This window comes from Aquarana catesbeiana, linkage group LG11, assembly GCF_042186555.1.
Source record: "Aquarana catesbeiana isolate 2022-GZ linkage group LG11, ASM4218655v1, whole genome shotgun sequence".
Taxonomy (NCBI): domain Eukaryota; kingdom Metazoa; phylum Chordata; class Amphibia; order Anura; family Ranidae; genus Aquarana; species Aquarana catesbeiana.
The window spans coordinates 115,748,932-116,325,647 of NC_133334.1; the positions used below are offsets into that span (position 1 = coordinate 115,748,932).

At 43.8% G+C, this 576,716-nt stretch overlaps 3 protein-coding genes across 5 annotated transcripts in view; all 3 read left to right on the top strand.

Moving 5' to 3' along the window:
- TMEM80 (transmembrane protein 80) overlaps positions 1-2,491 on the top strand; it is a 22,998-nt gene extending 20,507 nt beyond the window's left edge. Inside the window, exon 5 of the mRNA XM_073604928.1 lies at positions 1-2,491. This exon is cut by the window's left edge and continues 996 nt beyond it. The gene's annotated coding sequence lies outside the window, so the exon portion shown is untranslated.
- Positions 2,492-179,079: 176,588 nt separating this feature from the next.
- On the top strand, positions 179,080-452,383 carry EPS8L2 (EPS8 signaling adaptor L2). Of its 3 annotated transcripts, XM_073604930.1 has the most exons (22): positions 179,080-179,278; positions 290,203-290,257; positions 293,369-293,406; positions 335,995-336,059; positions 374,186-374,347; positions 375,200-375,346; positions 383,803-383,882; positions 386,900-387,018; positions 388,154-388,233; positions 397,953-398,079; positions 403,585-403,673; positions 407,046-407,120; positions 407,412-407,560; positions 408,502-408,652; positions 412,696-412,731; positions 416,806-416,915; positions 422,612-422,720; positions 422,850-422,975; positions 423,348-423,480; positions 429,476-429,653; positions 430,954-431,086; positions 450,420-452,383. In XM_073604930.1, the coding sequence occupies exons 2-22, from the start codon at positions 290,214-290,216 to the stop codon at positions 450,489-450,491; spliced, it is 2,223 nt and encodes a 740-aa protein (XP_073461031.1). In that variant the 5' UTR covers positions 179,080-179,278; positions 290,203-290,213; the 3' UTR covers positions 450,492-452,383. The 3 variants fall into 3 exon arrangements, with proteins under 3 accessions (XP_073461031.1, XP_073461033.1, XP_073461032.1); XM_073604932.1 differs by lacking the exon at positions 412,696-412,731; XM_073604931.1 differs by lacking the exons at positions 179,080-179,278; positions 290,203-290,257; positions 293,369-293,406 and adding an exon at positions 335,726-335,882.
- Positions 452,384-480,546: 28,163 nt separating this feature from the next.
- Positions 480,547-549,689, top strand: TALDO1 (transaldolase 1). The gene is made up of 8 exons (XM_073604933.1): positions 480,547-480,789; positions 503,322-503,445; positions 517,316-517,423; positions 524,990-525,121; positions 532,209-532,384; positions 535,775-535,972; positions 548,025-548,170; positions 549,474-549,689. Exons 1-8 carry the CDS (start codon positions 480,690-480,692, stop codon positions 549,489-549,491), a joined length of 1,002 nt encoding a protein of 333 aa, XP_073461034.1. The 5' UTR covers positions 480,547-480,689; the 3' UTR covers positions 549,492-549,689.
- Positions 549,690-576,716: the final 27,027 nt, after the last annotated feature.

Genomic DNA, 576,716 nt, shown 5'->3' on the forward strand with positions numbered 1-576,716 from the left:
GTGATTTTTTTTTTTTTTTACTTTTTGAGTATTTTTTTTGAACATTATAAACAAAGACAATACTATACTTTACTTTTATGGGCTCATTTAGGCCTTGTTCACACTTGCTTAAAATACTGACACTGAATAAAAGCGCCTATAGCGTTATTGCACATTGTTCATCGCATTTGACACGTGTTTTAGGGGCATTAACAACATTCTCCAAATACTCTATGCACATTTGATGTGTGTTAAAACGCACCCCAGACGCATTTTTTTTGTAGGTCTTAAATGCACCGACACCCGTAGTGCGTTACTATAGACTTAAATGGAAGGAGCTGAGATGCTTCAACTCCTTCCAAACCCCACATGAAGCACAGCAACGCGATGCAAATGCTTCATGTTTTGATAATGTGAACACCTCTGTGTGCTGTTCATAGTATCAAATGCAGACTGCTTTACTAGGCATGTGAGGAGCATTAGAAACACACCTCAAACATCTGTTTTTAATACCAGAGGAAACCGGGCCTAATGGCACGTTTTCAATGTGTTTTTGATGTGTTTGCGTTGCCCCCCTCAGTGTTGGTTTTCTATTGTATACATTTTTGCATTATCATCTTGGCTAGTAATGCTAAATGCATCTCAAATGTGCTGTAATGCCATAGGGGCATTTGTGGTGCGTTTGCAGTGCCTTTGCAGCATGCATACTTTGACAACAATGGAAGTTTTGGGGAACGGTAAAGCCTAGGTAATGCGACCATGTGAACAACACTTGGCACTGCAATGCACACAGTTTTGACAGGCGTTTGTGGAGCGTCAAAAACACTTATGAGATGCCTGCTTTTGAAAGTAGTGTAAACTTAGCCAAAGTGTTAGAAATGAAGCTTTTAAGTGTTACTAAACCCACAACAGTAAAATCAGTCTGTATATGCAGCATAGCATGCTTGTTATACTCACTGTGGAACTTAAGGCATTAATCCTCTGCATTGTGTAAAATGGCTGTTTTATCCTATATGCACAGACCCCCCCCCCAATATCTGTCTGGGGAAAGTCAGCTAACACACAGGCAATAGCCAACCTGCACATGCTCAGTTGTGTCTTTTATGCTGGAGAGAACAGTTTCTTGTTCTCGGTGATAGCCAGGTCACATGATATTGACATCACACATGTGGGCGTGTATACAGCCTGCAGTGAGAAAATCTCCACCTTCCTGAACTCTCAGCACTGAAGAAACTGTGCAGTTTATGATGAAACTGTGGTATACAGATCTAGGAACCAGATCTTCATAGCTTATAGCCTGACAATCTTGGAAATTCTCTACCTGTCCCAAAATGCACACCTGGGTATAGAAAGTATAGCAATGCATTTATTTTACTTTTTAAGTCTTGACCATTATAAACAAAGAAAATATGTACCAAACCACTATGAAGTTAGGATTTCAAAGGTGTTAAGAGTGCTGTTTATATCTAATGTCCTGTGTATAGATAGTTGTTTCCTGAGCGGTTATCAACGTTTTCTCATCACTGGAAGAAATAACTTTACACAGTGGGGTTGATTTACTAAAGGCAAATAGACTGTGACTGTGCAGTTGCACTCTGCTCCAGAGCTCAGTAAATGAGGTGAAGCTTCACTTTGCAAAGGATACCCAATTACGTGCAAGGAAAAAAACAACATTTATGCTTGCACATGATTGGATGATGGAAATCAGCAGAGCTTCCCCTCATTTAGTAAGCTCTGGAGTAAATGCCCTTGCAAAGTGCACGGTGTATTTGCCTTTAGTAAACCAACCCCACTGTCATATTATTCTAAGCCAAGGTAGGACCATTAAAACAAGAACATTTTCTATGTAAAGGTGGTAATCCTAGCACAGGAATGTATAATAAGAGCAAAAGGCAATGTGCCTAAAATCTGGTGCTTTGATGTTCCATGTTTTTGAGATCTAAATATACAAAGATTTTCAATTTTGCATCTATACTACATCATTCCTCATGAGCCTGTCAAGGTTCAGCAGGTCTGAACCAGAGCAAGCACTCCGGACCTATGATGTAATATATTTTTCTCCATGCATTGGGGTTAATTTACTAAAGCCACATAGACTATGCACTTTGCAAGTTCCCCAGAGCTTAGTAAATGTTGTGAAGCTCTGCTTATTTCTATCATCCAATCCTGTCCAAGCAAAAATGCTTTTTTTTATTTTCTTTGAACCTGATTGTGTATAAAGCTTTACCACATTTCCCAAGCTCTGGGGAAAATGAGTGCAACTGTACTTGCAAAGAGCACAGTCTATTTGCCTTTAGTAAATCCACCCCAATAATTACCTTTCAATATGTTCTCCTACACTAATTGTCTTTAACATTAATGTATGTGTCTTAACAAACTGTTTAAAATATATGAAATTCTGAAATGTATTTTTATACCAAATTTGTATTCCACTTTTTTATATTATAATCTATTTATAATTGTGTAGTAATTTTTTCTATAAATAAATTACCTAATTGCATTTGAAACAATACCTTAGGTGTGGATGCATTATTACTGCTTATTAGTTGCGAACAGAAACTGCAGAATTGATTAAAAACAAATTCTGGGCTGTTTTTTTTTTTTTTTTAAAGCCCTTCCGACAGAGGTTAACCCCTTCTCGCCTAGGGGTAAAATAACTGGCAATGCCTAAGCCCAGTTTATGTATAGCTTCTTCTCCTGCAAGAAGTGAAAGATACAATATATCTTCCTCTTCGTTCAGAAGATGAAGTAAACGCAGGGGCGGGCTCATAGTCACTGATCACTGTGATAGCCAATCAGAGGCTAACACAGCGATCAGGTGACCCAGAACCGGGAGTCCCAGGTCCAGATCTTTAGTACAAGACCCAGGGCTCTCAGTGAAAGTCCAGTCTCTGTGCTGGAAGCGCATTGTGTGGCACACTCCCAGCACAAAGAGAGATAAACATATATGCGACCATATTGAAAAAGATCCACTTCCGTGAAGCCGCATGTACACTCACTGGCCACTTTATTAGATACACCTTGCTATTACCGGATTGGACCCCCTTTTGCCTTCAGAACTGCCTTAATGCTTCGTGGCATCGATTCAACAAGGTTATGGAAACATTCCTCAGAGATTTTGGATCATATTGACATGATAGCATCACACAGTTTCTACAGATTTGTCGGCTGCACATCCATGATGCGAATCTCCCCTTCCACCACATCCCAAAGGTGCTCTATAGGATTGAGATCAGGTGACTGTGGAGGCCATTGGAGTACAGTGACCTCATTGTCATGTTCAAGAAACCAGTGGTGAGATGATTTGAGCTCTGTGACATGGTGTATTATCCTGCTGGAAGGAGCCATAAGAAGATGGATATACTGTAGTCATAAAGGAATAGACATTGTCAGCAACAATACTCAGGTAGGCCGTGGCACTTAAATGATGCTCAATTGGTACTAAGGGGCCCAAAGTGTGCCAAAAAAATATCCCCCAACTATTACTCCACCAACCTAAGCCATTGATACAAGCAGGATGAATCCATGTTGTTTACGCCAAAATCCGACCCTATCATCTGAATGTTGCAGCTGAAATCGAGACCCATCAGACCTGGCAACGTTTTTCCAATCTTCTATTGTCCAATTTTGGTGATCCTGTGTGAATTGTAGCCTCAGTTTCCTGTTCTTAGCTGACAGGTGTGACACCCAGTGTGGTCTTTTGCTGTTGTAGCTTATCTGCTTCACGGTTTGATGTGTCCTGCGTTCAGAGATGGTATTGTGCATACCTTGCTTGTAATGAGTGGATATTTGAGTTGCAATAAGCAAACTGTATGAAAGTAATGTTCAGATGTTCTCAAGGGTTAGTAGTAACAAAATAAAAAATAAAAAACTAGAAGAGGCCGAATCTCAAAACTGTGAGAAAATGCACTAAGCTACAATGTGTTCTCGGCCGCTGAACAGGAGTTGTCCAGTTAGCTGAAGTACACAAAGAGGTATAAGATAAAGAGGACCTCCTCGGTTGAATAGGAGAAGGTTGAAGATGCAGAAAAAGAGTAAGGAAGAAAGAAGAGCGAGAGTGGTCTCAGAGGACAATGTACCAGAAAGTATCATAATGTAAGTAACGTATGGTCAAAGCGGGAAGGATGAGCATAGGATATCCAGGGCTGCCAAACTCGCAGAAACCTGGTCATGGAAATTAGACAGTATACAGTATATGTGTGTGGGGTGTGTTATCTGTGTATGTATGTGTGTGTGTATAATATATATATATATATATATATATATATACAGTATATATATGTATGTGTGTGTATAGGGGTTGGGGGCAGAGAGGCTGCGCTGTGTTTGAGGATGGGGACAGGGAGGCTGCACTGTGTGTGAGGGGGCAGGAAGGCTTCACTGTACATGAGTATGAGGAGGGAGTGCAGAGGTGAGAAGTAAATGAGCGGTGGATGAGAGGGTGCAGAGGTGAGTGATGGAGGCGGGTGTAACAGTTGAGCAGTGGATAAGAGGGTGCAGACGTGAGCGGTAAAGGAGGGGGTACACAGGTGAGCGATGGATGAGAGGGTGCAGAGGTGAGCGGTGGAGGAAGGGGTACAGAGGTGAAAGATGAAGGAGAGGGTGCAGAGGTGAGCGGTGGAGGAGGGGGTACAGAGGTGAGTGATGGAGGAGGGGGTACAGAGGTGAGCGGTGGATAAGAGGGTGCAGAGGTGAGCGGTGAAGGAGGGGGTACAGAGGTGAGCGATGGATGAGAGGGTGCAGAGGTGAGCGGTGGAGGAGGGGGTACAGAGGTGAAAGATGAATGAGAGGGTGCAGAGGTGAGCGGTGGAGGAGGGGGTACAGAGGTGAGTGATGGATAAGAGGGTGCAAAGGTGAGCGGTTATGGAGGGGGTACAGAGGTGAGCGATGGATGAGAGGGTGCAGAGGTGAGCGGCGGAGGAGGGGGTACAGAGGTGAAAGATGGATGAGAGGGTGCAGAGGTGAGCGGTGGAGGAGGGGGTACAGAGGTGAGTGAGGGAGGAGGGGGTACAGAGGGGAGCGATGGATGAGAGGGTGCAGAGGTGAGCGGTGGAGGAGGGGGGACAGAGGTGAGTGGTGGAGGAGTGGGTACTGAGGTGAGCAGTGGATGAGGGGGTACAGAGGTGTGCAGTGGATGAGGGAGTACAGAGGAAAGGAAACCCAATAATGAGGAGGGAGTGCAGAGGTGAGAAGTAGTGGAAGAAGGATGCCAAAATTAGCAGTAAATGAGCGGTGGATGAGAGGGTGCAGAGGTGACTGATGGAGGAGGGTGTAACAGAGTTGAGCAGTGGATAAGAGGGTGCAGAGGTGAGCGGTAAAGGAGGGGGTACACAGGTGAGCGATGGATGAGAGGGTGAAGAGGTGAGCAGTGAAGGAGGGGGTACAGAGGTGAAAGATGGATGACAGGGTGCAGAGGTGAGCGGTGGAGGAGGGGGTACAGAGGTGAGTGATGGAGGAGGGGGTACAGAGGTGAGCGGTGGATAAGAGGGTGCAGAGGTGAGCGGTGGAGGGGGTACAGAGGTGAGCGATGGATGAGAGGGTGCAGAGGTGAGCGGTGGAGGAGGGGGTACAGAGGTGAAAGATGGATGAGAGGGTGCAGAGGTGAGCGGTGGAGGAGGGGGTACAGAGGTGAGCGATGGATGAGAGGGTGCAGAGGTGAGCGGTGGAGGAGGGGGTACAGAGGTGAAAGATGGATGAGAGGGTGCAGAGGTGAGCGGTGAAGGAGGGGGTACAGAGGTGAGTGAGGGAGGGGGGGGGTACAGAGGGGAGCGATGGATGAGAGGGTGCAGAGGTGAGCGGTGGAGGAGGGGGGACAGAGGTGAGTGGTGGAGGAGTGGGTACAGAGGTAAGTGGTTTATGAGGGGGTACAGAGGTGTGCAGTGGATGAAGGAGTACAGAGGAAAGGAAACCCGACAACCGGCTATCCTGTGACAGGGGACTTTTACACTCATAATCAGGGCACTGACCATCAGTGTAGCATTTCAGTGACCATCACTGCTGCCTATCAGTGCCTATAAATGCTGCCTTATCAGTGCAACCTCATCAGTGTCCATCAGTGCAGCATATCAGTGCCACCTATCAGTGCCCATAACTGCTGCCTCATCAGTGCCGCCTCATTGTATAGCAAAATATAAAAGACCCAGTGGTGATTAAATACCACCAAAGAAAGCTCTATTTGTGTGAAAAAAATATAAAAATGTCATATGTGTACAGTGTTGCATGACCGCGCAATTGTCATTCAAAGTGTCACAGTGCTGAAAGCTGAAAATTGGCCTGGGCGGGAAGGGGGTGAACGTGCCCAGTAGGCAAGGGATTTAAAAAAAATGGCTCCTAACTTTTTTAGCTGGCGCCCGAATATAAAACTACAACCTTGTCAGAAAAAATGAAAAGCTGAACTAACACCCACCCAACATCCTCCCCACTGCACTTACCTCTGTGGGTGATGAGCTGTCAGTGCTCACTCAGTAGGTGTCGCAGTCTGGGAATTTGAAATTCTCTCTCTTCTTTCCCTTCTTTCTTTAGTACTTCCTGGATGGAACAGAGCAGTTCCAATTGGTCAAAGTGGGTACGTGCCAGCACTGACCAATCAGAATCACTCTGATCTGTCCCCAAAGCCCTACAGATAGAAGGGGAAGATGAGCAGGGATTTCAAATCTGTCTGTGCACCGGTTGTGTGGAAAATGACAGCTAATCATCAGGATTAAGTGTGCTCCTAGGGAGTGCTTTCTTACTGTGTGTGTGGAATGCTGTAGCAGAAACACAAGCTCTCCATCTTCCTCTTTCACAAAAGTGCCTACTGCCTTGTTTACATAGGCAGACCGCTGTTCTTCCTTTCCAGAGAAAGATCGTTGGGTCCCAGCGGACATCGCATGCATGACCCAGACCCTGTGCACCAAATCATGTACCTGTATGTGATTTCCTGCATGAGGGCCGCCCTGCCGCAGTATATCTTATTTTATATTTTATATAACATTGTGTGGCACTTTGACTTAGCTGGTTAAGCACCTGTCTAGTAAACGGGAGATCTTGAATTCAACTCTCAGCAGTGCCTTTCTTGATCTATTCTCAGACAAAAAATTAAAAAAGAGTCAGACTTGATGGATCACTTGATCTTTTTCCTGCCATCACTCTTCTGTTTCTATATTTTTATCATCTGTGTACATTGCTTGATTAGATGAATGAAGGAGGTTATGCTCCATCTTTACGTTTTATTGGGTAAAAGTGAGTGTGTGTTTTTTGTTATATTTTGACTGTGCAGCTACATTTTCGACATTATTATTAGTATTTTTATGGGAATTTGGTGGTGTCCATATGTCACCTTTCCTCGCTCTGTGATGACATCAGGCCTAATGTTTGGAAAGCGATATCCATGTAAAATTACTTACAGCACTTTCCAGTTTTTTTGAACACTCCAGACCAATACCTAAGAAGAAGACCTAAAAGAGTTTGGGCATTACATTATAGATTGAGGAACCTCCTAGAACCCCAGAAATGTGTTGGACTGTGTTTTTTTTTTTCAGATATACTAAATTCAAATAAAATAGTTGGACTCAAATCATTAGTGTGCAATTCATTTTCTTCTAAACTTCTCTTGAGATTTGATAAAAAGTACCTCCCTGAGGCCTATGTGTGCACTGTGAGAGTAAACCTGCTTTGGATTCAACATGTCTAACGTCTTCCATCCCCAGGTCTTTATTGCCATCTGTGTCCCTGTAGGTTAGGATTTCCATAAGATCACGGAGGCATGAAGTGAGAGGAAAGCTCACTAGAGGCACATATAGCAACAAAATCACATTGAAACCAATACAAAGATTAGAATGCTGCTCGAAGCTCCAGTGTTTTCAGTCTGGTGATTTCACACATGCTGACAGGTCCTATACAAGGGTAAAAGTGCTGACCCACAGGACTCGTGGAAAGGTCTTTGTGGCTGTAGGAGCACTAAGGCTGGGGATAGCTGCCTAACCCTCCAAATGCAGGGTAGAACGCACTGCAATAATAAGGTCCTTCTCAGGTGATGGCAGGAGATTGTGGTGCTGATCTCTTCAGAGACAGATTATTGGGAGACAGTCAGTCAGTCAGAGATAGTTACAGGGACCAGTGGCTAGGTCTGATCTAAAGGCTCAGGAGTGTCAGAGATAGACTCTGCAGGAGATGGTGCTGGAATGCATTTAAAGTGGTTCTAAAGGAAGAAGGCTTTTTACCTTCATGCGTTCTATGCATGAAGGTAAAAAGCCTTCAGTATGCAGCTCCCCCACAATATTTATGTGAGCCTGATCGCAATCCAGTGTTGTGCACGAGAGCAGCTGCTCTCCCAGGTCTCTGCCTCCTCACTGGCTAAGAGACAGCAGCAGAAACTATTGGCTTCCACTGCTGTCAATCACAGATAGTGAGTGTCTTATAGACACATAGAGCAGGGCTCTGGAGTAAGCACATATGAGTGCCCTCTATAGAAAGTGGTTTGCTTTGGGGGGCACTCGAAGAAGAGGAGGAGCTAGACACGCCAGCAAGGAAACGAAGAAGAGGAGGATCAGGGCTGCACTGTGCAAACCATTGCACAGAGCAGGTAAGTATAAAATGTTTGTTATTTAAAGTGGAGTTCCACCCAAAAATGGAACTTCCGCTTTAAGGGAAGGTGACCCCCTGACATGCCACATTTGGCATGTCATTTTTTGGGGAAGGGGAGCGGAAACCCTCTTTTTAGAGGATTCCAGCTCCCACTTCCTCCCGGTGCACCGCGGCGCCGGAAGCAAGTTAACCTCTCCCCCCTCCCTCTTGGCAATAATCTGGGACACATCACAGGTCCCAGATGATTGCCCTGCCAGTCATAGCGTGCCGCGCGGTTCGCGCATGCGCAGTGCGTGCCCGGCTGTGAAGCTACAACCGGACGCCCACAGTGACAATGCCGGTGCCACAGAGAGGAGGGGGAGACGAGCGGGGCTTCGTTCCCCTAGATCGCTGGACCCTGGGACAGGTAAGTGTCCGATTACTAAAAGTCAGCAGCTGCAATATTTGTAGCTGCTGATTTTAATTTTTTTTTTTAAGCGGAACTCCGCTTTAACCTCTTGTGACCGCCCCACATACATTTACTGCAGGGTGGCAGCTCCTCTACGCAGAATCATGTACCTGTATGTGATTCTGCACTTCCAGGTCTGGGGCACGCATGCGGGCCACCAGCACCACACTGTGTCCAATTACAGTGGGAGCCAATCAGCAGGTCCGGTGAATGCGATGCCCGCCAGCACCCGCCGAACATTTGAGATACAGGCAGAATGGCAATCTGCCTATGTAAACAAGGCAAATCGCCATTCTGTGACAAGGGAAGGCAGTGATCTTGTGTTTCTGCTAAGCAGAAACATAGATTTCTGCCTTCCCACAATACAAACACATCCCACACAGTTAGCAAGCACTCCTTAGGAACACATTTAACCCTTTGATCACCCCTGATGTTAACCCCTTCCCTGCCAGTGTCATTAGTACAGTGACAGTGCATATTTTTTAGCACTGATCGCTGTATTAGTGTCACTGGTCCCCAAAAAGTGTCAAAAGTGTTCGATTTGTCTGCTGCAATGTTGCAGTCCTGCTATAAGCCACTGATCGCCGCTATTAGTAGTAAAAAATAAATAAATACATTTCAAAAATATATCCCATTTTTTGTAGACGCTATAACTTTTGAGCAAACCAATCAATATATGCTTATTGTTATTTTTTTACCAAAAATATGTAGCAGAATACATAGTGGCATGAATTGATGAAGAAATTAGATTTTTTAAATTTTTTTATATTGAGTATGTTTTATAGCAGAAAGTAAAAAATATAGTTTTTTTTCAAAATTGTCAGCCTTTTTTGTTTATAGCGCAAAATATAAAAACCGCAGAGGTGATCACATACCACCAAAAGAAAGCTCTATTTGTGGGAAAAAAAGGACATAAATTTTATTTGGGTACAGTGTCGCACAACCGAGCAATTGTCAGTTAAAATAAGGAAGTGTTGTATCGCAAAAAATGGCCTAGTCATGCAGGGAGGTAAATCTTCCGGAGCTGAAGTGGTTAAAATAAAAAATTGGAAACAACAACCTCCGCGCCAGTGGTGTCAATAATTAAAAAAACATACGTGAATTATAAAAAATCATATAAAAAATTGTCAACAGTGAAAAATTTGAAAATTAGAAATTACATATACCAAGCTGCTCCCCAGATTTGAACAGAAAGATCAAAGGTGAATAATAATATAGATAGGGGGCGCTAAAGGCTACAAAAAATGATTTTGAGTAAAAAGAAAAAAACACAAAAACCAAAAAAATCTTAATAGGATAATGTGCTTGATTAAATAAAAAGATATAAAAAAGTGGCAATCACAATTGATAAATAACCTAAAAAAGACAATACAGTGATGACAATAGTAGTGATTAATTGTCCCAATCCAGTGAATACATTCAAACAAAAAGTGATATCCTCCAATATGTGCCAAATTCTTGCCGTTGGTATAAAGAATTCCGTCACCAAAGAAAAAAGAGAATACACCTTGAAGTAATAGATATCTGCTTACCAGATACCAATGACCCCTTTACTTAAAAAGAGGGTCACTAGCGCTTGTGCAGGATTGTGCCTGCTCACATGGAAGGCTGGACACCTGGATGATGCTTTAGGCATGGATCCCTCCCGTCCCACTCGTTTAAGATAAGGATATATGGGAAACAAACAGAGTCTCCATAGCGTAAAACCATTTATTATAAAGTTAAAATGACATTGGAATAGCCAAATGGCCGCTTACATTTGTAGGTGCCTACCCGGCACTGGGGCTGCTCGTATGTCAGGGTAAGAATGGTGTCAAAGACCCGTCGCATCGCATCATGTTCGGCGTGCGTTCCACCCAGTACGAAAGGACAACCAGAGGATCCGGATGTTGGAAGGCAAAAAAACACGTGACCACGTACCGCACCAAATAAAAAATTACCTTTAATATCACTTTAAAGCGTCTGCAGACAGGATGTCCAAAAAGTCCTGAGTGGAGGTCCCCAACGATAGGGAACTCGGCCCAACGGGCTTTCTTGTGCCCCCAAGTGGATTGGAACGGCTTTCCAGGAGCTACTGAGATCCAGCTGCATGGGCTCTGCTACTGCAAATTTCACCTCTTCATAATAATGCATCCGGAGTAGGGATGAGCCGAACACCCCCCCCGGTTCGGTTCGCACCAGAACCTGCGAACAGACCGAAAGTTCGCGCAAACTTTAGAACCCCATTAAAGTCTATGGGACTCGAACGTTCAAAATCAAAAGTGCTAATTTTAAAGGCTAATATGTATGGTGTCCTAAAAAGGGTTTGGGGACCCGGGTCCTGCCCCAGGGGACATGTATCAATGCAAAAAAAGTTTTAAAAACGGCCGTTTTTTCGGGAGCAGTGATTTTAATGATGCTTAAAGTAAAAAAAAAAAAAGTGAAATATTCCTTTAACCACTTGACCACTGGGCACTTAAACCCCCTTCCTAACCAGACCAATTTTCAGCTTTCGGTGCTCTCACACTTTGAATGACAATTACTCAGTCATACAATACTGTACCCATATGAAATTTTTGTCCTTTTTTTCACACAAATAGAGCTTTCTTTTGGTGGTATTTAATCACCGTTGGGTTTTTTATTTTTTGCGCTATAAAAGAAAAAAGACTGAAAATTTGGTAAAAAAATGAATTTTTTTTTGTTTCTGTTATAAAATTTAGCAAATTAGTAATTTTTCTTCGTAAATTTTGGCCAAAATTTATACTGCTACATATCTTTGGTAAAAATAAGTACAACTTGGTGTATATTATTTAGTCTTTGTGAATATTAGAGAGTCCAAATGCTATGGTGCCAATATCTGAAAATTGATCACACCTGAAGTACTGACGGCCTATCTAATTTCTTGAGACCCTAACATGCCAGAAAAGTACAAATACCCCCCAAATGACCCCTATTTGGAAAGAAGACATTCCAAGGTATTTAGAAAGATGCATGGTGAGTTTTTTTGAAATTGTCATCTTTTCCCACAATTCTTTGCAAAATCAAGATTTTTTTTTTTCTTTTTTTTTTTTCACAAAATTGTCATATTAGAAGGTTATTTCTCACACACAGCATATGCATACCACAAATTACACCCCAAAACACATTCTGCTATTACTCCCGAGTATGGTGATACCACATGTGTGAGACTTTTACATAGCGTGGCCACATACAGAGGCCCAACATGCACGGAGCACCTCCAGGCGTTCTGGAGCACCCAGGCCAATTCTTATATTTCTCTCCTACATGTAAAAATAATAATTTATTTGCTAGAAAATTACATAGAACCCCAAAACATTATATATATTTTTTTAGCAAAGACCCTAGAGAATACAATGGCGGTTGTTGCAACTTTTTATCTCGCACGGTATTTGCGCAGCAATTTTTCGAACGTGTTTTTTTTGGAAAAAAAACAGTTTTGTGCTTTAAAAAAAAATAAAACAGTAAAGTTAGCCCAATGTTTTTGCATAATGTGAAAGATGAAGTTACGCCGAGTAAATAGATACCTAACATGTCACCCTTCAAAATTGCACACTCTCGTGGAATGGTGCCAAACGTCGCTACTTAAAAATCTCCATAGGTGACGCTTTAAAATTTTTTACTGGTTACATGTTTTGAGTTACAGAGGAGGTCTAGGGCCAAAATTATTGCTCTCACTCCAATGTTCGCAGTGATACCTCACATGTGTGGTTTGAACACCGTTTTCATATGTGGGCGGGACTTACGTATGTGTTCACTTCTGCATGCGAGCACACGGACATGGGCGCTTTAAACATTTTTTTTTTTTTTTTATTGTTTATTTTACTTTATTTATTTTAGTTTGACACTTTTTCCCCCCCAAAAAAATTTTTGATCACTTTTATTTCTATTACAAGGAATGTAAACATCCTTGTAATAGGAATATGGCATGACAGGTCCTCTTTACAGTGACATATGGGGTCAATAAGACCTCACATCTCACCTCTAGGCTGGGAAGCCTGAAATAAAAAAAAAAAAAAAAACGATCTTGGCTTCGATCGTAGTGGTGAGTCGGTAGAAGCACCGGAGGGTGGCTGGAAGGGGGGGGGCGTCCCCTCTCGCCTCCCGTAAGAACGATCAAGCAGTGTAACAGCCACTATGATCATTCTTATGCTGTAGGAAATCGCCGGCTGAAAAAGCTGATATCTGAATGATGCCTGTAGCTGCACCCATCATTCAGATATCCCCGCTCAAAGTCAAGGACGTCATATGACTGTGGGCGGGAACTGGTTAAAAATTGCGGGGTAGTGCAGGGTATATTGCAGAGTATTGCTGGGCATATTGCAGAGTATTGTGGGGTATATTGCAGAGTAGTGCCGTGTATATTGCAGAGTAGTGCCGTGTATAATGCAGAGTATTGCGGGGTATAATGCAGAGTATTGCGGGGTATAATGCAGAGTATTGCGGGGTATTATGCAGAGTATTGCAGGGTATTATGCAGAGTATTGCAGGGTATTATGCAGAGTATTTTGGGGTATTATGCAGAGTATTGCAGGGTATTATGCAGAGTATTGCGGGGTATTATGCAGAGTATTTTGGGGTATTATGCAGAGTTTTGCGGGGTATTATGCAGAGTATTGCGAGGTATATTGCAGGGATGGCTGAGCATGGAGGGATGGATGGATGTGACTGCAATTGTCACTGAGCACCGCTGTGGGCACTACACATACAGCCCACAGCGGTGCTGCCATCCGATCCCTCCCCCTCTCCCCTCGCACTGTACCGATCGGTACAGAGAGGGGCGGGAGGAACCGGCGTCAAGACATGACGCCGGTCTGTTGACATGTGATCGCTCCGTCATTTGACGGAGCGATCACATGGTAAACGGCCGCGATCAGTGGCCGTTTACCGTGATCCGTGATGCGCCGGGTCCTCTGGACCCGGTGGTCACGGAAGTTCTCGGGTGCGCGCCCCAGGGGGCGCGCGAGAGCAGTATTCTGGGAGGACGTCCCTCGGACGTCCACCCAGAACTAGCCGACTGCGTTGCAGCCGTCTTTCGGCTATGGCCCGGTCGGCAAGTGGTTATTAACCACTTCAATACCAGGCACTTAGACACCTTCCCGCCCAGGCCAATTTTCAGCTTTCAGCCCTGTCGCAATTTGAATGACAATTGCACGGTCATGTAACACTGTACCCAAACAATTTTTTTTATCATTTTGTTCCCACAAATAGAGCTTTCTTTTGGTGGTATTTGATCACCTCTGCGGTTTTTATTTTTTGTGCAACAAATAAAAAAAGACCGAAAATTTTGAAAAAAAACAAGTTTTTCTTTGTTTCTGTTAAAACTTTTTGTAAATAAGTACGTTTTCTTCTTCAATGACGGGCACTGATATGGCTGCACTGACGGGCACTGATACGGCGGCACTGATGGGCACCGATGAGGTGGCACCAATGAGGTGGCACTGATGAGGTGGCACTGACGGGCACTGATGATGGGCACTGATAGGCGGCACTGATGGGCACTGATAAGTGGCACTGATGGGCACTGATAGGTGGCACTGGTATGCGGCACTGATGGGCACTCATAGGTGGCACCGATGGGCACTTATAGGCGGCACTGATGGGCACTCATAGGTGGCATTGATGGGCACTCGTAGGTGGCATTGATGGTTACTTATGGGTGGCACTGATAGTTGGCACAGATGGGCATGGATGGGCACTGATAGATGGGCACTGATGGGCATGGATGGGCACTGACAGGTGGCACGAATGGACACTGATGGGTGGCACTGATGACACTGGTTGTTTGCAGTGATGCCCCTAAAGGTGGCATTGCTGGGCATCACTGCAACATAATGGTGCCAATCAGTGCCCATTTGTGGGCACTGATTGGCATAGATTGGGCACACTAGGCCCATGTGGATGGCCATGGGGTACATACCTGGCCATCCATATGTTGCCCCTTCCCTGGTGGTCCTAGTGGCGATCCCTGGTGGTCCAGTGTGGTGATCTGCGGGGGGCAGTGCTGATAAACAATCAGCGCAGACCCCCCTGCCAGGAGAGCCGCCGATCGGCTCTCCTCTACTCGCGTCTGTCAGACGTGAGTGAGGAAGAGCCGATCAACGGCTCTTCCTATTGACAGCGTGATCAGCCGTGATTGGACACGGCTGATCACGTGGTAAAGAACCTCCGCCGGATGCTCTTTACCAAGATCGGTGTAGCGGTGTGTCAGACTGACATGTTATCCTGCTGGACGTCATATGACACCCAGTCAGGATAACTGAACCACTTCCTGGACGTCAATCCACTATAGGGCGGGCGGGAAGTGGTTAAATATTGTACCTGGGGGGGTGTCTATAGTATGCCTGTAAAGTGGCGCGTGTTTCCCGTGCTTAGAACAGTACCTGCACAAAATGTCATTTTTAAAGGAAAAAAAGTAATTTAAAACTGCTTGCGGCTTTAATGTAATGTCGGGACCTGGCAATATGGATGAAAATCAGTGAGACAAACGGCATGGGTACCCCCCAGTCCATTACCAGGCCCTTTGGGTCTTGTATGGATATTAAGGGGAACCCCGCACCCTAATTAAAAAAGGAAACAGCAGTATACAGGATCTGTACTTTGAACAGCAGTATACAGGCGGTGCAAACAAGACAGGGACTGTAGGTTTGTTGTTAAGTAGAATCTGTAATTTTGAACTGGTACATTTTTAACATGTTTAGCTCCAGCCAAAAAATCTATTTTAAGCTTTTTGGAAAACATAGGGAAGGGTCATCACTCCTGTGACATTTGTTTTGCTGTCTGTGCTCCTCTTCAGAAGATTTTACCTCACTTTTTGTCCCAATGACAAATGTTTTTTGAAAATTTGGGGTTTTTTGTGAAACAAGGATTGGTGATAAAGCATCAGTGGAAAGGAGAAATGTTTTTTCCATATTAACTCTTACAGCAGAGAATTTCCCTTCCTAGGGGTAGATTTCATCTCACTTCCTGTTGTCTCCTTCCGTTTGCAAGTAGGAGTCGTTTGTAAGTTGGATGTTTGAAAGTAGGGGCCTGCCCTATATACTCAGAAGAAATTTGGGCCTTAGGTGTTGTTGTGGCCACAACACTGTAAGCCCTCACAGGGCCCTGCTGTGAAATATTAGATCAAGAATTGCAACAGGGGCCGAAAAATTGGGCCTTTGGTGGTGGTGGTGGTGCTGGTACCACAACACTGTAAGTCCTCACTCTCTCTTGGTGGGCGCAGAAACGGGCCCTGCTGTGAAATATTACATCAAGAATTGTAATTACATGCCCCTGTTGAACGGGGGCTGAAAAATTGGGCCTTAGGCACTGGTGCTGGTGCCACAACACTGCAACCCCTCACAGATTCTCTAGTTGGAACGCAGGAACGAGCCCTGCTGCAAAGTATTGCATCAAAAATTGTAATTACACGCTCCTGTTAAACAGGGGCTAAAAAATTGGGCCTTAGGCACTGGTGCTGGTGCCACAACACTGCAACCCCTCACAGATACTCTAGTTGGAATGCAGGAACAAGCCCTGCTGCAAAGTATTGCATCAAAAATTGTAATTACATGCCCCTGTTAAACAGGGGCAGAAAAATTGGGCCTTAGGCACTGGTGCTGGTGCCACAACACTGCAACCCCTCACAGATACTCTAGTTGGAACGCAGGAACGAGCCCTGCTGCAAAGTATTGCATCAAAAATTGTAATTACACGCCCCTGTTAAACAGGGGCTGAAAAATTGGGCCTTAGGCACTGGTGGCGGCGCCCAGAACCAAAAATGTTCTTACAAGCTATCAGCGTGATCATTGAGGAGGAAGAGGATAATTACTCAGGATAGTCACTCAGCATCAGCATATGCAAACTTTGAAGGGATCTGAGATTTCAAAAAAAAAATTTCGGTTACATCAGCATCAGGTGCTTGGTAGCTGGTGGTGATCCAAGACTGATTCATTTTTATGAAGGTCAGTCGATCGACCGAGTCGGTGGACAGACGCACCCTGTGATCGGTTACAAAGCCTCCAGCAGCACTGAATGTGCGTTCCGAAAGAACGTTGGATGCAGGACAGGCCAGTAGCTCAATTGCATACTGTGCAAGCTCTGGCCAGTGATCCATCCTCAAGACCCAGTAACCCAGAGGATTTTCGGTGGGAAAGGTGCCCAAGTCAGATCTTGCCCCTAGGTATTCCTGCACCATATAAAACAGACGCTGGCGATGGTTGCTGGAACCGATCATACCTTGGGGCTGCGGACCACCTTCTCCACCGCTCCTTCTTTGACTGACCGAAGCCTCAGCAACATGTTGTCCAGAAACAGGAGTTTGTAACCTCCCAGTCTCTGGGAACGCGTTGCACAGACCTTTCTGCAAGGCCTCCCGAAGATGTTTCATCCTCTGCTCCCTCTGCGACCGCAAGATAAGGTCCGCAACCTTACCCTTGTAACGTGGATCAAGGAGGGTTGCTAGCCAGTATTGGTCCTTGTCCTTGATACCACGAATACGAGGATCCTTACGCAGGCTTTGCAGGATCAGGGAGGCCATGCAGCGTAGGTTTGCTGAGGCATTCGGTCCGGAGTCCTCTGGGTCACTAAGACGACATGGTCCGCAGCCACCTCCTCCCAGCCACGTACAAATCCATGTGTTTCTTGGGACTGATCCCTTAAAGACTGCTGCTGATGCTGAGTGCCAGGCTCCACCTCCATACTGACACAATCCTCCTCCTCGTCCTCTTCCTGTGTGATTGGCGGGCACGCAGGAACACTGTCTGGATAAAGGGGGCCATGAGAGCTAAGGAAGTCCTCCTCTTCCTGCCTCTGTTCTGCCTCAAGTGCCCTGTCCATTATTCCACGCAGCGTGTGCTCCAACAGGTGGACAAGGGGGACAGTGTCACTGATGCATGCACTGTCACTGCTCACCATCCTCGTGGCCTCCCCAAATGGTGACAGGACAGTGCATGCATCCCTGATCATGGCCCACTGGCGTGGGGAAAAAAACAAGCTCCCCTGACCCTGTCCTGGTGCCATAGTCGCACAGGTACTCATTGATGGCCCTCTGCTGCGCGTGCAGCCGCTGCAGCATGGCCAACGTTGAGTTCCACCTGGTGGGCATGTCACAGATTAGGCGGTTCTAAACCACCAAGTTAAGGATGTGAGCCAAACAGGGCACATGGGTCATTTGTCCCTGTCGGAGGGCAGAGAGGAGGTTGGTGCCATTGTCACAAACCACCATTCCTGCCTTAAGTTGGTGGCGTCAACCACCTCTGAACCTGCCCCTGCAGAGCTGACAGAACCTCTGCCCCAGTGTGGCTCCTGTCCCCCAAGCACACCAGCTCAAGCACCGCATGGCATCTTTTGGCCTGCATACTTGCGTAGCCCCTTGAACGGCTACGGAGCACCGCTGGTTCCGAGGACAAAGCACAGGAAGAGGCCATGGAGGAAGAAGAAGAGGAGGGGGTGGAGGAGAGAGGTGTGTCACAATCATTAGTAGTGGCATTTTGGAGGCGTGGTGGCGGAACAACCTCCAACACTACTGCACCTTGTCCTGCATCCTTCCCAGCTGCCAGCAGAGTCACCCAGTGCGCAGTGAAACTTAGGTAACGTCCCTGTCCATGCCTGCTGGACCATGAGTCAGCGGTAATATGCACCTTACCACTGACCGCCCTGTCCAGCGAGGCATGGACATTGCCTTGCACATGCCGGTAGAGAGCCGGAATCGCCTTCCGTGAGAAAAAGTGGCGTTTGGGTACCTGCCACTGAGGAACCGCACATTCCACAAACTCATGGAAGGGGGCAGAGTCTACCAACTGAAGAGGCAGCAGTTGAAGTGCTAGCAATTTTGCCAAGCTAGCATTCAACCGCTGGGCATGTGGATGGCTGGGAGCGAACTTCTTTCGGCGGTGCAGCAGCTGGGGCAGGGAAATTTGCCTGGTACAATCTGAGGTCGGTGTACCGATAGCAGATTGCCCCCAAGTACTTGGCTGTGACACACCTAATTCTACACCTTCATTCCTCTCAGTGCAGGTCTCAGAGAGGACTGAAGGTATAGTGGGGTTGGAGATCTCAGCTGATGAGGAGCAAGGAGAGGTCCTCTTTGTTCTTTGGTGTGGGTCTTTTAGATACGCTTGCCAACGAACTGCATGGCAGGTCAACATATGTCTGGTCAAGCATGTGGTGCCCAAGCGGGAGATGTTTTGGCCACGCGAGATACGCTTGAGACATATGTTGCAAATAGCAGTGGTGCGATCTGATGCACTTGTCTCAAAAAAGGCCCACACCAAAGAACTTTTGAAATAACGCACAGAGACAGCAGCGCCCTGCACATGCGGAGCTCTGCGATGTGATGCAGTCGGTGTGCTGCCCTTAAGCTGGCCCCTGGAGGGCATCCTGCCTCGTTGGTGATGTGCCTCCTCCTCCTCTCTCCTATCAGGCACCCACGTTGAGTCAGTGACCTCATCATCCCCTCCCTCCTCATCACCGGAGCAAACCTGCCAGTATGCTGCAGCTGGGGGAACATGACTGTCAGATTGCTGTCCTTCTTGGGCACCCCCCCTCTCTGGGCTCGCGTTACTGCCTTCCTCTAGCTGGGTACTATCATCGGAGCCTTCAAAACACTGGGCATCCTCCTGGAGCATGTACCCAACACTGTGGTCAAACAGTTCGGGGGACTCCTCAGGAGGACATGGTGGGGCTAGGGAAGGAGTGACTGATGCCATTAAACCGAAGGAAGAGACCACGTTGGCAGCTGCTTTGCCAGACAAAGTACCCTGAGCCTGGGTGAGAGAGGATGAGGAGGATGAGGACGGCTTGGTCATCCACTCTACCAAGTCTTCCGCATGTTGCGGCTCAACGCGGCCAGCTGACGAAAAAAAGGACAAGCGTGTCCCACGGCCACGTGCTGATGAGGATGCACAGTCTCCACGACCAGCACTGTTGCCTCTAGACACAGGCTCCTTGTGGGCCTTCCAGACATACTAATGGCCTGCAGTGAGATGTAGCTGCACAAAGCTGGGATGTATATATATACTGATACTGCAGCTAGCAGAATCAACTGCCTGCCTGTAGTATTATTAGTATGAGAACACCAGCAATTGTCTTCAGGTAGCTTTAGGTGCACACTATGCAGAGGACACAGTACACTAACTGTAAATTCTGTAGCTGCCTGCCTGTGGTATTAATAGGAACAGAACAACAGCAATTGCCTTCAGGTAGCTTTAGGTGCACACTGTGCAGAGGACGCAGTACACTAACTGTAAATACTGTAGCTGCCTGCCTGTGGTATTAATAGGATCAGAAGAACACCACCAATTTTCTACAGGTAGCTTTAGGTGCACACTGTGCAGAGGACACAGTACACTAACTGTAAATACTGTAGCTGCCTGCCTGTGGTATTAATAGGAGCAGAACAACAGCAATTGTGTTCAGGTAGCTTTAGGTGCACACTGTGCAGAGGATGCAGTACACTAACTGTAAATACTGCAGCTGCCTGCCTGTGGTATTAATAGGATCATAAGAACACCACCAATTTTGTTCAGGTAGCTTTAGGTGCACACTGTGCAGAGGACACAGTACATTAACTGTAAATACTGTAGCTGCCTGCCTGTGGTATTAATAGGAGCAGAACAACAGCAATTGTGTTCAGGTAGCTTTAGGTGCACACTGTGCAGAGGACGCAGTACACTAACTGTAAATACTGTAGCTGCCTGCCTGTGGTATTAATAGGATCAGAAGAACAGCAATTGTCTTCAGGTAGCTTTAGGTGCACACTGTGCAGAGGACACAGTACACTAACTGTAAATACTGTAGCTGCCTGCCTGTGGTAATAATAGGATCAGAAGGACACCACCAATTTTCTTCAGGTAGCATTAGGTGCACACTGTGCAGAGGACACAGTACACTGACTGTAAATACTGTAGCTGCCTGCCTGTGGTATTAATAGGAGCAGAACAACAGCAATTGTGTTCAGGTAGCTTTAGGTGCACACTGTGCAGAGGACACAGTACACTAACTGTAAATACTGTAGCTGCCTGCCTGTGGTATTAATAGGAGCAGAACAACAGCAATTGTCTTCAGGTAGCTTTAGGTGCACACTGTGCAGAGGACACAGTACACTAACTGTAAATACTGTAGCTGCCTGCCTGTGGTATTAATAGGATTAGAAGAACACCACCAATTTTCTTCAGGTAGCTTTAGGTGCACACTGTGCAGAGGACGCACTACACTAACTTGTAAATACAGCAGCTACCTGCAATAATAATAGGATCAGAAGAACAACAGCAACTGTCTTCAGGTAGCTTTAGGTGCACACTGTGCAGAGGACGCACTACACTAACTGTAAATACTGCAGCTGCCTGCGGTACTAATAGGATCAGAAGAACATCACCAATTTTCTTCAGCTAGCTTTAGGTGCACACTGTGCAGAGGACGCACTACACTAACTGTAAATACTGTAGCTAACAGGACTAATAGGATCAGAAGAACACCACCAATTTTCTTCAGGTAGCTTTAGGTGCACACTGTGCAGAGGACGCACTACACTAACTTGTAAATACTGCAGCTGCCTGCGGTACTGATAGGATCAGAAGAACACCACCAATTTTCTTCAGGTAGCTTTAGGTGCACACTGTGCAGTGGACGCACTACACTAACTTGTAAATACTGCAGCTGCCTGCGGTACTAATAGGATCAGAAGAACACCACCAATTTTCTTCAGGTAGCTTTAGGTGCATACTGTGCAGAGGATGCACTACACTAACTGTAAATACTGTAGTTAATATAATATATATATACAACACCTGGGATGCATATATATACACAATACACTGTAAGTGCAGCTAACTGACTCGCCTGCCTACTCTAATTTAAATCAAATGACACTGTTTCTCTCTCTCTATCTCTCTCTCAATGCCGGAACACACTACACAGGGCCGACGTGCAGGCGGCCTTATATAGTGTGGGGCGTGTACTAAACCCCCTGAGCCATAATTGGCCAAAGCCACCCTGGCTTTGGCCAATTACGGCTCTCTGTACAGACCGCGCTGTGATTGGCCAAGCATGCGGGTCATAGTGCATGCTTGGTCAATCATCAGCCAGCAATGCACTGCGATGCAGCAATGAATTATGGGCCATGACGCGCCACTCGAATTTGACGCGAACGGCCCATATCGTTCATAATTCGACGAATGGTCGAACATGGGTTCGACTCGAACTCTAAGCTCATCCCTAATCTGGAGGAAGACAAAGAATATTACAACAAACTGTCTTCCAGATGAAAACATTACCACACATGGCATATTTTCAAGCACAACTGTGACAAGCCAAGAAAATTAAACTGAAAATTATCTTCAATGAAAACCGCTTGTACCTGTCCACAGATATAAAGTGTTGAAGCACTATATGAAAACTCTACACATCCTCTACAGGTTAACCACTTCAATACTGGGCACTTTCACCTCCTTCCTAACAAGGCCATTTTTTAGCTTTCAGTGCTGTCACACTTTGAATTACAATTGTGCGGTCATGCAATGCTGTACCCAAACAAAATTTGTATAATTTTTTTATAGACAGATAGAGCTTCCTTTTGGTGGTATTTATTTTTTACTAAACAAATGAAAAAATACCGAAAATTTTGAAAAAAAAAGTTTTTCTTAGTTTCTGTTACAATATTTTGTAAATAAGTAATTTTTCTCCTTCACTGATGTGCGCTGATGAGGCTGCACTGATGGGCACTGTTACTGTTGTGGAGGCACTAATTTGCAGCACTGATATGCGGTACTGATATGCAGCACTGATGGGCACTGATAAGCGGCACCGATGGGCAGCCCTTATGGGCACTAATAGGCAGCACTGATAAGGAGGCACTGACAAGCATCACTGAAATGCACAGCTAGTGGGCACTGATTGGTATCACTGGTGGGCGTTACTGGGGGGGCACTGGCAGGCATTGCTGATGGGGCTGCACTGATAATCATTGTAGCGCAGACCCCCACCTCTGGAGAGCCGTTTATTGGCTCTCCTCAACTCACTCCCTGTCAGCACGGTAGAGGACAGCCGATAACCGGAACTTCCTATTTACACTGTGATCAGCTGTGATTGGACACAGCTGATCACTTGTTAAAGAGCCTATGTCATAGACACTTTACTGTGATTGGAGATGCGATGTGTCTGGGCGACACGCAGAAACACCAATCGCTGATCACCCCCAGGGGTGCGCACAGTGGCTTGTTCTGAAGGACATTAAATGACGTCCGGTCAGGACAATGGAGCCCCCACCCGGCTCCATGGGGACACCTGTCCTAGTGATAACTGTATCGGAGGAGGTGTCATCATTATGGAGCGATTTCCCCTTACTTTCTGTTGTATTCCTGTAGAAGGAAAGTGAAGGGAAAGCTCTTCAAAGGGACACAGGCAGCAAATAAGAAAACTGACCACATTTTCACCATCCTCTACTATATACAACACAAACATTTTCCCAGAAATTAAGGCTGGCCATAGATTAAACAATTTGTTTTCTTCCACTGCAAGAAAGAAGGAAAGAAAATCACTTGATTCCCCCATCATCACAGTCAGTGTTGATGGGGGAATGCCTTCTGCTGCGCTATTGTATTCTGCCATCAGGAGTCACAGGGAGCTTTCCCAGCTGACAGAATGTAATGATTACTGCTAGCAGCTATAGCCACTGGCAGTAACCATATGTAGAACAATCTGACATGCCGGTCATACCCAAGTTGATTGATCGATTGATCCTGCTCAACCAAACGAATTTTGATCCATGTTTGGCCAGCTTCACTCCAGCTCCTGAGTCTCTCTGGGGTCATTCCGTGTGATGAGCAGCCTCAATCACTGACAGAAGGGGTAGCAGCAACTTGACTACAATAAATATTGTTAGTATATGACTTCATCTCTGCTTGAAAAAACATTACATAAAATACATGCATTTATACCAGAAAAGTGTGATCCGGGCCTGGGTACAATTGTAAGAGCTGATAATGGAATTTACAGGTAGAGGTACAGATTGTGCTTTTCAGGTCCAAGACACTGGCGAGGCAGCAGGAAGGTACTGTAGGTCTACAGCTATCCTGTGGAGGTGAACAACCAAACAAAACTAAACCTATAGCTGAGGATTGGGTGGGTAGCACAATCTGCACCAAGAGTTCAGATCCTTCCCCCTAAATAAAGGAACCACCATAATAATGTATATCGTACCATGTGCAACTCCACAAAGCAGTGTAGGTACCTCAGCATCTATCAGAGGCAAACCATTGCATGGCAGGTCAGGGCTCTAAGACAGTGGTCTCCAAACTGCAGACCAGGGGTCAGATTTGGCCCTTTGCCTGCCTTTATCAGGCCCTTGGGGCTCTATTCCTCCCACTGACACCAATAATGGGGCACCATTCCTCTTAATGACAACAACAATGTGACACTATTCCTCACACCAACACTAATGAGATGGTCTATTCCTCCCACTGACACTAAAAATAGGGCACTTGACTTCCCACTGACACCAACAATGGGGCACTATTACTCCCACTGACACCAGTGATGTGGCACCATTCCTCCCACTGACATCAGTGAGGGGGCACCATTCTTTCCCCTGACACCAATGAGGGTTCCATTCCTCCCACTGCCACCAACAATGGGGCACTATTCCTCCCACTGACACCAGTGATGGGGCAATATTCTTTCCCACTGACAACATTCCTCCACTGACACCAATGATGGCATTGTTTACTCTCACTGACACCAGGATTATCAGATTATAATAGACCATGCCTACTTACCTGGTATTTTTTTTTTTCAAAGGATGTAGATCAGTGGTCTCCAAACTGTGGCCCAGGGGGCGGGAGGTGGCCCTTTGCTTGCTCTGGCCCTTGGGGCACTATTCCTCCCACTGACACCAATAATGTGGCATCATTCCTCTCAATGGCAACAACAATGTGACACTATTCCTCTCACCAACAGCAATGAGTCTGACAACAACAATGTGGCACTATTCCTTCGACTGACACTAAAAATAGGGCACTCTACTTCCCACTGAGACCAGTGATGGGGCAATATTACTCCCAATGACACCAGTGATGCAGCACCATTCTTTCCCTGACACCAATGAGGGACACCATTCCTCCCACTGCCATCAAGAATGGGGCACCATTCCACCCACTGATACCAATAATTTGTCACCATTCTGCTCAATGACAACAACAATGTGACACTATTCCTCTCACTAACACCAATGAGATTCACTCTTCCTCCCACTGAAACCAAAAATAGGGCACTCTACTTCCCACTGACACCAACAATGGGGCAATATTACTCCCACTGACACCAGTGGTGAGGCGCTATTCCTCCCACTGATATTAGTGATAAGGAATCTATTCTTTCATCAGACACCAATTAGGGGCACCATTCCTCCCACTGCCACCAACAATGGGGCACCATTCCTCCTACTGACACCAGTGATGGCATTGTTTACTCTCACTGACACCAAGATTAGTAGATTTGGGCCTACTTACCTGATATTTTTGTGTTTTTTTTAAGGAAGCGGTCTCCAAACTGTAGCCCAGGGGCCAGAGGTGGCCCTTTGTTTGCCTTTATCTGGCCCTTGTGGCCCTAAAGGATCCACTGACACCAATAATGTGGCACCATTCCTCTCAATAACAACACTGTAACACTATTCCTCTCACAACACCAATGAGGCGCACTATTCTCCCCACTGAAACTAAAAATAGGGCACTCTACTTCCCACTGACACCAACAATGGGGTATCATTCCTCCCATTGACACCAATGATGGCATTGCTTATGCTCACAGACATCAGGATTACCAGATTATAATAGATCATGCCAACTTAACTGGTAATTTTTTTTTCTCCAAAGGATGTAGACCAGTAGGGAAGAGCCGAACACCCCCCTGTTCGGTTCGCACCAGAACATGCGAACAGGCAAAAAATTTGTTCGAACACGCGAACACCATTAAAGTCTATGGAACATGAACATGAATAATCAAACGTGCTAATTTTAAAGGCTTATATGCATGGTATTGTCATAAAAAGTGTTTGGGGACCTGGGTCCTGCCCCAGGGGACATGTATCAATGCAAAAAAAAGTTTTAAAAACGGCAGTTTTTTTCGGGAGCAGTGATTTTAATAATACTTAAAGTGAAACAATAAAAGTGTAATATTCCTTTAAATTTCATACCTGGGGGGTGTCTATAGTATGCCTGTAAAGGGGCGCATGTTTCCCGTGTTTAGAACAGTCTGACAGCAAAATGACATTTCAAAGGAAAAAAAGTAATTTAAAACTACTCGCTGCTATTAATGAATCCCCTTCATGGCTCAAATCCCCCATTCATCCTTCTAGCAAATAACCCCCCATCCTACCTGACAGGGCACCCCCTCCTCCCATAATCTTTACCCCCCAATCCCAACCCCCACCCCCCCGCCCATTCCCCCTCCTAGCAAAAATCTATGGAGGGGGGGTGGTTTATCCTGGGGGTCTGTACTAATGGAGGGGGGTGGTTTGTCCTGGGGGGTCTGTACTAATGGAGGGGGGTGGTTTGTCCTGGGGGGTCTGTACTAATGGAGAGGGTGGTTTGTATTGGGGGGTCTGTACTAATGGAGGGGGTGGTTTGTTCTGGGGGGTCTGTACTAATGTAGGGGGGGTGATTTGTCCGGGGGGTCTGTACTAATGGAGGGGGTGGTTTGTTCTGGGGGTCTGTACTAATGGAGGGGGGGTGGTTTGTCCTGAGGGGGTCTGTACTAATGGAGAAGGGTGGTTTGTTCTGGGGGGGTCTGTACTAATGGAGGGGGAGTGGTTTGTTCTTGGGGGTCAGTACTTATGTAGGGGGGTGATTTGTTCTGGGGGGCTGTACTAATGCAGGGGGGTGGTTTGTTCTGGGGGGGTCTGTACTAATGCAGGGGGGTGGTTTGTTCTGGGGGGTCTGTACTAATGTAGGGGGGTGGTTTGTCCTGGGGGGTCTGTACTAATGGAGGGGGGTGGTTTGTCCTGGGGGGTTCTGTACTAATGGACGGAGGTGGTTTGTTCTGGGGGTCTGTACTAATGGAGGGGGGGTGGTTTGTCCTGGGGTCTGTACTAATGGAGGGGGGTGGTTTGTCCTGGGGAGGTCTGTACTAATGGAGGGGGGTGGTTTGTTCTGGGGGGTCTGTACTAATGTAGGGGGGTGATTTGTCCGGGGGTCTGTACTAATGGAGGTGGGTGGTTTGTTCTGGGGGGTCTGTACTAATGGAGGGGGAGTGGTTTGTCCTGGGGGGGTCTGTACTAATGGAGGGGGGGGTTGTCCTGGGGGGTTGTACTAATGGAGGGGGGTGGTTTGTTCTGCTGGGTCTGTACTAATGGAGGGGGGGTGGTTTGTCCTGGGGGGTCCGTACTAATGGAGGGGGGGTGGTTTGTTCTGGGGGGGTATGTACTAATGTAGGGGGGTGATTTGTCCGGGGGGGGGTCTGTACTAATGGAGGGGGGTAGTTTGTTCTGGGGGTCTGTACTAATGGAGGGGGGGTGGTTTGTCCTGGGGGCGTCTGTACTAATTAAGGGGGGGTGGTTTGTTCTGGGGGGCTCTGTACTAATGTAGGGGGGGTGGTTTGTCCGTGGGGGTCTGTACTAATGTAGGGGGGTGGTTTGTCCTGGGGGGGTCTGTACTAATGGAGGGGGGTGGTTTGTTCTGGGGGGTCTGTACTAATGGAGGGGGAGTGGTTTGTCCTGGGGGGGTCTGTACTAATGGAGGGGGGGTTGTCCTGGGGGGTTGTACTAATGGAGGGGGGTGGTTTGTTCTGCTGGGTCTGTACTAATGGAGGGGGGGTGGTTTGTCCTGGGGGGTCCGTACTAATGGAGGGGGGTGGTTTGTTCTGGGGGGGTATGTACTAATGTAGGGGGGGTGATTTGTCCGGGGGGGGTCTGTACTAATGGAGGGGGGTAGTTTGTTCTGGGGGTCTGTACTAATGGAGGGGGGGTGGTTTGTCCTGGGGGCGTCTGTACTAATTAAGGGGGGGTGGTTTGTTCTGGGGGGGTCTGTGCTAACGGAGGGGGGGTGGTTTGTTCTTGGGGGTCTGTACTAATGTAGGGGGGGTGGTTTGTCCTGGGGGCATCTGTACTAATTAAGGCGGGGGTGGTTTGTTCTGGGGGGCTCTGTACTAATGTAGGGGGGGTGGTTTGTCCGTGGGGGTCTGTACTAATGTAGGGGGGTGGTTTGTCCTGGGGGGGTCTGTACTAATGGAGGGGGGTGGTTTGTTCTGGGGGGTCTGTACTAATGGAGGGGGAGTGGTTTGTCCTGGGGGGGTCTGTACTAATGGAGGGGGGGTTGTCCTGGGGGGTTGTACTAATGGAGGGGGGTGGTTTGTTCTGCTGGGTCTGTACTAATGGAGGGGGGGTGGTTTGTCCTGGGGGGTCCGTACTAATGGAGGGGGGTGGTTTGTTCTGGGGGGGTATGTACTAATGTAGGGGGGGTGATTTGTCCGGGGGGGGTCTGTACTAATGGAGGGGGGTAGTTTGTTCTGGGGGTCTGTACTAATGGAGGGGGGGTGGTTTGTCCTGGGGGCGTCTGTACTAATTAAGGGGGGGTGGTTTGTTCTGGGGGGGTCTGTGCAAACGGAGGGGGGTGGTTTGTTCTTGGGGGTCTGTACTAATGTAGGGGGGGTGGTTTGTCCTGGGGGCATCTGTACTAATTAAGGCGGGGGTGGTTTGTTCTGGGGGGCTCTGTACTAATGTAGGGGGGGTGGTTTGTCCGTGGGGGTCTGTACTAATGTAGGGGGGTGGTTTGTCCTGGGGGGGTCTGTACTAATGGAGGGGGGTGGTTTGTTCTGGGGGTCTGTACTAATGGAGGGGGGGTGGTTTGTCTTGGGGGGTCTGTACTAATGGAGGGGGGTGGTTTGTCCTGGGGGTCTGTACTATTGGAGGGGGGTGGTTTGTTCTGGGGGGTCTGTACTAATGTAGGGGGGGATTTGTCCGGGGGGTCTGTACTAATGGAGGGGGGTGATTTGCTCTAGGGGTCTGTACTAATGGAGGGGGGGGGTTTGTCCTGGGTGGGTCTATACTGATGGGGGTCTGTACTGAGGGAGGGGTTTATACTTAGTAGGGGTGTGCACTGACGGAGGGGGTCTATACTTAGTGGAGGGGGGTCTGTACTGAGGGGCGACTATAGTTGGTAGAGGGGGGGGTGACACCAAGTTTTATCGCACCGGGTGACACCAACCCTAGTGACGCCACTGCAGCCGTGGGCTCTTATTTCCCCTCTCCCGCTCCGCCTCGTGCGCGCTGCTGTACTAGTGAGTGGCACACTATGTTTCTTCCCCGCCTTTATATCGGCCAGGGAAGAAAAAGAAAAGGAGCAAAGAAGAAGATTGTGGGACATGTAGTCCCGAGGACTGGCAGCCCCACTCTAACACGGAAACTGCAGCCCACACAGCATGCTCAGATGAATGGGAGAGAGAGAGAGCCAGGAGCCCGGGAAAGCTTTCAGGGAAGTGCACCCAGGACTTCAGAGAGAGAGGACAGTGCTGAGGGAACACCATCAGAGAGAGAACCCCGCTGTCCTGCACCACCAGAGGGAAATCCACACAGCCTAGTGCCATCCCTGGCGGAGAAAGGAATGGAGTCATTGCCATAATACAGATCTGGGCTCTACCCAGCAGAGTCGCCACGGGCAATTCAGAGTGAGCTGACTCCTGATCAGAGGAACCGTTGCTGTATCGCTGGGTCAGGTGAGAGGGCCGATCGGCCATTATCTACTAACGTTCATAGGAACTGCAGTCTCTGACCATCTCTTGTATCATGTCTGCAGTCTCTGACCATCTCTTGTAACATGTCTGCAGTCTCTGACCATCTCTTGTAACATGTCTGCAGTCTCTGACCATCTCCTGTAGTATGTCTGCAGTCTCTGACCATCTCCTGTAGTATGTCTGCAGTCTCTGACCATATCCTGTACTATGTCTGCAGTCTCTGACCATCTTCTGTATTATGTCTGCAGTCTCTGACCATCTTCTGTACTATGTCTGCAGTCTCTGACCATCTCCTGTATTATATCTCCAGTCTCTGACCGTCTCCTGTATTATGTCTGCAGTCTCTGAGCATCTCCTGTATTATATCTCCAATCTCTGACCATCTCCTGTACTATGATTGCAGTCTTTTACCATCTCCTGTACTATGTCTGGGGGCTCTTTCTAACAGATACTCTAACAGACAGCCCTCTCTGTGTGCATCAGAGAGACTCCCCTCCAGGTCTCATTGGTGTGCCCTCTTCCTGTATTTTCTTTATTGTTAAAAGATCATAGGAGGATCCCAGGGTAATGAAGACTTTTTAGGGGAGCATCTCTGTGTTTGAGTCGTTGCCATAGTAACATTTGTAAAAGGGAGGAGTTGGTAAGATGACCATGCCCACGTGGGGGCGCTAGAAATATTTCTGCACCCAGGCGTCTGTGACCCTAGGATCGGCCCTGGGCACTATTAATCCCCCTAATACCAATGACGGGGCATTGTTTACTCCCCCTAATACCAATGATGGGGCACTATTACTCCCCTTAATACTAATGACGGGGCATTGTTTACTCGACCTAATGCCAAAGATGGGGCACTATTACTCCCCCTAATACCAATGATGGGGCATTGTTTACTCCCCCTAATACTAAAGATGAGGCACTATTACTCCCTCCTAATACCAATGATGGGGCATTGTTTACTCCCACTGACGCCAGGACATTTTCTGCTCCCACTGGCCACAACCCGTCCAGTGTGCTGCTGTTACTCACTGTCTGATGCCATCTCTTCTATCTCTAGAACTGTAAAGGGCTCCAGGAGAGAAGAGGCCGTCATTTACTGTGCCTGTGTTTTATAAGCGCAGGCACATGCTGTTCTGTGATTTGTCAGAACCGATCAGCAGGTCCAGGGCAAAAATGATTGGCCTGGACCTGAAGACTGATCGGTGCTGGAGCCAATCACAGCACCCCTGGCTGGCGGGCAAACGCGTCCCCCGGCTCGGGAACACAGATCGCGTACATGTACGTGATCTTGCGCAGCGCGGCTGCCCTGTAGCAGTAAAACTGGTATGGGGCGGTCGGGAACTGGTTAATGCGTGAAATAGGTGGCTAAATATTGCAATGCATCATATCTTGGTGTAGTTCGGGGAGTAGTACAATGTGTGTGTCTAAGGATGGGTTGGTGAATGGACGGTCAGCAGAAACCGCATTTATGGTTTGCTGAGGAAGCGGAGTGAGAAGATCGTTTTCTGTGTCTATAAAATGTAATAATGGTGCTATCGGGGCCCCGCCTCTTCCCAGATGGCAGGCTTCACACCACCCGAAGCACAGGGCTTTATTCAGTGTTAATACAGGGAAGCGCAGTTCCGGCACCTCCAGCGCTGAATGTATGTAATTCCATGGGGTGCTGGAGGGTCTATTGATGCTGGCTGCTGGGGGATCTATTATCCCGAGGGGGGTGGGGGGTTTATTGTTGGCGGGGAAACTGTTGTTGCTGAGAGGGTCTTATGTTGCTGGGGGTTCAATTATTGCTGAGGGGGATCTACCGTTGAGGGAGGGGTCTACTGATGAGGGAGGGGTCTACTGATGAGGGAGGGGTCTACTGACGCTGGCTCCTGGGAGAACTATTGGTTCTGGTGGGGGGGATTATTGCTGGTGGGGGCTCTATTGTTGCTGGGAGGCATCTACTGTTGCGGGAGGGGTCTACTTTTGCTGGCTCCTGGGAGACCTATTGGTTCTAGTGGGGGGGGGCTTATTGCTGGTGGGGGGGCTCTATTGTTGCTCGGAGGGATCTACTGTTGAGGGAGGGGTCTACTGATGCTGGCTCCTGGGAGACCTATTGTTGCTGGTGGGGGGCTCTATTGTTGCTGGAGTTCTGTTGTTGCTGGGGTTCTATTGTTTCTGGGGGGGTGATCTATTGTTTCTGCAGGGGTGGTCTATTGTTGCTGGTGGGGGGATCTATTGTTTCTGGAATTCTGTTCTTGCTGGGGGTCTATTGTTTCTGGGGGAGGGGGTCTATTGTTTCTGGGGGAGGGGGGAGGGGTCGGTCAGCTGCAGGGGATCCATTTTACTGTTTTTCTTTTCATTAACCTCTTCAATACCGCACACTTTCACCCCTTTCCTGCCCAGGCCAATTTTCAGCTTTCAGTGCTATCACGGTTTGAATGACAATTGCGCAGTCATGTACTCAAAATTAAATTTTTATAATTTTTTTTTTATACAAATAGAGCTTTTGGTGGCATTTAATCACCACTGGGTTTTTTTTTTTTTTTTGTTTGTTTATTATATTAACAAAAAAAGACCGAAAATATTGAAAAACACATTTTTCTTTGTTTCTGTTATGAAACGGAACAAATAAATAATAATTCTTCATAATTTTTAGGCCAAAGTGTATTCTGCTACATTTCTTTGGTGAATATAACCCAAATCAGTGTATATTATTTAGTCTGTAGGAAAGTTAGAGAGTCCACAAGCTATGGGATATCTATCTGAGAATGGATCAATCCTGATGTACCGACGGCCAATCTCATTTCTTGAGGCCCAGAAATGCCAGGACAGTACAAATACCCCCTGAATGACCCCCCTTTTGGAACGTAGACAGTCTGAGGTATTTAGTAAGAGGCACAGTGGGGTTTTTTGAAGTCGTAATCTTTTGTTGCAATATTTTGGAAAATGAAGAAATGAAGAAAAAACAATGCTCCCCATTTTTTTTTGTTTACATACTGTAACCAGTGCAGTACAGTGTCCTCATATAACTGGTGTGGCAGTGATCAGGGACACTAGCGGCCGAAAAGCGCCGCATAAACAGCCCTAAAGTGTCGCTAAAACGAGCGGCGCTTTAGTGCTAACGCGGTCCCAATGTGAAAATAGCCTTATCCTTAAACCATCGCTTTATTAATATAAAAAGTGGTAAGTATTATACTCACAAGATGACAAATGTATCAAGCACATCACATAGTACACTGTCATTCAATCCACATTGCATCAGATCATGTGGTAGGAGAAGGTGAAGAGCCAATAGGCTAACATGTTTCGAGGACTAGCCTCTTCCTCAGAGCCCTGAAGAAGCTAGTCCTCGAAATGCATTAGCGTATTGGATCTGCACCTTCTCCTACCATATGATGCAATGTGGATTGGATGACGGTGTACTATGTGATGTGCTTGATACATTTATCATCTTGTGAGTATAATACTTACCACTTTTTATATTAATAAAGGGATGGTTTTAGGATAAAGCACTAGGTCTGGGCGCCCTCTCTGTCTTTTTATGGTTGCACATGGAAGGAGGTTGCACAATATAGGCAAAAAAATTCCCAGCAGACTTACCAGCCAGCCAGCAAAAGAAACAAATTGTCGTTTCTATCAATTCAGGGTAAAAACAGAGGCTTTTGTTGCACTCATTTGCAAATCTATGTGGAAGCCGCAGCGCCCCGCCAAGGCTCCTCTGTAAAATGCGGCCCTAACTCTATATATATGTTTAGTTGCAGGTTTGTCCCTACATAAGATTGTTACTCTTTATTGCTTTCACTAAATATCCTATAAAGAGACCCAGTCACCAGCTACATCTTTTCAATTTACGGGATTTTATTGAAACATAAATGTACTTTATTTATCACAAGTATTTCTATAATGCCGACAATTTACACATTTATATTGCACATTCATATCAGCCCTCTCGGATCTTACAATCTATAGCCGGCCACAGAAGGATTGAACCTCGGCTGGTTCAGCAGGTACAGGCCTGAGATTCAATCTATCCATGGACAGGCTGGTTGTACTGAAATCGATTGACTTCAGTACAACCAGTCTGTGGGATTTTTATTCAGGCAATTACTGCCGGCAGTGATCATTCTGTTCTTCCAGCAGGGAAAGCACCCCGCTGGCAAAACACAATAGCACTATGAGAGGGATTCCCCCATCTGTGTTGATGGGGGAAATCAAGCAATTTTCTTTCCGTTCACCCATTGTGTGAAAGAAAGTTGCATAATCTATGGGCTGCTAAAGTCCTTAAGGTTGGCCATAGAAGTGTATTTTTTTTTTCAATCAGGCAGTGGGCGGATCGGAAATACCAAATGGAATCCCCATCCCCATCTGTTTACATAAAGCAAACACCCTAAAGAACACAGTTATATACAAATGTAACAGTACCACACCAGTATTGTTAAGTAATAGTAGTCAAATTTTATTACAATATCCAATAAAAAAATCCCATAGATGGGACTATATTGCAAATGTAGAAAACACTTTACAGTAAAAGGCATTGCCACCCTTGGTGGTAGATGAGTGGGTGTAGCTGAGCCAAAGAGGTATTGCCACCCTTGCTGGTACAAAAAAGTGGTTACTACCTGCCCCCACCTGTAACTGGTCACTGCAGCAAGGAGCATTGCAAAGGCAAACACATAATTATAAGACATTTCCACACTCAACTTACCGACCAGCCTGTGACCAACCAAACTGTCCTGTTGAGCAGTATGTGTCAAAGACAGGGGTTTAGTTGCACACATTTACAAATGCATGCATAAGCCACAAAGCCACGGCAAGGCACCCCATTTTCTGTGGATCCTAAGAGGCATTGCCACCATTGGTGGTAGATGAGTGTATGTAGGTGGGAGCAGGGGATACGCTGGGCATGTGGGAGTGAGGGCAGAAACTTGGGGGGAAGTTCCACTGGCCACACTCACCCCATACCCAGGGTGGTAGCGTCCCCTCTTGGTGGAAGATGAGGGGGTGTGGGCAAGAAGGAGTGGGGTGTTAAGAGTTATATGGACATGGCTCATTGAAGCCTCTTAATTTTTTTTCTCTTGGTTTGGGTGAATTGGGAGCATATTTAATATAAGGTATTTGTAGGAGGGAGGAGGGGTGGAGGGAGGGGGGAGAAGGGAAAGAAAGTTTTTTTTTTGGGGGGGGGGATTGGGAAGTGGATAACGATGTGATCAATATAAATATGTTATGAAGGTTGTTTTAATGGATATGTCAAGTTTAGTAAAAAAAGGATGAGTGGGTGTAGCAGAGCCTGAGGCATTGTCACCCTTGGTGGTAGATGAGTGGGTGTAGGGGGTATTACCAGTATGCTGGGTGTGGGGGAGTGAGGGCAGATGAAACTTGGGGGGAAGTTCCACTGGCCACACTCACCCCATACCCAGGGTGGTAACGTCCCCTCTTGTTGGTAGATGAGTGCATGTAGGTGGGGTCAGTACCAGTATGCTGGGCGTGGGGGAGTGAGGGCAGATGAAACTTGGGGGGAAGTTCCACTGGCTACACTCACCCCAGGGTGGTAGCGTCCCTTCTTGGTGGTAGATGAGTGGGTGTAGGTGGGGCCAGGGGGTATTACCAGTATGCTGTGTGGGGGGGCAGATGAAACTTGGGGGGAAGTTCCACTGGCCACACTCACCCCCTACCCAGGGTTGTAGCGTCCCTTCTTGGTGGTAGATGAGTAGGTGTAGCAGAGCCTGAGGCATTGTCCCCCTTGGTGGTAGATGAGTGCATGTAGGTGGAGGTATTACCAGTAAGCTGAGGGTGGGGGAGTGAAGGCAGATGAAACTTGGGGGGAAGTTCCAGTGGCCACACCCACCCCCTACCCATGGTGGTAGCGTCCCTTCTTGGTGGTAGATGAGTGGGTGTAGCAGAGCCTGAGGCATTGTCACCCTTGGTGGTAGATGAGTGGGTGTAGGTGGGGGCAGGGGGTATTACCAGTATGCTTGGTGTGGGGGAGTGAGGGCAGATGAAACTTGGGGGGAAGTTCCACTGGCCACACTCACCCCATACTCAGGGTGGTAACGTCCCCTCTTGTTGGTAGATGAGTGCATGTAGGTGGGGTCAGTACCAGTATGCTGGGCGTGAGGGAGTGAGGGCAGATGAAACTTGGGGGGAAGTTCCAGTGGCCACACTCACCCCCTACCCACGGTGGTAGCGTCCCTTCTTGGGGGTAGATGAGTGGGTGTAGTAGAGCCTGAGGCATTGTCACCCTTGGTGGTAGATGAGTGGGTGTAGGTGGGGGCAGGGGGTATTACCAGTATGCTGGGTGTGGGGGAGTGAGGGCAGATGAAACTTGGGGGGGAAGTTCCACTGGCCACACTCACCCCATACCCAGGGTGATAACATCCCCTCTTGTTGGTAGATGAATGCATGTAGGTGGGGTCAGTACCAGTATGCTGGGCGTGGGGGAGTGAGGGCAGATGAAACTTGGGGGGGAAGTTCCACTGGCCACACTCACCCCAGGGTGGTAGCGTCCCTTCTTGGTGGTAGATGAGTGGGTGTAGGTGGGGCCAGGGGGTATTACCAGTATGCTGTGTGGGGAGGCAGATGAAACTTGGGGGGAAGTTCCACTGGCCACACTCACCCCCTACCCAGGGTTGTAGCATCCCTTCTTGGTGGTAGATGAGTGGGTGTAGCAGAGCCTGAGGCATTGTCCCCCTTGGTGGTAGATGATTGCATGTAGGTGGAGGCATTACCAGTAAGCTGTGGGTGGGGGAGTGAAGGCAGATGAAACTTGGGGGGAAGTTCCAGTGGCCACACTCACCCCCTACCCAGGGTGGTAGCGTCCCCTCTTGGGGGTAGATGAAGTGGTGTAGGTGGGGGCAGGGGGTATTACCAGTATGCTGGGCGTGGGGGAGTGAGGGCAGATGAAACTTGGGGGGGAAGTTCCACTGGCCACACTCACCCCCTACCCAGGGTGGTAGCGTCCCTTCTTGGTGGTAGATGAGTGGGTGTAGCAGAGCCTGAGGCATTGTCACCCTTGGTGGTATATGATTGTATATAGGTGGGGGCAGGAGGTATTACCAGTATGATGGGCGTGGGGGAGGGCAGATGAAACTTGGGGGGAAGTTCCACTGGCCACGCTAACCCCCTACCCAGGGTGGTAGCGTCCCCTCTTGGTGGTAGATGAGTGGGTGTAGGTGGGGGCAGGGGGTATTACCAGTATGCTGGGCGTGGGGGAGGGTAGATGAAACTTGAGGGGAAGTTCCACTGGCCACACTCACCCCCTACCCAGGGTTGTAGCGTCCCTTCTTGGTGGTAGATGAGTGGGTGTAGCAGAGCCTGAGGCATTGTCCCCCTTGGTGGTAGATGATTGCATGTAGGTGGAGGCATTACCAGTAAGCTGTGGGTGGGGGAGTGAAGGCAGATGAAACTTGGGGGGAAGTTCCAGTGGCCACACTCACCCCCTACCCAGGGTGGTAGCGTCCCCTCTTGGTGGTAGATGAAGTGGTGTAGGTGGGGGCAGGGGGTATTACCAGTATGCTGGGCGTGGGGGAGTGAGGGCAGATGAAACTTGGGGGGGAAGTTCCACTGGCCACACTCACCTCCTACCCAGGGTGGTGATCCCCCGAGAGGCAATCGAATATTTCCTGGATCGGCCCTGTGTGGTAGGTGAGTGGAGATGTGGGTGTCAGTGTGTGGAGAGTGGGGGAGGAGGGACCATCCCCCACACAGAGCTCTGGAGGGAGGAGCCATTGTCCGGACTACAGCCGGGTCACGGCGTGTCTGTGTGATCTGCCTCCTCTGCTCAGGCTCTAAAGGAACTACAAGTCCCAGCAATCTCTGTCCACATGAGGAACTACAACTCACGATTGCTGGGAGTTGTAGTTCCTCAGAGCCTGAGCAGAGGAGGCAGGTTCCCCGGATACACAGACACGCTGTGACCCGGCTGTAGTCCGGACAATGGCTCCTCCCTCCAGAGCTCTGTGGTGGAGATGTTTCCTGGATCGGCCCCGTGTGTGGAGGAGGGCGAGCAATTGGGGCCCCACCCTCGGTGGTAGGTGAGTGGAGATGTGGGTGTCAGTGTGTGGAGAGTGGGGGAGGAGGGACCATCCCCCACACAGAGCTCTGGAGGGAGGAGCCATTGTCCGGACTACAGCCGGGTCACGGCGTGTCTGTGTGATCTGCCTCCTCTGCTCAGGCTCTAAAGGAACTACAAGTCCCAGCAGTCTCTGTCCACATGAGGAACTACAACTCGCGATTGCTGGGAGTTGTAGTTCCTCAGAGCCTGAGCAGAGAAGGCAGGTTCCCCGGATACACAGACACGCTGTGACCCGGCTGTAGTCCGGACAATGGCTCCTCCCTCCGGAGCTCTGTGGTGGAGATGTTTCCTGGATCGGCCCCGTGTGTGGGGGAGGGCGAGCAATTGGGGCCCCACCCTCGGTGGTAGGTGAGTGGAGATGTGGGCGTCAGTGTGTGGAGAGTGGGGGAGGAGGGACCATCCCCCACACAGAGCTCTGGAGGGAGGAGCCATTGTCCGGACTACAGCCGGGTCACGGCGTGTCTGTGTGATCTGCCTCCTCTGCTCAGGCTCTAAAGGAACTACAAGTCCCAGCAATCTGGGAGTTGTAGTTCCTCAGAGCATGAGCAGAGGAGGCAGGTTCCCCGGACACACAGACACGCTGTGACCCGGCTGTAGTCCAGACAATGGCTCCTCCCTCTGGAGCTCCGTGGTGATGATGTTTCCTCCTCTCCGCTCTCCTCACACTGACGCATTCCCTTCTCTGCTCAGCTATTTATCTGATCAAGTCTTGACGTCACAAGTGTAACGGCTCCAGCCTCCAGCTCCTAATTGGCTATTCATCCTCTGGTCACGCCCGTCCCATGCGCTGATCACGCCCACTCCCACCTGAGCCGTTACGTCGCTCTCTGCAGGAGTCACGTGTTGCACGTAGCAGGTAGAGCAAGGCTACGTGACTTCACAGGAGGAGAAGCATGAAATCCTTCCTGCAGCTACTGCGCATGTGCGGCTCAGAGACGGTGTTCTGACTAGAACTGTCCTCCTATCGCATAGTGTCCGCCCCGTACTGCGCAGGCGCAGCGCTTGCGCAGTACGGAGCAGAAGGAGATGCCGAAAGTGTCCGAAGTTGATCAGCTGACCATCAGCTGTACACGACGCTTGGGCACTTCTTAGCGATGGCTTTATAAGAGGGCCCCTCGCGGGTACGCTTCGCTCACCACGCTTCGGGCACGGCCTCGCTGCGCTCAGCAAATATTTATTCTAACTCTATGTCCACTTGGATAGTAGGGAATGAACCTGGACATAGGGTGAGAATAAAAGCGCAGGTTCCGTGTACAGCTGATGATCAGCTGTTAAACTTCGGAGACTTTCGGGATCTCATTTGTCCTCCGTACTGCGCCTGCGCAGTACAGGGCGGACACTATATGATAAGGGACTGTATTCGACAAGACAACGGCAGAAGGTAAACAAGCCGAGGTGATGATTTCCATGGAAACCATTAACCCCATAAATGCCAGACACTGGAGTCTCCGCCCCCTGCAGGTTCCCAGCCTATCTCCTGCAGGCTGCTGCTTGAGTGGGCGGGATGGGGGTGTAATTAACCACAGTGTAAACATTCCTGAGTCCTCACCACCGAGATGGTAGAAAGATAAGAAGTAATACTTCAGCTCTGAGCAATTCGTTTATCAGACGGGATATCACGTCCAGTACCAGCAGGTTACTGTATAATCAAAACATGCTTGGGACAAAGAGATGTCACCAAGATAGGTAAAAAAGAGGAGGGACAACCATGGTATAGGTAAGAAAAGTATATAAAGCTTTATTGGTGAAATATAGATCAGTCACAGAATAGACCCAACCAGAGCAGCCAAATGGGGGTGTGGCCTGGAAGAGGGAGGAGTTCCTGGAGGTGCATTACTTTCCAGGCTCCTCTATGCTGACCAATGGGGTGCCATCTCCTTCTCATGTATCCCATGTGTCATGCATGTAATCTCTGACCGTCCCGTGTGTCATGTATGTAATCTCTGACCGTCCCGTGTGTCATGTATGTAATCTCTGACCGTCCTGTGTGTCATGTATGTAATCTCTGACCGTCCCGTGTGTCATGTATGTAATCTTTGACTGTCCCATGTGTCATGTATTTAATCTATGACCGTTCCATGTGTCATGTATGTAATCTCTGACCGTCCCGTTTGTCATGTATGTAATCTCTGACTGTCCCATGTGTCATGTATGTAATCTATGACTGTCGTGTGTCATGTATGTAATCTGTGACTGACCCGTGTGTCATGTATGTAATTTCTTTTTGGTCATTTGATGAACGATTAACCCCTTTGAGACCAGCCGCTGGTGGCACAATGGCCCTCCTGTGCGAATCGTCGTAGCTGTACAACGGCTCAGTTGCGGGTGAACGCGCGGTCGCTCTCGCTGCGGGGGAGTGCCCGTGGGTTGGGAGGACTCAATGTTCTCCTCTGGCCCAAGATTGACTTGTACACAGGCAGAACGGGGATGTAAACAAGGCAGTTCCTCGTTCTGACGGGTGACATGACAGGGATCTACTGTTCCCAGTGATCTCTGTCATGTCCCAGTAAGCCCATCCCCCCCCCCCCTACAGTTAGGGAACACAGTTAACCCCTTGATCGCCTCCTAGTGTTAACCCTTTCCCTGCCAGTGATATTTATACAGTAATCAGTGCCTATTTTTAGCTCTGATCGCTGTACCCCAAAAAAGTGTCCGATCTGTCCGCCGCAATGTCACAGTCCTGATAAAAATCGCAGATCGCCGCCATTACTAGTAAAAAAAATATAAAATAATAATAAAAATGCCATAAATCTATTCCCCATTTTATAGATACTATAATTTTTGCGCAAACCAATCGATATAAGCTTATTGAGATTTTTTATTTTTTATACCAAAAATATGTAGAAGAATATACATCGGCCTAAACTGATGAAGAAATTTGTTTTAAAAAAAATAATTGTAAAAAATATTGTTTTTTTTTCAAAATTGTCTCTTTTTTTTTTTGTTTATAGCACGAAAAATAAAAACCGCAGATGTAATCAAATACCACCAAAAGAAATCTCTATTTGTGGAGAAAAAAGGACCTCAATTTTGTTTGTGTACAACGTCGCACGACCACGCAATTGTCAGTTAAAGCGATGCAGTGCCGAATCACAAAAAATGCTCTGGTCATTAAGGGGGTAAAGCCTTCCGGGGCTGAAGTGGTTAAGGGTTCCTTGGACTCATTTTGTAGGTTGGCGCTCTTCATGCGATCTTCCTCATTCTGGCAGCTGTGGGGTTCGGCGGGGTCACCACTGAGGACACATTTTCAGTGTGATTTGTCTGGCAGAGAAGGTTCGGTGCCTAAGTGCTCCAGTATTAGGAAATCTCCCCCATTGTGTCAAGGAGTGATCTCTTTAGGATATGTCAACTTTATATACAGTATCTCACAAAAGTGGGTACACCCCTCACATTTTTGTAAATATTTTCTTCTATCTTTTCATGTGACAACACTGAAGAAATGACACTTTGCTACAATGTAAAGTAGTGAGTGTACAGCTTGTATAACAGTGTAAATTTGCTGTCCCCTCAAAATAACTCAACACACAGCCATTAATGTCTAAACCGCTGGCAACAAAAGTGAGTACACCCCTAAGAGAAAATGTCCAAATTGGGCCCAAAGTGTCAATATTTTGTGTGGCCACCATTATTTTCCAGCACTGCCTTACCCCTCTTGGGCATGGAGGTCACCAGAGCTTTACAGGTTGCCACTGGAGTCCTCTTCCACTCCTCCATGATGACATCACGGAGCTGGTGGATGTTGGAGACCTTGTACTCCTCCTCTTCCGTTTGAGGATGCCCCACAGATGCTCAATAAGGTTTAGGTCTGGAGACATGCTTGGCCAGTCCATCACCTTTACCCTCAGCTTCTTTAGCAAGGCAGTGGTCATCTTGGAGGTGTGTTTGGGGTGGTTATCATGTTGGAATACTGCCCTGCGGCCCAGTCTCTGAAGGGAGGGGATCATGCTCTGCTTCAGTATGTCACAGTACATGTTGGCATTCATGGCTCCCTCGGTGAACTGTAGCTCCCCAGTGCCGGCAGCACTCATGCAGCCCCAGACCATGACACTCCCACCACCATGCTTGACTGTAGACAAGACACACTTGTCTTTGTACTCCTCACCTGGTTGCCGCCACAAACGCTTGACACCATCTGAACCAAATATGTTTATCTTGGTCTCATCAGACCACAGGACATGGTTCCAGTAATCCATGCCCTTAGTCTGCTTGTCTTCAGAAAACTGTTTGTGGGCTTTCTTGTGCGTCATCTTTAGAAGAGGCTTCTTTCTGGGACGACAGCTATGCAGATCAATTTCATGCAGTGTGCGGCGTATGGTCTGAGCACTGACAGGCTGACCCCCCACCCCTTCAACCTCTGCAGCAATGCTGGCAGCACTCATACATCTATTTCCCAACGACAACCTCTGGATATGACGCTGAGCACGTGACCTCAACTTCTTGGGTTGACCATGGCGAGGCCTGTTCTGAGTGGAACCTGTCCTGTTAAACCTCTGTATGGTCTTGGCCACCGTACTGGAGCTCAGTTTTAGGGTCTTGGCAATCTTCTTATAGCCTAGGCCATCTTTATGTAGAGCAACAATTCTTTTTTTCAGATCCTCAGAGAGTTCTTTGCCATGAGGTGCCATGTTGAACTTCCAGTGACCAGTATGAGAGAGTGAGAGCGATAACACCAAATTTAACACACCTGCTCCCCATTCACACCTGAGATCTTGTAACACTAACGAGTCACATGACACCGGGAAGGGAAAATGGCTAATTGGGCCCAATTCGGACATTTTCACTTAGGGGTGTACTCGCTTTTGTTGCCAGCGGTTTAGACATTAATGGCTGTGTGTTGAGTTATTTTGAGGGGGCAGCAAATTTACACTGTTATACAAGCTGTACACTCACTACATTACATTGTAGGAAAGTGTCATTTCTTCAGTGTTGTCACATGAAAAGATATAATAAAATATTTACAAAAATGTGAGGGGTATCCGGCCCTTTGGGCATTTTTCCTCTATCAGCTACAGTGGGGCGTAGGCTAAAAACTCAATTCCAGCTGGAGCATTGACAATGCAGGCATCAGTGCCACTATTCCTGTGGCGTTCCTGCTGGAGTAGACACTACTTGGCATTAGGAATGGGCTCGGGCATGTTCGGATTGAACCCGCCACTGCACACCACCAATCATAGGCAGCGCGTGTATGTGCAGCTGCTGGTCGAGAAAATGCCTCACTGCCTAGGATTGGCGGTGTGCAGCGACGGCTTCCTGGCGTGTTCAGTCCAAACACACCCCAAGCCCATCACTACTTGGCATTATAGACAAGGCACTGGAGAAACAGCAGCAGGCGTAGGAGGAGAGTTTCCTGGTGTCTCAGGGCCCACTATATTCAGACGCTGTCCCTGTGAGGGTTCAGTAGATACAGGAGCAGTATGAGGAGGAGAAGGATGGTTTCTGTGCTTGTGTTTAGGAGGGGGGAAGGCATTGGGCAGGTTTCCAGTCATGGGTTTCATCTAGGACTGCAACTAATGATTAATTTCATAATCGATTAGTTAGCCGTTTTTGTTTCGATTAATCAGTTAATAACCTTAAAAAAGTGTGGTGTATAATTTAGTTAACCACTTGCCGACCGCCACACGCTGATATACGTCGGCGCAATGGCAGCAGTGGGCAGATGGGCATACCTGTACGCCCCCTTTAATTTGCGGGGCTATTGGGCACGCGCCCACCGCGTACAGCGTGACCGTGCCCGCAGACTCGATGTCCGCTGATGTCCCGTGATCGTGTCATGGAGAGGCAGAACGGGGAGATGCTTATGTAAACAAGGCATTTCCCTGTTCTGCCTAGTGACATGACAGAGATCTACTGCTCCCTGTCATAGGGAGCAGTGATCGCTGTCATGTGAGTAGTAGCCCATCCCCCACACAGTTAGAATCACTCCCTAGGACACACTTAACCCCTTGATCGCCCCCTAGTGTTTAACCCCTTTCCTGCCAGTGTCATTTACACAGTAATCTGCAGTTTTATAGCACTGATCGCTGTATAAATGACAATGGTCCCAAAAATAGTGTCAAAAGTGTCCGATGTGTCCGCCATAATGTCGCAGTCACAATAAAAATCGCAGATTGCCGCCATTACTAATAAAAAAAAAAATTAATAATAAAAAACGCCATAAATCTATTCCCTATTTTGTAGACACTATAACTTTTGCGCAAACCAATCAACATACGCTTATTGCGATTTTTTTACCAAAAATATGTAGAAGAATACATATCAGGCTAAACTAAGGAAAAAAATAGTTTTTTTATATATTTTTTGGGGATATTTAATATAGCAGAAAGTAAAAAATATTGCTTTTTTTTCAAAATTGTCATTCTTTTTTTGTTTATAGCGCAAAAAATAAAAACCGCAGAGGTGATCAAATATCACGAAAAGAAAGCTCTATTTGTGGGAATGTTTGGTGTAACGTCGCACGGCCTCGCAATTGTCAGTTAAAGCGACGCAGTGCCGAATCGCAAAAAGTGCTCTGGTCAGGAAGCGGTTAATATGTAAAGTTTAAAAAAAAAGGCAATTTATTCTTAAATATCTCTATGCAGTGGTAAATATAAATAACCAACTGTATGGTTAGGGAGTAAGATCTTAAATCCACTCTGAGAATAACGGACAGAAGAGATATACTGTATATACTATTAGAGGAGATATATACTATTAGAGAAGATATACTGTATATACTATTAGAGGAGATATATACTATTAGAGGAGATATACTGTATATACTGTTAGAGGAGATATACTGTATATACTATTAGAGGAGATATATACCATTAGAAGAGATATACTGTATATACTATTAGAGGAGATATATACTATTAGAGGAGATATACTGTATATACTATTAGAGGAGATATACTGGATATACTATTAGAGGAGATATATACTATTAGAGGAGATATACTGTATATACTATTAGCGAAGATACACTGTATATACTATTAGAGGAGATATATACTAATAGAGGAAATATACTGTATATACTGTTAGAGGAGATATACTGTATATACTATTAGAGGAGATATACTGTATATACTATTAGAGGAGATATATATTATTAGGGATGAGCCGAACACCCCCCGGTTCGGTTCGCACCAGAACCTGCGAACGGATCGAAAATTCGCACGAACGTTAGAACCCCATTGACGTCTATGGGACTCGAACGTTCGAAATCAAAAGTGCTAATTTTAAAGGCTAATTTGCATGGTATTGTCCTAAAAAGGATTTGGGGACCCGGGTCCTGCCCCAGGGGACATGTATCAATGCAAAAAAAACTTTTAAAAACGGCCGTTTTTTCGGGAGCAGTGATTTTAATGATGCTTAAAGTAAAAAAAAAAAAAAAAGTGAAATATTCCTTTAAATATCGTACCTGGGGGGTGTCTATAGCATGCCTATAAAGTGGCGCGTGTTTCCCGTGTTTAGAACAGTCCCTGAACAAAATGTCATTTTTAAAGGAAAAAAAGTCATTTAAAACTGCTTGCGGCTTTAATGTAATGTCGGGTCCTGGCAATATGGATGAAAATCAGTGAGACAAACGGCATGGGTACCCCCCAGTCCATTACCAGGCCCTTTGGGTCTTGTATGGATATTAAGGGGAACCCCGCACCCAAATTAAAATAAGGAAAGGTGTGGGGCCACCAGGCCCTATATACTCTGAACAGCAGTATACAGGCGGTGCAAACAAGACAGGAACTGTAGGTTTGTTGTTAAGTAGAATCTGTTTGTAATTTTGAATGGGTACATTTTTAACGTGTTTAGCTCCAGCCAAAAAATCTTTTTTAAGCTTTTTGGAAAACATAGGGAAGGGTTATCACCCCTGTGACATTTGTTTTGCTGTCTGTCCTCCTCTTCAGAAGATTTTACCTCACTTTTTGTCCCAATGACAAATGTTTTTTGAAAATTTGGGGTTTTTTGTGGAACAAGGATTGGAAAGCATCAGTGGAAAGGAGAAATGTTTTTCCCATATTAACTCTTACAGAAGAGAATTTCCCTTCCTAGGGGTAGATTTCATCTCACTTCCTGTTGTCTCCTTCCGTTTGCAAGTAGGAGTAGTTTGTAAGTTAGATGTTTGAAAGTAGGGGCCTGCCCTATATACTCAGCAGAAATTTGGGCCTTAGGTGTTATTGTGGCCACAACACTGTAAGCCCTCACAAGGCCCTGCTGTGAAATATTAGATCAAGAATTGTAATTACATGCCCCTGTTGAACAAGGGCAGAAAAACTGGGCCTTTGGTGGTGGTGGTGGTGCTGGTGCCACAACACTGTAAGTCCTCACTCGCTCTTGGTGGGTGCAGAAATGGGCCCTCCTGTGAAATATTAGATCAAGAGTTGTAATTACATGCCCCTGTTGAACAGGGGCGAAAAATTAGGCCTTAGGCACTGGTGCTGGTGCCACAACACTGCAACCCCTCACAGATACCCTAGTTGGAACGCAGAAACGAGCCCTGCTGCAAAGTGTTGCACCAAAAATTGTAATTACACGCCCCTGTTAAACAGGGGCTGAAAAATTGGGCCTTTGGTGGTGGTGGTGGTGCTGGTGCCACAACACTGTAAGTCCTCACTCGCTCTTGGTGGGTGCAAAAATGGGCCCTGCTGTGAAATATTAGATCAAGAATTGTAATTACATGCCCCTGTTGAACAAGGGCAGAAAAATTGGGCCTTTGGTGGTGGTGGTGGTGCTGGTGCCACAACACTGTAAGTCCTCACTCGCTCTTGGTGGGTGCAGAAATGGGCCCTGCTGTGAAATATTAGATCAAGAATTGTAATTACATGCCCCTGTTGAACAGGGGCTGAAAAATTAGGCCTTAGGCACTGCTGCTGGTGCCACAACACTGCAACCCCTCACAGACACTCTAGTTGGAACGCAGGAACGAGCCCTGCTGCAAAGTATTGCATCAAAAATTGTAATTACACGCCCCTGTTAAACAGGGGCTGAAAAATTGGGCCTTAGGCACTGGTGCTGGTGCCACAACACTGCAACCCCTCACAGATACTCTAGTTGGAACGCAGAACGAGCCCTGCTGCAAAGTATTGCATCTAAAATTGTAATTACATGCTCCTGTTAAACAGGGGCTGAAAAATTGGGCCTTAGGCACTAGTGGTGGCACCCAGAACCAAAAATGTTCTTACAAGCTATTAGCGTGATCATTGAGGAGGAAGAGGATAATTACTCAGGGATAGTCACTCAGCATCAGCATAAGCAGTCTTTGAAGGGATCTGAGATTTCAAAAAGAATTATTCGGTTACATCCGCATCAGGTGCTTGATAGCTGGTGGTGATCCAAGACTGATTCATTTTTATGAAGGTCAGTCGATTGACTGAGTCAGTGGACAGACGCACCCTGTGATCGGTTACAAAGCCTCCAGCAGCACTGAATGTGCGTTCCGAAAGAACGCTGGATGCAGGGCAGGCCAGTAGCTCAATTGCATACTGTGCAAGCTCTGGCCAGTGATCCATCCTCAAGACCCAGTAACCCAGAGGATTTTCAGTGGGAAAGGTGCCCAAGTCAGATCTTGCCCCTAGGTATTCCTGCACCATGTAAAACAGACGCTGGCGATGGTTGCTGGAACCGATCATACCTTGGGGCTGCGGACCAAAAAATTGTCTGAACGCATCGGTCAGACGGCCACCTTCTCCACCGCTCCTTCTTTGACTGACCGAAGCCTCAGCAACATGTTGTTCAGAAACAGGAGTTTGTAACCTCCCAGTCTCTGGAAACGCGTTGCACAGACCTTTCTGCAAGGCCTCCCGAAGATGTTTCATGCTCTGCTCCCTCTGCGATGGCAAGATAAGGTCCGCAACCTTACCCTTGTAACGTGGATCAAGGAGGGTTGCCAGCCAGTATTGGTCCTTCTCCTTGATACCACGAATACGAGGCTCCTTACGCAGGCTTTGCAGGATCAGGGAGGCCATGCAGCGTAGGTTTGCTGAGGCATTCGGTCCTCTGGGTCACTAAGGACGACATGGTCCGCAGCCACCTCCTCCCAGCCACGTACAAATCCATGTGTTTCTTGGGACTGATCCCTTAAAGACTGCTGCTGATGCTGAGTGCCAGGCTCCACCTCCATACTGACACAATCTTCCTCCTCCTCCTCCTCCTCGTCCTCTTCCTGTGTGATCGGCGGGCACGCAGGAACACTGTCTGGATAAAGGGGGCCTTGAGAGCTAAGGAAGTCCTCCTCTTCCTGCCTCTGTTCTTCCTCAAGTGCCCTGTCCATTATTCCATGCAGCGTGTGCTCCAACAGGTGGACAAGGGGGACAGTGTCACTGATGCATGCACTGTCACTGCTCACCATCCTCGTGGCCTTCTCAAATGGTGACAGGACAGTGCATGCATCCCTGATCATGGCCCACTGGCGTGGGGAAAAAAAAACAAGCTCCCCTGACCCTGTCCTGGTGCCATAGTCGCACAGATACTCATTGATGGCCCTCTGCTGCGTGTGCAGCCGCTGCAGCATGGCCAACGTTGAGTTCCACCTGGTGGGCATGTCACAGATTAGGCGGTTCTTGGGCAGGTTAAACTCCTTTTGGAGGTCCGCCAGCCGAGCACTGGCATTATATGACCGGCGGAAATGCACACAGACTTTCCTGGCCTGCCTCAGGACATCCTGTAAGCCTGGGTACCTGCCCAAGAACTTCTGGACCACCAAGTTAAGGACGTGAGCCAAACAGGGCACATAGGTCATTTGTCCCTGTCGGAGGGCAGAGAGGAGGTTGGTGCCATTGTCACAAACCACCATTCCTGCCTTAAGTTGGCGTGGCGTCAACCACCTCTGAACCTGCCTCTGCAGAGCTGACAGAACCTCTGCCCCAGTGTGGCTCCTGTCCCCCAAGCACACCAGCTCAAGCACCGCATGGCATCTTTTGGCCTGAGTACTTGCGTAGCCCCTTGAACAGCTACGGAGCATAGCTGATTCCGAGGACAAAGCACAGGAAGAGGCCATGGAGGAAGAAGAAGAGGAGGGGGTGGAGGAGAGAGGTGTGTCACAATCATTAGTAGTGGCATTTTGGAGGCGTGGTGGCGGAACAACCTCCAACACTACTGTACCTTGTCCTGCATCCTTCCCAGCTGCCAGCAGAGTCACCCAATGCGCCGTGAAACTTAGGTAACGTCCCTGTCCATGCCTGCTGGACCATGAGTCAGCGGTAATATGCACCTTACCGCTGACTGCCCTGTCCAGCGAGGCATGGACATTGCCTTCCACATGCCGGTAGAGAGCCAGAATCGCTTTCCATGAGAAAAAGTGGCGTTTGGGTACCTGCCACTGAGGAACTGCACATTCCACAAACTCACGGAAGGGGGCAGAGTCTACCAACTGAAAAGGCAGCAGTTGAAGTGCTAGCAATTTTGCCAAGCTAGCATTCAACCGCTGGGCATGTGGATGGCTGGGAGCAAACTTCTTTTGGCGGTGCAGCAGCTGGGGCAAGGAAATTTGCCTGGTACAATCTGACGTTGGTGTACCGAAAGCAGATTGCCCACAAGTACTTGGCTGTGACACACCTAATTCTACACCTTCATTCCTCTCAGTGCAGGTCTCAGAGAGGACTGAAGGTATAGTGGGGTTGAAGATCTCAGCTGATGAGGAGCAAGGAGAGGTCCTCTTTGTTCTTTGGTGTGGGTCTTTTAGATACGCTTGCCAACGAACTGCATGGCAGGTCAACGTATGTCTGGTCAAGCATGTGGTACCCAAGCGGGAGATGTTTTGGCCACGCGAGATACGCTTGAGACATATGTTGCAAATAGCAGCGGTGCGATCTGATGCACTCGTCTCAAAAAAGGCCCACACCAAAGAACTTTTTGAATAACGCGCAGAGACTGCAGCGCCCTGCACATGTGGAGCTTTGGGGTGTGATGCACTCAGTGTGCTGCCTTTAGGCTGGCCCCTGGAGGGCATCCTGCCTCGTTGGTGATGTGCCGCCTCCTCCTCCTCCTCCTCTCTCCTATCAGGCACCCACGTTGAGTCAGTGACTTCATCATCCCCTCCCTCCTCATCACTGGAGCAAACCTGGCAGTATGCTGCAGCAGGGGGAGCATGACTGCCAGATTGCTGTCCTTCTTGGGCACCCCCTCTGTCCGTGCTCATGTTACTGCCTTCATCGAGCTCAGTATCATCATCAGAGCCTTCCAAACGCTGGGCATCCTCCTGGAGCATGTACCCAACACTGTGGTCAAACAGTTCGAGGGACTCCTCAGGAGGACATGGTGGGGCTAGGGAAGGAGTCACTGATGACATTGAGCCGAGGGAAGAGGCCGCTGCTTTGCCAGACAAAGTACCCTGAGCATGGGTGAGAGAGGATGAGGAGGATGAGGACGGCTTGGTCATCCACTCGACCAAGTCCTCCGCATGTTGCGGCTCAACACGGCCAGCTGCCGAAAAAAAAGGCCAAGCGTGTCCCACGGCCACGTGCTGATGAGGATGCACCGTATCCACGACCATCACTAGACACAGAGCCCGCTTGCCCTCTTTTATTGGCTTGTGACTGTCTGCCTCTCCTTCTTGGCCTTCCAGACATACTAATGGCCTGTAGCTGCACTAAGCTGGGATGGGATATATATATATATATACTGATACTGCAGCTAGCAAAATCAACTGCCTGCCTGTAGTATGAGAACACCACCAACCTTCTACAGGTAGCTTTAGCTGAACACTGTGCAGAGCTCGCAAAAAACTAACTTGTAGCTTTTTTAGCTGCCTGCGGTAGTGATAGGATCAGGAAAACACCACCAACCTTCTACAGATAGCTTTAGCTGAACACTGTGCAGAGCTCGCAAAAAAATAACTTGCAGCTTATTTAGCTCCCTGCGGTAGTGATAGGATCAGGAAAACACCACCAACCTTCTACAGGTAGCTTTAGCTGAACACTGTGCAGAGCTCGCCAAAAAATAACTTGCAGCTTATTTAGCTGCCTGCGGTAGTGATAGGATCAGGAAAACACCACCAACCTTCTACAGGTAGCTTTAGCTGAATACTGTGCAGAGCTCACAAAAAACTAACTTGTAGCTTTTTTAGCTGCCTGCGGTACTGATAGGATCAGGAAAACACCACCAACCTTCTACAGGTAGCTTTAGATGAACACTGTGTAGAGCTCACCCAAAAATAACTTACAGCTTATTTAGCTGCCTGCGGTAGTGATAGGATCAGGAGAACACCACCAACCTTCTACAGGTAGCTTTAGCTGAACACTGTGCAGAGCTTGCAAAAAAATAACTTGTAGGTTTAGCTGAACACTGTGAGGAGGACACACCACACTAACTTGTAGTTTTAGCTGAACACTGTGAGCAGGACGCACTACACTAACTTGTAGCTTTAGATGAACACTGTGCAGAGCTCGCAAAAAAATAACTTGTAGGTTTAGCTGAACACTGTAAGGAGGACGCACCACACTAACTTGTAGTTTTAGCTGAACACTGTGAGCAGGACGCACTACACTAACTTGTAGCTTTAGATGAACACTGTGCAGAGCTTGCAAAAAAATAACTTGTAGGTTTAGCTGAACACTGTGAGGAGAACGCACCACACTAACTTGTAGTTTTAGCTGAACACTGTGAGCAGGGCGCACTACACTAACTTGTAGTTTTAGATGAACACTGTGCAGAGGTCTCACTACACTAACTTGTAGTTTTAGCTGAACACTGTGAGCAGGACGCACTACACTAACTTGTAGCTTTAGATGAACACTGTGCAGAGCTCGCAAAAAAATAACTTGTAGGTTTAGCTGAACACTGTGAGGAGGACGCACCACACTAACTTGTAGTTTTAGCTGAACACTGTGAGCAGGACGCACTACACTAACTTGTAGCTTTAGATGAACACTGTGCAGAGCTCGCAAAAAAATAACTTGTAGGTTTAGCTGAACACTGTGAGGAGGACGCACCACACTAACTTGTAGTTTTAGCTGAACACTGTGAGCAGGACGCACTGCACTAACTTGTAGCTTTAGATGAACACTGTGCAGAGGTCTCACTACACTAACTTGTAGTTTTAGCTGAACACTGTGAGCCCCAGGACGCACTACACTAATTTGTAGTTTTAGATGAACACTGTGCAGAGGTCTCACTACACTATCTTGTAGTTTTAGCTGAACACTGTGAGCAGGACGCACTACACTAACTTGTAGCTTTAGATGAACACTGTGCAGAGCTCGCAAAAAATAACTTGTAGGTTTAGCTGAACACTGTTAGGAGGACACACCACACTAATTTGTAGTTTTAGCTGAACACTGTGAGCAGGACGCACTACACTAACTTGTTGCTTTAGATGAACACTGTGCAGAGGTCTCATTACACTAACTTGTAGTTTTAGCTGAACACTGTGAGCAGGACGCACTACACTAACTTGTAGCTTTAGATGAACACTGTGCAGAGCTCGCAAAAAAATAACTTGTAGGTTTAGCTGAACACTGTGAGGAGGACGCACCACACTAACTTGTAGTTTTAGCTGAACACTGTGAGCAGGATGCACTACACTAACTTGTAGCTTTAGATGAACACTGTGCAGAGCTCGCAAAAATATAACTTGTAGGTTTAGCTGAACACTGTGAGGAGGACGTACCACACTAACTTGTCGTTTTAACTGAACACTGTGAGCAGGACGCACTACACTAACTTGTAGCTTTAGATGAACACTGTGCAGAGGTCTCACTACACTAACTTGTAGTTTTAGCTGAACACTGTGAGCAGGACGCACTACACTAACTGTAAATAGTCTAGCTGCCTGACTGTGGTACTAATAGGATCAAAAGAACACCAGTAATTTTCTTCAGGTAGCTGTAATCACTGTAACAAGACAAGCCTGCCTGTCAGTAGCAAGATAACAGGAACAGATCTAGCTAAACTGAATACAGTGTATATATATATATATATATGCAATGCCTGGGATGCATATATATACACAATACACTGTAAGTGCAGCTAACTCACTGATTGTCCTGCCTAATCTAGCTAACTCAAATGAAATGACACTGTCTCTCTGTCTATCTATGTATCTCAACGCCGGAACACACACTACACAGGGCCGCCGTGCAGGCGGCCTTATATAGTGTGGGGCGTGTTCTAAACCCTCTGAGCCATAATTGGCCAAAGCCCCCCTGGCTTTGGCCAATTACATCTCTCTCTACCGACGGCGCTGTGATTGGCCAAGCATGCGGGTCATAGTGCATGCTTGGCCAATCATCAGCCAGCAATGCACTGCGATGCCGCAGTGAATTATGGGCCGTGACGCGCCACACGAATTTGGCGCGAGCGGCCCATAACGTTCGGAATTCGGTGAACAACCGAACAGCCAATGCTCGAGTCGAACATGGGTTTGACTCGAACACGAAGCTCATCCCTATATATTATTAGAGGAGATATACTGTATATACTATTAAAGGAGATATATACTATTAGAGGAGATATACTGTTTATACTATTAGAGGAGATATACTGTATATACTATTAGAGGAGATATATATTATTAGAGGAGATATACTGTATATACTATTAGAGGAAATATATACTATTAGAGGAGATATACTGTATATACTGTTAGAGGAGATATACTGTATATACTATTAGAGGAGATATATATTATTAGAGGAGATATACTGTATATACTATTAGAGGAGATATATACTATTAGAGGAGATATACTGTATATACTGTTAGAGGAGATATACTGTATATACTATTAGAGGTTGAATCTAGAAAATATCATCAGACTCAGAGATCAATTTTTTTTTTATTTAAAAGAAAAAAAAGTTAACGATTGTTTTGCAGATTTTCAAACAGAACTGTAATATATTATATGTTGGCCATACAAAAACAATGTCTTCCTTCAAGAAAAAAAAATTAATTTTAAGAACGTTCGTTCAATTTTCTCATCGTTAGTGGGGTCAAATCGATGTTCGTATTAGAAATAATAGAAAACTTTTTGGTCAAAGGAATTTTCAGACAGTGGATGTGGTTTTCGTTCAAAAATGACATTCGTTTAAAACAGAAAGTTAAAAACAAGTGAAAATTTCAAACAACGTTCTTTCATTCAGCGAATGTACAAAAATTTTTCGTCTGAAAATTGATCTGTGTGGCCAGCATAATGCTTGGTGTACACACCAATGCAGTATGCTTTTGATCTGTTTCTGCAGTGATTTTTGCTGTGCGTTTTGATTTTTTGGGCACAGCTGCCCACTATGTATCTTCCCCCCACCTTCATATCAGCCAGGGAAGAAATAGAATAGAAAAAGGAGCATAGAAGAGGATTGTGGGACATGTAGTCCCGAGGACTGACAGCCCCACTGTAACACGGAAACTGCAGCCCACACAGCATGCTCAGCTGAATGGGAGAGAGAGAGAGAGACAGGAGCCCGGGAAAGCTTTCAGGGAAGTACACCCAGGACTCCAGAGGGAGAGAGCAGTGCTGAGGGAACACCATCAGAGAGAGAACCCCGCTGCCCTGCACCACAAGAGGGAAAGCCACATAGCCTGGCACCATCCCTGGCGGAGAAAGGAATGGAGTCATTGCAGGAATACAGATCTGGGCTCTACCCAGCAGAGTTGCCACGGGCAATTCAGAGTGAGCTGACTCCTGATCAGAGGAACCTTTGTTGCTGTATCGCTGGGTCAAGTGAGAGGGCCGATCGGCCATTATCTACTAACGTCCATAGGAACTGCAGTCTCTGACAATCTCTTGTACTATGTCTGCAGTCTCTGACCATCTCCTGTACTATGTCTGCAGTCTCTGACCATCTCCTGTACTATGTCTGCAGTCTCTGATCATCTCCTGTACTATGTCTGCAGTCTCTGATCATCTACTGTACTATGTCTGCAGTCTCTGACCATCTCCTGTATTATTTCTACAGTCTCTGATCATCTCCTGTATTATGTCTGCAGTCTCAGACCATCTCCTGTAGTATGTCTGCAGTCTCTGATCATCTCCTGTACTATGTCTGCAGTCTCTGACCATCTCCTGTACTATGCCTGCAGTCTCTGACCATCACCTGTAGTATGTCTGCAGTCTCTGACCATCTCCTGTACTATGTCTGCAGTCTCTGATCGTCTCCTGTAGTATGTCTGCAGTCTCTGGTCGTCTCCTATACTATGTCTGCAGTCTCTGACCATCTCCTGTACTATGTCTGCAGTGTCTGACCATCTTCTGTAGTATGTCTGCAGTCTCTGACCATCTCCTGTTCTATGATTGCAGTCTCTGACCATCTCTTGTATCATAACTACAGTCTCTGACCATCTCCTGTAATATGTCTGGGGGCTCTTTCTAACAGAATATCTAACAGAAGCCATCTCTGTGTGCATCAGAGAGTCCCCCTCCAGGTCTCATTAGTGTACGCTCTTACTGTATTTTTTTTATTGTTAAAAGATCATGGGAGGATCCCAGGGTAACAAAGACCTCTTAGGGGAGCATCTCTGTTTTTGATTCGTTGCCATAGAAACATTTGTAAAGGGGAGGAGTTGGTAAGATGACCACGCCCATGTGGGGGGCGCCAGAAATATTTCTGCACCCAGGCGCCAGTGACCCTAGGATCGGCCCTGTACATGGGTATGCATTTGGGGGCTGGAACTGTATGTATGACATATCTTATTGTTTAGATTGTGGAATGTGCTCACCTCTTGGCAGATTGGAGGAGTGCCCATATATGTTCCAGTCTTTACAATCAGTATTGTATATACCTTTGATTGTTTTGTTTATGATTACTTATATGTTTGTTCTTCATAGACATTGGTGCATATAATGACTCTGGAAATATACTCCTGAAGAAGCGGCCATACCGCGAAACATGTCAAGTCCAAACTGACCCGGACGACATTCCGACTCCTTTTTGGATGGATACACGCCCTACTGCTCAGTTCCCATTCAGAGAATCTATTTATGTGCAATATATACCTTGTCTTTTTAGGACTTTTTTAATTATGTCTTTTTTTCAATAAATTCCTATTTTTTCTATATAATTGTGTATGTAAGTCTTTACCATATCATGAAAGTCCACAGTTGCTTCAGATCTTCTGCCTTTTTGTTTTTTTCTAAATCTAGAGGACGACGATACATTACTTTAATATTTACTATTAGTAGCATTGAGTATGAGATACAATTGATCTCCCGTAGGTTCCGTGGGCGCATACAGTACCTGGTTCATTGGAAAGGGTTTGGACCGCTCTTGGGTCTCATCCTCGGGCATACATGCTCCTGTCCTCCTCTGTGCTTTTCATAGACGTTTTCCCCTCAAACCTGGTGGTCCTCCAAGGGGGAGGGGTCATTAAGGAGGAGGTACTGTCAGGGCTGGGCTCTCAGACCTTCCTTCTCAGTGCTCAGGTTGCTCAGCTGTCGGTTAATTGCCAGTACTCAACGTTCTACAGTGGCTCACCTGGTGATCATTTCCTGCTCATCAGTCCAGCCTACAGCCAGCCCCTTCTGGCTATTTAAACTGCCTGGTTCATTTCTTCCATGCCTTCGCCTTGGTCAAACATATCTGGAGACTCTCTGCTGTCTTCCTGTTGAAGACTTGCTGACGTCCCTTCTGGTTCCTTATCCCGTCTGCTGCCTCCAAATATGCTGATCTCTGGCTTTCTGATTTAGTGGCTTGTTTTGACTATCTCTTTTGGCTACCGTACCCTGGCTATGTTTTAACTACGTTTACTATTTGTACCATTTTTACCATTATATTAAAAGGTGTGATTTTTACTGCATTTTCTGTCTCCTTCTGATTTATGGTTCCTGACACCTGCTTGCTCCCAAACTTACCTCTTTATTTAAACAGTTCTTTGAATTAGGTGCCCTCCCAAATTCTATGTCAGAGGCTGTGGTGGTGTTGGTACTCAAACCGTGCAAGAACCTGAGGAGTGCTCCTCGTATCGGCCAATATCCCTGATCAATGTGGATGCCCAGATTTTGGCAAAGATTTTAGCTAATCGTTTATCTAAGGTTCTTGAGGAGATTATACATGTGGATCAAACTGGGTTCATGCCCAGGAAGGGCACAGACATTAATCTTTGTTGCCTTTTTTTAAATTTATCAATACCCCATACGAATAATAGCGGGCAGCGGGTCATCGCCTCGGCATTTGACTCAGTAGAGGGGGTTTTCTTGTGGGAAGTCTTGGGTAGATTCGGATTTGGCCCCAAATTTCTTCAATAGTTATGGATGCTATACTGTTCATCTAGGGTTTGAATCTGCAATAATGATAGGCTATCTGGGTCATTTCCGTTGCAGAGAGGCACACACGTCAGAGTTGCACCGGCCCCCTTCCTCTTTGCCCTGGAACCATTGGCAATTCTTATTTGGGGATCCCGTCAAGTTAAGGGGTTGAGGGTAGGCCCTTTAGAGGAAAAAATCTCCCTGTATGCCGGTGACACCCTCTATTATTTGCATGATGCGGATTCCTCGCTAAGGGCAGCCCTCGACCTATTTGATGAATTTGGGTAATTCTCGGGAGTTCGTATTAATTGGAATAAATCTACATTGTTCTTTAGACCCCCAGCCCCTACCCAGTTGCTGTGGGTAGATCAGTTGAGGTACTTGGGTGTCCAGGTCCAGCGGGACTCGATCAGCTTTTTTAATCTTAATCTATTCCCCCTGTTATCCCAACTATGCGTGAAGTGTGCATCCTCGGCATCCTCGCCTTTGAACCTCTTAGGACATATTAACCTCCTTAAAATTATTTTTTTCCTAAATTCTTATACGTTTTTCATAAGTGCCCAACCTGGATACCTATTTGCTTTTTAAGGAGGTGGAACAATGTATGGGGACTTTTATTTGGAGGTTGACTTTACTTTTCCCCAGGGCCAGTGCTACCACTAGGCAAACTAGGCAGCCGCCTAGGGCGCACTGCTGCTTAGGGGCGCCCGGCTGCTGGTTTCCCTCTGTGTCTGCATGCTCTGCAGGCTGCAGTATGTAACTAACCCAGTCCGACCAGTAGTGTAATTAGAGGTGCAGCGCAGCACTAGAGCCAGCGATAGAGGAAGCAGAGCCAATTGCTTCCTGTATAGCGGCGCCTTCTGTCACATTAGCAGGGCAAAGGGGGATGAATCATGGGTGGAGCCAATGGGGGCGGCAAAATGAGGTTTCGCCTACGATGTCAAAAATCCTTGCACCAGCCCTGCTCTTCCCTGTGCAGTATGGTGGCCTGGCACTACCAGATCTCCGGACCTATTACTGGGCGGCCGTCTTGGTTACCACTTGTTGGTGGTTAAGGCAGTCTTGTGCCAATGCGGCGGTGTGCCTTGAGGCTGTCATTTTGGGTTCCCTCCTAGAGTTGGGGAATTTGGTTTATCGGGGCCCTCGGGCTTACCCTGTCCTGCCGAATCCCATGGGGCTTACACTTAGGGTCTGGGCTGTAGCTAGAAGGAGATTTCTTCAGGCAAATACCTGGTCCTCATTTAACTCTTTGCGTGGCAACCCTAATCTTCCACATTTTTACTCCCTTCCTTACCCCCAACTCTAGGCCGGATATGGGATTGGGACTCTGAGAGATATCTTACCAGTAGGTACCTTTCTTTGCTATTTAGACCTTATGGCCAAATTTAAACTACCAGGCTGGATGTTATTTCGATATTTTCAATTGCGCCGTGCCGCAAAAGCTCAGTTTCCTATTCCTCCAAACCTAACTATGGACCCTATTGAGGAACTTCTGGCTCAAGAATCCTTATTCAAACCCCTGTCTGCTCTTTACTTGAATTTGCTCTGTGTAGACTCAAAATGTACAAACTCTGCTATTTGTGGACGACTTTGATAGAGAGGATTGGGAGAGTTGTCTTGAGGATAGTATTAAACTGTTAATTTCTTCACAAGATAAGTTAATTCAGCTTAAATTCCTGCATAGGGTTTAATACACGCCCCAGAGACTGCAAAGAATATTTCCCCTGAGGTCACCAGAGTGTACCCGATGTGTATTGGGTATATGTACATATATCCACATGTTTTGGGGTTGTCCAAGGGTGGCTTGTTTCTGGGGCGAAGTGGTTGAACTTATAAATCACTGTTTCCACCTGGCCCTCCCAATCACTCCTGAACTGCTGTTGCTAGGTATTCAGGATGATGAGCAGAGGCCTAGATACACTAAACTGCTAATCTCTTATCTTGTTTACTACACTAAAAGAGAAATTGTACTCAAAAGGAATTCCCATTCCCCTCCCTCCATAGCTTCATTGGAGAAGTCTATTAACGCTGCTCTTCCCATGTATAAATTGACTTCTATCAGCACAGGGGCGGATCCAGGGGGGGGGCAACGTGGCAATTGCCCCCTCCGAGAAATTTGTGACAGCTGAGACCAGTCAGCGGATGAGTGAGCGGGCGGGAGGCCAAGTGTGCCGGTTAACGAGGAGCAGCAGGTGGGCCAGATGAGAGAGAGCCTGAGCGGGCTGCGGGCAGGTCGGCGGACGAGTGAGGGGGGGGTCGCCAGCCGTGTGTGCATGTAAACGAGCGGGCAGGTCGGCGCCGGCGGACGAGTGAGGGGGGTCGCCAGCTGAGTATCTGGGCATGCAGGGCAGACAGTGAGTGAGGGGGCGGGCCGGTCCACAGGTGAGCGGAGAGACTGGCCAGTCAGTGAGCCGGCGGGCAGAGATCAGAGAGATGACATCATCTCTCACCGCCCGCCCTGCATCACTGTAGTTCCGCCCTCACTGTACAGCCGTGGGCAGCAGAGAGATTACATCATCTCTCTGCTGCCTGCCTTCACTCTGACAATCTGCACCTTAGCAGGCCAACCACAATGAGAAACATGTGGCAGGTGATGTGGCAAGTGTAATCTGCAATGTGTGGCAGGTGACGTGGCAAGTAACAACCAGCAACATGTGGCAGGTGACGTGGCAAGTAACAACCAGCAACATGTGGCAGGTGACGTGGCAAGTGTAATCCGCAATGTGTGGCAGGTGACGTGGCAAGTAACAATCAGCAACATGTGGCAGGTGACGTGGCAAGTGTAATCTGCAATGTGTGGCAGGTGACGTGGCAAGTAACAGCCAGCAACATGTGGCAGGTGACGTGGCAAGTAACAACCAGCAACATGTGGCAGGTGACGTGGCAAGTGTAATCCGCAATGTGTGGCAGGTGACGTGGCAAGTAACAATCAGCAACATGTGGCAGGTGACGTGGCAAGTATAATCTGCAATGTGTGGCAGGTGACGTGGCAAGTAACAACCAGCAACATGTGGCAGGTGACGTGGCAAGTAACAACCAGCAACATGTGGCAGGTGACGTGGCAAGTAACAACCAGCAACATGTGGCAGGTGACGTGGCAAGTGTAATCCGCAATGTGTGGCAGGTGACGTGGCAAGTAACAATCAGCAACATGTGGCAGGTGATGTGGCAAGTGTAATCTGCAATGTGTGGCAGGTGACGTGGCAAGTAACAATCAGCAACATGTGGCAGGTGACGTGGCAAGTAACAATCAGCAACATGTGGCAGGTGACGTGGCAAGTGTAATCCGCAATGTGTGGCAGGTGACGTGGCAAGTGACAATCAGCAGCATGTGGCAGGGGACCTGGCAAGTGACAATCAGTATCTGGTGGCAGGCAAGTGACAATCCGCAGCTTGTGGCAGGGACGTGGCAAGTGACAAGCTGCATCTGAAGGCAGGTCGACGTGGAAAGTGACACACTCGGGGCTCCCACAGATTCTGCATTATGGTGAGTTGAACCATTTCATTTTATATTAAAATGTAATAATATAAATAAAGCTCTTCAATCATCCTGACACCATAACAACCATGGTGCAATGATGATGAAAGCGCTAACACCAGCCACTGCCTCGATAAATTGCCTGCAAAAAAACATATTTTCTGGCAGTGCCCCTCCCGAGACTAGACTCTGGATCCGCCCCTGTATCAGCAGGAATTGTCCCAAGAACTTTGAGAGGGTGTGGCAGCCACAAGGGCTTTTTTACCACTACTATTCCTTTATATTGGCTTTTAAAATTTACAAATGCAGCAATTTAAAATTTGGATGAAAGGTTTAGCACTGGGAAACACTTTTTGAAAGATAAAACGTGCATTTTATATACATCTATATAGATCAGACCAAAATGAGGGACAAATGAGGAGGACAGAGGGACATTGCTCCAAATCAGGGACAGCCCCTCCAAATCGGGGACAGGTGGGAGCTATACGTATATGCTTTCTATAGGTTTATGCTGATGGACACTGTTGTTGTGATTTTCTATTAAGCTTTGTTTATACCTATTTCTGTTATGGGGAATATGCCTCTTTTCCATTGTCAACGTGTATTATATTACTTTGCTTATTTCCATATTATTGACTTTGTACCATGCCTTTGTTTTAATAAAGGAACATTCTGATTTGTAAAAAAATCATATTGCAGCAGTTTGAACTTAGGCTAAAGGATTTATTAATGTCTAATGGTGGTATTTTGTATCTCCCTTCGTTTCTGCTTTAAACTTATGTACTAATTGCATTGCACATCCCCTATGTATAATCATACATATTAATATTGCTTTAGCAAACTTGGTGTGATCTATTCTTTGTAACCACCAGGTGGCATACGTAGACTTTTCACTCTGCACCCTATTTTCTCTTTCCTTGCATCATTCAGTATGTCCCTGTACAATGGGGTATGCCTGTATTAGCCATTTTGTAAGTATTGACAAGGTTTTACTTATTATTATTATACAGAATTTATATAGCACCAACAGTTTACGTAGCGCTTTACAACTTGAGGGTAGACAGTACAAATACAATACACTTTAATACAGTAGGAATCAGAGGGCCCTGCTCCTTAGAGTTTACAATCTAAGAAGGAAGGTCAAGAGGTAATAACTGTGGATGATGTGCTGATTGAGAAGATAAATGTACAGTTGTTAGGTGGGGGCCAGATAGGCTTCTCTGAAGAGATGAGTTTTCAGGGATCGTCTGAAAGTGGATAAAGTAGGAGAAAATTGGATAGGTGGGGTAGAGCATTCCAGAGAATGGAAGAGGCTCTGGAGAAGTCCTGAAGGCGAGCATGGGATGAGGTGACAAGGGAGTTTGAGAGCAGGAGGTCTTGGGAGGAGCGAAGAGAACGATTAGGTTGGTATTTTGAGACTAGGTTAGAGATGTAGCTGGGCGCCAGGTTGTGGATGGCTTTGTAAGTTATAGTTAGTATCTTGAATTTAATTTAGTGACTGAGTGGCTGCCAATGGAGGGATTGGCAGAGGGGTATAGCAGATGCTGAGCGGTTTGTGAGGTGGATGAGCCTGGCAGCAGCGTTCATGATGGACTGAAGTGGGGATATTTAGAGGTAAGCCAATGAGGAGGGAGTTGCAGTAGTCGAGGCGGGAGATGACCAGGGAGTGGATTAGACGCTTTGTGGTGACTTTGGTTAGGAAGGGACGTATATTGGAGATGTTGCGGAGGTTGAGGCTGCAAATTTTGGATAGCGATAGGATGTGGGGCCGAAAGGTTCGTTCAGAGTCTAGGATTACACCTAGGACCTTGGCGTGGGGGGACACGTTGATAGTTGAGCCGTTGATATTGAGATATCAGGGGAAGCGGCACCTGAGGGAGGAAATATCATGAGCTCGGTTTTGGATAGGTTGAGTTTGAGGTAGTAATGTGACATCCAGGCTGATATGTCTGCTAGTAAGTTGGTAATGCGTGAGGAGACAGATGAAGAGAGCTGGGGGGTGGAGAGATAGATTTGGGTGTCATCAGTGTAGAGATGATATTTGAAGCCGTGGGAGGCAATCAACTGACCCAGGGAGGTGTTGTAGATTGAGAAAAGGAGAAGTCCAAGAACAGAACCTTGGGGGACCCAAACAGAAAAAAGGAAGAGGAGAGGAGGAAGTAGAGTTGTAAGTGACACTGAAGGAGCAGTGGGATAGGTAGGATCAGAACCAGCGAAGAGTACAGTCACGGAGACCAAAGGAGTGGAGTTTATTGAGGAGGAGGGGGTGGTCCACTGTGTCAAAGGCAGCAGAGAGATCCAGGAGAAGTAGTACAGAATAATGTCCATTGGTTTTAACCATTAGTAGGTCATTTGAGAGTTTAAGGAGAGCAGTTTCTGTGGAGTGTTGAGGGCGAAATCCGGACTGAAGGGGATCAAGGAGTTTATTCATGGTCAGATGGTCGCTTAGTCGGTTGTAAACCAGTCTTTCAAGAAGTTTGGAGCAGAAGGCGAGTAAGGAGATGGGACGTAGGTTGTTAAGATTGGTGGGGTCCAGTGAGGGCTTTTTAAGTATGTGGGGGACTAGCGCATGTTTTAGAGAGTTTGGGAACATGCCACAAGAGGGGGAGAGGTTGAAAAATGTGAGTTAGAGAGTGTAGAATTGAGTCAGGGTGAGCGTAGCACTTGCGAGGGAGCAGGATGCAGGGGGCAGGTGGTTAGATGAGTGTTAGATAAAAGTTTAGCAACCTCATTAATAGTAGCAGTGTTGAATGAGGGAAGTAGTGATTGTATCTGTGGACATGGGGTGTTGCATGGGGAGGTTTTTGCGCATTGGAGATCTCCTCATGAATTGTATCAATCTTAGTTTTGAAGTGATTGGTGATCTCCCGGGCAGTGAGTGAGTTGGTGGGTGGAGGCAGTGGAGGAGTAGAGTGTTGAAGGTGGAGAAGAGTTGACATGGACTGGATGAGAAGGTGTTAATGAGTGTGATAAAGTAGGTCTGTTTGGCAGTGTGAAGGCAGGAATAGTATTTTAGGAGGGCAGATTTATAATGGGCAAAGTCTTCTTGGAACTTAGTCTTATGCCACAGACGCTCAAGAGCGGGGCTACGTTTTCTGAGACTTCTGGTGTCATCTGTTTGCCAGGGTTGTAGCAGTCGGGGCCTATTTCTGCGTGTAGTGAGGGGGACAAGTTTGTCTAGGGAGGAAGACAGTGAGCTGTTGTAGATGAAAGTGTCTAGGTTGGGGCAGGACAGGGGTGAGATTTTGTCATAGAGGTGATCAGTAGCAGAGTAGAGAAGAGAAGGGTTGAGGTGGCAAAAGTTTCTACGTGTAACTGTTAGATGGTTGGAGGGAGAGGAGGTGGAAGACAGGGAGAGAGCAAAACTAATAAGGTGGTGATCAGAGAGTGGGAGAGGATTGTTGGAAAGGTTGCACGGAGTGCACAGATAGGAGAAGACAAGGTCATGGGTGTTGCCGTTGAAGTGAGTAGGAGCCTGTATCCATTGCTTCAGGTCAATCGATGAGGTTAGACTGAGAAGTTTAGAAGTAATAGTAGTGTTAGTGTTAACAGGGATGTTGAAGTCACCGAGAATAATTGTGGGCATTTCAGAAGAGAGAAAGTAGCCAGGCAGAGAAGTCATCAAGGAAGGCTGATACTAGGCCAGGGGGCCGGTAGATGACAGCAATTCTTACAGAAATAGGAGAGAATAGACAAATGCAATGTGCCTCAAAAGAGGAGAGTGTCAGAGAGGGAGGTGGGTGAAGTACCTAATAGGTGCTGCATGGGACTAGAAGGATTCCCACTCCACCTCCCTTCCGTCCACTTGGTCTGGGGGAGTGAGTCCAGAGAAGGCCACCATGGGAGAGGGAAGCAGGAGAAGTAGTATCTGATTCATGAAGCCAGGTTTCAGTAATGGCAAGTAGGTTAAAGGAATTTGTGATAAAGAGGTCGTAGAGGGCAGTGAGTTTGTTGCAGACAGAGCGTGCATTCCAAAGGGCACAGGAAAAAGGGGGCTGGTTTTGGAAAGAAGAGGGATAGAGAGCAAGTTCTGTGGTTTGCGGCTCCTGCCAGAGGGTGTAGGGGGATGGGAGCGTTGGGCAAAGACAGATGATGGTGGCCCAGGGTTTGGGGATATGTCACCAGAGGTTAGGAGAAGCAGGAGGGTGAGGGCGGTAATGTGGGAATGTGATTTATATGAAGGGGCATGTCTCAGAGTACTGGAGGTTTTATCAGTATATGAATGTAGAATGAGCAAGAGTTGGTAGGAGCAGTAGTAGGGAGAGGGCAGAAGGCACGGTGATATGTATAAACAGGGGGGTGGAGAAGAGGGGTGAAGGTAAGAGAGTTTGAGGAGAGAGGACACGAGTGCCAGAAGCAGTGGTAGAGAGCGCATGTTACAGAGTGGAAGGAGAGCTCAAAGTTGAGTTCCACCCACTTTTACAACTCTTCAGCATCCCTCACTAAACTGTGCACTGTAAACAAATTGGATATTTTTTAATTTTTTTTCTCAGCACCTACTTTTTATCTGCTGTATTCATTTTTCACTTCCTCCTCCCTGGCCGCGGCCCATCGCATCATTTCCTGTTTGCAATGCCTTCTGGGAAGGGGCGGCAACTTCCTTTGAAACTGCCGTTGCTATGGAAACCTGACCTGAAACCTATTATGCCGCGTGCACACGGTCGGACTTTACGGCAGACTTTGCCCGGCGGACTTTTCGACGTACTTTACGACGGACTTTCTGAATGAATGGACTTGCCTACACACAATCCACCAAAGTCTGTCGAATTTGTACGTGATGACGTACGACCGGACTAAAATAAGGAAGTTCATAGCCAGTAGCCAATAGCTGCCCTAGCGTGGCTTTTTGTCCGTCGAACTAGCATACAGACGAGCGGACTTTTCGACCGGACTCGAGTTCGACGGATAGATTTAAAACATGTTTCAAATCTAAGTCCGTCCAACTTTTGAGCAAACAAAGTCCGCTGGAGCCCACACACGATCGAATTGTCCGACGAAATCCCATCCGCCGGGCAAAGTCTGCCGTAAAGTCCGCTCGTGTGTACGCGGCATTACACTGCTTGTGCTGCACTGAGCATGTGCGAGATCTGCAAGGATGAGATCCAGGAAGAAATACAGTCTGGCTTCAGATGCCCACACTTAAGATGGCCACGGCCTGCTGGAAGTTTATAAAATAACAAACTACTGCTATAAACTAACAAAACAGACCTTAGCTTACAGACTAACTTTACTAGAATACATTAAGCTTGTGAATTATAGGGGTATTTTTATTTAAAAAGTATAATTTTGGCCGGAACACCACTTTAATAGAGAGGCAGGGTCACCTGCAGTCTGTTTGGTGCTTTCCAGTGCAGTTTGCTATATTTGTTTGCTTCGTGCAATCGCCGAAGTGCAGAGATTGAAGTGCATATCACTTGTAGAAAGAATCACTTAGAGATAGAGGCCTTAAGGATAGAAGCCCCTGCAATGTGCTCCCCCAGCAATGTGCTGACCCCTTAAGGATGCTCAAATTTATACTGTTATAAGGGTGGGGTGGAAGTTTGTTAATTAATCATGAGTGAATATAAGAATGCCTAACAATCAACATGGACCTTTTGCTTCTAAAGTCAGAATAGCAAGAGGCCAGAGGCCAAGATAAGATCAACACATAAAACTTAGGTAAGATAGTCCAGAGCAACAAAAAACAACGTCATGGTTATGCACACAGGGCAACAGATAGAGAAGGCCACATACCAAAGACATACACAGAGACAGCAAGCAGATCCCAATTTAAATTAAAGGTGGAAGATGTGGTTGAGCTGACACATACCAAAGACACATACACAGACAGCATGCAGATCCTAATTTAATTTAAAGGTGGAAGATGTGGTTGAGCTGGCACATACCTGTAAAGAGACAGAGAAGGAATGTTCAGGTGAGGCAGAACTTGAAGCAGAGATTGAAGTGCATATCACTTGTAGAAAGAATCACTTAATGCCCTGTACACACGACCGGTTTTACTGTCTGAATAAACTCTGAAGGTTTTTCCGATGGAGTTCCGACGGAATTCCGCTCAAGCTGTCTTGCATACACACAGTCACACCAAATTCCGACCGTCCAGAATGCAGTGACGTACAACACGTAGGACGGGACTAGAAAACAGAAGTTCAATAGCCAGTAGCCAATAGCTTCCGTCTCGTACTTGCTTCAGAGCATGCGTCGTTTTTGGTCCGTCGGAACAGCATACAGACGATCGGTTTTCCAGATAGGAATTGGTTCCGTCGGAAAAATTTAGAACATGTTCTCTTTCTAGGTCCGTCAGAATTTACGACATAATAAGTCCGATGGGGCATACACACGATCAGAATATACGATGAAAAGCTCCTGCTGGACTTTTTCTGTCGGACATTCCACTCGTGTGTACACCCCATTAGTGATAGAAGCCTTAAAGTGGATGTAAACCCAATGTCATCCTTTCTAAACTACTGCCATAGGGGTTATCTGTAAGGATATACATGCCTCCTGCATGTATCTTTACCTGTCAAATGTCTCCCCTCTGTCTGTTATTAGGCCCGAAAAACTGCATATTCGGTGGGTGGGTCTGTTGTCTGGAGCTCGGTGGGTGGAGTCGTGATGTCAGTAGACTCCCGCCCACCTCTACACTCCCCTTGTCAATATGCATTTTCTCCTGTGTATTTCTAACACTGAACTTCTGCTATGATCTCTAACATCCAGTGAAAAGACAGGAAAGTAACCACATGACTTCAGCATGCCAAATTATGCTGAGGTGTGGAACAGCCAATCCTTGCAGAGCTGCTGAAGAAAGGAGTGGGAGGGAATTAAAAAATTAGGCTAGTGCATGAGATATGTAAATCACCTGTCACTCACAGCAAGGGGGAGTATTTGACAAAGTTTTTCTCAGTTTGTCAAGATTTATCTCACTGAACAATAAAAGAGGATTGCATAGAGATGGATTAACTCTTTGTGGAAAGACTGGGCTCAAATGATAGGAAATCTTACACTCTACAGTATGATATAAAAAAAAAAAAAAAAATTGGGTTTACATCCACTTTAAGGATAGAAGCCCCTGTGTCAGGTACTCACCAAGGCCGAGTTGCTGAGAGAGGCTCCCCTTGCAGCTGGGCGCACGATACCCTCTGGAAGTGGCACAGCGGGTATTGGGCACCAAGGAGCATGGGTCGCCAGCAGGTAGCAGAGTAGCTGGGCGGTTCTTCAGGTAGGGAAGAGATCCGTGCAGGGTGGCTGTCACCTCACCGAGCCGACTGAGCAGGAATCTGGAGATGAAGGCTGAAGCCAGATGCAGAGGGTCAAACACAAGGCAGGAGTCCAGGAACAGGCCAAGGGTCAAACACGGGTAGTCAAACAGGTAGGTAATCCAACACTGGGGTGAAGCAGAGACAAAGTCCAAGAGCAGGCCGGGGGTCAAACACAGGTAGTCAAGCAGGAAGATGATCCACACTAGGATGAGGCAGAGGCAAGTCCAGGAGCAGGCCGAGGGTCAAACACAGGTAGTCAAGCAGGCAGATGAACCACACTAGAATGAGGCAGAGGCAAGTCCAGGAGCAGGCCGAGGGTCAAACACGGGTAGATCAGGCGGGTAGAGAAGTCCAGAAGGCAGCCGAGGGTCAAGCACAAGAAAGGTTCAAGCAAGGTCAAGGTCGATCCGGGTCACAACGGGCAGGCACAGGTACACAGGTTCAGGAACAGATCACAGGAGCTGAAAAGACAAACCAGCAACAAACACAGGACATAGCTGTCTTTATATAGGCCCGCCAGGGGAACGTCCCAATGCACGCGTTCGTACTGATGTGCTGCGTCGTGTACCCACGTGAGCTGATCCGTTCGGGACACGCGCTTGTACCCGCTGATTGTGAAACGGTACGCGCCGATGTGCAATTCTACCACGCAGGCGCATAGGGAAATGCCTATACTGACAGGCTCTGATTCTGACATTCCCCTGACACCCTGCAATGTGCTCCCCCGGCAATATTATCAGTATATTTTAAGGTCCACCCTTAAATACAGGAGTCACCATCATGGATCTTGTTCAGTAAAGCAGGGCACAGTGTAATAATAATGTACAGTCACTCATCAAAAATTTCCCTGATCCATAATCTATAATGTCACCTGTACCTGATCTATAATGTCACCTGTGTCAGTACAGTATCACCTGCATAGATATGCCTTATAGCTCATTAGATCTGATGTGTTTACAGTATACAATCATTATATTAGTGATCTGGTATCTCTAGAATACACAGGACATTTGTTACATACAGCCTTTCACATACTGAGAAATCTTCTATTTAAGATATTTTGAAGGGATTTTTTTTAGGATTGTAATTAGGCAGGGATATCTAAATACTGTTTCCCTGAAGAAGGCTAGTGCGTTATGTGTTATTGTAGCACTACACACTTGGCAGACATAAAAAAACTAGTAAATACAAGTTATATATGTAGCCAATTTCCGGGCCTCTCCAGGCCTAATGGTGACCTCCAGAGTTAGGGACAGCTGATATCCTTCTGTGTAGAGTGGATTACGAGGCATGGTGGGTGCATTGCAGGGTAGATTAATGGCACCAGACACTTCTTGAATGCAAAGAGATTTATTTTCTCTTCAACAGAACTGTGGGAGAGAGGGTTAGGACCAGGACTCCGAGACTTCTATAGGTAAACAGCCATGCAGGGAAAGGCACCCAGCTGGACACCACATCTGCATGTGTAGACATGCTGTCTCCTATGGCAACAATCTTGAACAGTTTCTAACAAAGGTTGTAATGAACTCTTTCACTTCCTCCACATTCTCCTTTTCAGATCTTCACTCAACTGAGCTCCCAGTCTATCACTTAGACCTGCTGATCCACTGCCACTGGATCTCCTGAGCTCTTCCAATCTTCTCACTGAGTATCTTCCTCAAGCGTTACCCATCCCCCCCCCCCCCCCCCCCGTCCCTGCTGTCTCCCTAGCTTGGCACTCACAGATACTCTTCAAGCTTTATCCCACTGGCCTGCTCGGTCCCTGGCTTGACACAAAATAATGCTCTACAAGCGTCACCTCCACTGGCTGGGTCCCTGGCTTGGCATCTGCTGAAGTTTCCCAATTCTCCATTGTCCCAGGTTGATGAGAATACTGCTCAGGTACTTGCTTCAGCTACTCACAGTGGTCCCTGGTAATTAGGCGGATGGTCCCTTAGTGGCGACAGCTTCCGCTCTACCTCCGACCACAACAGGTTCTCCAGCCGGCAAAACAGTTACTTCTGGTTGGACTGCAAGCCGCAATCCCAATCCTGCACTGCTCTCTTGCTTCTGGATAGGTCCTCAGACAGCCTAGCAGCCAGATGTTCCTGGAATAGGCCTCAGGCTCTAGCCTAGCAGCCCGGGCAGCACAACACACGTCCACCCAGACAGCCGTCCAGGTGGCACAGAGCCCCGATCACCTGACTCATACCCAAATAAATAGGCTCTACAAGCAGGCCAAGGGACCCAAGAAAACCCCTGCCCATTGGCTGAGACACCCCATTATCCCTAATCGGTCCTTGCAATGCCCTTGTCTTATCTAATATAACCAGATACCTGGCCATCTAGCAACAGAAGAGAGAAGTGCAGCAATTCCAGAATTAGGGTGAAATCAATTGACCTCCTAGCAATTGGCCAAGGCAACTATCACTTGGCAGATACATTTAAGAGTAACCCTGCCTTAACATCAGGGTGCTACATCTATTAAAAGAGAAATATGGCCAAAGCTTTTTTAGTCATATTTCTCTTGTGGGTCACGTGTGCGCTTACTTTTGCACTCAGCTGAAAGTTGGCTAAAGCCCACTGTTGGCTGATGTTGCAGAGCCAGCCCAGGCTTTGGTAGGATCCCAATATTAATGTCAGGCTCCACCCAGATGCCTGACCGACAGCTGGCTCAGCCTCTCAGCATCGCAATTGCTCCCTTCATAGACCAGTGCTCCAATGGGTGCTGGAGGAGCAGAGCAGAGAGTGCTGACTGACAATCACCACTCTCTGCTTCCAGCACACCAAGAAATGAGTGATCAGCGTCATGTGATTGTTCAGGTCTCAGTGTTGACCACAACAGTATGGCGCCTACACGTGGTAAGAGGAGGAGAGAAAAGGGTGAGCAGAAGGACAATCTGCTGTTGCTTCTTTATCGTCCTCTTTATTGTATTCATCATGGGAACATGTGACCTTCTCATCTTCCTTCCAGGATGCAGTGCTTGGGCCTGAGCAGCCCATTGCCATGCCCAATCACTGTCACATGAGGGGAGGGAGAAGGATACAAGCCCTGTGTAAGCTTACAACTGAATTGGATTCAAGGTTCCGCAGGTGAACAGGGCAGCACCTTCAGCAAATGCCCTATAAAATGTGTAAAGCTCGAAAAGAGCTGGATTTGAGGAGACTGTAGAAAGTGAAGGACCTGAAGATACAAAAATGTATCTGATGAGGAATGTTGATATTCCTTTGAAGACAAGGAAACAGAAGTATTCTATAATTCTTTTACTGAATCTGTCAGAATTTAAAGGGTAACTCCACTTTCGTTGAATGACAATTGCGTGGTCATACAAAACTGTACCCAAACAAAATTTTTATAATTTTTTTCCCACAAATAGAGCTTTCTTTTGGTGGTATTTGATCATCACTGGGGTTTTTATTTTTTTCTAAACAAATCAAAAAAGACCAACATTTGTGAAAAAAAAAAGTTTTTCTTAGTTTCTGTCATAAAATTTTGTCTTCTCCTTCACTGATGGGCGCTGATGAGTCGGCACTGATGGGCACTGATGAGGCGGCACCGATGGGCACTGATGATTTGGCACTGATAAGGTGGCACTGATGAGGAGGCACTGATATGCAGGATTGATGGGCACTGATATGCAGCACTGATGGGCACTGATAGGCGGCACTGATAGGTGGCACTGATGGGCACTGACAGGTGGCACTGATGGGCACTGGCAGGCGGAGCTGATGGGCACTGACCGCCGGCACTGATGGGCACTGATAGGTGGCACTGATGGACACTAATAGATGGCACTGATGGGCAGCACTGATGATGAGGTACTGACAGGTGGTACTGCTGGGCACTGTGGTGGGCACTGAGACACTTTATTGAGGTGGCACTGCTGGCAGCTGTTGGGCACTGATTGGCACATCTGATGGGGGCTGTGCTGATAATCAATGTGTTGATTATTAGCACATCCCCCCCCCCCCCGATAGGGAGAGCCGCCGATCGGCTCTCCCTGTCAGTGCGAACCGAGGAGTGCCGTTTATCGGCACTTTCTGTTTCACGTGATGATCAGCTGTGATTGGTCACAGCTGATCACGTGGTAAGAAGCCTCTGTCAGAGGCTCCTTACCATTATCGGAGATGCGGCGTGTCTGACTGGCACGCCGCACTCGCAATCGCCGCGCTGCACGCTGGAATGTTATCCTGCTGGACGTCATATGACGCCCAGTCAGGATAACAGAACCACTTCCCGGCCGTCAATCTGCTATAGGCCGGGCTGGAAGTGGTTAAAGTATAACTAAAGGCAAAACCTTTTTTTTTATTGTTTTGACTAGAGTGGAGATGGTATTAGAACATCTGTTTTTATTGCTGTCTGTGCCCCCAATAAGTAGATTCACCCTCTCTGCTTTTCCTTTTTACTATTATCATTGAAAGTGAAAGTAAAAAAAAAATACCGTATTTATCGGCGTATAACACGCACTTTTTTCCCCTTAAATTTAGGGGAAAATCGTGGGTGCGTGTTATACGCCGATCCCCGACGATCTCCGCTGATTTTTTTTGATCGCGCCGACATACACATCCGAGTGTACAGATTCAAATATGGCGCCGGCTGACTCGGCGGAGCAGAGCGAGCGCCGCAGAGATCGGAGGGACTGGGCGGAGCCGAGATACACATAGCCGAATGTACTCGGCTCTTTTCGGCTCCGCTCACAGTCACGCCCAGTCCCGCCGATCTCTGCGGCGCTCGCTCTGCTCCGCCGAGTCCTCCGGGGCCATATTTGAATCTGTACACTGTGTATGTCGGCGCGATCGCAAAAAATCAGCGGAGATCAGCGGGGATTGCAAGGCTGCACTGGGGCAAGGCTGCAATGGACACTGGGGAAGGCTGCACTAACAAGGCTGCACTGACATGGCTGCAAGGCTGCACTGGGACAAGGCTGCAATGGACACTGGGGAAGGCTGCACTAACAAGGCTGCACTGACATGGCTGCACTGACATGGCTGCAAGGCTGCACTGGGACAAGGCTGCAATGGACACTGGGGAAGGCTGCACTAACAAGGCTGCACTAACAAGGCTGCACTGACAAGGCTGCACTGACAAGGCTGCACTAACAAGGCTGCACTAACAAGGCTGCACTGACAAGGCTGCACTGACAAGACTGCACTGACACTGATAAGGCTGCATCGATGGGCATTTAAATGTAAGTTTTTTTCCTTTAAACTTCCCTCCTAAAAGTTTTTTTCCTTAAAATTCCCTCCTAAACTTGGGGTGCGTGTTATACGCCAGCGCGTGTTATACGCCGATAAATACGGTAATAATAATTTTGGGTTGTCCCCAGTATAGTAAAAAAGGGTAAATATTCCATTGGGACACTAATTCTGGTGACTTGGGGGGCCGCAAGGGATTCCTTTAATTTGCAGGGGTTTACGCTCATTTCCTGTTTTGGCTGCGGGACAGAAAGTGAAGGGAAATCTCCCAAATGGGACACAGATGGCAAAAAAAATGACAGGGATTATAACCTTCCCTTACTCTATCGAAACATTAAAAAAGTTTTGTCTATAGTTCTACTTTAAGGATACAATAGCCTGTACATGTATGGCGCATGGTAATGAGGCCTCCCGCTAAAAGCTGGGACGTTTGGCCATATTGCGGCTTGCCTGTCAATGGCCAGGCTAATAAGCTCTTTGTGGCATCGCAAGTATCGCCCGTGTCCGCCCCGCTAATAGCTAGGGATTGCTGGACTCAAAAGAAAGCACCGCCATAAACCATGAGATCATGTGCACACCACCAGGCCTGAATCGCAGAATCTTCATAAAAGCTAAGACTTCACCATGGTCCTAGGAGGAGGACAAAAAAGGAACATGGCCTCTGACTCGGAGCAAAAATTTATGGGAGAAGGGTCCTATGAGGTATGAGAGGCGTGATTAACCCATACGTAGGCTGCCATAGAGTCTGTCAGGCAATGACCTCTTTCCATTGATCCCAAGGACTCTTCCTGGCTGTTGGATGGCTTTTCAAAGATTTAGAATATAAAGTGGGCTTGATTTGGAGAAACATTATTCAGCATTATTTCACCTTCCTTTGTAAAGGGGTCAAATCATTCCGGTGAGTGATTCACTTCTCAGGGCACCAGCATTGGATCACTGGAGTGTAGTTTATTTTGCATCACATAAGAAACAAAGAAACTTTGCACTGATTTGCACCATTTTCACTTTTTATTAAGCTTGATTTGGAACTTATTCATCTATTAAAACTTTATTTGTACTAAGTGGTCACTTATAAGATTGCACTTTGTCTACAGGGGGGAAAATAATGGCACTATTTATTTCTTACCTGGATGTTTACATGTGCATGTATTTGTTTGGGACATTTTTTTTATATATGTATATTATTTTAGTCCTGCTTTTCATTTCTTTTACTCTAAAGATACCCATTAGAGTTTAGGGTCTAAGAAAAAATCCCAGATATCAAGTAATCTTCTGCTACTACTTTAGTTGTTGCAGAATTCAGGATGGAATCCTAGCTTTATTCCTATACAGAAGCCTCTGTCGTTTCTGTAATTTTACCTTTGTGATGGGCAAAGTAAGCAGAGGTGATTTGCAAAGATATACAAATCTAGGAATCAGATCTTCATAGCTTATCTAGGAACCAGATCTTCATAGCTTATCTTCATAGCTTATCCTGCCAAACTAGGAAATTCTGTGCTTATCACACAAATGCAAATCTGTGTATAGGAAATCTAACAGTGCGTTGAGGAAGATTGCTTTGATTTACTGTGGTGGGAAAACTTTTAAGCTTGTTAGCCTACCTTATTTCCGCATAAATATTTACCCAGTGTAATTAAAGAGGACGGCCATACAAAATAGTAATTTTATCTTAAAACACTTATACTGTAACTAGTATTAGTTTAATGATGAAATGTTGAAAACTATGAGATGGATAAATATAATTTAGAGGGACCAAGACAGAAAAAACTGGTAACTTGAAGTTTAAATTTATGCAGGTTGGAACAGAGAAGGAAACTGGCGTCTAGACAAGGCTCATACACTGTGAAGCAAGCTAACGAGTTTCCTCTTGCTGGCAGCTCTTAGTCATAGACTTGATGTGGGCACCAGGGCTTGGGATTCACACAAGTGTGCCAACATGATAAGATTACTGCTACTTGCATTGTAAAACTAGAAAAAAGTGGGACTCAAAGTGATTTGTATTAGAAACTTTCAACCAAAATATTGTTCTAAAATTTTAGTCTATGCTCAAATATGTACCCTGCTCTAAACCAATATAACTTCTTTTTAAATGTGTCTTCTTTACCAGCTTCCAGTGCCTGAAAACATATTAGATTGGTAGCATAGTGCAATGTGGTATAGCCTGTTTACTTCAAATGTCCAATCATATTAAGGATAATGTAAAAAAAACAAAAAAACAAAACAGAACTTCTTCCTGTGAGTAAATGTTTGAGATAAAGGAGTTGATTTACTAAAGGCAAATAGGCTGTTCACTTTACTAAAGAAGGTGCACTTTCCAAGGGGATTTGCCTCAGAACTTAGTGGATGTGGTGAAGTTTATTTTTGCAAAAAATACCTAATCATATGCAAGGTAGATATTAAAAAAAACATTTTTGCTTGCACTCGATTGGATGATGGAAGTCTGTAAATCAGCTTATTCACTGAGCTATGGGGCAAATTCCATTGCAGAGTGCAGCTTCCCTTGCAAAGTAAACAGCCTATTTGCCTTTAGTAAATCAAACCCAAACACTTCACCTAACTTTACACTATAGTAAATCAAGTCTTAATCAGTTTTAACACACGATAAAGTGTAAGTATAAGACTGAATGATTTATTGCACAGTGGTCCCACACATATTTTCTTCCAAAGGTTCCAACTTTTACTCCCCAGATGCTCTGTTGCTCAGCGTCACCCAGAAATACTCAGTGTTCTGAGAATGGAAGAACATGCTCACAGGACAGAGTAATCAACCCTGTAGGTTCTGGCACCATCCAAAATTGAGCTTACAAAGGGTTTGACTCCTGGAGCAACAGAGTAGCAAAGTAACAGAGTAATGATTTCTGTTATGTTTAATGTCTGTTTAGTCCATGGTGGCCTTTCTCTGCCATACCTTTTCTGTAGAAAATGAAGAAGCATTGGAGACACACTGATGTATGCCAACATTTGTAAGTAACAGTTGCTGGACCCAAAGATTTTTCTTAACTCCCAACTTCAGTGATCATTCATCTGAAAGTGTCACAACCAACATCTCCATAGATTGTATTTTTTTTATATGTGAATAAGCATCAGAACAATATAAGAACCTATCAAACCCCTACTCCAGGAAGAAAGGTGTGGAGAACAGAGACAGGGCAGAGGACATTTGCTTTGCTAATACAGAACTGCCTCTTAGCCAATCAGGAGGCATTGATGTAGTACCGGTCACCTGATTGGCTGAAGGCAGAGGCGATCCCATTGGTCGCCTAGCAGAACAGGAAGAAGATGCGCATGGAGGACACAGGAGCCATCGCCTCGCTACCAGTCCCACAACTCGCCGCCTGTCCCGCTGCCTAACCCGCCACCATGATGGGGTAAGTGCCGGACAGACAGTGGGCGTGGGGGGCACAGTGGCTGCATATTATTGGCACAGAGGCTGCAATTGATGGAGCACAGTTGGCTGCATTTGCTGGGCATAGTGACTGCATATTATGGACACCGAGGCTGCAATTGATGGGCACAGTTGGCTGCATTTGCTAGGCACAGTGGCTGCATATTATGGGCACCGAGGCTGCAATTGATGGGGCACAGTTGGCTGCATTTGCTGGGCACAGAGGTTGCATATTATGGACACCGAGGCTGCAATTGATGGGGCACAGTTGATTGCATTTGCTGGGCATAGTGACTGCATATTATTGGCACAGAGGCTGCAATTGATGGGTACAGTTGGCTGTATTTGCTGGGCACAGTGGCTGCATATTATGGGCACTGAGGCTGCAATTGATGGGGCACAGTTGGCTGCATTTGCTGGGCGCAGAGGTTGCATATGATGGGCACAGAGGCTGCATATGATGGGCACAGTTGGCTGCATATTATATGCACAGTTGGCTGCATATGATGGGCACAGTTGGCTGCATATTATGGGCACAGTTGGCTGCATATGATGGACACAGTTGGCTGCATATGATGGACACGGCTGCATTTGCTGTGCACAGAGACTGCATATGATGGGCGCAGTGGCTGCATATGATGGGCACAGTTGGCTGCATATGATGGGCACAGTGGCTGCATATGATGGGCACAGTGGCTGCATTTGATGGCACAGTGACTGCAATTGATGGCACAGTGACTGCAATTGAAGTTTTTGTTTCAGTATTTTTCAGAGTTTTTCAGTTCGTTTGCGCCCCCCCAAAAAACTTCGAGCACCAGCTGCCACTGCCACTGTGTCAGGGCAAGCCTTGCAGGGGAAGTGTAAGCAAACTCCAAACATGCAGAGAGAGAGAAAAAGAAACACAGGCGCCTCTGAGTATGGACTGCAATATTTAATATAAAAGGTGCATTAAAAACTCACATAGAAGTTTCTGTGTGTAGGCATACTGGGGTCCAGTGAGCCACGCCATCAATCGTTCATGCTGTACTTGTGTTCCGCACTTCCCATGTCCAGATCGATCAGAATATCCTGGCCAGCAGGATACTGTGGCGCTCAAGTGGGATCCAAACTCTAAATTACAACTGATTGGTACAAAGTGGTTGATTTACTAAAGGCAAATACACTGTGCACTTGTAAAGTGCATTTGCACTCTGCAAGTGCAGTTGCTCCAGAGCTTAGTAAACGAGGTGAAGCTTCACTTTGCAAAGAATACCCAATTACGTGCAAGGAAAATTTAAAAAACAACCTTGTTGCTTGCATATGATTTGATGATGGAATTCAGCAGAGCTTCTGCTCATTTATTAAGCTCTGGAGTAACTGCTCTCGCAGAGTGCAACTGCACTTTGCAAAGTGCACAGTTTATTTTCATATAGTAAATCAACCCCAATGCGTCTCTATAAATATATAGCAAAATACATATGCACAACCGTATGATAATAGATAGTCGGTTTCAATTAAACTGTTATATACAAATGTACTTTAAAAAATGTAATAATGTTATATAAAGTATGCAAAAAATTATATATTTACATACACAAAAGAACACATTTGTATACAAGATGTGAAATAAGCAGGGAAGGGGGGAAGAAATGTTATTATAAATTGATTAATTAATTAATTGGGCCTAGTGCATGTGCAGGACTATGGTGTGACTATGGTGTGTCTGTTAATAGTACCTAGAAATTGTCCGGAAAGGGCTCAAAACAATTAAATAAATATATATAATTTGAATATATAAAAAATATTAATATTACTGTTATCATGTATAAAATACATGTACAGAAATCTCTCCATATGTATAATAAGTGACAATAATATAAGATCATCTGGAAAAGGTTTGTTCATGTATATTTTTATAGGGATAATAATGAGAAATCATATGAAAGAAGTTGGTCCACATATTGATGGGAAACAATAGTGGGAAGCCATATACTGCTAGTTATATAGCTAATGTTGGGCATATTAATATTAATGGTAATTATTAATCATAGTGCCATAGACGTGACACCATGGTTAACTAATGTATATGTATATAGAAAAGGGAGGGACGAGAAAAACCAAGAAGGAGGGGATGGGGACCGTAATCATTGATTACTTACTATTACCCTGTTTCCCCGAAAATAAGACCTAGCGTGATTGTCGGTGATGGCTGCAATATAAACCCTACCCCCCAAATAAGCCCTACCCTGTTTCCCCAAAAATAAGCCCTACCCTGAAAAGAAGACCTACAAGGACTTTAACTAGGGCTTATTTGGGGGGTAGGGCTTATATTGCAGCCATCACTGACAATCACGCTAGGTCTTATTTTCGGGGAAACAGGGTAGGAGGAACACCAGCCCACCACCCCGCTATTTTTAGATCTGTCACCAGCGCAACATCACCTGTGGAAAAAGGGGACGTTAGACACGAATGTCATAGAATGGCGGACACTTCTAGTTCCTCAATAATTCCTCCCGGTGACAAAGTATCTAGAGAATATATCCAATATGTCTCACGCAGTAGCGGAATTATCAGGGTCGCAGCAGTCACACTTGCGACTGGGCCCTGCAGTTCCGCCACTTCACGGGGGCCCGTCGCCTGCCCGTCTGCCAGTGTGAGAGGCCCACCTGTCCTGTTCATTATGGCCGTTCGTTCTGCCATGGGGAGGGGGGCTTTTGCCCACCCAGGGGAGAGAAGACAGCGCTGAGAGAGACTCTGGACCGCCCCACCTATCCAGATACAGAGAGAATGTAGGGAGGTGGGGCGGACACTGAAAAATGAAGTCAGCTGACCAGCTGACACCAATCGAGTGAAGGGGAGGAGCTCTCCCCATGAGAAGAGGCATCCCTGGAGGCACGGTGACGGAAGTAAGTGACGAATTGCAGTGCAATCAATCCATCCCAACCTCCACCACCTCTACTTCTTACTGATCCCATCCCTACCCCCCTATCACTTTTACAACAGAGGTGATGGGGGGATAGGGATGAGACCAGTGGTGGGGGATGGGATCAGTAAGAGGCAGAGGTGGTGGTGGGAGGAGATGGCACCACCACTGCCACCCCCCTCAAGTACCACCGCTGCCACCCTCCTCAAGTACCACCGCTGCCACCCCCCCCAAGTACCACTGCTGCCACCCCCCTCAAGTACCACCACTGCCACCCCCCTCATGTACCACCGCTGCCACCCCCCCTAAAGTACCACTGTTGCCATCCCCCTCAAGTACCACCGCTGCAACCCCCCTCAAGTACCACCACTGCAACCCCCTAAGTACCACCGCTGCCACCCCCCTCAACATCACCGCTACCACCTCCCTCAATTACCACTGCTGCCACCCCACCTCAACTACCACCGTTGCCACCCCCCCTCAAGTACCACCGCTGCCACCCCCCTCAACATCACCACTGCCACCCCCCTCAAGTACCACTACTGCCACCCCCCCTCAAATACCACTGCTGCCACCCCACCTCAACACCACCGCTGCCACCCCCCATCAAGTACCACCGCTGCAACCCCCCCCCTCAAGTACCACCGCTGCAACCCCCCCTCAAGTACCACCGTTGCAACCCCCCTCAAGTACCACCGCTGCAACCCCCCTTAAGTACCACCGCTGCCACCCCCCTCAACATCACCATTGCCATCCCCCTCAAGTACCACTGCTGCCACCTCTCCCCCTCAAGTATCACCTCTGCCACCCCCCTTAACATCACCATTGCCATCCCCCTCAAGTACCATCGCTGCCACCCCCCTCAACATCACCGCTACCACCTCCCTCAATTACCACTGCTGCCACCCCCCCTCAACTACCACCATTGCCACCCCCCCTAAAGTACAACCACTGCCACCCCCCTCAACATCACCACTGCCACCCCCCCTCAAGTACCACTGCTGCCACCCCCCTCAAATACCCTGCTGTCAACCCTCCCTCAACACCACCGCTTCCACCCCCCATCAAGTACCACCGCTGCCACCCCCCAAGTACCACTGCTGCCACCCCCCTCAAGTACCACCACTGCCACCCCCCTCATGTACCACCGCTGCCACCCCCCAAAGTACCACTGCTGCCACCCCCCCTCAAGTACCACCGCTGCAACCCCCCTCAAGTACCACCACTGCAACCCCCCTAAGTACCACCGCTGTCACCCCCCTCAACATCACCGCTACCACCTCCCTCAATTACCACTGCTGCCACCCCATCTCAACTACCACCGTTGCCAACCCCCTCAAGTACCACCGCTGCCACCCCCCTCAACATCACCATTGCCACCCCCCTCAAGTACCACTACTGCCACCCCCCTCAAATACCACCACTGCCACCCACCCTCAACACCACCGCTGCCACCCCCCATCAAGTACCACCGCTGCAACCCCCCCTCAAGTACCACCGCTGCAACCCCCCTCAAGTACCACCACTGCAACCCCCCTCAAGTACCACCGCTGCCACCCCCCTCAACATCACCGTTGCCATCCCCCCTCAAGTATCACCGCTGCCACCCCTCCCCCTCAAGTATCACCGCTGCCACCCCCCTCAACATCACCATTGCCATCCCCCTCAAGTACCATCGCTGCCACCCCCCTCAACATCACCACTACCACCTCCCTCAATTACCACTGCTGCCACCCCCCCTCAACTACCACCGTTGCCATGCCCCCTCAAGTACCACCGCTGCCATCCCCCTCAACATCACCACTGCCACCCCCCCTCAAGTACCACTGCTGCCACCCCCTCAAATACCCTGCTGCCACCTCCCCCTCAACACCACCGCTGCCACCCCCCATCAAGTACCACCGCTGCCACCCCCCCTCAAGTACCACCGCTGCCACCCCCCTCAACATCACCACTGCCACCCCCCCTCAAGTACCACTGCTGCCACACCCCTCAAATACCCTGCTGCCACCTCCCCCTCAACACCACCGCTGCCACCCCCCATCAAGTACCACCTCTGCCACCCCCCCAAGTACCACTGCTGCCACCCCCCCTCAACTACCACCGTTGCCACCCCCCTCAACATCACCGCTGCCACCCCTCTCAAATACCACTGCTGCCACCCCCCTCAATATCACCGTTGCCACCCCCCTCAAGTACCACTGCTGACACCTCCCCCTCAAATACCACCGCTGCCACCCCCCTCAACATCACCGTTGCCACCCCCCTCAAGTACCACTGCTGCCACCACCCCCTCAACTTCCACAGCTGCCAAAAAAGTATCAAAATCATGCTTTTTTGGGGGGGCCTTCATGATTTCTTGTACCAGGGCCCTGCCATTTCCAGTTACGCCTCTGGTCTCATGTTCACAGAGCCTATGGAATCTTTCTGCTTCAGATAGATTTTTAGGCATCTGCTCAATTATCCATACCTCCAACCCTTTGGTGGACTTGTTATGGTGTTCAGCGAAATGCTGAGGGATGCTATGTTTATCTTTGCCAACTTCTATCTTTCTCCAATGCTCACTGAATCTTTGTCGGAGTGGACGGATGGTATGTCCTACATACAATAGGTTTGCACATGATGGCATAAGTGAATTCTCACAAATAGGTTTTGAGAATATTCAAACAATTTTTTGTAAATCAGCCTTGTTGTGTTTCTTGTATGCCATGATATGAATTCATAAAATAAGTTGTCTGCTTAAAGCGGAGGTCCGCCCCGCCCCTTTAAAAATTAAAAGTCAACAGCTACACATACTGTAGCTGTTGACTTTTAACATTATGACACTTACCTGTCCTGGAGTCCAGCGATGTTGGCGTGGCAGCTGATGTTTCCATCAGCTGTCGGGTGCTGCCACCGCCATTGCCGGTAAGGGAACCCGGCAGTGTAGCCTTTTGGCTTCACAACTGGGTCCCTACTGCACATGCGCAAAGAATGCTGCGCTCTCTCACTGACAGAAGGGGACAGAGGAGGAGGGGGACCGAGCTGTGACGTACTTCGCCGTGGCCCGGTCTCCCAGAAGTGGGGACAGGGTACCTGTCAAAGGCAGGTATCCGCTTCCTCCTTCCCCCTGAAAGGTGCCAAATGTGACACCGGAGGGGGAGGAGGAATCAGATTTTGAGTGGAACTCCGCTTTTAGCAGTTGAGTCCTAGAAGTCTCTCTTGTTATGTGTTATTCAATCCACTGTTACTATATGTCTAGCATGGTTACTATAGTAGATACCGTCTGTAAAGGTGTAAATGCACAATTGTAATATGAGATAACATTCAATGCTATCTCTACTGCCTGTAAATAACAGTACTAAAAGAGACAGTCTTATAAGGCAATATTTTCCCTTACCCCCTTGTATGTAAAAGTGTATGCATGCATTTCTGTGACAGCAGTAAGAATATTAAATCTGTTTTTCTTAACATTAAAAGATTACAATGCTATAAATTATTAAATTATGTTGGGACCAATTTCCCCCACCCTCTCTCATTATGTATATATAGATACTGTACAGTGGTGACGGAAAGTATTCACACCCCCTTAAATTTTTCACTCTTTGTTATATTGCAGCCATTTGCTAAAATAATTTAAGTTCATTTTTGTTCCTCATTAATATACACACAGCACCCCATATTGGCAGAAAAACACAGAATTGTTGACTTTTTTGCAGATTTATTAAAAAAGAAAAACTGAAATATCACATGGTCCTAAGTATTCAGACATGCTCTTTCATTCCTGCCCTGAGCCATCGGGTTACTGCATGTTACACATGTTCAGTCTTTTCAAGGTCAGTTGAACGAATCCAAACCCTTAGCATTATATGCAACCTTGGAGCCACTCTACCACACATATTTTTGCTCAAAATTTGCTCATAATTTACCAGTAAGATTTCTACTGACTGCGTGTTCATTAGTGTTAATTTAATGTCCAGTGGGGCAAATAGTGAAGTAAATGATTCATAGATTTGAAATAATGCTGCATGATGCATTATGTCATAGTACTATCGGAACAATAATAATAATTGCAGGTGTTCTTTGGAAATACATAACTGTCTTCTACCTACACTTTAAAGTGAAATTGTTGGGTAAGAGCACTTATCTTTGTGCTGTAATGGCGTAGCTCTAATGATTTCTGTATCCAGGCATGTTAATAGAACATCAAAGCTCCTGCAACATAAGTTTGATGCATGGCAAAGGGAGATACTTTGACATTTCAGTTTGCAGAATTCTGCGTACAAAGTACATTCGAATTTATATTGATAGTGTACAGTCAGCACCTGAGTACATAGCAGCCAAGTTGTTCTTAGGGTTCATTGAATCTTCCTAGCAATGTCAGCTCAGCTCCGTTTGCCATGTACTGTAGCAAACACAGCCAGATGCACACAAGACCTGGATTATGTATTTTCACAATGTATTTGTGTAAAAAGTATTTGAGTGGTGCCTTTGGGTTATTTTAAGTTGTGTAATCAATAAAATATCCCTCATAAGAACAGCATGCATACAGAACAAATACTGCATACATGCGTCCCATAAACTGTGCATCATGGCAGTTAGTTACAGGCACTCCAATGAGCTGAAAGTTTCCAACTCTCGCAATCAATAACTTTTTTGAAATTTCCAGTCCTGAGATTATATCTGTGTATTATATCTGTGTATCATTGTTTCTATTTAGGATTCATACAACTTTTACCCAAGATTAACTTATTTTTCTTATTGAAGCTAATGTAAGAATGGGTAAATCATGGTTGAAAAATGTGTAAATTACGGGTAAAAAAATTGATTTTTAAAACAGCTTACCTGTAAAATCCTTTTCTTGGAGTACATCATGGGACACAGAGCACCATAGTAATGACTATCTGGGTTTATATGCTACCTTTAGGTGATTGGACACTGGCAACCAATAGTAAGAAGGTTCCTCCCATATAACCCCTCCCATACAGGAAGTACCTTAGTTTTTTAGCAAGCAATGAAGATCCCAGAAAAAGAGGGGAGGGACCTCTGTGTCCCGTGATGTACTCCAAGAAAAGGATTTTACAGGTAAGCTGTTTTAAAAATCCATTCTTTATCGTACATCACGGGACACAGAGCACCATAGTAATGATTATCTGGGATGTCCTAAAGCAATGCCTTTGAGGGGAGGGAACATACCTAAATCCCCCTTATTTTAGGCTCCAAATTATAAAGCTGCTTGCAGCTCGCTCGGGCCAAAAACAGTCTCCTTTTGAGATCTAACATCCAGTCGGTAAAACCTGGTGAATGTGTGAACCGAAGACCAAGCGGCCGCCTTGCAAATCTGAGCCATCGACACTTGTTGGCGCACTGCCCATGACGTACTAACTCCTCTGGTAGAGTGAGCCTTGAGATATCGAGGTGGAACCTTGTGTTTCAACTCATAGGCCTGGATAATGACCTGACGAATCCACCTAGCGATTGTAGAACTAGCTGCTGCCTGTCCTTTCTTAGGATCCTCAGGCAGAACAAAAAAAGAGTCAGACTTCCGAAAAGGGGCTGACATATCCAAATATACCTTGATAGCTCTCATCACATCCAGTGAATGGAGCAATCTTTCCTCCTTAGACTTAGGGTTAGGAAAGAAGGAAGGTAAAATGATATCCTGATTCAAGTGAAAACTGGAAACCACCTTGGGTAAAGGGGGCTTGAGGGGCTGTAGCCAGACCGAACGGTAGTGCTACAAATTGGAAATGACACCCCTCTACTGAGAAACGTAGAAACCTTTGATGTTGGCCGAAAATCGGCACATGCAGGTATGCATCCTTGATGTCTATGGATGCTAAAATGTCCCCTTTTCTTAGAGATGCCATTACTGAACGAACCGATTCCATCCGGAAGGTTCGCACTTTTAGAAAGGAATTGAGGGATTTGAGGTCCAGAATGGGCCTTACTTCCCCATTTGGCTTCGGCACTGTGAATAGGTTTAAATAAAACCCCTTATACTTTTCTTTGTGCGGAACCTTGACAATCACCCCCTGCCTTTTTAGCTGTTCTAAAGCTAGGAATAGGCTTTTCTTTTTCTCTAGATCCGAAGGAACTCTTGATCTCAGAAATCGATTTGGGGGAAAATCTCGGAACTCTATTTTTAGCCTTGCGTTATAGTGAAGATAACCCACTTGTCCTGTACCAACCCTGCCCAAGCATCTGCGAACCGCCGCAGTCTGCCCCCCACTTGTAATAGTGGGGGCGCCCCTTCACAAGGAGGACTTGGCATTGGCCTTATTCGGCTTCTGAGTCCAAGTTCTTTTCTGACCTTGAGGTCTTTTAAAGGCAGGTGGTTGAGGCCGTCGATATTTCTTGGGAGAAGATGCACCTGGCCCAGGAGCGTTCGGAATTTTAAAGGAAGGCTGCTTATTCCTTCTTTTCACAGGAAGCAAGGAGCTCTTCCCGCCTGAGATTTTTTGGATATACTTATCCAGATCTTCTCCAAACAAACGTTTCCTATGAAAGGGAAAAGCTGCAAGTAGCCTCTTGCATGGCATCTCGGTTGACCAGTTCTTTAGCCACAAAACTCTGCGCATATGTATTGAGAGTAGCGCAAAGCGAGACATCTGCTGGATTGAGTCTTTTAATGCGTCTACTGTAAAACATAAAGCACGAGGAAGTTCTGTCAATTCATCAAAATATTCCTCCTGAACAGGTAGGTTCCTGACCAGTCTTTTAAAACGGTCCTTCAGGGATTGACAGATCCCAATAGCCGCAACAGCTGGTTGTACTGCTGATCCGGCCACCGCAAAGGAGACCCTTAGCAAGGATTCCAGCTTTTTATCAGCTGGATCTTTAAATCCTTGGGCATTATCCACTGGAAAGGTTAAGCTTTTATTTACTGAAGAAATAGCAGCATCCACTAAAGGCGTATCCCACCTTTTTTTTAAAATTTTTCCTCCATCGGGTACAAAAAAGAAAACCTTTTAGGAGGTAAGTTTATTCTGTCCGGATGTTCCCAATCAGCGTAAATCAACTGCTCCAATAATGGATGCATAGGAAACGCCTGAGAACCTTGCTGTGGTTGCAAGGATCCCAATGTAGAACAGGAAAGTTCTGGCCCTTGTACAGAGGGCAACTTGAAACCTGCTCTCACCATTTCGGTTAAAGACTGGATAAACAGTTTTTGGGATTGTGAAGTTGACAACGGTTCCTCAGAACCTGAGCCCCCCCTGAGGACTCTTCTGCTTCAGCATCTTTATCCCCTATGGCCACCTCCTCAAAATCCTCTGCCCATTCAGGATCCAAATCACAAGGACCCAATTGGCTAAGGGAGTCCTGGTGCTCAAGTGACTCAGCACTGGGACCAGGCTCAGGAGAAGGAGATCTATTTCGTTTTTTCCCTCCCTGTGTTACTGAGGAAATCATACCTGCTATTTTGCCTTCAAGACCAGCGAGAGCTGACTTTAAGTCATCCTTAGTAACATAAGCCGAAGCAGGGATATTGGTGGTGGCCACAACGCCTGACAAATGCAATGGCTCAGCCAGGCCAAATGCCGCAGGTCTTTCAGGGGAGACAGGTGCTGCAGTAGCCTGAGGTTGATCTCCTGTTTTTGAAGGAGTCACTTTAACCCCTGGATTAGCCCTGTTCCCTACACCTCTTTTTCTGGAAGACATCGCTTACAGGTTTTTTGAGGCAATTCACTGTGCTATATGTTGTATCAAAGCCAATACTATAGCCTCCTTACAAAGTTTGCAAATGCCCGACTCACGTGCCCAGCTCTGTGTCCCACTGCGACCGGCTCCTGGCTCCTCTGAGCGAACAAGAACAGCACTGACACACGCAGGCGTCTGACTTCCCTAAATGTGCGTGCACCGTCACGTGACGCATGCACGCCCGGGACTTACTGCGCATGCGCACGCCCGCGGGAAACGATGCCGCCATTGCGCACGCTAGAGCGTGCACAGGAGGGCAGCGCATGCACGCGCCACCTGCACGTGTGTGCTACCCGCGTGCACGCGCCTGTGACCCGTCTGCGCGGTCCCCAGCGGGAACCTTAGTCTGAGTGCACCACTCTCTGAACCATCACAGTGGACACAAACAGACACTACAATCTGGCACAATCTGCATAACATTACTTGGAAAATAATGTAAAAAATGGGCCTCCAAAGGAAGCACTCACCGATCCTCGCAGCAGGCCCAATATTCCCCTATCACCGTGGGTAACGCCACTGAGGACCTTCAGGGACCGGGTCCCCTTTTGTTTAGGGTCCACACCCCTGGACCTGTAAAGCACCCTTTAGGTTTCCTTGGGCAAATAAAAGACCAGGAATACCATATCACAAGGGTCCAGCTCCATAAGGAAACATTACAGGCAAGACCCTGTTCTTGAACCAGGGCTCGGATACCATCCACTTTAGCATGACATGCCATCCGAATGGATCCAATTATAACATCCTCACTGGGACATTATCTGAAGAAAGAGCTTTCACAGCCGTGACCATCACCTTCAAGATACTGACAAAAAACTAAGGTACTTCCTGTATGGGAGGGGTTATATGGGAGGAACCTTCTTACTATTGGTTGCCAGTGTCCAATCACCTAAAGGTAGCATATAAACCCAGATAGTCATTACTATGGTGCTCTGTGTCCCGTGATGTACGATAAAGAAACATTGATAAATAGACCCCTATATTGTGCAGTTATCCTTTGCACATTAATTATATAATACTCATATACAGAATCCCAGTCTTTTAACAAATTAGTGGTGCACACATGCCATAGAACTGACACTCTTTCTTTTGAAATATCTTCTGAATCCTTATAGCTTTGTGACTGCAACACATGCATGAAAACCCATTGTTTTCATCCATGGAAGCCATAACCTAACTCTAGGACAATAATAAAACCAAGTCTGATAAAAAAAAATACAATTTATGGTGTTGTTGCTAAGAATGAGCTTGGGTTCTTTCCTAGGGACACTGACCTAATATGTACATGTGGCCATATTGGGTCGATGATGGACATCCCTGCCCCTTTGTGTACAGGCAGCTGGGGGTTGGGTAATGCCCAAGCTGTTTAGGCTGGTACTGACAGCTTTATTACGGGTTTAGAGGAACATAGGTTTGGACCAAACCCAAGCACACCCCTAGTTGTCACCTTCTTTAATCACTTGCCTACAGGGCACTTTCACCCCCTTCCTGCCCAGGCCAATTTTCAGCTTTCAGCGCTATCACACTTTGAATGACAATTGCGCGGTCATGCAACACTGTACCCAAATTCATTTTTTTATCATTTTGTCCCACAAATAGAGCTTTCTTTTGGTGGTATTTAATCACTGGTGTTTTTTAAAATTTTTTTGCTAAAACAATGAAAAAAGACTGAATATTTTGAAAAAAAAGTTTTTCTTATTTTCTGTCAGAAAATGTTGTAAATAAGTAATTTTTTGCTCCGGCACTGATGAGGCAGCACTGGAGGGCACTGATGAGGAGGCACTAATATGCAGCACTGATATGCAGCACTGATGAGCGTCACTGATAGGCAGCACTGATGGGCACTGATAGGCAGCATTGATGGGCAATGACAGGTGGCACTGATAGGCAGCACTGATGAGCCGGCACTGATGGGCACAGAATGGCCTCACTCATGGGCACTAATTGGCATCACTGATGGGCACTGATTGATGTCACTGATAGACAGAGACTGGCATCACTACTGGGCACTGTTGGGGCTGCACTGATAATCAGGGCACTGATTATCAGTGCAGCCCCTGGGGGCGTGCTATCGTGGTGAGACTGGGCGACGTTATATGACATCAGCCCAGAACGAGAGTGTATTTAAGTGTATTTAAAGCCCAAATTTTTTTTCGTGTTTTGTACTAGAGGGTGAAAACCCACATCAGGGTTATATATTCCTCTCTATCCAAAATAAAAGAAAATGTTTTGGCTTTAGATATGTAAACCCAACATTTCATATTCCTGGTATGTGACTGCTGTATCATGTACTTGTATGAAAAAGTATCATGTTCTCTTTGTATTGCTTCCTTTGTGTGAAATACCTGGTGTCCCTGCCAGTTACACTGATTTACTTTTAAAAACTGACCACACTAGGCATGAGTGCACAGCATGGTCAGTTCTCTAGTTGTGCTAGAAACTCAGTCTGCTGTCCTCCAATGATCAGGCTTGTTCTGACATGCCCTCCCTGCACAGCCATTCACTGGGAAGATCACTGTACTGCTGTTTCTCCTCCCTCACCTCTCTATGTAGCTGAGAACAGAGAGTATGTGATCACTTATATATATAGATATATATTATAGGGTGGCACAGTGGTGCAGTGGGTAGCACTCTCGCGTAGCAGTAAAAAGGGGTCGCTGGTTTAAATCCCAACCACAACACTACCTGCCTGGAGTTTGCATGTTCTCCCTGTGCCTGCATGGATTTCCTCCGGTTTCCTCTCACACTCCAAATTCATGTTGGTAGGTTAATTGGCTTCTGTCTAAATTGGTCCTAGTTATATGAATGTGAGTTATGGACCTTAGATTGTAAGCTCCTTGAGGGTAGGGACCGATGTGAATGTACAATGTATATGTAAAGCGCTGCGTAAATTGACGGCGCTATATAAGTACCTTAAATAACAATAATAATAATATAATTATATATATATATATATATATATATATATATATATAAACACACAAATGTTTTATTCTTTCATTTCTATTTTAAACTGTATGGGTTGTTTTACAAGGTGAGAGTTTACATATACTTTAACCACCCATTTTGAGAGAAGTTTGTGGTGACAGTGCCTATATTCTCCCAACAGGCTCTAACTTAATATGAAGATGAAGACCCCTGCTGTCTACTTTTAGACTTGACCAAAAAACATCTAGTACTTACTACGTGCATTTTTTTAGCTTTTATTTGACTAAATATCTACAGCAACTTTATTTAGCTATAACAGCCAGATCTTGATGTTAAAAAAACTTACTGAAATCCATAGTTAGTATAAGCTTACTTTCCAGTTTCTTGTAATTCTTTATTTAAGTTAATGCAAGCATGTACATCGCATGCAGGAGCACACTACAAATTCCAGCATACGCTGCCAGCCTCCGCCCATTCCCCTCCTCTAGGAAATTAAGTTCATACACTATTTTTTTTTTTTTTTAAGAGATCTTATGAAACATTATATTGCACCCTGCAGTTTTTCTGCCATGATAAATAAAGATGTTTAATAATAGTGACAATACAGGACATTGACTTATAAGTGGTATGCATCACACCCAACTAGGGAGTTAACAGCAGGCGGCAGAAAAATGAGCGTTGTCAGCCAAACACTTATCAAAACAAGAACATGTAGTGTGCAGCCTGCACCTGACTCACTGTCATAACACTCACACCAGATTTTAAAGGGCAAGCCAGATGCTAAATCTAAAGAAGATAAAATAATCTTGATGGATTTTTTTCTCTGTTACACACTTGTATATTGTTTAACGATAACCAGCAATGGAAAGGTGACCCAACACACTGCAGTTCTTAATGCAAATGTGTAGCAGATATAAAATAACCTTATAAACCCAGGTATATAATAATCAAAAAATAAAAACAAGACATCCTTAAAGCTAAACTCCAGCAAAAAGATAAATACAAAAAAGAATTACATTAAAGGGAGCTGTTTAGTCTTGCAAAGGATTTTGATTTCTGTCCATTCACTTCTGCAATGTACACAGCTCTGCTATACAACACAACCATGCCTGTCAAGGAAGGAGCTTCTCTGCTGCAGGTTCACTTTCACTTGCAGGCCCTCTCCCCATACAGCGACTGAACAGTAAAAATAGAAGCAGCATATTGATGGGCTCATTCCTCTATCACTCTGATCTCTTAACCTGTTTGCATGCTTCTTGCAATGCAGCACAACTGATGTGCTGCTTCTTCCTCCTGCAGTCTGAGCTCTGCTTTATTGGGATTGCCAGATGCTGATACCAAGTCAAATTCAGGTACTTACAATGCTTGCATTTGAGAAAAAAAATATTTTGTGATTTGTTAATAAATACAGAGCTGCAGTAATGTGCCTCTTATATCTCCTTGGTGTTCAGCTGTAATGTAGTTTTAAACAGTACATTGGTGTATATATCAGCTTCTTGCAGTTCCTCGTATAATCCCACGGTAGAGGCAGCGGCAGCATTGTAAGCCATTTAGGTCCTTCTACAATGTGCAATTCACAAGTAATAAAAGGAGAAAAGAGCAAAAGGCCAACTTCTTCAGTGTGTTCCTGTTTCATCACAATCCAGTCAATAGCTTTGGTCAGTGATGGCGAACCTTTTTGAGCCTGAGTGCCCAAACCGTAACACAAAACGACTTATTTTTTCAAAGTGCCAACACTGCAATTAAACCTGAATACCGAGGTTTAAGTTTAGAAAAAAAAAACTCGTACAGTTGTCCAAACTAATTAACAGCTTTTGTTTAAAAAGAAAAACACAATAACAGAGCTTTCCATTAAAGTACTGCAGAGTATGGGCAGAGTACTGCAGAGTATTGCAGAGTATGGGCAGAGTACTGCAGAGTATTGCAGAGTATGGGCAGAGTATTGTAGAATATGGGCAATGTATTGCAGAGTATGGGCAGAGTACTGCAGAGTATGGGCAGAGTACTGCAGAGTATGGGCAGAGTATGGGTAAAGTATGGGCAGAGTATGGGTAGAGTATGGGCAGAGTATTTCAGAGTATGGGCAGAGTATTTCAGAGTATGGGCAGAGTACAGAAGAGTATTGCAGAGTATGGACAGAGTACTGCAGAGTATTGCAGAGTATGGGCAGAGTACCGCAGAGTATTGCAGAGTATGGGCAGAGTATTGTAGAGTATGGGCAGAGTATTGTAGAGTATGGGCAGAGTATTGCAGAGTATGGGCAGAGTATTGCAGAGTATGGGCAGAGTAGTGCAGAGTATGGGCAGAGTAGTGCAGAGTATGGGCAGAGTATGGGTAGAGTATGGGCAGAGTATTTCAGAGTATGGGCAGAGTACGGCAGAGTATTGCAGAGTATGGGCAGAGTATTGCAGAGTATGGGCAGAGTACTGTAGAGTATGGGCATAGTACTGCAGAGTATTGCAAAGTATGGGCAGAGTATTGCAGAGTATGGGCAGAGTATGGGCAGAGTACTGCAGAGTATGGGCAGAGTATTGCAGAGTATGGGCATAGTACTACAGAGTATTGCAGAGTATTGCAGAGTATGGGCAGAGTACGGCAGAGTATTGCAGAGTATGGGCAGAGTATTGCAGAGTATGGGCAAAGTATTGCAGAGTATGGGCATAGTTCTGCAGAGTATGGGCATAGTACTGCAGAGTATTGCAAAGTATGGGCAGAGTATTGCAGAGTATGGGCAGAGTATGGGCAGAGTACTGCAGAGTATGGGCAGAGTATTGCAGAGTATGGGCATAGTACTACAGAGTATTGCAGAGTATTGCAGAGTATTGCAGAGTATGGGCAGAGTACTGCAGAGTATTGCAGAGTATGGGCAGAGTACTGCAGAGTATGGGCAGAGTATGGGCAGAGTACTGCAGAGTACGGCAGAGTATGGGCAGAGTATTGCAGAGTATGGGCATAGTACTGCAGAGTATTGCAGAGTGTGGGTACTGAGCAGCACTGTGCTGCCCACAGCGCTGCTCAGTACCCATACTCTGCAAACTATCTCTCCCCCCCTCCCCCCTGACACTGTAGGGCGCGTGGGAGCAAGATTCTGGGAGGACGTCCATGGACGCCCTCCCGGAATAAGCCGATGCGCTATGGCCTGGTCGGCAAGTGGTTATTAAACTCATATTTGAGTAGTTGAGTCAGTTGTCCTCCGGTTTTCAGCTGGACTGTGGTGTGGGGTCAGTCCCCGGTCGCACCGGTGGTGTCCGTAGCCCCAAGGAAGGGATTTCCCACAGCAGGCGCGTCAGCAGGGAACGTCAGATGCTCGAGAACGGGGGGCGTGGCTTTAGCGCTCGCGTTCGAAGCATGCGTCACGCCTACTCAGACACGTCACAGCTAGCTCACAGCTAGCCCCAGAGAACCCCAGAGAACTGTGGGAGATGTAGTTCACGGTGTGGACAATTCAATGCATAATTTCTCAATTGTCACGGCGTGCCCACAGAGATGGCTCAAGTGTTCTCAGATCCAGGCAGTAATTTTGGTGAAAAAGTGTGACTGTTCCTATCAAGAGGTAGAGTTGTTATCTCCACTGTCAGTCCTGCCTGTGGAGCCAATGTCCTCTATTAGGATCAAATAGTTTATGGCTTTGCCATAGCATTTGGCTATAACTTTGCCAAAATGCGGTATTTTCAAATGGTCAATAACAATTTCACTTGTAACATGCATTTTGTTGTAATGGAACTTTCCTTGTCTACTCTAAAATCCCCCTCCCCCCCACCTCCTAAAAAAAAAAAAAAAAAAAACTAAAAGTCAGTATTAAGTTAATGATTTTTCAAAGTAATTACCTTACTTTACACTTCCTGGTCTGTAGAGCCACTGGTGAAGTAGGCAGAGCCTCACAGATGCACCCAAGGAAGGCTACGTCATCAGGGCCTTACAGGGTGCTCTCGCAGCTAAATTGAGGGATCTTACGATATTTCACATCTGAAGATCTTGATAAACTGCTTCTGAGAAAACAAACCTTCATTGGTGGGCTGGACAGAGAATGAAAAAGAAAATGCTGGCCCAGTTATTATGTATGTTTGGAAAATGACGGCACAAGTTTTGGAGGAGAGGGTAGACAGACAGGGGGAATTGACTGAAGGGAAGACTAAAAAGGCATGTGAAGGTAGAGGTAAGTAATTTTACTTGTTTCAATATGCAACTTAATAGTCATTTCAATATGAAACAGATTTTTCCCTAGTCGTCTTCTAGGAAAGCCCATGAGATGTCTCTTCCCTCTAATCAGCTCTCAGAGCTCTCCTCACCAGTCTCTGCAGAGTGTAACTTCAGCTCTCTGCCCCTCTTTTCTGAACTCTCAGACAAGCTTATAAACTCAGCACTTTGAACGAATGTAGAGAAGAGAAGACAGCAGATACAACTTATGTAGGAGGATTTGTTTCATTTCTGTGTATCAGCTGAGGATAGTCCCTTCACTGGGTATATGTAAGGGTTTACAAACACTTTTATTCTATTTCCAGAAGTCTTCCAGGATAACTAGGTTCCCGTCCTATTGGTGTTGTTATGGTGGGTTTTTTTTTTTTGTTCTATTTTTCAGGTCCTTTTAAATTCTGTGCTGGCAATATGTTTTCCATCTTGGGGGAGGAGCGCCACATCTCATGTCCTGGAAGACTACTGGGAACAGAGTTACCAATAAGTCTAGCTCCAGTTTTCCATCAGAGTTGTTTAACAAGGCTTTTCCAACAAACTTTTTTTCTTTACTTTAGATATTTTAGGATGTTCTAGCGCTCACTCTTCTATAGAGGTTCCTACTAACCTGTCTTTCCCAGGCAGGTCTATCAACTGGAACATGTTCCCAAAAAGGGTACTCACACCCATTTAAACATCAACTCCCGTCCACAAACTCTCCAGCCTTGGCTCCACCCATTTGTCTATTTATAAGCTAAAATTAGGGTCCTAAAGTACAGGGCCATTATTTTACAGCAGGCAATTTCCCTTAAGGATCTCTAACACCCTAATACATCCTATTTTGAAATGCAGTAGTGCCTGTTATCAAGGCTGCAAGTCAACTCCCAAATGGAGCCTTGAATAGATGGGTGGGAAGTCAAGGCTGCAAGTAAACTCCCAATTGGAGCCTTGAATAGATGGGTGGGAAGTCAAGACTGCAAGTCAACTCCCTGGAGCCTTGAAAAGATTAGTGGGAAGTCAAGGCTGCAAGTCAACTCCCAATTGGAGCCTTGAATAGTTGGTTGGGAAGTCACTACTACATTTTGTATAACAAAGAAACAGAAGGCAAGTTTTCTTTTCCTCTTGTATGCCCTGCCTTATATGCATTACCTACAGTTCTCTTATATTGATTATTTTATTTCTACAGGTAAGGTCTCCTTAAACAAAATGCAGCAGTGATTCATGCTTTTAACAAACAAGAAAAGCCAGGAAATGAAAAAAAGAAAATAATACAAAAACAGTCTTTTCTTGAGAGTTCATTCTGTATGGAACAATACTCTTGCTGCCATATGACCCTGCAATGTGATGACAGATTGGATATAACAGGTATTCATGAATAAAGTAAGACTTCTGTACTAAGCTACACAACACATCTTTCCACTTCTAGGGTCATTCTTAGTTTTGAACCAGACAACAAAAATGGATATGCTGCGTTACTGTTATGTATTTGCGTAAGCGAGTCTAGACATCTTTTGATAGCTATTGATGCTGATCTTTGGGTGCCTATTGTTCCAGTGTTTGGATCCCTTAGCATAGAGCAGAACTAGATGGAACAGAAGTACCCTAACACAATGCATTGCTTGCATCTATATTTGTGAATACATGCAAGTGAGACATCAGCTTTATTATAAATTAGAAACAGGTTTAGTAGGCCGTCTTTGCTGACTAGTAGGGCTGAGTACTGGGGAATTTTCATAGTTTACATTGTGCTTTTAGTGAACTACCCCTCCCATTGTAGCCTAGCTAATTTTAAATAGTTTGAGCAATTTACCTTTTTTTTTTTTTTGCTATGCATGATGCACACATGAGAGGTTTGCTTCTTTACAGTGCATCCAGAAAGTATTCACAGTGCTCCACTTTTTACACATTTCGGTATGTTACAGTTTTATTCCAAAATGAATTAAATTAATTATTTTTCTCAAAATTCTACAAACAATACCCCATAATAACAATGTGAAAGAAGTTTGTTTGAAATCTTTGCGAATTTATTACAAATTAAAAAAATGAAACAAATCACATGTACATAAGTATTCACAGCCTTTGCTCAATACTTTGTTGAACCACCTTTGGCACCAATTACAGCCTCAAGTCTTTTTGAGTATGGTGCTACAAGCTTAGCACACCTATTCTTGGGCAGTTTCTCTCATTCTTCTTTGCAGGACCTCTCTGTCCTGTTGGAAGATGAACCTTCACCCCAATCTGAGGTCCAGAGCGCTCTGAAGCAGGTTTTCATTAAGGTTGTCTCTGTACATTGCTGCATTCATCTTTCCCTCGATCCTGACTAGTCTCCCAGTTCCTGCTGCTGAAAAACCTTCCCAAAACATGATGCTACCACCACCATGCTTCATTGTAGGGATGGTACTGGCCAGGTGATGAGCAGTGCCTGGTTTCTTCCAGACATGACGCTTGCCATTCAGGCCAATCTTTGTTTCATCAGACCAGAGAATTTTGTTTCTCATGGTCTGAGGGTCCTTCAGGTGCCTTTTGGCAAACTTCAGGTGGGCTGTCATGTGCCTTTTACTGAGGAGTGGCTTCTGTCTGGTCAATCTACTATACAGGCCTGATTGGTGGAGTGCTGCAGAGATGGCTTTTCTTCTGGAAGGTCCTTCTCTCTCCATAGAGAAATGATAGAGCTCTGTCAGACTGACCATCGGGTTCTTCGGCCCCCTCTATGACTAAGGCCCTGCTCCCCCGATCAGTTTGGCCGGGTGACCCACTCTAGGAAGTGTCGTGGTTGTTCCAAACTTCTTCCATTTACGGATGATGGAGGCCACTCTGCTCATTGGGACTTTCAATGCTGCAGACATTTTTCTGTGCCATTCCCCAGATCTGTGCCTATAATCCTGTCTCAGAGGTCTACAGACAATTTCTTGGACTTCATGGCTTGGTTTGTGCTCTGACATGCACTGTTAACTGTGGCACCTTATATAGACAGGTGTGTGCCTTTCCAAACGATGTCCAATCAACTGAATTTACCACAGATGGACTCCAATCAAGTTGTAGAAACATCTCAAGGATGATCAGTGGAAACAGGATGCTCAATTTTGAGTGTTATGGCAAAAGCTGTGAATACTTATGTACACGTGATTTTTTTAGTTCTTTATTTTTAGAGTCAAATATATTTTTATTGTGTTTAACAGAGTGAAACAATATAATACATATTATATCTGGATGTTCAGTAGGAATGAGCTTCGAGGTCGTGTCAAACCCATGTTCGACTTGAACATCGCCTGTTCAACTGTTCGTCTAATTGCAAACGCCATCTGTACAGAGATCCGTAATTGGCCAAAGCCAGGGTGGCTTTGGCCAATTATGGCTCAGGGGGTTTAGTACACGCCCCACACTATATAAGGCCGCCTGCCTGTAGGCCTTGTGTAGTGTGTTGCAGGGAGAGATAGACAGAGAGACAGTGTCATTTGATTTAAGTTAGACAGAGTAGGCAGGCGAGTCAGTTAGCTGCACTTACAGTGTATTGTGTATATATATGCATCCTAGGTGTTGTATATATACAGTGGGAACAGAAAGTATTCAGACCCCCTTAAATTTTTCACTCTTTGTTATATTGCAGCCATTTGCTAAAATCATTTAAGTTAATTTTTTTCCTCATTAATGTACACACAGCACCCCATACTGACAGAAAAACACAGAATTGTTGACATTTTTGCAGATTTATTAAAAAAGAAAAAATGAAATATCACATGGTCCTAAGTATTCAGACCCTTTGCTCAGTATTTAGTAGAAGCACCCTTTTGATCTAATACAGCCATGAGTCTTTTTGTGAAAGATGCAACAAGTTTTTCACACCTGGATTTGGGGATCCTCTGCCATTCCTCCTTGCAGATCCTCTCCAGTTCTGTCAGGTTGGATGGTAAACTTTGGTGGACAGCCATTTTTAGGTCTCTCCAGAGATGCTCAATTAGGTTTAAGTCAGGGCTCTGGCTGGGCCATTCAAGAACAGTCAGAAGGTTTTCCTCCAGGATATCACTGTAGTTGGCCGCATTCATCTTTCCCTCGATTGCAACCAGTCGTCCTGTCCCTGCAGCTGAAAAACACCCCCACAGCATGAGGCTGCCACCACAATGCTTCACTGTTGGGACTGTATTGGACAGGTGATGAGCAGTGCCTGGTTTTCTCCACACATACCGCTTAGAATTAAGGCCAAAAAGTTCTATCTTGGTCTCATCAGACCAGAGTATCTTATTTCTCACCATCTTGGAGTCCTACAGGTGTTTTTTTTAGCAAACTCCATGCAGGCTTTCATGTGTCTTGCACTGAGGAGAGGCTTCCGTCAGGCCACTCTGTCATAAAGCCCGACTGGTGGAGGGCTGCAGTGATGGTTGACTTTCTACAACTTTCTCCCATCTCCCGACTGCATCTCTGGAGCTCAGCCACAGTGATCCTTGGGTTCTTCTTTATCTCTCTCACCAAGGCTCTTCTCCCCCAATAGCTCAGTTTGGCTGGACAGCCAGCTCTAGGAAGGGTTCTGGTCGTCCCAAACATCTTCCATTTAAGGATTATGGAGGCCACTGTGCTCTTAGGAACATGAAGTGCAGCAGAAATTTTTTTGTAACCTTGGCCAGATCTGTGCCTTGTCACAATTCTGTCTCTGAGCTCTTCAGGCAGTTCCTTTGACCTCATGATTCTCATTTGCCCTGACATGCACTGTGAGCTGTAAGGTCTTATATAGGCAGGTGTGTGGCTTTCCTAATCAAATCCAATCAGTATAATCAAACACAGCTGGACTCAAATGAAGGTGTAGAACCATTTCAAGGATGAATAGAAGAAATGGACAGCACCTGAGTTAAATATATGAGTGTCACAGCAAAGGGTCTGAATACATGTGATATTTCAGTTTTTCTTTTTTAATAAACCTGCAAAAATGTCAACAATTCTGTGTTTTTCTGTCAATATAGGGTGCTGTGTGTACATTAATGAGGAAAAAAATGAACTCAAATGATTTTAGCAAATGGCTGCAATATAAAATAGAGTGAAAAATTTAAGGGGGTCTGAATACTTTCTGTCCCAACTGTATATATACACTGTATTCAGTTTAGCTCGATCCTTTCCTGTTATTCTCTTCCTACTGACAGGCAGGCAGGCAGGTGTTTTTACAGTATTTACAGTTAGTGTACTGTGTCCTTCCTTTGCACAGTGTGCACCTAAAGCTACCTGAAGAAAATTGCTTGTGTTCTTCTTATCCTATTAGTACCACAAGCAGGCAGCTACAGTATTTACAGTTAGTGTACTGTGTCCTCTGCACAGTGTGCACCTAAAGCTACCAGAAGAAAATTGGTGGTGTTTTTCTGATCCTATTAGTACCACAGGCAGGCAGCTACAGTATTTACAGTTAGTGTACTGTGTCCACTGCACAGTGTGCACCTAAAGCTACCTGAAGAAAATTGGTGGTGTTCTTCTGATCCTATTAGTACCACAGGCAGGCAGCTACAGTATTTACAGTTAGTGTACAGTGTCCTCTGCACAGTGTGCACCTAAAGCTACCTGAAGACAATTGCTGTTGTTCTGATCCTATTAGTACCACAGGCAGGCAGCTGCAGTATTTACAGTTAGTGTACTTTGTCCTCTGTACAGTGTGCACCTAAAGCTACCTGAAGAAAATTGCTGGTGTTCTTCTGATCCTATTAGTACCACAGGCAGGCAGCTGCAGTATTTACAGTTAGTGTACTGTGTCCTCTGCACAGTGTGCACCTAAAGCTACCTGAGGAAAATTGGTGGTGTTCTTCTGATCCTATTAGTACCACAGGCAGGCAGCTACAGTATTTACAGTTAATGTACTGTGTCCTCTGCACAGTGTGCACCTAAAGCTACCTGAAGAAAATTGGTGGTATTCTTCTGATCCTATTAGTACCACAGGCAGGCAGCTGCAGTATTTACAGTTAGTGTACTGTGTCCTCTGCACAGTGTGCACCTAAAGCTACCTGAAGAAAATTGGTGGTGTTCTTCTGATCCTATTAGTACCACAGGCAGGCAGCTACAGTATTTACAGTTAGTGTACTGTGTCCTCTGCACAGTGTGCACCTAAAGCTACCTGAAGACAATTGCTGTTTTTTACGATCCTATTAATACCACAAGAGGAGGACTTCCTTACCTCTCAAGGCCCCCTTTATCCAGACAGTGTTCCTGCATGCCCGCCGATCACACAGGAAGAGGACGAGGAGGAGGAGGAGGATTGTGTCAGCATGGAGGTGGAGCCTGGCACTCAGCATCAGCAGCAGTCTTCAAGGGATCATTTACAGTCCAAAGAAACCCATGGACTTGTACGTGGCTGGGAGGAGGTGGCTGCGGATCATGTCGTCCTTAGTGACCCAGAGGACTCTGGACCGAATGCCTCAGCAAACCTATGCTGCATGGCCTCCCTGATCCTGAAAAGCCTGCGGAAGGATCCCCATATTCGTGGTATCAAGGGGAGGGATGATTACTGGCTGGCAACCCTCCTTGATCCAAGTTACAAGGGTAAGGTTGCAGACCTTATCTTGCCATCGCAGAGGGAGCAGAGGATGAAACATCTTCGGGAGGCCTTGCAGAAAGTTTTGTGTAACACGTTTCCAGAGCCTGGGAGGTTACAATTTCCTGGTCCTCCTCGACAACGTGTTGCTGAGGCTTCGATCAGTCACAGAAGGAGCGGTGGAGAAGGTGGCCGTCTGACCGATGCGTTCAGAAAATTTTTTAGTCCGCAGCCCCAAGGTCTGATCAGTTCCAGCAACCATCACCAGTGTCTGATTCACATGGTGCAGGATTACCTAGGGGCAAGATGAGACTTGGACACCTTTCCCACCAAAAATCCTCTGGGTTACTGGGTCTTGAGGATGGCCAGAGCTTGCACAGTATGCAATTGAGCTACTGGCCTGTCCTGCATCCAGCATTCTTTCGGAACGCACATTCAGTGCTGCTGAAGGCTTTGTAACCGATCACAGGGTGCACCTGTCCACCAAATCGGTCGATCGGCTGACCTTCATAAAAATGAATCAGCCTTGGATCACCAGCTACCAAGAACCTGATGCTGATGTAACCGATTGATTTTTTTTTTTAATGTGAGATCCCTTCAAGACTGCCTATGCTGATGCTGAGTGACTATCCTGTAATGCTGAGTGACAATCCTCTTCCTCCTCAATTTTCATGCTGGTAGCTTGTAAGAACATTTTTGGTTCTGGGCACTGCCACCAGTGGCCTAGGCCCAATTTTTCTGCCCCTGTTTAACAGGGCGTGTAATTACAATTTTTGATGCAATACTTTTTTTTTTTAACAGAAACTTTTTTATTGAACAAATCAGCATTACAATACAAATTGAGTTAGTGCATTCAGTACAAAAACAATAAGGACAATAAAATCTCTACCATCATCCGGTAGCCACTATTTATCAAACATTCCAGCTGTGCAGATGTGAGAAGTATCACCCAACAGCATAGCTTAATGCATTATAGTATTATAAAATCTTAGGTAACTTTATGTAAGTAATCAGTATTCGATTAAACCTGGGCGGGGGGGTCGGGAAGGAGTGGAGGGGGGGGGAGAGGGGAAGGGACGGAAGGGGATGGGGGGGGGGGACCAGGACAGAAGGAGAATAAACATGTGATAGAAAATGTGCTCCAAGGTGTTTCGCGTCATAATTAAGGGGTAGGGGGTTCAGGGTCCCCGGAAGCATCTACCCAAGAGGACCAGATTTTATCAAATTTCCCTGGGCATTGCCTACTTTCATATGTCAATCTGTATAGAGGGAGTACCAAGTTCACCGACCCTTTCCATGAGGCTAGAGTAGGAGGCTCTACCAGTTCCATCTGAGTAAAATTTAACGTCTAGCATAATATAATGAGAAGGTAAGACACAATTTATTATACCTATCTCCCTCAACATCTTCGAAATGGCTGAGTAATAATATTTGAGGATCAACCGGTACATTTAAACCTGTGACATTGCCCAGTGTGGAGGCCACTTCAGTCCAGAAAGGTCGGCGTTTGGGACAGGACCAGACCATGTGCCAGAAGGTGCCCACCTCCTGCCTGCATCTTTGGCAGTTGGGATCTCTTTGATGGTAAATGCGCGCCAATCTCTGTGGGGTGACGTACGCTCTGTGTAGGAACTTAAATTGTACGAATCTATCTTTTGCAGCGATCATGGAAGGAATGTAGGAAATCAAACACTCCTTCCACTCTTCCTCGTCCAAAGAAGGAATATCCATCCTCCACTTTTCCCAGGTTTTAGTCAGTTTGGTGTCATACTCCACTGTAAGGTATAGATATAGTGTTGAGAGAGGTTTCCCCATCACACTGGAAATCAGGACCCGTTCAATGGAGTCAGGTTCCAAAGTGAGGGGGGCAGGGAACGGGGCTTCAAAAGCGTGCTTCAGCTGCCAGTACCTGAATTGAAAGGAGGACGGGATAGCAAACGATTGCCTCAGAGCCTAAAAAGTCATAAGCCTACCGTCCTGAACTATATGTTTTAAGGTAAGGATTCCCTTCTTTGCCCACAAAGAGGGGTCTGGTATGCTATAAAAGTGAGGAAGCATAGGGTTACCCCAAAGGGGCATATGTGGTGAGATGTGATATAGGTTTTGCGTATTTCTTCCTAGCCTCCTGCCAGACCCTCACGGTGGTTTGCATTAGAGTTGTCATGGATGAATTGGCCCTAAGACCACGAAACGGGAGATTGCTCAGGGCAGCGAAGGATCCCAGAATGGCTGCTTCCAGAGTGACAGCTGGGTTCTGTGCGGGCTGGAAGAACCACCACCGTATCGTGACCAGGACAGCCGCCCAATAATAAATTTGAAAATTCGGCAGTGCCAGTCCACCTCCCGAAAGTGGGAGATAGAGGATCTGTTTGGCCACCCTGGGCGGCCTCCCTGCCCAGACAAATTGTATCAGCAGACTCTCTAACCTCCGGAAAAAAGCCTTGGGGATGTGAATGGGGGTATTGCGGAAGAAATATAAATATTTGGGAAGATAAATAATTTTTAGCAGATTGACTCTGCCGACGGGGGTCAATGGAAGGGAACGCCATGCAGCACACCTAGCCGTTAGATGTGTCATGAGTGGTCGCAGATTGTTTTCTAAATAGTCCTGGACTAATTTTAATCCCTAGGTATTTAAAGTCATCTACCCATTTGAGCTGCGGATGTGGCACCCTAGGGGTCGAGGGATGGAGCGGGAAAAGAACCGACTTGTCCCAATTGATGCGAATCCCTGAGTACCCACCGAATCGATTAATTAGTTCCAGTGCAGTCTGTAAAGAGGACGACGCATCCGCTAGATAAAGCAGAGCATCGTCCGCATACAGCGATATCTTTTCCTCGATTGGACCTACCTGGTGACCCCTTACACCAGGATCCGCCCTCAGCAATAATAAGCCCGGGGAGAGGGGACAACCCTGTCTCGTGCCCCGAGATAATTGTAACTTCCCTGATAGGCAGCCGTTGGTACGAATTCTAGCTGAAGGACTACGGTATAGCATACGGAGCCAGTTCGTGAAACCCGGGCCAAACCCAAATCGTGAGAGCACCTCCCATAGGTAGCCCCACTCGACGGAGTCAAAAGCCTTCTCCGCGTCGAGTGAGGCCAGCGTTCCTTTAGTCTTCTCATCTGACCTGTATTGTGTATGAAGGCGTCTGATATTGATGTCAGTGCCTCTTCCGGGCATGAAGCCTGTTTGGTCCCTGTGGATCAGGGCAGTAATGACCAAATTAAGCCTATTGGCCAAAACTTTTGCCAGTACTTTTGCATCCACATTCAGAAGGGATATGGGGCGATATGAGGAGCATAATGTGGGATCTTTCCCTGGCTTGGGGATCACCACTATAATCGCGTCACTCATTGTGTCCAGGAGTTTCTCGAGGCGCGTCGATGCAGAGAAGAGGCCCTGAAGTTTATCAACTAGCTCTATAGCATATTGTTTGTAAAACTCCACAGGGATGCCGTCGGGTCCCGGAGTTTTCCCTGCTTGCATTGATTTAAGTGCCTGGATTATCTCTAAGGACGTAATTGGGGCGTCGAGTTTGTCACGATACGTTACCGTAAGAGTTGGGATATCGATGTCATCTAGGTATGCCACCAAATCCTCCCTATCATAGTCTACCCTGGACGTGTAGAGGGATTCGTAGAATTCCGCAAAACAACTATTGATCCCCTCTGGTGTGTGGGTCAGCTGTCCCGAGGAGTCCCTGATATGTGAGATGCTCATCCCTCCCGCCTGCTCTCTAGAGAGCCAGGCCAACAGACGGCTCTCCCTGCTCAAAGATCCCTTGGGATTGAGCCAGCATTTTCTTCTGGGTAAGAGAGGTACGGAAATGAATAACCTCCTTCGTCATAAGTTGTAACTGTGAATAGTGTATAGGGTCTCGAGTACGAACAAAGAGAGCCTCAGCACTGCTCGCCTTTCTCTCAGCCTTTATCAAGTCTGCCTTACGCTCCCTGCAAACTCTGGCAATGATGGTCTGGTAATGTCCCCTCGTCGTAGCCTTAAAAGCATCCCACACAACTGTGGGGTTAGCTGAGCCTTCATTAACTGCCCAAAAGTCAATCAATTCAGTTCTGAATTGGGAGTCCACAGCAGTGTCTGAAATCCAGAATCTAGAGAGCCTCCATATCTTGTCCGCTGAGCCCAGGGAGAGGTCCAATGACAACAGCAAGAGTGCATGATCGGAGATTCCCCTAGGCAATATTTGTATGTCTGTGACGCGTGGGAGGACCGGGCTCCCAGCAAAGACTAAGTCTATACGGGAAAAGGTTCTATGAGAGGCCGAATGGCATGTAAACGCCCTGGCCTGGGGGTGTCTCCACCTCCAAACATCTGTCAGGCCATAGGTATCCACCCATTCAGCCAACCCAGAGCAATGATGTCCCGCAGTCGTCAATCTGTCAAGAACCGGGTCAGGGACCAAATTAAAGTCACCCAGTATGATATTTTTGTCAGATGCAAAGTCGGCCATTTTGCTGGTGCTCTGATTGAGCACCAGCAAGGAAGCCGGCAGGGGCAGATACAAGCCCACAATGGTCCACGTTAGAGAGTAAATTTTAGCATGAATAATAACATACTGTCCATCAGGGTCCAGGGCCAAATCCAAGAGCCGGAAGGGAAGGGATTTTAGTATCAGGATAGTAACACCCCTGGAGAAACTGGAGTGTGTGGAGTGGTAGTGGTAGCCCACCCATGGTTTTTTAAGGGCCAGAACCCTACTTCCAATTAGGTGCGTTTCTTGGAGCACACATATATGTGGGTTATAAGCTTTAATGAATTGGAACACCAGGGAGCGCTTAACCGGGGAGTTCAATCCCCTGGTGTTCCAGGAAATAATATTAAGGGAGGACATGGTTACTAGAGATGATAAGAATATTAGGATCAGTATGGGTCACGGCTCCTGAATTGGACCCCCGAACCCAAAACGGACACACCTGGAAACAATGCAATGCTGATAAATCAACTATTTTAGTGCAAATATAGAACAAAAACAAAACCAAACTAAAAACAAACATAGGAGCCCAATATCTACAGTAAATTGAGCTAGCCCCGTAAGGGGAACTTACCCCACACCCCTCCCCACCCAACCCCCCCAAACTGAGGCGGGTTTCAATCCCAAACCGATTCAGCTCACCGGTTGCAACAGGGGGTCCGTGGAAGAGGCGAGCCCTACCCCCCGAGATTCCTACGGGGGGGCAAGCAGCAGTTCAAGCAGCTTTCCAAGTGTAAGATCTCCGCTGTTGTAATATAACAGGCTGTGAGGATGTAAGAGTCAACCAGAGAAAAGTAAACCATGTTGCATCCCCACAGTAAAGTCGATCCAGCAAAAGGAGGACACACAGCATGAACCCCAGTGCTCCGTGAAAGGGAGCAATTAAGAGCAAAGGAACTTCATATCTCAACAGTCTCCTGCCCATATCCTCCGGCAGGGGCACAAACTTTCTGATAGGGATAATTAGCAACCCCATCAAGTCCGCACACACCATGGGTTTAAACTGGGCAGAACAAGTGCAACATAACTAGGCATCCATGGGGTAATTCTTGTGGAAACTCAGACCTGAGCCCAGGTCACCGTGAATAAGCAATGAAAGGAAGTCAAGCGGCACATACCAATTAGTCGATCAACGGATCTGTGGTAACGAGTCCAGCCAGGTAGAAGCCTCTCTTGGTGTACTAAAGAATCGAGTTGTCTCGCCGTCTTGGACTCTCAGGCAAGCAGGGAAGAGTACACTGTATCGAATGCTGCGTGATCTCAATGCCGCCTTGACTTGATCGAAAGATTTCCTGAGCTTCTGGGTCTCCACCGAGTAGTCCGGGAAGATCATCAACTTAGCATTTTGGTATCTGAGGTCACCAACATTTCTGGATTCGCGGAGGACTTCATCTCTGTCTCTGAAGTTAAGGAGACGGAGAATGAAGGTGCGTGGAGGGGATCCAGGAGGCCCCGGCTTGGGCGGGATGCAGTGTGCCCTCTCAACCGTGTAATGGGGGGACCAATGGGCCTCAGGTAGAAGTTCACGCAACATACCCTCTATAAAGGAGGTAGGATTGTTCCCCTCCGCCCCCTCTGGTAAACCAATAATTTGGAGGTTGTTGCGCCGATTTCTGTCTTCGGCTCTGTATTCTAGGGCCTTTACTTTGGTTTGAAGTGTGCGGAGAACTACTCCATGCTCCGCCATAGAGTCTTCAGTGGTGCTCAGTCTTTGCTCCGACTCAGTGGCTCGCGACCTGAGTTTGTCTATATCTTGGCGGATTAGCCCCATATCCAACTGAACAGCCTCAATTTTTGTTGTGAGCGTTGATTGGCAAGTGGCGATGGCCGCCATTACGTCCGCCAGCCAGGAGGGTCGGGAGTCGTCCGACTCCATGAGGCTCGTCTGTGAGGCTCTATGGGCGCTGCGGGTGGAATGAGCCGCTGGACAGGGGTAGGTGGGTGTCCGAGGGGAATCCGACTGTGACGGAAAGGTCAGTTTTTTGCCCCCCTTACTATACTTTGCGCTAGAGTTCCTGCGCCTCATTCAGGTGTCCGGGGTCCCGCTCCGTGTAATAATCAGTAGGTATCTGCGGGAGTCTAACAGAGGGGGGACAGGGATAGTCAAACGGTGCAGTATAGCAGGTGTCCCTCCAGATAAATCCCCCACCTGTCACGAGCTGTCAAGAGCTGTCTCCAGGCTTCCAGGGGTTTACAGTCCGTCCCCAGTCTGTCACACTCAGGTTATCTGGGGGGGGAAGCCTCAGGTCTTACCAGAAAGCACTCACTCGTCCTCTCAGGCCACCCTGTTCCAGGGCTAGGGCACGATCCCCACTCCAGGCTGGTCCAGAGTCCGCAGGCCGTCAGGAAAGGCCGCGGCTGCGGCCTAGTATCACGCTGGAGGAGAGGCTGGTCCGGAAACGGCCTGTGTCTCAGCTAGGCCTAATGTTCCGACCTCCGTCCGTGGCCTGTGGCAATCTGGGAATCCCGGTCTGTATGGCCGATCGCGCCAAGGGTCCTCCGGCGCGCGGCTGGGCCCGTCAGGAAAGGCCGCGGCTGCGGCCTAGTCGGCCGAAGTAGGCCGAGGAACGCCGATCACGGCCCAGAGTCAAAATCTTCTCCTCCCCGCAGCAGTCGGGAGATCTCCGCAGCCCCCTGAGCAGCCCGGTATTATTTGCAGGTTATTTTATGGCTGATGGATCCAGATTTTGAGCTTAGAAAAGCGGAGCTCTCAGAAAATGCTGCCGCTTACAGCGCCATCTTGGCCACACCCCCCTTGATGCAATACTTTACAGCAGGGCTCATTCCTGTGCTCCAACTATAGTATCTGTGAGGGGTTGCAGTGTTGTGGCACCAGCACCAGTGCCCAAGGCCCTTTTTTTCAGCCCCTGTTTAACAGGAGTGTATAATTACAATTTTTGCTGCAATACTTTGCAGCAGGGCTCATTCCTGCGCCCCAACTATAGCATCTGTGATGGGTTGCAGTGTTGTGGCAGCAGTGGCTAAGACCCAATTTTTCTGCCCCTGTTTAACAGGGGCATATAATTACAATTTTTGATCTAATATTTCACAGCAGGGCAAATTCCTGCACCCACCAAGAGTAACTGTGAGGGCTTACAGTGTTGTGGCAACACCACCACCACCAAAGGCGCAATTTTTCTGCCCCTGTTCAACAGGTGCATGTAATTACAATTCTTGATATAATATTTCACAGCAGGGCCCGTTCCAGTGCCCACCAAGAGTAACTGTGAGGACTTACAGTGTTGTGGCACCAGCACCACCACCACCAAAGGCCCAATTTTTCTACCACTGTTCAACCATGGCATGTAATTACAATTCTTGATCTAATATTTCACAGCAGGGCCCATTCCTGCGCCCACCATGAGTAACTGTGAGGGCTTACAGTGTTGTGGCAACACCAACACCTAAGGCCCCAATTTCTGCAGAGTATATAGGGCAGGCCTCTACTTTCAAACATCCAACTTACAAACGACTCCTACTTGCAAACGGAAGGAGACAACAGGAAGTGGGATGAAATCTACCCCTAGGAAGGGAAATTCTCTCCTGTAAGAGTTATTATGGGGAAAACGTGTCTCCTCTTCACTGATGTTTTATCACCAATCCTTGTTTCACTAAAAACCCCAAATTTTCAAAAAATATTTGTCATTGGGACAGAAAGTGAAGTGAAATCTTCTGAAGAGGTGCACAGACAGCAAAACAAATGTTACAGGGGTGATAACTCTTCCCTATGTTTTCCAAAAAGCTTAAAAATAGATTTTAAGGCTGGAGCTACAATTTAAAAATGTACCAGTTCAAAATTACAAACAGATTCTACTTAACAACAAACCTACAGTCCCTTTCTTGATGCACCGCCTGTATACTGATGTTCAAAGTATATAGGGCCTGGGGGCCCCACGCCTTTCCTTTTTTTAATTTGGGTGCGGGGTTCCCCTTAATATCCATACAAGACCCAAAGGGCCTGGTAATGGACTGGGGGGGGGGTACCCATGCCGTTTGTCTCACTGATTTTCATCCATATTGCCGGGACCCGACATTACATTAAAGCCGCAAGCAGTTTTATATGACTTTTATTCCTTTAAAAATTTCATTTTATGCAGGGACTGTTCTAAGCACGGGAAACACACACCACTTTACAGGCAAACTATAGACACCCCTCAGGTACGATATTTAAAGGAATATTTCACTTTTTTTTTTCACTTTAAGCATCATTGAAATCACTGCTCCCGAAAAAACGTCCGTTTTGAAAACTTTTTTTTTGCATTGATACATGTCCCCTGGGGCAGGACCTGGGTCCCCAAACCCTCTTTAGGACAATAACTTTCATATTAGCCTTTAAAATTAGCACTTTTGATTTCGAACGTTCGAGTCCCATAGACTTTAATAGGGTTCTAAAGTTCGCGCAAACTTTCTGTCCGTTCGCAGGTTCTGGTGCGACCCGAACTGGGGCAGCGTTCAGCTCATTCCTAATGTTCAGTATAGGGAGCAATACAATACAGGTTTTATATTTGGTGTACTCTTGGCTATAAGCCAATAAAATATACAGGTGCGGACTTTTGTTAGTAGGTGTCGGCTTAGCCCGTCGCATATTGCGAATCATCTTATGGAGAGTGAAGATGAAGGTTTTTTATTTTTAATAAATTTGCACATATTTCAAACAAACTTTTTTCGTATTGAATAGATCTACATATACTGCGCTCTAATGTCCAGCATAGTCTTTGGGAAGGATTTGTACTGAGCGGCTCACTGGTTTACAGTGTCTCCCGCACGGCTTTTTGGCATTTCCGATCCATTTTCGTTCCTTTGGCTGAACACTGTCAGCTTGGAAACCTGTCACTAAGTCACTGGATGTGAGGATATTGATGGCAGTTATGTGAAACAGCAAGGTTTTTTTTATATACAACTTGGACAACACACATCTTTATTAAATCCTTTGGAAAATAGTACTACTCTACAGTATGTGGAGCCTGTCTTTTTTTCCTTATATATGCTGATGTTGTGGATTTCCAAGCCGGCCCAGCAGTAAATCAGTGGGAGATCGTGAATGCTTATTATCTGCAACTTTGTGGTGAGTTTGAACCCCAGAGGGGCGTGTGGAGCACGGGTTTTAATATGGTGATTGGTGCACTATCCGACCATCTCCACTTCTTTATTCACTTATGAAGCTAGCCATGAACTTTACCTTCACGTTTATCCACTTGTCAGATCTGCGATTTAATGTTTAGCGACTTTATGTGCATTTACCCTATATGCAATTGTGTCAATTCTCAGCAACTTGACAGGCGCGCCGCTTTGATATTGTGTGTCTTTTCACATTTGTTTGTTTAATGTGACAGACTGTTGTATCTCGTATTCAAACTTTTTCCATGTTGTCATTATAGGGTATCGTTTTTAGAATTTTGAGGAAAATAATTAATTTAATCCATTTTGGAAAAGGCTGTAAAATAACAAAATGTGGGAAAAGTGAAGCGTTGTGAATACTTTCCAGATGCACTGTATCTCTTCTGCAATATATGGGGATTGGATCAGGCTGTATATGTCTCAGTGCTAACACTCCTATATATCAAGAAGGACCACATGGCCCAGAGGTGCCTTGCTCTGATGTGTGTATCTCAAATACATTAACAAATATAGTTACTTAGTTTGTCAGGTTGAAAAGAGACATTCATGTTCAAGCAAAAGACAAAAGCAAATAAACAAACTCTACACCCTCATTTGTACCAGAGGAAACATGGTCCAGTTGTTCCTTATAAAGCATGGCTCAGTTTGCTCCAACAGGGAAAAAATTTCCTTCCTGATCCCCTAAGGCAATAAAAATAACAAGGCCACGCCCTTTGAAAAAGTTGTGATGACGAAACGTGGCGTCAGGGCGTGACCTTACGGCGACCGTATACTATGTCACGACGTTGTGCGTTCCAAGATCCAGGAAGGAGGAAGTGCTGGATGCAGAGACTTATACTGTCTACACTGGACTATACTCCTTCCTTTGAAAATCCAGGGAAAGTGGATGAAAGTAAGCTCTTTAGCAAGTGACCTTGAGCTACATGACCACAGTTGGACTGTCACTTTGTTGTTTTATTGGATTTTATTTAATTGAGTTTGCAAATACATTTTAAAACGGAATTAGACTATGTGGAGTCTCTTTTATACACATGGGGATTTCGGAGATGAGGCTGAACTACCCTACAAGGACATCCAGATCTAGTCTATAGGATGCTGTTTGGGGCTTGATAACCTCCGGCTTCTGGTGAGTTTGAACCCCTTGCGGGTGTGTGAAGCATGTGGTGGATAAGTATTTGGTGAACGGTGCACTCATCAATCTTCTACTATTTACACCCTGTATATCTACCAGAGACTCTCGTTTGATTTCGCTTTTTAATTTTGAGCGACTGTCAATCAGTCTGTCAGTTTTATATTATCTGTCTGATGTTTTAATTGTTTCTCATTTGAGTTTTATAATTTTTACATCTATTCTGTAATAACAAATAACAATTTACAGTGTCATTACTTATAAATATCAATATAATAAAAAATCCCCCTACTGAATACTATGAAAAACACATTTGTAACTAAATAATCATAAATCATTGCAGCCACAGTATAATAATAACAACCCAAGTGAATAACCATCAACATCAAAATAATGTAGTGCTGTGAACATCAGAAAAATATCAAATTGGTTCAATAAAGTCCAGTAACATATAACACCCAGTGCTATGTGCAAAAATATGGGTCAATTTAATGTAAAGTTCTTCACAACTCTGGTGATAAAACAGATAACTTTTCACATGTGCTGCACAAAGTGCTTCAGAGATCCACTGAACAAAGTCATAAGGATGAAACGCGTCAGTACGTGGCTGAACAGTAACCGGATGTGACATCAGTGGCTTCACCAGAAGTGAGGTACCAGAAGTGATGTGTCTGATGGTGGTGAGAGACCGATGTTCTATATCATGCACGTTATAGTCGCTTGGTCAGTGCAGTTTTTGGATCAGATTATCAGGAACAATGAAAAAAGTACTCTTGCGCACTGGTGTGTTAGCTAAAGAGATTCAAGAGGGGCTATGGGCTTCGGCTTTGCTGCTCTCGAAGGATGGGATTATCCTAATAGTGAAAAACAAAGAAACAAGAGAGCGCACCAGCCTAGCGCATTATCCTTGGCAAATTTTAATAAATTAAAAACAAGGTAAAAAGCTACTCACAAAAGTCGCAGGTAAAATAGCATATCAAACGCACAAAGGCAATAGTTCCAGTGGTAGGCAGCTATCCAGGTCCCAGGAGGGAGGCACACGGACCGCCGCTGGCTTACGCGTTTCGAAGGTTTGACCTTCTTCCTCAGAGCCTTACTATAAGGCTCTGAGGAAGAAGGTCAAACCTTCGAAACGCGTAAGCCAGCGGCGGTCCGTGTGCCTCCCTCCTGGGACCTGGATAGCTGCCTACCACTGGAACTATTGCCTTTGTGCGTTTGATATGCTATTTTACCTGCGACTTTTGTGAGTAGCTTTTTACCTTGTTTTTAATTTATTAAAATTTGCCAAGGATAATGCGCTAGGCTGGTGCGCTCTCTTGTTTCTTTGTTTATCAGGAACAATGAATCAGACCGAGACAGAAGTATAGTTAAATCACACTTGTTTAATAATTATAATAATAATATAGTAGATGCGACCTAACACAACATAATTATAGCAATGACAAGCCTCCATCCCTAATATCTATACAACAAGAAGAAGGAGAAAGGAAATGGGACTATGTATGAGGCAAGTCATTGGATTGTTCAATTTATTAAGAAATAGCAGATTACATTAAGGAAAGTGTCAATCTGTAATACATTACACAATCCAGTGTAATACATTTGCATAAATATAAATATAAAGCAATTATACAGAAGAAAGTACAGAATAATAAATAAACATATTAATTACAAAAGGACACTCATCCATTCATAAAAGTTCAATGAACATGATCGATTTTTCATGGTAGGCCAAAATTGTTTAAAGCATCAGTTTGATATAACTCGACGCACGTTTCATGGCTCTTGCCAATCATCAGGAGTAAGATGCTCTGAAAATAAATCAGTAATATTTATGAGTAGGGATATCCTTAAAATGGAGAAACAATCTCTCAAAATAAAGGTGTGTAACTCAACCTGTATAGGGTGAGGATGTGGCACCGAGGTGGTAAAGCGATTGCAGACCAAAGGTTTCAATAAGGAGACATGAAACACATTTGAGATGCGCATACTAGGAGGAAGGTCCAAGGCGTAAGCCACTGGGTTAATCCTGCAAAGGATACAGAAAGGCCCAATAAAACGAGGTGCGAACTTTAAAGAAGGAACACGAAGTCGGAGGTTGCGAGACGACATCCAGACTGTCACGGTTATGCAGTAATCTTTCTCTGTCAGCTTACCTCATCTCATGTGTTCAGACTAAGAGGCCAGTCACTCTCACCTGGCCGTTTTTATAACCTCTCCTCTAAGCATGGCTCCACCCCAAGCACTATCAGGGAACCCTATATTAACTTGTGCACTGCAAGCTAGCAGTGCTGATCAACCATTGTGTATTCACTGTGTGTTTGGCTTCCTGTTTCCTGCTTGCCATGTGCTCTACGTTTGTCTCTGTTACCGACCTTGGCGTGTTCTCGACTATTCCTGTCTGCTCGTGATCCTGACCCTTTGGCGTGTCCCAGACTATCCCTGTTTGCCTGTGACCCTGAACCTTTGGCGTGTACTCTGTTGTTCCTGTCTTCTAGTCGCCCTGACCTCTGCCTTATCCCTTTACTATCCTTGTTGTTCCAGCCTGCTGCTTCCTCTTACTCCTGTAGTCTACCGTGAGCGTGAGACCCTGGGGGCCACGACCTGGAGCCAGACTGCAGCGTAGTTCATCCTCACCACTGGAGGCTCTGGTGAACACCTGCTGGTTGTTGGATCACCTGCTGGATCTGTGTTAGTGATCCAGTAGACCTGCTTCCTGAACCTCCCTGGTTACTATCCACAGTAGTTAGTCCTAGGGTCCACCATCTTAGCGGTGCACTTCCGATTCCTATGGAGTGCATCTGTCACCTGGTCTCAGGTGACCTGACACAGACTCTGTCTCCAACCTGGTAGGAAGGTGCAGGCAGGCGACTGCGGTCAGCATGGAGTCTGTATCTATCGTTAGCATGTTGCAAAGTCTCCTGAACTTGTGCCCAAGTGGAATGAAGACCACGGAGATACTCCTCTAATGCAGGAATACTCTGCGGAACAAACGAGTCAGGCAACATGGAAGGTTGGAAGCCATAATTCGCCATAAACGGGGACAATCGGGAAGCCGAATTCAAGGCACTGTTGTGAGCAAACTCTGCCCACGGTAATAGGTCTTTGTTGTCTACCAGTTGTTATGATGGTCAGAAATATAGCAACGTAAGAATTGCTCCAAGGACTGATTGGCTCGTTCTGCGGCCCCATTAGACTGCGGGTGATACGCAGAGGAGAAAGCAAGCTGAATTCCCAACTGTGCACAAAAGGCTCGCCAGAACCGGGAGACAAACTGACTACCCCTGTCCGAGACAATCACCTTGGGTAGCCCATGTAAGCACAAGATCTCCCGAGCAAAAATGGAAGCCAGTTCCTTAGAAGTGGGCAGCTTCTTAAGTGGAATACAATGACACATCTTTGAGAACCTGTCAACCAACATAAGGATAACAGTGTTGCCTTGGGAGTAGGGTAACTCCACAATGAAATCCATAGAAAGGTGGGTCCAGGGCCTCTCTCCATTGGGTATGGGTTGTAGGAGGCCCACTGGAAGGTGTCGTGGAGTCTTACTCTGAGCACACACGGAACAGGTAGCTACGAAGGCAGTTACATCAGCCCGTAGACTAGGCCACCAGAATTGCTGGGAAATGGCCCAAACAAGTTGATTCTTCCCAGGGTGGCCAGCTGCCTTGGGAGAATCATAAGTCTGGAGTACGGCAGTACGGAGGTTCTCTGGGACAAAGCAGCGGTCACAAGCTTTCTCAGGAGGAGCATATAGCTGAACAGCAAGAATTTTGTCACCCAAAGGAGAAGTAAGACTGGTGGAAACCATAGCCAGAATACGATCAGAAGGAATCACAGGAACCGGAACCCACTCCAACTTGGAAGTGGAGGAAAATTGTTGTGACAAGGCATCAGCCCTTACATTCTTAGTACCGGGTAATAATGAGACAATTTAATTAAAACTCGACAAGAAAAGAGCCCATTGCGCCCTTCTGGGAGAGAGGCAGTTAGCCTCAGACAAGAATGTGAGATTCTTATGGTCAGTAAGAATGAGAACCGGCACAGTGGTACCTTCAAGGAGATGTCTCCATTTTTTCAGGGCTAAAATGATCGCCAACAGCTCTCTGTCACCAATCTCGTAATTGCACTCTGCAGGTGACAATTTCTTGGAAAAGTAGCCACACGGATGCATAGAGCTCTCAGAGTTAGGACGTTGAGACAGAAGGGTGTCAACCCCAGTCTCAGATACATCAACTTCTAGCATAAAAGGCAATGCAGAGGACGTAAACCCACGGATCGGGGCCACTGTAGGACTGCTGAAATTTTCTCTGGGTCCATCCAAAAACCAGCAGTGGAAATGACATAGCCCAGGAATTTACCTGTTACGATGGAACTCGCACTTCTTCAGTTTACAATAGAGATTGTTCTCTCTTAGTTTCTGAAGCACACAACAGACATTTGTGTGGAGGCCCTCCAGGGACTTGGAAAATATGAGGATATCATCGAGATAAACCACCACACATAACTGCAACAAATCTTGGAGGGCATCGTTAATAAATTCCTGGAAAACTGCTGGGGCATTATACAGGCCAAAAGGCATTACGAGGTACTCATAATGGCCTGTTCTGGTGTTAAACACAGTTTTCCACTCGTCGCCCTCCTTAATCCGCACGAGATTCTATGCCTTCTCAAATCAAGCTTCGTGAAAACTGTTGCCCCCTTGAGGCGGTCAAATAACTGTAATCAATGGAATCGGGTAGGCTTTCTTAATCGTGAAGTGATTGAGACCCCTATAATCAATACAAGGTCTCAGTTCATCACTCTTCTACTTCACAAAGAAGAAACCAGCACCAGCAGGAGATGAGGATTTGCTGAAGAAACCTCGAGAAAGCGCGTCTGTAACATACTCCTCCATGGCCTTATCCTCCAAGACCGACAAAGGGTAAACCCAGCCACGAGGGGGTATGGCACCACGTTGAAGGTCAATTGCACAATCATAAGGCCGGTATGGAGGCAAACTACCAGCTTGACCTTTGTCAAGACATCGCTAAAATTGTGGCACTCCTCCATCAAGGAGGAGAGTGAAGAGGTGTGCAGGACCTTGGCTACCTTCTGGAAGCATGTCTCACTGCATTGTGGTGACCAGGAGAGAACCTCAGCATGGAGCCAATCAAAAGAGGGGTTGTGCCTCTGTAACCAAGGATAACCAATAATCAGCGGAAACTTAGGTGAGGAAATAACTTGGAATTGGATTATCTCATGGTGAAGAGCCACTACGGCCATGGACAATGGAACCGTCTCATAAGTCACATGGGCAGGCTGTAGAGGTCTCTTGTCAAGAGCCTCAATGGCAAGTGGAGTGTCACGCAGCTGCAGCGGAATTGAGTGCTGCGATACAAAGGCAGCATCAATGAACAGGCTGCAGCCCCAGAGTCGATTAGAGCCTGTATCTTGATGGATGACTCAGCCCAAGAAAGGGTGACTAAAACTAGGGGCTTATCCTTCTGGATAACTGGGGATGAAACAACGCCACCTAAGGTCTGTCCATGACAGGACCTCAAGGTTCGGGCGTTCCGTGGACGGGTAGGACAAGACTTCAAAAAGTGACCTGCCTGGCCACAATAAAGGCACAATCTCTCCCTCCTCCTAAAGGCTCCCTCATCCGCAGAGAGACACGTGAAGCCCAAGTGCCTGGGTTCATCTTCACTGACCGACTCGGAACCAGGAAGCATGGGAGGTGAGGGAGGCACGGGTGGGACTGCAAAGCTTGGAGGCAAACGTACAGGAGGCTTCCGCAAGCGCTCCTTAAAAGAGAGTCTTTCTCTGAGTCTGGAGTCAATGAGGATGGCAAACGTGATCAACCTCTCCAGCTCAGTGGGTATATCTCGGGCTGCTATCTCATCCTTGATGGAATCCGAGAGACCATGAGAAAAAGCAGCCATGAGGGCCTCATTGTTCCAAGCAACCTCTGCTGCAAGAGTACGGAATTCAATGGCGTAGTCATCATCAGTTCTCGTACTCTGTTTGATGGACATGAGGCACTTGGCAGCAGAAGCAGAGAATGCGGGTACATCAAATACCCTTTTAAAGGAAACCACAAAGTCAGGGTAACTCAAGACAACAGGCTTTTGTGTCTCCCCTAGAGGGTTTGCTCAGGCCAAGGCTCTCTCAGAAAGCAAAGATATCAGGAAACCTACTTTGCTTCTGTCCGTGGGAAAGGCCTGGGGCAGCATCTCAAAGTAAATCTCAACCTCGTTGAGAAACTCTCTGAATTGAACTGGATCGCCCCTAAATCGCTGGGGAAGCGGAGTGGAACCAGACATACCTCTTATAGAGGTAATACTCGAGGCGGGTGCCTACACAGAGACTGGCGCAGCAGCAGGGTCGGCCTGCAACTCAGGTTGTACCGGAGCAGCCACAGTGGGAGTTTCCAGGTGAGCCGTGCGACTCAGGAGCGTTTGTTACGCTATGGCAAACTGATCCATGCGGTGATCTTGCTCATCCAATCTGGAAAAAATATTACCAACAAGTGGATTGACTGTATCTTCTGAATTCATGACCTTCGCCTACTATCAGGAACCATGAATCAGACCGAGACAGAAGTATAGTTAAATCACGCTTGTTTATTAATAATAATAATAATAATAATAAGGTAAACTGAGTAAGCGTAGTCAAAACAAGCCAGAGTTCAGTAACCGGATTGGGTAGTCAGCCAAGCAAATATCAGAGAGCCAGAGATAAACATAGTAGTACGGCAAGCAGGATCAGGAGCCAGAAGAAACATCAGCCGAGCAAGTCTTCAACAGGAATGCAGGAGAAAGTCTCTGTGATGTTGACAAAGGTGAAGGCAGAGATCAAGTGAGCTGGACGACTTTAAGTAGGCATGACTGATGAGCAGAATCAACAACAGCTGGGTAACTCTGGAGAGAAATGGGAGCTGGCAATTAGCCGACAGCTGAGCGGCCAGCTCAGAGAAGGTAGGGCTGAGCCCAGTCCTGACACGGATGTAATGATGCGTTCTTATTCTTTTATTTTTGTGAGTAGCTTTTTAATTAGAAATAAAAGAGGATTGTTATGGTTTTACACTATTGGATCCTTTGTCTTTTTATATGCCATGTGGGGAGCCATATTGGATGAATAAGTTTGGAGCGGCAGGATCGGGAGTTATGTTGCTTTCTACAACTTATATTAACGTGCAACATGTCAATTTTTTGAAGAAGTGACTGAAAGCCTGGTAAGTCTCAGCCTGCTGGGGAGTGGTTTGAGCTCTGAAGCACTTTGTGGAGCACTGCCGAAAATGTATTTGTACCTGAACTGTGGACGGGGGATAAGTCCCTTATCCAGAAGAATTTGGTATTTCTTTTTGGCACTCAGCAATAGAACAAGGCAGCAGGGAACTGTCATACAGGTAACAGAAAATATTGTATGGTGTCTGCTACTAATGCCATTGGATAAGTAAATGTGTACAAAGCACAGATTTACTAATGGTAAGATTTCTTATTTTAGGTTAAGAACCTTTTCTTGTATTTTTTATCTGTAGTATTCAAATCACACAACCACAATCTTCCTCCTTCCTTTCTGTAATAAAGCAAGGTTGTTTCTTCAGCTGCACCTATCGGTAAAATCAGATTCCCCATGAAACACTGGGGTACATATCAGCACTACAAATCACGTATTTATTTTAAGTAAAAAGGTATATTTTTCTTACTTTAAGCAAACCATATTGAAAAAGATCAGACCTCTTACATAGTTAGTAAGGTTGAATAAAGACACCAGTCCATCCTGAGTGAGTTGATGTATATGTTGTAATATGTTCACCGATTTATGTGGGACATTATATTATTATATGTATGTACACATACTGTCAATAGTGACCAGGCCAGAATTCAATTGACAATGGTTGATTTGTCCAACTGAATTTTAACATAGCAAGGAGACAGCTGAAGACCCTTTGATGTGTTAATCTTATGCAAGTCTATTTGAACATTTCAAAGGGTGTTCAGGTGGTATCTGTTAATCTAATCTAATTATACATATTAATTATATAAGGGGACTTGTTGATGTTGATATGCGGGAGTGCAAATTGGGGTGGTTTATGACTACAGCTGTTCACGGCTGGGAGTTGTTGTCTGTCTGAAAGACTAGAGTATATCAAAGTCCTAAATTGAAACGGCCAATCAAATTGCTCAGCCATTCATTGTCTTGTGAATATAACATGGCATTCAGTCTATAGTTTTTAGTATAGGCTTGTCTGTGTATGAACACACGGACCTAGGAACATGGGACTTTGAATTATATACTCTGTCGGATTTTTTGTCATCTGTGGACTTTGGACTTTGTTCTGTGTTGGAAGTCAATAAAGTGCATCTCTCTGGAAGAATTGGGTTGCTGCGGAAGAGTACTTACTAATTAATTCTCATACCCACGATACTACTTACCACCCAATACATAATATATCACTACATGAGTGTCTACAATTGTTCCTATCCCTGTACATTGTGTCTCATTAGGATACTCACCTATTATATTATTATTTTATTTAAGGTACCCATATAGTGCCATCAATTTACGCAGCGCTCCACATCATACATCGCACACTCACATCAGTCCCTACCCTCAAGGAGTCCACAATCCAAGGTCCCCAACTCACATTCATATACTAGGGCCAATTTTTTGGACAGAAGCCAATTAACCTACCAGCATGTCTTTGGAGTGTGGGAGGAAACCGGAGTACCCAGAGGAAACCCACACAGGCACAGGGAGAACATGCAAACTCCAGGCAGGTAGTGTCATGGTTGGGATTCGAACCAGTAACCTTTTTTACTGCTAGGCAAGAGTCCTGCCCACCACACCGTGCTGTCTTCAAGCGACTAGGAAGGTTGTCTATGTCAGGGAGAGGGTTGGAGCTCAAAGCCAGCGCAGGAAGAAGGGGCCGGGCCTATAAATGGCTGTGATTGACTTATCAATCACAGAAAATTAGTCTCGTCCTCTCTCTACTCCCCACATCGGCCTCGAGCACCTGCCCCCCTTCCCTAACATAAACCCTGGGATGATTTACTGAAACTAGAGAGTGCTAAATCTGGAGCAGCTCTGCACAGAAACCAATCAAAGCGTAATTGTTAAAGCTTAATTAAACAAGCTGAAATAATATAGTATAAACATTTGGAATCCAACTCCATATATGAAAAACTGTCAATATAGCATTTCACTTTCCAGGCAAGTATACATTTTTCCACCAGCATAAACATACCTCAAGTTAAAGGAAGAAAGCAACATAAAAAGAAAAAAAAGGGAAATTAAACTAAACAAAAAACTGTAACAACCAACATCTTGTGATGTGTGTACAAACTCTTACCCCCCCCCCGACGGCATTCCCGAGTGTGGCTCGGGGCACGAAAAGCGTTAATCCGGAGCCACACTCGGGATCGCATCCCAGGATCCAGGTACAGCTTACTTACCTTGTCCCCAGGATCCTGCGATGTGTCCCCGCACTGTGTGCGGGCAGTCCTCCGCTCGATCTATCACGGTGCCGAGCTCCGTTCCCTGCGAGCATTGCGACGCACAGGGACGGAGAATGGCGCCAAATTCAAAAAGTAAAACACACAATACATATACAGTACACTGTAATCTTACAGATTACATTACTGTATCAATTTATTTCACATCCCTTTTGTCCCTAGTGGTCTGTCTAGTGCCCTGCATGCAGTTTTATATTATAAATTATTTTCTACCTGGAACCTGGAGATTGTCCATAGCAACCAAAACCGTCCCTTTACATCAAAAGTGGTTTTATCGCTAGAAAATAGCGATAATAAATTAGATCACTTGCAGAATTGAGCGATAGTGATTTGTGGAGAAATTCGTCATCAAACACTGAAAGTAATGACAGCGACAATTCTGCAACTGAGCAAATTTCAGTGTTTTTGATTTGATTACATTATTGAATAATTTTTATTATTATTATATTATTATTTGTTATAATTATTTATAGTTATTTATTATATTATAATTTATGATTTCGTTTTTCAAACTCTATTATGTCTACTAGACTCTTGTTTGGACAGATTTAGGTGAGTTATTCCTAATGCCCTGTACACACAATCGGACATTGATTAGACATTCCGACAACAAAATCCATGGATTTTTTCCGACGGATGTTGGCTCAAACTTGTCTTGCATACACACGGTCGCACAAAGTTGTCGGAAAATCCGATCGTTCTGGACGCAGTGATGTAAAACACGTACGTCGGGACTATAAACGGGGCAGTAGCCAATAGCTTTCATCTCATAATTTATTCTGAGCATGCATGGCACTTAGTGCGTTGGATTTGTGTACACACGATAGGAATTTAACCGATCGGATTTTGTTGTCGGAAAATTTTATATCCTGCTCTCAAACCTTGTGTGTCGGAAATTTTGACGGAAAAAGTTAGATGGAGCCCACACACGATCAGAATTTCCGACAACACAAACCGATCGCACTTTTTCCGTCGGAAAATCCGACCGCCTGTACAGGGCATAAGAATTACAGGCCTACAATATAAAACGCCAAATTTCCATGCAAAATGACTGTACCGCTTTCAGCATCAAAAATCTGAAATAATCAAACCGCCAGGGAGGTTAATTAAGCACAGTTAACATTTAACAAATTCCTTTCACAATGTAGAATCCTGCCAACAAGAAACATCCTACTTCCCATTCAGAACACCTTTACCATACAATGAATTACCCATCCATATTTTCACGTTTGGAGCAATCTATTTAGAACAAGTTTTGAAGGGCCACCCGAGGAGTCTCTAACCACTCCTGCAAATTTTTTGTGAATTTTTGGGTTGCATTTCTATGCTGATACGTGATTTTCTCTCTGGAGCCAGCGAGATTAATAGCCTGTATCTCGCTATTAATTTTCTGGCTAAATATGTCAGCCTAACCAATGCTGTATATGTGGAGGGAGAATAAATTTCTTCTACCAAGCCACCAAGTATACATGTAATTGGATTCAGTTGTAACTGGACCTGGTATATAGAATTAATAGTCCTAACCACCTCCTCCCAGCATCTTACAAATTTGGGATATTTCCTGAGCATATGAATGAGATTCCCTGAATGTAATTGATATTTTGGGCAGATAGGGGAATCCCTTCTACCCCCCCCCCCCCCCCCTTATACAGCTGCAACCGTTTTTGAGTTTACTGACATCAATGGGCCAGCTGCCAAGATCTGCTCCCAGCTATCCCCATTCATGGGACCCACATCAGACTCCCATTTTTCTCTACATGGCAGCAAATCTGGGGCTTCTATATAGGGTAACAAACAAGCATATATACAGGAAATTATTCCTTTTTATCCGTAGTAGAAAGTACAGAGCTAAGAAACCCTGAGTCGTCTAACCCTGAGTCGTCTAAGCGCAAAACCGAGTATCTACTGCACTCTCATAGCATGGCATGTACTATCAGTTATGTAATAAGGAGAATTCATTACACAAGTGGGGAAAGGATTTTAATTCCACACCACTGGGTTGATTCAGTCCTGGGATATCACCAATTATACTGGTTATCAAACTCTCTCAAAAGTCTCTCATAATTACCTTCAAAATCACAGACTATGCTGGGTGGAATCCTGAAGAGCTATGGCTCTTGGCAATTGAGTTTCAAGTGATATCTCATTATAACCTCCCACTTAACTATACCTCACCAAATGTCTGTATGTGGGGAACAGTAGCAGCTTTGCTTTCTTTAAGCCGTAAGTTCTTTTCTCCAACACCCAACACATCCAGAGGTTGCTCCCAGGAGTTGAGAACCAAGCATCCTTCCATGAACTAGACCTAGACTTTGAAGAGGCTGACGTCACAGGGCAAAAACCCAGAAGACAGAATAGGAATTGCTTCAGATATTTACTGTTTCTCCCAGCATGCACCAGCAAGTTCCATAGGCCCACTGATTGGCCAAACTATGAAGCATCCTTAACACAGAATGATGCCTCTGTAGCAAATTCTGCTGGAGCAAGCTTCAACAATATGTGGCAGAGATAATGCACTCTATGCTCACTCCTGTTGAGATAAGGTTAGGCTGACTACAGCCCACAGCTGGCTACAGAATTCACAAAAATACAAAAAGGTATTTAGCACAATACTACATGTGCAGCAGCACAATTGATGAAATTAATGGGAAGTGTCTGAACAAGGACCTTCATGACAGGATCACCTGGTATTAGTTTATTGAAAGCTTAGATTTAAATAGACATTGTCACCTTGCATACTGTACATACAGGACAAAGTGACACTGTCCCAGCAAAAAATGTACAATATACTGTATTTTGTTGAGTAACACTATTATTAGATTTTAAAAAAAAATGTGGTTGAAGTGTATGTCTGGGCAAAATAAAAAAATCCTATTCTGTATAGTTATCCAATAGGTGCACATTTCTCCATATTTTATCTCCCCCACTGGATTACAGAATAACCCCCCCTCCGCCAATACAACACTTCTTGGGATTTCAGTGCAGCTTACTACAAAAAGTTAGGGACTCACTAAAATTCTGGTAGGATAACAGGTAATTTTCTGTCCCTGCAGTATATTTTAAAGGGACAAAACATGGCAAAATGTGCATTTCGGAGATGTTTTTTTTTTTGTCCAGACATGCACTTTACCTCTTACAGCTTGGGGAATTGATGCCATCCTAGCCACACACTATCAGGGACATGTAGTCTGTAGTTTGTATAAAGACTAGATGGCCATGGCACAGGGGCTGGGGTGAACAGGGATGTAATCATCCGCAACTTAAGAAGCTGGACTGGCCAGCATTGCTTTAAAATATTTAAGAGAGACATATTTGAAGAGGCTTATGTCAAGGCTCAGGTGTTACCCGCTGGAGTTAATCAGCTTCCTCTCTGAAGGTGTCCTCTCTAGTCTGTCAACGCAAGCTGATTACAAAAGCCGATACCTCACTCATAAGGAAGGAAGAAGCACAAAGAGTGCAGCCAACCATGTAACATTCTATCTAGGGTTGCCTTCTTGTTCCGTGTTAACCCATCCAATCCTGCAAAGACATGCAATATCAGGCATAATTTTGTTTCCTTCATACTGTTCCAAATACGACTTGCTATGTAATTTCATTGCAGAAAAATGTGCATGGGACAGGCCAGGGACAGTAAGACTGGGGACAAAAGCACTAAATGATGTTGGGTGTCCTCCAGCCAGGAGATGAGGTAGGCTGTATCTGACTTGCTGAAGCTGCAGTGGCGGTTGTTGTTAAAAAAATTTTTTTTGGGGAGGAGGGCGGCAAACAGTGCACCTCAGCCACCCCCCCCAGTCCGGTCGGGTGGGTCATCCGGAGCACTTACCCCATCTATAGCCGGCAGCACTTCACCTGGGCGCTAGGTGGCGGGCATCGCAGGCGGCTTCCCCTTCTCTTCTCCGCGGGCATCATGGCGGCTTCCGTCTCCTCCCTCCTCCTCGGTGGCCATTCGGAACACTTTTCCTTTCGACCAGGAGAATCATGGCGAGGAGGAGAATCAGTGTGAAAATAGTGAATATTCATTCACTTTTATCACACAACTAGGTGAGCTTGGTTCGCAGAGCTCTGCGCCCTGAGCCCACCCTATTTTGAAGCCTATTAAAGCCTCTGGCTCTAATTTCCGTGCCTCAAACCCCCCCCCTTGGAATCTATGCATCTGTCCTGCATGAGGGCCGGATGCATGGATAGGGGCAGCGGTGCCCGTGCGCCCCTAATGGATGGGCTGCCCCTGTGAACCTGTGAATGCATACTATGAGAATCTCACAGTGTGCAGTAAAATCTGAATAAATAATTTCAGTACGGAGAGAATACTGTACGACTGTGGACTGGAACAAGACTGAAGGTACGGCTGGAGTTCAGCTATAAGTATTGCACAGTCACCTGCAATTGTTCCTAAAATTTCAGATGACAGCTGGGTGTCATGCAACTATTTTACAGGTCAACTCTGATGTCATACATATGAGTAATCAGTAACACCCTCATATAAGTTACATTCTATTTCTCAGGCAGCAATAAAATGTGTATCAGCCAACACACACCTCTGCCACTTCTAATTAGACATTGCGTATCTCATCCTGTTGTCTTGATAAAACAAAATTGCCACGTGTTTAAGGCAAGTGATGTCTCATGATTTCACTGGCAGCACTAGGAATAGCTCTGGAACTAGTTACACTTTCTATATGGGTATTTACATAAAACCCCAAACTTTCTATATATATGGGTATTTACATAAAACCCCAGACGTTATAGATATATGGGTATTTACATAAAACTCCAAACATTTTAACATTATATATATATATATATATATATATATATATATATATATATATATATATATACAGTATATGGGTATTTACAATTGTCATCAGAAACTTTCACTCTAGGAAACCATTGTGATTCTGCTGCAAAGACATAGCTTATATAAACAAGTTCCTGCTCTTAATGGTGAAGCGTGTTCCATGAGGACAGTACATTAAAAAATCATTATCTTCATGACCTGATAAACAGGTTTCATACTTAGGCGGGCCATACACAGAGCAAAATTCTTTCCCGCAACCATGGTATCAAAATACCTTGATGGGTGGGTGTCAGCCTGGAGATGTGGACATGCCTCCCCTGTGTATGCAAACTGCTCTAGGTAATAATGCACAGTTTTTCAGGTGGACCTGATCGAAGCCTTCATTCACTCCTATGGGGCAGCAGATGTCAGCGGTGACATGTCCCGTGACACCTGCTTCTATCCGATCCTGGCCGTGAAATCCAGACGAATGGTGACCCTATTTTCCACCCGTCTGGTGCATCAGATTGGATTGGATCGAATGAAAAGGACAGGCGGTCCGTTTTCTTCCAATCTCCCCATAGAGGAGAGCGGGGCTCTGACAGGTCTGCATCTGTACTAGGGTTGCCACCTGTTCTGGATTTACCTGGATAGTTCGGGTTCGGAATCATGCATCCGGGTTTCAGACTGCCTCAAACCCGGTCACATTATTCCAACCGAACTATGACTTCCCAGCAGGGTTGCTGGCTGCAGTTGCCTAAGCCAAGAGTATCTGTTACACTCTTTTCACACTGCCCAAAGTTAGCACTAACCTAACAATTACCTCCCCCACCACACACACAGACGAGAGAGGACAGAGGGCTCGATCTGCTCCTCTTCCTCCCGCCCCACCCCTTTGTGTCTGCCCACACATCAGTCTCTGGTGCTTCTTAGAAAAGGAAAGAAGGGGCCAGAAAAGAAAATTCCAGCAGCCTCAGCAGCCTTGGCAGTGCTGACTGCCAAGGGGCAAGTGAGTTCACCATCCATCCCTGTCTGTGACTGAAGTTTCCCCTCTTCTCTCTCCTGCCTCTGAGAGAGTACACTAAGGTAAATCATGGTTCTCAGAGCACCCCTTACATCAGATTTTCCCTTTACACCAGAGATCACAGTTTTCCTCCTTACATCAGAGTCCTCTCCATACATCAGAGTTCCCAATGTTCCCCCTTAAATCAGGGTTCCCAGAGCATCCCTTATGTCAGAGTCCCCGGAGTATTACCTTACATCAGAGTCTGCAGAGAGCCCCCTTACAGTGTAAGGGAACTCTGCGAGTTCAGATATAAAGGGGGAACTCTGTAGATTTGGATATAAAAGGGGAATTCTGCGGATTCAGATGTAAAAAGGGAATTCTGTGGATTCAGATGTAAAAGGGGAACTCTGTGGACTCTGATGTAAAGGGGGACTCTTGTTATTAACTTCATATGATTAGAAATGTTATTTAATAGCAAAATATATGAATAGTTTATACTATGAAAAAAAAAATGCTGTGCTCCCCTAAAGTGTTCAGGTTTGACTTGAAGAAAAGGTGGCAACCCTACTCTGTACAGAGAGCGGAGATGCGCCTGTCATCCGCCTGCTCAGCGGGGATCAGCGGATCCATCCCCGCTGAACAAAGTCGAGCGGACCGCCCGTGTGAAAGAGCCCTATGATTTGGGAGGAAAGAGCTGGATAATGCTGGACATCCTACAGCCATTACATGAGGAAGCTCTATCTTACTTTCTGCGGTTTCTAATGCAGACTGTGAGAATTGTGCAATGAAATGAAAGCAAGCAATTTTAACACAAGAGAGGAGGCTGTACAACGGTGCAAGACTGAAGATAAAGTTGGAGGTCAGCTTTATAGAGATCTTTTCTAGTTGTTAGATGACTGTTTTTCATCTGTAAAGGTACAAAATATGTCCTCTGTCTGTATTGGCCTCTTTAACTTGGATTTGATTTCCATAGGCTGGTTGCTAATACTTAGATGCATACAATTAATAGGAGTTATAAAACACATAATAGTTATAGTATGTTTCTCAGGCATACATTGGGAATTTGGGCACTTAAAACAACATCTCAGCTCAATAATACCTGTATTTTTTTTTTTTTTTACTTTTTTTTTTTCAATATTTCTCAGTATACAAAACACTTTCCCTTCCAGTAGGGATATACCATATTTAACATATCTTTATTTCCAATAACATGTCCCCCATTCCCCCCTTCTCTAAGAACTTTTTACCTCACTGTAATTCTTCGTCAGTTTAAACCTTTTCCACATTTCCCGTCTCTTTATAAATCCCTTTCTACTTTCTTCTCGACTATATAATAGGTATTCCATGTTATGTATCTCTTCTATTTTATCAAACCATTCTCTAATTTTTGGGCTTTCTACTTCTTTCCATTTCTTGGGTATCAAACTTTTTGCGGCATTCATTATTTGGGCTATCATCGAATTCCTATATTCCCTTATTGGGATATCTACCCCATGGAATAGACATGTCCATGGTTCCTCAGGAATATCTATATTCCTGATCTCCTTAATATATCTTAATATTTCCTTCCAATATGGCCTGATCTTAGGGCAACCCCACCATATATGGGCCATAGTTCCCATTTGTTTACACCCTCGCCAGCACTCCATTGTTTGTCCCATTTGATACTTCCCTATTATATCCGGGGTTCTATACCATCTAGTTAAACACGTATAATACATTTCCACCATTCCAGTGTTTACTAATGAACCATGGACAAGTCTCAGAATTTTTCCGACTTCTTGATTCTTTCCTCGCTTCCCCAATTCCTTCTCCCACTTTTTTATGTATGTCGGGATTTCCAGCCCCTCTACTTCCATAAGGATTTTATAAATCCGAGATATATTCCCGCATGCTTTTTCGGTGGTACATAATTGCTCAAATGGTGTAAGATCGTCACCATCTCTTATCGGGTGTGGAAATGCTGCTACAATATGCTTAAGCTGGAAGTACCATCATTCATTAACCTCCATCCCATCTTTTTTAAGTTTTAGTTCTTGAAATAAACAAATATTCCCCTCTTGTGTTATATCTCGTAGTTGTGCGTTTTCTTTTTTAATCCAGTTCCCTCCTACCGAACTTTTCCCTGGTGCAAAATAGTTATTTTTCTTTAGTGCCATCAACGGTGAATTATATTCCCATTTATTCTGCTTGTGTATTAGGTCCCAAAGTCTAAAAACATTCCGTGTCAGTGTGTGTGTATTTTCTCCTAGTGCCCTATATTGTGGTGGTGTCCATATACTTCTTTACCCACCTTTTCTCGTTATTCAGTTTAGCCCATTCCACCATTCTTTCTTTCTTTAAAGTTTTTTTCTTTCTTAAAAGTTGTCAATGCGATTCGAGGTTTCTTATTTTGCCATATTAATTTTGTGATTAAAGCTTTTAAAACTCTAAAATATGCTGGGGGTATGTATATGGGGAGAATCTGATACTTGTACATGATTTTGGGTAGCTACCCAAAAATACCTGTACTTAATATAAAGCATTAAAGGGGTTGTAAATCCCCTTTTTTAAATAAAAATAACAAAAATGCCTATATTCACCAGCTCTGTGCAATCGTTTTGAACAGAGCAGCTCTGATCCTCTTCTTCTGGGGTGCTCCGCCGGTGCTTCAGGCCCCTCCTCTTCATCGGGTGCCCCCACATAAAGCCACTACTGAGTCCCGCTGCTGCGTCTATTGATACAGACAATGGGACTTGGCCTGCTCCCATGTCACTGGATTTGATTAGCAGCATGCTATCAATCTGTCCAATGAGGAGAGACACAGCGGCTGGAGCAGATCGGGCTCAGGTAAGAAAAGGGGGGAGGGGGGGTCTGGGGGAGCTGCAGCACAGGTTTTTCACCTTAATGCATAGAATGCATTAAGGTGAAAAATCTTGAGGCTTTACAACAACTTTAAATCTGGTTGGCTATTATGAAAACTGACATAGGTTCAGTGGTGTAGTGGGTAGCACTCTCGCCTAGCAGTAAGAAGGGTCGCTGATTTGAATCTCAACCACGACACTACCTGCCTGGAGTTTGCATGTTCTCCCTGTGCCTGCGTGGGTTTCCTCCGGGTACTCCGGTTTCCTCCCACACTCCAAAGACATGCTGGTAGGTTAATTGAATCCTGCCTAAATTGTCCCTAGTATGTATGAATGTGAGTTAGGGACCTTAGATTGTAAGCTCCTTGAGGGTGTAGGGACTGATGTGAATGTACAATGTATATGTAAAGCGCTGCGTAAATTGACGGCACTATATAAGTACCTGAAATAAATAAATAAATAGGTTAATTTTGTACCAATTTAAAGATCAGCCACGCCTTATTTTCTTTGGCAGAATATCACAAAACAGTGCAGTTCAAACTACTATCAGTCTTAGGATTTAGAACAAAAAAAAAAATATTTTTAGAAAATAAAGAAGTTTTAGAGTGAATGTAAATGTAAATTCCTACGGATCTGACAAGTGAAATAGGACATTCCTTCCATGAGAAAGATGGCCCAGATTTCTCTTCTCACGTTGCATACAAAGGACTTACTGTTTCCTTGTTCACTGTGTATCTTCTACTGTATCAGTTATTTTCCTGGAGCAGCTCTGTCATTAGTGTTGTGTTTCCTGCTTGTAATACAAAGATGCATTTATTATACAGTGCAAAAATATTCCATGCAAGTCTTTGTGCCTTTCATTTTATGTGTTTCTTTGCCAGAGGAAAAAGAGCCCTTAACTGTTTGGCCTTGTTCACCTTTATAATCCCTGAAACCATTAGCTACTTTTTTTAAATGTATTATACTTTACATCTCACCTGGCCCTAAACAAAAGTTAGAGCAGTGGTGCCCTCCTTCCCGTATTCTACATTTCCTCAACATTAAAACTTGGGCAAAGGAAATGTTCCACAAAAAAACAGAAAGAGGTTCCCTTAAGGATTGCTCCATCTTCTTGCTGAAGTGTCATGTGGGTGTTCCTTTATAAAGTTGGTGGAGCTGAGGCTTAGGACCCTTGTTTTGCCAGAAGATAGGGTGTGTTTGTTTTCTCCCCTGATGGAAGATCATCTCTACTATGCCCACCATCTCTAACATCTATCCAAAAGGGAGAATGGAAGAAGAGATGGTGAACAGGAGAGTCTGGTAGAGTATCCTACCGAAATACAGAAGTTGGTGTTTCCCCTAGTCCCAGGGTTGCCAACCTCCTGAAGTGAAATTTACTGACAGAGCCAAATTTTTAATGACAGTTCAAAAAACTAGCTAAAATGGCAGTTTTTAAGCTACAAATATATGGCTAGTGCAATTAGCAATGTGCTTAAAATATAACAAAAAGCAAAAAACATATTTCTTCTTTTACATGAAGGTGAAGTTAATGTAACCCAGCACATAGTTTCTCCTTACATCAGACTCTGCAGGGTTCCCCTTTACAATGCAAGGAAGAACTCTGCAGACCCTGATGTCAAAGGAAACACAGTTAGCACAGTGTAAGGAGGACCACAAAGCAAACATGGCTGTCCCCTGGAAACTTACATGTGGCCCCATCGAAGCTCCACCAAAGCCTCATTGAAGCCCCAAGCAAAAGCAAGTGTAAACAGGACTGTAAGCTAACCATTTTATTTAGTGACAGGAGCTTTGACTAGCGTTTAGAGAGCTTTAACAAAGCGTTTCCGAAGCCATGTTTTGAAGCAAGTGTAAACTAGCCCTTTACACTAGTCAAAGCTGGTGTCACTAAATAAAATAGTCAGCTTAGGGCTAGTTTACTCTTGCTCCAAAACATGGCTTCAGACAGGCTTTGTTAAAGCTCTCTGAACGCCAGTCAAAGCTCCTGTCACTAAATAAATTGGTTAGTTTACAGTCCTGTTTACACCTGCTTTTGCTTGGTGCTATGATGAGGCTTCAGTGGGGCTTCCATGAGGCTTTGGTGGAGCTTCGATGGGCTTTGGTGAGGCTTTGTGGGGCTTCGGTGGGTATTCATGCGAGCTTTGCCATATACTTCTATGGAGGCTTTGAAGACGCTTTGCAGCACCACTAAAGCTACATGGGGTATTAATTTTGAAGCGAAGCCGAAGCAAAGCAAAAGCAGGTGTAAACAGGACTGTAATTTAACCATTTTATTTGGTGACAGGAACTTTGACTGGCATTCAGAGCTTTAACAAAGCCTGTCTGAAGCCATGTTTTGACGCAAGTGTAAACTAGCCATTAATGTGTGTTGAAGCCGAAGCAAGTGTAAATGAGCCCTTACAGTCCTGTTTACACCTTGCGTTTGCTATGCTTTGCTTTGGCTTTGCTTCAAAAATTATATACCATGTAGCTTTAGTGGTGCTTCAAAGCGTCTGAAGCCTCCATAGAAGTTTATGACAAAGCTCGCTTGAAGCACCTGCAGCTTTTGAGAGGCTTTAATTCAGTTTTAGCTTCGCTTTGTTTTGGAGAAATTGCAGGTGTGAGATATCAACACGCACACACAGGGCATCTGCCATGCTTCAAAAAAGCATCACTGAAGCACCACCGAAGCCTCATTGAAGCACCACCAAAGCTTCATCGAAGCACCACCGAAGCATCAAAAATACATCACAAAAGCTCCTTGAAGCAGTAGGAGCTCTTTAATGTGTTTTGAAGCCGAAGCAAGTGTAAATGAGCCCTAAGTGTTTGGGCTGAACAACGGTGATGCCCTGCAACCTGCATGTTTAGGCTGGTGACTGGCTGCATGTGACGGCCATGTGGAAATGGTTTTGGAGCTGCCCTACAAACATACTATTATATACTGCTTACTCTACTCTGACCTTTAGCCAGAACATGTACATGCAGCAGAGCCTGGTTAGCTCTTAGTACTACCCCTTTTTTTCCCCAGTCCAAGTGCTGCTGTACAAAGGGTAATAGGAGGCTCCCTCCAGAAGTACGGGCTGGACATTCTCTCTCTGGCTGTTACGTACATATTGGATATTCCTCTTTATATAGCAATCACAGCATGCCTCGTTTGCACTACTTTGCCACAGACAGACCTTAGGGTTCCTCCAGAGGTTGTTAGGGGTTCCATGAGCAATTAGCATTTTGTGTCTCTTCAAAAGAGCTGTTTGTACGTCTGACACAAATGATCTTTTAGCTAGAGTGCCGTGAAAAATTATTCACACCCCTTGAAATTTTCCACATTTTATCATGTTCCAACCAAAAACATAAATGTATTTTATTGGGATTTTATATGCTAGACCAACACAAAGTGGCACATAACTGTGAAGTGGAATGAAAATTATAAATAAGTTTCAAAATTCTTTACAAATAAATATGTGAAAAGTGTGGCATGCATAACTAAAATCGAGTGGAACCAATTGCCTTCAGAAGTCACATAATTAGTAAATAGAGTTCACCTGTTTGTAATTTAATTTCAGTATAAATCCAGCTGTTCTGTGAAGCCATCAGAGATTTGTTAGAGAACCTTAGTGAACAAACAGCATCATGAAGGCCAAGGAACACACTAGACAGGTCAGGGATAAAGTTGTGTAGATGTTTAAAGCAGGGTTAGGTTATAAAAAAAAAATCCCAACTTTTGAACATCTCATTGAGCACTGTTAAATCCATCATTCCAAAATGGAAAGAGTATGGCACAACTGCAAACCTACCAAGACATGGCCATCTACCTAAACTGACAGGCCAGGCAACAAGCACATTAATCAGAGAAGCAGCAAAGAGTCCCATGGTAACTCTAGAGGAGCTGCAGGGATCCACAGCTCAGGTGGGAGAGTTTTCATACCTCCTTGAAGTTTTCCACATTTTGTCATGTTACAACCAAAAATGTATATGTATGTTATTGGGATTTTAAGTGGCACATAATTGTGAAGTGGAAGAAAAATAATATATGTATGATAAATGATTTTCAAATTTTTTTACTAATAAATATCTGAAAAATGTGGCGTGAATTTGTTTTCAGACCCCCTGAGTCAATACTTTGTAGAACCACCTTTTACTGCAATTACAACTGCAAGTCTTTTTGGGGATGTCTCTACCAGCTTTGCACATCAAGAGAATGACATTTTTGCCAATTGTTCTTTGCAAAATAGCTCAAGCTCTGTCAGATTAGATGGAGAGCGTCTGTGAACAGCAATTTTCAAGTCTTGCCACAGATTCTTAATTGGATTTAGGTCTGGACTTTGACAGGGCCATTCTAACACATGAATATGTTTTGATCTAAACAATTCCATTGTAGCTCTGGCTGTATGTTTAGGATCGTTGTCCTGCTGGATGGTGAACCTCTGCCCCAGTCTCAAGTCTTTTGCGGACTCTAACAGGTCTAACAAATGCACGCCACACTTTTCAGTTATTTGTAAAACATTTTGAAAACCATTTATCATTTTCCTTCCACTGCACAATTATGTGCCATTTTGTGTTGGTCTATTACATAAAATCCCAATATAATACATTTACATTTTTGGTTATAACATGACAAAATGTGGAAAATTTCAAGGGGTATAAATACTTTTTCAAGGCACTGTAATTCAGATAAACAAACCAGATGTACAGCATTAAGGAAACCTTTGATTGGTGTCTACAGTATTATCCCTTGATATCTCTTTTTTTCAAGTTTGAACTTTTACACTTATTTCCTGAATATTTTAGGTGGCAAAAATATTTTTTTTAATTGCCAATAACCACACTTTCGTATAATAGCAGAGGGAATTGCAATGGTTGAAGTTTTTTAGTGTGCTTCAAATCTATCTACACATGTTACAATCTGATTGTTTATTCTGCTTTAGATTTGCCAGGAGTTCTGCAGTGCAAGAGTCAGCCTTCTTGGATATAAATTGAATGGATAACATTGGTAGGCCCTCAAACTATATAGTTAATGGTGATTCTAAAGGAGTCTGCAAGCACTGTAGTATGTGTATGTGGCTGTGTTGAAGGTCTCCCACTGCTGTTCAGTTATTGCAATGTTAGCAACAGATTGGTTTTATTGTTAGTAATTGTCATTTCTATATTTTTTTTTAACTATAAAGTACAAGATTTTATGGACAGGTACAGGGGTTGGACAAAAATACGGAAACACTACATGATTTGCAGGTGTGAAAGTGGTGACATGTTTTTCGTTGAAAGCAGAAGTGATATAACATTTTTTCGGTATGATGAGACACCTAGCTAACAGGTGGAAAGCCTCACTTTCGTCAATCACTGCGTGTACTGCTAGTAATACAGAGCCATGTCAGAGCTTACTGAGCTTCAAAGGGGGCAAATTGTTGGTGCCTCTGTGACTGAAGTTGCTAATTTATTTGCAGTGTCCCAAGGTACAGTATCAAAGGTTATGACAGCAAATACAGTTTTCGGGAAAACGTTGTCTGATAAGCATAAGCATGGTCGACATGGTCAACTGACCGAAAGAGACAAAAGGACATTGCGCAGGATTGTGACCCGGATTTTTGCATGAAGATTGATATCAGATTCCATTATCCATCATATTTTTAAATTCCTGGGAAAATTCAGGCCATCTTGGATGCCAAAAGTGGTCCAACACCATATTTATTAGGTAACAAATTCCTTCTTTTACCATACTTGTTTCCATAATGTGGTCCAACCCCTGTAGTATTAAAAATGAAGCATCAAAATAAAACAAGTAGAGCTGTCAAAACATAACCTTAATGAATAAAGTGCAAAAGTCCATCTATTATATTAAAATAAACATAATAAAGATGAAAAATTAAAATGAAAAAAAGGGGGGAAAAAAAAACGTAATAGTCCAAATGTCCCAATTCAACATCCATAAAGTGAACCTGAAAAGTGTGTTGATCCAATATTCAATCTGTGAAGACACCCCGTACTCCCCACAGGATAGATAGGGCAAATATATCTGCTTACTTACCAGAATTTAAGATCCTCCAGGGTCTACATACGCATTAGTGAGCTTTCACCCCTCACTACGGGCTCAACCGCGTCAGCTATCCAGCCTGCTTAATTGGATTCCACAGGTGTATCCCCCACAGCTATCACCAATCAAGGAAACTTCAGAGTCCGGTCACACAATGGAAGAGGAAATAAAACTCATTGCACATCATTCTGTTTTTCACTTGCATAAGATGTGCATTGATCATGTAGTTTCATGGTGTCATTTGTTGGCCTCTGCCCATAGCCTTTTAGGTCTGTGTCTTAGCCTTATGGAGGAAGAGCTCTTAAGGCTGAGACACATACCTAAAAGGCTATGGGCAGAGACCAACAAATGACACCATGAAACTACATGATCAATGCACATCTTATGCAAGTGAAAAACAGAATGATGTGCAATGAGTTTATCTTCCTCTTCCATATGATCATTGTATGACCGGACTCTGAAGTTTCCTTGATTGGTGATAGCTGTGGGGGATACACCCTACCGAAAATACACAAGTCTGTGTATTTTTTATCTTCCTCTTCCATATGATCATTGTATGACCGGACTCTGAAGTTTCCTTGATTGGTGATAGCTGTGGGGGATACACCCTACCTAAAATACACAAGTCTGTAACTCAGCCACCTGGCCTCCCCATAATATCTGGCTGTGCCAGCCTAACTGAAAATGCGAGTTCCTTAGTTGACAATTACTTCTACCCCCAAGTCACGTCCCTCTTCTCATATATCAAAGATACCATAAACTTGCTGAAAACAATTGAAGGTATTTACCTCCACAAAAATACATGGCTTGTCACTTTGGATATAGAAAGCTTATATAATGCCATCCCTCATGATAAGGGAGTGGATGTTGTTGAAAGCCACCTATGTGAAAGAGGACCCTCCTCCCACAAGTACAACCAATTTGTCATTGAACTGCTTAGATTCATACTTAAGCACAACGTATTTATGTCTGGCTCTTGCCATTACCTCCAGGTGCAGGGGGTTGCGATGGGGACCAAGTGTGCCCCATTGTATGCCAACCTGTACCTGGGGGGCTGGGAAAGGAACATCTTTTCTCGTGATGATTTCACTGGCCTTCTGGACAATATTATCATGGTATCATTATATTGATGATGTACTTATCCTTTGGTCTGGTAATGAGGTTGAACTTGGGCAATTTCTACAAGTAATCTCCATACATGATTTCAACCTCAATTTCACAATGAACTGTAGTCAAACGAAAATCAATTTCTTAGACTTAGAAATATCTTTGGATGAAGATGGCAGGATAAATTCTTCCCTTTATAGTAAGCCCTCAGCTGGCAACACAATTTTGCAAGCTGGGGGCTCTCATCCTGAGCCACTACTCAAAAGCATCCCATACAGTCAATATTTATGAAAAAACGTAACTGTAGCACGGAAGAAGATTTCTAAAAAGCTGCTAAAGATCTATACCTTAGACTTAAAAATCGAGGATACAGTCATGCTTGCCTACAAAAAAGCATATAATAGGGTAACTCAAAAGGATAGAAACTCCTTAATATTTTCCTCCAAATGCCATAAAGAATCTGAAACTGTTAGAGTTATTACTCGTTATTCTAATCAACATTTACAGGTAAGACAAATCTTTGGAAAATTCTGGCTTCTCCTATCTGCTGATCCAACCATTAGGAAATATGTAAAAGATTACCCAGAAATTACCTACAGATGAGCACCATCCTTGAAAGATCGCCTTGTCCAAAGTCACTTTATCATTTCTAACCCAGCTGAGACTAAGAATCCGGGTACATTTTCATGTGGACATTGTGATATTTGCTCATTTATACTTAATAGCACAGAGTTTATGCTTCCTGATGGTTGTACCTATTCTGTTAAACACAGAGTTACCTGTCAAACACCAGGGGTAGTCTACCTGGCCAAATGTCTGTGTGGGGGGTTCTATATAGGAAAAACTAAACGCCCATTTTTCAAACGTATTAGAGATCATATAAAAAACCCATTCTGAAATGTAAGATGGAAACAGCCATCAGTAGGCATGTAGGAACTTACCATCACTTTAACTCCAAGATGATAAGATTCATGGCCTTGGAGCACATTCCACTGCATGCAAGAGGGTGTGGCAGTGTAGACAAAACATCGCTGCAACTTGAGGCCCGGCGGATTTATATCTTGAAGGCTACTGAATTCCCTGGCTTTAATGAAAATCTGAGTTTTAAGCCATTTTTATGATGACATATTTACCCATCCCCATTCACTTCCCCACACTTGGGGTGCCATAGTCTAGCAACCCCCTTTTTTTCCCCTCCTAATTTGTCCCCTCTACTCCTTTCCCCCCCTCCCCCTTTCCCCCCCTCCTCCCTTTCCTCCCCTTCTGCTCCCTCCTCTTCCCTATATATATAATTTTTTTTGTATCATACCTAGTATATACTGTATGTGTTGCTATGTTATTTACTTATATTTGTCTTTTCTGATATTATATACAATGTGCGGAATTTTTGAGCAAATGCTTCTTTATTGTTATTTTTTATCTTTTATTCCTATTTTTTATTTTATTTTCTATGAATGTGTACTCATTTGCCATGCTTGCTCCCTCACTTTGTGGGTTACCGATATGTGGTCATCGGTCCCAAATAATTGGCTGGGGCTCCTGCTGCGTCAGGTCCCGCCCCTGCTGCTGTCAGGTGGGGTCCGCCCTCCCTGGGATTTGGGGCGCATCTGCAGTCATATGGACGCCCAGGGCACAGAGGGGTGTCACCCCCAATGGGTGCCCATCTCACGCCGTTGTCTTGCGCGTGCTGTCCCGCCCCCTAGAGATTTGCCACTTCCTGGCGTCTATCTCTCCCTTTCACTTCTTTCCATCACTGTGTTGGGCCCATCTCTCCTCCTTCATCTGCCCTTCTGCCTCAAGGTGTGGTGGGGAGGGCTGTCCGGTGGGAGCGGCGCCTGTTTGGTTCTCCTTCCTTGCGTCTGTGACCCCGGTCACGCCCCCTACCGCTTGCCGCCTGGCATTGTGATTGATGTAGTATGAGAGACCAGCTATCACGTCCGCATCTGGTCGGTGACGTCACACGCCGACCAGACGGAAGGCACATGTAAGCCGGCCTCTCAGGCAACACCAATGCCAGAGGGCGACTGTTGCACATCTTTCCTTGCTGAAGGTAATAACATTATACATTCCATACCTACCTCTTTGTCTAGATACTTTAAACTTAGTTCAACTAAATCCGGTTTTAATACCGCTGCTTTCTCTATTTGGTTTATAATTTCATTACTCTATGAATCCCACTAATGTTTTTCATTCAGTACTGGCCATTTTTTATGCCACTATGCTAACTCACATCAATATACATTACACACTCTTCCTGTTGGCTTTATCATTTCAGTACTATACTCCTCTTTCTCAGATACATTTTGGTCCACCCCTCTTTTCTGTTTTCTTTTTATTCCCAAATTATTATTTTAATTTTTTCATGTTGATTACATTGAGACAATTGTCCAGTGTATCCCTTAGTTTTGGATGCATCTTTGATCTTGTAACTGATATTTTTAAGTATTAATCTTGACTTCAATGGTCTTTCAACTATTTATAACTTCCATATCTTTCCATATAATATCATCAAAAAACCTTAGTATTTGTTTGATCCTTTTACCTATAATTTGATCACCTAGTATATTTGAACATGAGGTGTCAAATCTACCTCCATCTTACACATTGCTATTATTTGTTTTTCATTCTTTTCTGGCTAATTCAATCCTCTTTTTTCTTTCTCCTTCACCAATTTGTCATCATTTTTCCTTTCCTATTCCAGAGTTGTTTCTTACATCCCTATCAGATTTAACCTCTTTTATACTCCAGATGCCCTCCACCCCATGCTCCGAATCTATTCATTTTAAGTGAGTATTCAGTTTCCATCCCATATATTCCATATTTTTGATTCATCATCTTGGCACCTCACTGTGATTCTGTTGCCAAATTCCTTTGAACTGTAAACTTATAAATATTATACATACCTTATATAATTTTTTTCCCACCTTCTTCTTGACCATCTTACAGCCTGGTCACTGTGTGTCTTCTGTGGCCGCGCAGGGCTCCTTTCCCCTTGGGTTGGTTGGTCCCCCTTGGCAGTGGTCACCCCCCGGGAAGTTTGGAGCGGTAGGTTCTCCTTCCTTAGGGGCAGGCATTGGCAAATGATGTATACCTTTTACATCTACTTCTACATTTATGATACATATATGTTTTTGATATTTTGTACTTATTTTGTTCTTTTTTGTATTTTTGTATAGGCTTACACATTTCCTGACTGATTCGTATATCCCCTGATGAGGCTATTAGGCGAAACATGTCGAGCTAATATACGAATATGAAACTTCCGTTTAAGCTGAACATTCGCCATATGACCACCTTCATCATGAAATGTTGAATATTTTTTTACAAATTGGCCCTGTTTAGTTCTAACTTTATTCTCATTAAAATTATTCATTTTTTAAATATATGGTTTCCATTATTATCTGTAAGCACCGCCGCAACAATCCCCTTCTTTTTTTCCCATTTCACATATCTGGTAAGCAGATATATTTGCCCTATCTATCCTGTGGGGAGCACCAGGTGTCTTCACAGATTGAATATTGGATCAACACACTTTTCAAGTTCACTTTATGGATGTTGAATTGGAACATTTGAACTATTATGTCCCCCCCTTTTTCATTTTAATTTTTCATCTTTATTTTAATATAATAGATGGACTTTTGCACTTTACTCATTAGTGCAAAATGGTTATGTTTTGACAGTGCTACACGTTTGATTTTGATTTTTTGTTATGAGGTGTACATTTTTGTGAGAGCTGCTGCCTGTCGTGGAACATCTGTGTCACGTATTTAATTCACTCTATATGCAACTAGCGCATTATTGCTTACATACATTATTAAAAACGAAGGTCTACATAAATAATCCTAAGGTTTGAAAATGGTTTTGAGCGATATTAAACGCAAAACGAAAAACATTATATATTGCAGCTTACCGATCATTAGATGTGGTGACTGCATTTGTTTTTTGTTTTGTTTTTTACTTTTTTTCCCTCTGTTTTGATCTTGCCAGTTACACATCTCCTGTCTAAGTGCCGGTTCACACAGGGGCGACTTGTCAGGCGACTTAGCCGCCTGACAAGTCGCCTCCCGTTCTGTACTACAGAACCGTTCTAATAGGAGCGACGCAAGTCGCTCCGACTTAGAAAAAGGTTCCTGTAGTATTTCTGGGGCGACTTCAGGCGACTTGCATTGACTTCTATACAGAAGTCGTTTTGCAAGTTGCCGCTGAAGTCGTGTGCAGGTCGCCTCGGTGAGGCGACCTGCAAGTCGTGCCGCCCTGTGTGAACCAGCACTTAGGGTGCCTACACTTTGGAAGAAGGAGTACAGAGAAAACGTTGGACAACAGGATTGTGAATCTGGGGGCAGCAGTGTTAAATGCACTAGCAGATTTAGATACACTTACAAATTGAAGCCAAATTCCAGCTAATACTTTTAAAGGGGTTGTATACCCGCAGAAAAAAAAACAAGACAAAAAAAAACCTGTAAGGCAAAAGCAAAATGAGCTAGTATGCACCGCATACTAGCTCATTATAAAATACCTTAGATCGAAGCGTCGGCATCGCATCTTGGTCACAACCTAGGAAGCTGACATTTTCCCCTTGGCATGTTTTCTGGGTTTACGGCTTCGGCATTGTGAGTGGCCAGAGCCGCGATGACGTCACTCCCGCGCATGCACACGGGAGTCCTCCGTTCCGACAAGGTCCGGCAGCATCCGCCGGACCTTCAGAGTACAAGGTGAATATCTCCTAAACCATACAGGTTTAGGAGATATTCATTTTACCTACAGTTAAGCCTTATTATAGGCTTACCTGTAGGTTAAAATTAGCTAAAGGGGTATACAACCACTTTAAAGCAGTTACAGAAAACTGTTTTTTTTTCTTTTGGGATAAGGTTTTTACATAAATAAATAAAAGCTGACCATTGCAAGCACCTCTGTCAGTGTTAAATGGTTTTCTCAACCCTCTAACTGCTACATCTGCAGGCAGCTTGTTTGAAAACAATAGACTTAATGGCTAGATCAGTAAGTGAAATTAAAGGAAAAAAAGCCTAAAAATTAACATGAATTCAACCATCACATCCAAGAATTGGTAAGCTACAATAAAATAAACCTTTTGAATTTAATACTGCTATAAGGCGATGTTTGAAAGTTTTCTGATGGGTCAATTTATGTAATCAGCAAGCCCAAAAATGTGTTTTTTTTATTTGGCAGTAGTAGAATATTGTACTTTGCTAGCAATTGTTTGACTGAGAAAATCTGAAGTTTAAGGGATACCCTTTATTGGCTAACTACCAGTATCACAAAATATTAGTCTAAAAAAGGAATTTAGAAAGTTTATATCTTTAATAACCTAAAGTGGCCAGATACAGGTATCACCAGCTTTTTAGCATTCTTTTTTTATTTGGGAAATCGTTCCATAACTTCGCTCCACATTATGAAATTTCACACTAAGGCCTCTTTCACACGGCCGATCCGTTCAGGTCCGCCTGTCAGTTTTTTAGGCGGACCTGAACGGACACTCCATGGAGGTCTATGGAGCGTCGGATGTCAGCGGTGACATGTCCGCTGACATCCGATCCGCTCTGATCAGAAAAAGTGTGACGGAGGAAAAACCTACTTTTCCATCCGTCTGCGGATCAGGTGATGACGGACTCTACGGTCCACCGTCATCCGATCCCCCATAGGGGAGAGCGGCGCTCTGACAGGTCCGTCGCTGCACAGTGTGCAGCAACGGACCTGTCATCTGCCTTAACGGGCTTTGTTTGATTAATTGCTTCTGTTCAGTCTTCTCAGAAATAAATTGCACTAACAATAACAAGTTGGGGAATCATATTGGTTCTAGTAATGATGCTTCATTTTTAGGATTTCTGGAGAGGTAGCAGAGGAACTGGCTCGGTTAAAGCTTAAAAAAGCCCTGATGGTATTCATCCCAGAGTTCTAAGAGAACTTTGAGATATAGTTGTTGGAAGATTAATGGATCTTTTTGATCAATCTCTTCTAACAGAAGTTCCCCATGACTGACGGACAGCTAATATTGTACCTATCCACAAGAAGGACAGCAAGGTAGAAACTGGCAATTACAGGCCAGTGAGTTTAATATTGGTTGTAGCCAAGTTAATGGAATCACTCCTGAAAAGAAGACTCATCGATCACTTAAAAACACACAACTTTCTGCACCCAAAGCAGCATGAGGGCAGATCATGTCAGACTAATCTGATTGCATTTCTTGACTATATTACCAATGTTTTGGGCCAGGGTGGTAATGTGTCAGTGAGTGAAGATATTTGCCAGCACACCATGGAACAACATAAATAGCGTCCAAACGGGTAATTTATTGCACAACACAAGGAGAGTGCAAGGTTTCGGAGTCACGCAGGACCCCTTCGTCAGGCCTGTGATGACGTGTGCTGGCAAATATCTTCACTGTGATTTGAACCAGCATTCAGCTGGTTGTTGCTGCAGCACCCAAACTCGAGAGCTCATCCAGGAATGTGTGCGATGGGAATATGAAGTATTAGGGTGGTAATGTGGACATAGCATATCTTGATTACAGCAAGGCATTTGATACAGTTCCACATAATGATCTAATACAAAAGTTGTACAAGCTAGGACTTAACTCTTGGGTGGTTTGGTGGATATGTAGTTGGCTAAAGGATAGATACCAGGGTGTGTTTGTAAATTTGGGTTCACTCAGAACAGAGACCAGTCACTAGTGGTGTACCAGAAGACTCTGTACTAGGTCCTGTTCTATTTAATCTATAGATTAAGTGCGTGTAAAGGCAGGTGTCCCAATACTATATTACCAAAAGTATTGGGACACCTGCCTTTACACGCACATGAACTACAATGGCATCCCAGTCTTAGTCCATAGGGTTCAATATTGAGTTGGCCCACCCTTTGCAGCTATAACAGCTTCCACTCTGCTGGGAAGGCCATGCATGGGGTTTAGGAGTGTGTCTATGGGAATGTTTGACCATTTTTCAAAAAGCGCATTTGTGAGGTCAGGCACTGATGTGGACGAGAAGGCCTGGCTGGCAGCCACCGCTCTAATTCATCCCAAAGGTGTTCTTTTGGGTTGAGGTCAGGACTCTGTGCAGACCAGTCAAGTTCTTCCATGAGCCAAGAGATGGGTAACAAAAATGGTGAAAGGTTTGGGGGATAAAACATATCACAAGCAATTTCAGGGACTTAATATGTACAGTCTGAAGGAAAGAAGGGAAAGGGGAGACATAGTTAATGGCTACAAACATGCTTAGGACAAACATAGATCTATACTTAGACTTAGAATAAAGTTAACGGAAAAAAAAAAAATGGGCAAACTCGATGGAGTAATCTGTCCTTTTCTGCCGTTACTTTTCTATGTTTCTATGTGTCTCCTCTTGCAGTTTATTTATTATTTTATGTTTTGTTACCCCAGGGTAAAGAATTGTCTTATAACTCCTGTCTGCATTGCAGTAAGTTATAGCAGCCTATAGAAGATCAAAAGGCAGCATGTCATCACATGAATTATATTTTGCTGGTTACCTGGGCACTGCAAGACAGACAGAAAGATCGTTTTTTATTTGCTCCAAGTTTGCATATATGAAGTTGTCATAATTATAGCATCCTACACAAGCAAGTAAGCGCTTGTGGCACATAATTAGTTTTGTTAGGGAATATTTATTTTTTTGCATTACATAAAGTCAAAGTAAATCATACTAGCCTGTATTGCTAAAAACACCTCTGCATCCCCATAAAAAAAAAATGAAAATAAATCACTTTGTGACAGTTAAGAGTTAATACTTACCTATTCCACTACCTCTACCTTTAGTCTTTGTTCTCTTGCTGTTCTATGCTGGCTGAATAACATTAAGTATCCAACACAATTCCTGGAGCTTCAGATGCCTGTGATTCCATTTGATGGCCATACTCGCAATGTCACTGTGTCACTGGCAGAGCTGTAGAGATGTCATAGTTGATGGGCAGAACCACAATATGTAGTGGGGGATAAGGCGTCTGACACTCCTGGAAACAAAATTCACACAAGGTGAATTTTTTTGACAGAGTTGTTTTTTTTTTTTTTTTTTTTCTTGTTTAAATGTTTTATTAAGCATATTTCAATGTACATTGCAAAACATATGACAAAGAAAAGAGTCAGGAAAATGCAGAAAACATGTTATCAGAACAGCATAACATAACTTAGTTAACCACTTGACCACTGGGCACTTAAACCCCCTTAATAACCAGACTAATTTTCAGCTTTTGGTGCTCTCACATTTTGAATGACAATTACTCAGTCATGCAACACTGTATCTATATGAAATTTTTGTCCTTTTTTTCACACAAATAAAGCTTTCTTTTGGTGGTATTTAATCACCGCTGGGTTCTTTATTTTTTGCACTATAAAAGAAAGAAGACTGAAAAATCTGTAAAACAAATGCATTTTTCTTCATTTCTGTTATAAAATTTTGCAAATTAGTAATTTTTCTTCATATATTTTGGCCAAAATTTATACCGCTACATATCTTTGGTAAAAATAACCCAAATCAGTGGATATTATATGGTCTTTGTGAAAATTATAGAGTCCAAAAGCTATGGTGCCAATATCTGAAAATTGATACACCTAAAGTACTGATGGCCTATCTAATTTCTTGAGACCCTAACATGCCAGAAAAGTACAAATACCCCCCAAATGACCCCTTTTTGGAAAGAAGACATTCCAAGGTATTTAGAAAGATGCATGGTGAATTTTTTGAAGTTGTCATTTTTTCCCACAATTCTTTGCAAATTCAAGGGTTTTTTTAAATTTTTTTTTCCCACAAAATTGTCATATTAGCAGGTTATTTCTCACACATCGCATATGCATACCACAAATTACACCCCAAAACACATTCTGCTATTACTCCTGAGTATGGCGATACCACATGTGTGAGACTTTTACACAGCGTGGCCACATAGAGAGGCCCAACATGCACGGAGCACCTTCAGGCGCGTTCTGGAGCACCCAGGCCAATTCTGACATTTCTCTCCTACATGTAAAAATCATCATTTATTAGCTAGAAAATTACATAGAACCCCAAAACATTATATATGTTTTTTTAGAAAAGACCCTAGAGAATACAATGGTGGTCATTGCAACTTTTTATCTCGCACCGTATTTGCGCAGCAATTTTTTGAACGCTTTTTTTTGGAAAAAAAAACAGTTTTGTGCTTTAAAAAAAAACAAAACAGTAAAGTTAGCCCAATGTTTTTGCATAATGTGAAAGATGAAGTTACGCTGAGTAAATAGATATCAAACATGTCACCTTTCAAAATTGCACGCGCTTGTGGAATGGCGCCAAACTTCGCTACTCAAAAATCCCCATAGGCGACGCTTTAAAATTTTTTACTGGTTACATGTTTTGAGTTACAGAGGAGGTCTAGGGCCAAAATTATTGCTCTCGCTCTACCGATCGCATCGATACATCACATGTGTGGTTTGAACACCGTTTTCATATGTGGGCGGGACTTACGTATGCATTCGCTTCTGCATGCGAGCACACAGGGACAGGGGTGCTTTAAACATTTTTTTTTTTATTGTTCATTTTACTTTATTTATTTTAGTTTGATGCTTTTTTCCCAAAAAAAAAATTTTTGACCGCTTTTATTCCAATTACAAGGAATGTAAACATCCCTTGTAATAGGAATATGGCATGACAAGTCCTCTTTACAGTGAGATATGGGGTCAATAAGACCCCACATCTCACCTCTAGGCTGGGAAGCCTGAAATAAAAAAAAAATCCATTTATACAATATTTCTAACACATAGCATGTACATACCAAAAATGACACCCCAAAATAGATTCTCCTTCTCCTTCTGAGTACGACGATACCACATGTGTGAGACTTCTACAGCCTGGCCACATACAGAGGCCGAGTACAGCCGAGTATCGCCGAGCATGGCTGGGTATGGCTGAGTATTGCTGGGTATGGCTGAGTATGGCTGGGTATTGCAGAGTATGGCTGGGTATTGCAGAGTATGGCTGGGTATGACAGGGTATGGCTGATTATGGCTGGGTATGGCAGGGTATGGCAGAGTATTGCGGGGTATTGCAGAGTATTGCGGGGTATTGCAGAGTATGGCGGGGTATTGCAGACTAAGGCGGGGTATTGCAGAGTATGGCTGAGCATGGCTGGGTATGGCTGAGTATGGTAGGGTATTGCAGGGTATTGCCGAGTATGACTGGGTATGGCTGGGTATCACCGAGTATTGCAGAGTATGGCTGGGTATGGCAGAGTATTGCGGGGTATTGCAGAGTATTGCGGGGTATTGCAGAGTATTGCACAGTATTGTGGGGTATTGCAGAGTATTGTGGGGTATTGCAGAGTATTGAGGGGTATTGCAAAGTATTGTGGAGTATTGCAGAGTATTGCGGGGTATTGCAGAGTATTGCAGAGTATTGTGGGGTATTGCAGAGTATTGCAGAGTATTGCAGGGTATTGCGGGGTATTGCAGAGTATTGCAGAGTATTACGGGGTATTGCAGAGTATTGCAGGGTATTGCAGAGTATTGTGGGGTATGGCAGAGTATTGCAGAGTATTGCGGGGTATTGCAGAGTATTGCAGATTATTGCGGGGTATGGCAGAGTATTGCGGGGTATTGCAGAGTATTGCACAGTGTTGTGGGGTATTGCACAGTATTGCACAGTATTGTGGGGTATTGCAGAGTATTGCAGGGTATTGCAGAGTATTGCGGGGTATTGCGGGGTATTGCACAGTGTTGTGGGGTATTGCAGAGTATTACACAGTATTGTGGGGTATTGCACAGTATTGTGGGGGTATTGCAGAGTATTGCAGGGCATTGCAGAGTATTGCAGGGCATTGCAGAGTAGTGCAGGGCATTGCAGAGCATTAGGGATGGCTGAGCATGGATGAATGGATGGCTGGATGTCACTGAACAGCGCTGTGGGCACTACAGATCCAGCCCACAGCGCTACTGCCATCCATCCCCCTCTCCGCTCACAGTGTACCGATCGGTACACAGGAGGGGAGGAGAGGAACCGGTGTCATGAGATGACGCCGGTTTGTTTACATGTGATCGCTCCGTCATTTGACGGAGCGATCACATGGTAAACGGCCGCGATCAGCGGCCATTTACCGGGATCCGTGGATCACGAATGTGTTCGGGTGCGCGCCCCAGGGGGCGAGAGGGGAATTCTGGGAGGACGTCATAGTACGCCCTCTCGGGGTTAAGCAACCGCCCTGCAGCCGTCATTCGGCTATGGGCCAGTTGTTAAGTGGTTAAAGAGGAAGTAAACCCTGGTGGGTTTCTTCCTTTCTAATTCCCTGTCAAGTAAAGGCATAATGTGCTAGTATGCATACCAGCACATTATGTGACACTTACCTGCAAATTAGGCCTGCCTCGTCCCCACTACAGGCCGCATCTATCTTCGCCTGTCTTCCCTCCAGGGCCGCGGACTCTGGTTTTGTGACTGGCTGGGGCCACGTGACGTTACTCCCGTGCATGCGTGTGGGAGCTGCCAGCCACGGCACACTCGCCTGAAGAAACGGCGCAGGCGGCCGTTCATTCAGAGCACATGCGCTGATGACATTGGTGCAGTAAACTGTACATATGTCTTAAACGGCGCACGTTTAGAAGATATTTACAGTACTTATAGGTAAGCCTTATTGTAGGCTTACCTATAGGTACAACTTAAAAAGGGAGGTTTACAACCTCTTTAACCGCTTGCCGTCCGCCGGCTGTCATATGACAGCCAGGCGGCGCGGCTCTTGTTCTGGGCAGGAATCATATGACGTCCGTCCATTTAAACAGGGCATGCGCGCGATCGTGTGTGCGCAGCCCTGTACCTTCAGTGGCGGCGTGTCACGGAGACACCGCTCGCCACCGAGGGGGGGTGAACAGCCATTGGGCATGGCTGTGTACCACGTGATCGGCCGTGATTAAGTCGCGGCCGATCACAGATGGTATCGCCCCACTTTACATGGCGCATCCGCGCGATCGCATTGGTGGCGGCGTGTTCCCGGAAACACTGCTCGTCAATGACGCTAGTAAACAGCCATTGGCCAGTGGTTGTTTACCGCGTGATCGGCTTTGATTCTTTCACAGCCAATCACTAAATGTAAACATAGAGCGGTAACGAGATGTTACCGGGTTCTCTTCCTCACACACCGATCATGTGTGAGATGGAGATTGCGGTAACATCTCGTTACCACCTATAGTGTACACCAACACACACTGATTGCCCCCCCCCAATAAAGAGGACCTGTCACCACCCATCAAAGTACCTGTCACCACCCATCAAAGTACCTGTCATAGTTCATCTGAGTACCTGTCACACACAATCCATCTGAGCACCTGTCACAGTTCATCCAAGTACCTGTCACAGTTCATCTGAGTACCCGAGTACCTGTCACAGTTCATCCGAGTACCCGAGTACCTGTCACAGTCCATATGAGTACCTGAGTACCTGTCACAGTCCATCTGAGTAACCGAGTACCTGTCACAGATCATCTGAGTACCCGAGTACCTGAGTACCTGTCGCAGTCCATCTAAGTACCTGAGTACCTGTCACAGTTCATATGAATAACCATCAGAGTCCCCGAGTACCTATCTATAGCCCATCAGAGTACCCGAGTACCTGTCACCAGGCCATCAGAGTACCCGAGTACCTGTCACCAAGCCATCAGAGTACCCGAGTACCTGTCACCAGGCCATCAGAGTACCCGAGTACCTGTCACCAGGTCATCAGAGTACCCAAGCACCTGTCACTAGCCCATCAGAGTACCCGGGTACCTGTCTGCAGCTCATCAAGTTACCCGAGTACCTATCTGCGGCCCATCAGAGTACCCAAGTACCTATCTGCAGCCCATGCCTCATAGAATATACGTTGGGATGTTTGCTTCCCAAAATGGGTTCATTTTGTGGGTAATTCCACTGTCCTGGTGCTCAAGGACCTTCAAAAGTGTGATAGGTAGGAATAAAATGAAATGTGTAATTTATGCTCATAGAACGCCTGAAGGTACTACTTCAATGTTGGGCCTCTGTATATGGCCAGGCTGTGTAAAAGTCTCACACATGTGGTATCGCCATACTCGGGAAGAGTAGCAGAATGTATTTTGGGGTGTAATTTTTTGCTATATACATGCTATGTGTTAGAAATATCTTATAAATTGACAACTTTGTGTAAAAAAAAAGGCGTTTTCATTTTTTTTACACATTTTCCAAAAACTTCTGGAAAAAGATGAACCGTTCAAAAGACTCATTATGCCTCATAGATTATATGTTGGGGTGTTTGCTTTGCAAAATGGGGGTCATTTTGTGGGCGTTTCCATGCATATGCTGTGTGTGAGAAATAACCTGATAATATGACAATTTTGTAAAAAAATTAAAAACAATTTTTAGAAAATCTTCATTTTGCAAAGAATTGTGGGAAAAAATTACAAATTAAAAAAACTCACCATGCTACTTACTTAATACCTTGGAATTTCTACTTTCTAAAAATGGATCATTTGGGGGGTATTTGTACTTTCCTGACTTGTTAGTGTCTCAAGAAATGAGATGCACCTGATGTACTGAAGGCCTGATCAGATGTGATCAATTTTCAGTGATTGGCACCATAGTTTGTACAACCCCTGGCAAAAATTATGGAATCACCAGTCCCTGAGGATGTTCCTTCAGTTGTTTATTGTTGCAGAAAAAAAGCAGATCACAGACATGGCCAAAACTAAAGGTATTTCAAATGGCAACTTTCTGGCTTTAAGAAACACTAATGCCCCGTACACACGGTCAGATTTTCCAATGGAAAATGTCCGATCGGAGCGTGTTGTCGGACATTCCAACCGTGTGTGGGCTCCATCGGACATTTTCCATCGGATTTTCCGACACACAAAGTTTGAGAGCAGGCTATAAAATTTTCCAACAACAAAATCCGATCGCGTCAATTCCGACCGTGTGTGGCCTGTTCCGACGCACAAAGTGCCACGCATGCTCAGAAGAAATTCCGAGACGGAACAGCTCGGTCTGGTAAACTTAGCGTTCGCAATGGATACAACACTTTCGTCACGGTGCAATGTTAAAACTGGTTTAATACAGCGCACTCTCTTCTTCTTTATAATGTTAGAAGAATTAAGTAGTTTTGCTGCTCATATTCATACAGACTTCTCACAAACTTCTTTCTTTATTATTTAGCGGGATTCCCTTAATATATTTAGATTTGTCACATCTGACAACATTTTTTTTGTGTTGGTATTTTTTTTTTTGTTTTTAAGGCAGATTATTGTTTTTTTGGTTTGTCTTTTTTTCAAGGCTGATCTTGGTTTATTATATTTTTAGTTTTACTCCAGAATATTTTTGTGTGTGTTTTGTGTGTCAAGTTACCACAACACCATTGATATCTTGTATTATTTAATCTGTAGGAGATTGTTTGGTGTTGTTGTCTCTTGTTAATATCACATTGTACTTTAGAAATGTACCTGAATCGTCACCAACAAACTGTCCTTTTTGGATGAAAACACACATAGGAGAGTATAATTTTCCCAAAAAATTCCTTTATTAAGGGCTCACAACTAAACAAAGAGGGAGGCAATGCTGGAGAAACAGCAGAAATGGGTGAAGCCTTGGACCCCCAGGGCACACATCAAGTATTTTCAAGCAAAATTGGTGGCCTGAGGAGTCCTTATCTAAGGGAGGGCAGTCTGGTCCAGAAGTCCCAGAGATCCGGAAAGCAGCAGATGACATCTGTGTCCCCAGGCTGTGGTCATATGAGAGACTGCATCTTTTGTCAGACCAGACTGAACCCAGGGCCATCACTCTCTGGTCTTCTTTCCACGCTTCCTTCCACGCTGTGGCTGTGGTGGTGGAGTTGTGGCAGCAGGAGGAGGAGGATGGTCCAACTCAATCACGTCGGTCTTGGGTGTTAGTTCCCCACTCACCCCCTTACTTAGGACTTTATAAAGCAGGTCCTCACATAGCTTGCGTTGACCCTCCTGCATGCCCTGCAGTTTTGTGGCAGCCATGCAGGCAAAGGCCTCTTCAGGAGTGGGTAAGGCTGTAAGGGATGCAGAAGCCTCCTGAATAAGCCTGAGTGCAGAATCCTGCATGTGAGTCGCCTTTCTCGCGCTTCTCCTGGCTGACACTTAGCCCCGCCTCCTCCTGGCTGCCACTAACCCCCGCCTCCTCCTGGCTGCCACATACCACAGCCTCCTCCTGGCTGAGGTTTTCCTGTGTATGAAAAAGGGACATAGTTTTAGTTTTTTATTCATCAATCACACACAATTTTCACCTCCTGACTGTTGCAAATTGAATGTTAACAAATATAACAGACTATCATTCTGAGCCCAGCATTTTGCATTCTTGTCCCAATTTTGGGTGCCCACTACTGTCTATTGATATGAAAAACACTTTTTTCAATCAGCAATTAGTGATCAATAATAACATCTAATAAACATCATTTATTTATTGACCAGAAATCTGTAGAACAATGCTATACCTGACTCCAGCTGGGCTCCTCCACTTCTTCCTGGCTGGAAGGCCCAGGTTGGACATCAGAAGCCTCAGCTGGGATGGAAGGAAGAGTGGAAGGAAGAGTGGAGAGGGATTCCCTGACTTCAGTGTAGTCTGACAGAAAACAAAGTATCTCATAGTACCACAGCCTGGGGACATAAACATCATCTGCTGCAGCTCCTGATCTCTGGGAATCTGTGACCTTCTTGCGCTCCCTAAGATAAGTGCTCCTCAGGCCACCAATTTTGGCTTTTAAATAGGGGATGGTTGCTGTGGGGACCACCGGCGTCACCAACTCCAGCAGTTTCTCCAGCGCTGCCTGCCTCTTTTGTTTGTGATTATAATGCAGGTGTCTCACCTGCCACAGACAGGGCAGCTCCCTGTATTTGTCTATGAACAGGGGGAGGAAATTGTGGTCGTTGAAGCCATCCATTTTCTCTGCAAGACACAACACAAGACAAACCCTAAGGTCAGGCCAAACTCTCCTAATATTGTTACAATATAGGCTTCAATTTCAAAGCTGTATAGGCCCAAGTTTAGATCTTACCTTTGTTATCACGATCGGTGCCTCCGATACTCCTTCCTCCGCTCACAGATCGTACGTACTACGCACGCGTGTTACGCTTTATACACACTGCGCATGCGTTTAACTCCGCCCGCCCCTGACGTTCTTTCTAGTCTATTCCCCGCCCCTTTTCGTTCGGCGCAGTGGGGGAAGAGCACATGGCGGAGACACAGCAGGGGCGTGCTAATTATAGCAACGAGGAGGAGGAAAGCCCGGAGCCGGAGACGTCCCGATCCAGAAGGAGACAATTTAAGGCCTCAAATATGTCCTTTGTGGAGATGTTGGAGATGGTCGACATCCTGAAGAAGGCCGACTATGATGGAAAGTATGGGCCTTACCCCAACCACAATGTCAGAAAGGCCAAGATCATGGCGAAAGTGGTCAAGAGTCTGCACCGGCATTTCGGGGTACGACGATCGAAAGATCAGCTCAGGAAGCGGTGGTCGGACCTCAAATTAAGAGAGCATGAGCAGTACAGAAAGAGAGTGCTGCAAAAAAGTAAGTAGTTGTCCTGTGTTCCTATTCTTTATGTTTATTACATTCGTGCTGCTCCATGTGCTTTTCTTACAAGTGTACATTTTTAAATGGCAACTTTCATGTTCATGGGCACGTTATTCGTTCGTATCAAACATTTTTCTTTCGGCCTATAAAACACCATTGTTTTGGTCATATGCATTTGGCCACATTTTTTACGCCCTACTTGTATGAAACTAATTTGGTTGTGTAGATGGGTTTGTTACTAGAATGAAATGCAAACTAGATTCTGTGTAAGGAGAGGACACTCAGCAGCAGTTTTCACATCTGGACGCTGGAGCACTAGTGTGGGACCCCAGAACACCCTTTTTATTAGGGGTCCCACACAGGTGCTCCAGTGTATACTATAGGGGTGACTCCATCTGTGAAGCTTGTACAAAACAGGTAAGTATTCAAGCTTGACAAAGGACACTGAAAATGCTACATTTTGGAACTCTGCCAAAATAGACAATTGTACCACACTTCCAAGCAATGTTTACTATTTATAGTTCTGCCATCAAATATCTGTGTGCTAAGTATAGCATTTTTGTTTTACATAGGGGAGAAAAGACTCGGAGGACACCCCTCATCCGAGGAGACCACAGACCCCCCACCTCGGGAAGAAGGGGAAATACCCCCAACCCAAGAAGAGCAGGAGGAGGAAGACGTGGTGGAAATTGTCACCACAACAGGTGAGTGTCTGCGACCACAGGCTCAGGTAAGAGATGGATGCTGGCATATTTTTGATACCTGTTTTTTTTTGGTTTCTCTCTTTGTAGGTGATCGTGATGTTGTGGATCCAGATCCTTTCACATCAGAAAGTGCCCAGATCCTGATCGGGGAGATCATGGGCTGTAATTTACAATTGGAAAACCTCAAGAAAAACATCAATGATGTTATTAAAAAAAATAAAAACATCATTGATGTTTTGGGGCGAGTTTAAAACCCCTCCAAATCCCTTTGTTTTTTTGTGTGCTACAATGTTAAAAATGTTTTAGCGATTTTTAGAAAAGCCAAATTTGGAGGATGCACACAGTGTGTCAACATGTGCTATCTGCCATCACGGGAGATCAATGTAGGCCTTTTGGTGGTGCAACCCCTTCCTCAATAATAAAGTAGCTGAGAGGAAGGGGTTTCTCCCCCAAAACACGTCCCTTGATCCCCCGTGATGGCAGCTAGCACATGTTGACATTGGGAAATTTGTGTGCATCTTCCAAATTTGGCTTTTCCTGGGGTGACTTCACCCCATCTGAACGCAATATCAAACACAGTTCCTAAATACTCATGTCTGATATTGCCTTCAAGTTCTACCAAATGTGAACTTTGTACGTTCTAGATTTGTGTCTTTCTTGTTGGTTTTACACATGCCTGTTTTATCTTAAATGGACATTTATCTTTTTTCTAATGCTTCCCCAAAAATTGTTATATAACAAACATGTTGGTTTGTTTTAAAAACCTTTTCTAAATGCACATGTGATTGTGCAGGTATTAAAAAGATTGTTAATCAAGAATGTGTGGATTATTGTCTCAACGCTACAACACTTTTGTGGTGATGTAATTGCTGCTTTATGTGAAAATGGGGGTTATTTCCTAAGGGCAAATCCTCTTTGCACTACAAGTGCAGTTTCAGTGCAGTTTCAAGTGCACTTGTAGTGCAAAGTGTCTTTGCCTTTAGTAAATAACACCCAACAGTGCTTTGTAAGGTTACACAATCACGCCATTTTCAGGACTCCCCACATTGCTGTCAGGGTCAGCTAAAACAAACACAAGGAGTAAATGTCAACAAAGATTAGCTTTTTTTGGTTTTTATGTGATAAAGGCTTCACAAATTCGCTGGCATACCCGCAAAGAACTCAAGGTATCTTAACCGGACATCACAGGCACTCAGGGAGGGCAAGCCAGGACGGCCACTTTCAAGCGCCATCAGGGTTGTTTCATTGATCATTCTGGCCTCAGGCCCAACAGAGCCAGCATAGTTGGCAGAATGTTGGCGTAAAAAGTTATGTAGAACACAGCACGCCAGGATTATATGATTAAGTTTATACTCTGCCATATGGATGGGTGTCAGAAATAGGCGGAACCGGCTGGCAATGATTCCAAATGTGTTCTCCACCACTCTTCTGGCTCTGGCCAGCCGGTAATTAAAAACCCTCTGTTCTGGGGTGAGGGTCCTCATCGGGAATGGCCGCATAAGATGGTCCCCCAGCGCAAATGCTTCATCCGCAACGAAGACGAATGGGAGTCCTTCCACATTGTCTTCTGGAGGTGGCAAGTCCAAGCTGCCATTCTGGAGACGCCTGTAAAACTCCGTCTGGGCAATGACTCCACCATCTGACATCCGGCCATTCTTCCCCACGTCCACATACAGGAAGTCGTAATTAGCCGACACCACTGCCATCATCACAATACTATTGAAAGCCTTGTAATTATAATAGTACGACCCCGAGTTGGGTGGTGGGACGATGTGGACGTGTTTCCCATCAATTGCCCCTCCACAGTTAGGAAAGTCCCACCACTGGGCAAAGTGGGAGGCCACAGTCTGCCATTCCTGTGGCGTGGAAGGAAACTGTTGAGGAAAACAAAAAAAACTTAGTATTTTTGCACATAAACATGGAAAGCAGATTAGACACAAACATTCTTGGCCAGCATCCAGATAACATTTATTAAGGGGAATTTTACAACACCAAAGTATAAGGTACACCTATCATATTCCCCCTCCCCCCTCTCATGGGCCATTTCTAACATTATGGGGGGGGGGGGGGAATCTTGGACAGGTAACCCTCTCCACTTCATTGAGAGATGAATGCCTAAATACAGGGTATTACTTGGAACAGCCCCTCCATAGTTACACTATTGGCAGCCCACTGGACAGGTAAGAAGTGTCCTAATACAAAGATATAAATACACACTGTACACATTTGAGCACATTTGGACATTCTGCTATTACCTATCAAGATAATAAAAGTATCCAAAAACTTGAAACAGTACCATTTGAAAGTATACAGGCAGGCCCTTGCACTACATACTTTGGGAAATTCATCCATACATCTGACCACAAAAGAGATGGGTATAGTGTGTATGGGTTTGGCAAAGTCAGCAAATAGATGATTGAGGATAGATAGAGAATTGGGATCAGCTGACTTAGCAGTTGGGGGGAGGGAGGGTTAATAAAAATGATTTGGGGACACCACAAAAAAAAAGCCTCTGGCACTCTACCTGAATTTAAAGCACAAATCACATTTCAAAACATTTTAGGGGGTGTTTGAGGTAAAGCACTACTATTGAGCTGACAAAATACATTGTTAAGTGACTACATGAGGTGAATATAGGGGCAGGAGAGCGTGCTGGGGAGGTTAGTGAAGGCAAATATGTATGAAGGACTAAAAAAATAATTACATAAAAATCCAGCATGCATGAGAACAAAGGGGACATTCACAGCATATTACAATCATGGTAATTTGGGAATGAGGAGAGAAATACAATATATTAGCAAACATTCAATACAATAAAATGTGATATTAAAGGATAAAAATCTTACCTTCATATACTCCTTCTGCAAGACCTGGATGATGGCAGAACAGGTCTCTGGGATAATGATACCCAGAGCCTGGGGGGAGATGCCTGTCGAGAACTTCAAGTCCTGCAGACTTCTCCCTATCGCCAAGTACCGCAGGGTAGCGACGAGCCTCTGCTCTGCAGTGATGGCTTGCCTCATGCAGGTATCCTGCCTGCTGATATAGGGGGTCAGCAAAGCCAACAAACGGTGAAATACGGGGTCCGTCATCCTGAGAAATTTCCTGAAATCATCAGGATTATTCTCACGGATCTCACGGAGCAAAGGCATATGAGAGAACTGGTCACGCTGAAGCAACCAATTCTTGGTCCATGAACTCCTCCCCACCCTGTTCATGGACTGGACTTGTGTCAAGGTCAGGACCCCAACACCAAGCCCCCGCACAGTACGAACTCTACGAGGAGTACGTATACGCAACATGGCTAGAAAACGGTCGGCTGCTCAGAACGAAGTAACAGAACGCACTGAAGAACAGCAAGGCCTGTGAAGAGTGACCTGAAAAACAGCAACGAGCGGGCAAGATCGCACAGAAAACTCCAATACAAACTCACTGCACGCACTGAAGAGCAGATACAAACCCACAAGCACAAACTGAACCGCAGAAAACGATCTGAAAGCCACGAGTCTGAAAAAGCACGAATCATCTCTCACCAAACTTTTACTAACACGAGATTAGCAAAAGGAGCCCAAAGGGTGCCGCGCTTGGTTCTGAACTGGCCTTTTCTAGTCTCGTCGTACGTGGTTGATGTCACCGCGTTGTTGGCGATCGGAAATTCAGACAACTTTGTGCGACCGTGTGTACACAAATGTTGAGCCAACATCCGTCGGAAAAAATCCTAGGATTTTGTTGTCGGAATGTCCGATCAATGTCCGACCGTGTGTACGGGGCATAAAAGAAAACAAGAAATATAATTGTGGTGGCCAGTAACAGTTAGATTTATAGAACAAGCACAGAGAATAAATTATGGAATCACTCAATTCTGAGGAAAAAATTATGGATACACCCTGTAAATTTTCATTACAAACACTAACACCTGCATCAGATTAAATCTGCTTGTTAGTATGTAGGTAAAGAGGGTAAATCATCACGCAGTGTTGCACAAGATGTTGGTTGTTCACAGTCGGCTGTGTCTAAAACATGGACCAAATACAAACAACATGGGAAGGTGGTTAAAGGCAAGCATACTGGTAGACCAAGGAAGACATCAAAGCGTCAAGACAGAAAACTTAAAGCAATATGCCTTGAAAACAGAAAATGTACAACAAAACAAATGAGGAACAAATGGGAGGAAACTGGAGTCAACATCTGTAACCGAACTGTAAGAAACCGCCTAAAGGAAATGGGATTTACATACAGAAAAGCTAAAAGAAAGCCATCTCTAACACCTAAACACAAAAAACAAGGTTACAATGGGCTAAGGAAAGGCAATCGTGGACTGTGGATGATTGGATGAAAGTCATATTCAGTGAAGAATCTCGAATCTACATTGGGCAAGGTGATGATGCTGGAACTTTTGTTTGGTGCCGTTCCAATGAGATTTATGCAGACGACTGTCTGAAGAAAACATGCACAATTTCCACAGTCAATTATGATATGGGGCTGCATGTCAGGTAAAGGCAATGGGGAGATGGCTGTCATTAAATCTTCAATAAATGCATAGGTTTACATTGAAATTTTGGACACTTTTCTTATCCCATCTATTGAAAGGATGTTTGGGGATGATGAAATCATTGTCAAGATGATAATGCATCTTGCCATAGAGCAAAAACTGAATTCCTTGAAAAAAGACACATAAGGTCAATGTCATGGCCTGCAAACAGTCCGGATCTCAATCCAATTGAAAATCTGTGGTGGAAGTTAAAGAAAAGGAGGGTAGGGGGAACGCAATAGCGCCCACTACCTATGGGATTAAGGACAAGACAAATAACAGTTTAATACATAATTTAAATTTCAGTTAATTTATTGGTCACTTACCAGTCAGCTGACTTTTAAACTTCTAGAAATTTCTACAGTTGATCAGGTGATCCAACGAACCTATAAAAACAAAGAAGAGGTTATAAAAGCATCCAGACCAACGAATTTTACTCAGAACAACGGCTGCAGCAGAAGAAAAAGGCACCTCTGCATTGTTCTCTCGTTGCCATGAATTCTTTGCTGCGTCAGCTGATTGAGAGGGCCTCTGCTCCGGATGGCGACGCCTGGATGAGATCCTGCTTATCTTCTGGCTCTTCCATGGCTTCACCGCCTCCTCTTCCCCCCTCCTTTTACAGCTGTTGTCCCCAGTTTTCCTCCTTTTTCACAAGCCTTGCCTCCTGTCTCTCCAGTGCCATCCCTTTCACTTCCCCCTGTTCCTCCGTCCCATGCTATTCCTTCTTCCTCTTTCTCTTATACACCGGCTCCTCCTCCTCCTGTGCAGCCGCTTATTCCTCCCTCCTCTCATTCTCCGTGTGACCGCTCTTCAGTTCCGACATGATCGCTTGTCTCCTGCCCTCTTCCATCATCCAACAATCAGCTGGTCACTGAGTGCGATGCAGGAGCATGCGCAGTAGCGTCTGGACGCCCGCGAAGATTAAAAAAGAAGCCGGTTCGCTGGATAGAATCCAGGAGCCAGCCTTCTTCAAAAAAGACAATTGCGGGTAAATTTGTTAACTCTTTGTGCTCTCATTCCCCCCTTTCTGTTCTATTGCAGGAACACGCTGTAATGGATAGTGCTATTGTCAATATGTCTCTATGTCAGCAGCCTCTGCAATTTAATGATCATTCATTGCATGGAAATGATTCTTATATAAACACTGTTAATTCTTCTGCAGGTGAAAATGTTTCTTGTCTATCTGAATCTAGTCCATCTTCGTCTCTGTCTTTTACAACTGCTTTGAATACAGTTTCTTTGCCTTTTGTTCCTTTACCAGATCCTGTGGTTAATTCGTTACCTGCAGCTGAAATTTCGCTGGAATCTACTGCTCCAGCTGTGTCATCATCTGACAATGTGCAGGTTAATAATTCTGGTGAGTCTGAGCAATTACGTTCGTTATTATTGTCCTTTAATTCATTTACTGAATTTTTTAAACGCTGTATTAGTGAATGACCTACTAGTTCCAAAAATTCATTGTTGCAGGCTTGGAAAGATGTTAACACATCTGCTTCACATGTTATGCAAAAAACGCATGCTTTATCGCCTATTGTGCCTTCCTTTTCAGTAACCGATCGTGTCTCTATTCCTTCTGTCCCTGAAAGTTGTTTCCAAAGAGGCATTAGTTTGCGAAGTCTCCCCTCTTGGTTTTCATTTATCAGCCTCAATTAAAGAAAGAATCTGGAGAGGCGATTACATTGACCTTCTTTCTCTCCTTCCTTCGTTTAAAGAAAATCGTTTAGATAAAAGGGACTCTAAAAAATTTGATGATCAAAAACGCAAACATGTGCCTCGTTCTTTCAACAACTGGCTTCAAGCATTCTGTGTATATGCTAGTGTCATGGGCGAAAAACACCCAAAATTATGCTGTGGAATGTTTCAACACGTGGACATCATTCTCGAGGCATTTAAAAAATTTTTGGGTTTGGCTTGGTTTTATTACGACGAGTCATTCCGTCAGAAGTTGGCGATTCATAAAAATCTAAAGTGGGGTTCTAAAGATATAGGCTTATGGCTGAATCTACTGATTTAGAGAAAAACTTTGCCGCCCTCTCTCCCTTCACAACAAGTGCCTTTTAAAAAGCGCTTGTGTTTTGGTTTTAATGAGGGGCAATGTAAATGGCCTAACTCTTGTCGCTATAGGCATGAATGTGCTACGTGCGCGGGTTCTCATCCCGCTAATCGCTGTTTCAAAAAACTGTCTCCGGCTGTTCCTTCGCATTCTAGGGATAATTTTCGTTCTGGCAATTACCCCGGTGAAACTAGTCGAAATGTTGCCGTTTCTACAAATTTGGCCAGATCGTCCGAAAGCGGGTCTCATTCTTGATGGCTTTTCTAATGGTTTTCGATTGCCAGTTTTTGATGGTACAGGTTGTGTCCGTCATGACAATCTCCCTTCAGTTCGTCGATTTCCTGCTGTAGTAAGGTTTGGAACAGGAAAATCTGGATGCCGCACACCGGATAAAGTTGAAAAATCTTCTTTATTGTAAAACTTGGATCATCAAAAATACAGGACAATCAGGCAGATAGTACAGACATAGAGCTATGAGTAAGCGCTCGATTTAGAGTGCGAAATGCGTCAGCTGTGTCTGTACTATCTGCCTGATTGTCCTGTATTTTTGATGATCCAAGTTTTACAATAAAGAAGATTTTTCAACTTTATCCGGTGTGCGGCATCCAGATTTTCCTGTTCCAAACCTTGCTTCAATTTGCATTTAGCCAGCACCTGGGACTCCCCTCCTCTGAAGGATTTACTAACATACACCTGGAATCAGGTCTACCTGAGTTGTGATTCATTTCTTCTGTCTTTCCTGCTGTAGTGGCTGACAAAATTTCTAAAGAAATTGCTGAAGGTAGAGTTGCTGGCCCCTTTCTTTCGCCACCTTTTTCAGATTTTAGGGTTTCGCCTCTCGGTTTGATACATAAAAAAGACAAAAATAGTTTTCATTTAATACACCACCTATCATTCCCTGTCGGTTCTTCCCTTAACGATTGTATCGACCTTTTTGAGAGTTCCATTTCTTATGCGTTGTTTGATGATGCCCTTTCGAAAATTAGTTTAAATGGTCAATCTGCTTTACTTGCTAAGGCTGACATTAAATCCGCTTTCCGTTTATTGCCCATTCATCCTACGGCTTTCAGCTCCCTAGGTTTTTATTTTAATGAGGCTTATTATTCGATAAATGCCTTCCTATGGGCTGCTCATTATCCCGTAAATATTTTGAGGCCTTTGCTTGCTTTCTCGAATGGACAGTCTCCTTTCTATCTGATTCTGATAGCTTGTTACATTACTTGGATGACTTTTTGTTTATAGGTCCAGCCGATTCTTCTCATTGTCTGTATTTGTTTAGTGAATTCCGTGTCATCTGTAGGCGTTTTGGCGTTCCACTTGCGGAAGAGAAATTTGTTTGGTCTACTACCAGTCTCGAGTTTTTGGGCATTACCATAGATACTTCACTGATGGAATGTTGTCTCCCTTCTGCTAAAGTTACTCGATTGCACGCTTTGGTTTCTTTTGTCATTTCTCGACCTAAGGTTACAGTTCGTACCTTACAGTCCTTACTGGGACTGCTCGCTTTTTCTACTAGAATTATACCTATCGGTCGGGTTTTTTCTAAAAGGTTGTACAAAGCATTAGTAGGTTTTAGGTCACCTTTTCACTTTGTTCGGATTACTTCAGACTTAGTTTCTGATTTATTGATTTGGGATGAATTTTTGTCTTCTTATAATGGCAGTTGTATTTGGCAAAGTCCTTTTTGTGATTCCTCTACTCTATCATTATTTATTGATGCTTCCGGTTCGGTCGGTTATGGAGCCTATTGGTGCGGCAAGTGGTCTATGGACTTTTGGCCTACTTCATGGGTTGATCACGGTTTAACAAAAAATGTGGTTCTGCTTGAGATCTTTCCTATTTTAGTCGCCCTTGAACTCTGGGGTAATCGTCTTCGGAATTCACGTATTCTCTTTCATTCAGACAATAAAGGTGTTGTGTTTGCAATAAATTGTTTAACATCTAAATCTTTACCTGTTTTAGCAGTATTAAGAAGATTAGTTTTCAAATGTCTTGCCTTTAATTTATGGATTAAGGACAAGTATATTCCAGGCTTCATTAACAATATTGCTGATTCCTTATCCCGTTTTCAGCTGGATTGATTTCGCAGTTTGGCACCGGATGCGGACATTTTGGTTTCTCCATGCCCGGAACATTTGTGGTCGGTGGTTTGTCCTCCGTGACTTCTGCTATCTCAAGTTCTTTGGCTCCTTCCACGTGGGCGCAATACAACGCCTCTCAATACAACATGGTCTCTATGGAGCTCCTTTTTACATTTTGCTAATGTTCCTGTTCACTATTTCTCTGAATTGTTGGTTTTGGCCTTTCTTGATGAGTTAATGAAAAGATCCTATTCTTCTTCTCATTTGATTAAAATTTTGGCAGGTATTTCCTTTTTTAATAATATGCGAGGTCTCCCTCCGTGCTCGCATTTCTTTTCTGTTAAACAAGCCCTTAAAGGGTACCGTAAAAAACATTTTAGAGTTGACGACAGAGTACCAATTACTTCTGACATTTTACATCGTCTGTTGCTTGCCTTGCCCGTCATTTGTTATTCGGATTATGAATCCCTGTCAAAGTCTTCTTGCAGTGGCCTTTAATTTCTGACGTTTTTATGCATAATGATTGCGTCAGAATCTTGTTGCGCTTCAGCATACCGATCAATTAGGGAAGGGTCGTTGGATTGTCATTCACAGAATGGCTGATTCTCCGTTGTGCATCCTTTCTTTACTATCAAAATATTTGCTGTTGTGACCTGACGGACAAGGCCATTTGTTGTTACACAGTTCTGGTCTTCCACTTACGCAATACCAGTTCAAGGCAATTTTGCGTAAATGTCTTTCCTATGTAGGCTTGGGTCACTTGCATATTACATCGCATTCTTTTAGAATTGGAGCGGCTACCACAGCTTCACAGTTAGGTTTGTCGTCTCAAGCTATCAAAAATCTGGGTGGTTGGAAGTACGACTGTTTCAAGTCTTATGTCAGGCCTAATCTATGTTTTTCTAACTTCCTTTTAGGGCACTACTGTCATGTCTGGATTATAGGACATTCGTTAGTCTATTGGGCAAAAAAGAGAGCTTCATTGAGATGCTACGGTCTCAACTTGAGTCTTGACGCCTCGTCTTACAAAGTTTCTTGGTTTGGCTACAGAGGCATGTCCTGGTTCAATCTACGTCCTGCTCTTGATAATCTATTTGCCTCTTTACCTACTCCATCTATTATTGTTCTTCATCTATCTGGAAATGATTTGGGTTCTTCTAAAACTTTGGATTTGTTGGCTCAAATTCAAACGGATCTTTTACATCTTCATACTGTTTTGCCTTCCACTGTTTTAATCTTCTCTGAAATTGTTCCAAGATTGCTTTGGTTAACTAATCCAGACTTTTCATACTTGGAAAAGATCCGAAAAAGGGTTAATAGATTAGTAGCAAAATTTATGCCGACCATTGATGGACTATCCTTCCGCCATGTTGATCTGGAAGGGGGTTCGCCTGGTCTCTATCATTTTGACCTGGTCCATCTGTCAGAAATCGGCTGTGATATTCTCAATTTGGATTTTAATACATGTGTAGAATTGGCCGTGGCCTGGGTGGGGTGCCAGGCTCGTGTTAATTAGGTGAGCCTGGCGTATGGGATAGTGGTTTTGTTATTGTTTGGTTGGTTCGAGCTTTTAAAGCTGAACCATTGGTATTTATAATCTATGAATGGTTATAAATGTTATATCGTCAAAGTAAAATGTATTGGTAATTATTATTGGTTATTTATATCGTCATACCAGTAATAAAGGGCCGCGGCCATTCATACCACATAATAAGTCTATTGGTTTTATTATATTTTAAAGTATAAGTTGAATAATATTTGGCCTCTAATCCCATGAGGGTAGGGGGAACGCAATAGTGCCCACTACCTATGGGATTAGGGACAAGACAAATAACAGTTTAATACATAATTTAAATTTCAGTTAATTTATTGGTCACTTACCAGTCAGCTGACTTTTAAACTTCTAGAAATTTCTACAGTTGATCAGGTGATCCAACTAACCTATAAAAACAAAGAAGAGGTTAAAAAAGCATCCAAACCAACGAATTTTACTCAGAACAACGGCTGCAGCAGAAGAAAAAGGCACCCCTCCCTCCCTTTGTCGCGGTCCTTCCCTCCCCCCTTTTTTTTGTTTTTTTTGTTTTTTTTTGTTTTTTTGTTTTGTACATTCCTTTGTTATAAGGGATAGTGGTTTTGTTATTGTTTGGTTGGTTCGAGCTTTTAAAGCTGAACCATTGGTATTTATAATCTATGAATGGTTATAAATGTTATATCGTCAAAGTAAAATGTATTGGTAATTATTATTGGTTATTTATATCGTCATACCAGTAATAAAGGGCCGTGGCCATTCATACCACATAATAAGTCTATTGGTTTTATTATATTTTAAAGTATAAGTTGAATAATATTTGGCCTCTAATCCCATGGTCCATGACAAGGCTCCAACCTGCAAAGATGATTTGGCAACAGCAATCAGAGAAGGCTGGAGCCAGATTGATGAAGAGTACTGTTTATCACTCATTAAGTCAATGCCTCAGAGACTGCAAGCAGTTATAAAAGCCAGAGGTGGTGCAACAAAGTACTAGTGATGTGTTGGAGTGTTATTTTGTTTATTTGTTTTTCATGATTCCATAATTTTTTCCTCAGAGTTGAGTGATTCCATAATTTATTCCCTGTGCTTGTTCTATAAATCTAACTGTTACTGGCCACCACAATTATTTTTCTTGATTTCTTTAAGTGTTTCTTAAAGCCAGAAAGTTGCCATTTGAAATGCCTTTAGTTTTTGGCCATGTCTGCGATCTGCTTTTTTTCTACAACAATTGTAGACTCTATAACTTTCACAGAGACCAAATAATATACACTAAATATACACTAATTTGGGTTATTTTTTACCAAAGCTATGTAGCAGTATAAATTTTGGCCAAAATTTATGAAGAACAATTACTAATTTGCAAAATATTATGACAGAAACAAAGAAAAAGGCATTTTTTTCACAAAATGTACGGTCTTTTTTTATTTATAGTACAAAAAATAAAAAACCCACTAGTGCTTAAATGCCACCAAAAGAAAGTTCTATTTGTGTGAAAAAAAGGACACACATTTCATATGGGTACAGTGTTGCATGACTGAGTAATTGTCATTCAAAGTGTGAGACCGCTGAAAGCTCAAAATTGGTCTGGGCAGGAAGGGGGTGTAGGTGCCCTGTATTGATGTGGTTAAAGACCAAAAGGCGGTAACTAGTTCCGGTCAAGTAGTGCTATGTAACGCATATGGTAAAGAGGGTAAGCCCCTCATAATTGAATGAAAACTAGGCTGTAAAAGTAGTCATCAGAAAAAGGGAGGGGGTAGAGGAGAATTAAAGCTATTTGTTATCTCAGCCGAGATACCAGTAAATAGTTAAATTGGTTGGAGGGAGGGGGAGAAGGGGGTTGGCGACAAAAGGAACAAAGTAAGGTGGGGTACGGAAGGGGGATGGAGAGAAGGGGGAGGACAAAAGGAATAGGGGTCCCCAGAGAGGACCAGGATCTGTATGTCCTATATAACCTGTAGGTCATGACAATAGGAGTGAGTCATCAAAGTCAGGGGGCAGAAAGGGAGTAATCCAGGGTCTCCATGGTTTTTCGGAAGCAGAAACTTTGTCCAAGAGGACTGCCTTAATCTTGGCATGGACCATTGTGGCGGAGTTGTTTTAGGCATCCTAAATGCATAAAGGTTAATAAAGGTGCAGTACATGATTCTTACTAGAATATTTAGGAGGAGTGTCACCTGTAGCTGTTGCAATGGCTCCCATAAATTATTTTCAAAAGAACATCTGGGCCTGTTAAGCAGATGTCAATGCAAATACTGAATTGTACCAGGTATGTACTAGACAGAAGATTGGCAGGCTCAATGATGCCAGCAGTAGCCGTGGCCAGCTATGGCATCCCTTAGTTTGTTAGCATTGATAGGCCTGCCCAACTTACAAGGGGACCACCTTGAGAGTAAAACTAGCCTGCATGCTGCAAGACACAGGTAAAGTAAATCCAACTGGTTTGAGGTCAAACTGTGTTTTATCCTATTACAAGCCTGATCTGAGCACTTTCTGCCAGTTAAAACTAGATCTCACTATTATTTCTTCAATAGCAGTTGGGTTGCCCTACAGGTGTATCACAGTCCAAGCTGATAATGAGTTCTGTTTGAGACCTAACAAGGTTTGGCAGTCATAGTTATGGTAAGACTTTAGTGGTGTCATTGTAGTTAAACCACCTCTCTCTTTTCACATATCACAGAAGTTTCAACCAGCCTTACTAGAGCATAACATCTTTTATTGAAGACTACAAATAGAGAGTGGATGCCAAGAATTACTTCCAGAATTGAAGTACTATGCAACGTTCATACAGATATAATAACACATACTGAGAGTTACACCCAACATACACAGCAAAAGAAGTGGTACTCTGCAGCATCAATACATACAAAAAAAGAACAAATATGGAAAATTACACCCAGCATACAGAAGACGAGAAGCAGAGCCACATCGTGTTTACATACAAAGAACAAAAACAGAGAATTATATCCACCGTGTATAACAAAAGCAGTACTATGCAATGCCCTTATGTGGAGGTTGTCAGCCTTTAGGAACAGTAAGAAAAAGAGCAAAATACCAATTCACTGGATTTTACACATATGAACTTGTAACACTGGGCAATGTTACTGACTGCAAGAACTTTCTTTGTCCACAAGCATGGGGTAGCTGGTTGAGCACTGACAGACTGTGTACATAATCTCCACTGTCACAGAGGGAGGAAGGAAGGCTGTATGTTCCACCAATAAGCATTGCGTTGATCGATAGCAGAGTGGCGAAAGACCGCCAGGAGGTTTTCTAGGCAATGCTCTCCTGCCAGAAAAAAGCCTTCCCACTGTACCAATCAGCTCCTCTGGCTCTCTCCTTCCAGTTCTAGCTGCTCTCCAAAGAATCCAACCTGACAGGCTCAGAGAAGCATGCTGACAGTGGAGACATCAGGATGTGGCTCCCGGACTGCAGTTTCCTTAGGTCTGGTTTAGCACAAATATCCACAACATGTAGTAGGCACCACCCTATAGACACAAATATACAGGATTTTTTTTAAATAATTGTACTTAAAACTACTCTGCACTTTGCCAACACTGGAATCTTCGTTAAGGCATAATCCACAGTCAGCATCTACTTCTTGGATTGAGATTTTGTCTCAGAAATTACACAACCATGTGAATGTCTGAAGGAGGCAGGAGGAAATGCTTGACAACATAATTTCAGCCTAGGCAAAGCTACTAAAAGACTCCTTCTTAAAATAAAATGTTTTCTTTTTTTCTTAAAAAAAAAATCAGGGATTTATTTATGCAATGGTAACATTATTGAAAGGTCCACCAGGAGCTTTTTTAATGCAGTTTTAGATAACTAGGCCTTTATGTGGAACGTAGAGTGCTCTAAATATACCTACCACTAAAACACAATAGACTATGCCAAGTGAGCATTAATGGGTGCGTTCTGTATACAGAATTATGAACATTTACCTGTGCGGATTTGTGCAGGTAATATGCACGTTATTTTTATCTGAACAGAAATTGCTTGTGTCTGTCTTTATACAACTGGCTGAGTAAGGATATCAGAGGAAATGTCACAGAGGCTGTGAATGTCAACTAAAGTAAACTTCCAAGTAACTCAGTTAAACAGATTTGCTATTAGCCGTGTGATACTAATGGGACTGAAAAGCAGTCTGATTACAAATAGCATTCTAAAACACATTTTTTTTTTTTTGCCTGGGCTCATTAATGTAGTAATAATTATAGATTTGCACTTCTAATAACAGTAAACTATTGTGAACCAAAAACTTATAATAGGGGAGAGCAAATAGCAATGATGTACAATAAAAGTTGGCCATGCACCAGAACAATTTAGTTGAAAAATGTTTGTTTTAGGAACATTCATTTGATTTTAAAATGGTTTGTGGGATCAAATTGACTTCCATTTTCTACTGCTGTGATGCAAATATTCAAAGAAAGAAGATGGACATTTCTTCTCAAACCAACAAAGTTCTAACTGTGAATGTTTGAGTAAAATTGGATATATTGTAATGAAAGCTTATTTAATACCTCTGGGATCCCATTCCAGTTGCAAGTCTGGACAAAATTTTAAATGGTAGGGTCACTTTTTCATAAAGGTAACAAACTCTAAATATGCTGGCCACCCCTCCAGACTCATGGTGCCCTGTGCAGCCTGTGTAGAAGTCCATACACTGTATACTGCAATACACAGCACTGGAGTGAGTATCCGTCATAATGCTCGCATTGCAAAGTGCTCATTGGTCAGCGCAGCCACATGACCATGCTGATCAATCCGAGACTTCTTCTTCCGGTAGGGTATTCCAGAAAGTATAAAATGTTGTCATTGGTCAGTACAGTCACATATATATTCTCTCCATGGCTGTGTATTGCAGTACATGCACTGCTACACCAGGAGCATGGGGCATCACAGCATCTAATTGCAATGGGGTCCAGAGAGGATATTTGGAGTTGGTCCATCTTTTAGTTTTTTTGTGAAACAATGAACTTACCTTTTTAAGAGTGTTCAAATTAAATTAGTTGACTCAATGATGGCAAGAAAGAATGTATGATTTTTTTCAGAATACTGTATGTTAAAGCAAAAATCTAACCATGTAGGCCAGCTTCAAGGAAAGTTCCAGGTATGGCATTTTTTATATAGTTACATTGGTCCTCCTTGGAACTACGCATATACCATACCTGTGTGTTCCCCCTAGAACCTGGAAATCACTGTATAGTGATCTCCACTAGCTTCCACGTCCTATGCCAAGCAGCTGCATTGGGAACACAGGAGGTCAGCCCCTCAGGACAGGCGCCATTTAAAGATTGCTTTGCATTTTCTCAATGAATGCAAGGTGGTTTCTGCAGCAAGCAACTTGCTATGGGGGGCACTCAGCAGTGGGGAGGAGCCAGAATAGACGGTTGGGGGACCCAAGAAGAGGAGGTTCGGGGCCGTGCTGTGCAAAACCATTACACAGAGCAGGTAAGTATGACATGTTTGATATTTTAAAGTAAATAAAAATGGGATGGTTTACAATCACTATAAGAAGAGATTAGCTATGGCACCATGCAAGAGGGGAGAGATTCTGTTCTGTCTCACTTTCATTTATTTTTCTGTGTTGTGTTCAGGGCTTTTTTTCTCAGATAATAGGTACAGGTACTTCTCCCTACCAAGTCACCCCTTGTCTCCGCCCCCTCGCTACCTCTGTCCTTTTTAGAGAATACAGAACCAAGTATCATGTTGTGGTACTAAGTAATTTGTATAGAATATGTTGTTGATAACAAGAAAAGCAGTATAAATCCCCTTCCCGCTGAGCGTACGCAAATGTGCGTACTCAGCTTTCTGGGGTTATACCGGGATGATGCCCGCAGCTGCAGGCATCATCCCGGTACCGTTGTTTAGAGCCGGCGATCAGCTATCCGAGTAGAACAATCGATGTGGCTAACAGCCGCTCGGCTGTTATACCGGAGGAGCGGGAGGGGACGTTCCACCGCCTCCCGCCGCTCTTACCGGGCCTCCCGCTCCATCGGGAGGCCTGATCACCAATCGGCTGCCTCCGGAGGCTGGGGGCGGGCTGGCACGAAGCCGTAGGCGGCTTCGTTCCAGCCTCCTAATCGTAAACACGGAAGCGACGTCATGACGTCACTTCTCGTTTACTCGGCTGCCAATGGCGCCTGGAAATTCTTAGGTACCGTAGTTTGTTGCCATTCCACGAGTGTGTGCAATTATAAAGCATGACATGTTTGGTATCTATTTACTCGGCGTAACATCATCTTTCACATTATACAAAAAAATTGGGGTAACTTTACTGTTTGGATTTTTTTAAATTCATGAAAGTGTCCCTTTTCCCAAAAATTTGCGTTTAAAACAACGCTGCACAAATACCTTGTGATATAAAATATTGCAACAATCTCCATTTTATTCTCTAGATTCTCTACTAAAAAAAAATATATAATGTTTGGGGGTTCTAAGTAATTTTCTAGCAAAAAATACGGATTTTAACTTGTAAACACCGCTTAGTCATGAAAGGGTTAATAGATCCCCTGCAGTCGGCAACTATAGACCCTCCGCAACAATAGATCTGCCCTGGAACAACAGACGGGCGGCAACAATAGATCCCCAAGGAACAATAGACCCCCAGAACCTCCAGCAGCCAGCAACAGTAGACCCCTCCCTCAACACTTGATCCCTTCCAGCAAAAATTGATCCCTCAACTATGTGTAGAGCTACCTTAACAAGAGACACTGGTTATATTGGGTCTTCTGCTCTTACCTCGACTCTGCTCAAGGCCTCAGCCCCACTGTCACCTCTAGTTACACTTATTTGGCGGATCCATAAAAACAATTTCTCAATACCTTAGGGTCACCCTGAAATTAGACCCAAGACTTTATGATTAACAGTTGAATGTATTAACAATTGAAGGTCAAGCAAGGCAAAGCATAACAGTGGAAGATATGACAGTATAAACAATACACCGAGGGTTTCTTCTGGGAGTTAGGGCACCCGAACTAGACTTAACCCCAGTCAGCATAAACTGTAGCCCTCCTCATGCAATAATATAATATTCAGGTAATATGTGCAATGGCATTACAACCAATAGAGTTTACAGTTTTTTGAGGTTTTTTATATTTTACCCCTTCATGCCTAAGCCTTTTTCTCACACTTATTGCTTACAAGTTAAAATCAGTTAGAAAGTTACTTAGAACCCCCAAACATTATATATATATTTTTAGCAGAGACCCTAGAGAATAGAATGGAGATTGTTTCAATATTTTATGTCACACTGTATTTGTGCAGCGGTCTTTCAAATGCAATTTTTTTGGAAGAAATACACTTTCATGAATTAAAAAAAAAACAGTAACATTAGCCCAATGTTTTTGTATAATGTGAAAGATGATGTTATGCTAAGTAAATAGAAAGCTAAAATGTCATGCTTTGAAATTGCGCACACTCGTGGAATGGCGACAAATTACGGTACTTACAAATCTCCATAGGCGACACTTTCAAAATGTCTACAGGTTACCAATTTAGCGTTACAGAGGAGGTTCAGTGCTAGAATGATTGCTCTTGCTCTGACGATTGTGGCGATACCTCACATGTGTGGTTTGAACACTGTTTACATTTGCGGGTGTAACTTGCATTTTGAGCACAGAGGGATTGGGCGCTTTCAATTTTTTTTTTTCCTTTTTTTTTTTTTTTTTTACACTGTCCCTTTGATCACTTTTATTGCTGTCACAAGGAATGTACACATCCCTTGTGACAGTAATAGGCAGTGACAGCAGGTACTCTTTATTGAGGGATCTGTGGTCTATAAGACCCCAAATCCCTCCTTTGCACTTCAAAACGCCAAATTTGGCTATTTTGAATACTGTCATATTTTAAAATTTGGCGCCTTTAAGGCTTCAGTAAATCAGAAGTGATATCATGACACTGCTTCTGGGTTACTAGATCAGAGACCAGGTCAAAGCCGATTACAGCTTTGTTCAGGTCTCTTTCCAGCCAGAGGATGTGTCGACTGGTTGCTTGGGCCTCCCGGTGGGACGGCAGAGCCCGGGTGAGCCGTGAAAGGTGGGATGTCTCCTCCCGCTGCTTGTAATAACAGCCGAGTGGCTGATTCAGTTATGAGTCAACCATTGGCTCTAAAAAACGGTACAACCCTTTGAAGCCGAAGGCCGCATATTTGCACTACGTTGGCGTGAAGAGGTTAAAGCTGCACTTCTGTTTGTCAAAAAGCAATATTTTGTCTATTTATGAAACTATCACAGTGGCTAAATCTGTGTCTTTTCAAACGTTAATACGATAAATAACATGTTATTAGATTTTTACTCCAAGAGTATATAATGAGTTTGGCAATTGTCGAGAAATGCTTAAATAATGCATTACAATTTAACCAAACCCATTCAATTTTAGTCGACTAAAATGTACTGGAGATTTTAGTCAACTGAAATACGGCTAAAATTAAAACAATCCAGATGACTAAAATACAACTAAAACTAAAATGGCATTTTAGTCAAAAGACTATGACTAAAACTAAATCAAAAATTTGCGTCAAAATTAATGCTGACAACTACCTTCAACATTGAGTAAACTCAGTCCTAAGGAGTACAGTCCTTAAAGTTAGTCTTCTGCTGGCTACGTTGGGGCCCTTGGTGCACTTTGTGATGATATATATGTATATAGTCCTACACACAGTGAGATATTCTAAGAAATAATGAGTTTCTTAGGGCACAGATATAAAAGGGGCCGGGTAAAAAGATAGCTTGGTGTTGTAAGCCTCGGCCAAACAGGACAAGTAGTGCTTAAAATCATTATAAAGGATTCATTTTTTTTAAATTAACAACTCTATCCAAAATGGAAAAAAAACGATTTTGCCTTTAGTTATACTTTAACTTGTTGCTGCCTGCGTAACGTGTGTGGCAGAAAAAGAGTGGGCTTTAACATACACTCCACACATATGTTTCTGTGCTGAGAGCATGCTCACTGCACACTCCCAGCATAGAGACTGAGCTGTCAAAGACAGCTCGTTGTCCCCACTAACAATCAGTCACAGTGGTTACATGATCACAGATCTTTCCCTCCCCCAGGCATTCAAAAAATTTTAAAGGAAAGTGATTAAAGAGTATTTAATCCTTGCACTGTGGGGAGGCTGCACTGCAAGATTATTATTTTTGTTGTGCCCAGAGCTGAGCTTTAACATAATACCAGATGATCCACCATGAAAGTCCTTGTACAGGCATTTACTGCTATGAGATGAAAACTGTCTCCCAACTGAGCTCCTGTATAGTCACCCTGTCACATGTGCCCCCGATGAAGACTACAAGTGGCGGCTGTGCTGACACATATTGCACAGACTTTGTTCACCACTTTCATTATCTGGAAGCTGGTCCAGAGCAATAACTGTGCAGCCTCCATTGCAGTGAGTGCAAGTATGTGGGAAGTGGTTGAAAAAGGCTGGATGAGATTAGCAGAACCGAGTTGAAAAAAAGATGAAAACAAATGTGTGACAATGCTGCTATTCCATAGATACAGCATGGCAAGTGAGCATTGTCACCCTGGGCACTTGGAACCATACTTCACTTGTGGTTTCCAAAAAATAAAAATAGAGCAGGGATCTATTCCATACCTTTTCAGGAGGAACGGCACTGGCACAGCCCATTCAAATTAATAGCCTGCCATGTCTGTGCAAAATGCGTCTCGCAGAGCCGCAGAAGTGTGTTATGGACAGGACCACAGGTGAAAATAAGAGACATAAAGAGTGATATAAGAAAACAAATGCACCACACAACATCTAATGATCGCTGAACTGCAATATGTTAGATTTTTGTTCCTGGGTTTAGATATACTTAGAGTTCATCCAGAGCTAATATTTCTGTTTTGGATAAATGCCTGAACGTTGATTTGCTGGCTCTTATTGCACTCAAGGACTTGGCAATGGGTGTCTGCACTTGAGTTCCCAGCTCCATTCACTCCCTGTTGGATTCACATTGTACTACTTTATTGTACATTACAGAAAATGCAAACTTGAATTGTGTTCAAATGACCAGTAACAGACTCCAAGTGTGGATGAGGATACAGTTTATATAAGACATTTGCATAGAGACTCAGTTCTTGGGTATGCAATGAGAAAACAAAACCTCACACTAAGTCCAATGCCAACTGACATCCATGTTTACATGTGAATGACATATTTGTTTTTTTATCCATCATCCATATATAAAAATAATGACAGCAATACTAAAATTCTAAAATATGTGGACATGCAACATGCTATGAGGAGTTGCCTTATTCATCAGCTTGTATGTTACATCCAAGGCTGATATCATATGGGCCTTCCTGACTCTGACAAGAGCCCACTCAGCAGTCTCTATGGAATCGGTCCCTTACTAGCTGGACCAGTAGGATATTGCTCACTCACTGCCCTCTTGCTAGCAAGCAAGCAAGCAATTTCATCAAGGTAGGTGGAAAGCTCTGCTGCGTGATTATGCCGCTGAGGAAGTGTCACCAGCGGCAATGTGGCCCAGATAATATCAGCCTAAGCAAGGCTGGCTAAACAATGCCAGTAGACAAGTCTGTGTACACTGCAGCAGTCACGTTACAGCAAATTTTATACAGCATGTCTCACCGCACCCCAACCGCAATGCAACCACATCCGATGCACATTGTTGCAGCAAGGTGCAGCAGGATTTCACCCCAAAACACGTGTCCAGGAGGCGGTAAATTAATTCTAAGCCACCTGTCAAATGTACCATCCTGCTTAACATACTGTGTGTAAACATTCATTAAAGTGGTTCCGTACTCAAAACGTTTTCTACATTAAAAGGGAAGTATGAGTTTGGCTTTTCATGCAAATTCATACTTACCTAGGTGAATGAAGCATCGGTCCCCCGCCACCTCTGCACTGAGAACCGAGTGATCGAACATCGCCGATGGCTCGGTTCTCTTGGATCCCCAAGCAAAGAGCTTCTGCCTGTCAGTCAGCAGCTCTCCTGCTCTGCTCCTCTATGCTCATTGGAGCACTGAGCTGTGGAGGGGCGGGGAGCAGCCGTCTCAGCGTCTCGCTGAGAGGCTGAGATGGCCATCAGTCCAGGCACCTGGCGGATCCAAAACCCAGCCCAGCTTAGGAGCATGCCCATATGGGTGTCCCCATAGCAGTGGACAACGTCAGTGGGGGGCCTCAGAAAAGGAGGTGAGGGGACGCTCTGTGCAATATCATTTTAGCAATCATAAAAAAATGTAGTATCACTTTAAATGCCTTTGGGTGCATGTACAATAACCTCATGGGCTGTAGCTCCCAGCAAGTACATACAAAACTTCCTCTGGCCCCATCAGTTCAGCAGCAGAGGCCTGGGACAGAGATGGGACTATTTACTCATTTTTGGGTTTAAGCAGGATAATCGTCTTCCTCTGTCCTTTCTTTCTTTAACCACTTGCTTACTGGGCACTTAAACCCCCCTCCTGCCCAGACCAATTTTCAGCTTTCAGCGCTGACGCATTTGAATGAAAATTGGGCGGTCATACAACACTGTACCCAAATGAAATTTTTATAATTTTTTTCACACAAATAGAGCTTTCTTTTGGCGGTATTTAATCACAGCTGGGGTTTTTATTCTTTGCTAAACAAAAAAAAAAATGGAGAATTTTGAAAAAAAAATCATGTTTTCATAGTTTATTGTAAAGTTTTGCAAACATGTCATTTTTCTCCTTCATTGATATGTGCTGATGAGGCGGCACTGGTGGGCACTGATAGGCTGCACTGGTGGGCACTGATAGGCTGCACTGGTGGGCACTGATAGACTGCACTGATGGGCACTGATAGGCACAGTTAAGCCGGCACGGATGGGGGCAGATAAGGCGGTACTGATGGGCACAGATAAGGCGGCACTGATGGCCACTGATAAGATGGCACTAATGGGTGGCACTGATGGGCACTGATAGGTGTTACTGATAGGTACGACTGATAGATGGCACTGGGCACTGATAGGTGGCACTGATAGGTGGCATTGATGGGCACTGATGGGCAATGGTAGGTGACACTGATGGGCAGCACTGTTAATGAGGCACTGATTGTGGAAACTGATGGGTGGCACTGTGGGCACTGATGGGTGGCACTGTGGGCACTGGTAGGTGGCGCTGGTGGGCACTGGTAGGCGGCACTGTTGTGTACTGCTAGGTGGCACTGGCAGGTGGCACAGGTGGGCATAGATGAGCTGGCGGCAGCTCTCCTTGATCGGGACCGATGTCCCTCTCACAGCCGCCGGTGATCAGCTTTTTTTTTTTTCTCCTCACCCTGTCAGCACGAGGAGAAAAAGTAGCCGATTATCGGCTCTGTTTACATCACATGATCAGCTGTCATTGACTGACAGCTGATGACGTGGTAATGGATTGGGATCGACCCCGTACTCCGAACTGTGATCAGCCGAGTCTCACAGACTCGCTGATCATAGAGCGCGCCATGCGCACCCTGCAGTGGGCACGCAGGCTGCTCGGGCATGGGAGGACGTCAACAGATGTACTCCCGGCAAAGTAGGTCCATGCTGTAGCCGTCACTCGTCTATAGCACGGATCTGAAGCAGTTAAATTGGTTTTAAACACAAAAGGCTTTTTACCTTAATGCATTCCCTGCATCAAGGTAAAAAACCTTCAGCGCTAAGTATGAGAGCATTGGCTCTCTCTGCTCTCTCCCTCCTCACTGAACAGACAGGACAGAAAGGCAGTAGCCTTTCCACCTATCAATTACAGACAGTAACCAGAGAGCAGGGGTGGGGCTGAGCCACACTCTGTTTGTCATTGGACAGACAGAGCGCAGATCAGGATCGAGCCCGCATAAGTGCCCCCATAGCAAGCAGCTTGCTATGGGGCACTTGGCAGGGGGAGGAGCCAGGAGCGCTGGCGGGGAACCCCAGAAGAGAAGAGGGATCAGGGCTACTCTGTGCAAAACCATTGCACGGAGCAGGTAAGTATGACATGTTTGTTAATTATTAAATAAATTGAAGTTGCACAACCTCTCATATAATGTTAACAAAATAAAAATAATATGTACATATAACAGATGACACTACAAAAGTGTCCTGTGAACAAAGACTTCTTTACAATCAAAAGTCCGTGCTCATCGATGTGCAGAATTGCTACAATAAAGTGCCAGTAAGGCCTCTTGCACACTGCAGCTTGAAAAAGCTCGGTACAGCTTTTTTTTTTTTTTTTAAGGGGCTGAGATACAGCCCATTAATTGTAATGTGCCTATCATCACAGGTGCATAACCAAGCGCCGTGCATTCTTCAGTATAAAAAAAAAAAAAAAACAGCTTTTTTTGGTCAGTAATTTACGCCTCTTGTGCACAAATACATGCAAATGTGCACAAATGTGCACAAATGATCATTTACATATGGTGCAAAACAAGAACGCGAGAATAAGTGTTTGCGGATTTTCACAAAAATGCACGCGTGCGTGCTAAATTGCGCAAATGCATATACGCGAAAATGCGCATAAATGCGCACACATACCAAAAAAAGCGTCCAAAAAAGTAGATGCTCTAACAGGAGTATTATGTGCAAGAGGCCTAATTCTTCAATGAAACTGTGAATCAACAGTGCTAACACAGTCCCACACCTACTGGTGTAATTAAAGTGCATATTGACCATTTGTGTCACACGTGTCACCTCAGTGCTCACAGAACTCTCACCTTCATGTATAAATCTATGCGCCAAATTAATATTAACCAGTTCGTAATCAGGTCTCTGTTTAATTTAGGGTCCTCCAGATGTCTTCATACGTGTTTCTGATTTCCTGGGGTTCTGGTCTCTTTAAGGCTCCGAATACCTTGTATACTCACAAACATGTCAGGAAACAGACATATGGAGGATGCCTCCCATAGTGTAATATTTCAAGATATAGCCTTTTATTAAAGTTAAAATTGTGCTTACATATGAAAAAATCTTTAAATCCACCAATGTATTATACACAAGAATCCCGAAAAGCACCCTCTTATGTCACTTCCGATCTGCGACTGCCTCGGAGACCCCCCCCTACGCGTTACGTCATGCCCACATGACTCCTTCAGGGGACTTCAAGGGACAGACTTCACGTGACTTCAGGGGACAATAACCATTCACACTTCTGTTTTTGGTTTGGTAATTTTCCACTGTATTATTTATAAGTATTGATTTAACTTATACACAAAGGGAGCTCAGAAGTTCACACACTTTTTGTTTAGTTTATATGACATGTTTTTTTATTTTTATTTTTACATTTTTGTTTACAATTTATTTATTAGTCAGGAACCACAGCATGAAGCATTACTTTGCCTGGCTCATCCCTATCTAAGGTATGTCAGGCAGTATAGGGCACCATGATTTCTAATGGCAACCCTGGCTGTATACAATCAGTCACAGGTGCAAAATGTCAGAATACGATGGAGATTCCTCCATCTATGTTGTATAGTGTGGACAGGGGAATCAATAGAGATTTCATGTTCAAAAAAGTCTTATGCCGCGTACACACGATCGGACATTTGAACAAAATCCTGGATGTATTTCCGACGGCTGTTGGCTCAAACATGTCTTGCATACACACGGTCACACAAATGTTGTCGGAAATTCCGAACGTCAAAAACGCGCGAAGTACAACACGTACGACAATCCAAGAAAAATGAAGTTCAGTAGCCAGTGCGGCTCTTCTGCTTGATTCCGAGCATGCGTGGAATTTTGTGCGTCGGAATTGTGTACACACGATCGGAATTTCCGACAACGGATTTTGTTGTCGGAAAATTTAAGAACCAGCTCTCAAATTTTTGTTGTCAGAAATTCTGACAACAAATGTCCGATGGAGCCTACACACGGTCGGAATTTCCATCAAAAAGCTCACATCGGACATTTGTTTTCAGAAACTTCCGACCGTCTGTACGCGGCATTACAGTGTATGTCCAGCTTATCTAAGACTAAAAAGAAAGTTTTGGCTGGAATTATTCTTGAAGTTATGCAGCATGTTTTTGTGGAAATTAAAACGGTAAACGTTTACGGCCGAAACTATGGTTATGAATTAAGATTCTGCATGAAATTGTAAAACGTGGAAAAATAATAAAGCTGGTTATTACATTGTGACAGCTAATCGCCATCATCATTGTCATGCAAGGTTGCCATGTCATTAGCAAAATGGATGGGATTCTTAGTATATGAGGTTATGTATCTTTGTAAACCTGGGACTTGCTATTGATTTAATACACAGCAAAGTGGAAAATAAACAGCAGTATGCACACATACATTCTCTCCTGTCTAGTCACAGCGTACAGGGCTGGAGCTGTCCTGCAGGTGTCCCCTCCCAGTATCACTAGACCTGTCCTTCTGGTTTAACTCCACCTCTGTTTGTTCACAGTGAAACATTCACCTGCTGTCAGATCACTACAGAAAGCAGTTTAGTGGCATCCAGGCAAAGTGACCTCCAAGGGGGAGCCCCAACACAGCAAGTCCTTTTCTTTTATTGCGTCCTCTGGAATTACTAGGAGATTGGATTAAAGGCACACGGTGCGAAACTACGTGCAAGTTAAAACGGTGAGTTACCTGTTGGCCTGTTAAACATCTACTAAGCTGAATGCGACTCTACATACTAATGAAAGGGGCTAACAATGGGCACATTGATTGAATAGAGGAAACCAATGAAAGCAAACAATTGAATTAATGATGTTGTTACATAATAATTGCACTGTAGTAAAAAGTTACGTTTTAAAAAATGTCAACTATAAATGATTAGGATATATATGAAGAAATAATATGTGAACACTTTTCAGATATTAAAAAAATGAATTGATGGTACAGATATGTAAAAAAACAAAAAAAAAGTATTGTGTTAATCAAAGCAGAGGGCAAGAAGCAACCTAGGAAGAAGCTAATCATGATCACAGATAGTGATGTGATCAAGGTTAGTGAAAAGCACCAGCAATGTACCTGAGTTGTAAAGAAGTGATATATGTAGAATAGGGGGGAAGAGCCGGTCACTTCCTCTCTCTCTCTATACCTTCGTGGGCCCCTTGGCAAGGCACCATGTAATATGAGAGAGGGTCTGGCACTACCCCAAGCTGCTTCTTGTTGTGTTCATTACTGGAAGCTTTGGCAAGTGGCTCATTGAAGTGAGAGTAAATTCTGGCATTAATGCTAGTCTTGTTTAAAGTGCTTCATTGAGTAGGCATTCCTCGTCCTGTAAACTTGGCACATTCTGTGGGGATGAGAAACGATTCTAATTTATTTATTACCTGCAATGGTGTGCTGCAACCCACAGCAACTAGGTCCACTGAAAGTCAGCTTCTGATTGGCTGCAACTTCTGATTAAATATATTCATCAACCTGTATAAGGCATGTAGAGAAAAAAAATATATATTTATATCCACACACATCATGGCTGAACAACATTCAGTTACATATTAACTCTCTTTTGGAATACAAATTAGAGTTTTCTGTATGGAGTCTTGCAAAATAACTGAATTATTATAAATGCTCAAAACTGATGTTAACTAAGCAGATAGTATGGCTGGAAGAGATTGCAGTAGAAAGATAATGATTTTAGTAGAATGGTACAGCGAGATTTATATACCTAGTGCAATAAAGCCATAAACTGCATCCTTTCCAAGTATATGAGAGAATTTGCTGATTGGCTGGTACTGCGAAGATGCCTTTTAACATGGCTGTGACATAAAAGCTAAACCATAAATAAAAGATGGAAAGAAAAACTGATTGTTCAACCATGTGTAGAAGGTAAAAATTTAGACTGATTAAAAAGGATTCTAAAATGATTTGAGGAACAATATTATTGTATATAAGCCAATAGAAAACTGTTTTTTTCTATGCTGCCAAGTCTTCATATTTTATTCATATGACACAAATTTGGAATAGGATAACTAATGAGTGTCTTTGGATGGCTTTAATGGGTTAAATAATCCAGTACCTGTTCATAGATATGCTCCCTGCAAAGAAAACTGGTAGGCGGGTAGTATCATTAATTAATCATCTCACACGTTTAATATATGGATTTGTGCAACTTCCCATAGTGGTGTTCCTCTTTACGTAGCTGAACCTTTATTGCACATTTTAAGGTATGCTGACATTTTAAGTCATTCATGACAAGAGAAGAGACTGCTCAGCCTGTCATACGCTCTGTTAGATCTAGCTGGATTTGCCTGGTGTGTGTAGGCAAGAGTAATGGTGAAAGCAGCCAGGTTGTGGTGAGAACCAGTGTTGTATATTATAAGGATAATGTACTGAAGAGCAGTTTCCTAAACCAATCCTCATGCTACAATTGTCTTTCTCAAACTTTTTTTTTTACATGGAGTAACCCTTAAAATAGTTTTTAGATGTCAGGGAACCCATCCACTAAAATTATTTCACCTACAGCTTATGGCATATTAGTGTGATGATTAAGTTGTACATAGTTTGAAATAAAAGAATAAATGAATGGGGTTTCCAGCATAATCATAAAATGAAATGAAGTGAATAATAATAATAATGACCAGAAAAGATACAAAGGCAGTAAATAATTTAGTGCCTCCTGAACATTGGTGGTCGGTGTAGGCAGGAGATCAGTCTGCCACTGCTCTCTTTCTAAGGAACTCTTAGTAACCTTTGGAGGAACCTTGGTTAAGAAAGGCTGTGCTAGAGTAGAAACAGTTTTTGTAGACCCATACTCTGCAATCCAATTTTGCAAACAGCTAGTGCCCTCAACCTGGCCCAACCCAGAACATGCCCCTGAAACCCTAGTAAAGCCTGCTTCTACCAGTGCCATGAAACATGAGACTGCCAAGTTACATAAAGACTTCTATGTCATGGCAAGCAAAGCAAGTTACCAAGAGACTGTAGAATAATAGGAAGACTACCATATTGTGGTAAGGCTGTGGAGGTATACTCAAACTGCCATGTGGACATGGAAGCTTGTATTTTAGTAGCTGGTTCTGAGTGGAATGACATGTAACATCCTTTCTTAGCACTAGGCCATTTGACTTGTGATGGCATATGATGGGTAGGAATATGATTATATCCTGTAAAGACTGCTCTTGATCGACCAGTAAGGTTCTATACACACTAGTGAATAAGTATATCATAACAGACATGGCTTGATAAAACACAGCTTTGTCCAATGTTGGGTCGATTTACTAAAGGCAAATAGGCTGTTCACTTTACAAGGGAAGTTGCACTTTGCAAAGGAATTTGCCCCCAGAAGTTAGCGAATGAGGCGAGGCCCTGCTAATTCCATTATCCAATCCTGTGCAAACAAAATTCTGTTTTTTTTTTTTTCCTTGAACATGATTAGGTACTCTTTGCAAAGTGGAACTTCACCACATTCACAAAGCTCTGGACAAAATTCCCTTGCAAAGTGCAACATCCCTTGCAAAGAGAATAGCCTGTTGCCTTTAGTAAATCAACCCTAGTATGTTGTTTATGTGCTGACACAAGTCAATACAGGCAGAATCTACAGCTCCATGGTGAACTGGGCTTATCATGCGTACACAAATCTATATGACAAGCTTAGTCAAACATGCGTTCAAATAGTAGCCATCCTGCACACACTGACCTGTGTCCTAACATAAATGATGCAAAGAGCATTTTGCTACACTTATTATATCAATTCTTTACACTTGCCCACTATACCAAGATGACATTGTCATTGTCAGAAATTCTGTTTGCAGTATGGGGGATTGTAGAGAATATTTGATTGGATGCCGTAAGGCAACATGAACTTCTTGGTTTTCCCCAGATATTTTGTTAAAAGAGACTCTGTAAAGACTGACAGCTGAAACCATTCAGAAATGTTAATAATTGTCCCAACTTGCCAATACATTTAGTACATTGTGTTGGAAATTTTGGAGCTTTTGATCAGCTTCCAACAACACCAATTCTACCAACCATGGCTTAGGTGTTGTTTGAGCGTTGAATTATTAAGTGATCAAAAGTAGCATTGGAAACTTTCAAAAATGTGTTTTGACCACCAATTTGATTGATTAGCACTTCAAATTCAATTGTTAGGTCTCTCAAAACTGGGAAACAAATTAGATGGTGCCTGGAAGATTGCTGTGGTTGAATGATGGAAAATTTGCCAACAATTTTCAATGTGTACTCTGTACAGGTGGATCAGAGTAGGGAAACAATTGTAAAGGGAACCATTTGTTCAAAGTAAAGTGAGCCTAAACATTCCCTAAAAGTGATATCTAGCATTTGCAATGTTTTTTTTATGAATATACACAAGAATGTGGTCAGCTCGATGGAATTAATGATATCAGAGCTTTTTATTTAAAACTTTGCTTCTAATCTGCCTCTTCCTATTCCGCGGTGTGTCCTATTCCTCGGTGAGCGGCCCCGTTTTCCTTCTGGGAACTGTGTGTGTTCCCAGAAAACCACGGGGCCATTCACAGAGCGCCGCTCCGCTCGTGCGTGCACAGTAGGAAACTGGCAGTGAAGCCGCAAGGCTCCACTGCCTGTTTCCCTTAGTTAGGATGGTGGTGCCAGGACCTGAGAGCCGAGGGACGGGACAGCCTTGGGCGGCCGACATCGGGGGCACCCAGGACAGGTAAGTCTACTTATTTAAAGTCAGCAGCTACAGTGTTTGTAGCTGCTGACTTAAAAAAAATGTTTTTCGCGGCCGGAACCCCTGCTTTAATTATAAATTAGTGGGGCAGCATTCCCATATTGTTGCCTTTCAAAAAACGTTTCAGCACAATAAATGTTTGTTTGGCTTTGTTTGTTTTCGAAGCAAGTAAAGCCCAATTAGGGTCCTTTCACACTGGGGCGGTTTGCAGGCGCTATTGCGCTAATAATAGCGCCTGCAAAACAACCCGGAAGTGCCGCTGCTTTGATTCCAGTGTGAAAGCCCCGAGGGGTTTCACACTGGAGCGGTGCCCTAGCAGGACGTTAAAAAAAGTCCTGCTAGTAGCATCTTCGGAGCGGTGAAGGAGCGGAGTGTATACCGCTCCTTTACCACTCCTGCCCATTGAAATCAATGGGACGGCGCGGCTATACCGCCGGCAAAGCGCCTCTGCAGAGGCGCCTTACGGTGGTTTTTAACCCTTTCTCGGACGCTAGCGGGGGGTAAAAACCCCCGCTAGCGGCCGAATACCGACGGTAAAGCGCCGCTTACAATAGCAGCACTTTACCGCCGATGCCGCCCCCGCCTCAGTGTGAAAGGGCCCTTAATGGGAAAAAATGAAGCATAGGAGTACACCAGACAGCTTTCTGTAGAGAACGCTTTTAGGCCTCTTGCACACTGAAGCTTGAAAAAGCTCAGTATAGCTTCTTTTTTTTTTTTTACTGAGCTAAAATACAACCCATTAATTGCAATGTGTCTATGCACACAGGCACGTAGCATTCTTCAGTAAAAAAAAAAAAAAAAAAAAAAAATAGAAAAATCTGCTTTTTTGGTCAGTAATTTATGCCTCATGTGTGCAAATGCGCATGATTGTGTGCAAGAGGCCTTAAAGCTGAAGTTTAGTTAGAAACAAATTGTGGGGTACAACTTCAGTCACTCAAGTTGCCACTAATGAAGTGTGTCCCATGAACAGCCGACTGCTGTTTACTAAAGAAATGTTCCCTCCAGTGATCAGAGGCATAGCTCCCAACTGTCCCTGATTTCGAGGGATAGTCCCTGATTTGGAATAAATTCCCTCTGTCCCTCTTTCCTCCTCATTTGTCCCTCATTTTGGTCAGATTTGTATAGTTGTATATAAAATGCACTTGTAAATTCCAAAAGCCAGTATATAGGAATAGTAGAGGTAACAAAAGCACTTGTGGGTTAAACCTATCATTTTTTTGTACAATTCTCCTTTAAGGGGGTGTGGCAGGGGGTGTGTCCTATGCCTACATTCTTTTGCTAATAGGTGTCCCTTGTTCCCATCTCAGAAAGTTGGGAGGTATGCAGAGGTCCTCTTCCCAGTACAGAACCTCAGGCCCTGCATGGGTTAACTACCTTGGGTCTAACATTGAAAAAGTCCTGATGGCTGCCCTCCCCTTTCTGGCCTCTCCTCCATTCAAAAACTCATTGCATTGTTTTCATAAAATGCAACATGTTCTCTAAATGCAGGAGATGAGCTTGTCATCCATCCACCTCTTATCTATTCAAAGAATGTGTTAAATTCTGCAAGAACAATACAAGGAGTGCTGTGAATGGCGAGAGGACTGGAAGGGTGGGTAGCTGTCGGGACTCCTTCAGTGTTAGACCCAAAGCAGTTAACCCATGCAGGGCCAGAAGTTCAACGCTATGAAGAAGACTCAGCTTCACCGGAGAGATTTCTATAGTAATGAGCAATCAGCAATAAACTTTAGTACAGGTAAGTTATGTGACTAAAGTTATATCCTAAAATAAAAAAAAAAAAAAACACTTCAGCTTGAAGGACACAGCAGGCTCCGCACCACCCTCTGCATTTTAGGAATGTTATGTAAAATACAGGTGTAGTATGGAGCAAACAATGACGTGTCCTGTAGACATTATAATTCAGCTTCTGGCTATTTGATCTTATCTCAGCGGTCCTTCAATGCTATAGATATTTCCATTTGATTTTATCTAAAGAGAAGCTACATGGAAACAAAGGACAGAATTTAAAATGCAGTTATGCAAATATGGCATACGGTAAAGTAAAAATATCAAAGGTCATGTCTAATTACAAAAATATAACAATATTATAATTACAATAATTACTATAATAACTCAAAAAGTGTAGTTGCTTAAAGTACAGCATAGGTCCTCCTTATTGGGATAACACATCGCTTCCTGTAACTGTCAAATTGACCTGACGCTTAGCTGTGACCTTTTGACAGCCTTGATGCAGCTCTGACAGGTAAAAATCTAGTGAATGAATTAGTTCTAGTCCCTGCTTCCAAATATAAGAAAAGCTTCTACAGTGAAGGTCATCTTAATATTGTAAAGATTAAAGTATAACTAAAGGCAAACATTTTTTTTGTCTGTGTCCTGTTTACCATTATCATGGGAAGTGAAAATAAAAGAAAATCACAATTTTTGAGTTGTCCTCAGAAAAGTAATAGAGAGGAAATTTTTTGGGGAAATCTTGTAGAACTAGGGACTCTAGTTCTGGTGACCTATGGGGTCCCCAAGGAATTCCCTTAATTTGCAGGTATTTCCTGTCACTTCCTGTTTAGCTATGGGACAAGAAGTGAATGGAAATCTCCACAATGAGACACAGATGGCAAAAAAAAAAAAAATCTGACAGGGGCCAAGTTTTGATTCATCTATGGGCAGGCTGGTTGTACTGAAGCCGGTCCTTCAATCGAGCTAGAGCTGCACGATTCTGGCCAAAATGAGAATCGCGATTTTTTTTGCTTAGAATAAAAAGATCACGATTCTCTCACAATTCTCGCGACGTAAAATCTTTCACATTATACAAAAAAGAATTGGGCTAACTTTACTGGTTAGTTTTTTTTTAAATTCATTAAAAAAAGAAGTAATTTTTTCAAAAAAAAATTGCATTTGAAAGACCGCTGCACAAATACAGTGTGACATAAAATATGGCAACAACCACCATTAGGGTCTCTACTAAAAAAATATATATAATGTTTGGGGGTCCTACATTATTTTCTAAGAAAAAAAGGGGGTTGAATCGCGCTAAAACAGATTGGTGATCATACACATCATCACCAAACCAAATATTTAGAACTAAGTGAAGAGTTCCCCTTTAGTGTATACATAATATACAAAACACATGTCAAATGAATAATCAATCCAAAAATAAAATGTTCAAAGTGATAATAAAAAGTCCATGTATAAAAAATAAATCACCCAAGTGATATGAAAGTATCTTAAAAAAGTTCCAAAAAACATAAATTCTTGCTGTGAGAAGAAAAAAGCGTGCTTGCTCCACCAGCATGAAATCAGACTGGCCGCTTACCAGAAACTCATGATCCCCCGTTACAGAGGATCAGAGAAAGCTGTTTGTTAATACTGCTTCGAACTATGACCAATGGATCAGAGACCTTATACCGAGATGGGACATCAAAGACTGCAGGGTCAGGCTAAAGGTGTTCACACTGACAGGTACTCAGACATCAGACCACAGCATTGCAGATACGGTCATAGAAGGAAAAAAAGGCTGCATATAGTGTAAAATCATTGACTTTATTGGATAAGTAAAAAGTTAAACTCACATGTTAGTAGACAATAGTAGGCATGTAGTGTAGTCTGGAGCGCCGGCCGGAAGCTCACAGACAGCCCATCCTACTGGAAACAACAGCAGCAATGGGAGGTGACGAGAACACGTCGCTCTGCCCTACGCATCGTTTCGTGATAGAGTCACATCATCCAGGGGCTAACTTTACTGGTTAGTTTTTTTTTTTTAATTCATTAAAAAAAGAAGCAATTTTTTCCAAAAAAAATTGCATTTGAAAGACCGCTGCACAAATACAGTGTGACATAAAATATTGCAACAACCACCATTTTATTCTCTAGGGTCTCTACTAAAAAATATATATATAATGTTTGGGGGTCCTACATTATTTTCTAGCAAAAAAAAAAAAATGATTTTACCTTAAAACCATCAAGTGTCAGAAAAAGGTTTAGTGTTTAATTGGTTAAACTTTCCTCATTTACACACAAAGTCTATTCCTTTGACAAATTGTTACAGTGTTTATACTTAAGTTCCACTGCTAAAGAATGTTGTGATTCTTGGCAGACTGCCCGTTTTTTTTGTTTCTTCCTTTCTTTTGAAGGCTGTGGCTTCAGAAGAGCAGAGAGAATTCTTTGCATAGAAAGAATCATGAAACACTTTTGTCGGAACGGGGGAAAAAATCGCGATAACGATTCTTGACGATTAATCGTGCAGCTCAACAACAAGCCTGTCAGATTTTTTGCATGCGATTACTCCCAACAGCTATAGCTGCTAGTAGTAATCATTGTGTTCTGCCGGCATGGAAGGCTCCCCAACGCAGAACACAATATAGCTGCGGGAGAGATTCCCACATCAACACATTCAGTGTTGATGGGGGCATCAAGCAATTTTCTTTCCTGCCACGTGCAGGAAAGAAAATTGCATCATCTATAGATTTAGTGAGAAAAGTGAAAGGCATTTTTTTTTTTTTTTTTCATTTTGTAGTTTTTCTTTTTTCTTTTGGTGTTGTTTATTTGTTATAAAAAGAATTTCAAAAATAAAATCTAAATCGAGTGTAAAGTAAAACCGTTGCATAGCAATGCAAAGCAGGAATCAAAGTCTGCGTGTGTAAATAAACTAATTATTATACAGGATTTAAATAGCGCCAACAGTTTGCGCAGCGCTTTACAAATATGGCTGTTCCTACGTACATATATCATTGCAAATTATATCATTCAAATATCTATATGAAGCTGGTGTCTATGACATCTTTATCTATGGTATAATATAAAATGATAGTTGAAAAAACAATATATTCCCTTTTAAGGAGAATGCTTATATCCCCTTGCATGAATAAAAAAAATGAATACAGAGAAAATATTTACAGAAAAGATATCATGAAACAGACAATTAGCAAATGTAAAATAAATCAGAATAAAAGTGAAGAAACATTTAAAGCAGACCTTTACCTAAAAAAACGAATTAATTGCACCTGGCTCCAGCCCCTCTCTCTCCCATGATTGGATAATATTTTTGTGCTTTAGGGTGGCACTGCCTTTTTTCATGCCTGGGTGAGAATGACATTGTGCCCAATTTCACGCATGTGCAGATGGGTGGAAGGTCTGCCTGGCTTGTGGGACCTGGCAGAGACCTTCCGCATATCTGCCTATGAGTGGGTACACCTACGACTTGGGCACAACTAGCATGTTGGATTTTTACATGCAATTATTGCCAGTGGCTATAGCTGCTAGCAATAATCACTGTGTTCTCCCAGCAAGAATGGCTTCCCACCTCTCTCTGTCAGGAGAACACAATAGCTCCATGGGAGGGATTCCCCCGATCAACACCAAGGCTGGGTTCACACCTCCGACAGATGTGGCTCGCAGCAGGGGTCTGGTGCGTCCCTGTTCTCCATTTCAGGGATGAATCAGGGCCACATTTTTGCCTGAATTTGGCCCTGAAACAGAGCCAAAGACGCACAGCATTTCTGTGCAAGCAGCTCCACAGCTGCAACCGAGATATGTGAAAAGGCTCCATAGGGAGCCAGTCACAATCTCCTGTCATGCGAATTGGATGCGGGGAAACCCATAGGTTTGAACCCAGCCTTACTGTGTTGATGGGGGAAGGAACGATTTTCTTTCCTGCAACCTGTGGTTGCAGGAAAGAAAATCGCATCATCTATGGCCTGCCTTAGGTTCTTCTTTAACAAAGTTCACCTGGTTTTTGAGTCTTCATTAGTAATGTAAACACAATCTTCTGTATTAGATTAGAGCTATTATAAATGACTATGATTGATTTTTTACAGTTTTGATTGAGAATGAGAGCACCAGCTGCCCATTTGCAGCCATCTTTTTAGGTCCATGAAGAGAAAATTTACAGAACTAACAAAACCAAAGAGTCTGAGGGGTGTGCTGCCAATTGTTGTAACCATACAGTATCTACAGTATATTTATATCCGACCATGTTTTACAACCTGACAACCGACATTATTATTGAACAGAATGATATTACAATTTTTTAGAGGCCAAATAAGATATTTTAATCAGGTGCATATATCACTTAGAATATTGAATGTGTTCTGTTCGTATTGTAGAATAAGGGTGCTTGACGTTTAACTGATTTTTATTAGGCTAACTCCATCACAGCAGGAAATATGGAATATGAGTACAGTTTGGAAACACAAAAGTGCAGTCAAAATGAAACTCACAGATGTGTAAATGCTCCTAGACAGTTTCACAGTTATTTACAACAGGGCTCTATTAGGAGGCTTTGCAGACTCTTCCGAATACTGTTTATGATAGTGCTAGATGTTTTACTACCCCCTGCCTGGCATCTAAGTCCCCAGCTTTTTGTTTGTGTCTTAAAGTAGTATTAAACCCAAAAGCAAACATGTATTGTATTGCAGATTACCAATTCTCAAATGTAAGGCTACATGCCCACGGATGTTTTAAAAAATGAGCTGCAAAGCTAGTACCGACGCCAGGAAAAAAGCAGCGTTAAAAACACGTTTTTTTCGCGTTTTGCATTGGCGTCAATACCCTTTTAGCCATCCTAGCTTTTAGCTGCGTTTCTCTGTCTCTATTCAAAATCAATTGTTCCCTATGAGAGCCCACTGATTTGAATAAAAGTCTCACCAGAAGTCGGATCAAGATGATCCGACTTGCGGTGCGACTTGTGTGCTGAGAATCTTGAAGGGGAACCCCGACAAAATTTTGTATGAGGTTCCCTCCAAGATCCATGCCAGACCCTTATCCGAGCATGCAGCCTGGCAGGTCAGGAAAGGGGGGGGGTGAGCGAGCGCCCCCCCCCCTGGACCATACCAGGCCACATGCACTCAACATGGGGGGGTGGGTGCTTTGAGGCAGAGGGGGGCCCCTGAGCCCCCCCACCCCAAAGCACCTTGTCCCCATGTTGATGAGGACAAGGGCCTCTTCCCGACAACCCTTGCCCAGTGGTTGTTGAGGTCTGTGGGCAGGGACTTATTGTGATCTGGAAGCCCCCTTTAACAAGGGGCCCCCCGGATCACGGCCCCCCACCCTAGGTAAATGAGTATGGGGTACATCATACCCCTACCCATTCACCTAAATGAAAAAGGGTCAAAAATAAACACACTACACAGGTTTTTAAAGTATTTTACTAAAGCAGCTCCGGCTCTTCTCCACTATCTTCTGCTCTTTTGCTGGGTCTTCTCCCCTCTCCGATCCTTCTCCGCTATCTTCTGCTCTTTTGCTGGGTCTTCTCCCCTCTCCGGTCCTTCTTCCGATGTTGTCGAAGTTGCACCGCAAGTCGGATCATCTTGATCCGACTTCTGGTGAGACTTCTATTCAAATCAATGGGCTCCCATAGGGAACCATTGATTTTGAATTGAGACAGAGAAACACGGGACGGTGCATAACGCTGTGTATACAGCGTTAAGCCCCGTTAAATCGCATTTAACACCTTTTACCAGCGTCTGGCGTTTTTACAGCTCTAGCGCTGGAGCCTCAGAACGCACTGGTCCTGGGGTTTTTTTGGAGCTTAAAAACGTCTATGCCACTTACAGCTCAAAAACGCCATGAAGGGCATGAGGCCAAAGGCTAACATGGAGAGGCATTTTTAAGCTGCAAAAAACGCTCAAAGAAGTGGCTGTGAAAACGTCCGTGGGCATGAGGCCTAATGGTTGCATTTGTTTACTTTGAAGGCTTTTTTCCCCTTATTTTCACCTATTGATCTGGCCAGTAAGTGCTAGCTGGAGTTTGGCTTCAGTTTGCTAGTGTATTTAAATCTGCTAGTACAGTTAACATTCCCCTCCCCCAGACTGACAATGCTTCTATCCAAAGGTGTCCATGTTGCTCCTCTAATGCAGGAGGTGTGTTACTGGCCAGATTACCAGGTGAAAATGGAGGGGAAAAAGCCTAAAAAAGAAAATGAATGTAATCACCACATCTAATAGTTGCATACTCAGTCTGGTTGAAAAAAGTCCATCTAGTTCAACCAAAAAAAAAAAATACAATCCTATACCCACAGTTGACCCAAAGGAAGGCAAAAAACCCAACATTACTAAAATGCAATGCGTTACATTTTGTTACATCTTGTGTAAGTTTCTGTACATGTAAGTATTTGTAACTTTGCCCCCCTCCCCTCTTCTTGCTTGTCCAAGTGAATCTTTTATCTTCCTCCATACCATGGATACAACTGAAACAAACTCAAAGATCACCTTGTTTAGAGTCTCCGACCTTAAAGTGAACCTGTTGCTTTGTCCTGCATGGACAAATGGACAATGCACTTTTTTACTTTAAGACAAGGTTTCTTAACCAGGGTTTCCTGGTATCTTTTTAGCTGTGTGTAAGGGGGGCAATTTTCCCACTGGTCAACCGCTTGGTTCTCAGTCTTACACCCAGAGGGGAACAGATGCAGCATCCACCTAGGTAAGTATGATAAAAAAAAAACAAAAACAAAATTCTCTTTTAATATAAGGGGTTCATCTCCCATTGGCCATCAGTGTATGAGATCACTACGCCAGCTATAAGACGACACTTTGCCAATGACCATCAGTGGAAGGAGCAATACGATTTTCACCATTGGTGTTTCTTTTCTGACCATTATTATTACTTTCCCTATATCATGATTGTTACTGAAATACATTTTTCTTATAGAGCAGAGGAGTGGTAAAAAAAACTGTCTACTAATTTAGCAGGGGTTCCCCAGGACATGAAAATGATTTCAAGGGTTCCTCTGTATTAGAAAGGTTGAGATGTAAGGGATTGTTGATGCATTGGCATGCATTATGCTACATTAAAAAAAAAAAAAGGTGCATGGGTAAGACAAAACTCATTGTTTTTGACTACCTGCCTACCACTTACATTAATTTTACTATGAGCGGGTACAAGCTCATTCACGTACATATATGTGAAGGCCTTCTTCCAATTTTGATTAGACACAGCGTGATTTTGGCTGAAATCAGCTGATCGGCTGTGTTCAATCACACACAGAGTTCAGTGTTTACAATCACTGTGTACAGGGAACAACAACCTGGCTATTTCTGCTTCCTGCAAAGCATGGAGACAAAAACAGGCAGATCCGAAAGTAAAAGCAGCACACATTACACATTGTTAGGCACACAGTTAACCCCATGATTGTCCCCAGATGTTAACCCCATCCCAGCCAGTGTCATGAGTTCACTGTACAGTATTATCACTGATCACTGTATTATGGTCACTAGCGTTGTCAGTGTTAGTTAGTGACCCTCCCAGTTATTGTATGTTAGCGCCAGATTGCTCGCCACCCTATCACAGTCCCACTATAATGTGCTGGTCATGAATGGGGTAAAACCTTCCGGAACTCAAGTGGTTAAAGTGTTACTAAACCCACAACAGTAAAATCAGTCTGTATATGCAGTAAAGCATGCTTGTTATACTCACTGTGAAACCTAAGGGGTTAACCCTCCACATTGTGTAAAAAGGCTGTTTGATCCTGTATGAACAGATCCTCCCTTCCTTTCAATGTCCATAATTTCCTGATAACACAGAGCCTATGGTGTGTATTGCTAGAGAGGTTTTTTTTTCCTTGGGAAAGTGCAGGTGATCAACACAGGGCCAATCAGCACTGTGCAGACAGAGGGTCAGGGCTCTTGCAGTCTCATAGGACAGTCATAAAGCTTCTCCCACAAGCTTTAAAGAGGAACTGCAGTCTGCTCACGTAATTTGTAATAAAAACATCTTTGCCATTCTGAAGCTTCCCTCCAACCACTTTGCATATTATTTTATATATACTGTGATTCTGTACTTGCCAAATATTCTGCAGCAATCTCCTCCACTAAGTCTGGCTGCATCTATTTTAACTGTGGGCAGCTGAAGCTGCTGCCTGTTTACTTCCTGAATTTACACACACAGAGGCACACCTCCAGCTCTGCAGCCCTGCAGCTCTCATTGGCCCTCTTATGACTCATCCCCCCTCCCTTCCTGACAAACTCCCACAAGATTTAGAGAGAGAGCTGTGCATGATGTCATAAGCCTAGGCTTTTTACCAGACAAACAGGAAGTGGCCTGTATATAAGGTATTTACTGGCAGAATTTTTTTTTTTACTATCCAAAGTTAAAACAACAAGGGCAGAGGATTTAATAGATGGAAAGTTGAAAAAATGACTGAAGGTCCGCTTTAACCAGTGTTTGGCTGGACACTGATAGAAGTCACAAGACTGCTATATACTGCTGATGAGAAAAGGTATTTAGCAGTTTATATTTACTAAAATAATTGCATTTCCATGTTCTGTGTACTGTGGGAGACCAGATATAGTAAATGCAGAATCCTGGGTTTAGTGACACTTTAAAGTGTCCTATTTACTATTATGCACTGTGCTAATGTGCATTATTAAAAGTCTAGTATACTGCATTTTGGGTTTGTTGAACATTAACCACTTGAGCTCCAGGTTTTACCCCATTCATGACCAGGCCATTTTTTACTATATAGCACTGCACTACTTTAACTGGTAACTGAGCGGTATTTTTTTTTATTTTGTATTATATAAACGAAAAAAGACCAAAAATTGGGGGGGAAAAAACAATATTTTTTACTTTCTGCTATAATCATATCCAATAAAAAAATTGTAAAAAAAAAAAAAAACTAATTTCTTCATAAATTTAGGACAAAATGTATTCTGCTACATGTCTTTGGTAAACAAAAATCCCAGTAATTGTATATTAATTGATTTGCGTGAACGTTATAACATCTACAAACCGCGCTGCTGTGCAGATCACATGCGATGTCTATGCAATGCGAATTCAGCCATACAGGTTGTATGGCTGAACTTGCATCGCATTCGCACCAAAATGGTGCAGGAGCCTTTTTGTGGTAAGCACTGGAATCGGATCACATGGGTGTTCACACCCATGTGATCCGATTCCTGCACCATTTCACAGTTCACACTTCGATATGGGAACCGATCTGGGGGTGTCATTAAAGTGTTACTAAACCCACAACAGTAAAATCAGTCTTTATATGCAGCATAGCATGCTTGTTATACTCACTGTGGAACCTAAGGGGTTAATCCTCTGCATTGTGTAAATAGGCTGTTTTATCCTGTATGCATAGATCCTCCCCCTCCTGCACTGTCTATCTGCGGAAGGCCAGCTAACACAGGCAGGGTAGCCGACCTGCACATGCTCAGTTGTCTTTTATGCTGGAGAGAACATTTACTTGTGCTCAGAGCTAGCCAGGTCACATGATATTGACATCACACATGTGGGCGTGTATACAGGCTGTAGTGGAAATCTCCTCCTAGTGAACTCTCAGCACTGAAGAAACTGTGCAGTTTATCATGTAACTGTGGTATACAGATCATCCAAAAAGGAACATAGTGTCAGTATTTTAATGTAAAAAGAAGATTTATAAGCTGTGGGCTTATAAATATTACTGGGTTTAGTAACAATGTAACTTTCTATTGACACCTGCAGTGGTTCGCATAGGGCAGTGTGAACTGCCTGCGAGTCCTATGCGATGCGGGAATCGGCACAGTGGGACTATGATAGTGCGGCAGACAATCTGAAACTAACTGATGCTGTGGGGGAACTGACTATATGGCACTGACATCACCAGTGACACTAATACAGAGATCAGTGCTAATAATATATACTGCCACTGTACTAATGACATTGGCTGGGAAGGGGTTAACATTTATGGGCAATCAAGAGGTTAACTGTGTGCCTAACAATGTTTACTGTGTGCTGTTTTTACTAAGCAATGTGCTGGATTTTTACTCCATGCTTTGCAGAGAGAAAAAAAAAACGGCACATCGCTGCTGTCTGTAGAGAGCCCTGTGTTGTATACCAACACAGGGCTCTCTTCTGTCATTCGCTCAGCTGGCAATCATTTATGGCTGGGACCCGGTAATCAGCTTGTGCTGCAGCGAATGACAACTTGGTTTTCCCAGTGCATGCATGCATGCGCAAACAGACCCGGAAAAAGCCCTAATGTACAGGTAGGTACATTACGGTACCTGCACGCACCGCCCCGCCGTAGTATACAGTATGTACTGCAGTGGTTAATTAGGAGCATACAATTCTAAACAGTCACCAATATACAACACTGACTTTGATGGTCATTATCACAAGTTGACGTTATTCATTATTACTGCTCATCATCACTCGTAACCTTGTTGACTTGCGGAAGAGAGACGCCTCTATAACATGTGTCATGTACATATCAGTATATGTTTTCTATATATACGTACACCATATAATGTGTCAGATGTTTTTTGTTCTTTTCACAATGCTCTTCTGTCACAACAAGCAAAAAAATGCAGTGAACAAACAAATGCTAAGAAGTCGATTCTAATTAGAGGTTTAGTCATAGTAGGCTTCACATGTGAATAGAGGGTCAAATTCCTGCTCCATTACAGACAGCCCCTGACAGGAAGCTGAGTGTCCCAGCTCTGGAATGTGAGTGTGGCAATATTAATGTCACTACACAACTGCTGCATGGTCACACAGGGCTCATGTAATATATAACCTGACATTTAACTCCTTCACAGAAATGTCTCTTTCCTAACACAAACTATAAAATAGATTTATAGATCCCTCAGCGTACTATTTTCTTCGATATTATTATTTTTGTTTATTGGCTGCCTGGTTGCTATAGTTAGTACAACCCTAACACCATATTCTTTATGGTGTTTTTGGCTGTATGCTGAACCTTTTAATTATTTGTGTATGAGAGCTTGTCCAGAAACAAGCATGTATTTATACAGAACATGCAAAAATGCGTCTATTTATAAAATGTTTGTTTGTAATGTAATACTGAAGAACAAGTACTTTGGCGCAGGGAGAATCAAGTCAGCCCATGGCAAAGGATTATAGCCAATGCTCTTGTTCACGAGGGCCAAGCCAAGTTTTGCATGCAAAGTATAGTGTATTGAATATGCACATGACCATTCAGTATTGGGATCTTCTGATCTTCATCACATCTCGGTAGGGACTTTTGCTGAAGCAGTTGGTAGGCAGTGAACACCATTACCTCTTGCTTACTGGGCACTTAAACCCCCCTCCTGTCCAGACCAATTTTCAGCTTTCAGCGCTGATGCACTTTGAATGACAATTGCGCGGTCATACAACACTGTACCCAAATTTAATTTTTATCAATTGTTTCCCCACAAATAGAGCTTTCTTTTTGTGGTATTTGATCACCTCTGCGGTTTTTATTTTTTGTTAAAATTTAAATGTTAAATTTAAAAAGACCGAATTTTTTTTAAAAATTGTAATTTTTTTTATATTTTGTTATAAAATTTTGCAAACAGGTAATTCTTCTCCTTCATTGATGTACGCTGATGAGGCGGCAGTGATGGGCACAGATAGGTGGCAGTGATGGGCACTGATGGGTGGCAGTGATGGGCACCGATGGGTGGCATAATGGGCACTGATTGGTTACACTGATAGGCAAGCACTGCTAGGTGGCACTGATTGGCACCACTGGTGGGCATTGATAGGTGGCACTTGTGGGCATTGATAGGTGGCACTCATGGGCATTGATAGGTGGCACTGATGGGCACTGTGAGCACTGGCAGGGGGTACTGGTGGCACAGAAGAGGCAGAATTGCCTCCTCCTCTTCGGGACCGATGTCCCTTGCAGATAAGCCAGTGATCGGCCTTTTTTTCTCCTCACGCTGTTAGCGTGAGGAGGAAAAAAAAACGATTACCGAGCTTTTGTTTAGATCATGTGATCAGCTGTCATTGGCTGACAGCTGATCACGTGGTAAGGGGCCGGGACCGGCCCCTTACTCGAATCAGTGATCACCCGAGTCTTGGTTACTCGGTGATCACAGCGCGCGCCCTGTATGGGGCGCGCGGGGCGCATGTACAGGGGAGGCTGTCATATGACGGCCTCACAGGAAATTCTTTTTTTTTTTTTTTTTTTCCACTTCAGAAAAACTATTGAGAGGTTTATTCAGTTTTACGTTCATTTCGCTGTCTCCTTCTCAGTTTCACATCATAGTGGTGTTTTTCCATTTCTTCCCCTTCTGTTTTTTTTTCTTTTTTCTCTCTCCTTTCTTTCTCTTTCTTTGACTTTATTCTTTATTCAATTTTAAAACTTTAACAATACAAAAAAAAGAGCTGGATGCACAAAGTCTTCATAATAAGATTGATAGATAGACGAGGGTAGGGACCTATTGTACTAGAGAAAAAGAAAAATACAAATAACCCAAAAAAAAAGGGACCCCAGGGTTAGAAACACCTTAAACCCCCCTTCTATACCCACTTCTAGTGTTATAAAATTAATATTTACACCTTAAATTCCTCCCCCCTTACCCAACCCTCCCCCTCCCCTTTAAGTGTGCTCATGTTTAAATTCCTATATCCATTTTATCATACACTAATTATATTGCAATTAGTTATCCTTGTTAAAAAACTAACTGCCTTTTTAGTTCCATTTAGTCTAACATTTCCTTTTCCTACCGGGGGCGCGTGCACAGGGGAGGCCGTCATATGACGGCCTCCCGGAAATTCAGGTCCGCGCTGTGGCCGTCATTCGTCTATAGCGCGGATGGCAAGAGGTTAAAGCGTAACTCTACTTTTGTTGAGAAAAAAACATTCCCCTCTGAGTTATCTATGTACATTGCAAGGATGTTAATAAACATTGTTGCAGATTCCTACCTTTTGCTACTCTGAAGAAATTCCTGTGTGGTGGTCTGTATTCATGTGGGAAAGAGAATCTAATGGGAGTTGTTTCATAATTATCAATCAGCTGTGCACATGCAGGGCTCTAATAAGGAAAGCTGCTGGGCCTGCATCCCTTTAGACGTGATTTCCCAGTGGAAGTATCTCACCAAAAATTACATTTTTGTTGCAGGGATGCCTGAAATCTGACTTGAATCTTAGGCTCCATGCAACACTAAGCGTTTTTGGGCGATGTTCTGCTCTAAGCCTCAGCTCTAAAAACGCCCAACAAGACAAACCCCATTAATTTCAATGGCCCTTGTTCACACTGAGCGTTCTGTCGCCTTAAGCAAAATGCCGTCGCTCAAAAAAGTACATTCTTTTTTGGCAGATTACATGCATTTACTGCTTTGCATTGGTCACTTGTCAACTCAAAACGCCTGCAGAAAAACGCTGCACAAACGCTGCAAAGACACCAGACAAAAAGCCAGAAAAATGCCTGAAAAACGCCTGTAAAAATAGCAACGCCTAGATGTGAACGGAGCCTTAGGGCAAACTTTTGGGAAATCAGTGAGCCAATCACACAAGCAGGAAATTATGTTTCTGGGGGGCATGATGGAAGGATTTTTGACACCTCATTTTGCCACTCACCTGGCTCCACCCCTGACTCCACCCCCTTTGCCCTGCCCATGTATACCCCACCTTTTGAATGAAGTGCCTATCAAATGCAGCCCACCAGCGCACATCAAATGCAGCCCACCACTGCCCATCAAATGCAGCCTCACCAGCGCCCATCAAATGCAGCCTCACCGCCGCCCATCAAATGCAGCCTCACCGCCGCCCATCAAATGCAGCCTCACCAGCGCCCATCAATGAATGTTTGCTTGCTTCCATTCATTTAGGAGTCAGGACACAGACACAGTCCTCCACCGCCGCTGCGCCTCTGACACTATGTGCGAAAGGAGGAGCGGCTGCCCGCTGATGCTGAGACTTAGTTGCTTGTTGCAGAGAGAAGAGAGTAGGCCGGGTGCCCTAGGCAGCAGTGTGCCCCAGGCGGATGCCTAGTGTTAGCACCGGCCCTGATTCTATGTGCAGAACACCTCCAGGAATCCATATTGCATAGGGAGGGGTTGTGTTAAGTAACTTAACAATTCTAAAAAAGACTAAAATATGTCAGAAGCCTTTGTCCCCGACTGCATGTTGTAGTTCCATACTCTGAAGTACAGCAGTGACATAGAGATTGGAGGGTGAAACCACTCCTGGAAGTGGTAAAAGCCAAAGAGAATATAGGAGTTAGGAGACCTGAGACGCTGTAGAGGTCTTCTAATACAAGGAACAGGCCATAAGGATATTTGTATTGCCTAGCAGGATCGTTTTAAGTTTTTTTTTTGTGGATTTGTTTATATGTTTTATGTTCAATAGTGTCTATGTTTTACAATGTATTACTCTGTTATACAATAAAGAAGGAACTAAGGCTGGGTTCACACTTGTGGGCGTGGGTCCATGCCTGGGGTCCAGTGCTTTCCTGTACACTGGTTCAATGGAGCCGTTTAACACATGCCTGGGGCAGCCGCGGTCCTGATTGAAAAAAGGGTCCAGTGTGTCTTTTGGTCGGGTTCTGGTGTGAATTCAGGCTAAAATTCAGACCTGAATTGCACCTGAACTGGATCCAAAGACTCATCGGACCCTTTTTCCATCCAGCCAGCAGCCGCCCCCAGACATGTGTGAACCAGCTTCATTGAGAGACTGTGCCTGTCATGCAAATTGGATGAGGGGAAACCTGCATCCAGTTTGCATATGTGTGAACCTGGTCTTAGACTATTGGAAAAGTTAAAGTGGAGTTCCAGTCATATTTTTGTTTATTAAAGGCAGCAGCTACAAAAACTTTTAATAAACAGCCACTCACCTGTCCCATGATCCAGCGGTACACTCACCCACGCTGTGTTCTCCCCATGTCCTCCCTTGGTGGCGCCGGCATTTCTACTATGGGCACCCAGCTGTGACAGCTTGCGGCTTCACAGCCAGTTGCCCACTGTGCATGCGCAAGCAGCGCTCTGCTCTGTGACTGGTCCTGAAGTCTTCTAGGACCTGTCATGTGTCCCAGAAGCCTTTGGGAGGGAGAACTTCTGCTTCAGATCACCTAAGGTGACCAGAACAGAAGTGGGAGCAGGTATCCGTCAGAATCGAGTACCTCACCCCCTCTTCCCCAAAAGCTGTTTCACAAACAGGAGCCGAGGAGGAGGCCTTGAAGCGGAAGTTTCACTTTTTGGGTGGAGCTATGCTTTAAACTGGCATGTATAAAGAGCAAAATGTGGTGTAATGTGGAATGCAGTGAAAATTACATAGGATAATTAGGGGGCTTATTCACACAGGTGCTCAGCTGCATGAGCTGTTTGAAGTAATAAAGTAAAAGTGCAGAATCAGTATGATGTTTCAACAACCACCGAAGTCGCTATGGCAACCGGCACGCTATAAGTATGGAGTCTGGCTGTCACATGGCTACCCTTGATAAAGTCACGTGACATGTGACGCAACGCGTCGGGTGGAGCCAAGTGACGTCATCCGAAGTGCCTGACTGATACTCGCAGCACAGTGCGAGGAAGAGATCGTGGTGGGCGGCTGACTGCTCTATGCGCTGATGTGTGATGCTTACACATTTGAATACTGGAGAAGTTTGCCAGCGGATCACCAAAGGAAACAGTGAGCTAATCTAGGGTCAAATCGCAACATTTGTTGAACTCAACCTAATAAGGAAGATAATCACCTTGTCAGAGATTTCTTTGCTTTGTTTTGGTTCCACACCAGCTTTTCATGTCCATAGTGTGTGGACCTGATATCTATACCCATTTAGGACTACTACATGAATGTTTATCGTAGATCTATGTAATATGTGGATCAATATCTGCCTTAAACAAGTTTAAGTAATTTATTTTAAGCATTATGAATATTTCCAGCACATAAATAGCAGCGTATTTAGCGCACTCATTTTCACATATAATTCTTTTTGAGTGGCATAAGAACACTAATACAGAGGTGCGGCTTTATACCAATTTATACCCATTTATATTATTTATATTGTTGATGTAGAAGTATACTTTAGTTTTTTTGGATATCACATTTAATAGCAATTCACAAAATTATATAATATTTGAATCACTATATCACTTAATATTGTGATATTAGAATTATCACAGTATCCAATTAGCGCTTTAGTTCATTATTGTTAATTATCACAATTTTCACATATAGTGCAGAAAAGTGTGTTTATTTTTTTTACTATAACTGAGCAGTGTTCAGCCCAAATAAAGTGGGTAGGCATCGGCTCTATTGAATCACCTGCACAGTTGAGTTGGACAGGTACGCAGGGACCTGGACGCACAGGCTGTGTCTGGGTTTGTACATCTGTTCCTGCAAACCTGTTAAACTCAGCTGTGCAGGTGAGTTCATACAGCTGATGCAGACCCATTCACTTTATATGGGCTGCCTGCACAAAGCTTAGCATTAGTAAATTAATGGCTCCGCATGCTATACGGGACCTATGAATGAGCCCTAAGGTGACCATAAATCCAAAAATCAGTACTGAGGCTGGGTTCACACCTATGCAAATTAGATGTGGGTTTCCCCGCATCTAATTTGCATAGCAGGAGGATGTGACTGGCTGTGCTGTGCGTCTTTGGCTCCATTTCAGGGCCGAATTCAGGCATGGATTCTGCCCTGATTCGTCCCTGAAACGGGGAACAGGAACGCACAGCGCTCCTGTGTGATCGGCAGCGGGTTCCAGTGTGAACCGAGCCTAAATAATTACACAGCAACTATTCGTCAGTTACCGTATTCTCTCCAGTTCAATCAGGCTCCTTTGTTTATATTCCTTGTGACTGAAGGTCAAAAGAAGTTTGCATGTTTTTCCCAAGTCAACTTGTAAGCAAGCTTTTACAAGTCTTAGCAGTATTATCAGTGGGTACTATTTGAGCCCAATGTCTACACTGATCATGATGTGTAAATAGTAAGAGTTCTGTATAGACTGCGGGAAACCAAAAGATAAAAGTTCTTGATAATATATTTGCAGTCATGTAACACTTAAGGCATGTAAAACAAGCCATTTAGATAAGTATTACCAATAATAATAGCAGTATTTTATTTAGCTTATTCATTAGAAAATTGCTCTCTGGTTTCATCTTTACACACTCTTGTGCATGAACTAAATCAAAGAGTAAATTTGTACAGCGACTAAATATAATGCTAAATAAACAAATCCATTAAAGTGAAATAAATCCAAAATACATTTCTGTGCCTTTTTATGTCTGTTTGCAGAACCTTTCCTTCCTGCATTGTTTACTTTTTTGTACATACCTACACTGTGTGCAATTATTAGGCAAGTTGTATTTTTAATATTATTATTATTATACAAGATTTATATAGCGCCAACAGTTTACTCAGCGCTTTACAATGTATAAGGGGGGACAACACAATTACAGTACAGTTCAATACAAAAGGTACAGGAGGGCCCTGCTCATAGAGCTTACATTCTAAAGGGAGGGGGTGGTGGTACAAAAGGTAATAGCTGCAAAGAATGATTTGATGGGGGTGGCTCAGGGACAGTTATGTGGGTGTGGGATAGGCTTCCCTGAATAAATGAGTTTTCAGGATTTTTGAGGATTCATTTCATTATTGAACAGCTACAGTGCTCTGGGTCAATCTAAAATGTTAAATATTCAAACCTGCATATTTAAGAAAGTAAAAGTGAAGTTTTGGCTTTCTTAGGAGAATATCTATGTGTGCACAATTATTGGGCAACTATTAGTGTGCAGAATTATTATGCAACTAAATGAAAAATTAAAATTCTCCCATCTGACTTTACAAATAAACAATTATGATATTTAAAAAAAACATAAAAAATCAGTGACCAATATAGCCACCCTTCTTTTCAATAACAGTCATAAGCCATATTTACATTCATGGAGTCTGTCAGTTTCTTGATTTGTTGATGGTCAACTTTTTGTGCAGCAGCAACCACAGCCTCCCAGACACTTTTCGGAGAGATGTACTGTTTTCCTTCACCATAAATGTCCTGTTAAAGAAGGGCCTACAAGTTCTCAATAGAATTTAGGTCAAGTGAGGAAGCGGGCCATGTCTTATTCTTTTATCTTTAAGGCCTTTACTGGCTAGACATGCAGTGGAGTACTTCGATGCATGTGATGGAGCATTGTCCTGCATACATGTCATGGTCTTCTTGAAAGAAGCAGACTTTTTTCTGTACCACTGCTTGAAGAAAGTGTCTTCTAAAAACCGGCAGTAGAATTGGGAGTTGATTTTGAGTCCATCTTCAACCTGAAAAGATCCAACTAGCTCAGCTTTAATAACACCAGTCCATACCAGTACCCCACCTCCACCTTGCTGGCGTCTGAGTCGAAGTGGAGCTCTGTGCCAGCTACTGATCCAGCCACAGGCCCTTCCATCTGGTCTGTCAAGAGTTACTGTCCTCTCATCATTCCATAAAACCTTTTGAAAAATCTGTCTTCAGATATTTCTTGGCCCAATCTTGACGTTTCAACTTATGTGTCTTATTCAGTGGTGGTTGGGTTTCAGGCTTCCTTACCTTGGCCATGTCTCTGAGCACTGAACGCCTTGTACTTCTGGGCACTCCAGGTAGGTTGCAGTTCTGGAATATGACAGCACTGGAGTATAATGGGTTCCTGGTAGCTTCACGTTTGGATCTTCTAAAATCTTTGGCAGTTTTGGCATCTTTTTTTCTCAACACCTTTCTTGCGACCCTGTTGACTATTTGCAACAAAACCTTTAATGGTTCTGTGAGCAGGCACCAATATCTTAGCAATTTCAAGAGTGTGGCATCTCTCTGAAAGACATTTTACAATTTTTGACTTTTCAGGGTAAGTTAAATCTCTTTTTTGGCCCATTTTGCCTGAGGAAAAGAAGCTGCCTAATAATTATGCACATCTTGGTATAGGGTATTGATCTCCTTAGGCCACACCCTCTCTCATTACACAAATACACATCACCTGATATCCTTAAATCCAATAAGCATTTGGTCAAACTACCCACTTGCCTAATAATTGTACACACAGTGTAGTTAGTCCTGCCATTTCATGTAACCCCCTTAAGGGTAGCGTCAACAGAATAGCTGCTGATCCAGACTTAAAAAAAGTATTTGGAAGTAGTTTATCACAATATTCAGCATACAGTAGCTTTTCCTCTTATATTAATTAATCATAAATGCCAGTGGAATTTCCGCTCATTTGTCTCTTTCCCCCCTCCGGTGCACCTTTCGGGGGGGGGGGGGGCGGATACCTGTCTTTGACAGGTATGCTGCCCCCACTTCTGGGAGTCTCAGCTGCGGCCGTTGAGGTCACCGCTCGGCTCCCTCCTCCTTCCCCTGCCGCCGGACCAGTAGGAGAGCGCAGCATCACTACCGGGTACCCTTACTGGCTATGGCAGCGGCAGCACCCGACAGCTTATGGAAACAACAGCTGCGGTGCCGACATTGCTAGGCTCCAGGACAGGTAAGTGTCCTATTATTAAAAGTCAGCAGCTGCAGTATGTGTAGTAGTATTTTTGCAGCGGTGGGAGGACCTCCGCTTTAATGAGACTTTAAAGTGGTATTAAATTGTACAAAAAAACTGTAAATGGTTCCCCTGTAGCTTTATGCTATATTGTGTTAATATGCACTGTGAACAGACTTACCTTTGAAACGGGACCCTCCAGTGCTGCTTCGCTGCTCCTGCCGCTTCCATCTTCATCTGGTCTTTCTGGTTCAAAGTCCTTTCATCAGAAGTATTTATATAGGAGGATTTTAAATTTGAGATATGGTGAATGGCACCGCAATCAAACACACAGAGTATTCAGGCAAGATTAGAATTAACATTTGTTAGTGGATGGCGTATGTGGAGATCTAGTTCAACCTATGGATTTTAAGTATCACAGCCCACAGGAAAGGAATGTATCAATGGTCCCTCAGACAGGGGGGTGTGCAGCTGGGAACGATAACTTTAATTCATCTGGCAATCTCACAAAAGGGGTCAAATAGGACGTCTTCAGTCAGGGTTCTGTGTGGAATGATGACAATATATTGGAATGCCGTTTGCCATTCCTTTAGCTGTCTATAGGGGGTCCGTGAGGCATGCCATCCAATCTAGCAAGGCAGACCTTGGCCTAGAAGAATGATATAAAGAACAGCGCTCTTGTCACTACATGGTACTGTTGTCTGCATCATTGAGAATTGCTCGACACCACTGCAGCAAGAAAAGGATCCAGGGTGTTACAAGACGTGTCCTTCTTTTAAAAGTCAGCAGCTGCATTTGTATTTGTATTTGTATTTGTAGCTGCTGACTTTTATTTATTTTTTTAGGCGGAACTCCGCTTTAACCTGCAGTGTTTGACTTAATCTGACAGTGTTTCAGCCACTGAACTAGCATTTTCAGAAGGAAAGGTCAGAAATGGCAGTCTACATAGTTCTCAGTTTTCCGCTAATGCAAATGACAATGGGGACATCACGAAGGAAGCAAAGAAAATAAACAGATGCCTGGCACTCTGACAAAGTATAGTATGTCTAAAATAAGGCCTGCTAGAGTGATGGGCCCTGAAGAGGCACAAACACTTTTGTTACGTACGAGGGCCCTCTGCAGGTTTATGACACATAGAAATACCCAAACATCAATAAATGTTCAGGTGTATCTGTAAAGGTTAAATACAATCCAGGACTTATTTCCTTGTAATGTTACTTACTGAAACAGCTTGATAACAGGTCAAAGATCATGATTAATTCACATGATTATTTATCAGAGTAAGTGAAGGGTTAATGCACCCACCCAGGGAGTGGTTAGACTTCAGAGGACATTCTGGATTGCTCTATGCTCTTTGCTTTCCTAATGTCACCATAAAATTATGAACCTTGATCCGTCAAACACAGCAGTAAATGCCCATTAAAAGGGCAGTCCTTTCTCTACTTCAAGTCTGCCAGCGGATACATTTGACTTTTCCTATTAATGAGAATTATTATTCTGCTGCAAACAAAAGGGAACATGTAACTATGATTATTAGGAACACTAATTAATGATGATGTTTGTAATATAGGTTGAAATGACAAGGAAAGTCTGCAGATTAACAGCAGGTTAAATGGTCCCTATGAGATGGCTTTAACATTCTATTATATTCATTTATTTAAAATACAGATAAAATACCTTTGTAAAGTTTATTTGCAGTCACATGACCTCTAACACTAAATGTGTGTGATTTATTGAAGAGCGGGGAGCGAGATTCCCCCGCTCAGTGATTTCAGTGCAGGTTGTACTCCACCACCCCAGGCTGTGCTCCATGGAGGACCTGTCATTGGACAGTACAGACTGAGCTGGCAGGTGAAGTTCAGTGAACAATGTATGCATATGTACACAGTAGGAAGCTTTTCAAGATGCTCAGCACTTGTACATAGGGTAGCAATGTTTCCAGTTCCCGACAACCTTGCCTTGACATATAAACAGAATAGCATTGGTATGCCACAGTAGGAAATCCGTTCATATGGGATTTAACAGCAGAGTCACCAGGAAAACTCTATATAGTGTAGCCCCTGGTTCATATAGCTGCTCTGTCTGGCACATGAACTGCTGTGTGGACAGCCAGAGAGCCAGAAGGAAGCCCCGCCTACCACAAGAAGAACACAGAGGAAAGGGATATGGACTGCTGTGCATCCTGTGACAACAAGAGCCTGCTGGGAGGAATTAAGACTTGTGGGGGATGTAGTCCCCAGACATTCTGTTCCTATGTTTTAATTTGGCAATGGAGCTACACTTCCCAGCATGACCGGGAGTTCTGTGGAGAGGAAAAGGAAGGACTGTTGCCAGGCTTGAGGCAAATGTGGAGAGGACATTGTGGGAGACAGACCTTTTTGCCACTGCATCAGGAAGACACAGAGAGGGTAAGTAATACAATAGTTTAAAGTCCAACTCTGGGTAAAAATCTCCCTACAATAGCTCTGCTTTTCAGAGGGCAACTGACAGGTGGCTGGAAGATGATGTGTTGCCTCCTGGTTACCTGTTTTAACCTTTGAAAGACCACAGCACTGCAGTGCAACTGTGGGCATTACACGTAATTATAGGGTAGTTGCGACACGGTCCTTTTCATTTGATGGGGTCAGCAACTGAGCTAAAATCACTGGAATCACACGGTTCTTCCATGAGAGCAATTCACTTTTTACTAGCAATAAAGACACTAGCGGCTACAAATGGCTGCTAGAAAATCACTTATCTGACACAGGCATAGAGCTAACCACAGTTATCAAAAATTGGTGGATGTGTAGGCTGGATCCAAAGTCTCCTGGCAAAACTATGCCCTTAAAAAGCAACATTTAGACCGCTCCTGTGCTGCTGTTAAAAGTGGTTGTAAACCCTTACATATACCCTTACATGTAAATCCTTGCCCTCTCTTCTCTACAGCCTTCTAAAACACACAAATCAAAGGCTATTTCTCAGCTTCAGCAGGCAGGGGAAGGGGCCATGACATCATACACTGCACATCATAGAGCAGAAAGCTGAATATAATCTGAGACCTGAGTGGGAAAGGACACACCCACCTCTACACATCATAGGGAAACATGCACAGCAGAGACTGTCAATCACCTTCTGTGTGCTACAGGGTAGGCTGGGCTGTCTTCCTATTGTCTGTGGTGTCCCATGACCTTTCAGAAGTGAGTCATGCAGACAGCAGAGGAATTACAGAGGAGACAAAAGTCACACTAAGTGCTTTGGATTGAGCCAAGTACGCACTATAGAGGTGTATGTTTATTCATCATTTTTGCTTTGGAGGAAACAACAGGAATTCTTAGCCTGAGTATCTAATGAGCCCATACAGGCACCTTTGTCGAATCGGATTTCCATAAGGCATTATTTTGGAACGATTAGCCAGTTTATTTCGATGAACTCAGGTGTGGTCATTGTGATAAGATAATTACTGTATTAGGTGATGAAATTTTTGTGCTATGATTGACATATCCAAAATTATTATAATTATCATTTAATTACATAGTATCAGAAATTTCCTAAGTGATTTACAATGAAGACAAATCACATACACCATTATTAAAAAACTGAAACATCATTGAATTTCCTACTCATTCATTTTTAAACCATATGATTAATGAGAATGGCACAAGAAAACAGTAATTAGTGTACTACTTACTACTTTTTCCCAGACACATTTGGAGACATAGACATGATGGAGTATTCATAGCTTTTAAAATGTAAAAAAAAGCTAATTATAGTGTCTATGGACAAAACGTTGTCCTTTGCTCTAGTGACCTTAATTACCAGGACAGAAAAGTGACAACTGTCCAGATTCAAATCGAGCGTTGGTATCTTCAGGGATTTTTAATAGGTTTTTACATTTTTTACATGTTTTCTTACTGCATTTTCAGGTATAAGCATTTTTGTTTAGGCCAATGGAAAAAAAGATTACAAGGAGAAGGAGAATGACTGTTAAGCATGACAATATATGTTATGTGGGAAGAAACCGCGCTAGAAAATATGACCATAAAAAACTAAAACTGTAGCTGCACAAACAAACACCAATATCCATGTAAACATAAATCAATAATCAAAAATAAGTGCGCTTACAGCTTGTATGCAAAAATTGGTGACAGTAATTAATTAAAAGATGAATTGTGAATTTCCGTGCATAATGGTGAAATCAAAAGTATATATCATAAAGAGTGATGCAATGATAAGCAACTGTGAAAACACTGCAAATATACCATATACTAAATGAGTAATTACATCAAACTACTACAGAACAAAGTGAACTTCATTAGTAGTAAAAAACAAAAACTAGTGATGCAAGTCCATAAATTAGAAAAAAGAGCGAAAAGGCAAAATAAAGTTCATGAATGAGTATCAGCTTCATGCAGATAGGGAGACACATCCACGCTCCGTTCCGCCGTGACCCATGTAGGTGAAGGAAAAGGAAAGGAGTATAAAGATGTGATTCCCTGTTGAGGTGACTTCAAAAGCAGTGCTAAAGATGAACCCTTACCACGAACGGTGGACTTCCCTTATAGCAAGGTCTATCGAGCAAGCAGATCTAGCACTCTGCAGGGACCATAACGTGAAGCCGTCCAACCCCGTTGCTGTGTCCAGCGTCTCCAGCCTGGCGCAGTCCAAGTAGTCTACCTGGTATAGGGGGGGGGGAGCGCTCACTTGTCCTTTGTGGCCACCATTGGAGATGAAGGTAGGTCACCGCTTATCTCCCAACATGTAAATGTAAAACAGCAACAAAAGCAGATTTACATGTTGGGAGATAAGCGGTGACCTACCTTCATCTCCAATGGTGTGTATGGCAGCCAGTCCGACAGAAGCTGATCATTTGGCCAGCTCCTGTCGGACGAGCATGCTGGAAAAACAGCAGCCGACTGACTGGCTCCTGATTAGCCATTGGCTGAAAGCACTGACCAGAGTGTTCTGCCGGGAGGGCCGTCCCCCTGTCAGAACACAATAGCACAGCAGGGGAGATCGCTGTACTAACGTTGGATCAAGTGGAGCTGTCAGTTTTTTTTTCATTCAGCCTAGCGGTAGTGGTGTGTACCAGGCTTAAGATGTCTATTTTTAAATGGGCCATCTTAGAATGTACTCTTCAGTTATGCACAGCCATATGATAGGTGGGGCTTATAGCCCTTATACAGTATATTCTTTTCCTTCATCTCTTTTTTATGACAATATTTTCTACTGTGTTTTGTATGGTAATATTGCAAACTAGCTCGTTTACGGAAACATGTTTTTTAATCTTCACTTAACCACTTGCCGACCGGCTCCTGTACATATAGGTCGGCACTTTGAAGATGGATATCTCGGTAATGGCAGCAGCTGCTGCCACAACCAAAGTATCCATCTCTTCAGGAGCCGGTTGTGTTTACGATAATGGTGGTCTCTGCGGCGAGTTCGCCGCGAGATCACCGTTATCGGCGGCGGGAGAGGGGCCCCCCTCCTGCCGCTCTCCCACGCCCTCCGCCGCTTACCGGAGCCATCGGCAGCGGCGGAGGTGATCGGGTCCTTGTCGTGGCTGGGTATGGATACGAGTGAGGCTAAGATGGCCCCCACCCATCTCCATACCATAGCAGGGCAGAAGCAACATCACTTCCGCCCATACGTCTTAAAGGGACATTTTTTCAATGTCATTTTTTCAAATGACAAAATTTTTTTTTTTTTTATTGCATTTTAGTCCAAATATGAAATCTGAGGACTTTTTGACCCCAGATCTCATATTTAACAGGACCTGTCATGCTTCCTGTCATGCTTTTTTCTATTACAAGGGATGTTTACATTCCTTGTAATAGGAATAAAAGTGACCCAAAATTAAAAAAAAAAAAAACAGAAAAAATAAATAAAATCAAGTAAAATAAATAAGAAAAAAAAACTTTTTAAAGCGCCCCCTCTCGACGAGCTCACGCGCAGAAGCGAACACATACGTGAGTAGTGCCCGCATATGAAAACGGTGGTCAAACCACACATGTGAGGTATCGCTGCGATCATTAGATCGAGAGCAATAATTCTAGCCCTAGACCCCCTCTGTAACTCAAAACATGCAACCTGTAGAATTTTTTAAACGTTGCCTATGAGGATTTTTAAGGGTAAAAGTTTGATGCTATTCCACGAGCAGGCGTAATTTTGAAGCGTGACATGTTGGGTATCAATTTACTTGGCGTAACATTATCTTTCACAATATAGAAAAAAAAATTGGGCTAACTTTTCTTTTGTCTTATTTTTTTATTCAAAAAAGTGCATTTCTTTAAAAAAAAAGTGTGCTTGTAAGACCACTGCGCGAATACGGTGTGAAAAAAAGTATTGCAATGACCAGCATTATATTCTCTAGGGTGTTAGAAAAAAAACAATATATAATGTTTGGGGGTTCTAAGTAATTTTCTAGCAAAAAAAACTGTTTTAATCTTGTAAACACCAAAATCCAAAAACGACGCTAGTCCTTAACAATTACAAAATATAGAAACACAAAAAAATCTCTTCAACGTGGATATCAGGAGCAATTAAAGTCTAATATAGCCCTTCTCCAAGCTATCCAAAAAAAGAGTAGGTTAGATTTCTTCTTTAAACTCCTTTCAGCTGCTTTGTGTATGATACAGTAAATCTAAATAGAGAAGTCCCATCTCGCCCCCTCCTTAGCCCAAAATGCCCAAACACCCGGGTTTGCAAAGTGTGTTAACAATAATAATTTCAGGAGACGACTCTGTTTATCTTGTGGGTGGCAGAGACTAGGCTGCTGATTCTAAAAACAGCGCTGTGTAAAGGCAACAAGAAACATACACATCAGTGCCAACTGTGTATTAGAAATCATAGTTTAATTGGCCATTGTTTTTCAGCACACGGGGGGGGGGTTTGGGGGGCCACAAAAGTCCTCCTATAGATAAAGCTATTAGTCCTTCAGTGAAGCAAATCTGCTATGGTGTTTTGTTTCCTTACAACAGACAAATATAAGATGGAAACTCTCAATGTTGCTCACTCTCCAGGTTAATATAATGGTTTATGGCCCTTTCACATGGGGTGGATTCAGCTCACCACTCCCCTGCTGATCGAAGCAGAGCAGATGGATGCTCTGTTTCTGTAGAGCAGCTGCTGTCCGTTTGCACCCAACTACCCTCCAATCCGATCCACTTAAACAGAAGAGAACAGCTCCCCTTCCGCTTTTTTTTAAGTGGACCAGATCGAACGCGGAGGTAGGCAGGTGTAATCAGACCCAAGTCCACTTACACCCACCCACCCATAGGAATGCATGGACATTCCTATCAGGTCCATCTGAAAAACTGACAGGGGAGCTGTTTAGATCACCTGTTTGAAACGGGCCTTACTCTTGTCTTATACTAAGAGGGCGTGTTTTATTTTGTGTGTGTGTCTGTGTATAGGGTAGTGTATTTCATTTAGTGGTGTTTGTATTTTTTGCTTTTTTAATTTATTTCATTGTTATTTGTGTACTGCCACTTTTTTCAGTGAAAAACATGAATGAGGTAAATGAAAGGCTAATTTTTGGCACAAGAACAGGTCCAAGATAGTTTAAGGGACCTTCTGTAACCCCCAGTAGCCTTTTAGAGTCAAATATGTTTTTATTATGTTTAACAAAATAAAATAACATAAATGATGACCAAATGTTCATTACAGAAGACAGTACAATGTAAGTCACATATCCAGTGCACTTTAGGATATAATCCTGGGTGAAATACCAACATATAGCTACAGGAAGTCCCAGAGTTACGAACACAATAGGGACTGTAGGTTTGTTCGTTAGTCGAAGTTGTTCATAAGTTGCAACACTGCTTTTGTAAGTGTAACTTCTGGTCGGAACACTGCATTCGTAAGTGTAACGTCCACCTGTACATTGATGTGGGATGTTCCGGGCGCTTGTTATGTTATCTGGGGCTCTTCTGGCCATGCAGTACATGTAGTACTGCAGTATGGAATGTGTCCAGAGGTATCCAGGACCAGCGTGGAGCACAAGTGGCCGGCACTTGAGGCCGTTCGTAAGTAGGAGTCGTTCGTAACTCGGGTGTTCATAACTCGGGCACTGCCTGTATCTCTCAGGATCAAGAGGTTAAAACCGTTACGTATTGCAGAGAGACTGTTTAGAGTTGGGGAGTAAAACATCTGGGTGTGGGATGAGGAGACATAGAAGTGGGGAAAAAAGAGAGAGGAAGAGGAAAGAGGAGAGAGAGGGGAGGAGGAAAGAAATAAGGAAGGGGGGGAAGTTCAGGTGTAGTGTAGGAGAGGGTCAGAAGGGAATTGAGCAAACCTTGGTGTGACAAACCTGTGTGCTGGGATCAGGCGGTGTTTCCGAGTCGACAATGGGGTGCCAGCATAGCTTTCAGGGAGTCTGAGGTAGAGTAATTAATCCAGATGAGCCATAGGATCCTAAATTTGTCAAAGGTGTCATTGTCTAGGGCTAGCATCTCTTCCATACGCATGATGTCATTGACCATTGAGACCCATTAGGACAAATAGGGGGTGGTGGTTGTTTTCCAGAATAGGGGAATGAGCTGTCTGGCAGCTAAAAAGAAAAAGTGCAGTAAGGTGCGTTTTTGAGAGGCTATGGAGCCTGAAAGCATGGATAATAAAGCTATCTCTGGGGTGGGTGTCAGTGGGCGATCATATAAGCTGCTATATATGGCAAAAACCTGCGACCAGAGGGGTTGTATAACCTTACAGCTCCACCAAATGTGTAAATAGGTTCTCTCTGCCGAGCCACATCTCTAAAACGAGGGAGGTACTGATGGAAATATTTTATGTAGAGATTGAGGTTCCCTGTACCATCTGGAGGGGAGTGTAAAGTTTTTTTCCTGGGTATAGCAGGATATAGAGGATTTGTGCGTGAAGTGGAATGTGGAATGACTTTTGCCAGTCGACTAAAGAGAGTTCCCTTCCCAGGTCAGTGGTGTAAGAGGGGGGTTGATCATGTAGCAGTGAGTGTTGTAGTTTGTAGATAGTAGAGAGCAAGTGTCTGGGTGTTTCTGAGAGAGAGCACAGCTGTTCATACCCTGTCAGGGATCTGTGGATTTGGGAAGAAGAAAATAAATCAGAGCAGAAGGAGGATATATGGAGGGCTGTTAGCCAATTGCCCTGGTCTCTCGGTACAACAGGGGTACCTGAGGTGGAGTTCACAATTGAACCCGCTACAGACCAGGTTGAGCGTGAATATGGGCCTACCATATTGGATCCCATTCCCTGAGGTAGTGCAGGGTGGTCAAACAATGATGTGAGGGGTGCGGGTTCCGTGGATAGAAGTGATGACAGTCCTTTTTGTACCATAAATGAAAGTCAGCGGTTGCTAATGGGGAGGAGGAAGAAAGTAAATATAACTTCTGCCTGTAGCCCCAAAGTAGGGCCCGAAGGTCGAGGGTGGAAAGATCTTGTTCTACCATGGTTGATGCTTTGGGGAAGGGGTGAGGGAACCATTCCAGGATCCAATGCTGCCCTGTTTTATAGTTCAAAGTCCAGGAGGCCCACCCCGCCTTGAATTTTGGGGTACGTAAGCAGGATGTGACGGATGCTGGACAGGTCTTGGTGCCAGATGAAACGTATGGACATAGAGCGCAAGGAGTTGAAAAAGCGTTTAGGTATGGTAATAGGTACCGTCTGGAATATATAGAGTAGCTTAGGGAGGGTGTCCATTTTGAGTGTATTGATGCAACCAAACCAGGGCAGTGGGGATGAGTTCCAGGTGTCCAGTTCCTTCCTAAGCCAGGTCAGTAAAGGGAGATAATTAAGAGTATAGAGGTCCAATAGGTTGGAGGGAATTGTTATCCCCAAATAAGAGATGCCGCTGGAGCCCCATTGGAACGGGAAGTTAGCCCATACTGGGGTGATGGTAGTGGGCAGTAAAGAGATATTTAAGTGGTTGTAAACCCTTACAGACCACTTTTTGCTACAGGTAAGCCTATAATGAGGCTTATGAAACTGTGTGGATAAGGATCCATTAACCATAACAGACACAGAGGGTCAAGAGTATAGTACCATAACCTTGGACTCAAAGGTGGGACCAAGGCCTATCTGTTCCATGGAGAGGCGTAAAAACTGCCAATTAACCCGGTCAAACGCCTTCTCCGTGTCAAATGATAGGAGGCATGACTTTAAGTTATGTTGCTGAATGTAGGAAATTAGGTGAATGGTTTTAGTGGTGTTGTCCCTGGCTTCTCGACCAGGGACAAACCCCACCTGGTCTTTATGAATGACTGAGGGCAGAAGGAGTGAGAAATGGTTCGCTAGAACTTTTGTGAAAAGTTTAACGTCCAGGTTGAGGAGCGAAATCGGCCGATAACTACTACACTGAGAGGGATCTTTGCCTGGCTTGGGTATGACAGAGATGTTAGCGGATAAAAGGTCTCTGGATGGTAGATGGGAATCGTCTATGGAGTTGAACGCCACTGACAGCAACAGGGCGAGGGGCTAGCCAAACAACTTGTAGAACCTAGGGGAAAACCTGTCTGGGCCCTGGGCATTTTCCAGGTTTCAGCCCTTTGATGGCGTTTAGGAATTCCTCTACCGTTAGAGGGTTGTCTAGGTCAGCTGACTCTTTGGCATCTATCTGTGGTAGGGCCATCTCTGATATGTAATCCTTCATGCTGGAAAGATGTGGGTCTCCCGTGTGGGTTTGTTTAGTCCCCGTGGGCAGGTTATATAGCTGAGAGTAGTAGTGTCGAAAGGCGTCAGAAATACCCCGAGTGTTGCTAATCTTTTGCTGGTCGGTGGTGCAGATGTGTTGGATGGGTCGGCATTGTGGGCGGGGGTGGAGGAGCCTCGCCAGGCGTTGCCCATATTTGTTGGTTAAAGTGTAATGCCGGTTACGTCCCCTGTCTCTGGCTATGAAGGCGTGAAATTCTAATATACGGAGTAATTCTTGATGGGCGTTAGGCAGGTCAACATAGGTTATGGGGTCTGGGACCTGTTTATGTGCAAGTTCAAGTGTAGTTATAGTGGATAGTAAATTGGGTTATGTCAGCGGATCTGGCCTTCTTTAGGCAGGAGCCATGTTGTATGAATGTCCCTGGAGTATGCATTTTAAGGTTTCCCATTTAGTGAGGGGGCTGGTGTCGACTGAGCGGTGGACCTAGATAAAGTCACGGATAGTCTGTTCTATCGCTGCTACGCATGGGGCATCCTTCAACAAATTGTCGTTTAGGCGCCATGAAAATTTTTATGGGATTTAGGGGGATGGGCTAGGCTTAAGTGTGCTGGGGCATGGTCAGACCACAATATGTTGCCAAGGGATGACTTACGTGGGATACCCAACAAGGATTGGGAGACTAGGAAATAGTCAATATGACTATAAGAGTTGTGGGCTATGGAGTAACAGCTGTAGTCTCTCTCAAATGGGTGTTGCACTCACCAGAAATCTACCAGTTGAGCGGAATGCAGGAGTGATTTGATGTGTGTGAGAGTGGAGTGAGGGATGGAGGACTTACCCGAGGAAGTGTCCATGGCCAGAGAAAGAGTCACATTGAATGAATGAAACAGGGACCGGCAAAGAAGAGTAATTTGTTCAGAACCGTGGACAGGAAGCTCACCTGGTCACCTGATATTTAATATGAGGAGAGATGTGAGTGGCTTAAGAGAGCATCTCATGGCCAGTGTTTGGCGTGAGAGGTCTGGGAGCAGCATGACAGGGGTGTCGTTCAGCCGGATGGAGTCTTGCGTGCTGGCGGCCCGCATAATTTCCTCCTTAACCCTGTAGAAGTGGAACCTGCAAAGTGTATCGCGGACAAAAGATGAATAAGGGTTCCTCGGGCCCGAGGTCCCAGGAGTCATTTAAAGTGTTTGTAACCCTAAAAAAAAAAAGTGAGCTCCTGTTCCCTTATAGCAGGTCAAACCAAGTGCCTGTGGTGTCTAACCTGCCCCTCTCTAAGCTGTAAAAAAAACCTGGCTGATCCTGCCTGTTCCTGTGTCCCCCTCTGTGTACTGACCACTATAATCATGGCTGCTGAGCCCCTGATACCGTGGTCAGTTTACGTGCCTCCGTCATCCGCAGCTCTCCTCTGTCTTCCTCTGTCCCCCTCACCCCCTCCCTCCCTGCCTGTCAGCTCCATGTGTCTCTGTCTCCAACCCCCACCCCCTCTTGCCGCTATTAGTAGAAAATAAAAGATTACAAATTGTCACTGCCAGGCCCTCTATTATATCTAGGCATAACACCCAGGGTACGTGTTTTTTTAAAACAAAGTTTGTAAATACCTTTTTCAGCTATATTCAGGCCGGTCACGTGACTCCCAGCCGGTCTCCTACTCCGATCTAGGGCTACAGTGGGAGGGGCTGAGAATGAGTGAATGATTGCCTGTCTTGCTTAAAGTAACCAATTTAATTGTGTTCCAAATTGCCTATTTTACAAACCACCTTGAGTTTTTTTACTGTGGACAACAACAAAGTTTTCCTTCACCCAGTTTTTAAAAATGAGATATGCCATGATAAAGAACACATTCACTTCATTGAAATCATGACTTTGTTTATTGTTCAATGATGTGCACATTTCCTATTGATTAATCTAGCCAAATCAGAGCTTTCAAGCTTTCAGAAAAAACAAAATATAGAAGACAGTTGATGTTCATAGCAACCAATCAGATGCCAGCTTCTTTTCTTATCTTGCACTACCAAAAAATGAAAGTTAGAATCTGCTATGTGCAATACTCCAGTTCTTTTTTTTTTCATTTAAATAAGGCCCCCAATTTTCTAGACCATTTATTCAAACCAAAGGAAATACATAGGATGAAGAGAGTTAATTTCACCTATATTATCTATAAAGGTAACATATAGCCCCCATTCACACCGGTGCGATTTTACAGTTTAAATTGCATGACAAGTCGCACCCTTTTTGTACCTATGGAACTGTTCAAATTGCGACTCTGACTTGCACTGATTTGAAAAAGAATCCTGCACTATTTTTGGCGATTTCATGTGCAAATTGCATAGACATCTGTGCATGAAGTTGCACAGGTGTTGGCAAGCTGCACATGAAATCGCACTGACCAGCAGCTTTGATATCGAGCTGAAGTAGCACAATTTCAAAACCGCATTTAGTGTGAATGAGGTGATAAGGTTCATTTCAGGAAGTATTATACAAGGATGAGTGTCTTTATCTTGGGACATGTGAATGTGTCTTATTAGATTTAGCTTAAAAAACTCACATATTTATAAAACAGTTATTTGTATACTGGTGTGTAGGCTTTGTGAAACAAGTCTATAGTACAGTTTTAAAAAATTAATAAATCCTTGTTTAGACACGCGAAGGTGTATGCCAGCCTTGATATATTCGTTTTATGTTGGTTTTATGTGATACAAATAAAGTGTAAAACTTTTATGAGCTATATATGTTTTTTATGTGGTTTATGACTTACCAAAAAGTCCCATTGGTGCTGTTTTTCTAGAGTTAACAGTAATTTGAGGATGATGGTATAGACATGAAATGATTAGCTCTTGGGGTCTGAGAACATTTTATTACACATTGCTGCAGTTGTGAACTGAAAATAACACCATCTGTACCTCCTGTCAAATGCAATCCATTCAAATGCATGGGACTGCACCGCATGTGCTCTGCAACAGTGGTTAAAGTGTTACTAAACCCAGGACCCTGCATTCACTATATCTGGTCTCCCACAGTACACAGAACATGGAAATGCAATAGTTTTAGTAAATATAAACTGCTAAATACCTTTTCTCATCAGCAGTATATACAGTGGGGAAAATAGTTATTTGATCCCCTGCAGATTTTGTAAGTTTGCCCACTTACAAAGAAATTAAGGGTCTATATGTTTTATCATAGGTGTATTTTAAATGATAGAGACAGAATATCAACCAAAAATCCAGAAAAAAACACCTAAAACAAATGCTATAACTTAAAGCGTTTGTAAAGGTGTTTTTTTTTTTTTTTTAAAATAACAAACATGTTATACTTACCTTCACTGTGCAGCTCGTTCTGCACAGAGTGGCCCCGAACCTCGTCTTCTGGGGTCCCTCGGCGGCTGTTTCAGCTCCTCCCCGCAAGCATTTACCACCTTAATGCGAGCTCCCTCGCACGGTGGTGAGTGCTTGCGGGCGCGCTCCCGTGATACAGCCGGCGGCTATAGCCGCTCGCTGTATCACTCGGCCCCGCCCCCCGGCGCGCCGCGTCATCGGATGTGATTGACAGCAGCGCGAGCCAATGGCTGCGCTGCTTTCAATCCATCCACTGCAGCCAATCAGCGGCCAGGGTGAGCGGAGGAACAGATGTCGGGAACGCGAAGCTGACTTTCGAGGCGTCAGGTAAGTAAAACGGGGGGCCTGGGGGCGGCGGTTTTGTCAGAAGTTTTTTCACCTTAATGCATAGAATGCATTAAGGTGAAAAAATTTTTACCTTTACAACCCCTTTAAGTTGCACTTCAGTGAGTAAAATTTGTATTTGATCCCCAAGCAAAACATGACTTAGTACTTGGTGGAGAAACCCTTGTTGGCAAGCACAGAGGTAGGACGTTTCTGGTAGTTGGTTACCAGGTTTGCACACATCTCAGGAGGGATTTTGGTCCATTTTTCTTTACAGATCTTCTCTAAATCCTTAAGGTTTCTTGGCTGTCTCTTGACAACTTGAAGTTTCAGCTCCCTCCATATATTTTGTATAGGATTAAGGTCTGGAGACTGACTAGGCCACTCCATGATCTTAATGTGCTTCTTCCTGAGCCATTCCTTTGTTGCCTTGGCAGTATGCGCAAATACAGTATGACATAAATGGGGTTATTTACTAAAGGAAAATCCACTTTGCACTGCAAGTGTACTTTAAAGTGCACTTGGAAGTGCAGTCGCTGTAGATCTGAGGGGGACATGCAAGGAAAATAAAAAAACAGCATTTTAGCTTGCACATGATTGGTTCATAAAATCTGCAGAGCTTCCACTTCATTCCATTTCAGATCTACCCCTTAGATATAGAGCGACTGCACTTTCAAGTGCACTTGCAATGCAAAGTATATTTGCCTTTCGTAAATAACCCCCAAAGTATTGCAACAACCGCCATTTTATTCTCTAGTGTGTCTGAAAAAATATATATAATATTTGGGGGTTCTAAGTAATTTTCTAGCAAAAAAAATTATTTTAACTGGTAAACACCATGGGGTTGATTTACTAAAGGCAACTCCACTTTGCACTACAAGTGCACTGAGAGTACACTTGGAAGTGCACTTGTAAGTGCAGTCACTGTAGATCGCTGTAGATCTGAGGGGAAGCTCTGAAATGAGGTGAAGCTCTGCTGATTTTATCATCCAATCATGTGCAAGCTAAAATGCTGTTTTTTGTTTTCCTTGCATGTTCCCCTCGGATCTACAGCGATTTTACTTCCAAGTGCACTTGCAGTGCACTTTCAAGTGCACTTGCAGTGCACTTGTAGTGCAAAGTGGAGTTGACTTTAGCAAATAACCCCCCAAGTCTGCAAAGTAGTTAAGGTCATGGAGTAGCCTAGCCAGTCTACAGACCCTAATCCTATAGAAAATGTATGGAGGGAGCTGAAACTTCGAGTTGCCAAGCGAAAGTCAAGAAACCTTGAGGATTTAGAGTAGATCTGTAAAGCAAAGTGGACCAAAATCCCTCCTGAGATGTGTGTAAACTTGGACACCAACTACAAGAAACATCTTACCTCGATGCTTGCCAACAAGGGTTTCTCCACCTAGTACTAAGTCATGTTTTGCTTGGGGTTCAAATACTTATTTTACTCACTTAACTACAACTAAATTTTTAACATTTATATCATGTGTTTTTTCTGGATTTTTGGTTGATATTCTGTCTCTATCATTTAAAATACACGTAAAAATTATAGACCCTTAATTTCTTTGTAAGTGGGCAAACGTACCTTAACTTAAACCTCAAATAATTATTTTCCCCACTGTAGTAGTCCTGTGGCTTCTATCAGTATTTGGTTAAAGCTTGTAGGATGAGTTTTTATTCTCCTCTGACTGTCCTATAAGGCTGCAGGACCCCTGACCCTCTATCTGGACAGTGTTGATTGGCCCAGGGCTGGTCACAAGCACCCTCCCAAGAAAAAAGAACTCTCTGGCAATACACATCAGACTGAGCATGTGCAGCTCGTCCCCTAGCCTCTGTTTCATCAGGAGATAGATTGGTGACTGTGGAAGAAGGGGAGGAACAGAGAAGACAAACAACCTTTTTACACAAAGCAGAGGATTGACCTTAGGTTTCACAGTGAGTATAACAAGCTGCTTTACTGCATATACAGACTGATTTTACTGTTGTGGGTTTAGTAACACTTTAACACAGGTGGTGAGGAGGCAACATATAACCTCCAAGCCACCTGTCAAATGCTAAGCATCAAATATGGACTGGCCCCTGTAAAGGTGTCCTCAGTAGGGTCTCCTTTCTCTCTTCTTCCTCACACATCAAGGCTTCTGCAAATAGTATGGCACTTTTGTTTAAATTGGCTGGCTATAGCTTTTGTTCCATACCCACTGATAATATCCTCCTGAAGAAGTGACCATTGAAAGGAAATCTGGGGTCTCTGGATCATGTCAATCATTGTGAAATATCAACGTGCTATATATAGAAAGATGTTAAAGTGGAGTTCCGCCTGGGAAAAAAAAAGTCAGCAGCTACAAATACTGTAGCTGCTGACTTTTAATATATGGACACTTACCTGTCCTGGGAGCCCGCAATGTCGGCACCCGAAGCCGATCTTCGGATCGACTCATGGATGCTGCCGCCACCATTCCTGGCTAGGGAACCAGGCATGGAAGACATTGGGCTTCACTCAATGTGCGGCAGTCTTTCACTGGAAGTGGGACCAATACCTGGATTCAACAGGTATCAGAAGTTCCATCATTTCTGGATAAAACTCCACTTTAAAATAGACCGGCATAAATCAAAAAGGAATATATGTCTTTAAAGAATATTCTGAAAAACTGTGGCTATGCATATGATCTACCAGCCTTGATATGTTAGTTTTAAGTTGGTTTTATGTAATGTATATAAAGCGTAAAACTTTTATGAGCTATATATGTTGTATTGTATTGTTACATGGTTTATGACTTTAGGGACCAAAATATTCCATTGATGCTGTGTTTCTAGAGTTAACTTGTGACTCTGTGGTTGGGGATGGGGGGCTGACCCCCCCCCCCCTGCACATCTCTTGCTGCCCATGTAAACAAAGCCTAAGAAAGTTGTCAAACCTGCATCTCTGTAAAAGCACTCGTATACTTTCATACATATAATCTATTCAATGAAAACAATCTCAAAGGGTGTCTATAGAAGTCATTCAATTTTTCGGCTGTCAGTTAGTTGAGTTTCACAAGGTAAAACAGTCACACTTTGTTGGGGACAGTATTCCTGTTGCATTCATGTGCTCCCACCCACGTTATCAATTAATCTTCAATAGGTATAGTACATAGTATACAAAAGCAAGACAAAAGGCTGCATAAAGAAACGATGTGGATTAACTCACAGATTGTATCTAAGGGCAGCAACAGACCTGCAGATCCCTTAAAAATAACTACTGTAGATGGCTATTACACCTGGCTGCCCTCAGAATGGTCCCTTAGTACCCATCTTGGCAAGCACAACATTGGACTCAATGGACTAAAGAATATCTCATGTAACTGAATCACGTGACACATTTTTTTCCAATTATCTTATTAGATAATGAAAGTGTCAATGCAATCACCTCATGAGGTATTTTCCTTAAAAAGCAAAAGCACTCGGTAAAAACCTCCATAAAATGGTGTTAAACTCAATTCACTAAAGGAAATAAATAAATAAATTAGGGCTGCGGTAATTAATGATTAATTTCTCAATTAATCGTTCATTTTTTTGATTGATCAAAATTTTTTTGATCGGTAGGCTGCCTGCCCTGGGGCCGCTTTGGGCCAAGCTGTGGCTGCAGCGCTCCGCTCCGCTCCCTCCTCCTCCACTATATGTCATACAGAGTCTGCGGGCATCTCCCGCTGTGTGTCTCCGAGCTGAGTGTGAAAACTTTGGCCGCGCTGTGAGAAAAGTCCCGCCCTCCTCCTAGATCAGCTCGTGTGATAGACGCAGTGTTCTGTCTATCACACAAGCTGATCTTGGAGGAGGGCGGGACTTTTCTCACAGCGCTGCCAAAGTTTTCACACTCAGCTCTGAGACACACAGCGGGAGATGCCCGCAGACTGTGTAATCCAGGCACAGGCACTGACTACAGTGAGGCTGCGATTATGGGCACGGTGAGACTGCATTATGGGCACGGTGAGACTGCATTATGGGCACGGTTAGGCTGCCATTATAGGCACGGTGAGGCTGCAATTATGGGCACGGCGAGACAGCATTATGGGCACGGTGAGACAGCATTATGGGCACAGTGAGGCTGTGATTATAGGCACGGTGAGGCTGCAATTATGGGCATGTGAGACAGCATTATGGGCACGGTGAGGCTGCGATTATGGGCACGGTGAGGCTGCGATTATGGGCACGGTGAGGCTGCGATTATGGGCACGGTGAGGCTGCGATTATGGGCAGGTAAGCCTGAGATTATGGGCACAGTGAGGCTGAGTTTATGACGTGTGACGTCCTAGCCATGCCCGCTATGTCCGGCTTCGGCCGTTGCCATAACAACGGTGCTAAATCAGCTAAAAGTAGTTTGATCTGTATGTGCGTTATAATTAATTGAAATTAGTCGATTAATCGATAAAAAAAAAAAACGATTAATCGAACACGAAAATTTTAATCAGTAACAGCCCTAAAATAAATGCATGAGTTAAATAGGTAGTAGTCCAGGCATGAGGAATTTAAAGTGATTCTAAAGCCTTCTTTGAATTCTTTGCATTAAGGTAGAAAAGATTTAGGCATCAAATTGTCCCATCACACCCCCTTATACTTAACTGAGCCCTCATTTAATCTAGCGCTGTACACGCCTGCAGCTCTTCTCTCCCCTCACAAAGCCAGTGATGAGGGAGAAGGGGGCAGGGCTCAGGAGCGAGCAGGCACGAGTGCCCCCATGGGAAGTGGCTTTCCATGGGGCACTGGACAAAGAGGAGGAGCCAGGAGCGCCAGTGGAGGACCCGAGAAGAGGAGGTTCAGGGCCACTCTGTGCAATTCCTTTGCACGAAGCAGGAAAGTATAGAGATTTTTTTTCGTTTACAATCACTTTAAGGAATGTAAAAATATAATAGCCAATTTTGAGTAGTCTCTACCTTTTTGGATCCTTTTCTCAACAGTAATGCATAGAAATCTAAATATGAAAAAACACAGAATCATTGGATTTACTTAGAGTATAACTAAAGACAAAACTTTTTTTTTTTTTTTGGATAGAGTGGAGATGGATTAGAACCCCTGTCAGGTTTTTTATTGTTGTCTGCACACCCCTTAGGGAGATTCGCCCTCTCTATTTGTCCTGTTTACTGTTATCATTAAGACCCCTTTCACACTGGGGCGGTTTGCAGTCGCTATTGCGCTAAAAGGTAGGAGATGCTTTGCAGTGGTCTTTAACCCTTTCTCGGCTGCTGGCGGGGGGGTAAAACCCCCCCCCCGCTAGCGGCCGAATACCGCCGCTTAAACGACGGTAAAGCGCCGCTAATCATAGCGGCGCTTTACCGCCGACGCACCTCTCGCCCCAGTGTGAAAGGGGCCTAAAAGTAAAAGTAAAAGAAGATCCCAAATTTTGGGTTATCCCCAGAAAAGTAATAGAGGGAAATCTTCCAATGGGTCACCAGGGGTTTCTTTTATTATATGGTGGAAGAAGGATATTTATATATGTGTGTGGTTTTTCATAATATTTTCATTCAATAGTTGACACTTCTAAAGATATTTTTTATTTACTTAATTTAACTTGGCTGTTTTTGATACGCCACATGTGTCCTATAAAAGCAGCTTACCTTTGACTGTTGTTCTAGTCACCTTTTTTCTTATTTTTGTATTATTACATATGCTGCAGGGACTGCACTGACTGAGATAAATACCTCATATTTTGATTAAATGACTCTTGCTTGTTTTTGTGAACTGCAAATTTTTTTTTTTAAAACCGATATGAGCTACTTTATCTGAGATTTTAACCACTTACGGACTGCCCGCCGTCGTTTTACGTTGGTGCTTTGAAGAGGGATATTGTTGTTATGGCAACAGCTGGCTGCCATAATCCCAGTATGCTCTTCTTCAGTGGATCTGCGGCGGATTCACCACGAGACCACTTTTATCAGCGGCGGGAGAGGGGCCCTCCCCTCCCGCCGCGCTCCGGTGCCCTCCGCCGCTTATCGGTAGCGGTGGAGGCGATCGGGTCCTGTCATGTCTGTGGTATGGAGATGAGTGAGGGGAAGATGGCCCCCACCTGTTTCCATACCACTTTCTTTTTATTGCATTTTAGTGTAAATCTGAGATCTGAGTTCTTTTTGAACCCAGATCTCATATTTAAGAGGTCCTGTCATGCTTTTTTTCTATTACAAGGGATGTTTACATTCCTTGTAATAGGAATAAAAGTGAACCTATTTTTTTTACAGAACAGTGTAAAAATAAAAAATAAAAGTTAAAATAAATAAGAGAAAAAAATATTTTTAAACGTGCCCCGTCCCGCAGAGCTCGCGTGTAGAAGCGAACGCATACGTGAGCAGCGCCCGCATATGAACCCGCATATGAAAACTGTGTTTAAACCACACATGTGAGGTATCGCTGCGATCATTAGAGAAAGAGCAATAATTCTAGCCCTAGACCTCCTCTGTAAGTCTAAACGTGCAACCTGTAGAATTTTTTAAACGTCGACTATGGAGATTTTTAAGGGTAAAAGTCTGTCGCCATTCCACGAGCGGGCGCAATTTGAAGCGTGACATATTGGGTATCAATTTATTCGGCATAACATTATCTTTCGCAGTATAAAAAAAATTGGGTTAACTTTACTGTTGTCTTATTTTTTAATTCAAAAAAGTGTATTTTTTTCAAAGATAGTGCGCTTGCAAGACCGCTGCGCAAATACGGTGTCACAGAAAGTATTGCAACGACCGCCATTTTATTCTCTAGGGTGTTAGAACCCCCAAACCTTATATATATATATATATATATATATATATATATATATATATATATATATATTTTTTTTTTTTTTTTTTTTTTTTTTTTTCTAATTTTCTAGCAAAAAAAATGTTTTTAACTTGTAAACACCAAATCTCAGAAAGAGGCTCGGTCCTTAAGTAGTTAAAGAGTTAGGCTACTTTCACACTGAGACACTTTACAGGCGCTACAGCGTTAAAAATAGCGCCTGCATTGCGCCTGTAAAGAGCCTCTCCTGTCTCTCCAGTGTGAGAGCCCGAGTGCTTTCACACTGGAGCGATGCGCTTGCAGGACGGTAAAAAAAAGTCCTGCAAGCAGCATCTTTGCAGCGCTGCAGCAGCGGTGTATACACTGCTCCTAAAGAGCCCCTGCCCACTGAAATCAATGGGGCAGTGCCGCGGGCGGTTTTAACCCTTTTTTGGCCACTAGTGAGGGTTAAAAGCGCCCCGCTAGTGGCTGAATAGCGCTGCTAAAACGATGTAAAGCGCCGGTAAAAATTGTGGTGCTTTACCGCTGACGCCCGCCCCAAGCCCACCCAGTTGTGTGACAATAGCAAATTAATATTCGCTATTGTCTTCCTGATTCTCATCATGGCTCAAGAAGTGAATCCTGAGACCCGATTGGCCAAGAGGAGAAGCAATCATATTGAGGAGGAGCAGGGAGGAGATGCAGGGGAAACCACGCCACCGTGAAGCCTAAGAAGTAGGAGACGCATGGTGAAGCCGCATGGTGAAGCCGCCTCCCGCGACCTAGATAGGGCAAGTGCGGGGACCGAACGACCGACGGGGGGGGGGGGCTGTGGTATAAAATATAAAAAAATATATCGACTGGCTGCCACTGCTCCTACCCGAAACTGAGAATGCATATTGTTGGTAAAGCTGCTCTTAATAAAGTTATTTTTAAACTTAATTTTTTCCTTACTGCTTTGTAATTCCAGTGCCATCCATTTATCTGAAGGCAGCACTTTTTGCATGTGTGCCATCAAAGTAAAAAGCAACAAAAGTAGCTAAATGTACTGTCGGTTTCAGACATCTGTGGCCCCTGTATGAGTATAATGTAACAATGGACCACTGAAGTCTCTTTTATAACTGCAGGGAGATAACTTTGTTGCAAACACAATGAATCAGATGTTTGCTTTCATTTTCATTGGTGATAAAAGGAGGTGTGTATAATCAGCTTTGGTAATTAACCTCCCTGGCGGTATGATTATTTCAGATTTTAGGTGCTGAAAGCGGTACCATTATTTTGCACAGAAATTTGGCGTTTTATATTGTAGGCCTGTAATTCTTAGGAATAGTTCACTTAAATCTGTCCAAACCAGAGTCTAGTAGACATCCCGGGTATGATAAAGTTTGAAAAACAAAATAAAAAATTATAATATAATAAATAACTATAAATAATTATAACAAATAATAATATAATAATAATAAAAATGATTCAATAATGTAATCAAATCAAAAACACTGAAATTTGCTCAGTTGCAGAATTGTCGCTTTCGTTACTTTTAGTGTTTGATGACAGATCTCCCCACAAATCACTATCGCTCAATTCTGCAAGTGACTCTAATTTATTATCGCTGTTTTCTAGCTGGTCTAAAGCCACTTTTGATGTAAAGGGACAGTTTTGGTTGCTATGGACAATCTCCAGTTTCCAGGCAGAAAGAACAGTATTTATAATATAAAACTGCATGCAGGACACTGGACAGACCACTAGGGACAAAGGGGATGTGTAATTATTTGATACAGTACTGTAATCTGTAAAATTACAGTATACTGTATCTGTACTGTGTGTTTCACTTTTTGAATTTGCCGCCGAACTCCGTCCCCGTGCATCGCAACGCTCGCAGGGAACGGAGCTCGGCACTGTGAATCGAGCGAGACACAGAGGCTCGCCGATCACAGCGGGGAGACATCGCAGGATCCAGGGGACAAGGTAAGTAAACTCTTCCTGGATCCTGCGATGCGATCCCGAGTCTGGCTCGGGGTTACCGCTTTTGGTATGAAAAATCCACCCCGAGCCAGACTCGGGAATACCGCCAAGGGGGTTAAAATCTAGAATAAATGGAATAGAAGCACATTTATTATGATCGCTTTGGTGGTACATGTTTCATGCCTCCCCTCCATTACAGCATGGTAGCCTCTATATATGCTCTGTATGGATATTGGGCTTGTGTCAATGGCATCAGTTTGACATCATTCTGAGACACTTCTGAGATTATTAGGTGTATTTGGCCTGCACTTGACCTCCTTGTGACCTGCTTTAATGCAAACCTATCTGACATGAGCACTTCTAAGAGTGCTGGATACGCTTTAGTTCCTTTCTTGGACCCCTACATCACTACAGGAGTGAGTAGCGATGTAGAGTTCAAAGGATGAAACCAAGGCGTTGAACGGGGACACAGGCATCCAACACTCTCAGAAATTTGAATTTTTAGGAGTCTCACAAAGGCTGCAGCAGGAACAAATGAAACATAGGAGACACAGGCCATTAGAGAAGTGAGCATAAACACTCTTCAATTGCAAGAACATTTCATTTGGAGTTTTTAAGAGGCTCTCTCAACAAGCTTTGGACTTCTGCCAATGGCATCAGTTTGACATAAGTTTGAGATGCTTCTGAGATGATTGAGAATTCATTGTTAGGTGTATTGGACCTGCTGCTGACCTCCTTGGAAACTGCATTTGACTTGCTTCATGTAGGTTTTATGGAAATTTAAACAACATCTGACACTAGAAAAAGCCCATAGACATAGGCCACAAGATTGTTGGGCACATGACACTTCTAGGAGTGTTGGATGCCTATGTCCCCACTGGACACTGTAGTTGCACTGTAGTTACTTTCTTAGGACCCCCTATATCACTGCAGGTCTCAGTAGTGAGGTTGGGTTCAAAGGATGTAAACACAGTATGCGACAGAGGACACAGGCATCCAACAATTCCAGAAGAGCTTAGTGTTGAAGAGTCTTACAAAGGCTAAACACTCTTCTATTGCAGGGATATTTAATATGGATTTTTTAGGGGCCTGTGTGAATTGCGTCCCTTTGACATCAGTTTCAGATGCTTCTGAGATTATTCATAAATCATTGACAGGTGTATTTGACCTGCATTTGACATTCTTTTGGCTTTCACTTGACCTACTTCAAGGTTTTGAATTCCCTTAGATCACTGCCAGCACATGCGAAATGTAGCAGAATACATTTTGGCCTAAATGTTTGAAGAAATGTGATTTTAACCGATATGTTTTATAACAGAAAATAGAAAATATGAGGAGGGGGTGGTTAAAAATGTTGTCTTTTTTTCCTTTTTCGTTTATATAATAATAAAAAAACAGTGGTTATCAAATACCACCAAAAGAAAGTTCTATTTGTGTGAAAATATGATAAAAAATTAATTTGGGTACAGTGTTGTATGACCAAGCAATTGCCAGTTAAAGTAGCGCAGTGCTGAAGAGCATAAAAAGGGTCTGGTCATGAAGAGGATAAAACCTTCTGGAGGTCAAGTGGTTAAACATCACACCTATTTATGCAGGTCTTTACATCAGACCCTTAAAGAAGGAACAGCTGAGAAAGAAAATAGGATTGTCTTGCAACAGGGAACAGTCAAGTACAAGGCAATACAAAACAGCATTTACCGTATTTCAGAATAACATTTGAATAAAATTAACAGGTTATCACTAAGCCAATGTTTTAAGAGGCTGGACCTCACTTCACTTTGTCAGTTTGGCTAAAGGTCTTCTAGCAATGCATCTTACCAATGCATCTTATTAGTTGTCGGAAAGTCCGATCGTGTGTACACAAGTCCGTCGCACAAAAGTTCACGCATGCTCGGAAACAAGCAGAAGGAGCCACACTGGCTATTGAACTTCCTTTTTCTTGGCTGGTCGTACGTGTTGTACGTCACCGCGTTCTTACGTTCGGAATTTTTGGCCAACATTTGTGTGACCGTATGTATGCAAGACAAGTTTGAGCCAACATCCTTCGGAAAAAAATCCACGATTTTGTTGTCGGAAAATCCGATCGTGTGTACAGGGCATAAGTCACTAGGAGGGATGAGAGCACAATGCTGCAGGTAGGAAGTGCAGGTACCTAGAGGTGCCTACAGATATCTGCAGCAGCCTCTAAAACCTTGCTGATATAGCCTAACTTTTCTGAGATTTAATAGTGATTATATGCTATAAGGCCAGTAAGAATGAATAGAGTGAGGCTTGAATGCAAGCTCCAATACAACCCAGAAATGCTTCTGCCTGGCAGAGTGACCAGGGAATCAGCTGTGACAGGAAGGTTTGGGAGGCTGTTGCACAAATATCTTAGTGTCTGCACTACATACCTGCTGCAATTTCCCTCTCTTGCCATGTGACAAAGTCTCTTTAAAAAGCCTGATAGGGTCCATTGAACTACCAAGGCTGGATATTTGGACTGTTATCGCATTTACTTTCTAATGCTATAGAAAGGAACTAACCATTTTATGCAGGAATTCTTTGCTTTTATATGACTCGGGGTGTGGCCAGGGTTTGTCCTTTTGCTCTGCAAATTGTTCCTCTTTCCCATCTGATAAAGAGGAGATGAATGATGTTTGATTTTGCTGTTTCTGTAACTTCAGCCTGGGATTCTAGGCACTTCTTGGCAGGTTCTCCACTATTGATTTTGCACAGTGGAGGTGCAAAGTTATCTTTGCTACCAGTATCTCTTGATACGGCAAGCTTTTGATACTTGGGCTGTTATTTGCAGATTTGTGATAGTATAGGTGAAACTATCAAAAGTTTGCTGGCCAGCTGAACAACAGAAATGTAGAAAGGAAAACAGTTTGTGTATATGTAGATAAAAAGTAGTATATGAAGTGTCTACATACTGGTGTACTGCTTTTACTAAGGATAAAATATGTATTTACAGATAAATGTAGTTTGATTTCTGTAAGGAAAAAGAAAATTAGAATTGGGAATAGGCATTTGTAAGAATTTGATTTTTCAATTTTATAGGGAAAGTATAGCCACCCCGGTCAGATTATTTTTTGCTGCCCAGCTGGAAAGATTTACCTTCACTTCCTGTCTTGGAGACACAACAGAAAATGAGAGTGGGTTTCTCACTTTAAATAGTTGTCACCAGAACATTTGCCCTCCGTTGGACCTCTTTTTCTGGTGCCAACTCTAAAATGTAGGATTTGCCTCCATTTTCTGTCTTCGGACAATGGCAAGCAAGACACTTAGCAGAATGAATCTTCACATCGGGAACACAAACAGTAATAAAACTTCAGAAAGAAACTTTCTCCTTCCTAGCCACAACTAGAAAAAAAGCTTTCTTTACACGTTGGGGTTGATTTACTAAGGCAAATGGGCTGTTCATTTTGCAAGGGAATTTTCCCTTTGCTTAGTGAATGTGTTGAAATTTCACTTTGCAGAAGACACCTAATCTTGGTGCATCTTGATTGGATGATAGGAGTCAACAGAGCTTTTCCTTATTCACTAAGTTAAGGGAAATTCCCTTTCAAAGTGAACAGCCTCTTTGCTTTAAGTAAGTCAACGCTATTAAATTAGATAAATAGGTAAAACTTTTTTTTTTTTTTGGATAGAGTAAGGGAGGGTTATAACCCCTGTAAGGTTTATTTTTGCCATCTTTGGCCCATTGGGGGGATTTACCATTACTTCCTGTCCTATAGCCAAAACAGGAAGTGAGAGGAAATCCCTCCTAATTAAGAGAATCTCTTTGGGATCCCCCAGGTCACCAGAACTAGTGTCCCCTTGGAAGATTTTGATATTCCTAATCAAGGCTAAACAGGACAAATAGAAAAAGTGAATCTCCTTAAAGGAGAAGTATGGGAATCTGTTTTTTTCCCCTTTTATACTTACCTAGGTGGATGCAGCATGAGACTGATGCTGCATCTGTCCCCCGGCATCTCTGCACTGAGAGCCAAGCAATCGAACACCACCGATGGCTCGGTTCTCTCAGCTCCCTGACCAGAGAGCTGCTGCCTGTCATTCAGCAGCTCTCCTGCTCTGCTCCTCTATGCTCACTGGAGAGCTGAGTTGTGAAGGGGCGGGGAGCGGCTGTCTCAGCAGCTCGCTGAGAGGCTGAGACAGCCATTAGTCCAGGTACCTGGCGGATCCAGACTTCCAGAGTTGGGATGACGCGGGGCCTGGAATGATCTGTGTGATGTCAGCAGAGAGCGGACTTTAGACCGCTCTCTGCTGAAAACGGGTCACAGGAGTGCAAAACGAATTGCACTTCTGTCATCCATAGGAGAAGCCCAGCCAAACAAGCTCAGGCTGGACGTCTCCTTTAATGGGGGCACAGACAGCAATAAAAACTGTGTCAGTGGCGGCTGCAGCCCACAGCAACTATGGCTCTAATCAGGTGCTTAAAAAAAAACCCTGGCTGCTGTAATTCATGTGCCCAGTAACCCGAAAGGGGCTGGAGGCATGAATAGGGGGCGGCCACGGTGGCCATGGATAGCTATGCATGAATCTATCCATTGCATATAGGGGTGGCGAGGAGAGAGGGGGCGGCGCCCAGGCGCCCCTAATGGACGGGCCCCTGAACTGTGTTCAAATCTATCGCTACTCTATACAAAACTAAAAAAAAAAACCTTTGCCTTTAGTTATACTTTTAGTTGTTAAAATAGTGTCAGGGTGTGAGGCCCTATAGAGGCTCACCTGTCTCTTGTCTGGGCTTAAGGCTGATATTAGACAGTCTGTCCATGCTGCTGTCCGAGGGTAAAACTGTCAATCTAAACTTGCAAAATATACTTTTTATCATATTATTTGAGGTGCACAACCTGTTGTGTGGTGTTTGAAACCATTCTCTTGTACTACAAGACATAGGATACATGTGTTGATATGAAATCAAACAATTATAGAAAAAGTGCACAATAAACAGCCAGATATGGTTTGCTGTCTCCCTGGGGCATATCTTTTTGATGAAATCCTGGCTATACAGCGATATGCTTTTGGGCTTTATTTAGCCATTAGCACGGTTGTAACCTAATTAAGGACCTGTATGATTGGACGCCTTCTGGCCCTCCTTTTTACCTCTTGTATACCAGGAATTTAATTTATCATCTGCCCCGGCTTATGTATTCAGTGATATTATATTTATTCCTAGCCTCTGAACATACTGCTCATCTTATCGTGGCTATATATGACTTTATATCCTAAACTAAGATAGAGAAACATATTCTCTTATCTGCTTCATCTTTGAACCTTGGTTGTGTCCTGAAGAAGCCTAGCGGCGAAACGTGTAGACATACAAGACATACAAGGGCTCACTGTATTTAAGCATAGATGCATATTTTTCATACTTTTATTCTATTTGATTGTTTTTGTATTGTTAACCTTAATAAATTTGATTGTTTATAATATGTCTCTTTTCCATTGTTTCTTAGCCTAAAAAGTACGCCTTGTTGGTAATACTAAGTATTGCCCCCCTTCCTTCTCGGATATGAAATCAAAGGTACCAAAGCCAGTGATTGCAAAGATACGACATTGGTATCCCTCTTTGTTTGGATACACTAATATTATCCTGATTTATACCAACCTGTCTAGCTATCCTTATGTTTATTACAGCAAATTACAGGAATACTTGCCAGATGGTAAAGAAAAGTGACGTAGTTGACTGTGCTGGGATTTGAATGGTTTCTGGGCGTTGCTGAATCTTCTTCACTATAGGTGTTTGTAAATCAATTTTCTTGGTTGTCATTATTATCATGGCAGATAAACCGGCTCTTTCTGCCAAACAGGAGAAGCAAACCTGAATTGCAGCTACCAGACAGCAATATTAACTCTTTCCTCACAGCACACCACAATGATAATATGAAGACCTGATGGAAAAGCTTAGTTAAATACCATATAGGCTAAGAACAGCCAAACCTAAAATTTGTACCCAAATTATTGGATCATAAATATTAAATAGGAGTGGTTTTTAAATCCTAGTGCAGAGGGGCTGCCCATAGTTAATAGTCAAATTTCTATTACATGTGTTTCAAAAGTTAAAGTGGAGCTCCAGCCCCCCCACCAAAAAAATTAAAAGTCAGCAGCTACAAATACTGTAGCTGCTGACTTTTAATATTAGGACACTTACCTGTCCTGGAATACAGCGATGTCAGCACCCCAGTGGATTTTTCAGTTGGTTCTAGGATGCTGCCGCCATTCCTTGTAGTAGAAACTGGCAGAGAAACCCAGTTCCCTACTGCGCATGCACGAAGCACACTGCGCTTTATAAATGACCCGGTGGCCGTGAAAGGAGTAGGCGGGCTAAACTTCCAGGGGACCTCACGGCGGTAAGGTCCCCCAGAAGTGGGGGTGGGTACCTATCAAAAACAGGTACCCACTCCCCCCTCCCCTGGAAGGTGACAAATGTGGCAGCGGAGGGGGGGAGGAAGCAAACAAGCGGAGCTTACACTTTTCGGTGGAGCTCCACTTTAAGTTGGAACCTGATTTGTTGCTGTGGTCCACAGCTCCTATTTTATTATTCTAGATTTCATAAATCATCCTTGTGATAACACCTATGGCCTCATTCACATAGACAGTAGTCTTTAGTGCCCTCTAAAAAACAATCTGCAGTGGATCAGTTTTCAGAGAGTGGTTAAGCACTGACGTTCAGGTGGCTGAACTGTTGCTGTTTTTTTTTTCCAGCCAAAGGGATATTTTACATTGAAATACTGTGCTGCAACCATGAGCCAAGCATTTGTACTTGTGGTTGTGGCACAGTACCATTGACTTCAGTGGCCGAGTTTGGCAGGCGGTGCTGCCTGTTAAACTCAACATGACAAGTTAATTTGCCAGGGTCATGAAACAAAGCATTGCAGCCACAGAATGGATGTGAATGCATGTAGGTAAAAAACCTTCAGCCTTTAGAACCACTTTAATAACTGCTATTTGGCCTAATAATTTTAGAATCAGGTGGCTTAAAGGGGTAGTAAACTCCCCTTTTTTTTTTTCAAACCCTGCAAGACAATTGCATAAAGTGCTAGTATGCATCGCATACTAGCACATTATAACATACTTACCTTAGAACGAAGACTTTCGCACTGTTGCCACTGACAGGGCTTCCATCCTTACCCGGTCTTCCTTCCGGGTTTGCGTCCTCCGGCCATCTGATTGATCACATCACTCCCACACGTGCGGAAGTCACGGACCATGGCACGGAGCTCTGAAGGGACGGCACAGGTATTCCGTCACTTCAGAGTGCATGCGTTAGTGACATCACCGGCTGCATGCAGTGTGAATATTTCCTAAACAGTGCAAGTTTAGGAAATATTCACTGTACCTACAGGTAGGCCTTATTATAGACTTACCTGTAAGTACAAGTAAAGAAAAAAAGGGTTTACTCCCACTCCCAAGTGATGTGGATAAAGGAATCTCCCCCGATGCGCTATTGTGTTCTTCTTCAATAGTGTTTATTGTTTTTTTAGAAAACAAGTAAGGTTAAAAAAGGAGATCATATTCTGGAGCATCGAACAATCCTCATCTGCTCCAAGCATGTATCAGGGAAACATACAAATACAGGTTTAGGGAGAAATTGATGGGGACCACAGCACCTTGATAGAAACTGCTGTGGGGCCCTCTAACATAAGTAAACTTGAGTTTAAGGAAGACATCAACTTTTTATATATTACTACTAGAGCGTTCAAGTAACATAAATGCAGGAGGTTCACCATCCAGTTAACCCCTTGATGAAGCATACAGTATATACATGCGAGAGGTCATGGACTTTGGAGCCTAGCATTACAATAACTTAATCCTAATGAAATAGTATTAGTGGCAATAATGCCTCCTACTCAAATTATGCAATAATTAAGGCACTTGCAACGATCACCATTGCAACTTCCATTAGATTGTAAGCTCTTCTGAGCAGGGCCCTCTTAATCCTCTTGTATTTTATTGTATTATAACTGTATTGTCTCCTTTTTATATTGTAAAGTGCTGCGTAAACTGCTGGTGCTATGTAAATTCTGTATAATAATAATATCAGGGATCAAATTCCCCAAAACATGCCCAGAAGAGTCTGGGTTACAAAAAAAAGGGGGGCTACACACTTGCGATGCCAAGTTTGGCTAAGAACAATGAAGGGGAAAGAAAAGAAGGAGACAGAGTGGGAAGAAGGAAAAAGGGAAAACCCATCCGGGAACCTCCTGCCAGTTGACTTGAAAAATATCGCTATACACTATTGTGTTCTGGCAGCGGGGACAACTCCCCCCCCCCCCCCCGTCAGAATATCAGAATACACCGATCAGCGATGCAGCCATTGGTTGGACCATTCAGAAGCCAGTAAACTGATCAGCCTCTGTTGAACAGAAAGGGGTACACATGAATATAAATTCAGCTGGTTCCTGCTAAATCTGGCCAAATTTTGATATGTATATACAGGCATACCCCACTTTTAAGTACGCAATGGGTTTTATTTACTAAAGCTGGAAAGTGTAAAATCAAGCTTACTGCTGCATAGAAACCAACGAGCTTTTAACCTTGGCTTGTTCAATTAAGCTTTGGTAATAAAACCTGGAAGCTCATTGGTTTCTATGCAGAAGTCAGCCTGATTTTGCACTTTCCAGCTTTAGTAAATAAACCCCATTGCGTACTTAAAAGTGGGGTATACCTGTATCCAGTTTTACAGAGCTGATTGTTTAAGAGTCAAGATGATTTCATAAACTTCAATGTGTCTGCTGACCATCACATTTTATTACTTCATTATAATAACCCCCCATAATTTAAAAGGCAGTGGCATGACTGAGAGACTACACTTATGTAAAGCATAATTGTGTTTTTTCTGGCTTCCAAAGCTGGTTGAGCACAATAAAACTGAATGGTAGAGTAGGAAAAAAAACACGAGAGAGAGCAGGTTTATGTGACCCATCAAAGTAACATGACTGGCTTTTCTCCAATCACAGATTTCTCCCTCCTGCATTAAGCAGGGAAAACTCCATAGGGCACCACAGACTCCACATCATAAATTGCATTTTATGAATGGGCCATAAAATGTGTGCATAACCCTACAGACTATAATGGAAAGCAGAGAGAGATATCTGCTGTTCTTTTTTGAAGTAGCCTCTGACAGCCTGTGGAGGATTCCAATAGGGGAAATTTTGGTGTGCGTCCAGGCCCAAAGTTAAGCACTACCCGACAAAGCTTCCCAATGCTACTTGCTTCCTGCACTTTACTACAGGCCAGACATTCTATATAAAAATATTTTTTAGAGAGGCATATGCTGCTGAGCTCTGATGAAGAAGGGACGTGCTCTTCGAAATGCGTTAGCTAGTAGTGATGCCTGTATGTTCCTCTAAGACCTTTGGAAAGTTTCGCTCATCATTATAACTACTTGCTGCTTGTTGCTGCTCGAGTTTTATGGCACCTGATTGTACAACTGCTTGTGAGTAATTTCTTTTATCATTTTATTCAATAAATGTTTTACAAAAGATAATGCGCATGGCCGGTGCGCCCCTCTCTCTTTTTATGTCTTTGTTTGCTAGGATTCCCCATCCTTGAGGGCAGCAAGGCCTGTGTCATTTTTCCATATATCTGGTTGACCACTTGTGCGCAGGAGTCATTTTCTTTTTTCTATATCAGTATGCTAAAATATTCCCTGGTTAAAACAGAACTAGGCCGGCCTTACACAGTTTGAATCTTGGCCGGTTCAGCAGGAACCAACCGAGATTTGAACTGTTAATGGGCAGGCTGAATTTACCAAGTTGATCAATCGAAGCTTCCCTTGCCCCCGCTGGGAGCAGACAATTGCTGATTCCCCTGTAAGCACTGTCTGTGTTGATGGGGGAATCGTGAATTTCTTTCCTGCAACTCTTGGTTGGAGGAAAGAAATTCGCACCCTGTATGGCCAGTCTTTGTATACTACTGTGTTTAACCTGTTTAGCAACTCTCTATCTTCTATCTCAATTTCAGAGGTGACAGGTAACAATAGAGATAGGGCACCACAGCACATGCAGATTGACACAATTGCATAACCAAAAGGGATAAATTGGCCCCTTTTGTTCTCACTTTGACACCGGGCAGCCAGAGGCCTTTGAAGTCCAAGCTGCTCATTTTACATCGTCATCGAAAAAGCGGCATCCGTGTGGCTTTCTTCTCTAGAAATGTCACACACCCACAAGGTGGAAAAAATGCAGGATGTACACATAGCTAACTGTCACATTCCAATCTATGAAAAACTGAATCGGAAATGTGACGTCTGTTCAGACATCAAGGTCTGCGTTTAATGGATCATACCCTATAATAAGACATGAAAGCTGCATTGTGAATAAGTGCATGCAATCCTTGACCTCACCATTCATGTACAGCGCTCACTATTATGAAAGTATTGTGACAGCATTAGCAGGTATTACACACTGGAATAATTGGCTATGTTGTTTAGTTTAGGAAAGATAAACAAACAAGCATATAGCTGAATTTCTTATGTGTGCTGTTTTACCTGCCAAAATAGATGTAATTCAGACCAGCCACTTTTTTTATTCACAAACCCCTGCCACACTGCATAGCCAGAAAGGTGATGCCACTTTCTCTGTAATGCCCCGTACACACGGTCGGATTTTCCGACGGAAAATATGTGATAGGACCTTGTTGTCGGAAATTCCGACCATGTGTGGGCTCCATCACACATTTTCCATCGGATTTTCCGACACACAAAGTTTGAGAGCAGGCTATAAAATTTTCCGACAACAAAATCCGTTGTCGGAAATTCCGATCGTGTGTACACAAATCCGACGGACAAAGTGCCACGCATGCTCAGAATAAATAAAGAGATGAAAGCTATTGGCCAGTGCCCCGTTTATAGTCCCGACGTACGTGTTTTACGTCACCACATTTAGAACGATCGAATTTTCCGACAACTTTGTGTGACCGTGTGTATGCAAGACAAGTTTGAGCCAACATCCGTCGGAAAAAAATCCTAGGATTTTGTTGTCGGAATGTCCGATCAATGTCCGACCGTGTGTATGGGGCATTACAGTTAAATTTGACCTTTAATCACTTTTGGGAAATCTCATGTAAAGCAAGGTATTCAGGCACATGCTCAATCAGCTTATTTTAAGTGTCCTTTGTTTTTTACTTTCAATCAGCCTGCAGGCTTGCATGCACAGTTAAACTCCTGTTGTTCGCTTTTAAGTTTCTAGGAATGCAGACTTTTCAATTTGGGTAATCTTTGAAGTCATCTGACCAGCTGGTCCCTGGTCTGCTAAACTCTACTGTAGCCCATACGACGCACATATGTGCATGCACGGGACTTGCAAGCTTACATCATTTTGGGCCAGCAAAGATGATGGCACATGTCATGCCAAAAATTGCTAACCTCCTTGGAAAATAGTTTACATCAAAGATAGGCAACCTAAGGCACACAAGCCAGGGCAGATACATAGGGGGTTGATTTACTAAAGTCAAATAGACTGTGCACTTTGCAAGTGTATTTGCTCCTATATATTTTTTAGTGCGTTTTGCAGTTTGCAGAAACACGCTATAGTCCTTTTAACATGGTTTCCTATGGTACACATTCACATCTATTTGTATTTCAGCCGGTGTGTCTCTGGAAAGACTTTTGTTCTGCAGCAGATTGGGTTTTGCATGTAATAGACTTCAATGGACCCGCACCACAAACGCAAGTGTTTTTGATGCGTTTTTACATGCGTTTTGAGTTCTGCGTTTTTTTTCTCTATAACAAACTGTGATTAGCTGGTAGTTAAGGAGCGGGCTGGGAGGCCGGCCACCACGTCGTTTACCACTTGCTGACTGGCTCCTGTACATATATGTCGGCATTTTAAAGATGGATGTCTCGGTAACGGCAGCAGCTGCTGCCACAACCGAGGTATATATTTTTTGAGCCGGCGGTCCTGGTGGTCACTGTGGTGGATTTGCCGCAAGATCACTGTTATCGGCGGCGGGAGAGGGGCCGACGGAAAATGTGTGATAGGACCTCGTTGTTGGAAATTCCGATCGTGTGTGGGCTCCATCACACATTTTCCATCGGGTTTTCCGACACACAAAGTTTGAGAGCTTGCTATAAAATTTTCCGACAACAAAATCTGTTGTCGGAAAATTCCGATCGTGTGTACACAAATCCGATGGACAAAGTGCCACGCATGCTCAGAATAAATAAAGAGATGAAAGCTATTGGCCACTGCCCCGTTTATAGTCCTGACGTACGTGTTTTACGTCACCGCGTTTAGAACGATCAGATTTTCTGACAACTTTGTGTGACAGTGTGTATGCAAGACAAGTTTGAGCCAACATCCGTCGGAAAAAATCCTAGGATTTTGTTGTCGGAATGTCCGAACAAAGTCCGACCGTGTGTACGGGGCATAACACCAGTCATTGCTCTCCTGACCGACACCATCCTCTGCCCTACTGACACCGATCACTGTCCTACTGACACTGTCCTCTGCCCTACTGACGCCGATCACTGTCCTACTGACACTGTCCACTGCCCTACTGACACCGATCACTGTCCTACTGACACTGTCCACTGCTCTACTGACAGACAATGTCTACTAAGTTTTCCTTACTATTTAGTCAGGCCTTGCTAGTTAATATATTTAGCAAGATCCCCCTATTATAAGTCCTGATCCCTGTTCCTGTCCACCTGTCTGCAGTTTTGGCCAATTCTTGCCCATCTTTGCATGTTTCAAAGTGTATATACCTGTACAGATCAGAAAAATGCATTGTATCTTTCTTCTGTGTAAGCATATGCTATAAAATGGAGTATTAAAATAAATACATATATTGCTTTTTTTCTGCATTGATTACAAGTGACCAGCAAATGAATGCAACCCAGCTACCATATACAATGTTGATATATCTATATCCTGTAGAAATCCCCTAGCCAGCCAGCTATATGGTGTAGAAACCCTATACCCCTCCGCCTAATGTCTCCAACAGAGGATCTTTGGCAGAGGAACAGAAGGACACCTGCATGCTATGAAATATTAACCGAATAGGGGGCGTGGGGCACACGGCAGAGAGCAGGCGCTGAAGTGTAGAGTTACTAGGCCTTTGTCATCCACACATGGGTGGCTCAGAGTTTTTGTGTGCCCTTAACCATTTACTGACAGTAACTGCCATGCCAACAAGCAAGCTTGCTTTGTCACCTCTGCTGAGTTCAGCTGTTGTTCCTCTAGTATGGTGGGATAATTTATGTGCTATATTTTATTTACAGATTGTAGTTACCAAGCTGTATAATGTATCTGATGTTTTCGGGTTGTCATATGAATATATTGCAATCAATGTTAAACTAAAGTAAAAAAAAAATGTGAAAAGGCATTTTTTTTATTGCATAAAGGACATAGTCTTTTATTGAATGTACACTGAGCTGCACCTGCACAGCTTGGCATACATTCTCAGAACAGTACCAGTGTGCCGACTTCCGTGCACATGCGAAGAAGTCATGCCATACCCGTCAGCCAATCTAGAGTTTCTGAAAACCTGGCACCTGAAAGAAGCCTGTAAAGAAGATGTCAGCCGCCAGCAAGGGATCCAAGGGTCGCATTGCTGGAATGGTGGTGAGTAATATGTGGACTTTAGTTCTCCTATAAGCTTGCTAGTTTCTATGACAGCAGCCCGCTTCTCACTATGCACATGCTATTGGATGGTCTTATGCATTAAGACTATGTAAATTAGGTCTAACAGTGAGCGTGTTTTCCTCAGTTTAGTAATAGCAGATGTTGCACTGTCTTATTGCCCGCACACACGAAGCAGTTGCGCGATAATCTGATCGTTAGTACTCAGCTTTGGAAACCCGATCATGACAGTTCATCCTATATTATCCAATGAGACAAGCAGGAAAATTTTTCTTGTACGATACCAGATCGTACAATTTCTGTTTAATCAGTACAGTTGTTGTTCGAAAATACAATATAAAGAATTTTTGTCACTTTAGTAAACTCTTCATTTTCGATATGAGACTAGCATGCAAAAACAAAAAAAAACCAGACGATCATTCATCCAATAATCTCATCGTGTGTACCAGGCATAAGTAGATGTTTCGATATAGAATGAGATCATTTATTACGTAACTAATGCAAGCTTTCCAGGCACCCTGGCCTCTTCTTCAGGCATAACTCTGTTTAGCAATCTAATTAAACAGAGGAGTGCATTCCTAGCAATGAATGACCTGTAGCAACCCTACTTTGCTCTAGTACCTTCTAGCATAACATGAAAGGCATTGTGGGCCAGTTCGGGGAAAGCAGGCAATACTCAGACATCCCATGTGCTGGATTACTTAGAATTTACATTACATTTACATGTGTACAGCATTAAATTCTGCTCTCTAAATTTCTTAACACATGATTTGGGAATTTTTTCTTAAGGATCTGAACACTGCATTAGAATAAGCTGTGTGAAGTTGGCACCCCATGTTTGTAAAACCTGAATAAAAATATACCATTCGTTTGTGCCGCGTTTTTGCTGATTTGTGTTGCAAAAATGAGCGTTTGTGCCGGTTCGGTTTCTAATACATTAAACATTCAATTTATTGCAATCCCCGCCCACTTTGCATCCCATATTGCCGAATTTTAAAAACAAACCCGTCATTCGTTTGTGCTGCGTTTGTGCTGGTTTGTGCCGCAAAAATAAATGTTTGTGCCACTTTGGTTGCGGAAATATTGTGCGTTATATTTGCTGAAACCCCGCCCACTTTGCACCCCATATTGAGGAATTTTAAAAACAAACGTGCCATTCCTTTGTGCCGTGTTTGTGCTGGTTTGTGCAGCAAAAATAAACGTTTGTGCTGCTTTGGTTGCGGAGATATTGTGCGTTATATTTGCTGAAACCCTGCCCACTTTGCACCCCATATTGCTGAATTTTAAAAACAAATGCGCCATTCGTTTGTGCCGCGTTTGTGCTAGTTTGTGCCGCAAAAATAAACGTTTGTGCCGCTTTGGTTGCGGAGATATTGTGCGTTACAGTTGTTGAAACCCCGCCCACTTCGCACCCCATATTGCTGAATTTTAAAAACAAACGCGCCATTCGTTTGTGCCGCGTTTGTGCTTGTTGGTGTCGCAAAAAGAAACGTTTGTGCCGCTTTGGTTGCGTAGATATTGTGCGTTATATTTGCTGAAACCCCGCCCACTTCGCACCCCATATTGCTGAATTTTAAAAACAAACGCGCCATTCGTTTGTGCCGCGTTTGTGCTTGTTAGTGTCGCAAAAATAAAAGTTTTTGCCGCTTTGGTTTCAGAGATATCGAGTGGTATATGTTGTCAAACCACACTGACTTTACACCTCGTTATTAAATCTTACATACAACTAGATTTATTTGTTTGCGGTTTGTGCAGATTTGGTGGATATTGTACATGATGTTTTACTTCACATGCATAGTTTTGCCACCCCCACAGGGATCTCCCCCCCCTTCCGATTCTCTAGTGCTGACTGGAAGAACAGACGGAGGAGGAAGTCTGGGGAGGGGGGGGCACAGCTGGCTCTGGCTCCAGTGAGGCAGAGCCAGTTGTCAATCAGGTGGCAGGGTGGATCTCGACAGTATTGTCGGGATCTGTCCCGGCTGCAGCGTGGCTCTGCGCTATCAGGATATAGTGAGCAATAACACGCCACATGCACATGAGTTTTTTTGTCACAGGAGAACATACTATATGTCATCTTGTGAACAAAAAGAAAACTAAGGCCAAAAAAGGTTGGGCCATAGTTCTCTTTTAACAAAAAGGGTGAAGGCATAGAGGAACAGCAAGGTCAAGGATGAATTGATGGAGTGATAAGATGCAAATGTTCATTTTTAATTATAAGCAAATGCCTTGGGAGGTCTAGATTTAAATAATATCAGTCAAGATTCACATGGCTTTCACCCAGGATTCGCATATTTTTATAATGTACTCGATCTACTCATGTGGGTGAATGGTACGTAAAAATTGTGTGAAGATGTTTATAAATAGTCCCCTTGGTTTATCTGCATTGCTGCATTTGGCAGCTCAACCTAGTGAAATAGGGAGGCACCAATCCAGTGCACAACATCTATATTTCTACAGACGACGCATACTGGTTCACCTTCTAAATCAGAATAATTGACGCATACTGGCTCACCTTCTGAATCAGAATAATTGAGGAATAAAAATCTGAGACAAAAGATCCCCAGGTGGTGACATGAGGGTAGACCTTCGACATGCTTCACCAGCAACAACACATTCTGTAAAACAGATATATATAAGAATCTGGTGTTTAACCTGCTGCATTCACTACAGAACTGCAGTTTCAAATGCAGTTGTAAATGGACAAACTGTGGTCCAAGCTGGTAATTTGGAAAAGATGTCATGTTGTGGTCTATATGTACTGTGACACACACAGGATATTATTATTATTATATCCTGTAAAAAAAATCAACCAAGGATCGCTCAAGCGCTTTTCTTCCATATTGAATTAAACGAATCTGGTGGAATTAAAATTTTAAACCCCAAATGTGATCGATACATGGTTGTTATTCTTTAAAGACAAATACACAGATTTAATATATATTGTATATGAGAGCAGTTTTAGCTGGCAAAGGATTTGTATAGTATTTCTGCCTCTCCAGTCCTGAGAATTACACAGCTCTGTCACACAACAAAGCTCTGATTAGCAGGGGAGAGGACTTGATCTTCCTCAGTTTCACTTACAGGTCTTGTTCCTCTCCCACCATCCCCCTTACCAGTGGCTGGACAGTAAGGCTCGGTTAACATATATGCAAATTTGGTGCATTTTGAACCGCATCTAATTCACATGACATGTGAATTCAGCCGGCTTTCTATGGAGTCGGTTCACATATATGCAGTGCAGCGGCAGTGCAAATTCACCGTGAATTTGAAAAGAGTCCTGTGCGTTTTTTGAGCACTGCGGTTCTGTTCAGATACAAATTCCAGGCTATTGACTTCTACGGGAATGCATCTGAATTGCACATGTCATCAGTTCACCGACTCAAAAAATGATAAGCTCTACCCACGAAGAAGGCTATCGCCATGTGACAGTTCTTAAATAGGTAAGAGGTAGGGCAACTCGGCAACATAATCTGATAGTACCGCCCCCCTGTGAGGTCACCAACTGGTGTATGCTGGGTCAGTTGATGTGATGGCTGCATTTGTTTTCTTTTTCAGGCTTTTGTTCTTCTAATTTCATCTGGTAATCCAGCCAGAAAGTCTGTTGTTTTTCAAGCTCTCCAGCAAAATGTATCAGTTACAGAGATTAGACAAACCACTTAACACTGGCAGAGGAGCTTACAATTCACTCACAGAAAAAGGGTAGCGCTCACTGAGATTTACACAGGGAGGTGAGATATTGGAGCACAGGCTGAGAGTGCCTTCCTTTCTATCGATCTGTAGTAATAACTGAAATATCCAGCTGGCAGCTTGAATCATCCACATGTAAAAATCTTTATTTGCCACAGAATAAGTACAGAGTAGAAAAGCGTATGCTTAGTCTTAGTCTTGGTCTTAGTCATAGCATAATAAACTCTGGACTGAACATACATACATACAAAGCTCCACTCGCAACATACAGGTACTATCAATTAAGTTAAATAAAATCAATTAATAGCTAGCGGCAAAGGGAGTCCACATCCAAAACAAAACAAAAAAAATATTTGCAATAAAGTACAGCACACCAAACCTGTATATAACCTGATATGCATGAATACAGACATCGTGCATGAATGAACATAAATACCACTAAAACATAAAAATGAATGCAAAACCTGCGCAATAATTTTTTGCTACTCACACACTGTTATCCTCAATATTATCATCAAAAGGTGCTGATATAATTTAGTTCATAACAAGCCTTGCACCGGATTAAACAACAAATCCAAGATAATATCAAATGACAGGTGATACACCTCAATTCTGTCACAGTATAAATAAAACATATATAATGCATAAATGAGCAAAAGTACATTCACGTGTCAGAAATAGTTGGAAAACTCAGAAAAAATTCAGAGAAAATTCTGAAAAATTACAGGAAAGAAGCCATGAGGGGAAACTGCTGAATAGTAAAGCTGAATCTGACCACTAGAGATGGGTGCTTACAATGATCAGCTTTTATTTATTTATGCAAAACCTTTATCCTAAAAGAAAAAACAAACTGTTTGCTGTAACTGCTTATACAGTGTGAGCTGGAGATTGGCTTCAATTTGTTAGTGGTTCCAAATCTGCTAATACAGCACTACCCTCCCCCAGACTGACAATGCTGCTGTGCCTCCTGTTCTCATTCGACCAGAGTTGTGTCTCACTAATACAGGAGGTGTGTTTGTTGCTGGCCAGATCACCAGGTGAAAACAGAGAGAGAAAAAAAACAAAGAAGAAAAAAAACTGAAGCAGCCGCCACATCTAATGGTTGGTAAGCCGCAATAAAATACATTTTTGGTTTTGGTTTATTACTGCTTTAATCATCGTGGAATGATATATCTCTTTCATTTTAGAGGATTCCTCTTATTTTTTTAGCCTTTCTTGCACACATTTGTCATACTTCATACATATTGGCATAATCCAGTTTTTTTTTTTTTTTTACTCAGGTCAGTGTCTGAAGGCTTTTTTCTGATAAATAAATCTATTTCTGCAAACATAAAATCGTAACTCAAGCAAAATCTAATTTTAGGATTCATGCTTGACTAAATTGGGCAGGGTTATTTCAAAATAAATGTGACCTTATGCGGTATCACAAAGCCCTGAGGAATGGCTTATGCATTCCTTTTCTACTTGTTCATAATTGTGTCTACTGTATGTACAAATGGCAAAATACTTCAGCAGTTAAAATGCAGGCACATCGGATGAATGAATTCCATTTCATTTAGACGCACATTTTACAATTTTGTTGGATTTTGAGTTTACCTTCCATTTCTGTTGGAATCATACTAATACTGGAGCCAAATTTTCAATAAAGTATTGCAAGAGTCAGGCCTTTTATGTACGTGTAACAGAAAGGTATGTGTTACAGTGTATCTCAAGCCAAAAAATATTTTAGGGTGGAACAGATAGAACCCCTGTCATGTTTTTATTACTTAATGAGAGATATCCATGTCGTTATGGACCTTGCTTTGTGCACTGGTGCTCAGTCATGTTGGAACAGGAAGGGGTCATCCCCAAACTGTTCCCACAAAGTTGGGAGCATGAAATTGTCCAAAATGTCTTGGTATGCTGACGCTTCAAGCGTTCCCTTCACTGGAACTAAGGGGCCAAGCCAAACCCCTGAAAAAAACCCCACCCATAATCCCCCCTCCACCAAATGATTAGGACCAGTGCACAAAGCAAGGTCCATAAAGACATTGATGAGTGAGTTTGGGGCTTTAGGAAATTGACTGGCCTGCACAGAGTCCTGACCTCAACCCAATAGAACACCTTTGGTATGAATTAGAACGGAGACTGCAAGCCAGGCCTTCTCATCCACATCAGTGCCTGACCTCACAAATCCGCTTCTGGAAGAATGGTCAAACATTCCTATAGACACACTCCTAAACCTCATGGACAGCCTTCCCAGAACAGTTGAAGATGTTATAGCTGCAAAGGGTGGGCCAACTCAAAATTGAACCCTACGGACTAAGACTGGGATGCCATTAAAGTCCATCTGTGTGTAAATGCAGGCCCAATACTTTTGATAATATAGTGTGTATGTATATTGAGAATGGGTGCTAAACAAATGCTTATCAGAGTCCAAATGTATTTATTTGATTCCACAAGTGACCAAAAGGAAAACAAAAGGCAGTCAACACATTTAGGGGGCCCAAACATTCCCCTTTAACAGGGCTTTAATGCTTCAAACAACAATGTTTACAGGAACAGAGGTTATGGGAAATCTACTCCATGGAACACATGTGAAAATGAAAAGATGAAAGGGTGACTGTCGCACTATTACCTCCTTTATCCAAAACAAAAAAAAGTTTTGGCTTTAGATAAACTGTAGGTTGGATTTATACCCCCATGCACAGTTTTATGTGATGCCATTGTTACCAATAAGCCCTAGAATGCTCACCAATGGCTAACCTCTGTACATGTGTTAGTGTGTGTGCAATTATTATTTATCTTATTATTATTTATTATCATCATTATTATTTTATATAATTATTTTTCTTTCATATATATATATATATATATATATATATATATATATATATATATATATATATATATATATATATATATATTATGTTTGTTTTATGTTTTTCTTACTAGTGTTCCTACCAAAAATAGCTTTAAGATAATTTTTTTCTTTTTATATAAAAATAGTGTGTGCGCAATTATTATTTAATTTATTATTATTTATTATCATTATAATTTTATATAATTATTTTTCTTATATATATATATATATATATATATATATATATATATATATATATATATATATATATATATTTTTTTTTTTTTTTTTTTTTTTTTTTTTTTTTTTACTAGTGATCCTACCAGAAATAGCTTTAAGATAATTTTTTTCTTTTTATAAAATCGTTTAAACTTCCTGTTAAGCTGGTTTTATTTTGACCCTTGTCACATTTCTCTGTGGAGGTATGCGTACGTATTTTTCTTAGCAGCAACATTATATGCAGGAAGAGATAAGTGTTTCAGTTGTGTTTGGAATGTCAGGTGGCATTATAATAAGTACTCTGCTTCTATTCAGTACAAAGACAGGCTCATGACAGTTTTTTGTTAGGTGACGACGTCTAAGATTTAGCTCAGCTTGTTCCATTGACCTACAATTAGCAAAAGACAGGCACTAATTAAGGGTAGACCAAAACATCACATTTACATTTAGTGTGTCAGATAAATATAAAATATTGCATATGAATACTTTGTATTTTCAATGCAGCCAGCAGGTGGAGCTTTATATTTGTTTTCACGTTTCCTTTGTTTGCCCTGCTACAAAAATCTTGTTATTTACACAGTTTAGCTCAAGCTGAAATTTACACACAAGTTATTGAGTCAGAGCAATAATATATTCTTTATCAGACAGGTCCATTTGTGATTTCTGTGAAGGACAGTGTACCTAAAATAAAAATAAACATAATGCCCTGCTGCATTCTATATACTTCATATAAAAAAATCCATCATGGAGAGTGGGACCCATCAATATGGTGACAGCAGATGTACAGACCACTGAACTTAAGAGTATAGATCTCTACAATAAAGTCCCCCAAAGATTAAATACATTGTCAGTTGGTTTAACTCTCCAGCGTTTAGCAAAAATTGTAACTTCAATTCTGAGCAGATTGACCCATTAAGTGTCATTAAACCATTGTGTGGGAAAACAAGTATCTAGCAGCGTTTGTCATATACTTCCTGGCTTGCGGTCCCCTTTTTATGCGCAGACTGCAATTTCTGCAAACACAACCATTGCACTTACTGTGTCCCTGTTGGGCGGGAATGCTGTCTTGTGGAGTCCCCCTAAAGCTCCAGAGTAGCCACCATTATGTGCACGATCCTTGCTGGGACTAGTACCAACACTCCTTGGCCACTCTCCTACTTCTTCTACTCTAGGTTTTGATTGACAGCAGCTCCCCTGCCTTGTGCATAAACATAACTGTGACGTGAACAGTGCACTCAGCAACCAAAAGTTCAAGAAAACCACCAGTAAGAGGAGCTAAGAGATGAGGAATGGAAGTGTTTTGGGGGTCAAATTACAACTGTTTTGCTTTTTTGAATTGATCTACAGGGTTTGTTTACACCAGCAAGCCACATTAAACGTACGGCTGCTGGATGTCCACTGGAGGGAAACATTGTTGATGCACCAATCCCAGAGTATCGCACTGTTAACTTTTTCCTTTGTTTTTGTTTTTTTCCTTTTTTTTGTTAGAACTTCATTGAAAGGTCAGAAGTGACGAGCGCAAGTTGGTGGACTGTGTTGCTGTGTTATTGTGTATGCTGAAAAGAAAACAATTTTCTTCAGTGCACACCACTTCAATGCATTGAGTTGAACTGGCCTTATCGGGAACAAGGCTTTTTGTCTTGCACTGGGACTGTGATGGGCAGCGATACACCAATGCAGCTTTTATCTTTGATCCCAAAGAGACAACTCGATATAACACCAATGGTTTAATACTACTTTAAAAGAAATATGGTGCTGCTATTTCTGACCTCCTTCTAAAATGCTGGTTGCCTGGTGACCATGTTAATTCTCTGGCTTCAAAACTTTTTGAGTTGCTAAGCAAGAACAAGCATGCAGCACATGAAGTCTGCATGCCTGGTCTTCATATTTGTTCATTGAAGTTACTCAAAAAGTACTGAAGCCATTGCTTTAGCATGAAAAAACAGCAACTAGAATCTTCAGAAGGCAATGCAATCAATGATGGTTTCCATACATCTCTCAGACAACAAGGGGCCCACAGAGTGTGTTTTGGGTTATATATTTCATTTTTACTTTAAAAAATCAAATTAAAGTCTTGTCTACCAACTGACAGAGGAAATTGTTAGGGTGGTTCCTGCACCGACAAGCAGCAGTTTATTAAGTAAACCACATATTTCATCACTGCATGTGACATACACATACGCAACACATGTTTAACGTGTATTCGTTTTTTAGTGCTATGCCCATTGGAGTAGGTAGTCAGCCCACCAGTGACCCTGCATTTATGTTTAATTAGCAGTTGAAACCATTGTAGCTCCTATTTGCTTTTCTGCTGCCCTCATCTCTACAATACAAACAAAGTCATCACCTTTGGCTCTGTACATACCTGTGGCAACAACACAGCTTGTTTGGAAGGTGTGTGATCTAGATAGAAAGATAGTTTCTATTTATCTATCTATCTATCTATCTATCTATCTATCTATCTATCTATCTATCTATCTATCTATCTATCTATCTGTAGCGCTGGTAAATTTCTAATCTACCGCTTATATGTAAATTTAGTGGGTTATCTGTGCTGTACATAGTTCAAATTTAATCTATGGCTAAATTAGCCTCTGTTCCAACATTGGCTGTGTTGCGTGCAGTTCCGCACTGTTGCCTGTAGGTGTCCTTGTCGCCATAGGTCAGTGTTGGAAAGCAACAAGCTGAAGTGTATTGAGTGCTCTTCTTTCTCGGAGGCTACTCGGCAGAGGTGGTCCGCTGCTGTGCATTCTGGGAGAGGGTACTTAAGGTGCAGACGCCATTTTTCTTTCTCTTTCACCTACTGGCCCTCCTGGCCTAAAGGTATGTGACGGGTCAGTTCTACCTCGCGGCCCTCCAGGCCGGAGGGTTGCGTTGCTGCAGTCGTGCAAGTGGGCCCAGAAGCCTGTCTGGGGCCTACTACTACGGAGATGGTCCTGTGCTGTCTGTCCTGCGGGAAGAAGCTGGACAATTGAGAAGACCCAGGGAAGGACCCGTCTTTGGAGAGGACCGAGCGGAACGCTGGTATCTCGGAAGGGGCCTGGTGACTCAATTGGAGGATGCATCTTAGCCTAATCCATTGCACAAGTACTGCCGGGTCAGCTTAAAGGTTCTGGTACTGTTTTTGCTGTTCGTCCTGTGGCAGAGGATTGTACAGTTAAATTGTTCTTCTCAAGTCTGTGGCAGAGACTTTTTTTTTTGTTCGTGCTACGCTCCGGCTGCTAGGTCAGTGAGAGAGACCTATCCGGGTGGGCAAAGATTTAATCTTGGACTGAGGGTATATTCGTCCCCGAGATTTCAATTCCTCAGGGATTCAAAGAAAAGGTATTTGAACCTCCCTGCAACTCTTCTTCAACCTCTTTCCTGCTACTTCTTCAAGTTACTTCCTATTAAAGCATTGAGTGCTAAAGTGACTGGTGCCTATATTGTCAGAGACAAAGCTCAACATGGACTCTAAGTTTTGGTATTGGTGAAACTAAAGGTAAAAAAAGGTGACGGTAACAGCCCAATTTAACTCGGCAGCTCCTTCGGGGGTTAGTGCTACATATAAACAGATAAAAAGCGACAATTTTGGAAAAAAAGCAATATTTTTTACTTTTTAAAAATGAAAAAAAAAAACAAATTTCTTCCTCAGTTTAGGCCGATATGTATTCTTCTACATATTGTTGGTAAAAAAACCCACAATAAGCGTATATTGATTGGTTTGCGCAAAAGTTATTGAGTCTACAAAATAGGGGATATATTTATGGCATTTTTATTATAATTTTTTTTTTTTTACTAGTAATGGCGGTGATCTGCTATTTTTAATGGGACTGTGACATTGCGGCGGACAGATCGGACACTTTTGACACTTTTTTGGGACCACTGACATTTATACAACGATCAGAGCTAAAAATAGCCACTGATTACTGTATAAATGTCATTGGCAAGGAAGGGGTTAACACTAGGGGGCGATCAAGAGCTTAAATGTGTGTCCTAGGGAGTGATTCTAACTGTGGGGGGATGGGACTACCTGGGGGAGGAGACCGATCATTGTTCATACTTGGTATGAACAGCAGATCAGTCTCCTCATCCCTGACAGAACAGAGATCTTTCTGTTTACATTGACAGATCTCTGTTCTGTCTCTCTCGGGAGCGATAGCGGGTGCCCAGCGGACATCACGGCCGCCGGGCACGCGCATCAGCTCCGTCATCGCGCTGCGGGCGCGCGCTCCCCCTAGCGCTCCTGTAGCGGCCTATGTACAACTATGGCGATATGCCCAGGAGAGCAAACCTGCCGCAGTAACAGGAGGCACTAAAGGGTACCTAAAGGCTCCTGTATTTGGAGGTATAGTTAGCTTTACACAAGTACAATTTTGTTAGGAAATTGTTATTTTTCTAATGTTTTGTGAAGTCAATTGTTGACTGTAGTGACAAGAAAATTCTAAGGAGAACAATGGAAATTTTTTCTCGTTTCTTGCAAGCCATCCACCAAGAGCATACGAGTCTGGAGGGCATGATAAAATAGTTTCACAAAAAAGAGTTCACACTGGTGCGATGCAGGAAACCCTGCGATTCAGTGCCGGTTCCCTCATCACACCTGAATCGCACAGTGGTCCACACAGATCTGCGAACTGCTGGGGGTGTCAGTGTAAAGTTAATGGCACACCCAGATTGGTTCACAGATCACAGTGCGAACTGTGAAATGGTGCATGAATCAGATTGCCTAGGTGTGAACACCCATGATATCCGATTCCAGTGCGGACCAAAAAAGGGTCCTGCACCATGGTGCGAATGTGATTCCAGTCAAACAGTTTGTATGGCTGAAATCGCATCGCACAGACATCGCATGTGATCTGCACAGCAATGCGGTGCGAATCTCATGCCATGTGTGGCATCGCACTAGTGTGAACCGGCACTTAGGCCTCATTCACACTGCTTTCCAAGGCTGCATGCTAGGTATTTGCGAACAGCTTCAGATGCTTGTGTGTAATTGCACATGTAGACCTCTTTTGGAGGAGTTATGAGAAATGGCCTTCTCCAAACAGGATAGTGTTCTAAACATATAGGTAAATAACCTTCTCTAAGTGGAAGAGTGGGTTTTATGATAACGTTGTTAATGTCTATATCCAATACAAGGCCTCTGTGAAGAGATGGGATTTCCCTTCCTGGGAAATTAACCAGTAATCTAATTGAAGTAATTGAGAGCAAAGGAACTAGCATATAACATTAACTATAAGTATATAGATGCACACCAGTATAGAAATAATACAAGCTTTATATAAGAAAATGTTAAAAATAGTACAGATAGCCCATGTACAAACAGGTAGTATCAGCAAAGGGCCCGATAGGAGTCCTGATAGAATTGTGCACATATACCCGAGTATATATAGTTATTAATAGAGATACCTCCAGATGAATTTTGCAGCATAATCCAATTGCAGGGGCCCCTGAGAATGATCACAATGCATTGTTTCTTTGTATCGCAGACCTGAAGGCAAGATCAGCAGTGGTGGGGAGATCCTTCAACTGTTGTCCAACCATCCTTAAAAGCAACTTCTCACACTCAAATACTGTGTTGTTTTTCTGCAAATCAAAGTCAGCCAAGGATAATTGTACAAAAAATGATTAGTTAAACCCACCAGTGCTTTTTTTAACCACTACTATTCCTTTATACTGGCTTTTGAAATTTACAAATGAAGCAATTTAGAAATTGGATGAAAGGTTTAGCACTGGGAAACACTTTGTGAAAGATAAAAAATGCATTTTATATACAACTATAAAGATCAGACCAAAATGAGAGACAAATGAGGAGGAAAGAGGGACAGAGGGACATTGTTCCCAATCAGAGGAGCTATGCTACACACATGGAGCAATTACCTGTGGTTAGGGACAAATGAGTAGCCCTAGTTGCAAGTTGTCTGCATACAAAGGCATTCACCTCTCTCTAACTGCATGTAATTGCTCCTTGTGTGATTACATGTGAACAGCCATGGACAGTATTAGAGTGTTATTGATTTGTACAGGCTGAGCAGCAACAGATCACAAACACCTAGCCTTACCCACCACAGAAATAGACAGATCTGGGCAGTGAATGGCCATGTGATCAAGTACTTAGGTGTGGAGGGCCCTTAGAGAGTATCCCACCAAAATGAAACTCCAAATGTCTTTAATTTGTCTTGCAAGTTAGAGCCCATTCACACCTGAGCGTTTTGTAGCTTGAATCCTCAAGCTACAAAACGCTTGAGGGGAAAAAATCCATTATTCTCTATGGAGATGGTTCACATCTCCACTCCATGTCGCCTGAAGCCCTACGCCTGAAGCTCAAACAAGTTCTGGACCCTTTTTTGTTGCGCGAATCAGGCAGATTTGGGTGTTTTTGGAGCAGGAAGCAGATGACAAAATCTAACAACATAGCAACAAATGATGAAACAGATGATCATTTTTCCTATTGGCTAATAAAAAAAATGCCAAAGTTCAAAAATGCTGGACAACGCTGCATGGAAACGCGCAAATATGCCCAAAGATACGCGTGACAAAACGCTGGAAGAAACGCTCAAATACGCTACACTCAGGTGTGAATGCAGCCTTAGTGCAGACTTGTGAGAAAAGCAGTGAGTAAATTACATAAGCACAGCGTTCGATGTGGGAGAGGCTATACATCAACAGTGTACACAAAATCCTTGGTTTGCCATTGTACAAGTAACTAACATTTTGATTTTTTGACAGCTTTAGAAAACTACAGCAGCTTCAAAGTAAAATAACGTAATAACATTACATTGAAAAATGATTTGTGTTGCAATTATGTATGTTATTTTTTTGTGAAAGTAGCGTTTTCCTTTTAAGTAACCCCCTTAGAGTAGTATTAAACCCTCAGAGTCTTTTTAGCTTAACACATTAAGGACAATAAAATAAACATTCCCAAGTAAACATTTTTTTTTTTTTACTCCAGTTTACAACTTTCAATGCTGCTAGCTCCTGCTCTCTCAGTTCTGCTTTCCCGAACTTCATCCTCACAGGAAAGGGTTAATACAGGACAGTGCGGTCTCCAGCAAGGAAAATAAAGGGAGAAGGGGAGGGAATAGCAGGAGAGTACCTTGCCATCCTAGACTAGAGGGCTGTGTATTTCTATTAATACACACAATGCAGGGAGACACAACACTAGCCCCTACATGTAAGGGTGGATCCATAGGATCATGTAGTGGGACTGCACTGGAATAGTCAGCCAACTCAATCAAGCCGCATCTGCTGTGAATGTTCCCTAAAATATAAAAAAAACGCATACGTAGTGTAAGTGATTACATCAGCTACTGGAAATGCTTAAAAAACCAAAGGTTAAATATCACTTTACCTGGGACTGCATTGTGACAGCTAAAGATAACAAACCAGTAAAGTATGTATCTGATATGCTCAAAAAATGAGCATTAATAATTAACAAATGCTGCTGTTTATCAATATTAATAATTAAAGGTAAATATACTCTATTTATAGATGTGGTTTAGTTTTCTATTTATTCCTTGTGTAGTAAAACAAAGGCACATCTGTTGTTCTATATATAAAAAGTGGATTTGGTAATGTTCATTAAGTAACATACAGTGGGGAAAATAATTATTTGATCCCCTGTAGATTTTTGTAAGTTTACCCACTTACAAAGAAAAGAAGGGTCTATAATTTTTATCATAGGTGTATTTTAAATGATAGAGGCAAAATATCAATTAAAAATCCAGAAAAAACACATGATACAAATGTTATAAATTAAGTTGCAGTTCAGTAAGTAAAATAAGTATTTGATCCCCCAAGCAAAACATGACTTAGTACTTGGTGGAGAAACCCTTGTTGGCAAGCACAGAGGTAAGACGTTTCTTGTAGTTGGTGACCAGGTTTACACACATCTCAGGATAGATTTTGGTCCACTCTTCTTTACAGATCTTCTCTAAATTCTTAAGGTTTCTTGGCTGTCGCTTGGCAACTCAAAGTTTCAGCTCCCTCTATAAATTTTCTAGAGGATTAAGATCTGGAGACTGGATAGGCCACTCCTTGATCTTAATGTACTTCTTCTTAACCTCCCTGGCGGTATGATTATTTCGGATTTTAGGTGCTGAAAGCGGTACAATTATTTTGCATGGAAATTTGGGGTTTTATATTGTAGGTCTGTAATTCTTAACAATAACACACTTAAATCTGTCCAAACCAGAGTCTAGTAGATATCCCGGGTATGATAAAGTTTGAAACACAAAAACATAAATTATAATATAATAAATAAAAATAAATAATTAAAAAAAAAAAAAAAATAGTAATAAAATAAATTTCCCCACAATTCACTATCGCTCAATTCTGCAAGTGTTCTAATTTACTATCGCTGTTTTCTAGCTGGTCTAAAGCCACTTTTGACGTAAAGGGACACTTTTTGGTTGCTATGGACAATCTCCAGTTTCCAGGCAGAAAGAACAGTGTATATCATGTAAAACTGCATGCAGGGCATGGGACAAAGCACTGGGGACAAAAGGGATGTAAAATCATTTCATAAAGTACTGTAATCTGTAAGATTACAGTACTGTATGTGTTATGATTTTTACTTTTTTTTTAATTTGCCGCCAGGCTCCGCCCCCGTGTGTCGCGCCGCTCGCAGGGAACGGAGCCTGGCACGGAGAGGCTTCGGAGGAGACAGAGCCCGCAGACACAGCGGGGGACATCGCAGGATCCTGGGGACAAGGTAAGTAAAGCTGCCCCAGGATCCTGCAATGCGATCCCGAGTGTGGCTCGGGGTTACCGCTAATGGTACTGAATTTTAACCCCGAGCCACACTCGGGAATACCGCCAGGGAGGCTACACCACTCCTTTGTTGCCTTTTTGGGTCATTGTCATGCTGGAAGACCCATCCACGACCCATCTTCAGTGTTCTGGGTGAGAGAAGAAGGTTCTCATCCAAGATTTTACAATACATGGCCCTGTCCATTGGCCCCTCAATGCTTTAAAGTCGGCCTGTACCTTTAGCATAGAAACAGCACCAAAGCATAATGTTTCCACCTCTGTACTTGACTGTAGGGATGGTGTTCTTAAGGTCATAGTCAGCTTTTTTCTTCCTCCAAACACGGCGAGTCGAGTTAATGCCAAAGAGCTCAATTTTTGTTTCATCTGACCACAGCACTGTCTCCAAATCCTTCTCTGAATCATTTAGATGTTTATTGGTAAACTTCAGACAGGCCTGTACTTGCGCCCTTGAGGAGGGGGACGTTGCGGGCGTTGCAGGATTTCAATCCATGGTAGCGTATTGTGTTACCAATAGTTTGTTTGATGACTGTGATCCCAACTGCCCTGAGATCATTCACAAGCTCCTCCCGTGTAGTTCTGGGCTGATCCTTCACTTTTCTCATGATCATCCTTACCCCATGAGGCGAAATCCTGCATGGAGCTTCAGACTGAGGGCGATTGATGGTTATTTTGTATTTCTTCCATTTACAAGTAATTTCTCCAACAGTTGTCTCCTTCTCATCAAGATTTTTGCTTATGGTCTTGTAGCCCATTCCAGCCTTGTGCAGGTCTACAATCTTGTCCCTGACATTCTTTGACAGCTCTGTGGTCAGGCCCATGATGGTGAGGTTTGAATGGAAGAAAGCGATTCTGTGGACAGGCGTCTTTTATACACGTAATGAGTTGTTGTTAGAAGCACCTTCTTAAATTGACAGGAATAATCTGTTCACCACATGAGCACATAATGTAGCCAGTCTGTGGGATCCAGAATTAATGTTGATTGGTAGAGGATCAAATACTTATACTCACTGAACTGCAACTCAATTTATAACGTTTGTATCATGTGCTTTTTTCTGGCTTTTTGGTTGATATTCCGTCTCTATCATTTAAAATACACCTATGATAAAAATGATAGACCCTTAATTTTTTTGTAAATGGGCAAACTTACAAAATCTGTAGGAGATCAAATAATTATTTTCCCCACTGTAAGTGGAAGCTGTCATGTAGATTGCTAAACCATTGCTGTATAGATTCAAGTATAGCAGTGTCTCTAAAGCTGAACTCCGGTATAAGCAAATATTGTTTAAATACAAGTCTTGGAGCACTTTGTGTATTTCTTACAGATCTGTGCAGCAATCTAGTGTAAAACTTTGCCTCTGCGTAGGAGCTTCCTGTATAAAAGAGCAGTCACTGTTTCTCTCTCTGCTTGTGCAGGCTGACAGGTCTTGTCTCCACCCCCTTCTGCGGTGTTCTGCAGACAGCCTATAGTAGGTGGAGTCTGCCGAACCCCTCTGTACGTTGCTATAATAGTGCGGCATTAGCAGGCATAGATACTGTAGATGTATGCAGTTATTTACTTGTACTCTCTTCCTGTCAAAGGAAAAATATCAGCATTGCAACAGACTCTAAATCTTCCATGAAGGTTACTCTGTTTTAAACCTCAGCTCGGGGCTAATAATTGACATACCCTCCAAGCTGCTAGAGGAGGCTGACATAACACCTTGTCATATCGTAGCTGTTATCATCAATGTCTTTTCATCTGCCAGTGACTCCTGTCTTGGCACAGACTACAGAGTCATTTCAGGAGTGACTACATAGAGTACTGTCTCTCCCCACTAGCTCTGCCACCACACACTTCTTCACCCCTTAATAAAATTTATTAAAGATGCTTATGGAGGACTGGTTCTCTTTCAGTTGTCTATAAACAGTCAGTTCTGCAAAGCATTTATGATATCTGTAGATCTTTTTAATGGAAAGCACCACAATGTCCCTTCTCGTTTTTTCAATAAAGCAAAGTACAAAGTGTAGTAACCCACAGTTACCAACCAGAATTCATGGTTCACTGGTCATCATTGCTAAGCAAGCGTGGTAATTGATTTGTAGTAAAAGAACGGATCCGGGCACAACAAACCAAAGACTCAATATATGTGATAGCATCGGGCTCAGGAGGGGTGGAACAAGGGGAAAATAGGCAAACCACACTATATCATTACAGGAAAATATGGGACTTAGCTTCTTCCAAACTTGAAATTCCACGACACAACGATTACACACCGATATGGCATAACAAAAATCTACCAGAATTTACCAAAATATAGGACACAAGTGTATGGTCCAAGCAGGGAGTATTTTATCTACATCACATTCTAAAAGATGGACACCTCAAAACCTTCAATTCACTCAGAGAAGAATTTCCAATTCAAAACGGAATGTTTTTTAGATTTTTACAACTCCGCCATGCGACACAATCTCAATTTCCTGAATCCGTCCCACACTCTACACCCAATGTCATAATGGCAGTGATTAAGAACACAGACCCTCACAAACTAATCTCGGCATTTTACAATATGCTCTCCACCCCTATCTCTACCAAAATAGCATATGATCTGAAAGCCAGATGGGAGAGAGAAGTGGGCCCAATAGAGGATGAGGAGTGGGAGGAGGCACTGGAGTCCTGGAAGGCAGTATCCCCCAAACTATCTGATCGACTATCACAGCTTTATATTCTCTATAGGACATACCTTACACCCATTAGAGTGGCAAGATACAAATGCAATCAATCTACAACATGTCTAATGTGTGGACTGGAGACAGGCAAATTTTTTAATCTGATCTGGACATGCCCCAAGATACAAGGCTTGTGGAAGTAAATCGTGACATTTCTGCATGATACCATGGGCTCACCCCTAGCATTAGACCCAAAACAATGCCTTCTTGGAATACTACCAGATACAATTGATAAATATACTAAAATATTTCTTCACAAGACACTATTTTCAGCCAGGAAAATTACAGCCAAAAAATGGATGAGACAAACACCTCCCAAGATAGTAGAATGGAAACTGGAAGTAAATAATACCCTGCCATACAAGAAGTGTATATATATCAACAGAGGTTGTCCCAACAAATATAATAAGGTATGGGACCGCTGGCTACAAGAGTCTGATACCTGTGTGTAGTAAAACTATATCAGTTTGTAAGGACTACTCAGGCACATATCTTTTTATATAATCTTTATTTGTAATATATGCATTCATAGAACATATCCACATAGCAACAGCAATGTACCTGTTTTCTTACCTATAATATGTATAATATGCAACGTAACAGTTATCAAGTTTCTATGTAAAAGCAAACATAACATGTATGCACCGTTTGATTAATAAAAACCTTTGTTCAACGTAAAAAAAAAAAAAAAAAGAACGGATCCATTCTCTCATGAAAGAGGTAAGAACTGAGCTCTCCTTTACAAATTTCCAGCAGGATAGAACATCTCTGTAATTAGAGCCTAAATGTGACCAATAGTTACATGATAATTGCAAGCAATGTTCAACTCATTGACATCACTACTAAAGATTAGGAAGTGCATGGCCAATGTCAGTGATAATAGAGAAGACATTAAAGTATAACTAAAGGCAGAGCTTTTTGTAAGTTTTGGATAGACTGTAGAGGAATTAGAACACCTATCAGTTTTTTATCGCTGTCTGTGTCCCCGTTAGGGCGATTCACTCCATCTCTATTTGTCCTATTTATCATCATCACAAAAAGTGAAAGTAAAAGAAAATCACAAATTTTGATTTGTCTCCAGAACAGGATTAGAGGGGAAATATTCCAAAGGGGACGCTAGTTCTGGTAGCCTTGGTGACAACTAGGGATTCCATAATTTTGGAAAGATTTCCTCTCCTTTCCTGTTTTGGCTATGGGACAAGAAGTGAAGGGAAACCTCCAAAATGGGATGGCAAAAAAAAAAAAAACTAAAATGAAAACGCATTGCTTTTAGTTATACTTTAGATTATTATTTACAAATGAACTACAAATGATGCACTGATTGGTGCATCTACAGAGTGAATTTATGCAAACTAGAGCTATCTACAACAACCAATAAGTCTTTCAAGTGAAACAATAAATCTGATTTGCCATATAAGGGTCAGCCCCACTTTTGTTTTTTCATAAATCAGCTGAATATTATCTGTGTATATCAGGCCAGGTGTCAATATGAAGTATGAACATGATGACATTGTTGGAAGTGTGTGTAATTTCCATATATATATATATATATATATATATATATATATATATATATATATATATATATATATATATATAAATATATAAATAAACCTTCTGCGCTATCCCTATAGCTAAATCTAAAAACACTGTGCTACAAAAATGAAATGACAAAGGAGGCAGCTAAATACCAGTCTGCATCCAACCACCTGTGCAAATGCAATTAATATATACTACCTTCAAAGGTGAAGCGTTCTCCTTCAATATGTTAAGTGCATATATTAATTCATATATAAATTTCATCAGTGATCATAAAAGCCTAGACCTTTAAAAAAGCCCACTGGGCGTTATGCGTGAGGTGGGTGGTGATGTAATCACGCTGGACAGAGCCAGGTGGAGCTGTGCAAGCTGAGGATAGTACTGAAATATGCCTCTATTTGATTTCTGAATTGTGAGTGGTATTTCTACTCTTAATAAATACATTGTCTGGGCGATCTGCACTATGGTTTTTTTCCTCTTGCTTCTTACAAATATGATGCAACGCTGAGAGCTGTGGACTGGATTTGATCTGTCAGTGGAAGCAGTGCAACTTTAACACTGCAAAGGCACATACTGACCTCCTTTAGGTAGGGGGGTCCACCCAAGCAGGTTAGAAGACACCCATAGGTGGGGTGAAGGACACCGTGGTGAACACAGGTCGATACACACAGGATTTTTTTTTGGTGTATGGAATTACGCGATTCACGGGTTTTATACATATATATCTTTATGGACTGGCACTGAACGATGGACTCACTTTGATATATTTATTTGTGTATATAATAGTTATTGTATTTTATTTTATTTTAATAATATTTTTATGATCACTGATGAACTTTATATATTAATTAATCTATGCACTTAACATATTGAAGGAGAGCGCTGAACCCTTGAAAGTAGTAATCTCCACATATAGATGTCAGGAATTTGGTTGATTAGAGTTTTGAGTTGTCTAATCTAGATAAAGAACAGATTAGTCAATTGACTACAAATCTTACAAGTACTGAAAAAAAAAAGAAGTCTATACTTATAATGTGGAATGTAGATTGTATCCCTTAGATAAGCATATAGACTTATGGTATATATAACACAGCTATGGACTTCTGGAGATCCCCTATACAGACGTAACTTTTCCAGTGTTTACTCCCTTCTCTGTTCAGGGATAAATATTTATGGGATAAATCACATTTCTTATGGTTTGGTAGAGCGGCCAGCCATAATCAAAATGAACATCCTGCCTGGAATCCACTATTCATTCCAAATTGTTTTCTATAATTCTTCCCCGTCAGTTCTTTTTTTTTTTCACAATAAAGTTTATTCAACATCGTTGAATAATACAATAAGTAACCAACATTCAAACATGGTGATAATTAAGAGATACAAATAAATGAATCATAAACAGAGTTTCTAGTTATCAACCCTATCAGTGCTTCAACTCACTTCAAATATTATTTTGCACCTTTCTCAACAAATGTCCAAGAGTAAAATACAGTACCCTTACTCTCCCAAAGCTTAAAGCAAGTATAGGCTTTACAGACATACAGAAATACTACTGGGCTTGTCAGTTAACCAGAGTAGTGGACTGGAATGTCCACAATACACTCAAAGACTGCATTACCACTAGAACAAGAGTTATTGCAAACTCCCTTACATACTGTATATGGCCATGGATCAAGAAAGCCCACGTTCTTTCTGAGATTACCAGTCATCCACTGATATGATACTGATAAATATGACCTCTCATCTGATCGTAATCCACTGACCCCTGTGAGATTCTAGAATTCCAACCTGGAGTGTCTACAGACTTCCTATGCACATGGCACACTTCTGGAGATCCCAGAAATCCATATCTGCTTGTGTGTCCTGGGTCAGTGACTCAAAGCAGGATTCCAAGGCAACTGTTTTTTTCCAAAAGGAACCATCAGCACGAGCAGTAGACTGGGGGACCTTTTAACTTTAACTGACCTAAGCCATCATTTCATCCAGCACTGTGCAATCTCTGTTCTTCTCTCCCCTCAATTCTGGGTCTCGCTGGCTTTGCTGGGGCACTGGGATCCATTGACTGCCAGTGCTGTCAATCAAACCCAGTGATGGGGGGGGGGGCGAGTCCTGCTGTCTGTGTCAATGGATGTAGCAGTAAGGCTTGGGAGCGAGCACGCACGAGTGTCCCCATGGGAAGCCTCTGCACAGAAGGGAGGTGCCAGGAGCGCTGGCCAGGTAACCTGAGGAGAAGAGGCTTGCGGACGATCTGTGTAATTCCATTGCACAGAACAGGTAATTATAGACATGTTTGCTATTTTTTTTATTTTACTTTTACAATCTCTTTAACTCGGACCTGAATGTGGAAGGGTGCATCTGTTGAACCACTTTCTGAATATGTACAAGAATATATATCGGCCTAAACTGATGAATACATTTATTTTTTTAATTTTTTTTTGGATTTGTATTTTAGCAAAAAGTAAAAAAAAAATGTTTTCAAAATTGTCACTCTTTGTTTATAGCGCAAAAAATAAAAACCGCAGAGGTGATCTTTAAATTCCTTTGTTTTTTCTGCTGTAATCTGACTTCATGTTAGAGGGTGTCTTATGTTCATTCAAGTCCCCACTGTATGTAGGAACATAGCCACCCTCCCTTGCTTGCTCCTGAGATAGACCAGTGACTATAGACTATGGGATGTGTAGTGTGCAGATGACCACAACTAATGTGCAGTGAAAACAAATAGAAAGTGAGAGGGGAAAAGGAGAAGTTCGGGAGCTCACAGTGGAAATTACAAGGAGGCAGAAAAATACAGTAAGAAACTATTTAATGAAAAATAGATTATAGGGCCATTAGGTAGTGAATGTGTATGGCAGGGATGCCCAACTGCTGGCCCGCAGGCCACATGAGCCCTCTGATGTGGCCCGTGACCTCTTGCTCTAGGATGGGGGGTCGGCAAGACCAGATTGCAGATTCCCATCCCGCCATCCTAGAGCATCAGTGTTGAGAATGGAGCCGGCGGTCAGGTCTTTAACATTGACTGGACCCTGGGCAAACATTTTCTTGGGCCCCCTCTTGCGTGCAGTTTCGCTCTCCACATGCTTTGAGATATACAATAAATAGCAGGTAGACTCAAAACCCTTTGGGTCTGGTATGAATATTAAGGGGAACCCCAAACCAAAATTTAAAAAAAAAATGTGTGGGGGTGCCCCCAAATTCCATACCAGGCCCTTCAGGTCTGGTATGGGTATTAAGGGGAACCCTGCGCCAATATTAAAAAAAAAATGACGCTTTACAGGCATACTATAGACACCCCCCAGGTACGAAATTTAAAGGAATATTTCACTTTTATTGTTTCACTTTAAGCATTATTAAAATCACTGCTCCCGAAAAAACCTGACATTTTTAAAACTTTTTTTTCATTGATACATGTCCCCTGGGGCAAGATCCAGGTCCCCAAACACTTTTTATGACAAATGAAAAGAAAGAAAAAGAGCGCACCAGCCTAGTGCATTATCCTTGACAGATTTATTAATTAAAAACAAGATAAAAACTACTCACAAAGGTCGAAAAAAAAATCGCATAGTATATGGCACAGAGGCAAATAATCCAGTGGTAGCAGTTTTCCAAGTCCCAGGAAGGAGGCGTACGGACTACTGCTGGCTAACGAGTTTCGAAGGTTACCCTTCTTCATCAGAGCCACTTTTTATGACAATACCATGCATATAAGCCTTAAAAATTAGCACTTTTGATTTCTCCCATAGACTTTTAAAGGGTGTTCCGTGGCTTTCGAATTTGCCGCGAACACCCTAAATTGTTCGCAATTCGGCGAACAGGCGAACACCCGATGTTCGAGTCGAACTTATGTTCGACTCGAACATCGGGCTCATCCCTACTGACCACCAATGTAAGGGGTGATTTACACTGACCACCAATGTAAAGGAGGATTTACACTGACCACCAGTGTAAAGGCAATTCTGCACTTACCAGCAATGTAAAGGGAAATGTACACTGATCACCAATGTTATGAACAATTTACACTGACAACCAATGTGATGGGGGATTTTACATCAACAGCCAATAAAGGGGGATTTTTAAACTGGCCACCAATGTAAGGGGAATTTACACTCACCACCAATTTAAAGGGAGCTTCTACATGGACCACCAATGTAAGGGAGGATTCGAAACTGACCACAAATGCAAGTTTGGATTTTTTTAACGATTACCAATATAAAGAAGGGTTTCTACACTTGCCACCAATGTAATGGGGATTTACACTGACCACTAATGTAATAGGAGCATTCACAGTAACCACCAATGTAAAGAGGGATTTACACTGTAAGGGGGACCTTCACACTGGTCACTAGTGTGAATGAAAGGATTGTACACTAAGCCCCAATGTAATGAGAAGATTTACACCGACCACCAATGTAAGTGAGACATTTAGCCCACGTTCACATTTGTGTGTGTCAGGAATACATGCAAAGTCGCTTTCCTGACACCACAGAAACATGCTGCCCTTTAGCAGACACACAGCAGTGCCATTAATTGTTAATGACACCCTCATGCATTGACTGAGATGTGCGCATTCTCATGCACCAAAATTCAGGGTGCTGTGACACCATGTTATTTTGAAGAAGGGTTTCACCTCCAATTTGTTTACCTTTGCAAAGCAGACTGATGTTAGGACTTTCAAGCATGCTCCTTTACCTCCCCAGTGGGCAGAATTCATCAGAAGTGATGTAGATATGACCTCAGGGGGACATGATAAACATATGAATGCCACATCTACATATGCATATCTACATATGCCACGGTCCACGACTATTTTCATATTAATGCTGCCGCTATTTACATATCAATGCAGTTTATTTTCATGTAAACACAGGACGGGACTAAAACTTCAAGGGAAAGGGAATTTAAACTGGCTTAGTTGGCAAGTATGAGGCAGCTGCCTTGGGTCCCACAACAATGATGGTGCCCTTTTGCTCTGCCTTAAAAACGGTCCTGCCGGTGGTAGAGGCAGCATGCAGCTGCAGTAGAGAGCAGAGCCAATGTTTCCTGTATAGCACCGACTCCTGTCACAGGCGGAGTGATACCAAATACACTCCACTTGGGACAGCAACAACCGGCGATACCTGCAGGATTCCTGAAGTAAAGATTGTGTTCAAATGTCAGGTTTTTTTTATTAAAAACACATATCAATGGGTGTATCTATCCTAGTTCTGCACTGGTTACTCTGGGCTGCTATCAAACTGATCCCCAGATGCAGTGAACCTGGGGGTTACCTGCACTCAGCCATAGACTTCTGTTATTACCTGTGGGTTTGGTGAGCTTTTTAGAAAGTGCACCACACCTGGAGGATACAATAGAATTCTATGGCAAAATGCAGCCAACCTGCAGGAAAGCCACAGGGGCACAGCCACAGCACATCAATGTGAAAGCAGCCTTAGGCCCCTTTCACATGATCAGTCAGATCAGGTCCGCCTGTCCGTTTTTCAGGTGCACATAATCAGACCTTCCATTCACTTCCTATGGTGGACTTGTGACTATTTACATTTGCCTACCTCCAATCTGATCCGCTAAAAAAACAGAAGGGGATCTGTCCCCTTCTGTCTGGCTGGATTGGATCTGATCGGAGGGCCCATAGACTAAAGCGGGCTGTGTCAATGTCAACCACCCACTCCACTCATTGTGGCCCACGACCAGTTAATAAGTCTCTTAAATGGCCCTCACTCTTCAAAAGGTTGGGCACCCCTGGTGTATGGATTATTTTTGGAAAATACTTATTTGAATACAGGGGTTCACTTGCTGGACACCTCTGCCCTTCTGAGAGCATCATGTATTTTTTACATGAATAGGAGGTGTTCTCTGATTGGACAATTTGGAGAGGAGGATAATGTTACAATCTCTGCCTTGTCCAATCAGAGAACAGAAGTTGTAGCCTAGAAATTCAATATGTTAAATAAGACAATAAATACATTCTTGGAATTCTGTATCCCCATAAACAACGCATAATGAAGGTCAATGTTCTGTTAACACTGTTATAAAAACCTTTAATTGCTTATGGAGTCAACGGGCCTTTATTACTCTATATTTCTCTTGAGCTTGTATAACGTCAGTAAAATATATCCTTAAAAAGATCGATTCCATAATATTACTCATTATAAATGAGTAACTCTAGCTAATGAAGTGATGTTAGGCCTAGTAAACCTGTGACTGCACCTTAGGTATGCTGCCCTCCACCAGCATTTTAGAATCCTAAAACCACAATATTTCAAAGCTCCCTCCTAATTAAGCCTTGCCTTAAACATACTTGGATAATCGGTCCCAATTTTAGCAGGCCACACCGTTTAGGGGAGCAAAAATTGTAACTGATATTAGGCACTGTAGATTTGAGCAAGGGTAGCAGTTTGAGAACTGATCATGTTTGCTAGTCCTACTTTTTCAATATAGAACTGTTGTGTAATGGAAATGGTGATTAGTGGTGCTATATATGGTTTTTTTTGGCTCTATAACAAAAACATTGTGAGTAAAGGGTATTAACTTATAAATGAGCCATCTATACTTGTGTGGCAGTTGTTTTTTCTTTAGAAGACATGTGCTTGGTGGCTCTAATGAGCTCCCAACATCCTCAATCCAGCCATCTAAACCCATAATAAACACTTCCTTTCCCAACATCCTCAATCCAGCCATCTAAACCCATAATGAACCCCTCCTTTCCCAACATCCTCCATCCAGTCATCTAAACCCATAATGAACCCTTCCTTTCCCAACATCCTCAATCCAGCCATCTAAACCCATAATGAACCCCTCCTTTCCCAACATCCTCCATCCAGCCATCTAAACCCATAATGAACACTTCCTTTCCCAACATCCTCAATCCAGCCATCTAAACCCATAATGAACCCCTCCTTTCCCAACATCCTCCATCCAGCCATCTAAACCCATAATGGACATCGCCTTTATCAACACCCTCAGTCTAGCTATTTAAACCCTTACTGAACCCCTCCTTTTCCACCACCCTCAATCCAGCCATCTAAACCCATAATGGGCCCCTACTTTCCCCAATCCTAACCTTATTATGCTCCCTTCTAAGACCCCATGCTCCTAAAGTACACTTGTGTCCTTTTCCTACCCTTTCCCATTAGGCCCATTTACATGGGCGGCTGGGGAAGAGGTGGGGGTAACAATAGGTGGTTGAGCCACCGTTTTACTGCCCCTGACCACCCAGACCAAAGTTAATATGGCCAGTGGCCTTGTTATTACACACTGTCAGGGGGAGCAAGAGGGCACAGCACAGGGGGGAGGGTAAGTGGGCACAGAACAGGGGGCAAGAGGGTACGGTACAGGGGGAGCAGGAGGGCAAAGCACAGGGGGAGGGTAAGTGGGCACAGTACAGGGGGCAGGAGGGTAAGTAAAGGAGGGAGCAGGAGGGCACAGCATGGGGGGGGTAAGTGGGCACAGTACAGGGGACAGGAGGGTACAGTAAAGGAGGGAGCAGGAGGGCACAGCACAGGGGAATGGTAAGTGGGCACAGCACAGGGAGGGAGCAGGAGGGTACAGTACAGAGGGGAGCAGGAGGGCACAGGGGGGAGGGTAAGTGGGCACAGAACAGGGGGCAGGAGGTTACAGGGGGAGCAGAAGGACAAAGCACAGGGGGGAGGGTAAGTGGGCACAGTACAGGGGACAGGAGGGTACAGTAAAGCAGGGAGCAGGAGGGTACAGCACAGGGGGAGGATAAGTGGGCACAGTACAGGGGAAGCAGAAGGAAAGAAGGATGCCTCTTACATTAGAGTACCCCCCAGAGACCCCCATTAGCTCACAGTCCCCTAATATCAGTGCCCCCCTTCCTTAGAGAACTCCAGAGATCAGAGGCCCCCCTTATAGCAGTGCCCCCTGCCCTCTTCAGGATCTCCATTTATGTTACCTTATCGGCGGGAATCGGGTACTGCTGCAAGCAAGGTGTGAGAGCCAAAGTTGGGGGGCAGAGTTGAGAGGCGGAGCATTCTACAGATTATTCCTCAGTGTGTGTGTATACAGCGGCAATTCAGAATAAAAAGGAGTCATTGAGGCGGGGAGAAAGGCGCTGGGCGGAGGGACCAGAGATCGATGACAACAGACTGGCACAGCTGAGAGGAATCCTCGTTGAGTGGAGCGCAGTGCCGGAAGTTCGGGACTTGGTCCGGCACTGGCTTCATCCCCAGCACAGTTTCTCATGGGGGCCCCCACTGGTCCCAATGGGTCAGCGGGGCAGACATGAGGAGGAACAGCAGTAAAAGCAGCTCTCTCTCCTCTCCTGCTTGGGAGGGGAGGGAGAGGAAGGGGCAAGTGTCAGCGCTGGCTCTGACTGAGATCCGGAGCTGTACGTGAGCTCCGATCATCTGGGAAGCAACCCGCTACCTCTCCATGTAGCGGTGAGAGGACTCACTACTGTGCTGATGGCGGGGGCGGGGGGATCCCGGTTGCCAGTAGAGGCAGCTCTTTAATTTGGCAAATTAGGCAGCTGTGAGGCCCCTGTGAGCGCGAGGCCTTAGGCGACCGCCTAATTTGCCTAATTAGAGAGCCGCCTCTGCACAGGAGGTGGAGAAGCGTACAGACCGTATTGTATATCTGGATAAAAAAAGCAGGTCGCCAATGTAGCACTCCTGTCTGGCAGAGCTAAAACTACCAAAATTGTGTCATTTTGTGTCATTTTGTGCATCTAGCTCTGAGAGCTCGTAACGTTGTATTTTGTCAGTGAATTTGGCAGTGTGCCTGTAGTCCAGCTTTAGGCTATTCCCATATGTATATTAAAGAAATAAATAAAGGCGATAGATTCCTAATATGTGACATTCTGTACAACACCCTCAAGTAAAGGTTTCAACTACATCACTGTCTCAAAGACAACTTATTTAAATGTTGTCTTTAGGCCAAATGTTGTCTGTCACTCTTTTTACCTACACGCACCTTCCAAAAAAAAAAGCCAAAAGAATAACTAAAAAAAATCAATATGTTAGATCATTGTATATGCATTCACTACCTTGCTACACCTCTATATATTGATTAGCTGAGTTACGGTACATCAATAGGAAAACAATGCATAATGACACCCAGTCTACGACACAGATTCATCAGTGGGCTTTGTTCTTCAGACACAGGAAAAAGGAACAATATTTGTATTAAAAAGAGGGCTAATTGGATAGTAAAGAGATACAGAATTGATGATAAATAGATGTTTCCCCCAAACCCTATGTAGAGCTTACCAACCAAGGGGGCCGCTGATGTTCTGCCTTGCACTAGTGATGAGCCACCATTACTCAAATGACACCATGGCGCACTTGAGAATGTTTCATTGGACTTTATTGGACTGCAAAGCCCTGTAGAAAAAAAGGGTTAGAGAAAAAGTACAACAGATTGCTTAACATAGCGTGATAGACATTTCCAACTTAACAAAGTATCTTTTATCCCTGACAATTACCCAGGCTAACTGGAACTCTGATTCTACCCAATCACTGGCCATGTACTTGGTGACAAATATCTTCTGGTGATGGGGCCCATGTTTGTAGCGTTGGAGTGCTCAGACAAAAGCAAGTGATTAAAGATCTCACACAAGGGTGGCAGTTCATTTCAGAGCTCCAATGATCCCACAACAGCTAGCGAAAGGGTCTCATCCCTATCCCTGGGCTTAACTCTCAAGCCAGCTTTCTGGGACATTTTATCATCATCAGCACTTTTCAGCAAAAGAACAAGGATAGCCCACATGGTTTTTGGGAAATTTGCAGCACACACATCCCACAAGTAGCATGGTGCTTACATAGTTTCAGCAACCATTTTCTGTAGCCCTGGATCTCCTGGTAAAAACACTCAGCAGCTCCCACCTGCAGCACACTGTTTAACAGCAACAGAGTCCCTATAAGTCCTGAACCCTCCTTCTGGGGCTCACAGCCTCAAACACACAGCTGCCACCATAGCTCAAGAAGTACAGCCATCATCTTACCTCCATGCACATCCTCACTTCAGGCCTGACTCTGGGCTCTCTGATCATACCCTTGGCACACAATCAAGGAAAGTCTCTTCCCGGGTTTCAGACTCTGTCCACAGGTCTCAGTCTTTAGCTCTATGTTGCTAAGGGTCCTGACACACTCTCACAGCCCTCAGATGCCGAAATGCATGGTGGTTGGTTGAATCAGCCATTGTTTCCTTTTCTGTGGTGGACCCCAGTATCAAGACCTCTGCCCTGGGGTTCTGGCTCTGTAATTCCAGCCATGTAGTATCACTGCTCTATGAAATATACAAGAACTAACCACCTGAGATGTCACAGTTTGGTCAGGGCTACTGATAAGGCAGTACAGCCAGCCCTCCTGTACTGGTCCCAGGCCCCATCAGTTCAAAAGGGGGGTACAGGCAAATCTTCTTCTGCCTTCCCCTGCAGCACTGCCAGCTTCTCCTCCTCTTTCTCCCGCCGACTGCACTGCAGGGGGATTGGTTCTAGCCCATGTGCAGCTTCCATCTGTCCAGGCCCCCTTTCCCCACAGCGCTTCTGGCTTCCCTCTTCTCTTCTCCTGCTGGAAGCTACTGCAGGCACATAGATAGATGTTTCAGGATGGAAAGCTAGGGAAGGGGCCTGTAAATATGTAATTTTCTGGCTCCTTCCTTCCCTGAATGACCACAATGAGTGAACGGTACTAATCTTTCCTGTGTCCCTTCATCACTAAAGCATAGTAAATTGTATTTACAATGCTTCAGTTTGTGAATGAGCAGGAAGCCTTAGAGCGCTTCCTATTCATTCATCTGTGCAGCCGAGGTTGCAAAGAAAGGGAATGATAAATATATGTCCACAGTCACTTTCGGACAAGGGAGGCAGTCAGGTAGGCTGTAGGGGGGCCCATTTCTAACAGCAGCCCTGGTTGAGGTCCCCAAAGAAAACTAACCATGACTTCAACTGAAAAATTATATATCTGCATAAAATGCAGCTTCCCATATGCATTACCTAGTGGAGTACACAAAATACTGGTTTAAATTTACAATCTTGAAATAAAGGTGCCAAAACCAAGGACAAATCTATAGTCATAGCAGATTATGCAGCTATAATGTAGAACAGGTAACATGATAATCTGTTATTTGTGGATAAAATTAATAAATAAAACTTTAGATAGCTTTGTTACAGTTGCAACTAAACAGCTTAGTGCCTGCTCATGTTGACTTCTTTTAAAGCTCTCCTCCCCATCTGCATATACATCCTTTTGCTTTCCTGATGCTCTGTTCAACTGCCAAGAGTTAAGAAAATAGCCATTTCTGAGTATGATGGACTATGTGACTCCAGCATGAGACTGGGCTATGCACCAGTGCTGTCACATAGGGAGAGTCCATAGCCCTGTGTAGGCTGTACCTAGAGTGACTTGTAGCTTAAAATAAGCAGCTTTTCCTGCTCCCACCAACTCAAAAACATCTCAAAAGGATCTCAAACGTATCTCAAATGCAAGGCTTTTTTTAGTTAAAGTCAGCTAAACTTGACTTGCTTCTGGGTCTGTTGTCCATGTACACTAAACGATAGGATTTTCCAACAACAAATGTTGGATGTGAGCTTGTTGTTGGAAAGTCTGACTGTGTGTATGCTCCATAGAATATTTGTTTTTGGACTTTCCGCCAACAAATGTTTGAGAGCAGGTCCTCAAATTTTCCGACAACAATATTGTTGTTGGAAATTCTGAGCGTGTGTACACAATTCCGACGCACAAAAGTCGACGCATGCTCGGAATCAAGCAGAAGAGCCGCACTGGCTATTGAACTTAACTTTTCTCGGCTCGTCGTATGTGTTGTACGTCACCGCGTTCTTGACGTTCGGAATTCCCTACAACATTTATGTGACCATGTGTATGCAAGACAAGTTTGAGCCAACATCCTTCAGAAAAAAATCTTCATTCTATCTTTTTCCCAGCCACATAAAAATAGAGCTGGTTCTGACATCAACAAGCCAAACAGTGTACACACTTGGAACATACAAGAACTAAACAATCTTGTCCTGAGCTTGGGTTATTTTCAGAGGCAGAAACTAACTTTATGAGCTTTAACAATATAAATGATTCAGAAATGATTCAGGCAGCCTAATAAAAATTAGAGGCTTTCCCTTTAAATAAAAATTATACATGAACAGACAATACCTGCTCAAGCATCTGTTTACATGTAACATTACATTAGCATTCTATATTCTTAATTTTGCATTAACTCCTTGTAATACATACAATTTAATATTAAACAATTACATAATTCATTATAGATGATCCAAAATACAGAGCTCATTATGAAAGTCTCACACATGGCTTCAATGGGAGTGGGGAAGGGTCAGGACCTCTGCCAAGCTTTCGTTATTATCTTTGTTCCTGTTGGGAAAATTCCTTGCACTTCTTTCTAGGCAATCACCCAGAAAGTGAGGAGAACCATGCGCTCAGAGGCAAGGCAACAGAAAACAGATAACAAGGCCTCTAACCCTTCCCACTCTACCAAAAAAAATATTTCCTCTTAGAACATCCACTATTCAACCCATTGGCTGCACTGGAAAATAGTCAACATGGCTGCTTACCTACATGCTCCCTACTGCTGATCAGAGGGTGCTGTGAGTAAAAAGACCCCCCCCCCCCCACTAATCAGCAGAAGGTAAGATCTGGACAAGTGATATTATGAAAGTGAAAAACATTGTAAATAGCTAAAGGATATGTTACCTTAACATTTCACATTCCTGAGATGTGTCTGCGGTACCATGTACTTGTGTTAAAAAGTATCCTGTTCTCATTGTATTGCTTCCTTTGTGTGAAATACCTAGTGATCCTGCCATTCCCCCTGCTTTCCTATTGCAAACTGACCATGCTTGGCATTGAAGCACGTCCATCCTAGCATTGTCAGTTTTCTGGTTGTGCTGGGAGCACAACCTACATGTTCTCCAATGGCAAAGACTTCTACTGACTTGCCCCCCTACTGTTTCCCCTGACCTCTCCAAACACCTTATGCAGTAAGTGATCACTTACAAAAAATCAGAGCAAGTATAAATTGCAGGTATTTTGATTAAACCTGTCCTGGTCACGGCAGCTCCCACAATACAGGAAAGCAAGGCTGGCAGAATTTGCCTCTGTAGCTCATCTCCAACTCTTTCTATTCCAGTTCAGCTCTTGGCTTCATCCACTTGATCAGCCATCAAGAACAGCTCTAATTCTTCTTTTTAAATTTAAATGTCATTTTCAGAGAATGTGGTCGAAAAAGTGATACTCCTTTTTCAGTATGTTGTTTTGAGGGTTTTAGTTAATCTTCTGGCCCAAAATATGCTTTTTCACATGTGCATAAAAGTGAAAAATTGTCTCTGGTAGTAAAATTATTAATTTTCAGAAAGAATAGGCTCTGGAAATATTCTCTGTGCCTGAAATTAATTTAGCAAATTTAGGGAAAGCAGTTCCACAATGGTAATGCCGAAAATTAAGAATTTTCATTGGACAAAAGGGATACTTGAGAATCCTGCGTAGCCTTAGGAAACAATTTATTAATAATTTTTAACCACAATGTTTGTGACATTACTGGCATACAACATAGGTAATAAAAGTTGTGGCAGCTTCTGTAAATTCAGATGTTCAATTTTGGAAGGCATTGAATGTGCTACTCTGGATAGTCAGTATTTTAGTCTGCAGACAAACAGCTCTTATCACTTTGAACTTGGAAAGTATCCCATATCTTTTGATCTATAGTATTACACGTCAGTGACGCATATATGGTTTATCTCCTAAGTACAAAGTGTTCATAAAAGGAAGATTAAGATTGCACAAGGAGTTATTACACCGTTTATTCCAAGATATAATAAAACCTGGTTGGAATGATTAATACAGAGGCACAGGTTTTATGGGCTTACTAATATTGGATCTAGAAACAGCATTTGTGATGACAGAACATATAACTCTTCTGAATAGAACTGGGAGAGAATTACTTCCTCACGATCACTTATTCAATTTGTCCTGGGTTGTGTGGTTCCACAAAAGTATTTATTTCTCAAATACAGCAGTAACTAAAGGCAGTCAAGTTCTTATCATTCCTAGACCCTATTTTGGAGGTTGAGGAGGTCTCCAAACTTTTATCATAAAGAGCTAGATGTACCGTATGTGACTATACGAACTTATGGTGGCCATATACACTTCAATAAATTACCGATTTCTTTTCCAATCAACCTCTTCCAACAGGAATAATCAATCTATAGTTGATTACCCTTTTGATCAATATGTCACAAACTGGAAAAGGATTTCAATTAATAGTTAAGATACCAAATTAACTTACAATCATGGGTTATCTCTGTTTCCAACATGTAAAGTAATCTGATGGATTGAAATACATTACATATGGTTAAAATTAATGAACAAAGTATCTCAGTGCTGCCAATTGATACAAAATGATCGGTATTATTCCACCCTAGCCAATCTACTCATTTTGATCAAATCCAATTAAAACGAAATCTAGATTGATTGGAAGGGAAGTCATAGCTGTTTTTTATGGATTTGATAGTTCTGATCAAACGGCAATGGTAAAAAAAAATGAACCGCGTGTTGCAACCATCAGTGGCTTAAAGCTCTGCAATCAGGTATACAGTTCTAAGGTTCTGTGAGAAAATGCACGAGCCACAGGGGTCACTCTTGACAAATATTACCAAAAAAACTAACACAGCTCCAACTGTGCCTCTTCTAGAAGAGCTGTCCTTCTTTTGGAACCAAGTCCCCGTATCCCTGTTTGCTTCTCAAATATCTCTCTATCTGGTCTGGTGTATAGACCCCTAAAACAAAAGCATATACCAAGAGTTATACTACGCTAGACATTTTATCCAACCTCTAAACTATTGTTTTTTTTTTTAAGTTTTATTTTATTTTATTTTAAAAGGCTAGTATAAATGAATGGTAGCAGTAAAAAAAAAAACAAAAAAAAAGCAAACACTTGGTTTAAACAATTGCTTGTTCTTTTTAGTTAGTAATTTTTTAAGTAACCAAAGCTTTACATCTGCAGAATACTGCTGTAGAAATGATCTAAACTCAGGAACAAAATTTTGCGGCATACCAATCCTTAGATGTTGCGGCTGCGTTCGTTTTTTTTTTTTTTTCAGGCAATTTTTTCTTTCTTTTTGACTATTTTTTAAGCAGACACATGGGGTTGTCATTGAGGCTTGGTTCACACCTATGCAGGTTGCAGTTTGCAGATTCCAGGTGCATTTTGCATTTTTCAATACATGTTTTTAATCCATTGAAGTCAATGGAACCGAAAACCAGAAAAAAGTCCCTGGCCCTTTCCATAAAATGCATAGATGTGAACGTGACCCATAGGAAACCATGTTAAATGGACTGTAGAGTGTTTCTGTAAAACTGAAAACGCACTAAAAATGCACAGGTGCCAGGTCTCACTCAGCATGTTTTCAAGGGCAGGAAATCTCACTATGCAAAAGCACCATGCGATTTCTGTGCAGCTGGGGATTTAAAAAGGGCAGGGACCTTTTTCCTGTGATTCTCAGAGGTACAGCTTTCTATTCAAATTAATGGGCTGATGAGCACCTGCAAACATAAGCTGCACCTATTGCATAGGTGTGAACCTAGCCTCAGTTTATAAACAATTTCTGATGTTTAATAGTGAATTTATTTAAATTATAGGTGAATGTAGCAATTAATATATTAGCAAAATCAGCAAAGGTTGTAATACTCAAGCATTTTTAATTTTAATTTAATGTAAAACCTATATGATATTATTTACCATAGTACATAACATATAGTACCAGGTTAAAAGGCTTGAAACATCATGTATTAATTGTTGGCGCCCTGTGTCTATTAATAAACATGCAAGTGCAGGGATAAGAAGAGGCTATGTTAAGTGTTCTGCCTCCTTATAAATTTTACTAGTAGCCAAGGCATTAGTGAAAGGGAAATGAAGAGTACTACAACGAAGAATAACAAAAGAGTACTGTACTTATCTGCAGGTCCGGTGCTCGACCACAATGTTGAAACAGCTGGCTTTTTAGGAGATTACATTGTTAATATTGTCTCATCAAATATTTGCATCATATACACTAAGTGGCATCAGCACAGCATGTCAACCGAACTGGCGAATAAGCAGTATATTAAATATAATACTATACATTTACTGAGTATATAACTATTGCATATATTATTTTCAAAATATATATTTTTGGTACAGTACACAATTTACAGACTGTAATCAAGCTCATGGTCATCTGCTTGTAGGCATGTGCCTAAATAGTTAACTATTTTTAGTATCTTTAGAGTTTATAATATTGTGTGCCTTATAAGTTTACGTTTTAGTGATCCGTTGTGCCTCCTCCCTGCATGTGTCACTTCCTGTCTTTGGGGGAATGATAAATACAGGAGGAGATCGGGCCTCGTGGTTTTTCTGAAAGTCAGGAGTATGATCATACACTGTGAGATATGATTGTTGTGGTAATGTTAGAGTTACCGCTCAGTAGGACTCTGGCAGGGGACTAAGGACTGGACTTTCTTTTATTTTACCTTATGAGGTCATCCTTGCACTGGATAGGTTTGAACACCACAGCATTCATTTAATCCAGGGAGAATGTGAAAAAGTTCTATTCCACTGATGTTACATTGTTACGTGAATTACCCTAATGCAATCCTCCTGAAAACTGTATGTGATGGATGCAAATTGAAAAGTAAAGCATTTATTGGTTGAGTTACATGCCTGGCCTGGTTCTTGTGAAGAAGAATGTGAGTCCACTGTGGATATGCTTTGGAGAACAAAGTGTGCATACTTCTGGTTAACCCTCTGGGTAACAAAATGAGTGAAGTATGGGAAGGAGCAGCAGCCAGCTCAGGTATGGAAGTGGTAGTGGCTGGGAGACAGAGAGCCCCTTAGGAGGGGTGGACTGGTAGCTGGGGTTCACCCTTCAGAGCAGTTGGGTCCCTATCTTAGGGCCCCATTGTGGAATGGATCTGGTCCTAAGGACCCAGCCTGGAACCACAGTGTGCAAGGCCTCACAGGGTATACAGCAGAGTCCCTCCAAGCCTATGGGCTGAAGGGTTGAATAAATGTGTAGTGGAAGAGCTAGTGGGGAAAGACAGCACTCTACATTGTCACTCCCAAAATGGCTTTATGGTCTGTGCCAGGACAGGAGTCACTGACAGGTGAAAATATGTTATTCTTCTGTTTGTGGGGCCCCAAGATTGCAATGTGGCCTCCAGCCATGCTACACACAAATTGGCCTGTCACGAGACCACTTGGCCAAAAAAGATAAATTGGCTTGAATGAAAATACTGCAAACTGTGTCTTGGCCTCTTGACATTCTACTATGTATTACTTCTGCTGTTATATGGTTTATTTTGTGCAGCTGCAATAAAAAATAAATGACTGGGTCTGGACAAGCAATTCAGTGAACTCAATGATCTCTGCCACATCTCATTGTGGAAGTAAATTGGATCTTGTCCCACATTGGATCTTGTCCCACATTACTTGGGCCAGATTAAGGCAAATGATGCTCTAAGCACAGCGCAACAATGGTGTCCCACTCAGCCCCTCCATTCCTTAAAGCCATAGGCCATTCCCTGCTGAACCAGACTATGATTCGAAGCATGTATGGGCAGGCTGATTGTACTTAAGTTGATTGATCGATCAATTTAGGTACAACCAGTGTGCCATATTTTTCATGCAATTATTGCCAGCAGCATCAGCAACATTTACTCTCGTATTACTCCATTCCTTAGCATTTGAAGCATTAAACAAGGGATGGAGGGGCTCTGACATGGGGCAAAGTGTCAGTCCCCATCAGTACCTCATTACATGTACTTGCAGTCTTTTATTCAGTGGCAACCTGTCCATAGAGGGCGCATGGGCGCTGTCCCCCCCTATCCATGCGTCCAGCCCCCTGATCTACATATCAGGGCGCCGGACTATGGATTCCATTGGGGGAGAGTGTTTTCTTGAAGCACCTGATTAGAGCCAGAGGCCAGAGCCCCAATCCCAGCCAGTTATGTGACGATAGCGAATACATTTTTGCGATTTTCACACTAAAGTTCCTGCCCCTCAATCAGGAGGCAGGTCGTGAGACTTGTTTTCCGATTGGCCAAAGCGTCAGGTGATCCTATTGGATGCCTAGCTCTTAGGAGGAACAGAGAGGAGACACACCACTGCCTGCACTCTGGGAGAGGAGGAGAGGACACCACAGCCTGCCAGCCCTAGATCAGATAGGTGCCTGCCTGCCAGCCACCCGGGGGAGTTGTCAGTGCAGCAGCACCGGCCTCCCGGAGGGGGGGGTGCTGTCAGTGCTGCCTGGGGGGTGCCCCCCCCTAAATGAAAGGCCCACCAGCCGCCACTGCTTTTATTGTGCCTTATAGCAGATCCACCATGTCATGTCCAGCACTGATGAGTCTACAGGACAGAAAGTGGAGGGAAATCTCCTCAATGGACACAGATTCCGTACTCTGGTGCAAGATTCTCTACTATATCCAAAACTAAAATTTGGTTTTAGGTTTACTATAACCTATGTTAACCTTAACTAACTTAGGTTATTTAGGAGTGAGTTTAAAAAAAGTACCCATATTATTTACATAAGCGTTACTTATGTTATGTTGTAATAGAAACAAAGATATAACTTCCTGTCCTGAGTTTTTTCATTTCGATACCCCCAGCCTATGTGTAAGAAATATCATATTGCAATTGGTTCATAAAATATGAAAAAACTTTAATCAATGCTCTGAACAGCTAACCAGTGAGGTCACTTGGCACTTACCATGCGTATAATATCACCAATTAAGGTTCACATGAGCACACTTATTTATAAATAGGTGCCAGCATACAATCTCTGTCAACATAGATAGTACAAAAAGACAGTGGTGTGAATGGACCAAACAATTATTAATAGTCATCCTAGTTTTCTTCGGTCTGACTTCCCCTACCTCTAGAGAAGTTTGTTATGAACACTACCTTCTTATCATTTCTTTTTCCATCATTTTATTTTACAAATTTTTTGTGTTGTCTTATAACATGCAATGTCACTTTTAATCATTGTATTGTATACTTGGAAGCTTAATAAAAATTGTCAATTAAAAAAAAAAAAGACAGTGGTGTGTAGAACCTGGACGATCGTTTTCCACATTCTACGCCTTGCAGGTGTTGGGTTAAGTGTTAAAGAGACTGCCACTCTGTCAATTTAGGGCAAAGCTGCCATTACCAAGGTTAGTGTGATTTGGACTCCAAGCACCCATGATAGGATAAAGCAACAGGCAAGCATGGAGATGGTGGTTATTGGTTATCAATTGGTGATGGTAGGGGATTGCTCTTTCAAGAGACCCAGTCAATTTAAAAGTAAAGTGAACGTGTCACTTTGTCTTTTTAGGGTCCTCTTGATATCGCACCTCCTCTGCTACTGATACTTATCTTTTTGGAACTCACCTACTGCTCCACTTGCCTCCTGTAGGCTTGTTTGGACATTGTAAAGATGTGACTAAATTGTGCAACGTAGATAGAAACCCCCTTACACTAACTGCTTCATTTTTACAGAAATAGCAACAGAGTACAATAGTTACCTTTTGTCATGAACTTTCACATAATTAAAGTCAATAAATTAAAGTTAGAAAAGCGAATGTGACTGCCATTAGATTAATAAGCATAATGTACATTATGAGCCAAAGCAGTGCTCAGTAAAACAGATTATGAATCTAAGGATTCAGTTGTTCGTAGGTCATTTTTCAGACTCCTGAGACAGACAATTTGAAGAGATTATGCAGCAAACACTGGAGCCTTTATAAGGCCATACAATCTCTTCCAGTTTCTGTTAAGTGTACGTTTCGCCGTAAATGGCGTCTTCAGAAAGTGATAGAGGATTCATCATTACCGGGTCCTGATTTGACATCACCCCACACCAGGCTTTACCCCTACGAGCGGGACGTGGAATGCACGCTACTAGCAGTAAGGATGAGCTGAACTCCCCCCCCCCCTAAGGGTCGGTTCGCATCAGAACTTGCGAACAGGCAAAAAATTTGGACCAACACGTGAACGCCGTTTAAGTCTATGGGACACGAACAAGAAAAAGCAAAAGTGCTTATTTTAAAGGCTTATATTATTATTATTTATTTATTGTCATAAAAAGTGTTTGGGGACCTGGGTCCTGCTCCAGGGGACATGTATCAATGCAAAAAATGTTTTAAAAACTGCAGTTTTTTCGGGAGCAGTGATTTTAATAATGCTTAAAGTGAAACACTAAAAATGAAATATTTCTTTAAATATCGTACCTGGGGGTTATCTATAGTATGGCAGTAAAGTGGCACAGTTTTCCCGTGTTTAGAACAATACCACAGCAAAATTAAATTTCTAAAGTAAAAAATGTCACGTGGCGTCAAAGGGGGGCGGGGTCAACCGTTTACGTCACCGTGTGGCCCTGCCCTCAGCTGTATAACAGCTGTCACCGAGAAGAAGCGTCATTCGGCAGAAGCCTCCCACGGCGGCGGAGCTGTTGCGGCTTTTTTTTTTTTTTTCTTTTTTCGGCTCGTCAAGCGGGGTGAGATGGATTTACATTTCGAGACATTTTTATTTTTTTATTTTTTTTAAAGGGCTTGTCCCAAAGTGTCTCCTGTCTTTTTTACTATTTTTGACACTTTTTTTGTGTGAAATGGTAGGGGTACAATGGGGGGGTGCCCGGGATCTGGGGGTTCCCTTGTTTTCCATACCAGAACTGAAGGGCCAGGTATGGATTTTGGGGGGAACCCCACGCAATTGTTTAAAGAAAATTTGGTTCGGGGTTCCCCTTAATATTCATACCAGACACAAAGGGCCTGGTAATGGACTGGGGGGAACCCATGCTGTTTTTTCAATGAGTTTTATTTATCTATATTGCCGAGACCCAACAATTTATTACAGCCTCGATCAGTTTTAAATGACTTTTTTTCCTTTAGAAATGTCATTTTGCTGTGGTATTGTTCTAAACATGGGAAAACTGCGCCACTTTACAGGCATACTATAGACACCCCCAGGCACGATATTTAAAGGAATATTTCATTTTTATTGTTTCACTTTAAGCATTATTAAAATCACTGCTCCCGAAAAAACTGCCATTTTTAAAACTTTTTTTTTGCATTGATCCATGTCCCCTGGAGCAGGACCCGGGTCCCCAAACACTTTTTATGGCAATAACTTGCATATAAGCCTTTAAAATTAGCACTTTTGGTTTTTCATGTTAGTGTCCCATAGACTTTAATGGTGTTCCTCGGCTTTTCGAATTTGCCGCGAACACCGCATAATGTTCGCTGTTCGGCGAACAGACGAACACCCAGTGTTCGAGTTGAACTTACATTCGACTCAAACATCTTGCTCATCTCTACCAGGCAGGCATTTTACATGTACACTACTACTTTGCATTGCTTTTACATTTTATTAAATATACTACACTATGAGACTTTCTCTCTCATCTCCCGTGGAGTCAATTTTTATGCCCTAGCTTCATCCGAAGGGTCCATTGGAGCAGAGTGGTGTTGGCAGTGGGAATCAATTTGTTATTCCAAGTGCGCAATTTGACCTACCTTAAAAAGTGGTCAAACACCTGTGTTGGGTTGCCACCTTTCCATTGAGCTCCTGTGGTGGAAGAACTAGAAGCTTCACTTAAAAGCATTTTTTTGGTGTTCGGAACACCATCACTAATGGACTTTTTAGCTTGCTATATGTTCAACAATATATCTGTTTTTTTGAAGTGATATATTGTCATGATATTGGTTCATGATATATAATGAATATTCACTTGTATATGCTTAGCGCTACCTTTTATATATTTTTCCAAGGAAAAAAGTGAGCAGCACAGTAGTGGCATTACCACTAAATCTCCTGAGACTAGCAGTCAGAGACACAGTGCCTTGGATGATCTCACACTGCAGATATAGGTTAGGCAGCTCAAGGCATAGCAGTATCTAGACTTAGTGCCCATCCTGCGGCCCTTTAGCACTAATTGTGCAGCCCTCATGGCTCCTGCAGTCACAATCAGTGTTTTTCCATATCTATCTGCCAGTGGCTCTTGCTGCTTCCCGAGTCCGTATGTAAAGAGGAAGAGAGGGCAGAAGACATCCAGCAGTGCACAGTGCTGTATCAGTTGAGGTAGGTATTCAGGGAGGTGGGGAGGACAGCAAGCTGTACAATGTTTTTACCTTACTGCGAAGAATGCATTAAGGTAAAGAATGTTTTGCCTTTAGAACCACTTTAACCGCTTGCCGTCCAGTGCACGACGATATACATCGGCACAATGGCACGGCTGTGCAAATGGGCGTAAGTGTACATCCTCTTTAAGACACAGCATTGTGGGCGCACACGCGCCCCGTACTCCATGACCGTGCCCGCGGGTCCGCGGGGGCCCACGATCGTGTCACGGAGTGGAAGAACGGGGAGATGGCTTTGTAAACAAGGCATTTCCCTGTTCTGCCTAGTGACATGACAGGGATCTACTGCTCCCGATCATCGGGAGCAGTGATCACTGTCATGTCAGTGGTAGCCTATCCACCCCACAGTTAGAATCACTCCATAGGACACACTTAACCCCTTGATCGCCCCCCCCCCCCCACCAGTGTCATTTACAGTAATCAGTGCATTTATATAGCACTGATCGCTGTATAAATGACAATGGTCCCAAAATAGTGTCAAAAGTGTCCGATGTGTCCGCCATAATGCCGCAGTCATGATAAAAATCGCAGATCACCTCCATTACTGATTAAAAAAAAAAATAATAAAAATGCCATAAATCTATCACTTATTTTGTAGACGCTATAACTTTTGCGCAAACCAATCAATATACGCTTACTGCGATTTTTTTTTTACCAAAAATATGTAGAAGAATACATATTGACCTAAACTGAAAAAGAAATTTGTTTTTTTATATATTTTTGGGGGATATTTATTATAGCAAAAAGTAAAAAATACTGCTTTTTTTTTCAAAATTGACGCACTTTTTTGTTTATAGCGCAAAAAATAAAAACTGCAGAGGTGATCAAATACCACCAAAAGAAAGCTCTATTTGTGGGAAAAAAAGGACGTCAATTTTGTTTGGGTGCAATTTTGCACGACCGCGCAATTGTCAGTTAAAGCGATGCAGTGCTGTATCGCAAAAAGTGCTCTGATCAGGAAGGGGGTAAATTCTTCCAGGGCTAAAGTGGTTAAGTATGAAACAGGTAATTTTTAAGAGAACTGTTGGGAAGCACAAATGTGGAAGCATTGATATCTATAGGGGCTGTGATAACAGCAATCTTTAACAGTCCCATGTAATATGTCTACAATTTATGGCTGTCTCCTGAAGTGTGTCTCTACACACTCCTATAGCATGTTCGCAGTCTCTGACTATCGCGTGTACATAGGCGTGCGCAGGGGGTGTGCCGGGTGTGCCTGGGCACACCCTAATGTGTCATTAAAAAATTAAAAAATAATGTGTCATTAAAAAATTATTGCGGCGCTAAGGAAGTCTGAAGAGTGGGAGGAATCTGATCACCAGATGTAGTGTGAAGATGTAGAGAAGTCACTCGTCACCACGTGATAATGTAGTCTGCTTACCATTCATGCCTTATCCTTATTACCTTCTGGTAAGCAGACTACATTATCACGTGGTGACGAGTGACTTCTCTACATCTTCACACTACATCTGGTGATCAGATTCCTCCCGCTCTTCAGACTTCCTTAGCGCCGCAATAATTTTTTAATGTGACTTTTTGTTTGATATCAACGAACTTTGCTGGCTGCTTGCTTTCTTTTGGTTCAGCGCAAATTTATCTGTTTTTTTCTGTTATTACACCCTAATGTGTGTCTGGAGATCTGCTGTAAGATGCTGCAAGAGACTGTAGGGAGCTGCCTGTGAGACAGTCTCCCATTGAGCAGTCAGGGAGGCATCTAAGAGCCGCTTAGTGCTTTAAACTGTAATGTAATGTCACTGCTTGCAGATAGGAGCTGTCAAAACTCAGGGCTGATGTCGGGGTGGGTGGGACCAAACAGCTAGCCTATCAAATACGCTGATGTCTAACCAGCCAATGATTGGGATGCTCAAGAAAGGGGCGGAGCCATATACACAGAGCGGCCCCTATTCCTTTGGCTGGTGTTTGATAGCTGATAGAAAGGGGCGGAGCCACGCAAACGGAGCGGCCCGCCCAGCCCCTATCCCGTTGGCTTGTGTTTGATAGGCTAGCTGTTCGGTCCCACCCACCCCCAACATCAGCTCCGATTTCTGACAGCTCCTCTCTGCAAGCAGTGACATTACATTACAGTTTCACTCACTGATCGGCTCTTACATGCCTAGCTGACTGCTCAGTGGGAAACTTCCCCTCTCCTAGATCATTGCCAATCGGTGCCGCCTATCAATGCCCATCAGTGCCACCGATCATTACCAACCAATACCACCTATCAGTGCCGCCAATCAGTGCCACCTGTCAGTGCCCATTAGTGCCACCTGTCTGTGCCCATCAGTGCCACATGTCAGTGCCAATCTGTGCCCACCAGTGCCACCTGTCAGTGCCAATCAGTGCCCACCAGTGCCACATGTCAGTGCCCATCAGTGCCCACCAGTGCCACCTGTCAGTTCCAATCATTGCTCATCAATCGCACCTGTCAGTGCCAATCAGTGCCCACCAGTGCCACCTGTCAGTGCCCATCAGTGCCACCTGTCAGTGCCAACCAATGCCACCTATCAGAGACAATCCGTGCCACCTGTCAGTGCCAATCAGTGCTGCCAGTCAGTGCCAACCAATGCCACCTATCAGTGCCAATCAGTGCCCAACAGTGCTTCCAATCAGTGCCACCTATAAGTGCTGCCTATCAGTGCCCATCAGTGCTGTCTATCAGTACCCATCAGTTTTGCCTATCAGTGCCCATCAGTGCTGCCAATGAGTGCCCATAATTGCTGCCTATCAGTGCCACCTATCAGTGCCAACCAATGCCATAAATCAGTGCCCATCAGTGCTGCCTATCAGTGCCCACCTGTGCTGCCAATCAGAGAAGTCTATTAGTGCCAACCAATGCCACCTATCAGTGCCAATCAGTGCTGCCTATCAGTGCCAATCAGTGCTTCCAATCAGTGCTGCCTATCAGTGCTTCCAATCAGTGCCACCTATCAGTGCCCATTAGTGTTGCCTATCAGTGCCCATCAGTGCTGCCAAGCAGTGTCATCTATCAGTGACAATCAGTGCCCATCAGTGCTGCCTATTGTTGCAGCCTATCAGTGCCCATCAGTGCTGCCTATCAATGCCCATCAGTGCCACCTATCAGTGCTGCATATAAGTGCCCATCAGTGCCGCCCATCAGTGCTGCCTATCAATGCCAATCAGTGCTGCCAATTAGTGCCAATTAGTGCCACCTATCAGTGCCACCATGCAGTGCCTATCAGTGCTGCCAATCAGTGCTGCGAACCAGTACCACCTATCAGTGCTGCCAATCAGTGCTGCCTATCAGTGCCCATGAGTGCTGCCAATCAGTGTCACCTATCAGTGCCAATCAGTGCTGGCTATCAGTGCTGCCTATCAGTGCCTATGAGTGCTGCCTATCAGTGCTTCCAATCAGTGCCCATCAGTGCACTGAGTGCAGGGATGGGCAGTTGAACTCAGCAGCTAGGCACATTGTCTATGGGGGCTAGCCTGGTGGGGCACAACTGAAATCCGTCTGTTTATTAATGCCACATTCCGATCTTTAGTATAATACGTAATCACCACACTACTATTTACAATAAACTACTGGAGGTAAATTAAAAAAGTGTCAGTAAAAGGCCTGCCGCTAAGCACTGTTATGTGTTCCCACACCACAAAAAAAAAGTGCAGCGCTAACTTACTAATCAATACAGATAATTGCAATACAAACTAACTTCAAGTGCAATAACCGTTTAGTTGGGAGGCTCACACCATTATAGCACTTTGGAATTTTTATTCCCTTGCTCAGTCCATATCTTTATGGACCTTGCTTTGTGCACTGGTGTGCAGTCATGTTAGAACAGGAAGAGGCCATCCCCAAACTGTTCCCACAAAGTTGGGAGTATAAAATTATCCAAAATGTCTTCTTATGCAGATGTCTTAAGAGTTCCCTTCACTGGAACTAAGGGGCCAAGCCCAACCCCTGAAAAACAACCCCACACCATAATCCCTCCTCCACCAAATGATTTGGACCAGTGCACAAAGCAAAGTCCATAAAGATATGGATGAGCGAGTTTGGGGTGGAGGAACCTGACTGGCCTTCACATTAAAGTGGAGACTGCGAGCCAGGCCTTCTCATCCAACATCAGTGCCTGGCCTCACAAATGCACTTCTGGAAGAATGGTCAAACATTTCCATAGACACACTCCTAAACCTTGAGGACAGCCTTCCCAGAAGAGTTGAAGCTGTTATAGCTGCAAATGGTGGACCAACTCAATATTGAACCCTACGGACTAAGACTTGGATGCCATTATTCATGTGCGTGTAAAGGCAGGCGTCCCAATACTTCTGGTAATACAGTGTATATGTGTGCACATATATATATATATATATATATATATATATATATATATATATATATATCTATATATATACATGTGTGTTTGAGCTTTGGGGTGCACACCCTAATGCAATAGGCTGCGCACACCTATGCGCGTGTAGATGTCCCCAATCTCTGACCATCCCTTATAAAATGCACATAGCCTTTGACCATTTCCTGTTGTACACCTACAGCCACTTTCTGTAGATGACATTCAATAAATATTATGCATGGTCCTTTGATGATATCAAAGGCCTCACTTGAGACCCCTATATTCAGAAAGTTGACCACCACTGGTCTAGGCAGACGAAGTACACTGCTGTTTTTTAGGAGAAATTCAAGACCAAAAGTAAATTTTCAGAAAACTGCTTTGGCATAGTTAACATTTTTGGATGTCCCCTTTAAAGCTTTACTTTTTGAGTTTACATCCACTTTAAACTCTACTGTCTGTAGCAGTCTGTGCATTTATATATAGCAGGGCTCTCCAATTTTTCAGAACGGGGACCACATTGTATGTTTTACAAATATTTGTGGGCTGAAAACACAATTAGTTTTAGAAATGAATGTATCCATTTAATATTTTAATTGGAGTTTTTTTGTATTCAGCATGATGAAGACCAGACCTCCTGATTTCCAGTCCTGCACATTTGACATTTGAAATTAAATGCATACATGTAAACTATTCTTTACTGCCAAACCAGCTATGCTGTGGGGCTTTGTTTGCAATACAAAGAATAATGACACTAGGGCGGTTTGCAGGCGCTATTGCGCTAATAATAGCGCCTGCAAACCGCCCCGAAAGTGCCGCTGCTTTCATTCCAGTGTGAAAGCCCCGAGGGCTTGCACACTGGAGCGATGCGCTGGCAGGACGGTAAAAAAAGTCCTGCCAGCAGCATCTTCGGAGCGGTGAAGGAGCGGTGTGTATACCGCTCCTTTACCGCTCCTGCCCATTGAAATCAATGGGACGGCGCGGCTATACCGCCGGCAAAGCGCCTCTGCAGAGGCGCTTTGCGGTGGTATTTAACCCTTTCTCGGCCGCTAGCGGGGGGTAAAACCGCCCCGCTAGCGGCCGCATACCGACGATAAAACGCCGCTAATAATAGCGGCGTTTTACCGCCGACGCCGCCCCCCGCCCCAGTGTGCAAGGGCTCTTAGAAATCATTTCTTCGCTGGTATAGCTATAGTAAATTGATTTGGATTGGTTGCTGTGGGTCATTGTAGTCTGTACAGTATTATACTTTGCACTGCCTTATTAAATAAGTCAAAATGTCTATTTGATGTAGACACTGAGACTAATCAATAATCATTTCTTTCTCTATACAAAGTTCACAGTCAGAATGCCCTTTGTTCCAGCAAACAACCTTTAGGCATCTATCAGGACCAGGGAGTCAGTTCAGGACTGTTACTTCTACTAAATACTTTAAAGCAGTGTCTTCATTTTTTTTAACATGGAGGATCCCTTGAAACAACATTTAGGTCTCAGGGAACCCCCTAATTACTATATCTACAGCTCATATAATTTTTATTCAATATTAAAAAGAAAATGAAATAAAGAGAAATCATGGCCAAAAAGAAGAAATGCAGAGAGTGAAAGATTTTGTTTTCCTGGTGGTCTGTGGAAGAATGCCCCTTACATTAGTGGTCAAAGGGAGAAGGACTGCCTTACATTAGTGGTCAGTGGGAGAAGGACTGCCTTACATTAGTGGTCAGCGGGAGAAGGACTGCCTTACATTAGTGGTCAGCGGGAGAAGGACTGCCTTACATTAGTGGTCAGCGGGAGAAGGACTGCCTTACATTAGTGGTCAGCGGGAGAAGGACTGCCTTACATTAGTGGTCAGCGGGAGAAGGACTGCCTTACATTAGTGGTCAGTGGGAGAAGGACTGCCTTACATTAGTGGTCAGTGGGAGAAGGACTGCCTTACATTAGTGGTCAGCGGGAGAAGGACTGCCTTACATTAGTGGTCAGTGGGAGAAGGACTGCCTTACATTAGTGGTCAGTGGGAGAAGGACTGCCTTACATTTGTGGTCAGCAGGAGAAGGGCCCCTTTACTGATGGTCAGTGAGAGAAGGAGCCTCTTGCACTGGAAGTCATTAAGAAGAATGGCCCCCTTACATACTGTACTGTATAGCTAAAAACAGCAATAGTGTAGGTAGTAACTGTTTCTGATAGATAGAAAAAGATAATGCATTGTTCAAGGAACCCCTAGCAACTTCTTGAGATACCTTAGGTTCCATGAAATCCTGATTAAGAAAGGTTGCTATAACGACTGGTCAAAAATGGAGCAGAACAGAATACCTTCTCCAGTGATAAATGGCCCATTGACAAAGTCTTTGAACACAATATCTTAACAGAACACAAGCTATGTGGCTAATTTACTGACTAGTGTATTCTGTGTATGTAATAAAATCATTTATTGTTTTCATATTGCGTTTGTTCCTTAAATGCATGTTTTTCTTGTTGATGCACTGTGGTGCCCCTCACTCCTAATGGCACCCCAATACACCTTGCCAACACAAGTGCATTGCTATCTACCACAATGCATGGTAACTTATTGTAATTTTGGTACGCTTGGCAGCTAATTTAAATGAATGATATGATTATAAACATTGTACTAACACAAATGCAGTCATTGACTGTCAAGCTACATTGCCACTTGAGCATCGGCAACTTTGGTAATTTTTTGCATGGTCTTTGTGATTTCAGGCCTATGTTTTTGTTTTTAACCAATGAAAAGCAAGACTAGGAGGAAGAGACAGTTGTTAGGCATGGAACCACACCAAAAATGTGTCTTTTACTTGGTATTTCAGGCATTTTTCAGGTGCTCCTATTGAAGACTATGGGGCCAAAAATGCATGATCATGCCCCAAGGAAGCTCCCATACTTTTTGTGAGTGTTGAGCAACAGCACATCACTCAAGTGTGAATGAGTACAATGGGATAATACGAAAATCAGAGTATCGAGAGTTGAAGCATTTCTGAAAAAGTGTTGAAATCACTGTGTGGGGGCTTAAATCGTTGTGTAATACCTGTGTCCGTCTTCTGGTAATAACAATTTTTATGTTTTTTTACAGCTGATGCAGCGATGAGTCAGTCAGGATCTACTGGAAGCAAGCATGGATCCTCCAAGTAAGAACTGTTATCTCCTTTATTACCGCATCAGTAATTGATCTTTAAATAAAATACAGAGACCCATAGTCATTAGACGGTGCTCAGGAATCAGAAATAATTAACAGGAACAGAAATAATTTTTTTCACATCTTTTGATGCAACCCTAAAAATAAATGCTTATGTAACTAGGTCCCAGGCCTCCTTCGGTGTAATAAGAACCTCCAGAGCCAGAGATAGCTGACATCCTTCTGAATATGGTGGGTTGTGAGGCATAGTGGGTGCAAGGTAGTTAAAGTTATTGGGTGCCAGACACTTCTTGAATGCAAAAGAGATTTTATTTCTCTTAACAGAACTTTTGGGAGAGAGGGTTAGGGCCAGGACACCCTTAGGTAGTTGCAAGATTAATTGACAGACTCGAAGACTTCAACAGGAGGACAGCCTTGCGGGGAAAGGCATCCAGCAAGACACCACATCTGCATGTGTAGGAATGCTGTCTCCTATGGTAACAGTCTTTAACAGTTCCTAACACACAGCGCAACAGTTCTTTCACTTCCATTAAATCACTTCTTGTAGTTCTTCAGCCCACTGAGCTCCCAGTCTCCCACTAGACTAGATGATGCAATGACACTGAATCCCTTGAGCTTCTCCAATCTTCACGGTGGTATTTTCCGCAAGCGTCACCCCCGCTTATCTGCTGGGTCCCTAGCTTCAAACTCAAGATACCTCTCAAGCTTCACCCCACTGGCCTGCTTGGTCCCTGGCTTGACACTAAAGGCTGCTCTGCAAGCGTCACCTCCACTGGCTAGGTCCCTGGCTTGATACCCACTGAAGTTTCCAGATTCTTTACCATCCATGGTTGGTGAGAATACTGCTCCGGTACTTGCCTCAGCTACTCACTGTGGTCCCAGGTAATAAGTTGGTTGGTTCCTTAGTGGCAACAGCTTCCCCTCTACCTCCGACCACGACAGGTTCTCCGACCGGCAGAACTGTCACTTCTGGTTGGATTGGAAGCGGCAATCCCAACTCTGCGCTGCTCTCTTGCTTCTGGATAGGCCCTCAGACAGCCTAGTAGCCAGATGTGCCCGGGATAGGCCCAATCTCTGGCCTAGCAGCCCGGGCAGTACAACACATATCCACCCACACAGCTGTTGGGGTGGCACAGAACAACGATCACCTGACTCCACCTGAATATAAAGGCTCTCCCAGCAGGCCAAGGGATTCAAGAAAACCTCTGCCTATTGGCTGAGATACCCCATATACCCATATTCTAACTCTGCATGCCCTTCTTGTATCTAGTACCACCAAGTGCCCGGACATCTAGCGGTAGAAGAGAAAAGTGCAACAAGGTCAGACTTAGGGAGAAATCAATTGATCTCTAACAATTAGCCAAGATGACTATTCCTGGCAAGTAAATTTTGGGGAGCAACCCTGCCTAAACTCCAGGGTGCTACACTTACATCTTACAAGAGTGTAGTAAGTTATGAACCATGGAAACTGAAAAATAAATATATTGCACTACCCATTTATATGTGGCGATAATCATAAAAACAGCGCTATAATAATGATCATCAAACTACCAAAAGTACTTTATGTTAATAAACTAAATAAAGAAAAGTGACATCTTGAACAGTAAAATGAACATCAGGCATAAAACATCCAGTACAAACAAATGGCCACTGCCCCCACCTATAACTGGCCTTTGCAGCAAGAAGCATGTGGAAGAGTGACAAATGACAAACAAAACCAAAGCAAATTCCCAGCTCAATTGATCAACTAGCCTTCAACCAACCAAATTATCCTGTCTAACAATATGTGTTGAAAACAGGGGTTTAGTTTGCACACATTTGCACATACATGTGTAAACTGCTGAGGCCACGTCATGGCACCCCAGTATTATCTGCAGTTCTAACTCTATACATTTTTGAGAGCCTCCATAGTAGAAGCACATGCATAGTATTGGATAGATAGAGGACAGGTTAGCTTGGAGGGAGCCCACCCCTCCTTAAAGGTACAGGGGCGTCACCTGCCCTCTATCTATCCATTATTATGCATGTGCTTCTGCTATGGAGGCTCTGGAAAATTTATAGAGTTAGGACTGCAGATAATACTGGGGTGCCATGACGTGGCCTCTGCAGCTCATGCATGTATTTTTAAATGTGTGCAAACTAAACCCCTGTTTTTAATACATACTGTTAGACAGGATACTTTGGTTGGTTGCAGGCTGGTTGCTAAATTGAGCTGGGAATAATCTTTGGTTTTGTTTGATAAAACACAGAGTCCATATCCAGTATGTGTTCAATGTGAAAACAAATAATCCACATGTGCCAACCCCCTAGGGGCTATGAGCATATATGGAGCGACACTGAGAATTCAGTTAACAGAAAGCAGGGAGGCCACACACAGCAACCAATAGTCACCTCTGTAAAGATATCACACAAGAAGGAAGAATACACAATGCACATAGTGTAATCCACTACAAAATATTTTGTGTGACATCTTTGCTGGGAGTTGGTTTCACAATCATACTATAATAGAAGTATGGAGTGCATTTACTTCCTGTCACCTTTACTCACCTTATTTTGTACAGGTCTTACTGTAATTGCTGTCTATGCCCCCCTTTAGTGAGATGCACCCGCCCTATGTGTCCTGTTTACCATTATCACAGAGAGTGAAAGTGAAAGAAAATCCAAATCTTGGGTTGTCACAAGAACAGGAATAGAGGGGAAATAATCCAATAGGCACGTTAGTTCTGGTCACCCTTGTGATAACCAGAGATTCCCTCAATTTGGAGAGATTTCCTCCTACTTCTTGTTGTGTCTGTGGGACAGGAAGTGAATGGAAGCTTCCCCAAGCAGATGGCCTTCATTTTTACTTTGTCACAATCAACCCTGCTGTGCTCACTGGGCTGAGCTGCATAAATCTGAGGACTTAATGGACAAAAATACAAACCCTTTGGCAGCTCCCCCATATGTTTCCCAACTATATATTTCAAGTTTACCTAGAGTTCATATTTAAGTATTTATAGATGATTAAATATGTTCAAAACTTTATAAAAAAAAAAAGATATGAAAATTATATCTTTACACATATTTGGTGTTATTTGCAAAATAATTTTTCTCTTTCTTTCAGTGGAGGAACAGGAAAAATGAGTGCAAAGGACTTGTTTGGTAAGTTTCTTATGGTTATTTTCTGATTATCGGTAGATTAAAGGAAAGTCTATAATATTTGCTCATCATAGGCATGTCTGATCATTGCATGTGCTTGCATATCAGCCTCTGTTCACCTGTCTATTAGTTTGAGCGCTTAGTACACACGTTTCTACAAAAGTATATATACAATACGTAGATCTTTCACAGCTGTACAAGAAGATGAGTATACCTGCATATACATCTAACAAAAGTGAGTACACCCCTCACATTTTTGTAAATATTTTATTATATCTTTTCATGTGACAACACTGAAGAAATTACACTTTGCTACAATGTAAAGTAGTGAGTGTACAGCTTGTATAACAGTGTAAATTTGCTGTCCCCTCAGAATAACTCAACACACAGCCATTAATATCAAACTCGCTGGCAACAAAAGTGAGTACATCCCAAGTGAAAATGTCCAAATTAGGCCCAAAGTGTCAATATTTTGTGTGAAAAACAAAGAAAGGAGGCACCTCTGGGTGCAGACTTAAAAACAATTTTAATGAAAAGAGCAGCAACAGAGATTGCACTCACATTTGTGTTGAGTTAAAAAGGCATATGAGAGTCCCAGATGTAACTGGAGGGCTCCGTGAGGTCGATCATCCCTGCCATGGATGTGTAATCAGACTGGTCTTTCAGATGCACTGTGTCCACCGGCCGGCAATAATGGAGGAGTACCAGAATGAGGCTTGGAAGGCAAACAGCAATCCAGCCGAGGGGCGATGACGTCACACACATGCAACGCGTTTCCTGAGTCAGCAAGCCGTGAATGGCATGACGACTGCACTCCTTTGTCAAGCTAGTTACTATGGGACTAGTGAAGAGAATATATGGGAGGAAGTCAGGGGAGTGGTCATGAGAAGAAGCTGTATGGAGTAGGGGGGAGTGGTCATGAGAGGAAGCTGTATGGAGTAGTGTCAGCAATGAAGGACGTGTGAGCAGAACCAGAAGGGGAACAAAGTGAAAGTACGGAAAAAAGCAGAGGGGACATTATTGAGATGGAGACATAAATTCATGTGTAATGCCAAAGTGCTTTTTGGGAATATGGTTTCCATTCCCATTGGAAGGCTGCCATGAATGTGGGCTTTATACCTCATCATCAACTCTATGCACACCAAAGTGCTTTTTGGGAATATGGTTTCCATTCACATTGGAAGGCTGCTGTGAATGTGGGCTTTATACCTCATCATCGACTTTATGCACACCAAACTCATCCCCAGCATTACACATTTATTTATGTTTCCATCTCAATCATGTCCCCTCTGCTTTTTTCCGTACTTTCACTTTGTTCCCCTTCTGGTTCTGCTCACACGTCCTTCATTGCTGACACTACTCCATACAGCTTCCTCTCATGACCACTCCCCCCTACTCCATACAGCTTCCTCTCATGACCACTCCCCTCACTTCCTCCCATATATTCTCTTCACTAGTCCCATAGTAACTAGCTTGACAAAGGAGTGCAGCCATCATGGCATTCACTGCTTGCTGACTTAGGAAACGCGTCGCATGTGTATGATGTCATTGCCCCTCGCCTGGATTGCTGTTTGCCTTCCAAGCCTCATTCTGGTACTCCTCCATCATTGCCGGCCGGTGGATACAGTGCATCTGAAAGACCAGTCTGATTACACATCCATGGCAGGGATGATCGACCTCACTGACCCCTCCAGTTACATCTGGGACTCTCAAATGCCTTTTTGACTCAACACAAATGTGAGTGCAATCTCTGTTGCTGCTCTTTTTGTTAAAATTGTTTTTAAGTCTGCACCCAGAGGCGCCTCCTTTCTTTGTTTCTTACAGTGCTTTTTGGGAATATGGTTTCCATTCCCATTAGAAGGCTGCCGTGAATGTGGGCTTTATACCTCATCATCGAATTTATGCACACCAAACTCATCCCCAGCATTACACATTTATTTATGTCTCCATCTCAATCATGTCCCCTCTGCTTTTTTCCATACTTTCACTTTGTTCCCCTTCTGGTTCTGCTCACACGTCCTTCATTGCTGACACTACTCCATACAGCTTCCTCTCATGACCACTCCCCCCTACTCCATATAGCTTCTTCTCATGACCACTCCCCTCACTTCCTCCCATATATTCTCTTCACTAGTCCCATAGTAACTAGCTTGACAAAGGAGTGCAGCCGTCATGCCATTCACGGCTTGCTGACTCAGGAAACGCGTCGCATGTGTGTGATGTCATCGCTCCTCGCCTGGATTGCTGTTTGCGTTCCAAGCCTCATTCTGGTACTCCTCCATCATTGCCGGCCGGTGGACACAGTACATCTGAAAGACCAGTCTGATTACACATCCATGGCAGGGATGATCAACCTCACGGACCCCTCCAGTTACATCTGGGACTCTCATATGCCTTTTTAACTCAACACAAATGTGAGTGCAATCTCTGTTGCTGCTCTTTTTATTAAAATTGTTTTTAAGTCTGCACCCAGAGACGCCTCCTTTCTTTGTTTCTGACAGTGCTTTTTGGGAATATAGTTTCCATGCCCATTGGAAGGCTGCCGTGAATGTGGGCTTTATACCTCATCATCGACTTAATGCACACCATCGTGGACTATTATTATCTTTTCTTATCCCTTGTTCCAGTTCATCATTTATATGCATAATATTGTCATTTATGTAGATTATTGCTTTTAACCTTTGCGCCAAACACTTGTTATATATCAATATTTTGTGTGGCCACCATTATTTTCCAGCACTGCCTTAACCCTCTTGGGCATGGAGTTCACCAGAGCTTCACAGGTTGCCACTGGAGTCCTCTTTCACTCCTCCATGATGACATCATGGAGCTGGTGGATGTTAGAGACTTTGCGCTCCTCCACCTTCCCTTTGAGGATTCACCACAGATGCTCAATAGGGTTTAGGTCTGGAGACATGCTAGGCCAGTCCATCACCTTTACTCTCAGCTTCTTTAGCAAGGCAGTGGTCGTCTTAGAGGTGTGTTTGGGGTTGTTACCATGTTGAAATACTGCCCCCTGGCCCAGTCTCCGAAGGGAGGGGATCGTACTCTACTTCAGTATGTCACAGTACATGTTGGCATTCATGGTTCCCTCAATGAACTGTAGCTCCCCAATGCCGGCAGCACTCATGCAACCCCAGACCATGACACTCTCACCACCATGTGAGAAAAATGGTGATAAACTCCGCTCCAACTTCATGAACAATAAAAAATGAAAACAAATATGAATACAAATGTGAAATAATATTCAATAAGCTGCTACTCCCACCACCATGCTTGACTGTAGGCAAGACACACTTGTCTTTGTACTCCTCATGTAGTTGCCGCCACACACGCTGAAGCAAATAAGTTTATCTTGGTCTCATCAGACCACAAGACACAGTTCCAGTAATCCATGTCCTTAGTCTGCTTGTCTGTAGCAAACTGTTTGCGGGCTTTCTTGTGCATCATCTTTAGATGAGGCTTCCATCTGAGATGACAGCCATGCGGACCAATTTGATGCAGTGTGCCGCACATGGTCTGAGCACTGACAGGCTGACCCACACCCCTTCAACCTCTGCAGCAATGCTGGCAGCACTCATACATCTATTTCCCAAAGACAACCTCTGGATAGGATGCTGAGCGCATGCACTCAACTTCTTTGGTCAACCATGGTGAGGCATGTTCTGAGTGGAACCTGTCCTGTTAAACAGCTGTATGGTCTTGGCCACCATGCTGCAGCTCAGTTTCAGTGACTTGCCAATCTTCTTATAGCCTAAGCCATCTTTATGTAGAGCAATAATTCTTTTTTTCAGATCATCATAGAGTTCTTGTGGTTCCATATTGAACTTCCAGTGACCAGTATGAGTGAGTGAGAGCGATAACACCAAATTTAACACACCTGCTCCCCATTCACACCTAAGACCTTGTAACACTAACGAGTCACGTGACACCGCGGAAGGAAAATGGCTAATTGGGCCCAATTTGGACATTTTCACTACTTGTTGCCAGCGGTTTAGACATTAATGGCTGTGTGTTGAGTAATTTTGAGGGGACAGCAAGTTTACACTGTTATACAAGCTGTACACTCACTACTTTACATTGTAGCAAAGTGTCATTTCTTCAGTGTTGTCACATGAAAAGATATAAATATTTACAAAAATGTGAGGGGTGTACTCACTTTTGTGAGATACTGTAAATATCAGAGTATGTGCTTCATTAAAAAGCAGTCCTTGGGCTCAAGTCAAGTGATTGCACGTAGGCTAGAGGTTTTTCATTCCTTTTTTTAATTATTCAATATATGTTTATAGAAATAAATGCTGTAAAAATAGGGACCATATAAGGAAAAGACAATATTGCTTATATCAATGAACAGGATAATTGACGAGTGGATTGAATCAAGTAGATATAACTAGTATAGTAGTACTCAGTGTCAAGAGCATGAGAGAATCACAGTTTATCCTGCAGGTTGTGACAGGATAGTAAACTTAGTTTAAATAAGTTGTCGGCTCTTTATTCTTCCTTCCCTAGTTATTACTCTGGCTGGAACTTTTGTTGCAAGTCACAACTTAGTGAAAGCAGCAGCAGCTGATTTGTGTGAGATATTTGTGCAGTATAAACAGCCCAGAACATAATAGAACGTCATAGTGACATCCAAAGAGAGAAATTCAGTCCATGAAAAAAATGGTGACCCTAAATGATGACTAAATTAGGATAGCACGGGTCTTTGAAAATTAAATACAGAAATCTCATGAGGCTGATGAAATCCTGTGAGAATTCGCTATTGCGTTCCTGAGATCTGTTTGCAGATTCTAGTGACTTAGCATTCTTATTAGACATGTGCGGATTGTTTCTTTCCGAATAAATATATATATCCAAATACCCGAATGCTTTGAATACCGAAAAACAAAATTCATCCGAATTTCCGAAATTCTTATTGAAATTTGAATCAAATTTTACATCGAACTCCATTTGAATTCTAACTTTGACTTAGACTGTGTGAGTTATTAGAATACCATTTTGAAATAACACTGTTTTTGTTAACCCAAAGATAATGTAAAGAGTCATTGTAATCAGTTGATGAAGAATTTTCTTTTCTTTGTTCACTTTGCCACATTCTAATAAAAAAAAAAAAAGTTTTTGATTGGACCGACTCAAAATTTAGTGATTCCAACGTTTCGAATCTCAAAAAATCAGTAAATTCAACGAAAATTTGAAAAAGACATAAAACGAATTTACAAATACGAATTAGGACGAATACGAATTGAACGAATCAACCGAATTTAACGAAACTTAATAACTATATGAACAAATCGAAACGGAACAAACCTAATTTTTTTCGTCATGCACATGTTTAATTCGTAAAAGGCTGTGGAAAGGTACTGACTACATCACTAGTTGCCTAACGTGAAAGCCTAATGAGTTGAGAGCTGAAAAATGTTACTGGTTTAATAAAGAAATGCCCCAATTTTAAGTAATTTTTACATAGCCTTTCAAAAAAAGGGATTACGATGACAAAGGAAAACGTTTTGTCCAAATTGTGGTGAAAGGTCAGCTTTAAATGTGGAGATTTACTGATTAACTACTAGGTGCAGGGTAGTTCAGCCACTAAAAAAAAAATTCCTAGCTGATGATTCATAGACTTTCACATTTTTAAGGCATTAACATGTAATAATACATACTACATAAATAATACATAAATATGTAGAAGAATACATATTGGCCTAAACTGAGGAAGAGATATTTTTTTGGGGGGGATATTTATTATAGCAAAAAGTAAAAAATATTGTTTTTTTTTTTTTCAAAATTGTTGCTCTTTTTTGGACAAATGTGACTGATGCTATCTCATTAGTGTACAAGGTCAAAGTCCCATTGGACCCTATTGTTTGTTTGTTGGGAGCAGTGGATGAGGACATTTATACGCCTCCCATCAATATTTCGGTACTTAGACTTTTATATATCGCACAGGAGCAAATCGCCAGATTCTGGTTATCGTCACATGCACCTACAAAGTGACAGTGGGTATAACAGGTTAACTTTATTCTTATACGAGAACAATTAACATACCAACATAGAAATGCTGTCTGTAAGTTTTACTCTATATGGCAGGCATAGTTGGACACTCCGGGACTTGCTCCACCTCAATTGGTCATGCACAGACTGCTACAGTTATGAAAGTTAAGTTAAAAATATGTAGAAGAATACATATCGGCCTATACTGTGAAAGAAATTAGTCTTTTTATATATTTTTGGGGATATTTATTATAGCAAAAAGTCAAAAATATTGCTTTTTTTTCAAAATTGTCGGTCTTTTTTTGTTTATAGTGCAAAAAATTAAAACCACAGAGGTGATCAAATACCACCAAAAGAAAGCTCTATTTGTGGGGGAAAAAAGGGACATCAATTTTGTTTGGGAACAGCGTTGCACGACCGCGCAATTGTCAGCTAAATCGGCGCAGTGCCGAATCGCAAAAAATGCTCTGGTCAGGAAGGGGGTAAATTCTTCCAGGGCTGATGTGGTTAATACATTACTGTTCATAATGGTTGAGATTTTCTGCCTCTTAGGACATGTTCTTTGCCTTATCAAGACTTAATGTCAGTGAGCCCACATCCCTTGTACAATGGAGAAAAATCACTCAAACAAGAGTGTGTGTCCTCTGGTGGGACTTTGATTTGGGTCACTGACAGGTAAGTATTAATATATTAAGTAGAAAAGTGAAAATTAAAAAAGAAATTATTTATTGTAGAAAAATGATAAACACATAGGGGGTCATTTACTATAACTCCAGGAAGTACTGGGCACTATGGCAAATAATAGAGCCCATTTTAGCCAAATGGAAACAAAACGGCGAATTTGCGCATGAAAATCAGCGATATAAGTGGAGAACAAATGTTTGTAAATTCCAAATTGCCGCTAATTAGCGCTTCCGCGTATATACAAATGCCAATTCTTATCAAGTTGTTATATAGCACTGTACTGTAGCCATGATCCATGTATGTGAAAGAAACATTTTTTATCAGAGATGTGCTCTAATTCCCGTGCATCTATTGATTTATATTGCAATTAGTATTCCTTTTTTTTTCCTTCTTTTGCTAAGAAATGCAGTTCTGAATGATTATTACATAGTAATGTCTGCTATTCTGTAAAGTTACATGTATTAATCATTTAGGTTACCTATTTGTTGTATGTTGTTTTTTTCATGTTTTTGATTTATTATTTATTAATTTAGTTGACTATAAAGCAGTAATTATTTATGTTCATTCTTTAATAATACTACACTATTATGCAGGTCTTGTACTTAGCACAATGGCTTAGTGGTCTGCTTGGATATCTCTACACCACTCATGGTATGAGTTCAAACAACAGCCAACCTACCATCCACCAGCTGTGTTTATTTTTTCAGTGCACAAGTGAATTAAAATAAACAAACAAAGAAATGTAAACTGCCCTTTAGCTACTGTGTGGTGTTTGGAATGTCACATCATAATATAATTGAATACTTACATACCATTGCATGCATTTAAAGAGTTAATACAATAAAAACTTTCACATTAAACTGCATTGGCTACTTGGCAATCACCTATTTTCAGTAAATATATATACACGTATATTTGTGTTGCTTTGGCTAATTGGCTAACTGGCATTCTCCTTTTCCCACCAATGCAATCTTTTAGGATTTTTCTGTGGGATTTGAACCCATGAGTCTTTCAATACCTGAATGTTTGAAGGTAGAGGTGCTAACTGCTAGCCTATTGGGCTGAGCACAATTGTACATACAAAATACTTTTACTAGTGTTTGATGTGTTATATACTATACAATAAAGTTTATCAAATGTAAACTGCTTGTTAGCTAGTGTGTGGTGTTTGGAGATTCACACCATAATATTAGTGAATACTTACATACCATTGCAAGCATTTGAAGAGTTAATACAATAATATCAACCACATTAAAGTGTATTGGCTACTTGGCATTCACTGTATGCTGCTTTGGCTAATTGGCTAACTGGCTAACAGTAATTCTCCTTTTCTCCACCAATAGCAATCTTTTAGGATTCTTCTGTGGGATTTGAACCCATGAGTCTTTCAATAACTGAATGTTTGAAGGTAGAGGTACTAACTGCTAGCCTATTGGGCTGAGCACAATTATATATACAAAATACTTTTACTAGTGTTTGATGGTTTATATACCATACAATAAAGTTTATCAAATGTAAACTGCTTGTTAGCTAGTGTATGGTGTTTTGGAGATTCACACCATAATATTAGTGAAGACTTATTTATTTTTATTTAAGGTACTTCTATAGTGCCGTCAATTTACGCAGTGCTTTACATATACATTATACAATAATATGGGCCCCTACCCTCAAGGAGCTTACAATCTAAGGTCCCTAACTCACATTCATATACTAGGGCCAATTTAGACAGAAGCCAATTAACCTACCAGCATGTCTTTGGAGTGTGGGAGGAAACCGGAGTACCCGGAGGAAACCCACGCAGGCACAGGGAGAACATGCAAACTCCAGGCAGGTAGTCTTGTGGTGTGGTTGGGAATACGAACCAGCGACCCTTTTTACTGCTAGGTAGGGATGAGCAGACCCCCCCCGTTCGGTTCGCACCAGAACATGTGAACAGGAAAAAAGTTTGTTCGAGCATGCGAACACCGTTAAAGTCTATGGGGGTCATTTACTATAGCGCCAGGAAGTACTGGGCACTATGGCAAATAATAGCTCCCATTTTAGCCAAATAAAATTTCAACAGGCGAATGTGCGAATGAAAAACTAGCGCTATTAGTGAGAAACACATGTTAGTAAATTCTAAGCTGGCGCTAATTAGCGCTTCCGCGTATATGCAAATGCCAATTCCTACCAAGTTGTTATATAGTACTGCACTGTAATCATGATCCATGTATGTGAAAGAAACATTTTTATGTGAGATGTGCTCTACCTCGTGTGCATCTATTGATGTATGTTGCAATTAGTATTCCTAGTTTTTGCCTTCTTTTGCTAACTAATGCAGTTATGAATGATTATTACATAGTAATGTCTGCTATTCTGTAAAGTTACATGTATTAAACATTTAGGTTATCTATTTGTTGTATGTTGTTTTTTATTTTTTAATTTAGATGACTATAAAGCGGTAATTATTTATATTCATTCTTTAATCATACTACACTATTATGCAGGTCTCATACTTAGCACAATAGCTTAGTAGTCTGCTCAGATGTCTCCACAGCACTCATGGTACAAGTTCAAATACCAGCCAACCTACCATCCCCCAGCTGTGTTTATTTTTTCAGTGCACAAGCGAATTAAAATGAACAAACAAAAAAATGTAATCTGCCCATTAGTTAGTGTGTGGTGTTTGGAATTTCACACCATAATAGTATTGAATACTTACATATCATTGCATGCATTTGAAGAGTTAATATAATAGAATCAGCCAAATTTAAAGTGCATTGGCTAATTGGCATTCACCTATTTTCAGCATATGCTGCTTTGGCTAATTGGCTAATAGTCATTTGCTTTTTTTTCACCAATTCAATCTTTTAGTATTTCTCTGTGGGATTTGAACCCATGAGTTCTTCAAGGTAGAAGTGTTGACTGCTAGCCTATTGGGTGTAGCACAGTCATACATAGAAAATACATAGAAAATACATTCACTAGTGTTTGATGTTTCTTCTCCCCGAGCTGTCTCTCCTGCTGCCACCATCTTCTCCCGCTGATGTGTTCTTCAGCGCAGCCGGTTACCCACTAATAAAAAAAAAGCCACTCTTCTTGTGGCGGTCTTCTGTGGCCATCCGATAATGTCACCCGGAGAGTCCGCTCCATGGCTATGTAAGAGACACTACACAGCAGGTGACAACACAGCGGAGGAAGACCACCATGGAAGAAGAACAGCTTTTTTTTATTAGTGGGTAACCAGCGGTGAGGAAGAACACAGCAGATGGCGGCGGCAGGAGAGACGGCTCTGGGAGAATACAGCTCGGGGAGAAGATGGAGGAGGGAGAGACAGCGTCTGGAGAAGATGGCTCAGGGAAGAAGACAGCTTGGAGCTATTCTACAATAAAGGACTTGTCAAAAACCGGCTATTAATTTTTTTACATGTCACTGCTTTTTTTGGTTAATGGGTAGGGGTAAAATGTACCCCATACCTATTCACATAGGGGGCAGGATCTGGGAGCCCCCTTGTTAAAGGGGGCTTCCAGATTCTGATAAACCCCCTGCCTGCAGACCGACAACCACCGACCAGTGTTGTCGGGAAGAGGCCCTTGTCCCCATCAACATGGGGAAAAGGTGCTTTGGGGCATGTGGCCTGGTAAGGTTCAGAAGGGGAGGGTGCTCACTCGTCCCCCCCTATCCTGACCTCCAGGCTGCATGCTCAGGTAAGGGTCTGGTATGAATTTTGGGGGCCCCACATCAAATTTATTTTACATTTTGGTGTGGGGTTCCCCTTAAAGTCCATACCGAAGGGCCTGGTATGTACTGGGGTGACCCTACGACATTTTTTTCCTTGAATTTTGGAATTCCATACCATATTATTGAATAAGTACATACCATTGCATGCATTTGAAGAGTTAAAATATGGAATAAAGCAAGCTGATGTGCTTTGCCTAATTATGCTTCTGAGTACAATGCACACTTCTGGGAGGTGATGCTGTCAGTGGGTTTTGAATTCATGGCTTGAACTTTTGGGGGCAGCAGGGTAGACCGCTATGCTACAGATCTGAGCACTTACCTACAGAGAAAATACATTTACTAATGCTTGATTCAATACAATAATGTTTTGCATTTCAGGCATTAATATTATAGTAACAACCATGCTCGTGCCAATGTGACATTGGCTAATAGGCATTTGCCTCTTTTCAGCATATGCTGCTGAGTACAATGCAAGCTTTCAGTAGGTGATACCATCTGTGTGATTTTCAGCCATTTGAGCACAATTATATTGAGAACATATGTTTACTAGTGTTTGATGGTGGGACTACTTTATATTCTAGGTATAAAATAGTACTCAGCACAGTGACTTAGGCACCTTTCACACTTGTGCGACCTGAAAGTTGCGAGATTTTAATGCGACTTTAAGCAATGCCTGTGTAATCTTGAGGTCTATGGACACAGGATTCGCAGGGAAAGACACGCAACTTTCCCATGATTTTGCATCAGCAATTTTGCCGCAATTCCAGGGAATGCCTGTGTAAACTTGAGGTCTATGGACCTCAACTCGCATCAAAGTCAGACCAAAGTAGTACAGGGACTACGTTGAAGTCAGTGTTACTTGAAGTCGCACAGATATGAATGGTACACATTAAAAATCATGGGGTATGACTTGTCATACGACTCTGATGTCCAAAGTCGCACAAGTGTCACTCAGCCCGACTTTGTCAGCGATTTCAGAGACATCAGTGCACTTTCCTGCACAGATGTCTAGTGAAATCACATAGGTCCCAACTGTTCTCCTTTAAGAAAGTGTCCTGTGCCTACCTACTTTTGCTAATAGGTGTCCCTTATACCCATCTCAAAAAGTTGGGAGGTAAGAAATCGCCCCTTGAAGTCGCCCAAAGTAGTGCAGGAACTACTTTTGGGAATCATTGTGGCGTTGCACCAATTCGGACAGTTCCATTGCCATCAATAGGTGCCGATTTGGCCTACAATTTGACATGTCAATTCAGACCTATGTGAACATGGGTGAAGTTGCATAGATATTAGAGCTGCACGGTTCTGGCCAAAATGAGAATCACAATTTTTTTGCTTAGAATAAAAAGATCACGATTCTCGCGACGTAAAATCTTTCACATTATCCCACAAAAAATTGGGCTAACTTTTCTTTTTTTTTTTTTTAATTCATGAAAGTACTTTTTTCCAAAAAAAATTGCATTTGAAAGGCGCAAATACAGTGTGACATAAAATATTGTAACAACCACCATTTTATTCTCTAGGGTCTCTACTAAAAAAAATATATATAATGTTGGGGGGTTTTAAGTAATTTTCTAGCAAAAAAAAAATGATTTTAACCTGAAACCAACAAATGTCAGAAAAATGTTTAGTGTTTAAGTAGTTAAACTTTCCTCACTTACACAGAATTCTATTTAATTGACAAATTGTTACAAGGTTTCTAGTTAAGTTCACTGATAAAGAATGTTCTAATTCTTGGCAGACTTCCTGGTTTTTCGGCTGTGGCTTCAGAAGAGCAGAGAGAGTTCTTTGCATAGCAAGAATCGTGAAACTCTTTTTTCAAGATCGTAAAGGGGAAAAAAAATCACGATGACGATTAATCGTGCAGCTTTAATAAATATGCATGGAAATCAAGGGGGACAACTTTTCATGTGACTCTGAGGTCCAAAGCTCCATGAAAAGTCACCCAAGTGTAAAAGTAACCTAATGAGATTAATTGATAACACCTTTGAATAAGGCCCCATTTGCACTTGTGCGACCTTAAAATTGCACAGCTTTGTCATGACTTGAAGCAATGTCTGTGTAATCTTGTGGTGTATGGACCTCAAATTGCATCAAAGTCAAACCAAGGTAGTGCAGGGACGAATTTGCTACACTTTCAGGATGCACAAGTGACAATAGGGCCAAATTCAAAGGTGTTATCCTTGAATCTCATTCACACTGCTGCGACCTGAAAGTCACACTATTTTGCTGCCACTTTGCCGCTGCAACTTGGCCCCAACTTCTGGGAATGTCTGTGTAATATTGTACCCGATATACCTCAAGTCACACCAAAGTAGTACAGGGACTTCTTTGAAGTTGGTGCGACTTAAAGTAGCACAGATATGAATGGTTGTCATTGAGAATCATGGGGTACAACTTGTCATTCAACTCAGAGGTCCAAATTTGCTGGAAAATTCACCCAGCTGTGAAACAAGTCATATGTATTTTAATAAAAGGAGCTCTCATTTATACTTGCATAGTCCTTACTGATTTACATCAGCAGAACAAATGCAGGAAGTGATGTGTGCACATGGGACGGAAGCAAATGTGTGGTGATGCCAAACAAATCAATGAACCCCACCCCACACCAAATCTAACTATGACATCCACCCCCGCATTGATTAAGTACAAGTACATATCCTACGCTTACCCGGCCAATGAGCAGCACCTCCTCTCTGCTAAAGAGACCTCACCATGTCCACCTAGATGGAGATCCTGACCAGCACAGGAACTTCTGGGTGCATACAATGAATAATTTCCAGGTCAGAAGGTGAAACCACGCTTTTGATTGCAGCTGCGAATAGTTGATCTCAACCATGATTAGTATTTTTTATTTTCAGACATGCAAATCTGTATTTCTACATATATTTGAAGGTAAACTTAAGGGAGTTTGCTAAGAAATGGTGTCCCTGGGTTAGCAACAGGTGAATTACAAAGGCAAAAGGCCCAGTTTGAGCCCTGGTTCACACTGACAGAGGGAGGAAAGCGTTCAGCTGAACTCCCACAATTTCATTCCTGCATGTCAGTCCCGACTGTGGGGGCAACATCAGAGACATCGGTGCAGGTTTCTGCACCAATATCAATACAAATCGCACCAATTAGAACAGTGCAATTGCCACAGATTTGACATGTCAAATCACACCAATGTGAACGAGAGCTGACACATTCAAACACTGCCTATCCACCAGCTGAATTCATTACCTGCAATTCTCCACAGCTGTTAATGATAAAGGTGGAATCTTTATATATAACTTGCAGTTGTTTAGAAGCCTAGGTTTACATTGGAGCGATTGGTCATGCGATTTGAGAGATCAAATCGCATGACTATTGGCAATGGCACTGTTCCAATTGATGCAACATTTTTTTTGTGGCACCGCATCAATTTGCTAAAGTAGTTCCTGCACTACTTTTGCCGATTTCAGGTGCGACTTCAATAGACATTTGTGTATGAAGCCACCTGAAATCACGCTGACCTTGCTACTTTGAAATCGTGCTACTTCAAGTGAAGTAGCGCAATTTCAAAGTAGCATGTGAACCAGGGCAAAGAGATAAGTTTTTTGGTGCACAAATACATATTGAAATAAAATATAAAAGATATTGCACTTCCCCAAAACCACCACCCACAAAAACTAAAGAAAGAAAAGTAGAAGGAAAAAAAAAAAAACTCACACACACCCAACAAAAGCTCAATGTACTTTTATTTTACCAGCAGAAAAAAAATAAATTTACATTTACTAGCTTCAAAAAAAATTTGGACAGGATATATGGTACCACATTTAGCAACGGAATTTTAAGGGCCCTGCTCATAGGAGCTTACAATCTAAAATTAGACAAAACCTTAGCGTGGACACAGCTTTAATTTCAGTGTATAACGGGCAACACATCACATTATTATCTGAAAGATTATAGAAACATACTTAACAGTCATTCTTACAAAGCATTCCAACATAATATTGCAAAAGACTTATTCAAAACACCCACCACCAGCCCACAATCCACACATACATACATTGGTGACTATGTTCTGCTGGAAGCTGCATTTCGGTGTACGTGATTAAACAAGATCAAAAATAGTAGGTCAGCAGATGCTTCCAAACGATGTTTGCATGATCAGACAGGAACAATACACCCACAACATTGACAGCATGGCCACATAAAGCCACTTTTGATTGAAAAAATGCACAAGAATTTCATCAAATCTCCCAATATCATTCCTTCTCCATCACAACAAAAAACCTGACCTTCTCAGGCCAAACGAACCCCCCCTACTGCAGGCCTTTATATAAGAGAGGTTGTATTGTTAGAACACTGACACACCCAATAGAAGTACACGCCCACCAGTATCTTTCAATCTGTCTCTTCATGTATGTCTAAAGTGATTGCACCTGATGAGCAGGAACACATAATAGTATTCACAACTGTGTTAGCCTTGGCTATGTGCATCAAATCTCCAACTACAGGACAAAGATCAAAGTCCATTTGCATCCACATAAACAAAGAAACAGTTTTCTAATCATATGTACCTGTGCAGTGTAAACCCTAAAATTTGAAATGTCCAAGTCCCTGGGCATGATTAGTACTAATAAACATTAACATCAGTCCCTGGCTGCAATGAGCTTCCAATATAAAGTCCAAAATTAACTTTCTTACATTAGAACCTACAGGTAAAAGCCAGTAAATTAGAATATTTTGAAAAACTTGATTTATTTCAGTAATTGCATTCAAAAGGTGTAACTTGTACATTATATTTATTCATTGCACACAGACTGATGCATTCAAATGTTTATTTCATTTAATTTTGATGATTTGAAGTGGCAACAAATGAAAATCCAAAATTCCGTGTGTCACAAAATTAGAATATTGTGTAAGGGTTAAATTTTGAAGACACCTGGTGCCACAAACTAATCAGCTGATTAACTCAAAACACCTGCAAAGGGCTTTAAATGGTCTCTCAGTCCAGTTCTGAAGCCTACACAAACATGGGGAAGACTTCAGATTTGACAGCTGTCCAAAAGGCGACCATCGACACATTGCACAAGGAGGGAAAGACACAAAAGGTTATTGCTGAAGAGGCTGGCTGTTCTCAGAGCTCTGTGTCCAAACACATTAATAGAGAGGCAAAGGGAAGGAAAAACTGTGGTCAGAAAAAGTGTACAAGCGATAGGGATCACCGCGCCCTAGTCAAGATTGTGAAAAAAAACCCATTCAAAAATGTGGGGGAGATTCACAAGGAGTGGACAGCTGCTGGAGTCAGTGCTTCAAGATCCACCACCAAGAGACGCTTGAAAGACATGGGTTTCAACTGCCGCATACCTCGTGTCAAGCCACTGTTGACCAAGAAACAGCGCGAAAACCGTCTCACCTGGGCTAAGGAAAAAAAGAGCTGGACTGCTGCTGAGTGGTCCAAAGTCATGTTTTCTGACGAAAGCAAATTTTGCATTTCCTTTGGAAATCGAGGTCCCAGAGTCTGGAGGAAGACAGGAGAGGCACAGGATCCACGTTGCCTGAAGTCTAGTGTAAAGTTTCCACCATCAGTGATGGTTTGGGGTGCCATGTCATCTGCTGGTGTCGGTCCACTCTGTTTCCTGAGATCCAGGGTCAACGCAGCCGTCTACCAGCAAGTTTTAGAGCACTTCATGCTTCCTGCTGCTGACCTGCTCTATGGAGATGGAGATTTCAGGTTCCAACAGGACTTGGCGCCTGCACACAGCGCAAAATCTACCCGTGCCTGGTTTACGGACCATGGTATTTCTGTTCTAAATTGGCCAGCCAACTCCCCTGACCTTAGCCCCATAGAAAATCTGTGGGGTATTGTGAAAAGGAAGATGCAGAATGCCAGACCCAACAACGCAGAAGAGTTGAAGGCCACTATCAGAGCAACCTGGGCTCTCATAACACCTGAGCAGTGCCAGAAACTCATCGACTCCATGCCACGCCGCATTAATGCAGTAATTGAGGCAAAAGGAGCTCCAACCAAGTATTGAGTATTGTACATGCTCATATTTTTCATTTTCATACTTTTCAGTTGGCCAACATTTCTAAAAAATCCCTTTTTTGTATTAGCCTTAAGTAATATTCTAATTTTGTGACACACGGAATTTTGGATTTTCATTTGTTGCCACTTCAAATCATCAAAATTAAATGAAATAAACATTTGAATGCATCAGTCTGTGTGCAATGAATAAATATAATGTACAAGTTACACCTTTTGAATGCAATTACTGAAATAAATCAAGTTTTTCAAAATATTCTAATTTACTGGCTTTTACCTGTATTTCAACAGGAGACAAATAAGGTGCCAGCATGTCTTTAGATTGTGGTGAAAAACCCACACAGGGAGAACATATAAACTTCAACACAAGCATTAGCATGTTAGGGAATTGAACCAACATCCCAGGTGCTGCTAGACAGAACTGCTACCCACTTAGCCACCAGGGCAGACCCACACATGTTTTCTGCATCTCTGTGGTGTGAACCAGCCCTAAGTCCATAGCCATGCTCAGTGTCACAAGCAATATACAGTATATTGGCGTAAGTATTGGGATGCCTGCCTTTAAACACACATGAACTGTAATGGCATCCCAGTATTAGTATTGGGTTCAAAACTCATTTGGCCCACCCTTTGCAGCTATAACAGCTTTAACTCTTCTTGTCCACAAGGTTTAGGAGTGTGTCTATGGGAATGTTTGACCATTCTTCCAAGTGCATTTGTGAGGTCAGGCACTGATGTTGGACAAGAAGGCCTGACCTACAGTCTACAGACTCTCTAATTTATCCCCAAGGTGTTCTGTTGTGTTGAGGTCAGGACTCTGTGCAGGCCAGTCAAGTTCCTCCACCCCAAAATCACTCATCCATGTCTTTATGGACCTTGCTTTGTGCACTGGTCCAAATGATTTGGTGGAGGGGGATTATGGTGCGGGGTTGTTTTTCAGGGGTTGGGCTTGGCCCCTTCCTGCCTGTTCCAACATGACTGCACACCAGTACACAAAGCAAGGTCCATAAAGACATGGATGAGCAAGTTTGAGGTGGAGAAACTTGACTGGCCTGCACAGAGTCCTGGCCTCAACCCGATAGAACACCCTTTGGCTGAATTAGAGTAGAGACTGCAAGCCAGGCCTTCTCATCCAACATCAGTGCCTGGCCTCACAAATGCACTTCTGGAAGAATGATCAAACATTCCCATAGGCAGACTAAACCTTGTGGACAGCCTTCCCAGAAGCTGTTCTAGCTGCAAAGGGTGGGCCAAATCAAATTTTAACCCTACGGACTAAGACTGGGCTGCCATTAAAGTTCATGTGTGTGTAAAGTCAGGCATCTCAATACTTTTGGCTATATAGTGTATCTGGAAAAGACTTACAATGGTGGTGGAACCCCCCTACACATAATTACTACAATTAGACATAGTTATAGGACCTGGGAGATGAGACAACTTCTCTACATGAAGTAACATGGTTGGGATTTGAACCCAGACCCTCAGAGATACTAAGCAGAAGTTCTAACCTCTAAGCCACGGAGCTGCCACGTGTGAGACCCTCCTACACATAACTACACATAAATACACATAAAAACACATAAATACTACATTTCTATGGACATACAGGTGATGGAATTACATTACTCAAGAGTTATTCTTCTTGATTTATTCTGTGATATTTGGTGGTTTTTTTGTGGGTGAGAGTAGAATATTACGCTGAAATTTTTGGGAATTACATTTTGATTTCTGATGTTGGTACACATATCACATTTTTTGGGCTCAGATTATGAATATTTGGAAATAATACAAAGCACAAAAAATTGTGATTCATTTTAAATTTTCATCAGCAATGGTATTGTTTGTGGATTATAAAGACTCCTGTGTGAGTTTGGGGTAAAGATTGTTGTGAGATGAAGAATAACAAGTGAAAGTGACAGAGAAAAATATATTTTACCAAAACATCAAAACATTCCACATTGTAGCATTCTTAAAATCAAAATATTTTAAGTAGAAGCAACAATGTTGCAAAGGAAAATTTATTTCACAGAAAGATACATTTCATCTCAACATTAAAAGGTTTTTTTGTGAAAGTTAGAATTGTTCCATTAGAATCAATGACTGAAACTTCATTTGGACTAAATTAGAGCAGATTTTAACTCCCAAAAAATGCTCTCTAATTAGCTCTCATTTTGGTATTTACTATACCTCCAGGTAAAAAAGACACTTGAGTTAAAATGAGAGTTATTTTCAGGTCTGAGCATGCTCAGTTGTGTTGGCACCTAGTTGTCCAAAACGGGGAATTTTTCACTTTTCAGACTTTTAAAGATATTTCAGTGTAGAAATCACTTTTTCACACAGTTTAAAAGCAGATAATCTTTAAATAATATACTGCATATTTCAGTACCATTTAGGCAATTATATCATGCTCTAAACATTATTTCCATGTGCAATTCTCTAGGTTTTAGCAGAGTAAGGGTTTGGGCTCTATTTAGTTTCAGGGAGCTATAGTAAATTCGATTTTGGGAGTATTTTCTCACCAGCGCTATAGTGAATACCGCTTTAGCGCGAATTAGCGCCATAGCGCTATAGTAAATGACCCCCATAGTGACTATGACATAACATAATAGGCATTAAAATGGATGCATATTCATGGAGATCAGAAGAAATATCATTGACCAATACTATTGTATAATAACAAATTGACAAAACTCGACACTTCGAGGTCATAAGGGAGTCAACCTCTTCTTCAGGGGTAATAAATTTGGTCACGACAATGATTTACATCTAAGGTCAAACAAGAAAAAGGACAAAATTTAAGAGCATATACTATGCATTAAACAGCCTGCTGCATTTCCAAAATAAGTCCAAAATGATCATATATAAAGTAATTAATTAGCCAAACATATATTGGAGAATGGTATAAGTACTGACCATATGTGCTGATACGAACATCCAAGGCATCCAAAGGGAGTTAGTCAGCTGCAGATGTACAGAGACCAAGAGGGAGGCAAAGGCAAGTAGCTGGGATAGGTGAGGAGGCAGGGGCACAGAGGAAACTGAGGTAAGAAGAAGCAGTTAGGGAGAGGTACCACTGAACGGATACCGTCCCCACAGAGGGTATCTCCAATGGCACTCATTGTCACTCCATGAAAGAGTAAGACAGGACCAAACCAAAGGAAGTGGTCCCCGTGTCGTCCCAGTCACTGGGAAAAAGTGACTGGGACGAGGGGTATACGAAATCAAGCGGATTTTGTATACCCCTCTAACCTCCCTGGCGGTATGATTTTTTCAGATTTTTGCGTCTCAAAGCGGTACAATTATTTTGCATAGAAATTTGGCATTTTATATTGTAGGTCTGTAATTCTTAGCAATAACACACTTAGATCCACCAATCCACCAAGAGTCTAGTAGATATCCCGGGTATGATGAAGTTTGAAACACAAAATCATAAATGATAATATAATAAATAAATATAAAGAATTAAAAAAAATAATAATATAATAATAATAAAATACATTTCCCCACGATTCACTATCGCTCAATTCTGCAAGTGTTCTAATTTACTATTGCTGTTTTCTAGCTGGTCTAAAGCCACTTTTGACATAAAGGGACACTTTTTGGTTGCTATGGACAATCTCAAGTTTCCACGCAGAAAGAACAGTATATATCATATAAAACTGCATGCAGGGCATGGGCCAAAGCACTGGGGACAAAAGGAAAGTGAAATGATTTCATACAGTACTCTAATCTGTAAGATTAGAGTACTGTATGTGTTATGATTTATACAATTTTTTGAATTTGCCACCAGGCTCCGCCCCGTGCGTCACGACGCTCGCAGGGAACGGAGCCTGGCACAGAGAGGCTTCGGGCAGAGGACTGAGCCCGAAGACAGCGTGGGGGGACATCGCAGGATCCTGGGGACAAGGTAAGTATACCGCACCAGGATCCTGAGATGTAATCCCGAGTGTGGCTCGGGGTTACCGCTAATGGTGCTGAAATTTAACCCCGAGCCACACTCAGGAATACCGTCAGGGAGGCTAATGTATGTCCTAGGCTTCCTATATGTTTAGATTACTGTATTGTGTTTTTCATAACTAATGGCACAATAAACATTTTTCTGATTTAAAAAAAAAAAAGAGGGCTGGAGAACTGGCTTCTGTGTTCTCTTTCTTTTTGCTAGAGCATTTATAGCTGCTGGCTTTAATTTTTTTCAAACCAGAGTGAAGTGCCTCTTCAGCCCCGGAAGGATTTACCCCCTTCCTGACCAGAGCACTTTTTACAATTTGGCACTGCGTCGCTTTAACTGCTAATTGCGCAGACATGCAATGCTTTACCCAAACGAAATTTGCGTCTTTTTCTTCCCACAAATAGAGCTTTCTTTTGATGGTATTTGATCACCTCTGCGGTTTTTATTTTTTGCGCTATAAACGGAAAAACACCGAAAATTTTGAAAAAAAATGATATTTTCTACTTTTTGTTATTAAAAAAATCCAATAAACTCAATTTTAGTCATACATTTAGGCCAAAATGTATTCGGCCACATGTCTTTTGGTAAAAAAAAATTGTCAATAAGCGTATATTTATTGGTTTGCGCAAAAGTTATAGTGTCTACAAACTAGGGTACATTTTCTGGAATTTACACAGCTTTTAGTTTATGACTGCCTATGTCAATTCTTGAGGTGCTAAAATGGCAGGGCAGTACAACCCCCCCCCCCAAATGACCCCATTTTGGAAAGTAGACACCCCAAGGAAATTGCTGAGAGGCATGTTGAGCCCATTGAATATTAATTTTTTTGTCCCAAGTGATTGAATAATGACAAAAAAAAAATTTACAAAAAGTTGTCACTAAATGATATATTGCTCACACAGGCCATGGGCATATGTAGAATTGCACCCCAAAATACATTTAGCTGCTTCTCCTGAGTATGGGGATACCACATGTGTGGGACTTTTTGGGAGCCTAGCCGCGTACAAGGCCCCGAAAACCAATCATCGCCTTCAGGATTTCTAAGGGCGTACATTTTTGATTTCACTCTTCACTGCCTATCACAGTTTTGGAGGCCATGGAATGCCCAGGTGGCACAAACACCCCCCAAATGACCCCATTTTGGAAAGTAGACACCCCAAGCTATTTGCTGAGAGGCATGGTGAGCTCTCATTTGTTTTTGAAAATGAAGAAAGACAAGAAAACATTTTTTTTTCCTTTTTTCAATTTTCAAAACTTTGTGACAAAACGTGAGGTTTGCAAAATACTCACTATACCTCTCAGCAAATAGCTTGGGGTGTCTACTTTCCAAAATAGGGTCATTTGGGGGGGGGGGGGGTTGTGCCACCTGGGCATTCCATGGCCTCCGAAACTGTGATAGGCAGTGAAGAGTGAAATCAAAAATTTACGCCCTTAGAAAGCCTGAAGGCGGTGCTTGGTTTTCGGGGCCCCGTACGCGGCTAGGCTCCCAAAAAGTCCCACACATGTGGTATCCCCATACTCAGGAGAAGCAACAGAATGTATTTTGGGGTGTAATTTCACATATTCCCATGGCATGTTTGAGCAATATATCATTTAGTGACAACTTTGTGCAAAAAAAAAAAAAAAATGTGTCTATTTCCTGCAACTTGTGTCACAATATAAAATATTCCATGGACTCGATATGCCTCTCAGCAAATAGCTTGGGGTGTCTACTTTCCATAATGGGGTAATTTGGGGGGGGGGTTGAACTGTCCTGGCATTTTATGCACAACATTTAGAAGCTTATGTCACACATCGCCCACTCTTCTAACCACTTGAAGACAAAGCCCTTTCTGACACTTTTTGTTTACATGAAAAAATTATTTTTTTTTGCAAGAAAATTACTTTGAACCCCCAAACATTATATATTTTTTTTAAAGCAAATGCCCTACAGATTAAAATGGTGGGTGTTTCATTTTTTTTTTCACAAATGTATTTGCACAGCGATTTTTCAAACACATTTTTTTGGGGAAAAAACACACTTTTTTAAATTTTAATGCACTAAAACACACTATATTGCCCAAATGTTTGATGAAATAAAAAAGATGATCTTAGGCCGAGTACATGGATACCAAACATGACATGCTTTAAAATTGCGCACAAACGTGCAGTGGCGACAAACTAAATACATTTTTAAAAGCCTTTAAAAGCCTTTACAGGTTACCACTTTAGATCTACAGAGGAGGTCTACTGCTAAAATTACTGCACTCGATGTGACCTTCGCGGTGATACCTCACATGCATGGTGCATTTGCTGTTTACATTTGATGCCAGACCGACGCTTGTGTTCGCCTTAGCGCAAGAGCAGGGGGGGACAGGGGTGCTTTTTTTTTTTCTTTATTATTTTTTTGCTTTTTTATCTTATTTTTAAACTGTTCCTTTCATTTTTTTTTAAATCATTTTTATTGTTATCTCAGGGAATGTAAATATCCCCTATGACAGCAATAGGTAGTGACAGGTACTCTTTTATGAAAAAAATTGGAGTCTATTAGACTCTAGATCTCTCCTCTGCCCTCAAAGCATCTGACCACACCAAGATCGGTGTGATAAAATGCTTTTCCAATGGCGCTGTTTACATCCGGCGAAATCTAAGTCATGAAATGCTCGTAGATTCCGGTTTCTTAGGCCATAGAGATGTTTGGAGCCACTCTGGTCTCTGATCAGCTCTATGGTCAGCTGGCTGAATCACCGGCTGCATTCTCAGGTTCCCTGTTGAGACAGGAGAGCCAGAGAAATTAGCCGCTAGGATTGCTTTTACATGAAAGCCGACCGCTGGCTGAAAAGAATGATACCAAGATGATACCTAAACCTGCAGGCATCATTCTGGTATAACCACTCAAAGTCGTAAATGACCTGAAAAGCAAACATGATAAAACATAATAACAATAAAACATTGCAGAATAGAATACAGTAAAAAAAGAGCAGAACAATAGAGAGAGAATAGAGAGAGAGAGAACAATAAAATGACAACTATTTTTTTTTTATTTTATATATTTTTTTGTGTTTTTTTTTTTTTACACTTTTTTTTGTAACTGTAACTTTTATAACTGTAACCGGTTCCAGGTGCAGGTCTCTCAAAATGCAATGGCATCTTGGGAGACCCTGTGAAAGTGTGCCTAGTCTGTGCAATTCTGTACGCTATGCTAATACTCAACTAGTGAATGGTAGTGTTCAAAACATTTACCAATGCAAAGACCAGGATTGTCAGGACAGGAGGGACAATAATAGCGGGTGTCACACCTATATCCACGCTTGCTGCAGACACGACATCTTTTTGGGGGGGGGGTTCGTTGGGTAGGGGTACTCGGGAGGACATAAAGAAAATGCCTCTCATGCAGCCGACTGCATTTGGTTGGGGATGTGAATGGGGGAAGTACGGGCGCTGCAGAAGTGGTGGGTTCCCAATTATTAGGCGAATGCAGCAGGAAGGGCATTATGGGTACGACGGGCCTGTGTTTGTCTTCTTCTTGGTGGCAATGAGACACTACTTGAGCTTGCCACCTCGCCAGTTTGAACTGCACTTATGGGACTCGCCACGCCACCAAGTGTTACTGCAGTGCTGGTTTGACTACGACCGGGGTGTGCTAAGCCGCTGGTGCTAGCCAGTTCACCAAAATGCTACCAAAAAAACTGTTAGTGATCGCAGGGATCAGGCCTGACTCTGCGAACGATGCAGTTATGTGTTTAGTGTTTTTGTAAGTGACAGTGATCGATCGATACTGCACTTGGGTGGGCTAGGCTGGGCCGGGCGGAGGGGCAAAACGCAGGTGCTAGCAGGTATCTGGGCTGATCCCGCTAACACTGCGTTTTTGGGTACCCTAAACTGCTGGGGACGCTAGTATAGATCTGATCGGATCAGATATTGATCCGTTCAGATACTATACCACTAAGGGAGGCGTATGCTGCGTGCGTGGGTGTTAGCGCTACTGCCGCTAACCTTACGCTGCCTGGGGCGATGCATATCACCGCCGGGCGATCAGGGGGCTAAACCTTTATTAGGTAATAAACGGCGGGTGCCCTGACACTATAAAAAATAAACTAACTAACCAGCGTCACCCGTAACAGTTATACGGTGATCAGTGGTGAAAGGGTTAACTAGGGGGCAATCAAGGGGTTAAAACCTTTATTAGGTAGTATATGGGGGTCCCTGACGCTATAAAACACTGACCGCGAACCTAAATATTTACCTCCCTAACTAGCGTCACCAGCGACACTAATACAGCGATCAAAAAAATGATCGCTTAGTGACACTGGCGACGGAGGGTGATCAAGGAGTTAAAACTTTATTAGGGGGGGTTAGGGGGGTACCCTAGACCTAAAGGGGGCTAATACTAACTGCCCTACCACACTAACTGTCACAAACTGACACCAATGCAGTGGGGCGGCACAGTGGTGTAGTGGGTAGCACTCTCACCTAGCAGTAAGAAAGGTTGCTGGTTCGAATCCCAACCACGACACTACCTGCCTGGAGTTTGCATGTTCTCCCTGTGCCTGCGTGGGTTTCCTCCGGGTTCTCCGGTTTCCTCCCACACTCCAAAGACATGCTGGTAGGTTAATTGAGTCCTGTCTAAATTGTCCCTAGTATGTGTGAATGTGAGTTAGGGACCTTAGATTGTAAGCTCCTTGAGAGTAGGGACTGATGTGAATGTACAATGTATATGTAAAGCGCTGCGTAAATTGACGGCGCTATATTAGTACCTGAAATAAAATAAAATAAATAAAATAATCAGAAAAAAAACAAAACTGCTTGATGGGGGGGAGGGGTGATTGGGGTGTAATGTGTGCCTGGCATGTTCTACTGTGTGTGTGTGTTGTGCACTCACTCGGATGTCTTCTCTCCTCGGCACCAGAACAGAAAATACCGAGCCGAGGAGAGATGACATCATTTAGTAAAACTGTATAGTAAACAGCAGCAGAGGAATGATTTCATTGATCGGGGGGGTGGCCACGAATGGATGGCTCCCCCTCACCTCCGATCGCCGGGGGAGAAATGCCGACCGCCTCGGGAGGCAGATCATGTACAGGTACGTGATTCTGCCTGCCTGTGCCATTCTTTGCGACGTATATCGTCGTGAGGCGGTCGGCAACTGGTTAAAGTGGTTGTAAATGCACACAAAAAAAAAAAAACCTGCAAGCCAAAGGCATAATGAGCTAGTATGCATAGCATACTAGCTCATTATGAAATACTCACCTTAGATCAAAGCCCCCACAGCGGAGTTATTTCCAGGTATTGCGGGCTCCGGCGCTGTGATTGGTCAGAGCCGCAATGATGGCATGCGCGTGGGAGCCGCCAGTAACGGCACGTCAGCTGAAGCAATGGCACGAACGAGCCGTTGCTTCAGTGCGCATCTGCTGATACAGGGGATTTCTCCTAAACCGTGCAGGTTTAGGAGATATCCATGGTAGCTACAGCTAAGCATTATTATAGGCTTACCTGTAGTGAAAAGTGGATTTTAAGGGTTTACAACCACTTTAAAGCTAAATTCTGAAAGTGAACTATAGCGGGAAGTGGGTGCTGAGGATGCCAAGAATAGTCATATTCCTTTTTATAGTTCAGGAAATCATCTTTCATCATGTACAATTGAAAATTAGTCCAGCATATAAAGCAAACTGCATGTTGCCAACAATAATGCAGTTTTTGTGGTAGTTTTTACAATGACACAATGGGCGGGCCTTGTATGCCTAGAATAATGTGATGCCTAAACACAAACCTGCATCCAGATACATCATTTCACTTGGTTTCAATCTGATTGCCATTGGAAACCTTGTGACTACAGGTGCATCTCATAAAATTAGAATATCATCAAAAACGTAATTTATTTCAATTATATAATTCAAAAAGTGAAACTCTTATTTTTTATATAGATGCGTTACACACATTTTAAACATTTCTATCTTTTTTCAATTTTGATGCTTATGGCTTACAGCTAGTGAAAACCCCAAATTCAGTATCTCAGAAAATTAGAATATTACATAAGACCAATAAAAAAAAAAAAGGATTTTGAATACATAAATGTTGGCTTACTGAAAAGTATGTCCATGTACAGTATAGTATGCACTCAATACTTGGTCAGGGCTCCTTTTGCATGAATTATTGCGGCGTGGCATGGAGGCGATCAGTCTGTGGCACTGCTGAGGTGTTATGGAAGCCCAGGTTGCTTTGATAGCAGCCTTCAGCTTGTCAGCATTGTTGGGTCTGGTGTCTCTCATCTTCCTCTTGACAATACCCTACAGATTCTCTATGGGGTTTAGGTCAGGTGAGTTTGCTGGCCAATCAAGCCAATCAAGTATCACAGTGATACCCTGAGCATTAAACCAGGTATTGGCAGTGTGGGCAGGTGCCAAGTCCTGTTGGAAAAATTAAATCGTCATCTCCATAAAGCTGGTCAGCAGAGGGAAGCATGAAGTGCTTTAGAATTTCCTGGTAGGGGGCTGCTCTGACTTTTGACTTGATAAAACACAGTGGACCAACACCAGCAGATGACATGGCTCCCCAAATCATCATGGACTGTGGAAACTGCACACTGGATCTCATGCAACGTGGACTCTGTGCCTCTCTACTCTTCCTTCAGACTCTGGGACCTTGATTCCCTAATGAAATGCAACATTTTCCACAGTCCGTGATGATTTGGGGAGCCATGTCATCTGCTGGTGTTGGTCCACTGTGTTTTATCAAGTCCTAAGTCAGTGCAGCCCTCTATCAGGAAATTTTAGAGCACTTCATGCTTCCCTCTGCTGACTAGCTTTATGTAGATGCTGATTTCATTTTCCAGCAGAACTTGGCACCTTATTGGCCAGCAAACTCACCTAACCTGAACCCCATAGAAAATCTGTGGAGAATTGTCAAGAGGATGATGAGACACCAGACCCAACAATGCAGACAAGCTGAAAGCTGCTATCAAAGCAACCTGGGCTTCCATAACACCTCAGCAGTGCCACAGGCTGATCGCCTCCATGCCACACTGCATTGATGCAGTAATTCATGCAAAAGGAGTCCCGGCCAAGTATTGAGTGCATACTTTATTGTACATGGGCATACTTTTCAGTAAGCCAACATTTCTGTATTACAAAACCTTTTTTTATTGGTCTTATGTAATTTTCTATATTTCTGAGATACTGAATTTTGGGTTTTCACTAGCTGTAAGCCATAACCATCAAAATTAAAAGAAAGAAATGCTTGAAATAGATCACTCTGTGTGTAAGGCATCTATATAAAATATATAAAGTTTCACTTTTTGAATTGAATTACTGAAATAAAATAACTTTTTTGATGATATTCTAATTTTATGAGATGCACCAGTATACTTTTCAGTATAGAGGACCCAATATAAATTAAAGGATAATCCTCTGCTGCAGAAGCTAAAGGAAATGCTTATGTACCAATGCTAAAATGTAAACTAATTAAAGTGATTGTAAAGTTAAAAGATAAAAAAATATTTTTTTTCCCCTGCATTACCTGCCTTAAGATAAAAGATGTTTAGGCTTTAGAACCACTTTAACTGATTGTATGTACATGTTATTTTTTTTTACTCAGGAAGTAATTATTATTTTTATCCAGCCACAGGTGACAAAAGTGACACCCTGAGTGCATAAATCCACTAGTCATACCCTTCTTACCATGCCAAAGGGGGAATATATGTTTAATAATAAATAATGCTAAAGTTTACATGTTAATTCTATTTTTAGGCCTGCATTTTTATTATCCATCCTTTAGGCAATTTACATATAGTAAATATTCTAAAACAACATGTTTGGATAATATATTATTTATTACAGGCCATAGTTTCCTAAAATATACGATAATGCTATAATATAAAAGCCCATTGTGTATCTATATATATCCATTTTTAAATACTAAAGAAATCTTTCCATTCATGTTATGGAGGACACTTTGAGAAGCTAATGCTTCAAAGGCAAAGCAATATTCGGGGCTTGTTTATAAGGCTAAATATTATTAAGCGTATGTGCAGCTTTTTTATAGTAAACATTGCTATATTTTCATTCACCCTGTATACAACAAATAATAATTACACAGTGATATAAATGAAACAACACCATATACAACATTCATTTGTATACCATCATATACGTGATGTGAACTTTTTTTCCTCCCCAAATTAATGTGCATTAGTGCAAGTCTATTTAAAGTCCACAGGTTTATCTTTTGTGACAATCCACAACAGCTCAAGTGAATAAAAACTTCTGTGATATTCGAGGATGTATCATGTAAGGGCTGTTCTGTGCTGTCTGCTGCAATAGGAGTTTAGCGGTACCTGTCAGACTGATCGCATAAATACATATTATGCTGTCATAATGCTGAAAATTTCTATCTGCTTTTGTGTGAGTATATTTTCTGCCTATTTTAGACAAAACTGGTTGGCAGAGAGCACTAGATGTTTCTATGATTTCTTTACTGAGCTGCTCCTGTATGGGAGATGTGGAAGTCTGTTGAGTTGCTTGAGCCCTGCCAGTTGGGATCAATCCTGAGGGTTATTTTGACCTTTTGTAACTAAGAGGTCTCTGTTTAGGTGAGCATATAGTAAGTGCACATGTTTTGAGGTAGCGGTGTGGGAAAATGTCATTTGTCTTCACTGTATTGATGAGGAATAATCACAGAAGTTGCTCTTCACTGGTTGTGCTGTCTATTGTCACAAAAGATACACCTGTAGAATTTAAATGGACTTTCACTAATACACAATAATTTGGGAAAAAAATCGTTTCACATATCACAAATATGGATATATACACATTAATGTTGTGTACTGTGTTGTTTCATTTATAAAATTGTGTAATTATTATTTGTTGTTGCTGTATATAGGGTGCAGAAAAATATAGCAATATTTACTATAAATTGTTACCAGAGCCGGATTAACATAGAAGCTATTGGAGCTGCAGCTCCAGGCCCCTTACCTTGAGATAGGCCCATTTGCCAAAAAAAAAAAAGATTGAGTTTCGAGGGTCATAGAGACCTCAAATTTGGTAGGTACCAGAAGACCTACCACGCCACTGGTCAAAATTTGGGGCTCCTAGGACCTATGGTTCCGGAGATACGAGGCTTCTTGCGCAGCCTGTCAGAAGCTACATACAGAGCGGCCAGTTTAAATACAAGCTGGAACACTCCGTTTGCAGCAGACTGAGAGTATGAACTCACAGTGCCTCTCCTCACTTCTTGTCAGAGGCACTGAGCTCAATGGACAGCTTGGAGCCTTGGACTAATGATAAAGTACCATTGGACCAACTGTCCAATAAAAGACACATGCTCCCTTCCAGCCCAGCCCTGTTAATTACAAGGCAATACATGAGTTTATGGGTATAAGATTTACCTATAATCCCATGTTTTTCTCACACAATTAAGAGGGAGAATGAGAATCTTCTGCTGCTGAAAAGGTACTGTTTTAATCAAGCTAAATCATATATTATTATGCTATATGTTATAACATAATAATTTATTATTTATCTATTTACTGTGAAATTGCTGGTTGGAAGTTATAACTTTAAACTTCAGTAATTTGTCCGTTAAGCCTCCTGCTTGAGTGCAGTTTTTGGAAATATAGTAAATTACCTTAAAAATAATATATAATAATTATTTGTATGTTACTTATGGTAATTAACGCCTTGCCACCCAGGCCAATTCTGATACTTCTCTCCTACATGTAAAAATCATAATTTATTTGCTAGAAAATTACCCTCAAACATTATATATATTGTTTTAGCAGACACCCTAGGGAATAAAATGGTGGTCTTTGCAACTTTTTATGTTACACGGTATTTACTCAGCAATTTTTCAAACGTGTTTTTTTTTTTAAAGAAACTGTTTCATGATTAAAAAACAAAACAACAACACACTAAAGTTAGCCCAATTTTTTTGTATACTATGAAAGATAATGTTACGCCAAGTAAATAGATACCTAACATGTCATGCTTTACAATTGTGCACACTTGTGGAATGGCGCCAAACTTCAGTATATAAAAATCTCCCTAGGCGATGCTTTAAAAATGTTTACAGGTTACATATTTAGAATTACAGAGGAGATCTAGTGCTAGAATTATTGCTCTCGCTCTAACGTTCGCGACGTATGTAAGCTGTGTGTATCTGGCTCTGATACTAGCCAGTGCCTCACCAGCCACTGCCCTCACCGCACGTCCCTGACCCAAATCTTACAAATACATTTAGATAGGGCTGTACGCATGCCATAGCTGTGATGCTTTACTTCACAGCTGAAACTTTTTTTTTTTTTGGAACTTCTTTAGCTGCAGCATCTTTAACTCAGCCTGTAGCATTTGACGGGCAGCGCCACCTGTCAAACTCGCCTATTGATTTCAATTGGGCCACTCTGCAACTGCAAGTCAAACTCGCTCGCAGTAGCAGCATAATCCAACAATGTAAAAATACCATTCAGCAATGTAAAAAAAAAGGAGGCGGCAGTAGCACCTCATGAACGCCTGTCAGCTGCTGCTATACCACTCGTTGAAAAGCAATCCATCACATTTCAATTTTCAGAAGGCAGTAAGCATTACCATAAATGTGAAAGAAACTTGAAACACATCATCCATTTCACACTCCCCACCAACCAGGTCACTCGCCAGCCACTTCCCATGTTAGCCACCTCCCTTCAACTAATATCACAGGTGACCATTTCCCAACCTGCAGATGACAGACCCTTCTCCAAAAGATATCACTCCCAGTTACTCCCTCACCTGCTGATTGATATCCCTCCATGACCACCTCACACCCCCCTGCTGACAGACCTCTCTCCCCTGCCTGTCCCCACATACCCTCTCACCTGCTGACCCATGGATGGGGGAATCCCTCCCGCTGTGTTATTGTGTTCTGCCAGTGGGGAGTCTTCCCTACCCACAGAATACAATGATCAGGGTTGCTAACTTTAGCTGGCAGCACTGATTGTTTTGGGAAAAACCTGACAGGCTGTTTGTACTCAAGTTGATTAATAGATTGACTTGTGGACAACCAGCTAGCCCATACATAGATCGACTATGGCTGGTCTCTGCTTAATTGGCTTAATTTCAATCCATGTATGGACTGCTTAACCACTACAAAGTCCCTAAACATCCTTCCACAAACCTTTACATTTTTCCTTCCCAGATTCCTTCATACTCCTCACCTGTACATAGTGCCTGCTGTCATACCCTCCACACTCCTCACCTGTACATAGTGCCTGCTGTCATACCCTCCACACTCCTCTCCTGTACATAGTGCCCACGGTCATACCCTCCACACTCCTCTCCTGTACATACTGTTCACTGTCATACATTTCTCTCCTGTACATACTGCCTGTTGGTTTTATAGGGTGAGGATATTATTGCCTGTGCGATGTATTTTAGATGTATTCTATTTATAAGGCTAGTGCGATTTCTCCTACTCCTGTCATAATGCTGCAATGTATAGAAATCACATTATTCTTTATGGTTCCTGTTCACATCAATATATGGTGCAGTGCGATCTTTGAAAAGGTGCAGGTGCAGCATAATTCATTATTGGCTCCATAAACTTTAATGGGAGTGTATGAAAAACGTGTAAAAAATGAATGTTCAAGTGTTTTTGGTAGGTTTTTGGCAAGGTCTTGTGTTTAACAACCAGTCTCTTCCTCCTACTAAAAAAAACGCATACATCATGAAAACACATCAAAAACGTGTAAAAGCATGTGTAGCATGTGTTGCTAGAGTATGTATATAAGTTGTTGGCAGAGTAGGTAAATTTAGGCAGGTCTGGCTGGCAGGCAGGCCTGTTTGTTTTGATCTGGGCTGGCAGTGGCTCAGGGTAGTGCTCGGTGACTCATGGACAGCATCACCAGGACCTCCCACTTCTTTCCAGAACATTCTGGTGTTTTCTGGAAAGAGAGGTGGAGAGGGGAGGTGAAGCTGCCTGGGGTATTCAGAGGAGCCCTGACCAATCCCCAATCTGGGTTGGCAGGGGGCAGGCCTCCTTGAATACCCGGGGTCAGCCCAGCTGAGGGAGGAGTTGTTTGGGTGGAATTTGGAGATGGAGTGCTAGGCTGTTGGTGGCATTTGAGGGAGCTCCCCAGTCTGGGGGGGGGGGTGACCTTGGGTCTGGGCTCGGGTGTGGACGGGACCCTCCTACAACACACAGAGGTGTCCTGGCCAAAAGAAGCAAGGAGAGGATAGTGGGAGAGCACTGGGGAGACGCCTGAGAGGGCTGATAGTGAGCAGTCTGAGATGGGTGTAGAACCAGAAGAGAGAACTGGGGAGGCATGCCTGAGAGGACTGGGAGATTGCAGTTTGAGATGGGTGCAGAACCAGGTGAGAGTACTGCAGAATCATGGGCAGTGGAGAGAGGCAGCTGCAGCCAGGAGGGCTGGCAGGGCCTGAAGATGTGGTACTGGGCTCAGTAGCCACGCAGACAGCTAGCACGAAAGAACTACCTTATTTTTGTTGCTACACTAAAAGGGGTCCGCGGTCTCTGCCTGCAAAGGGCATCTACCTTGAGCCTGGTTGAGTCAGTTCTGGCCTACAAATCAGTGCCAGCTGGTCCTGGAAATATAAGCAAGTGAAGTGCTGGAGGTGTTGAGGAGTAATAGTCTGCAAGCAAGTGTTGTGCTGGAGTGAAGACTGGAGAGTATATACAGAGAGTGTATATAGTTGTCCCATGTAAATTTTCTTCAATCAACTGGGCATCCCATATACCCTTACCCTATCCAAGTGAATTCCCCTTAATAAAAATACAAAATAAAGTGCATGAACTGTTTTCTGTCTAAGAGTGACTGGAAATCTTGTGTCAGGCTGGACAGGGTGGACTACTATACTCAGCAGCCCTCACAAGGGTACCATTACACATGCAATAATGTGCTATAAAAACACACTGATTATGCAGTAGCACTAGTCTAAACCTAGGCTAAAGGTCTGAAGTCCAAACTTTGATACTTTTTCACACTTACTATAACACTACATTCACTCTATGTGTAAAGAATATTGGACTAATGCATTACACCAAGGTACATGCAGGAAAAGGATGTTACAAGGCCTCCATCATTATCAACGCTCTGTTTGTACCTTGGTTTGATATAGTAAATATAAGGATTACATCCTTTTAAAGCACAGAAAGTCCTATTTTCTTCATGTCTGATACTTTTATATAATTGTGGGAACTATTGATTCTATTGTACTGTGACTCTTGAATCTATTTTTCACCATGTTGCTCTCACTGCTTTCTTAAAGCTGGCTTAAGTAGTATTTTGTTCAGCTTTACAGGCTTCACTAGAATTATGAAGGTGTGAAGTCAGCTTTGGATTGGAATTTTATCTTGACGTTGGCGGTGGAATATTTTATTACCAGTAACCCAGAGAGATTTATAAATATCAGGGTCTAAAAAGTGACCTTTGTATATTTTATAACATCTATAAATTGGACTATATATACAGTACTATTGTCTTCAAACAATATGTTCAGTTTGTCAAACCTTATTTTTATCAAGAAGCTGGACCATAGCTATTTTAGCCCAGATCAAATGCCTTTTCATTTTTCTTTAACACAAACAGATTTAATAGAATGAAGCATATACATTAAAAAAAAAGCATGTTATCGTAATGCACCTTCCCTGTGTGCGGTGTGTTGCAGTGACATTCATTGTGAATGATGCCCCAATGCACTTGTACAGTAGAGGGCAATGCACAATGCCGCACACAACCATGCACACACCATGCATTTGTGGGGCACTGCACTGCAAAAAGTGATCATGTGATTTTCCTAATCCATTGCAATGCGTTGGCAGCTCATTTACAAGGAATGGGCCATGTCAACCCAATTGTGCAATGTAATGTACATCACATTAAAGTACATTCGAGCTGCATTCAAATGTCTGAATCCAGCCAACCGACTACATTCACATGGCTGAAGAGGGTTGTACACTGTCAAGAAGCAGCTTGCCCCCCCCCCCCCCCACTTAGCAGGGGGGAGAAGCCTAGAGTACTGGCGTGGGACTCAAGAAGAGGAGGATCAGGGGGTGCTGTGTGCAAAACCATTGCACAGAGTAGGTAAGTATACCATGTTTTTTATTTAAAAAAAATAAATAAACTGTGTTTACTATGCTTCAGTTTGTGAATGATCAGGAAGCTGTTCAACACAGAGCACTTCCCATTCATTCCCTGTCTCGTGCAGCTGAGGCTGCAGAGAAAGGGACTGGGGAATATCAGATAGAGAAGTCCCTTTCTCTATTTGATATTTCACCAAAGCCCCTCAACGGGGCTCCTAAAAGAATTGTAAAAAAATAATATTGTAAAATTGACATAATACTGGATATACACACACACACAAGCATATGTGTTTGAGTTTTGGGGTGCACACCTTGATCACCAGGGTTGTCAAATATCCACAAGGCTGGCTTTTTTTTTTTTTTTAAGCCTGAGGCTCTTTAAAAATAAAGGGGGGGGGCTGGTGGTGGCGATGGATGGATTGCTGCCCCCCCCCCCCCCCAAAGAGATTCCACCAGCCGCCACTGCCCCTTACATCAGAGTTCCCCTTTACACAGGAGTCCACAGCATCCGCCTTTACAAAAAAATTGCCGTGTGCCGCTAAAGTTTTCGGGTTTGGTTTGAAGAAAAGGTGGCAACCGTAACAGGTTCAGCATGCGCTGGATACGTTTTTGGGAAGTTTGCTGTAAACACCAAAGGAGATTGATACAGTGACATTTGTTTGTTTTTTTTCAAATATAAATTTTTATTTTAATGCCCATGGGCTAAGACAATAGGTACAAACATATATAGAAACATTCAAAAGGGGATGCGGGGGGAACGTGATCAACATCAGCACATTGAGGGAGAAATCAAACAGAGTACATGTACATCCTCCAAACCGTAATAGCAGATCTATTCACGAGTGCCTCTTAAATTGACGTTGTGGGGCGCAGGGGCCCACTCCATCAGCAAATCCTCTAGTCAGAGGTGATGAAGGTTGGAAAACCACTGTCTCCCGTCGTGACATTTGTTTTTAACCACTTCCCGACCGGCTCACACCGATCTACGATGGCAAAGTGGCACGGGTGAGCAAAACAACGTACCCGTACGTCGCTGCGTCATCCGCTGCTAGCAGACACACGCCGACCGCGCTTCGCGGGAGCGTGCCCGCGGGTCCCGCTGACTCGATGTCCGCCGGTGGCCCGCGTTTGTGGCACAGAGAGGCAAAACGGGGAGACGCCTATGTAAACAAGGCACTTCCCTGTTCTGCCTACCAACATGACAGGGATCTATTGCTTCCAGTGATCAGGAGCAGTGATCTCTGTCATGTTCTAGTGAGCCCATCCTCCCTACAGTTCCCCCTAGTGGTTAACCCCTTCCCTGCTAGTGACATTTACACTGTAATCAGTGCATTTATATAGCACTGATCGCTATATAAATGCCAAAGGTCCCAAAATAGTGTCAAAAGTATTTGTCCGCCGCAATGTCACAGTCGCGATAAAAATCGCAGATCGCCGCCATTGCTAATAAAAAGAAATTATTAATAAAAAATGCCATAAATCTATCCCCTGTTTTTTAGACACTTTACTTTTGCGCAAACCAATCAATATACATTTATTGTAGAAGAATACATATTGGCCTAAACTGTGGAAGGAATTTGTTTTTTTATATATATTTTTTGGAATATTTACTATAGCAAAAAGTAAAAAATATTTTTTTTTTTCAAAATTGTCTCTCTTTTTTTGTTTATAGTGCAAATACTGTAATTAAAACCACATAGGTGATCAAATACCACCAAAAAAAAGGTCTATTTGTGGGAAAAAAAGGACGACAGTTTTGTTTGGGTACAATGTCGCATGACCACGTAATTGTCAGTTAAAGCGACGCAGTGATCTCCTGAGTTGGATCAACCTGTTTCAAGCTATTTTTTTCTTTCCTATTAACTTTTATGGGGAGAAAAGTAGCTGTGGTGCAAATTAAAGCGGTAGTAAACCGCAAAAAAAAACAACCTGCAAGACAATGGCATAATGTGCTAGTATACATCGCATACTAGCACATTATAAAATATTCACCTTGAGCCTGGGTTCACACTTGTACGACAGACACACTCCGACATTGGGAGCTCATATCGCATGACGTGTGAAAATCAATGTTTCCCTATGGGAGTCGTCTTAACTGGTCCAACATAAGTCGGTCCGACTTTGAAAATGCTCCCTGCACTACTTTGGTCTGACTTTGATCCGACTTCAGCCCTTTGAATATCATTGAAGTCGGATCAAAGTAGGATCCTTGTCCTAACCGTCCGACTTATGACATCCGATATGGTGATTACAGCAGCAGTAAAAGGAATTTATGTCACACTGGGATTGTTTTGATTGGTCAAAGGACAAGTCAGACTATCACAAAGTCGGATCAAAGTAGTATCCTGTTCATTCAAGTCGGATGGATGTAGGACCGATGTAGGACTGATGTCGCAGAGCAAAGTAGGATGACAGTGGTATGACATGTAGTATCAGTGTGAACCCAGCCTAAAACAAGGCCCTTCCAGCTGCGCCCGCTCACCGCTGAGAGGGCTGACATCTTCTCCCATCCTTTCTTCCGGGATTGCGGGCTTCGGCATTGTGAGTGGCTCAATGCTGAAAGTGAAAAAAATGGCCTGGACAGGAAGGCCTGCCCTGGTTTAACATCCCAGTTTACAAGAGGTTAAAGAGACACTGTCTTGTAACTTTGCGCCGCTCCTTCACCACCTTCTCACTCCAGCAGAGCCCTCACTGGCGGTTGCATCTGGGTGAGGGAGAATGTAACCTCTATTAGGTGACAGTGCAGGAACACTGTCATGTGGAGAAGGGCAGTGATATCAACCATGAAGTGTCGACCCCATCCAACACTGAAGTTTACCCAGGGTGGGCACCTGCAATAGGGAAGCAATGAGGGACCATGGACAGAAGAGTCTGAGAGGTGGGTAATTGGGAGGTCACTGTAACTTTGCCCTAAATGGTCATACCTTAGGGTATAGATACCCTTGGGATATGTGTTTACTGGCATTTGTTTAGATCTTAATTGCTTTTCTACCCAGTAATGTTAAAGTCATTATAAAGTCTTTTTTTTTTTCTCTATAAAAAAAACAAACATGTTATACGTATCAGGGAGGTGCGGTGAGGTCAGTGGCTGGTGAGGCACTTGCTAATATCAGAGCCAGATACACACAGGTTGCACACGCCGTGAATGTTAGAGCGAGAGCACTAATTCTAGCACTAGATCTCCTCTGTAACTCTAAACATGTAACCTGTAAAAAATGTTTAAAGTGTCGCCTATGGAGATTTTTAAGTACTGAAGTTTGGCGCCATTCCACAAGTGTGCGCAATTTTAAAGCGTGGCATGTTAGGTATCTATTTACTTGGCATAACATCATCTTTCATAGTATACAAAAAATTCAGTCTAACTTTAGTGTTTTTTTTTTTTAAATGTGAAAAACTGCTGTACAAATACCGTATAACATAAAAAGTTGCAACGACCACCATTTCATTCCCTAGGGCAGGGGTGTCCAAACTTTTTTTCAAAGAGGACCAGATTTGATGAAGTGAACATGCTTGAGGGCCGACCATTTTGCCTGACATTCTTTGAACCATTAAAATTCGGTCTGTGTTCACCCGAGCACTAATACACTGCCCAACAAGAATTCTCTTGGCTTTGTGGCTGTGTGTGGTGAAGAGATGAGCTTGGTCGTGTTATTTGGATATATTGTATTTATCGGTGTATAAATTGCACCTTCACTTAACCACTTCAATACCAGGCACTTAGACACCTTCCCGCCCAGGCCAATTTTCAGCTTTCAGCGCTGTCACAATTTGAATGACAATTGCGCGGTCATCCATCACTGTACCCAAACACATTTTTTATCATTTTGTTCCCACAAATTGAGCTTTCTTTTGGTGGTATTTGATCACCTCTGCGGTTTTTATTTTTTGCGCAACAAATAAAAAAAGACCGAAAATTTTCGAAAAAAAACACGTTTTATTTGTTTCTGTTAAAATTTTTTGTAAATAAGTACGTTTTCTCCTTCAATGATGGGCACTGATATGGCTGCACTGACGGGCACTGATACGGTGGCACTGATTGGCACCGATGAGGTGGCACCAATGAGGTGGCACTGACGGGCACTGATGATGGGCACTGATAGGCGGCACTGATGGGCACTGATAGGTGGCACTGATGGGCACTGATAGGTGGCACTGGTATGTGGCACTGATGGGCACTCATAGGTGGCACTGACAGGCACTCATAGGCGGCACTGATGGGCACTCGTAGGCGGCACTGATGGGCACTCGTAGGTGGCATTGATTGGTACATATGGGTGGCACTGATGGATACTTATGGGTGGCACTGATTTGTGGCACTTATGAGCACTGATAGGTGGGCACTGATGGGCACAGATGGGCACAGATGGGCACTGACAGGTAACACAGATGGGCACTGACAGGTGGCACCGATGGGCAATGACAGATGGCACTGATAAAACATTGGGGGCATTGCTGGGCAGATCTTGGACATAATGGTGCCAATCAGTGCCCATTTGTGGGCACTGATTGGCACAGATTGGGCACATTGGGCACATGTGGATGGCCATGGGGTACATACCTGGCCATCCACATGTTGCCTATTCCCTGGTGGTCCTAGTGGCGATCCCTGGTGGTCCAGTGTGGTGATCTGAGGGGGGGCTGCGCTGATAAACAATCAGCGCAGACCCCCCCTGTCAGACGCGAGTGAGAAAGAGCCGATCAACGTCTCTTCCCATCGACAGCGTGATCAGCCGTGATTGGACACGGCTGATCACGTGGTAAAGAGCCTCCGGCGGAGGCTCTTTACCAAGATCGGTGGAGCGGTGTGTCAAGCTGACACACCGCTCCACCGATCGCCGCGATGCGCGCCCCCGGGGGCGCGCGGCGGCATGTTATCCTGCTGGACGTCATATGACGCCCAGTCAGGATAACAGAACCACTTCTCGGACGTCAATCCGCTATAGGGCGGGCGGGAAGTGGTTAAAGAGGGAAGTTTCAGGAAAAAAACTTAAATTTTAAATAAAGAACTGTAAAGCAAAATAAACCTAAAACTGTAAACCATTGCCATGAATGCAGACTCACCATTGCCATTAATGCAGCCTCACCATTGCCATGAATGCAGCCCCACCATTGCCATGAATGCCGACTCACCATTGCCATGCATGCAGACTCACCATTGCCATGAATGCAGCACCCCTATTGCCATGAATGCAGCCTCACCATTGCCATGAATGCAGACTCACCATTGCCATGAATGCAGCCCCACCATTGCCATGAATGCAGCACCCCCATTGCTATGAATGCAGCACCCCCATTGACACGAATGCAGAACCCCCATTGACATGAATGGAGCACCCTTATTGACATGAATGCAGCACCCCAATTGACATGAATGGAGCACCCCTATTGACATGAATGCAGCCCCACCATTGCCATGAATACAGCACCCCCATTGACATGAATGCAGCACCCCCATTGACATGAATGCAGCACCCCAATTGACATGAATGGAGCACCCCTATTGACATGAATGCAGCCCCACCATTGCCATGAATACAGCACCCCCATTGACATGAATGGAGCACCCCTATTGACATGAATGCAGCACCCCAGTTGACATGAATGGAGCACCCCTATTGCCATTAATGCAGCCTCACCATTGCCATGAATGCAGCCCCACCATTGCCATGAATACAGCACCCCCATTGACATGAATGGAGCACCCCTATTGACATAAATGCAGCACCCCAATTGACATGAATGGAGCACCCCTATTGCCATTAATGCAGCCTCACCATTGCCATGAATGCAGCCCCACCATTGCCATGAATGCCGACTCACCATTGCCATGCATGCAGACTCACCATTGCCATGAATGCAGCACCCCTATTGCCATGAATGCAGCCTCACCATTGCCATGAATGCAGCCCCACCATTGCCATGAATGCAGCACCCCCATTGCCATGAATGCAGCACCCCCATTGACACGAATGCAGAACCCCCATTGACATGAATGCAGCACCCCCATTGCCATGAAAGCAGCACTCCCATTGCCATGAAAGCAGCACCCCCATTGACATGAATGCAGCACCCCCAATGACATGATTGCAGAACCCCCATTGACATGAATGCAGAACCCCCATTGCCATGAATGCAGCACCCCCATTGACATGAATGGAGCACCCCTATTGACATGAATGCAGCACCCCAATTGACATGAATGGAGCACCCCTATTGACATGAATGCAGCCCCACCATTGCCATGAATACAGCACCCCCATTGCCATGAATGCAGCACCCCCATTGACACAAATGCAGAACCCCCATTGACATGAATGCAGCACCCCCATTGCCATAAATGCAGCACCCCCATTACCATGAATGCAGCACCCCCATTGACATGAATGCAGAACCTCCAATGACATGATTGCAACACCCCCATTGACATGAATGCAGAACCCCCATTGCCATGAATGCAGCACCCCCATTGACATGAATGCAGCACCCCCATTGACATGAATGGAGCACCCCTATTGACATAAATGCAGCACCCCCATTGCCATGAATGTAGCACTGCCATTGACATTAATGCAGCACCCCCATTGACATGAATGCAGCACCCCCATTGACATGAATGGAGCACCCCTATTGACATGAATGCAGCACCCCCGATTGCCATGAATGTAGCACCGCCATTGACATGAATGCAGTACCCCCATTGCCATGAATGTAGCACTGCCATTGACATTAATGCAGCACCCCCATTGACATGAATGCAGCACCCCCATTGCCATGAATGCAGCACCCCATTGACATGAATGCAGCACCCCCATTGACATGAATGCAGACTCACCATTGACATCAGTGCAGCCTGATCCATGCTCATCTGCAGCCTCTGGGGACAGGGAGGGGGGCTCTGCCTCACCTGCCTCCCCTGACCCCTGATACTTACCTGCTCTGTGTAGTGGATTTTCACAGAGCAGACCAGATCCTCCTCTTCTCGGGTCCCTCTTCTGTACTGTGCTGTATATGCTGTCGTTGTTCTGTCAAAACAGCCAAGTTGTCGAAATCTGCAATTACTGCTGCTGGAGAGTCTCCGGAAGTGACGTAATCAGAGATTTTAATGAGTTGTCTCTTTTGACAGAACACCCCCACAGCAAGCAGCTTGCTATGGGGGCACACGAGCCGAGTCATAGCTCCCTGTGTCCATTCAGACATGAAGCCACGGCCCAGCTTTCCCCCATCTCTCCTGATTGGCTGGCTGACTTTGATTGACAGCAGTGGAAGCCAATGGCACCACTGCTGTGTTTCAGCAAATCAGGAGGTAGCGTCTCGGACGGCCAAGACACTCGTGGACATCACTGGACAGAGATGGGGTTCAGTTAAGTATTAGGGCGGCTGAGGGGGGCTGCTGCACACAGAAGGCTTTTTTATCTTAATGCACAGAATGCATTAAGATAAAAAAAAACTTCTGACTTTACAACCACTTTAATCCAAATGCAGTTTAAATAAACTCAGAAGCAGGGTTTGTACAATTAAATTATTCAATATGTAGCGACACAGCACCATATGTCACTCTCTTTATTTAGTAAAGCGTGTGTTTTCCTTTTTGAAATCATCCACATCTTTTGTTCTTAAAGTCCTTATTAGTGTTTCTAAAGTCTGGGAATACATTCATAATGATTTATTTTAATGGCATTATGAGATGAGAACAAGAGCTCTTGTACCTTGAACCACTGTAAAACAGCCATGCCCAGTCTAGCTAAGAACCTGCTATAATAACCTCTAGCATAAGGCCATAAAAGATAATGGTAAACTAAAGGAAATTGCTTCAAAGAGGTTCTCATATACCTGCCCACTCCCCATTAAGGTGTAGTCACCTCTTTAGGGGTTAAAGAGGAGGGCTGACAGGTGAAAGTGGGTGTGCTCTGACATCAATAGATGTTGCTTTCTGTAACTGAGATAGTTAGAGGAAAACCTGTCACTGCTCGGATCCGTGTATTCCTATTACTGCAGTGAGCTGAAGGCACAGATCTGTATAACTCATGAATCAATATAACATTTTTAATAGTAACCCATGGGATGCCCCACTATTTAATGGTACGTATGTTGTATTCTACAGTTCTCTATATGAGATTTTAAAAAAATGTTGATGATTCATTAATAATCATAATCTACATTTTGTTATATACTTATATGTTTTATCTTACAGAACAGAGAAAAAAATATTCCAACTCAAATGTCATCATGCACGAGACATCTCAGTACAATGTAGAGGTAAGTGTTTTTGTACCTGGCAGGTGCATAGGTGACAGGAAACTGATTGGTAATGGACTTTATTGGTTGAAGTAAGACTTATGGGTCCTCATAGATTCTAGAACCATAAACATGGGTGTGGACGGTGGATAGTTCTGTCACTGTAGGGTGCCATACTACATATCTTTATCAGATGTTATATATCAATGTGTATGTACATGTTATTTCCTATGTATTCTTCTAGCAAAAAACATTCTTTCACCCTACATAGTTGTCAATGTAAAAATCCTGGTGTTTGCTCAAGTAACCTCTGTGTGACGTACAGTGTTTTATGTGGGGTGGTTGTGTTAGGTCTATTACGTGTAATACAACGTATAAACAGACGTAGTTAGGCTATATAAAGTGCAAAGATAATATCCACTGTTATTGCAACCAATCCTATTTCAGTTTACTATTATATATATGAAATGTACAGTACTGTAATGGGCGTGTGGACAGTTTAGTAACATGAACTGTATTGGGTTGATTTACTAAAACTGGATGGTGCAAAATCTGGTGCAGCTGCACATGGTGGCCAAACAGCTTCATCTTCAGCTTGTTTAATTAAGCTTTGACAATAAAAAAAATGGACGCTTATTGGTTTCTATGCAGAGCTGCACCAGATTTTGCACCCTCCGGTTTTAGTAAATCAATCCCGATGTGTACAAAAGGCAGTTGATACATAGTATTGTTTGCATACAAACTTAGCAAGAAAAGGCTTTGATTTGTTGTAGAAGGCAATGCTTGTTGATATGGGCATGCAAGCTGTTACAGACTCTGCATTGTGTTCCTGTATTTTTTATTTTTAAATCAGTTTGTCTAATTGATTTGGCTATCAACGCTTAGAGCTGTGATTCTGTATAATTATTGGATCCTAGGTGATTGCTGTGTACACAGGAATAGTCTCTTACATATGGGCTTGGGTATACGTAGCTAATGAAGACACCCCAAGAGCAAACTATAGACTGCAAGATGCATTTTTTCTTAAGCGGTTCCTTGTGATGGTCTGGGCCAGTCCATTCAAGACAGTTATTTAATCTTTTGGTAGATGCGGGTGGACTGAAGCAACAGGCAGGAGTTGTATTCTTTCCCTGAGGTTCTAATGCAAAATTTCTGTTCTTCATTTTAATAACTGCCTGTGTTATCCATTTTCATTAAATCTCTTTTCCGCTATTGTCTTTAAATGTACTTTACATTTATGAAGAATACATACGAAGGAGGAAAAGGTAGCTGGGAGGAGTGTAATTCCGTTGGGGTAGAGGGCAGTACCAGGAAATCTGGTCTGAAATTCTTACCAGATTTAACCTTTGAAGTCTTCAAGAGATAAGAGAAGTTAGTGTATTATTCAGCTTATGTTGCTTACCACCAAAATATCTGTTATGGGGTGTGCTGACATTTTAACACTTAAATGGACGCTGTCCCTGCCTTATCAGGGCACAGTGGCAGTGTAGCAGTGTATGCAGATAGCCCACCCCTGAGGGTTTTGTACTTTCTGAGCTACACTCTAATACAAATTCTTTCACTACATCCCTGCCTGGCTAAGCTATGGTGTCTACTGCTGTTGCAGTATTGACAAGCGATGCGGTAAGCCCCCCCCCCCCCACGCATTTGATAGTGTTTGGGTCAGGTGATTGGCCGCTAAGGTCTGGGCACTACCATGTGGACCAGGTCATGTGCTTTCTCATACCCAGGAGCCCTACTCTGTTAGAAAGAAACATCAATTTTGATTGGTTGATTGAAGCGAACACAGCTTCACCTTATTCACTAAGCTAGGTGAACACTAATTTGTAAGGCCTTGAGCACTCGTGACATACTACAGGAAATGCTCACGTGAGGTTTGTGTTTACCTGCGCAGGAAGTGCAGAGGTGTTCCATGTATCCCCTGGCAGGCAGTCCCATTGATAACAGTTGAGATGCAGCAGCTGCATGGACACAGCTGCTGTTCCCAATGTGACATCCATGCGGGTGCACGGCCCCAAACACACACTGTCTGCATTTGGGGCCGTGCACCCACACGGATGTCAAAATGGGGCAGAAGCTGTTTTTGTGCAGCCGCTGAGTCCCAATTGCAATCAAAGGGACTGCCTGCTCTGAACACTTGTGCATACCCTTGCAGGTAAGCATGGCCATCACATGGGCATTTACTGTAGTGTGTCCTATGTGAATGAGGCCCAAATATTCACTTTGCTAAGGGAACAGTCTCTACTCCTTTAGTAAATAAACTACATTGCTTTTAGTGAGATGATCAGCTTATGGTGCTTGATTTTCTAAATGACTAAAGACTGTTTACATAGCAAAGTGAATGTTAATGAAGAAAGTAAAGCTGTGTTCACGTTGAATACACAATGATGTGCTAGCAAATATCATTTAAAAAAAAATTTCAACGCACATGATTGAGTATTCTACACAAACACAGGTTCACCTCATTCACTAGCTGTCAATTTTCTTAGTGATCAGCCTCTACTCCTTAGTAAATCAACTTTATAGCCTTGCATTGCAAGAAACAATGGTAAAGCACAATCATGGTATAAGACTAGAAGCAGGAAGCAGAGCCTGAGCATTTAAGAAGCAAATATGGTTGCCCTATGTACATATATGATTACAGATTATAGAAACAAGGTTCTAAAATGACACTGATTAGATTATTTATATCTAAAAAAAAAAAAAAGGCAAAGACTATACATTCCCTTTGAATAAGCGCTATAATGTTGTTTGGTAAGTTTAAAAGGGTCAACGCAGATACAGAATATCAGTGGTAAGTGTACACAGAACAGTTAGGTAACTCTGCACAGCAGGGTGTGCTCAGCTATTCCCCGTGACACAGACAAGCAGGTTAGACTCAAAGTTCAGACATGGCTTGACAAAGCCACTCCTTTAATTGACACTGGATTGTTTAAAGGTGATGAGGATAGATGACTGGTGTATCGAGTGACAAACAAGACCATAAGAGATTAGTGATCGCAAAGGATGTTTATAATGTTTTTTCCTTGTAAGTAAAGGAAATAGTTTCTAATGGACTAGCTATTGAATGGTCAGATAGCCTGTAAACTGCTAATGTGGCAGGGTTCCCAACTAACTCCTTTAATTACTAAAATATTAAATGTACAAAGTTCAATGTTTATCTGGTAGAAAGAAACTAAACTGTATCTGAGCACCACAAACTGAAAACACTATGTCATTTTCAATAATTAGAGCAAACTCGCCCATCTATCCACATATCCAAACTTTGATTTTTATTGCAAAATCACTTTGAAAAACACTCCCTCCCCAGATGAAAGAAAAAAAATGCCCATGAGGGCTTATAGGATGTATGACATCATTGGGCCTAGGCTAGAAACCAGGAAGAAACTGAAGAATCTTAGGCTGCTTTCACACTGAGGCGCTTTACAGGCGCTATGGTGCTAAAAATAGCGCCTATAAAAAGCTCTCACTCCAGTTTGAAAGCCAGAGTGCTTTCACACTGGAGCGGTGCGCTGGCAGGGCGGTATAAAAAGCCCTGCAACCGCATCTTTGCAACACTGTAGGAGCGGCGTATACACCGCTCCTAAATCGCCCCTGCCCAGTCAATGGGCAGCGCCACCGAAATCAATTGGAAGCGCCGCCAAACCGCCGGCAATGCGCCACTGCAGCGGCACTTTGTGGGCAGTTTTAACCCTTTTTCGGCCGCTAGTGGGGGTTTACTGCCGACGCCCCTGACACCCCAGTGTGAAAGTAGCTTTAAGTTTAAAACAAGTAAATTATAATATACCTTTCTACCTATTTACTGATGTTAGCAGCATTAAAATTAGTGAATGTTGATTGAGAGCGTTCAACTCACTTTAACCACTTCAATACAGGGCACTTTTACCCCTTCCTGCCCAGTCCAATTTTCAGCTTTCAGCGCTGTCGCATTTTGAATGACAATCGCGTGGTCATGCACCACTGTACCCAAACAAAATTTTTATCATTTTTTTCCCACAAATAGAGCTTTCTTTTGGTGGTATTTGATCACCACTGGGGTTTTTATTTTGTTGTGCTACAAATACAAAAAGACTGAAAATTTTGAAAAAAAAAGTTTTTCTTAGTTTCTGTTACAAATCTTTGTAAATAAGTAAGTTTTCTCCTTCACTGATGAGGCTGCACTGACTGGCGCTGATGAGGTGGCACTGATGGGCACTGATGATGAGGCACTTATTATATACAGCACTGATGGGCACTGATAGGCAGCACTGATAAGCAGCACTGATTGGCACTGATAGGTGGCACTGATATGCAGCACTGATGGGCACTGATATGCGGCAATGATGGGAACTGATAGGTGGCACTGATGGACACCCTCATAGGTGGCACTAATAGGTGACACTGGTGGGCATTTATAGGCGGCACTGATGGGCACTGATGGGTGGCACTGATGGGCACCCTCATAGGTGGCCACTGATGGGTGGCACTGATAGATGGCAGATGGAGTGCCATCCCTAATGGGCACTGATAGGCATCCCTGGTGGGCTCTAGTGGGCATCCCTGTTGGTCTCCAGTGGACATCCCTGGTGGTTTCCAGTAGACATCCCTTGTGGGTCTGCACTGATAATCAATGCGCTGATTATCAGCGCAGACCCCCCTGTCAGGAGAGCAGCCGATCGCTCTCCTCTACTCGCGCCTGTCCGCGTGAGTAGAGGAAAAGCCGATAAACTGCACTTCCTGGTTACCATGTGATCAGCTGTGATTGGACACAGCTGATCACATGGTAAAGAGCCTACGTCATAGGCTCTTTACCAAGATCAGAGATGCGGTGTGTCGCTAGGGGCTTATCTTGCTGGACATCATATGTTGTCCAGTCAGGATAATACAAGCACTTTCCGGCCATCATTCTGCTATATGGCGGGGGGAAGTGGTTAAGGACCCAGACTAGTGGTTCTTAACAGTTATTGAGTGATTGACCCATTTAAGAATCTGATAAAGGCTATGGACCCCTCCCCAGAAATATTCACATAAACACAACATTGCATGCAGTGAAGTGCACTTTATTTTATTGAAATTTTATTGCCTCATACATACACTATATTGTCAAAAGTATTGTGACGCCTGCCTTTACACACACATGAACTTTAATGACATCCCAGTCTTAGTCCGTAGGATTCAATGTTGAGTTGGCCCACCCTTTTATATATATTTTTTACAATTACATTTTTTTATATATTTTTTTTTTATCAACCCAGTTGGTGGGCTTTGGTGAGATATCGGGGGTCTAAACAGATCCCTGACATCTCCCCATTGAGACAGAGAAGGGGGCTCAGGACAGAGATTCCCCAGTCTCTTTTTCTGCATTAAAGATGAATGGATAGGAGACAGTGGCTCCTGTCCATTCATAAACTGAAGCAGAGTAACACACAGTTTACTCTGCTCAGTTTTCACAGGACACAGGATCAAGCGATTGGTCACTGTGTCCAATTTAGAAAAGGAAGAGGCTCGTAAATGACAAATTTACCGGTCCCTTCCTCTGCTCTTCATCCATGAACCACTTAAAACCCTTGACATATTCCATGTCTTATGCTTCCCAGAATCTTCCTGAAATAGGCACATGCTTACAAACCCTCAGGATCCTGGGCTGTTCCAATTTGTGTAGTAGAATTGCTGCTACTTTTAGGACACATGGGAGACACTTTCACAAAATCTGTCTGCGCCAGTCTTTATGATTTCCAGGGTAGATGTTTTTGCCGCTTAACATCATTACTTTGACATTAAATAACGGGGTTATGGCAAGATATCCCCCACTCAGCTCTATGCCCTTGGAGGTAGAGCTGGTAGAGCTTTTTTCTCAAAAAAACCCCCTGCGATTTAAAAAAAAAAAACTTGATTCACGATTTGAATCGAGTTTTGTTTGGACAGCGCGCCGGTCCTGAGGATCTGTGGGCAGGAGTTTTTAGGTGAGGCCGTGGCTTCGGCCTAGGCCGCGGCATCCAGCCTCGGACTTGGCCCGAAGCCACCGCCTCACCTAAAAACTCCTGCCCGCAGCTCCTCAGGACCGGCGCAGTGAAAAAAAAATCTAAAAAAATTGATTTGAATCGATTTGACCTCTCAACTTGATTCAAGATTTAAATCGATTTTTTCCCCAGCCCTACTTGGAGGACCAGAGCGATGTCTGACATCACTTCTGCCTATCGGGCTTAAAGGGATTTTTTTTTTCTTAAAGTCTAAATGAATTTTTTTTTTTTTTGCTTTTAACGGTAAATGAGAGATCTGGGGTCTCTCAATAAAGAGGACCTGTCATGCTTATTTCTATGAAAAGGGATGTTTATAGATGCAGGTTTTGACTCATGCAGATAGCATAGGAATGAGAGGGGAGACAGAAATCACACTAGGTGCATTGAATAGAGGTAAGTACACACATTGTAGAAGAATATGCTTTGCTTATTTTTTATTTTAGAGTTTTATAACCACTTTAATTTTCTTATTAACTTTCTTTCCTTTGACATAAAAAATGACTTGTTAGCTCCCTGTGAAAGTACAGCTGCTGCTGTACATCTGCCCTCGTAATGATACCGCGTGGCTTTATGAGGTTTCCTTACCTTTGATAAGCATATAAAAGCCCTTGTAAGCTCCCTGTGGAAGCTTACCCTGACGCTGTACTTGCCACCTCGCAGGTGACCCTGCCAACATGGTTATGTCTCCACCCCCTGTGTGCCCTTTCCCATTCAAAAAACCCAGATGGGATGACACTGCAGAAACCACAATGCTGGGGTTGGCCTCAAGGCTGGTAGTACAGTGGCACAGGGAGCATTCGCCTTTAACTCTTTTTCTTTTTTTTATTTATGTGTGCCCCAAGGTGGTTTGTGCCATAATGTTCTAGTATGTATTGCATATTAGCACATTATGACAGACTTTCCTGTAATAATGTGCCCTCCAGCACTGCCCTGTCATGATCCCAGGGGTTCCAGGTGCTTCCATCTTTGCCCGGTCTTCCTTCCAGGTTCCACCTGTTTCAGACATTTGAATGGGTGGGCCATGATCAGGTCACTCTCGAACATGCACATAGGAGTCACATCATTGTAGCACAGATTGGGTGCCGTAAATGTCTGCTGAGCTGCGCATGTATGTATGAATGCAAATGACAGCTGACAGGCAGGAGGAAGCAGTTATGCCTATCAGCAAATTAAAAGAAAAATGACGCTAATACCACTGGTTAATGAGCAATTCCAGGCAACGGCTGAAATCAGTGAGTGAGCTACTAATGCTATCCAGGAAACCCTGCATATGTGCTAAAGTCGGAATGCTTACTCACCTTGCCTAAACGCCTTCACCCAGGACTCATGCAGTTCCACACATCTATAACTAATATACTTCCTGAAGCCTATGCTGTGGAGGTGTGGATGCATGTCCCCGAATGCACACTTTCTGTGTTCAGGGACATGCACCTGCACAGCTGTCAAATTAGGACCAGCAGCTGTATCCGTGCAGCCGCTGCATCCCAAAAGACATGAATGGGACCGCCTGCACGTGGATGCATGAAACATCTGTGTATCCTGTGTGGGCAAAGGTGGCCCTTCATATGGGTGTAAGGATAGGTACGGTATGAATGAGGCCTTGTACTGTCATTTTTAAAATAACTAATGCAATATCTAGAGGTGGAATGAGAGGCTTAGTGTAGTATAACACTTTTGGTAGTCAAGTAAATTATTATTTTGATCAGTGGCAGCCGCTCATGCAGGACGCATGGATTTTAATCTTTTTTTTCTTTTTAAAAGCACATGATTAGAGCCTGAGGCTCTAATTGACTTCAAAAAGGGTGGGCTCAGGGCGCAGCGCACTGTGCCCGGAGCCCCCCCAAGAAAATTGAGCACCAGCCGCCACTGATTTTGAAAGAGGTCTATATATCAGAATAAAAAGAGGGATAGCTGAGGAGGAAAGCAGGACAGAGGGATTTGGTTCCAAAAAAGGGACAGTCCTCCAAACAGTTGGGCGCTATGTATAGTAGTAACCCTGTAATTCGGTCACTGCTGAAACATTATACAGCCTAAGCAGCTGCCATTATCAGAATAAACAGAATATTTCCTGACAACCTTACTATTTACATCTCCAATGATCCTGAACCAATATACCAACAACCTGATAGAGGAGTGCTATGTACAGTAAAAAATTACAGTTTCCTGTTCACATTTTAACTTCAGTCTTATGATTGTGGATCTACCTAATTACATGCCTGCCTAACTATTGCGTTAATACATACCTATTGTTCATCAGCCCATAAGCAATCTCATTAAAGTGGAACAAATCCCTAACTATATCTATTCTTAGTAAACGTTCCCTCCATCCTCCACCTACCTATCATGTACCCTGTATAAAAAAACTGTGTACTTACCTGTTTTCCATATGCTCCGTTCTGGTAATGTGACCCTGCAGCTCTGTGTAAGGGAGTGCTTGACAATGGTCCTGATTTCTCAGAGCCGCAATGTCACCCATAGGCTCCCATGGCCCAGCCATTGCTGGAACTCCCTCCTGCAGCAGCTGCTCACTGACACAGGGGAGCTGGAGCTGCAGGATCATGTGACTGGAGAGAAGAAGGTTCAAAATAGGAAGTACAGAGATTTTATACAGAGTAAAGCAGGATAGGTAGGGGGAGGGGAGGGAATATTTTTAAGAATAGGTATAGTGGTTGATTTACTAAAATTGGAGAGTGCAAAATTTGGTGCAGCTGTGCATGGTAGCCAATCAGCTTCTAACCTAACATTGTTCAATTAAAGGAGAAGTATAGTGGAGCCTCGGATTGCGAGTAACGCGGTTAACAAGTGTTTTGCAAAACGAGCAATTTTTTTTTTTTAATCTTGACTCGGTTTGCAAGTGTTATCTTGCTTGTGTTGCTGAGCCTTTCCGAGGGTTTCCGAGTATTTTCGAGTCTCTCCGGCGCCCCTCCACCTCTGGCTATATGTGGTATTGCATGCAATAGAAGTCAATGTGGAACGAGTTATCTTCGTTTCCATTGACTTCTATGGGGAAACTTGCTTTGATATGCGAGAGTTTTGGATTACAAGCATTCTCCTGGAACGGATTATGCTCGTAATCCAAGGTTCCACTGTACAGCCAAAGCTCATTTAGCTGTACTTCTCCTATAGATCACATAGTTCGTTCTGCACTCCTGTGACCCATTTTCAGCAGACAGCAGGCTGAAGTATGCTGTCGGCTGAGGTCACAGAGCCAGTCTAGGCTGGGGAAAAATTGCAACCATATGGTCAGGATCCACCCAGAATCCTCGACCTCAGCCTCTCAGAGAGCTGCCGAGAGCCTGAGCTGGCCGCTCCCACCCCCTCACAGCCCTGCACTCTAGTGAGCTCAGGGGGGGCAGAGCAGAGTGCCGGTGACTGACAGTCACCAGCTCTCTGCTCATGGAGCTCTGAGAACCGAGTGATCAGAGGTGTTTGATCACCCGGTTCTCAGTGTTAGAGACAGTGAGGGACAGATGCAGCATTGCACCAATGCTGCATCCACCTAGGTAAATATGATTCTTGAAAAAAACAATCCTATACTTCTTTTTTAACCACTTAAGGACTAGCCTCGTTTTGGATTTTAGGTGTTTACATGTTTTTTTTGTTAGAAAATTACTTAGAACCCCCAAACATTATATATTGTTTTTTTTCTAACACCCTAGAGAATAAAATGGCAGTCATTGCAATACTTTTTTTTCACACCGTATTTGTGCAGCCGTCTTACAAGCACGCTTTTTTTTTTTAAAAATTCACTTTTTTGAATAAAAAATAAGACAACAGTAAAGTTAGCCCATTTTTTTTTATATTGTGAAAGATAATGTTACATCGAGTAAATTGATACCCAACATGTCACGCTTCAAAATTGCGCCCGCTCGTGGAATGGCGTCAAACTTTTACCCTCAAAAATCTCCATAGACGATGTTTAAAAAATTCTACAGGTTGCATGTTTTGCGTTACAGAGAAGGTCTAGGGCTAGAATCATTGCTCTCGCTCTAACGTTTGCGGCAATACCTCACATGTGTGGTTTGACCACCGTTTTCATACGCGGGTGCTACTCACGTATGCGTTCGCTTCTGTGCGCGAGCTCGTCGGGACGGGGGCGTTAAAAAAATTTTTTTTTTTCCTTATTTATTTTATATGATTTTATTTATTTTTATTCTGTTTAAAAAAAAAAAAAAAGTGTCACTTTTATTCCTATTACAAGGAATGTAAACATCCCTTGTAATAGAAAAAAGCATGACAGGTCCTCTTAAATATGAGATCTGGGGTCAAAAAGACCTCCGATCTCATATTTACACTGAAATGCAATAAAAATATGCCTTTAAGACGTATGGGAGGAAGTGACGTTTTGACGTCGCTTCCGCCCTGCAGTGTCATGGAGACGAGTGGGTGCCATCTTCCCCTCACTTGTCTCCAGGCACAGCTAGGGGATAGACGTGATCGCCTCCGCCGCTAACGACGGCTCTGGTAAGTGGCGGAGGGCACCGGATCGCGGCGGGAGGGGGGGGGCCCTCTCCCGCCACCGATAAAAGTGATCTTGCGGTGAAACCGCTTTTATCTTGTAGCCGACCGCCACGCGAAAACGGTATTAAAGATACCGCCGCCAAAAAAGGGACGTACATCGGCAAGTGGTTAAGCTTTGACAAAAAACCTGGAAGCTGATTGGTTCCTATGCACAGCTGAACCAAAGTGTGCACTCTCCAATTTTAGTAAATCAACCCCATAGTTAGGCCTTTCCTCTACTTTATGGCCTAAACCCCAGTGAACTGTAATATGGTATAGCTTATAATTGACCTTATAAAGGAAATCTGAAGAGACATATTAAAGTCCAGTTCCAGCCAAAACATTTTATTTTGTTCTGGATAGAACACAGAACGGATAAAGCCTCTGCCAGGTCTCTCTTTTCATCTGTGTCCATATTGAGGAGATTTCTCCTCACTTTCTGTCAGGACAGGAAGTAATGGGACATTTCTTCAACAAGCACACCAAGGTAAACAACACACATTTACACTATAGTAGAGTGGGAATGGATATACGTTTTCATTACAGTCTGGGCCTCCCTGTCCCTCAAATAGCTGTTCCCCTCTTTTCTTGCATACAGATCACAGAGACATGAGATTGTACACCTCATATGTCCTCCCACAACCCAAAACAAATTACTATATAAATAAATAGACACATAAACCTGAATGTGGAAAAAATGTGGCTAATGGTTTTAGAAATATTATTAATAATTTAATTTCCCGACCACCCCATAGCAGATTTACTGCTACAGAGCGGCCATTCTGTGCAGAATTTACGTATATATATGTGATTCTGTACTTCCCCCCAGGGTGCGCGCGCACGTTGCCAACGTGCCACTTCTGCTGTGATTAGTCACAGGAGATGCCGATCAGCAAGGAGAGACAGAGGATGGAGCTCTGCCTATGTAAACAAGGCAGAGCTCCGTCCTGTCAGCGGAGACGTGATGGATTTTCTTTCCCTGCAAAGCAGGGAAAGAAAATCCATCCCATCCCTTAGTAAAAACAGCACACATGGTACGCATAAACACACATTTAACTCTATGATCGTCCTAGATGTTTAACCCCTTCCCAGCCAGTGTCATTAGTACAGTGACAGTGCATATTTTTAGCACTGATCACTATATTAGTGTCACTGGTTCTCACAAAGTGTCAAAAGTGTCAGTTGGTGTCTGATTGTCCGCTTTAGTATCGCAGTCCCACGATAAGTCGCTGATCACCGCCATTACTAGTATAAAAAAATTCATAAAAATAAAATCCATTATACTGTATATCCCATTGTTTGTAGACGCTACATCTTTTGCACAAACCAATCAATATATGCTTATTGGGATTTTTTGTACCAAAAATATGTAGCAGAATACATATTGGCTTAAATTTATGAAGAAATTAGATTTTTATTGGATATGTCTTATAGCAGAAATTAAAAAATATTGTTTTTTTTTTCTTTTTTTTTTATTGTTTTTTGTTTATAGCACAAAAAAAAACAACCCAGTGGTGATCAAATGACATTAATTTCATTTGGGTACAGCATTGCATGACCGCGCAATTGTTAGTTAAAGTAACGCAGTGCTGTATCGCAAAAAATGGCCTGGTCATGAAGGGGGGTAAATCTTCTGGAGGTCAAACGGTACCCCTTCCCAACGAACATATGCAGCTATGTGACCTCATGGAAGTGTGTCTTTATCCATGTAGCCACATATATGTGCTGTGTTTGTGCTGATAGTGTGCTGCACTGCCAGTGACAGCTCCGGGTCCTGCATTATTGATTGGCAACTAGGTTTGGTTCTCGATCACCTGATCACTATGATAGCTTCTGACTGGCTATCACAGTGATCGATCACTGTACAGACTGCCCATGTGTTGTTGTTTTTTCCTCTTGAATGGAGAAAAAGATTTATTGTCATTTTTTTTCTCCTTGCTATTTAAAAAAATGATTCAATATCTAGATCAGGTTTTAATCTAGGTCAGTGTCAGGGTTAGAGTTAGGGTCAAAGGTCATGGTCAGGATCAGTGTATTTTAGTTATGATAAAAAAAATAACTTTTTTAAATTAGTATCATATCAGTTAGTGTCAGTGTGTTTTAGGTAGGATAAAAAGGAAGATGCACACTATTGTTTCTGGACCTTACTATGGGTACAAATAACATAAACGTACAGCACCTTGCAAAAGTATTCACCCCCTTGGCATTTTTCGTGTTTTGTTGCCTCACAACCTGGAATTAACATGGATTGTTTGAGGATGTGCATCATTTAATTTACAGAACATGGCCACAACTTTGAAGATTTTTTTTTTTTATTGTGAAGCAAACAAATAGGACAAAATAACAGAAAAAGTCAATGTGCATAACTATTCACCCCCCTATAGTCAATACTTTGTAGAGCCACCTTTTGCGGCTATCACAGCTCCAAAACACTTTGGATAAGTCTCTATGAGCTTGCCACATCTTACCACTGGGATTTTTGTTCATTCCTCCTTGTAAAAATGCTCCAGCTACTTCAAGTTGGATGGTTTGCGCTTGTGAACAGCAATCTTTAAATCTGACCACAGATTTTCTATTGGATTGAGGTCTGGGCTTTGACTAGGCCATTCCAACACATTTACACGTTTCCCCTTAAAGCACTCAAGTGTTGCTTTAGCAGTGTGTTTGGGGTCATTGTCCTGTTGGACGGTGAACCTCTGTCCTAGCCTCAAATCACACACAGAGTAGTACAGGTTTTGCTCAAGAATATCCCTGTATTTAGCACCATCCATCTTTCCCTCAACTCTGACCAGTTTCCCAGTCCCGACTGCTGAAAAATATCCCCACAGCATGATGCTGCCACCACCATGTTTCACTGTGGGGATGGTGTTCTTTGGGCGATGTGATGTGTTGGGTTTGCGCCAGACATTGCATTATCTTTGATGGCCAAAAAATTCAATTTTAGTCTCATCAGACCAGAGCATCTTCCTCCATACATTTTTGGAGTCGCCATTTTGTTTTTTGCTGAAAGTAATGGCTTTCTTCTGGCCACTCAGCCATAAAGCCCAACTCTATGGAGCGTACGGCTTATTGTCATCCTATGTACAGATACTCCAGTCTCTGTTGTGGAACTCTGCAGCTCCTCCAGGGTTACCTTGGGTCTCTGTGCTGCCTCTCTGATTAATGCCCTCCTTGCCCGGTCCGTGAGTTTTGGTGTGCGGCTGTCTCGTGGCAGGTTTGCTGTTGTGCCATGTTCTTTCCATTTGGTTGTGATAGATTTGATGGTGCTCCTAGGGATCATCAATGATTTGGATATTTTTTTTATAACCTAACCCTGACTTGTACTTCTCAACAACATTGTCCCTTACTTGTTTGGAGAGTTCCTTGGTCTTCATGGCAGTGTTTGGTTAGTGGTGCCTCTTGCTTAGGTGTTGCAGCCTCTGGGGCCTTTCAAAAAGGTGTGTATATGTAATGACAGATCATGTGACACTTAGATTGCACACAGGTGGACATCATTTCACTAATTATGTGACTTCTGAAGGTAATTGGTTGCACCAGAGCTTTTTATGGGCTTCATAACAAAGGGGGTGAATACATACGCACATGCCAATTATCAGTTTTTTATTTCTGAAATTATATATTATGGATATATTTTTCTAATTTTACTTCACCAACTTAGACTATTGTGTTCTATAATATATACATATAATTCAGAGTAAAATAAACATTGAAGTAAAGGCTGTAATGTAACAAAATATGTAAAAAGCCAAGGGGGTGAATACTTTTGCAAGGCACTGTATGTGATATCGCTGCGATCATCAGCAGCAGGGACATTTATTTTAGGTTGTTCTTTGGTGGTAGGTTACGGTAATAGCAAGAAATATACAGCTACATTTAAAAAAATGATATCTTTGTACTATTTTGTCAGTTTTCCCTTGATCATAAAAAAACAGGAGATATTCATTACAATTTACCACCAAATGAAAGCCCACATTGTAGGTATAAAAGTATACACCCGGATACACTAAATAGTTGCAAAGACATGTACAGTTTTACTAACACATGTCAAAGTTGTGAATCTGTGTGCAGGCGTTAAAACTTGTTTTATCTTCCGTCACAAAGGAGTTAACCATACTAACCTTACTGTTGCAGCCGGTGTCCACCCAAAAAATGGGTGACATTACCCAATGAAGTTCAACCGCAATAAAGAAAATAAGCAAAAAAGAAAGGGTTGGGTGGGGAAGGTGATCCAGTGGACAGAGGAAGCAGTAGGAAGATCCTGAGGTAACATTGAAATCTACCTTAGGGACAAAATATAAAAAAGGGTAAAGGTCACAGTGATTGGACAGCTGTTTTCCCTCCAAAAATGAGTCACCAATCCACTGGACCACTGAATATATACTCTGCTTATTAATAGCCTGAAAGAACCAGAAAGCAACCTTGGGATTTCCTCATACTTAAACATGAAATATAGTTAACAGGGCATAAATAAACTAAATAAAGAAAGGTTTAACCCCTAAAAAAATAAAATAGAAGAAGGTGACAGGGCGACAATCCAATGGGGCCACTTCCCTATTCTTTCTGTGGCCCCAACAAGTGGTGTATTTAGGTTTTGTGCTGCCCTAGGCCTGACTAAACTCATGCACCCCCCTAATTTAAATATGACCCACCCCTTGCTGCTGAGGCCACACCCCTTCCTGTTTAAGACCCACCCTATCATCTGTAAACCACACCCCTTCCTCTTTAGGCTCATTTGACACCTTTCAGGGGGGAGGGGGGAACAGGTACCTGTTTTTGACAGGTACCCTTCCCCACTCCCTGGAGACTGCAACTAAATGTGGACTGTTTGCATTGATTTTAGCATGCATGGAGCACTTTGCACATGCCAGTGGCGGCTGGTGCTCAAAATTTTTGGGGGCGTGCAAACAAACTAAGAAATTCAGAAAAAAAGACATCAATTGCAGCCTCACTGTGCCCCATCAAATGCAGCCACTGTTCCATCAAACGCAGCCACTGTGCCCACCAAACGCAACCACTGTGCCCATCAAATGCAGCCACTGTGCCCACCAAACGCAGACACTGTGCCCCACCAAACGCAGCCACTGTGCCCATCAATTGCAGCCACTGTGCCATCAAACGCAGCCACTGTGCCATCAAACGCAGCCACTGTGCCATCAAACGCAGCCACTGTGCCCACCAAACGCAGCCACTGTGCCCATCAATTGCAGCCATTGTGCCCACCAAACGCAGCCACTGTGCCATCAAACGCAGCCACTGTGCCCACCAAACGCAGCCACTGTGCCCACCAAATGCAGCCACTGTGCCCACCAAATGCAGCCACTGTGCCCATCATTTGAAGCCACTGTGCCATCAAATGCAGCCATTGTGCCCCATCAAACGCTGTCACTGTGCCCCATCAATTGCAGCCACTGTGCCTTTAAACGCAGCCATTGTGCCCCATCAAACGCTGTCACTGTGCCCATCATTTGCAGCCACTGTGCCTTTAAATGCAGCCATTGTGCCCCATCAAACGCTGTCACTGTGCCCCATCATTTGCAGCCACTGTGCCTTTAAACGCAGCCATTGTGCCCCATCAAACGCTGTCACTGTGCCCATCATTTGCAGCCACTGTGCCTTTAAATGCAGCCATTGTGCCCCATCAAACGCTGTCACTGTGCCCCATCAATTGCAGCCACTGTGCCTTTAAACGCAGCCATTGTGCCCCATCAAACGCTGTCACTGTGCCCCATCATTTGCAGCCACTGTGCCTTTAAACGCAGCTATTGTGCCCCATCAAACGCTGTCACTGTGCCCCATCAATTGTAGCCACTGTGCCATCAAATGCCAACACTGTTCCCATAAAACTCTTATAATTTATTCAATAACTTTACCTGCTGTGCCGAGGAGAAGGGTCAAGCAGTGTGGAGGAGGGTAGGCGGAGCATAAGGCTCCACCTCCACCAGTCATCGGCCGCTTATGGGAGCGTGAGTCACACGCCGCCCCCCGCATGAGAGAAAGTCCCCCCACCCGTCTTCCTGATTCCCGGCTCCCGCGCCCGCCCCTGCACACATGCAGCCCACGGCAGCCGCCTTCTGTAGCGGGCGGCGCTGCTGTGTATGGGCGTGCTTGTCAGAGGGTGGAGGGGCGTGAGCTCTGCTAAGCACGCCCATACACACGCCCCTCCACCCTCTGCCAAGCACGCTCATACACAACAGCGCCACTACAGCAAGGCGGCCGCCGTGGGCTGCATGTGTGCGGGGGGGCGGCCGCGGGAGCCGGGAATTGGGTGGGGGGACTTTCTCTCATGCGGGGGGGCGGCTTTTTTTGCTGCCCCCCGCAAAGTGTCGGCCTAGGCCAAAACACAGCCCTGGCCCCAACAGATCTGATTGGTACAGATAACTCACTGTGTTCATTCATAACTGAAGCATAGTAAATTGTGTTTATTATGCTTTAGTTTGGGAATGAACAGGAAGTGGTACAGAGCATTTCCCATACATTCATTGTCCAGTGCAGCTGACGCTGCAGAGGAAGTGGCTGGGTAATCTATGCCCTCAGTCCCTTTCTCTATCGCAAAAGTGAGATATCAGGAGTCTGTTTTGACCCCTGATATTTCATCAAAGCCCCCCAGTGGGGCTCCTAAAAGAATTGTAAATAAAAAATATTGTAAAAAATAATAAAACAAAAAAATAATAAAAATAAAAAACTGCCCGCTGCCCAGCTGACACCAATCTCTGCTCTACTGACACCATCCACTGCACAACTGACACTGTCCAAGTTTTAATACATTTTAAAATGTGTGTTTACATTTATAAGATATATAGTCTATGTGTTTGTTTGTGTGTGTGTGTGTGTGTGTGTGTGTGTGTGTGTGTGTGTGTGTGTGTGTATATATATACACACACATAAATAAAATATATTCGAAGCCCTTCAACCGGGATGGATGTGAACCACATAAACAAGCCACAAGACTTACAACATGAAATAGACTTAAAGTGTGCCCTGGTCTGCTGGCTGGTATACCAAAAAAGGGGGCATACCCAAGATAAGTAATAGATGCTTGTGGAGAGAAATGAACTGAGAAATTCCCTGAAAAAGGGAATGGGAGGGAGAGTATCGCGCACAGGAACCGACAAAGGCCACAGGTGAGTGGGCTGCTTAACCTCCCTGGCGGTATGATTATTTCGGATTTTAGGTGCTGAAAGCGGTACAATTATTTTGCATGGAAATTTGGCGTTTTATATTGTAGGTCTGTAATTCTTAACAATAACACACTTAAATCTGTCCAAACAAGAGTCTAGTAGATATCCCGGGTATGATAAAGTTTGAAACACAAAAACATAAATTATAATATAATAAATAAAAATAAATAATTAAAAAAAAAAAAAAAAAAAAGAATAATAAAATAAATTTCCCCACGATTCACTATCGCTCAATTCTGCAAGTGTTCTAATTTACTATCACTGTTTTCTAGCTGGTCTAAAGCCACTTTTGATGTAAAGGGACACTTTTTGGCTGCTATGGACAATCTCTAGTTTCCAGGCAGAAAGAACAGTATATATAACATAAAACTGCATGCAGGGCATAGGACAAAGCACTGGGGACAAAAGGGATGTGAAATAATTTCATACAGTACTGTAATCTGTAAGATTACAGTACTGTATGTGTTATGATTTTACACTTTTTTGAATTTGCCGCCAGGCTCCCCCCCTGTGCGTCACACCGCTCGCAGGGAACGGAGCCTGGCACAGAGAGGCTTCGGAGGAGGACGGAGCCCGCAGACACAGCGGGGGACATCGCAGGATCCCGGGGACAAGCTAAGTAAAGCCACACCAGGATCCTGCGATGTAATCCCGAGTGTTGCTCGGGGTTACCGCTAATGGTCCTGAATTTTAACCCCGAGCCACATTCGGGAAAACCGCCAGGGAGGCTACATATCGCCCAGACTCCTCCCATAAATTCAGGCCACCATACTGGCCTTCTTATTGATGGTCGAAGCCCTTCAACCGGGATAGATGTGAACCACATAAACATGCCACAAGACTTACAACATGAAATAGACCTGAAGTGTGCACTGGTCTGCTGGCCGGTATACCAAAAAAGGGGGCAAAAACATCCAGGTAGGGGTGAAAGCTCTTTATTGGTTTAGTGTTATTTACTGAGCAAGTTTGGTAAATGCTCGCAAGATTTCTACCTGAGGATTCAGGATGTACCGGGCAAAGCAGATAGATTTCCACCAGCCTAATCTCTTGATGATATGGTCTGGAACCCCGTGCTGAGATGCGGCCGAGGCTGCTCCAATTCGGAAGGAGTGTGCGGAGTACAGGCTGGGGTCAAGGCCTAGGTTGGCCAGGAGGATCCTGACGAGCTTGATGAACTGGCAGACACTCAAAGGGTTGGTCAGGATAGGCAGTAGGGGACTTAGAGTTCGACTGGCTGGGTAGGAGCAACAGTAGGTGGTCGAGTATTGCTACTGGGCACTAGATGTTGTTTGTTTTGAAAAGTTGGATGTCGACCCTGGGGCCGGATTTCTGGGTTTTGGATACTGCGAGGTGGAGAATGAAATAATCTTGGAAGCGAGCCAGGTGACGTCTACACAGTACCTAGCGGCGGGGCCATTACAAGTAAACTCGCTTAGGCCGCAAAAGCGTAGTAGGCCAGGTAGATTAAATGACCAAACTGGGAAGAAACCCAAACGGGAAACGAGAGAGGATAGTCGACATGTCTCCGAAGATGGTACTAGTGATGGGCAAGCGTTTGGAGTTGGTTACAGCCTGCTGCTTCTGAATGCCACGCAGGATGGCTCGAACCGCATGGGCTGTGAATAAGAACGGCTTTGCGGGATCCTGTAAGGCCAGAAAGTGTTGGTTACTGGCTAAGTATAGCCTGATGGTGTTATGTGACAGAGCTAGTTGTATGTGGCAAATGATATGAAGGCTGGTACGTGTTTAATGTCTGCTGATGTTTTCCGGGGGCAGGATGTCAGAAACTTGCCAAAGGCGTTCCAAGCGGTGTGGTAGGCCCTCAGTGTGTTGCGGGATAAAGACTGATTGGTGAGCTGGGTCGCAATGCAAAGGTGCGGCTTAATCCAATGTCAGCTGAGACCAAGGTGGGATAGGAGATGACTTTGGGTCGGCTCCAGGTTTCTGTTCTGAAGTTAAAACGGGACAATGTGTCTGCTGCGACGTTTCACTTGCCCTGAATGTACGTGCAGTGAACATTGAACTGATGCTGCAGAGACAACTGCTTCAGCCTGCGTAGGAAGGACATAATGGGAGTGACTTGGACCTGCCCTTGTTAATGATGTCGGCCGTGGCTTGGTTGTTTGTGGCGAGTGCCACCGTTTGTCCGGTCCAGGTATGGCCCCAGACCTGAGCGGCTGCCCTGACCGGGTACAGTTCGAAAGTGAGGAAGACTGGATAAAACCGGGGATTAGGAAGATCTCTGGTGGCCATGGCCCTGCAACTGATGATGGCCAAAAATTGCAGCGAAACCTGTGGAGGTTGCGGCTTCCGTTTACTACCTGAGGTGATAGAGCTGATACTGACGGGATGAACATAGACATGCCATACCAACTAGTAAAGAACTCGTCCCACGTGGACTGATCCGCTACTGTTGCTGTGTCTAGTCTAAGAATTTTTAATCGGGACCCTGTACCTGAGAGGGGAAAACCAAGGGAAGTGAAATGAAAGATCGCCCTTGGGGAATAATCTTCAAGCTGAAATTAAGGTTATTGAAGATCGATGCTCCGCCAACTGACAGAATAGGGCGTCCCAAATTGTCCACCTGGGGCGACTGAGCAGGGGGCGGCAAGCCCTGACCGGTACCAGAGGTGGAGGGAAAATTGAAAGGGTGTCTAACTGCTAGGTTGGAGCACCAGTTCGCCGTGCGGGTGGAGGACTGGCAGATAGCGCAGAAAGGGGAGCGTAGGTCGGCAAAGTGGCGGTCAGAACGACTGTGTGTCCATAATACTCCAGTTCGTGCCAGCTTGGAACTGCGCGAGCCTGGCTACCTCTTTGGCCGAGAATGAACAGTGATAGTCATAAATGAAATCCCCATGTATTTATAGCCTAGGTCCACCACCATATCCAATCTGGTGCAGAATGGAACTACCTGAACTCGACTGACCTAAAAGAGAAGTGACAGACGGACAATGGTGAGTGGTTTGATTAAATGCCACTGGAGATGACGAGTGGATCGTGTCATTTGAAATATGCGTGGGATGACTGCAAGAGAAAACCTTATCAGAAGGTGAACCATGGGGTAGCGGAAACTGGAGTATTTAGGAACGGGGTGTGATCATGAATGATAGCGACCGTGACTGAGAGTGTCTGACATGACCAAAACAAAAGTAAATGAAAGCGAATCGTTAAGTTGCTGATGCGACTAGGAGTCGAATCGGGCTGAAGAATGTATGAAATGAAATGAATGAATGTATGAAGTGACAACTAGACTCGAATCAGACTGTAAGTGTAGAAACAGAACTGAAACAACGAGAGGCGGACACGAATGGCACGGACCTAGTGCCAGTCCTAGTGTTGCTATTTGCAACTGTGTATGAACGAAGTTTGGAATGTTATATCATAATCATAACCGATGAGTATCGGTGTACTGCTGCAGCGACTGGCTTCGAACCGGATAGTCGCAAATACAAATTTGAATGAAATGAATTGAAACAGTCACCTGAAAGCAATGTGAGTCAATGTGCCGTGGTTGCGACTGGATTTGAACTGGACCGTAGAGTGGGCCGTACTGTAGGGTGTCCGAAAATGACGTGAAATAACGGGCAATGATCTGAAACTAAAGGGAATCGCGGTATCACTGAAGCGACCGGCAACAAACTGAACTGTAGAGTGTATGACATGAGATGAGAAGAAACAAAATGACCGTCATGAACCGACACGAATCGAGTGCTGCATCTAGAGGGGAAATTGGCAGATAGTATGCGATTAGGACAATCTTTCAATGATTGAAGTGACAGTGGTGCGAATCGGTGTGCCGCAATTGCGACTAATAAGGAACCGAACTGTGGTGTATGAGGTGAAATTAAATGGAATGACCGTGTGACACGAATCGAAGTGCTGCAGAAGCGACTGAATTCGGATCAGAGTGTAGGGTATATGAAATGTAACATAATGTAACATAATGTTACATGTGCCGCAATTGTGTGCCAAAATGACTAAACCGAGCTGACGTGAATCGGCATGAATTGGTGTGCCGCAATTGCGACTGACAACGAACTGGACTGTGGAGCATGGAATGGAATGGGACGAAATTACCAAATCGAGCTGACATGACCCGGTACGTCGCTGCTGCGACTGGATCCGAATCGGAGTGTAGGGTATATGAAATGATTGCCATGACAGAGGCACGAATCGGTGTGCCGCAATTGTGACTATGAGTAGCAGCTATGAGTAAGCACTAACGTTAGTGCGAAACGTCAGCTCTTCCCTGTCTGCTGTGACTTTTGAATTTGATGTGTACCTTCCAAATAAACAAGGCTATTTATGAGTGCGGCTGTCCAGAATTAATTCATGTTCATTGCCACAATTGTGACTGACAGTGAACCAGACTGTGGATCATGGAATGGAATGAGACGAAAAAGACTAATCAAGCCGTCATGAATCGGCGAGTCGCTAATGCGGCTGGATTCAAATCAGAGTGAAGGGTATGCGAAATGTAACAAATGAAATGATTCGCCATGACAGAGGCACGAATCGGTGTGCCGCTATTGCGACTGACAACGAAACGACCTGTGGAGCATGGAATGGCATGAAACGTGATGACTAAATGAGCTGACATAAATCGGTGCATCGCTGATGCAATTGTATTTGAATTAGCGCGAAGAGTATGCGAAATAGAATGAATTGCCATGACAGAGGCACGGATTGGTGTGCCGAAATTGCGGCTGACAGTGAACCAGACTGTGGAGCATGGAATGAAATGAGATGAACTTACTAAAAGAAGCCGACTCAAATTGGTATGTCGCTACTGCGACTGAATTTGAATCGGAGTGTAAGGTATAAGAAGTGAGTGAAATGATTCAGCCATCATCCGTTGCAGGGCCTTGACAGAGGCATGAAATCGGTGTGCCGCAATTGCGACTTACAGCGAACTGGACTGTGGAGCATGGGATGAATATGAGGTGAAATGACTAGAACGAGCCGACATGAATCGGTGGGCCGACTATGTGGCGTGTAACAATGAAGAACGAGAATGTACTAATGAGTCCGATGAAAAACGGCTCATGGTTTGTGCTTACAAACTGAGCCACGAGTTTGTGGTTATGCATGAGGCTAAATAAGGCTATGTATGGAGATTTAAGGAATGACTCTTAAGTTCTGTAGCGGGGTTTCAATGATACGGGGTGCCTAGCAAACAATGATGCGTGAAATGAAGAAATGATATGCGAATCCTACCTGCGACCATTGAGCAAGACTCGATTTACGAAAACCACGAACGGAGAACCGAAAGCCTCTGGAAGTTCGGATACGCAACTTACGAACACCGAATGAGTTGGAAGAGTCGGCCTAGTGACGTAACGGATCACGTACAGGAACCGACAAAGACCACAGATGAGTGGTCTGCTTAAAGGGGTTGTAAACCCTTGTGTTTTTTCACCTTAATGCATCCTATGCATTAAGGTGGAAAAACACCTGGCAGTCACTGGCCCCCAGCCCCCCCATTTTACTTACCTGAGTCCCTTCATCTGTTCGTCGGGGACGCGCTGTCCCTCTCTCCACGGGGTCTCAGCTTTTGATTGGATAGATCGATAGCAGCGCAGCCATTGACTCCCGCTGCTGTCAATCAAATCCAATGACGCAGGCGCCGGGGGGGCAGGACCGAGTCCAGCATTTGTGTCTATGGACGCAAATGCTGGACTCGGGAGCGCGCCTGCAAGGTAACCCCCCTGAGAGAGCGCTTCTCCTAGAGGGTTATCTGATGTGGGGAGGAGCCGCCAGAGCCGATGGGGGACCCCAGAAGAGGATGTTCGGGGCCACGAGCTGCACAGTGGAGGTATGACATGTTTGCTATTTAACCTCCCTGGCGGTTTTCCCGAATGTGGCTCGGGGTTAAATTTCAGCACCATTAGCGGTAACCCCAAGCCACACTGGGGATTACATCTCAGCATCCTGGTGCGGTATACTTACCTTGTCCCCAGGATCCTGCGATGTCCTCCCGCTGTGTCTGCTGGCTCTGTCCTCCTCCCGATGTCCTGTGTGCCGGGCTCCGTTCCCTGCGAGCGATACATGGGAGCGGAGCCCAGCGGCAAATTAAAAAAAATAAAAATTCATAACACATACAGTGCACTGTAATCTTACAGATTACAGCACTATATGAAATCATTTCACATCCCTTTTGTCCCCAGTGCTTTGTCCAGTGCCCTGCATGCAGTTTTATATTATATGTTCTTTCTGCCTGGAAACTGGAGATTGTCCATGGCAACCAAAAAGTGTCCCTTTACGTCAAAAGTGGTTTTAGACCCGCTAGAAAACAGCGATAGTAAATTAGAACACTTGCAGAATTTAGCGATAGTTAATCGTGGGGAAATTTATTTTATTATTATTATATTATTATTTTTTATAATTATTTATATGTATTTATTATATTATAATTTATGATTTTGTGTTTCAAACTTCATCATACACGGGATATCTACTAGACTCTTGGTGGACATATTTAAGTGTGTTATTGCTAAGAATTACAGGCCTACAATATAAAACGCCAAATTTCTATGCAAAACAATTGTACCGCTTTGAAACACAAAAATCTGAAATAATCATACCACCAGGGAGGTTAAAAAAAAACAAAAAGCGATCCTTTACAATCACTTTAAGTACCCCACCAGAATGCACAGATAGTATAAAGATACTCCAAACACCTGGTGTTAGCGCTTCAATCATCCCGGCACCATGGCTGTTATCTTGTCAGGATTAGGGATGAGCCGAACACCCCCCGGTTCAGTTCGCACCAGAACCTGCAAACGGACCGAAAATTCGCATGAACATTAGAACCCCATTAAAGTCTATGGGACTCGAACGTTCGAAATCAAAAGTGCTAATTTTAAAGGCTAATTTGAATGGTATTGTCCTAAAAAGGGTTTGGGGACCCGGGTCTTGCCCCAGGGGACATGTATCAATGCAAAAAAAAGTTTTAAAAATGGCCGTTTTTTCGGGAGCAGTGATTTTAATGATGCTTAAAGAGAAAAAAAAAAGTGAAATATTCCTTTAAATATCGTACCTGGGAGGTGTCTATAGTATGCCTGTAAAGTGGCGCGTGTTTTCCATGCTTAGAACAGTCCCTGCACAAAATGACATTTTTAAAGTAATAAAAGTCATTTAAAACTGCTTACGGCTTTAATGTAATGTCCGGTCCCGGTAATATGGATGAAAATCAGCGAGAAACGGCATGGGTACCCCCCCCCAGTCCATTACCAGGCCCTTTGGGTCTTGTATGGATATTAAGGGGAACCCCGCACCCAAATTAAAAAAAGGAAAGGCGTGGGGCCCCAGGCCCTCTGAATAGCAGTATACAGGCGGTGCAAACAAGACAGGGACTGTAGGTTTGTTGTTAAGTAAAATCTGTTTGTAATTTTGAACTGGTACATTTTTAAAGTGTAGCTCCAGCCAAAAAAATCTATTTTTAAGCTTTTTGGAAAACATAGGTAAGGGTTATCACCCCCGTGACATTTGTTTTGCTGTCTGTGCACCTCTTCAGAAGATTTTACGTCACTTTCTGTCCCAATGACAAATGTTTTTTGACAATTTGGGGTTTTTAGTGAAACAAGGATTGGTGATAAAGCATCAGTGGAGAGGAGACACGTTTTCCTATATTAACTCTCACAGGAGAGAATTTCCCTTCCTAGGGGTAGATTTCATCTCACTTCCTGTTGTCTCCTTCCGTTTGCAAGTAGGAGTCGTTTGTAAGTTGGATCTTTGAAAGTAGGGGCCTGCCCTATATACTCTGCAGAAATTGGGGCCTTAGGTGTTGGTGTTGCCACAACACTGTAAGCCCTCACAGTTACTCTTGGTGGGCGCAGGAACGGGCTCTGCTGTGAAATATTAGATCAAGAATTGTAATTACATGCCCCTGTTGAACAGGATCAGAAAAATTGGGCCTTTGGTGGTGGTGGTGCTGGTGTCACAACACTGTAAGTCCTCACAGTTACTCTTGGTGGGTGCAGAAACGGGCCCTGCTGTGAAATATTAGATCAAGAATTTGTAATTACATGCCCCTGTTGAACAGGGGCAGAAAAATTGGGCCTTTGGTGGTGGTGGTGTTGCCACAACACTGTAAGTCCTCACAGTTACTCTTGGTGGGAGCTGGAACGAGCCCTGCTGTGAAATATTAGATCAAGAATGGTAATTACATGCACTTGTTGAACAGGGGCAGAAAAATTGGGCCTTTGGTGGTGGTGGTGCTGGTGCCACAACACTGTAAGTCCTCACAGTTACTCTTGGTGGGCGCAGAAACGGGCCCTGCAGTAAAATATTAGATCAAGAATTGTAATTACATGTCCCTGTTAAACAGGGGCAGAAAATTGGGCCTTAGGCACTGGTGCCACAACACTGCAACCCCTCACAGATACTCTAGTTTGAGCGCAGGAATGAGCCCTCCTGCAAAATATTGCATCAAAAGTTGTAATTACACGCCCCTGTTAAACAGGGGCTGAAAAATTGGGCCTTAGGCACTGTTGCTGGTGCCACAACACTGCAACCCCTCACAGATACTCTAGTTGGAGCGCAGGAATGAGCCCTCCTGCAAAATATTGCATCAAAAGTTGTAATTACACGCCCCTGTTAAACAGGGGCTGAAAAATTGGGCCTTAGGCACTGTTGCTGGTGCCACAACACTGCAACCCCTCACAGATACTCTAGTTGGAGCGCAGGAACGAGCCCTGCTGCAAAGTATTGCATCAAAAATTGTAATTACACACCCCTGTCAAACAGGGGCTGAAAAACTGGGCCTTAGGCACTGGTGCTGGTGCCACAGCACTGCAACCCCTCACAGATACTCTAGTTGGAGCGCAGGAACGAGCCCTGCTTCAACGTATTGCATCAAAAATTGTAATTACACACCCCTGTTAAACAGGGGCTGAAAAGTTGGGCCTTAGGCACTGGTGCTGGTGCCACAACACTGCAACCCCTCACAAATACTCTAGTTGCGTGCAGCAACGAACCCTCCTTGCAAAATATTGCATCAAAAATTGTAATTACACGCCCCTGTTAAACAGGGGCTGAAAAATTGGGCCTTAGGCACTGGTGGCGGCGCCCAGAACCAAAAATATTCTTACAAGCTATCAGCATGATCATTGAGGAGGAAGAGGATAGTCACTCAGCATAACAGGATAGTCACTCAGCATCAGCCTTGAAGGGATCTGACATTTCAAAAAAAATTATTCGGTTACATCAGCATCAGGTGCTTGGTAGCTGGTGGTGATCCAAGAATGATTCATTTTTATGAAGGTCAGTCGATCGACCAAGTCGGTGGACAGGCGCACCCTGTGATCGGTTACAAAACCTTCAGCAGCACTGAATATGCGTTCCAAAAGAACGCTGGATGCAGGAGATCAGGTGCCCCCAGCAGAGTCCCTCCTTACATCAGGTGCCCCCAGGAGAGTCCCTCCTTACATCAGTTGGCCCCAGCAGAGTCCGTCCTTACATCAGGTGCCACCAGCAGAGTCCGTCCTTACATTAGGTGCCCCCAGCAGAGTCCGTCCTTACATGAGGTGCCCCCAGCAGAGTCCGTCCTTACATGAGGTGCCCCCAGCAGAGTCTGTCCTTACATCAGGTGCCCCCAGCAGAGTCCGTCCCTACATCAGGTGCCCCCAGCAGAGTCCGTCCTTTACATCTGGTGTCCCCAACGGAGCCCCAGTCCTTACATAAGTGTCCGTCCTTACATCAGGTGCCACCATCAGGGTCCATCCTTACATCAGGTGCCCCCAGCAGAGTCCGTCCTTACATCAGGTGCCCCCAGCAGAGTCTGTCCTTACATCAGGTGCCCCCAGCAGTGTCCGTCCTTAAATCTGGTGTCCCCAACGGAGCCCCAGTCCTTACATAAGGGTCCCCAGCGGAGCACCAGTCCATCCTTGCATCAGTGTCCCCAGCGGAGCCCAGTCCTTACATTAGTATCCCCAGCGGAGCCCCAGTCCTTACATCAGTGTCCCCAGCGGAGCCCAGTCCTTACATTAGTGTCCCCAGCATAGCCCCAGTCCGTATATAAGTTTCCCTAGTGGAGCCCTCGTCCTTACATCAGTGTCCCCAGTGGAGACCCAGTCCTTCCTTCCATCAGTGTCCCCAGTCCTTACATCAGGGTCCCCAGCCCCAGTCCTTACATCAGGGTCCCCAGCCCCAGTCCTTACATAAGTGTCCCCAGCAGAGCCCCAGTCCTTCCTTACATCAGTGTCCCCAGCGGAGCCCCAGTCCTTCCTTACATCAGTGCCCCCAGCAGAGCCCCAGTCCTTCCTTATATCAGTTATTACCCCCTCCCCATAGCTACCCCCCTGTACATATTACCCCCCTCCCCCTGTACATAGTTACCCCCCTGTACATATTACCCCCTCCCCCTGTACATAGTTACCCCTCTCCCCTGTACATAGTTACCCCCCTGTACATAGTTACCCCCCTCCCCCTGTACATAGATACCTCCCCCTGTACATAGTTACCCCCGTACATAGATACCCCCCTTCCCCTGTACATAGTTACCCCTCTCACCATAGTTACCTTCCCTGTACATATTACCCCCCTCCCTCTGTACATAGTTACCCCCCCTCCCCTTGTACATAGTTACCCCCTGTACATAGTTACCCCCCTCCCCCTGTACATTGCATCCTCTATGTACACAAGACAATGCCCGCTGTCCCCATACATATGGTGGAGATATTGCAGTAATTTCGGGGGTTACAGCTGATGTGTCGCTGGGCCAGGCTGTACACCGACATCCCCGCGTAACACACAGATGGCAGAGCTGAGCAAACTCCCACAACAAACCGTGTGTTCAGTGGAGAGGGGAGGGGCCTCCGATCCATGTAGCCAATCGGTTTCAGTGTACAAGAGAATAGTCTAGTCTGCTTGTACACTGAAGAGAGAAGCCGATTGGCTGCCCCTCCCCTCTCCACTGAACACACAAGGAAAGACCCCACATTTTTTTGTAGCCTGCTGTCACTCCTTGCTAAAAACAGTCCTGATTCCCGGGACAAACGCAAAATCCCGAGATTTTAATTGGGACAGACTCAAGTCGGGACAAGAGTCCAAAAATCTGGATTGTCCCGGGAAAATCGGGACTGTTGGCAAGTATGCTTTATCAGTTATTTCTATAGCATAGGTTAAAAAATAAGAATAATATTATGCTTTTTCTGATGCATGATGTGGGAAAACTGTAGCACACACAAAGAAAAAAATATATTAAACCTTACACAAAAAGTGTAAATAATACCACAAAAACACATATAAAGTTATTTTTAACTTATTTTGTGTTATGTGTGATTTGTGGCATTATTTACACGTTTTGTGTTCGCTTGAGTTTATTCTTTCTTTGTCTGTGCCACATAATTCATTTTTAGCTTGGTTTTGATTTTTTCTATTTTTTTTGCATAATCTCTGTGATTATTGTGATATTTTTGTATACTTTATGAATATTTTTTTTTTTATATGAAGGTTGGTTATTTGCATTGTAATTGTCCCTTTTTGGGGGCATAAACCAATTCAATTTTTATATATATTTAAATATCTAGTAAGAGTATACTGTATTTTCTGACTAAGGTACTGCAGTGGAACTGATTTACCTAAGGTGATTTGCAAGGAGATTTACAGGATTGATGGCTCGGAATCAAGTCAAGCTTTGCCTTTGCTTGTTAAGAAAGCTGTAATGCCTTGTGCATGTGAGTGATCAGAGTGATTTAGCACCTGTGCTAAAACATAAGTGTTCTTCCCAAATGTTCCATTGTTTGTTTTTTTTTGAGCATTGGTGTGTCAGCACAATTTTGCCACAAGAATTTTCAGTCCTAATTTACTGCTCAAGAGTACTGTAATTACTCAAAAAGGGGGAACCGGATGGGACTTTAGCAGTACCAAATGGACTAATAAAAGAAAATGTTGTAAAATATACACTTTATTGACAAAGATTAAAAACTACCATACATCAAGAGTATATAACGACCAATGCATCAGTAAATCGCTGTATCATATGAAGTTCCATCCATTAAGGTGTCATTCAGATGGCAACAAGAGAACCTTAACGTGTTTAAACTATTAAAAAGTCTTCATCAGGGAAAAAATTATATATTTTCAAGATGCATTCATAAAAACAATAGAGGAATGCATGATCAAGTCATGATCACAGATAGGAAACCAGATAGGATACAAGGGAGACAAGGCTCAACTGACTCCTCAATGATGGTAAGGTCACACCAGTGCTTTCCCTGTGTTGGATCTGTTGCTATCATTGAGGCGATCCTTGGAGCCCTGGATTCTGTTACCGATTTAGTTACATAGTTACATAGTTACATAGTAGGTGAGGTTGAAAAAAGACACAAATCCATCAAGTCCAACCTATGTGTGTGATTATGTGTCAGTATTTCATTACATATCCCTGTATGTTGTGGTCATTCAGGTGATTATCTAATAGTTTCTTGAAGCTTTCAATGCTCCCCGCTGAGACCACCGCCTGTGGAAGGGAATTCCACATCCTTGCCGCTCTTACAGTAAAGAACCCTCTACGTAGTTTAAGGTTAAACCTCTTTTCTTCTAATTGTAATGAGTGGCCACGAGTCTTATTAAACTCTCTTCCGCGAAAAAGTTTTATCCCTATTGTGGGGTCACCAGTACAGTATTTGTAAATTGAAATCATATCCCCTCTCAAGCGTCTCTTCTCCAGAGAGAATAAGTTCAGTGCTCGCAACCTTTCCTCATAACTAAGATCCTCCAGACCCTTTATTAGCTTTGTTGCCCTTCTTTGTACTCGCTCCATTTCCAGTACATCCTTCCTGAGGACTGGTGCCCAGAACTGGACAGCATACTCCAGGTGCGGCCGGACCAGAGTCTTGTAGAGCGGGAGAATTATCGTTTTATCTCTGGAGTTGATCCCCCTTTTAATGCATGCCAATATTCTGTTTGCTTTATTAGCAGCAACTTGGCATTGCATGCCATTGCTGAGCCTATCATCTACTAGGACCCCCAGGTCCTTTTCCATCCTAGATTCCTCCAGAGGTTCTCCCCCCAGTGTATAGATTGCATTCATATTTTTGCCACCCAAATGCATTATTTTACATTTTTCTACATTGAACCTCATTTGCCATGTAGTCGCCCACCCCATTAATTTGTTCAGGTCTTTTTGCAAGGTTTCCACATCCTGCGGAGAAGTTATTGCCCTGCTTAGCTTAGTATCGTCTGCAAATACAGAGATTGAACTGTTTATCCCATCCTCCAGGTCATTTATAAACAAATTAAATAGGATTGGTCCCAGCACAGAACCCTGGGGAACCCCACTTCCCACCCCTGACCATTCTGAGTACTCCCCATTTATCACCACCCTCTGAACACGCCCTTGTAGCCAGTTTTCAATCCATGTACTCACCCTATGGTCCATGTCAACGGACCTTATTTTGTACAGTAAACGTTTATGGGGAACTGTGTCAAATGCTTTTGCAAAATCCAGATACACCACGTCTACGGGCCTTCCTTTATCTAGATGGCAACTCACCTCCTCATAGAAGGTTAATAGATTGGTTTGGCAAGAACGATTCTTCATGAATCCATGCTGATTACTGCTAATGATATCATTCTTATTACTAAAATCTTGTATATAGTCCCTTATCATCCCCTCCAAGAGTTTACATACTATTGATGTTAGGCTAACTGGTCTGTAATTCCCAGGGATGTTTTTTGGGCCCTTTTTAAATATAGGTGCTACATTGGCTTTTCTCCAATCAGCTGGTACCATTCCAGTCAATAGATTTGTATAAGGTCATTATTCCTTACCATTATTGAGGATTCAATTGGGCCTTGACTCCCTTGTATCACATCTGGTTTCCTATCTGGGGTCTCTAACATGCATTCCTCTATTGTTTTTAATGAATGCATCTTGAAAATATATAATTTTCCTCCTGATGAAGACTCTTTATGAGTTGAAACACATTGAGGTTCTCATGTTGCCATCTGAATGACCCCTTAACCACTTGCCGCCCGCCATATAGCATTATGACGTCTGCAAAGTTGTTCTGTTTTCCTGACATATGACATGATCAGGATAACTAGCCGCAGTCTGACACACCACAACTCCGATCTAGGTAAAGAGTCTCTGACGGATCTTTATTATTATACAAAATTTTCTGTATTTTTTATTTGTTTAGCAAAAATAAAAACCTCAGAGGTGATCAAATACCACCGCGCAGTTGTCATTTATTGTCATTTAAACAGCGACAGCGCTGAAAGCAGAAAATTGGCATGGGCAGGAAGGGGGGAAAGTGCCCTGTTATGAAGTGGTTAATGGATAGAACTTCACATTGGTTGTTATATACTCTTGTATGGTAATTTTTAATCTTTGTCAATAAAGTGTATGTTTTACATTTTCTTTTATTAGTCCATTTAGTCCATTTGGTACTGCTAAAGTCCCATCCGATTCCCCTTTTTTGAGTAATTACAGTCCAATAGAGATAGGGTACCATTTATGACACAGACTAGGATTTAGCAACAAGCATATTGGTGTTGATTTACTAAAGGGAAATAGAATGTGCACTTTGCAAAGTGCAGTTGCACTCTACAAGTGCAGTTGCTGCATAGCTTGCTAAATGAGGTAAAGCTTGACTTTGCAAATAAACACTCAATCACGTGCAATGAATATAAAAAAAAAAAAAACAGCACTTTTGCTTGCACATGATTGGATGATGGAAGTCAGCAGAACTTCTGCTCATTTACTAAGCTCTGGAGCAACTGCAAAGTGCACAGTCTATTTGCATTTAGTAAATCAACCCCACTGTTCAAGAGTACATTTTTGCTGTTGCAATGTATCTGATCTGATGCTTCCACTATATAGTCTGCACATGTTTAAAGCACCCAACAAATTAATTTATCACACCCAAAAAGCAAATACTAAGCAAATTACCCTTAACCTCACCCTAACCCTAAAACATCAATATAATCCCTAGACCTCCACCTAAACCACTGACCTTCAAATTCTGAAGACTGTTCAGTGTCAGTGGATACTGCTTACATTTATATCTGCCATTGAACTACATTTAAGATACAAAGACTTTATCACGAATTATGAACATTTAGACACAGAAAAGTTGTGATGTTGGTTCTCCTTATGCACTACTGCTGCTGTACATGTCTGTGTGTATGAATTGTCTCCCAATGTGAGTAATTCCATTGCAGTTGCATAATAACAAGGCAATAGTGCAGAAGTATCAAGAATAATTACATCTGATCAATGGTCACCGGAAACTGACTGAACAAGATGGCAAATTTCAGATGACTTTTCACTTTACTAACTGATTAGAGATAAACAAAAGTTGCTTCGTGCAGCTTGTCCCTAGGCCTAGCAGGTTCTTTTTAGTATAGATTTTTTTTTTTTCAACTTCTGTAGTTTACCCAGATTTGCAGTGGAGGCTGTAAAACCTTACATGGACATTATAAGTGTTTTTTTCTATACAGACCTTGTTTCTCAAAAGAGAAATTTTATTTTAGCAGAGTACTGATTAGCTGAATCATAGTTACTTAGTTACATAGATACATAGTAGGTGAGGTTGAAAAAAAACACAAGTCCATCAAGTCCAACCTATGTGTGTGATTATATTACATTGTATATGCCTATATGTTGTGATTGTTCAGGTGCTTATCTAATAGTTTCTTGAAACTATTGATGCTCCCCACTGAGACCACCACCTGTGGAAGGGAATTCCACATCCTTGCCACTCTTACAGCAAAGAACCCTCTACGTAGTTTATGGTTAAACCTCTTTTCTTCTAATTTGAAATGGGTGGCCACGTGTCTTGTTAAACTCCCTCCTGCAAAAAAAGTTTTATTTCTATTGTAGGGTCACCAGTACGGTATTTATAAATTGAAATCATATCCCCTCTTAAGCGTCTCTTCTCCAGAGAGAATAAGTTCAGTGCTCGGAATCTTTCCTCATAACTAAGATCCTCCAGACCCTTTATTAGCTTAGTTGCCCTTCTTTGTACTCGCTACATTTCCAGTACATACTTCAAGAGGACTGGTGCCCAGAACTGGAAAGCATACTCTAGGTGCAGCCGGACCAGAGTCTTGTAGAGCGGGAGAATTATCGCTTTATCTCTGGAGTTGATCCCCATGTCAATATTCTGTTTGCTTTGTTAGCAGCAGCTTGGCATTGCATGCCGTTGCTGAGCCTATCATCTACTAGGTTCTCCCCCCAGTGTATAGATTGCATTAATATTTTTGCCACCCAAATGCATTATTTTACATTTTTCTACATTAAACCTCATTTGCCATGTAGTTGCCCACCCCATTAATTTGTTCAGATCTATTTGCAAGGTTTCCACATCCTGCGGAGAAGTCATTGCCCTGCTTAGCTTAGTATCGTCTGCAAATACAGAGATTGAACTGTTTACCCCATCCTCCAGGTCGTTTATGAGCAAAATAAATAGGATTGGTTCCAGCACAGAACTCTGGGGGACCCCACTACCGACCTCTGACCATTCTGAGTACTCCCCATTTATCACCACCCTCTGAAGTCGCCCTTGTAGCCAGTTTTCAATCCATGTACTCAGGGTGGTAGTAACTGTAAGCGCAAGTACATAAGTGCACACACTGGCTGAAATGTTTGGCTAAATAAGCAATAAGTCCATAAATAGTTTAAGGGTTAATCATAGCAGATCAATGGCGGCTCCTGTTCTCAGAGAGCTGGTTCTGTGTTTAGGCAAGAAGAAGGTAGAAAAGGAAGCACCACCTGAGTGTAGTATTAGAGACAGCTTTTAATGGCACAGATAAAATCAAACTTACAGGAAACAGGAGATACAAAGGCTCATCTGTGTGTCAGTGGTCCGTAGGGAAGCCGTGACCCGTGACCTCAGGGCCAGCTTCTTCCTGATGGCCACAGGATCTTCTCCAGGCTGAGCAGCCACAACGACTGCAGCTTCCCATTTCTGCATAGAAAAATGGATCCGAATCTCAGGCTTCCCTACGGACCACTGACACACAGCCTTTGTATTTCCTGTTTCCTGTAAGTGTGATTTTATCTGTGCCATTAAAAGCTGTCTCTAATACTACACTCAGGTGGTGCTTCCTTTTCTACCTTCTTAATCCATATACTCACCCTATGGTCCATGCCAACGGACCTTATTTTGTACGGTAAGCGTTTATGGGGAACTGTGTCAAATGCTTTTGCAAAATCCAGATACACCACATCTGTGGGCCTTCCTTCATCTAGATCTACGGGCCTTCCTTTATCTAGATCATGTATGGATTTCTTATATATAATGGGAACTCTAGTGTATTGTAAGAGGGAGGTACTGTATAGATGTTGGAAACCCTAACTGACAACTAAAAGTAAAGCTACAACAGCCTTCCATGCCCCTACACCACACCATTCCTATCGGCTACGGAAGCAGTCCTTCATAGTGATAGGCCAATAGGCTGCAGGCAGCCTGTGGATATTTTTTTTGTTTGCATTTACATTTTTACTGCACTTATCCCACCAGGGAATCAAGGTTCTTTATCTGTCGGGGCACATGGTGAGGCAGCCATCTTGAATGTACTCAGTAAAATATCATAACAGGGCCAATTTTCAACAGAAGCCAATTAACCAACCTGTATGTCTTTGGAGTGTGGGAAGAAAATGAAGTACCTGGCAGAAAGCCACACAAGCCCTGGAGGAACATGCAAAGTCCATGCAGACAGTGTTCTGACTGGGACTCCAACCAAGGACCCCAATGCTACAAGGCAGAAATCTTAACCACTGCACCACTGTAAATGAATTACAAAGATTAGCATGATCAATGTGTACTTTATGGACTGCACAACATTAAAAGGAGGAAAATGAGCTCAAAATTTGGGTTGTTTTCAATAGGAACTACTCAGATTTTACTTTTAGTTTTCTAAAAAAAAAAATTCTGATTGACCACTTTGAGCTGAAACTGAAATTTTGTGCAAAATTGTAGCTCTGAGCTTGAAGCTCTTATTTTATGGCCTGGAGATGGAGCAGATCTCTTCATTATTAGAAAAACCCTGGAGAGGAAGTAGGGCTGAATTCACAATGGAGTGCATGGATCTGTCAGCCTACAACTTCTTCTCTCAGTGCTATGTCACCTGACTTTATCATATAATAGCTGTTGGTATAAAGTTTTTTTGGATGGCAAAGGAAAGTTATGCCTAGTACATGCGATAAGAAAAGGAAAAATACCGCTTTCTAAGCAACCATCCAACAATCTAATCATAAGTACACTGCTTTTGAGAGCCGATCACAACAGTTAATGCGAAAATATCCAAAGGGACAAGCACCAACATTTTTCCCGTATAACAGAAGGAACGTATTGGAGCTATCTGGATAGTTCTGTGGAGCTTTGCTGGATGTGTAATAGGCGTATACAGTTCTGTAGTGGGGACTACAGTTTCTTTTAAGGACTATATCATTCTGCCAGTAATCAGAATGTTCTTCCTTCGTCCTTCTCAAAATACCCATTCCTGGCTATCATGCTAATCCCCATCTTCAGTACTTTCAGAGTCACTGACTTGCAACAAGTATACACATTAGAAATTTTGACTTTCCCATCCCTACTTGTTCCAGGCCAGTGTTTTAGAAAGCGCTGAAGTAAAAAAATAGCCAGGAAACTAGCAATTTGAGATGGTGGTAAACAAAAACATCCTGAATATTTATATCAGTACATAGTGGGGCTGATTAACTAAAGGCAAATAGACTGTGCACTTTGCAAAGGGCAGTTGCTTCAAAGCTTAGTAAATGAGGTAAAACTTCAGTTTGCAAAGATTACCCAATCACATGCAAGGAAAATAAAAAGAACTGCATTTTTGCTTGAATGTGATTGGATGATGGAAGTCAGCATAACTTCTGCTCATTTACCAAGCTGTGGAGCAACTGCTCTTGCAGAGTGCAACTGCACTTTGCAAAGTGCACAGTCTATTTGCCTTTAGTTAATCAACCCCACTGTGTTACCATGTGAACGGTTATGTTACAGCATCTGTGCTGGTAAGGTAGGTCAGACTGCTTTAATAAGTCTTTTTTCCTCCATTATGTTAGGTTTAACACCAACTTTGGCTGGACTGCCAGGTTTCTTGTAAAGGAGATAATACCTAACATTTTACATAGGGGTGTATTGATAAAAAAAAAAAGTGCATGGCTGTTTGTCCATCAAAACTACATATAAATTCATTCTGTGCCACATTCTCTCCAAGAATTTGTATGTTGGGTCTTGCTGAAGGCCTCTCACCTACATTGGCCAGAGAGACTCTAATTGAATTACTTTTTTCTATGCCAGGAAGGCACTCACGCTCCATTGGAAAAAAACTTAGTTCTGACCATTGCCTATTGGAAGCAACTAGCCAGTTCCAACCTACCACTCTACAAAGTCACTTACACAAATAGTGGCTGCATCTGCAAGTTTAATAGAAGCTACCCAGATTTTTATTTATGTTAGGGCCTGGGCCTGGGGGTAGGTTCTGATTAGAATATGTAACCCTTCTCTTTATTCTGACTCCTTGGGGCAGGGGCATGGACTGACGTTGTGTTAATATCTTGATACATCTCTGTAAACTTTAACTAGAGCCACCCACACATGTTTTCTGTATGTTTTTGAAATGCTTCTAATTTTTTTTTCCCAGTGGATTACATTATACAGAAAGATTTCAGTTCTTAAAGCACTTGCAGTACAGTTGAAATAAGAATGAGATATGAGTTTTCAAAGGTTTGAAGAAAGAGTATGCAATAGAATGAAACTCACAAGCCTATAGTATACTGCTGAATTAGGGAGAATTAGCTGCTGAACATATACTTCAGAATACTAAAAGAGTGGTGATCTGCCAGATAAACTTCAGCCTTTCATGTGTTCAGCTTCTCTAACCATCTCTAACCATCTGTAATCATCTATAACCATTATTTGTCTTCCAGGATATACAAATAATTGCTGTTTTTTAATGACAGAGTTAATTTTAATTGATATATTAAAGCCCAACTCCAACCATATTTTGTTTTGTGTAGAGTGATTAAGGATTAGAGCCTCTTTCAGGATTTTATTGCCATATATGTCTCTATTCGAGAGATTTAGTCTCACTTCCTGTCACTTCCCATTGGGATCCCGAGAAGAAATAAAAACCTGATAGACATTTTTACTCTTCCCTATTCTATTCAAAGCTAAAGACAAACCATTTGGGAGGAGTTAGGCTTTAAAATAAGAGTTACGTTTTGGGTAAAGACTATCGTTCAGAAGCACGAGTGTACATATTGTAGATCACAATGTAGATCACAATGGTTTTCAGCACTAAAATCCACCATGCTGAGAGCAACTGGCCTGGCCTCAAGGCCACAGACTGGGGACTACTGTGCAAAAACACTAACTGGCAAACCTACATAAGGACAAATGTTATAGTCCCCTTAAAACAGCATTTTTTGTGAACTTTAGAACTTTAGAATGCACCCTGAAACCTTTATTTGTAATATAAAAGAAAATTTATTTCTGTCTTCTAGCATCTGGCTACATTTTTGATGGATAAAAGTGATTCTCTGGGCACAGTGGATGAAGCCATAAAACGGCTGATGCAACTAGAATCCAAGGATAAAATCTGGGCCCAGGAAATGGTTCTCCAGGTTATAAGCAATTCCATCAGCCTTCTGGACTCTGCCACACAGGTATAGTGTGATATAGTATAGCATATTATATTGATATCACCTTATAAATACAGCTATCGGCATAACTGTAATTGGGTCCCGAATCAAGCTGAAAGTGGATGTAAACCTGATTCATGAAATTTGACCTAAGCAGATATATCTACAATGTTTTCTTATCTCTCTCCAAAGCCCTAAGTCCCGTGTCTTTCTGCTGCTCCATTCTTCTGTTATTAGCATAACTTCTGACAAGTTCTCTGACAACCGAGATAAAACCAGCCTGAAATTTGTGTTGGGGTGGGTGCTATAAATAGATTAGCAGCGAGCTGGTCTATTCACAGCTCTGCCCCTTCCTTCCTTCCTCTGCCTATGTGTAGGGGGGTGTGCCTTTCCTCCAACCAGCTGTCACACAATGTAAGCAAAGAATCCACACCCAGTGCTGAACAGGAAGAAAACATTTCTAACACACTGTTCATGTTCTAAATAATATATCAAGTTGAAGACAGAAGATATACATGTAAAACTTATTTAGGGAGATTTGTTTCATCTCTGTGTATCATCTGAGGCTGTTCACTGGGTATATGTGAGGGTTTACATCCACTTGAAGGAAGTTTAAGTGAGACCCTCACTGGCATTTACTATGGGAGGCCTAGATATGCCTGTAGGTGTGCATATTAAGGTTTTCATTGAAAACAAGCTGAACATGTGGTGACACAACTGTATTTGTGGGACTTAGTTTAGCTGTTGGCTCTAGATAACCAAATGAATTTATGGCTGTATAGCAAGACATAAAGGTAGAGGAAAAGGCACATGAGCGTTTCAGTCGACTGCTCAATAGTACAATGTAGGTTGACAAATATTTATTTTCTATATTAGGAAGAGTTGGAGAACTTCCCACTGTCCATTGTCCATCACTGCCAGAGTATACAAGGCCCACATCGGTATCCAAATGTACTCCTTCTAGTATGTCAGGAGCCAGATCAGAACAAGCCTGACATTCACTTCTTTAACTGTGAAATGGAGGTAAGTGATAGACACGTATTATTATGTTTTCTAGACATTGTCACTAAACAATATACAACTGAACAATATCAACATTTGCTAGTGTCTTCGAAGGCTAGAACAGCTCTCTACCTCCATTGTGATGCGCATTAATGCGTGAAATCGTGTGTATTGGTGCATGTTGCCAGGAGCCTGCCCAGGTTAATTACCACCTGAGGTGGCCTTTTTTTGCTGACCCCCACCTATGGTAGCAATCAATGATGTTTTGTGGATGGGTTGTCATTGGTTGCTAGAACACAGGCAGCTGGGACACACAGGATTATTGCTTGTTAGGCCACAAGTGGCTGGGTTACAGAGCATATTGATTGGTACAGTGGAGGTGGCGCCAGTGTCTTACCAACCAGGGCAACATTACTGAACTGCATTGAGGACAGAGTGTCTGGTATGGAAACTCTAATCCCCACCTCAGTTGGTGACCTCAGTTTGCCTCATTGCCAACACGATCCTACATGCTGAATTGGGCAGCCTATTCAGTGAGCTGTGAATGCACCTTGACAAGCAAAAAAATAAAAAAAAATCAGCTCTATTTTCAAAATGCAAAACAAAAAGATTTTCATTTAGTTGCACTATAGCACAGGCTTACTGCAGCACACTGTATATATGCGCTCAGGTGCAAGTAATGCTAAATGGCAATACAATGTAGCATTCAACTTAATGTGCATTGTGGTGTAATCAAGAGGTTAAATTACTAGACAGATACCTTGGTGATAAATTAGAGTTGGCAAAGATGGGTGAAAAACTTACCACAAATCCAGCATGCTGCCTTTTTTCTATTGTCACTTGTCACTTTGCTTTTCAAACAGCTCATGAGAATTTAAAAATATATATAAAAAAAAGGAAGTGTCAAATTTTAAGTACTTTCTGTTTTTAAATAGTAACTCACGTAGCTGTAGCAGCTATATAGTCTTGTGCCATATTTAACATGCAATAAAAGTTTATTTTTGTACTAATGTGTCAACCTTTGATGCTGATAATTGATAGACTATATAGATAAGAATATTGCAAAACGTTATTGTTTTATTATCTAGACAGAATTTAATAAATAACCCAATTTTTGAAGTGATCAAAGAAGTGAGGAGCCAGTAAAATGAGAATTTTAGCAAAAAACAAAACTGGGTGACCTGACTTGTTTTGCGTGAGCAGGGCTGTTAAAGTGCTTGGCTCATTCATGGCTAAAGCGAAGTGACAATGTCTTTGCAAAGAGCAACCCTGACACCCTTGCACTTACCCTTCCTGTGCTCCCTCACAGTTTCTTGCTCCTTTGCAGCTGGCAAGAATACACAGCACTTTTGTTAGGGGGGAGAATGTTACCTGCTCCCCTGTCTCCCCAAGCCTCTCAGTCAATCAGTAGGCCCATGTACTGTTCCATCATTGGGGGGGAAGGGTTGAAGCTATGCTCCTGGGTCGCCAACACAGTTGACTTTAGCACCAGTTGTTGAGGAGCAAGGAGCTGCAAGGTAAGTAATGTCAATATATGGGGATCAGGAGTTACCCTTGGAAGAGACACTGTCACTCTGCCCAGCCAGCCAGCATGGACAAGGTAAAAGTGACTCTTTTTAATGTCATCCCCCTATAGCAACTTATACTTATTTTCCCTTTGCTCCCTCCTTAATCTCTTTGCTTGCAGATGCGAGAGGAATAAGCCTTGTGTCAGGTCCAAGTTGTAACTTGGAGTTTACACCAGGTTGACAACTTCCTCTCCACCTTCATATGACAGCGCTGAGTGCCTGGGAAATCAAAAGGCAAGAAGCAGCGCAATCACTTTGGAGGAAGGATAGTGACTTAAATAAATCCCTCTATCCACCAGAACTGGGTGTGTATCTTAATTTTTCTAACAACGAAGTCTAGACTGGGAACTTGCACAGGTTTTCTTTTCCATACTACCACAAGAGAACAGAACATTGGGGAAAGAAAGGGTAGATATGTAACAGCATATCTAAAAGCATAATAGCATAAATATGTAATAGCTGTGGGAGATGGCATTAAGATAGAACCAATTAAATGGTCCTGCTGAGGGTGCAGAATAGGCACTGGCCTATGGGCCCCATACCATTTAAAGGCCCTGCAACAATGGATCAAAATAATATTGATTTGATTTTGAAAGAAAATTACAGTAAAGCTTTCCTAAACTGTTTACAAAAGATAGAAAAAAATGAATCAACTCAAAGAAACAAAAACTTCACATTACAATTTGTCTCTTAAAAGCTTATCTTATTTCAGCTGTCAGTTTGTAAAAAAATGTAGGTGCAACCTACGTATGTGTAAAGTACAGTGGTCATCAGCCATTGACAGGGCAGATGTGTTTCCAACAATAACAGGTGACACGACATTTCCGCCACACTAGAGCTAGTGACTTGACAAACAAGCAGAAGCAATAGAGACATAAGTAAACACTCCCTTCTGTTTTAAATTAGAAAAGTAAAGGGTGAGCCTCCACGCACTGAGATTTTGTAACAGGTTGTAAAATTTCTGTGTGCTATAACTAGATAACAATCTAATGACTCCAGGCATATTCTGCAGCCTGGATTTGCTAGAACTATTCACACATTAATAATATTTTACTAAAACAAATGTGACAAATGTGCAGGGAATGTGTGTTGAATGCACATGCAGTGCTGTTCATAGCAATGATCCTGTGTTTCTACACTTTTTGTGAGGGTCCCCTGTCCTTACCAATCCTATCAACTCTATCAATCTTGCACACAAAGCAAACAGGCTGGTATCTCCATAGAAAGGGGGTATGGAGCATGCTGGTGAGGATGTAATATGTATTTGAATTAATTGGCTCTAACGTCATATTTGAAAAACATTAAAATCGTTTTTTGTACATATTTTTGTATGGGATTTGATGCTGTATGCCACCATTCTTGCCTGGTAAATAAAAATCTTTTTAAAGAAAAGAAAATAAATAATTTTCGTAAAGTATGTAATTATTAATATCATTCACCCTATTAAGTATAATACTAAACATGGTGTCAGAGCAGGGATGTCCCAGAAACCCAGAGGAGACCTCCAGTGCAAGATCTTCTGATAATCACTGGAAATTACGGTATTTACAATATTTAAATTGTTCCTGGGCATTGCCAGGAGGAAAAAGTCACAGGTTTGTTTGATACCCGAGCGCCTTGACTGCCTGATAATCACTTTGCCAGTGTTTCCAATCACCCCCCCCCCCCCCGCCTGCACTGTGAAACACTTTGTACTTCCAGGTGTGGGGGAGCATGTTACTCTCTCCTTATCTCTCACAATGCATTGCTTAAGCCAGAGAATGCAATTGCAAGGTCCCCACGCTGTCATGTAAGGGTAGGGTCCTTAGTAATGTGTAGTCTCTGACTGAGAGAAAAGTATGGGCAAAGTACCATACCTCCCAACTTTTTGAGATGGAAACGAGGGACACCTATCAGCAAAAGTATGTAGGCATAGGACACCCCCCCACCACACCCCCTTAAAGGAGAATTGTACAACAAAAAAATTATTGGTTAAACCCACAAGTGCTTTTTTTTACTACTACTATACCATTATATTAACTTATGGAATTTACAAATACAGCAATTTAGAGATTGAATGAAAGGTTTAACACTGCGAAACACTGTTTGATAGATAAAAAGTGCATTTTATATACAACTCTATAGATCAGACCAAAATGAGGAGCAAAGAGGGACAGAGGGACATTTCTCCAATTGAGGGACAGTCCCTCGAAATCAGGGACAGTTGGGAACTATGAAGTACAGATATGCTTCAAGAACTTAAAAAGTGATTAATAAATAATGTTGATGTTTTTCTTTTAACAATGTATATATCCACAGATACTAGAGAACAATTAAAGGGTCTGCAAGACCACTACTGATTCCCTAGGGAAGGGATAAAACTTTACACCTCCCACTGGAGAGCTGATTGGTTGCACATACAACTAATATCCTTCCCCTGCCTGCTCCTCTTCCTGGATACTGGATGTACCTAGAGAGAGTCACCCTTTTTTGGGGGGGACAGGGGGGTCTCGAAGCACCCCTCTAGTGATTAAGGGCATAGGGCACTGCACGTTCATGATGCATGTAAAACACAGGTTCAAGATTGTGGTCTTCATATTGAGTCATTGCTTTTTTAATGAAGAGTAATATAACACCTTTTCCACTAAAAACAGATGTTTGCAAAAGTTAGAAAATGTCACTTGACAGTGGGGAATGTAGAGCCAAATCTGACCAGTAAAAGTGCTTTAAAATCTCAATTGTCTGCAGTAAATTTGAACTAATGACCTTTGCCACTTTATAAATGTTCCCCAAAGTGAAGTGTTCAAGAACAAGAAGAAAGAAAACCATTATTTATATAAAAACATGAATAATATTAAACATCTGTCAAAGTCATCTACATAATTCATATAAATTAATAATTATACTGTTAGGTAGTCTTCCTTTTTTTTCTTTGGTTACAACTATTGATTTTTGAAGTTGTGTTTACTGATCCATGAAGTCTGCATGGACTTTTGGCACCATCTTCTGGTTCTTTATGGCAGTACAGATATACTGTAGGATTCAAATACGATTTAAAAAACTGTCACAAAGAAATGCCAGGCAATGGTAGCTTTATGATAGAAATGTTTATTTACATTGTTGAGTTTTAGCTTTGTATTGCTGTCATATGAGAATAAGAAGCATATCAATATGAAAGAAATCTGGCCAAAAGTGGTCTTCATGGAAGAAATATGGCCATAAAACCATACCTCTCACATGGAAACAAGGCCAAGCAACTCAACTATGCAGAAAACTTAGGAACTGGGAGTGCAGAAAAATGACAGCAGGTGCTCTGGACTGATGAGTCAAAAGTTTAAATATAAGGCTGTAGCAGGAGACAGTTTGTTCTACAAAGGGCTCAAGAGAGGTACAATAATGAGTGTCTGCGGGCAACAGTGAAGAATGGAGGAGGTTCCTTGCAAGTTTGGGGCTGCATTTCTGCAGATTTGGTCAGGATCAATGATGTCCTCAATGCTGAAAAATACAGGCAGATACTTATCCCTGTCATAACATCAGGAAGGTGTGTGATTGCCCCCAAATTTATTCTGCAGCAGGACAACGACCCCAAACATGCAGAAAATGTCATTAAAAACTATCTTCAGTGTAAAGAAGAACAAGGTGTCCTGAAGGTAATGGTTTGGCCCCAACAGAGCTCTGATCTCAACATCATCGAGTCTGTCTGGGACTACATAAAGAGACAGAAGATTTTGAGGCAGCCTACTTCCACAGAAGACCTGTGGTTAGTTCTCCACGGTGTATGAAACACATACCTCCCAACATTTTGAGATGGGAATGAGGGACACCTACTAGCAAATGTATGTAGGCATAGGACACGCCCCCAGCCACACCCTCTTAAAGGAGAATTAACCCAAAAAAAGGTTAATTAAATCCACAAGTGCTTTTTTTACCACTACTATTCCTTTATATTGGCTTTTAAAATGTACAAATGCAGCAATTTAGAAATTGGATGAAAGGTTTAGCACTGGGAAACACTTTTTGAAAGATAAAAAGTGCATTTTATATACAACTATATAGATCAGACCAAAATGAGGGACAAATGAGGAGGAATGAGGGACAAATGGACATTGCTCCAAATTAGGGACAGTTGGGAGGTATGGGAACAACCTACCTGCCAAGTTCCTTCAAAAACTGTGTGCAAGTGTACCTAGAAGAATTAATGCTGTTTTTAAGGCAAAGGGTAGTCACACCAAATATTGATTTGATTTGGATTTCTCTTCTGTTCATTTACTTTCCATTCTGTTAATTGATAAAAATGAAATTTAACACTTTTATTTCTGAAAGCATTCTTAATTTACACCATTTCTTCACTCCTTCCTAAAACATTTTATGCAGGTACACTACTACAGGCAAACTGAATAAGGTCTCATTCACACGGCTTTAAAAATGTTACTGATGTTAATACACATGTTTTCTAGGAAAAAAGTTCCTGCGTAATGATCAGTAAAATATTTTCGTATAGATAGATATACATTTAAAGATGTAAAGATGTGAATGTGTACATAATTTGTTTTTATTATAATTTATTTTTCCCCTTTGTCTATACTCAATTCATGCGCTGAAAAATGCGTATATATGCGTTTATATGCGTAAGTGTGTAAAATGCATGTCCTTAGATGCAGATTTTTGGATTCTGTGTTACGGATCTGAAAGCAGCTCATGTTTACACTCCTGTTTGAATGGCTCCATTGAAAACAATGCAGCTGTATTCAGAAAGACACTTATATATGCGTTTTTTATTACCGCCGTGTGAATGAAGCCTAACATTGATTATCTTAGGTGGATAGGATATATTAGGCAGCAAGTGAACATATTGTTCTTGAAGTTGATGTGCTGAAAGCAGAAAAAATGGGCAAATGTAAGGACTTGAGCGACCTTCACAAGGACCAAATCATAATGGATAAATGACTGGGTCATAAGATCTCCAAAACTGCATCTCTTGTGGGATGTTCCCAGTCCGCAGTGGTCAGGACCTATCAAAAGTTGTCCAAGGAAGGAAAACTGGGCGAACAGGCAACATAATCATAGGTGGCCAGGGCTTATTGTTGCACATGGGGAGTGAAAGCTGACCAGTGTAGTCCGATCCAATAGGAGAGCTAGAGATAGAACAATCATCATGAATGGGACTTTATTGGCAACACAAGCAGATGCAGTAACTTACTCTTTTTATACCAGTAGGATGAGCTACAGTGCCCCAAATTGCTGAAAAAAGGTCATGTTGGTTTGGCCAGAAAGGTGTCAGAACACACAGTGCATTGCAGTTTGTTGCGTATGGGGCTATTGTGAGGAAGATCGGTCAGGGTGCCTATGCTGACTAATGTCCACAATCAAAAGTGCCTACGATGGGCATTTCCGCATCAGAACTGGACCAAGAAGCAATGGAAGAAGGTGGCCTAGTCTGATAAATTCAAGAATGGTTTGAGGAACACAACGACCAGTTTGAGGTGTTGAACTGGCCTTCAAATTCTCCAGTTCTCAATCCAGTCCAGCATCTCTGTTTGACGAAGGCCCCACTTTGCAACTTACAGAACTTAAAGCATCTGCTACTGGCAGCATTGTGTCAGATACCACAGCATGCCTTCAGAGGTGTAGTGGAGCCCATGCCTCAACAGGTTATGTTGGGTAGTTATAATGTTACAACTGATTAGCACGTGTGTGTGTATGTACATCATTTTATTGTCAGTTATGAGTATCAGCATCAAATTTGCTTAACTATTCAGACAATAATCAGAGCGGGACTCACAGTCAGTGGCACATGTTGGCAGGGTAGTAACTACAGATCTTGGGGCCCCAGAGCCAAACTTTAACCCCCCCCCCTTTCCCACATAACACCTGTCGGTTTGAACTGTGACAATACTACCATAAAGCATGCCTAAAACAGGACAAGCAGGAGAGCTGTCAACATAAGATCAGTATCTCATTGGGTGTTTTTCCAGCAAAAAAGTAAACTAGTAGTCAGTAAAGAAAAAACAAGATGTAGTAGCAACAATATCAGTTTTTTATCTAAGGAGATGCTCTAGGATATTTCCACAGCCTGAAAAAGACTGCATTAGGTGTACAGGGTAAATGTCAGAGTAAGGGCAATAACTTCTGCAAATGCTAGTTGCTTGACTATTACGTTAATCGAGTAGTTTTAGTACTTTCTAACTCACTGACCTAAAACAAACATGCGTGAATTCTGAATTCCTTTCTGTTCAGTTGGCCCATGCTTTCTCTGACTTAATGATTGGATCAATTAGTAACTAGCATGTTCTGAGCGAGGCCTCCAATAGCAGCCCCTATATTCCCTTAGTACAGGTTTCCTTCAAATGCTAATTCCTAAATGTAGAAGTCTTTGGAAAGCTATAAGGATTCATCTTGTGCTGGCCTTCGGAGTACATTTTGTTTGGTTTCTATAGGTTCCGACCAAAGAGTTAATAGTTAATACCTAAAGTAGAACTAAAGGCAGGTCTTTTTTTAGTTTTGGATAGTGGCTCAGGTTTTTATTGCTATCTGTGCCCCTGTAGGGAGATTCACCCTCTATTTGTCCTGTTTACCATTTTTTCCAGAGAGTTTGAAAGAAAATCCCAAATTTCAGGTTGTCAACAGGAATAGAGGGGGAATCATCCAATGGGGACACTAATTCTGGTGACAACCAGGGATTTTCTCTCACTTCCTGTGTCGGCTATGGGACAGGAAGTGAAGGGGAGTCTCCTCAAAGGTACACAAATGCAAAAATGGACAGAGGTTATAACCCTCCTTTATTCTATCGAAAATGGAAAAAAAAGTTTTGCCTTTAGTTCTAATTTAATAATGAGAACTTACTGAATATGGCTGCATGCTATTAATCCTGTTAGGTTGTAGGGTCAAAATGATTATGTGACTTATATATATACTGTATCTTTTTCATAGGCTGATATGGTCCATGCTGATATTGAAAGTGCCCTTGCTGACATAAAACATGGGAACAAAATGAGACCACAGACACTCAAGTGAGTATAATTAATGCTAAAATATTATGATTGATCAGGCAATACTTGAGGCTCTGCATCAGGTTATGTACAGTAAATACAGAGCGATGACGGTCAACTTTATGACTATATTTAGGAGTTCTAGCTAGTCATGGAAGCCATCAGCTGGTATCAAGCCTGGCATGGAATGCTGGAAGTTGTTGTTATTCCACGACTATGACCCGGACCTTATGTTCCCCTATTGTAGAAAAAGTTTAATTTATTCTTCTAATGAACAGCCATTAGTGTATAAATAGTCAGTAGCTACAAAGAAATTCATTTTCATAATGTAAAAGATGGGGAGCTCCTGTGAAACAACACCAAGATATGTTTTATATCTGGCAATTGTTGGTGTATTTTATATATAACATCTGATTGGCCATAATTCTCGGAGAATGCAGTTGACAGCTACACATGGTACAAACAGCACTGTATCTGAATATAGATCATAGAGGTCCTATTTTACCTTGCTTGTAGATGCTACACACTGGGAGAGGAGTACAGGCATTGAACCCCAGGGTGACTAGAGTTACACCCTGGGAACCCAGAACAAATGTCAAATTAGGGACAGTATCTAAATGATTTATTTATTTAGCATAGACAGCAGAAGACCAGAAGGAGAACACTGGAAGAGCCACACTATTATGAAAGATTACATATAAGTGCATTGTATTCTCAATTTCTGTATGAATAACTATTAGACTGACCCTTGAGTGGGTATACCTTACACTGAGTCTATGCCAGCATTAGCGCTGCTTTGGTGTTACACCCTTCTTGGGTGTACCATAGGTTAAAAAAAAATAGACTTTAGTTGATAAGAGTGTTATAAAACTCAGGAACAGTATGTCACATAGTACAAGGTTTATATTTATTACATCTACTTGGAAGGACAGCAGTAAGTCAAACTTGGAAAATATATTTGGAGAAAACATTTTCCAGACATGTGCAGAATGAAAAAATTAGTTTAGTTCCGATTCGTTATTTACATAAATTTGTTTAGTTAAATTTGTTTCATTCGTTTAATTTGATTTCGGAATTTGTTTCGTTTATTCATTTTCGAATCGATTCAAATTTTTCGAATTCGAATTTGGTATGATTTGAAAAGTTTTCGAATCAAGTTTGAATAATTTTCGAATTCGACATTTTTTTGTATTCAAATAGTTTTGGAATTCGAAAGGTTTTTGCTTTCGAATAGTTTTCCAATTTCCAAAGAGCATAAAATAGAATAGAAAATAAAGGAATAGAATAGAAAAATTAGAATAGAATAGAAAATAATATAACAGAAAACAAAAGAATATAATATAATAGAGTAAAACAGAACAAAATAGGATAGAAAATAAAAGAACAGAATAGAATGGAATTAAATAGAATAGAAAGGAATAGAATAGAATAAAAAAAGAATAAAATAAAATAGATTATTACCATTTTCAGAAATTTGAATAGAATAGAAAAGAATAGAACTAAAAAAAATGAATAAAATAGAAATAAAAAAATTGCTCAGATCCTGTCATGGGAGGGATGTATACAACGTATGCTCTTCAGGATTATATCCACAGTGAGATAACATGACCATTTTGTTTAATGCAGCTCCTTGTATTAGGCATTAATGATACAGGACCCCATTCAATGACTAGTCAATTTTAGAACATCTGAATTGTTAGGCTCCATTTACACCTGAGTATTTTGTAGCTCACAGAGTCAAAACTCTCAACATTTAAAATCTCATGCATTTCAAAGCCCTCTGTACTCTTTTTAACATGTGCCAATAAATATGTTTTCATATGGATTTGGAGTTGCCGGCTTTTCCTATTGAAATTCTACTGCCTGAGTGTCATCTGGAGGACACCATAGCCAGAGCACCCTATTGTGACCTCCACCCTATGAACTACGAAGTTGCCCTGTACTTTTTTGCTCGTATATTGAGTATTTTGTAGCGTATGGCTTCAAAACTCTCAACATTCAAAATCCCATGCATTTCAAAGGTGGCTGTTCACATATGAGCTCTCAGACGCCGGTAGCTCAGCACCTGACACTCCAAAAGCTACATGAGACACATTTAAGGCAGAGTTGGACGTTTTTGACTTCATAGTCTTCAGTGGGAATGCCTGTAGTGATCTATGGTTTTCAGAACATCATGCCAAACTTGAACTTGGAAAGAGTGAGGAAGAGTTAGAACAATCCACTTACTTTGCATCTGTTTCACAGGTATTAACCTGTCAGCTCTACCTATAAACCAAGCCCTAAAATTTATTCTAGCCCTACCCAACTCCCACGTTATTACAGAAATACTATGTATGTACAGTATATTAGTCTCATAAAGGAATTGTCAGCACAGGAACTAGCTGATTAAGCCTTTCCTAGTAACCAGTAATTCTGCACATAGACTTAAAGGGCTAGTCATTAATGCATGTAAACTCTTACTGTCCTCTGACCAGACTGTCAGCACCCTCCACTGCCCATCTTCTGGTTCTTAGTAGGAATATGCACTTTACCCCATGTCCCACAATGCCATGCTCAGTCCTGAGTGACCACATGGGTTATTTGGGCATGGTTACTTATAGTAAAGCAACAGAAACTGCTACAGGTTTTGCCACGTATTGAATTGCTAATCCCCCCTAACAATGATTGTGTTGTGTGGTCAGGGTACTCCAACATACAGTCTCCAAGATCAGGAAATTATCTCATGTCTATAGGTAACTAAAGGCTCCAAGAGGGCTCCAAGCTGGGGGGTGCAGCAATGGACATCCCCCTGGACATTAAACTGTAATGCACATCTGCTGCATAGTGTGCTATAAAAGACAGGAACTGTCTTTATAGCAATAAACATATGGTGCATACTGGGAACACCTTCTTCATCCTGGAAAGCTCTGAATTTTGTAAGTCGTCCTTGGTGACCAGAGGATAAATGGCCCTTTGTTATTTTTTTTTTTTTCATATAGTTCTGTGAAACAATAATACCTCTTTATGACTGCAATGAATGTGTTATTCCCTAATTGTAGGGTTAACCAAGAGCGAATCAAGCAAAGAGACTCAATCCTTCCACCCTCCACTGCCCCCAAACCAGCCTACAGAGATAACAAAAATCGTGTGATGTCACCAGCTGCAGCCAATGAGATTGGTAAGATATGATTTACATCTTCAAACTCATAAAGCTGAACTCCATGTATATATATTTAAAAAAAAACACAACACTTTAATATACTTATGTATTTTTTTTAATGTATTGAAAAGCAGCAGGGAAATGTCAGGTCACTGGTCTGGCTGTGTATCAGGGCTGTATAAATCCTAGGACTGAATGGTCAAAATAAAGAAACACTTGCAAGTAAATCAGTTCCAATACATCTGTGAAATGATTTGCCAGGATTTCGGCTCCAAGTATGTTGTAGTCTGATTATACAATCTAATTAACCAATCTAATTAGCATTTCCAACAATAATGCAGCACAAAGGCCTACCTATTTGGATGCACACTGGATGCATTCAGGTCCAGGTGGGCCCTAATAAAGCCTAGTTGTTGGTAAATTTAAAATAGTTTGTACAGAGATTATACAAATACATTGTAGATTGTAATGTTTATGACTGGCCCTGCTGAGTAATTATCTAAAACAGGGGTCTCCAAACATTTTAAACAAAGGGCCAGTTTATTGTCCTTCAGACTTTAGGGGGGCCTGACTGTGTCCAGCGGGAATGGACATTTTCCTGGCATCAGTGGGAGTAAACATCACCATATTTGGTATTAGGGGGAAGAATAGTACCCCATCGTTGGTATCATTGGGAGGAATTGTTGGTGTCATTGGGAGAAATGGAGCCCCATTGTTGATGTCAATTGGCAGACTAGTGTCTCGTATCAGTGAGAGGAATAGTGTCTCAAGGGCCAGGTAAAGGCAAGCAAAAGGCCACATCTGGCCCGTGGGCCGCAGTTTGGAGACCACTGACCTAAAACAACTGAAGGGCACATTTAGAGAAACAAATCTGGTTTCGCTGTACAGAAATCAGATCACTGAAAGGTATATTCAGATTTTTTTTCTCTTTGCCATATTGAACAAGCTTGATTGTTTTATTGTAGTAAAAAGTGCAATACCTTTTTTTTCTGTTGCTCACACAGTTTATGGGTAATTTAGTAAGGCTGGTGACATGCAAAAACATGCAATGAATCACTTAAGAATGGATTCATATGCCAAATACAGTATCTGCAGCTTTTTGTTTTTCCAGATGGTAGCATGAATTATGTTTTTATTATACTTATGTTGGCAGAATTTGATCGAAGAAGTAACATCTCCCAGGAGCAAGAGGAATCCAGGGAAGCTCTAGCAAAAAAAATTGAAAGAGAAACAGTAAGTGACACTGCAACTTTATTGAGTGGTGATCAATAATTATTTGAAAATGATAACAAGATGCCGATGAGCAGTACAGCTACTTTTCCCTTTATTTAAAAAAAAAAAAAAAAGATATCAAACTGTCTAAAGTAGGCTATAGACAATAAAACGAACACATAGGGGCACAGTTAAAAAACAGTAGTGCAAAGTGAAATTGAACAAGCTAAACTTAGAAGCTGATTGGCTACAATGCACAGCTGCAGCAGATTTTGCATTCCCCAGTTTTAGTAAATCAACCCTGTGTGCCCTCACTGCAGCGTTAGGCCTCTTTCACACGGGCGGACCGTATGTCCGTTTTTCATCCATCCATTTTCGGATAAAAAAAGGACATACATGTATCCCTATGGGATAGCGGATGAACATCCGCTGACATCCGATGACATCGGTCTCCGCTATGCTCTGTTTCTGATGACGGAGGAGAACCCTACTTTTCCATCCGTCTGCAGATCGGATGAAAACGGACTCTACGGTCCGTCTTCATCCGATCCCTCATAGAGGAGAGCGATGCTCTGACAGGTCAGTCCCTGCACAGTGAGAGACAGACCGGTCATCTGCCTGCTCAGCGGGGATCGACGGAGCGATCCCCCGCTGAGCAAAGCGGAGCCCGTACACAGACATGTCCGTGTGAAAGGGCCCTTAGTCAGAGAGAACCCCCATGTGATGCTCAAAGCTCCACACCGCTGCCTGCTTTTTGTAAAATACCATTTAAATGCAGCCACAAAATAGAATAAACACTGTACTGTCCAGCCAATATTGGTCTCTCCCCTATATTCTCTCACACATGTATCTAATATGGTCAGGGATGACAACAGCAATTCTAAGTTTCATGTTTTTAGACAGGGAAATATGAATGGTCCATATATATCAGTAGAACAATAACAGTAGAAGGTGTAGCTCTCAGCTACTGCTCCATATTTTCATCAAGCTGACTTGCTGCTTTGCTGTGAGTAGCTTATTTTCTGAATAGACCTCAATAGCACTCACAGCTGAATGGGGTGGAATATGCCCTATCTGCTCTACACACTTAGAGCCACCTGGATTTTCAGGTAGGTGGAAGCAGTCAAAAAGTGAGAAGCCATTGCCAGGCTTTATCTTTAGTCCAGATAGTTCAGCAAAATTTGTGTCAAGGATTCACATTCTCTTAAATTTTTATTTGTTTATTTTAGTAATTAAAACAATATATATATACTGAGCAAAATTATAAACGCAACACTTTTGTGCTTGCCCCTATTTATTATGAGCTGAGCTCAAAGATCTACAACTTTTTCTATGTACACAAAAGGCCTATTTCTCTCAAATATTGTTCACAAATCTGTCTAAATCTGTATTAGTGAGCACTTCTCCTTTGCCAAGATAATCCATCCACCTCACAGGTGTGGTATATCAAGATGCTGATTAGACAGCATGATTATTGCACGGGTGTGCCTTAGGCTGGCCACAATATAAGGCCACTCTAAAATGTGCAGTTTTATCACACAGCACAATGCCACAGATGTCACAAGTTTTGAGGGAGCATGGAATTGACATGCTGACTGCAGGATTGTCCACCAGAGCTGTTGCCCTTGAATTGAATGTTCACTTCTCTACCATAAGCCGTCTCCAAAGGCGTTTCAGAGAATTTGGCAGTACATCCAAATGGCCTCACAACCGCAGACCACGTATAACCACACCAGTCCAGGACCATCTGATACCAGCCACCCGGACAGCTGCTGAAACAATTGGTTTACATAACCAAAGAATTTCTGCACAAACTGTCAGAAACCATCTCAGGGAAGCTCATCTGCATGCTCGTCGTCCTCATTGGGGTCTCCACCTGACTGCAGTTCGTCATCGTAACTGGCTTGAGTGGGCAAATGCTCACATTCGATGGCGTCTGACACTTTGGTGAGGTGTTCTCTTCATGGATGAATCCCAGTTTTCACCGTACAGGGCAGATGGCAGACATCGTGTATGGTGTCGTGTGGGTGAGCGGTTTGCTGATGTCAACATTGTGGATCGAGTGGCCCATGGTGGCGGTGGAGTTAAGCATATGCTATGGACAATGAACACAAGTGCATTTTATTGATGGCATTTAGAATGCACAGAGATACCGTGACGAGATCCTGAGGCCCATTGTTGTGCCATTCATCCACAATCATCACCTCATGTTGCAGCATGATAATGCATGGCCCCATGTTGCAAGGATCTGTACCTGGAATCTGAAAACCAGGGGCGTTGCTAGGTGGCAAAAAGACCAGGGGCTTCAGCCTGAAGTCCAAGGCCAGAAACTGGGGGGGGGTACACGTGACGCAGGCTTTTTTTTTTGACTGGGCCGTGATCTACCTGACCTACATACACTGACCTACCTGACCTACATACACTGACGGTAATGACCTACATACACTGACCTACCTACACTGACCTACCTTCACTGACGGTAGTGACCTACCTACACTGACGGTAGTGACCTACCTACACTGACGGTAGTGACCTACCTACACTGACCTACCTTTACTGACCTACATACACTGACGGTAGTGACCTACCTACACTGACCTACCTACACTGACCTGCCTGACCTACATACACTGACATTTACATACACTAACCCGGGGCCATCTTTAATATTGATTGGACCCTGGGCAAAAAATTTCTTGGGCCCCCCCCCATGCAGTTTTGCTCTCCACCTGCTCTGAGACATACAATAAATAGCAGTTAGACTCAAAATCAGTTTACTGAATCAGATCAGACAGTGATTGCGTTTGGTTGCCAGAGGTTACAGTGTATCATTACCGCTCACTGACTGGTTGCTAGAGGTTACAGCACACATTTCAGCTCACTGATTAGTTGTTAGAGGTTACAGCACATGATTTCTGCTTGTTGATTGGTTGCTAGAGATTACTGTACATCAATACTGCTCACTGATTGGTTACTGCACATCATTACTGCTTACTGATTCGTTGCTAGAGGTTACAGCACATCATCTCCTCACTGCTGCACACCGTGGACTGGACCTTGCACACCCCTTCACCCCAAACTATAATTCCTTCTCTGCCTACCTCTGCACACCACACACTACCCTCCCCCGACTAATTTGCTTACCTTTGCAGAACAGGCTGATGGTAGGCTTAATGACCACAGTTGTAGGTAGGACTTTCAAGCATGCCCCTTTATCTCCCCAGTCGATAGAATTCAGTATAGGTGATGGTGGATATGACCTCAGGGGGCATGATATACATATAAATACCACCTCTGTTTACATAGAATGCTGCCGGTCTGCCACTATTTACATATGAATGCTGCTGCTATTTACATATCAATGCCGGTATTTACATGTAAACACAGGGTCTGCAGGTGAGTCATCTGTACACAACAATAAGACAGAGCTGGGCAGCATTATTAACAGAACTTCACACTGAGATATTAGGACACAGCATGAGACTAAAACCTCAAGGGACAAGGGAATTTAAACTGGGAAAGTTGGCAAGTATGAGGCAGCTGCTTTGGGCCCCACAACAATGACATGGCCCATGGCAGCTGCCCCTTTTGCCCTGCTTTAAAGACAGCCCTGCACTGACCTACCTACACTGACCTACCTACACTGACCTACCTACAGTGACGGTAGTGACCTGCATACACTGGCCTACCTACACTGACGGTAGTGACCTACCTACAGTGACCTACATACAGTGACTTACCTACAGTGACCTACATACAGTGACCTACCTACACTGACCTACCTTTACTGACCTACATACACTGACGGTAGTGACCTACCTACACTGACCTGCCTGACCTACATATACTGACATTTACATACACTGACCTACCTACACTGACGGTAGTGACCTACATACACTGACCTACCTACACTGGCGGTAGTGACCTACCTACAGTGACCTACCTACAGTGACCTACATACAGTGACCTACCTACACTGACCTACATAGAGTGACCTACCTACACTGACCTACCTACACTGATGGTAGTAACCAACCTACACTGACCTGCCTGACCCACATACACTGACATTTACATATACTGTCTGAACTACCTCAGCCATGGTGTGCGGTGTCACAGCAGCCAGGCAGTCAGTCAGTCAGAGAAGGAGCCGAGGAGGAGAGGAGAGCAGCCCGCCCGAGCACCAAGCGGGGATGTGGCGCGTCAGCCGCATTGTAATTCCCACCTTCTGGAGCTTGTAGCTCCTATGATGGACGTTACATGTCCCGCGGTCCCGCCATTGGACCAGTGGGACATCCATCATAAGCGTTGCAGGCTCCAAAAGGCGGGACCTGCTATGGCACTCGACCAAGCTCGGCGGTGCTCGGGATCAGATCAGTCCCGGCGCTAGCCGCTCGGGGCTAACAATGGAGAGCTGCATGCCTGAGACTCGGGGCTTTTTGGGTATCACATTCGGGGGTTCAGCCACCCCTAGCCACCCCCTCCCGATGCCCCTTGCTTGGCCAGCATACCCACCGGACATGTCACCCATCGATCATGTTTGGGATGCTCTGGATCGGCGTATACGACAGCGTGTTCCAGTTCCTGCCAATATCCAGCAACTTCACACGCCCATTGAAGAGGAATGGACCAACATTCCACAGGCGACAATCAACAACCTGATCAACTCTATGCGGAGGAGATGTGCTGCACTGCATGATTCAAATGGTGGTCACACCAGATACTGACTGGTTGTTTTCGGACCCCCTGACCCGCCCATTACAGTTAAACTGCACATTTTAGAGTGACCTTTTAGTGCCGGTTCACACAGGGGCGGCACGACTTGCAGGTCACCTCAGCGAGGCGACCTGCAAACGACTTCCGAGGCAACTTGCAAAACGACTTCTGCATAGAAGTCTATGCAAGTCGCCTCAAGTCGCCCCCAAAGTAGTACAGGAACCTTTTTCTAAGTCGGAGCGACTTGCGTCGCTCCTATTAGAACGGTTCCGTAGCACAGAACGGGAGGCGACTTGTCAGGCGACTAGGTCGCCTGACAAGTCGCCCCTGTGTGAACCGAGCCTTATTGTGACCAGCCTAAGGCACACCTGTGCAATAATGATGCTGTCTTATCAGTATCTTGATATACCACACCTGTGAGGTTGATGGATTTTCTCGGCAAAGGAGAATTGCTCACTAACACAGATTTAGACAGATTTGTGAACAATATTTGAGAGAAATAGGCCTTTTGTGTACATAGAAAAAGTCGTAGATCCTTAAGTTCAGCTCATGATAAATAGGGGCAAACACAAAAGTGTTGCGTTTATAATTTTGCTCAGTGTATATATATTTGAGTTTATATGCTGGTAAACGTTCAAATATAAACTATTATTGCTACTTTTGAAAATGATGTCAGACATAGATGAATGAACTGATTATCAAGCTATGTTGCTTTTGACAAACTGTCATATGATATGCAGGGGAGCTAGCATATCCATGTGCTTACCAGTATAGTGTCACTCTCAAAAACATCTATAAGGAATAAAAAATTTCAGGGTCAGTACCATGCGGTGCACACCTCTTATTCGAGGGGTGTGGTGGTGCTGATTAGGAGGGAGGTTGTGTTTTCCTGCAGACAAAGCAAGATAGATGAAGGGGGCCGATACGTTTTTTTGCACTGTATGATAGGGAATCAGGAATGTATATTAGCAAACATCTATAACCCTCCACCCTTTAAATTAGAAGTTTTGTATGGTTTGTTGGAGTTTGTGGTTGACAAACCGAGGATCCCCGTTATTGCAGTAGGGGATTTTAATGTTGTAATAAACAAAGAAATAGATAGATGTCCCTCAGGAAAAGCGGGACAGAGTCCGTGTGGGAGTCGAATGGGCCAGTTTCTTGAAGAGGCTGTGTTGATGGACCTGTGGAGAGTGAGAAACCCCGGGGTACAACAGTTTTCATGCTACTCTAGTACCTACTCCTCACTTTCAAGAATAGATCTTATTATAGGTAATGATATGGCCGCTTTATTAGTCAGAGGTATAACCTATCATCCTAGAGGAATCTCGGACCATTCACTGGTGACAGTTATGATGGATATCGGGATAAGTAAACAACGGGGTATTTGGAAACTGAACCCAGTATGGCTCGAGATTCTTGAGGACCCGAAGGAGATCATAACTAAGTTGAGGGAATTTATAGACCTAAATGAGGACTCAGTAGCAAGAGGGATGATGTGGGATGCTCTGAAAGCGTATCTGAGGGGAATATTGATCCAGCAGATTTCAAGAGCAAAAAGAGCATCAAAGATTGAGGAAGAGAATGCTAGGGAGGAGGTCCGAGTAGCAGAAAGGGAGCTGGTGGAAAATCTATCCCCGGAAAGCTATCAAAGGTGGGAAAATAAGCAGTCAATATATAAAGAGGTAATGTTTAGGAAATCTGAAAGTAAAAGGGTATTTCAAAAACAAATAATATTTGGAGAAGGGGAGAGAGTAGGGAAGATATTAGCCCATATTGCTAAAGTAGACGCTCCCCCCCAAAAATTCCAGCCATCAGTACCAGGGAAGGTGAGATTACATCCCAACCAGATAAAATCAATGAAACATTCAAAAAATATTATGAAGAATTATATAAATCCCAGGGGCCAGTGGTAGGAGAGGTAATGGAAAGATTCTTTAGGAAAATGGAGTTGCCCTCCCTTACAGAGCTGGATATCGAGGTCCTGGAGGCGCCAATTACATTAGAAGAGGTTAAAACCGCCGAAAAACAACTGGCCAATCAGAAATCTCCGGGTCCTGATGGTCTTCCGGCAGAGATTTATAAAAAATATGGGGAGATATTGTTACCTGAACTTCTCAGGGTGTTTGAGTGGGCATATCAGGAAGGGAGGCTACCCGAATCAATGACGGAAGCCACAATTATAATGATACCTAAAGAAGGGAAAAATCCCTTGGAACCTGGATCGTATAGACCTATCTCTTTATTATGTTCAGATGCAAAAATCCTGGCAAAAATTCTGGCCACTAGGCTTCAAAAAATAATCCATAGTCTAGTCCATCCGGATCAAATAGGTTTTATTCCCCAAAGGTCAACAAGCGAGAATATAAGGAGGTTTTGAAGGTATATGGCTTTGGCCCCTCATTTAGGAGATGGGTGAAAATCCTATACAGTAATCCCATAGCAAGGGTCAGAACTAACAATGTACTCTAGTAAGTTTCAGTTGAAGAGAGGCACAAGACAGGGGTGTCCTTTATCACCCCTGATCTTTGCCTTGGCTATGGAACCAGTGGCCGCTGCGGTAAGACAAAATAGGATGGTGGAGGGGTTTCGGAGAAGGACTAGGGAGGAGAAGATCGCGTTATACGCGGATGATGTCCTTATTTTCCTGGGGAATACGGAGGGGTCATTAAGACAGGTGATGGGAGTCTTTTCAGATTTTGGGGAGGTCTCCGGCCTCACCATAAATTGGGAGAAATCTGTCCTGCTACCAATAGACCCCATCAAACAAGGTACTTTTCTGGAAGAAACCCCATTAAAAATAGTGGAGAAAACCAAATATCTAGGAATCCAGGTAGCAAGGGATTTGGACGAATTCTTAAATAATAACATGGCCCCATTGTTGGAGAAATTTTAAAAAAAGGTTGATATATTGAAAGGACTCCCATTGTCGGTAGCTGAAAGCTGCAATTTGGTCAAAATGCTGTGGATGCCCCAATTATTGTATATCTTACACAATTCACCAGTTTGGGTATATGGTAAATGGTTCAAAAAAATAGATATGTTGTTTAGAGGGCTTGTGTGGAGGGGGGGCATCCTAGGATAGGTCTACAGACCCTACAGTTTGCGATGGGTGAGGGGGGCATGGCGGTCCCGCATCCATGTTGCTACTTTCTGGCAGCCCAATTGCAACATCTGAGAACAGGTAGTGGCCCTATGGGTAATAACAACCTAGGTATAATGACTACAGGTGCTCCCCATAGACGGGCTCTGGAGGTGTTGGAGGCAAACTCGTTTGTATATAGGACTCCCACAGTTAAACTAATGTTAAAACTTTGGAATAGTATTAAAATTCTGAAAGGTATGGAGGGGGTAGCAGGAGGTATGCCTCTTTGGGATAATAAATATCTTCAAGAATTGACAATGATAGGAAAAATCAAAACATGGGAGGTAAGGGGGATAACTAAATTAAAGCAATTATATAATGGTAATATGTTGAAATCCTTTGCCTCCCTAAAAGAGGAATTTGGTGTCTCGAAACAGTCATATTTTAGATACATCCAAATAGTTTGGGGAACAAGGCCCGAGCTGGAGCCAATCACCCATCCCTCAGATGATAGAGAGTTTTGAGGGATCAAGAGGAATAATAGCTGAACTCTACCAACATATCTTTAAAAATAGCAGGGAAGGGCCAGATAAACTTAGGTGTAGAGGGAAGTGGGAAAGAGACCTGGGGATAATGTCGGACGCCCAGTGGAGGGAGGTATTGAAGGGGGGCCACCAGGTCTCGGTCTCCCTGCTCAGAAATTTTCGCACTTAATGTTATTAAATAGGGCATATTACACCCCCCAAAAGCTGTTTAAGTGGGGGAGAAGAGTAGATCCCAAGTGTCCTAGATGCCAAATTAATGGAGATTTGTTACATATGGTATGGAAATGTCCTAAATTATCCCGCTATTGGACGGAAGTGATTGAGGATATAAATAGGATTTTAAATTTGAGTCTTAAACTAGATCCAAAGTTATGTATTCTAGGGTTGGGGGGGGATCTGGGTAATGGGAGGGATAAAACAAAAGCAGTGCGGAGATGCCTCTACCAGGCAAGAAAGGGAATAACCAAGAGATGGCAAGCTGAGAAACCCCCTTCTGTAGCTGATTGGCGTAGAGAAGTGTCGGAAACAATAGGGAAAGAAAGGACAGTGTTTGTAAGGGCAGGAAACTTAAAGGAATTTTAAAAAATCTGGAATCCCTGGCTGGAGAAGGTGGCCCACCCTACGGAGTGAACAGAGCAAGAAGAAGATAGGGAAAATGTTGATCCTAAGATAGGTGTAGTAGTATGTACGCATACATTTTTTCCTTTTTTTTTTTTTTCTTTTTCCTATTGTTATATTTAAGGAGAGAGCTTGGTACAAGGTATATATAATGGTGCAATGGGGGGGGGGGGGGGGGGGGGGGGTCAGGGGAGAAAAGCAGAAATGTACTTTTTATAGTTTGGACTTATACACCACATCGGGTATTAGGATGTTTTACTACTGTTTGGAAATTAGTATACTGAGTGATGTGATGTATTGTGTTTAACCATGAATAAAGATTATCAAATTTAAAAAAAAAGTATAGTGTCACTCTTATTCAGGAACATTATCTGTTTGTTGAGTTGGATATAGACTTTTACCCTCAGTTTTATCAGCAGAGGTTACCGGTTGAGACATTCATTAACATCTAAGATGTCACCTGATCCTGCCTAAACTGGCACAATTCTCTAATGTGTATATAATATGGAAAATCATAATAGCAATGCTTCTTATGTCTATAGGTAAAGCAGGCTATTGATGTATTGCCATTGTTGAATTGTAGTCAAGAGTGGGTTGGTAATATTTTATAGATTTGCCCACAATTGTTGGCTCAATCTTATTGATCTGGGTTCCTTATTCATGGATAAGAGGATCGTTTGGACTCGAGTCAGATAGACAGGGTGTTGTGTGTCTTTTCCATTTTTGTAATGAAGTTTCTTATGGTAATATTTCCCATGTGTGCATCTCTATTACAGCAATGCTTAAACTGCACATTGGATGACATAGAATTATTCGTGGCAAAACTCCAAAAAGCAGCTGAAGCTTTCAAGCAGCTAAATGCAAGGAAGAAGGGCAAAAAGAATAAAAAGAAAGGGCCGGCAGGTAATTATCTATTTATAATTGTGTCATAACCGCTCTATTATAAATGCTCTGTTTTCCAGACTTCGTCCCAGCGTTAATTCTTACATTAAATTTCAATTTAGTTGTAGCACGGGTTCACACTGCCCGCGACTTCCGCGTGGGAGCCTAGCGCGACTCCGGCACGGCTTGCAGGTGACTTCTTTAACAGAAGTCAACGCAAGTCTTACCAAAGTCGGACAAAAAGTAGTGCAGGAACCTTTTTCTAAGTCTGACATCTGACGCGACAAGTGCTCCAAAGTCGTTCACATCAGTGTAAACTAAAATGCCATTTTATTTGTAGTCATATTTTAGTCATCTGAATTGTTTTAGTCGCATTTTAGTAAACTAAAATCTGCAGTAGAAGCGGTTTACCCTTAAGCTGCCTTAAATAAAGGGGTGGGATCACCCAGTGACATCACCTGGTGACCACGCCCCTTTGTTTAATTTAGTGGCGGGACTGAATGACAGCTCCTTCCCGGCGCTATTAAGTTTAGAAGAAAAAGAGCCGACAATTTAACTGACAGTGACAGTCAGCCTGCCCCCTCACTGTGTATACTGCTCTTCCCCGTCCTGCCCCTTTCCTTGCACACACTGCCCCCCAAAGAGGACCTATCACGTATCTGCTACTATTGGTCCCCTATGTGATAGCAATAACAATGACAGTCAGCGTCGGCAAGTGAGGGAGCCTGTCTGTACAGACTGCCTCCTCACTGTGTATACTGCTCTTCCCCTGTCCTGCCCCTTTTCTTGCACACACTGCCCCCCCCCCCAAAGAGGACCTGTCACGTATCTGCTACTATTGGTCCCCTATGTGATAGCAATAACAATGACAGTCAGCGTCGGCAAGTGAGGGAGCCTGTCTGTACAGACTGCCTCCTCACTGTGTATACTGCTCTTCCCCGTCCTGCCCCTTTCCTTGCACACACTGCCCACCCCCCCCCCACCCCCCCCAAAGAGGACCTGTCACGTATCTGCTACTATTGGTCCCCTATGTGATAGCAATAACAATGACAATGACAGTCAGCGTCGGTAAGTGAGGGAACCTGTATGTACAGACTGCTCCCTCACTATATGTACATCTCTTCTCCTGTCCTGCCTTTCTCTGTCAATACCCCCCCCCCTCCACAGTGACTGGTTGCCTCTAATAACCAATGTAAAAACGGATGAAAAACTGGCCATTTGTCAGTTTACATCCGTTTTTCGTCCGATCCCTTTTTTGACAGATGAAAAATTGGGCTTTCATCCATTCAAAAAACGGATGTTGATGGAAGCGGATGAAAACGGATGAAAATAAATGATCATCCATTGTCATCCGTTTTTACATAGACATGCATTGATGTCCGTTTTTCATCCGTCAACAGATGGATGAAAAACGGATGAACGGTCCGTATGTGCGAAAGGGGCCTTACAGTTCTCTGTTAATAATGAAAACAAGTATCAAATAACATCTTTATGAATAAAACCAAGCTTCATAAGCAAACAAGAATTGCTTTTTGACCACTGGTAATTTTGATGTCAAATTTTAATTACGTTTTAGTCATAATCTTTTGACTAAAATGCCATTTTAGATTTAGTTGTATTTTAGTCATCTGAATTTATTTTCGTTTAGTTTTCATCACTGAAAACATGCAGCTGACGAAAAACTATGACGTAAATATAAATTAACAATGCTTCGTCCTAAAACCACAGATTAAATAATTTGTGTGATTTTATGTGCTTTTCTTTTGCACCCTTACTTTTGTGTTTTTGAAGGACAGATTAAAAAAAGACACAAATGATGCAGTTATGTAATCAATAATACATCATCAAATGTATTTTTTTTGAAGTGCAAGCAATATAAGTACAACATAAGTATCAGGTTCATGCAGTACCTCTACAGCAGGGTTGGAGTATATGAGGAAGAACCAAGAAGTCAAGATCTGTACATAAGATTTGCACATAAGTTTAGATCTCCTTGATATGCAGTTTTTCTAGAATCTTGCTTTATGTTTTGTTTTCATCATATGCTCAGATTGGATTACCTCATTTTGTGACAAGCTAGCATTTAGTATACACAGCCTACTGTATATTGCAACATGGTTCATTTAGCTTCCTTTAAAGTAGTATTAAACCCTCAGTGTTTTTAGCTTAAAAGAAAAGTTTGGGTTTTTATTTATTTTAAAAATCATACAGTGCCTTGAAAAAGTATTCATACCCCTTGAAATTTTCCACATTTTGTCATGTTACAACCAAAAATATAAATGTATTTCATTGGGATTTCATGTGATAGAACACCACAAAGTGGCACATAATTATGAAGTAGAAGGAAAATGATAAATGGTTTTCATTTTTTTTTACAAATGGATACTTTCTAGAACCAGCTTTCACTGCAATTACAGCTGCAAGTCTTTTTGGGGATGTCTCTACCAGCTTTGCACATCTAGAGAGTGACATTTTTGCCTATTTTTCTTTGCTAAATAGTTCAAGCTCTGTCAGAATGGATAGAGAATGTCTGTGAACAGCAATTTTCAAGTCTTGCCACAGATTCTCATTTGGATTTAGGTCTGGACTTTAACTGGACCATTCTAACACATGAATATGCTTTGATCTAAACCATTCCATTGTAGCTCTGACTGTATGTTTAGGGTCGTTGTCCTGCTGGAAGGTGAACCTTCCCCAGTCTCAAGTCTTTTGCAGACAGGTTTTCTTCTAAGATTGCCCTGTATTTGGCTCCATCCATCTTCCAATCAACTCTGACCAGCATTCCTGTCTCTGCTGAAGAAAAGCATCCCCACAACATGATGCTGCCACCACCATGTTTCACAGTGGTGATGGTGTGTTCAGAGTGATGTGCAGTGTTAGTTTTCCGCCACACATAGCGTTTTGCTTTTAAGCCAAAAAGTTCAATTTTGGTCCCATCTGACCAGAGCAACTTCTTCTACATGTTTGCTGTGTCCCCCACATGGCTTTTCACAAACTGCAAACAGGACTTCTTAAGGCTTTCTTTCAACAATGGCTTTCTTCTTGCCACTCTTCTATAAAGTCCAGATTTGTAGAGTGCACGACTAATAGTTGTCCTGTGGACAGATTCTTCTACCTGAGCTGTGGATCTCTGCAGCTCCTCCACAGTTACCATGGGCCTTTTAGCTGCTTCTCTGATTAATGCTCTCCTTGCCCGGCCTGTCAGTTTAGGTGGATGGCCATGTCTTGATAGGTTTGCAGTTGTGCCATACTCTTTCCATTTTCAGATGATGGATTGAACAGTGCTCAATGAGATGTTCAAAGCTTGGGATATTCTTTTATAACCTAACCCTGCTTTAAACTTCTCAACAACTTTATCCCTGACCTGTCTGGTGTGTTCCTTGGTCTTCATGATGATGTTTGTTCACTAAGGTTCTCTAACAAACCTCTGAGGGCTTCACAGAACAGCTGTATTTATACTGAGATTAAATTACACACAGGTGGACTTTATTTACTAATTAGGTGACTTCTGAAGGCAATTGGTTCCACTAGATTTTTGTTAGGGGTATCAGAGTAAAGGGGGCTGAATACAAATACACTCCACACCTTTTCAGATTATTATTTGTAAAAAAAAATTGAAAACCATTTATCATTTTCCTTTAACTTCACAATTATGTGCCATTTTGTGATGGTCTATCATATAAAATCTCAATAAAATACATTTACGTTTTTGGATGTACCATGACAAAATGTGGAAAATTTCAAGCGGCATGAATACTTTTGCAAGGCACTGTACTTACCTAGTTAGATGCACCATCAGACCAAGCAAGCTTTGGCTGTACCTCTCCTTGAACACATTGAACACATGAACATAAACATTCCCCAGTAAACTGCTTGTAAAACTGTTCACCCAAACACTTGCAGTTTACAATTTTGCTCCATGAGTTCTGCTTCCCTAAACTTCCCATCTTTACAGAAAAAAAGTTACAGTTTGTTAGCTTTGAAAAGGGAGAAGAGAGGAGTAAAGGAGAGCCTTGCTATTCTAGGCTTTGGGGCTGCGTGTTTGTGATCATGTACACATTGTAGGGAGACACAAATATAGTCCCCGCATGCAAGAGCAGCTACACAGGAAGTCATCCTGAAACAGGATACCTGGGGAAGCGGTCATGGCACCATATTAAACTGAAGCAAGGATTAAAAGATAAAGTACTGACTGCACTGAAACCTAGGGGGACTTAAGCTGGTCTTAGATGGATCAAAATTTGGCTGATTCAGCATGGGCCAGCCAAATTTCACTCCATCTATGGCCAGTCTTATTTGAGGGCAGTTGATCTACTGATCGACTGCTCACAAACGAGCTTGCTGGAAAACTTTAGTTCGATTAGCACTGCAGCCCTGGGGGAATACACATGTTCTGAATTTGTTACAAGTTAACAGAGTGGAGCATGCACTTAGAAGTCTACATGTTTACACAATAATGGTATTAACTTGCTAAAGAAAGAATTAAAACACTAAAAGTGATTGTAAACAATTACCTTGTAAAACAGCCCATTTAGTTAAAATAGAAATGAAATGGCAAAACATTTGTGTATAGATCTAAAATAAAAATATTATTAATACCTTTTTTTTTATAAGTGATCACATTCCCTCTGTTCTCAGCTGCATAAGAGCTGGGGGGGGAGGGTGGGCAGAAGCAGCAGCACACTGAGCTTCCCTAGTGAAAGACTGTGCAGGAGGAGCTGTCAGTAAAAGTCTGATCATTGGAGGAGAGCAAGCTGAGTTCCCAGCACAGCTAAACAGCTAGAGAGCTGACCACGGTTTGTTACCCTGCCTAATGTGGTCAGTTTTTTAATAGCAAAGTACAGAGACTGGCAGGAACACCAGGGATTTTACACAAAGGCAGCAATACAAAGAGAACAGGATACTTTCTCATACAAATACATGATACAGCAGGCATATATCAGGACTATGAAATGCTGGGTTCACATACTATTACCCAGTCACCCAGGTCTACTTCACCAAGAGTTAAAATCAACCCTTTAACGTGTTCACATCAAAGTAATAAAATCTTGATAGACATGTAATGGCCACATACACTATATTGCTCTTCAAGACAGAGAGTGGTAAAGCCGGAGCAGCTCTAATATGCAAATAGCGACTTCAGTTTCTGGGGTCATCCTAATTTCCACCCCTTTTGCCTTCAAATCATTATTTTTTGTCCATCAATATTATGGACAGCCTCACTGACCAAAAGTGATGTGCAGAAATGTATAGAGCCAACCACAACTTCAGGAACTAGTTGTTCTAGCTTTTTTTTTTTTTTTTGCTCGTTAGAGCTCCCTCAGTTTTTGGTAATTTAAAAGCAGGGTTCACTTTTAAAATCCTTTTTTAATAAATCACCTTCTTTTACTGATGTAGAAAGTTATTTAGAATCATGTCTTTGCATGTTACATTTCCTTGTGAAAGCAGCATTTTAGTTTTATGCGCTTCTGCATTTTGGAAATATCTGAATAACATAACAATCGTTTTCGTTATTTCAAATCACAGAGGGGGTCCTGACATTACGATCTCGGCCACCTAATGAGCTGGAATTCATCGACTGCTATCAGAAGATCAAGCTGGCTATAAACCTCTTGGTAAGAATACAATTAAATATGTATAATTTGTCCCAGATAAATGAATGCTGTACATGCAGGGCCGCTGTTAGATATCATGGGGCTCCCTACAGCCTACCTGACAGCGCCTGTGCCCAACCACCCCTCCCCCACTGTTAAACTGCACTAACAGTGGAAGGGTAGGTATTAGGTGTATGTATATAATTTACAAAATGCAGGTGTCAAGAATATGTAATGTTCAGAGTGCAGGGGTCAGGACTATGTAACTTATGCAGTGTAGTTTCAGGAATATGTACCATACAGTTTGTAGGAGTCAGGGGTACATACATGCAGGGGTCAGAAGTGTTTAATATACATAGTTCAGGGGTCAGGAGTGGGTAATGCATAGAATGCAGGGGTCTGAAATATGTAATGTACAGAGTGCAGTGGTTAGGAGAGGGGAACGGCAAAGACAGAAAATGGGGGTATAAAAAAATATCCCCCTTATCACGTTCAGTGGCCAAATGCAACCCACTCTACTAAATGGGAACACTTTACAACCATGTACAATGAACCTAGTTACAGCGAGGTGGTGCAGGCTTTTAGGGGTTTATTCATGTGGTGAGGAGGCAATATAATGCTTCCTTGCCACCTGTCAAACACCCTCTCCACTGTGCAACACTCTTCAGAGGACAACACTAGTGTACCCTAATCTACAGTAATAATGCCCCTCAGATGTGTCACTTCAAACATTTTGGATATTGAACAAGAGTTCAGATAAAGTATCCAGCATATGGCCTGGACAGCTTTTTCAATGAGCACCTCTAAAACATCTGGTCCTATCCCTTCCTCCTGGGCACCAAGCTGGGAAACTAAGGCTAGGAGGAACTTTTTTTGAAAAAACTTCTACGGGCCCCCTGTGTTCAGTGGGGGCCTGAGGACAGAAAGTGAACTATTTAATTACTTTCGGTTTTAGGAGGATTAATCTGAAGCAGGGCTCTACACAATTACATTGAAGCCTAACCTCTTCTATATCAATACACTGGGGCTGGCCGGGAGTACTGCTGCGGATTAATCCGCATAAACCCAACAGTGATTAAATAGTCTGATACCCCCTTATCAGTGGCCCTGTGTACATACATACAATACTGCTTTCCCCTGACTTAGAAAGATAAGTCTTGATCTATTCAGTTGTGAATTCTAGAAGAAAGTTGTTACCCCTTATGCCCACTGTTAGGGACGAGCATTGTCCCTCATTGAGCTGCTTATACGAAATTTGCGTGAAAATAAAAACAATCCATTTTTTTAAATTTTAGAGGCTGTTTTTAAGGGGGTTCTGTGCAAGCCATTTAAATCCCTGTTTTGTCTTCTAATGCATTTTGCCAAAATGGCAAACTTTGCCAAAATCCCCTATTTACCATAATTGCAGGGTAATGAAAACTCCCATTTTTGCTCATCCCTGGTCACTGCCATCTTTTGCAAAAATGATATTAAATATCAGATTAGATAAGATATAATACAGACCATTTTATTTATTGTATATATTTGTGTTTTCAGTTTATGGGTTTGCAAACAAGAATCTGACATAATTTCCTGTACTACCTGCTTGAACTGATTATGCTACATGTTATTACTGTTTATTGTATACCTGTTTGTATTTTATTTTTACAAATGAACATAAGTGTGTTGCGTTAGAAAAATCCCAATATATCAAAATATAAATATGAATCCAAAATGTATAAATCAAATGCAAAAATATATGTGACAAATTCATATAACTCAAATAACGAAAAACAAATGCAAATAAAGTGATAAGCAATAAACTCATAAGTGACAAACGGTGATAAAAAATGAATTATTAAAGTGCAATGTGCATATATAATATCGCTAAAAACAAACGTGCATAAATGGAATGTAGGAGTGCACAATATTTCTGCATGCACATCAAAAGATATTATTGAAAGTTCATAAGTGGTGAGTATAAATTATCAAATATATAAAAGAGTGTCCATCAGTGGTGTCATCCAGCATGCTCATCCAATATGTGTTGCTGTAAAATCATGCTCCAGTGCACTCCAGTGACCCCCCAAAAGCTTATGCGCTCACCTCAGAGTGTGTGACACAGTTGCTAACTGTGTCCAAACACGCTTTGGAGCCACCCCTGGGCTCTATAATGAAGTGCAGGTGCCGATCTCCAGCTGGTTCAGTCAATACCGCTCCAAGCCATAAATAAGAAAAACTCAATAGTGTGATAACGTAAGGATTTATTTAAAAAACACACATGTTATCACACTATTGAGTTTTTCTTATTTATGGCTTGGAGCGGTATTGACTGAACCAGCTGGAGATCGGCACCTGCACTTCATTATAGAGCCCAGGGGTGGCTCCAAAGCATGTTTGGACACAATTAGCAACTGTGTCACACGCTCTGAGGTGAGCGCATAAGCTTTTGGGGGGTCACTGGAGTGCACTGGAGCATGATTTTACAGCAACACATATTGGATGAGCATGCTGGATGACACCACTGATGGACACTCTTTTATATATTTGATAATTTATACTCACCACTTATGAACTTTCAATAATATCTTTTGATGTGTATGCAGAAATATTGTGCACTTCTACATTCCATGTATGCACGTTTGTTTTTAGCGATATTATATATGCACATTGCACTTTAATAATTCATTTTTTATCACCGTTTGTCACTTATGAGTTTATTGCTTATCACTTTATTTGCATTTGTTTTTCGTTATTTGAGTTATATGAATTTGTCACATATATTTTTGCATTTGATTTATACATTTTGGATTCATATTTATATTTATATTTATTGGGATTTTTCTAGCGCAATGCACTTGTGTTCATTTGTATCACTATTGCACGGTTATGAAACGTGATCTGCGTCTGCAGCTGGTTAGCGTTATCATTTCCATTTTATAGGAATTGGTCCGTTGTGGCTCGCAAGATCTTTTTTCTATTTATCTGTATTTTATTTTTATCATTATCATTTTCTTATCGCTTATAAAGTAGGGGGTCAATACATTAAACATTTCAGTGCAGATATACCCATATCTAGCCATTTATCACTGCTTGGCCAACATGTAACATTGGGGGATTCCAAGGTTTTACAAGGACAAGTGATCATTTCCCTTTAGCATGTTCCCTGATCTTTTCCTAAATAAATACAAATAATAGATCTTCACAGGGGCATCTATACAAGATGTCACACCTCAAATTGCCCGCTTCATTTGAAGATGCAGCAGTTCTGCTTCAAGGTGACCCTCGATTGACATGTTCAAGGCCAGAAGCCTTGTTCTTATCAGGATTTGATATTAATCAATGTTTGCTTTTGACTTCTAAAAATCTCCCTTAAGTTCTAAACTCATTTGTTTGCATAATGTGTCTTTTCAGGCAAAGTTGAAAAAACATATCCAGAATCCTAGTGCTGCAGAGCTTATCCATTTTCTCTTTGGGCCACTGGAGCTGGTGAGCTAATGTTTGGATTTGTGTCACCCTATTCTGTAAAAAACATACTTCATGTGACCCTTTCTGTAAAAAACATACTTCATGTAGCTTATAACACCAAAATAGCTGTCATTGTGTTATTCATTATGTTGAATTAGAATCAGATGGATGTTGCTTCTTGGGACTGGCAAAGGGTATAGGTGATTTATAAATATAAATGTGTTTGCAGTATTTTTTACTGCTTCTTTCTAGCCAGCTGGCTAGATATACCTCTGCATGTACTGTACAGTTTATATATGTTACTTCCTACAGATAATTCAGAGCTCGGGAGGTCCAGAATTGGGAAGATCAATCACCTGTCCTCTCCTTTCAAAAGATGCTACAGATTTTCTGAGGGGGCATCTCACCCCAAATGAAATGCAGACGTGGGAAGTTCTGGGAGAAAGATGGACCAAATCAAGGCAAGTAAAAAGGAAAATGAAAGTTTTATGCAGATCTAATGCTCAGGATTTTGGAGAACCAGCCTCTGTCAAGATGGCATAGTGATTCAAAAACACTAACTAATAACTCTTTTTCTATAGAGGGGCTTCTCTAGCAGGTTATATCTTTATCTTTCAAATATCAACACAATGATGCAACTCTTATAAAGATCAACACAATGATGCAACTCTTATATGGTTACCTGGGTTCTTTCTTGGGCATCACCTAGGTCAGCCTTTTTGAACCAGGATGCCTTCAGGTTTCTTCAGGGGTGACTTGGCAAAATGTCTAAAAATTGCCCCGAAATTGTATACAAGCCAGTGGGTGGATGAATCCTGCCTTTTAGGTACACAAAGCCACAGGTTTTCATTGTGCACCATCCCAACCTTCCAGCTGCCATAATCTTAACCACCAATGACATCATTGGTTGATAAGTACATCAGGCGTTTGCACAGCATCCTTGTTTGTCCCTCTCCTGCCCTTCTCCATAAGCACTGGGGTCACATTAGCTGAGTTAGGAACATTGGAATACTAGTCAGTACCAGTATGCAAAGCTGTATTTGCTTTGGAAGAATAAATCACCTCTAACGTTGGGTGTCCTACATGTGTGGATGTTGCTGCCTTAACATAAAACTATTTGTTTAGCTTTTTTACATTTTAGAATAGGGTGTCTATTGTGCAATGACCTAGGTAACCCTTTCCAAGTTACTGGTAGATTTATTTATTTTTTTTTACAAAAGAATGTTTATTGAATTTGTACAGCAGAAGATACAAACAATACTGCATGTCAGGTACAGCAAATCGCCATAAACAACAAAAAGAATGAATGATGTGCTATCTTAAAGATGTCTTAAAGATGTATTAAATTGTAAGAGATGTGTAGTCCTAGACAACTAACAAAGAAGAACACTTTTCATTCTAGGGCAGAATGGCCAAGAGATCCTCTGATTCCTCAGTACATTCCAAAATTTAACAATGGTTGGATACCTCCTCCAGACATCTTCCAGGGAGCTCCTTGGGAACTGGACTTAGGACATCCACCAGAGCCTTTTAAACCCAAGATCCAAGAAGAGGTAAGCACAGCTTTACATATAAGAGGAAAGAAAGGTGAAAAATAGAAAAAAACTACAGAGGTGTCTGAAGGTCCATAAAGAAGTCCATAATTAGTCCATAAAAAGTCAGTGAATAATGGGTTAACATACACTCCAGGTAGCCTGTTTTTAGAGCTAGAGTTCAACTATATAATATAAGCACAGACAAACAACAAAGACAAGCACCAGTTGAGTGTAGTAAGTGGATTAAAAGCATGATTTATTGCACACAGTGAATTGAGCAGTTTCTCCCTGTAGTCCTTGACGTAAGTTGTGTAACGATTTTTCTAGACGCTCTGTCCTGCCTACTATCATGACGGACATGGCCCGAGGCTACTCAGCTTCACAATGTTAATTTTTCTTTTCTCCAGCTTTAACAATTGTTCTAGATTTGGAGAGATGTTTATCACTCACTGTATTTGTAAAGCTTGTGCCAGAGTCCTGGCTGTTGTAACGCTAACAGCATTTTCTCTTTGTCTGACTTCAAATTTTCAATGAAAATTATTGAAAGTAAAATTAGCAACTCAGAAGAAGGCAGTGGTAAAATGCTCATCAAACATCCGCCGCTATCAGGCATCCGTGTTTGTGGAGCATGCATGCTCCTTCTTCCTCAGGCCATAAGAAGGAGAACACATGCTCCACAAACACGTCACCACACCCATGCTGCATCATGAGTGACATCACGTCCGCCTCCCTGCTGCACCCAGATGCCTTTGGTAATCCAGCTGAGGACGTCATGCAGGAACCCCCCTGTGCCTTCCACCTTCATACAGCGGATAGCTTGAGACCTGATGCCCTGATAGTGGTGGATGTTTGATGAGCATTTTACCACTGCCTTCTTGTAAGTTGCTCATTTTAGCACAATAAATTCTGCTTTTAATCCACCTACTACACTCAGACTGTGCTTGTCTTTGTTGTTTGTTTGACTGCTCTACATATAGCTTGATTATATGAAGGCTACAAACAAAGGTGACATTTTAATATTATACCACAGGGATGTTATGCTATAAATTACAGCAGTCGTGATAGGTAAAGCAGAAAAAGTAGCCTTTTCTAGTTGTTATGAAAAAATACTTTTAAAATAACAATTTATGGCGGAGACCCTTTGGAGGTCCCCCGAGGTGGGAGGCATCTCATTTCCGCCCCTTGTTGAAAAGGTCTCCCTCTACGCGGACGATATGTTATTGTACCTTCGCGACTTCCACCAATCGCTTAGAGCGGCCTTATCCATCATCGACAGATTCGGTGCGTTCTCGTGGATCAGAGTGAATTGGGAGAAATCCCTCCTATTCCCTCTGACAGATGTCCCGACATCGGCCGATCCCCCTCTTCCCCTTAAAACAGTGACCAAATTTAAATACCTAGGCATACAGATTCAATCTGACCTACAAAAATATTTAGTTGACAACGTCTATCCTATTTTAAATAAACTCATCCAACGCTGTGCGGTGTGGAAAACACTGCCGTTAACCCCGGTGGGGAGAATAAATTTACTAAAGATGTCCTTCCTCCCAAAACGCATTCCGTCACACCCCGGTTCCCATTCCAAACTCATTCTTCATTAAACTAGATCAAACTATCACCTCGTTTGTATGGGCCGGGGCAACACCCAGGGTAGCCAAACACATGTTGCAGTTGTCGCTTACAGAGGGAGGCCTTTCCCTGCCAAATTTTAAAAAGTATTACTGGGCGGCGATACTTGTCAGCGTACGTTGGTGGTTTGCTCAGGACAAAAACAACCCGGCGGTTAACTTGGAGGCTGCAATCTTAGGCTTCTACTCGGAGCTTAGTAACTTGGTCTACAGGGGCCCGAATTACAGTCCACAAGTCACTACACCCATGAAAACGACGGTAAAGGTGTGGCAACGGGTCTCCTCATACCTTGCCAGTGACGGTGCTGTCTCACCGCATACCCCGCTGTGGGGTAACCCAACAATGCCGCACCTCCAATCTGTTCCAGATCCTCAGGTCTGGGCCAGGTACGAGGTCCGAACATTGAGACATATATTTAAGGATGGACATCTTCTCTTCTTTACAGAACTTAAAACTAGATATAACCTACCCCCATGGATGTTTTTCCGCTACATCCAACTAAAACACGTGGTTAGAGCGCAGTTCCCACATGGGATAGCGCTGTCTACCCACTCCGTGGAATCCCTCTTGATGACCGACCAACTAGACCGAACGTTGTCCTCTATCTATCTCAGGCTTACGTGCAAAGATACCTCCAAAATGCTCCCCCTATTTCACAAATGGCAACTAGATATTACGGCCTTGACTGAGGAAGACTGGTCAGAAGGTTTGCAGCAATGCATCCCTTTTATGATTTCAGTAAGAGACAGATTTGTCCAACTGAAGTTCCTCCACAGAGTGTATTACACCCCTCAAAGATTGTCTAAAATCTATCCAGGGCTGGATGACAGGTGCCCCAAGTGCCGACAGTCAGTGGGGACTTTCTTCCACGTAGTATGGGCGTGTCCGGTCCTCCAGGCCTACTGGCGTGACGTGGTATCGGATGTAAATGGTGTGGCGGGGCTACAATTGAAAGCAGACCCAATGGTGTTCCTCTTGGGCGTCATGGATAACTTGACAGCGGGCAAGCATACCAGACTTTTTGTATTTTACGCAGCCTACTATGCTAGGAAAGAAATTTTGCTACGCTGGAAACAGTCGGACCCCCCTACCGTTGAGGCGTGGAGGGCGCAGATCAATGAAGTACTCCCAATATACAAGCTTACCTATATGGGCAGAAATTGTCCCAAGAAGTTCGACAAAATCTGGGCAGCTTGGGTCGCAGACCGACACTTGGTGGTGTGATATACCGATGGGAGGAGCTTGGAGGGGCGGACTGGCTTAGGGTGGACGGTGGAGTTGCTACCCTCTGAATTTAATAGGTACCAGCACACAATTGTATTGACATAACGGGCGAGCTTCCCCGAATCCCCGCTCTGGCTGGCCTTCTCGTCCTCTCCTCTCCATCTCTCCACCTCTTTTATTCATATGGCACAGGTGGTCTCTACTTGGGGACCTCTCTTCCCCCCCTCCCTCAATTCTGCTTTTGCTCCTCCATTTCTCCTCTTACTTTCCCCTTGGTCCCTCTTGGTGTTCCTCCTCATATTCCTTTCAGCTCCTCAAAGCTTCCCTACCTTCTTCGCTCCTTCCCCCACCCCCACCCCCCTCCCCCCCTAAGACCGAAAAATTTTCTAAGCTAAGAAGATTCTCATGGGGAAAAGACTTCCTAGTAGCAATGACATAATGTATGAAAGATAGATGTCATACTCAAGGTAGTTGAGAAAGAGAATTTCCTTCCTTTTTTCTTTTTTTTTTTTGATATCAATAAAGTTTACTAACAACTGAGATAAACGTATGATTACAGGCCCAGTTATAACCCGACACTGAAATGTACATTATCTAGAATTGTGGTAATTATTCGCTGATACTTCTAGTGAAATGCTATGTTATTGTATCAACTGTAAAGTGCAAATCACTCAATAAACATTTTCTGTGTTAAAAAAAAAATAAACAACAATTTATGAGAAAATAAGGCTTTCAGCAGGCAAAACCAACATCTGTTTCTAAAGTGAATATTTTTAGGAGAAAATGTCATGAGATAAATTCATAAATGAATTTGAATAATTTATTCATCTTGTTGAATTGAGCCTGTTATGTTTTATAGTCTGTTTTAGTGTCATTCTTCTCATTGATGTTACCTTTTTCTGATCTTGAGCTTAAATTTACCTATTCATTTCTTTGGCATTGTGGCTTTTACATGCTAGTACATTTCCTGTAAATAAAATGCTGCCAAGATAAACCTTCTGTTACCTGTACTGACGCGTTCCTTCTTCAAGAAGAGCCTAATCCATAACTAACCACACCCTCTCTATATTTATGATGTGAAACGCCTGGCATATCCTCTTTTTGCTCTCTGTATTATAAAAACTGCATGTCACTATTTATTTATAATCACTGTACAACTTCCTAATAATACTAATATTACTAACAAACAATTAATACCTTTGTTACAGCCACCCAAACCAGTAGAAAACCATGGACCTAGAAATGTAAGTGCCACCTCATGTGTCCCTACAGCAAATGTTTCTTCTACTAGTGCTAGCTGGTGAAAATGCTGTTGAAAGTGTACCCTCATTATTTCAGCCTATTAAACTATCATTAGGCGTGACAGAGGGGTACCTGGTTAGTGTGTTTGTGCCTGTGTGCATTTTTGTGTTATGTTTTAACCCCAGCTAATGACATTGTACTGACATTGCACTACCTGTGTTGTCAACATACCAGACTGAAATTTACTGACACGACACCCTAAATTTACTTCACAGCCAAGTTTTTACTGGCATTTCCAAAAGTATTTATTTATTTATTTATTACAGATACTTATATAGTGCTGTCAATTTATGCAGTGGTTTACATATATATACCGTATATATTGTACATCATCCCTACCCTCAAGGAGCTTACAATCTAAGGTCCCTAACTCACATTCATGCATACACATACTAGGGCCACTTTAGACAGGAACCAATTAACCTACCAGCATGTCTTTGGAGTGTGGGAGGAAACCAGAGTACCCAGAGGAAACCCATGCAGGCACATATATACAGTATATCACAAAAGTGAGTACACCCCTCACATTTCTTTAAATATTTTATTCTATCTTTTCATGTGACAACACTGAAGAAATGACACTTTGCTACAATGTAAAGTAGTGAGTGTACAGCTTGTATAACAGTGTAAATTTGCTGTCCCCTCAAAATAACTCAACACACAGCCATTAATGTCTAAACTGCTGGAAACAAAAGTGAGTACACCCCTGAGTGAAAATGTCCAAATTGGGCCCAAAGTGTCAATATTTTGTGTGGCCACCATTATTTTCCAGCACTGCCTTAACCCTCTTGGGCATGGAGTTCACCAGAGCTTCACAGGTTGCCACTGGAGTCCTCTTCCACACCTCCATGACAACATCACGGGGGCTGGTGGATGTTAGAGACCTTGCGCTCCTCCGCCTTCCGTTTAAGGATGCCCCACAGATGCTCAATAAGCTTGCCCAGTCCATCACCTTTACCCTCAGCTTGGAGGTGTGTTTGGGGTTGTTATCATGTTGGAATACTGCCCTGCGGCCCAGTCTCCGAAGGGAGGGGATCAGGTTCTGCTTCAGTATGTCACAGTACATGTTGGCATTCACGGTTCTCTCAATGAACTGTAGCTCCCCAGTGCCAGCAGCACTCATGCAGCCTCAGACCATGACACTCCCACCACCATGCTTGACTGTAGGCATGACACACTTTTCTTTGTACTCCTCACCTGGTTGCCGCCACACACCATCTGAACCAAATAAGTTTATCTTGGTCTCATCAGACCACAGGCGATGGTTCCAGTAACCTATGTCCTTAGTCTGCTTGTCTTCAGCAAACTGTTTGCAAACTTTCTTGTGCATCATCTTTAGAAGAGGCTTCCTTCTGGGACGACAGCCATGCAGACCAATTTGTTGCATTGTGTGGCGTATGGTCTGAGCACTGACAGGCTGACCTCCCACCCCTTCAACCTCTGTAGCAATGCTGGCAGCACTCATACATCTATTTCTCAAAGACAACCTCTGGATATGACGCTGAGCACGTGCACTCAACTTCTTTGGTCGACCATGGTGAGGCCTGTTCTGAGTGGAATCTGTCCTGTTAAACCGTTGTATGGTCTTGCCCACCATGCTGCAGCTCTGTTTCAGGGTCTTGGCAATCTTCTTATAGCCTAGGCCATCTTTATGTAGAGCAACAATTCTTTTTTTTCAGATCCTCAGAGAGTTCTTTGTCATGAGGTGCCATTTTGAACTTCCAGTGACCAGTATGAGAGAGTAAGAGCGATTACACCAAATTTAATAAACCTGCTCCCCATTCACACCTGAGACCTTGAAACACTAACGAGTCACATGACACTGGGGAGGGAAAATGGCTAATTGGGCCCAATTTGGACATTATTACTTAGAGGTGTACTCACTTTTGTTGCCAGCGGTTTAGACATTAATGGCTGTGTGTTGAGTTATTTTAAGGGGACAGCAAATTTACACTGTTATACAAGCTGTACACTCACTACTTTACATTGTAGCAAAGTGTTATTTCTTCAGTGTTGTCACATGAAAAGATATAATAAAATGTTTACAAAAATGTGAGGGGTGTACTCACGTTTGTTGCCAGCGATTTAGACAGTAATGGCTGTGTGTTGAGTTATTTCGAGGGGACAGCTAATTTACATTGTTATACAAGCTGTACACTCACTACTTTACATTTTAGCAAAGTGTCATTTCTTCAGTGTTGCCACATGAAAAGATAGGATAAAATATTTACAAAAATGTGAGGGGTGTACTCACTTTTGTGAGATACGGTATTTATGGTTGGAGCCCTCCAACCGAGACAGACATGAAACCACATAAAGACGCCACAAGACTCACAACATAACACAGACCTGAGGTGTGCCCTGGTCAGCTGGTCGGTATGCCAAAAAAGGGGGCATACCCAAGATAAGTAATGGATGATTGTAGAAGAGGGATGTTCAAGGAAGTGCCCTGAAAAGGGGAATGGGTGGGAGGGTATCAAGCACTGGAACCGACAAGGAATGCAGGTGAGCCAGCTGCTTAAATACCCCCCCAGTCTCCTCCCATAAATTCAGACCACCATACTGGCCTTCTTATATACTGTATATATATAAATATATATATATATATATATATATATATATATATATATATATATATATATATATATACACACACACACATTTTTGTTCTTGGGTTTAGATATAGTTTAAGCAGGTATATGCTTCACAGCTGAGCACTATATAAGAAATAACACAACTTACACCAAAGCCTTCTGAGATGAACCTGTGGCTCCCAAGCCACTGGGTGTGGTCCTCTCTTATGGATCATGCACTCAAGTGAAGCATGTTTTAGTAAGTTAAGATCATTAGCATGTATTTAAGAAAACAAACAAACACACGTTACATTTCACAAATGCACCTATATACATACTGGAATGAATCTATAAAAAATCATGATAATGCAAAATGTAAAGTAACCTTTAGCAGCCAATTAGAACAGTCACCTCCAAACTGCTGCCCTTTGCTTGCATTTACTTGGCCCTTGGTGCAATATTCCCCCTACTGACACCAGTAATGAGGCACTATTCCTTCCACAGACACCCACAATGGGGCATGATTCCTTCCTCTGACACCAACAATAGAGCACAATTTCTTCCACTGACACTAAAAATGGAACACTATTGCTTCCACTGACACCAACAGTGGGGCATAATTCCTCCCACTGATATAAACAATGAAATACTATTCCTCCCACTGATATAAACAATAAAATACTATTCCTCCCACTGACACCAGTGATGAAGCACTATTTCTCCCACTGACACCAAAGATGTGGCACTATTCCTCCCACTGACACCCATGATGGGGCATTATTCCTCTCAATGACATCAATAATGGGGCACTACTCCTCTCACTGACGCCAATGATGGGGCACTATTCCTCTTACTGCCACAGGCACTATGTAATTTTTCTTACTCCCACTGACCACCAGCAGACATTGAAGCATTGTTTACTCCCACTGAAGCTGGGGCACTGTTCCTCCCACTGACACCAACGATGGGGCACTATTCCTTCCACTAATATCAAAGATGTGCACTTTTCTCCCCATTGACACCAATTATAAGGCACTATTCCTCCCATTGACACCAATGATGGGGTACTATTGCTCCCATTGACACCAATGTTGGGGCACTAAACCTCCTCCCACTGACCACAGGTGCTAAGTAATTTTCTTGCTCCCACTAACAACCAGTAGGCATTGAAGCATTGTTTAATCCCACTGAAGCTCGGGCTATTTCTACTCCCAATGACCACACTTCAAACCCCCTAAAGTTTGAAGGACAGTAAACACTCCGTTTGTTAAAAAGTTTGGAGACTCCAGAGTTAGAACAATGAAAGGCAACTGTTTAATGGTTGATATGGCCTACTGTCCTATTAAAGTGTGGACTTGGTATCAGGTGTAGCTATTGATAACCCATATAAAGTCATAAGTGTCACACTGAATGTAATTTAAATGTCTAATTTGTGTCTTCCAGGCTTCTCCTCCAAGTACAAATCCTTATCGGACTCCATCTTTCAGACAGCAACCTTTACAAATTCAGCCTGAAATTAAGCCAGAATACAACACAGGCCCTAAAATTACCAAGTGGGTATTGCTGAGGTTAAAGAATAACTGTGAGGAAAAAGTTTTCTTTTTTGTTTTGGATAGAGTGGAGATGGGTTAGAACATGTCTGGCTTTTATTGTTGTTTGTGTCTCTTAGGGAGATTCACCCTCTCTAATTGTTCTGGTGGCCATTATCACCAAAAGTAAAAGTGAGAGAAAATCTCTTATTTTGAATGGTCACCAGAACAAGAATACATGGGAAATCTTCCAATGGGGACATTTATTCTGGTGACTTCCAGGGATTTCCCTTACTTTGGAGGGATTTCCTTCCACTGCTATGGGATAAGAAGTGAAGGTATATCCTCCTAATGGGACACAGATAGCAAAAAACAAAAACAAAAAACCTTACAGTTCTATTGTAAAGTGAATCAGACATAGACTCTTAGCCCAGGTAACCTTTTTTTACACACATAAAAGCTTTCTCACACTTGGCTGGCAGAGGTCACAATGTTTTTAGCAGAAGACCAAACTAACAAAAATGAAGTGCCATGCTCAGTAGTGTTGAAAATCTAATATATACTCAATAAACAAATAATCACTTTAGTGAAAAACATACAGGCATACCCCACTTTTAAGTACGCAATGGGGTTTATTTACTAAAGCTAGAAAGTGCAAAATCAGGCTCACTGCTGCATAGAAACCAATGAGCTTCCAGGTTTTATTACCAAAGCTTAATTGAACAAGCTGGGGTTAGCTCATTGGTTTCTATGCAGAAGTGAGCCTGATTTTGCACTTTCTAGCTTTAGTAAATAAACCCCATTGTGTACTTAAAAGTGGGGTATGTCTGTACATCAATGCCATCAAGTCTCAATAATAAATAGCAATCATAAAAGTCTTACTTTTCAAAATTTTACAATACTGTCTCTTTATAAAATGTGACCAAAAGTATGCAATGTGCGCTTCAATGCTCAATCTTGATATATTGTTCCACATGGATCCTGCATGGAAAATAATGGCACACACCACCACTTCATGTTCCTTTTCCATAGGGTGGATTGTCACCTTGCACGGTGGGACCTGATTACCATAGGTCCATACTGCGCCTTTACCCTTTAAAGGGATATATGTAATTGCACCACCTGGTCTCCTCCACTGCACAGCAGGTCTTGTTAGCATTCTTTCCCTTTAAAGGATGGCTGCAATAACAGCACACTGTCTCCTCCACTCCACAGGTAGGCACATATATATTCTCCAAAGATAAAATAAAAACTAATAGTGCTCTCTGTTTAAAATTATTTTTAAGGGTAAAAGATACACTCACATAAAAACGGTGCACTAAACCTATGCATAAAGATAAAATCTCATCCAGAGCTCTTTCTCCTTCAGTGTTCTCAGCAGCTCATACAGTATTTTCTGGTCACACTGTAGATCGCGTCATCAAGCTCCACCTGATATGTTTAGTCATCAAGACTTTGTCATAGGCCTAGATGGAGTGGTGTTATTGCAGCCATCCTTTAAAGGGAAGGAGTGCTAACAGGACCTACTGTGCAGTTGAAAAGACTAGGTGGCACTATTACATATATTCCTTTAAAGGGGAAAGGCACAGTATGGATCTAAGGCAGCCAGGTCCCACCATGCAAAGGGAGAGTCCATCTTATTATTAAAATGAGAAAGGAACACAAAGTGGTGGTGTGTGCCAACATTTTCCACGCAGGATCCATGTGGAACCGTATATCAAGTTTGAGCACTGAAGAGCACACCGCATACTTTTGGGTCACATTTAAAGTGGTAGTAAAGTCCAAAACAAAAAAAAAAAAAATTGCCCCAGGCAGTTTACATCATAATGTGCTATTATGCTCTGCATACTAGCTGATTATGACAGACATACCTTAAAAGAAAGCCCTCCAGTGACACATTATCACCACTGTCAGCGCTTTCATCTTCACCTCTTCTTCCCTCCGGGTTTGCGCTCTCCGGCCATTTGAATGGCCGGGCTGCGATGAGGTCACCCCCCACGCATGCGCACAGGAGTCACGGCACAATGCTCTCAATGGACAGCATACTCCAGTGTGCCATCCATTTAGAGCATATTGCCTATTGGTTGGTGACGTCATCGGCCGCTACAAATGTGGATAGTCTTATTATAGCCTTACCTGTAGGTGCAGCATAAAGCAGTTTTTGCTACTAATGTAAAAAGGACAGTATTGTATAATTTTGAAAAGTAGGACTTCATTTTTATCAATTATTGTGATGTGATGGCACTGATGTATGTTTTTCACTAAGGTGATTATTTGTTTACTGAGCATTTATTAGGTTTTCAACACTAGTGAGCGCTGCACTTAATTTTTGTTGTCTGGTTGGTTGGTTTATTTGTGTTACAATAGCACATAAAGTGCTGGCACAGCTCACACTTATTGAGTTCATACATTTTGGCTTTTTAGCGCAGGAGGGCATTTTTACATGAGGTTCTTAGCAGGATTGTCTCTAAATGCTTGATTTGTGTAACTGCTTCCCTCTATATTTTTGTTTAAGAACACATGCTTTCTTACAGCTCTTTAAAGGCATTTGCTATACTTAAATAATAATTTTTTGGTTCCCGACCCAGACCAGTAGATTCCAGCACTAGGAATTTCAGGGCTAGAATTTTAACATTTGGCACTGGGGATCCTAGCACAAAGGTAAGTATACATAGAAAGGTTAGTATTACAGAAAACTTAATGTTAGAGTACAGCTGGCCATAGATTGATCGAAATTCAGCCTTTCAGCAGCAACTGGCCAAATCTTAACCCCTGGCCATTCCCGCTCGACAGAAGTCAATCTAATGCTTGATGTCTGTCAAACGCTGATCAGTGTATTCTAACAGTCCCTGCTATCAGAATACAATGGCACAGCAGGGATGATTCCTTCCATCCAACTTGCGTTTGTGAATAAGGGAATCCATGTGTTTATTTTCGATCCCCCAGGAAAATAAAAACCCATTTATGCCTAGCCTTAGTATGAAGTATAAGCTATGGTTACTGGTAGCATTAGTTTGAGGGTTAGTGTTACGGTTACGGGGAGAGATATTGTTAGGGTTAAAGGAAAGGTTAGCATAAAGCGGCCTTAGGGTAGGGCATCACTTTATTAGTTTTGTGCTTTGCACTGAAAAGTACCAGAACCAATCTACTGTACCAACACTGAAAGCTTATATTGTCATGGCCCTGAAGGCATTGTATCGTATATGCTAAATCTTATATGTAAGTGTTTTACTCTACACAAGGGTATTTTAGAGCACTCATTTACAGTATCTCACAAAAGTGAGTACATCCTCACATTTTTGTAAACATTTTATTATATCTTTTTATGTGACAACACTGAAGAAATTACACTTTGCTACAATGTAAAGTAGTGAGTGTACAGCTTGTATAACAATGTAAATTTGCTGTCCCCTCAAATTAACTCAACACACAGCCAAACTGCTGGCAACAAAAATGAGTACACCCCTAAGTGAAAATGTCCAAATTGGGCCCAAAGTGTCAATATTTTGTGTGGCTGCCTTTTTTTCCACCACTGCCTTAACGTTCTTGGGCACGGAGTTCACCAGAGCTTCACAGGTTGCCACTGTAGACCTCTTCCACTCCTCCATGATGACATCACAGAGCTGGTGGATGTTAGAGACCTTGCGCTCCTCCACCTTCCATTTGAGGATGCCCCACAGATGCTCAATAGGGTTTAGGTCTGGAGACATATATAATCCAAAAGAAAACAAGCGCGCATCCACTAATTCACTAATATTCAAACAGTGAACATGTATGAAACAATGTAACCATAAATCATCTAAATATCCATGTGTTACCAAATAAACGTGTGTAAAAACAATAAAGTTATTCAAAAAAAGCAACATGAAGTGTCCATGTGAACAGTGATCAATTGTGCTATGGAATAAAATAAAAATCCTAGTATGTGATGGTGGGAATATATAACTGTGTAGAAACAGAAATAAATATATCCAGGTGAATAAAAAAATTATTTTAAAATTAGAAAATTAAAAAATGAATAGTGACAAAACGCAACCCAAAGCGTCCATGTGAACAGTGATCACACCGTGAGACCTGTGATCAATAATGATATAGAACAAAGTCCATATACGTGATAATGTAAGTATAAACAGACTTCTCAACACTTGGACAAAACCCTGAATATTCTTCCAGTCAAGAGATATGTCATTAAAGCCGCTTACCAGATCAGTTGGACCTCAAGTTATAGAGATCATACCGGCAACGATAGCTTTCATCTGTTCTTTAATCCAGGAAATACGCTCTCATCCAGCCTGAATGACCAAATGTAAGTGCTCTTTTCTCCCAGACTTGGATCCCAGGATCAAGGAATAAAGACACCATGAACAGGGTTTCCTCACAAACAATAGTCCTGGAAGTTAGCCACTCAGTGAGGGATAAAAAAGGAGGAAGGCTTCATAGTGCAGATAAACTTCAAAATGGTTTATTTCACTACAGAGTCACTTAAAAAGTCACAACAAGCGTTTCATAGCAAACATAAATTTCATAAAAAACAGGAACAAAAAACGGATAAAAAATAGCAAAAACAGCCAAGGAACAAACCAGCTGGCTGCATGACAAAAACACGTAATAACGGCATGCCTCCATTCCCAGTTGATGCCTTCTATGGAGAAATGCGTCGGGTGGAGTAACTGATTCTGACATCATTACGTTTTTGACAGAACAGGAGAGAAGGAGACCTGCTCTTGTGCCGTGATTGTGCGTGGCCGACAAAGATCATGCCCGCCGGCCATGCGCATCGGGTTCCCCACCGCGCCTGCTATCGCCCGTAAAAGTTCCAGACATACCCATACGGCGATTCGCGGGAACAAACCACTTTGCCGCTGTATCTTTGCGATAATAGTGATAATAAACGCTCTGCTAAAATTATTTAAAAAAACGATTTTACTTGCATGAGCAGTAACTTATCTCCTCTTTGGCTGTCCCCTGCCAGCCCTGTCTGCCCCTTCTTCCTCCCTTGAGTGCGTAGTGTGCTATGGGGGCTCATAGACACACACAGCACTGGTAAGTCACACCCCTGCTCCCTCATTACAGGACTTTGGCTGACAGCAACAGAAGCCTATAGCTCTAGCTGTTCTCAGTGTTTCCTGTGAATCCAGGAAGGGAAAGGAGCCGTGCTGCAGCTGATACAGCGTCAGATTAGTGAGAGGAGTCAGGGCTTTCACACTGGAGTGCTGCACTGGCAGGATGTCAGGAAAAGTCCTGCCAGCAGCTTCTTTGGAGCGGTGAAGGAGCGGTGTGTTTACCGCTCCTCCACCACTGCTCCCCATTGAAATCAATGGGGCAGCACTGGGATACCGCCGGCAAAACGCCGATATTGCGGCGCATTGTGGGCGGTTTTAACCCTTTCTTGGCCGCTAGCGGGGGGTAAAAGCACCCCGCTAGTGGCCGAAATGCACCGCTAATCCGACGGTAAAACACCACTAAAAATAGCAGCGTTTTACCGCCGACGCTATGGGCGGCTCGTGTTTAGGGATGGGAATGAATGGATTAAGGTAAAAAACCTTTTGAGTTTAGAACCGCTTTAAGCCTGTTCCACTCTACCCAAAACTAAAGTTTAATACCAACAATGTTTTTTAATAATGATTAATTGTGACAGGAATTATAGGTAGCCCTAAAAACATATCAACTTTAGGAAAGTTTATTAATCATAGTCTTCTTTCATCTTTCTTTTCAAACAGTTATGAAGCACCACTGCCTGCACAGCCACAGAAATGCGCCAAAATTCGTTACGACTTCACTGCCAGAAATGCCAACGAATTGTCAGTAATGAAAGATGAAGTGCTGGAGGTAGGATTGCTTTTGTGAATTTAATTATTTTCTTTAAATTTCAAAGGATGACAAAATTACTGCAGGCCAAAATGTTGATGCTGCTGTATATTTAAGGTGTTAAATGTGATCTTTTATGTTTTTTTACAGATTCTGGAAGATAACAAACAGTGGTGGAAGCTGAGAAACACCATCGGGCAGGAAGGCTATGTCCCATATAACATTCTTGATGTAGTATCAACGGAAGAAAGCCAGATAGATGGACCATATGGCAAAGTAATAATATATTTATTAAGGAAGAAGGCAGAAGTTGTCCTTAGGGCAACAATACAAATGCCCTCCTACCCCAGTCTTATATAGGATATATAAGAGATAACTGTAATAAGATCTCATGTGCGGATGGCTTGATCCAAGCAGCTGACCATCTGCTTTTCTAAATAAAAAAAAAAATTAAAAGGGTTTAGCCAATTTTCAGATATGTTCTTTTTAGATCTGAAATTTTAAAATAGCTGGATGATGTATTTTAAAAAGTTTAAAATTGTATAGCTAGAGAATAAGGACATTCAATATTGTGGTCATTGTAATATTATAGTGTGTAATATGCATGTTTTTGTTGGTAAATATACATATGTGCTTATGTTGTTCTAGAGTGGAAACAAATACCGAGAAGGAAACCCAAGAAGTCCCGTTAGCCCTGCATTCAAGCTTCCAAGTAGTTATGCTGGAGATAAATGGGGAAGTGAGATGACTGGATGGTCAACCAGTCAGAACACCAAAGAAAGTAAGTTAGGCTTTGATTCTACTGAGCTACACCTGGCCTAACATTTACACCCTGTGTTTGCAATGGCTTTCCTACCTGCTTTTGATTCCACAACCTGATCTAACCAGTGAGCCATATACTTAAAACCCTCCAGAAAACTCCTTTGACCCCTGCCAATCATAAAAATAAAAAAAGACTGCCGTGTTACATGAGACTGCTAGGTTACAGACTGCTAGTAACTGTCCATGTTACAGAGAGACTGCTACATACAGAATGATAGTGGCATGCAAAGAGACTGTACCATACAGACTGATTTATACAGCGATAGCACCAAACAGTGGAGCTGCCAGAGAGACTGTACAATACAGACTGCTCCATACACAAAGATAGCACCATGTGGGGGGACTGTCTGAGAGACTCAAAGACTATGCCACAAAGAATACCATAGATCAGGGATATGCAATTAGCTGACCTTAAGCTGTTGCAAAACTACAAGTCCCATCATGCCTCTGTCTCTGGGTATCATGCTTTTGGCTGTCAGAGTTTTGCTATGCCTCATGGGACTTGTAGTTCTGCAACAGATGGAGGTCCGCCAATTGCATGTCCCTGCCATAGATGATCACTTCAGTTGTAAGAGATTCTGACAGAGACTGACCCATATAGAATGCTAAAGAGAGACTGCATCATACAGACCACCAAAGAGACTACCATAGACTGTGCCAAACGGCGTGCCAGAGAGAATGTATGGCTGTATCATTTACATAAAATTCTAAAACAAAAGCAAAAATTTTAAAGCAAGCAAGAACTTACTTTAAAATTCTAAAGCAAGTTCTGGTTTTGTAATAAAGTGCTTTTTTCACAGTGCTGAGCAAACATGGAAGTGTGTAGTCCAGGGCCAGATTTACATCTTGGGAGCCTAAAGTCAGAGAATTCTGAAGCGCCCCCCACTCCAAAAAAAACCCCAAAAAACTTCTGCAAGTTAAAATTCTCCCCAAACAAAAAATGCAAAAATCCCCCATCTGGACAATCTAAATCCCCCTCTCAGCACATATCTTTGCCCCCCAATCCTACCTTCTAGCTTAAATCACCACTCCTAGCACACATCCTCTTTCCTTCCAAATCTCCACTCCCAGAATAATTCTCCCCCCAAAATCCCCACTCCTAGCACAAATCCTCTCCCCCAAATATCCTCTCCTAGCATAAACCCTCTCCCCAAAACCACCCCACTTCTAGCATAAACCCTCATCTCAAATCCCCCCTCCTAGTGTAAGTTCTCCACCCAAACCCCCCTCCTAGTACAAATACTCTCCCCCAATCCTTCCTCCTAGTACAAATCCTCTACCCCAAATCCCCTCACCCAGCACAAATCCCCCCCCCCCAAATCCCCCTCCTAGTACAAATCCTCTCCCCCAATCCTCCCTCCTAGTACAAATCCTCTACCCCAATCCTCCCTCCTAGTACAAATCCTCTACCCCAAATCCCCTCACCCAGCACAACCCCCCCCCCCCCAAATCCCCCTCCTAGTACAAATCCCCCCTCCTAGCAAAAATCCCCTCAAATTCATCCTCTTAGGACAACCCCCTCCAAATTACCCTTCCCAGCACAGCACAAATCCCTGCTCCACCCCTATTCCCCTACTAGCACAAATGTTCCCCAATTCTGCCCCCCAACACATATGCCCCCCCCCCCCCCATTCCTCCTTCTAGCACAAATCTCCCCTATTACCCTTCCCAGCACAAACAGCCCTCCCCCCCAATCTTACAAGAGTAGTGAGTAATTTTGCAAGTTTATTTCTGCACTTATTACAATTCATTTTTTGCACTGATTGAATTATTTATAGAAAGTGACGCATATTTATTCACTGATAGGGAGTGCCACAATGTTTCTTACTTCATTACATCCACGTGTGGAAATGCATATGAATGTAAGTAGCACCCATTATAGTTTGTTTGCACATAGACACTATTGTTAGTGGTAGTGCAGGTGTTTTCACGATCATAGTAGTGAGAGGGTATAGCTCTCTGTGCCCCCCCATGAACATTGTACCCGCGCCCGTTGCAAGTCCGGACAGGAGAAGTGTCAGCAAGGAGAGAGCTGGGATAACATCGCTTCTCCATACAGCAGATAACACAGGATCCTCTTACATCACACAGTACATGGCTTGATTACCCGTCCCCTACCCACATTTCCAGGAGATGAGCAGTCCTTGGAGGAGCTAGGGGGCGGTTAAGCAAGCCGTTTACCGTCCGATGTAAGAGGATCTTGTGTTATCTGCTGTATGTAGGAGCGATGTTATCCCAGCTCTCACCTTGCTGACACTTCTCCTGTCCGGACTGCGCAGTCCACTTCAGCACTCCCCTAGATCTGGCCATGTATAGACAGGCGTCCCTCTAGGAAGGCCGCCTGTAGGCACATGCCTACAGTGCCTAATGGGAAATCCAGCCCTGGTGTAGTCCCAGTGTTGGCCATATAGGCAGGAGACATCTGGCTCAGTCGTACTGCACAAATGTTGCTTTGTTTCTGCATTTTTGCAGGAACAGTAAACATTTGTCACAGATTCATTACATAGAAAGCTTTCCAGTTTGGTTCTGTATTATCTGTTTCTGACAAGACCTGATTCATACCATTTCATTATTGTACCACAACTTGACCTGTAGCCTGATACCTTTGCTGCTAACCCAAGTATCCTTCGTTTAGCCAACCCATTTTGGAAGACATATTTACCAGTAGTATTTCATGCCTCCCGGACTAAAAGGATTTAAAGTTTTTTGTTAGAAACTTATCAACAACAAATAGAGAGTTTTGCTAACTTCTGCAAGGTTGTATCCCCTGCAGACTAACATACATATACAGTGCCTCCCAACTTTCTGAGAGAAAAAAAGAGAGTCACCACTTAGCAGTTATGTGGACCACAAAAAATCTATGTGCAGAAAAATGATTGACCAAATCCCACAAGTGCTTGTCACCACTTTTTTCTTTTTCAAAATAACAAATGCCATAATTGCATACACGAATTGTAATAGGTTATTTTATTACAGGTACTTATATAGCACAATCAATTTAGGCAACCCTTTACATACTTATTATACATTCTTATCAGTCCCTGCCCTCAAGGGGCTTACAATCTAAGGTCCCTAACTCACATTTATACACACACATACTAGGGCCTATTTAGACAGGAGCCAATTAACCTACCAGCATGTCTTTAGAGTGTGAGAGGAAACCCGGAGTACTCAGAGGAAACCCACACAGATACAGGGAGAACGTGCAAACTCCAGGCAGGTAGTGCCATGGTTGGGATTCGAACCGACGACCCTAGTGCTTGTGGAAGTGCTAACCACTTAGATGGTTAGATGAAAGGTTTTGTGTAGTATAACATTTCTGGTAGATTAATAGTATTTTTTACAGAGATCTATACATCAGACCTAAAAGAAGGACAACTCAGGAGGAAAGAAGAAAAGAGTGATTTGGTTTAAAAAATAGAAAATATCTCCAATGGTTGAGAGCTATTGTACAACCCCTGGGAAAAATTATGGAATCACCAGTCCCTGAGGATGCTCCTTCAGTTGTTTATTGTTGTAGAAAAAAAGCAGATCACGGACATGGCCAAAAACTAAAGGCATTTCAAATGGCAACTTTCTGGCTTTAAGAAACACTAAAAGAAATCAAGAAAAATAATTGTGGCGGCCAGTAACAGTTAGATTTATAGAACAAGCACAGGGAATAAATTATGGAATCACTCAACTCTGAGGAAAAAATTATGGAATCACCCTGTAAATTTTCATTACAAACACTAACACCTGTATCAGATTAAATCTGCTTGTTAGTATGTAGGTAAAGAGGGTAAATCATCACGCAGTGTTGCACAAGATGTTGGTTGTTCACAGTCGGCTGTGTCTAAAACATGGACCAAATACAAACAACATGGGAAGGTGGTTAAAGGGCAAGCATACTGGTAGACCAAGGAAGACATCAAAGCGTCAAGACAGAAAACTTAAAGCAATATGCCTTGAAAACAGAAAATGTACAACAAAACAAATGAGGAACAAATGGGAGGAAACTGAAGTCAACATCTGTGACTGAACTGTAAGAAACCGCCTAAAGGAAATGGGATTTACATACAGAAAAGCTAAAAGAAAGCCATCTCTAACACCTAAACACAAAAAACAAGGTTACAATGGGCTGAGGAAAGGCAATCGTGGACTGTGGATGATTGGATGAAAGTCACATTCAGTGATGAATCTCGAATCTGCATTGGGCAAGGTGATGATGCTGGAACTTTTGTTTGGTGCCGTTCCAATGAGATTTATGCAGACGACTGTCTGAAGAAAACATGCAAATTTCCACAGTCAATTATGATATGGGGCTGCATGTCAGGTAAAGGCACTGAGGAGATGGTTGTCATTAAATCTTCAATAAATGCACAGGTTTACATTGGAATTTTGGACACTTTTCTTATCCCATGTATTGAAAGGATGTTTGGGGATGATGAAATCATTTATCAAGATGATAATGCATCTTGCCATAGAGCAAAAACTGTGAAAAAATTCCTTGAAGACACAAAAGGTCAATGTCATGGCCTGCAAACAGTCCGGATCTCAATCCAATTGAAAATCTGTGGTGGAAGTTAAAGAAAATGGTCCATGACAAGGCTCCAACCTGCAAAGATGATTTGCCAACAGCAATCTGAGAAGGCTGGAGACAGATTGATGAAGAGTACTGTTTATCACTCATTAAGTCGATGCCTCAGAGACTGCAAGCAGTTATAAAAGCCAGAGGTGGTGCAACAAAGTACTAGTGATGTGTTGGAGTGTTATTTTGTTTGTTTGTTTTTCATGATTCCATAATTTTTTCCTCAGAATTGAGTGATTCCATAATTTATTCTCTGTGCTTGTTCTATAAATCTAACTGTTACTGGCCACCACAATTATTTTTCTTGATTTCTTTTAGTGTTTCTTAAAGCCAGAAAGTTGCCATTTGAAATACCTTTAGTTTTTGGCCATGTCTGTGATCTGCTTTTTTTCTACAACAATAAACAACTGAAGGAACATCCTCAGGGACTGGTGATTCCATAATTTTTGCCAGGGGTTGTATATACTGTCCATTAGGCATTGCTTCCGATATGCAAATTTTGTATGTACCAGGAGTTGCCCTTTCCCTTCAGGATCTTTAGTGACAGCAGGTTTGTTGATGTTGTGTTCAAACACTCAACATGAATCCCACTGGACACAATAAATAAGTCAGCCATACACAATTCACAGGCTCAGCACCCAGCCAGCCAATCACCTTTAGGCTGGATTACATTTTCTGCTGCTGCAGATCATAGCACCAGAAGAAATGGGCTGCTACCTTTGCAATGATATGCTGCTGAAGAGCAGTTCTACACACAAAGAACGTTTTAATTACTTTTAGGGCCCATTCATATCACAGTTTTGCATGCACATATAACAATATTTTTTCTACATGTTTTGCAATTTTTTTTTTTGTTGACCTTTAAAAAAGTTTTTTTTTGACACATTGTTTGATAATGAGTGCTGTGACTATTAAAATCAAAGCGTTTTTATTGTTGTATATACCCCTATATGAGAGATCTATCACATTTAGTTTCAGTGATTACCATTTTGGAAAATTGCAACATGTTGCGCTCCATTTAAATGCAACTTCCATTTTCCACCAGCACACTTCAATGCAGCACATTAGTATGAACTGGGACAATTAGAAACAAGGCAGTTTGCCTTGTACTTGCACTGGGGCTGCGTTAAGCAACACAGGCCAATGAAAGTGGTGAGAATGAGCCCTTAGGGAAAGATGGCTTTGATAGGTAGGCATGGATAACAAATAAAAAGTTCACACTTTGGATGCAAGAAAGTCAACAGCAAAGTTGATATAAGATCACATTACAATGTTATAGTTCTTATTATGGGCCTGTAATTTCAGCCTATCATATATTCTGTGACAATGCTTTCTTCCATTGGCTTGTTGTATAGTTCTCAACGTGTTTATTTTATTTCTGCAGAGTTAATTCACCACATGGATGAAGTGAATGATGAACTCTTAAAGAAAATCACGAGTAATCAACCACCTAAACGGAATTTTGTAGCACAAAAAGCTCAGCAAGTACATGTTCCATTAACTTTCCAGTCTGACCCAGAAGAAGTGAAAGCCTGGCTGGAAGCTAAGGGATTTAGTAAACCGTAAGTAATAATCAACTTTTGTATGTGTGATTACAACTTACATGTATCCATGACAAGATCTTACCAGTGGACTAATAACTCTGCTCACACACTTTACACTCTGATTGTACAATCCATGCACAATCTACCTTAGATTTATCAAAGCTATTTAACTTGAGGGCCTACTTAGACAATCGATTCATTTTATATCAGGATACAAATTGCCTCTCTCATAATGATCCTGTCCCTGATGGAGATATTTAATTTACCTTCCCTGGCTTTGATACTACTAGAAAATGGTATCCAAAAGTAATAGCAAAAGTAAACTGACACAGGGTATTAACCCATACCCTCTTTACTATCCTTACATTATATATAAATGTTGTGCATTCCCAGCTAAGGGAGTGAGCTGTCAAAGACACCTCTCGGTCTGTACTAATGATCAGCAACCGGAGGGACCAGTTCCCGATCATGTGACCACTGTGATAACTAATCACAGTGGTCACATGATTAGGCAGACTTTCCCACCTCCTGGGCATAATAACCCATTTAAGGCCTCATGTACACTGCTGCTGGTAAACGGACGTTCAGAGGCAGTTGGCTGCTTTTTCAGCTGTCCCTGAACTCATCCAATGTTATCTTATGTATACATGTACACAGGTTCGTTTAATGTTGTTTTTAGGCAGTTGCGTTTAGAGGCTTTTCTTTGAAGGCAAAAAAATTAATTTGGATGCTGAAGTTTCCGACGTTTCAGACGCCAAGCGCGTCTAAATGCGGCCAAACGCGGGTATCTCGCGTTTAGCCACGTTTTGTTTACAGGCGTTTTTCATTTTTGGCTATTTCAAAAAAAAATATTTTTTTTTTTTCAAACGCTTCTAAACGCAAACACGGCATGAAATCACGGTAGATGTTTTAAACGTGGGTTATTATCTGTCAAGTTAAATCGTTCAGGAGAGGTTGTAAAAACATCCCGTGTACATTAAGCCTAAAGGGACGCTGGAGCGGATGGGAAGGAGTAATCTTGTCTATGAAACCTGTCAGTGCTAGTAGCCTGAGTGGCCTGCACAGTGCCCTGACCTCAACCCGTTTGAACACCTTTGATTTTAATTGGCATGCCAATTGTGAGCCAACATCCATACCTAACCTCACAAATGCTTTTTTTGGCTGCATGAGCACATATATGACAAATAGGATTTACCCTGCAGCTTCTGCTTGCACAGAGCTATGGCGCTTTATATTGTGATTTTAAACAGTGTATATGTTCACACTGTCATGCCATGTCTCCTATACTAGCTAAGGGATGTTTTTTTTTCTCCATTAGGACAGCAAACCAACTGGGCATTTTAAATGGGGCACAGATTTTCTCTCTAAACAAAGATGAGTTAAGGAGGGTTTGTGGAGAAGAGGGTGGAAGAGTATACAGTCAGCTGCTTGTGCAAAAGTCACAGTTAGAGGTAAGTGTCTACATCCATGGAATTATCAGAGATGGTGATACAAATTTTAAAAATATTTTAATTGTGAAAAGAAGCAAATGTGGTAACAAGTAAAATTATATTTTCACATTGTCAATTTACAACATTCCTCACACAGGAGGTAAGTATCAGCTGGACTATTAGATGATAGAAAAAAGTTTGAGGCAGTGTAAATTCAAACTAATCATCTGCATGCAAAAGAAGGAAATGTAACGTTCAATAGAAATCTCAGGAACATGCAGCGTTTCAGTTAAATCAGCTGGTTTCACCACTGTGAGGGTAGACATAAAATGTGAAAAAGCAACAAACAAAAATTCCCAGCTCACTTACCAGCCAGCCTGCAACAAACCGAACTGACCCTGTCTAACAGTTCATGTTAACAACAAGGGCTTTAGTTTGCACACATATGCAAATACATGTGTAAGCTGCAGCGCCTACTTCACGGCACCCCAGTGTACTGCAGTCCTAACTTTATCATTTTGAGAGTCTCCTGAGTTGGAGCACATACTGTATATAATGATTCATAAAGGTTCACTAGTTGTGAATGGGACCTTAAAGTAAAATTGGATTGTTTATACAAGAACAATGAGGCTCCATTCACATCTGTGTGTTTGCGAACGCATAGCAAGTTGCACAGAAAATGCATGCTTTGCCTTGCATTTCAGAAACATGTAAAAAAAGCACAGTAAAAAATGCACCACGTTCCTCTCAAAAAGGTCTGGAGCTTCTTTGGGGCGATCATTGTGCGTAGGGCAGCCCATTCCAGTAAATGAGCTGCCCTAGTCGTGACAAGCGAAAACGCTCCAAAATACCAAAAAATGTATGCGGTAATGTGAGTTCCTGCTATGCAGAGATGTGACTGGGGCTTGACAGCTGAGTCTCTCCATCCACCCCTCCTATGTACTTGTATAAAGCCTGCCATACACTGTGCAATCTGATTCTGGTAAATCTAAAGGAAATTATACAGAGATTGTAGCTGTCAAGCCCCGTTCACATCTCTGTGTAGCAGGAACTCACATTCCCACATGCGTGAACTTAGCTTTAAAAGGATACCTTGCTGCCATTAAGACATAAAACGTGGCCTCTGTCCAAAATTTTAAAGGAGGTATGTCAGGACAAGGGTCTGGGCCTGCAACCTCTGCTGTGTCTGGTGATGTCTCTACTTGCTGAGCCACCTGAGATGCTGGAGAGTTCTCTGCCAAGCCCTTGAACCTTGTTTCTCCAACTTTGAACCATTTGCTCCTCCCATGACCTTCCTGATTTAACCCATGTCTCTGCATTTCCTGTTTGCTCTCTGCAGCCAATATCTCACTCTTGTCGCTCCTGCTGCCATCCATATCTTCGCTACCACTCATTACCGACCTTTGGCTTGTTCTTCAACTATGCTTCTCCTTGATCTCAACCTGCTACCACTTGTTATCGACTTTTGGCTTGTTGTCCGGCTACGCTTCTGCTTATCCCTACCTGCTATATCTGCTGCTGGACCCCGGCTTACTTACTAGTGGGGCGATTCTGAGGACTGTGACCTGGTACTAACATGCAGCTAAATCCACCTCTACGATCAAGAGCTCTGGTGAAAACCGGTTAGTACTTAAACTCCACCCCTGTCATCCACCAGGGTAATCTTCTTCTGTACTTATCCAGCTGGTCGGTGGGTGCCTCTCCACTTCGAGCCTAACTCCAGATTGTGAAAATGTAAATCAGATCATTGAACCTTAGATTAAAAAGATGTCAGTATTCGCTTAATAGCGTAACATCCAATTGATCCTTGGTGGAAACCATTTTGACAATAGTATTGAATGTATACCACTGAAAGCAACAAAAGTGCAGCTATATCCACTTAAAGCAGAACTTTAGGCTTCGTTCACATATGTGCCAATTTGATCAGTTTTTAACAGCAGCCAATTCACATAACATGTGAACCAGCAGCCTTCTCAATGCAGTTAATTCACACGCGTGGTGCGATTTTGAAAAGAGTCATGTGCATTTTTCAGTCCAGTTCAGGTACAATTTCAGGTAAAAACAAGAACTGCATCGGACTCCCGCGCAGAAAATGTGGCAGCATATATGTGAAACCAGCCTTACCCATAACAACATGGTAAAAGATAATCTTGTCATTTTGCTGAAGCCCAGAACCCCTGAGCAGCAGTAAATCTTTAGGCTCCTTTCATGCTTCCCTGCTGCAGTTTCCCCACAGCGTGGGTGCACGCTTTCCCGTGGGTGCACACCAAATATGCAGCATGCAGGACTTTTGGTGCGCTTTTCATAAAACACCCAATTTGATAAAAGTCTATGAGAAAGCATGGGTAACCCACACGGAAACCATGAGTACACTGTGCTGCACCTGCACTGCAGGGAAACTGCAGTGGGGCAGTGTGAAAGCTTTGGCTGTCAGTAGATTGGCCTCTAGCAGTTTTGATTTCAGACACAGTGCTGAGAATAAAGAAGAACTAAGGCTGTGCAGAGCAGGATGAGACATTGCATTACTGGATTTTAACCACTTAGAGACTGTCCACCGCATATATACTGTGGCAGGGTGGCTCTATTGCGTGAAACAACGTACCTGTACATTGTTTCCTGCAATAGATACCTTCTTCACGGAGGAGGAGCCGATGCGTGTGCCCAGCAGACCCGATGTCCACTGGCCACCCGCGATCTCGATAAAAAGAAGCAGAACGGGGACCTGCCTATGTAAACAAGGCGAATCCCCATTCTGATATGGGACAACATGAAGATCTGCTGTTCCTAGTGATTAGGAACAGCGATCTCTGTGTTGTTCCTGTCAGCACTTCCCCCACACAGTAATGCCCTGTACACACGGTCGGATTTTCCGGTGGAAAATGTGTGATAGGACCTTGTTGTCGGAAATTCCGACCGTGTGTAGGCTCCATCACACATTTTCCATCGGATTTTCCGACACACAAAGTTTGAGAGCAGGATATAAAATTTTCCGACAACAAAATCCGTTGTCGGAAATTCCGATCGTGTGTACACAAATCTGACGGACAAAGTGCCACGCATGCTCAGAATAAATAAAGAGATGAAAGCTATTGGCCACTGCCCCGTTTATAGTCCCGACGTACGTGTTTTACGTCACCGCGTTTAGAACGATCGGATTTTCCGACAACTTTGTGTGACCGTGTGTATGCAAGACAAGTTTGAGCCAACATCCCTCGGAAAAAATCCTAGGATTTTGTTGTCGGAATGTCCGAACAAAGTCCGACCGTGTGTACGGGGCATAAGAAAACACACTGAGGGGAACACATTTACACTTTGATCTCCCTGATGTTAACCCCTTCCCTGCCAGTGTCATTTATACAGTAATCGGTGCATTTGTTTAGCACTGATCACTGTATTGGTGTCACTGGTCCCCAAAAAGTGTCACTTAGGGTCAGATTTGTTCGCCGCAATGTCGCAATCCCGCTAAAAATCGCTTATCACTGCCATTACTAGTAAAAACCATTACAAAATTCAAAGTCCATAAATCTTTGCGTAGTTTGTAGATGCTATAACTTTTGTGCAAACCAATCAATATACGCTTATTGGGATTTTTTTTTACCAAAAATATGTAGACCCAGATAGCAAGGATATCTTGCCACACACTTGTGGCAGTATTGAATTGTAAGTCTTGTGAACTTGCTGCACATCTTCACTGGCAAGTTGTACACTTGCAGAGCACTTGAATCACAAGTTCTAGGTGACACTTTTCCAATTTGTAGCAAATTTGTGTGGCAAGTCTCTAGCAAGAGCAAAGTTGCAGTGGTAAGTCTACAGCAAAAGACCTGCAAGTCTACAGCCAGAGTCCCGCAAGTCTCCATTTTTGGCAAGAAAAAAAGAAGCAAGCAGCGCAAATCTTTAATCCCACAATCTAGTGAACCCACTGCTATTAACCTAATCCCTTGCTGTAAACACGTGATATACATTAAATCCAACAAATCTATATAATGATAAACCCTGTGTCATTGCATAAAATAATTAATGTATCATACAAAAATTATTTGTTTATATGAAACAAACAATTAAAGTGCAAAAGCTGTTAAAAAAAGTGCAAAAGAAAAAAGTGTGCGCACACAGTGAACAAAAAGTGCTCAGTGCAAGAAAATATTATTTATTAGTAAAGTGCATGCATCAAAAATTCATATGTGTTAAAAATATTTTGCAGTACACTTTAGAATCCCAGGAAAAATCCAAGATTGTTATTATCACTTTCTTGGATTTTTCCTGGGATTGAAAAATGGACTTCAAATATTTTGAACACATATGAGTTTTTGATGCATGCACTTCACTAATGAATAATATTTTATTGCACTAAGCACTTTTTGTTCACTGTGTCAGCACACAGTTTTTTCTTTTGCACTTTTTTTTTAACAGCATTTGCACTTGGTTTGTTTCATAGAAACAAATAATTTTTGTATGATAGATGAATTATTTTATGCAATGACACAGAGTTTACCATTATACATGATTGTTGAATTGAATGCATTTCACATGTGTACAGTAAGGGATTAGGTTATAGCAGTGGGTTCACTATCACCAGATTGTGGGATTATAGAATTGTGCTGCTCGCTTCTTTTTTCTTGCCAATTAACTGGTGATCATAGGCATGCTCGGGGGGGTGTCAGGTGTGCCTGGGCACACCCTAATCACCCCAATTGCATTAGCATTATCACTCTGTGTGCAGGCAGGGAGATGGGAAATATCTCCCTCCAGGGCCATCTTAAGAGCATTATAGGCCCCCAGGAAATACAGTGCACTGGGGCCCTGTCTACACAATCATGCACGAGAATAAAACTGCAAATTATCAATAAGGCTATATTTATTGGTACTTCCAACAAAATCAGTGTTTAAACATTAACACAACGTTTGGACAATATAACACGAGTTTGATGTGCACAGTGGCAGCTTTGATGGGCACAGTGGCAGCTTTGATGGGCACAGTGGCTGTGTTTGATGGGCACAGTGGCAGCTTTATTGGGCACAGTGGCAGCTTTGATGGGCACAGTGGCAGCTTTGATGGGCACAGTGGCTGCGTTTGATGGGCACAGTGGCAGCTTTGATGGGCACAGTGGCTGTGTTTGATGGGCACAGTGGCAGCTTTGATGGGCACAGTGGCTGCTTTGATGGGCACAGTGGCTGCTTTGATGGGCACAGTGGCTGCATTTGATGGGCACAGTGGCAGCTTTGATGGGCACAGTGGCTGTGTTTGATGGCCACAGTGGCAGCTTTGATGGGCACAGTGGCTGTTTGATGGGCACAGTGGCTGTTTGATGGGCACAGTGGCAGCTTTGATGGGCACAGTGGCAGCTTTGATGGGCACAGTGGCTGTGTTTGATGGGCACAGTGGCAGCTTTGATGGGCACAGTGGCTGTGTTTGATGGGCACAGTGACAGCTTTTGAGGGGCACAGACAGTGGCACAGACAGACAGTGGCACAGACAGATGCACAACTTGAACTTACTTAAAGTGGGGTTCCACCCAAAAAAACAAAAATACCTGAAAAATTGTAAAAAAAAAACAAAAAAACATTTGAATATTTTTTTTCTTTTACTTACCTCTAAATGCCTGTTGCTAGGTGGTCCCTCGTAGTCTGCCTCTTCCTTTGCCTGGGCTGGTGACATCACTTCCCCCCAGGCACAGGAAGGGCTCGGCTCTGCTCCCTCCCTCCTGTCAATCATCTGGGACCCAGTACAGGTCCCAGGTGATTGAGCGCAGTGGGTGCCAGGCTGTGAAGCCACAACCCGGCGCCCACAGTTGAAATGCCGGCGCCGACGAGCGGAGGGGGGGGACGAGCGGGGCTTCGATCCCCCGCATCGCTGGACCCAGGGACAGGTAAGTGTCCAATTAAAAGTCAGCAGCTGCAGTATTTGTAGCTGCTGACTTTTATTTTTTTTTTTTTTTTAATGGAGCTCCTGGGTGGAACTCCTCTTTAAGTAGACAGTGTTAGACTTACTTGAGGCCGCCGGCCTGGTGCAGTACAGTGTGTCACTCACAGCAGAAAGGCAGCGCCAGCTATCAAAGGCCGTCTTTCTGCTCCGCTCCCTCTCCACGCTGTCTGAAGAACATGGCAGAGGTGGGCGGAGCTTGTTCACTAGCAGCTGGGGTGGCCGCGGCGCGCTATGAATGCTGGGGCAGCCGCGGCCTCTGACTGATGTCACTGGTTGATAGCTAGACGCCAGGCGGCCGGCGATTCTAGCAAGTGAGCAACCAGTGCAGTCAGTCAACTTAAGCAGCAGATTGCAGCACTGAGGCTTGGCCCTGGATGGGGCCCTCCAGACAAGTGGGGCCCCTGGGCAACTGCCCAGCGTGCCCAGTGGAAAAAACGGCCCTGTCTCCCTCTGACCAGTTCTTCCATTCATGAAGTGCTACCGTACTTCTCTTTTACTGTACCGGCTCTACCATAAGAGTGTGTGTGTCTGTATGTGCATTGTAACATCGGGGGTTCATTTAGCTTAAAGGTAGAGCTTACCAGTGAGCTGAGTCCACGCCAGATATGCAGTTTCAAGGGCTTGTCAGCCCACTTTTATTAAAGAAAGAAAATGTCCGATAACAGAAGTGTTGCCCACACAGGGGTTTCAGCTTTCCACAGCAACAATGTAAGTTTAATCAAAAATACCAAGCCACCTGGCTCTCTTCAGCAGCACTGCTGCTCAGACTTATACTTCAGCCCTCTCGGCTCTATAACAGATTTCCTGTACACATGCTTCAGCCCTCTCGGCTCTATAACAGATTTCCTGTACACATGCTTCAGCCCTCTCGGCTCTATAACAGATTTCCTGTACACATGCTTCAGCCCTCTCGGCTCTATAACAGATTTCCTGTACACCCAGTACCTCAGCACTCTTTTCCAGCCCACAGGCTTAGACCCTCTGTCTGCTCTGACAGACAGACCTGTGCAGACATGCACACTTCTCCCTTGCTTGCCTGGACTCCTCGGGAGGGTGGAGCCCAGAACTATGGTCAGGTGTCTACAAATAGCCCAACACACACCTGACCAGTCAATCTGCTGGTGGATCTCAAAACCTGGAGAAAGCTGCAAAAGCAGTTTTCTCCAGTCCACATTCATGCTCTGAAGCCCTGCCCCAAGCAAACGTGCATACCCCATGTCCACCTCAACCCCATTTTCACAGTGACAGGGACTCTCACTATTACATATCCCCCCCCTTTGTTTCGATCCGGAGGGAGGAACACCAGCACCCGTCATGGTTGGGACACCTCTGCGCTGGCTGTCAGCCACGTAGGCCCAATCTTTTTTTCGGGTGCGCTTCCAGGTACGTCCCACCCTGGATCTTAACAGGGTCCTACATTTCCCTATACTCAGCCTATTCCCTCTGTCCTTGGGGTTCCTGAGCTCACATTTCTTTTCTGTTGGCCCCCTGCCTTTCCTGCTACTTCCTTCCAACTCAGTTTCCTGATTCTGTAGAGAACCTCCTCCAGACACTACGCCTGATGAGTAACCACCTTTTCCCTCACTGGTACCCGTTTTCCCCATCACAATAGGTCTCTTGGGTTTACCAACTCTTTTGCCTCCCCGCTTCAAGTTTCCTGGTTTCCCAAAACCTCTCTCAGCATTACTGTTCTGAGACTGTAGGGGGCCTATTTTTATGGTGTTTTTAACGGGACTCCTCCTCTTATTTCTGGTACCTGACTCAGCAGTCACTAATTGTTTACCAGGTTTACCTGTACCTTTGGACACCACATTATAATGTACCATTAACACATTACTTGATTCATCATTGACAGACATTTTCAAACCAACATTACACCTCTCAATGTTGCACATGTCACCAATGCCTTTTTTTTCAGCATTTGCTAGGGCAGAGTCTGCAGAGGGCACACATACCGGAGGGCCGCCATCACCCACAGGAACCTCACAGGATGTCACCTCCCCTGGGTTCACCCACTCTGCAGACAGCTGTCCTACCACTTGACCTTTAATACCACCTGGATTTCTATCCAAAACCGGAACAGGCGAGCTCTCGTCTGATCCGCGTACCAACCTTATTGCACTTTTTACCCATTTCCCTGTCTCAGGGACCATATCAGGTTTGTCACATAAACCTATTATTGGACTGGTGACCCCAGTCTCTTTAACCACCTCTGTCTGAGCCCCGGTCAGGATTTCTGCTGTTTTCTGGTCCATGCTCGGCCCTTCCATCTCACGTGGTTTTTCCACCGGTGCAGTATACGCGCCCTTCACCGACAACTGACCAGCACCACCCTGGACCATAACCGCAGAAATGCTTCCCATCGGGCTGTTAGGAGGTGAAACCTCAGACATTGACTCATTTTTAGTTTCTCCAAAGCATCTCCCATATACCATTTTTTCAGGAATTAACCCAGCAGCATACCCAGAAGCAACTTTTAACAAGAGTAATACTTTCAAGAATAAACCATTCCTGTCTTGTTCTCCTTTGTTCTGTACAGCCTGCCATTTAGTGCTCCACCTAGTGGTACTCCACAGTACCAGGCCATCTGACTGTGGAGGAGACACCCCAATATAGATTGGCTGTACATCCCAAAGTTTAAGCAGCTCCTTTAATGCTTTGGTTACAGACCAGACCCTTAATCCCAGACCCAAGTCCGTTCTGGGGACTTTCATTACATTGGGAATGCAGAGAGACTCATTGGCTGAGACTTGAGAAGTTGCAATTGTCAAACCAACATCCTCCCAGCTGGAGGTAACCACAGCCTGGTGCTCACCCAGAGCGCTGCCAGGTGCTGGACTCATACCCAACTTCTCAGGTTCAGCATCAGTGAACGGCTCCAGAACATTACCAGTGACAACGTCACTTTGACACTCCATGACAACCTCAGTTTTGTGCATAAAAACCTCATCTATCAGGGAGATAAGATTTTTACTCCAACTATCCCAATCCATTGTTTGTGCGCTCCATTCACCTGTACTCCTCAGAACCGATCCATCCGCCCAAGGGGACACATAACAGATGGGCTCAGGCTCATTACACAAATCATTGTGAATCATGTCAGACTGTGGTAATACATGTTTTAACACAGAAGGTTGCAATATACCATGTTCACCACCTTGCTCGGCTGGTGCTTCATAAACCTCACACACCTTTGCATTTTTCACAGGTTGTGTTAACCCACCATTTACCTGCACATTTTTAGTACTAGCAGTTTGCACTAACACATTACCATTACACGGTACAGTTCCACACTGTCCCACCAGAGTGACATCGCAGTTGTCCAGGGCAACCTCCGGCTCCAATAAATGAAGTTCCCTGGAGATGTCTAGGGACAACTGTGATGTCTTACTACCAGTTGCTATGGGCAATGGCCCATTTTTGACTACAGCTTTTGCTCTGCAAGAACCTGGGGGTTTCCCAACAGCAATACATTTTCCATAATCATCAACATTGACAGCATTTGTACCTCTTGCAGGCTGTCCTAGCCCACCGCCAACTTGAGACTGGCAGACATTAGACACATCACTATTTTCCTCTTGAGATGCACACACAGGTGCAGGTTTGACTTTAACCCCTGCCTCCCCACTGCACAGGGTACTGCACAGGGACAAGTCACCCTCAAGAACACATTCAGTGGCCCCACTAACTGGGGTCACTCTCACATCATAAGGGACAGTCTTGTAACCAGTCCTTTTATACCGGAAATCAACAGTTCCAGCCACCATTTCATTAAAGACAGTCTTACCCACCGCAGTAGTTGGGGTCACCATCTTCATTTGAGTACGTTGTCTTATGAACCAATCCTCTGCTGCACTTTTACTGGCCAACTCCCCCTGGTGGCCACGGGATGAAACTACAGCAGGCATCTCCCACTGTTTAGCACCACCTGCCGACACAACAGGAAACTCCTTCTTGTTGCTAGGGGTGACTGCAAACATATTTTCACAGGAATCTGGGCCCGCAGATAAAGACCTTTTCTCAGCAATATTATCTCCAGCTGAATTCCAGAACCTAGGACAAGAAAACATGCCACGCCCCAGCTGGCCACATTCCAGGCATGGTACTGGACGACTTTTTCCCAGAGCGCTTCTCTCCTGGTGATTCCCAGCTGGCTGGAACGCACAAGCCTCTTTGCGGGGATGCTGAGCCAAATCTCCTCTGCAGCTCCTTCTGTCCGGCACCACTTTCACTCTCGTCGCCATGGGAGATCGCACTCTCCCAGCAGAACTTTGCTGGCTCTCTCCAACATGATGTATCGGCTTCTCCTGAAGCCACTTGCCACGATCCTGGTTAGACATACCCCATGGTACACAGACAGCCCGACTGGCTTCCTCTCTGTTGCTACGGGCAACCACTCTTGGTCTCAGCCTTTGATCAGCCTCTCTCTTTGTAAATAGCATGGGCTTCTCTCTGCTGGATCCTGACACGTTGACATTTTTCACAATAGCTACTGTTTTAACTGCAGCAGCGTTACCAGGGGCAACAACACCCCTCTTCCAGTTATGGACATCCAGCCGCTCTCCCCTTACACTGAGGGTTGGCTTTCTTTCCTCTGTAGCTTTGTCCAGCGCTGCCAGGTGCCGTTTGCACCAGTCCACAGCCGATTCAAACACTGGTGGACTTTCCATATTCGCAGTCACTCCACTGCACTTTTGCGGCCTCCAGCAAAAAATGAAGTACAGTCACTTTAGAGCAAGTTGCTTTTCACTTCATGCAAGCTTTCCTCACCTGCACAGTGCACACACAGATTGTGCTGTCTCATGCACACAAACACAGTTCATAGCAGAAAAAAAAATTTGACTTTTTATTCACAGGTACACCACCTGCAACACGCAATGCCTTTTGCCTGGCTGCACTTCCACACACAGCCAATAGTTTCTGACTTGAACTCACTGTGGAGCAAGGACCCGGATTCCACCGTCTTCTGCCCGCATTCTCCACCACTTGTAACATCGGGGGTTCATTTAGCTTAAAGGTAGAGCTTACCAGTGAGCTGAGTCCACGCCAGATATGCAGTTTCAAGGGCTTGTCAGCCCACTTTTATTAAAGAAAGAAAATGTCCGATAACAGAAGTGTTGCCCACACAGGGGTTTCAGCTTTCCACAGCAACAATGTAAGTTTAATCAAAAATACCAAGCCACCTGGCTCTCTTCAGCAGCACTGCTGCTCAGACTTATACTTCAGCCCTCTCGGCTCTATAACAGATTTCCTGTACACATGCTTCAGCCCTCTCGGCTCTATAACAGATTTCCTGTACACATGCTTCAGCCCTCTCGGCTCTATAACAGATTTCCTGTACACATGCTTCAGCCCTCTCGGCTCTATAACAGATTTCCTGTACACCCAGTACCTCAGCACTCTTTTCCAGCCCACAGGCTTAGACCCTCTGTCTGCTCTGACAGACAGACCTGTGCAGACATGCACACTTCTCCCTTGCTTGCCTGGACTCCTCGGGAGGGTGGAGCCCAGAACTATGGTCAGGTGTCTACAAATAGCCCAACACACACCTGACCAGTCAATCTGCTGGTGGATCTCAAAACCTGGAGAAAGCTGCAAAAGCAGTTTTCTCCAGTCCACATTCATGCTCTGAAGCCCTGCCCCAAGCAAACGTGCATACCCCATGTCCACCTCAACCCCATTTTCACAGTGACAGGGACTCTCACTATTACAGCATGTATATGTAATATATATCACACACACGTGCATGTGTGTTTAATCTTTGGGGTGATGCACCATAATGCTACACAAATAGGCTACACACACCTATGCTGGTGATTCACCGGTACTTAGGTGGCAGCAATCTTAATTAATCCCTCAATCTTCCATTAATATCTTTGGCACTAGTTTTTCTTGTTGTTTGTCCAAGTGTCTGTTTTTATCGGGTCTATTCACTAATAAGTGAAGAGAGGTGAATTGTAGACATGTGCAATATGTTTCGTAACAAATCAAAATTCGGCCAAATTTTGCATCTTTCGGACATTCGGATGCATTCGAATGTCCGAATAAGAAAATAACAAATTTCAACTAATACGAAAGAAATTATAGCGAATATAACGAATGAATTCGACATGATTCGGTAATTCATTAAAGATCTAATGAAACAAAAGGTCAACTCAAAGTAAATCTTACAGTCCAATCAGCTGCTTAATTTTGTGCTGGAGGTTGGATTACTGGCAAAGTGCGTTCCTGAGAACTGAGTGAGAAGGGTGTTGTATTGTATTTGAGCAGAGGAGAAGAGATATTGTCATTGTGTGTGTTGATAGATTCAATAAACAAACGACTTTCCAAACTACGAATCATTATCACGAATCAATATACATACATAAACATCGAATTTTAACGACTATGAAAGAAATTATAGCGGATATAACGAATGAATTCAACATGATTCGGTAGTCCATTAAAGATCCAATGAAACAAAAGGTCAACTCAAAGTAAATCTTACAGTCCAATCAGCTGATTCATTTGGTGCTGGAGGTTATATTACTGGCAAGGTGCATTGCTGAGAACTGAGTGAGAAGGGTGTTGTATTGTATTTGAGCAGAGGAGAAGAGATATTGTCATTGTGTGTGTTAAAAGATTTAATAAACCAAACTACGAATCATTATCACGAATATATATACATACATAAATATCGAATTTCAACTAATACGAAAGAAATTATAGCGGATATAACAAATGAATTCAACATGATTCGAGATTCAGTATAACGAATATCGACACTCTACGAATAATAACGAATTATCCGAGAACGAATTAACGTAACTTAACGAATATAACAGAACGAAATTATGTATTTTTTACAAATGACAACGAACTGAAACTAAACGGAATTTCACGTTGTGCACAAGTCTAGTGAATTGTCAGAAAAATTGCAAAATCTAAGCCAAATTGGCTGAAGCAGAAAAGACAAAAAAAAATAGCTCTCATTGAAATACTTTTAGTTCAACTTTTTTAGCCTATATTTTTCCATTTCCCTAAAAAATGTACCTCAGTTCACTGAATAGTGCATTAAGATAAAACTGATCTTTATAAAAACATTTATTCAAATATTTGAATAAAATCAATACGTAACACTGGATTACATCTTAGTTATTTGTTTTATTAGGGTGATCATTTAACAAAACATAAAAAAGAACATTTATAATATGAAAAAGAACATTCTCAAAAACAATAAATGATACAAAAAAAACACACACACAAAACAAAAATTGCAGTAATATGAGATAATATGCGATACTATGTGATACAGTGATAAAGTGCACTAATTCAAGATACTAAACAGCAAAAAGACAAATATGCATAAATTACTATCCCTAATTAAAAAAAAATTCAATATTATGCGAAAAATATGTGAAACAGTGATAAAAGGACTCGAATCAAAAGCAGGTATTCATCTGACTTTACATAAAAAAACAATAAAATAAGTCCCAAATAATAAAGTGCATGTGCATCAAAACGTGATGAGTTGTGAAGATCACATGCTTAAAAAACAGTTCTTGAAAGTTGTGAACACAATTGTTCCCACCATCCAGGCATCCACCAGGAGACAGGAGTGTGTCCTAGCAGCTCACCTTAAACAAAGACCGTAACAGGTCTAGTGGAGCTTTGGTATACAAATCCTTAATGGCAGTTCACGTTCCACTCTCCTCTCCATCGAAATCCACAGCTGGTCTGACCAGGCTTTAATATATGGATCCTTTATGGAAAATCACATTCCACTCATCTCTCCTAAAAGTGCCACTAGACCTGTTGTGGTCTTTAACCACTTCCCGCCCGCCCTATAGCGGATTGACGTCCGGGAAGTGGTTCTGTTATCCTGACTGGACGTCATATGACGTCCAGCAGGATAACATGCCGCAGGGCGCCCCCGGGGGCGCGCATCGCGGCGATCGGTGGAGCGGTGTGTCAGTCTGACACACCGCTACACTGATCTTGGTAAAAAGCCTCCGGTGGAGGCTCTTTACCACGTGATCAGCCGTGTCCAATCACGGCTGATCACGCTGTCAATAGGAAGAGCCGTTGATCGGCTCTTCCTCACTCGCGTCTGACAGACGCAAGTAGAGGAGAGCCGATCGGCGGCTCTCCTGGCAGGGGGGGTCTGCGCTGATTGTTTATCAGCGCAGCCCCCCCGCAGATCACCACACTGGACCACCAGGGATCGCCACTAGGACCACCAGGGAAGGGGCAACATGTGGATGGCCAGGTGTGTACCCCATGGCCATCCACATGTGCCCAGTGTGCCAAATCTGTGCCAATCAGTGCCCACAAATGGGCACTGATTGGCACAATTATGTTGCAGTGATGCCCAGCAATGCCACCCTTAGGGGCATCACTGCAAATAAGTAATGCCATCAGTGCCACCCATCAGTGTCCATTCATGCCACCTATCAGTGCCCATCTATCAGTGCCCATCTGTGCCAACTATCAGTGCCACCCATAAGTAACCATCAATGCCACCTACGAGTGCCCATCAATGCCACCTATGAGTGCCCATCAGTGCCGCCTATAAGTGCCTATCCGTGCCACCTATGAGTGCCCATCAGTGCCACATACCAGTGCCACCTATCAGTGCCCATCAGTGCCACCTATCAGTGCCCATCAGTGCCGCCTATCAGTGCCCATCATCAGTGCCCGTCAGTGCCACCTCATCAGTGCCACCACATCGGTGCCACCTCATCTGTGCCCATCAGTGCAGCCGTATCAGTGCCCATCAGTGCAGCCATATCAGTGCCCGTCATTGAAGAAGAAACGTATTTATTTATTTATTTATTTTTGTTGCGCAAAAAATAAAAACCGCAGAGGTGATCAAATACCACCAAAAGAAAGCTCTATTTGTGGGAACAAAATGATAAAAAATTTGTTTGGGTACAGTGTAGCATGACCGCGCAATTGTCATTCAAATTGCGACAGCGCTGAAAGCTGAAAATTGGTCTGGGCGGGAAGGTGTCTAAGTGCCTGGTATTGAAGTGGTTAAGGTGAGCTGCTAGCATATAAACAAGGAAAAATAAAACATTCCAAATTGTGCTCCACCAATGGCATAATAGGGTTAGTCACTCCTTAATTTCTACCTCTCTGAACTCTATATCAGATCTCATGGATACCACTCACCTCTCTGCACACCACTCCCCAGAACCAATTAAAAAAAAACCTTACACACAGCAGGGAGCAATGATGAAAATTCAGCCGCAGTGGCCCCTGTGGTGGGATAACTATTACACAACATAACTGAACCAGAACTTGCAGCAGACTTGCAAAATGTTTGCAAAGAAAGTTGATCTGGAGTCATGCAATGCAGACTTGCTGCAATTGTGCAACAAACTTGTGAAGCTTAGCAAGTCTAGCAAGAGCTTAGCAAGTCATTTCAAACTTGCAGCATGATTACTTGCTATCTGGGATTTGTGCGAAAAAAGACATCAATTTTATTTGGGTACAGCGTCGCACGACCGCGAAATTGTCAGTTAAAGTAACGCAGTCATTTAGGGGATAAATCCTTCTGGAGCTGAAAACACTTAATGTTTTACATAGCTATACCTGCAAAGTGGGGCCAGCCTGAAGTAATCTATCAGGATTTTGTGACTAAAGTTCCACTTTAAGCGATTTGATTATCTCCCAGATGAATGTCCCATGTATAGATGAAAAGGCAACTAGTCCATTTTGAACAAAGCACCTACGTAAAAGAGGCCCCTGATGATGTCCTTTTCAGACAAAATGCATACAGCGGAGCTTGAGAAGTGCTGACTCTACCCTCTCTTATTGGGTACTGACGATCCTATGTATTGTGTTAAAGCGGGGGTCCACCTATCTATCGTTTTTTTTTTTTTGGAGTTCATTCACAAACTTTTCTTCTCATGATTATCTACTCACATGTTCTGTGTAATAAGTCCACCTGTGTCCGATTTCGTTGTAAAGAATAACTTATAAAATTCACTGAAGGCGGTTTCCATCTTCATTGTGGGCATTTGAAGCCCACAAGCATGTATTTCCTGGATGCGGTGAATGCTGTGCTCCCAGAATTCACCGAGATGTTGTGATGACGCTGTTGCACAATGCATGCTGGGAAGAATGAGACTAGCTCCCAGGGGACTGTGGGAGGTCTGGGAGAGGCTAGAAACACGCCTACTCCCATGGGAGGAAAACCAGGAAGTGCTAAGAAGATTAGAAAAAAAAAAGGTAATTACGGCGATTTAAATTTTTTACATAGCATGTCAGCATCTAGGCAAGGAAGAGAATGCATAGAGATAATGTTCAAAATTTGGGTGGAACCCCGCTTTAACTCATACTTTGTTGTCAAGAGTTACATACAATAGTGGTCAAATTACCATATAATACATTATATATAATAGCAGTGAAATTGTTGGATAATACATAAGTAATCACTCCATGTATGAGGCACAAGCAATTTGAATTAGATGTCTGAGGTGTAAGCAATCAAGAAGATTATATGTGAAAAATGACCTCGCTCAGGTACAATACAAGAGCAACCAGCACACACTTGTGATACCAAATAAAAAATATAATACTGTATATAATGTGCAGCTCTATATGAAAAAAAAAAACAAAATAAAACTCTATGATTCAAAAACATGCAAAATCAACAGCACTGAGTAAAGGTTTAATATTGGTGAGAGCTTATATACTGCAAATTCACCAAAAAGTGTCCATATATGTTTCACATTTACAAACAGTTCACATAAGTAACTAACTGCTTGAATCTCCAAACACCAAGAACAAAAAGTCCAAAATCCAAACAGTGCTCCCCTTCGTGCTCACAAACTGCTTACTGGATAAGAATAATCATCAAGGCTTTATAATAGCATTCAAAAGGTTAATAGCTCCAATATGCAATGTGCATCAAAAGGTGAATGGCTCCAATACACTGTATGCATCCAATCTGGAAACCACCATCACACTGCCCCATATCAGATGTCAAAATTCCACCACATAAATGCCATGAACAAAAAGACAACCTCCATAGGGCAAATGACGCTTAAGCTATCCAACTTTATCCATATTCAAACATACTAAAAAGTGTGCATTTACAAACGTATGTGGAAAGACAGTCTCCGCAATTCTTCCTGTATGGCAATCACCATAGACTCTGAGATCAGAAGTTGAGCATGATGACGTCACGTCCTCAGGCCCCGCCCAACACGTTTCACCCTAGACAGCATCATCAGGGGACTGGCCACAGTCCGATCTACATTAACCTCCCTGGCGGTTTTCCCGAGTGTGGCTCGGGGTTAAAATTTAGGACCATTAGCGGTAACCCCGAGCCACACTCGGGATTACATCGCAGGATCCTGGTGTGGCTTTACTTACCTTGTCCCCGGGATCCTGTGATGTCCCCCGCTGTGTCTGCGGGCTCCGTCCTCTGCCCGAAGCCTCTCTGGGCCAGGCTCCGTTCCCTGCGAGCGGCGCGACGCACGGGGGCGGAGCCTGGTGGCAAATTCAAAAAATTGTAAAATCATAACACATACAGTACTGTAATCTTACAGATTACAGTACTGTATGAAATTATTTCACATCCCTTTTGTCCCCAGTGCTTTGTCCTATGCCCTGCATGCAGTTTTATGTTATATATATATATATACTGTTCTTTCTGCCTGGAAACTGGAGATTGTCCATAGCAACCAAAAAGTGTCCCTTTACATCAAAAGTGGCTTTAGACCAGCTAGAAAACAGCGATAGTAAATTAGAACACTTGCAGAATTAAGCGATAGTGAATCGTGGGGAAATTTATTTTATTATTATTATTATTTTTTTTTTTTTTTTTTTATTATTTATTTTTATTTATTATATTATAATTTATGTTTTTGTGTTTCAAACTTTATCATACCCTGGATATCTACTAGACTCTTGTTTGGACAAATTTAAGTGTGTTATTGTTAAGAATTACAGACCTACAATATAAAACCCCAAATTTCCATGCAAAATAATTGTACCGCTTTCAGCACCTAAAATCCGAAATAATCATACCGCCAGGGAGGTTAAAAGTGGACAGTGTAAGTCATTACAGCAGTGGACAGTGTCAGTAGGGCAGTGGACAGTGTCAGTAAGTAGAGCAGTGAATGGTGACAGTAGGGCAGACGTTTGTGTCAGTAGGACAGTGAATGGTGTTAGTAAATAGAGGAGCAGACGGTGTCAGTATTGCAGTGGACTTTGTCGGTAAGGCAGTGGACATGGTCAGTAGGACAGTGGAAGGTGTCACTAGTTTTTTTATTTTTGTTATTAGATTTTTTTATTATTTTTTACCATTTCATTTTTTATTATTTTTTACAATTTCTTTAGAAGTCCAACTGGGGGTCTTTGTTGAAATATCAGGGGTCTAAACAGACCTATATTTCACCGTTGACACAGAAAAAGGAGATTGAGGACACCGATGGGAGGGGGAGCCAGCAGCGCTGTGGTGAGAGAGGGGGACCAGAGGAGAACACAGGGGCCTGGGGGCAGCAGGAAACAAGTAACCTGGATAGGAGTGGCATCATGTAGAGGAACCGGTGCCATTTTGCTCCTGCAGCTCCTGAATGCCAGCGTGAGGGAGAGGAGGAGAAGCTGGCTTTCAGTGGCTGCAGGAGTAAAATGGAGGGGAGCTCCTCTATTTGCCGCCCCTCCTATTGAGGTGTAGAGCCAAATGTGACGGAGGAGCCGCACGGGCCCCCTGGAGCATGGGGTTGAGTCATAATAGCAGCCCTCGCGACCCCTATAGCTACACCAGTTAAGATATAGACTGAGATGTTCTTGATGACAGTTCTTGGATACAGCCTATTGGTGTACCCTTTTGTATGCTGTTATGCAGTTTATAAAAAATTAAAAAATTATTTGAAGTTGAGTTTATCTGAAGTCAAGATAAAAATAAAAACCTACCAGTCAAGTCCCAATAAAAAATAAAAGCTGTGTCTCACCTGATATACTGCTATATTTGTATTTAAAATTCCAAGAACATAGGGCTGGAACTGCCTTATGCTGACCATTTTATTGGCGGTTTTGGAGCTTTCTATTCATTTCCGCCTACAACATTTCACAACAAATTGTTTAAAGCCCACATGAACTTTTCTATTTTATTCAGTTAAATATTTTCCAGTTGCATCAAAACAAATGGTGTTAAAAGTCTTACAAATAGTTTTGTCTAAATGCAGCTTTAACAGTAGAATATCCTGTCCTCTGCAAGAATGCTGCAGAGAGAAACACCATTGGTAGCTGTTGAAGCAGAGGTCTCCCTGCAGAGGTCCAACACACCCCCTGTTGAGTCAGACCTACAACCCTGCAGTTTTGCACATTTTTCTTTTAAGCTTGATGTCTGTAAGCTGTGCCTTCTTAAAAAGCATCATCATTGGATTTAAGGAGTTTAGTGATATCCTTATTAATTAAAACACATTTCTTTTTCAGATAAGTCAGGGTGGGAATGAACTCAGTGAAATCATGAAAAGGCGTCAAGAGAAGATAGAAGGCGAAAACTAGCAAAATGTCTCCTCCATGACTTTCTTTATCTTATGCAACGATCCACATAGCCTCGCAGAATCACTCGCTGCTGTGTATGCCTTGGGCTGCAAAAGGATTTTGGATGTACTCCTGTAAATTGTTAAAGCAGGGGACAAGAAATATGGACCTCCACAGTATATATATATTTATATATAAATGTATACATAAATATGCAGCAAGTTCTTTCCTTCTCCCTAGTGGGCCACGTGGTGCATTGCAGAGTATTTTCAACCATTGTTGCCTCTAAACATTTAACATGCCTGCAGCACACAGCAAAGCCAGCACACTACATCTGCATGTATGTATAGATATATATATAGTATTCACATATTTATGTTTGTATATCTCATGGATTCTACCGTTTTTATTTTCTCTACACTTTTGTTTCCTTTCTTTGCTGCCTACGAGGCCTGCTGTTCTTATAGCAGTTAAAAGGTGAAAAGGGGTATGAGCTATAAGTATTGCATGAAAGTATTATTTTTATATGTATATTCCTTTATTTTTAAACTGATTTTGTGCAAAGACATCTGGAGCCAGGCAGAGCCTTGCCAAGAGTCTGTGCAGGCAAATGAAAATATCTCCAACTTTAGCAATTCATAGTCTGGCAGTGAAAGGGTTATCCTACGTACAGACCAATATAATATGATTTTGCAGATGGTCTTGGTATTGAACAATGTGGACTCCGTGTCCTTCTGCTTGGTCTGTATTAGCCGTGGCACGCAATCATAATACAGAAAAATGCTTCACCACAAATAATTACAGTTCATTATAAATATAATGATTTATTTGGATGATAAGGGACACCTAAAATGAAACGCCTTTTTTTAATATGCAGCTGTATGGCTGTCTGTTAACACTGACATAAGTGGCACATATTTAAATTAATCAGACATAGTAAAATACGTTTGTACAATAAGAACAATTTCAAAGGTCTGCATGACAGTTGGGTCAGGTTTGTGTTAAGTTGACCACACTTGAAAAGAGATCGTCACACAATATAAATGATATCAGTGTAGTAATGCGATTATCTTTCTGGAAATTGAATACTAATGACCAGTTGGAAAAATTGAGTCCATTGACTTTAGTTGTTGATACAGAAAGCATAAGCCAATGTCACCTGTTATTGCCACAAAGCTTTTGAGACAACTGTCATTTGGATGTGCATTGTGGGTAGAAAAACTGATCGTCCAAAGATGAACATTCAGATTTGCTTGATGTATGACCTGCTTTAGGAGCTACTGCAAAGGATACTACTGCAATAGATTGAGCAATAGGCTATTAAAATGTGACCCAACAGCTCAATAAATATGCATAGCCTATGGACTCAATGATTGGCTCACATACACAAACAACCATCACCACTCATGGTACACATAGTAAGAGCTGTGACTGGAGATTTGGATCTGGACTGTTTTATTAAGCCTTGAATTAAAGTTTAATGCAAAATGTATTTTAGATATGAACATGATTTTTGGGTCAGATCAAGAGCCACACATAAAGATGTACAGATTTTACAATATTAGCTTTGTGAAGTATTTGGAAGCGATTAAGTGCCTGAACACGTCTCATAAATATTAGAAAACCCTCGTGTGTACCCAGCTAACTAGGATTCACTTGCCTGACATTTATTCTTCAGGAGCAAGACAAGTTTAACGTCATCATGCAAGCATACATCTAGTCTTTTTATTTCTGAATCCCCTTTTTTCATTTAAGATATGTTTCAGTTCTTTAAAGTTACAGAAAAGTAACAAATACAATGTTTTGGTAAATTATTTAATAACAATGAAAATGTAAGTGTAAAACATTCACTTATCACAGTGAAAACCTGTAATATTGTGATCACTGGAAATAAAACTTAATAATCAAATGTTTATGGAGTAAGGAGTCTCTCTGTGATTGGCTGTATTAAATATGTTTTGACTTGAGGTGTCAAAAAGTATTATTATTATTTTTTGTTTTGTTTTGCATAGATTGAGGAAGAGTTATATCGGAACTCATATTATATATATATATATATATATATATATATATATATATATATATATATATATACACACACACAATACATTAATCTATCTTTGTAATCATTATTAAATGTATTAAATGTATTTTAAGTACCTGACCGGGTATCAGACACTTGCAGTCCTGTACAGCAGGGCTAGAGCGTGAGAGGCAGAAGCAGTATAAGGGGGCAATTAGTTCACGTGCTGACAAAAAGCATGCTGATAGGAAGAGAGAGAAGAGTGAAAGAGAGATGAGCTCATCAATGTGCTGATATTCCTTTCACTATCAAGTCAGAGGCTTGTCCAAGACAACCCAATCTGAAAGGAAGTTGGCTGAATCATTCTGCCCATTTGGCTGTGGACATCTTGGGACAAGTAAAAAAAATCTCTGGGTTGAAGATGAATATTGTCGGAAAAGCTGTAAAGCTTTATTTATTTTTTAATGGGCTAGTCCTTTTTATGGTTGAATTTTTTGCCTGGATTTCTACTTTGAGATTTCTATCAGGCTTTTAATTTCTGTCAGTGATCCCAAAGAATCAACAAAGGCTTCCCTACCATTTCCAAAATGTGACAAAGACTTCTATACCATATCCAAAATAAATAAAATTGTATTTTGGAACTAGTCTTTAACTACTTGCTGCCTGTACATTTACTGTGGGTGGGAGGCATGGGCAGGTTGGATCACTTACATGTATGTGATTCAGCCTGTTCCAGGTTAGAAGCGCGCAGCACTCCACTCTTGCGACTGCTGTGTCCTCACAGCGGATTGCGAATACTGCCTCTGGCGGCCGGGGGAACAAGTGATCGCTGTGCAATCACATGATCACAATGTCAACAAACCTGTTATGAATACATTTCATTCATAACAGCTGTGTTTCTTATACAGCTGTGTTTGTTATACAGTGATGCAGTGGCCCACAGCTATAACATGGTACCTGGGCCAATCACAGGACCCTGTACCATGTGATTAGCTGTAGCCAATCACAGATCACTAGTAATCACAGCTGTTATGAATGTAACCCAATCATGACAGTTGAAAACATTGCCGTTCCAGTGATCATCACTGGAACAGCAATCAACGTGGTAAAAAAAAAAAAATCGCTGATCACCCCCCCAGAGTAGTACAGTGTTATTATGGTGACACTGAACTACTCTGATGAGAGTACGTAAAAAAAGTAGTAAAAAAAATGTTGAAAAAAGATAATAAAATGTTAACAAAATGTTTAAAAAATTGATTAAAAATGTATTTAATTTTTTTTAACATACTATCACCAGTTAATATCTCTGAACACCACCACACCAGTCATATGTTGACACAGCATGTAAGAAAAATGTAAACAATTTTTAAAATTTCTTCATTTTCCAAAAAATTGTGAAAAAAAACTGCAACTTCATAAAACTCGCTCGGTCTGTCGGACCAGTCCGGTCGAAAAGTCCGACCGTGTGTACGCTGCATAAGACCCCTTTCACACTGGGGCGGTTTTCAGGAGCGTTAGCGCTAGAAATAGCCTCTGCTAAGTGCCTAAAAACCACCTCTCATTCATTCCAGTGTGTCTTTTCACACTGGGGAGGTGCAGTTGTGGGACGGGAAAGAAGTCCTGCAAGCAGCATCTTTGGGGCGGGTTGGGAGTGCTGTATACAGTGCTCCCAAAATGCCCCTGCCCTTTGGAATGAACGGGCAGTGCTTTCAAAGCACCTTAAATGTGCTGCAAAACCCCTTTTTTGGAGTTAAAAGCGCCCCACTGGTGGCGCTTTAGCACTCATGCGGCCACGGCCCCAGTGTAAAAGGGGTCTAGGGGACAGTCCAATCTAGCTAAGGGACAGTCCAATCCAGCTAAGAAACGCAGTCAGTAACAGGCCCCACATCCAAGCAGATCTACATCCATGATACAAGAGATGGTCAGAGACTGCGTGCGGACAATGATATAGGAGATGGTCAGAGACTGCATGCGGACAATGATATAGGAGATGGTCAGAGACTGTGTGCAGAGAATGATATAGGAGATGGTCAGAGACTGCGCGGCCATGATACAGGATATGGTCAGAGACTGCATGCAGATAATGATGCAGGTGATGGTCAGAGACTGCATGGCCATGACACAGGAGATGGTCAGAGACTGCGTTCAGACAATGATATAGGAGATGGTCAGAGACTGCACTCAGAGGCAGCTCTTTAATTAGGTAAATTAGGCCTCGCCCTCACAGGGGCTTCGCGGACGGCCACCTAATTTGCCTGAGATGACAGTGTGGGAGTGGGAGGGAATGTCCCCCGGTCATGGTCTGTCAGTGTCCCAGGCTGGCAGGGTGAGTGGGCCGGTGTCTTGTCGATTAGTGCCTCCCGTCAAATAATACGTCATACGTCCACTACGTCACACCAGCTGATTCCCCTATCAGCTGGCATGACGTAAGACTGCACATGCGCAGTTCGTCGGATGCATTTTCCGACGGGAGTCACAGAACACAGTGGAGAGGCACAGTGTAGGACAGGCTAGAGGAGATACTTTGAGCTCCGATTCCCGGGGACCCACTTTGTGAAAACCCACCAAACTTGGCACACTTTTAGGGAACACCGCTGGCTGTATCTGGAAAAAATTTCGGGTCCAGAGAACCGAACGGCAGCCGGTACCGACTCCTGAAAGTGAGCCGCTTGCTTCATTTTTCCGCTGACAGGAAGAGAAAACAGTGTAGGAGTGTAGGAGAGGCTCGGGAGATATTTTGAGCTCCTGTATCCGGGGACCCGCTCCATGAAAACCCACCAAACTTGGCACACGTATAGGGAAGACCCGTGACTGCAGGTGGAAAAAATTTCGGGTCCAGGGAACCAAAGGGCAGCCGGTACCGAATCCCCAAAGTGGGCCACTCGCTTCATTTTTCTGCCTGGGGGAAAAAACGGGCGACTTTGAGCTCTGGTTTCTGGGAACCCACTGGGTCAAATCCCACCAAATTAGGCACACTTATAGGGGAGAGCCATGGCTATAGAAGAAATTTTGGGTCCAGGGATCCGAAGGAAGGCCGGTACCGACTCCCCAAAGTAGGCCCCTCACTTAACATGGGAGTCTATAGGGAAACCAGGCAAAATTGTGACGGATTTCACTTATCGCTCAACCATTCGACGACTAAATGGGCTAGTGACACCAAACTTGCACCCCTTTTTCCCAGATATCACAGCTACACCTCATAAAAATGTGGAGGTTCGGGGACCTTTTACCGGGGATTTACCGGGGCCACAATGTTGACCATCTTCACGGTACCGGTGCTCCCTGACCATGGGTTACAAAATTACAAAGCTTGGGGGTGATGTAGAGACACTCTATGGGTACCCCCACACCGAACCGGGGTCTGTTAACCCAACACCGGCAAAGACGTGCGTGGCGCTCTCCGGTTCTATGGGTCTTAAAAATACACAGACACCGGGAGGCTGTGGGGATGCTCTTCAGGTACTCACTGGCCAAGTTTGGGGTCCAGGGAACGTTTGGCGGTCGGGGGCACCCCAAAAGATCAACCGGTAGAAACCGCACGTTTAACATTGTAGTCTATGGGAAACTCAGTCAACTTGGGGGGCTGATATTTCCTCGGCTGTTGGGGTTTGGAACACCAAACTCGGCACACTTGTAGGGGAGACGATGCACTACATGTGGTCCACATTGGGGTTCCCAGACCCTATGGTTGGCCCGTAACCATCTCCCACCCCCCTAGGGCGGTAAAACCGGTTCTGCTACTCAGAAAATTCAGATTTAGGTTCTGGCGTCTACCGGTCGGATGACTTTGAGGGCTCATATCTCCGGAACCCCAAATTTGGTGTGCTGGCTCATGGGATCTAGATCTACAACATATCCAAAAATTGTACTCCTAGCTCAAACGGTTCAGAAGATGACTTTCCTGGAGCCCAAAAAATGCTTGAGTTTGAAAGTTAGGTCGACACAAAGCATGCATGGTGGTTTTCAGAAAAATCATTTTGGGCACCTTTCGTTCCAGAGACCTCAAATTTGGCCTGCAGCTAATGGGCCTCTATGAACCCCCAACTACCAAGTTTGAAGTTCCTGTGACCTACGGTTCCGGAGATATGGACCGGTAAAGCGAAAAGTTCAGACCGGCCATGGGGCATCAAGGGACCGGTTCCGATCTCGCTGCCCCCTCGGCCTTGGTGGGCACCATGGGTCAGTCCCCTTTGGAAGACCATATCTCCCCCATACTTTGAGCTAGAGACCCCAAATTTGGCAGGTCGGTACCGGTGGATTTTAGACACAAGATCCGGGTAGACCGACCCTCCTGCGAGCAACCGTGTGGAAGTTTCTCTCCGATTGAGCCCATCCCAGGAAAGAGGGGACTCGTAGTATGCATTTTTCAACGGGAGGCAATAATCAACACTACACCGGTGTAACGTTGATTATTGCCTCCTGTCAAAAAATGCCTCCTACGTACTGCGCATGCGCAGTACGTCACATCACTCCAGCTGATTTCCCGATCAGCTGGCGTGACGTATCGACTGCACATGCACAGTTCGTCATATGCATTTTCCGACGGGAGGCAAGCCACTGGGAGCATGTGGAGGGAGAGAATCTTAAAGAGGGAGTCCCGCGAAAAATTTTTTAAAAGTCAGCAGCTACAAATACTGCAGCTGCTGACTTTTAAAATAAGGACACTCACCTGTCCCAGGGTCCAGCGATGTCGGCACCCGAGACTGAATCATCCCTCGGTCCTCGGGTGCTGCCACTGCCATTCTCTGTAAGGGAATCAGGAAGTGAAGCGTTGCGGCTTCACTTCCTGGTTCCCTACTGCGCATGCGCCAGTCGCGCTGCGCTTCCTTACTGGTCCCCGCTGTCTCTGGGACCTGTGTGTGTCCCAGCAGACAGCACGGGGGGTAGGGACGGGAGGGCGCGTAGACTCCCGTGGAGTCTACGCCGGAAGTAGATGCAAATACCTGTCTTAGACAGGTATCTGCACCCCCCTCCTCCCTGAATGGTGCCAAATGTGTTACCGGAGGGGTTGGGTTCCGAAAAGCGGAGGTTCAATTTTTGTGTGAACCTCCGCTTTAAATGTAAGATTCTGCCTCACTCTCTGTGGCGTGACGTATCCACTGGGCATGCGCAGTTCGTCGTATGCATTTTTCGACGAGAGGCAAGCCACGGGAGCGCGCGGAAAGAGAACACTGACGTAAGAGAGAACTCCACAGGGAACACTGACGTAAGGAAGAACTCTGCAAGGAACACTGACGTAAGGAAGAACTCCGCTGGCTTAATGTCAGCGGCAACACCGCATCCAGCCCCGCCCCCAACACACCCCTAGGCTGCTCTAGAGAAAGGGGGCAAGCGCCATGCATAAGCAGTGTATTTGTCAGGGAAGCTTGGATTGACACAGCGGTGCCAGCGGGAGGGCCAAGGTCTGTGCTTCCAGAGGGGGGCGGGGCCCTGAATAGCTATGTATGTAAAACGATATTGTATATATATATATATATATAAACGACCATGCATGCTTTGTGTCGACCTAACTTTCAAACTCAAGCATTTTTTGGGCTCCAGGAAAGTCATCTTCCGAACCGTTTGAGCTAGGAGTCCAATTTTTGGATATGTTGTAGATCTAGATCCCATGAGTCGGCACACCAAATTTGGGGTTCCAGAGTCAGGAGTCCTCAAAGTCATCAGACCGCTAGAGGCCAGAACCTAAGTCCGAATTTTCTGGGTAGCAGAACCGGTTTTACCGCCCTAGGAGTGCCCTATTTGAGAGACAGTTACGGGCCAACCGTAGGGTCTAGGAACCCCAAATTTAAATCACATGTAGTGCATCATTTCCCCTAGAAGTGTGCCAAGATTGGTGTTCCTAACCCCAACATCTGAGGAAATATCAGCCCCCCAATTTGACTGAGTTTCCCATAGACTCAAATGTTAAACATGCGGTTTCTACCGATTGACCTTTTGGGGTGCCACCGGCCCGGCAAACGTTCCCTTGACCCCAAACTTGGCCAGTGAGTACCTGAAGAGCATCCCCACAGCCTCCCAGTTTCGGTGTATTTTTACGACCCACAGAACCAGAGAGCGCCACACACGTCTTTGCCGGTGTTGTGTGAGGGGGCCACCAGTCCCCGAAAGTCAACGGGGGTGCCATACGGTGGAAAAGGCTTGACATATTATAATGAGACCCCCCTGAGCATTCTACGGTTAACCGGATCCGAGCTACACTGTTTCAAAGTGCCATTTTCCGGTTACCGGAAGGTTCTGGTTGGGGTACCGGGCCCCGGTTTGTTGTGGGGGTACCCATAGAGTGCTTCTACATCACCCCCAAGTTTTGTAGTTTTGTGGCCCATGGTCAGGGAGCACCGGTACCGTGAAGACGGTCAACATTGTGGCCACGGTAAAGGGTTCCCGAACCTCCAAACTTTTATGAGGTGTAGCTGTGATATCTTGGGAAAAGGGGTGCAAGTTTGGTGTCGCTAGCCCATTTGGTCGTCGAATGGCTCAGCGATAAGTCAAATCTGCCACAATTTGGCCTGGTTTTCCCGTAGACTCCCATGTTAAGAGAGGGGCCTACTTTGGGGAGTCGGTACCGGCCTTCCTTTAGTTCTCTGGACCCGAAATTTCTTCCACGTGTAGCCATGCCACCCCCCCTACAAGTGCGCCAAGTTTAGTGTGATTTGTCCCCGGAAACCGGAGCTCAAACTTGCCCCAATATAGGCAGTTTTTCCCCTAGGCGGCAAAGTGAAGCGAGGTGTGCTGTCTTTGGGAGACGATTACAGGCCAAGCGTACGGTCTAGGAACCCCAAATTTGAATCACAAGTAGTGCATCGTCTTCCCTACAAGTGTGCCAAGCTTGGTGTTCCTAGCCCAAACAGCCAAGGAAATATCAGCCCCCCAATTTGACTGAGTTTCCCATAGACTCCAATGTTAAACGTGCGGTTTCTACCGGTTGACCTTTTGGGGTTCCACCGGTCTGCCAAACGTTCCCTGGACCCCAAACTTAGCCAGTGAGTACCCGAAGAGCATCCCCAAAGCCTCCCAGTGTCTATGTATTTTTAAGACCCATAGAACCAGAGAGTGTCATGCACGTCTTTGCCGGTATTTTGTGAGGGGTCCACAGGTCCCCGAAAGTCGAGGGGGGTGCCATTCTGTAGAAAAGGCCTGAAATATTCAAATGAGACCCACGGGAGCCTTCCCTGGTGAACCGGGTCCAAGCTACACCATTTCAAAATGCCATTTTCCGGTAACCAGAGGGTTCCAATTGGGGTACCGGGCCCCGGTTCGGTGTGGAGGTACCCATAGAGTGCTTCTACATCACCCCCAAGTTTTGTAATTTTGTGACCCATGGTCAGGGAGCACCGGTACTGTGAAGATGGTCAACATTTTGGCCCTGGTAAACCCCCCGGTAAAAGGTCCCCGAATCTCCAAAATTTTATGAAGTGTAGCTGTGATATCTGGGAAAAAGGGGTGCAAGTTTGGTGTCGCTAGCTCATTCGGTCGTCGAATGGTTGAGCGATAAGTGAAATTCGCCACAATTTGGCTTGATTTTCCCATAGACTCCCATGTTAAGTGAGGGGCCTACTTTGGGGAGTCAGTACCGGCCTTCCTTTGGTTCTCTGGACCCAAAATTTCTTGCACATATAGCCATTGCTCTCCACTACAAGTGTGCCAAGCTTGGTGTGATTTGACCTGGTGAGTCCCCGGAAACCGGAGCTCAAAGTCGCCCCAATATCGGCAGTTTTTCCCCTAGGCGGCAAAGTGTAGCGAGGGGTGCTGTCTTTGGGAGATGGTTACGGACCAACCGTAGGGTCTAGGAACCCCAAATTTTAATCACAAGTAGTGCATCGTCTGGTATTCCTAACCCCAACAGCCAAGGAAATATCAGCCCTGCAATTTGAGTTTCCCATAGACTCCAATGTTAAACGTGCGGTTTCTACCAGTTGACCTTTTGGGGTGCCACCAGCCCGCCAAACGTTCCCTGGACCCCAAACTTGTAGTGGAGAGCCATGGCTATGCGTGCAAGAAATTTCGGGTCCAGGGAACCGAAGGAAGGCCGGTACCGACTCCCCAAAATAGGCCCCTCACCTAACATGGGAGTCTATAGGGGAACCAGGCCAAATTGTGGCGGATTTCACTTATCGCTCAACCATTCGACGACCGAACGAGCTAGCGAAGCCAAACTTGCACCCCTTTTTCCCAGATATCACAGCTACACCTCATAAAAATTTGGAGGTTTGGGACCTTTTACCGGGGGTTTACCGGGGCCAAAATATTGACCGTCTTCACAGTACCGGTGCTCCCTGACCATGGGTCACAAAATTACAAAGCTTGGGGGTGATGTAGAAGCACTCTATGGGTACCCCCACACCAAACCGGGGCCCGGTATCCCAACCGGAACCCTCCGGTAACCGGAACCCTCCGGTAACCGGAAAATGGCACTTTGAAACGGTGTAGCTCGGAGCCGGTTCACCAGGGAAGGCTTCGGTAGGTCATATTTGAATATATCAGGCCTTTTGTACAGAATGGCACCCCCCTCGACTTTCGGGGACCGGTGGACCCCTCACAAAACACCGGCAAATACGTACGTGGCACTCTCTGGTTCTATGGGTCTTAAAAATACACCGACACTGGGAGGCTTTGGGGATGTTCTTCGGGTACTGACTGGCCAAGTTTGGGGTCCAGGGAAAGTTTGGCGTGCCAGTGGCACCCCAAAAGGTCAACCGGTAAAAACCGCACGTTTAACATTGGAGTCTATGGGAAACTCAGTCAAATTGGGGGGCTGATATTTCCTTGGCTGTTAGGGTTAGGAACACCAATCTAGGCACACTTGTAGGGGAGACGATGCACTATATTTGATTCAAATTTGGGGTTTCTAGACGCTACGGTTGGCCCGTAACCTTCTCTCAAAGACAGCACCCCTCGCTTCACTTTGCCGGCTAGGGGAAAAACTGCCGATATTGGGGCGACTTTGAGCTCCGGTTTCCGGGGACTCACCGAGTCAAATCACACTAAACTGGGCACACTTGTAGGAGAGAGCCATGGCTACAAGTGCAAAAAATTTCGGGTCCAGGGAACTGAAGGAAGGCCGGTACCGACTCCCCAAATTAGGCCCCTCACTTAACATGGCAGTCTATGGGAAAACCAGGCCAAATTGTGGCGGATTTGACTTATCGCTAAACCATTCGACGACCAAATGGGCTAGTGACACCAAACTTGCACCCCTTTTCCCCAGACATCACAGCTACACCTCCTAAAAGTTTGGAGGTTCGGGAACCCTTTACCGTGGCCACAATGTTGACCGTTTCACAGTACCGGTGCTCCCTGACCATCGGTCACAAAATTACAAAACTTGGGGGTGATGTAGAAGCACTCTATGGGTACCCCCACACAAAACCGGTGCCCGGTACCCCAACCAGAACCTTCCGGTAACCGGAAAATGGCACTTTGAAACAGTGTAGCTCGGATCCGGTTAACCATAGAATGCTCAGGGGGGTCTCATTATAATATGTCAAGCCTTTTTCACCGTATGGCACCCCCATTGACTTTCGGGGACTGGTGGCCCCCTCACACAACACCGGCAAAGACGTGCGTGGTGTTCTCTGGTTCTGTGGGTCGTAAAAATACAGCGACACTGGGAAGCTGTGGAGATGCTCTTCGGGTACTCACTGGCCAAGTTAGGGGTCCAGGGAACGTTTGGCGGGCCAGTGGCACCCCAAAAGGTCAACCATTAGAAACCGCACGTTTAACATTGGAGTCTATGGGAAACTCAGTCAAATTGGGGGGCTGATATTTCCTTGGCTGTTGGGGTTAGGAACACTTGTAGGGACAATGATGAACTACTTGTGATTCAAATTTGGGGTTCCTAGACCATACAGTTGGCCCGTAACCGTCTCTCAAAGACAGCACCCCTCGCTTCACTTTGCGGCCTACGGGAAAAACTGCCGATATTGGGGCAAGTTTGAGCTCCGGTTTCAGGGGACCGACCTAGTCAAATCACACTAAACTTGGCACACTTGTAGGGGGGGGGCCATGGCTACACGTGGAAGAAATTTCGGGTCCAGAGAACCAAAGTAAGGTCGGTACCGACTCCCCAAATTAGGCCCCTCATTTAACATAGGAGTCTATGGGAAAATCAGGCCAAATTGTGGCGAATTTCACTTATCGCACAACCATTCGATGACCAAATGGGCTAGCGACACTAAACTTGCACCCCTTTTTCCCAGATAGCACAGCTGCACCTCATAAAAATGTTGTGGTTCGGGGACCTTTTACTGGGGATTTACCAGGGCCACAATGTTGACTATCTTCACGGTACTGGGGCTCCCTGACCATGGGTCACAAAATTACAAAGCTTGGGGGTGATGTAGAGACACTCTATGAGTACCCCCACACCGAACCGGGGCCTGGTACCCCAACTGGAACCCTCCGGTAACCGGAAAATGGCACTTTGAAACTGTGTAGCTTAGACCCGGTTCACCTGGGAAGGCTCCGGTAGGTCTCATTTGAATATTTCAGGCCTTTTCTACAGAATGGCACCCCCCTCCACTTTCGGGGACCAGTGGACCCCTCACACAACACTGGCAAAGACGTGCGCGGCGCTCTCCAGTGCTATGGGTCGTAAAAATACACCGACACCGGGAGGCTGTGGGGATGCTCTTCAGGTACTCACTGGCCAAGTTTGGGGTCCAGGAAACGTTTGGCGGGCCGGTGGCACCCCAAAAGGTCAACCGGTAGAAACCGCACGTTTTACATTGGAGTCTATGGGAAACTCAGTCAAATTGGGGGGCTGATATTTCCTCAGATGTTGGGGTTAGGAACACCAATCTTGGCACACTTCTAGGAGAGACGATGCACTACATGTGATCCAAATTTGGGGTTCCTAGACAATACGGTTGGCCCGTAACCGTCTCCAAAAGACAGCACCCCTAGGGCAGTAAAACCAGTTCTGCTACCCAGAAAATTCGGACTTAGGTTCTGGCCTCTACCGGTCGGATGACTTTGAGGACTTCTATCTCCGGAACCCCAAATTTAGTGTGCCGACTAATGGGATCTAGATCTACAACATATACAAAAATTGGACTCCTAGCTCAAACGGTTCGGAAGATGACTTTCCTGGAGCCCAAAAATGCTTGAGTTTGAAAGTTAGGTCGACACAAAGCATGCATGGTCGTTTTCAGAAAAGTCATTTCGGGCACCTTTCGTTTCAGAGACCTCAAATTTGGCCTGCAGCTAGGGGGCCTCTTTGAACCCCCAACTGCCAAGTTTGAAGTTCCTGTGACCTACGGTTCCGGAGATATGGACCGGTAAAGCGAAAAGTTCATACTGGCCATGGGGCACCAAGGGACCGGTTCCGATCTCGCTGCTCCCTCGGCCTTGGTGGGCACCATGGGTCATTCCCCTTTGGAAGTCCATATCTCCCCCATACTTTGAGCTAGAGACCCCAAATTTGGCAGGTCGGTACCGGTGGATTTTAGACACAAGATCCGGGTAGACCGACTCTCATGCGCAGTACGTCACATCACTCCAGCTGATTTCTCGATCAGCTGGCGTGACGTATCGACTGCACATGCACAGTTCGTCATATGCATTTTCCGACGGGAGGCAAGCCACAGGGAGCATGTGGAGGGAGAGAATCTTAAAGAGGGAGTCCCGCGAAATTTTTTTTAAAAGTCAGCAGCTACAAATACTGCAGCTGCTGACTTTTAAAATAAGGACACTTACCTGTCCCAGGGTCCAGCGATGTCGGCACCCGAAACTGAATCGTCCCTCGGTCCTCGGGTGCTGCCACCGCCATTCTCTGTAAGGGAATCAGGAAGTGAAGCGTTGCGGCTTCATTTCCTGGTTCCCTACTGCGCATGCGCCAGTCTCGCTGCGCTTCCTTACTGGTCCCCGCTGCCTCTGGGACCTGTGTGTGTCCCAGCAGACAGCACGGGGGGAGGGGACGTGAGGGGGCTTAGACTCCCGTGGGAGTCTTTGCTGAAAGTAAGTGCAAATACCTGTCTTAGACAGGTATCTGCACCCCCCTCCCCCCTGAATGGTGCCAAATGTGTCACCGGAGAGAATGGGTTCCGAAAAGCGGAGGTTCAATTTTTGTGTGAACATCCGCTTTAAATGTAAGATTCTGCCTCGCTCTCTGTGGCGTGACGTATCGACTGGGCATGCACAGTTCGTCGTATGCATTTTTCGACGAGAGGCAAGCCACGGGAGCACACGGAAAGAGAACACTGACGTAAGAGAGAACTCCACAGGGAACACTGACGTAAGAGAGAACTCCACAGGGAACACTGACGTAAGAGAGAACTCCACAGGGAACACTGATGTAAGGGAGAACTCCGCAGGGAACACTGACGTAAGGAAGAACTCCGTTGGCTTAATAACGTCAGCGGCAACACCGTATCCAGCCCCGCCCCCAACACACCCCTAGGCTGCTCTAGAGAAAGGGGGCAAGCGCCATGCATAAGCAGTGTATTTGTCAGGGAAGCTTGGATTGACACAGCGGTGCTAGCGGGAGGGCCAAGGTCTGTGCTTCCAGAGGGGGCGGAGCCCTGAATAGCTATGTATGTGTAAGTGACCTACACTGCAGTTTAAGAAAGCCCATCAGAGATCCCGTTCCCAAGAGCTTGCAATCTATTAAAATGACATACAGTTTATCTCTGTTTACTCTTTGTTCTTTTGACAAGTGTGCTTTAGATAGAGCATGTCAAGCCGTAGCTGTGCTCCCTGGGGATATGCTGATCGCCCATCCGTGCTGCTGCTGGAGGGAGCCCAGGTGACCATAAATCAGAGCCCTACAGACTTGGCCATGGTGAGTGACCAAGTCACCAAGTGGTATATCCCCCACACCATCCCATACCCCACTCCATCTCCCCTGAGGACTTAGGACCCTCTAGGCCACTCACCTGGGGACTGGGACCCTCTAGGCCACTCACCTGTGGACAGGGACACCCATTTTCCCTGGGGACTGAGACCCCCTTCTCCCATGGGGACTGGGACACCTTCTCACCTGGGGACAGGGACCCCTTCTCACCCGGGGACTGAGATCCTCTCTCCCCTGGGGACAGGACCTCCATCTCCCCTGAGGACAGGGAACCCACCTCCACTAAGAACAGGAACCTGATCACCCTGTGTGTGCCAAACTCACCTCCCTGCCCCTGTGTGTGCCAACCTCACCATCCTGCCCAAACACCCTGTGTGTGTCAACCTCACCGCCCTGCCTGACATGTGTCCTGTGTGAGGGCCCTCCTGTGACAGCTGTTATCAGGACTTTAACCCACTTGGTGCTCCCCTACATGGATGTGCTCTCACTACACGACTGTATATAAGGGATGAAGGCCCAGAGACATGTCCAGGGTACACAGAGGATACATGAGATAGATTATAAGGGATGGAGGCCCAGAGACATGTCCAGGGTACACGGAGGATACATGAGATAGATTATAAGGGATGGAGGCCCAGAGACATGTCCAGGGTACACGGAGGATACATGAGATAGATTAGAAGGGATGGAGGCCCAGAGACATGTCCAGGGTACACGGAGGATACATGAGATAGATTAGAAGGGATGGAGGCCCAGAGACATGTCCAGGGTACACAGAGGATACATGAGATAGATTAGAAGAAATAAAGGCACAGAGACATGTCCAGGGTACACGGAGGATACATGAGATAGATTATAAGGGATGGAGGCCCAGAGACATGTCTAGGGTACACAGAGGATACATGAGATAGATTATAAGGGATGGAGGCCCAGAGACATGTCCAGGGTACACAGAGGATACATGAGATAGATTAGAAGGGACGGAGGCCTCCTCTGTGTACCCTGGACATGTCTCTGGGCCTCCATCCCTTTTAATCTTACAGTGCAAGGGGGAACTTTGTGAACCCTGATGAAAAGGGGAACACTGATGTAAAGACTCTGATGTAGTTAGGAACCCCTTACATCAGAGTTCCTCTTTAGATCATGCTCTGCATCATTTTTCTTTACATCCGAGTTCCTTTGCACTGCAAGGGGGAATCCTGCAGACTCTGATGTAAAGGGAAATGCCGGTAAGTCTGATGTGGGAGGGGGGGGGACTCTGCTGACCAGAGACCACCTTCCACAGAGCGATCGGGCAGGACGGTGAGGTTGGCACACACAGGGGCAGGGAGGTGAGTTTGGCACACACAGGGTGATCAGGTTCCTGTTCTTAGTGGAGGTGGGTTCCCTGTCTCCAGGTGAGATAGGATCCCAGTTCCCGGGTGAGAAGGGGTCCCAGTCCCCAGGTGAGAAGGTGAGAAGGTGTCCCAGTCCCCAGGGAAAATGGGTTTCCCTGTCCACAGGTGAGTGGCCTAGAGGGTCCCAGTCCCCAGGTGAGTTGCCTAGAGGGTCCTAAGTCCTCAGGGGAGATGGAGTGGGGTATGGGATGGTGTGGGGGATATACCACTTGGTGACTTGGTCACTCACCATGACCAAGTCTGTAGGGCTCATTTATGGTCACCTGGGCTCCCTCCAGCAGCAGCACGGATGGGCGATCAGCATATCCCCAGGGAGCACAGCTACGGCTTGACATGCTCTATCTAAAGCACACTTGTCAAAAGAACAAAAAGTAAACATAGATAAACTGTATGTCATTTTAATAGATTGCAAGCTCTTGGGAACGGGATCTCTGATGGGCTTTCTTAAACTGCAGTGTAGGTCACTTACACATACATAGCTATTCAGGGCCCCGCCCCCTCTGGAAGCACAGACCTTGGCCCTCCGGCTGGCACCGCTGTGTCAATCCAAGCTTCCCTGACAAATACACTGCTTATGCATGGCGCTTGCCCCCTTTCTCTAGAGCAGCCTAGGGGTGTGTTGGGCGCGGGGCTGGATGCGGTGTTGCCGCTGACGTTTTTAAGCCAGCGGGGTTCTTCCTTACGTCAGTGTTCCCTGCAGAGTTCTTCCTTACGTCAGTGTTCCCTGTGGAGTTCTCTCTTACGTCAGTGTTCTCTTTCCGCGCGCTCCCGTGGCTTGCCTCTCGTCAAAAAATGCATACGACGAACTGCGCATGCCCAGTCAATACGTCACACCACAGAGAGCGAGGCAGAATCTTACATTTAAAGCGGAGGTTCACACAAAAATTGAACCTCTGCTTTTCGGAACCCGACCCCTCCGGTGACACATTTGGCACCATTCAGGGGGGAGGGGGGTGCAGATACCTGTCTAAGACAGGTATTTGCACCTACTTCCGGCGTAGACTCCCACGGGAGTCTGTGCCCCCTCCCGTCCCTACCCCCCGTGCTGTCTGCTGGGACACACACAGGTCCCAGAGGCAGCGGGGACCAGTAAGGAAGCGCAGCGCGACTGGCGCATGCGCAGTAGGGAACCAGGAAGTGAAGCCGCAACGCTTCACTTCCTGATTCCCTTCCTGATTCCCTTACAGAGAATGGCGGTGGCAGCACCCGAGGACCGAGGGACGATTCAGTCTTGGGTGCCGACATCGCTGGACCCTGGGACAGGTGAGTGTCCTTATTTTAAAAGTCAGCAGCTGCAGTATTTGTAGCTGCTGACTTTTAAAAAATTTTTCGCGGGACTCCCTCTTTAAGATTCTCTCCCTCCACACGCTCCCCGTGGCTTGCCTCCCGTCGGAAAATGCATATGACGAACTGTGCATGTGCAGTCGATACGTCACGCCAGCTGATCGGGAAATCAGCTGGAGTGATGTGACGTACTGCGCATGCGCAGTACGTAGGAGGCATTTTTTGACAGGAGGCAATAATCAACGTTACACCGGTGTAGTGTTGATTATTGCCTCCCGTTGAAAAACGCATACTACGAGTCCCCTCTTTCCTGGGGTGGTATTTTGGGCTCAATCGGAGAGAAACTTCCACACGGTTGCTTGCAGGAGTGTCGGTATACCCGGATCTTGTGTCTAAAATCCACCGGTACCGACCTGCCAAATTAGGGGTCTCTAGCTCAAAGTATTGGGGAGATATGGACTTCCAAAGGGGACCGACCCATGGTGCCCACCAAGGCCGAGGGGGCAGCGAGATCGGAACCGGTCCTTTGGTGCCCCATGGCCAGTATGAACTTTTCGCTTTACCGGTCCATATCTCCGGAACCGTAGGTCACAGGAACTTCAAACTTGGTAGTTGGGGGTTCATAGAGGCCCCCTAGCTGCAGGCCAAATTTGAGGTCTCTGGAACGAAAGGTGCCCGAAATGACTTTTCTGAAAACCACCATGCATGCTTTGTGTCGACCTAACTTTCAAACTCAAGCATTTTTTGGGCTCCAGGAAAGTCATCTTTGGATATGTTGTAGATCTAGATCCCATGAGCCGGCACACCAAATTTGGGGTTCCGGAGATATGAGCCCTCAAAGTCATCCAACCGGTAGACGCCAGAACCTAAGTCTGAATTTTCTGAGTAGCAGAACCGGTTTTACCGCCCTAGGTGTGCCGTCTTTGGGAGATGGTTACGAGCCAACCCTAGAGTCTAGGAACCCCTATGTGGACCACATGTAGTGCATTGTCTCCCCTACAAGTGTGCCAAGTTTGGTGTTCCTAACCCCAACAGCCGAGGAAATATCAGCCCCCCAAGTTAACCGAGTTTTCCATAGACTCCAATGTTAAATGTGCGGTTTCTACCGGTTGACCTTTTAGGGTGCTACCTGCCCGCCAAACGTTCCCTGGACCCCAAACTTGGCCAGTGAGTACCTGAAGAGCATCCCCACAGCCTCCCGGTGTCTGTGTATTTTTAAGACCCATAGAACTGGAGAGCGCCGTGCACGTCTTTGCCGGTGTTTTGTGAGGGGTCCACTGGTCCTCGAAAGTGGATGCCATTCTGTAGAAAAGGCCTGAAATATTCAAATGAGACCGACCGGAGCCTTCCCCGGTGAACCGGGTCCAAGCTACACCGTTTCAAAGTGCCATTTTCCGGTAACCGGAGGGTTCCGGTTGGGGTACTGGGCCCCGGTTCGGTGTGGGGGTACCCATAGAGTGTCTCTACATCACCCCCAAGCTTTGTAATTTTGTAACCCATGGTCAGGGAGCACCGGTACCGTGAAGACGGTCAACATTGTGGCCCCGGTAAATCCCCGGTAAAAGGTCCCCGAACCTCCACATTTTTATGAGGTGTAGCTGTGATATCTGGGAAAAAGGGGTGCAAGTTTGATGTCGCTAGCCCATTTGATCGTCGAATGGTTGAGCGATAAGTGAAATCCGTCACAATTTTGTCTGGTTTCCCCATAGACTCCCATGTTAAGTGAGGGGCCTAATTTGGGGAGTCGGTACCGGCCTTCCTTCGGATCCCTGGACCCAAAATTTCTTACACTTATAGCCATGGGCCCCCCCTACAAGTGTGCCTAATTTGGTGGGATTTGACCCGGTGGGTCCCCAGAAACCGGAGCTCAAATTCGCCAATTTTTTCCCCCAGGCAGAAAAATGAAGCGAGTGGCCCACTTTGGGGATTCGGTACCGGCTGCCCTTTGGTTCTCTGGACCCGAAATTTTTTCCACCTGCAGTCCCTATAAGTGTGCCAAGTTTGGTGGGTTTTCATGGAGCGGGTCCCCGGATACAGGAGCTCAAAATATCTCCCGAGCCTCTCCTACACTCCTACACTGTTTTCTCTTCCTGTCAGCGGAAAAATGAAGCAAGCGGCTCATTTTCGGGAGTCGGTACCGGCTGCCCTTCGGTTCTCTGGACCCGAAATTTTTTCCACATACAGCCAGCGGTGTTCCCTAAAAGTGTGCCAAGTTTGGTGGGTTTTCACCAAGTGGGTCCCCGGGAATCGGAGCTCAAAGTATCTCCTCTAGCCTGTCCTACACTGTGCCTCTCCACTGTGTTCTGTGACTCCCGTCGGAAAATGCATCCGACGAACTGCGCATGTGCAGTTGATACACCAAGCCAGCTGATCGGGAAATCAGCTGGCGTGACGTCATGCACTGCACATGCGCAGTACGTAGGAGGCATTATTCGATAGGAGGCACTCATCGACACAACACAATCACGAGATTGCAGACGCGGCGCTTTATTGGCGGGGTTTGGAGCTCCTTTGTGGCGCAATCCATTGTGCCTAGCAGCATTCGCCCGGAGCCCGGCCGGGTGCTTTGTTCTCAGTGTAAGAAAGTCAAAGTCAAAGGAGGGACTCCGCTGGGGACACAGATGTATGGAGGGGCTCCGCTGGGGGCAGATGTAAGGAGGGGCTCCGCTGGGGATACTGATGTAAGGAGGGGCTCCGTTGGGGAAACTAATGTAAGGAGGGGCTCCGCTGGGGACACAGATGTAAGGAGGGACTCTGCTGATGGAGACACAGGTGTAAGGAGGGACTCCGCTGGGGACACTGATGTAAGGGGGGACTCCGCTGATGGGACACAGATGTAAGGAGGAGCTCCGCTGGGGACACAGATGTCAAGAGGGGCTCCGCTGGGGACACAGATGTGAGAAGGGGCTCCGCTGGGGACATTGATGTAAGGAGGGGCTCCACTGGGGACACAGATGTAAAGAGGGACTCCACTGGGGACACTGATGTAAGGAGGGACTCTGCTGATGGGGACACAGATGTAAGGAGGGACTCCGCTGATGGGGACACAGATGTAAGGAGGGGCTCCGCTGGGGACACAGATGTAAGGAGGAACTCCACTGATGGGGGCACAGATGTAAGGAGGGGCTCCACTGGGGACACAGATGTAAGGAGGGACTCCGCTGATGGGGGCACAGATGTAAGGAAGGACTCCGCTGATGGGGACACAGATGTAAGGAGGGGCTCCGCTGGGGACACAGATGTAAGGAGGAACTCCACTGATGGGGGCACAGATGTAAGGAGGGGCTCCACTGGGGACACAGATGTAAGGAGGGACTCTGCTTATAGGGACACAGATGTAAGGAAGGACTCTGCTGGGGACACTGATGTAAGGAGGGACTCCGCTGGGGACACTGATGTAAGTAGGGACTCCGCTGGGGACACTGATGTAAGGAGGGACCCTACTGAGGGCACCTTATGTAAGGAGGGACTATGCTGGGGGCACCTAATGTAAGGAGATACTCCGCTGGGGGCACCTGATGTAAGGAGGGACTCTGTTGGGGGCACCTGATGTAAGAAGGGACTCTGCTGGGGGCACCTGATGTAAGGAGGAACTCCGCTGGGGGCACCAGATGTAAGGAGGGATTCTGCTGTTGGCACCTGGTGTAAGGAGGGACTCCGCTGGAGGCACCTGATGTAGGGACAGATTCCACTGGGGGCACCTGATGTAAGGACGGATTCCATTGGGGGGCACCTGATGTAAGGACGGACTCCGCTGGGGGAACCTGAAGTAAGGACGGATTCTGCTGGGGGCACCTAATGTAAGGACAGATTCCACTGGGGGCACCTTATGTAAGGACGTCCACTATTCCGCTGAAACCACGCCCGTTTTCGCCAAGTGGGGGGGTCAAAAAGGAAGGGCGGGGTCTAGCACCCCCCATCCTAAAACTGCTCCAGTGGCAACCTGTGAAACTCTGGTGAACTCCATGCCCAAGAGGGTTAAGGCAGTGCTGGAAAATAATGGTGGTCACACAAAATACACAAAATATTGACACTTTGCACTCAACTTCTTTGGTCGTCCATGGCGAGGCCTGTTCTGAGTGGAAACTGTTCTGTTAAACTGCTGTATGGTCTTGGCCACCGTGCTGTAGCTCATTTTCAGGGTCTTGGCATTCTACTTATAGCCTAGGCCATCTTTATGTAGAGTGACAATTCCTTTTTTCAGATCCTCAGAGAGTTCTTTGCTATGAGGTGTCATGTTGAACTTCCAGTGACCAGTAGTGAGAGCGATAACACCAAATTTAACACACCTGCTCCCCATTCACACCTGAGACCTTGTAACACTAACGAGTCACATGACATCGGGGAGGGAAAATGGCTAATTGGGCCCAATTTGGACATTTTCACTTAGGGGTGTACTCACTTTTGTTGCCAGCGATTTAGACATTAATGGCTGTGTGTTGAGTTATTTTGAGGGAACAGCAAATTTACACTGTTATACAAGCTGTACACTCACTACTTTACATTTTAGCAAAGTGTAATTTCTTCAGTGTTGTCACATGAAAAGATATAATAAAATATTTACAAAAATGTGAGGGGTATACTCACTTTTGTGGGATACTGTACTAGGGTTGCATTTGTACTCGCGCAAATACTCTGATACCTGAAACCGATACAAAGAATCGCATGCGATGTATGAACCCAGGCTTATCATAGTGATTTCAGCCTGGGTTCACACAGGAGCGTGCGGGAAAACGCATACAATTCGGACAGGAATCGCACCGCATTCCTGTTCAAATCACATACAATTTGTTGCAGTGCGATTTGAGCTCATTCATTTTGTATGGGCTCAAATCGCACTGCACAGGACTTGGTATCAGCGAGTACTTGGCTGAAAGTATCGGTACTTGCTGGTAAAAAAACGTGTATCAGTGCAACCCTAATTCCTGCCATAGTTTGTAGACGCTATAACTTTCACACAAATCAATTAATATACACTTGTTGGGATTTTTTTTACCAAAGATACAGTATGTAGCAGATTGAATATTGGCCTTTTCAGTTTTTTCTACACGTTTACATGCAGTTCAAGTTGTCTAGAAAAAGTAGCAGTAACAGGGGTTCGGGATAAATTGTAAAACTGCAAGGCTTGCATGAGCAGTTTCAGTAACATTTTTTTAAGATTACATTTTTTTCTCTTTCAGCCCAAGGAGTGAACAAGAGAAAATCAATCGATGGAGGAATCTCTCCCACCAGATATTGTACAAATACAATTCAGTTTCAGGGTCCTAAAGCAGTGCCAAATTGTAAAAAGTGGTCTAGTCAAGAAGGGGATAAAATCTTCCGGGGCTAATACCACTTTAATGAGAATTAAAGCACCTGTAATGCAGCCTCTGTCCACTGGGGGGCTGTTATGAAATCACTATAGCACATAGCAGTAGGAGTGATTCAGTCCAGAGGCTCTATGTATCCTCCAGCTTTGAAATGCTCAGGGAGCCATGTAGGTCAGTTAGACAGCTAGAGGAAAGTCCATTAGGAACGTCAGATGTCTAGGGGTGTAGGGGCGGATATTTTTGGCACTGATCACTGAATAACACTGTATATAATGTCACTGGTCCCCAAAAAAGTGTCAAAAGTGTCAGTTAGGTGTCTGATTTGTCCACCGCAATATCGCAGTCCTGCTATAAATCGCTGATTGCCGCCATTACTAGTAAAAAAAAAAATACCATAGTTTGTAGACGCTATAACTTTTGTGCAAACCAATATACGCTTATTGAGATTTTTTTTACCAAAAATATATAGCAGAATACATATTGGCCTAAATTGATGAAAAAAATAGAATTGTTATATTTTTTTATTTGATATGTTTTTGAGCAGAAGTAATGAAAATGAATTAGATCGGAATCTGCGTATGGGTAAGCAACGGTGGATGCTGTGTGCAGGAGAGAAACGACAAAGGATGGGAAATGCCTGGGAAGTGACGTCACCCATAGAGTTACTATGAGGTTTCTGTTGTCGGCTGCCTCTCCTGCACCCACCTACACACTGAAGCCCCCACTGATAGCTCAGCGTGGTACAGGACCAAAGCGGTTGCAAAACAGCTAAGTATAGCGATTCTTTACAGGGCTAGAAACATTAGTTTTAGAATGTGGCTGTGAGTAGGTTTAGAGTTAGTTAGGTGTTGACTGAACTTCTACTTTAAATCTGCAGATGAAGTTAGTTAAAGCGACTTGACAAGTAAAAAAAAAATCCGCCTCCTCTTGGGTCCCCCACTGGTGCTCCTGGCCCCTCCTCTGTGTCCAGTGCCCCCATGAGAAGCTGCCTCCAATGGGAGCACTTGTGCATGCTAACTCCAGAGCCCTGCCGCAGCATCCATTGACACAGACAGCGGGACTCGCCCCACCCCCTGCTCCCTCGGCACTGGCTTTGATTGACAGCTGAGGGAGCCAATGGCTTCCGGTGCCCCAGCAACGCTAGTGAGACATGGAAGTGAGGGAAGAGAAGAGCTGCAGACGTGCACATCGCTGTATCAAATGAGTGTTCAGGTAAGTAAAAGGAGGGGGGGGGGGGTGAGGGGCCAAAACCGATTCCTAAACATTTTTTACCTTAATGCAAGGAATGGATTAAGGTAAGACATTTTTAGGCTTTAGAATCATTTTAAGCCTCGTACACACTTTAAGTTTTTTTTTTTGTTCAACCCAGCGTGCTGAACAAAAAAAAATGACAGATCAACGTACTAACACAAGAGATATTAGTGAGGCAATCTGCTCTGCTGTACCTTTGTGTTCTGACAGGTGGGCTGCTTGTTAGCCTGGTGGCCTTTCTTTAACATATGGTTTGAAATTGAATGCCTAACCATGGTCGGAGGCCATATTACTGCACCAGGCCTCACATTCAGAAGGAAACCATCCTTTCACTTGCCAGTGACACCTGACCCAACACTAACAACAGAGACATTTTGAGCCATACAGTTTTGAGCACTGATCTTCTCCACCAGCTCTTCATACACATTTCACCTTGTCATTCTCAGCGAAAAGGCTATGAAGGGAGCCACTGCACATACACTGCGAGGCCTCACGCACTGTGATTCCACTCTCAGTCCCTTGTATGATTCCGTTTTGCAGTGGGCCCTACAATAAGGACCCAACTGTTCAGCGGGGTGTCCTATGTGCCAGACCACCTTACCTATGGGACTTCTGTTACCCAGCCATCACTGCTTCTGCTCCAAAGCTGGCTGCTCTTCCTTCCCTTTATTTAAAGTAGAACTATAGGCAAAACTTTTTTCTTTATTCTGGATAGAGTAAGGCAGGGTCATGACCCCCTTCCTTTTATTTTTTGCCATCTGTGTGCCGTTGGGGAGATTTCCTTTACCTTCCTGTCCCATAGCCAAAACAGGAAGTGAAAGGAAATCCCAGTAAAATAAGGGAATATCTTGTTGACCCCCCAGGTCACCAGAACTAGTGTCCCCATTGGAAAATTTACCCTCTATTACTTTTCTGAGGACAACCCAAAATTTGGGATTTTCTTTTACTTTTACTTTCAGTGATAGGACAAATAGAGAGGGTGAATCCCTCTAAAGAGGACACAAGCAGCAATAAAACTAAAATACGTTCTAATCCATCTCCACTCTATCCAAAACGAAATTAAAAGTTTTGCCTTTAGTTGTTCTTTGACACGCTTTACCACCAGAAGGTTATCTTGAAGGTTTACACTTTGTTCTCCAAATAGATGTAGCACCCTGGGGTTTAGTCAAGGAGCACCTCACAAATTTACTTGCCAAGAGTAGTTATCTTGGTCGATTGATACAGATCTCTTGATTTCTCCCTAAGTTTGGCCTTGTTGCACTTTCCTCTTCTACCACTAGGTGGCTGTGAACTTGGTGGTACTAGATATGAAAAGGGCAACCCATGATCAGGTTATGGGTATATGGGGTATCTCAGCCAATGAGCAGGGGTTTTCTTGAATCCCTTGGCCTGCTGGGAGAACCTATATATTCGGGTGAGGTCAGGTGATCTATGAACTGTGCCACCTGGACGGCTGTCTGGGTGGACATGTGTTGCACGCCCCAGGCTGTTAGGCCAGAGATTGGGACTATTCGGGGGGCATCTGGTTGCCAGGCTGTGTGAGAGCCTATCCAGAAGTAAGAGAGCAGCGCAGGGTTGCGACTGCGGCTTGCAATCCAGCCAAAAGTGATGGTTCTGTCGGCCGGAGAACCTGTCAGTGGTCAGAGGTAAAAGGGAAGCTGTCTTCACAAAAGGACCAACCACCTTTACCAGGTACCACAGTGAGTAACTGAAGAAAGTACCGGAACCATATTTTCGCCGAATGAGCACGGTGGAGAATCGGGAAACTTCGGGCGGTGATCAAGTCAGGGGCCCAACCAGCAGAGGTGATGCTTGCTGAGCAGCCTTGTGTGTCAAGCCAGGGACTGAGCCGTTCAGCAGGGGTGGAGTTTGAGAAGTATCTGGAGTGCCAAGCTAGAGACCCAGCAGAGAAGCAGGGGTGATGCTTGAGAGAGATAAAAGGGATTCATTGTCAGTGAAACAGAGGGTCTAGTGAGAGACCAGGAGCTCAGTGTTGAAGAACCACAAGAGGCAGTTGTAGTGGAGCTGAAAGGACTGTTATGTGAGTTAAAGACTGTTACCATAGGAGGAGATAGCATTCCTGCATGTGCGGAAGTGGCGCCTTGCTGGGGCCTTTCCCTGCACGACTGTCCTCCTATTGAATTCTTGGAGTCTGCCAAATGAATCTATAACTACTTAAGGGTGTCCTGGTCCTAACCCTCTTTCCCCAAAAATACAAAAGGGCTGTCCAAAGAAATAAAACCTCTTTTACATCCAAGAAGTGTCTGGCGCCCAATGACTTTCACCATCTTTGAACCCACTATGCCTCAAAACCCACTACATATTGAAGCATGGCAGCTATCTTTGGCTTTGGAGGTCCTCATTAGACTGAAAAAGGCCAGAGACCTTGCTACATATATTTACTGTAGGCAGGGCCATAGATATTTTTTTTTCTTCTGGGGGGGTTCAACCTTGAGCACTTAGAGAAGAATAGTTAGACAATGCATCTGCCATGTTGTGACAAATTGCGGGTGTGACAAAATTGTTGGAGGGGTTTAAAACTTTATTCAACTCACTGTGTTCACAGTGACATATGCCACAGTCCTTGTACCCAAAAAATATGCTTTAATTACTGTGCTACAAGCAAGAATCTAACAGACATGTACAAACCTCAGCACATTAATTTGTAAAATATAAAACTCTACTATTACATATGCTCTTCCACACATAACCTTCCTAGAAAAAGAATTTCTTTAACAGTGACCACTGAGCAACCTGTATCTGTCCTCTGTCGTACAATATGGCATGATAGTGCAGGGGTCCAGTGTATGTCATATACACTCTAGTTTATGTAGTCCTCATTAGACAGAACTCTACTGGTAGTGAATCCCTGTGACAGTAAAAAAGTACATAAACAAATAAGGGTGGCCAAAGGCCTCTCACCACACTAATGCTGCAGATGACCCCTGCAGATGAGCCCTTTTGAAGAGCGGATCACTCTTCAAAAGGGACGCAGATAAAAGTATGCCCTAATGCCCGGTACACACGATCAGAAAATCTTATGAAAAATACTGCTTTCGTAGTGATCGTATGATAATCGGATCGCTAGTACAGAGCTTTCGAGAGCCGATCAGGACAGCTTATCCGATATTATTTGATCGGACATGCACGAAAATATTTTTGGTACAATGGCAGATCCTACAATCGGTACAGCTGTCGTTCGAAAATGCAATAAAAATGCATTACAACACATGACATCACTTCCGAATTTTTATTCTGGCGCACGAGAATTTTCCTGACTTTAGTAAACTCATCAGATTCAATCTGAGATTTACATGCAAAAAAAAAACCAGACGATCATTCGTCTGATAATCTCATCGTGTGTACCAGGCTTAAGAGTTTTGTAGAAAAACAAAAGTAAATAAAAATAACAAAACACCAGTAGTAAAAGTAAACACTAAACCCAACATTTTAAAGAAGGGCTGCAGACATTAATTACATAAACAATCATTCTGCACAGTAAAAAAATGGTGGAGAACCAGCACTAACCTGAAGTAATTTAAAGGTGGAAATCACAGTAAATAGACATCACTACTCCCATGATCTCTGCTTGCATCCGAATCCTGCAAGAATAACCCCTAACACTGGTGTCAGTGGATGCATTAATAATCCTCAACATTGATGTCAGTGGATGCATTAATAAGCCTCAACGTTGATGTCAGTGAATGCATTAATAATCCTCAACGTTGGTGTCAGTGGATGCAATATTATCCCCCAACATTGGTGTCAGTGGATGCATTAATAACTCTCAACATCAGTGTCAGTGGATGCAATATTAACCCTTGGCACTAGTGTCAGTGAACGCAAAAAACCCTTAGAACTAGAGTCAGTGGCATTAATAACCCTCAAAATTGGTGTCAGTGGATGCAATAATAACCCCCAGCACCAGTGTCAGCACTATTAACACCACTTCCCCCACATTGGTGGTCAGTGGCATTGGTGGGTTAGAATATCACTGCCATTACCAACAATGGGGGGGGGGCAATGACAGTGAAGGTTAATCCCCCTTCCCCATCTTGCATTGGTGGTCATGGCAGTGAAAGTTACCCCCCTTTCTGCATTGGTGGTTATGGCAGTGACATTTTAGTGCCCCATCATTTGTATTAGCGGGAGGAATAGTGCTCCATCATTGGTATTAGTGGGAGGAATAGTTCCCAAAAATTGGTATTAGTGGGAGGAATAATGTCCCATCATTGGCATCAGGAGGAGGAATGGTGCCCTATCATTGGTATTAGTGGGAGGAATAGTGCCCCATCATTGGTATTAGTGGGAGAAATAGTGGCCCATCATTGGCATCAGTGGGAGGAATTGTGTCCCATCGTTAATGTCACTGGGAGGATTTGTGTCCCTTCACTGGTGTCATTGGGTACCATTCTTGGTGTTATGTGGGAAGAATTGTGCCCTATTGTTGGTGTCACTGGGAGGAATTGTGCGCCATCATCAGTGTCACTGGGTATCATTGTCTGTGTTATTGGGAGAAATTTTGCCACATTCATTGGTGTTGATGGGAATTATCCCCCATTGCAAGTATTAGTGGATGAAATAGTGCCTCAAGGACTGGATAAAAGCAAGCAAAGGTCCACATGAATCATTGGGCTCTACATTCATGGGTTCTCCTCAAGGAATGGTCTCTCTCAAGGAGGCTGTGGCTTTGCAGGGGCACTGTGGAAGACTGTAGGGACTGGGGAACACTGTTGGAGGTTGGAGGTACCATGGGGGACCTAAAGTTCTGATGTCATTCCATATGAAGCTTATATAGGCTGTGGCACTATCCTTCCTCAGGGTGGACAAGGCTGCCTCAGGATCTTTATGTGTAAGGAGTAAAGGAGTAGGAGTTAAAGGACTCGGAAGCAGACTTGGTAGCCCATTAGGGGATGAGGTTTCTGGAGGGATTTGGGGGCAACTGATGGGGATGTGGTCTCTGCTTGAGGCTTTGCTGGGACACTGTGAGTGCCTTTAGGGGCTGCTGGGGGTCACTATTTGGGAGCTGGAGGCTCTGAAACAAGCTAGGTGTCACTATGAGAGGTTGGGGGCACTGAAGGCTCTGAGAGGGTCTGAGGCACTGTTAGGGAAGGTTGGGGGTCACTATTTGGGAGCTGGAGGCTCTGAAGCAAGCTAGGTGTCACTATGAGAGGTTGGGGGCACTGAGGGCTCTCAGAGGGTCTGATGCACTGTTAGGGAAGGTTGGGGGTCACTATTTGGGAGCTGGAGGTTTTGAAACAAGCTAGGTGTCACTATGAGAGGTTGGGGGCACTGAGGGCTCTCAGAGGGTCTGGTGCCTGTTAGGAAAGGTTGGGGTCACTATTTGGGAGCTGGAGGCTCTGAAGCAAGCTAGTTGTCACCATGAGAGATTGGGGGCACCGAGGGTTCTCAGAGGGTCTGAGGCACTGTTAGAGAAGGTTGGAGGTCACTTTTTGGGAGCTGGAGGCTCTGAAGCAAGCTAGGTGTCACTATGAGAGGTTGGGGGCACTGAGGGCTCTCAGAGGGTGAGGCACTGTTAGGGAGGGTTGGGGTCACTATTTGGGAGCTGGTATGTACTGAGAAATTGGGGGCAGGCGAGCTGGTGGTCATGAACCACTGGTTGTGTGGGGGAATCAGTAATAGTTGAGGTAAAGGCGAAGCTGTGCTATGGGAAGGAAATCTTATAATGTTCTCCATTTTTATGACCCAGATTTCCAGTTTTACATTAGTTTTTATAAAATCATGTGACCATGTGATGTGTAATTATGTCCTTATTTTTTTCTGTCCTACACTTCACATTCACCAGAACAGATTTCATACATTGCACGCTGAGTTATCAGTCACTTTCTTCTCATTGGTCCGTGTTATAAGCCACTTTCTTCTCATTGGTCCGTGAACCCGTCGCTTTTTTCCTGTCTTTCACAACGAGCCCGCCCCACGCACCGCCGGTGAGTAGGCGAGGTCGGAACATGCGCTCCCTTATACTGGTCCATGATTGGTTGGTAGTGACGCCTCTGCTCGTACTCGCGCTGCCCTCCTCGCGTGGTGTGTGTCGCGCACTTGCCACCCCCATCCCTTCACTCCCATTGGACGGACTGATACGCGCCCCCCCCCGGCCACCCGCAGGCATATATAGGACCCGCCGGCCCCATTCAGACCCCTATTATGTCCAACTGTGAAGTGAAGAAGCAGAAGATGGAGGAGTCCGCACTAGAGCAGCTGAAGAAGTACACGGTGGTGGTGGCTGATACCGGGGAATTCAATGGTGAGACCTCCATGTGATGTGTGACCCGTATGTTTGATGACAGCTGATTGTATGAACATCCTCCATCCCTCCTCTGTCCAATCTCATAGTCTACTTACTGGCCACACACTATACAATCGGATTGTACAATCTCCTATAGATGGATCTAAACAATGCATACAATCGGACAGGTACCTGTAGTACATAGCTGATGGTAGATCTACAGAGGATTGTGCAATCAGATTGTATAGTGTATGGTCACCCTAATGGCTCGTACACACGATCCAAACTTTTTTTGCTTAATAGTCGCAAGTAGGAATTGAATAGGTTACTAAAGTCATGAAAATTCCCGTACGACAAAGAAAAAATAACGGAAGTGATGTCATGTATTTGTATTCTATTTTTGAACGACAACTGTAGTGACTAAACGAAAATCGTATGATCTGGTATTGTACGAGGAAAATTTGTGCTTGTCCGATCTGATATCGGATCAATTGTCGTGATCGGCTCTCGAAAGCTCTGTACTAACGATCTGATTATCGTACGATCGCATTGAAAGTGGTATTTTTCGTCTGATTTTCGGATTGTGTGTACGGATATTAGAACGATCAGAGTGATTCTTCACAGATTGGATGAATTGTGCACAAGACACAGCGGGGAACATACGAGATCCCTCCACAATATCGGTCTGTCTTTATCAATGTCAGGGGGAGTGTCACTGATTTCAAGAAAAATGAATCCAATTTTCTGATTGGTCTGGGCAGAAAATTTGATTGTAGACAAATAGATCATTTGATGTGATAAGTGTATGGTGCATCACATGATCTTCTGATCGGATGGGAAATCTATTCCTAGGATCTTCTATAAAGTTGTTCTGTGTATGGTCACTATTAGAGCAATCTGATCTTATGTGGAGTACGATTTGTTCTGCTCATGACTGTGGTACAAAGACAGCAATGGAGTCTGAGAGATTCTCATAGGGCTCTTCACAGGACCTCAATAAGACTCCTAGCAATGCTGTGTAAAGAATCAGCTGTAGGCTGGCCATACATTATACAATTCTCCTTTAGATTTACTAAAACCATATAATACGAGGTCAAATCAACACTTCTATTTTGTTTGCAGACACGTCCCTGCACGACATAGGTGACACTAATGGTAAAGGAAATTGATTAAGAATATTGTATAATGTATGGCCAGATTTAGATATGTAAATGAATACAGTATATGGGGCGGGATTTCTGGTGGACCTAATCAGATACTCCATGTAAAGCTGGCCATACAATCTGTACAATCGTCTTTTTAGATCTCCCATCGGCTATGTAGTACAAGGGTGTGCCTGATTGGGTACTAATTGAATGGATTCCATTCTGGTAAAGCTAAGGGAGATTTTACAGAGTGATCGTGGACCCAAATGAAAGAGAGCACTCGATTGAATCCAAATCCAAATTTATTATTTCATCATTATAAAAAAAACATTTAAAATCAGAAAATAGATTCAGGACAGGTAATTGCAGAAATATACATTTCTTACCCCAAACAGGTAAAACACAAAATGACCTGTAGATCTGCCCATTGATATGGTGAACTTAGAGATGATCTTCCATATCGGGGCCCCCCAGGAAATCAAAGTACTGAGGGATCACTACGTGTTCCGTTTACAGCAGGCGTGTCCAATGTCCGGCCCACAGGCCAATCGCGGCCCGCATTCTGGTTTAATATGCCCCCCTGGTGATTTGGATATATATATATATATATCTTTTTTGTGGCCCCCAGGGGCCATATTTATCGGCTCTGCCTCGGAGGGAGCGGGACAAGTGTTGTCAGATTACATACAGGAGAATCTTCTGTTTATTCAGAGGCCTCTTTAATAGGAAGTCCTATCTCCTGGGCTGGCATTGGACGACTGTTCTGTCTATCAGAGGAGGCGGGACTTTGTATTAAAGAGACCGCCGTGTAAGGGCCCTTACACACTGGGGCGGTTTGCAGGTGCTATTGCGCTAATAATAGTGCCTGCAAACCGACCCGAAAGTGCCGCTGCTTTGTATCCAGTGTGAAAGCCCCGAAGGCTTTCACACTGGAGCGATGCGCTGGCAGGACAGGGAAAAAAGTCCTGCTAGCAGCATCTTCAGAGCAGTGAAGGAGCGGAGTGTATACACCGCTCCTTCCCCGCTGCTGTCCATTGAAATCAATGGGACAGCGCGGCTATACCGCCTCTGCAGAGGCGCTTTGCGGTGATTTTTAACCCTTTCTCAGCCGCTAGCAGGAAGTAAAACTCCCCTGCTAGCGGGCGAATACCGACGGTAAAGCGCCACTAACAGTAGCGGCGCTTTACCGCTGACGCTGCCCCCTCCCCAGAGTGAAAGGGGCCTAAAGAGGAGATTCTCCTGTATATAATCTGTCAGCGCTCGTCCCTCCCCCTCCCTGTTCCCTGCACTGGTGAGGCTGCATTCCTGGCAATGGTGAGGCTGCAGATGGGCACTGATTAGGCGGCATTGATGGGCACTGATTAGGCGGCATTGATGGGCACTGATTAGGCGGCATTGATGGGGACTGACCCTTATTTTGCTTCACAGTTCTTTATTTAAAATTTTTGTTTTTTTCCTGCAACTTCCCTCTTAAGGTGAAGGTGAGTGTTATACGCTGATGAATACGGTATATAAAATAACACACCCAAGCTCATCCTTAGTCCTGAGTGGCGCTCCAGGGTTCGTTGGGGACCGCAAAAGATATATATATCTATCTCCAAATAAAACGCTCATCTCTTCACCACACACAGCCACAAAGGCAGGAGAATTCTTGGACAGTATAACAGTTAATTGGCATTTAATTTTAATGGTTCAAAGAATGTCAGGCAAGATGGTCGGCCCTCACATATGTTCACTTCATCAAATCTGGTCCTCTTTGAAAAATGTTTGGACACCCCTGCCTTAGCTTCCTCAGGGGATCCTATTGGTACTGAGAAATGCATTATACATTACAATATGTAAATTTGTATAAATTTCAAAAGTTGATCATACATTAAAAACGGGGTATATTATTGTTCTTAATATGATTGGGAACAATATTTGTACTCGTAATATATATTTGATTGCTCATGAATACTGTCTGGATTCTGTGAATCGGATCGGGGCAGATCGGATGTCAGCGGACATGTCACCGCTGACATCCGACGCTCCATAGAGCTGTATGGAGTGACCGTTCAGATCCGCCTGAAAAAACTGACAGGCGGATCTGAATGGTCTGCATGTGTGAAAGGGGCCTTACAGATTACAATGGGAAAACGTGAAATGCCCAGCCCAACACATGAGGAGAGAAGGGAAAGCAGTACATAGCTCCAGAGTGAGAGTGCATCAAACGTATTTCAGCCAAAAAAAGGAACTTGCTATTAGGTAAAAGCATACACCTGACAGATAAACATGTATATACACGTCTGTTGTATATTTAATATTTATCTTTGGATGTGGTGCCACAATCTGAATCATGTCGCAATAATTTTCTATTATGAGATTTTGCAAATTATACAATCAGATTGTAAAGTGTATGTCCAGCTTAAAGTGTTTGTAAACCCTTCCATATACCCAGTGAAGTGACTGGCAGGTGATGCACAGAGATAAAACAAATCCTCCTAAATACATTATACCTGTTTATCTGCAGTCTTCTTCTCTCTTCTCTACATCCAGTCACATTCTAGAATTTACAACAGATGTCAGAGCTTCAGACAAAGGGGGTGGAGAGCTGAATTTACACTGTGTGGAGCTCTCAGTAAAGAGAGGTCTGAAAGCTGAATGGAGGGAAGGAATACAACCCACCCCCCTTTCACACAGGAACAAAGCTGAGGCTGTCAATCTGCTGGCGCTCCCTCCCCTGTCACCTTTCTTGGTGTCAGGAATACTTGTCAGAAGTGTATCATTCTGATAGAGTAATGAAGCCACAGACAGAAATGACACTGAGTTCACACTAGGCCGATTAAAGACATCGCATGTGATTCGCACTGCATTGCTGTGATGTCTGTGCGATGCGAATTCAGACATACAAAATTTATGGCTGAAATCACATCGCATTCATACCAAAATGGTGCAGGACTCCTTTTTTGATCTGCACTAGAATTGGTTCACACCTATGCAATCCAATTCCTGCGCCATTTGATGGTTCACACTGCGATCTGCGAACCGATCTCAGGGTGTCACGCATCGCATGTGTGTGAACCGGGGCTTAGTGCTCATAATTGACACTATAGAAGCATGTACTTTGTTCATATTTCATGTCTGAGGTTTACAGTTACTTTAAGTCTGAGTGGCCACATGTAAATGGACTTGCTCCTATTTATATCCAATTACCTGAGTCCATCTAGGTCCAAAAAAGGGAAAAGGTCTGCCTGCTTGTTTGAAGAAAGACAGATCCGTGATAATCTGATATAAGCGGACGCAGTTGTGTTTACACCGGCCCACCCATTCATTTATATTTGAGTCCAGAAAGCGCCAGTAAAAAATTGAATGGATGCCAATGTCACAAAATGAGTTTCATTTTTTAAGAATTCATTGTGGGATCTGTTCAGGGATGTCATGTTGAACAGACTGGACACGACCCATTTAAACGGACCCTGAGAGCTCATACCCACCGCTGTGATTAAATGACGGATCTGTGTAGGATCAGTGTACAAATGACATGTAATGGTCATTTACAGCTGTACATTTCTTCTTCCTTTCCTGTACATTTGAAGTGGAGTTCCACCCATTGAAAAGTCAGCAGCTACAAAAAGTGTAGCTGGTGTCTTTTAATAATCGGACACTTACCTTTCCCACGGTCCAGCGATGCGACTGCACAGAGCCTCGCTCCTCTCCGCGGCACCGGCATTACTCCTGGCTGTGGCTTCATTGGGGGGGAGAGGTGATCTTCCTTCCGGCGCCAGGGGAGGAAGTGGAGCTGGGTGCCTGTAAAAACAGGGTACCCGCCCCCCCCCCCCCCCCAAAATGACATGCCAAATGTGGCATGTCAGGGGGTCAACTTCGCTTTAAAGTTGTTCAAAACTCAAAAGGTTGTTTTGGTTTTTGTTTTTTAACCTGGATGTATTTTATGCATTAAAGGGTAAGTTCACCTTTTCACAAGAAACAATAAATGCAAATTTTTTTGCATGTAAAAAAATGTGCATTTATTGTTTTTGGAGCCTGTAAAGCATTGCACCAGAGATCAGCAGATTGATGCCATGCAGGTATCTGTGTGTATATCGTATGGCCAAGCAGATTTAATCTGATCGGAAGACTCAATGAACTACCACAGCACTGTGGTGGTTCATTGAAAACTACAAGCTGACAGCTGCAAAGGCTGTTAGGACTTGTAGTTTTCCATTCACAGGGGACTGTTTTTAAAATTGTGACAGCGAGGGGAGGGGGGAAGATTCCTGCTAACTGTCAGATCGGGGGGGGGGCGGTGGTCCATTCGTCACATGTTTCACCCTGAATATGGGTGCAACCTGTTACGAAAAGTTAATAACTACTTGGCTGTCATATCGGTCCTTTGGCTAGAGAGAGCATGTAAAGTTCTGATTTTACTCTGATCTGCATACTTGTTTCAATAAGTACTGAAGCTAGGAAAACCTAAGGCTCTGCACTGATAGTCTGAACAAGTCCTAGTCCAGTTACTATATGATACAAGATCGCAGGGATCAGGCCTGACTCTGTGAACGCTGCAGTTATGCGTTTAGTGTTTTGTAAGTGACAGTGATCGATCGATACTGCACTTGGGTGGGCCGGGCAGAGGGGAAAAACGCAGGTGCTAGCAGGTATCTGGGCTGATCCTGCTAACACTGCGTTTTTGGGAACCCTAAACTGCTGGGGACACTAGTATAGATCTGATCGGATCAGATATTGATCCGTACAGATACTATACCACTAAGGGAGGTGTATGCTGCGTGCGTGGGTGTTAGCGGTACTGGCGCTAATCTGACGCTGCCTGGGGCGACGCATATCACCGCCGGGCGATCAGGGGGCTAAACCTTTATTCGGTAATAAACGGCGGGTGCCCTGACACTATAAAAAATAAACGAACTAACCAGCGTCACCCGTAACGGTTATATGGTGATCAGTGGTGAAAGGGTTAACTAGGGGGCAATCAAGGGGTTAAAACATTTATTAGATAGTATATGGGGGTCCCTGTCGCTATAAAACGCTGACGGCGAACCTAAATATTTACCTCCCTAACTAGCGTCACCAGCGACACTAATACAGCGATCAGAAAAATGATCGCTTAGTGACACTGGTGACGGGGTGATCAAGGGGTTAAAACTTTATTAGGGGGGTATCCTAGACCTAAAGGGGGCCTAACACTCACTGCCCTAACACTGTAACTGTCACAAACTGACACCATGCAGTAATCAGAAAAAAAAAAAAATACTGCTTGCTGTCAGTTTGTGACTGGGGGGGGATCAGGGGTGTAAAGTATGCCTGGCATGTTCTACTGTGTGTGTTGTGCACTTACATGTCTTCTCTCCTCGGCGCTGGAACGGAAACTGCCGAGCCGAGGAGAGATGACATCACATCCTCTGCCTGTGTGAAACTACACACAGGCAGGGGAGGATTCCGATTGGCTGGGAGCGATTGCGAGGGGGGGGGCCACGATCGGATGGTCTCCCCCTCGCCTCCCGACGCTCCCAGTCAAATGCCGACCGCCGCTGGCACCGGGGGGGGGTCCGATAGGACCCCCCGCCCGCGGGAGGCAGATCACGTACAGGTATGCGGTCGGCAAGTGGTTAAAATCGCTGCTTGTACAGGAGTTGTGCTCTGCCTGTAGCAGCAGCTCAATGTTATCCTATGTGTCCATGTACATTAGGATGATTACAGGCATGTTCTGAGCTCCATGTTTAGGCTGGGTTCACACATGCAATGCAGGAACCAGCGTGATTCCTGTGCGGGTTCCCACATCGCATCGCTCTCACAGGCAGTTCACACTGCTCTCTGCAAACCACTGCAGGTGTCAGTAGAAAGTTAATGACACCCCCAAATCGGTATGCAGAATGCAGTGCAAACTGTGATGTGATCGGATTCCAGTGCACACCAAAAAAAGGTCCTGCACCATTTTGGTGTGAGTACAATGTGATTGCAGCCATACAAACTATGGCTGAATTTGCATTGCACAGACAATGCATGTGATATGCACAGCAATGCGGTGCGAATAACATGCGATGTCTGACATTGTGTATGTGTGAACCCAGCTGTGGAGGCAGGAAAAAAAAAACACTTCTAGTTTACGTTTCTGATTGAAGCTTTCTGGCAGAAAAAAACCCCACAAAACTCCTAAACTCATCAAAACTTTGTGCAAAAAACGCTCTGCGTTTTTTGTTTTGTTTTTTTTTGTTTTTTTGCCAAGGGAACTATCATTTTTTTTTAAGCCCAGTATGCATGGAGCATTACCCTCCCTGACTGAGGGCCTATTCACACAATATCTGTGTTCTGGATGCATTTTTGCATATACATTTACGTTGCGTTCCAGTGAAAGGTTTCAACACTTGAAAAATCTTTATTTTTCACTCAAAGTGTACATTCCAGTGTGTTTGCATGCATTTGCAAGCATTTTGATGCATTATGGAGGAAAGAAAATGTAGCATGCTGTACTCTTATTGAAAGCACTGGAACTGGCTGCACTGGTGGGAACTAGGGCCTTTGGAATATATGCCAAACACTGCATGCATTCTGGATGTGGTTTAAAAGCACACTGCTGTGAACCAACCCTGGGCCAAATCCTCCATTTGTCTCATATGCTCGCCCTCCCAGACACTGTAGCTCACACTGGGAAGGTTTTAGCAGCAGAGGCGATGCTGCAACCTGGGAAGCAACAGGCAGCACTATGGGACCAGATACAAGCCAAAGGTTTTTGAATGAGCAGTGACAGTGCTATATATCATCACCCTCTCTCCCACTGTAGTGCCAAGTACACAGCCTTCATGAGTGACAACTCTGCTGTGAGAACAGGAGCAGTGCAGCATCATTGCCACATAACCTTCATTAGGGGGCTTCACTGGCAGGGTCAACAGGTTTTTGTGGGACTTTACAGGGGGACTAAGCGAAAACCTAAATCAAGTGCATATTTAATGGGAGGCCATAGTTAAAATGGGATTCAATTCTGAACATGCTACTTTGTTGCAAACCATATAAGAAATCTATCCTGCTGGGTTTTAATAGTGATTTAAGTTGGTGTCCCAGGGTGCGATATTTGCTATACAAAGCATTCTGGCCACAGCAGTTTTCTAATGTTATGTAATAGTTGGCTTCTACTAGCTTTCTCATTCAGAGCTGTGATAGGAAATATTGCCATATTCAGGGCTTTTGGGTCCAACTCTTCCAGAGTGGCATTAGGCTAAGCTAACACCCCATTCTTGTGCAGCCAACTGGCAGTAATGTTGTTCACAACAGCGCCCTTTATCAGAACACTTCCATTTCCTGCAGCTTTCATGCATGAAACACTTCTTGAGGTGTTTGTACCGTAAATTACTATTATATTTTAATAAAATATCGTAAAATTGCCAACTCTTAAAGTCTTTATTTCTGTATGGAGAAACCTACATAGAAGGGTTCTTTAGGAAGTAGTGCTAATTTATTTGGAAATTTTATATTTTATTAAAAAATGACCTTTCCTTTTCAACCTGCCACGCTGTAATTTGTCGGAAAATGCAATATGGCTACCTAGAGGCGTTCTGTACACAGATGGTATACAGAACACGCATCCCCTGCCTAAGCTACACTTCTTCCCCAACGTTTGAATACATTTAACACACCTAGAAGGGTTTTGACACTTGTAGGCAAATAACACTTCTCTCAAGAGGATTGGCCTTAGAGGTGCACCAAATGGAAATTTTGGTACAGAAAATGCAGGATGTACTTTGCCAAATATTTTTATATATAATTGTATTGTATTTGACATTTTAATATCATGAATTGAAATGAATCTTAATTTATTGTCGGCCATTATCAGCACCTTTAACGCAGGAAAAATGCATCACTTTAAATTCCTTGTATGTCGTCACACTGGTCCGTTGTGCTTCCATTGTGGTGTTAAAAATCTTGCTTGCTGCGTTTTTGGTCAGTTAAAAAAAAAAAGCGCACCAAACACACACCTCCCCATTGAAATGCATGGAAATGCAGCAAGAACACACCTGTCACGTTTTTGAGTCACATGACCTTTGAAAACCACACCATAAGCACAGTAAAATCATGGCAAAATTGAGTGCCTTTTTCGTTCTCAGTAAAATGCTGAAAACAACATTTTTGCCCATCTAAATTTTGATGCATCTCTAAATGACCTACTAATGGCTAAAGCCAATGGACACTATTCTGTACTACTTCTCCTGGATCTCTCTGCTGCCTTTGACACAGTGGACCACCCCCTCCTCCTCAAAAAACTCCACTCCTTTGGTCTCCGTGACTGTACTGTTCGCTGGTTCTCATCCTACCTATCCCACCGCTCCTTCAGTGTCACTTACAACTCTACTTCCTCCTCTCCTCTTCCTTTTTCCGTTGGGGTCCCCCAAGGTTCTGTTCTCGGACCTCTCCTTTTCTCAATCTACACCACCTCCTTGGGTCAGTTGATTGCCTCCCACGGCTTTAAATATCATCTCTACGCTGATGACACCCAAATCTATCTCTCCACCCCCCAGCTCTCTCCATCTGTCTCCTCACGCATTACCAACTTACTAGCAGACATATCAGCCTGGATGTCACATCACTTCCTCAAACTCAACCTATCCAAAACCGAGCTCATGATATTTCCTCCCTCAGGTGCCACTTCCCCTGATCTCCCTGTCAAGATCAACGGCTCAACTATCAACCCATCTCCCCACGCCAGGGTCCTAGGTGTAATCCTGGACTCTGAACTAACCTTTCAACCCCACATTCTATCACTATCCAAAGCTTGCCGCCTCAATCTTCGCAACATCTCCAAGATACGCCCCTTCCTAACCAATGACACCACAAAGCTTCTAATCCACTCCCTTGTCATCTCCCGGCTCGACTACTGCAACTCCCTCCTCATTGGTTTACCTCTAAATAGGCTATCCCCACTTCAGTCCATCATGAACGCTGCGGCCAGGCTCATCCACCACACAAACCGCTCAGCATCTGCTACACCCCTCTGCCAATCCCTCCATTGGCTGCCACTCAGTCACCGAATTAAATTCAAGATACTAACTATAACTTACAAAGCCATCCACAACCTGGCCCCTAGCTACATCTCTAACCTAGTCACAAAATACCAACCTAATCATTCTCTTCGCTCCTCCCAAGACCTCCTGCTCTCAAACTTCCTTGTCACCTCATCCCATGCTCGCCTTCAGGACTTCTCCAGAGCCTCCCCCATCCTCTGGAATGCTCTACCCCAATCCGTCCGACTTTCTCCTACTTTATCCACTTTCAGACGATCCCTGAAAACTCATCTCTTCAGAGAAGCCTATCTGGCCCCCACCTAACAACTGTACATTTATCTTCTCAATCAGCACATCACCCATAGTTATTACCTCTTGTATCTCTTGACCTTCCCTCTTAGATTGTAAGCTCTAAGGAGCAGGGCCCTCTGATTCCTACTGTATCAAATTGTATTTGTACTGTCTACCCTCAAGTTGTAAAGCGCTACGTAAACTGTTGGCGCTATATAAATACTGTATAATAATAATAATAATAATAATAATTGGCCCTGTACCTAATTCTTGCTCTCCCTCCTATTCTTCCTATTCTCCACAGTCTGGAATACAGAAGAGAAGAACAGAGGGGAACCAGACTAAGTGCAGCAATAAAATTAGCCGTTTTATTGAAGGTAATACAAGGGGAAACTCACAAATTGATGAATAGATCAGGCATATATCATGATGACAGGCGCAGGCTCTGGGCCTCTCGTGATCGTCCAGTTGATATGACAGCATCAAGCAGTGGCTGTGCCAGAGCGAGCCTGCCATCATTAGATATGCCTGATTTATTCACCAATTTGTGAGTTGCACCTTGTCTTGCCTTCAATAAAACGGTTTGTTAGAAGCTGCTTGCAGGACTTTTTTTGACGCCCAGCGCAGCGCCCCAGTGTGAAAGCACTCGGGCTTTCACATTGGGATTGCAGATGAGGCTTCTTTCAGGCGCTTTACAGGCGCTTTTTTTTAACGCTAAAGCGTCTGAAAAACGCCCCAGTGTGAAAGGGGTCTTAATGCTGCACTTAGTCTGGCGCCCCTCTGTTCTTCTCTTCAACATCAGAGCTGCCTGCTTTACTCTAAGGGTGCTGCTTGTCATCATACAGTTTTATGGCCTTCATGTAGACTTATTTGATATGATGGCTTATGACAGTCTCTGCATTTATAGTACATCTCTCTAGCGCCACTATATAGTTACTATTACATGGAATACAGCCCAGGACATTTGGACACATATACATAATATCGCTCTTCATACTACTGTCTATTGGTGATCTGTCAGGATGCCGCAGAGGACAGCTGTGCCAACAAGGAGATGTAGTTTATTTACTGAAGTCCTGCATGATCGCTAGGAAGCAGCTAGCAACATGCAACCGTGTGAGGATACCAGAAAATTTGAGTGACAGATGGGTGCAATGACTACATGATCAGCCATTTATTCCACTAAGGAATACCTCGTAATTAAAGTATAACAAAAGGCAAAATCTTTAGTTTTGGAAAGAGGGATGGATTAGAACCCTGTCAGGTTTTTTTGCGGTCTGTGTCCCCCATTCACCCTCTTTGTCCTGTTTACCATTATCACCAAGTGTAAAATTAAAAGAAAATCCTATCAGTTGTCAGAACAATAATAGAGGGGAAATCTTCCAATAGGGACACCTGTTCTGGTGATAACCATTGATTCCCTCACTTCCTGTTTTGGCTGTGGGATAGGAAGTGATGGGAATCTCTCCATAGGGACACCGATGGCAAAAAACTAACCTGGGGTTAAAACCCTCCTTTTATCCAAAATTGGGGGGGGGGCCACGTTTTGCCTTTATTCTACTTTAACTTTATAATTCCAGTGATTTGTTCTACTGTGCTACTTTTATTAGACATTAGGTTGTTCTGACTTTAGATCTCTTTTAGGCTAGGTTTCCACTAGTGCGTCCCCAAAGTCGCGCGATTTTGCCGCGATTTTTTACCGCGATTTTACCGCGACTTTTTACCGCGATTTGAAGCAATGCCTGTATCTATAGACCTCAAGTTGCATCAAAGTGGGACCAAAGTAGTGCAGGGACTACTTTGAAGTCGCTGCGACTTGAAGTCGCACAGATATGAACGGTACTCATTGGAAATCATGGGAAACAATTTGTCATGCGACTTTTCAGTCCCAAGTCGCATGAAAAGTCGCACTAGTGGAAACAGAGCCTTAATCCATAAGCCCACGGCACCTTATCCTTATTCAGTAGTCAGTGTTCTACCCTGCCTCTATTGTACTTCATCATTTTACCCCAGCTAACCTGGTGAAGGCAGGGAGTGGTAAAGCAAAGTTTGGTAAATAAAGGTGCAAACTTTTGGAAGCCGTATTGTTTGAATATCAAATACAGTACATTGACTAAAGCTTTGCAATCGTGAACTCTGCAAATATAATGTAGAAAACTGTGTAGGTGGTGAATAGAATCTTATTCTGCTGAGTAATGATTATGATGTTATTTTCTTTAAGGACTAAAATTCTCTGTACACAAGTAGGATCACAATATTACCTTTGCTGATTAGGGTAGTGATTGCCCAATAGTTATCAACACAGATATTATTTTGAAAGGATGGAAGCTGTGACTGAGCTGAGAATCAATTCATGTGGGTCTGGTATGGCCCTAATCAATTTCCCCCAAATGATATGGACAGTTGGCACCTGTCTGTGGAGCTCCAGAGTTTGTGGGATTTGGCCATCATTATCGGAAGTAGAATCCATTTCAGATTGCACCATCTGCAGCTGAGGAAAAAAAACAAAGTATGTTCTATGTAATCAACTTCATACCTGTGACATGTAGAATGGGTAATGTATCGGGTGTGCAAGTTGTTATGCAATTTAGGAACCAGCAGAATATTTTCTGTATGCCAGGTCCATTGACAGCTAGGGAACTTCAAAAGTTTGGCGCCAGCTGTAAATTTTAAGGAGCATTTCCTACCTGGTTCCTGGGATTTGTCCTTCCCTGGGTATGTCTATCAGTGGTGTAGAAGTTATTCTAGTTTTGAACTTTTCAGTTGTCTACTAAAAATCCAATGCTGTGGTGTCACAAAGTGCTAGAAAATGAGGGAGGATCAATTTCCTCTTTGGGTTTACCTTCTTTCTAGCGGACACAAAAGGATCTCCATTGCTGATGGCACTGGTCTATAGAATGTAATTGACCATTCAGTAATATTAAAATGAAGACGTGTTCACATCCTGAGATCTGTCTGTATTCCCAGTGGGGGGATTAGAAAATTGCCAACTCATCCTGTAGCTTTTCCCTTAGATCTAGGCTGTGATATAAAACCAATATAGTAATTCTTACTGCAAGGATTACGTTTTTACAGTAAGCACTACATATAATGGATAGGATGTTTTAGTGATTTCTGTCAGCTGCTCGTCACGTGAAAAATTAAGTGTTTTCATGCAGATTATTTGGAACTGCCGATGTCATCACCAATGCAGGGTTTGAGAACCTTAGTGTAGACTGGAAATTAGCATTGTATAGATACAGATACCAGTATCGGTGCCGAGCCTAAGCAATTTGCATGAGTGCTTGTTAGAGCTGCGTGATTCTGGCTAAAATGAGAATCAATTTTTTTTGCTTGGAATAAAGATCACGATTCTCGTGGGATAACATCATCTTTCACATTATACAAAACAATTGGGCAAACTTTACTGTTTAATGAATTAATAAAAAACAAAAGTGTATTTTTTTTCCCCAAAAAAATTGCATTTGAAAGACCACTACGCAAAAAGTGTGACATAAAATATTACAACAACCACCATTTTATTCTCTAGGGCACGAGTCTCAAACTGGCGCCCCAGCTGTTGCGAAACTACAAGTCCCATGAGGCATTGCAAGGCTCACAGTTACAAGTATGACTCACTCAGGCAGAGGCATGATGGGGCTTGTAGTTCTGCAACAGCTGGAGGGCCACCAGTTTGAGACCCCTGCTCTTAGGGTCTCTGCTAAAAAATATGTTTGGGGGTTCTAAGTAATTTTCTAGCAAAAAAATACTCATTTTAACTTGTAAGCAACAAGTGACAGAAAAGGTTTAGTCTTTAAAGAGCAACTGCAGTCTGCTCACATAATTTGTAATAAAAACATCTTTACTATTCTGAAGCTTCCCTCCAACCACTTTGCATATTTTTTATGTACTGTGATTCTGTACTTGCCAAATATGCTGCAGAAATTTCCCTCCATGAGTCTGGTTGCAATAATTTTAACTGTGGGCAGCTGAAGCTGTTGCCTGTTCACTTCCTGGATTTACACACACACCAGCTGCTCTGCAGTTCTCATTGGCCCTCTTATGACTCATCCCCCCCCCCTTTCTTTCCTGGCAAACTCTCAGGAGAGTGAGAGAGCTGTGCATGTCATGAGAATGACATGCATGTGCATGACCAAACAGGAAGTGGGCTGTATAAGGTATTGGCAGAAAAAAAAAAAAATTCTATCCAGAGTTAAAACAAGGGCAGAACATTTAATAGTTGGAAAGATGAAAAAATGACTGAAGTTCCGCTTTAAGATTGGGAGGGGGGTGAAATCACGATTTCGATTCTTTAACGATCGTGCATCTCTAGTACAAATGCTCCGATACTAAGACCAATACATTTTTGAGATTTCATTGTAACTTGCATTGACTGTTAAATGAAGTCACAAGCTGCAATGAAATCGGAGGTCCATAGTTCACTGATCTGTGGCTTTGAAATGGCTCTAAAGTAGCGTGATTTTAAAGCTGCACACTGCAAAGTCGCAATATAATCGTAAATTGGGGTGCAACTTGTCATGCGATTTTGAACCGTCAAATCGCATGACAAATCGTACTAGTGTGGACCGTAAAAAATGCATCCAAGGGCAAAATGGGTATCGTAATTGGTATCGGCCAGTACTTATGAAAAAGTACAGGTACTCAGTCTTAAAACTGGTCTTGGTGCATCAATACTAGAAATGTGTATCTTCGAACACTGTAGTGAAGAATGTAGATATAGGCAAGATCCGGGGTCTCTAAACTTTGTTTCCATAGTTTTAATTGTTTTTTTAGAAAAGTAAAAAAAAAAATAATTTAGTGGAGCAGCGAACAATCCTCGTCTGCTGCAAACATGTAACGGGGAAACCTACAAATACAAGGTTTGGTTGAAACTGATGAGGACCACAGTACATTGGTAAAAATCTGCCATGGGGCCCTCTAACATACATAAACTTGTGTTTTGGAAAGAAATCGACTTCTTATATACTACTACTAGAGCGTTTGAATAACAAACGCAGGAGGGTTACCATCCGGTTAACCCCTCGATGAAACATATACATACGAAAGTTCATGGACTTGGAAGCATAGCTTTACTATGACTTAATCATAATGAAATCGTATTTGTGGCAATAATACCTCTTATTGTGCGATAATTAAGACACTTGCAACTATCACCATTGCAACTATCACATATGCGAGATCATATTCCCCAAAATATGTCTAGAAGAGTCTGGGTTACAAAAAAGGGCAACGTATATGATGCCAAGATTGGCAAAGAGCAGTGAGGGGAAAAGACGGAAATGGAATGGGAAGGAAGAAAATCCATCCAGGAACCTCCCATCAGTCGACTTGAAAAATATCTCTATGTATTAGGGACCTGCAAGTAGGCAAGCCAGGGGGACTATATTTTATCGAAAAGGTGTTTGCCACGTAGAACACTCACTATTTTTTTGTTCAACATGATCCACGTAAGTTTGCGTTTCATCATTGCCATGTCTATAACAGGGCGGTCACCAAACTTTCTAAACAAAAACTAGTTTACTGCCCCTTAGATTTTAGGGGGCAGACTCTGGCCAGTGGAATAAAAAAAGTCCCAGTAAAAAAAAATACTTGGTGCCTGTGGTCAGGGGGTATAGTGCCTCTGTAATGGTTATTATTTGGAGGACTGGAGACCCATTATTAGTGTCAATAGGTGGAATAATGCCCCATCACTGATGTTAGTGGAAGGAATTATACCCCATTGTTGGTGACGGTGAAAGGAATGGTACTTCATTGTTGGTGTCATTGGGAGAAATAGTGCCCCAAGGCAAGCAAAGGGCCACGGGCCACAGCTTGGAGACCACTGAGCTAGATAATAACTATACTGGAACTCTGCCACTAATTTTGAGCATATTTTTTATTTCACAACCTTGGTCCACCAATTTGTGTTGTCAGTTAGGCTCTTCATTTAAATTTTCAATGGTCATTCCATTGTTTGAATTAAATTTTCTATTTGCAAACCATTTGTGTTTACATGGTTCGCACAAGATGCTAAGGGCAACAACATACTAAAGATAAGACTTTGATGTTCTAAGTTACTAACTATGTAACTAAGCAGATTTTGGACTCACTTTTAGTATATAAATCCACAAATTGCACATCTTTAAAGGCTAAGTTCACGTTTCAAAAAATACAAAACAATGCACATAATTTTGCAGGAAGAAAAAGGTACATTTACATTTTTCTTACTGGAGCCTGCAGGGCACTGCACCCGTGATCGGCAGATTGCAAGTCTTCCTCTAGCTCTGTGCCCATATTCTTGTATGGGCATTCTGTTACAAAGATAGAGGAACAATGAATGAACTACAAGCATGCTGAGAAACACGCTCACAGCCCATTCAAACTACAAGTACGTCTGTTGTGGTGGCAGATGGTACTCGTAGTTTTTGTTTTACAGATATCTGTGAATGAATGATGGGGCTGTGTGGGTGGTGCCCCGCACAGCCATGCAAATTTCAAAGAGTGGGTGCAGGGAGATTTCCCACTCTGTCAGAGGAGCATTTCACATGTTCTATTCTAGATATGGGTCTAACATGCTCCTAAAGGTGAACTTATCCTTTAACTCTGGCATTGCTACGATCTACTTGTGATTAAAGTTCATTATACTCACCTCCCCTCCGGTGCTGTGGGGTCCTGGATCTCCCTTGCCAGTTGATCTCTCCAGGTTCCAATCTTTAGGCGTTTTTGATTGGACAGGCTGAGATAGTCACTCCCATGCATGTGTGCAGCTTTGTCTACAGTACAAATCTGCAAAAAAAGCTAATGCAGATGAGACCTGTTGGGGTTGATTTTACTAAAACAGGAAAGTTAAAAATGGGGTGCAGCTCTGCATGGAAACCAATCGGCTTCCAGGTTTTATTGTCAAAGCACAACTGAGCACGCTGAAGTTAGAAGCTGATTGGCTACCATGCACAGCTGCACCAGATTTTGCTCTCTCCAGTTTTAGTAAATCAACCCAAGTGTTTCTTCTGCAATAAACCTGCCTGTTCGCATGGTTTTTGTTTTTTGTTTTTTTAAGTACACTGGTTGGCTAATTCTTTAGTAGGTTTAATAAGTTACTAGATGAAGTCATGGGCAGTGCTCTTATTTCCCAATACCAAGTTCCTTGTTTTGAGGGATGTTAATCTAATTACTAAACTAGTTTGCTCTACCCACATTGTTTAGCAATTGCTTGCATCAAAGAATGTGGAAACGGTGATGAAAATGTAAGTTCTGTTTGCAATATTGTAAAGACCTATAGACCGGAAGAGCTTTTACAATGTATTTAAAGTGGTTATAAAGGCTTAAGGTTCTTTACCTTAACCACTTCAGCCCCGGAAGATTTTACCCCCTTCCTGACCAGAGCACTTTTTACAATTTGGCACTGCGTCACTTTAACTGACAATTGCGCGGTCGTGCAATGTTGTACTCAAACGAAATTTGCTAGGGCTGCAATTAACGATTATTTTCATAATCGATTAGTTGGCCGATTGTTGTTTCGATTAACCGGTTAATAAAAAAAAGTGTGGTGTATAGTTTAGTTAATATGTAATGTTTAAAAAAAAAAAGGCAATTTATTCTTAAATATCTATATACAGTGGTAAATATAAATAACCAACTATATGGTTAGAGAGCAAAATCTCTAATCCACTCTGATAACAGACAGAAGAGATATACTGTATATACTATTAGAAGAGATATACTGTATATGCTATTAGAGGAGAGATATGCTGTATATGCTATTAGAGGAGAGATATACTGTATATGCTATTAAAGGGTGAATCTGGTAAATATCATCAAACTCAGATATCACATTTTTTTATTTAAAAAACAATGTCTAATTTAAAAAAGTAATTTTAACCGGAAAATTTGGAAATAATCAAACTTCTTGGCCAAAGTAATTTTCAGACAGTGTATGTCATTTTCGTTCAGAAATTACATTCCTTTTAAAAACAATGTTAAAAACAAGGGAAATTTCAAACAACATTCCTTCATTCAGCGAATGTACAAAGATTTTTCATATGAATATGAATATTCTCATTTTGAAAATTGATCCGTGTGGCCAGCATGAGGCTCGGCACACACCTATGCAGTTTGCTTTTGATGTGTTTCTGCAGTGCTTTTTTCTGTGCGTTTAGATTTTTGCGCACGTGATTTTGCTGCGATTTGCGTTTTTGCATTTTTTTTTTTGGCCAATTTGTTGTTGGGCAATTAAAAAACACAAATTGCTGCAAAATTGCATTACATGCTTTCCTGCAGCTTCTCCATTGAAGTATATTGAACCAAAAAAGTGCTGTTTTGCGTTAAAAAAAAGTCCCTGACCCTTTCCAAATAAGCAGCGGCTGAAAAAAGCATAAATGTGAACATGTCCCATAGGAAACCATGTAAATGAACTGAAGTGCGTTTCTGCAAAAAACAGATGTGAACCAGGTCTAAGACATTTATTAACATAATGGGGTTAAAAAAAACTAAAATTAGCCCTTTATAGTACAAAAAAAAGCAGATAATCACTACTGTAAGGGGTTTATTTTTTTACTGTAGAACTGTGAAAGTAATATTTACAGTAGCAAATATTTGCTCTTTGTACTATAAAGGGCTCGTTTTAGTCTTTTTTTTTTAACCCGATTATGAAAATAGTAATCAATTAATTTCATAATCGATTAGTTGTTTCAGCCCTAAAAATGGTGTCCTGTTTTCCCCACAAATAGAGCTTTCTTTTGGTGGTATTTGATCCCCTCTGCGGTTTTTATTTTTTGCGCTATAAACAAAAGACCAACAATTTTGAAAAAAGAAAACATTTTTTACTTTTTTGCTATAATATCTCCCAAATTTAAAAACAAAACAAATTTCTTCAGTTTAGGCCAATATATATTCTTCTACATATTTTTGGTGAAAAAAATCGCAATAAGCGTATATTGATTGGTTAGTGTGTACAAACTATGGGACAGATTTATTATTTTTTTTATTAGTAATGGCAGCGATCTGCGATTTTTAGTGGTACTGCGACGGACGGACACTTTTGACACATTTTGCGGACCATTGACATTTATACAGCGATCAGTGCTATAAAAGTGCACTGATTACTGTGTAAATGTCATTGGTAGTGAAGGTGTTAACACTAGGGGCGGTCAAGGGGTTAAATGTGTGTTCCCTTAGTGTGTTCTAACAGTATGGAGATGTGACTGAGTTGGGGGGCTTAAAGGCTTACTAGGAACAAACAATGTTTCCTCTTCCCTGACAGCACGGGGATGTGTGTTTACACACACATCCCCATGCTGGCAATCGCACTTAGCCACGCGTATCGGGTCCCCCGCCATGCAGCGGACATGCGCCCTCTGGTGACCGAAAAAGCGAAGGGAGTACCCATACGGGATTTTGCCCAAGGGAACCATTCTGCCGCAGTAATGTATTGCAGTTTAGCAATCCTTAGATGTGGTGGCTGCTTTAGTTTTTCTTTTTTAGACCTTTTGTCACCTGATAATCCTGTTAATAACACTTCCTGTCCCTTGGTGACGATCCTGATGTTCTGCACTTTATCTGTGAAGATTTGGACTACAAACAGGTCTTCCATCAAGGTTCATCGTTTGTATTTTATAGAAGATGGCTTGCAGGACAGATTATGGTTTTTAATTTTAGTTCAATTCTCAGGAAATGAAAAGGACACTGCATTTCTGCCAAGATTAACAGTTTGTTTTTTTTTTTGTTCTTGCTGAAAATGTTGGCATGAACATTGAAAACAAATGCAGTCACTACATCTTGAGGACTGGTATGCTGCAATATATACATCTTTGTTCTTGGGTTTAAATCTGCATTAAAGGCTTGTGTTCCCCATTGTAGTCCTAACAACAAGGATGAGGAAAATATCTTTGTGTCCTATGGCTTTAGTTCACACAAATATGCTGCATTGGTGTGTAAAAATAATTTTAAAAAAATCTCATGTAGCATTTTTAAATGTCACACTGCACAGATAAAGCATTGAATTAAAACAAAAGAAAAAGGATCTCATAACAAGCACCTGAAATGCGTGCGTAAACTGCATTGCAGCAAGAACTAAAACGCATTCCATGCTTGCTATGGTGTGAATAAGCTGTAAATGTTGGGGGCTAATCTGGAATTTAGGGGCATGAGTGTTCACAATAAAATTCACAATGTCCTGTACCAGACTGTTGTTGCTGTAAAAACATCCCTCTTTGTAGTTCCCATAGTGGATAAAACTGCTAAACCTGTCAGTCCCGCGTCTAGTCCGTCTAGTCCGTGTCCTGAGGAATGTACACTAACCTTGCATTCCTCAAACATAGCATGAACCTTGAGACTGAAGGCTCTGTGGTCAAATCATTTCATGATTGTGTACATATGAGGAAGATATGACTTTACTTTGCAATACTATAAAGCAACACTGTGTGGAAATGCTTGGCTTCCTGATTTTACAATTGAAAAGTCTTTTCCTTGTTTAGTTTTAATGCTTTCTGCATAGTCACTGTGAGTAATGAGAAGCTTTCGTTTGTTCATTCTTGTATCTCTAGGTCCACACCTAATTCCTTCAGGATATCTCAAGGAAAATCTCAGCTGTGGAAAAGATTAGTTTAATCTCATATTCTATACAAATAATCAAACTGTACTTTAAGTGTTACTAAACCCAGTAATATGAAAATAGTTCATCTAAACTGCAGGGTCTGCCTGAGTGTTCAGGTAGGAGGAGATTTCCACTATAGCGTCCTCATGCTGTTATGGGAGGCGGATCATCCATAAATCAAGATGTGACATCCCACCCACTTTGTTCTCCTTTTTTTTTTTTTTTTTTTTTTTGTTACTGGGCATGGAGGAGAGGGACTGAGCTGTCATTTTTTTTTTTTGTGTAAGTTTTGGATAGTGTGTAGATGGATAAAAACCCTCTGAGGAGATTCCCCTTTATTTGTCTTGTTTACCATTATCATTGAAAGTAAAAGAAAAGCCCAAATTATGGGTTGTCCCCAGAAAAGTAATGGAGGTGACATCATCTGTTCCTGTTTGGGTATAGGACAGGAAGTGAAGAGAAATCTCTGCAATGGGACACAAATGGCGAGAAGATCCCCCACCCGCTGTCACACTGAGGAGGGATTAGGGTGAGAGGGGGCATGAGCTGGAACATGTTACATGTTACAAAAGGTGAACTTGTCCTTTAAATTTCCCACATCCCAAAGCATCATGGCCACAGCATGTGAACAATCCCCTCTAGCTATATTGTAGGCTTTAGGTGGGTGTTCAGGGGTGTTAAAACTGCAGCTCAACTACCCGTTTCGTGACCCCTAGCTGCCCGTATGAAAGACACCTTAGTCTTGTTTAGCTTTGATAGGATAGTTTGCCCAATGATTGCTAAATGTAAAGCAGAACTCCAGCAAAAATGAAAAATAACCAAGTAAATTATCAAATAACTTTTACTAAAATATCTGGAGCTTCTCACAGCAGTACTTCTATTCTGCCACAAGATGTCGTCCGTTTTCCTGGTTGAATGACAGCCAGGATCAATCACTTGTATAAGACCAGGCTGTCATGGACTTGCCCCCAGCCTGTGACTGGACAGTAAAGTAGAAACCACACAGCTCATCTCGCTCTGCTTTATCATATAAACTGATTGGCTGCTTGTGTTGCTTTTTTCCCAGCCTGTATGGCTATGCTCTACAGGAACTATAAGACTGAAACCAAGTCAGTCAGGTACTTGCACTTTAAAAAACGTTTTTAATGTGAACAGAACTACATGAATCTGTGCTTTTATAACTGACTGTTCAGATATTTTCTGCCCAACTGAGGGCAGTGAGACTTGTGTCCCTTTTCTGTGGGGTACAAAGGCATCTACAGCCTACTTGTTCATGGTAGGCTTGGGTTTCTGTGGGCACTCATCTGCCCAGACTTGCCTTTCTTATATCCTATGAGTTGTACTGACTTGTGCTTGGTGTTCGTCTTTGCAGTGCAGTGGGAATGAATGGACTATAGAGGGGATACTGTAACCAGGCAAGCTGGAAGCTAATTCATTTAAAAAGTATATTATGCATGTTATCACTAAAAAATATTTGCCATTTTTGTACTGGTTTTCTGCAGAGAGCATGAGCATTTATAGCATGATTTTATTTTCTTTTTTTTTTTTTTTTTTTTTTAGCCATTGAAGAATACAAGCCACAGGATGCAACTACAAACCCATCTCTGATCCTGGCAGCAGCTGCAATGCCAGCATACAAACATCTGGTAGAAGATGCAATCCAGTATGGGAAGAAGCTTGGAGGGTAAATGTAGACATAATAAAAAAAAAAAAAAAAAAAAAAAAAAGTCGTGCCCCTTCAACCACAGCGTCACTTTTGGTTAAAATATTCTTTAATCTTGCAGCCACCCAAATACTGTAGCTGCTGATTTTTAATCTAAGGACACTTTCCTGTCCAGGGATCCAATGATGCCCTTCAATTGGCTTCTGGTGCAAGTACTGGCATCTCAAGTAAGAGAAACAGGCAGTGAAGGCTTGCGGGTTCTTACTGCGCATGCATGAGCCCTGCTGTGCCTTGTCAATGGTTCTGTAGTCTTCTGGGACCTTTGTGTCCCAGAAGACTGCAGGAGAAGTAGGAGGCCTAACTTCCGGCTTGGATCGCCTCGGCGCATCTGACCAGGAGTGGGAGCAGATACCTGTCAAAACCAGGTATTGTATATTTTGCCTTCCCTGGTTCCTCCTCTCGCCCCATCAACATGCTAATGACATTTTTAATAAACATTTTTATTACATATCTTAGGCCTTTTGGATGTATACACAGAGGCAGCTTCTACAGGTAAATAACATGCCTAAAGTACGTTAAATGCACAAGTGAGCATTTTCGTACCAATTTATGTTTTGGTGGTGTCTTTAACCCTCTGTCAGGGTTTTATTGCGATGTCCCCTATTGAGAGAATTAAAGAGGAAGTTCAACCAAAATGCTTAATCTACTGGCAGCTGCATTCTAAAACAAATCTATCTAACAATGTAAAGAAAAAATCACTGTACATGCCTTCTCTGGAGCCGAACCGGTCCAGTCTCCAGAGGCTATGTGCAGGAGGGAACCGACAATGACTGCAAAGTGACATCACCCATAGACTTACTATGGGGTTTCAGTTGTCTGCTGCCTCTCCTGCACACTCCCACACACTGAAGCCAATGCTGACAGCTCAGCATGGGACCAGCTGCAGAACAGTTTAGTATAGCGATCTCTTCTTTACAGGGTTAAATAGTAGACACGTTCCAAAACATTTGTTAGTTTTCATTTCAATCTTATTTTTTTTTTGTCATTCGTTCTGATCGAAATTCTTTAGAATAAATCCGGAAATTTGACAGAAAATCCGAGATCAATAAAATAGAGGAGGTTTGGGGGTAGGGACTTTCAGGAAGCCATGGCCTGGTGAGGTCAAGTGTTTCTATCCCTAGGGACTTTAAATGACATCATGGCCTGGTAAGGTCATAGATGTCCATCCCATTGACATCTAGAGGAAGGGGTTAATTAACAGAGTTAACTAACAAGGAGGGTGGGACTTTGTGTGAAACATGTGGTAGCAAGAAAGATGATTGGGTGAACATACAAGGATATTTGTTAATAATAATTTATTATGAGCTAAATTGTAGCCATACATGATTCTGGTAATAAAGGTATAGGTAACATACAAAATGCATCTTGGCACATAGCACAATCCATACATATATACATGTAACAATAATAATAGGTGAGATAGTAACAACAACATTGGTTTCTCATGAAATAGCCACACAAAATATCCTAGTTCACCACATGGAAGATAGATTAAGAATGATTCGTACATAATGCATGCTGGACCTGTCAGGTTTGAGATACCTAATGACTTAAATTATAGGTATTGGAATTTCCTTTCAAATTTGGCTGTTAGTGAACTTTACGAATGTATCCAAAGTAACGAATGCCGCATCTAAACAAATGGAACGTAACGAATTAATAATAATATACATTTTTTTATTATTTGTTATATTCCATTCATTTAGATGTGGCATTCGTTATTTTGGATTATCCGTAACTTCGGATAAATTCATATTCGTTACGTTCACTAACAGCTAAATTTGAAAGAAAATTCCAATACCTATCATTTAGTAGTAATGTTTCATATTTTCTCATTTCCGTATTTCGGTTCTTTTCGGAAAAATTTGTTAAACTGGTTTTCGTTCGAATATTTCTGAATTAACGAATTTTTTCAAATTTCGGAGCAAAACGAATTTGGAAAGAAATAAATTGCACATGTCTATTAGATTAGGTTTAGAATGTGGCTGAGATGAGGTTTAGGTTTTGGCTGGACTTCCACTTTAACCACTTGCTGCCTGCCCACCGTCAAATGATGGTGGGGCAGTGCGGCTCTCCTGGGTGAACATGACTGCGCCCAGAACGGCCGCTCTGGGGCGCCCGTGGGGGCGCGCATTGCGGCGATCGGTGGTGCGGCGTGTCAGTCTGACACATCACTACACCGATCTCGGTAAAGAGCCTCTGACAGAGGCTCTTTACCACGTGATCAGCCGTGTCCAATCATGGCTGATCCCGATGTAAACAGGGAGAGCCATTGATCGGCTTTTTCTCACTCGCATCTGACAGACGCGAGTAGAGGAGAGCCGATCGGATGCCCACCCAGGACCACCAGGGATTGCCACCACACTGGACCACCAGGTGTGCCACCCTAGTCCACCAGGGAAATGCTAGTGCCCAGGCAGCTGCCAATCAATGCCCATCCCCAATGCCTATCAGTGATGCCTATCAATGCCATCTAGCAGTGCCACCCATAAATGCCCATCGTCGGTGCCACCTCATTGGTGCTGCCTTATCAGTTCCCATCAGTGAAGGAGAAAACTTATTTACAAAATTTTATAGCAAACAAAAGAAAAACTTTTTTTTTTCTTTCTCAAAATTTTAGGTTTTTTTTATTTAGCAAAAAATAAAAAAATGCAGAGGTGATCAAATACCACCAAAAGAAAGTTCTATTTGTTGGAACAAAATGATAAAAATTCTGTTTGGGTACAGTGTAGCGTGACCGCGCAGTTGTCATTTAAACAGCGACATCGCTGAAAATTGGTTTGGGCAGGAAGGGGGTGTACGTACCCGGTATTGAAGTAAAGTCTTTCTGTCCTGGTGACTGGTGGTGTGGAATTCACAACTTGTTTTCTGCAGGTTCAGGAATAGGGGGAAATTCTACAATGGGGACACATGTTTGGCAACAGTTGTCAAAGGTGATCTATCTTCATGCTTTGAGTTTCCTTTATCTCTGGGACAGGGACTGGATGGAAACCACCTCGTCTGGGCCAAAGCAAAACAAACCTGGCAGAGGTAGTAGGTACCTGCCTGGTAGTAGGTAGAAATAGTAAAATATTTTATAGCACTCCTCTTTAATCCCCTGCTCATGGTAAAATCCATCAGTTTTGGTTTTGTTACATCAAGTTTTGTGCTAAAATTACAAGCGGACAAATGCGTATGGATCTTAAACAATAGTGTTGATTTTCTCCATTTTCATTGTGACAGTTCACTGATTGCTGCTGTTGCTGGCAGTTGTATTTGAATAATGAATGAGATTACCTGTTGCCATGTAGGCAGTAGCAGAAGTGCAGCTGTGCCAAGTCGTATTATGGAAAAAAAATGCATTTTGGAAATGTGCCCTCTTGTAATCCACCTGGTATCGAAGGCTACTCCCATGCAGTCCACACAGTGGGGGTTATTTACGAAAGGCAAATCCATTTTGCACTGCAAGTGCACTTGGAAGTGCAGTCAATATAGATCTGAGGGGAAGATCTGAAATGACGGGAAGCTCTTATCATCCAGTCATGTGCAAGCTAAAATGTGTGTTTTTGTGTTTTTTTTTTTTTTTTTTTCTTCCCTTGCATGTCCCCCTCGGATCTACAGCGACTGCACTTGCAGTGCAAAGTGAATTTGCCTTTTGTAAATAACCGCCAATGAGTTCCATTTGAGGATTAGGTTGCTGCTCTGTAACAAAACCTATATAGTTTCTGTCTGGAAAGATGGTTATGCCAGCAAATGCCCATACAGTGTCATTTATCAAATGGTAAACCTCTGTCTGTGGTGCAGTGAACTTTACCCCTGCATTGTGAGATTATGCATAACGACTAGATCCAAAAAGTCAGTTTCTGAGTCAAGCCTTCAGATGAGCTGGGCGTGGAGGGGTCTTGTAGTGTGCACCTTTAAAATCTAGGGGACACCTTAGCAAAGGTTATCAGACTGCTCAAAGCAAAGCTTGTACCAGAAATTACAAGACAAAAGTAAGTAAAAAGTAAAATAAAATAAAAAGTAGCTTTTCTGTTTAAATCGTTTGCGTTTTCAATTTACAGGTTAAAAAAATAATTTTGAAACAAGAAAAATGTGCAATCTTGCACTCAAATAGCATTATATATAGAAAGTCACAAAGGACCATCTATCACAAGAAGGCAAGTTATTAATCTTTTAGAAACCAAAGAAGCTTTTGCTGCATTATTCAGTTCAATTTAGGGTTTTTCTTCCTTTTCCTGATGCTTCCTGATGATGGTCAGCATCATTCCCCAACACCCCCCAACCTTCTGTGAGCCCCGTACTATACTTGTCCCAGCCGGTAACTGTACAGTGAAAGGAGAAAGAGCACAATGATCAGCTCATGTCACTCTTTCCTGTCCATCAGAATGCTCCTTGTGATACAAAAGGCCAATACCAAGTCAAATTCAGGTACTTGCACTGCTTGTGTTAAAAAAATTAAAATGTAGGGGCGGTGCATGTGAGCAGGATGTGATGTGACGTGCCTGGTTTGGGGGAGGAGCCTGACGGTGGGGAGGTGGAGGTGAGCTTAGGAGTGAAGAAGATGGCTGGAGGGACAGCGCGGGGTGAGAGCTTGCATTGGTCCCGCTAACTGCCACGGTCATACAGCACACAGCAGGGGTGGCCGCCCGAAGAGGAGGTCGGCGGATACGTTCCGGGACAGAGAGAGTACAGGCAGGAGGTCCTCGCATAGTTCCCGGCATCCCTCGGGGGGACTGACACTCCTCGCTGATACATCCTCCGGAGCCCTGCTCCCGATCCCCGCTCACGCCCTGGCTCCCCGTCCCTGCGGGTGCCCGCGTCCCCTCCCCCTCTCTCTCACCCACGGACTCTGAAGAATTTAGACCTAATGGTCGGCTGCCCATTGCTGCAGTTCAAGCATAGAGTGGAGATCACGCAGAAGCCCACGGAGCCCCAAGCCGCTGTAGAGGAATGGTAAAAAGAGTCCTCCACTCTCTTCCTCCCAAAGTAACCGGGGGTGGAGGGAGGAACACCTCACCCACTGTGAGAGCTCCACCCTATGACACGGGGGTGTCGTAGGCGGTGATGACGGTGATTTGGTCGCCGCGGCCCCATGGTCAGGTATTGGCAGGGGGGAAGGGAGAGGGGGGGTGGGGTTTCCGCAGATTCCCTGAATTGTTTTTTTCACTCCCAGTCTGGCATTTGGGTCTAACTTGGGGTGAGGTTGAGGTGTGCAAGAGGGATACAGGAGCAATTCCAAAGATTAGTGGTGATGGAAGTTAAGTGCTTGTCTTATAATGTGAAGGGGTTAAATTCACCTGGGAAAAGGCGAAAAAGAACTACAGATGTATGGCGCAGATATTGTTTTCTTGCAGGAGACACACCTGGTGCTGGAGGAAGGTATTAAGTTGGACTCGAGAAACTTCCAGGCTTGGATATACTGTGATACACCCATCAAAAGGGCAAAGGGAGTGGTTATCGGGTTCTCGAAACGGATTAAATTTACACTGATAGAGAAGAGGGTGGATACAGAGGGGCGTTTTTTGTTTTTAAAAGTCAAGCTAGGGGATAGGATCTATACATTGGCCAATGTTTACTGCCAGAACAGAGACCCGATAAAATACCTCTCCCGGACCCTGGATAGTTTGGTTGAATTTAAAGAGGGGGAAGTGATTTTAGCAGGAGATTTTAATCTGTGTTTAGACCCAGCCTTGGATAGGTCATCTGGAACCCGGGAGGTAGGTAAAAATTTGTTGTTGGGCTTAGGGAGAAAGCTCCACGATAGCCAACTGATAGACGTTTGGCGGGTGCAACATCCTAAGGAGAGGGACTACACCACCTTCTCCCCGGTCCACAGGACCTATTCAAGGTTTGATTACCTGATGGCTGACCACAGTCTATTGGACTCGATAGAAGAGTCGGAGATTGAGATTGCGACTGTCAGACCACGCTCCCGTAACGATGACAGTAAAGATTAAAGGCCTTCAAAGGGTCCCGTTCACATGGCGGTTTATTGAAAAACTCCTTAAGAAAGATAATGTTGAGAAAATACAGCAGGAAATTGATGAGTTTTTCCTAAACAACGATTCTAGTGAGATCGCGGGGGCAGTCATTTGGGAGACCTTTAAGGCATAAGGGGGGGTCGTAATTTCTATTGGCACGGGTGAGAAGAGAGACAGAGGAAAAAAGAAAGAAACTCTTATAGTTAAAATAGGTGCTAGAACAGTTCCATAAAGCCTCCAGGGGAAGTGAAGGATCTGTATTTAAAGAATTGACATTAAAAAGAGAAGAGCTAAGGGAGTTATTAGAAGAGTCACTTAAAACTAGGAATAAATATCTAAAAGATTTCTATCAGAGGGGAAATAAGGTAGGGAAACACTTGGCATCAATTATAAGGAAAAAAAAGGATGAGAATTTTATAGAGAAGATTAAAAATAAACAAGGTGAAATGAGACACACTACTAGAGAGCTAGGAGAGGAATTCAGACAGTTTTTTTCATCTCTTTACTCGGTTGGGCAGAGGGAAAAATGTGGTGGAAATGAGGAGAAGATGAGAGAGTTCTTAAAAGGAGCGGGACTTCCTACTCTGTCAGAATTAGATACATTAGAGCTTGAGAGTCCGATAACGGAGGAGGTATACTCGGACCTAAAATCATCCCCCCGGGTAAGAGTCCTGGGATGGTTTCACAACCAGCTTCTACAAAAAATTTAAAGACTCCCTGGTCCCCTGGCTGTGCCAGGTTTGGAATGGCCTGGGGGGAGGCAGGGAGAATTGTGCAGGGATGCCTTATTGGCATCAGTGACACTCATCCCTAAGGAGGGGAGGGACCGCACCTCGTGCTCGAGTTATAGGCCGATTGCGCTTTTAAACGCGGACACCGGGGGGCGTGTCCAAGATGGCGCTGGGAGCGGACGTCTAGTACCAGAGCTCCCACTCTGGATTTTTATCCTACTACTATCCTGGTGTGGAATCTGTAAGACAGCTCCAGCTGTACCCGCCGATTGTCTCCCTGAGACTCAGGGAATGCGCAGGAATAAAAAAGGGACACAAAGGACCCGGAATTCAGCGCCTGTCCCCACACCGCCAAAGCCCGGGCCTTCTCCTAAGGCCTGCCACATGGAGACACAGACTCCTGCCCCGCCAGATGGGGTAATTCAGGCCGGCTCACCGGCGTTCGAGGCCCTGATGCAGGCGATTTCTACTTGTCAGTCCACCCTTACCATGAAGAACGATCATGTCCAGGAGGAGACCGCCCTCATTCGCCGAGACATGGACGGCTTCAGAGAGCGGGTGGGTGACGCGGAGCGGCGGATCTCCAGCACCGAAGACACACAGAGGGAACATCATGAGGACATACAGATCCTCAAATCCAAGGTGCGGGCTCTGGAATTTAGGGCTGAGGACGTCGAGAACAGGAATAGGCGGAACAATCTCCGTGTTCTCGGTCTCCCAGAAGGTGCGGAAGGGACTGATCCGGTATCTTTCATGGAACAGTTGCTCCCAACTCTCCTACCGAGAGCGCGATTCTCCCCCATTTCTCAATTGAGCGCGCCCACCGTATGCCTGCTAACAGAGGCCCGCAGGGAGCTCCGCCGCGCACTTTTATTTTTAAGCTCCTTCACTACAGGGATAGAGACACAGTCCTCCGTTCTGCCCGATTGCAAGGGGAACTAAAATATGAGAATGCAAAGCTGCTCATCTTCCCGGACTACTCTGGAGACGCAGAGACAACGCAAGTCCTTCGATCATGTCCGTGCCATGCTGAGAGAAAAAGGAGTTAAATATAGCATGCTATTCCCTGCTCGGCTGCGGGTGCAAGACGGAGAGAAAGTACATTTCTTCACGTCTCCCAGAGATGCAGCTGCATGGGCTGACACAATCCGCAAGTAATTCTCGCCTGAAACTCTGAGTATGCCTATTGAAGCTATGTGAGGGACTTTATTGCGGAGGGGACGATTGGCCCCAGGACTAATTGTCGCCCCTCTCCTGTACTAACGCTAAGTGGATCTGCTTTACCAACCCACTATTTTTCATTTTATTTTATAGCCAGTGTCAATCCCACCAACCCCACTATCTACGCTTGCAATCCTAAAGCTTCTACAAGGCTCAGAGGGGCTAGGGGTCTTAATTGGTTCAGCTCCCTGCCACACATTGCTACTAAAACTCCCTATTCAATAACGTTTACTGCTGAGGATGGGATGCTGACTTTTGCAGAGGCCTTTGTACTGCTGCGGATGTGGAACTTGGGACTTGCATTAACCGTTACCTGATGGGGATCAACTTGGCTCTCACTTGCCTCTCCTCCTTCCCACTCCCCTTCCCCCCCCCCCCCTCCCTCCCTCATTCTCTCCCCTCCTGCCCCCCTTCCCCTCCTGCCCTCCCCCCTCCCTCCATTTTGCGCCTTTTATGCCCCTTATTTTTTACTTTTTTAGAACTTTTCTCTATTATCTAGCATTCCCTCCATTTTTTAGACTGCACCTGGTCAAGGGAATCGTTATACAGCAACTCCAAGTATTGCGCCCCCGGGGCTCCGGGAGATCCACACTTTTACTTCTGTACCGGAACTTACAGACACTTCTGGTTTACCTGCTCTGTTGAGGTTAGCTGCCTCTTGTTCATCGCCCTCATGATCAGCCTCAGGGCTGACGGAAGTTTTGGGAGACAAGCCTGCCCTCGTGTTGGGGGGTGGGGTGGAGTTTGGGTGTTATGAGCCGTGTTTTTCCCAGGTTTTTTTTGATATATGTTTTTTGACAGTACTCTTTGTTACATGTATTTGCACTGATGTCAGACTCTGGTTCACTCCTGACAGGTCGGCTGACTGTCTCTAGTGAAACAAGATTCTCATATAAAGTTTATCCTAATTTGATATTACTAAGCTGTGTATATGGCTAGCCTTAAGATCCTCTCCTGGAACACACGAGGTTTGAACTCACCACTTAAACGTTCTCTAGTTTTTCAATTTATAAAACGGCACAATCCCCAGGTCTGTGTGTTACAGGAGACGCATTTGATTGGTAGCAAAACCCTTAGTCTTAAGAAACCGTGGGTAGGGTACCACTACCACTCTACCTACTTTAAGTTTGCCAGAGGGGTCAGTATTTTGGTCCTGAAGACCCTCCCCTTTAAACTCCTTGATTTAATTCTTGATCCTGATGGTAGATTTGTGCTAATACACGCCTTGATTTATGACTTGCCCTGGGTCCTAGTGGGCCTGTACCTGCCCCCCCCCTGCCTCTTTCAAACTCAACCTGATATCGAGTAAGCTGGCTCAGTTTCCCCCAGATAATGTTATACTGATGGGAGATTTCAACCTAGTCCCGGACCCTGACCTGGACAGGAGTACGGTGGGAGGCACTACCCATCAAGGACTGGCGGGATGGGCAGACACATACGGCCTGGTGGATGTGTGGAGATGGAGGAATTCCCAAGCCAAGGCTTTTACCTGTCACTCGGCCACTTATAGAACCTTCTCGCCTATAGACTTGGCTTATGTGGCGGCCCCTGTCCTCCCCAGAGTCCGGGACATTAGTATCCTATCTAGGGGGATATCAGACCACGCCCCACTGCTGCTGTCCCTGGAGCTGACGACACTCCCATCAGATAAGCTCTGGAGGTTATCCAGATTTTGGATATCCGACGTGGATGTTGAATCGCAGTTCCACGAGACTTTGCAACAATTTTGGAAGGTTAACCCAGGAACCGCCTCTGACAATAACGTATGGGAAGCTTTTAAAGCCTCGTCAAGGGGTCAGTACCAAGCAATTATTGCCAGAGTAAGGAAGCAACGTAGGGCAGAACTTACTGGGTTAGAGGCTGAGGCGGTTAGACAGGAGGCCCTATATGTTAGATCCCGTGACCCACAAGATTACATAGCTCTTCAGGCCCTTACCCAACGGGTTCTTTTATTACGCACATCCCTGACACAAAAGAAACTGTTACATCAATCCCAACGCATATTCGAGCAGGGGGAGAAGACAGGTCGTCTACTGGCCTGGCTCTCTAGGGAGCAATCGGCAGTGACGTCAATAGCACAGATTCGTGACCAAGACGGTACCCTCCACTCTTCCCCTCAGGATATCAATTGGTGTTTTGCCACCTACTACCAACACCTTTACAGTACTCGAGTCACATACGACCAACAGGACCTTATTGAATATCTTGACGAGATCGACATCCCTGTCCTCACATCAACTTCCGCCAATCAGTTAGATGCCCCAATTCAGCTAGAAGAGATACAAAAGGCCCTTAAGATGATGCAGACAGGTAAAACTCCGGGACCAGACGGATTCCCAGTTGAGTTCTACAAAGCCTATGTTGATGAGCTTGCTCCTAGACTCCTAACGGTATTAAGTTCAGCTTCAAAAGCTGGGGTCCTTCCGGCTTCGATGAACGAGGCGGTTATAGTACTTGTTCCTAAGCCGGGGAAGGGCCAAACCTTATGCTCGTCCTACCGCCCCATTTCCCTCCTCAACGTGGACGCAAAAGTCCTTGCAAAAATCCTCGCCAACCGCCTTAATAAAGTCATTACCGCCCTGGTCCACCCGGACCAAACGGGATTTATGCCTGGACGCGGTACAGACATAAATATCCGCAGACTGCACACACACATAGCGCTGGCTGCTTCCGGGGGCTCGGGAGTGGTGGCCTCACTCGGAGAAGGCCTTCGACTCGGTCGAGTGGGGCTACCTGTGGAGGGTCCTCTCCAGATTTGGGTTTGGCCCTATCTTCCTTTCATGGTTACAGATGTTGTATGGGCACCCTAAAGCCCGTATACGTACGGGAGGGTCCCTGTCGGAATCCTTTTCCCTGGAGAGGGGGACCCGACAGGGCTGTCCTCTCTCCCCGGCACTATTTGCCTTGGCCCTAGAACCCCTGGCTGCCCACATTAGGAAAGACAACACCATTAAGGGTATAAAAGTAGGCCCCCTGGAAGAGAAATTGTCCCTTTACGCCGATGACTCCCTGCTTTATTTGGGGGATGCCTCCGGCTCCCTGAAGGCTGCCTTGACCCAGTTTGACACGTTTAGCTGTTATTCAGGGGTTCGTATCAACTGGGACAAATCGGTCTTGTTCACACTTCATCCCTCGTCACCTCGCATCGATAACTCTACTCCTCTTCGTTGGGTTGAAGAATTCACATATTTGGGTATAAAAGTGGGCCCCACTATGGCTGGATACCTAGACCGGAACGTCCTTCCGGTGTTGGATAAACTGGCTAAGCAGTATACCACTTGGCGTAAGCTCCCCCTTACGCCGGTGGGCAGGGGCAACCTGATAAAAATGGTGTATCTGCCTAAGCTGTTATACTTTTTTCGTCACACTCCCACTCATATTCCCCGAGCCTTCTTCCAGAAATTGGATAGTATTTTGACAGCGTTCGTTTGGGCGGGTCGACCCCCTCGGGTGGCTAGACGTATCCTTTATCTCCCCCTTTCCGGGGGCGGTCTGGCCCTACCAAATTTTCTTATATATTATTGGGCGGCGGTTTTGGTCACCGTTCGCTGGTGGTTTTCCCAACCCAGGCAGAACCCCACGGTCAACCTTGAGGCAGCAATCCTCGGTTCGTACGCGGCCCTGTCTAATTTAGTTTTCAGGGGGGCCAGGGCACACCCGCGTGTTACAGGGCCCATGAAAACTACTATAAGTGTGGCAGAATGCTCGGGCAGTGTATAGTGTCCCCTCAGAAGTATCCCCTCATACGCCCCTTTGGGGCAATCCTCTTCTCCCCCACTTGAATACTGTCCCTGACCCGGCGGTATGGGCAAAAAAGGGAATTATCACCCTCAGACATGTAACGCCAAAAGGTAAAATCCTGACGTTTTCAGAGATGAGACAGACATATAACCTCCCTAACTCCTTTTATTTCCGTTATTGGCAACTCCGACACGCCCTTATTTCTCAATTTCCTAGCCCATTGACCCTAGACTCCGTCGAGAGACTCCTCATGTCAGAGATAATGATAAAACCCCTCTCTACTCTCTATATGTACCTCACAGTGGCACATGACACAAAAACTGCACACACGATGACCAAATGGAGGGAAGACATCCCCACCCTAGACGAAGACACATAGGAGGAATGTGTTACTACATTTATCCCTTCTATGATAGCTTCTAGAGACCGCTTTATACAATTAAAATTTTTACATAGAGCATATTATACCCCGCAGAAGTTGGCCAACATATACCCCTCTTCTAGCCCATCATGCACAAGATGTGCCACTGAACGGGGCTCTTTCCTCCACATGGTTTGGTCCTGTGCCAAACTCAAGACATACTGGCGAGGGGTGGCGGAAGTATTATCCAAAGTGTGCGGGACCACACTGGTACTAGACCCCCTTATCTTTTTGCTTAGTCATCTTGGTGAGGTGGAGGGAGACAGATACACTAAAGCATGCCTCACCTTTGCTTTCTTCTATGCCAGGAGAGAAATCCTCCTGAGGTAGAGCGGTACGGAGCTCCCCACGGTGGCCTCATGGCAAAGTACAGTTAATAGAGTCCTGCCATTGTATAAGATGACATATGAAAGTAGGAATTGCCCGGCAAAATATGGGAAAATATGGTCACAGTGGTCTGACGTTTGAAATGGGATGTCTTATGCAACAGTAAATACAATATGTGTGTTGCCTGCTGGAGACCTGGGGGTGCGGGACGGACATCTCCCTGGCTTCTTCCCTTTCTCCCCCCCCCCCCGCCCTCCTCCACAATTAAGGGGTATTATTAAGAGAGGGAAAATTCGCACATTTCAAGAGTTAGTAGCACAAGGGGATTTATTGTTATTAAATGGGTGGCGATATGGCCAGCTCACGCACTTTAATAGTCTACCTGGCCCCTTAAGGGAGGAAGCGGATTATAGACCAATAGAGAAATTATTTTGTAGGGATATAGTAAAGAGGAAAATCTCTGAAATTTACAAAATTTTGATGAATAGAGCGGGGCTGGAACCACCGCCATTTATTAAAAAATGGGAAGAGGAATTGGGAGCATGCTGTGATGGAGAAATGGTGAGGAGTATCCTGGGGGCGACGCATGGAACGGCAGCAGATATGAAAATGACGGAGAGTAATTACAAGTGTCTGGCCAGGTGGTATATGACCCCTGTCTAAGTTAGTAAGTTCGTACCGGATAGGTCCCCCAATTGTTGGAGAGGATGTGGGTCACCAGGAACTATGGCGTATCTGTGGTGGGACTGCCCCAAAATTAAAATATTCTGGCGGGAAATGACTAGGTTAATAGAAGTGATAACGGGCAAGGTTATCCAGTCCGACCCCTGGGACTGTTTGTTCCATAGGTCGGAAGGTGGAAAAAGAGGGTATAAAACCTCATTAGTCCCAGTGTTTAATTCAGCAAAAAACGTAATCCCAAAGAAATGGCAGGATTTGGAAGAGCCGAGGATTAGGGATTGGATTGCTAGAGTGAATGAAACCTATATTTTGGAGAGAAAAGAGTTAGAGATTACTTAGAAAGGGACCAAGAGGAACAAAGGGGTAAATGGGGCAGCTGGGTCGCCTTTAAAAAAACTGAGCGATATGTGGAAGCCATCATGCAGTAATGTAGGAATAGGAGCACTTTAACTCGTCATGCTTATATTGGAAGTGAGTAAATCTGCGGTGGCCGGGAGGGGGGAAGGGAGGGTGGGTAGGGGAGGGACATATGGGGGGGTTTATTTAAACTTTTAATTTACGAAATGATGTACTCCATTATGTTTCACTGTGGGCCCCCCCCCCCAAATGTTTGGGTTTTTTGTATTGAAATTTTGTAAAATTAAATAAAGATTTAAAAAAAAAAAATGTAATGCTGTATTTTGGGTTCAGAGCTGCATTACCTTTATCTGCCTAGAGTTCAGTTTTAACAGATTTTTCCTTTTTAGTTCTGAACAGGAACAGATCAACAATGTCATGGACAAACTCTTTGTGTCATTTGGAGTAGAAATCCTGAAGGTGGTTCCTGGTCGGGTTTCCACAGAGGTAGATGCCAGGTAAGGTTTTAGAACTCCACCAAAAGTTTGTCACTTCTGAATAATGCACTGGACATATAACATGCATTCTGTATTGGTGTGAAAAAAACAGGAGCTTTATATATTTTTTTTTTTTTGTGTAGTACTTGGAAACACAGAATAGTGTTTTTTTGCTACTTGATCTTTTATTTTTTCCCACTACTTCTAAAACTTGATCTGAAACTTCATGTTTTTTTTTTTTTTACTTTAGCAGTTTAGTCTTCTTGGATTTACTTGGATTCCCTTTCTCTCAGATAGGCGTGCCAGGCTATAAGACCATCTCTTGCCTGAGCTCAGTTATAAGACATTAAAACCGTTCCATAACAAAGTTGTTGTCAGGATTGCATCATTAAAGTGTGACTAAAGACAATGGGGGTTATTTACGAAAGGCAAATCCACTTTGCACTTCAAGTGCAAACTACAAGTGCACAGTGCACTTGGGAGTACAATCGCTGTAGGTCTGAGGGGGGACATGCAAGGAAAATAAACAGAATTTTAGCTTACACATGATTGGATAATAAAATCAGCAGAGCTTCCCCTCATTTCAGATCTACCCTCAGATTTACAGCGACTGCACTTCCAAGTGCACTTTCAGCGCAATTTGTAGTTTGCAATTGTAGTGCAAAGTGGATTTGCCTTTCGTAAATAACCCCCACTGTTTTTTTTTTTTTTTTTTTTTTTTTTTTTTTTAGCTTTTGGATAGAGTGGGGAAGAATCAAAACGTCGTCGGTTTTCATTGCTGTCTGTGCCCTCGTTAGGGAGATTCCCCCTTTTTATAGTAGTCCTGTTTACCATTGTTGACGGTGTTAGTTTTCTTGGGGGACTTACAGCCTTACATTTTTTTTCTCTGGCAGGAGGAGAATACAAGTAAACACATACCTATCTCTTAGAAGTGAAGCTGCACTATTACAAGGGTTTAAAGTGTCCCTGTCACCACAGTCACTTTTGCTCAATAGCACACCTGAGAAAAAACAGATCTACCTAAAGCAGTGGTTCTCAACTCCTGTCCTCAGGACCCACTAACAGGCCAATTTTTAAGTATCACCTTGTGGAGATGCAGACTATAATGCTGCAATCACTGAGCAGCAAATTATGTCACTTGTGGTACATTTCAGTTATCTTGCAAATCTGGCCTGTTAATGGGTCCTGAGGACAGGAGTTGAGAACCACTGACCTAAATTTTTTTTTTTTTTTTTTTTAATAAAAACTATTAACATGGCGTATACAATTGCAACACTAATCATATTGTGATTCAATGTTATTAACAATTACTTTTCGTTTTTAAACTACAGTGCTGTTTTCTGTAAAATGCAATATTGCTACCTGGAGGCATTCTCTACAGAGGTTATACAGTAGGCCCCCCAGAAATGTAATTTCCTGCTTGTGCGATTGGCCTACTGATTGCACGAAGATACAAATCAGATTTTGAGCATTCTCTGCAATAAGTCACTTTTGGTGCAATACTCCCAAAGGAAAATCACGTCTAAAGGGATGCAGACCCAGACAATTTCTTTATTGGAGTCCTGCAAGTGCAACACCTGATAATTATAAAACCACTCCTATACAGATTCACTTTGCACATGGACACAGACAAATGGCTATTTTTACAGAATAACAAAATGTAGGTAGATCACCTAGAGGGGAATGTTTTTTCCTCAACAAAAGTGGAGTTAGACCCATACACACGATTAGATTTTCTGCAGATTTACCAAAACTATACAATGAGGTCAAACCTTAAGTGTTTCAAATTGTATGCTATCGGGCAGGCCCTTGCACTACATGGTTTTGGTAAATCTACAGACAATCTAATAGTGTGTATGGGGCGTTACTCTTTAACTTTCTTGCAGCTGGTGAATTAAAAAGCTGCCTTTTCTCTGATTCCCAGCTGCTGCGTGTATTTTACATTTCCATGTGTGTAGAATATTTACTTTCTCTCCAGCCACTGTGATTCCTCCTGCCAGTTCTTGCGCAGCTACGGGATGTATCAACCAGTTGAAAGAACCACAACGGCTGGCAAAGGGAGCAAGTATTTGACCCATGTGACAGTCATACATGCAGTGGCTGGGAAGCAGAGGCTTTTCAATGCACAGTTCCGAAGGAAGGATAACTATATGCATGCTTCCTTTTTACAGGTGTGCTACTCGGTAAGTGACCAGGATCACTTTAGGATTCAATTTTTGGTTCTTACAAAATCCTGAGTGGCTGTCTTAAAGCTAGTCACAGTAGATAACACTGATTTACTTGTAAGAGGTTCAGGCACCTATCAAATTAGAATGTAATTGAGTTCTTGTCCTAGGGTGGCGATACACATTGCAATAAAAGAACATTCTAAGATTGGAGCATCACTTCCAGCAGCAGTTAAGGTGTGACATTAACTATAATTAGCATGTCCACAAATCCGCTTTGCTGCATGTACACATTTTCTAACAATCACAAAAAAATTGAGCTAGCACAGTTTTTTTTTTTTTTTTTTTTTTTTTTTTTTTTTGTCACAGGTAGTCTGTTAAGTTGGGGGTTAAGATAACAGCAAGTCTATTTGGTGGTGTGAGTTGTTCAATGACATGCTTCTCTTGCCTGTGGCCTCCCTTTCCCGAGTGTGGCTCGGGGTTAAATTTCAGCACCATTAGCAGTAACCCCAAGCAACACTCGGGATTACATCTCAGGATCCTGGTGCAGGTTACTTACCTTGTCCCCAGGATCCTGTGATGTCCCCCCGCTGTGTCTGTGGGCTCTGTCCTCCGCCCGAAGCCTCTGTGTGCCAGACTCCGTTCCCTACGAGTGACACATGGGAGTGGAGCCCGGCGGCAAATTCAAAAAAAGTGAAAATTCATAACACATACAGTACACTGTAATCTTACAGGTTACTTTACTGTATGAAATCATTTCACATCCCCTTTGTCCCCAGTGCTTTGTCCAGTGCCCTGCATGCAGTTTTATGATATATACTGTTCTTTCTGCCTGGAAACTAGAGATTGTCCATAGCAACCAAAAAGTGTCCCTTTATGTCAAAAGTGGTTTTAGACCAGCTAGAAAACAGCGATCGTAAATTAGAACACTTGCAGAATTGAGCGATAGTGAATCGTGGGGAAATTCATTTTATTATTATTATAATATTTTTTTATAATTATTTATATTTATTATATTATAATTTATGATTTTGTGTTTCAAACTTCATCATACCCGGGATATCTACTAGACTCTTGGTGGACACATTTAAGTGTGTTATTGCTAAGAATTACAGGCCTACAATATAGGCTACTATAAAGCTGGAACGTAAAAATAAACACACAAAGCCAGTGTGAAACTCAGCGCTAAAACCCAAGGTTTGCAAGGTGGTGTATGACGCCCATGGATAGTGCTAAATATGTAAAAAAAAAAAAGTCAGTCTTTAGTAGAAAAATGAATAAAAGATGAAAAAGTTACTTTTGGTAAAGTTTAAGGGGTAAACCCTATCAGAAGGTTACTGTAGTATTGGCTGCTGGTGAGGCCCCTTCATGCGCAGGCCCCTTCATGCGCAGGGACCCGGAGACTGAAAAAGAGGCCAAGGAAAAAAAGGAGAGCACCGCCAAACCTTTCCTAGTGCAGCATTGTTTTAATGAATGTTTACAAAATAACAATATAAAATGTGCTCAGTGGGTGAGGGCTTGCCAGTGGATCCTATAATGTTCGCCACGAGCGCCGGGTGTCAGCTGAAGCCTCGAGAGGACTCGGGAAGATGCTGGCTCGGTCTCTCGGAGTGGAGGCATTCCGGAGCGGTCAGCCTGGGTGCTGCCTACCACAGTGTTTGGTACTGATTGGCCAAGCACTGTGGTAGGCGGCACCCAGGCTGACAACTCCAGAATACCTTCATGCCGAGGACTTTCTTTAACTCCTTACGTCAGTCTGAATTTTGTAAGGTGGCTGCTGGTGTCTGAAACCATCATACCTTAAAGCTGAGCTTCAGGCAGACTAATTACAATAACACACATAGAGGCAGTTTTACCTGTAAAAGGATTTGTATTTGTCCATCCAGTCCTGATTTTTCCATAGCTCTGGAACCCAGCACAGCTCTGTCTGTCAGACCAGGACACCTGGATTTTCCACTGCTGCAGTTAAAGCAAGCAAAACTCTGGAATATACTCACCTCAAGCATCCAGCAATGCAACGGTTACATCCCTTGACTACTGTCATCTCGCTGGGTGTCGGGTTTTCAGCCTTTTGTGTGGCCTGTGGGGGATGATGTCCTGTGCAATTGCATGGGAGCCAGTCATTCCGGCAGATTCTGAATGTGTCGGGAATACGTGCTTAGCTGCTCAATGTAGATTCAATAGAAAACTACAAGCAGGCAGGTAGGTGTGTATGGCAGCAGAGGCATAGTGTGTCTACATAAAGAGCTGCATGCTCTCATCTATCTTCAGGTTAGATGTAGTTCCACCTTAACACTTAATGGTCTTGTTACTCTCCCAGCCTGTGACTGGACAGTGAAAGTAGGAGCAGATTGATGAGCAGCTCTGTCTATCAGCATGTCATTTGTTGGCACATGAGCATTGCAACACAACTGTTTGGCTGATTGTCCCTCTGCAGGGGATTGTATGAGGCTGACACAATTCAGATACAGTCAGGTCCATAAATATTGGGGCATCAATACAATTCTAATCTTTTTGGCTCTATACACCACCACAATAGATTTGAAATGAAACGAACAAGATGTGCTTTAACTGCAGACTTTCAGCTTTAATTTGAGGGTATTTACATCCAAATCAGGTGAATGGTCTAGGAATTAGTTTGTATATGTACCTCCCACTTTTTAAGGGATCAAAAGTAATGGGACAGATTAACAATCATCCATCAAACTTTTACTTTTTAATACTTGGTTGCAAATCCTTTGCAGTCAATTACAGCCTGAAGTCTGGAATGCATAGACATCACCAGACGCTGGGTTTTATCCCTGGTGATGCTCTGCCAGGCCTCTACTGCAACTGTCTTCAGTTCCTGCTTGTTCTTGGGGCATTTTCCCTTCAGTTTTGTCTTTAGCAAGTGAAATGCATGCTCAATCGGATTCAGTTGATTGACTTGGCCATTGCATAACATTCCACTTCTTTCCCTTAAACTCTTTTGGCTGCTTTCGCAGTATGCTTCGGGTCATTGTCCATCTGCACAAGGGGTGCACCGAAATTTCGGCCACCGAAACAGATCGGCCGAAAATGGCCCTTTCGGCAAAAAGCCGAAAGATGATTCTTGCCGATACTGGCGCCGAAAATGGGGCGGGGCTCCGCCCCTGGTGCCGCCTATCAGGGGGGCTTCCTATATCGTAAAAGAGAGGAGAGCCGCCACTGCCTGTTTGATTACAGCGCCTGGAACATCACAGCTTTCATTTCAATAGCTGTGTGTTCCCTGCTGCGCGCCGTCACAGCCCCTCCCCCTTGTCCGGGCACTTTGATAGACAGATCACCTGTCCAATCCTGGGACGGATGATCTGTATCAAAGTGCCCGGACAAGGGGGAGGGGCTGTATGTGACGGCGTGCAGCAGGGAACACACGGTTATTGAAATGAAGGCTGTGATGTTCCCGGCGCTGTAATCAAACAGGCGGTGGCTCTCCTCTCCCTTCACTGGCTGCCCTACTGGGGACACAGGCTAGCTGCATTGATCTCTTGTATCATGTCCGCAGTCTCTGACTCTCTGACCATGTCTGCAGTCTGACCATCTCCTGTACCATGTCCCCAGTCACTGACCATCTCCTGTATAAAAATATTTTTAAAAACAGTCACTTTCGGTATCGGGGTTTCGGTTTTAGGGATCAAGGAAGATTTATTATCGGTTTCGGCACCAAAAAACCCATTCGGTGCATCCCTAATCTGCACTGTCAAGCGCCGTCCAATGAGTTCTGAAGCATTTTGCTGAATATGAGCAGATAATATTGCCCGAAACACAAGAATTTATCCTGCTGCTTTTGTCAGTCACATCATCAATAAATACAAGAGAACCAGTTCCATTGGCAGCCATACATGCCCACGCCGTGACACTACCACCACCATGCTTCACTGATGAGGTGGCATGCTTTGGATCATGAGCAGTTCCTTTCCTTTTCCATACTCTTCTCTTCCCATCACTCTGGTACAAGTTGATCTTGGTCTCATCTGTCCATAGGATGTTGTTCCAGAACTGTGAAGGCTTTTTTAGATGTTTGGCAAACTCTAATCTGGCCTTCCTGTTTCTGAGGCTCACCAATGGTTTACATCTTGTGGTGAACCCTCTTTATTCACTCTGGTGAAGTCTTCTCTTGATTGTTGACTTTGACACATAAACCTACCTCCCTGAGAGTGTTCTTGATCTGGCCAACTGTTGTGAAGGGGGTTTTCTTCACCAGGGAAAGAATTCTTCGGCTATCCACCACAGTTGTTTTCTGTGGTCTTCCGGGTCTTTTGGTGTTGCTGAGCTCACCGGTGCGTTTTTTTTTTAAGGATGTTCCAAACAGTTGATTTGGCCACACCTAATGTTTTTGCTATCTCTCTGATGGGTTTGTTTTGTTTTATCAGCCTAATGATGGCTTGCTTCACTGATAGTGACAGCTCTTTGGATCTCATATTGAGAGTTGACAGCAACAGAATCCAAATGCAAATAGCACACTTGAAATGAACCCTGGACCTTTTATCTGCTCCTTGTAAATGGGATCATGAGGGAATAACACACCTGGCCATGGAACAGCTGAGCAGCCAATTGTCCCATTACTTTTGATCTCTTAAAGTGGGAGGCACATATACAAACTGTTGTAATTCCTACACCGTTTACCTGATTTGGATGTAAATACCCTCAAATTAAAGCTGAAAGTCTGCAGTTAAAGCACATCTTGTTTGTTTCATTTCATATCCATTGTGGTGTATAGAGCCAAAAAGATTAGAATTGCGTCAATGTCCCAATATTTATGGACATGACTGTACTTAAACTTTAAAATTAAAAAAAAAAGCATGTATTAAATACAGAGCTGCATCACTGTCTCCCATATCTGCCTAGAGTTCCGCTATAAACATAATTGACCAGCATGGACTGCTGATAATCAGTTGCTGATGACGCTCGAAGGCATAATAATTGCATTTACTTGGTCTGTTATTGATGTCTGCTGCCTTTAATAGGGACGTCTGAGCATGCTTTTGAATAACGTGATTGTATGGATGATGAGATGCTAGATGGAGAATTCATGTTCAGCTATAATGACAGTGTGGCGCTTAATCTTTAACCATTGGAGTTTAGTTCACTTAAGCCAACTGAACATTCTGGATAGGATGAAACACTTGCGATGTCTTAGGTGAGGATTATGGACAAATGGTAGGTTTGGACTTCTATCAAGAGAATCTTTTAAGAACCACTGCATGTGTGATGGGATCAGTTTCTCAATGACTGCCACATCGTACTCTGGTAAATATGCAGAATAAGCATGGTATGATGTAGCAAGCTTTTGGTGATCCCACCCTAGGTTTGATACTGATTATCTTTTCAGTTTATTTTAGCCATTTTAATATAACTGTCTATATTGTGAGCATAATGCAACTTTTTAATTTTTGTTCTGTAGATTGTCCTTTGACAAAGATGGTATGATTGAACGTGCCAGGCGCATCATTGCACTTTACAAAGAAGCTGGTATTGACAAGGAAAGAATCTTGATCAAGTTGTCTTCAACCTGGGAGGGAATTCAAGCTGGCAAGTAAGAATCTCCCTTTTTGGTAGTTTCATCCTTTGGACCTGAATGCTGGCTACTTAGCTACATACCCACTCAGTGGACGTGGGTGCCTGAGCACTCAACAGTTCAGATAATTGGACTTGTATCTTCTATAGGCTGGTTGTAGGCCCGACTTCATTGGCACCCCAAGGTGTGTAAATAGTCTTATTTGTATTTAAAGTGGTAATGAACCCAATAGCAAACATTTAATAAATTGCAGCTTACCAATTCTTAGATGTGGCGGCTGCATTGTTTTATCTTTAGTCTCTTTCCATAGTAGCTTCCCAAAAGCTTACAGGCAGTGCTGAGTTTTTTTTTTATTTGAAAGCCCAGCATGTTTTATAGAGTATTTTGTATAAAATATAGGACATCAGGTTGTAAGTTTTATTAACAAATTGACCAACGACCATTATGCTTTCCCTTTAAAACATTTAGAAAGTGTGAAATATTGGTCAAATCAGTTTACACCATACTTTATTTTTTGTAAAACATGATCTGCTTTGTGACGTTTTAACATTGTGCATTTCTTGATGGAGTTTACACTTTATAATCTATTTTCTGCCCAAAAACTATTAAAAGAAGACCAGCCTGAGCTTTTTAGGCTGGACTTCTCCTCTGGGTCACAGGAGTGCAATTCATTTTACACTCCTGTGACCCCTTTTCAACGGAGAGTGGTCTGAAGTCCGCACTCTGCTGACATCGCTGCCATCAGTCGAGGCAGCGCGGCATTCCGACCTCCCAAGTCTGGATCCACCAGCCGCCTTGATTGATGGCAGTCTCAGCAGCTCAACGAGCCACTGAGATGCCCGCTCCGCCCCTCCAAAGCTCAGCGCTCCAATGAGCGTGGAGAAGCAGAGAAGAGAGACTCTGACTGATAGTCAGCAGCTCTCCTCTCAGGGATCTGTGAAAACTGAGCCGATGTTTGGTGGCTCGGTTCTCAGTTCAGAGACGGCAGGGGGGGCAGATGCAGCATCGATTTGATGCTGCATCCACCTAGGCAAGTATGAATTAAAAAAAAAAAAAAACATCCCTCTTAATGTAAATCTATAGCCAAAAATATTTAACCTTGAGTGCAGCAGGAAAGGGATAAAACCTGTTTTTACTACTGTGACCATGTTGGGGAGATTTTTGCTTACTTCCTGCCCAATAACATGTCGCCAGAGAAATTTGCGTCGTGGGTACTGTTCACCCATTGGAGATTTCCCCACTTCGTTTTCAGTTGACAGTGTTGTCAAGAGGAAATCTCCATAATAAGGCCTCTAACAACCATAAAACCTGACTAACCCTTCCCAGCTCCAAACCCAAGCTAAAAAAAAGTTCTAGATGACACTTTAAATGGCAATTTCACTTTTCGGACTAAATACAATACAGTACACAAAGTTGAATAAAACATTTGATCTTTATTACAGAAAATTGAATAAAATATAGACATGTTAAAAAAAAAAAAAAAAAAAAAAATCGCACAGTACAGAAAATGCCTAGAGGGTATATAGGTAACACCATCAAAACCACCGAGACCTGTACTTGGTAGGCGTAAGGCGTCCAAGTGGAACAGTAGCCAGTATCCAATCGGGCTTGGTGTGGGTAAGTGTAATATAGTGCTGCTCTACATGTTGCACACAAATGCGCTTCCTCAGGAGCTTTAGGCAAATATTAGGCTTACGAATGTATGGGCTAGATAAAAAGTCAGGCACCAGGGGGGTTACATTGGCGAGGCAGATGGTGCCAGGGGGGTTACAGCGGCGAGGCAGATGGCGCTGTGACCCCCCCCCCCCCTGGCGCCATCTGCCTCGCCGCTGTGACCCCCCCCAACCCCCCCCCCCCGGCGCCATCTGCCTCGCCGCTGTGACCCCCCCCCCCCCCCCCGGCGCCATCTGCCTCGCGGCTGTGACCCCCCCCCCCCGCGCCATCTGCCTCGCCGCTGTGACCCCCCCCCGGCGCCATCTGCCTCGCCGCTGTGACCCCCCCCCCCCCCCCGGCGCCATCTGCCTCGCGGCTGTGACCCCCCTGGCGCCATCTGCCTCGCGGCTGTGACCCCCCCCTGGCGCCATCTGCCTCGCGGCTGTGACCCCCCTGGCGCCATCTGCCTCGCGGCTGTGACCCCCCTGGCGCCATCTGCCTCGCGGCTGTGACCCCCCTGGCGCCATCTGCCTCGCGGCTGTGACCCCCCTGGCGCCATCTGCCTCGCGGCTGTGACCCCCCTGGCGCCATCTGCCTCGCGGCTGTGACCCCCCTGGCGCCATCTGCCTCGCGGCTGTGACCCCCCTGGCGCCATCTGCCTCGCGGCTGTGACCCCCCTGGCGCCATCTGCCTCGCGGCTGTGACCCCCCTGGCGCCATCTGCCTCGCGGCTGTGACCCCCCCCTGGCGCCATCTGCCTCGCGGCTGTGACCCCCCCCTGGCGCCATCTGCCTCGCGGCTGTGACCCCCCCCTGGCGCCATCTGCCTCGCGGCTGTGACCCCCCCCTGGCGCCATCTGCCTCGCGGCTGTGACCCCCCCCTGGCGCCATCTGCCTCGCGGCTGTGACCCCCCCCTGGCGCCATCTGCCTCGCGGCTGTGACCCCCCCCTGGCGCCATCTGCCTCGCGGCTGTGACCCCCCTGGCGCCATCTGCCTCGCGGCTGTGACCCCCCTGGCGCCATCTGCCTCGCGGCTGTGACCCCCCTGGCGCCATCTGCCTCGCGGCTGTGACCCCCCTGGCGCCATCTGCCTCGCGGCTGTGACCCCCCTGGCGCCATCTGCCTCGCGGCTGTGACCCCCCTGGCGCCATCTGCCTCGCGGCTGTGACCCCCCTGGCGCCATCTGCCTCGCGGCTGTGACCCCCCTGGCGCCATCTGCCTCGCGGCTGTGACCCCCCTGGCGCCATCTGCCTCGCGGCTGTGACCCCCCTGGCGCCATCTGCCTCGCGGCTGTGACCCCCCTGGCGCCATCTGCCTCGCGGCTGTGACCCCCCTGGCGCCATCTGCCTCGCGGCTGTGACCCCCCTGGCGCCATCTGCCTCGCGGCTGTGACCCCCCTGGCGCCATCTGCCTCGCGGCTGTGACCCCCCTGGCGCCATCTGCCTCGCGGCTGTGACCCCCCTGGCGCCATCTGCCTCGCGGCTGTGACCCCCCTGGCGCCATCTGCCTCGCGGCTGTGACCCCCCTGGCGCCATCTGCCTCGCGGCTGTGACCCCCCTGGCGCCATCTGCCTCGCGGCTGTGACCCCCCTGGCGCCATCTGCCTCGCGGCTGTGACCCCCCTGGCGCCATCTGCCTCGCGGCTGTGACCCCCCTGGCGCCATCTGCCTCGCGGCTGTGACCCCCCTGGCGCCATCTGCCTCGCGGCTGTGACCCCCCTGGCGCCATCTGCCTCGCGGCTGTGACCCCCCTGGCGCCATCTGCCTCGCGGCTGTGACCCCCCTGGCGCCATCTGCCTCGCGGCTGTGACCCCCCTGGCGCCATCTGCCTCGCGGCTGTGACCCCCCTGGCGCCATCTGCCTCGCGGCTGTGACCCCCCTGGCGCCATCTGCCTCGCGGCTGTGACCCCCCTGGCGCCATCTGCCTCGCGGCTGTGACCCCCCTGGCGCCATCTGCCTCGCGGCTGTGACCCCCCTGGCGCCATCTGCCTCGCGGCTGTGACCCCCCTGGCGCCATCTGCCTCGCGGCTGTGACCCCCCTGGCGCCATCTGCCTCGCGGCTGTGACCCCCCTGGCGCCATCTGCCTCGCGGCTGTGACCCCCCTGGCGCCATCTGCCTCGCGGCTGTGACCCCCCTGGCGCCATCTGCCTCGCGGCTGTGACCCCCCTGGCGCCATCTGCCTCGCGGCTGTGACCCCCCTGGCGCCATCTGCCTCGCGGCTGTGACCCCCCTGGCGCCATCTGCCTCGCGGCTGTGACCCCCCTGGCGCCATCTGCCTCGCGGCTGTGACCCCCCTGGCGCCATCTGCCTCGCGGCTGTGACCCCCCTGGCGCCATCTGCCTCGCGGCTGTGACCCCCCTGGCGCCATCTGCCTCGCGGCTGTGACCCCCCTGGCGCCATCTGCCTCGCGGCTGTGACCCCCCTGGCGCCATCTGCCTCGCGGCTGTGACCCCCCTGGCGCCATCTGCCTCGCGGCTGTGACCCCCCTGGCGCCATCTGCCTCGCGGCTGTGACCCCCCTGGCGCCATCTGCCTCGCGGCTGTGACCCCCCTGGCGCCATCTGCCTCGCGGCTGTGACCCCCCTGGCGCCATCTGCCTCGCGGCTGTGACCCCCCTGGCGCCATCTGCCTCGCGGCTGTGACCCCCCTGGCGCCATCTGCCTCGCGGCTGTGACCCCCCTGGCGCCATCTGCCTCGCGGCTGTGACCCCCCTGGCGCCATCTGCCTCGCGGCTGTGACCCCCCTGGCGCCATCTGCCTCGCGGCTGTGACCCCCCTGGCGCCATCTGCCTCGCGGCTGTGACCCCCCTGGCGCCATCTGCCTCGCGGCTGTGACCCCCCTGGCGCCATCTGCCTCGCGGCTGTGACCCCCCTGGCGCCATCTGCCTCGCGGCTGTGACCCCCCTGGCGCCATCTGCCTCGCGGCTGTGACCCCCCTGGCGCCATCTGCCTCGCGGCTGTGACCCCCCTGGCGCCATCTGCCTCGCGGCTGTGACCCCCCTGGCGCCATCTGCCTCGCGGCTGTGACCCCCCTGGCGCCATCTGCCTCGCGGCTGTGACCCCCCTGGCGCCATCTGCCTCGCGGCTGTGACCCCCCTGGCGCCATCTGCCTCGCGGCTGTGACCCCCCTGGCGCCATCTGCCTCGCGGCTGTGACCCCCCTGGCGCCATCTGCCTCGCGGCTGTGACCCCCCTGGCGCCATCTGCCTCGCGGCTGTGACCCCCCTGGCGCCATCTGCCTCGCGGCTGTGACCCCCCTGGCGCCATCTGCCTCGCGGCTGTGACCCCCCTGGCGCCATCTGCCTCGCGGCTGTGACCCCCCTGGCGCCATCTGCCTCGCGGCTGTGACCCCCCTGGCGCCATCTGCCTCGCGGCTGTGACCCCCCTGGCGCCATCTGCCTCGCGGCTGTGACCCCCCTGGCGCCATCTGCCTCGCGGCTGTGACCCCCCTGGCGCCATCTGCCTCGCGGCTGTGACCCCCCTGGCGCCATCTGCCTCGCGGCTGTGACCCCCCTGGCGCCATCTGCCTCGCGGCTGTGACCCCCCTGGCGCCATCTGCCTCGCGGCTGTGACCCCCCTGGCGCCATCTGCCTCGCGGCTGTGACCCCCCTGGCGCCATCTGCCTCGCGGCTGTGACCCCCCTGGCGCCATCTGCCTCGCGGCTGTGACCCCCCTGGCGCCATCTGCCTCGCGGCTGTGACCCCCCTGGCGCCATCTGCCTCGCGGCTGTGACCCCCCTGGCGCCATCTGCCTCGCGGCTGTGACCCCCCTGGCGCCATCTGCCTCGCGGCTGTGACCCCCCTGGCGCCATCTGCCTCGCGGCTGTGACCCCCCTGGCGCCATCTGCCTCGCGGCTGTGACCCCCCTGGCGCCATCTGCCTCGCGGCTGTGACCCCCCTGGCGCCATCTGCCTCGCGGCTGTGACCCCCCTGGCGCCATCTGCCTCGCGGCTGTGACCCCCCTGGCGCCATCTGCCTCGCGGCTGTGACCCCCCCGGCGCCATCTGCCTCGCGGCTGTGACCCCCCCGGCGCCATCTGCCTCGCGGCTGTGACCCCCCCGGCGCCATCTGCCTCGCGGCCGTGACCCCCCCCGGCGCCATCTGCCTCGCGGCCGTGACCCCCCCGGCGCCATCTGCCTCGCGGCCGTGACCCCCCCCCCGGCGCCATCTGCCTCGCGGCCGTGACCCCCCCCCCCGGCGCCATCTGCCTCGCGGCCGTGACCCCCCCCCCGGCGCCATCTGCCTCGCGGCCGTGACCCCCCCCCCGGCGCCATCTGCCTCGCGGCCGTGACCCCCCCCCCGGCGCCATCTGCCTCGCGGCCGTGACCCCCCCCCCCGGCGCCATCTGCCTCGCGGCCGTGACCCCCCCCCCGGCGCCATCTGCCTCGCGGCCGTGACCCCCTTCCCCAAATCTGCCTCGCCGCCGTGACCCCCTTCCCCAAATCTGCCTCGCCGCCGTGACCCCCTTCCCCAAATCTGCCTCGCCGCCGTGACCCCCTTCCCCAAATCTGCCTCGCCGCCGTGACCCCCTTCCCCAAATCTGCCTCGCCGCCGTGACCCCCTTCCCCAAATCTGCCTCGCCGCCGTGACCCCCTTCCCCAAATCTGCCTCGCCGCCGTGACCCCCTTCCCCAAATCTGCCTCGCCGCCGTAACCCCCTTCCCCAAATCTGCCTCGCCGCCGTAAACCCCTTCCCATGATCTGCACAGTGGTAAAAGGAAGCAGAGATGGGATACATCTACCTGTCCTGGCACACTCATGCTGCTGATCCAACTCTCGTATCCAGCCTACGTGCTTGTATGTGATGTCACATACAAGCATCTGGAATGGATGTGCATTGATGAGGTCAGGGGCATTTTCTGAAAGCAGTGGGCCTGTGTGCAGGATCATAAGTTGGGCCCCCGCTGAGAAAAAGTGCAGCGATCTGCGCCACAGGAAAAGTTGGGTGTGATTTTCATTGTGCTGAATACTGGTTGTGGCTTAAATGGACACAGAGTGCCGGGGTTCAGTAGTAAGTGACGCAAAGGTTCAGGAATAATTTCAACCTGTCACCTTGTTGTGGTTTTTCTCAATCAGTGAAATCCCTTCTTTCTGACATTGGTAGTGGCAACAAGCAAGTCATCTTCTGGAAACAGGGACCCCCCCCCCCCCCCCAAAGCTATCTTTTACAATGTGTGGGGGCACAGTGCCTCCCCCTCAGTGCAGGTGCGATGTGGGGAATTCTGAATATGGAATGCATTAGTGTCTCACTGACACTTCCCTGCACTGCTATGCTGATGGGGAGAGAGTTGAGTGCCGGCAAAGGAGGCTTTGCTTGCCGCTGCACCAGTGCCGGGGGTTGCCTACCCCTGAGCTAAGAGTTGTATTAACAATGTAGATCAATACAAGGCAGGTTCGTCCTTTAAATAAAATTTAATCTTGATTCTTTTTTTTTTTTTTTTTTTTTAATTATTCCTATAGGGTGCTTGAAGAGAAATATGGAATACACTGCAACATGACGCTGCTGTTCTCTTTTGCTCAGGCTGTGGCCTGTGCCGAGGCCGGTGTTACTCTCATATCTCCATTTGTGGGCAGAATATTGGACTGGCATGTAGCCAACTCCGGCAAGAAGAGTTTCGAACCAAATGAAGACCCAGGTACATTTAATCATAACTTTAAAATGAGTACAATTTTGTGACAAAATAATGCTACGCTCCTCAACCTCTAAAATGCTCCAGTTTTTTCTGCAATGTGCTTTTAAAGTGGTTGTAAACCCTTTTTTGTCTTATCTAAAGGTAAGCCTAGAATAAGGCTTACCTATAGATAGTGGAAATGTTTAGGAGATATTTCACTTGTAGTGTGCCAATGTCGTCATCGGTGCATGAGCTGTGAAGAAACGGACCACGTGCCGCTTCACCCCCCAGTGTCTGCCGTGACTGACGGCTCCCGCGCGCATGCTAGGAAGTAATGTCACATGGCTCCGACCAGTCACAGAGCTGGAGTCCACGGCCCCCGAAGGAAGAGGGGCGACGATGGACGCGGCCTGCACAGGGGACAGCGCGAGCTTCCTTCTCAGGTGTCATATAATGGACTAGTATGCAATGCATACTAGCCCATTATGCTTTTAATTTGCAGGCCTTGCGGAGAGCAAAAAAAGAAGTAAAAACCATTGGGGTTTACTTCCTCTTTAAGGGTTTAGCAGTTCACTGTTGGACCCCTTTTACACTGAGGCGCTTTTGCGCTAACAATAGCCCCTGAAAAGCACCTGAAAACTGCTTTCCATTCATTTCAATGGATGTTTTCAAACTGGGGGCTGAGTCCTGCAAGCACCTCAAAAATGCCCCTGTCCATTGAAATGAATGGGATGCGCTGCAGAATGGCTTTTTTAAATTATTGTAAGGTGATGTTGTCACGTCACCTTAAAAAAAGCGCACCTCTAGCGCAGCAAAAGCATCATGAAAACGCCCGATGTTTTATGGGCAGTTTTTGAGCGCCTCAGTGTGAAAGGGGTCTTACTGACTTTTGAAACAGACTTCCCTGCATTAGTGTCCTCAGTCCTCATTAACCTGCAGTGCTCCTTTTTGTAAAAACAATTTTTCAGCGCTTTTCATTGCCATTTCCTTTGTTCTGCAGATGACAGGGCCAAGGGGAGGGCAATGAAATGAGTCAATGAAAAAGTAAGCATTCTTTTACAAAACGTAGCACTGCAGGTTTGTGTACAAAGGAAACGGTAGAGCATAGGGAAGTTTGTAGAAAAACGCTCCCTCTTCTCACGCGAGGCTTGGCAACAGCAGGAGCCTTTAGCTCCTGCTGCTGTCAGTCAAATCCTATGGGCAAGGGGATGGGGCTGAGCTGCACTATGTTAGACGCACATAGCTTGGCTCAGGATTGAGCAGGTGTGCCCCCATAGCAAGCTGCTTGTTATGGAGGCACTAAGCAGAGGAGCCGGCGGGAGATCCCAGAAGGGGAGGGTCAGCACTGCTTTGTGCAATACCCATAAGTATAACGTGTTATTTTAGAAAAATGTAAACCTTTACAATCACTTTAACCACTTCAGCCCCGGAAGATTTTACCCCCTTCCTGACCAGAGCACTTTTTGCGATTCGGCACTGTCACTTTAACTGACAATTGCACGGTCATGCGACTTTGCACCCAAACAAAATTTACGTCCTTTTTTTTTTTTTCCCTCACTAATAGAGCTTTCTTTTGGTGGTATTTCATCACCTCTGCTTTTTTTTTTTTTTTTTTTTTTTTTTTGCGCTATAAACAAAAAAAGCGAAAATTTTGAAAAAAAAGCATTATTTTTTACTTTTTGCTATAAATATCAGTTTAGGCTGATATGTAGTCTACTACATATTGTTGGTAAAAAAAAACGCAATAAGCGTATATTGATTGGTTTGCGCAAAAGTTATAGCGTCTATAAAATAGGGGCTAGTTTTATGGCATTTTTATTTTTAATTTTTTTTTTAAATTAGGGGGTGATGATGGGTTTAAGTGTGTCCTAGGAAGTGATTCTAACTGGGGGGGTGGCTTTAAGTCACATGACAGCGATCACCACTCCCGATGACGGAGCGGTGATCTCTGTCATGACACAAGCCAGAACGGGGAAATGCCTTGTTTACATAGGCACTTCCCCATTCTGCGGCTCCATGACACGATTGCCAGGAGACTGGCGGACATAAAGTCCGCCGGTCCCACGGTCAAGCTGTACGCCGCGGGTGCGCGCGCCTGCTATCCCTGGCTCTTAAAGGGGACGTACAGGTACACCCATTTGCCCACCGCTGCCATTGTGCCGACTTATATCGGTGTGCAGCGGTCGGCAAGTGGTTAAAGGATAAGTGCACTGTTTAATATCCTTTATATTTTTATCCCCTTTCCCTGACCTAAATTACTGCACTCTCCCCCACACCACATGCGTTCCTGCCTCAATCCTGCAGCCTCTGCTTATTACATCTGTTAAATTCTTGTGAGCACTGACTGCATCTGTGCAGTAGCACCCCATAGACTTCTATGATGGTGTGCATGGAGACAGTCCCATATGTGTCTATGCACATGCATGGCCAGGGCATGAAAGGTGTTCTGGATGAGTGCATTACAGATTTCACATTCGGATTAAAAGCAAGATTTTGCACTTACACATTTGATAAGTAGTGCTTGAAGTGGCCATTGCTATGGACTGACTGAGGGGCTTGGTGCCATTCATATGCAGTGGCAGCACTAAGGGAACACACCTGAGGCATGTGTTGTAACACACTATTGTGATGAGAGATGCACTGAAATGTTCGGCTTCCGAAACATATCGGCCGAAAATGGTGTTATCGGCATTTTGCCGGTAAGAGAAAAAGGTGGCACAGAAAACGCATGTGATTTTTGCCGGGATTTTACTGTGCTTTATGGTGTGTTTTTCATAGGCCATGTGACTCAAAAGCGCAACACTGGTGCATTCTTGCTGTGTTTTCAATGCATTTCAACAGGGAGGTGTGGTTTTAACTGACAAAAAAAGTAGCAAGCAGCGTTTTTAACACCAAAATAAAGCATAAGGGACCAGTGTGAAGATATACATACAATTTAAAGGAATACATTTTACTTGAGCTTTCCTTGCACTAAAGGTGACAATAATGGCCAACGAATTCATATTTCATATTCATTTAAATTCACCATATTAAAAAGCTAAATATAATACAATTTTATATATATATATATATATATATATATATATATATATATATATATATATATATATATATATATATATATATATATATATATATATTATATATATTTTTTTTTTTTTTTAAACAAATTTTCGGCCAAGTGCACCCTGCAATTTCAGTTTCGCCACCAAAGTTTGCATTCAGTGCACCTATGCACCAATGCATGTCTGTTTTTTGTTTTTTTGTTTTTTCTGGCGAGTCAGCATGCCATTTATTTGAATATGCAGCTCTAATGGAACACATGCTCACCATAATGGAAAAGTATGAATAGACTCAAAGCTACTTTAGTGGTAACATGAATATATAAGCTACCTCTTCTTCAATTTTTTGCAGGTGTGAAGAGTGTTGCCAAGATTTACGACTATTACAAGAAGTTTGAGTACAAAACCATTGTGATGGGCGCTTCATTCCGCAACACCGGGGAGATTAAAGCACTTACTGGATGTGATTATCTCACCATTTCCCCCAAACTGCTGGGAGAGCTCAGCAAAGACTTCTCCAAGCTCACTCCAACACTCACTGTTAAAGAAGGTACAATAGTGTGTATGCAAGACATGTTTGAGCCAACATCCGTCGGAAAAAATCCTAGGATTTTGTTGTCGGAATGTCCGAACAAAGTCCGACCATGTGTACGGGGCATTAGACCTGTGTGCTTCCTCCATGCTAAAATCATTTCAAGCAAATCCACACAAAAAACCTTTTAACCCTTTCATGACTAAGCCTATTTTTGAAATTTGGTGTTTACAAGTTAAAATCCGTATTTTTTGCTAGAAAATTACTTAGAGTTCCCAAACATATATATTTTTTTAGCAGAGAATCTAGAGAATAAAATGGCGATTGTTGCAATATTTTTTATCACACGGTATTTGTGCAACGGTGTTTTAAACGCAAATTTTTGGAAAAGGGACACTTTCATGAATTTTAAAAAATCCAAACAGTAAAGTTACCCCAATTTTTTTGTATAATGTGAAAGATGATGTTACGCCGAGTAAATAGATACCAAACATGTCACCCTTTATAATTGCACGCACTCGTGGAATGGCGACAAACTACGGTACCTATGAATTTCCATAGGCGACGCTTTAAAAAATTTTTACGGTTACCAGGTTTGAGCTACAGAGGAGGTCTAGGGCTAGAATTATTGCTCTCGCTCTGAGGATCGCGGCGATACCTCACGTGTGGTTTGAGCACCATTTACATATGCGGGCGCGACTTCCGTATGCGTTTTTTTTGCTGCGCGAGCTTGCGGGGACAGGGGCACTTTAAAAAATTTTTTTTTATTATTTATTTATTTTTTTACTTTAACCGGTTCAATACAGGGCAATTTCACCCCCTTCCTTCCCAGGCCAAATTTTAGTTTTCAGCGCTGTCGCACTTTGAACGTCAATTGCGCGGTCGTGCGACGTTGTACCCAAAAAAAATTGACGTCCTTTTTTCACCACAAATAGAGCTTTCTTTTGGTGGTATTTGATCGCCTCTGCGGTTTTTATTTTTTGCGCTATAAACAAAAGAAGAGCGACAATTTTGAAAAAAACACAATATTTTTTACTTTTTGCTATAATAAATATCCCAATTTTTTTTTTAAAAAACAAATTTTTTCCTCAGTTTCGGCCGATACGTATTCTTCTACATATTTTTGGTAAAAAAAAAATCGCAATAAGCGTATATTGATTGGTTTGCGCAAAAGTTATAGCGTCTACAAAATAGGGGATAGATTTATGGCATTTTTAAAAAAAAAAAATGTATTTATTTTTTTAGCGGCGATCGCAATTTTTTTTCGTGACTGCGACATTATGGCGGACACATCGGACACTTTTGACACATTTTTGGGACCGTTCACATTTATACAGCGATCAATGCTATACAATTGCATTGATTACTGTGTAAATGTGACAGGCAGTGAAGGGGTTAACCACTAGGGGGCGGGGAGGGGTTAATGTGTTTCCTAGGGAGTGATTACTAACTGAAGGGGGAGGGGACGCTCAAGGGGAGGAGACCGATCAGTGTTCCTCCGTTCTGGGAACACAGATCGCTCTCCTCAGCTGACAGGCTGTGGATCTGTGTGTTTACACACACAGATCCACATGCCGGCCCGGTTAACGGGCAATCGCGGGTGCCCAGCGGACATCGCGGCCGCCGGGCACACGCACCGGGTCCCGAGGAACGCGGCGGGCGCGCGCGCGCGCCCCCTAGGCGGCCGGGAATCCCAGGACGTCATATGACGTCCACCCAGGATGGGAGATCCCATCCCAGGACGTCATATGACTATGGGCGGGTAGGGAAGTGGTTAAAATTGTGTTTAAAAAATTTTTTTTTTTTTTTTTTTTTTTTTTTTTTACTTTTATTGCTGTCACAAGGAATGTAAACATCCCTTGTGACAGTAATAGGTGGTGACAGGTACTCTTTATGGAGGGATGGGGGGTCTAAAAGACCCCCCATCCCTCCTTTACACTTCAAAGTATTCAGATCGCCGAAAACGGCGATTCTGAATACTGTGTACTTTTTTAAATTCGGCGCCATTGGCAGCCGAGTAAACGGGAAGTGACGTCATGACGTCGATTCCGCGTTTACAACAAGAAGGCTGGAACGAAGCCGCTCACAGCTTAGTTCCAACCGCCGAAGATTCCCGATTGGACACCGGGCCTCCCGATCGCACGGGAGGCCCGGTAACAGCGGCGGGAGGGGGGGATGTCCCCTCCCGCTCCTCCGGTATAACAACCGAGCGGCTTTTAGCCGCATCGTTTGTTATACTCGGGTAGCCGATCGCCCGCTGAAAACAACGGTACCGGGATGATGCCTGCAGCTGCGGGCATCATCCCGGTACAACCCCGGAAAGCCGAGTACGCATATCTGCGTACGGTCGGCGGGAAGGGGTTAAACATATTTTCGTTTACTCATCCTTAAGTGTGGTGGCTGCATTAGTTTTTATTTTTCAGTCTAAGAACTTTTCAGCAAGTACAGGAAATGCATGATCATGTTGACAGAAAGGCAGTGTTGACACTTCTGTGGGCTCAACAAAAAACACATCCTTTATCTTTTGTAAACTACTAGTCTCATCATTCCACAATGTGACAGATGAACAAAGGAAGACATGTTTGAAGTTCAGCCTGTGTGACAACCATCGATACAATGGAGAAATTAGTGCAGCCACACAGGGACAGAAATTGACTTTCTGAAAATGCTTATCTGTCATGTCAATTCTGTTCTTAATTTTAGACCTGGCATGACTCTTGTGTTGTAGACCTTCAGTTAAGTCTGGGGCACTGCAGGCTCCACAGTAAGTGCAAGCGGGTTCCTTTTGTTGTTGGAACCACCTGCTGATAGGGACAGCTGCAGTCAGTTATGAAGCCCAGAAACTGAATTGATTGGTTCCAGGGCTCCTCCACCCTGCTAAATAGGGTAGCAGGCACTTTAAACACAAAGGTGTGTGCGCAGTGTTTACAGAGGTAGTAATGTGGCCACAGATGTTGCAGTAGTCGGGGTCAGTACAGAGGCTTGGCAGAGCTAATGAACCTCTATCCTGCCTTCCCTGCAGCAGTAGATCACTGATATTGTGAGCTATTGCCTGCTTACGCTTAGAGGTGATCTGTTGCTGCAGATATGCATATAGGGCAGCTTGATTATGTCTACACTGACTAGATCCAGCCCTCCCATATAAAGAACTGGTAAATTATAAAAAAAAACAGTTAAGTTTATTACATTTCTCATAGTCCCCAGGTCCTAGCAAATGCTTCAGATGCTTTGATTGGCATAGGCTTTTAATGCATAAGCATAAAACCCTTGTGTAAATCTGTGAAAATGTCACTGTACTAAACTATTAAAAATACTTGTGATAATGTAAGCAAAAAATGGGTGTTTTCTCTTTAGGCGTATCCACTTCTCATAGTGATTTGACCTTCAGAAACCTTTCCACATACGAAGATATGTCTCAATACCGTCAACAATGTAAACAATAAAATATCAATTATTATGAGAAGTACCAGTGATAAAAATGAAAATAAATGATCAGTGTGTGTGTGTGTGTGTGTGTGTATGTGTGTATATATATATATATATATATATATATATATATATATATATATATATATATATATATATATATATATATATATATATATATATATATATATATATATATATACATACACACATTACCAAGGTGGGACACCTCTGCTGTGTGGTTGATTTTTTTTTAACAAAGGATTACATCTGATGTGGCTCTCCTTTCTTCCACCAGACATGTATCAAAAAATTGGAGATGCAATCTCCGTTTCAGTTGAACTTCTTTTACTTCAAATCTTCATCCATATAGAAGTTTACAAGCCAAGCGACTGCAGTGTTTTGGACAAACACATGTCCTTCATCAAGCTGCACTAGTGCAGTCCAAGAATATGCATCTCCAGCAATAGTGACAAACTTCTTAGTATTTCACTGCCATGTGCATAAACTGTCACCTTTAAATGTGGGGTTCCCTTCACCAGATGTGCCCTCACCTGGAATATATGACCACTAATTGTGCTCTACATGCGCCCCTGTCCCTACAGGGGAATTTTCTTTAATTTCCAACCAAGCTTGAGTATGTAGGTTAAAGCAGGTTCCTCTTTTAATTCTCCACTCATCCAGGGCACTATACAAACACTATACATAGTGCTTTATCTTTTTTAAGATTAAGCCGGTTTATTTAATACACGTTTAAAACCACTCACATGTTTCTGGTGCTTGACGTGCACCAGCCAGTATCGGCATAAAATATACAGATATTTCCATCCAGAATACTTTACAATCCACAGCATGTATATTACCACATAAACCTTGTATGTCCTAGTCTCCCAGTGCATTGTGACCTCAACAAGCCCCTCCCCTACGTGTTACGCCAGAGGGTCACGTGGCTTCCTCAGATGGATCTTCTTGAGAAAGCCATCTGACCCTGTGGCATAACGCGTAGGCGAGGGGCTTGCTGATGTGTCGACGCACTGGGAGACAATATGAGATTTATGTGGTTATACATGCTGTGGATTGTACAGTATTCTGGCTGGAGATATCTGTATATTTTATGTCGCTATTGGCTGGTGCACCTCAAGCACCAGAAATGTGAGTGGTTTTAAAGTGTATTGAATAGTGCTTTTTTTTAAATTAAACCTATGTATAGTGTTCTTTTCCCTTTTCGTCATTTCAGGACAGCCACAATAGAGAGAGATACTCTCCCCTTCCTCTGGAAACACTGCGCCAGCCCATAAATTCTCTCCTCCCCTGCCGGACCTCAGTTATTAGTGTTTCCTCCGGTGGGGAGACACTGTGCAGAGGAACCAGGCCGGGTGCAGTCAGGGAGATTGTGGCCTTTCTTTTTAAAGAAACATCCCTAGGGAAGCAGGGGCTTCCAGGATAAAGAGTGGCGGTGCTTACCGCAGCTGAAGCCACCCCTTCTTTGCTGAGCGTGGCATCAGGTTGTGGGGGACCCCTATCGCGTCCACAGGGCCGCAGCATGGAGACTGTCCGCTCTCCCTGTACTCTGTACAGGCCGCAAAATTTGGAACCAGCAGGCCGGACGACGGGTGACGTCATTTCCGGGGGGGGGGGGGGGGGGGGGCGGACGCTTTCCCTTTGACCCGCGACTTCCGGTTCCGGGTCGCGGTGCTGATAGGGGGCCGGGCTCAGGCTGGAGTGAGTCGCTACACGTGGAGACAGTGTGAGACTCTACACAGGCAACCACCTGCAGTCATGTCTGAGGCAGATGCTGCAACTCATACGGACGCTATCTCCAGCCTTCCAAAGGTAAGAGTTCCCTGGGGAAGGGTCCTCTCTATCTAAGGATTGCTCCTCCTCATGTATGGTTCCTTACTTAGAGGGGGGGCCGACCCCCTGGGTGGTCAGGGGGTGGGGGGGTGTGCGCAGTTCCCTTAAGGTTGTTCTGGTACACTCCCAGGGTTGTTTCCACTTAAACATGCTGAATGTAATATGTGGTTTTTGTATGCAATTTCAGAAATCTACAGAAAAAACAAAGTCCACTCATGTCTCTAAAAGGAAGTGTGCCTCTTGCAGAGACAGTTTAGGGGAAGCATGGACTAAGGTTTTGTGTAAAGAATGCATAGACTCCCTGGTTAAGGAAAGGGAATCTGAACAGCAGTCTGGTTTGGCAGCTTCTGTGAAGGAGCTGTCATCCACCTTTTCATCCTTTAAAATGTTTTTTGAGACGTTTCAGCTTCCCTCTAAACCCATTCAGCAGGATACAACCCCGCCTCATGCTCAGGGCTCTGCACCTGCCAGATCTTCTAATTTAGTTATGGCAGAGGAAATGTCAGGCCCTTCCGGGGTGGAGCTGAGGCAACCGGACAGTGGCACGTCTGACTCCCATGAGGAGTCAGAAGGGGAAGACCAGGACGGGAGTCCAGAAAAATCTCCAGGTATAAATTGTCCCTGGATGAGGTGGAAGACCTCTTAGGGGCAATATATACAACCCTCGGTATACACGAGGATAAGAAACCCCTATCCCTCCATGACCTTATGTATAAGGGCTTGGGAGATCAAAAAAGAAAAGTTTTTCCAGTACATGAAGTTCTGGTGGAAACTATTAAAAAGGAGTGGCAGGATCCTGAGAGGAAACCCTTTTTTTCTAGCTCCCTTAAAAGAAGGTTCCCATTTTCAGAGGATCCAGGGTCCATTTGGAATAAAAATCCCAAATTGGACGCCGCCTTCTCTCAGGTCTCTAGACACACAGACCTGGCATTCGAGGATATGGGGGCCTTGTCGGTTGTCATGGACAAGAGGATAGACTCACTTCTAAAAAAGACGTGGGATTCAACTGTGGGTAATTTAAAGCCAGAAATGGCTGTTACTGTGGTAGCCCGCAATTTAGAACATTGGCTTTTCCAGATTCAGGAGCATATTGAAGCTGGCACAGCCAAGGAAACTATCCTAGCTTCGTTCCCCACAATTCTGCGAGGAATCGCATACATTGCAGACGCCTCGGCAGAGTCAGTCCGTATGTCGGCCAGATCAGCGGCGCTGGCAAATTCGGCCAGAAGAGCGCTCTGGCTGAAAACTTGGCCGGGGGACACCGCCTCTAAGGTCAAATTGTGCGGGATACCCCTGACAGGTGATCTACTCTTTGGCCCTGGGTTAGAGACGGTCTTAGACCGTACAGCGGACAAAAAGAAGTCCTTTCCGCTTAAACGGAAAGCCCCAGCTCAGGCAAGGAAGGGGTTTCGTCCGAAAAAATGCAAGGAATCTCCCAAACGAGGGAAGAAAACTTGGGGCCAAAGAGGCAAGGGCAGAGGAGGGGCGATTTTTCGCCCTCCTGAGAAAGCCCGCAAAGATCAATGACTCTCTAGGCACGGTGGGAGGAAGATTGGGGGCCTTCCTTCCACAGTGGGAGACCCTCTCACCCAATCGATTTATCCTGGGGGTCATAAGAAGGGGGTATCTCTTGGAATTCTCAAAGCCCCCCCCCCCGCAAAGGTTCCTTGTTACGCAGCTTTCCACCTGCACAGCAAGGGCCGAAGCTTTGGTAGACGCCCTGAAGGAACTGGAGATTCAGAACGTAGTTCACAGAGTACCAAAGGGGCAGGAAGGAGAGGGGTTCTATTCCCATGTATTTGTGGTGAAAAAACCCTCAGGGAAATTCAGGTTGATTCTGAATTTAAAACCCTTAAACAGGTCAATTTGCTACAAAAGATTCCGCATGGAGTCAATTTTTACGGTCAGGGCCCTGCTGCCACACAACGGTTACATGGTGTCTCTGGACCTCAGAGACGCATATTTACACGTCCCTATCGCAGAAACCTCCCAAAAGTTTCTCCGGTTAGCAATAGACCTGAAAGGTACAATACTGCATCTACAGTTTCAAGCACTGCCTTTCGGGCTATCCTCCTCGCCCCGCATATTCACAAAGGTACTGGCAGAGGCGTTGGCCTTCCTGCGACTCCAGGGGGTGTCAGTCATAGCCTATCTGGACGACCTGCTCCTATTTGCAGTATCCCCAGAACAGTTGATCAAGGACCTCGATCTAACAAAGCGGGTACTAACAGGGTTGGGGTGGCTGCTGAACTTAGAAAAGTCCAGTCTCATTCCCTCACAGCGCATTGTGTACCTGGGATACCTGCTAGACACTACGCTTTTGAGAGTTTTCCTTCCAAGGGAAAAGATTCTAAAGCTGGACAGAGCAGTTTTCTCCCTCCAGTGCAACCATCTGGTGTCAAAAAGGTCCATAATGTCAACGTTAGGCCTTCTAACGTCTACTCTTCCAGCGGTGCAGTGGGCAGGATTACATTTTCGTCCCCTGCAGTCATATGTACTAAGAGTATGGGACCACAGTCAGAGGGATCCAGACACTTTAGTACAGGTTCCCCATCAAATAAAAAGATCTCTTTGGTGGTGGAGGAAGGAAGTGAACTTGTCACAGGGACGTCTGTGGCTTATCCCAGTCCCGCAGATCGTAACCACGGACGCAAGTGGCAAAGGCTGGGGGGCACATTTGGGATCCCTTCTAGCGCAGGGCACATGGAAGGGCGACGAACTGCAAAGGTCTTCCAACTGGAAAGAGCTGAGGGCAGTAGGCCTAGCCCTCAGATTTTTCAAAAAGGAACTCCAGGGCCACCATGTACAGGTACGGTCGGACAACTCATCCCCCGTGGCCTATATAAACAAGCAGGGAGGCACCAGGAGCGGAAGACTGTTGGCCCTAGCAAAGGATATTCTAAGCTGGGCCGAGTCCAACACCCTCTCACTCTCAGCGGTTTTTTTGAGAGGGGAGAGGAATATAATCGCAGATTTCCTCAGCCGGAGGAGTCTAAAGGAAGGAGATTGGGCCCTCAACCAGGAGGTCTTCAATCTCATATCCAAGAAATGGGGACCCCCGGAAGTGGATCTTTTTGCTTCAAAAGACAACGCGAAAACCCCCTGGTTTTTCTCCCTAAATGCAGGGGAAGGAGCACTGGGGGTGGACGCATTGTCTCAGAATTGGCATTTCAGGACATGCTACGCCTTCCCTCCTCCGGTGCTGTTACCGGCGGTTCTGAGGAAGTTTCAATTAGAGAGCACCTCTCTCATTCTAGTAGCTCCACATTGGCCGAAAAGGGCATGGTTTTCAATCCTCAGTTAGCAGCGGAGCCGCCCCTTTTCCTTCCACCTCGAAAGGATCTTCTGTCGCAGGGTCCAGTCCTCTGCCCACAGGTGCAGCAGTGGAAATTAGCGGCCTGGCTACTGAGGAGGGTATATTAAGATCCAAGGGGTTTTCAGAGAGCTTAATCTCTACCCTCCTCAACAGTAGGAAAAAGGAGACACGTAGGATTTACAAAAAGGTCTGGCTCCTTTTCAACAAATGGTGCATAGAAAACTCCTTCTCGGTGCAGAGTCCCGTAGCTGTGTTGGAGTTTCTGCAGTGTGGAGCGGACAAGGGTTTATCTGTAGGTACCCTTAAAAGTCAGGTTTCAGCACTCAGTGCTTATCTGGAGAAGTCTCTGGCTACCAATCCATGGGTGGTCAGATTCTTTAAGGCACTGTCAAGACAGAGACCTACCAGGGGTCCTCCCTTTCCCGGGTGGGACCTATCTCTGGTTTTACAGAGCCTTATGGGAAATCCCTTTGAGCCATTGGACAAGTGCCTGTTAAGGGAGCTTACCCTAAAAACAGTATTTTTAGTAGCAGTGACAACTGCCAGGAGGGTCAGCGAAATTGAGGCGTTATCAATTAGACCTCTTTTTTGTGTTATTTTGCCAGACAGGATAGTCCTTAAGACTGATCCAGCTTTTTTGCCTAAAGTGGCGTCAGGCTTTCACAGAAGCCAGGAAATAGTCCTACCCTCGTTTTGTCCCAATCCTTCAGGTGAAAGGGAACTAAAATTTCATTTTTTAGATGTAAGGAGGTGTATCCTACAATACCCAGAGATGACTAAAACAATAAGAAAGTCTGATTCTCTACTTATTTTGTTTTCTGGGGCCAGAAAGGGTCTCGGAGAGTCCCGACGCACGATTGCCAGGTGGCTTAGATTAGCTATTGGGCAGGCATATTCTTTAGCAGGGAAGGAGATCCCTAGAGGCATAAAGGCACACTCCACCAGAGCAGTGGCAACTTCCCAGGCAGAGAAGGCTGGAGCAACGCCAGAGCAAATATGCAAGGCAGCAACATGATCCAGCTACTCCACTTTCGTTAGACATTACAGAGTGGACTTGGTGGCGGCAGGTGAGCAGGCTTTTGGGCGAAAAGTTCTGCAAGCTGTAGTCCCACCCTAATTGGTAAGTGCTCGATTATCCTCTCTATTGTGGCTGTCCTGAAATGACGAAAAGGGAAAATTAAAGTTACGTACCGGTAACATCTTTTCCTGTAGTCTTTCAGGACAGCCCTAGTTACCCACCCTAAGCTTGGGGGGGTCTTATTAAAGACCAGAACGCAATATGGTAATGATATTGATTGGTATGTTATTAATGTGTTCTTGTGTCTCCCCAGCTGGCCGGAGGTACTCTGAAAGAACTGAGGTCCGGCAGGGGAGGAGAGAATTTATGGGCTGGCGCAGTGTTTCCAGAGGAAGGGGAGGAGACTATCTCTCTCTATTGTGGCTGTCCTGAAAGACTACAGGAAAAGACGTTACCGGTACGTAACTTTAATTTTTTTTATTTATTTTTTTTTAATGGTGCCCTCGATGAGTGGAGGAGCATTTAAAGAGGAACCTGTTTTAACATGCATACTTAAGCTTGGTTGGAAATGAAAAAGAATCCCCCTGTGAGGGACAGAGGTGCATGTAGACCACAATTAGTGGTTCCCATATTCCAGGTGAAGGCACATTTGGTGAAGGGAGCGCCGCATTGCATGGTATAAGTTTATGCACATGGCGGTGAAATATTAAGAAGTTTGTCACTATTACCGGAGGTGCATTATATTGGATTGCACTAGTGGACTTGCTTTTATATACAGTATGTGTATTTTTTTTTTTTTTTTTTTTTTTTTTTTACTGTTCACATAGTGATATTTTATTGTTTGTACATGTATGTGATTATATTCACATTGTTGATGGTATTGTGACATAGATGTTCTTGTATAGAAATTTTTGTGAAGGTGAAAGCATGATCGCACAAGTGGATACACCTAAAGGGAAAATACTCATTTTTTTTTTCTTACATTGTTTATCAGATATACATAGTTAAGAGTGTGGAGTGCTGCACCATTAGTTGATTGAAAATGTCACTGTCGTGCAAATTCCGGTGTTCAGACCCAACCTGCTCCTAACATTTATTTGGCATTTTTTCACAAATATATATTTTCCTGGGTTCACAGAGATATGTGATAGTTATAGCAAACGTTTTTCCTGCAGTGTATCACTGCAAATGGGCCCTATGTTATCTTGTGGCCTCCTATATTTAGTCAGTTGACCACCACTATCTGACACTGACTTTGAACAAATGTGCAGTTTAGAAGCTCTGATTTTGTTTACTGTATGTTTTCCCGGTAAGTGACTCAAAGTATTGAACAGAAAATTAACATGACAGGTACACATTATTGGCATTTTCAAAATTTAAAAAAGGCAGCTTTATACCTCTGACAAGTTTCCTTAAATTGAATGCAATAACACCTTTTGAACGAATAAGGGAACCTAATTGTTACTGTTTGGTGTATTATGAAGGCAACGTGTTAGGGTTACTTGCCCTGTATGCAGTAATTCTGGTGCATAATACAGATTCCAAACCCCAAGTGTTAACCTAAACTAAGGTCAGAAGGATTAAAGGAAATGTAGTAGTTTACATTTCTCTTTGCCTGGGATGTCGCTGGCTCACGTGGACGGTTGTAAAATCCCCACATTGAAAAGTATAGGTTGGATGTGTTGGGAGCAGCATAGAAAAGGTGACAGGGTGAGCCTGTCTAGTAGGTGGAACTCAGTATTGCAGCAGTGCCATCTTATGACCAGACTTGGATCTGCACTACAAACAGATGTGAGCCTAAAACAGATCTTCGCTGTATCTGGGCGCCACAAACCAAAAACACTATTTGGTTTTTAATGCTTATGTTTTTTTGTTGAGAAATAACAACCTGCTGGGAGGATGGATAAGTCAAGCTGATCTGCACTTAATGTGAGGGGTAATAGAGCTCACACTAGGGGGCAATCGAGGGGTTAAGTGTTCCCTAGGGAGGTGTTTCTAACTGTGGGGTGAGTGTACTGAACGGGAGTAGAGAGAGATCGCTGTTCATGATCACTAGGAACAGCAGATCTCTCTACTTTCCTATCAGAACGGGCATCTGTTTGTTTACATTGACAGATCCCCGTTCTGGCTCTCTGTGGAGCTCTCATGGGTAGCTGGCGATCTTCACGGCCGCCGGTCACATTCATTTTCTCCGGCACCACGCAATAGGTGCTTGCTATTGCTCTTAAAGCAGCCAACGTACACCCACGATGATTCGCGCAGCCGTGCCAACCTGCCGCGGTATAAGGGCCGCTGGTCGGCAAGCGGTTAATGAGCAATTTGTTGACGTTGTGTGTTCAGTGAATGAAAGATTGTAACAGAACTGAGGTGTGAAGAGAGGAACTAATTTGTAATATGTCTGTTTATATATACAATATATATATATTTATATCTTTATTTATTCTGTGTTTGTACAGCTCAGGCCTGTAACCTGGAAAAAATCCACTTGACTGAAAAGGATTTCCGTTGGCAACACAATGAAGACCAGATGGCTGTAGAAAAGTTGTCGGATGGGATCAGGAAGTTTGCTGAAGATGCTGTAAAACTGGAAAAGAAATTAAAGGTACGTCTCCTGCAGTTTGTATAGGAACTAAATGAGATGTGCTTACACAGTTCATAGACAGTCTTTTCCAATCTGTCAGCACTTAAATGGGTGATAACGGTTTCATGTCTGGGCAGCTTAAGACTGGCCATATATTATATAGTTTTCTTATTCAGTTTTCCTTTAGGTTTACCAAAACCATATGAGGTCAAACCTAAACACTTTCAAACTGTATGCAGTCAGGTCGGGCCCTTGCACTACATAGTTAAAGGTTAATCTAAAGAAAATTGAATAGTGTATGGCCAGCCTAAAGCAGAACTTCAGGAACATATTAACACATTTTGTCCAATAGTTACAGTATGTTTCCGTTTTTAGGCATTAATGAAAGCTTCTATTTCTGCCTTGAATCTCCTGCATGGGAGATATCAGGTTGAGAATTTATGGATTGTGACCCCAGCAGGCTCTGTTGCTTTGCTTAATGCTGCCACTCTAAGGGCTTGCGTCAACAGGCTATTGTTGGCTTTAAAGCTGAGCTCCTTACCTGTTAAAGCATTTTTGTGTCCTTTTGTTTTTCTCATCCCTCTGAGCTACCAAATGTGTCCCTTGTACTCTTTTATTAGGGACACTTGCTCTGTGTGCAACCAAGAACAGCGATTTTCTTCCTATGGGGAAATGGCTCCTGGCTGAATTTCCTCCTCAGTGTAGTACATGCTTTACACGAGTGGTGACCTGCTTCCTGAGCAGTGACAGGTTAATGTGCCTGAGTACAACTGCACAGCACCCGTTGCTGACCCACCCGCAGCTTAGATTGGCAGCTTTACAAAACTCTGCACCTCTACCATGCACAGCACTGTTCACCGCCCACCATGTGGAATTATTACAAATGTAGTTTCCCTTTCCCTCGATCGTGTACAGCCTGCCTAGATCCTCCCCACAGCCAGGCTCACTTGTAGGATAAATGGGAAAACATTTAAAACTATAGGGAAATAAACTTTTTTTGTGTGGGGAAAGAGTTAATAGTTCAAAATGCTGAAGTTGTATAGGAATGCAAAAGCAACTTAAAGCTCAAGTCTATTGAAAGGCAAAACCCAATTGCCGCCGGTCAAATGCAGGTTGGAGGGAGGTTATGTCTAGTTAGACACTGAAAAATGTGTGCTTAGATCAAAATTTTAGATGTGGGGTGTCCATTGGCAAAGTAGAATTCAATAGCAATGAGGACTATTGGACATAGATACAGAGTGAAGGAAATTGGACATAGATACAGAGTGAAGGAAATGAAGTTGAAATGCCATGTTTTAAAGTTTTTTTTTTTCTTTTTTCACAGGAGCAGCTTGGAAAATAATCTATTTAATACTTTTATACAGCAAATCACGGCATCCAGATTATAGCCCACCAATCCTCATACTGCTTCCGAAATCCTGCGTTAGTCTTACTCCTGGTTTTTATCAACATTGTAACATTGCCATTTTACATATTGTGTACATTTCCTTTTTGTACGATGACTCTACTTATGCACTGATTAAATCCTGCGCCTGCCAAAGCTGTTGTGGTTACTTTTAATAGGGTCTTGTTTGAGCTACACCATTTGTAGAAATTAAAATGCATTTGTGCCACTGATCACATATGTGCATTTCAGCACAGAAAATAATTTTTTTGTTGTAATCGCATTAAAGCTGATTACTAAAGGATGTGAGAATGTTGACACACTAAATTTATCCAATATTTGAAAAGCAAGTCTGTTTATTTACTCTGTACATGATTGGTTAATTGAAGTAAAACATTCTTAACTAAATTGGTGAATTAAAAAGAGTGTCTTCCATTGGAACAGACTAACGACTTGAGATGGGCTCAGGTTTGGTTGAGATCCTAGTCCCAACCCACCTGCCTGATCCCGCCAGGAAGCCAAAACTGCAAAACACAGGCAGTGAGACATTGCCTGGTCCGCAGTTGCACAGACCGTGAAGTGTTTCACTACCTGTGATGTGCAGTGTACGCTTCCAGGAAGGATCAGGCAGGTGGGTTGGGACTAGGATCTCAAATAAGCCCAAGCCCATCACTACCGTTTTAAGGACTTGTTCACACTATGTACAGTGATGATTTTTGCACACTGGATCAATGCTAGTAACTGCAAGGACACATCAAAAAACAATTTATTTCTGTGTCCCACCCATACAACACACTGGTATGGTTATCAGTGTGGAGATCCAGTACCAGATCTCCACTGTGGTACATACAGTGGGTAAAGAAAAGAATCGCCCCCTTTAAAATAACATTTTGTTTTGCAGCCTGAAAAGACAGTTTGTTTTATCTAGCTGTATTTACTAGTGCAACTTAAAACACTCAAGTGAAAGATATAACACCAACATATCAGAAAAAATTTAAAAACAGAATCACGGAGTTGGAAAAAGGGTCACCCCCTAATGTCAGTATTTCGTCTGGATATGTCTTTACTAACTTTGCACATCTAGACTTTGCAATATTTGCCCACTCTTCTTTGCAGAACTGCTTAAAGGGTAAGTTCACCTTTACAGAAAAGTCTGTAAGGTGAACGTACACAGGACCCCCCCCCCCCCATCCTCCACAGTCCTGCTGACCTGGAGCGCAGCAATCACCCGCACTGACACACCGGGTCGCCGCCTCACTGGTCTGGGACTTAGAAATCCCCCTCGGCTTAATCTCCAAAACGTACCTCTTCAGGATGTTTAGGAGCATTCTAATTGGTCGGCGCCATCACATGAGCAGCGCCGACCAATCAGAACCCGCATAGCCCATTCTGTCACTGAGGGGGAAGAGGAGAGACAGCTGTGGGGATTTCAAATCCCCCGACTGGTAAAGCGGCGGTACGAGCTGTCAGAATGAACGATTGCCAGATTCGCGGGACTGGGGGGGATGGGGGACAGGGTCCTGTGTAAGTACACCTTTACAGATTTTCTGTAAAGGTGAACGTACACTTTAAGCTCAATTAAATTTGATTGGACTGCAGTCTTCAAGTCATTACAGACTTTCAGTTTGCTTTAAGTCTGAGCTCTGACTAAGCCATGCAAGGACATTCACCTTTTTCTCCTTCAAGCACTGTGTGGTCATTTTTGCTGTGTGCTTTGGGTCATTGTCATGTTGGAAGCTAAACCACCTTCCCATTGACATATTTCTGGCAGAGGGCAGCAGATTTTCCTCAAGAATTTGATGTTTTTTTTGCCCCATCTATTTCTCTAGTCATCTTCCAGGACGGCATAACCTGAGAGATGACTGGTCCACCTGACAGGAAACACAATCAACATACAAGTTAAAAAGGCCCCTCCCTTCCCCCTGCACCTCAGTTCTTGATTGTGTTTCCTGGCAGCGAAACATTTGTTGTTTTTTCTTAGACCTGAAGCTGGTAGTGGATGGTCCCCCTCCGAGGGCTGGACGTCAAAGCCGGGGAGGGTGGCGGGTCCAGCCAGGGCCCTGTCCTTCTCAGGGGGTCCCCCAATGGCCAGGTGGGAGAGTCTTCCCCGGCAAGAAGCCTCCTGGGTACAGAGGGGTATCCCAGAACTCCTGTGAGCACATACCTCATGCTTTTACCTTCCACCCAGTCGGAGGTGATGAAGGAACAGGGGCTCAATCTGGTGGATAGGCCGCAGAGGGGGTAGAGGACGCCAGCCAGGTCGGTACCTAGGTGCCTTGTAGGCTGGTGGACGTCCTGGACTTTCATAGGGAACGCTGAAGCTCCTGTGTATGGAGGAAGCATTCCGGCCGGGTGGAGTAAGATGGCGGTGTTGCCGGTTCTGGGCGCTGTGACTTCCGGTCTATGCCAAAATGGCGGATTTGGACACTAGAGGCCAAAATCCCCCCTTAGCGGTTCTCCAATAAAATGGCGCCGATCACCGGTGTGTAGGAGATAGACACTTAGCGCTCCAGGGAAAAGCAGGAGGCCTCACAATTTTCCTCTCCTGGGGTCAGAAAACCTCGTAAAGGAGCAGATATGGATGGAGAGGATGTAACAGCTGCACCCTTAGCCCAGGAAGAGGCCACAGGTGGTGAGTCCTCTTCTGTTTTGAAGGTGGTAAAGTAAGAGGGGTCTTACCTACACCATGGGGGGGGGGGGGGGGGGGGGACACAGAAAGTCTTAGGAAACTGGTTAAAGTTTGGACTTTGTCTTTTTGTCTCCCTAGATCCTGGCGGCTCTGCTCAAGGGGCTCACAAGGTGAAGGGCAAAAATCCCCCTCCTCCCAGGTCAAAAAGATGTGGGAACTGTAATAAGCTCCCACTGGACCATGTGAAACCTTTTTGCTATAGGTGCATACAGAGACTGTCTTGTAAGGAAATCTCACAGGTTATGAGGGACTTCCTTGCGGTACAGTTGGAGATGCTTTCTACCCTCCAGTCAATCAAGACAGCTATAGCACCTAAGGCGGATGTTAGAGAAATCCTGTCCTCTAAAGAAGGCACTTCCTCTCAGGAAGGTTTTTCAGACAGGGTTCAGAAAACCTTGCAAAGACCCCCTTCCTCTGTCACTTTGGGAGTTGAGGAGTTTGAGGACCCAGAGGAGTCAGAGGAGGACTCATTAGAGGAAGGGGAAGACGCAGACACTGACAGCCAGGATAGTGACGGTCCTAGAGCTAGTAGCCACCTCTTTCCCTTGGAAGACATGGGGCAGTTACTTAGGGCGATCTATGTCTCTGAGGATATCCCAGAACCTCCGGTTCAGGTGTCGGCCCGGGACAAGATGTACAGGGGTTTGGGAAAGCCTCAGTCCAGGGTGTTCCCAGTTCATCAGGCCCTAAAGGAGGTGATTTTGAGAGAGTGGAAAGACCCGGAAAGAAAGGTTCTTAGACCCAAAACTTGGAAGAGAAGGTTTCCTTTTGGGGAGGAAGAACCCCTAAGTTAGACGCAGCCCTGTCGCAGGTTTCTAAAAAATCTGACTTGTCTTTTGAGGATTCAGGTAACCTAAAAGACCAAATGGACAGAAGGGCAGAGCATGGGATGGCGCCAGCATGCGTGGCAAGAAATGTGGACGCATGGTTAGGCAGACCTTACAACTATGTTTCTAGAGGGAATGATTCTAAGGAAATCAGATTCGTTAGAAATAATAGGTAAGGCTGTGGCATATTTGGCAGATGCGGCAGTGGAGTCTGTCAGGAACACAGCCAAATCTGCGGCCCTCCTTAACTCCGCAAGAAGGGCAGTCTGGGTCAAATCATGGGAAGGGGACCATATGTCTAGATCAAGGCTATGTGGTGTGCCCTTTGAAGGTTCACAACTCTTTGGACCTAGCCTGGATCAGGTGCTGTCAAGGTCAGCAGAAAAGGGAAAAAAGTTCCCGGTTAAAGCTAGAGGAGAAAGGGGCAGGAAGTTTTTTCGTCCCCCCTCTAACCAGGGTCAATTCAGAGGAAAAAAGGATGCAAATAGAAGGTGGGGAAAGGGCGCACAAAGAGGTAGTCTGCTCTTTTCTGGACCTAAAGACGCCACCAAGCAGTCTAAGTGACGCCAGCATCAGGGTAGGGGGGGAGATTGTCCCACTTTGTCCCTCAGTGGAAGAGGATCTCCGAAAGCCCCTATATCTTGCAGATTGTAACAGAGGGATATCGTTTGGAACTTCTCTCCCATCCCCATCAAAACTTTTTTCTGACCTGTCTCCCCAAGGAAACTTCAAAATCTGCAGGGCTGTTGGACAGCTTGCAGGGATTGGCGTTCCAGGAGGTGATCATCCCCGTTCCACCGGAAGAGCTTTACCAAGGGTTTTACTCCCATGTGTTTGTCGTTCAAAAAACGTCAGGGAAATTCCGCCTGATATTAAATCTCAGGAAGTTGAACAAGTTTTTGCGACAAAAGAGCTTCCGGATGAAGAGTATATACACGGTGCGCAGGCATCTATTAAAGGGTGCGTTCTTAGCCACGATAGATCTGAGGGATGCTTACTTTCATATCCCAATCACCGGGGAACCACCAGTCCCTGCTGAGATTCGCAGTCCTTACGAGCGAAGGGATTCAACATTGGCAATTCCGAGCTCTTCCCTTTGCATTAGCTGCAAGCACAAGGATCTTCACAAAGGTCCTGGCGGAGGTTGTAGCTTACCTACACCTACAGGGGGTGTCCCTTATACCCTACCTAGACAACCTTTTGGTATACGGGCAATCCCTAGAGCAGGTGGAAGTAGACGTAGGCAGAGGGATTTTCACTCTGGAGTCCTTGGGCTGGATATTAAACAGAGAGAAATCTTCTCTGGCACCGTCCCAAATAAAAGTATTCCTGGGATATCTGGTGGATACAGAGGCTCAGAAACTGTTTCTTCCAGAGGAAAAACGAATAAAGGTGGTTACAGCAGTATCCTCTTTAAAAGAACCCAGGGGGTACTCTCGCAGGCATATCATGAGGGTTCTAGGTCTAATGACCTCGGAGTATATCCTCCTGGGACAAAAGGAGAGTCATTAGATGGAAAGGTGTATATCCCAACAAGAGTAAGGACCTCCCTAGATTGGTGGCTGGATCAGGACAAGCTCAGGTCGGGTCTACCCTGGGACCAGTGGAATCCCACAAGAATCACTACCGACGCAAGCGCCTGGGGTTGGGGTGCTCACCTGGGGGATATCCAGGCACAGGGGGCCTGGACTCCTCCTCAGGCAGGGGCATCCTCCAATCACAGGGAACTCCTGGCAGTGGGCCAGGCGTTAGTAGCCTTTTGAGACAGGATTCAGGGCTTAGAGATCCAGGTCTTGTCAGACAATGTGACAACGGTCTCTTACCTGAATCGTCAGGGGGGCACCAGATCCAGGAAGCTACTGAGTCTAGTCCTGAACATCTTAAACTGGGCCGAAGAGAATCTTCAGTCCATATCGGCGGTTCACATAAGAGGAACCGCCAATGTGGTGGCAGACTTAAGCCCATCCTCCAAGGGGAATGGGAGTTAAATCAGGAGGTCTTTCTCCAGATAAGTCAGAAGTTCGGGATTCCGGATATAGATCTTTTCGCCCACAGAGGGAACAAAAAAGTGGATCGTTTTTTCTCTCTCAACAGAGAAGGGGGATCTCAGGGAGTGGACGCTCTGTCTCAGGACTGGGACTTCCATCTAGCATACGCCTTTCCCCCACTAGTCTTAATACCACGGGTCTTACAAAAATTGCCCCGCTCAGATTGCGGACTGATCCTTATAGCCCCATGGTGGCCAAAAAGGACCTGGTTTGCCACTCTAAAAAAAAAAAAGTGGTCATTTTCTCCTCCGCTCCATCTTTCAACCAGGCGAGATGTTCTCCTACAGGGGCCAGTCCTCCACCCCGACCCGGGATTCCTCAAACTGACGGCATGGTTCTTGAGGAGGAGATCCTTAGGGGCAAAGGTTGCTCTGATAGGGTAATTGAGACTCTCTTGGGCAGCAGGAAGCTGGTCACCAGGAGGATCTACTACAAGGTTTGGAATTGCTTCTCACAGTGGTGCCGGGATAAGGAAGTGTCTTATCCTTCGGTGCCAGTGGTACTGTAATTTTTACAAGCAGGGGTGGATCAGGAGATTTCCCCGAACACCTTGAGGGTACAGATAGCAGCGTTATCTGTATTTTTGGATCAGAGGCTCGCACTAGAACCTCTGATTAAGAGATTTCTTCTGGCAAGGGAGAGGTTAACCCCTGTCAGGGTGAATGTATTCCCTCCATGGAATTTATCTCTGGTTTTGGAGGCGCTGACGAAAGCGCCCTTTGAACCAGCGCAAGAGATTTCAGTTAAGTTTTTGACTCTTACGTTAGCGTTTCTGTTGGCCATAACCACGGCCAGAAGGGTGAGCGACCTACAGGCCCTGTCAGTTAAGGAGCCTTTTCTGTTGATTCTGGAGGATAGAGTGGTTCTTAGAAAGGACCCACTATATCTTCCCAAGGTCGCATCTAAGTTTAACCACTTCAGCCCCGGAAGGATTTACCCCCTTCCTGACCAGAGCGTTTTTTGCGATTCGACACTGCGTCGCTTTAACTGACAATTGCGACGTGGCTCCGAAACATAATTGACGTCCTTTTTTTTTTTTCCACAAATAGAGCTTTCTTTTGGTGGTATTTGATCATCTCTGCAATTTTTATTTTTTGCGCCCTAAACAAAATAAGAGTGCCAATTTTAAAAAAAAACGCTTTATTTTTTACAATTTGCTATAATTATCCCCAAAAAATATATAAAAAAACATTTTTTTTTCCTCAGTTTAGGCTGATCCGTATTCTTCTACATATTTTTGGTAAAAAAGAAATCGCAATAAGCGTTTATTGATTTGACCTTTGGCGGCTGGGGGTGGGCTGGAACGAAGCTGTGAGCGGCTTCGTTCCAGCCTTCTCGTAAACGCGGAAGCGACGTCATGACGTCACTTCCCGTTTACTCGGCTGCCAATGGCGCCGAATTTAAAAAAGTACACAGTATTCAGAATCGCCGTTTTCGGCGATCTGAATACTTTGAAGTGTAAAGGAGGGATCGGGGGTCTTTTAGACCCCCGATCCCTCCATAAAGAGTACCTGTCACCACCTATTACTGTCACAAGGGATGTTTACATTGCTTGTGACAGCAATAAAAGTGAAAAAAAAAAAAATTTTTTTAAACACAATTTATAAAGTACAAAAATAAATAAAATAAATTAAAAAAAAAAAAAAAAAAATTTTTTAAAGTGCCCCTGTCCCCGCGAGCTCGCGCAGCGAAGAAAACGCATACGGAAGTCGCGCCCGCATATGTAAACGGTGTTCAAACCACACATGTGAGGTATCGCTGCGATCGTCCGAGCGAGAGCAATAATTCTAGCCCTAGACCTCCTCTGTAGCTCAAACCTGGTAACCGTAAAAAAATTTTAAAGCATCGCCTATGGAAATTCATAGGTACCGTAGTTCGTCGCCATTCCACGAGTGCGTGCAATTATAAAGGGTGACATGTTTGGTATCTATTTACTCGGCGTAACATCATCTTTCCTCTTTCACATTATACAAAAAAATTGGGGTAACTTTACTGTTTGGATTTTTTAAAATTCATGAAAGTGTCACTTTTCCAAAAATTTGCGTTTAAAACACCGCGCGATAAAAAATATTGCAACAATCGCCATTTTATTCTCTAGATTCTCTGCTAAAAAAATATATATAATGTTTCTGGGTTCTAAGTAATTTTCTAGCAAAAAATACGGATTTCAACTTGTAAACACCAAATTTCAAAAATAGGCTTAGTCATGAAAGGGATAAATGACACTGGCAGTGAAGGGGTTAACCACTAGGGGGCGGGGAGGGGTTAAGTGTGTCCTAGGGGAGTGATTTCTAACTGTAGGGGGATAGGCTGGTGTGTGACGTCACTGATCTCTGCTCCAATGACAGGGAGCAGAGATCGAGTTACACTTGTCACTAGGCAGAACGGGGAGATGCTGTTTATAACGGCATCTCCCCGTTCGTCCTCTCCGCGGGACCCGCGACCCGACTCGCAGAGATCGCGGCAGGCGCGTGCATACGGTGCCAAATTCAAAGTAACGTACGGATACGTTACTTTGCGCAGCCGTGCCATTCTGTTGACGTAAATGTACAGGAGCCGGTCGGGAACCAGTTAATAGATCTCAGGAGATCATTTTACCCTCCTTCTGTGATAATCCAAAAAATGAGAAGGAGAGGAAATTTAATTTATTAGATGTCAGGAAATGTTTGTTGACATATCGAGATAGATTAAAGAACTACAGAAAGTCGAATCATCTTTTAGTTTAGCGGCCCTAGAAAGGGGTGGCAGGCATCTAAATCTACTGTGGCTAGGTGGATTAGGCAGACAATAGCATTGGCCTATGAACAGACCTGTTCCCCAGTACCAGGGAACCTTAAGGCCCACTCAAAAAGATCCTTGGCGGCCTCTTGGGCAGAGAGAGCTGGGGCCTCGATAGAACAGGTCAGTCGCACAGCCAACGACAACGAAAAGATACTTTGTTTATACTTATTCACTTGTTGTAATAAAACTTGGCAGTCTGCCCGGATTTTTATTTTTTTTTCCCCAGCTGTGAGAACTCTCTGCACTTGTTAGAAAGATGGTGACATGCTGTTTTGAAGATCAGCTAGAGAAAAAGATTGTGATTTTGATTCTTAACGATTAATCGTGCAGCTCTAATAAGGATATGTATGAATTATGAATACAGAAAGTATGTACATCATTTGCCATTGTTCCCCCATCCCGAAGCTTACCGCAGCAAGCCCCCAGGCGATTACCACTAGGATCAGCACCACCGAAGAGAGAAGGCACCATGTGACCAGCAGACAACACAACGACCAGGCTAACAGAAAGAATAACTTAAGAAGGCAGATAGCTACTGTATAGCTTTATATCGAAAAATACAGGTTACAACCACCATGGTTCATATAGCATTACTGCATAGAAAGCAACCCCGGTGTTCCATTTTTAATTATCCATAAGATTTACTTACTTGGAGAACAGTATACAGAGTAAGCACAAGAGGGCGCCTGCATATAGGACAAGTATTCAGACTAGATAGGTTGGTTTTGTTGGGACACAAAAAAGGAGAAAAGAAAGGGAGAGAGAGAGGAATAGTACACTATATTTCTTAATGTCATCTCTTATCTTCAAAACAATAAGTGACCTATATTATAGGGCAGAGATGAAAATTCCCAATTAAATATTCATTAAATATACAGTTGTGCTCATAAGTTTACATACCCTGGCAGAATTTATGAATTCTTGGCCATTTTTTGGAGAATATGAATAACACAAAAACTTTTTCTTTCGCTCATGGTTAGTGTTTGGCTGAAGCCATTTATTATCCATCAACTGTGTTTACTCTTTTTAAATCGTAATGGCAACACAAACTACCCAAATGACCCTGATCAAAAGTTTACATACCCTGGTGATTTTGGCCTGATAACATGCACACAAGTTGACACAAAGGGGTTTGAATGGCTATTTAAGGTAACCATCCTCACCTGTGATCTGTTTGCTTGTAATTAGTGTGTGTGTGTATAAAAGGGTTGAGGACTTTCTGGACTCCTGACAGACCCTTGCATCTTTCATCCAGTGCTGCACTGAGGTTTCTGGATTCTGAGTCATGGGGAAAGCAAAAGAATTGTCAAAGGATTTGCAGGAAAAGATAGTTTAACTGTATAAAACAGGAAAGATATCCAAGGAATTGAGAATGCCAATCAGCAGTATTCAAACTCTAATCAAGAAGTGGAAAATGAAAGGTTCTGTTGAAACCAAACCACGGTCAGGTAGACCAACTAAGATTTCAGCCACAACTGCCAGGAAAAATTGTTCGGGATGCAAAGAAAAACCCACAAATAACTTCAGGTGAAATACAGGACTCTCTGAAAGCATGTGGTGTGGCTGTTTCAAGATCCACAATAAGGAGGCACTTGAAGAAAGATGGGCTGCATGGTCAAGTCACCAGAAGAAAGCCATTACTACGCAAATGCCACAAAGTATCCCGCTTATAATACGCCAAACAGCACAGAGACAAGCCTCAAACCTTCTTGCACAAAGTCATTTGGAGTGATGAGTCCAAAATTGAGCATTTTGGCCACAACCATAAACGTTACATTTGGAGAGGAGTCAAAAAGGCCTATGATGAAAGGTACACCATTCCTACTGTGAAACACGGAGGTGGATCGCTGATGTTTTGGGGATGTGTGAGCTATAAAAGTGCAGGACATTTGGTCAAAATTGATGGCAAGATGAATGCAGTATGTTATCAAAAAATACTGGAGGAACATTTGCATTCATCAGCCAGGAAGCTGCACATGGGATGTACTTGGACATTCCAACATGACAATGATCCAAAACACAAGGCCAAGTTGACCTGTCATTGGCTACAGCAGAATAAATTGAAGGTTCTGGAGAGGCCACCTCAGTCTCCTGACCTCAATATCATTGAGCCACTCTGAGGAGATCTCCAAGGTGCAGTTCATGCAAGACAGCCAGAGAATTTACAGGAACTGGAGGCTTTTTGCCAAGAGGAATGGGCAGCTTTACCATCTGAGAAGATAAAGAGCCTCAGCCACAAATACCACAAAAGACTTCAAGCTGTCAATGATGTTAAAGGGGGCAATACACAGTATTAAGAACTGGGGTATGTAAACTTTCGATCAGGGTCATTTGGGTAGTTTCTGTTGCCATTATGGGTAAACACAGTTGGTTGATAATAAATGGCTTCAGCCAAACACTAACCTTGAGTGAAAGAAAAGTTTTGTGTTATTATTCATGTTCTCTCAAAAATGGCCAAGAATTCATAAATTCTGCCAGGGTATGTAAACTTATGAGCACAACTGTAGTATATATTAGTCCATTATATATTATTCTATTTCCTTTCCACTATTGAGTAGGGATGAGCCGAACACCCCCCGGTTCAGTTCACATCCAGAACATGCAAACACCGTTAAAGTCTATGGGACACGAACATGAATAATCAAAAGTGCTCATTTTAAAGGCTTATATGCAAGTTATTGTCATAAAAAGTGTTTGGGGACCTGGGTCCTGCCCCAGGGAACATGTATCAATGCAAAAATTTTTTTTTAAAGTGTCCGTTTTTTCGGGAGCAGTGATTTTAATAAAGCTTAAAGTGAAACAATAAAAGTGAAATATTCCTTTAAATTTCGTACCTGGGGGGTGTCTATAGTATGCCTGTAAAGTGGCGCTTTTTTTTTCGTGTTTAGAACAGTACCATAGCAAAATGACATTTCTAAAAGAAAAAAAAGTCATTAAGTAATAGCGGTGTCGGCTATAGTGAATTGTCTATGGGAGAAATCAAAAGTGCTAATTTTAAGGATTAATATGCAAGTTATTGTCATAAAAAGTGTTTGGGGACCCGGGTCCTGCCCCAGGGGACTTGTATCAATGCAAAAAAAAGTTTTAAAACGGCCGTTTTTTCAGGAGCAAAATGACATTTCTAAAGGGAAAAAAAAGTCATGACGAAAGGTACACCATTCCTACTGTGAAACACGGAGGTGGATCGCTGATGTTTTGGGGATGTGTGAGCTACAAAAGCGCAGGAAATTTGGTCAAAATTGATGGCAAGATGAATGCAGTATGTTATCAAAAAATACTGGAGGAACATTTGCATTCATCAGCCAGGAAGCTGCACATGGGACGTACTTGGACATTCCAACATAAAATATTCCTTTAAATTTCGTACCTGGGGGGTGTCTATAGTATGCCTGTAAAGTGGCGCTTTTTTTCTCGTGTTTAGAACAGTACCACAGCAAAATGACATTTCTAAAAGAAAAAAAAGTCATGAAGTAATAGCGGTGTCGGCTATAGTGAATTGTCTATGGGAGAAATCAAAATGCTAATTTTAAGGGTTAATATGCAAGTTATTGTCATAAAAAGTGTTTGGGGACCTGGGTCCTGCCCCAGGGGAAATGTATCAGTGCAAAAAAAGTTTTAAAAAGGGCCGTTTTTTCAGGAGCAGTGATTTTAATAATGCTTAAAGTGAAACGATAAAAGTGTAATATTCCTTTAAATTTCGTACCTGGGGGGTGTCTTTACTATGCCTGTAAAAGGGCACATGTTTCCTGTATTTAGAACAGTCTGACAGCAATATGTCATTTCTAAAGGAAAAAAAGTAATTTAAAACTACTCGCGGCTATAATAAATTGTCAGTCCGACAATCCCCAAAAACTTCATTGATAAAAACGGCATGGAATTTCCCCACAGGGGAACCCTGAACCAAAATTTTAAAAAAATGCGGGGGGTCTCCCTAAATTCCATATCAGGCCCTTCAGGTCTGGTATGGATATTAAGGGGAACCCTGTGCCAAAATTTTAAAAAATGGCGTGGGGGTCACCCTAAATTCCATACCAGGCCCTTCAGGTCTGGTATGGATATTAAGGGGAACTCCACGCCAAAATTGAAAAAAAAAGTGTTGTGGCGCCCCCCCAAAAATCCATACCAGACCCTTTTCTGAGCACGCAACCTGGCAGGCTGCAGGAAAAGAGGGGGGACGAGAGAGCGCCCCCCCTCCTGAACCGTACCAGGCCACATGCCCTCAACATTGGCAGGGTGCTTTGGGGTAGCCCTCAAAGCACCTTGTCCCCATGTTGATGGGGAGAAGGGCCTCGTCCCAACAACCCTTGCCCGATGGTTGTGGGTGTCTGCGGGCCGGGGGCTTATCGCAATCTGGAAGCCCCCTTTATCAAGAGGACCCCCAGATCCCACCCCCCCGTGTGAATTGATAATGGGGTACAAATGTATCCCTACCATTTCACAAAAAAGTGTCGAAAAGGTTTTTGACAAGTCATTTATTAATTTCTTCTTCTTTCCGCTTCTTCTTCCATCTTCTTTCTTCTGGTCTTTCTATGGTGTTCTTCCTCCATCTTCTTCTTCTCCACCTTCTTCTTCTTCTGCTATTCTCGTCCCGCATCTTCCTCCTGGCTTCTTCTCCGCTCTGTCTACACGATTCGCCTCAGTGGGAGTCTTCCGCCGCGTGACCGTTCGGTTCTTCTGACACTTTTTATACTTACTTCCAGATTCCGATAAGCCCCCCTCCCGCAGTCCCCCACAACCACCGGGCAAGGGTTGTGGGGATGAGGCCCTTCTCCCCATCAACATAGGGACAAGGTGCTTTGGGGGGCTACCCCAAAGCACCCTTCCAATTTTGAGGGCATGTGGCCTGGTACGGTTCAGGAGGGGGGTGCTCTCTCGTTCCCCCCTCTTTTCCTGCGCCCTGCCAGGTTGTGTGCTCGGATAAGGGTCTGGTATGGATTTTTGGAGGGACCCCACACCATTTTAAAAAAAAATGTTGGCGTTTAACCACTTCAGCCCCGGACCATTATGCTGCCTAAGGACCAGACGACTTTTTCCATATTTGGCACTGCGTCGCTTTAACTGCTAATTGCGCGGTCATGCAATGCTGTACCCAAACGAAATTTGCGTCCTTTTCTTCCCACAAATAGAGCTTTCTTTTGATGGTATTTGATCACCTCTGCCGTTTTTATTTTTTGTGCTATAAACGGAAAAAGACCGAAAATTTTGAAAAAAAATTATATTTTCTACTGTTATAACAAAAATCCAATAAACTCAATTTTAGTCATACATTTAGACCAAAATGTATTCGGCCACATGTCTTTGGTAAAAAAAAAGTCAATAAGCGTATATTTATTGGTTTGCGCAAAAGTTATAGCGTCTACAAACTAGGATACATTTTCTGGAATTTACACAGCTTATAGTTTATGACTGCCTATGTCATTTCTTGAGGTGCTAAAATGGCAGGGCAGTACAAACACCCCCCAAATGACCCCATTTTGGAAAGTAGACACCCCAAGGAAATTGCTGAGAGGCATGTTGAACCCATTGAATATTTATTTTTTTTGTCCCAAGTGATTAAATAATGACAAAAAAAAAAAAATATTTACAAAAAGTTGTCACTAAATGATATATTGCTCACACAGGCCATGGGCCTATGTGGAATTGCACCCCAAAATACATTCAGCTGCTTCTCCTGAGTACGGGGATACCACATGTGTGGGACTTTTTGGGAGCCTAGCCGCGTACAGGGCCCCGAAAACCAATTACCACCTTCAGGATTTCTAAGGGCATAAATTTTTTATTTCACTCCTCACTACCTATCACAGTTTTGAAGGCCATGGAATGCCCAGATGGCACAAAACCCCCCCAAATGACCCCATTTTGGAAAGTAGACACCCCAAGCTATTTGCTAAGAGGCATGTTGAGTCCATGGAATATTTTATATTTTGACACAAGTTGCGGGAAACTGACAATTTTTTTTTTTTTTGCACAAAGTTGTCACTAAATGATATATTGCTCACACCAGGCCATGGGCATATGTGGAATTGCACCCGAAAATACATTTAGCTGCTTCTCCTGAGTATGGGGATACCACATGTGTGGGACTTTTTGGGAGCCTAGCCGCTTACGGGGCCCCGAAAACCAATCACCGCATTCAGGATTTCTAAGGGTGTAAATTGTTGATTTCACTCTTCACTGCCTATCACAGTTTCGGAGGCCATGGAATGCCCAGGTGGCACAAAACCCCCTCAAATGACCCCATTTTGGAAAGTAGACACCCCAAGCTATTTGGTGAGAGGCGTGGTGAGTATTTTGCAGCTCTCATTTGTTTTTGAAAATGAAGAAAGTCAAGAAAAAACATTTTTTTTTTTCTTTTTTCAATTTTCAAAACTTTGTGACAAAAAGTGAGGTCTGCAAAATACTCACTATACCTCTCAGCAAATAGATTGGGGTGTCTACTTTCCAAAATGGGGTCATTTGGGGGGGGGGTTTGTGCCACCTGGGCATTCCATGGCCTCCGAAACTGTGATAGACAATGAAGAGTGAAATCAAAAATGTATGCCCTTAGAAAGCCTGAAGGCGGTGCTTGGTTTTTGGGGTCCCGTACGCGGCTAGGCTCCCAAAAAGTCTCACACGTGGTATCCCCGTACTCAGGAGAAGCAACAGAATGTATTTTGGGGTGTAATTTCATATATTCCCATGGCATGTTTGAGCAATATATCATTTAGTGACAACTTTGTGCAAAAAAAAAAAAATTTGTCTCTTTCCCGCAACTTGTGTCACAATATAAAATATTCCATGGACTTGACATGACTCTTAGCAAATAGCTTGCACTAAAACACACTATATTGCCCAAATGTTTGATGAAATCAAAAAGATGATCTTAGGTCGAGTACATGGATACCAAACATGACATGCTTTAAAATTGCGCACAAACGTGCAGTGGCGACAAACTAAATACCATTTTAAAAGCCTTTAAAAGCCTTTACAGGTTACCACTTTAGATTTACAGAGGAGGTCTACTGCTAAAATTACTGCCCTCGATCTGACATTCGCGCATGGTGCAATTGCTGTTTACATTTGACGCCAGACCGACGCTTGCGTTCGCCTTTGCGCGAGAGCAGGGGGGTAAGGGGTGCTTTTTTTTTTATTTATTATTTTTTTGCTTTTTTATCTTATTTTTAAACTGTTCCTTCCATTTTTTTTTTTTTTTATCATTTTTATTGTTATCTCAGGGAATGTAAATATCCCCTATGATCACAATAGGTAGTGACAGGTACTCCTTTTTGAAAAAATTGGGGTATATTAGACCCTAGATTTCTCCTCTGCCCTCAAAGCATCTGACCACACCAAGATCGGTGTGATAAAATGCTTTCCCAATTTCCCAATTTCCCAATGGCGCTGTTTACATCCGGCGAAATCTAAGTCATGAAATGCTCGTAGCTTCCGGTTTCTTAGGCCATAGAGATGTTTGGAGCCACTCTGGTCTCTGATCAGCTCTATGGTCAGCTGGCTGAATCACTGGCTGCATTCTCAGGTTCCCTGTTGAGACAGGAGAGCCAGAGAAAAACACGGAAGATGGTGGTGGGGGGGGGGCGCATTCCCTCCCACTGCTTGTAAAAGCAGTCTAGAGGCTAATTAGCCACTAGGATTGCTTTTACATGAAAGCCGACCGCTGGCTGAAAAGAATGATACCAAGATGATACCTAAACCTGCAGGCATCATTCTGGTATAACCACTCAAAGTCGTGAATGGCGTACCTGTAGACAAAAAAATGGTTAACAATAAAACACAGTAAACGGTAAAGTATAAAAAATTGCATACCTGAAAAGCAAACGTGATAAAACATAATAACAATAAAACATTGCAGAATAGAATACAGTAAAAAAGAGCAGAACAATAGAGAGAGAATAGAGAGAGAGAGAACAATAAACCGACAACTATTTTTTTTTATTTTATATATATATATATATATATATATATATATATATATATATATATATATATATATATTATTTTTTTTTTTACACATTTTTTTGTAACTAACTTTTATAACTGTAACCGGTTCCAGGTTCGGGTCTCTCAAAATGCGATGGCATCTTGAGAGACCCTGTGAAAATGTGCCTAGTCTGTGCAATACTGTACCCTACGCTAATACTCAACTAGTGAATGGTAGCGTTCAAAACATTCACCAATGCAAAGACCAGGATTGTCAGGACAGGAGGGACAATAATAGCGGGTGTCACGCCTATATCCGCGCTTGCTGCAGACACAACATCTTTTTTGGGGGGGTTCGCTGGGTAGGGGTACTCGGGAGGACATAAAGAAAATGCCTCTCATGCAGCCGACTGCATTTGGTTGGGGATGTGAATGGGGGAAGTACGGGCGCTGCAGAAGTGGTGGGTTCCCAATTATTAGGATTGTCGAATGCAGCAGGAAGGGCATTATGGGCACGATGGGCCTGTGTTTGACTTCTTCTTGGTGGCTTGCCACCTCGCCAGCTTGAACTGCACTTATGGGACTCGCCATGTCACCAAGTGTTACTGCAGTGCTGGTTTGACTACGACCGGGGTGTACTAGGCCGCTGGTGCTTGCCAGTTCACCAAAACGCTACCAAAAAAACTGTTAGCGATCGCAGGGATCAGGCCTGACTCTGCGAACACTGCAGACATGCGTTTAGTGTTTTGTAAGTGACAGTAATCGATCGATACTGCACTTGGGTGGGCTGGGCCGGGCGCAGGGGCAAAACGCAGGTGCTAGCAGGTATCTGGGCTGATCCCTCTAACACTGCGTTTTTGGGAACCCTAAACTGCTGGGGACGCTAGTATAGATCTGTTTGGATCAGATATTGATCAGATACTATACCACTAAGGGAGGCGTATGCTGCGTGCCTGGGTGTTAGCGGTACTGGCGCTAACCTGACGCTGCCTGGGGCTGATGCTTGCCAGTTCACTAAAATGCTACAAAAAAAACTGTTAGCGATCACAGGGATCAGGCCTGACTCTGCGAACGCTGCAGTTATACGTTTAGTGTTTTGTAAGTGACAGTGATCGATCGATACTGCACTTGGGTGGGCTGGGCTGGGCCGGGCGGAGGGGCAAAATGCAGGTGCTAGCAGGTATCTGGGCTGATCCCGCTAACACTGCGTTTTTGGGAACCCTAAACTGCTGGGGACGCTAGTATAGATCTGATCGGATCAGATATTGATCCGTTCAGATACTATACCACTAAGGGAGGCGTATGCTGGGTGCGTGGGTGTTAGCGGTACTGGCGCTAATCTGACGCTGCCTGGGGCGACGCATATCACAGCCGAGCGATCAGGGGGCTAAACCTTTATTCGGTAATAAACGGCGGGTGCCCTGACACTATAAAAAATAAACGAACTAACCAGCGTCACCCGTAACAGTTATACGGTGATAAGTGGTGAAAGGGTTAACTAGGGGGCATAAAACATTTATTAGGTAGTATATGGGGGTCCCTGTCGCTATAAAACGCTGACGGCGAACCTAAATATTTACCTCCCTAACTATTGTCACCAGTGACACTAATACAGCGATCAGAAAAATGATCGCTTAGCGACATTGGCGACGGGGGGTGATCAAGGGGTTAAAACTTTATTAGGGGGGGTTAGGGGGGTACCCTAGACCTAAAGGGGGCTAACCCTAACTGCCCTAACACACTAACTGTCACAAACTGACACCATGTAGTAAACAGAAAAAAAAAAAAAAAACTGCTTGGTGTCAGTGTGACAGGGGGGGGAGGGGTGATCGGGGGGGTAAAGGGGGGTGTTTTGTGTGCCTGGCATGTTCTACTGTGTGTGTGTGTAGTGTTACACTCACATTGCAATCTTCTCTCCTCGGCGCCGGAACGGAAAATACAGAGCCGAGGAGAGATGACATCATTTCCTTTGCTGCTGTTTAGCATACAGCAGCAGAGGAATGATTTGATTGGCCGGTGGCGATCCCGAGGGGGGGGCCACGAACGGATGGTCTCCCCCTCATCTACGATCGCCGCTGGTCAAAAACAGACCGCCTCGGGCACCGGGGGGGGGTCCGATCGGCCCCCCACCCACGGGAGGCAGATCACGTATATGTACGTGATTCTGCCTGCCCGTGCCACTTTGCTGACGTACATCGGCGTGAGGCGGTCCTTAAGTGGTTAAAATCTATACCAGACCTGAAGGGTCTGGTATGGATTTTGAGGGGGACCCCCACGCCATTTTTTTTTTTTAATTTTGGCGCGGGGTTCCCCTTAATATACATACCAGACCCTGAAGGGCCTTGTATGGAATTTAGGGGGACCCCCACGCATTTTTTTTTTTAAATTTTGGTTCGGGGTTACCCTGTGGGGAAATCCCATGCCGTTTTTATCAATGAACTTTTATGTGTATTGTCGGACCGACAATTCATTATAGCCGCGAGTAGTTTTAAATGACTTTTTTTCCTTTACAAATGTAATTTTGCTGTCAGACTGTTCTAAATACGGGAAACATGTGCCCCTTTACAGGCATACTATAGACACCCCCCAGGTACAAAATTTAAAGGAATATTACACTTTTATTGTTTCACTTTAAACATTATTGAAATCACTGCTCCCGAAAAAACGGCCGTTTTTAAAACTTTTTTTTGCATTGATACATGTCCCCTGGGGCAGGACCCGGGTCCCCAAACACTTTTTATGACAATAACTTGCATATTAACCCTTAAAATTAGCACTTTTGATTTCTCCCATAGACAATTCACTATAGCCGACACCGCTATTACTTCATGACTTTTTTCCCTTTAGAAATGTCATTTTGCTGTCAGACTATTCTAAACACGGAAAAAAAGCGCCACTTTACAGGCATACTATAGACACCCCCCCAGGTACGAAATTTAAAGGAATATTTCACAAGCTTTATTAAAATCACTGCTCCCGAAAAAACGTCCGCTTTTAAAACTTTATTTTTTGCATTGATACATGTCCCCTGGGGCAGGACCCAGGTCCCCAAACACTTTTTATGACAATACCATGCATATAAGCCTTTAAAATTAGCACTTTTGATTTCTCCCATAGACTTTTAAACGGTGTTCCGCGGCTTTCGAATTTGCCGCAAACACCCCAAATTGTTCGGCGAACTGGCGAGCAGCCAATGTTCGAGTCGAACTCATGTTCAACCTGAACATAAAGCCCATCCCTACTATTGAGCATCAATAAATACAAGGACTAATATCTCACAATATTAGATAATTATTTAAGAAGAAAAAAAGACATCTATCAGAATAAATGAGCAAATCATAAATAAAACAAGATGTAATGGAAAGAGTATGGTCTAACAATCTTGAAGAAACATATAAAGCATGTTTCTTCAAGATTATTAGACCAATATTAGACCCGATCATATACAGGTCTGAAAGGCAATAGAGAAGAAGCTGTCCCATAATTGATAATTTAAGCAATGTTGCACAGAGGCTCACCTGTCAAGCAGAGAAATAAAGTTCAGCAGGTTGCCCTCAATCCCTGGCTGCTCTCATGACAGAGGAGCCAGCTTTGTGTCCTCCATTCGGCCGGCGTCTGACGTCACCGGCCGAATGCGTACGTGAGGGCACCACTGTGCATGCGTCGGAGTCGCAGATCAGTCTCCGTTCTGCGTTGCCCAGAATGCCTGGCGGGGGGGAGCAGCCAGCGATGGCAATGACTGTCAGAAGACCGAGTCATCACATTGTCGTAGAAACGCCCATCTCATCAACCCAGCCCGTCATAGGCTAGTTGGGCAAGGGAGGCATCACCATCCAAGGGACAGTGAGCCAGGGATCAGATGGACACAATGGGATGCTGAGGGCATCTCCAAGGCAGACACAAAACGCAGCACAGCGGTGCAAATCGGGCACTGACTGGAAGAACCATCAGTGCCCTGGGTTTCCATATGGTTGCATATTGTGCCCACTATCTCAACAGGCACCAAACAGGGCAAAGGGCATAGGGACAAAATGGGGCATGGTGTAGGATGGACATGGGACTGGAGACCACATGTCCAGTTTGCCATGTCTACGACATATTGTGGTAGACAAGGCAAATGAGTACCAAGAAACAAAAAATAGAAAAATATATGATCAAAAATAAATTCATATATACAATATCTATAACCGGTATCGATTGAGCATATATCTCTATATACATATATCCATAATACAAAAAAAGAGATGAAAAACATAACAATAGACTTCTAACAAGTATTGTTAAACCAATAACTAAAGCATAATGTTGGCTAAATGGCCTGCTGGAGGACAGGACACAGGGAGGAAAGGGGAACACATAACCATATTAAATTAAAGAAAGGGCTTAAAACTTAGTTTCATTAAATCCAGGATATTCAGTGGCTTTTAGATTATAGATCCAACGGGCCTCTAATTGTAGTAATGTTTGATCAACACTGCCACCTATGTAAGGGTATGTGTTCCAGGGCCATAAATTTAATCATGTTTTGTTTAAAGTTATGGTATATACCCACATGCCGGCTGATAGCCGTCTCCATCAATTGTTTGCGTATTGGTTTGATATGGTCTCTACTACGCTTATAAAAACGGCACTTAGTTTTAACTATATAGAAGCCAGAGGCTTTTGGCTAAGTATATTACTCCTACTGTCTGGCAAGTTACACTGTACTTGTTGGAGTGAGTATAGCCATTAGGGAGAATTAAGTCACGGCTATTGGCCAAGAAGGGGCAGACATCACACTGCCCGCATGCATAGCTACCAGGACATTTAAGTTTAACCAATTCTGAGGTGTCAAAATGGCTATGAACAAGATGGTTTCTCAGAGAGGGAGCACGCTTGTAGGTAATTTCTGGGTACTTTTTAACATATTTGTTAATGATGGGTTCTGCCGACAAGAGGCCAAAAACTATTGACAAGTTTTCTGATCTGTTTATGCTTAGTAGAGTATCGAGTTATTATTGGAACAGATTCTGATTCTTTTTTAGATCTTGTAGAAAAAATAAGAGAGTTCCTTTCCTGTTTACTGACTTTGTTATATGCCTCTTTTGAGACACTTGTGGCTATATCCTCTGTCTTTTAGTTTATGATATAGGTCATTTGAGACTTTTACAAAGTCATCTTTTTTACTACAGTTTTGTCTAACTCGCAGATACTGGCTGTATGGTATACTTTTGAGCAATGGTTCTGGGTGGGAACTGGTAGCACGCAGGGTTGTATTGACTGCTGAGGGTTTTCTATAAAGTGACGAGCTTACAAGGCCATCTTCACCCAGAAAAATGTCCACATCCAAAAAGTGATCTTAGATTGGCTATAGTTCCTCGTGAACTTTAAATTGTAATCATCAATAGAAACTGCTTGTAGGAACAGCCCAAGCTCCATCTCCGCGCTAGACCAAAAAATGAGTACATCATCGATACAGCGATACCACGATATAATTTTTTCAAGGGAATCGGTTACATCCTCACAGGCAAACAAATCCCTCTCCCACTCCCCCAGGTATAGGTTGACATATGATGGGGCACATGTAGTTCTACAACAAATTGGTCATGTTTATGAGCGGGTTGTCCTCTCCAGTAAATGACTCCACAACACCAATCCCTTTATCGTGGGGAATAGTGTTGTATAGACTCTCTATATCCAGGACTACAAGCCACGTATTTTTGGGAAGGTGAATACCTTCAATGGTTTTCAAAAGATCTATAGTATCCTTTATATAGGAAAATAGTGAGGTAACATGAGGATATAGGTAATTATCTACCAGAGAGCTGGCATTTTCAGTTAAGCTGGCACGCTCTGATATTATGGGGCAGCCAGGAGGTTGAGTAGCAGGCTTGTGTATTTTGGGTAGGGCATAAAAAGTTGGGATTTTGGGGTCTTTTGTGTTCAGGTAATTTCATGTATTTTTATAAATAGAACCTTGTTGGTATGCTTTAAGAATGATGGCGCGGTATTCATTACAGAAGTTTTCTATCACTGTTTTATAGATGGGTCGATACCGTTTTTTGTATTTCAATATTTTTATTGAAAGAAGAACAAAGTCTAGAATAAACAGACACATTGACAGAATGGAGTCAATTTTTCATATCGTCAACATCACAATACAGATAAATAGAAGGTATGGCCATGATACATATCCATCATCTATCACAATAACAGAACGTAATGTATGTATCTAAATACTAATGGGGTTTCATAATAGTCTCCCAGCTATGATCTGGAGTACCGCTATGTGTAAAGAATGATAGAGATCCGGAGTCATGGGGAATCCCAGTCGCAATCCCCGAGATAATCCCAGGACTCACGGCCATATGAGGCCCCATGTGCTCGATACCATTTTTTATTTGTCAAAATGTTCTTATACATTCCTTCATATTGTTCAATATTCATAATCACTAAATTACCCCTTTTATCAGCAGGTTTTATTATTATTTCAGAGTTGGTTTGCAAAAATTTTAGTGCCTAAGATAAATTGGTGTGACCGAGGTCACCTAAATTAAATTTTTCAATTTCTCTGGTAGTTTGTTGAACAAAGGCCCAGATGTTAGGGTTGGTATTTACCATAGGAAACATTCTTGATTTAGGCTTAAAGGGCACTGGTGGGGGGAAGGCCACGCCGGTGGCAGACATCCATGGGGGGGGGGGAACCAACCAAAGGACGTCATCCTCAACCTGGCCCTCCTCCCAGAGGTCCATCAAGTCCTCCAGAGCCTGACATTCTTCCATACTAGTTTGAACTGATGAAAAATCACAATTAGGCAAGTGGTTTTCTCTAGGTTTGTCTTAGACCCCTTTCACACTGAGGCACTTTTCAGGTGTTTTCATGTTAAAAAAAGCACCTGAAAAGCTCACGAAAACTTATTTCCATTATAATCAATTAATGCTTTCACACTGGGGCAGTGCCCCGACGGGGCAGTGAAAAAGCGCCCATCTCCATTGAAATGAATAGAAAGCTCTTCAAAAGCGCCTGAGAAGCTCTTCAAAAGCACTGGGTGTTTTACTGGCAGTTTAGAAGTGCCTCAGTGTGAAAGGGGCCTTATATTACTTTATACATCAACCTTCTAGCGAAGAGATGTATATCCTTTAGTTTGTGGAATTTGTCTATATTTGAATCAGGCAAAAGGTTAGGCCAAGTTTTAATACTTGTGTTTTATCAATGGATAATGAATACGAAGATAAATTAATGATTTCTAGCTCTGTGTTAGCGTTGTCACATTCGAAGATTTGGATATCTGAATTCTGGTTCAGATTATGATCCTGAGCTTTCCCTCTTGTTTCTATTACTATCTGTTGGCACGTTATAATCCCACTCCAACCTTTTACCAATATATATCTGTAGTGTTTACCTAACTCTCGCTAAAGCTCCATGTCTTCCTGCTGCTCTGTTCCTGTTATCAGCATGATAACTTCTTGGTTGGGGTGGGATTATGATAATTTCTGACAAGTTCTCCGGCACAGGAGATGAAAGCAGCTGGAAATTTTTATGTGTCGGGGAGGGAACTTAGAGATAGATAAACAGTACGGCTCTGCATGTTTCTTCGTTCCTCTGCGGAGTGGGAGGGTATGTGCCTTTCCTCCAGTCAGTTCTCACAGTGTATGCCTAGACTCCCCTCCCACTGTTGAAACAGACAGCAAGATTTGTAACACGATATGCACTTTCTAAAAAATGTAGAAAGCCGAAGACATCAGATATACAGTATCTCACAAAAGTGAGTACACCCCTCACATTTTTGAAAATATTTTATTATATCTTTTCATGTGACAACAATGAAGAAATTACACTTTGCTACAATGTAAAGTAGTGAGTGTACAGCTTGTATAACAGTGTAAATTTGCTGTCCCCTCAAAATAACTCAACACAAAGCCATTAATGTCTAAACCGCTGGCAACAAAAGTGAGTACACCCCTAAGTAAAAATGCCCAAATTGGGCCCAAAGTCTCAATATTTTGCGTGGCCACCATTATTTTCCAGTACTGCCTTAACCCTCTTGGGCATGGAATTCACCAGAGCTTCACAGGTTGCCACTGGAGTCCTCTTCCACTCCCCCATGATGACATCACAGAGCTGGTGGATGCTAGAGACCTTGCGCTCCTCCACCTTCCATTTGAGGATGCCCCACAGATGCTCAATAGGTTTTAGATTTGGAGACATGCTTGACCAGTCCATTACCTTTACCCTCAGCTTCTTTAGCAAGGCAGTGGTCATCTTGGAGGTGTGTTTGGGCTCGTTATCATGTGGAATACTGTCCTGCGGCCCAGTCTCCGAAGCGAGGGGCTCATGCTCTGCTTCAGTATGTTACAGTACATGTTGGCATTCATGGTTCCCTCAATGAACTGTAGCTCCCCAGTGCCGGCAGCACTCATGAAGCCTCAGACCATGACACTTCCACCACCATGCTTGACTGTAGGCACTAGGCAAGACACACCTGTCTTTGTATTCCTCACCTGGTTGCCGCCACACACATTTGACACCATCTGAACCAAATAAGTTTATCTTGGTCTCATCAGACCACAGGACATGGTTCCAGAAATCCATGGCCTTAGTCTGCTTGTCTTGTCAGCAAACTGTTTGCAGACTTTCTTGTGCATCATCTTTAGAAGAGGATTCCTTCTGTGACAACAGCCATGCAGATCAATCTGAGCACTGACAGGCTGACCCCCCACCCCTTCAACCTCTGCAGCAATGCTGGCAGCACTCATACGTCTATTTCCCAAAGACAACCTCTTGATATGACGCTGAGCATGTGCACTCAACTTCTTTGGTCGACCATGGCGAGGCCTGCTCTGACTGGAACCTGTCCTGTTAAACCACTGTATGGTCTTGGCCACTGTGCTTCAGCTCAGTTTCAGGGTCTTGGCAATCTTCTTATAGCCTAGGCCACCTTTAGGTAGAGCAACAATTCTTTTTTCAGATCCTCAGTGAGTTCTTTGCCATGAGGTGCCATGTTGAACTTCCAGTGACCAGTTTGAGAGAGAGAGCGATAGCACCAAATTTAACACACCTGCTCCCCATTCACACCTGAGTCCTTGTCACACTAACGATTCACATTCACCGGGGAGGAAAATGCCTAAATTGGGCTCGATTTGGACATTTTCACTTAGGGGTGTACTCACTTTTGTTGCCAGCGGTTTAGACATTAATGGCTGTGTGTTGAGTTATTTTGAGGGGACAGCAAATTTACACTGTTATACAAGCTGTACACTCACTACTTTACATTGTATCAAAGTGTCATTTCTTCAGTGTTGTCACATGAAAAAGATATAATAAAATATTTACAAAAATGTGAGGGGTGTACTTACTTTTTTGTGATATTGTACCTCAGTGGTTATGCGGGGCTACGCTTACAGATTTTGCCATATGTTTTCTCTATAGTAGAGTCCTGTCTTGTGCCAAAGCTGTAGACCTTCCCCAAGTCCTTATTTTTTTTCCCAGGCATTTAGGTCCAGTGTTTACTATGCCTCCCACTGCTGTATCTCAACTCTACTGCCACTTGTCTAGGGTGCTCCGGTAATTAGATGTCTCACAGGTCAATAACAATGTCTGGGTTGTATAGTTTACTGCTTAGGCCTTGCATGCATTTTTCACAGCCTCTGAGTTGGGTAACTCATTCTTTGTTCACTTGTGACAGACCTTGCTGCCTGTCTTTACAAGTGGGTAACTGTATTGATTGTCTACACCAGTGTTTCTCAACCGGGATGCCACCTGAGGTCATCAGGGGTTCCATGGCATCATAGTTGAGAAAGGCTGTAAGGACGTTATTCCACTGCATAGCTTAGTGTCACCTGCAAAGACAGAAGTGTTACTTTTAACCCCAGACCCTATATAATTTATAAAGATATTAAAAAGTAAGGGTTTCAACACTGAACCTTGGGGTACACCACTGATAACCTTAGACCATTCAGAGTAAGAATCATTAACCACTACTCTCTGAATTCTGTCTTTTAGCCATTTTTCTATCAATTTACAAATTGATCTCTCCAAGCTTGTAGCCTTTAACTTACACATTAGCCGTGTGTAGGGAACTGTGTCAAACGCTTTTGCAAAATCCAAGTATACCACGTCCACAGCCACCCCTCTGTCCAAGGTTTTACTTACCTCTTCATAAAAAGAAATCAGGTTTGACTGACAACTTCTGTCTTTCATGAGTCCATGCTGTCTGTTGCTTAAAATATTTATTTCCAGCAAGAACTTGTCTATGTGGTCTTTTATTAAACTCTTCAGTATCTTAAACTAAACCAACAGTTCTATTGTTACTTGGTAAAGACTTTGATCCCTTTTTAAATATGGGCACCACATTGGCCCTACGCCAATCCAGTGGTACCATTCCAGTCATTAACGAGTCCCCAAATATTAGAAACAATAGCTTTAAAATGACAGCGCTCAATTCTTTTAAGATCCGTGGGTGATGATGCCATCTGGCCAGGTGCTTTATCCACCTTTATTCTGTCTAAATATTTCTGGACCATATCACTTTTGAGCCATTGTGGATCATTTGGGGCTGTGTCACTACCACCCCCATTATGCACATGAGCTCCCCATGCTCCTTTGTATACATAGAGCTGAAGAAAGTATTTAGTAAATGTGCCTTCTCTTTGTCCCCAGTCACCCACTCTAGATTATTTTGTAAAGGGCCTACATGCTCAGACCTGACGTTTTTACTATTAATATATTTGAAGAATTTTTGGGGGTTTGTCCTACTATCTTTTGCAATCTGTCGTTCGTTTTGAATTTTTGCATCTTTGATTTCGTTTTTACATATTCTGTTATATTCTTTGTAGCATTTAAACAATGATAGTGTTCCTTCATTTATATATTTTTTAAAAGCTCTTTTCTTATTATTTATAGCCATTTTAACTTTGGCCGTGAACCACATAGGTTTTATTT

Coding starts and splice junctions, on each gene's coding strand:
- EPS8L2 (XM_073604930.1), top strand. CDS start 290,214: ATGAGTCAGTCAGGATCTACTGGAAGCAAGCATGGATCCTCCAA. Junction 403,674..407,045: donor AGCTGGCTATAAACCTCTTG/GTAAGAATACAA, acceptor GTGTCTTTTCAG/GCAAAGTTGAAAAAACATAT. Junction 416,916..422,611: donor ACAGGCCCTAAAATTACCAA/GTGGGTATTGCT, acceptor CTTTTCAAACAG/TTATGAAGCACCACTGCCTG.
- TALDO1 (XM_073604933.1), top strand. CDS start 480,690: ATGTCCAACTGTGAAGTGAAGAAGCAGAAGATGGAGGAGTCCGCACTA. Junction 480,790..503,321: donor TGATACCGGGGAATTCAATG/GTGAGACCTCCA, acceptor TTTTTTTTTTAG/CCATTGAAGAATACAAGCCA. Junction 517,424..524,989: donor TCCACAGAGGTAGATGCCAG/GTAAGGTTTTAG, acceptor TTTGTTCTGTAG/ATTGTCCTTTGACAAAGATG.